We start from the raw sequence: 576,716 nt of genomic DNA, 5'->3' as shown, positions 1-576,716 counted from the left end.
TGGCGGAGGCATCGAACCACCTCCTTTCCCTGGTGCGTCTGCCAGAGCAGCGCACAGAAGCAAGATTCCACGAGGGCACATGTGCAGAAGGGCTGCCACGCATTGGTGCCACCGCCACAGTTGGCCATGTGGAGCTCTGAGTCGCCAGACAGAAGCCTCTCATCTCCTCGGGTCAGAGGACAAAAACACAAATAGGTAACCTCTCCCCCCCTCTCTCTCCCTCTCTCTCTCTCTTTGTGTGTGTGACTGTCAAGGCTTCCTCCTCCTCAGCTCAAGGAGACAGCTTCACTCTTTCCCTCCATTCACAGGTACAATGGCTGCAGAGGAGCGAGGAGGAGGAGGGAAAGAAAGGGAAGTGGGAGGTAGGTTGGCACGACCCACATGTGGCCAAGCCTTCTCTGCCCAGATCCTGAGGTGCTGCTGCTGAAAAGCTTCTGAGGAGGCAGAGGGTGCACCTCATGTCGGATGAGAAAGGGCGGCAGCCTGGCATTGTGTGGACCCAATGCACCAAGCCGGGGGGGGGGCAGTAGAAGGAGCCTCCAGCTTTGCTTTGCCTTAGAGGCAAGAAGCAACCTCACCCTCCCGAGTTTAGAGGGAAGGGGAGGAGAGGCAATAGCCATCGCCACAAGCCACGGGTCGTGACAGTGCTCCTCGCTAACCGCTGCTCTGCCCCTCTTCATTCCCTCTCTTGCAAGTGCTGCCCCTTGTTGAGCTTCTTCTGGGAACATCTCTCCCCCCCCCCAAAAAAAAACAATTAAGCCCTTGGGGATTTCAAAAGCATTTTTAAAAATTGTCCTACTTGCCACATGTCCGGGTTTTCTGGACATGTTGTCAATTTAGCAAAAATCCGCCCGGATGCCATTTTGCAGCCCAATTCCTGGATGTGTCCGGGAAAATCAGGATGTATGGCAGCCTTACTATAGGCAGGCCTCAAATTTCTGTACCTTCTCTTCCAGTAAGGCAACCAGCTGCCCTTGCTGCCGGTGTATTTTAGCACATTCTCAGGCAGGAAGACAAACATGGCACAGGTGTTGCAGGTTACTGCAGCAGCTCCCTCGCTGTCCTGTCTTGGACACCTACAAACACAATGAGACAGCCCCTCAAATCCCCCTCCGTTTCTGGTCATGAGCTCCCAGAGGCTGCAGTCAGCTGAACAGATGTGGCCCCCAGCAGGTTGGTCAAAGCTGAATGTGGCCTTTGTTGGCTCTGAAATATACTCTGTAAGAGGTCTATCCTCCATGAGGGGAGCAGAATGCATGGCTCCCTTTGATGCAAAGTGAACGGGGCAAGTATTTTTCAGCCAGTGGGCCACATCCCCTCCCAGACAACTTTCCAAAGGCCACACACTAGTCGAGGGGGCAGGCGTAAAAGTGGACAGAGAGGCAAATGCCCAATGACATTTTGCTCTGCACACCATCCCTGACAGCAAGAGGCACTATTGGATATTAAGGACACTCAAAAACACTCAAGGGTAATCCAAAGCAAGACTCTGAGTGGTGTGGCCACACAGTACCAGGGACCACACAGAGAGGCCGCAAGGGCCACCACATTCAGCCTCTGGGCCTGGGGTCTCCCATGTCTGATGCAGAGTACATGGGCACACCCCATCTCCCATGAAGATGAGAATTACCAGGGGCAAGGACATGGTATCCAGAGAAAGGCCTGTACTGTCTAAGCTGTCTATTTTTGTGAGGATATATATATATATATATATATATATATATATATATATATATATATGTGTGTGTGTGTGTGTGTGTGTGTGTGTGTGTGTGTGTGTGTGTGTAGCCTGGCCTGCTGTACTTCGGATCCTGTCGAAGCAACAGAAAAAGCAGAAAGCTGAGCCTGAAGTGAATTTAACTGCAGCACTGGGCAGAGAAGGAGCCCCTATTTGTCAAGACGCCTTCCAAAGAAAATAAATCTCTATTGTACATTGAGCTTCTGAATCTCAGAAATGGAGAAAGCAGATCTCCTTTTGTGTTTTTTTTTTCATGTCTGTCTCCTTGGAGAGGCAGTCATGGGGTGGAGGTGGAGGATCATGATTGATTGGTATCTCTGAGCACCTATCGGTTGGGGTTGTTGGGGGTTCATTGAACCCAAACATTTCAAAAATCTCTCACACCCAAGGGAATTAGTCTTCTTTCTGTCCCTTAAGGAGGTTCTCTTCTGCTCCAAACAGGAGCCGGCCCTACTGTTAAACAGAATGAGAGGGTTGCTTCAGGTGGTGGACGATGTAGAGCAGAGACTGGAGTGAGGTTTTGGAGGGGAGGGAATTGGGCATGCCTCAGAGCCTGTCCTGCACACTTACTAAGCTGTCCTTTGATGTGATGGAGGATACAGTACCTCAGGACCCAAGTACTTGAAGGAGAAACTCCCAAAACATTTGCCACCTGGAGCTGTGCATTCATCAGGAGATGACCTGTTGGTGGTGCCACCTCTGGCTGCTGCTTGGTGAGTGTGGACCCATGACAGGGCCTTCTTGGAGAAGGTCCTCCATTTTGGAATACCCTCCCCACTGCAGTGAATCTGTCTCCTCATCATTGACATTCATAAGAAAATTTAAAACATCCCCACCAGAGGCATACCTATGGTCCCTTGAGCCCTTGGGAAGAGTGTATTGATGGTCCCCCCAAATGGGGGGGGGGAATCACTTCTTTGCACTTGGGGCATTGCAGGTGGCCCAACACCAGCCCCAGATGTGTGTTTAGCAGGGTGAGGAGTGACTGGGACTGGCAGCTAGGAGCCCATGCCATGCTTTCCTTCCTCAATGCAGCTGTGCTCAAGACAGGTACAGCTTGGTGGTGCAACTGCTGGGGGCAAGGAAGTGGCAGCTCTGGGGCTCACACTTAGGCATGACTTTCTTTGGTCAGCTGCCTCCTGTCAGCACTCATATAGCCATGTGCTTTGCCACATGCAGCACATGGGTCTGGCCTGGCACCTCTGACAGATGCTGCAGTGCACCTTTGCACTTTGACAGCTCCCGTTACCATGCCCTGAGGGCCTTCTTCGCCAAGGGGAATAAGGAAAGGCTTCCCCCTTGAGTTGGGAGAGAAAGGAGCGGACACTCCGTTGTCCATGGAGGTAGCACCTTTCTCTCTTTGCTCCCTCAGTAAAGGGAGGGAGGACTTGGACAAAGTAATGAGAGGACTCAACTACACTAGTCAAGAAACAACATTTTGAATGCATTATAAACATGCAACACCAGATGGCGCCAGAGAGCAAATAAAATTTCTAAGTAATTTTCCATAGCGGGTTTTTCCCCTTTTGTTATAACAATTTAATTTCTGACTTATTTATAGCAGTTTTTTCCTGTGTGAGATCCACCTAGGGTTAGGGGCAAGGTGCCATCCTCACCTTTCACTCTGTCATCACCCCAAGTGCCCCCTTGCTTTCAGAAGGACCTTCGACTTAAAAAAATAAAAACAGGGAAGAAGGGCAGAGGCACTGCCTTTGCCCCACTTCGGGGGTGCAAATAGTCGCTGGAGTGGCGACCGTCAAGCTTGCTAAGCGCCAAGGAAAAGGAGACACTTGCTAAGGCAGAGAGTTGCCCTGGAGGAGCAAGCAGTGTTAGGAAGACCACGGCTAGCTGGACACACCCAGACTTGTGCCAACCTGGCCAACCCCTACATAGGCCCCTGATTCCCATTCACCCTGGCAGTCAATGGCTGAAAGATCCTGTTCCTGGCAAGCCCTGGAATTAGTAACTATGAGGGCATGTGATTACTTTTAAATGCTTGTAGATGTTCTAAATGGTTTTCAAATATTTTCAGCGTGTTTTCCCCCCTTTAGAATTGTACGGTATTGTTGCAACTTTTTAATGTTTGCTGCCCTGGATTCCTTTAGAAGGAATAGAAGGATATGCACATAAAAATGTAAGGCTGTCATCGTGTAAGCCACCACTGGAGGACTTGCAGTGTCTCATCAGAACCCTGGATTTGCATGAAGCCATGGCAGGGGAGTGGAGCAAAAGAAGAGGCAGGTTTAAAATGGGCAGTTTAAATAAAGCAGGGATGAAGGCACACTGAGGAGTTCTGAGAGGATGGGGGTTTGGGTGAGGTGCAAAGGGAGGGGTGGGGTTTGGCAAGAGGTGAGCAATGTGATCAGGTGTGGCAGCCCCAAATTCTTTCTTTCTTTCTTTCTTTCTTTCTTTCTTTCTTTCTTTCTTTCTTTCTTTCTTTCTTTGATTCAGTCTTCAGTCCTGTGGGCTTCTGTACTGGGGATGTGGGAGGGGAGAAGAGGCATCACCAAAAACAAATAAAGCAACTCAGTGATGCCGTTAAAATCCCAAGAATGCCCCTCAGTCCAATGTAGTGTTTTTAAGGGGAGGACTATGGCACTGCAGCAGAGCAGCTGCTTGGCATGCAGAAGTTTCGATCTCCAGCAAGCAGCTCTAGGTAAGTCTACCAGAAACCCTGCTGGAAGCTCTGGAGAGCTGCCAGTCAGTGTGGACAACACTGAAATAGATGGAACAAAGGTTTGGCTCAATATTAAGCAGCTTTCTGTATTTGGGGCATCTGTCCGGATGTTGTAGGGAACTAGATGCAGGACTAGATGAGCCTTTGGTTTGATCCAGCAAGGGAGTTCTTCTCTACAAGCTTCTGCATCACACAGAGCTCTGTGTTTTTTGTTTTTAAAAAAATATTTTTTAAAGGTTTTCTTGGTTTACAAAGATATGTGCAATGTCTTTCATAACATTTTTACAAATCAGTTAAATGCAGGCTCGATCTGGGGAGGAGGGGAAGGGTTTTCACAGCCCGAATGACAGAAAAGATAATCAACTCCTTTTCTGATTAACCTCCCTCTCAAGAAAAGGGAATAAAACAGTTAAGCATGTCTCAGGGCTCCTGCATCGTTTTAAGTGTGGGGATTGAGAGAAAGAAAGGTGTGTGGAGGGAAGGATTTTAGCAACATATTTATTGCGCATGCACACACACACACACACATAATATGCCTAGCTTGAAACTCTCCAGGGCATGAGAGAAAGAAAAAAAAATTAAGAACACAAACCATTCAGCACATGGAAGCCCAAAAGCAGAACAGTTCCTGTCTAGACTTTTCCTTTTTCCTCCCCCCACCCCTCCTCCCACATTTGCTCCTAATTCCATGCTCTGCAGGCTTTGGGAATCGCCATCTATTTAGTAATAAATATACCTGGTCAGACTGCCAGAATGAGGGCAAGAGCCAATAAAGCAACTGCTCAGAGTAGACCTGTTGAAACTGACAGGCTCCAGTTACTTAAGTGTATCTCTTGCATTAAGAGTTTCTTCAATGCTATTCTAATGGGCTCCCTTATATTTTAACAGTCAGCATTTTAATGTGGTTGCTTTTCTACATGTTTAATTGCAGATAGTTGCATTTTCATTATTTGTTTTATTCCTGTGACTTTGCTTTTGTTTAGGAGCTGTCAAAAGTGGTATATAATAATAATAATAATAATAGCCCATAGAGTTCAACCCTGAAAAGTTCAGGAAACAGATTAAGGTCACATTTTTATTTATAAAAACCTAAAACCTCAGTGCTGAAAACACCCACACTACACATTTAAAGAATCCTTGGAACTGTGTTGTTGTTGTTGTTGTTGTTAGAACCATAGCCTGTTAAGTATAAACTACAGCTCCAAGTATTTCCTTTTGGGGGGGTGGGGGTGGAGAAGGAGCCATGCACTTTTTAATGTACAGTGTAAATAGAAGCCCCTAAATTTTCTGGGTGGGGTCAGAAGGGTGTTTTCTGATTGGCTTGATAAAATTGTTAGTTAATCCCCAGAGGTTCCTGGAGGGCATTCCTGAGAGTGGGATGGCTCCTCCCATCTGATGGAACAGGCAGGGTTCTTGAAGATCCTCCTTATAGGAGGGGTCACCCCAGTCTCCCAGGACAGGCCCTGGGTGTACTCTATGAGCTACAGAGCTCAGCTTTAGATCCTTTTTCACTTTACTTTATTTTACCTTCATTTTGCCTTTATACTTCTCCAGCTCAACTCCAACTGCTTCCCTCTTTTCTTCCCACCCTCAGTCTTCCTTAACCCGGAGGGGGGGAAATAAGCACTGGCTACAGCAGGGGAGGGATTAGTAGGCACACAGAGGCAGCAATGGGCCTTTTCATTCTTTACAGGTGAGGAGAAAAACAAAAGCATGGCAGGAGAGCAAAGCTGATCACACCTACCTGTGATTGGTTTGCTTTCGTGCCAAAACAAGCAGCAACAGCAGCAGCACCCCCATCCTTCTCCAGGCCTGGAGGGGACTGCAGCAGCACCCTTTTTGCCACAGAAGGACCATGAAGCCACAAGAAAACAGGTGGGGGGAGCCTGGAGTGCACCCACCTGTCAAGAGACAGGTGTGCCCTCCAAGCCCTGCAGAAAGGAAACACCCAGGCAAGCATTTTCCACACCCACCCACCCACCCACAACCACCTCTGGCACGGCTGCAGCTTTGCACTACAGTATGCCCACAAACAGGGCATCATCACTTCCCAGAGGGGTGTTCTCGGAAAAGACAGAGACCCCCAGCGCGAGGGACACAGCAGCATAAGGGACAGCCATAGTGCTACACACCCAAACCCTCTATTTCTGGCTGCATAGCTGGGATGTGGATATCGCCCCACAGGGCCACTTAGCTAACTCCCCCTTTGGAGGGGGGAAGCTGTTCGAAGGACCCCTGGAAATGGTCTTGTTTGAGACCAGAGATAAACAGAAAGCTCTTCCTAACAAGATGGAATAGGTGAAGAACAGGCATCAAGTGCTTTTTTTGTCATACAATAGGCACCAAATCACGTGGGATGCAAACCCTGATGGGACAGGACAGACAAGGCATCGGGATATAGCCGGCAGTGATCATCTGGGGGATTCAACTCCAATCCCAAATTCCAGAAGGCCTCTTAGAAGGGTGGTCTTGCAGCATGACACAATTCTACAGGGACCAATAGGGGGCAGATGTCTTCACCTTCTTCAAGAATGGCACAAAACATCATTGGCCATGTGGTTGATCAGCAAAGATTCCTATAGGTATTGCTTGGAGTTTCCAAGCAACCAAGAGCCAAATTTATTGTCACCCCAACCCCGTTCCTAGATACCAGAGAAACACCAAGTGGACTGTGCAGTCTAGCAATTTGGGCTACAGAGCCAGTACCAAAACAGGGGGGAAAGCACAGAGTGTAGTCAATAGTCTTCCTGGTCGCGAAGAAGACTGAGGACACACCGGTGATGCTAGACTTGAAGTGGCTGAATCAGACACTATTTTACAAGCAATTCAAACTGAAAACCCTGAGGTCAACAGCAGAAGTGGGGGAGAAGAATGATTGGCTAACCGCCCTATGTCTGCTAGAGGCATATCTCCACATACCAATCAACAAGTGTCACAGACGGTACCTTCAGTTCTGCTATAGTCAACAAAACACTCCTTTTGGCTTCTCAGTGGCCCCACAAATTTTTATCAAGGGCCTGGTGACTCTGATAGTATATTTCAGGTAGATCATTGGCTCCCCCCAAAGAAGCTGAACAACTGTGGCTCCCCTTAAAAAAGCTCAACATTTTACCTCCTCCCTGAAAAAACTCAACAACTTTGACCCGAACCCCCCCCAAAATGGGCCTTCCTCCTTCCTTAAATAAAGCTCAACAACTTTGACCTGAACCCCAAAAAAGGGGGTAGATCACTGCCTCTTTTTTTTTTAACTCTGTGAGTAGATCGCAGTCTCTTGGGAGTTGCCCCCCCCTGGTATATTTGCAAACTGTGGGAATCCACCTGCACCCTTACCTGGACAGTATCCTGATCTGAGCATCATCAAGGAACCAGTGCAAGAAGGACATCTGGATGAATCTCAATTATTTCCAACGGCACAGATTTGTTATGAACTGGCATAAAAGCTCTCTGATCCCATCACAAACTGTAACTCACCTAAGATTACAGATAGACTCTCAGAACTTCAAGATGAGACTTAAAGGGGAGTGCATAGTCAAAATTTGCTCAATGATTCAGAAGTGCCCAAGACATTATGGAATTGGTGAGGCTACAAGGGCTCATAGTATCATTCATTGACTAGTAAACTTGTCCAAGTATCGCAAGTCCCCTTCCAGGACCTAATCATGGCCTCATTTCCTCATACCAGGGAAATTCCAGATGGAGTAGAAATGGTGGCTGCACCCAGACCAACTCTCCACTGTTGTGAGCCAAGAGGTGCCGAAGCACATGGGGATCACAACACATGCAAGCCTACTGCGGTGGAGGGCACACCTGGACTTCCATGTAATGTAGGGAGTATGGTCCCCCACCAAGGCCAGATTAGCATAAACTGGTTAGAACTACCGGCAATCAGACTTGCCCTGATGGATTGTGCTCCAAGGATCTGAGGAGCACATTCCTGATCTGAATCAACATTTCTGCCAAAGCCACCAGGGCTATTTATTCCAAAGGCCTCATGAGGGAGGGAAAAGACCTTCTGATTTGGTCAGAAGTCAATCCCTTCTCCCTGAGAGCAGAACACGTAGCTGGGTTGCAGAATGCGGCAGCAGATTGGCTCGGCCAAACCACAGTCATAGAATTATAGAGTTGGAAGGGACCCCGAGAGTCATCTAGTTCAACCCGCTGCAATGCAGGAATCTCAACTAAAGCATCCATGACAGATGGCCACCCAACCTTTGTTTAAAAACCTCCAATCATGTTGGACCCCGAATGGAAACTCCACCCAGAAGTGTTTCAACAAATCACCCACCACATCAGAAAACCTGTCATTGGACCTCATACACCAACATACAAGTGGAACATTTCATGTCTCATTTTCCATCACCAGGGACACAGGGAGTAGATGCCCTGATGATGGCATGGCCGCCAAGCCTCCTCTACACCTCCCCCCGCGCATACAGCCTCCCAATGGAAGTGGTGCACTGAGTGCAACACTTGCAAGAGGAGGTGATCCTAGTGGCAACATACTGGCTAAGATGACCATGGTGCCCATAACGTCTCCACCTATCAAGGGACGAACAATGGCAGCTCCCGATGTGGGAGGACCTGCTGAGCCAGGGGTAGACCACAAACTTGACATGAGTCAGCAGTGTGATGCAGCAGCTAAAAAAGCCAATGCAATTCTGGGCTGCATCAATAGGAGTATAGCATCTAGATCAAGGGAAGTAATAGTACCACTGTATTCTGCTCTGGTCAGACCTCACCTGGAGTACTGTGTCCAGTTCTGGGCACCACAGTTCAAGAAGGATACTGATGAGCTGGAACGTGTCCAGAAGAGGGCAACCAAAATGGTCAAAGGCCTGGAAACGATGCCTTATGAGGAACGGCTTAGGGATCTGGGTATGTTTAGTCTGGAGAAGAGAAGGTTAAGGGGTGATATGATAGCCATGTTCAAATATATGAAAGGATGTCATATGGAGGAGGGAGAAAGATTGTTTTCTGCTGCTCCAGAGAAGCGGACACGGAGCAATGGATTCAAACTTCAAGAGGGAAGATTCCACCTAAACATTAGGAAGAACTTCCTGACAGTAAGAGCTGTTTGGCAGTGGAATTTGCTGCCAAGGAGTGTGGTGGAGTCTCCTTCTTTGGAGGTCTTTAAGCAGAGGCTTGACAGACATATGTCAAGAATGCTTTGATGGTGTTTCTTGCTTGGCAGGGAGTTGGACTGGATGGCCCTTGTGGCCTCTTCCAACTCTATGATTCTATGATTCCTTTTACACCTGCATCCACTGCTATTCTGCCCAACAGTATGGAGGCTGAGCATGCCAATTTGGAAAACCCTAATTGCGTTCCTTCTCCCCGACCACCACCACCACCACCACCTTTTTGGCAAATCTGTGAACTGTGATCATTTGTCTATTTACAAGGCAGAGAGGAAGCATGAATAAACAGCAGGTCTACTCCTAACAAATCAGAGAGGGTTGGCCATCAAAGTTTGTGAACGCTGAGGATAGGCTCAGATGGTCTGGGCATCAAATGAGTAGCAAGAGGGTCTAGAGAGAGCTCCTAGTAGTATAGAAGGAGTTTTGGATCTCCTGTCCAAAAAGAAAAAGAAAAAACCTCTTGGGGCAGCTATCCAATAAGTAACAGAAAACAGATTTGGGGGATTCTGTGGGTCCCCTCCTCCCTTTCTTCACAATTGGAAAAGTTAGGAAGAATTGTTGATTTAAACCCACAGCAACCCAAATAAACTACAATAGGTCCATCAACAAAATTTCCAAAAGGCTTCCTGCCACGGTCTGGGTTTCCTGGAAAAGTCTCCCTAGAGATCAAGAAGTAGACAGAATTTAAGAACTGTCTTGCATATGGGTCAGGCTGAAGCTGAAGTCTGTCTGCTTTCCCCAAATGGGCAAGGTAGATGCCCCTGGGAAGCAGAGCGTGGAGGCAAAGTCTGCCCCCTGTTGTCCATCCTCTGTCAATGCAAGATATACTGGCACTGCACAGGTGTTCATTCTGAGCACACAGCCACACAGAAGTAGTGGAAATCCTCCTTGACCATATGTGCATGTGTACGTAAAATTTATTTTAATTATTTACACACCCCACTTATGTACATGAACATAAGAAGAGCCCTGCTGGATCAGACCAATGGCTCAGTCCTCAGTTCTCACAGTAGCTACCCAGATACCCCCAAGGGAAACCTGCAAGCAGGATCCAAGCTCAAGAGCAGCACTCTGCCCTTTCCAGCAAGCATTACTGCCTCCAGCCATGGAAGCAAAGCATAGCTGCATGGTTCTTCTACCCATTTTACCCTCACAACAGCCCTGTGAGGTAGGTTACATTGAGAGACCACAGTAGGCCCAAGGTCACCCCGTGAGCTTTCACAAATGAGTTCAGCTTTGAACCTTGGTCTCCCAGGTCCTCGTCTAACCTTCAACCCGCTCCAAATTAGGCACTTTGTCACAGTGCAAAGAAGCATGAGCAGTAACTGCTTTGCCACACCACATAGAGGAGCTTTCAAAGCAACCACTTTGCCACTCAATGCAAGTCTGATAGCAATTGCCAGTCAACCCTGACCCTGTCAACAATCAGCCATCCACCCAGATTATAACAGCCCAATGCTTTGTGGCTTCCAAGTGGCATGCTTCTTTGAGCAGTGGGGCTGCCAAGCGAACCCGCTTATGAATGTTTTATAAGTGCATTCAATGATTTTCCTCTCTTGGCCAATTTATGTTCTTTCCCGCCTTTGCATGTGGGTGAAGGTTGACCCCTCTCCCCACCCAGATGCTGTGATAAGTAAATACGGCAGCTTATCAGTCCTCTCCTTAATCAATCCCGCTTAACTGACCTGTCAACTAAATTTAAACACCACTTGTGTCGGATCCAATATACACTGCATTTCTTATTTGCTGCAAAATGGGAAGCTGCCTTATATTGAGTAGGACCGTTGGCCCATCTTGTGTGGTATTGTCTACAGGGACTGGCAGCAGTAGTTCTCCAGAGTTTCAGGCAGGGGACATTCCCAGTCCTGCCAGGAGATGCTAGGGACTGAAGCTAGGACCTCCTGCATCCAAAGCAGATGATCCAATACCGAGCTGCAGCCTTTCCTCTGAAAGGAGAATAAATATACCAGTCCTCATGGTTCTGAATAAATGGGCAAGGCCAGAATTAAATAGGAACATGGAAAGTTGCCTAATGCTGAGTCAAACCCTTCCTCTGTCTAGCTCAGTATGCACTAAACTGACTGGCAGTGGCTCTCCAAAGTTTCAGGCAGGAGTGTCTCCCAGCCCTACCTGGAGATGACATTGAGGATTGAAGCTAGGACCTTCTTCATGTACAGCAGATGCTCTACCACTGAGCTATGGCCCTTCTCCATTGTGCAACAGTACGGTGATGGCCACATTCACAACCAAGGCTGCTATATGATGCCTGATATCCAATTTGCATTCTCTGGGGCAGCACTGATTTTCTTTGGAAACCGAAATGCTCCGCTGCACCAGAGAGCGTCCTGAAAGCTTCAGGAGAAGGCTCATGAAGCTTGGAAAGAGCACCCCCTGGAGGAGGCAGGGAGAAATGCAACCCGTAGCCCTGATCTTTTCCCACATTAAATCACAGAAGAAAAAACTCTTTTTTTGCACTGAATTTGCAGCCACTCCTGTGGAGTACATATGTGGGGTGGTGAGGAATTTTATTCAGTTCACATTTAAAGGTGAATCTACCTTATCTGCACTTTCCGAAGCCATCCAAGAATTGAAACACAGCCATCCTTCAAAAACATGTGCTTCTCCGAATTTTGCAGTACTGTTCTTTAGCCAAAGAAATGTGTAACCAAAAAATGTGTATACTGGGGCAAAGTGTGTGTTAGTTGGAACCTTGTGAGCATATTTTTATTTTGCTCAATTTTGGTATGAAAATTTGTTCCTATTTATTTGTTCCTATTTATTTTGCGTCTGTTATTATACTTTGTTGTGTTTTATTATAGATAAGTATATGCAAACAAACAAAAAAGAAATTCAAAAGAGCATTCATTGGAGAAAAAAATCATTCAAAAAAGCATTATACAGTATTAGTGAAAACTGCATTGCCAAATATGTCTATATTAGGCAAAATTGCACAAAACTAGGCATGCATGGGGAGGGGGGGGGAATGCCCTAAATTAAATTTAAATTAAATTTCATCAAGGAGAGTTTTTTATAATAAAAATAAAAATATAATAGCAAACTGATGTGAAAATGCAGAGCACAAAACTTAATATTAGAAAAGTGAAGAACCGAAAGAAACTGAAATTGACAATTTGTGCACCCCTACGGTAATCACAGTCTGAACTTGAAATCAATCTCATCTTTCTTTCTTTTTAATTACAAAAATAAGCTAAAGAGAAAACAAACACATGTTTTCCACCACTCCAAGGTCTATGCCCCACAGCTAAGGAGACGCAGAAATAATCCTATCATTGCTTTCTGTGCCAAATATCAAGAAAGCAGTAAATCAGCCAAAATAACCCAGGAAAATAATTTGGAGCCAAAAAGGTTTGTCTCTTTCCACCCAGTTCCTTGTAATCCTACCCAGTCAATGGAGAAAGAAGCAAGGCTGCTTAGATCAATGCAGTAAGTCTTCTGGCTGGGGATCTTGCAATAAGGGAGCCAGCAGATGGGCTGCTGCCAGATCCCAAAGCATTGAGCCCAGTTCTCCACAAGGATAAAGTGCTTTATGTAGAGCTCTGGTGCCCATCAACAGATCCTGCCCACAGGGCAGAAAAGCACCACTGGGCTGCCAGCTCATGCAATCAGGATTTGGGCAAAAGGTTCCACTTGTCCAACAGCAGCAGCAACTAACAGATGTTCCTGGAAGATGGTGAGCATGAGATATCTGAGAGGGCCACCTCTTAACATCTGTCCTTAGCATAATATCCTCAGTGGTAGACTGCTCCTGTACATGGAAGTTTCACTGAACAATCGGAACTGAAAGTCCTCTTCGCCCATTCAGATTAAACAAAAAGAAGAAGGTAGTGATTCTCTCGTGTTAAAATGCTCAGCAGCAGTACAAATAACTTTGGAGTGTATCTAGCTAAGCGCTACTTAAGAGTACACCCATTGATAGTAACACACCTAAATATTGCCCTGCCCATTACTTTCAAAGGGTCTACTCTGACTAACCTTGGATACAACCCCTTGCTGCACCTTTCAAAAACTGACCCAAAACAAGGCAGCTAAGTGTTTGCCCATGCAGAGTGAGGGTGGCACTGAATGAGCTGGGCAACCTTTGCTTTGAATTGGCTGTAGGATTCCCGTATGCTGCCAAAATCCAGTTGGCTGTGTAGAAATGTGACACCACCTGTAATCGATTGTGATAGGCTTAAAAATCCAATAGTAAAATAGAGACCCTCATCCCAGAAGCCATTGCAGCAGGACAAGGCTACAAATGATATAGGGTCCAGTGGCCACCAGCAGAAGTAGCCACAGTTGGTGGCCAGTTATGGAGTTGGCAGCTCTGTCAGGATCAGATGGGTGAACACAACCTGTTGCTTGGGGCACATGGCTCAATATGGCTCCTGGTATTGCTAGGCTCTCCACCAGACCCAGTGTGTTGTGCGTGGCCCCCTTGTCCAGTGACTGGGCTCAACCCAAAATGACCTCGCCTGCAATTGCCAGAGCACAACCCCAGGAACAATGGAGACCAGCATAAATTCACTTCCCCGGAAAGGTTGCAATATAATGTGGACTTTAGTATATCGTGCAGCTCCCAAGAGCATCCCTGCTGGATCAGCATTGTGCATTATCTAGTCCAGCATCCTCTTTTCACAGTGGCCCACCAGATGGTCACGGGAAACTCACAAGCAGGATCTGAGTGCAACAGAGTGCCATTATAAGAGAACAAGGTGAATTCATGGTGAGCTCTGGCACCTCTTTTTTTAGAAAAATAACTTTCAGCCGGTAAGAGCTGTTTGACAGAGGAAAAGACTCCCTCATGAGGTGGTGGACTCTCCTGCACTGGAGGTTTTTTAACAGAGGTTGGACAGCCATCTCTCATGGATTCTTTTGCTGTGATTCATGCATTGCAGGGGGGTGGACTAGATGACTCTTGCAGGACCCTTCCAACTCTACAATACTCCAGCCACCCACACAATTTATAACCCATCGGGTTGAGCTCAGACCCACACAGACATGCACTGTGGCTTAAGGTAAAGGTAAAGGGACCCCTGACCATTAGGTCCAATCGCGGACGACTCTGGGGTTGTGGCACTCATCTCACTTTACTGGCCAAGGGAGCCAGTGTACAGCTTCTGGGTCAGGTAGCCAGAATGACAAAGCCACTTCTGGCGAACCAGAGCAGCGCATGGAAACACCATTTAACTTCCCGCCGGAGCGGTACCTATTTATCTACTTGCACTTGACATGCTTTCGAACTGCTATGTTGGCAGGAGCAGGGACAGAGCAATGGGAGCTCACCCCGTTGTGGGGATTCGAACTGCTGACCTTCTGATCAACAAGCCCTAGGCTCTGTGGTTTAGACCACAGCGCCACCCGTGTCCCATTGCACTGTGGCTTACCTGGGATCTAATCCTCCTCCTCCTCATCAAACACCCTTTTGGGTGGTTATTGAACCCACAGAGGGGCTTCTCTTTAGAGCTGGTTGTGTCAGATATTTGGCAAGCCTAGCTTAAGAGCAGGAGCTGAGGCTTGCAAATACAAACTCCCCCCCCCACACACACACGGAGGGAGGGAGGGAGGGAGGGAGAGAGAGGGGGGGAGAGAGAGAAGCAGCAGCAGCAGCAGATGACCCCAGTAAGCTCACTTTTGATTTCCAAAGAATAGCACCTGGACAGGACCGGCAATTTGGTGCAGAGCTAAGACGGATCCTGGTGCATTATGGGAGGAGCCTGGGAAGACATCCGCTGGACTCTTGAATTCACCAGTCTCCTTTTGAGAACTCACCGGTTCCAAACTGGCATCATCAAGCTTCTGCCCATACGCTGCAATTATAAACGCTGGATTTTTTTTTTAGCACCGAGGTGGGGTATTAAAACTCTAGCTGAGGAATTTAATTCCTTTCTCTCCTCCCCCATCCCTGGACATCTAAACAATCATCCACTGCATAAGTATCAGGGAATTATTTCCATATTTCAGGCGTTAATCCACACCGTGTGCATAATCTGCCTACGCTCTTTAAAATAAAGATAGGCCTGGTTGTATTTGGATTGTGGAGAGGGGGTGGAATATATCCCCCCCCCCAAAAAAAACCAGAGAGGGGGAAAGAAAGCACTGTTTAATCACTCCTGGAATTAATATTAAAATCGCTATAGACATTAGCATCCAAAGATGCTGTATTTCCAGCAACAGATAAGCTACAGCGATTGTAGCTAAAATGTGAAAGAAAATATGGAGGTGGAAAGGATTCACATTCCTCAGATTAATCCTATTCGGCCCTGCTAATAGGTACCTGGTCCTGGTAGCCCTGCAGAATATTACAAAAGAAATGTATGGAACATCCAAAGCCCCGCCCCCCTCCAAGGAGTCAGAAAATGCAGAACTAATGAGATTTAATAGTAACTTGCATTTTTTATTTATTTTGCAATTCTCCATTTTCGCATCTAGGCAACATGGGGAAGAGAGCAATTCAGCTGTCTGCCGGGGCTCCCTCACAATGTAATCTGCAGGAGAGCAGGCAGGGAGCGCATAAAACCTTAATTATTCAAAGTACACTGGGAGAGAGGAACAAAGGGGAGAGGAAGAGGGAGGGGGTGGAACGGCATGAAGAGTCAAGCAGGAAGGGGGGGGGGAGAGACACACCTACGTTTTGAAGAGTCTGCAGGAAAAATATAACGTGGGTGCAGTAACACTCGTTTATGTCCTTAAAATGTATATATGCCGTCCAACAAGAAAAGCTAAAAGTTAAGAATAGCGTCCAGTGCTATGGAGAGCAAGACCTGTTGAAAATTATGAGCATGGCTCTAAGACTCATCGCATTCCATACCCTGCAACATTCCTCAGATGAAAACAGGGGCATTTCTCACTCCTCACCCTCCTAGACACCCAGTTTTTGCACACCCATGCACACACCCGTACCCCCACAGTGCGCCACCAACACAACAGCAACACAGCAGCACACACGCCCTCCACCATCCTGTGAAAACCCCTTAATCCTGGTTTTATTTTATTCTTTGGTAGATTTACAAAAAGAAAAAACACACCAATAAATAAATTTTAGAAAGCGGAAAAATTAGACATGGACACACAAATGTCTATCTATCTGCCTTATCTATCATCTGTCTTCCTTGTGCTCCGCTCCGCTCCCTGTTTCTTCCCATCCAGGGTGGCTCTGACCCTTTCCCTGCACCTCAGAGCTGGTGTGCTACTCAGGGCTGGGTCTTGGTGGAAGCAGCCTCCTTGCCTGCAGTGGCAGCCATGTAGAGGCCATGCATGGAGTGGCAACAGAATGCTCCCTCGCAGCTGCCACCGCCTGCTGCCACCACCTTTGCTTGGGACATGTGCCAGCTAATCCTCCCAGAGCTCAGTGACAATGGCAGGGGAAATAGGGAAAGAAGTCCAGATGGCTTTCGTAATTCTGGGGCTGTCCCTGGAAAATCAGAACACTTGGGGGGGGGGGTATGCTTTTCTATGGGTATACTTGGAGTAGAACATAGTTGGATACAGTCCTAAAGGCATAATGTGGTCAGGTGATGTTTTTATTTATTATTTTATTATTTATTATTTATACCATGCCCATCTGGCTGGGTTTCCCCCGCCACTCTGGGCGGCTTCCAACAAATACCAAAATACATTCACCCTAAGGGCTGCATTCTCTTCCAGACAAGCTTCCACAGGCCAGTGCCAGTGAGTGAGGCCAAAGGCAAAAGTGGGTGGAGCAAGAACCTAGCAGTACGAAAGCATACCAACACAAGTACTGTAGATAAATAGGTACCACTGCAGCAAGAAGGGACATGATATTTCTGTGCACTCTGGCTTCTTTCACGGTGTTCCATTGCACCAGAAGCAGTTAAGTCCTGCTGGCCACATGACCTGGAAAGCTGTTTGTGGACAAATGCCAGCTCCCTCGATCTGAAAGTGAGATCCATAGTCGCCTTTGACTTGATTTAACTGTATGTGTGTATGTATGTGTATATATATATATATATATATATATATATATATATATATATATACATACACACACACACACACACACACACACACACACACACACACACACACCGTAGTATTCATGCCTCTTTTCAAGAGCATTGTGGACTTTCAACTTTGACAAATATGAAAGATCAGAAAATAGAAAAGCTTATTTGTGTTGATGAGGAAATGAGAGTTTGTTTCAAATTAGACCCAATATAAATGAGATTACCCGGCAAAAGCAAGCTCACACCTCTTGCTGAATTTGTATTTTCAGCTGTATTTTAGGAATGATTCATGTTCTTATGTAGCTGCATTGTTTTATATTTTCTGTATTTCCCATGATCATACTATAAAGTATTTGTGTTCTATGTTATAAATCAAGCACTGCTAGGAGTTGTTTCTTTTTGAGTGTATGTCTTATCAATTAAAAAGAATCAGTGTGGCGCAAGCAAGTTTTTATTCTGAAAATGTGCCCCAGAGGAAAAAAGCTTCAGAACCACTGGCCCAGTGTAGGTTTATTCCATTTTCTCTCGACACCTCCTGCCACTCCACAGATAATAGTCGCTTCTTCTGTTGTTTTAAAGTTTTGTGGGAACACTTAAAGCTTTTAAGAACATTGACTTATCCCCCTGCTAAGTTTTTGCTCCTGACTTTTGTGTGTGCCCAAAAGAAAAAAATTGAATACAAAAGACGGAGCCTGGTTGCTGGATCAGGCCAAAGGGGCCCATCTAGTCCAGCATCCTGTCCTCACAGTGGCCAAGCAGATGGAATCGCACAAGCAGGACCTGAGTGCAATAGTACTATCCTGTTGCTCCTCATTATCTGGGATTCAGAGGTAGACTGTTCCTGGCCATGGAGGTTCTGATATTGAAAAAGACTCCATAAGAAAAGCCCTGCTGGATCAAATGCCTGTGAAAAGCCCGCAAGCAGAACCTGAGCAAAAGAGACTCTCCCTCCCTGTGATTCCCAGCAGCCGGTATTTAGAGGCATATTGCCTCTGGCAGCGGAGGGAGAACATGAGAAGAACCTTGCTGGATCAGGCAAAAGGGGTTCCGTCTAGTCCAGCCTCCTGTCTTCATAATGTCCATCCAGATGCCCTGACAGGAGGTCTGCAAGCAGGACCCAAGTGCAACAGCAACTCTCTCTCTCTCCCCTTTTTCAAGTGCAGTTATTTCGTGAGAAGTGATTCCCACACCCAAAAATCTGCAGGTGGTTTCCATAGATACAGCTTGAAGCTGTTGAGAGAGAGAGAGAGAGAGAGAGAGAGAGGTCCCTACTCAACCTGTGTAATGGCAAGTGAGATGGGTTTTCGGGAGGATGATAACAGTAATGATTCCCTCTTCCCCAACTGAGCTAATTTGACTGAAGTATTCTGAACAAAACAGAAGGGAGGCAGGGAGACATTTGTTTGGAAACCTGCAGGCATATCCAGAAGCTCTCACAATTATCCCACTTCTTTCTCTCCTCCCCCCCCCAACCAGGTGAGAAGAGAAAGAAGAGGCAATAATTTGCCAAGAGATCTTTGGTTTAATTGGCCGTTACAGCCTGTTTGCCACACAGTAGCTCCCTTGAACCACAGGCATCGGGGCGAAATCTGGCAGATACATTCAGAACCCTATTTTACATTTCAGGTTCAAATCCTGGCTCAGCCGCTCCACCATCATTCAAAGGAAAGGTGCTCGTGGGAAAAAGCGCAAAGAGGTGCCACATTGCAACATCAAGAGTAGTTAAGTATTGGGGTAAGAGCTGGCACACCATTTCCAGGACCATATTCTGCATTTCAAATTCAAAGCTCCCTCTTGTCCCGCCTCCCACAGCCATTTTTGGGTGAGAGGAGGGTTAGAGAAGTATTGTTGTTGTTTAGTTATTTAGTCGTGTCCGACTCTTTGTGACCCCATGGACCAGGCACTCCTGTCTTCTAGAGAAGTATAGTGCAATGTTATATCTCATATAACTCATTTTTTTAAAAAAGCAGCACTGGTTGCCAGTTCATATCTGGGGCTGATTCAAGGTGCTCATGTATTTAAAGCCCTAACTGACTCAGGCTCAAATATCTGAAAGACTGCCCCCTACAGACGACCCTCTTGGGTGTTGGCAGCAATGACTCTATCCCTTGGAGGAAGCCCATGTGTTGCGTTCTGTAGCATGGAATTTTCCTTTTTCACAGCAGTTGCTCACAACTGGAAACGGCTAAAGCCAACAGAGGCTCTGCTCAGCACACAATGCAAGGCACACGATTGACTCAATTGTTATCCAGAGCAATCAGACCTGACGTCGGCCTGGTTGTGTCATGGACAAGCTGTGGGGAGCAGATGGAGATGACTCAGGAGCAGGAAACCTGAGACTGGCTAGTTGCCAAGGCTGATCAGAAAGGCAGGGCCAGAGGTCAGGCTAGGTCACCACACGAACAAACACCCCAAGAGCTAGAAGTGTGGCACAGAGATGGAGAACCTCTAATGTGTAAGATTTGTTGCATCTATAGCCCACCTCTTCCTCCAAAGACCTCAATGTAACATGTGTTGATCTCCATCTCCCCATTAACTACACAACAAATTTGTGAGGTAGGTTAGGCTGAGATGCAGTGACCAGCCCAAAGTCACCTCGTGAGCTTCATGGCTGAGTTGGGGGATTTGAACCCCAGTCTCTCAGCTCCTAGTCTAAACCACACCGGCTCTCAAATCTTGAGGGAGAACTGGATGTGAACCAGAGATCTCTACCTGGCCCTCAGAACTCTCCTTAAGCCACACCCAACACAGGCCCTGTTTCACACCCTCAGAGGTGCCAACTTGAATAAAATATTGGTGTGTGTGTGTGAGAGAGAGAGACCAGCCACGCATAATTGATCAAATGACATGGTGCACGGATACTATTTTAATTGCAATGCCTATCAACTGGGGGAACTAGTCCCCTCAGATATTTTTTGTGAAAGGGGGGGGAGGGACCTTGGCCCCTAGAAGTTGGCTTCTATCTATGCACACCCTCCTTGAGTGTTTTTGCTGGGCCAAAATGTGTAACTCTGATCATGCCATTCTTCAACCTGGAATGGTTGAATCTGCCACTTTCAGCTTTCCATTTTCCCAATCTCTGTATCAGTTTGTGAAGGTGTTTTTTTGTTGTTTTTAAGTCCACATGAAAATTCTGAGATATTTCAATGTATATTACTACTACTACTACTACTACCACCTTCCCTTCACCAGAAGGCCTCAAGGCAGCTAACTACAATTTAAAAATTCAGTATTAAGTTGAAATGAACTTACATAGTAATATGCATTACCATACACAATTTTGCCTAACAACACAGCTTTGAAAGCAGTTTTCTCCAACAAAATACTTTTCCATATGTTATTTCTCCACAAAAACACATGGGTTGCATACTCACAACATTATCTTCAAATAACATTTGATGCACACTGAACTCTGGGCTTTTCCCACCTAGTCCACACACAATCTGGACCTGTTGCAGATTTCATGCCACTGAAAAACACCTTTTCATCAACTACTTTCATTCCCAAAATATAAAAAGTTCAGTGCAGAGTGATTCAGCACTACTGTGCAGTGTGTTCATTTGAAAATGGATGGAAGTGGTCCCAGCAGTGGGGGGGGGCATGTCCAAACCTGCCCCATGACATTGTGGGTGCGTGTCCCCCCAGAGTGGCAATCAACACTTCCTATTTCATTCACCTGGAGCATATATGCAGGGAGGGAAAGACATGGCTAACCTAATAAAGGGGAGTGTTTTCAAATGTATACAAAGGAACCACGCCAACCCTTGTGGATGGCATGATCTAGACTCTATCTAGACTGAAAGCAGCATGCTAAGGATGAGCATGAATGATTCTGGATTGAGAAAAATTACTTCTTTGCACTACAAACAGGTACCTTTGTACACAGCCACCTTTGTCTGCATTTTCTGGCTGGTAACCTGCATCACAAGTGAGAGAAGTGAAGATTTTGAAGGACAGCTTGCATGTTCAGTTTGCATGCTGGTTTGAGAAGTGCAAATGTGATGGGTCTGCACTGAAATAGATGCACAAACATTGGGTGCGGGACCCTAGCAATGGCAGACTTTGGGCTCTCAAATTTCAGTGGCGCCCTGTGCAGTGCTAAAATTTGGTGCTCTCCAACTCTCATGCTCCATTCTACAGCATTGTTTTGGCTCTCCCTGCAGTGCAGCACCCAGTGCAACCCCACCAGTCATGTCATGCCACTAAAATGACCTCTGCCCCAAGTTTGATAAAGCTACATGTGAAAATGATCTAGGGTGTCTTAATAGATCACAGGCTTCATATAAGTCAACAGTGTGATGTAGTAGCAGCAGCAGCAGCAAAAAAAGAGAGAAGCTAATGTGTTTCTAGGCTGCACCAGCAAAAGTGTAGTGTCCGCAACAACGGGGAAAAAATTGTCAACCTATTCTACTTTGGTCAGGCTCCACCTGGAGTTCTGAAATTTAAGAAGGATTCCAATAAGCTGGATGGTGTGCAGAGGAGGGTGACCAAGATGATTAAGGGACTAGTAACCAAGCCTTATGAGGAACAGCTGAAGGCAGTGCTCTTTTTCTAGAAAAAAGAGGTGCTGGAACTCACCATGAACACCTCCCATGTTCTCTTATAATGGCAATGGTGCCCACCTGAATTTTGATGAGTTCCAGCAGGGGAAAAAAAGCCCTGGAGTTCAGAATGTTTAGCCTGGACAAGAGAAGACTGAGATGTGATATATGACAGCCACCTTCATTTATCTAAAGGGCTGTCACATGGAAGATGCAGCAAGCTTGTTTCCTGCTGTTCCAGAGGGTAGGATCCCAACCAATGTATTGGAATTGCAATAAAAGAAATTCAAATTAAACATTGGGGGGGGGAACTTTCTAACTGTAAGAGCTGTTTGACAGTGCAATGGACTCCCTCGCAAGGTTGTAGACTCTCCTTCATTGGAGGTTTTGAAACAGAGCTTGGTTGGCCATCTGTGGAATATACTTTATCTGTGATTCCTGGAGAGAGAGAGAGAGAGAGAGAGAGAGAGAGAGAGAGAGAGAGAGAGAGAGAGAGAGAGAGAGAGACCCTTGAGGTCCCTTCCAACCTTCCAACTCTGATTCTATGATGATGTGAACCAAATTTATTCCCCACCCATTTTTTTGCTTAATTCAAAAGGCAAACAAATGGTCATTGATTTTGAAGAAATATACCCCTAATGTACTTGTTAAAAGAAAAGAAGATCATGTGCTTAAAAAACCAAAACACCTCACACCTTTTGGGAATGAGAACTTGAGAGAACCTTGAAATCAAAACACCTAAATTTAACAACTGTTCAAAGAAAAACAAGGACTCCCAGCAAGCAGGAGGTTTTGATTCCATCTGGAGAGAGAAAGAGAAAGAGAGAGAGATTGTTGCCAGCTTGGATTCAAGTAGCCAAAAATAGATCACAGCAGCCCCAGAAGCAGGTGGTAGAATGGGGGGAAATTAACACATTTGAGGAAATTGCCAGCATTTGGGGGGGGGGAATGACGACAAATTCTAAACACAACCAACTCCCAGCAGCTTATGAAATGTGATCAGAGCATTGCTGTCTATCCCAATTTAATTTGAATGTGAAAGACCCCCAAACCATAGCTGAAAAATGTTCCATATCCATGTATCCTAGGAACAACTGCCACCTTGAGTTACACCTGGAAGTGAACTACCAAACAAGACATCTCCTGGAAATAAGCCATAGTGTGTGGTTTTTTAAAGGAAAAATAAATATAAGACGGTGTCTTATTTTCGGAGAAACACGGTAGTAACTAATGATGTTGACAGCAAAGGTGCTTCCACAGGTGAGATTTCAAGGGGGTTCGAGAATATTTGCAAACTTTCCATGGGTGGAGAAAGAAGTGGAGTTGCCAGAATGAAGACTTGGATGATGCCTTTCTACAGCAGATTGCCAAACTTTCTAGGAGGAGAGATATAGCAGTCATGGGAGATTTCAACTACTCTGAAAATACTCCATTGCCTCATGGACTATTTCATTGAATTAAATGAATTCAAATCTTCAGGACTTGATCAGCTGCAAGGTTACGGTACCAAAGGAGACAGTGGGTGTAATCTCAGAGCCTTTGTCTATAATCTTTGATAATTCTTGGAGAACAGGTGAGGTCCCTACAAACTGGAGTCAGGCAAATGTTGTCCTCATCCTCAAAAAGAGGGGTGGGGGTGGGGAGAAGACTCAGATAACTACCAACCTGTGAGATTGACATCGATACCAGGAGAGATTCTAGAACACATAAACAGTCAACCTGTGAGAACTTACCGTAGAAAAGGATGCTGTGATTACAAAGACCAAGCATGGCTTTCTCAAAAACAAATTGTGCCATCTCATTTCTTTTTTTGATAGAGTTACAAGTTTTTCAGGGGAATACTGTGGACGTAGTATATCTTGATTTCAGTAAGGCTTTTGACAAAGTCCTCTACAATATACTTGTGGAGAACTGTGGGCTGGACAAGGTAAGTTTCTGATGGTAAGAGCTGTTTGACAGAGGCAGGCTCTCCTTCACTGGAGGTTTCTAAGCAGAAGCTGGATGGCCGTCATGGATGCTTTAGTTAAGATTCTTTATTGCAGGGGCTTGAACTAAATGGCTCTCTGGGGCCCTTCCAACTTTACAGCTCCATGATTCTATGCTCTCACTATTTGATCATTCTTTTCTGGGGCTACAGAGGAGGAAGTCATTCCAAGGACTTACAGTAATATGAAAATAAGACAAAAACTCCCCACATGCTCACATATAGCCTTTCTGAGCATGGCTTTTAATTTATTCACAAAATAACCCTGTGAGGTAGTTTAGTCTGAGAGGCAGTGACTGCCCCAAGGTCACCCAGCGAGCTTCGTGACTGAATGGGGAGTTGAACCCTGATCTCCTGGTTCCTAATCCAACACTTTAAACCACTACACCACACTGGCTCTAGATTTTCTCACTTTTGGAAAAAGACTGCTCTTAGGTTCAGTTTTCCAGCTGCCTCAGAATCAAATATAATAAATGGAGGAATGCTAGTCCAAACAGCCATTATATGGAGAATCTCTATTTTGTATCTATTTGCAGTTACTGTGTGCCATGTTTTCCCATGCATACTTTATGTAATTTTTTAAATAACTTTCATAAAATTCATACAAGATACAGTTATGACCAGCAATAAAACAATGGCAATCAATATAAAAGCAACAAGAGACAAGACAGCCACTCTATTCTATGAGCAGTGGGACTCCAGGGGTTCCAGGCACTTATTTAGGGTTCGATTCTCTTGGAATGAAGGTCAAAAGAGGCTGTGGTGCCATTAGGATATATGGTTTTATTTACACATATATACAACCTGAGCATGCAATGGAAGGGCTCGCAGCATTAACACTCTGACAGATCTTGCTTCTCTGTTAAGTAGGTCTCCGTGTCTCCAGCTTCCAACCTGCTTCCAGCTCAGCTCTCACGCATCATTCTGGCTATTGTTCTCCCGGAGGCCAATATCACCTAGTTGCAACCTAACTCATTCTTTTGGGATGCTGATGAGAACTCTTAAGTGGCCAGCTAAAGTCACTGTCTTGCAAAGAAACCTGTCCGACCAGTTCAGTAAGCTCTTCTCTTTAATTCTAGCCCTCACTTGGTACAGGACCCCAAGAATTGGAAGGAATTCAGAGCATCACCTAGACCAGTGATGGCGAACCTATGACACGCATGTCAGACGTGACACACAGAGCCCTCACTGCTGGCACACGTCCCACTGGCCCATTCACACTGTTGTTGTTTCCCCCCTCCCCATTTGTTCTCCCGCTCCTCCGCATGCTACAGCTTGTCTCTGGATCCTTTTGTTGTTGTTGTTGCTAGTAGTCAGAGATTAGTTTTTTAACCCTTTCTGTGCTGTTTTTTCTGGCGCTTTGGCAGACGGTGATTGGGAGTAATAGCATTCATTTTTAACCCATTCTGTGCTGGATTTTTTTTTTTTGCACTTTGGCAGACTATGTTGGTGCTGTGTGTTAGTTCCAGCAAAGGTATTATTCGTCATTTATTTCTGTTCTCTCCCCCCAAAAAAGCGCAGCAGCTTTGGGGCACCCCCCAAAAAAAGCAAAGCAACTTTTGCACCCCCAAAAAACCTCCAAAACTTTGGTCAGCGACTCCCCTCAAAAAGCTAAACAACTCTGGGCACTTTGTGATAAATAAGGGTTTTTTGGTTTGGTTTGGTTGATTAATTAGTTTTTGGCTTATTAAATACAGTTATATATTACAATTATAGATTTTTGTTATTTAAACTATAAATATCGCAAAATTATGGTTTTTTTCCTCGAAGCGACACACCACCCGAGTTATGCTCGTTTTTTGTGTGTGAATTTTGATACACCAAGCTCAAAAGGTTGCCCATCACTGACCTAGACAGACTGCCCTAACCACAACAAACTCAAACAGCCTCTGAGACTTCGCCATGTGCCAGTAGCTCATTAGCACTGTAGCCATCAGTACTACCATTTCTCTGTTCTGTTCCAGCCTTGCATTTTCCTAATCAGTCTCCCTACCATGAGAGTGTAACTTACCAGCTCCTGATTTGGAAGTAGGAATTGCCCACTGTATCTCTGTCACCCCTTCCAACCAGGCTCTACTTGGGACAGGTTAATTGTGCTCGGTCCCAGGTGGCGCTGTGGTTAAACCACTGAGACTAGGGCTTGCTGATCAGAAGGTCGGCGGTTCGAATCCCTGTGACGGGGTGAGCTCCCGTTGCTTGGTCCCAGCTCCTGCCAACCTAGCAGTTCGAAAGCACGTCAAAATGCAAGTAGATAAATAGGAACCGCTACAGTGGGAAGGTAAACGGCGTTTCCATGTGCTGTTCTGGTTTGCCAGAAGCGGCTTTGTCATGCTGGCCACATGACCTGGAAGCTATACGCCGGCTCCCTCAGCCAATAATGCGAGATGAGCGCGCAACCCCAGAGTCGGTCACGACTGGACCTAATGGTCAGGGGTCCCTTTACCTTTACCTCTGCATTAGGTATGCTGGATCATTCAGTTACTCCCAGCGCAGAGACTTAGGAGTGCAATCTGTCTGCAAAGGGGACTTCCTGCATCCCTAATGAGCCCCTGGCCTGGACTCACTTCTGTCCAGTCAAGAAGCAGACTTATGCAAAAATACCCAAAGGGTATTTCTCTGTCTCTGAAGGTAGACAAAGCTCACCCTTCTACATTATAAAAGTAAACATTTTCAGGAATAAGGGTGAAATGTGCTTAAAAGAGGGGCTGCCCTCTCTAACACAGTGGAGTAAACTATTCACAAGCTTAAGTTCAGCAGCAGCAGACCTCCAAATCAAGCCCTGTTTAACAAGTTGCAAGAATTTCAAAATCAATTTCATCCTAGCATTTATTACAGTATTCACTGCAATATGTACTGTACTGAGCCATGATAAACTAAGGTTTGTGTGTTGGAAACACAGACAAATGCAGTATTGCTCTTTTGATGCTTGTGCATCAAATTAATTATATTTCTGGAGTCTGAAACAACCAGCCATGAAATAATGAATCAGTGTCAGAAATCCCATAATTGCTCCCCTCACTTAAAGGATCACACCGACCTGTTTCCAGTTCCTCACTCCCATTAACGAATCTACTTCAGAGGCCCAGCATGTGGGAATGCTAAAGCTTTAATTACAGCTGCATGCCCTTAATTTGTTTCAGCAATCAACATCCCGGGTCAAACTCACTCTCAGCTCCTTCGAGATAGATAACTAAAAACACCAAAGTGGTTCCCTTTTGAGCGATTGTGGTTAACTCTGGAGCCACTTAAGCACCATCTGAAAGCACCTGTCTTTACAAAGCATATGCAGTCACCCCATTGCTAGAGACTATGGGGAAATGCAATTATCTACTGGACCACTCCAGCAAGCATAAGGGCGTGCCATGCATTCATGTTAATCCCACACACTCTGAGGACTCTGAATTGTTGCAAATTATCATTTCCACCCAACCACAGGTGTAATTCATAGCACCTCTGGGGACAGGGTGGGTAGGAGGGAGAAATTTGCATTCAGTTTGCGTTTTGAAGGCAAACATACTTTATTTGTACTTTCAAAAACAACATGCAAATCGAAACGCAGCCCTCCTTAAAAATCCACTCTCCTCCCCATCTTGCAGTGGTATTTTTTTGACAAAAGAAAAGGTGATGGAACTCAGCAGGAGCACCTCCCTTGTTCTCTTAGAATGGCAATGGCGCCCAACTGAGAGGTTCCAGAACTGAGTTCCTGTGAGTTCTGGCTGCAGAAAAGCCCTGAGCCAAGTAATGTGTCCCAAAATGCATATGCTAAAGCAAACTCTGTTTATAAGTACATATTGTTGATTGGTTAAATTTATTGCATTTATATCCCACCTTATTCTCCAAGAAGCTCAATGTGGCATACACCATTTCCCCCCCTCCCTCCTCCAGAATTAATCCCCAGAACTCTGTGAGGTAGTTAGACTGACCCAAGGTCACCGAGCAAGCTTCGTAGCTGAGCAGAGGATTTGAACCAGGGGGGGGACAATCACCTTCAGCACCTTGGTGAAAAATATAGAAATACAATAAATAAAAATGATAAAAATAAATTGCAGCCAAGCCACTAGTTACAGTCTATCCATGGGTTGGCAACATGGTGCCCACAATTGCCAGGGCCAGGCCAGACCATTTTGCCAGCTAAGGCAAAGAATGGGACAGTGGCCTCCTCCTCCCTCATTCCATACAAAGAACACAGCTGGACCAACAACTAATCATACTTCAGTGCTTACAATGGGGCCACATCTAGGGGAAGGGAGGGGAAGGGCAGCAGGATGGCTTAGAGGTCTCTGGAAAATAGTTTGGGGGGTAGGTTGCCAACATCTCTCGCTTGAGGCAGCTGACTTGCTTTGTCCTAACAGTGGAGTCATCTACTCTTGCTCCTCCTCTTAACAGCTATAGGCCAGAGCAAGTCATGCAGTCTTGACTGACACTTGTAAAAGCTCTCAGGTCAAGTCATGCCTACCAAGGAGACTCAGCAGAGACTATGTTGGAGACACTTCCCCCAATACTGTCTGTTTGAAATACCATTCTGCCTCCCTCCAGTTCTCAGAAGCATCTCAAGGACAGTGCATATTCTGCAGTCCCATTGATCAAAGATCACAACAGGTGTTGTGCAAATTATTCAGTAACTCAAAACCTCCACTCAGTGCTATTTTTCTAGAAAAAGTGGTGCTGGATCTCACCGTGAACACCTGCCTGGTTCTCTTTGAATGGTAATGGCACACCCCTGAGAGGTGCCGGAATTGAGTTCTGGTGAGTTTCAGCTGGGGGGAAAAAGCACTTCCTCTGGTATTGCACCCCACCCCCAAGTATGTGTGAATTCTCAGAAGACAAGGAGAAGACCTGTGTGTGTTACTCTATAACTGGGTTGGGGGGGGGGGAGGCCTTTAATACCTTCCCTCATGACGCGAAACAATACATATGTGCATGGAAACCTGACATAATATGCTTAAGTGATGAAAACCATTTAATGCAGTTTGGGACAGAACTGCGATTGTTTGATTTCTCAATCATTGTTTTAAAATTTATATACCACTTAATGCCAAAACAGACTTCTACACAGTTCACAAAGCGTAAATACCAGGTTTACAAGCACTGAAATATAAATTTCTGTAATTAAATTGTACACCATAAAAGAATCCTATTAAAATGACACAGCAATTAAGAAAATGGGAGTCAGGTCATGAGATCAAAGGAATGTCTGTGTAAACAGGTGGATCTTCAAAAGCTGGTGGAATGCCAATACAGAATTATGATTTGGCCATCACACAGAGCATGAAGACCCACAACCAGCTTCTGTCTGTGTGTACTACAAATCTTTATCAGCTTTATCCCCTTTAACCCTTGAGGCTGCCCTCCCCAAAGAATCCTGGGAACTGTAGTTTGTGGATGCTATGAATTCTCTGCTTGAGATCCCTAGCTTCAGCCTCTACTCCCAAGAACTACAGTTCCCCCCAAAAAGAAACCACAGATAATAACCAGTTTAAGGCTACAGAGCAGATTCCCATCATTCACAATCAGACACTTCCCAACAAACTTTCTGGCTCGCTCCTAGTTTTGAGAGCTCTGTCCCAAACTTGCAAGCCTGTGTGTGTGTGTGTGTGTGTGTGTGTGTGTGTGTGTGTGTGTGGTATGGCAAAGGTTAAACTATACACCAGCCATAGGCAACCTTCGGCCCTCCAGATGTTTTGGCCTACAACTCCCATGATCCCTAGCTAACAGGACCAGTGGTCAGGGATGATGGGAATTGGAGTCCAAAACATCTGGAGGGCTGAAGGTTGCATATGCCTGCTATACACACAAGTGCCAAGCAAATTGGTTGTATATTTTCTAGAAAATTCTCGTTCTGAAATTATCACCCGAGTATGAAAAATGGACATTGCAATGTAGACTCTGTCACAGTTCCCAGAGTCCCCTCCCTACCAATATACCAGGGGCCCTTCTGCACTGTACCAGTCAGGATGTGCTCTTCAACTGACTAATCAGGTTTGCCTCACGAACTGCTGGCCAGTCAGGGATGCCAACCAATCAGGGTGGTACTGGCCAAGTTTATTTCCATGAGGTTACCAGGATCAAAGGTACGGCTCCTAATTCTTCTGGGCTCCACCCATCGCTCTCCACAGGAATGGCCATACCCCAGCTCAGGGACTGGATCAGGTAAATCAAGTAATTTTTATTTTTTTATGACCCCATTGATTTCGATAGCCTCAGAAACAACAATTAATGTAGCAGCAATTAATGTAGACAGCGGGCTGGATCTCCACCCACCTCAACACTCTAATGGTGTTGTGAAAATTCCCCTCCTTTACCAGCTGTCAGATAGGTCATCTGATGAGTAGGGGGGGTGATATCCTGCTTTTCAGCTTATCTGCACAGTGTGTGCATGTGCATGATTGCGGAGTGTCCATACCCCTGGTATGCAGCTCTGGGGGTGGGCCAAGGGTGTATGTAGACCTCAGACCAAATGAAGGTTAGCCCATAGCTGCCAAGTTATCCCTTTTTTACAGGGATTTTCCCTTATGCTGAATAGGCTTCCTCGCGAGAAAAGGGAAAACTTGGCAGCTATGGGTTAGTCCCCACGCCCAGATCTGCAAGGTGCCATCTTGACCACACCTCCCAAGACTCCAAGCAGGAGGGCAGCATTTTTTATGTCAGAGTTTGGCAGCCATGAGTGCCCATCAGGATTTTTTTTTTAAGATAAACTTCTATACTGCCCTTCATCCAAAGATCACAAGGCAGTTTACAATATAAAAATGCAAAAAATACATAGCATCGTCACAAAAGAAAACAATACCCCCTGGTACTCTTTTAAGATGCCATAGAGAAGAGGAAAGTTTCGGCCGGGCACCTAAATATATATAGTGAAAGCACCAGATGAGCCTTCCTGGGGTGAGCATTGCACAAATGGGGAGCCACCACAGAAAAGGCCAGTTTCCATGTTGCGGCACACCAAAAGGGCCTCAGGTGATGATTGCAGGCCTGGGGTGATTCATTTGGGGAGAGGCAGTCCTTGAGATTCTGTGGTCTTGAGCCATTTAAGGCTTTATAGGTCAAAACCAACACTTTGGATTAAGCCCTTTGATTGGCCACCAGTCCAGTTGAGCTAGGATTGGTGTTATGTTCTCAAACCAACTCACCCCAGGGAGCGACCTGGCTGCTGAATTCTGCACCAGCTGAGGTTTCCAAACTGTTTTCAGAGGCATCCCCATGCACAACTCCTTACATTACTCTAACCAGTGGATCCTGGACTTCACACTCCAAAGGGACATCACTGCCAGACTGGGGATAAAAGAGGCAACTATAAGAGAGCCAGCCAGATCAGGACGAATGTTTCTTCACAGCAGCAGAAGAGCCCAAACCATAGCTGCCAAGTTTTCCCTTTTCTCGCGAGGAAGCCTATTCAGCATAAGGGAAAATCCCTTTAAAAAAGGGATAACTTGGCAGCTATGGCCCAAACACTCAGAGATATACTGTACACTGGTTGCTGATCTGTCAGATCAAGTGCAAGGTATATAAAGCCCTTAGCAACTTGGGATCATGCTCCAACTTGACCACTTCGATCTGTGGAACTGGCAGTCTTACAGGTGTCACATAATACTTATTCCACACTTGTAAGAAATCCTTCTTTTAGTTTGGTGGCGCTGACTACTGATGTCCACCAGGCATGTTCGCTGTGTTATTTTTGGTGTCTGCTTAAAACATTTTTGTTTAGGCATGCCTATCCAGACACATTTATGTTGATGTGTTTTAATCTATTTTTAGTTTACTGCTATTTTTACTCTTTTTTTTAAAAAAAATGTTCACATGTTTTTAAATATTTGTTTTAACTGTTGTTATAGATAATTCTAACATTTCTTGTAAACCACTTTGGTGTTTTGTTACAATCAAACAGTAATTAAACAGTCTAGAAGAAGTCACATAGCATTGCCCAACCCCTGCGAAAGCTTCCACTAGAAGACTCACTCAATGATTGGCCTGACTCTCAGGGGAGAGACTCTCAACAAGAACAGAGCTTGATGCAAACTGAATTTGACCGTTCTGTAACAATTGCACAGGTAAAAAAGTTCAGCCTGGCGATCTCCTCTGAAAGTATTCGCTGTAAACTTGCTTTACTGCAACTTACCTTTTAAGAAATATCTATGTGTATCAGAAGCTAATGTAACTGAAGCCCTGCTGGATCAGACCATGGTTTGCAGGCGTGGTTGGCTCAATGCCTCTGGAAAGCTCACAAGCACCACACAGTGGCAAGATTCCAGCCCCCACTCCCCAAACACTTCCTTGGCAGTTCTATGGAGTTCCTGTAGCCAGCAGCTATCAAGAGATTTCACCCTTGATGGATTTGTCAAATCCGCTTTTAAAACAATCAACCCAGAAGTCTAGTGGCAGTAGGTTCCAGAAGCTAATTGTGCATTGTGGGAGAAGGTAAGGCTTCCTTTTCGTCTTTACTGCTGATACATTTCACTGGACAGAAATGTAGGAAGTTGCCTTCTGCCCAATCGAATGACTGGTGCATGCAACTCAAGATTGTTTGTCTATGCGCTGGCTGGTGGTGCCTCCTCAGGGTTTCAGACAGGGAGTCTTTCCCAGCCCTATGTGAAGATCCCTGGGGTTGAAACTGGGGCCTTCTGCCTGCGAGGCATGTGCTCTGCCACTGAGCTATGGGCCTTCTGCTAGAAATCAAGTAATATTCTAGTCCTCGTGGATCTTATGAACTGGTATAATTAAACAGAAACATAGGTTCAGCTAAGAGACACGGGTGGCGCTGTGGAAGGGACACGGGTGGCGCTGTGGGTTAAACCACAGAGCCTAGGGCTTGCCGATCAGGAGATCAGCGGTTCAAATCCCCGCAATGGGGTGAGTTCCCATTGCTCGGTCCCAGCTCCTGCCAACCTAGCAATTTGAAAGCACATCAAAGTGCAAGTAGATAAATAGGTCCTGCTACAGTGGGAAGGTAAACGGTGATTCCATGTGCTGCTCTGGTTCACCAGAAGCGGCTTGTCATGCTGGCCACATGAGCTGGAAGCTGTATGCCGGCTCCCTCGGCCAATAATGCGAGATGAGCGCCGCAACCCCAGAGTCGGTCACGACTGGACCTAATGGTCAGGGGTCCCTTTACCTTTACCTATAGGTTCAGCTACTCCAGTATTGCTGACACTGGCTGGCAGCAGCTCTCCAAGGTTTCAGTCCAGAGTGCTTCCCAGCCCTACCTGGAGATGCCATTAGGGACTGAAGCTGCATACAAAGCAGATGCTGCTCTACCCACTGGGAAACACAGCTCCTCCCCAAGAATTCTGGAGACAGTCTCTCCAGCTGCCTTAGTTGCTGTCTTAGTCATAATGTTACCAAAAACATTTTGCTTCCTTTCCTGTAAAGATCTAGCATTTGAAACATGCAATGACCCTCTTGCTATATGGAACCATGCAGGCAGGATGGCATGAAAATCACCACACAGGGGAAGTTATCTGTTGGAGAGTGGTCCTAGAAAGCAGCAGAGTATGTTGCTGCAAGGTTCAAGATCACCTTTTGGATGGCATGTGGGCCTCACATTCTTTCTTTTTTAAATGTTGGGGAGGGTCTTTAGTGAGTGCTGCACATTTCTCCTGTTGCGCTGGGAAGAGGGGGAGATTCTGCACTCTACAAGGTTATGTGGAGCTACTGGAAGTTCTAGCAGGCATCCTCAATATGATCCTAGGTGGCCGTTTTCTGTTTTTGATGGGATTCAGTCTGGATAGCTCAGCTAGTTACAGCATGGTGCTGATAACACCAAGGTTGCAGGTTCAATCCCTGTATGGGACAGCTGTTTATTCCTGCATTGCAGGGGGTGGACTAGATGATCCTCAAGGTCCCTTCCAACTCTATGATTCTATGCTCTCAATCAGGGCTAGGGAAACCTTTTCCTCTCTGGGTGTCACTGGTCTCCCAGCTCCCTTCAGTCCCAGCCAGCCTGACCAATGGCCAGGGATGATAAGAGCTGGGGTGCTGGCAACACCTGAAGAGCCACAGATGCCCCCCCCCAAACACACACACTCTAAATAAAGAGAAGGCACACTAGAGAGAAACATGGCTTTGTGACATGGTCACAACAGCCAATAGGACCTCCAAAATCAGGGATAGTGTACCTTGAAGTACTGGGTGCTGGGAACAACCTCTAAAAGGCTGCCACTCTCATGCCTTGCTTGTGAGCTTCCTCCTAGTCCTTTGCTGAATCTTGGTCAGATCCATGAATTTTCTCTAGACTGGTTTTCAAATAAATAAACAAAATGAACACAAGATTCCTTTCCAATGGTAACAGGCAGCATTCCCCCAACCGTTAGGGTTAAAACTAGCTCTCCAACTTCTCAAACCGCCACCACCCATCCAATACCTTTCCCTTTTAAAACCGTGTGGGTTTGGGTATATATTGGGCATGCATTGTGGCAACAACACCTGAACAGAGACCACCCCCACTTCTAGAGAGCATCCATTTTCTCACTCATCTTTCAGTCCCTTCAAAAGCAAGACCAGAATAAGCAAGAGAGGAGGGGAAGTCCCCTCCTCCAGATCCCCAAAATTACATTTAGCAGAAATGGGAAGGGGCAAAAGACAGGGATCTTAAACAGAGAAATGACCATTGGAAATAAATAAAAAATGAAAACCGTTTCCCCAGCCACCTCCTGCAAATAAATAAACAAATCTTACCTTTAAACACTGGAATTGTATTTAGAGCCCCTTATATATATATAGCTCTTCCCCCCCCCCCCACTTTTCGTTCCTTCAGGTGAGGACCATCTCTTCCAAAGCCTTCTACCTGCGGGGCATCAGCGCTAAGATAACTGGGGTGGGGGGTGGGGAGAGAATGTAGAGATATACGATCCTTCCAAGACAAGGCGGTTGCGAGCTTCCTTTTTAAAATAATAGTATTAAGTCTGCTTTGGACGCAGCTGAGCTCGGTTGCCCAGCCAGGAGCTCCACTAGTCCATCACACCTGAGCCATGATGGATGACGGGCCCTTCTCTCTTGCCCTCTGCAGCGGGCTTTCCAAAGTTCAGGGCGGCGGGAGGGAAAGGCACAGTTCCGAGGCGCCCGGGCTCCGCTGGGGCGCTTGGGCTCCGCAGGGGCGCACAGGAGGAGGAAGAGGAGGAGGAGGAGGAGACGTCGAGAAGGCAGCAGCAGCAGCCGGAAGCGCGCTTGCCCGACGCGGCTGGTGCAGGGACGCGCTGCAGCGGCTGGGCAGGCGCTGGCAGGCGATCGAGAGCGCGCGCTCTGGTCCCGAAGAGTGAGCGAGCCCACGCGCGCCGCTCAGCTCATAGCGGCAGCTATAGGATACACTCTGAGAATCGCTCTGGGAATGCTCTTCTGCTGGAGAGGGGACAGGACCAGCGCACCAGCAGGAGAGCGCCTTTCTAGGGTTGTTTGGATGGCTGTCCTAAAAGCAGCTGGCGCAGCTGTTGTTGTTGTTGTTCCTGCCGTTTCCCCAAACTGAGATTCAAGGAAGCTTACACAAATTAAAACAACGCAAATATAATGCAAAAAGCTAAAAACATAGAAAATATAACTGTTTAAAAAGCAACTGAACTATGATGGAATTTAAAAAGTGTAAAAAAACAATTAGATGCCCTTTCTTTTAAAAACATTCAATTCCCAAAGGCATGTCCAAATAAAAAGTCTCCACCTGCTTGCAGAATTTCAGCCATCCAAAGGAGAAAGGGGAAAAATTATTTCTCTTCTCCCCCAACCCACCATAATCCCCAGTTCTTCCAGCATAAGAAGGGCCTGCTGGATCTAGCCCACCATTCTGTGGCCAGCCAGATGCCCCCAATGGGAAGCCCACAAGCAGATTGAGGCACAAGAGTCCTCTCCCCTCCTGTGGCTTCCAGCAACTGGTATTCAGAAGTAATGCTGTTTCCAACTATGGAGGCAGAGCACAGCCATCATGGCTAGTATTCATTGATAACCCTCCTCCATGAATTTGTCCAATCCTCTTTTAAAGCTACCTGAGTTGGTGGTCACCACTGCCTCCTGTAGGAGTGGATGCCATAAGTTAGCTATGCACTGCACGAAGAAGTCATTTCTTTTGTCTGCCCTGAATCATCCAACATTCAGCTTCATTGAATGGCCATGAGTTCTACTTTTAGGAGAGAGAGAGAACAACAACAACAAAATTTTCTTTCCACCTTCATGCTATGCATAATATTCTAAACTTGTGGGGAAGAGACCAGTGGGCATTCCAGCTTCCTAAGAACCTCAGCTTTCATTTAAGAATGAACCACCCCCTAAGTTTCTAGTCTTTATGGGGTGAAGCTCTGCTTGAAAGGGAGTAGACAGTGTCTGAGAGAATGAAGTGGCCTCTTGCATCGCTGCCCCTCCTGTATGTACAGCTTATGTGTATATGAGTGTGTGCAGGGGTGGCCCTATGATGAGGTAGAGTGAGGGGCAGGGAGTGAACAGAGCTGTGAGGACCATGTGCCCTGCCCTGTACCCGCTATGCTGGCTTGCTGCCCTTCAGTGCAGTGGAAGATGCAGTCATTTCATCAGTACTGTATTGGAGTAAGATTGAGCTATGAGTCCAGTTGGCTTCTGTATGGGCTTTAGGAAGGTCAGGTGGTACCCGGTGCGAAAAATTTCTTGTCACCCCCCCCCACACACACATTGATCCCCCCCTGCAAAAATGGTTTTACGTTATTTCATATTTTCTTACTAAGGAATGTGGATTCTGGGCCTCTGATAACAAGTAGGTAACTATGGACAGATACTTAAATCTACAGGATGGATTGTGTTTTGGCTTGTGTTATTTTATTTATATTTATTGTTTATTTATTTAATAAAATTTATTTTTAAAAAAACCTGCAAAGTGAACTTTTTCTTTTTAAAAAATGCCTGCTTCACCGAATTGAAATTTCAGCCTTCACGACATAGGAAAAAGGCCAATTAAACAGCTATTTTCGTGGAGGAGGGTCAAGATATTAACTGATATGCATGAAATTTCATATATAGCTATATAATCCCTGGTGTAGTAAGATAAGACCTTTGGAGCAGACATATATTTTTTTAAAAGAAAAGTTTTTATGAACCGCCCTAGAAGGGCAGTAATTAGAATCATAGAGTTGGAAGAGACCGCAAGGGCCATCCAGTCCAACCCCCTGCCAAGCAGGAAACACCATCAAAGCATTCCTGACAGATGGCTGTCAAGTCTCCACTTAAAGACCTCCAAAGGAGGAGATTCCACCACACTCCTTGGCAGCAAAGTCCACTGTTGAACAGCTCTTACTGTCAGGAAGTTCTTCCTAATGTTTAGGTGGAATCTTCTTTCTTGTAGTTTGAATCCATTGCTCCGTGTCCGCTTCTCTGGAGCAGCAGAAAACAACCTTTCACCCTCTTCTATATGACATCCTTTTATATATTTGAACATGGCTATCATTGTTCCTTGATAATTTGTCACCCCACTCCATGATGGCACCTGGGACGGCCCCCCCTTTCCTATGTCCCTGCCTCTTCCTCAGGCAGCAAAATGTTGTGTGTGTGTGAGAGAGAGGGGTGGGGTGGGGTGGGGGTTGTAGCATAGCAATGGTGGATTGGCCTTGTATCCTGGAGGTCCCTTGCCTGAAACCCTGGAGTGTCATTGCCAGTCAGTGCAGACAATACTGAACTAGACGGACCCTAATGGTCTGGTTCAATATGAGGCAGCTCCCCACGTTGTAACCCTCCAACCAACTAATAAGTCTTATGGACTCCTTGGTTTCCTATGCGCCATCTTGATTGCTGAGATCCTCTGAGTGTGGGATATTTATTTGGGTGTCTCAAACCAATAATTCATGTTTTGCTAGATAGGCACACGATAGGAGCTGAAGCTCACAGAGATTTCCCTGTAAACTTGCTAGAGAGAACTCTGTGAGAGATTCTCCCACTGTACCCTGACAGGGGGGAGGGTGTAGCTGTATATTCTCCTGCCTGTCTGGGTATGTTCTCTCTCTCTCTTCATCTTCCTCTCTCCACCATGTCAGCAATGTGAGAACATCTGCAGTCTGAGTTCCAAGCTTAGACTACATTTTTAAGCTAGACTTAAGTATGTCTTTGTAACAATGATCATTTTAAGCCTGCCTGAATAAAGCTGCTATATCTGTTACTCTTCAACAAGTATTCTAAGTGAGTAAATGTTGTTATTTATCTTTTATAAGGCTGATTGTGTGATTGTTATTTTAAGTGTGTGTGGGGGGGGGGGAAGAAGGTAATACTAGGAAAGTCTAGTCTGCCTTAAAGCATCCTGGATTACTTAAACTAAAGGGCTAAAACTAGCCTATCTAAGCTTCCCTTTAAACTGCAAAGGGATGGCACCCTGTTAAGCTCACAAATGTGAGGAAGGAAGGGTAATATCTAATAACTATATCCTCTCCTAGCATCTATTCACATTCTAACAATGACAAGGAGAGGACTAGCATTCAATCCAATCCAATATATTTGTGATTTTAGCTATATTTTGGTAACTTGTGGCACCTACTATTTTTTGTCTGTTTTTGATGAATATTTTACCCCATTTTGTGCAGACTGCTTTGAAATAATGGTGATCATAGTTTTGATTAAGCAGTATGGAATAAATAGTATTAGAGAAATTCTGCATACTATAATGTATATATTGGGCAGAATTGCACGGGGGGGAATGTGGAAGCATTTTCATGTGGATGTTTGTAGTTAATTGAAAACTAGTGCATCTGGGCATCTGGTTGGCCACAGTGAGAACAGGATGCTGGAGAATATGGGCTACTGGCCTGATCCAGCTCCAGGGCTTTTCTTATAGACATTTGTTGTGATAGCAGAATCTCTAAGCCCAAGGGCTTAGGGAGTACTTTCTAAGGGTACCTCTCAATACCAATTGATGGGGAACAACAACTTGAAAGTGCTGTTGTGCTCAGGTCCTGCTTGTGGGCTTTTCACAAGTCTGCAAGGCTCTTCTTAAGTCCTTATGTAAGACTGGAAAAATGGGAAAGAGAGAATCTAGAATTGGTAAAGGTGATTCATCCAAAGTCTTCAGAAGTTGGCTGCAAATTCATTTATTTTAAAAAAATAAAATACTGCAAGATGGTATACAGCATATAAAGTTACAGTAAGATAAATAAAAACATCAGTGAAAACTGGTTTGGATAAAGAAATCCACATGGCAAAGGGGAGCCATACTGGGGTGAAGGTTCCTGTGTTTGTCCCCATGCTAACTTCAATTTGTTAGTTAGTTTTTCTAGTAGGGCAGTTTCCCATAAGAGTTTGGTACCAGTGATCCGTGTTCACTACCAAGAGATCCCTCCAGTGTCTGGTTATGACACTCCTAGCAGCTGAGAGTAACTGGTTTATGGTATGGCTTGGCTATCATTAATCACCACATAATTATCTCTGTCGAAGAGATGCCAAGTCCACCATGTTTCCTCCCCATGGTTATCCCATTATCTCTGTGGCAAAAGAGATAACAGGGTTAAATTTCCAGTGCTCTGAAAAGGCTGCTTTCCACACCAAGAGAGTGAGAAATTTTTTAAGGATTCATATGGGGGTTAGTAACCAAGAGTGGAAGAACTGCATTCTTGCCCAAATACCACATAATAATCCTAGGGGGTCAATCCATAGGACAAAGCTAACCACCCCCCTTTCTTCAATTATTTGTGAGACTGTTATAAATTATGACTGAGGTTATCTCTCTGCCAGTTGAAACATACATCTGGAACACAACCCAATTGCTGGCTTAAGAAGAGACGGGAATTCAAAAGCTTAAGCGAAATGAAAAGGATGCTTTAATAGTTTGTACCTGAGAAGGATTCTAAATAGCCAAGAGGTGTTCCAACTGTTAGAAATCTGTATTTTGTTTTATTTTTAATCCTCCATCTCGCTGGTGAAAGTGCTGGTTGTAAGGTGAAATTACATAATTACACCACTGTGAGAAAGGAATGCAAGATGAAAAAACCATCTCATTTGATGGCAACCCTGTTGTTTAATCCCCCTCTGCATTTATTTAGGACTACAGCTCCCATTGGTTTTAACTGTTGGCTGTGCTGGTCTCCTCTTGTATTATGGCATGAGGCAGGCATGGGCCACTGCAGGTCTGGGGGCCAAATGTGCCCCTCCAGGCCCCTCTAGCTGACCCCTATACAGTAATCTGTGTCGGGAGTAAAACGACAACACATGCAACAGGTTACCTGAACCAGCAGGGAGCAATAGAGAGCAAAGCAACCTTTTCCATGCTTACAAGAGAAGAGAGAGAGAAAAAACACCCCTCACTGTTTCAGTTCTCTTCACCAAACACCATTTTAAATACCTTTATTATATATCCCCTGCCTCGTCCACCCCACAAAAAACCTCAAATACTTCCACCTGTTTTACACCCTGATCCTTTAAATTGCCCATTTTTCTGTTTGTTCTTGCCCCATGATATGTTTATTGCGTTTTTAGCCCACATTTTCCTCCAAGGGGCTCACAGCCATGTGAGGTAGGTTAGGTTGAGAGGCAGTGACTGGTCTAAGGTCACATCCAGTAAGCTTCATGACTGAGTGGGGATTAGAACCCTGGTCTCTCAGGTCTTAGTCCAACAATCTAATTACTATGCCACACTGTGCCCTCCTGCTTTGAGATAACCAGAGGCAAGAAGACTGTGCCATAATTGGGAGTAATGGGTATACTACAGAATAGTACCAAAGTTTCCTAAGTGTTCAGCCTGTGCTTGGGTGTAATGCTCCTTCAGATGGCAGACAGGGAGTCAGACGACAGAGGCCTAATTTATGCACACAAAAAAAGTATTTATTTGATTTATTTCACAAGATTTTTGTGTCGCTTGGTTGCAATAAAACCTCAAAATGGCTTACAAAAAAAAGTGCAAGGAGAAGCATTCATTCTGGCAGGCTCCTCACCAAATGGAAGGTATGATATAGCCCAGAATGAAGTGGTATAGTCCAAACCAGGGTCAGGCTACCTCAGCCGCTGTCTATGAGCAGTAAAGAGGCTTCAGTTTACTCATTTATCTGCTTTCACAAGGGAGGGCTTGGACATATTTGGGAGGGATGGTTAGGTTATTATTATTTTGTCAATGTCTGTGATGCCAAGGAATCTGGAGTGAAATCTGGATAATGGAAAGGCATTTGAGATCAAGGGCCTCTGAGAGATGCGGATTTGTGGTGTATTAAAGGATTATTCAAATTTTCTTTATGCAAATGTGACTTTGCAAAAATTTGACAGCTGATGATAAAAAGCCCCGTTTAAGGAGGCTCCACTTGAGAGCTTTAGCACTCCATTATATGGTTTGATTGGCATGTCTGCCCAAATCCAGTCAGATGGGGCAGAAAAGGAGGAAGAGGAAGTAAGGAGGAAAGCCCACCCTGTTCTCCACACTAGCCGAGTTTTTCAGATCTGGCAGAGACACCCTCATAATAGTGTCCTTAGAGGGGTGGCCATAGCTCAGTGGTTGGATCTTCTGTCTTGCATGCAGTATATCTCAGGTGCATTCGCTGACATCTCCAGGTAACACTGGATGGGACTCCTGCCTGAAACCCTGGAGAGTTTCTACCAGTCAGAGTATACTATACTGAGCTAGCTGGACCAAGCTTCTGACCAAGGCAGCTTCCTATGTTCCCGGGAAGGGCTGTAGCTCAGTGGCAGAGCATCTGCCTTGCATGCAGAAGGTCCTAGGTTTAATCCCCAATGGCATCTCTGGGTATAGACTCATAGAATCATAGAATTGTGGAGTTGGAAAGGACCCTGAGGGTCATCTAGTCCAACCCCCTCCAATGCAGAAATCTCAACTAAAGCATTCATGGCAGGTGTTCATCCAACCTATGCTTAAAAACCTCCAAGGAAGGAGAGTCTGTTCCAAGGGAGTCTGTTCCATTGTGAAACAACTCTTACCATCAGAAAGTAATTCCTGGTGTTTAGTTGGAATCTGTAGCTTGAATCCATTGGTTGGGTCCTACCCTCTGGAGCAGGAGAAAACAAGTTTGCTCCATCTTCCAAATGACAGCCCTTTAGATATTTGAAGGTAGGACTGGTGAAGACTCCTGCTGAAACCCTGGAGAGCCACTGCTGGTCATTGTAGACAATACTGAGTTAGTGAAGACAACAGGAAGACTGGTGGAAAATATTGTTAAAGATAAAATAACCAAGCATATGGAAGAACAAGCCTTGCTGAAGCAGAGCCAGCATGGTCGTGAGTTCGGTCTCAACAACCTATCAGAGTTGTTTGAGAGTGTCAGGAAGTATATAGCTAAAAATGTTTCAGTTGATATTGTGTACTTGTCAGCAAAGATTCCCAAGTAAGCTTAGCATTCATGAAATAAGAAGAGAGATCCTATCATTTGTTTTGTGACTAATGCATTTTCCAAACTTTTATTTTCTGGAGCACTGTTGTTGTTGTTTAGTCGTGTCCGACTCTTCGTGACCCCATGGACTAGAGCACACCAGGCATTCCTGTCTTCCACTGCCTCCCGCAGTTTGGTGAGACTCATGTTCATAGCTTTGAGAACACTGTCCAACCATCTCATCCTCTGTCGTCCTCTTCTCCTTTCCTAACATCCTCAGTCTTTCCTAACATCACAGTCTTTTCCAGGGAGTCTTCTCTGGAGCACTACCCTGTCTGTTTTTTGCCTGATTAAAAATAAAGGCACTACTGTGCTTTGCCATTACACTGAACCACAAGGCTGGGAGCAGTGATCTCCAACCCATGCCAATGTGCAGCCATCTTCCCTGCCTCTGGTCCGTGACCAGCGACCCACCCTCTTTCTCTCCCAACTCTTAAGAGTGTGGTTTCCCTTCCCTGACAATGTGTGGTGTGACTCAGGCTCTCCCTAACTTCATCAGGATCCCCAGTAAATTGGATTAGGAGCATTCAGGTGCAGGACACAGATATCTGGTGGTGAATGTCAGAGGCCCTGGGGCATTGAATGTCCGAAGAGCTGCACGCGGTCCATCTTTAGAAGAGCAGATGGAAGCCTGTCTCCTTCTCCTGCTCGCTTTGTCTGCTCCACCAATTTAATTTAAAGCTGCAATGCCATACATCTATTTGATTGTAGCTCCGAGGGATGTTGCCTGCTCTAATCCCTAATTTAATGCATCAACAACGGGTTTTTAAAAACAACTTGTAAGTCACATTCCCTCCCCCTTTTTGCTGATTTTTAGCTTCCCAAAGGATGTTTTCATTTCTTACTGGTGCAACACACTGAAAGATTCAGCTTTCTCATGGTTTCTGTAATGAATATCTTAGATAATTTATCACAAGCCATTACTAGATCAGTCTTCACTATGTCTAAGGGGGTGCAGGGCAAAACACAGTTACACCTCAGCACACACTAGGAAATGTCTCAAGGTGGACATTGAACTAGAAGAGCATGGGAGGGTAAATATCCATATCCATTGAACTGATCTTTCCTGCTGGCTTGGAGTTGACCAGACAGCCAAAGCAAGGTTGCAATGCTGGGAGTTTAAGCTTAATTACATAGGCATAGATTGGATTGCCCTGTTTGAGTCATGCATGTCAAGAGTCGGGAGCAGGGGAGGGTCCTGAAAGCAAACAAGCCCACTGCTCTATTCTGCCTCAGTCAGATCACACCTGGAGTACTGTGCCCAGTTCTAGGCACCATGATTAATGAAAGATATTGACAAGCTGGAATATGTGCAGAAGAGGGTGACCAAGATGATAAAGGGTCTAGAAACTAAGCCTTATGGGGAAAGATTGAGGGAATTAGGTATGTTTAGCCTGGAAAAGAGAGGAGATATTATAGCCATCTTCAAACATCTAAAAGGCTATCACAAACTTGTTTTATCCTGCTCTGGAGGGAAGGACCTGAACCAATGGATTCAAGTTACAAAAATGGAGATTATGACTCAACATCAGGAAGTACTTTCTGACAGCAACCAACTGGTAGAGCAAAACCTCATATGAATTGTCATGTCTATGGAGATACTCACTACTGCAGAGAGCAGATGGCCTAAGAAAGGGGAAACCATGGGTTCTTAAGGCAAGGTAAAAGTCAGCACCATGGAGAGAAACCAATATATGAGTTCAGCACCATGGATAGCACTCTTGCAGCTTAGGTCAAGCATCCCCATTCAGCACCATGGAGAGATACCAAGATGTGACCTCAGGACCATGGACAGCACTTCTGCAGCTAAGTTCAAACATCCAGTGAGGATCTGGAGCAGTGTTTCTCAACCAGTGTGCCTCCAGATGTTTTGGGACTACAACTCCCATCATCCCTAGCTAGCAAGACCAGTGGTCAGGAATGATGGGAGTTGTAGTCCCAAAACATCTGGAGGCACACTGGTTGAGAAACACTGATCTGGAGCAACTGGCTGAATTTAATAGTAGGGTTTAGTAGAGATTGACTAGAAGTCCTGCCTCCTGGGCAGTTAAAGGGTTGGTGCCACCTTCTCCAGTTGTTGGCTCCTTTGAGGTCATATATGGTTTTCCAGTTATGAAGATCTCTCCTCAGGCCTTCCTTGAGCCTCCAGGAAGCCTGTGGACTAACCATCAAAGCCTGACAACAGAAGGATCTCCTTGGGGCTCAAGGGAGGGAAACTGGGCCTTGGTACCTGAAAGGGCCCACATAGGACAGGACAGGGCATGGATCCATCACCTCCCTGGACCTGAAGCTGCTGCAGGAATTCACCTCCTGGGAGGTCTGGACCACCGCCCAACCATAAATAAATTTTGCCTCGACCCTTCAAGTAGGAAATGTCATTCCTAAGAGAGAGAGGCCATGCTGGTTCCATTTAAACAGGGCAGAGAAAGGAAGAAAGAATATCCAGCTGTCTATCCCAGTACTACCTCCAAGATTAAACGGTTGCTCCCGATGCTTTTAAAGTATTGAATGACACAAAGAGACCTTGTGGGAGTCACTGACATGAGGCTGAGGGTCATTAAGAGAAACCTTAATATGAAAAGGCAGCCTGTTCCATGCTGCCTCTTACAACAAAAGCCAGTTCGAGGGGCAGAGAGCCCCCATAGTTCTTGCTCCATTGGCAACCTCTTGTGTGCGCACTTGGAACCCTGTTGAGAGACCCTTCATTATGCTTACCTCTTCTCTGGGGCTACCAATTAACACTCACAGAACCACTAACATGAAAAGCCCTGCATGGCTGTAAGTAACGCTCCTGCTTTGATCCTAATCGTTCCTCTGGTTCCTTTGAATGCCATTCTGATGCAAAATAGACTTTGTTTTTCTGTTTTCTTTTCTTTGAATTGTAACAGGTGTCACCCACAGCACCGGGCGCTTTGGGACATCTTGTGATGCCAGGCTTGCTTTGGAGACAAAAGGGGGAGTAATCATGGAGACTGGGAGAAGGATCAGAGGAAAACAGACCCCCAGAAGTCAGGCCCACTCTTTCCCCATGTTTCCAGGATCACAATATCAGAAGAGTTTAGAGGGGGATGATGTCTGTGTAAAAAAGAAAATAATGAGTCAAAATCTAGAGCAGGGCTGGGCAAGGGGCTGCTTGCTCAGCCTGGGGGTCCAATTCCCTTCTGGGCAATATTCCAGGGGCTACTTGCAAGTGAGGGTTGGGGCCAGAAGCAAAAGTGGGTGGAACAAGAGAGGTTTAACCCTTGTACAGTAGGCTGGTTTGTAACACTCTCACACCCACCCCTGGGCCTGGGGTTCTCTGCTCCTGATCTAGAGAAATAAGCAGGGGGTTGCCAGAAAAGGCCAAACTCATCAGAAGAATCCCTTGATGCATCTTGAAAGAAGCCCCATTGAACACAATAGGACATGTCTACTAGGCATGCTGATTGTGCTTCCACTGATGGAGGTAGAAATGCTTCTGAAAACCAAATGCTGAAGACCAGAAGAGGAGAGAGCGCTCTTGTGCTTGGTCCTGCTTGGAAGCTTCCCATGGAGGCATCTGGGTAGCCACTGTGAAAAGAGGATGCTGGACTAGATGGGCTATTGGCCTGATCTAGCAGGACTCGCATTATGTTCTCCCTCTACTACTGAAGGCAGTAATGCTTCTGAATTCCAGTTGCCGGGGACTCCAGGAGAAGATGATGCTCTTGTGCAGGGGTCCCCAAACTAAGGCCCGGGGGGCCAGATGCGGCCCAATTGCCTTCTAAATCCGGCCCACGGACGGTCTGGGAATCAGGATGTTTTTACATGAGTAGAATGTGTCGTTTTATTTAAAATGCATCTCTGGGTTATTTGTGGGGCCTGCCTGGTGTTTTTATAAGAGTAGAATGTGTCCTTTTATTTAAAATGCATCTCTGAGTTATTTGTGGGGCATAGGAATTCGTTCATATAATTTTTTTTCAAAATATAGTCTGGCCCCCCACAAGGACTGAGGGACAATGGACCGGCCCCCTGCTGGAAAAGTTTGCTGACCCCTGCTCTTGTGTTAAGGTCTTCCTTGCAGGTTTCCCTCAAACATCACTGAGAGAACAGGATTCTGGGACAGATGGGCCAATGGTCTGACTCAGCAAGCTCTTCTTATGTGACATCCTTCTGATTAAATCTGCATTGTCTTGCTTTGTACAACCATCTCTCCCTGGCCGAAGCAAGCAATATGTCTGCCTTTGCGAGTACATGTCCGAAGCAGTTTTCAATAACGGCGCTGCAGCTATGGAAAATAGCTTGCAAAAAGTTGTCTATTAGGAGGAAAACATAATAAAATGCACAGAAATCTCCATAAGGATTTCTTTTGTTTGTTTTTAAAGCAAACTGATATGGATACTGTATGTGACAAACTGGACTTAAGACTAGGGGCAGGGTGAGAAACAGAGGAAAACTGAACAGGCAGATTTACCCAACCTTACTCTCAGAGAAGTGTATGCAAGGCAGCAAACTTTAGGGGGCGCCAGGTGCAGGCAGCCAGGGGGATTGTGGCCTGATTAGAACACTTCTTATTTAGGACAGAACTGTGACAACATGGAGCAATGGAGAGCAGCAGAACAGAAATGGAAATGGCATCACCCACCTATAGAAAGTGCTGCATCATAAATACCCATCCAAGCCGAAAGGCCAGTCTCCCCACTCTGTGACCTCTTCTCAGATGCTAAGGTCACTGCTGGCTTCTGGGAAAATCCAATTGCTCACTTGTCACACACAGATGGGAAGTAGCAGCTCTTGCAAAGGAAAGAATGTTTATTTGAAATGCAACTGGAAGGAAGAGGAAGTTAGAAAGGAAGCTTTCGATGTTCTCATTTCATGCAGCTCTTTATCCAGAATGATGAAAACTGAATGGCATCTCCAAATCAGGCTGGGAGAGACACCATTTCTATGAAACCATGAAGAGATGCTGCCAGTCAGTGTATGCAATACTGAGCTAGATAGACTTCAGTGGACCTGCTCCATATGAGGCAGCTTGCCATGTTCTTATTTAATCCAGTTCTTTATTCAGAACCATGAGGACTAGAATCTTACTTTATTTTGAGGGGAAAGGATACAGTTCATTGGTGGAGCATACATTTTGCATTTAGAAGGTCCCAGGTTCGGTCTTCGGCAGCATTTCCAGGTAGGACTGAAGAAAAACTCTCCATCTGAAATCCTGAGAGCTATTGTCAGGGAGGACAATAGGCAGCTTCCTATGTGAAGAAATGAAGAGTGCTGTCCTTTGCATTTTAAGCCTAGGCTAAATCTTGGAGCTCAAAGTGAGTTTCACACACACACACACACACACACACACACACACACACACACACACACACACAACACTGAGATGCTTTTCACTGATTTTCCTAGACAACACCCTCCAATGTTTGCTGGTGGAGGAGAGGAGAGAAAGAGATCAGATCCATGAGCCTTATGCACCTACATTGTTTCTCATACTTCCAGCAACTCTGTATTGCCCTACACAACACACACACACACACACACACACCCCATAGGCCAGACCAGACCACAAAGTATGCACTTGTCTTTGGGTATCGGATCTCCGGGAGTTGATGGAAGGGCTTCCTTTTGCTGCCATTGCATTTCTGATGCATCTGGCTGAATGAGCCTGTAAGGGAATCTGGCACAGAGAACCAAGTAAGAGCGAAAGTCAGCATCAGGTCAGAAATGGAAAGAAATCCTATTCACACTTACCAGAATTCACTTTTCAAAAAAAAATATATGGGTTGTGTGCATTAGTGCAACTCAGAGTAGACCCACTGAAAATAATGGACAGAGCTAACTTGGGTCTATACATTTCATTGGGGGCTACTCTCCATGGAACTTCACTGGATAGATCCCAGTTTGGAAAATGAAACGCAGCCATCCTTTGAAATGTGCACTTCTCTGAATTTTGCAATGCAATTCTGTGGCCCCATACTAGAGTAAAGTTTGCATTAAAATGCAGACATTAGTGAAAACAGCATGCAAGGTTCAATGCTGGTCATTGATTGTAACAGTAAAGACTTGAGTTGAGCATACAAAAATGCATCATTTTAGGAAATGGCCTTGCAACATTGCCTACATAACATTGCCTACATAACATTTATATTAAGAGAAAATCACACCCGAATGCTAATGATTATTTAAAAAATAATGAAAATTGCAAACTGACGTGGAAATGTGGAGACATGAATGTAAGATTGGAAAAATGAGAAATGGGGAGAAAGCCCCAAACTGACAGATTCACCCACCTCAAGTAGTATACTGGAAATCATGGATTACATCTGTCCAGTGGCAGAGAGAAGGAGATTTTGATAGGTATGCTTTTTCTAACTGCTTTGAGGTGACAAGATACTGTAATCCTTTCTTTTCTGAAACCCCAAGTCACCTTGAGAATATTTTTAGGCCTGTAACAAATGAAACAACAACCCTGGTATGTCAACTTTTGGGGAATGAGGGTTGCTTTGGAGGAACATTTGCTCCAGTTTGGAAGGAGAATAAGTGAAGCTTAGACCATGGATGCAGAGTTTGCCGGTTAAGCTTCTCTTTCCGGGCAGCGTTAGGAGGGCTTTTTTTCCCCTTAAAAAAGGGGGGGGGAGATAAAATCCATCCAGTCTACTTCAATTGCCTCTGATAATGTCCATGGAGAATTAAAGGCAATTAAGGCAGGGGGGAAATGGAGAGCGACAAAGCCTTTGGCCCAGGAAAGGAGGAGGGGTGGTGGACACAAGGAGGGGGTCAATGCCACAATCAAATTTCCTCACCACTAAATGCAATTAAGGGGGAATTACTTACCCTATTTGCCCAGGAGGGCCAGCCTATAAATCGAAATGACCCAATCACTTCTTTTCTATTTGAGGATGCAAACCGCAAGGATGAAGCAGAAGCCGAGGACCTCCTGCCTGACTCTCAAGCTCCGAGAAGTGGCCTCCATGTATTTCACAGGAGTGGCCATCTTCCTGGTCATCTTGGTGGTTGCTCTGCAAGGCACAGATCCGAGGGAGAATGGCTTCCTCTACAGGGTGTCCCTGGACCCTCAAGGCCTTCTGGAGCTCTCGTGGAACATCAGCTACCCCCTGCAGGAGGTGCATTTCCAGATCCTGGTCAAGGAGCTCAAATATGGGATCCTTTTCGGCATGTCTGACCGAGGAGGCTTTCAGAACGCTGATCTGGCTGTCCTCTGGAGTGATGGACGCCAGTCCTATTTCGCAGTAAGTCTGTTGCTAGGCTTCGTCCTGCATTTGGGCTTGGGACCATGAAGACATTTTCCTTCTCCTTTGGGAAATGAGGTTTAACATGAATCTGGGTTAGGGGATCAAGGGAAGCACTTTCTCTGCATGCAGAAGGTTCAGTCCCAAAAATACCCCTGCCGAAAACCCTCGAGAGCCACTGCCAATCAAGTGTGGACAATACTGAGTTAGATAGACCAGTGGTTTGACTTGGTATAAGACGTATTCCCATGTTCTCATTTAACTCAACCTATACAGATACATGAGGACTGGGATCTTACTTTCATTTTTAGAAATGGCATCTCCAGGTATGGCTAGGAGAGAAAGACCCCGGAGCCTGAAACCTTGGAGAGCTGCTGCCAGTCCGTCAGTCTAGATAGACCAGCAGTTTTCTCATGTTCAGATTTCTTTTGTTGTGAGCATAGTATCTTGTGTTCATTGACCTTTCCCCACTATCAGTTAATGAGCAGATCCTTTGTATTCAAAAAATTGCACTGTGGGAGAGAAAAATTCAGTGAAATCTGCAAGGTGGGGAGTTCTGGGTTTTTACCATGCTTACTTTATTCCAACATAAAGTAAGCAATGACTGTGAGTATATTTTCTTCCATTCTGTCTCACCTGTGGTCTGCATTCTGCAGTCTCTCTGGCTTTCCACACTTCAGCTGAATCCCCAAGGAAGATGCTTCAGAAAAGAGCATTTATCGCTTGGTTTTTCCATGCCCGCTAAGCACTTTTTGTTTAAGCAATCCTCCTCAAACATGTACTTTTATTATGCACATCTGTTTTGAAAATCTGTTTTCGCTATATGTTGGGGATTTTGTTACTCCTCCTTGCTTTAAAAATCTGTCCTTATGGCTCTGGAAGGTGATGGACTCCCTTCATTGGAGGATTTTAAGCAGAGGTCAGATGGCCATCCATCAGGGATTCTTTAGCTGTGATTCCTGCATTGCACCTTGAGGTGCCTTCCAACTGTAAAATTCTATGATTCCATTCCTTTTTTCAGTGAATACTTTATACCCTTTTATGTTGACTGCTTAGATATTATTTATTTTTATTAGGCTTTTTATAAATCTTGCCAAATACATAGAGGCAACGCCTCCCTCATAGAGCTTTTTCAGATCAGGAAGCACAGAAAGCCAGGGAGGTGGTAGAAAGCTGGAGAAAAATTTACAGGAAACAATAGGCACACTCTCCATTCTTACAATGATGCCCAAAAGCTCAAAACCCCTATGGTGAAGGTGCTTGCAAAGATGCAAGCAGAGGGTCTGTTTTTGCTGTGATCTCCTTCCTGACCAATGTCAGTGCCTGAGAGCCTCCGATCACTCTGGACAGCTTCACCAAGCATGATCTGGGGTGGTCTTCTTGATGTGTGCCAGGATCTTATTGAGTTGGCCTGATTCAGTTCAGGAGTTGGCTGGATCCACTAGTGGTTGGAGCCCGTTTGGGCAGAGCCAATGACAGGCAGAGTCACATGATGCCTCCACTGGTAGCACAGAAGAGCCACACCCTGATTTGTACATCAGACGACAGGCATGTGGGAGCTAGGTGAGGGCAGGTTGCTGGGGCAGCACCCTACCAGCCCCAGAGTATGTCACAGAGCAAGCCTGTCAGTAAATCACACAGTTCAAAGTTGGCATTAACACTTTACTAGCAAAAACATGTTCTTTATAGACTAGGCTGTCAGGTCTAATAAGCATAGCAGCTCATTCCCTTTACGTCCTATTCCAGGTCCCTGCCTCCCCACAGCCGTCTATGGCTCTTCTTCTCCAGAGCTTATTCCAAGCAATCGGAGACTGTGCCTATGTGCAGCCTGTCTTTGCTCCGCCCATTTTATGTCTCTTCTGGTTCTGGGAGTCAGGTGGGGTAGCTTGTTGCAGCAGTGGGGGGGGGGCACCCATGACTCTTCACCAGCCTGACTTGTCTCTACCTCTTGGCTTCCCTACTTCCACTCACCTGCTTCTGCCTCTGATTCTCTGGACTTTTCTCTGCTACAGACTCTGCCAGCTCACTACGACCTTTTACCTTTTCAGCTTCTGACCCCTCCTCTTCTCTGTCTTTTTCTTCTTCTCCCTCTGACCATTCATCATTTTCCACCACCACTCCCAGGGCTCTGAGCCTTCTTTTCTTGGTGGCTTCCCAGCTGTTGCTCCCACCATTCCTCTGCGTCCAGTCAGTCCATGACAGGGTACCAGCCTCCACTAGAGCACAGCCCTGTTCTAAAGAAATCTTAAGAATGACTGGAGGACAAGGTAGAAAAACTGAATCCTCTTTCAAAGCAGGAGAAAACTCTTAAGAATCTGGAGGACAGGTTTTGGCACAATTGTCTGTCATATATGATCTGTTGTGGGATGTTCCCCCCTTACCTGCAGGATGCCTGGAGTGATCAGGACGAGCGACTCCACATGGATCCTCAGCAGAACTACAGGCTTATCAGTGCCCATCAAACGGCCGAGGGCCTCTCCCTGCTCTTTAAAAGGGCTTTCAGCACATGTGACCCCAAGGACTATCTCATCGAGGTAAAAAACTCTTCGCCTCCTGCGGTGGGCTTAAGATTTATTTACTGTAACACCACTGGAATAGTTGCTCAGTACTGTTGAGAAGAAAACAGTCCTCCCACGGTATTAAGCACCAAGGGAAAGCTGCACATCAGTTCAAAAAGTTGTAATTTTTCCCAATTGCATGTCATTTTTTCAATCTAGGCTGATGCCAAACATACAAAATATACCACTTGAGACAGCTATAATCTGCTCTGTAAGCATCTTCTGAAAATTTATTTGTTCTTTATTTATTTTCTAAAAAGTTATATACAACTGTGTCATAAATATATGTCAAAGAAGTTGCAGCAACAAAACCATAAAACCACACGAAAAAAAGGTTAAAACGGACATCAATGAACTATTGTGGAAGGATGTGTTCTTAACTGCATGGATAGGTCTGGTGGATTAGAAATGTTTTCAGCAACCGTTTAAAAGTTTAGCACAGAAGATGCCTACTGAATTGTTATTAGTAGAGACTGGGCTGATGACCCTAAATGCTCAGTATCTCATTGTTGTCAAATGTGTCGTGCCAATCTAGGGAACAACCAACAATGTTCCTGCAGATGATCTCAGAGATTAAAGTGTTCAGGACAGGGTGCCAACTTAAATAAAATATTGTGGGGGCCCAGATAAGCCCTATCCCACATAACTGATCACATGATGCAGTGCACACACATCATTTGAATGGGAATGCCCATCAATTTTGTGGGGGCTGGCCCCCTCAAATATTTTATAGTGGCAGCAGAAGTCCCCATGGCCCCTAGGAGTTAGCTCCTGGTTCAGGAGGTCCCTGAGGTACCCCAGATCTAAGCTGCTTGGGGCTTTATAAATTCATACAAGAATCTTGAACCTGGCTCTGTAGTAGATGGGCAGCCAGTGCTGCTGTTTTAACAATGGTGTCACATGGTGTTGACCAAATGCCTCCATCAGCAGTCTGGCTGCAGCATTCTGCACCAGCTGGAGCTTCTGAATCAGTTCCCAAGGGCAGTTGCTCTGCTGCTCAGCTCTGGTCCTTCCTGATGGATGTGCCTTCTGTCTTCCCTTCCAGGACGGCACTGTACATCTTATCTATGGGATCCTGGAGAAACCGGTCCCCTCCCTCCAAGCCATCAATGTCTCTGCCCTCCTCTGGAAAGGCCTGCAACGTGTCCAGCTACTGAAACCCATCATCAGGATCCCACCCCTGCCTGGTGACCTGAAGACCATGGAAATAAGAGCTGTTGACGTGGAGATCCCCAGCCAGGAGACAACTTACTGGTGCTTCATCCAGGAGCTCCCAGAGGACTTCCCAAAGCATCACATCATCATGGTGGGTAGGAGAAAGTACTGCATCTTTCTCCTAACTTCATAGACTTTGACTCCCTTTCTTTCATTTCCCTCCAATCCAAGAAACTATTCTTTTACCTTTTTAATATCTACAATAGGGGTCATGAAAGAGGAACGTCATTTTTTCTCAGTGGCAACCTCCTGGAGCCGGTGGTAGGTGGAGTAACAGGTTAGGTTTAGAGGTGTAAGACACCAGGGCGCTCTCTCTCTCTCTCTCTCTCTCTCTCTCTGTGTGTGTGTGTGTGTGTGTGTGTGTGTAAGACCCATTACTATTTCTGCAGCAGGGTCCCTGTCTCCTGGATCATAGCACCACCCAAAGGGCAGCCTTTTAGCCACTGAGAAGGAATTTTCTCACCCTTTGCATCAATTGGAGACCATCACAATGAAGGAAGGGTGAGTCAGCCACAAACTATGGCCTCCTAGGTGCCCTCTGAAGAAAGTGCATGGGAAGAAGAACCTTGAGAAGTTGTTCTGTACACTCCAAAGCGAAACACTTAGGAGTACTTGAAAGATGATTTGAGGAGTGTACAAGTTCTGTTATGTGTCATGAAACTTTAAGGAAAACCCCACTTAAGAATGCTGTATATTGGAACACTCCAAATTATTTGCCTGTGTTGTACCTGCACAGAAAATAGTAGATCCAGTCAAAAGGCAACACTCACAGATCTGCATTGATTGTTGCATTGCATTTCTAATTATTATTAGTGTATGGATTATTCTGAAATCTTAGAAGGTTGCATAATCTTAGAAAGGGGCATGGTTGTGATGGGTGGCGGCGGCCTTGACTATCTTGAAGGAATTTGTCACTATGCTGCAGGAGGCAATGGGGGGGGGAATGGTTGGGGCTCATTTCTTTGTAGAGGCAAGCTCTCAGTGATTCCATCTGTGCAAGATATGCCTGTTCCTGCATATGCCTCCATACCTTTCTCCATGCAGAAAAGCAAGAGACATCTTCACAGCTGAATTGCATATTCTAGCCTGACAAAAGCACTTGTGGAAGAGACCAGAGAGGGCTGGTAAGAGTATGCCCTGGGTAGCAGCTCTGAGGGTCAGATCCAGGGCAGACTCGTAAGCCCAGATCCCCAGCTCAGTCCAGATCTCCACCCCAAAGTGGCCTGGCTTTGTCCAAATCCAGTGCACAGTTCTAATTAAGAGGAGGGTAGGCTCGAAGACATGGGTGGTGCTGTGGGTTAAACCACAGAGCCTAGGGCTTGCCGATCAGAAGGTCGGGGGGTTTGAATCCCCGTGACGGGGTGAGCTCCCATTGCTTGGTCCAAGTTCCTGCCAACCTAGCAGTTCGAAAGCACGTCAAAGTGCAAGTAGATAAATAGGTACCGCTACAGCGGGAAGGTAAACGGCATTTCCATGCGCTGCTCTGGCTCGCCAGAAGCGGCTTTGTCATGCTGGCCACATGAGCTGGAAGCTGTATGCTGGCTCCCTCGGCCAATAATGCAAGATGAGCACCACAACTCCAGAGTCGATCACGACTGGACCTAATGGTCAGGGGTCCCTTTACCTTTACCTTTAGGCTTGAAGAATTCCATCTCCACATTTTTTTATATTTCAAGTCCCTCCTTCCTTTCAGCACTGTTACACTTTCTGCTATGGGAGGGTTTGTAGGAGCTGCAGAACTGTCCCCCCCACCCCACCCCCTACCCCCAGCCTCCCAACAGGATGAGAGCGAAATCTGAGAATCGAGCTAATGAGGGGGAAAATCAATCAGCCTAGAGGGCAATTCCTGCAGAATTCCTTAGTCATCAGCTATGGAGAGCTGTTAGTCAGACCCTGTCACCTTGCAGGTTACAAGAGAGGTAGGAGGGGGAGGGGGGAAGGAAAGTCATGACTCAGCAGATCTCAAAGTCACAGCTGTCCATATAGCAACCCCCACCCCCCACAAGGTGGTTAGGGAAAGAAGAGGAAAAGCGGAAGTTTTAAACAGCAATCCCTCTTCACGAGGAGCTCTTGAAATTGTAGCTCTGAGAGGGACATAGGGGGTCTCCTAATAACTCTCAGCTCCCTTGTGGTAAGCCATGGCTGTTTATCATAGCACTTTAAATGTTTGGTGTATATGCGGCCTGTGACTGTTTTGTTGCATTTTGTTCTTTTCAAATACTACATCCATCGTCTCCCAAGCCTAGATCTAAAGACAGCGCTGAGGATGGTCAGTGGCAGACATGGCTTTCTCACCTTCCTCATTTAATCCCCACAAGTCTGTGAGGTAGGGTAAGATGAAAGGCAGAGACTGGCTTCCAAGGTCACCAAGTGAGCTTCATGGCCAATGGAGGGATTTGAACCCTGGTCTCTCCCTAGACCAACACTCTAACCACCACACCGCACTGATTCTCTTTGCAGTATGAACCGGTCATCACAGAGGGGAATGAAGCTATTGTCCACCACATGGAGGTCTTCCAGTGTGCTGCCAATTTCAACACCTTCCCACACTACAATGGGCCCTGCGACTCCAAGATGAAGCCAGAACGCCTGAACTACTGCCGGCACGTGCTTGCCGCCTGGGCGATGGGTGCACAGGTGTGTCAGATTGAGATAGCTGTGCAATACAGGGCTGGGGCAGAAGTTTCCTGCCATTCCATTCTCTCTGAACTGTTTTCCATCAGTTAATGGAAATGAATTCATGCAGCTTTCCAGTGACCCCCCCAAAACAGGCATCTTCCCCTATTGCCCATGTATTGTGGGATGCCCTTTCACTCTGCCTGATAGGCAGCAGTAGCAACAGACACCTTCAGACATCCTGGAAAGAGATCATTGGGGGCTACTAGGGCAGAGCTTTCCAAAATGTGTGTCGCGACACATTAGTGTGTCGGCTGCAATGTGTAGCTATGCCACATGAATGCTCCCCACGCTTCTCCTGGGGCTGGAAAGTTTAACCTTCTGTTGGCTAGGAAAACTGAATTCCTGTGTCACAAAATGATGCATGTCTAAAAACAGTGTCGCCAGCTTAAAACGTTTGGAAAGCTCTGGGCTAGGGCTTTCCCTTTCTGCATTGCAGGTTTCCAAAAGCCGTGAGCTCTGCCTGATACTCCCTCCTTGGGGGGTCATCATCAGAACTGCAATACTGGGGTGGGGGCATGATGACGATGACCATCCATCTGGCTAACTCTCCCTCCCCTGTCCTTCTTATAGGCTTTTTACTACCCAGAGGATGCAGGGCTTGCCTTTGGGGGCCCTGGTTCTTCCAAGTTTATGCGCCTGGAAATCCATTACCACAATCCCCTGGAATTCAAAGGTAAACAAAACTTTGGTGGTGGTGGTGTTAAGACTTATTAGTCACTTGTTATCTAAAAGGTCTTACATCTAAAAGTGACTTACATTTGAAACATGAACACCACCCCGTGATTGTCTAATGAAGGGTTGTATTATTTATTTAATTTATTAAATAAATAATAAGAAATATTATCAAGGGTCTGAAATGAGGATAAGGGACCCCTGGCTTCACAGAAGTACATGTGAAAAGGATCTAGTTGTCTCAATAGACCACAACCTTCACATGAGTCAGCAGCATGATGCAGTGGCAAAAAAAGTGAATGTTATCCTGGGCTGCATCAACAGTAGTGTCTGGATCAAGTGAAGTCATGGTGCCACTCTATTCTGCCTTGGTCAGATCCCACTTGGAGTACTATGTCCAGTTCTAGATGCCACAGTTTAAGAAAGATGCTGGAACACTTGCAGAGGAGGGCGATCAAAATGACCAAGGGTCTGGAAACCAACCCCTATGGGGAACAGTTGAGGGAGTTGGGCATATTTAGCCTTGAAAAGAGGAGACTGAGAGGAGATAGGATAGCCATCTTCAAATATCTAAAGGATTGTCACATGGAAGGTGGAGCAAGCTTGTTTTTTCCTCCTCTGGAGGCAATGAAATGAATTCATTTGACAGGAATTCAAATGACGGGAACTTTCTTATAGTAATATCTGTTCAACAGTGGGGTGGACTCCCTCAGACTCAGAGGGTGGCGGACTCTCCTTCCTTGGATGTTCTTAAACAGAGGTCGGATTGCCATCTGTTAGGTGTTATTTCACTGTGATTCTTGCATTGCAGGGAGTTGGATTAGCTCATTCCTTGACTGGGGGGCAGGGTGGGGTAGGTTACTTATGCATCCCTCAAACCTGAGAGAAGAGACATTGTGGCTGCTGTTTCCTCCCCACCCTCCCGCAAATGCCATTTAGCTGCTTGGCTGAGCTTACAAGGCTGAGAATGAAAAGGTGCCTCTCAAAATAATGAGTGAAGGGGCAGCCTCTCCTGCTTCTACCACATTTTGTGACAGCAAGCTGGCTTCAGGGAGGTGTGGGGAGAGGGATAAGAAAATGCAAAGTGGCTGCATTTCCATAAGCACAAAGTTGCCTGCTCCTTGACTTCCTCTGAGTATTTTTAGAAAGCCCCAGCATCTGTGCTGCTCAACAGTCACAGGGTGTTGGGAAGCAACTCATCTATAAATAATAGGGTTTGGTTCTTTCTGTTGAACCAACACCTCCCTCGTTTATTCTTAACCATCTGTTGTGCCCAGTTTGGAGACAGGGACATAAAAGGAGATGGATGTCCTGGCCAAAATCAGATTATCTTCCATTATGGATTTAACATGTGGATTGGGAAACTGGCCAGTTTGAGTCTGGTCTCGAGAGTCAAAAACCTCTGAAAATGAGTTACTGAGAATTGCAAGTCGTGAGAGTGTTGTTATTGCACTCAAGTCCTGCTTAGGATCCCACTTGAGCATCTTGTTGGCTGACTACTGCTTGATAGCCCAGTTGGTTTGAGTGTGGTTCTGATAACACCAAGGTCAGAGGTTCAATACCCATAAGGGACAGCTGCCTATTCCTGCATTGCCAGGGGTTGGATTAGACGATCCTCAGGGTCCCTTCCAACTCTGTGCTTCTGTGAGAACAGGATGCTAAACTAGATGCTTCCCCCTTTGACCTGGTGCAGCTGCCAGGCTCTTCTCATTTTCTCCTTCAACTGTAGGGGAGATAAACATATTTTTGGAGTGCTCTTCACATCTGGCTTAGCAGTGAGGATGGCAGAGATGATGTTGGAGAGTATGAAGGGGGCTCATTTTGATGGGGGCACCTACCGGGCATGAGAACAGCCCAGCCCCAAGATTGGCCAGCAAGATGTTCTTCTGGTGCTTCTTCTATCATCAGTCCTGCTATGAGAAAAGAGTAAGCTGCAGTCATGGATCTCCTGCTGGTTCAGAAGGAGCACACACACAATGAGCAGGATACTGGAGTCAAGATGAGGTCAGAGGGGGCTGATGAGGGGGCATGTATCATAGGGCTGAAAGTGCTGAAAGCCTTTCCCTCACTATCTGTCTCCATCTAGTATGCAGTTTGCAGGATGCTGGGTGCCCAGAGGGGCCATTAAACAGCCGTGACATTTCAAGCAAACTCAGAGGGGCCCAAGACAGCAGATTCTACTTGGATCAGCTGCTAATTACGGCCCCAGGCAGAGAAAGATCTTACATCACCCACTATAGTGCGTGTACAGCTCATAATCCCTGAGTTATGAAAGAAGCAGGTTTGTTTATAAGGTGTTCTTAGAGTTAGTAGGTATGGAGTTTGGATTAGTAGTAGTAGTAGTAGTAGTAGTAAGTAGTATTTTACAACATATTAGTGACTTTTTTTTTTACAAAACAATAAAAAATACCCGCAATAAATAGATAACCCATAACATTAAAAACAAAGCAGAGAAAAATCTAAAACTCATCTATATTTTTGAAAGGCAGGACTGCAACATCCCACTCACTGAAGGAAGCCACAGATTATTAAATAATAACATTTTTAAAGCAACCACAACCAAAACATTCAAGGTATTTCCACACACACAACAAACCTAATCCCAGATCCATATATATATTAAAATATATCCATAAGAACATAACATAAGAGCATGGGAATAGTTCTGCTAGATCAGGCCAAAGAGGATGCATCTAAGTCCTGTTAGCTCAGAGGCCGCACAAAAAAAAACCCAATGGGAAGCCTTTAAGCAGGAGCTGAGCTCAACATTACCCTCCCTTCCTGCAGTTTCTGGCAACTGGTATTCAGCAGCACACTGCCTTCAGCGGTGGAGGCGGAGCACACCCTTTGTGGCTAGCAAGCATTGGTAGTCTTCTCCTTTTCCATGCGTTTGTCTATTTCTCTTTTAATGCTGATGGCCCACATTGCCTCTTGTGGGAGTGAGTTCCACAGTTTAACAATGTGATGTGTGAGCTCCATAGCAAGGGTAGATTCATCAGACCATGCCCTGTAAGGCTTAATTCATTTCCAAGATTTGCTGCCTGTACCTATGAAGATGATCATGGAGACAACCCAGTTCTACACCCAACACTGAAGGCTGTTCTGCTACTCTCATTAAGATGGGCTTCTTCTTCTTTTCAAACTTTGACAGGTCGCCGTGATTCCTCAGGGATCCGCTTGTATTACACAGCCTCTCTCCGGCCTTACAATGCAGGGATCATGGAGCTGGGCTTGGTCTACACACCGGTGATGGCCATTCCTCCAGGCGAAAGACACTTCCAACTGACCGGCTACTGCACTGATAAATGCACTCAGCTGGTGAGCAGGGGCGCAGTCACCCGGGCACAGTTTTTTTTGGGGGGGGGGCATCAAGGCGCCCTGCTCTGCCATGAGCTGTTGCCTCCTTCTCAGTACCTTTCAGCTGAAGGGTGATTGAGAAGGACGCAACAGGCACACACCCTGGTCCTTGCAAGCCCAGTGCTGCTTTTGCTATGGCACTACTCACAGGGGCTAGGGCGCATGCCTGTTGCATCCTTCTCAGCCACCATCCCACCCAAAAAGCTGGAGGGCATCGGGAGAAAGACGCAACAGATTAAGGGCACTCTCCCTGTAAGCAGTGCCGTTCTCAAAAGCAGCGCTAGGCTTGCAGGGGCCAGGGAGCATGCCTGCTCGCCGCACCCCATAAGCCCAGTGTCATTTTTTTAAAGAGTCTTGCAAAGTGACATTGGACTTGCGAGGCACTGGGAGTGTGCCCCGCTTTGAAGCAGTGGGGAAGGGTCGCTCCGGCGGCTGGCCCCGCCCACGGCCTTGACCCCATGGTGCAGGCAAGAAACACTCCACCGCTGCTGGCGAGTATGTTTACCTTAGGCAAGCATAGCCAACGAGGCACACAGGGAGCTATCTGCCTTCTACTGAGTCAGACCGATGGTCCACCGAGCTCAGTAGTGTATAAGTACATTGGCAACAGCTCTGTGGGGTTTCAGGCGGGGGGCAATCTCAGACCTGGGATTGTCTTCTTGCAAAGCACCTGCTCTGTGACTGAGCTGTGGCCCTGCACCAACAAATGAAGTATGATTCTAGTCCTCATGGTTCTGAATAAACGGCTGAATTAAATAGGAACAAAGGAAGTTGATCTTTTATAAAGTCAGACCAACAGTCCATCTACACTCAGTAATATTTGGCCAACAGCAGCTCTCCGGGGTTTCAGGGCCTCCCTTGGACCTACTTGGCAATGCCATTAGGGGTTAAACTTGGGACCTTCTACATGCAAAGCAATGGTCCACCACTGAGCTATTTCCCTTCCCCAGAATCATGACCTGTGTCCAAACCAGGGGGGAAACGATGCCAGTCCTAGATATTGTGTAGTGAAACCACTCCACAAGACAACTTGCAGTTAGCCCTTTTTTTTGCTGTTCCACATTGATTTCTGATAACTGAGTAGCCACCATCCCTTCCACTTGAAAGCATTTGCCATTTGTGATTCAATCTGCTGGGCCACAAATATTTGTGCGACGTGTCTTGCCAGGCACTGCCTCCTTCTGGGATCCACATCTTTGCTTCCCAACTTCACACCCACTTGACAGGGAGGAGCGTGGAGACGGTGTTGTCGAGAGAAGGGAGAGAAGAGGAAATTGTCAACATCGACAAGCACTACAGCCCTCACTTCCAGGTACAGCTTTGATAGTCATTATATACAGATTATGTAATATTCAGCTGTGATTTGTGCTTTGCAGGGGTTGGACTAGATGCCATATTGGGTCCCCTCCCAACTCTACAGTTCTATGATTCCAATGCATTTTAAAATAAGCCTAGAGTGCCCTGCAGTTAAGGGACAGAGGTTCTCTACTCTGCCAAGCAATATCTTTCACCCTCAAAGCCTTCCATCACATTTCCCTTCCACCTCAATTACCTTTTGCTTACCTATACATCTCTCTACTCCTGTCTCCTGCTTTATTTTAGGAGATCCGCATGTTAAAGAAAATTGTGACTGTTTTCCCGGTAAGCAAATATCTAAATGATGTTTTGTTTAATCCTTCATAGGTTTTTTTGGGGGGGGGTGTGTGGACTCTGTCACCTTATTATTCATTAATAATACCCATCCGTCCTAGGGATATGGATGAGGATAACCCTCTGAGTGATGGGGTAAACTCCAAAAGGCATATGCACACCAAAAGAGTTTCCCTTTGGTTAAGTCCTTTGGGATATGACAACAGCTGCTCCGACTGAGTGCTTGGTTGTAGATGGGCTTGCCTCTAGGCAAGGGATTTGAGCAGGTGGGGGGGGGTGGAGATTTGACCAGGCTTCCAAGCAAGAGATGGAATGCTAGGAACCTCTGTTGTTGCAAGAGCATGAGTTGTTGCTGGCATCGGTCCATCTCAGGAGACAATGGAGTGCGCCTCCAGGGGTGAAGTCAAACCACTGTGTTAGCAGCACAGAAGTTACTCCCCTGGGGTTCAAATCCTGGGCTGTGTTAATGGAGGCCCTGGGCTGCCCACACAACAAGACCACCCTCTCAGCCTTGCTGATGTGGTCCAAAGGAAAGCAGAGCAATACGTTTGGCACCAGCTTGGCTACAGGAGTTGCCAGAAGGAGGCGTACAAAGCACCATCCAACCATCTTCAAGACTTCACTCTGTATTTGTGTAGAGTTTACTCCTTGGCCTTTTCTTCTCCTGAAGATATCCCACAAGGCAGTGGAGATTTAGGATCAGAGTTTTCCTTCTCTCCTACGTGGACTCCCTTCGCAGGCTGGGAAGCCCCATCTGCCCATCACTTCCCTCTACAGTGCATGCAGAAACTGCCTTCTTGACCACTGGACCTACTATTGGTCTCATCTGCTTAATCTGCTGGAGCCTGTCTTCACATGCAGGGAAAGTCCATAACTCTTCAGTAGTTTGTGACCCATTGGCTCCCCTCATCTGGTTTAGCAGGCCAGTTGAAGCTGATTCCTGGGGTGTGGCCGCTGTCATATGCTGACAGCTTCTAGGAGCCGCAGGTGAGAGCTAAGTGCAGGGTGGGGACCAAAGGTGGACAAACTACCCCAGAAAGAGCACAACATGTCTCCTCCTAATCAGAGGAACTGCCCCTCCCCTAACACTCCATGTGCTACTCATAAATACATACCCAGTGTGATTGGTGAGTTTGCTGCAATTTTGCTATTTTATATTGTTTGTTGCTTGTCTTGTATTTAAATACTTTTACTGAAGTCTCTTTCATATTGATTGGCCCATCTATCTCAGTGTCATCTGCACTGACTGGCAGCCACTCTCCAGGATTTCAGGCAGGGATTCTTGAACATTACATGAGTGGAGGCACCAGATGGCATGGCGTGGATCCTTGCCACTTTTTCTCTTGCCGCAGAGACCTGGTGTCACAGATGCACAGGCCCAGCTGGTTATTCTCCCCAGAAGGAACTCTGTTGAAAAGCATTAGCATCCCAAGAGGAAGTGAGGGCAGGTGATGCAGACACCAGATCTCTGGCGCTTTTCTGTTTATTTCCAGGGTTTTCTCTCGACATAGACTGCCTTTTTGGCTGGGTACTCAGCTATCCAAATATGACAAATTGAACAGATATAAGACAAAAAGGGACGGAGAGGAAAATATGCACAGAAACCCTGTATGGGTGAGAATAGGAGGCAAGGAAGTGTGATTTAGCTGGAAGAGATAAGGACATAAGAGGAGCCCAGCTGGATCAGGCAAAAAGGCCCTTCTAGCCCAGCATCCTGTTCTCACTTATGTCCATTTACTATAGGACTGCAGAACCCCAAGCCTGGGGGCCAAATGCAGCTCTCCAGTCCTTTCTTTCCCTTGCAACTCTCACCAGCCACACCCCTCAAGAGATTGGCTTCATACCCTCCTTGAGTGTTTTTGCATGACTGTAAATATGTCCTTGAACTCTGATAATGCCTCTTGCTTGCCTGGAAGGAGGATTGAGAAAGGAATGTTTGTGTGTGTGTGTGTGTGTGTGTGTGTGTGTGTGTGTGTGTGTGTGTGTAGAAACTAACCTACTGCACATGGGTTAAAATTCAAATCCACTGACCTGCCCACTTTCACCTCTGTCCCCACTCACCACAGCCATGTGACCTCCAAAAAGTTGCCCATTAGAGAAGGCAGCCCTCAAGGTGAAAAAGCTCCCCGCTCCCAATCCAGTTTCAAATATGTGTTTTTCTACCAACAGGGTGATGTTCTCAGAACCACCTGCATGTACAACACAGAAGACAGGACTAAGGCAACTGTGGTGAGCATCCCTGGACATGTTCTAGGATACAGTATGGATTTGTGCCACTTGTGAAGATATGCAAAAACCCAGAAGCCAAAGGGGTGCTGCCTTCGTTCTCTGGCTAATACTGCACATGACATGTAAAACCAGAACAAAGTATTCAAAATAAACAGTAGTGCAAATTCCCACTCTTAATCTGCATAGTTTATAGACACCCTTTTGCAGAATGTGGATTGCTTGATCGCGTAACTTTTTAATATTGCGTTTTGTAACATGAAACACTTTGATTTTTGGCCTCCTTCTGAAACTGGGTGAGGGTGTAATGCAAGTGAGACCATGTCTACTTAGAAGGAAGTCCTGTTGGATTGAATGGGGTTACTCCCAAATGAGTGGATATAGGATCTGAGCCTTGGCCACCAAGAGCATGGAATGAAGGAAAGACTATGGAATGTGGGAGTTTGGGTTTGGTGTGGGACAGGCCTCCCTCTTGTCAACGGAGCTGGGTCCTTCCATTCACATCTTCTTCTCAATTTCTGCAACCTACAGGGCGGTTTTGGCATTATGGAAGAGATGTGTGTGAACTACATCCACTACTACCCACAGACGGAGTTGGAGCTGTGTAAGAGCGCCATAGATTTGGGCTACCTCCATCGCTATTTTAATCTAGTAAACAGGTAATGCATTGTAATTGCCCTAATGTGAGATCATGAACTGAGGAACAAACTGGCTTGCAGGAGGATCTACCAAAATGGTCTCTGGTAGGGCCACCTTGACCCAAACTGGGCTGACACAGAGAAAACCCAACCCAGCTTGAATCCAGCCCCAGAATCAATTTGTGGGACAGGGCTAAAGTTTAATTAGGGTTATTTAAAGCCTACTTTAGAGGGACGCAGGTGGCGCTGTGGGTTAAACCGCAGAGTCTAGGGCTTGCTGATCAGAAGGTCGATGGTTCGAATCCCTGCGACGGGGTGAGCTCCTGTTGCTTGGTCCCAGCTCCTGCCAACCTAGCAGTTCGAAAGCACATCAAAGTGCAAGTAGATAAATAGGGACCGCTACAGCGGGAAGGTAAACGGCGTTTCCGTGTGCTGCTCTGGTTCGCCAGAAGCGGCTTAGTTATGCTGGCCACATGACCTGGAAGCTGTACGCAGGCTCCCTCAGCCAATAATGCGAGATGAGCACGCAACCCCAGAGTCAGTCACGACTGGACCTAATGGTCAGGGGTCCCTTTACCTTTACCTTTAAAGCCTAATTTAACATTTGATCAACAGGGGACACTCACAGACCTACCTGTAGATACCATTGGGGACGGAACCTCTTGTATGCAAGGCAGCTGCTCTGCATTACTGAACTATCACCCTGCCCCTTAAAATAAAGCAAGATTCTGGTCCCCAGAGTTCTGAAGGAAGGACTGAGTTTAATAGGAACAAAGAAACCTGCCTTATACTGAATCAGATCCTTGGTCCATCTAGCTCAGTTTTCTCCACTCTGTCAGTGGCTTTTGGGAATTTTAGACAGGAAGTCTTTTCCCAGCTCCACTGCAGATTCTAGGTATTGAACCTGGTACCTTCTACATACAAAGCAGGTGCTGTACTACTGAGCTGTGGCCCTGCCTTCATCTGTACCTTTTTGATGTTATGAGGCTTTGCTTTTTTCTCTCCTTCCCTTCCTGAGACAAGAGTTTTCTCCTTCTGGCAGGTTTAACAATGAGGATGTCTGCACATGCCCAGAGACCTCTGTCACAGAGCAGTTTGCTTCTGTCCCTTGGAATTCTTTCAACAGAGATGTCCTGAAGTCCCTGTATGACTTTGCCCCGATTTCTATGCATTGTAATAAATCCTCAGCAGTGCTTTTCCCGGTATGTATAACAATGAGGAACTTTGGGGGAAGCTGGGGGAAGTGGACAGAGAAATCAAGGGTGTTTTACTAATTCCTTGGTCTGTGCTGGGTTTCTTTGTCAACGAACACAAGGGCTAATATCTAAGTGAACTATTGGAATTAATGGATCTACTCCGCAGGTTTATTCAGATCCTGGGCACATTGCATCCGTTTTCCCGATTGTAAAACCAGCATTTTTGTCCTGTTCTAATGTTCCTTTCATGTGGCAGTACTTCTGGCATTATGGGGCTGTGGCTTTTTTTTTACCACAGTAGCTTTTTTGATCTAGCCCAAACCCCTGCAATGCATGTCATGCTGAATGGCATTCACACTACTGGGTGTGGCATAACATAAAGATAAACATCATTTGACAATGCCAATACTCCCCACCGCTTCTATACATGCGAGCTTCTGTTCCCCCACATCTCCCCCTTGCAAACAGCAGGATGGAATTGTAATATGGTATAACTGCTTAAAATTTCATCACTTTACTCCCACAATTTTCTGGGTTAAGGGGGTTGCCAATGGATTTTTCCCCTGGAATCAAATAACATGGAAATGAGTGCTAATCTTTTGCTATATTCTGCCAGATTTCAGGAAGTGGCTTTTACATTATCTGAAAGCGCAAATATAACGTGAAAATTAATAGTTTGGGCAACATCAGGGAAATGGAATAAAGTGTTGTTTGAATGCAGCCCACAACTATTGTTGGACAAGTTGGTCTTGGCCATTAATTTCAATAGGTCTACTCTGAGTAGGCCTAGCATTGGATACAACCCATTGCATTCTTTTTTCATGATGAAGACAAGTTGAACAAGTTCCCCTCCTCCCTGCCAAGAATTATTTTGCCCTGTTCTGCATTGCATATTATTATTCACAACTGTCGAATTTTCTCCCCTTTGCATTGCCCATCCAAAGCCACAGGCACATGTTTCTAAGTACCATAGTAATGCAGACCTGAATGGCCACAGTGCGTTGCCTGTGCATGAAGGTCTACAGCTAGCACAACTGGAGACTCCTCTGGAGCAACAGATTTGTGCTTTTCATATCAGAAGTGCAAAAATCCATGGCTATTTCTCAGTGACCTTGAATATAAAGCACCAAACACACATACTTACACACACCCCAGCTCTCAGGGCATCCCAGGGAAAAAAAATGTCTTGTGCCTTTTTGACTGTCTATTTTAGACTCTTTCAGCCCAAAGATAGGTCTCATTGAAAGTGACAATGAATAATCTTGGCCAGGAGGGACATGTGATGAGCAGCCTCCATCACTGAAGACCTTTGCTTCTGTAGTTGGACTTTAAAAGTAATCACCCAAACTGTTTAAGTCATAAATAGAAGGATTGAGTCCACTTTATGAAGGGGAAGTTCTTGGATCTGGAGGACAGTGCAAGGCTAGGGGAACTTTTGTGTGATCCACCAAGGCAAGGCCTATTAGGGATGACTCAGAACTCCACATCTACTAATGCCTGGAATCCATATGGTCTCTGGGGGCAAGAGGAGGCCTCCACCCAATTCCACACACAGAACCCTGTTGAATCCTAATTTCAGTGCTGGTGACTTCATTGCACCTGAGGACAGCAGGCTGGTTTAGAGGGTGCAGGTCAAACCATCAGCTTGCCACTGCTTCCTGCACATGCCTCCTTAGGCAACTCACGCTGCTGAATGATAAGAACAGATTTGCATTCTGGAATGGAATCAGGAATCTGTCGCACTGTGAGAAGACCATACCTGAAGAAAACTGGGCTGCTCTAAGCCTCTTTCCCTGAGTTTGGCATTGGATGGTTGAACTCACTCCAGAGTTTTAGAGCTGTTCTGCTATTCATCCCTCATTTTTTGGCATCTAGTTTCCAAAGAAGTGGGATAATGAACAAAAGGGTTAGAGTTGAGAAATGCCTTTGAAAGCAGCTATCTTATCAGGACAGAGGTGGGGGAATGACTTCTTCACACAGCGCATAGTTAAACCATGGAACTCACTCCCACAGGGAGGCAGTGATGGCCACCAACCTAGATGGCTTTTATAGGAAGTTTAGACAAATTAATAATGAAGGCTATTGATGGCTACAAGCCATGATGACTAAGCTCTGCCTCCTGAGGCAGCAATGGAAGCAGCAATGCTTCTGAGTACCAGCTGCAGGAAACACAGGAGGGGAGGGGGCTCTTGTGCTCACAGCCTGTTTATGGGTTTCCCACAGGCATCTGGTTGGCCACTGTAAGAACAGGATGCTACCTTGAGGCATCAGGGCTTGCCATATGGAGGTCTACTGTGACAGCAGAACTTCCATGACCAGGGATAGTCTATTTCTGAATGCCAGTTTTAGGGAACCATAAATGGGGGGGGTTGCTGTTGTGCTCAGGTCCTGCTTGTGGGCTTCCCATAATGGGCATCTAGTTGGACACTGTAAGAACTAGATGAGCCATTGGCCTGATCCAGGAAGCACTTCTTATGTTCTAAACTGTATTGGTGGGCAACATTTATCTAGCCTTACCCCCATGGGAGGGAGGGGAATTTGCCTGTAATTAGAGTTGACACTAAACAGCAGCTAAAGGCAACTGACATGGCTAAATCCTTTCAAAAATATACACTTTTAGATACCCAGCAAGGTCACTTATTTCCCCAGGTGAGTTTCTTCTCAAAGTTCCTAAAATATCAGAACTACAGTGATACCTCTACTTACGAATTTAATGCGTTCCGAACACACATTTGTAAGTCGAAAAAATTTGTAAGTCTAATCCCATAGGAATGCATTGGGAGAAAAAAATTCGTAAGTCGAAGCAACCCTATCTAAAAATTCGTAAGTAGAAAAAATCCTATCTAAACCGCATCCAAGATGGCGGATGGAGCTCCATTTGTAAGTAGAAAAATTCATAAGTAGAGTTATTTGTAAGTAGAGGTAACACTGTACTGCTTTTCAGCAACTTGGAGCAAGTCTTTCAGTGTGGCTGCTCCTGTTCTGTAGAACAGCTTTCATCTTGTGATACCACAGGTACACCCTGTTGGCATTTTCCAGAAATAAATTAAGATGTCTTTGTGGGATGTAATCCACTGAGAGCAGTCAAGTACAACATTCCATTTTTTCCCTAGAGTGCATATGCAAGGGAATGTTTGGTCAAGTCAGTTGAAACTTCCTGTTCCTCCTGGCCTGGAGCATCCTTCCTTGCATGTGACTAGTGGGTGGGTGTGACCTTTCCAGACCTGGTAAAAGGACAAGGCATGCTTCCACTCTCTCTCTCTTTTCCATCTTCCTTTTCTCCTGCGAACTTCCCGGACTGCTAACTGCAGTCATTAGGTCAACCCACATATGGGGTAAACCTGTTTGTATATGCTTGCAACTTTAAGCCTAAAGCTTCAGGGAAGGCACTGTGCTCTGCCTGATCATGAGTAAACTTTATTTTTATTGCTTATGAATAAGACTGTGGTGTCTTTATTCTTTTAGGAGGGATTCAAGGGGTCTTACCAGGAATATATTAAAAACACATTTCAATCTGGACAAGCCAGATTGAATTGCGTATTGTCTTTTGAAACTCACACAAGTTTGCAACTAGTATTCTGCTGTGTAAAGGGGAATGCACTCTGCTAAGTAAAGGAACTTGCTAGTGCAAGTTAAGAAGGATATCAATAAGCAATATATCCTCTCCTGCCACCCTGAACATTCCCACAGTTTTTGTCTGGACAAGCTTTTCCAGCAGGATGAAGTCTCTATCTTAGGCATTCACAGAATCATAATCATAGAGTTGGAAGGGACCCCAAGGGTCATCTAGTCCAACCCCCTGCAATGCAGAAATCTCAACTAAAGCACGCATCCAACCTCTGTTTAAAAACATTCAATGAGGTCAGGAAGTTATTCCCGGTGTTTAGTCCAAATCTCTTTTGTTGTAACTTGAAGCCATTGATTTGGGTCCTACCTTCCAGAGCAGGAGAAAACAAGCCTGGTCCATCTTCCACATGATAGCCCTTCAAATTTTTGAAGATGGCTATTGTATCTCCTTTCTGTTTCCTCTTTTTCAGGCTAAACATTCAGTATGTTATTATTTTTAAACTTCTTGTTCATTGTTGCTGGTTTGCACTGTTATTCAAAATATTTCTTAGCAGTTTTTAATAGTGTATTTGTAAGTTACTGTGACTTACTGTGAGATGTATGTAAAAGGTGATGGTGAATAATCAATAAACTGCTTCTCTCTCCAGGGTGAATGGGAGAGGCAACCTGTACCAAAGACCACAGAGATACTACAGGAACCAGAGTCAAGCTGCGAGCCCAACCTAGTCCGTCCCCCAGTGTCCCCCACTCTTGTTAAACTCAACAAGTTGCCTTTAAAGTGAGAGCTGGACCTAATTTAGGCCTCACCCACACCTTACATTTAAGCACTATGATACCACTTCAAACTTCATCCCAAATAAAATACCCCATCCCCATTCTCCTAACAGGGCTACAATTCCCAGAGTGGTTTAACAATCAATCCCTCTTCACAGCAAGCTCTGGGAACTGTAACTCTAACACAGGCATCCCCAAACTTCGGCCCTGCAGATGTTTTGGACTACAATTCTCATCTTCCCCGACCACTGGTCCTGTTAGCTAGGGATCATGGGAGTTGTAGACCAAAACATCTGGAGGGCTGCAGTTTGGGGATGCCTGCTCTAACAGCTCTCAACACCCTGAACAAGCTACAGTTCCCATTATTCTTTTTTTGGGGGGGGAGCCAGAAATGTTAAGCTGTGACAATAATGCTTGGAATCTATAGTGCAGGTTGGGCTTTTAAGCAGACAGCTGCAATCCTCATAAAGGGATAATGGATGAAGCAGAATCTCTTTACCACCCCAGGAGGCAGACCTAGAGCCAGGGTTTCTTTTGGGGGGGTGGGGGTGTTGAGTGAAGCTCCGTTCAGAAGTTAGAACAAGCCTACAGAGAGCAGGAAGCTTGGATTTCAATCATAGCAGCTCTGCGGGTGAGCAACGGGACTTCTTCCTCAAACAAAAATGAGCCTTACAGATGTATCTTCATGGATGGCCCCACTCTGAGGCACACAACAAGGCCTGCCTCCCCTTTGGCTCTGCCTACAAACCAGATCCCACCATGTGTTCCTCTGACCCACCCCAAGTTTTGCTCCAAAGCTCAAAAGAGGAAGTCTTTTAAAAATAATAATAATCAAAACTTGGTTTGAGTGGCAGTGTCAAAACACAGAAAATGAGCCTAATGCCTTCTGTGTTGAGGACTGATTGGTCTGTGGACCTGAGCTGATGGGACGGAGGAACAGGGATCATCTCTGTGTGTGTGTTTTCACCCACAAACCCATTCATAGTTACAGCTCAACCTGCAACATTTATAAATAAACGTAATAGCAAAGATCACACCAAGCCTGCTGCAATGTGTATGTGCACCCTTTTCTCCTTGATGGACAAACCCTATGTAAGGAGCACGAAGAATTTAATCATCATTGTTTATTTGTGTATTTGAAGACCAGGAGAATAGTCCCAGAAACTGCATTTGCAAAAGTGGTGCTGCAGTTGGCCTGCCACTTCTAGCTCTTTGGTTAGTTTGAGAGCCCTGCTTGCCTTATTTCTTCTGAATATCGGTTGCTGAAAATCACAGGATAGAATGTTCTTGTGCTCATTCCACTGGGGCATCTGGCTGGCCACTCTGAGAACAGGAAGTTGGAGTAGATGGGCCATTGGCCTGATCCACGAGGGCTTTTCTTATGTTTTCTTATGTTTTCAGTTCAGTGGCCCTGCTTGTGGGCTTCCCATAATGGGCATCTGGCTGGACACTGCAAGAACAAGATGCTGGACTAGATGGGCCTTTGGTCTGATCCTGCAGGGTTCTTCTTCTTCTTTTTGCCAATTATTTTTATTGATTTTCCATAAATTTTAACAAATTGTCACCAAATTAATAGAAATTTAAAAGCTGACTTCCCTCATGTTCCTTCTTTTTCCCTCCCTCCATTGTTGCTCCAAATATATTAGTTTTCTCAACTTTCATTTCAATATTCAATAAAATTAAACATAATTATATGCAGGGTTCGCCTCCTCCTCCTCTCCATTTTCTCACCTTGATTACCCTGTGAGTTGGCTTAGCCCAGAGAGAGCACTTGATCCAATCTCTCCCACCAGGTTTTACACTTAATTAAGTAAGGATTTGAACCCTGGCCTCCTGGGTCCTAGTCCAAGACTAGAGTCCACTTCACCACACTGGTTCCTAATGTGTATTTATCTCTGGCTTCTAGACAGGGCATTCCACCTGCCTCTTCTAAGATGCCACCTGGCAGTGACAAACACTCAGATCATTAAGAAAGTCTGCTACTTTCACCCCAAGAACTGCTTTTATTTGTAAGCAAAGTTCATCAATTTGGCTGCATCCCCAAGCTGCCACTGAATTCAGTGGGACTTACTTCTGAGCAGGTAAGGTTAGGATCACACTGTTAAAAGCCAACCCTGATTTCTTGGACAGGATGGGGGCTGGGTGGTTGTGTTGAAATCAAGACAGTAGGGCACCAATTTGTGTCCAGCTGTCAATAGAAATCGCAATATGTCCCAGAAGGCGTTCAGCATCTCAACCGAAAAGGAAGTTCATGGTAAGATTGACAGGAGTAGTGGATGCTGAAGAGAAATCACAGGGGCAGTAGAGGCTGGTCCTCATTGAAACTTGTAGTGGGCAACGCAGGGCGCCCAAGCTATAGGCAGAGACAGAGCCAATGAGAAGCCAACTAATTCCAACTAATTTTGTCCCCATCCTCCTACCAGCTGACTTCTACAAAGGGCAACACTGAGACTAAGGAGGAGAAGGAGGAAGCTGACAGGCAATGCCATTCCTTAGGCTTGTCGTAAGTAGGAAAGAAGGCATATAGGAGCTAGCTGAAGGCAGAGTGGGGTTGGTGGGGCAGAGCCCCATTTGCCCTAATGGACCAGCCTCCACTGCATGGGGTTGAGTGGGGTGGGGGGAAGGAACATGATTACCCTGATCTGCTACAAAGCGTCTTCTTGAGACATTTCAATGGCCACTACCAATTAATTGGTGGAGGTCACTTCCATATTGATCTGGTCCAGCAGTGCTCTTCTAGTTTTCCTTGGGCCCTAAGCTCTGTGGAATTTTGCTGAGTCATCCACACCCTGCAGATGTTGTCCGCTGCCCCAGCCTGCTTATAGTCTAGTCATAGTCCAGTCCTTTGTCCATCCATCTCAGTAGATCCCTTTCACTCTCTTGTTCTCTGGATCAAAGGGTGTCCTGGTGTGCGCTTTGGCTGCATAAGGGACTCCCATCCTTTCCAAGGTGTATTTACCACTTTTCACAAAGTCCAGGGAGACCTGAAGATGAGACAAAGCCGTGTTGTAGATATAAGTATTAGATATGTTCCCATCAAAAGGGTTTCGTTTAGTTTTCCTCCTTGTTCTTCTTACGGCTGCTATTAACATGCAAATGAGACTGGGATTATCATGCCGAGTGGGAAAGAGCAACCCCACATGTCAAACATCTGCTTAATGAGCAATGCATTCTGCAGGGCACTTTCAGTGATCAGTCCACTCAGCAGAACATCACCTGTATGCCACAGCAGCAGCACTGTTTCCCAGCATTGGGGGCCCCTTCCACTGCTTTAACTGGAGGTCCACAGTGCCTGAACTAAAGTTTTTTTGGAGGTGAGGTACCCTTCTGAACACATCAAATCAAGGATACTGTTATGTGGGTAGCATGCAATGTGAAGAAAACACTGGAGGTACTTGAAAAGAATGCTCAGTAAACAAACAGCAAAACACTGCATCAAAATTGCTATTCTGGAATATAGAAAGCTGCCTTCTATAGTCAGCCCATCTCGCTTAGTACTCGCTTAGCAGTGACTGGCAATGGCTCTCCAGGGGTTTAAGTTGCTGAGGATTGAACCTGCACTCTGCTGCTGCAATTCATTTTTCTTTAAAAAAAAAAGCAAAATTCCAGTCCCATGGATCTGAAAGCAGAGGCTGAATTAAACAGATACATTGAAAGCTGCCTTTCACTGAGTCCAGATATTTGGTCCATCTAGCTCAGTACTGTCTGCACTGACTGGCAGTGACTCCCTAGGGTTTCAGAAAGGGAGTCTCTTTCAGCCCTACCTGGAGATGCTGGGGACTGAATCTTTTGCATTCAAAGCAGATGTTCTCCCAGTGAGATACAGCCCCTGTTCAAAGGCACACAGGCCAACACAGCTTCATCAATACAAAGTCAACGAATCAAGTAAAAACTCCATAATTGGTCAATGACCCTAAATCCACAGCAGGGAACAGCTGAATGTCACAGTGCACCCAAGGAAACCTTATCATCATCTCATTTCGTGACAGCACAGTGTTCCCATCTCAACCTCTTGCACGTGGACACAAAAGCCCTCATCCCTTGTGGCTTGTCCATCTGGTCCAAAACAAACTGTCAAGAGATTTCAGCTTCAGCTTCACCAACAATTCCTCCCCTCCCCAACACACACACGCACACACACACGCACACACACCATTCCTCCCTCCCTCCCTTTGATGTCAAGCTCCCCCCCCTTCACTTAAGGCTCCTCTGTTGCATTGCTAGATGCCAGCAAAAAGGAGAAAGGAAGAGGCTAAAGGCAGAGGGAAGGCAAAGTCATTAAATTGCTGGAAATCATGTCCACAGTGACAGGTGTATCTCCTTCTTGGCCTGGGGAACAGGAGGGCAGGCAATCAGGGGCTGCTAAAAAAACTTTGGGGCTGTGGGCTACTGCCCCTCCATAATTACTCCTTTTAAAAATATTTCACCTAGTTACCCTACAGCTCTCTCAACAGCTCAGGTGAGTTCATGGTGAGATTTAAAATAGGAAAGAAACAAGATATGAATAAAACACAAGAACAACCACAAACCAATTCATCAGAGAGGGCTGCATACCACCCAGTTCTCACCCTGACTTGACTCATGGTCCCGATCTGGGGTTTCATTGTTGTGTCAACTCCGATACCTTGTGTTGCAGGCTGGTAATAAGTTTAATTAATTAACCAATTAATCAAACAACTACCCCCAAAAGAAACCTGATGCAGTTTCATTGGCGCTAACTCATGGAACTCCCTGTACTGTTTTGTGTGGGTTTTTTAAAGGCAGGAACAGAAAGCCTGCATTTTCAAGTATAATTTGCACTCCTAGCAACAAATACAGAATTGCCCACTCATCCCAATGCAACTTGGAGATGTGCTGCTTCAAAGACTCACCGGTCCACCATCAGGATCCCGGATGTAGCCATAAGCTATTGTCTTGTTGATAGCATGTCCAAAGTCTGCCCTACGGATGTGGCCAACAGCTTTGCCATTCCTGAAGATGGCCTCCAAACCAAACATTGGCACTTTTCTGGAAAGAGCAGAGGAAGCCATTAGGTAGAAAGGCATCAGGTACGATGCAAGTTTATGGCAGAGGGCAAATCATGTCAGAAACTTGCCTGGCTGCAAATTCAGGAACTGAGGAGAGAGACTAGAACAGGCATCCCCAAACTTCGGCCCTCCAGATGTTTTGGACTACAATTCCCATCTTCCCCAACCACTGGTCCTGTTAGCTAGGGATCATGGGACTTGTAGGCCAAAACATCTGGAGGGCCGCAGTTTGGGGATGCCTGGACTAGAACATCGAATAAACAAACACTTGCAAGTATCCAACACAAGATCCTCTCCCAGCTTTATCACTTCCCAATTTCACAAAGTAATGTGTCAAAAGGTTGAATGCAATTCAGGGGCACGTTTCAAAATCTTTGCTTCGGTATTTCAAGTGCTGTTGGCATCTCCTGTTCCTTTTAGAAGGCTTCGGATATGAGATCTGTCAGCTGTCAGAAACAGTCAGTGCTAAAAAGTGCTGCACCCTAGCCATCAAACTTGTTCAGAAATTAAAATACCCATGATGCACCCACTTCTAAATGAAGGTAATTGCTAAACTGCATGAAACAGGAACCATCCAAAATGTCCAGTCATTCAACACTAGCAGCGTCACACCCAGTATGTTGCCCAGGAATTCTAAGAAATGCCAAAGTCAGTGCATTTTTTAATCAGTGGTTGAAATTAGGGCAGTTTTGAAAGGTTCCGTCCATCATCTTGATTCAAAATAGTGCCCAGTTGTACCCAATTACATATGAAAACCTGGTTCTCAATATTATGAACTGTCATGCAAAACTTGATTACGACCTTTTAAGCGGTGTCCAAATGCATTGTGAACGGCAACTTTCCAATATATAGGGGGGGAGGGACGGTTCTGTGAAATAGGTTTTGCTTAAAGTAGACCCATTACAAATCAGTGGAGCTAAGTTAAAAATGTGCATCAGCTTCAATGGGTTTACTCTGAGTAGGACTAACATGGACTACTAGCCCATTGCAGATTTGATTCCAATTATAGGATACCTAATAGAAGTAGCAGTTCTAGATTCAGGTAGGTAGCCGTGTTGGTCTGATGCATACGAAATAAATTAATAAAAATTTAAAAAATTCCTTCCAGTAGCACTTTATAGACCAACTTAGTTTTTTCTGGGTATAAGCTTTTGTGTGCATGAACACTTCTTCAAGATAGGAAGTAACAGTTGTTTTGCAAAGATCTGGAGAAGTTTTGACATCGACATCTTCAGAGGGCAATGGATGAGGCTGACTTAGATTGATCCATCTCAGTATTGTCAGCACCGACTTTTCAAGGTTGCAGGAAGGGACATTCCCAGGCCTGCCTGGAGATGGTGTGGAGTCCACACTTCTGCCTGGAGAACCATGTGCTCTACCAGCTGAGTGACAGTTCTTGTCCTTTTGCAAATTAGAGAGGCCTGAAGGCCAACTTGAGAGTCTGATCGGAAATGCAGAGCTAGATGCCATCAGATACATGCAACTGCCTACCAGTGGCTACTCACTCATCAGTGGTGAAGCAGACGAGGCGGCGGAATATTCCAGCTGCTTTCTGAGCCTCAATGGCTTCCCGCCCAAGGAAAGGGGTGCAGGTTTTGAGCTTGCATGTGAAAGCCAGGCCAGCTTCTAGGGGAGTATCGTCAGGACGGAGGTCTGCATGCCAGTGCCTATAACCTGAGAAGAAACACAACAGCCACAGACAGACCACATAGAGATGACTCCCTGACAATGGGAGGTAAACTCCCTCCACCCAGATCAACTCAGAAAGTACCCAGGTTTTTTTAACATGCTCCCTCAGATAATCCTTATAGGACAATCAGGTTTCATCCAAACCCATTTTGAGAGACATTGGGCTTCATCCAAGCCTATTCTGAGAGAGACAACTTCCTACCAGCCCACCAAATCCATGTTTCCAGCACCTAACCTACTCAGAGCAAAAGCATGTTACAAATGTTACACAACAATTACAACTGCTAATATTAAATAGCAACAATAATAAAATATTGGGGGGCAGATAATCGATCACATGATGCAGTGCATGTACATCATTTGAATCAACTCTGAGGGGCCCCAGCACCCTCAAATATTTTATTGGGGAAGCTGAAGCCCCTCAGCCCCTAGGAGTTGGCTCCTATGATAATAATAGTATTCCCAAGATAGGAAATAGAATTTCAGTGATCTAGAACCACCAGAAGCTGCTATTTATCAAGTCAGACCAATAGTCTAGCTCAGGAAGGAGCTTTTCCCAGGCAAATGGGGATCGAATTTGGGACATTCTGCATGCACAGCATGTGCTCTACCACTGAGCTATGACCCTTCCCCTAAGAGCTCTGACATCTCTGTGATCATAAATAGCCTGAGAAATGGGGAAATAATCAATCAAGTCTGGGAAACAGGAATGGAATGAGAGCAAAGAAGTCTGTAGCCTCCATTATGACTATGGGCTCTTGGCATACACACAGAAAGAGATTCAGACACAGCTGCCAGTAGAGTTTGAATCAAAGCGGCTGTTGAGAAGGCTTAGCCTGATCCAAAATGGCAACACTCAAATAATGTTCAGAGAAGAAATCTTATTATCCAGGTCTGGGTTTCAGTGGCATCTTCACTCCATGACCACAACTAGTCAGGAATTCCAGCGGGATTTCAAGACAAAATCAAAACATGAAAGCGGGGGTGGAGAAACCTGTGGTCCTTCAGATGTTTGACGACTCCAACCCTCATCAGATCCAGCATGGCCAACTGTCAGGGGTGATGATGGGAGCTGAAGTCTCAACAATGTCTAGAGGGCATCATGTTGTCTACCCTTGCTTCAGAGCTTGGATGGGGAACCTCTGAACCTTCAGATCCAGATGGACTAAACATGGCCAATGGTCATGGATTGTAAGGGCTACCTAAAATCTAGAGGGTCACAGGTTTCCCCTCCATGGGACCAAGAAGTCTCAGGTTCATCAATCCTTGGGATCTCCAGAAAGGGCTTGGAAACCATGGACAGTCAGTATTAGCTGGCCTTTCCCATTCTGCTGCCATCTAGATGTTGCTGAATTTCCAAATCCCATCAGTCCCAACCAGCAAAGCTAATAGGCAGGGGTGATAAGAGGGCATTGAGAGGGCAGTGCAGGCTCCCCAGCATCTGAGCTAGATAGAAGCCTGTCTCCAGGCCATCACTGCAGATAGAAGCAAGGACTGTCCAAACACCTTTTTCAATGCTGAGAGAGTCGATGGCCCTATAGCCAGCATTGATGATGCCATGCCTGGCGCCAGCCTTCATAACTGACCGGTAGACCCTCACGCAGTGCTCCTTAGGGACATGAAGCTCCCAGCCCATCTCTCCCACAAATGACAGCCTCATGGCACGGACCTGAGAAGGAAGAACATAGGAAGTTAAAGAGGAACTTGGATGCTGGATAAGGTCAGTGGCCCATCTAACCCAGCACCCTGTTCTCACAATGGTATTGTTGTTTTCCCATCCTTGCCTTAGTTTTGAAGTGGCTGGGGGACATTTAGGAATGGATTTTCATTTATTCCAAATATCACCTCACTAGTAGCCTGACCTCTCTGCAGCCTCACTGGGTGCAGGCACATCATTTAAAGCCTGGAGAAGATGTCAGGAAGTTAATTCATCCCACAGGGCAGCCAGGGAGGCTGTGGAGTGCTGGAGATATGTTTATGAGAGAGAGAGAGAGAGAGAGAGAGAGAGAGAGAGAGAGAGAGAGAGAGAGAGAGAGAGAGAGAGAGAGAGAGAGAGAGAGAGAAATGGCACTCTTGGCCAGCACCCCATGCCTAATGGGAGAACCTGCCCTCTCTCAACTTGGATTTTTATTCCGTGCGTCATGCTCTTCACCCCTTTCACCCATCTACAGTCATATTTTTTTTGTTCTAACTCTGCGACAGTTGGCCTACTGGTGCTAGAGACGGGAGATGGCGTGTCAACAGAGCAACTGAGTTAATACAACGGGACACCTCACAGTTGTTTTTCTCCTTCGCTCCTTGCTCTTCTGGTCCCCTGAATTTCCCCACGGGATGTATTTTTAAATAGCAGATTTATTTCCTATCCTTGAGTACCATCAAACCCCTGGAAGGGAACGAGGCACTGACAATTACACCAGCACAATGGGGGCCTGTCAGCAGCATGACGAGCCCTCCACTCCCCGACCACCCAGAGGAATGGAGCCGTCAGCCCCGCTGATTTCCAAGCCTTCCTCCGGAGATGATCATTTAACACGACACGTTGCATTAATCTAGATTAGCCAGATGAAATATTCATGGGCTCCTAAGCGGAGGATAGCTGTTCAAATCCGTTTATTAAGGACAGGGAACAAAGCGAGACATGGAAGGAAGTGTCAAGTTATCAGCTTTGATTGGCCATGTGGAGAGTCCCTCAGCTGTCAGAGAATATAAGAAGGGCCTGGCTGCTGGATCAGGCCAATGGCCCATTTCGTCCAGATTCCAGCTCTTACAATGGCCAACCAGATGCCTCTTCTGAAAAGCCCTCAACCAGGACCCCACCATCTGACCTCCAAAGGTAGACTTTCTCTGGGCATAGAGGTTCCTACTATCACAATAGATCAATCAGGCCAGAGGGTCAACTGTTCTGCTATAGTGGACAAGCAGATGCCCCAGTTGGAAACCTGCAAGCAGGACCAGAGCACAAAAGCAACTCTCTGCACTTATGGTTCTCAGCAACTGGCATTCAAAGGCAAACAGGTAAAAACATTTATGAGGGACCATGCTCAGTTATCACCAGCTTCAGCCAAAAGGATCTTGGGTCATAAGGGTCTCTAAGAAGGGTCTCCCTTCATGGATCCATGCCTTGTCGTGGCGAAGGGGCTTGAATAACTCAGAGAAGCTATGAGCTATGCCATGCAGGGCCACCCAAGATGGACAGGTCATAGTGGAGAGTTTTGACTAAACGTGATCCACCTGGAGAAGGAACTGGCAAGCCACTCCAGTATCCCTGCCAAGAAAACTCCATGGGGATTTCGAAAGGGCAGAGGAACCAGAGACCAAATAGCAAACATGCGCTGGATTATGGAGAAAGCTAGAGAGTTCCAGAAAAACGTCTACTTCTGCTTCATTGACTATGCAAAAGCCTTTGACTGTGTCGACCACAGCAAACTATGGCAAGTTCTTAAAGAAATGGGAGTGCCTGATCACCTCATCTGTCTCCTGAGAAATCTCTATGTGGGACAAGGAGCTACAGTTAGAACTGGATATGGAACAACTGATTGGTTCAAAATTGGGAAAGGAGTACGACAAGGTTGTATATTGTCTCCCTGCTTATTTAACTTATATGCAGAATTCATCATGCGAAAGGCTGGACTAGATGAATCCCAAGCCGGAATTAAGATTGCCGGAAGAAATATCAACAACCTCAGATATGCAGATGACACAACCTTGATGGCAGAAAGCGAGGAGGAATTAAAGAACCTTTTAATGAGGGTGAAAGAGGAGAGCGCAAAATATGGTCTGAAGCTCAACATCAAAAAAACCAAGATCATGGCCACTGGTCCCATCACCTCCTGGCAAACAGAAGGGGAAGAAATGGAGGCAGTGAGAGATTTTACTTTCTTGGGCTCCTTGACCACTGCAGATGGTGACAGCAGTCACGAAATTAAAAGACGCCTGCTTCTTGGGAGAAAAGCAATGACAAACCTAGACAGCATCTTAAAAAGCAGAGACATCACCTTGCCAACAAAGGTCCGTATAGTTAAAGCTATGGTTTTCCCAGTAGTGATGTATGGAAGTGAGAGCTGGACCACAAAGAAGGCTGATCACCGAAGAATTGATGCTTTAGAATTATGGTGCTGGAGGAGACTCTTGAGAGTCCCATGGACTGCAAGAAGATCAAACCTATCCATTCTTAAGGAAATCAGCCCTGAGTGCTCACTGGAAGGACAGATCCTGAAGCTGAGGCTCCAATACTTTGGCCACCTCATGAGAAGAGAAGAATCCTTGGAAAAGACCTTGATGTTGGGAAAGATGGAGGGCACTAGGAGAAGGGGACGTCAGAGGACAAGATGGTTGGACAGTGTTCTGGAAGCTACGAACATGAGTTTGACCAAACTGCGGGAGGCAGTGCAAGACAGGAGTGCCTGGCGTGCTATGGTCCATGGGGTCACGAAGAGTCGGACACGACTAAACGACTAAACAACAACAACAAGAGAGCTCCTGCCAGTCAGATCCAGCAACACTAGTCTATGCAAGCTCAACAACCTGGTGGGAGCTTCCTGCATCTATCCTGACAGCAGCCCCCAATCCCACATGCCTTCCGATCACTCTTCAGCTCTGCAATTTCTCCTCTCCTAGCCCTGCTTTCTGAGCTTAACCTCTGAAAATTTTTTAAAAGGGTTAATTCTTTTCCAGCCACCCACCCACCTACAAAAAGCTCTGAACATTCACACCCCTCCTGATTAGATTGTCAACCTTCAGAAATGCTTTGCTGCGCCACTGAGAGTGTGACAGCTCCCAGCCAAGGCTCTATTGTCAAGGGAGCTCAAAATAAACCCACAATCCGCTTTCAGTTTCCCACCCCATGGCTGCTGAGGGAGTTGCTGTTGCTCTTTTGAGCAGAGAATTCTACTCTAGTTGCTTTTCGTTTTAGACATGTCTTTTGAGAATTAACCCCTACTCCTCGTTTGTCTTTTTTAAGCCCACCAACTTCAGTGTCTCTCTTCACTAGGCTTTAGCCTATTCCCCGTCCAATTCCTGGCCATGTTTTAACAACTACAAGGCAGGAAGGAATTCAACAGGGGTATCTCTGCTTACTGCTCTGTATCCATCCTGATAAAAGAATAAATAAATAAATAAATAAATAAATAAATAATAAATCACACCACTTAATTCTGTTCAAGGCAAATCCTCTGCCAGAGGAAAATTATTTTGCCAGCTATAAGGCAATGGAACAGAGAGAAGTGCCTTATGCCAAGTTAGATCTGTGGTCCAGCCAGCTCTATATTGTCTGCACTAATATGGTAAGCAGTGGCTCTCCAGGGTTTCAGGCAAGAGTTCTCCCCAGTCCTACCTGGAGATGCTGCGGGTTGAATCTGGGGTCTTCTGCATGCACGGCAGATGATCTACCAATGAGCTATTATCCTTCCCACTGTATACAGAGGATGAGGATAAGGGAGTCTCTCTCTATTGCATTTTTAAATGACTGCAATCCACATGCTAGGACCTTATGGTGCAGCTTCGGTTATAAAATTAATAATAATAACAACATGAATACGAGAATGGGGACTTTTCAGTGGTGGCTCCCTACTTATGGAATGCTCAGGGAGGTTCATTTGGCATCCAAATATATGCAATGATGGTGCCAGGTAAAAACATTCCAATTTCATCAGGCCTTTGGCTTTTAATTATCTTCAGTGGTACCTCGAGTTACAAATGCCTCAGGTTACAAATGGTTCAGGTTACAAACTCCGCTAACCTGGAAGAGTTACCTCGAGTGGAGAACTTTGCCCCAGGATGAGAACGGAAATCGCGTGCCGGCGGCGCAGCGGCAGCAAGAAGCCCCCATTAGCGAAAGAACGCCTCTAGTTAAGAACAGTTTCAGGTTAAGAACGGACCCCTGGAATGAATTAAGTTCATAACTAGAGGTACCACTGTATTGCACCTTGCACAGGTGGGATGTTTTAATGTAGTTTTTTTTTAAAAAAAAAAGAATTATCTTCCCTGTTTAGGGAAGCTTTTAATGTTTGATGGATCTCTGTATTTTAGTATTTTGTTGGAAGCCGCCCAGAGTGGCTGGGGGAACCCGGCCAGATGGGCGGGGTATAAATAATAAATTATTATTATTATCTTTTAAGTTGTTGGATTTTTATGCTGATGTAAACGTATGCATGTTTTTTGCTTTTTGCATAAAATATTGTAAGTTGCTGTGACAAAAAAGCAAATCCACACTGAGATCCCTACCGTGCAGCCCGCAGCCTTCACCAGTTTGTGAGTGGAGAAAGGGAAGGCTTCATTGCTGAGGTCCGTATCCAGGACTTCCTGCAAGACAGCGCGGCTGTAAGGAAGGAGAGGAACCCTGGTGAGGAGAAGATGGCGACCAACTGCCAGCAATCACACGCACACACACACACACACACACACACACACCCTTCCAACATTCCCCACAATCCCTGGCATGAGGGCCAGCCCATGACATGTTGCTGCCTGAGGAAAAGGGCAAGCTGACACCTCCTCACATTCCACACCCCAAATGCAAAGCAACTACCAAGGCCCTTCAAATTTCTTCCACTTTGGCCAGTGATCCATCTCACTGTCTGCTGGGAAGGTGCCTCCCATGTAATCTTTTTGGTGCCTGCTGAAAACATTCTTGCTTAGACAAGCCTACCTAAGTATTTAGAATGTGGGTGGGTGTTTTAATTTTTTTTAGTTTGTTGCTGATTTTCATTTTTTTATGCTGTTTTAAATGGTTTTACTAATAATTTTAATTGTTTCATTCTCTTTTTAAGCAGGTTTTTTGGGGGGGAGGGTGTCTCTTTTACAGTCGGGTGGTGTGTAAATGTCATTAAATAAAATGAATAAGCAAATGTTAATATGACATGGGCCAACTCCAGCAAAATGCATAGAGTGTTAGATACATACACCAGTCATGTATAAGAAGGAAAACTGAGTGGGGACAACATCAAATAACTGGGTCATTGAATGCCTTGCCAAGGCTTCAATTCTCTATGATGTAGCCTATCCATAAGTAAGCATGAGAAGCTGGAGGTCTGACGTTGACATCACTTCTATTTGCATAGCTGATACAGGGGGCCATCCCTTGCCACCATGATTATGTTTAGTTTGGCCTCTGACACTTCTGCTTTATGTTATATGTTCGGAAACAGCCAGATCCCATAAGAGCCCACTGGATCAAGCTGATGTCTCATCTAGTCTGTTCCCACACTGAGCAAATAGATGCCCCAATGAGAAACTAGCAAACAAGACCTGAACACAACAACAACATCTCCTCCTGCAGTTTCCAGTAACTGGTAGGCAGAAGAATCACTGCTCTCACTATGGAGGTGGAGCATAGTCATTGTGGCTAGTAGCCATTGATAGCCCTCTCCTCTTCCATGAATTTGTCCAATCCTCTTTTAAAGTCATCTAGGTTGGTGGCTATCACTTCCTCCTGTGGGAGTGAGCTCCATAATTCAACAACATGCTGTGTGAAGATGGACTTTCTTTCTCCCAAACTTCCTCTTGCCATCCCATCAGACATTAGGCTTTAAGGTCTCCCCAATAGAGGGCAATCTCCAAGCTGGCAGCAGTAAAAAGCGTAGCAAACTAGCCCCAACTCATTCCTGTTTTAAATGGAATTCACCGCTTCTCAGAATGTGACTTCGGAGCATGGGAGGGGATTCTTAGAATCATAGAATCATAGAGTTGGAAGGGACCCCGAGGTAGGAATCTACAAGACAGAAATCTCAACTAAAGCATCCATGACAGATGGCCATCCAACCTCTGCTTGAAACCTCCAAGATAGAGTCCACCACCTCTTGTGGGAGAACTTTCAATTGTTGAACACCAATTACTGTCAGAATGTTCTTCCTGATGTTTAGCTTGAAGCCAAGTTACAGAACAGGAGAAAACAAGCTTGCTCCATCTTCCATGTGACAGTCCTTGAAGTATTTGAAGGTGGCTATCATAACTCCTCTTGGTTTCCTCTTTCCCAGGCTAAACATACCCAGCTCCCTCAACTGTTCCTCATAAGGCATGGCTTCCAGACTTTCCTGCTAACATTGAAAATCTCAGTCCCTCCAGAATCTGTGGTAATGAGTGCTCACTTTCTTTAAACATGCAGGAAAGCTTTTGAGGATCTTCCTGTCCCACCCTGAATAAACTGACACAGAAAAGTGACAGGAGCCAGAGATTATCTTTAGTGGACCAGGATATTTTGGGGCCCACTGAGCATAGGGTCCCTTGGCACATCACAGACGCCAACGCATCAAGGCTGACAAGCAATGGCTGTCCCCTGAGGATCTGCTCTGGGCTGAGGAAACAGGATGCCATTAACACAGCCATGGGCAGCATTACGAAAATGAAGGGCGTGAATGCAAGGATAATGAGTGGAAATCCTCTTAGACTCCAGTTGCAAAGCTTTGCTTGCCCTCAGAAATGTGCCATCAAAGAGACAGCTGGCAAGACAGAGCTCTCAGAAAGCTAATCAGAAGGAAAAGGAAAGCTCCAGAGAGACATGATACATGCTCCACAGGGAATCTCTTGCCCGATTTTGGGAGAGTGTCAGCCTTGCATGGAGAAGGTTCCACGGTTGGATCCCCAGTGGAATCTCCAGGTAGGGCTGTGACAGGCCTATGTCTGGAATCCTGGAGGGCTGCTGCCAGTCAGCATAGAGAATACTGAGCTGGATAGACCATTGGTCTGACTTGAGATAAGGCAGCTTCCGAGAGTTCTCTTGAAAGAGGGATCAGCTGTTAAACTACTCTGGGAACAGTAGCTCTCTGAGGGGAACAGAGGTATCCTTGCAACTCTCGGCACCCTGAAAAAACCACAGTTCCCAGGTTCTTTGTGAGAAGTCATGCTTGCTTAAAGTGGTATGATACTGCTTTGAACATATAGTGCAGAAAGGGTCTCAGGATGTAGAATTAAGCAGCTGACAAGATAATCAATATGCTCCTGAAGAATACTGAGGACCAAAGGAAAGAGAGTGTGTGTGTGTGTGTGTGTGTGTGTGTGTGTGTGTGTGTGTGTGTGTAAATGCATGTGCAAGAGAAGGGAGAAAAGGAAAGGGGGGAGGCAACCACCCAACTTTTCCTAAATAGCATTTGTGGAGCCACCATAATTCTGTAGTTATAAGAGCATACTGTACAATATGTCCTGCTGGATCAGACCAAAAGCCCATCTATTCTAGCATCCTGTTTTCTCAACGTCCAACCAGATGTGCATTATGGGAAGCCCTTGCAAGCAGGATCTGAGCACAACAGAAACTCTCCCCACTTGAAAATCCTGGTGGAGGAAGAACATCAGAAGAGCCTGGCTGCTGGATCTGGCCAAAGGATGCCCATCTCATCCAGTCTCCTCAATAGGAAGTCCACAAGCAGGAGCTGATATGGGTATTTTCTGTCTAAGACCACCCCCAAACTTGAAATTTACAAAGCCCTCTTGATCAATTTCTCAAACTCACTGAAATCCTTTTAACTGCTGCCAAAAAAAGATCAGTGGGTATTTCACCTGGGCAGGTACATTAAAATGGAGGGTGAGGGGGCGTTGGCTCTTGAGATTTTTTTTTAGAGGCTCCAAATCCAGAGCCCCATGGAACAGAGGAAACAGTCTTATACCTAGGACTCAGCTACACAGGTCAATTTATAACATTAAAAATGCATTATAAAAATGTGACACCAGATGGTGCTGTAGAGCAGAATCCAAAGTCAATGGCAGATTGCCTTGGGAGTGTTTTCTCCCCTGTAGCATTTTTTTCCATGGTGTTTTTTTTATATCTGTATAGATCCAGCCCTAGTCATCCTAATGAGTTACATCTAGCTCAATATCATCTACTCAATATTGACTGGCAGCAGCTCTCCAGGGATTCAGGGAGAAGTCTCTCCCTGACCCACCTGGAGATGCCACTGGGGAATGAACCACTGAGTGTGTACAATAAATATCCTAATTTATTCAGTCATGGGTTAAAAAGAACAACCAGACTACCCCTGAGTCCATTTCCCACCTGTGACTCTCACCTGTATGGTCCCTGGATGCTGATCATTCCAAGCTGTTCTGACTGGTCAATCAACTGGCACTGGAACTTCTTGTCCTGCAGGACTGTCATGATATGGGACCAGTTGTGCTGTGCTACTGCTCCCCCAATTGCAAGGTAGTAGCCATCCCCTAGAAAGGAGAACAGGTAATATTAAATAGGCATCGTGCTGCTTATCTACTACAGAGTCTGGTTCAAGGTCCTTGTATTAATTAACAAAGCCCTGAACAGCTTAGGTCCAAGGAACCTCAGGGATCACCAGAGTCCTTCTATGCCAGCTCCATCACTGAGATCATCTGCAAGAATGCCATTTGTCATACCCCTGAGTTGGTGAAGCTTGTTTGACAAGAACAAGAAACTGAACCTTGATTGTCATTCCTGTGAAATGCTCTGCCAATAAAGATTGAGCAGGTGCCTTCTGTGCCAACTTTTAAATGCCTGTTGAAAACTTTCCTATTCCACCAGACCCATGCAAGCAATTAAGAGTGCCTCCTTCCACAATAGTCAACTGATGCTTGCTTTTAACTGTTTATGGTTTTATTGCTGTAAACCACTTTAATATTTTTAAATGATATAGCGGTATACAAATTCTTTTATAAATAAATGCTTTCGGCAGCATCTGGATTCTGATTTGTGGGGCAAGGTCTCCATCTCTCTGAAAGAGAATAATGGACTTACCCGAATCCAGAGAGGGGTTTCCATCTTAGTTGTGAGTCCTGGAAGACCTGCTCCCTGCCTTGCAGGCTTTCCCCCACCTGACCTGGGAAGGTTGGGCCCCAGATAACTCCAGCTACAAAAGCTGAGGCTGCTGAATAGATTTTTGGGTTGGAGCAAAGTTTAGGGTTGGGGGGGACAGGAGGGTGTTCTTATTTATATTATTATTATTATTTTGTATCTTTATATTTAGATCTTACTATGATTTAGGTGGAAATTGTTCAACCTGGTGTACTTTTAGATGTGTTTTATTACTTACGACTATTCATTGTTCCATCCACTCTTGCCTCTCATCCCACCCACCACAGGTATGTGGCCCCAGAAGCATGGAGGGTGGGCATGTTGTCATCTTGGATGCTTTCTCAGTCGGCTTCCTGAAAGCAGCCATCTCTCTGGCACTGGGACCAGGATGCTGGATTTGTCATGCCTCAAGAGCAGGCAGCTGGTGCCCAGTGAAGCTGATGGGGTGGAATGCAGGGAGCCCAGCAGGGAGCCTTAACCAATGGCAAGGAAAGCCAGCTTAATTCTAGAAGACCCTGCTGAATCTAGTCTGGCATCCTATTGTCTCCGTGGCCAACCAGGTGGCCCTAAAGCAGACCCAAGCACAACAGCACTCTCCCCTACCCACTAGCATTCAGAAGCATTGCTGCCTCTAACAATGGAAGCAGAACTTAAGTGCCAAAGCTCAACCAAAAGCCTATCTAGCCCAGCATCCTGTTTTTACAGTGCCCAACCAGATGTGCCATTGCAAAGCCCACAAGCAGGACCCGAGCACAGCAGCACTCTCCTTACTTGTGATTCCTGGCAATTCAGAGGCATACTGCCTCAGACAACAGAGGGAGGACATAGACATAGCGCTAGTGTCCATCAATAGCCCTCAATGTAAGTTGGTGGCCATCATAGTCTCCTGCTGGAGGGAGTTCCACCGTTTAACTATGCACTGCATAATGAAGTCGTTTTTTATTTGTCCTGAAGCTTCCAGCATTCAGCTTCATTGGATGTCCACAATTTCTGGTGTTCTGATAGAGAGAGAAACATTAATCTATCTGCTTTCTCAATGCCATGTATTATTTTATTTCCACCAGGCAGCATTTTCTATAGTTTGTCCCCATCCTCCTCCTTGCTAAGTTCTACCGGGGCAACACAGGAGGATGTGCACACACCAGACAGGTAAAGCACATTTCCCCCAAAAGAATAATGGGAACTGTAGTTTAAGCGTGCTGTGAGTTATAGCTCTGTTGGCTAAACTACTGTTGCCATGTGGGGAGGACTGGGGCTTTGAATGTTCTGTAAATGTATGGTGTGTATGCAGTCTGAGACTAAGAGGGAGAAAAAATATGAATGCCAGGTCCACCCTCAAGACCAGGCATCTCCAAACTCTGCCCTCCAGATGTTTTGGGACTACAACTCCCATCATCCCTAGCTAACAGGACCTGTGGTCGGGGATGATGGGAATTGTAGTCCCAAAACATCTGGAGGGCAGAGTTTGGGGATTCCTGCTCAAGACGGAAGACAGGGAGGTGGGAGTGGCTGAGAGCAGGCTGAGCCCTGTTAGCCCCAGTGAGTCAGCCTCCACCAGGCTTCATCTAGCTGAGCTCCTTTTTACATCTGGACTCTCCTTCCTTGAACTCTCCTTCCTTTTTCAGCAGCAATTGGATGGCCATCTGTCAGGGATTCTTTAGCTGTGATTCCTGCATTGCAGCAGGGGGTTGGACTAGATGGCTCTTCGAGCCCCTTTCAACTCTCCAATTCTGTGATGTAAGGTCTAGTAAGAAATGCTCCCTCCAGCTACCCATTTTAGCTTGCCAGTAATTGTGCAAATCCATTCACAGGCTGATTTATTTTTAATTTGCCCTTAATTATTCCAAATAAGGGCTGTAGGAGCGGTCACGGGTGCACCTACCCGCCAGCCCAGAGACAGTAGATGAAGCAAGGGTTGACAGAAACTCAATAAGCACCTTTCAGTTTGCAAAAAGGCCTCAAAGGAGGAGTGTTTAATTAGGTTATGCTGGCTGCTGGATGGAGACTGGGGGGTGGGGGGGGAGACATGGCCAGCCTGGTGTCTAGTCATAGGTAATGAAATCACTATTCACACCAGCCACCCGCCATCCAAAAAAATTAAGGAGGCTGTCATGTCAAGGTCCAGGACAGAAAAGGATGTGACTGGCGTTCTCATTCCTGCTGTGCTGAGAATGACTTCATTTGGGTCTTGTGTGAGGGAGAGCAGTCCTGGAAGGTAGGTGAGGAGGAAAGAAGTAAGGGAAGAGGGTGACTCCATCAAGCCCCCTCCTGTGAAGATTTCCAAGTGTCATCCAGACTCAGACTGTGGGGCTGGAGCTGCCCGTTCCCTCCTGGCCTGGCTGTTGGCACCAGTTCAAGCTCCTGGATCTGATCTGGTGGAGGGGGGAGGGTAGTGTGCTTCGGTGGGTAGAAGACTGCTGTTTATCAATGGCAAGACAGCCAGACACCACTGACATCAGCTGCAACTTTTTTAAGAACGGTAACCTTATGAACTTGGCCTGGTGCTTGCTTTTTTCTCTTCCCTCCTGCTCCTTTTTCCTCGTGTGCCATGTCTCTTTATAGCTTGTTAGCCCAAGAGGTTAGGGAACCATCTTAAAACTGATTTCTGCAAGTCCTCCTGAAAACCCCGTTTTGGCAAGACGGCTCTTGCACTAAGCAGTAGAATTCTCACCCGCAAGAAGCAGTGATGGCAATCAACTTGGATGGCTTTGGGGGAAAAGAGGGCTAGACTAATTCATGGAGGAAAGGGCTTTCAATGACTACTAGCCATGAAGACTATGTTTCCCCTCAGCTGTCAGAAGAGAGATTCAACAGACAGGCTCTTATGTCCCCTGGATTGCTGGGAGCTGCCCACCTCCAGACCCCACCAAATGTTTCAAGAGTTGCCCACCCAGCTCCTGTCCACCCCAAGACTTCCAATCTAACTGCAGCACTACTCAAACAGAGTGCTAGGAAAAACCAGCATCTAACTGGTTTAAAATGATCAAGGATCAGTGTTGTTGCCGTTGCTGTTTTACCTTCAAAGGCAGGTGACAGCGCAGAATCCTGTGTGCCAGGGTCTATTGCACTAACGGTCAGATCACTTTCGACTCCCCCACGCATATTCAGCATGCAGGTATAAACTGTTGCTCCTGAAACAGAAGACCCAGATCTTTTTTTTTATCCCCAGATCATTCCATAAAAGCAGCATTTGGAAGCAGGAATGCATACATATGCAAAGTCATTTAAAACACAAAAGGAATTCAGAGCGAGAAGCCCTGATAACACTTTACTGGGCAAAGCAAATGAGAACAGGGTAATAATGTGAGAAGAAAGGTATGGAGAGGTTGGCCTTGTACATAGCATATATTTAGACATTCAATCAAACACACAGAGGGGGGAAAAAACTCCCTCAGAACTCCAAAGCTAGTCAGAGCATGTGCTAACTCAGTAATGGTCATGCCACCCTTCCTGGTTGCTAAGCAACACTTCCACTTGTCCCCCTCTTGGCTAGCTAACTAACAAAATTAACCCTTAGGCTACAAAGTGAAGGATCCTTGCCTTTGCTCTTCCATTAGGGGAGAGGAGGTGTAGGGAAAACAACTCCATTAGGATTTATCGGAATTGTTCAATAACTAAACAGTCTCCTTTTAGCTGAGGTAACAATTAGCTGAAAGGGATTTGAATGATGAGAAAGGAAATTCCAACCAATCATCAGGAAATGCTTTGTGACAGTAACAGCTGTTCAATAATAGAACGAACTCCCTCAGAAGGTGGCGGACTCACCTTCATTGGAGGTATTTAAAGAGAAGCTGTCAGGGATTCTTTAACTGTGATTTATGTAATGCAGGGAGTTGGGATAGATGTACAATTTTACGATTCTAGGACTTTAAAAATGGGGTGAAAGGCAGATGTAATATGAGAAAAAAATGAGTAAAAGTTTGTGTGCATCTCCCTTAAACACACACACACACACACACACACACACATTTCTTCCCTGGTGGCGTTGATTTCCAATAGGACTATGAGCCGAATTCAGTCAAAGCCTGAATCCCGAACTGAATAGATTGTGATCTCATGTAGCTACCGTAGTTGCTAAGAGGCATACTTCCTCTGAGAGAGGAGGAACACAGCCACCCCAGCCACTGCAGTTGCCACTGGTAGGCTTGTGCTCCCATGAATTCGTATACGCCCCTCTTAAAGCCATCACAAGCAGAGCCAAATCAACACAGCCTCCATAGAGCCTGCAGCTCTCTGCGTCCTTTGGGGTATTCAAACCTCCTCCCGGGCACAGAGCCCTTTGTTTGAAAGCAACCTCCCCAGCTTGATTGGCAGAAGCCTTGGCTGAACGTATCATTAACTGGGATGGGATTATGTGCCTGATGCAAGAGAAGGCATTGATGACATTGGCAGTGCCAGCAGAACACCGCTGGAAATAAGCGGGTGGGGTGGTGGTGGTAGGGTACCTGGAGGCTTGGAAACATCAGCCGTAAACAGCCAGTCAGCTGCCCTCTTGGCCTCTGGGCCGACGAGGTAGAATTTCCCAAAGTAAGACATGTCGAACACCGCCAGGGCATTTCGGCAGGTTAAGCATTCGTTCCTGATCTAAAACCGGGGAGGGAAAGAAAACAGAGCCATGGGGTGATGGGGGCACATGGCAGGGAGGCTTGGTCATGTTGAAAGGGAGAATCAGGGGGCATGTAAGGAGTCGCTCAAGGTGACGAGAAAACACAAAAGAAAAGAAAAGGGACCTGTGGATCATGCTTTTTATAGCTTAAAAAGAAAGACAACAGATATTCCTTGGATTTTTTCTTCTTCAAAAGTTACACCCACCACGACAATCTCTTTTCCAGTGTTTGGCATCCCACCTGGCATTCCGTAACTCATTTCTGAATGCAGTGACATCTCATCAGACTACCTGTTAGACATCTTTTTACCCAAAGAACTCAAACCTGAATCATTTTTGATTTTATGTTTCAACAACTAAAGGTTCCCCCCCCCCCCCGCCAAGAGATGCTGTGCTGGGTGTATAGAACACAGAAAGCTGTTATACAAAGAGCCAGCTGTGGAAACCCCTCCCATAAAGGATGCTGCTGTAGCAACAAAGTTTTAAAAAGCCTCAACTGGCTCAACTGGTTGTGGTGCAGTACTAAGGGATGCCAGCAAGCCTGAGCTCCCCTGCCAGAATATCCCAGGTTCCAATCACTGCATCTGGAGTGGGAATGTCCCTTGCCTGGAGACTCCCTCCACCCATTAGAGGCCCCTCTTGGCAACAGGACCACTGCATCCTCCTCCAAGGGCATTCTACTCACAACATTGTGGTGAGGTGGGAAATCAAATGTGTATTCATCCGACAGCAAGCGGTTGTATTCATAGTCTTCATGTGGGGTTTGGTCATAAGCGCCATAATAATCATATTCCAAAACCTGTAATAATAATAATAATAATAATAATAATAATAATAATAATAGTGACTGTAAATTATTTGTACCCCACCCACCTGGCTGGGTTTCCCCAGCCACTCTGGGCAGCTTCCAACAGAGATTAAAAATACATTTAAACATCAGTCATTAAAAGAAGCCAAAATTAGCCAAACCCATCCCTCTGGGAATTCTGCCCCTGGTGGGTTAGATGCCAAGGATAGGAGGTTTTCCAATCCTTGGAAAGCCCAAAATGGCCAAGATTGGGGGGAAACACACACCCATACATTTAAAGTCAGAGGGAGGTCCAGGACAAGACTGGGGTAAGGAGGACATTATGTGGATCATCCTTCTCACATTAATGGGGAGGCAGGCTGGTCAAATCTGCAAGCTCCTGGGGCAAAGAGCAGCACAGGAAAACAGGCAAAAGAGACTTTAGGGTACCTCATAATGGTAGTGCTAGAGGAACAAAGGTCACATGCAGAGACATGATGCTCCACGATGCTCCTCCTTGGTATTACATCCCAAAATTTTGTACTTACTGGTGCCTCACTCTTTGGATGGAACCAGCCTGGCCTCTCCCAACCATGTCTCTCTTGAAATACACATCCTTGTTGCAGAAGTTCCTGCGAGGGTCACAAAAATTTGAATGCAGAGGGAGGAGATGGAGGGAAGAAGATTGTTAAACAAAAACTGAATCCCAACATTCCATTGAACTAGGAGCCATGAAATGAGCTCTCTCTCGTGCTATTGCCTCCTCTTTGTTGTTCCTGGAGCTAATGTTGTTCTAGGCTCCATGCCCCCAAAGTGTTAGGGTCTACCTGGGGCCTCTCACCACAAAGCCTGCTTGAGGTTTTAATCGCTACCAAACTGACAACGCCCACTTCCCTCACAGTTGTTGGATGGCTTTTCTCCCCCCTGCCCGAACATCACACAAGCTTAGCTAAGTTGTGTCTAACAGCTTCACTGCTACCACACCTGCAATGCAACATAGAGGATTCTTCTCTAAAAACAACTTGCGCCACATCCCTTCTGGCCGTGAGGGTACATAATGGTAGGTGGCTTGCTCAAATAAAGTCTCGGCTTTGGACCATCCATGAGGTTTCTAGATCAAACCCTAGAGTCGTGCAAACACAATCCATTTCAGGACATGCCTGTTTCAGAAGTTTTCCAGCGAAAGCTACCCACATCCCTGGATGCCTCTCTGCCTAACGCCCCCATGTCCACCCAGAATTTCTTCCATGAGCTTTGGGTCTGACCTCATAGAGGGGGTCCTTCCTCATATTGCGCCCAGCCAGAGGTTCATCATGTGGGAAGACGACAGAGTAGTTTTTTGCATATGATTCATGGCTCCTTTCCCGGATCCAGCGGTTGTTGTTTGTAAGGGAGTGGTGAAACCTCCTAAAGAGAGGTGAACATTTCAGAGATGGACAGAGACAGACCCAAGTGTTATCTTCAGCTGAGGACCAAATGGTGAAATAAAGAGATGAGTGTGCTGTCACTACCCTCATTTCCCCCCAATACCAATTATATTTGGTGGATTGGTTTCCAATCTGGACATGGCATAAGCAAACACCAGCAACTTCTACTCCCAGAAACCCTACTGCAAATGCTCCCAGCACATTTTTAAATGCTAAATTTGGGTGGTTTCAAACTGGGGGGGGGTCATGGAAAATGGGGACAGAGGGGGCAAATATAACACACCCATCTCGTCTCTGTCTAACCTGTTTACTTCTCCATTTGGCTAATACCCGAAGAAGTTTATTAGTGGTGTGTACATTCAAAATGGAGGGATTTGTTATTTTTTGTTGTTACTTTTATGGCCCACCTTCTTTGCTCCAAGGAGCTCAAGGTAGAATGCAAAAAAGGATAATTGGACAGCGCCTCAAGGACCTTGAGCAACAGAACAAAGAAATCCTGCCCTTGGTTTGCCTTCTTTTCCCCCTCCCAGCTGGAACCCCTGTCACGCTATCTGTATAAATTAACCATCTCTAAATTCAGACGTGCTTTTGCTTTAGCCAGATTGGATGTGTTGCCCTCTGCCATACTCGAGGGCAGATTTCAAAAGATTCCAGCAGAAAAACGACTCTGTCCCTGTGGAATTGGCAACACGGAAACAGTGGCTCACATCCTTCTGTCATGTCCCCTCTATAAAGACTTGCGGCTCGATCTCATTACACCACTACTCATAACTATCCCAGGCCGCTCAATTGAGGCCACATTGTTCTTTCTTCTATCAGATCAAAATGACCTGAGAACAACACAAGTTGCCAGATTCATCGAGGGTGCAATGAGACTAAGGGCTATCTTTTAAACGATAATCATAGTCATATGACTGATTCTTTTATCCATGTTGTTTTTAATTGTATATTGCGTGTATTCTGTTGCTATGGCTGTCAGCTATGCAAATAAAGCTTATTGACTGACTGATTGATTGATCTCAAGGTAGTATGCATGGTTCTCCCCCCACCCATTTTATCCTCACAACAAACCTGTGAGGTAGGTTAGGCTGACAGTGAGTGACTGGCCCATGGTCATGCCCAATGATCTTCATGGCTGAGTGGGGATTTGAATCTTGGTCTTTCTCAAATCCTAGTCTGGCATTCTGAGCACTACATCATGTTGCAACATCCATGACAAATTAGAGGCATGAGTTGGCATTATTGCTGATTTCTTTCAGAACTCAGGAAGATCTCCATCCACAATGGTGTTGGACTTCCAGGAAGGCAGATGGAGGTGGTGGTGACAGCGTGGAGGGGGTCGGTTTTAGTGTTCTGGTTGAAAGGTTCCAAGCATAAGGGGCAGCACAAAAGAGGGAGGCAAATCTAGATATCAGCAAACCATTAGTTGTACAATCAGGGCCATCCCTACCATTAGGCAGGGTGAGGGAAAGTGCCTCTGGTGGCAAATGGAGGCAACCAATAAGACTCAGCTACAGTGGTGCCTCGCTAGACGAATGCCCTGTAAGACGAATTTTTCACTTACCTAACGAAGAGATTTTTCGAGCGGAGGTTGCCTCGCTAGACGAATTCGTTTTGTGAAAAAATCGTCTAGCGAATCGCGGTTTCCCATAGGAATGCATTGAAATTCAATTAATGCGTTCCTATGGGCAAAAAATAAAATAAAATAAATCAATGCATTCCTATGGGATTCGCTAGACGAATTTTTCGCAAAACGAATTGACTCACAGAACGAATTAAATTCATCTTGCGAGGCACCACTGTAGTAATAAGAGCATAGGAAGCTGCCTTACATGGAGTCAGACCACTGGGTGCATCTTCTAGTTCAATACTGTCTAAGCTGACTGACAGTGACTCTCCAGGGTTTCAGGCATGGAGTTTTTCCCCAGACCAACTCAGAGATGCCATTGGTTGGGGACTGAAGCTGGGGCCTTCTGCATGCAGAGCAGGCTCACTAATCACTGAGCTACAGCCCTTCCCCAGTCTTGCCTTGCATCTGGACCCCCAAGGAGTGCTATCCAGTCTTTTGCCTCAGGCACCAATACATACTTATAATTTAATAACCCCTGCAGAATTTGCAGAGTTCCGCAGATTAACAAGGCCATATGTTCAGGAACAGGATTCTGAGCTCCCCTTGAGGAGGCTAATGATGACAGGCATGCTTATCCTCACACCACTTTTGGTGCTAAGATGCTCTTCCATTGCAGAATCCAAAAGTACATTGCAACAAAGGAGGCTGTTGGCAGGTTTTGACACAGAGGTGCTTCTGTGCCTGCCTGTTTGAGAACATGCCATTTCCTCTGCTTCGGAACAGCACACCATTAAAATAAATTATGTTTTGAGTTACGCTGACACCACTCTCTTCCTCTGGAGGTAGGAGGGTACGAGGCACTTGCTTGCTCTACGTATGAAGGCAGAGACAGACGTTACAGGCTGCATCATCGTGGTAGAGTCAGGTCTTCCAATTTCCAGCTCTTGAGCTCACTGTCTGCCTGGCTACCAGCATCACTTATATACATTGTTCCAATGCTGCCCTCTGCACCACTTAGTCATAGTTCAGTGGAAGAGCAGCTGCTTTGCATGCAGAAGGTCCCAGGTTCAGTCCTTGATAGCATCTCCAGGTAGGGCAAAGAAAGTCTTCTTGTCTAGAATCCTGAAGAGTGCCTGCCAGTCAGTGCAGACAACAATGAGATGGAGGGACAATAAGAACCTAAGAAGACCCTGTTGGATGAGGCCAGTGGTCCATCTAATCCAGCCTCCTGTTATCACAGTGGCCAACCAGATGCCCTTTATGGGAAACCTGCAAGCAGGACCCAAGCCCAAGAGCCCTCTCCCCTCCTAGGAGGCAGTGGAAGACAAGAATGTCTGGCGTGCTCTGGTCCATGGGGTCACGAAGAGTCAGACACGACTAAACGACTAAACAACAACAACATGGAATAACTGCTTGGTTCAAAATTGGGAAAGGAGTATGACAAAGCTGTATATTGTCTCCCTGCTTATTTAACTTATATGCAGAATTCATCATGCGAAAGGCTGGACTAGATGAATCCCAAGCCGGAATTAAGATTGCCGGAAGAAATATCAACAACCTCAGATATGCAGATGACACAACCTTGATGGCAGAAATGAGGGTGAAAGAGGAGAGCGCAAAATATGGTCCGAAGCTCAACATAAAAAAAACCAAGATCATGGCCACTGGTCCCATCACCTCCTGGCAAACAGAAGGGGAAGAAATGGAGGCAGTGAGAGATTTTACTTTCTTGGGCTCCTTGACCACTGCAGATGGTGACAGCAGTCACGAAATTAAAAGACGCCTGCTTCTTGGGAGAAAAGCAATGACAAACCTAGACAGCATCTTAAAAAGCAGAGACATCACCTTGCCGACAAAGGTCCGTATAGTTAAAGCTATGGTTTTCCCAGTAGTGATGTGTGGAAGTGAGAGCTGGACCACAAAGAAGGCTGATCACCGAAGAATTGATGCTTTAGAATTATGGTGCTAGAGGAGACTCTTGAGAGTCCCATGGACTGCAAGAAGATCAAACATATCCATCCTGAAGGAAATCAGCCCTGAGTGCTCTCTGGAAGGACAGATCCTGAAGCTGAGGCTCCAATACTTTGGCCACCTCATGAGAAGAGAAGACTCCCTGGAAAAGACCCTGATGTTGGGAAAGATTGAGGGCAATAGGAGAAGGGGACGACAGAGGACGAGATGGTTGGACAGTGTTCTCGAAGCTACGAACATGAGTTTGACCAAACTGCGGGAGGCAGTGCAAGACAGGAGTGCCTGGCGTGCTATGGTCCATGGGGTCACGAAGAGTCGGACACGACTAAACGACTAAACAACAACAACAACAAAGTACAAAAATAATAAATAAAATTGAAAGACAAATGTAAATCATTGTATTCAACCAAGTTCTACCCACAGGAGACTCCATCAGAGCTACTTTGGTCATGTCCACCACTTCAGTAGGTCTACTCTAACTAACAATGGATACAATGACCAAAAAGCATTAAGTTGCCTAAATGCAACACAGCAGACCTCAGCACAAACCCCAGCATTAAAGACAGATTTTTACAAAATGGAGGCCAAAGTTTTATAAAATATCTGCTGCCCCAGATGTTGCTGAACCACATCTCTCACCAGCCCCCAACAAGCATGGCCAATGGACGATGGGAGTTGTAGTTCAGCAGCAGCTAGAGGGCCAAAGTTTTCTTCCTGCTGGCCTACGTGAACAGGAAAGGTTCCACGTCACACTGGAAATACTATAAAGCTGGCAGCAAAAGAGTCTCACTGGGAAGACCTAGGGAAAATCTACTGGACCATCTAGCTCAGTTTTGTCCACTCTGAATGGCAGTGTCTATATGAACCAGAGAGTTGTAGAGTTGGAAGGGACCCCGAGAGTCATCTAGTCTCATGCAACCTACCTGCAATGCAGACGGAGAATATTCCCACCCCTACCAGGGTGGAAACCAGAACTTTCTACATGCAGATAGGACACACTATGCCTGGCTGCTGGCCTATCTTCATACATCAGTCTATGAAAACTGCCTTATTCTGAGAAAGACCATCAGACTACCTAGGTCAATATTGCCTGCACTGACTTGAAGTGGCTCTCTGGAATTTCAAGGCAGGAGTCGTTCCTGGAGACTTGAACCTTAGACCTTTGCACACAAAGCAGATACTCTACCACTGAGCTATGGTCCTTAGTCCTTACCCTAGAAAGAAAGATTCCAGTCTTCATAGTCCTGGGTAAAGGGCTCAGAAGAACAAGGATGCAAGAAGCTTCCTTATCCTGAATCATACCATTGCTCCCCCTAGCTCAGGACTCTATATGCTGGCTGGGGGTTTCTCTGCCATTTGCTGCCTCCTCACTGGAACCCCCCGCCACTGCCAGGACACAGGTAGCATTTATCGTCAACTCCATCCAGCACTTTGTGCTCCCTTCACACTGAAGCTGGCAGCCTCAGCAACCTTTTTAAACAGGGTTTCAGACAAAGATCCCCCTCCGCCTCACCGGGGAATTGAACCTGGGACCTTCTGTATTCAAGGCAGATTCTCTACGGGGCCAGAGCAGGAAGGTGCTCACCTAATGTCATAACCGTACATGTCCTTTTCAGGATACCCATGGATGATCCAGTGGGCCAGCTCCTTCCCACAGCCACCTCCGAGCATCATTCCTGGAGGGAGCAAAGAGCAAATTTGTGGAAAGACTACGAGCTCAGTTCTGGTACAGAAAACAAATTCCTGAGCTGAGATGCGACTCAGGAGGGCAGGATATGACGGCTTTACTCTCCTCAAATTACTCCTGGATTCCTGAGGGCAACAGAAAGTGTCAGATATTATGGGTTGTATCCAAAGCAGATTCTATGTTCAGAGGGAACCCCCCTGCAGTTAATATTCATGAGTCGTTTAGATTCATTCATTTCAAAAGATTTGCTCTGGAGTAGAACTAAGTTGGGCAAGCCAGGACACACCAGCCTACCAATTATAGGGGATAGCTCTCTGCTTATGTGTTGGAGGCCCAAGCTGTGATGACTCTGGGGTCAGAGTCCTCAAGAGATGCAGCCAAGGATTCAGAACTGAAGAGGGGAACTGCCCTCAGTACCTACCAGAGAAGTACATAGCGAATCAGAGGCATTCGTGCAAGATGAGCACACATTGCTAGTACATCTCCAGATGGAGCAGAACATCTGGGGATGACTGCTGCTGAAACACCACTGACGGTCTGCTGGCTTCTCCAGCCTAAGCCCTGCAAGCAACTGTCCAGAGTGCTGCTGAAGACAGCGCTGCAGCTCCTACTGAAGGCTCAGTCTGAAGATGATGGCTGCTGAAGCAACATCCTGTGGGTCTCTCCAGCCTAAGCCATGCCTAGAGCTGTTCAGGGGCCTAGCCTCTACACTGCTTGGGCTCTGGGAAGGGTCGCCTTGTGAGCCACAGACTTTCCAGCTCTCTCCTGCCAGTTCCAGGTTCCCAGCACCGTGTGTGCACATAGTGGTGTGCGAGTAGATCTCGTGCAAGTGAGGAGATGCCTGTATATAAATTTAATAAATAGAAGTAGTAGTAGTAGTAATAGCAGATCATACTTATGTAGAAGAGAAAGTTCGTCTCTTACCAGCGCTGTTGAAACCACAGCCCAGAAAGAAGCCTCGGACCTCTGGCGCTTCCCCCATGAGAGGCTTGTGGTCAGCAGTGAATGACTCTAAATCACAGGGGGAAATAAGGAAACAGACCTCTGAACTACCAGTTTCTGGGAACCACAGAAGCAACAAGAGCTGTTGTGCTTAGGCCCTGCTTTATGGCTTCTCACAGGATCCTGGACTAGATGGGCCATTGCTGTGATTCATTTTTAACAAAATAATTGCAATCCTCACAGAAGACAGGTTAAAAATATTAAAGCATTCAAGGCTTTTGGTGTAACCAAAATTTTAACATGCCTGCTATACCAAAAGCAGGCTACTATGAAACTGTTTGATGTTTCTGAAGCAAGATGTGCTGTTCTCACCCACCAGCTGGTAGACAGGGCAGTGCACTTCAGTGAAGGAACTTCAGGAGATCACTTGACATCTGGTATGGAGCAGGTGGGTGTGACTTAGGAGAAACGGCCTGTCAGGCCAAATGGGGAAACACTAGAAAGAATATCCTGATGTGAACAGTGGAATGGACTTCTTTGGAAGGTACTTGACTATCTCCTTCAATGGAGGCTTGTAAGCAAAGGGTGGGTGGCCACCTGTCAGGGATTCTTGAGCTGTGGTTCCTGTGGTACAGGGAGCTGGACCTCCCTCCCAACCCTACAATTCCAAGATTCTATGAAAGGCTTTGGGGCCAAATATTCCCACTGACCTGAGGTTCACCAGTGTCCTAGGTTGGCCCTGAAATAATATGATTGGCAACCGGGTCAGCACTCATTTCAACAAGGTTTAAGATGAACCCGAGAAGTCATCGGCTTTTTGCCCTCTGCCAGCAAAAATGCCATTGGCCTTCCCTATTCTTAGTCATCCTTTCATGCACTCCAATTATTTCCAAAATTGTGGAAGGTGAATCAGAGCACTGAAGAAGAAGTATCCTCCTTAAGAACAGTTCTCTCCCCTAATTGAGCTGAAAATACTTAAGGGGCTATTCCTGGCTTCAATATATATATATTCACATAACAGTCGTCTTTCTCTCACTTCCAACCCACACATTCCAATAAATTACATCGTGTGTTCATCCTGTAGCTGATATTTATTTTTTTATTATCATCAGGGGAAAGAGAGGTATTTTATATATTAGTAAAAAGCTGAACCGATTTCTGCTGTCAAAGTTTCATAAATGTCAACAAGCTATGGGGTGGTAGGTGGAGAGAAAGAAAGGGTTAAATATTTCAAATTACATAAAGGGCCCTGATGTGTTGTTCCGTTGTTTTGGTGTTCAAAGAGTCAGTCAAAGGGGAATTTCTACACATTCTTTTGCACATTTCTTTTTTTTGGGGGGGGTGTTATGTGACAGCAACCACACCATGGAACTCCCTGATTGTTGACCTTCAATGTACTCTTTCCAGCACCTGTTAAAAACATATTTTGCTTAGGCAAGCCTACTCAGATATATAAAATGTTGGCATGTGGTTTAATCTGTTTTTAGCTCATTGCTGATTTTTTTTTAAAAAAATTCAACATAGGGATGTTTTTAACTGCTTTCATCAATTTACTCCTTGTGTAAACTGCTTTGATGTTTGAAGAAAATCAGCAGCAGAGTATCTAAAATACAAGAATGGGACACAGTGCATAGCAAATCCAGCACCCTCTAGACATTGCTGGACTATAACCCTCATGATCCCTTACCATTGGTCATGCTGGCTGCTGGGACTGCTGGAAGTTGGGAATCCAGCAACATCTGAAGAGCACAATATTGGCTACCACCGACACAAGGGTATCAGGGTTATGTCTCCATATTGCTATCCAGGTCAACAATCTATCACTCTCTCTGGCTTGTGGCATGTTTCTTGAGAGAGATCAGGGTACGGTTAATGCCCAGCTGGTTATATGCTTTGCAATTGTTTCTTCTCCCCAGGGCACTCCTGCTATGGATGTTATGAAGGTAGCGATTGCTGTTCTGATCAGTTACCTGTGACAATCAGCACTGTTTCCAGTCCCCTGCAGCTCAGTAACTGCCAATTATGCTCCATTATCTGTCTCTCTGTGAGTTATGTACTGTGGTACCTCGGTTTAAGTACACAACTGGTTCCAGAAGTCTGTACTTAACCTGAAGCGTACTTAACCTGAAGCAAACTATCCTATTGAAAGTAATGGAAAGTGGATTCATCCGTTCCAGACGGGACCGCGGAGTACTCAACCTGAAGCGTACTTAACCCGAAGTATGAGTGTAATTGGTTCTGGAAGTCCGTACTTAACCTGAAGCGTATTTAACCTGAAGCGAACTTTCCCGTTGAAAGTAATGGAAAGTGGATTAATCCGTTCCAGACGGGTCCGCAGAATACTTAAACTGAAAGTTTACTTAACTGAAGCATACTTAAACCGAGGTATGACTGTAGCTTACATAGGTATTTACATACCCTACACAACCATTTATGTAAATATCAGTGGAAATCAAATGTCAAAACAATTATTTTAAATTGAAATTTATACATTGTTTGCAGACTAAAGAAACAACAACAACATTTTTCATGCACCACATACTTAAACTATGGAACTCACTCCCACAGGAGCAATGGTGGCCCACCAACTTGGATGGCTGTAAGATCCAAGAGCAGGCTTTTGAAATTTGCTAGGAATCTTACACCCTACCACTACTGAACAATTATGGCCATATTCACAGTAAAGCACTACAGTTCTACTTTAAATGGTTGTGGCTTCCCACAGAAGAATTCTGGGAACTGTCATCCATTAAGGGTGCTTGGGCAGCCCCAACTCCCCTCTCACAGAGCAATAGTTCCCAGAGTTTCCTGTGAAGAGGGGTTGTTAAGTCATTCTGAGAATTTTAGCTCTCTGAAGTTAACAGGAGTCTCCTAGCAACTCTAAGCACCCTTAACAAACTACAGAACTCTTGATTGCTTAATGCCATATCACAGTGCATTAGACGGATAGTGTTGGTGTGATAGAAGCCTTCCTTCTCCCCATTAGATTGTAAACTCTTTGGTTCAAGATTCTGTTTGGTTTGGTTTATGCAAATTGACAGCAAACTGTATATAAATAAGAATTCCAGGCAAATGCCGCCTGACCAATGTAGCCTGGCAACTATCTCCACTTTCTCTAGCTAATTTGGCTGCCAAGAAAACAGAACTCTGGTGCCACCTTTAGGACTAGCAATCATGACATTCTTCTACTCTGACAACCTCTCTCCCCCTTTTGTCACTACCCTCTGAGTTTCATAATCAGCTTTTTTCTTTTACCTAACTCCTAGCCCAGGACAACAGTCATTTAAACCCTTCCAGTCCTATTCCCTAGTTAAAGCTAGGAAGCTTTAACTTCTTTTCTCACTCCCTGGGCCAGCCTCTTCACGAGACCGAGGGAGGAAGATGCCTCAGGTGGAAAGGTGGCAGGGAGGGATGTCATAAAATTCCAACAAAAATGGAAACTGGAGCATAAGTTGCTTATTCATCCCATGTCTGGAACATAAATCAATCCAGCAAATGGGCATTAGCTGCTGCTGCTGCTGCCAGCCAGCCAATGATATGGTGCAATGGTTAAAGTGTTGGATTATAACCTGGGAGACCTATGTTTGAATCCCCACTTAATCATGAAGCTCACTCTCTCAGCCTAACCTACCCTCACAGGATTATTTTGAGGATGAAATGGGGGTGGAGGGTGGGAACCATGTAAAATACCCTGAGCTCCTTGAAGGAAAAGGAGGCATATAAATATAATAAATACCGTAAAACTTCAACAAATAAAATGCCCTTCCCCTTATTTGTATAGTGTTTCCTTTGCACTGAAATGGAGGGGTTGGAATAAAATGATGACACCAGAGTAGACATGAAAGTTACATCATTTTGCCCGCAGTAGACAGCAACATAAATAATGCTGGTTTTTGTGGAAGGTAAAACTACAGCGGAGTGGAAATGGGTCTGCAGGCAATGAATACCATGCAGAATGGAATGAAGTGTCTCATCTTAAGTCCCTAGTGGCGAGATGGCAGAGCTGGGCATATGTGCTTCCTGCAGCCTGTCCTGTACCTCCTAAATTAGTCTCAGCTGCAGCACAGGATGCTAAGATTCAAATGCCAGTGTGGGCAGCTTTTGTATATGGGATTTCAATGAATGTCAGCTTGCCTTTTGCCTCTGAAAGGCCGTGGCTCACTGGTAGAGCATCTGCTTTGCATGTAGAAGGTCCTAGGTTCAACCCTCGGCAGTATTTCCAGGTGGGGCTGGGATAGCCTGGCCAGGTACCACAGAGAGACCGGCTGCCAGTCAGTGTTGACAACACTGAGCAAGGCAGACTAATGGTTTGACTCCGTACAAGGCACCACTCTGCATTCCTATTTAATCCAGCCCTTTATTCAGAAACCACAAGGACTAGAACCCTGCTTGCAAGAAGGCCCCAGGTTCGATCCCTGCCATCTCCTGGTAGGGCTGGGAGAAATTCCCTTCCTGAAACCCTGGAAAGACACTCCCAGTCAGTGTCAACAATATTGAGCTAGGTGGACCAATGGGTCTGACCTGGATATAGGTAAAGGTAAAGGGACCCCTGACCATTAGGTCCAGTCGTGACCGACTCTGGGGTTGCGCGCTCATCTCGCATTATTGGCCGAGGGAGCCGGCGTATAGCTTCCAGGTCATGTGGCCAGCATGACAAAGCTGCTTCTGGCAAACCAGAGCAGCACATGGAAACGCCGTTTACCTTCCTGCTATAGCGGTTCCTATTTATCTACTTGCATTTTGATGTGCTTTCGAACTGCTAGGTTGGCAGGAGCTGGGACCAAGCAGCGGGAGCTCACCCCGTCACAGGGATTCGAACCGCCGACCTTCTGATCAGCAAGCCCTATGCTCAGTGGTTTAGCCCACAGCGCCACCTGGGTCCCTTGACCTGGATATACCATTGATTAAAATGAGATGGGGGTTGAGCAATGAAGGTATTTTGCTTCTATCCAAAACTAGCAGTCAACTCCTAACCACAATTAATGAGATTCAAGGGTCTTTTTCTCAGGTAAATGGGGTTAGGGTTGCAGACTGTCTCTAAAACCTGTCCCATGCTTTTATGGGCCTGAAATATCCCTACCTGGGCCACAGACTGTGGATTTGATTCCGGTTTTCTCCAGCACTGGAACTCGGTTGATGGCGCCTTCAATGTGCTGCATAAACACATCCCAATCCAGATCGAAGAGGCCAAAAGCAAACTTGTCCAGCACCTGAAAAAGCCAGCATGCTCATTTCCAAATGTCCTGCCCTCTCAATAAGTTTTCAAAGATGGGGATGCAGTAATGGACAGCTGTGATTGCCAGTCCAATACAGTACTGTCCTGCTTTGGTCAAGACAGAAGCCCATGTCCTTCATTTCAGGAAGGAGAGCGCTATTGAGGGCCACTAGCCATGACTGCTATGCTCTGCCTCTATGAACAGAGGCAAAAATGCTTCTGAATACCTGTTGCTGGAAACCACTGGAGGGGAAGAGGGCTCTTGTGCTCAGAACCTGCTTGTGGGTTTCTCACTTGGTCATTTGAACAGGATGCTGGACTAGATGGGCCACTGGCCTGATACAGAAGGCTTTTCTTATGTTCTTATTCATACCAAGCCTGATCTGTCCATACGGCCTGCCCATTACAGGTGACAGTGCTGCAATCCCTTTCTCCACCTCAAGGAGGGGCTCCACTATCTGTACAAGAGTCCGCACACAGCTATCTTAAGCAGGGACTGCTTCACACACCAGAAGGTTCTTTGTGCAGCAAGCCCTGGAATTTTAACGACACCTCTTCAAGGTAGACCAAGATGGTGCCTTCAAAATCCTCCAGAAACATCTCTGATTTCAAACTCATCTGGGTTTTTAAAATGCAGTGTTTTAAGCACCTTGTTCAAGGCACACAAGCACACACCTCTTCCCAGCCTCGTGCAGTGCTGTGATTTTTAAAATTCCTTATGAACACCACTCACCTCCTCCCAGAAGATGGGATTTGACTCATATCCGCCCACAGAAAGGGCATCGCCTTGGAGACGCAGATACACGGAGGTGTCATGATCTCGAACATTTGGCATGTTCTAAAAATACCCAAAGAGGAAAAACTAACAAATCTGGGGGAAGACACAGCATGTTCACATATACACACACACAGTGTTTGTTTGCTTGCTTGCTTGTTTTTAACTGTGTACCTTAGTCACCTGGTGCCCAATCTTTTTTATTATTATTTTCCTGGGTGCTTTACAATCATTTTAAGGCCTACTGTGATTTTAAGAGCTCTGTTAGCAGAATGTATGTTTTTTTTCTGCTCCTGGATTTATTTATTTATAGATTGTTTATAAATGACAATATACATTATGGCGATGTACAGCAAAATTGCCAACTTTGTAAAATTATAAAATCATAAAATGCAGACCAAACGGCCATCAATGAATTAAATTAATTTCCTAAAATCACTTTCAGGGGGGGAGGGGGGCTTTCAACGGGTGATGAAATATCAGAATCTTAGGTGCTGTCTGATTTCAACAGAAGCACTGTATGTATATGGTTTGTTTTGTAGTGAGGATGCTTGGCTATGGCAAGAACAGGATGCTAGACTCAGTGGGCTTGCATTGTCATCCTGCCAGGCTTTCCATATGCTCTGTCCCCTGACCGATCTGTCCCCTTTGACACCCCAGAGTCTCACTCCAGAAGCTCTTGATTCATTGGGATGTTTTAGGGTAGATGTAAACCCCATGGTAAAGCTAGAACAACTGAGCAGCCTTGCCTGGTGCTCTGGTGACCTCCCGTCCATACTACAAGAGTGCATTGTATGTGGGGCTGCCCTTGAAGTCAATCTGGAGTATATAGCTAATGCAGAACAAGGCTGCCAGGCAGATATGTGGGGCAGCCTGATGAGAATCACTAGTTTAGATGCTGAAATCACTTGTTTAGATAGTGTTATTGCTTTGAACTGTTTTTGCAAAAACATTTTTAATGATGCGTTTGCTGCCCTGGGCTCCTTTGGGAGGAAAGGCAAGATACAAAATTAGTGGTAGTAATTGGTGGTGGTGATAGTGGTAGCAACCAAAGTAACAGACACCCATCTGATTAGACTTACCCAGTGGCCCCTGGAGGGGCTAGAGTAAAGTGAGAAGCATAGGATCCTACATCGGCTACACTGTAAAGCAATTTGGTGAAGAAGAAAAGGATACACAAACACCAACCCGCCCCTAAAGGATCTGAGCAAAATAAAAAAATTTCCTTCAGTAGCACCTTAAAGACCAACTAAGTTTATATTTTGGTATGAGCTTTCGTGTGCATGCACACTTCTTCAGATACACGAAAGCTCATACCAAAATATAAACTTAGTTGGTCTTTAAGGTGCTACTGAAGGAAAAAAATTTATTTTGCTTCGACTCAGACCAACACGGCTACCTACCTGTAACTAAAGGATCTGAGACATCTTCCACAGCAATCACTGATGCAAAGCACCAGCCTCTTCTGGGCTGCATTAGAGGGTCTTAGAAGGACATCTAGTGGCAACTTGAGGAATAAACCTTCTCGAGACTGCCTAAAATGACAGGCAGGCACCCATCACAAAATTCAGTGCAGACCCTGATTTGGGGCTTTGTAAAATAGCCCAACTTCATAGAAGCAGCTTCATTGGCTTGCCAATTCAGCTTGGGGTCTGTCTGAGCCAGTTTCATTTCCCCACTATTCATCACTGGAGGGAGGTGGATTGTGGGGGGTGGGGGACTGCAGCTATTTTCCTTATCACAGGACAAAATTTGCAAGCTTGGTGTAGCCCCATCAAATTGCAGATTACACACACACACACACCACACCACACCACACCACACCACACCACACCACACCACACCACACCACACCACACACCGGAACATAACATTTTTTTTCAGCAGAATTGGATGAAATTTGCAGGCATGATTGTCCCTTCCAGAGGCACAGATCCCACCAAATTTCAGAAGAATAGGTGCAGCGGTTTTCTTGCAGGGGTAGCCATTACAGTTTCAGGTTGGGTTAAAACAAAAATCACCTAATCTCCCCTAACATTTTGCTAGTCAGTAATCCAGAATAATGTCTAATAATTTCAGTGGTTCTACTCTGCATATGACTGGTTGGATAAGACCCAATATTTATACCACACTCTTCAATCAATAAAAACCATGAGCAATCTTCAACAAAGGAAAATGCTGTGGTACACACGAGAGAGAAACCAAGGAAATTAGAAAGCACTGCATTAAGAACTAGTATCTGCAATCCACTAACCTGGATCCCTTCTATCCTCTCTGTGACGACATAGGCATGGTGCATCGCCACAAGCGGCACATTGACACCGGCCATCTTCCCCAAGGATTGGGCCCACACACCTGTTGGGAGAAGGAAGATTTACCATTGGATGACCATAGTAATCAGGGGTGCCTTTGGGGTGGGAAAGACTTGTTGGTGCACTGAGTTCACATCAGCTTCTGGTTTGCTTGACAAAGGCCATAGCTCTTTGCATGAAGAAGACTCCATTAGTACTGGGAAAGTCTTCACAGTGGTACCTCGCAAGACGAATGCCCTGCAAAACGAATTTTTCGCAAGACGAATGCGTCTTGTGATCTGATGGTGACTCGCAAGACGAATTCGTTTTGCGAAAAATTCATCTTGCGAAGTGCGGTTTCCCATAGGAATGCATTGAAATTTCATTAATGCGTTCCTATGGGCAAAAAATGCAGGGCCACCCAAGATGGACAGGTCATAGTGGAGAGTTTTGACTAAATGTGATCCACCTGGAGAAGGAACTGGCAAGCCACTCCAGTATCCCTGCCAAGAAAACTCCATGGACAAAGACAACTATGGTTTTCCCAGTAGTGATGTATGGAAGTGAGAGCTGGACCATAAAGAAGGCTGATCACCGAAGAATTGATGCTTTTGAATTATGGTGCTGGAGGAGACTCTTGAGAGTCCCATGGACTGCAATAAGATCAAACCTATCCATTCTGAAGGAAATCAGCCCTGAGTGCTCACTGGAAGGACAGATCCTGAAGCTGAGGCTCCAATACTTTGGCCACCTCATGAGAAGAGAAGAATCCTTGGAAAAGACCCTGATGTTGGGAAAGATTGAGGTAATTGGAGAAGGGGACGACAGAGGACAAGATGGTTGGACAGTGTTCTCGAAGCTACGAACATGAGTTTGACCAAACTGCGGGAGGCAGTGCAAGACAGGAGTGCCTGGCGTGCTATGGTCCATGGGGTCACGAAGAGTCGGACACGACTAAACGACTAAACAACAACAACAAATGGGCAAAAAAAGAAATTTCAATGCATTCCTATGGGAAACTGCGATTCGCAAGGCGAATTTTTCGCAAAACAAATTGACTTGCAGAACGAATTAAATTCGTCTTGCAAGGCACCACTGAATCTGAAACCCTGGACAGCAGCTACCAGGCAGTGTAGAGCTAGAAGGACTAGTGGTCTGACTCAGGATAAGGCAGCACACTGGCAGAGCATGCAGAAGGTCCCAGATTCAGTCCCTAATGGCATCTCCAGGTAGGGCTGGGAGAGATCCACTGTCTGAAACCCTGGAGAGCTGCTGCCAGTCAACGTAGACAATGCTAATTGAGATGGACCAAGATAGAAGGAACCCCAATGGATCGTGGTTCTAGAATCTGGGGGGGGGAGGGGACACTTTTCTTACCCATGCAGTTTACCACGCAGGGCGTCTGGATGGTTCCATGGTCTGTCACTACAGCTGCTGCCCGTCGGACTCCCAGATCATCCTCCCTTAATTCAATGCCTATCACAGGGCAATTCTCAATAACCTAGACAAAGCAAAGTGACAAAGAAGCTGCATGGTTTTCCCCCCTGCCCTTAAACCCCACCCTTCTTCAAGGAGGCATACACAATTCTCCCCCTCTTCATTTTATCCTCGCAACAACCCTGTGAGGTAGGTTAGGATAAGAGACAATTACTGACCCAAGGTCACCCAGTGAGCTTCATGGCCCTTGTGACTCACCAGAGCTCCTCGGGCGGTGGCTGCCCGGGCGAGGGTCGTACAGGTCCCAGCAGGATCCATCGTGCCATCCTTGGGGACGTAGAGTGTGCCATAGAGGTCATCCACGTTCATCAAGGGATACAAGTCCTTTGTTTCCCCAGGCGACAGGACATACGATTCAATACCATAAACTTTACCTAGCTGGAAAGCATATCAAGAGGAGGGGTGTCTCACAAAACAACATCCAAGAGACTGACTAGTGGATCAAGCAGAGATCTATCTAGTTCTGTCCCGACAGCAGCCAGCTAAATGCCCCAATGGGAAACCTGCAAGCAGGACCTGAAATGGGACAGAATTAGCTCCTCAAGCCCTCCCTATTCTTCTCAACACAGGAGAAGAACCAGCTAGGACATTTTCTACTTACAGACATAAGCCTCTTGTATTCGTCCAATCTTTGCTTGTTCGAGGCAATGAAGAGGCCACCATTTTGAATCCATCCCGTATGGAGGCCTGTCTCCTGCTCTAGGTCCTGGCTAACGATGGTACGAGTATGAGCCAACAGTTCAACCTCCACATCACTGGGGCGCAATTGCCACAGCAGGCCTAAGCGAGACAGGAAGGGAAGGAAGTAAACCATTATTCAATATGGATGCAAGAAGGCGTCAGTTTCCATTGTGACCCAGGTTCAGCACACGAAGCTGTTTCCATTCCACGATGGTTCAGTTTGCAAACCGAAGACAACAATAGCAAATACCGATTTATATTTGCTGGATCTGTTTCTGTTCCAGACATGGGGCAAGTAAGGCAACACTGACCGTTTTTCCGATTCCTGTTTCCATCAGAATTTTCTGGCATCCCTATTCTTCAATGAGCAGGGGAAATTGGAAATTGTGCCACATTTACCGTAAGGCATGCATAAACTATCAGCGATCAGGATCTCTTGTCTCTGCCAGGAGAGGGGAGCATCCTCTATGAGCACAGGGATGAAATTCCTCAGAAAAGAATAACTGTCGCTGACATCCCTCCTGCAGGAGGCAGAGATGGCCATCAACTTGGACGGCGTGAAAACAGGATTAGACAAATTAATGGAGGAGGAGGCAGCTATGAATGGCTACTAGCCATGATGTCTATGTTCTGCCTGCACTGACAGAGGTGGTACACCTCCAAATCCCAGTTGCTAAGAACTGCAGGTGGGCAGAGTGCTGTTGTTTCCAAGACCTGCTTGTGGGCTTCCCACAGGCATATCTGGTTGGCAACTGTGAAAACAGGATGCTGGACTAGTTGGGCCATTGGCCTGATCCAGCAAAGTTCTACTAACGTTCTTAAATTCAGGCATCCTCTACAGCAGACCCTAAGCTGCAGCGCTGCCTCCCCCACAGGGTCACTGTGAGGATAAAATAGAGGGGGTGGTGCAGAGACATGTGAACACCAACCTGAGCTCTTTGGAGAAAAAGTGGGGCAGAAATTTGATAAAACAAACAAATAAATAAATATTGGAAGCTTTAAAAAAATGCATTGTAGTTTTTGCCTTCTTACTTTATGGCTGAATCATTAAGTTGATTCTTGGGTGTTTTTTACATTGTAGTTTTGTTTTGTTTTTTTACTTTATGACAGATTCATTAAGTTATTTATTGGACCCAGGTGGGGCTTTTTTGTCATTTTTGAATATTGCTGTTTTTCTGTTTATTTTTATTACTTCATTCCCTTCTCTAAGATTGAAGAGCAGGCTACAAATACTGTAAATGAATGAATGAATGAATGAATGTACACAACCCATCTGACTGGGTTTCCCCAGCCACTGTGGGCAGCTTCCAGTGGATATAAAAAAAACATAATAAAACATCAAACATTAAAAACTTCGCTTCCCAGGGAAGTTTTTGCCTTCAGATGCCTTCTAAAAGTCAGATAGTTGTTTATTTCCTTGACATCTAATGGGAGGGTGTTCCACAGGGCGGGCGCCACTACCGAGAAGGCCCTATGCTTGGTTCCCTGTAACCTCACTTCTCACAGTGAAGGAACCGCCAGAAGGCTCTTGGCGCTGGACTTCAATGTCCAGGCTGAATGACAGAGATGGAGACACTCCTTCAGGTCATATCAGAAAAATAACAAATCATCATCATCATCATCATCATCTCTGGCACAGCCAGCAGACAGAGCCTCCACAGGCCTCTCCAGCAATCTAATTGGATTTCTTTTTCCTTTCCCTTTACCTGCTGTGTGCCAGGTGGTCCCTGAAGTCAAGCGGTCCCTCTCCAGTAAGACAACGTTAGTCACCCCCATCTTGGCAAGATGATAGGTAGTCTGGCACCCTAAGCTGCCTCCACCCACCACCACCACGTCAGCAGAAGCTGGGACTGGCTTGGTAGGCCCTTGGCCCTGAGGGGCCTCTTCCTTCAAGGTCTTCTGGTAAGGGACACTCTTTTCGGTCTGCTGGCCTGTATTCCTGCTGCTAAAGAGTCGTATGTGTCGCCAGGGACATGGCGATTGGAAGGAAGAGGCAATTCGAAATGCCTGCTTCAAGGTGGCCATGGCGATCTGGAGAAGAAAGAAAAGGCGTTGATGCAACTTGCCAATCTATGGAGTCAAAATCCTTTTCTTTAACAAAGGGGTGCTTATCCTTCCCAAGTCAATGTGTTTAGCCTCAGGGTAGCAGAAGCAAACACTGTTTTATTCCTGTAGTGATAAGGGTGTTAGAAGCAGTTGTAAAGGAAAGGTGATGGAGAGGAGGAGGAAGAGAAACTTCAACTTGGGTGCTTTTACACTTACATCATTCTCATGGTTATTTAAAAGGTTGGGGTGCTGTAAAATCATACAGTCCAGTGTCTAAAATTACCCAGCTGCACCTCTGTTTCTCTCTGAGGAATCCCAGCAAGCTTTAAAAAAAATCCGAAGCCCCCAGAACACATTCTCCCAGGCTGGCAAAGCCGCACGGAAGCCGTGCTGCGCACTTCAAGGGCAGGAGCACCGGAGCGATCTCCACGCCTCAGCGCAAGGGCGCCCGACCTGCTCAAGACAGCCCTGCTCAAAAACACTGCTCCATATTAAATGAACTATAAATAAGGCAACTAAACTCATATTCATGTTTTAACTTGTACTAGACACCTCTTAATTAAGTGTCTTCATTTGGCCAAGCCCAGGGGCAATTCAATTTCAGATAGCAGGGTTGTGGGGAGGGGTGTGTAGAAGGGTGGTTCTAGTCCCTGGAGGCTCAGGACTTTGGGTGTGTCTTTCCTTCATCTGAATCTCAAGTCAGAGAGTCTGCAGGAAGCAGAGGAGGTTCTGTCTCTGCACAGAACCAGGGAGAGGGAAAAGATGCCTGGACTGCTCCACAGCAGAAGCAGAATTCAAAGTCTCCCTGCTTGAAACCCTGGAGAATTGCTGACAGACATTGTTGACAATACTGAGCAATGTGAACCCCAGTGGTTTGGACTCTGCAGAAAGCAGCTTCCATTGTTTTGATAGGAGTTCTGCTATGCTTCCTTTTTCAATAATAATCCATTTACTTTTATCCTGCCTCTCGTTTTTGAAATTCTATTATTATTACTGGGTTATATCCAATGTTTGTACTACCTTTAATTGAAATTAATGGCATGACTCACTTAGGCCCATGAATTTTAATGCATCTGCTTCATGCGAGACAATCCATTATTATTTCATTTATATCCCACCTTTGTTGCCAAGAGCCAGCGGTTAGGAGCTTTGGACTTGCGTATGAAAGTTGGCCTGGTTTTATTTTCACCGCTCCCAATTCCAAGCTCCAGTGTGCACGCCCCCACCCCCTCCAGCCTCCTCCACTATTCCATCAGGGTGAGTTTCTTGGAATCCTGCACAGTCAACGAATTCCTCTGTCAAGCAGGCTTGGATCTCTGTTTTTGCAGTAGGGACCTGAGACTCTCATTTGCAAGACAAACACACACACACACACACACACACACACACACACACACACTTTTCCAATAGATGAAACCTTGTTTGAAAAATAGAAATTTTCCAACACAGCTCTCTGGTATGAATATAAACACCACAGCTTGAAAGAGACAGGATAGAACAAGGCAAATGCTTAAAATACACATTCCCATGCAATGCAGGAATTTCAGCTATAATATCCATGACCACCTCCCGAGGGAGTTCATTCCACTGCCTAACAGCTCTTACTGTCAGAAAGTTCTTTCTGAAATTGTTGGTACAGATTATACCATCCACAGCAGTAGAAAACAAACTTGTTCCATCTTCCATGTGGCAGCCCTTTGGATATTTGAAGATGGCTATCATATCTCCTCCTCTTTTCCAGGCTAAACATCCCCAACTCCCTCAGCCATTCCTCATAAGGCTTGGTTGCCAGACCCTCAATCAACTTGGTTGCCCTCTTCTGCACACCTTCCAGCTACTCAATATCCTTCTTAAATTGTGATGCCCAAAGTGGACACAGTACTCCAGGTGTGGTCTGACCAAGGCAGAATAGAGCAGTACTATGACTTCCTTCAGGGACGTGGGTGGCGCTGTGGTGTAAACCACAGGGCCTATTGCTTGTTCATCAGAAGGTTGGCAGATTGAATCCCCCTGATGAGGTGAGCTCCCATTGTTCAGTCCCTGCTCCTGCCAACCTAGTAGTTCGGAAGCACATCAAAGTGCAAGTAGATAAATAGGTACTGCTCTGGCGGGAAGGTAAACAGCGTTTCTGTGCGCTGCTCTGGTTTCGCCAGAAGCGGCTTAGTCATGCTGGCCACATGACCTGGAAAAAACTGTCTGTGGACAAAAGTCGGCTCCCTCGGCCAGTATAGCGAGATGAGCGCCGCAACCCCAGAGTCGTTCATGACTGGACTTAACTGTCAGGGGTCCTATACCTTTACCCTTGAGCAGGACACTAGGCTTCTGTTGATGCAATCTAGAATGTATTAGCTTTTCTTGCTGCTGCATCTCACTGTTGACTCATGTTCAGCTTGTGGTCTACTAAGATCCCAAGATCCTTTTCATATGTACTACTCACAAGCCAGTGTCCCCCATCTCATATTGGTGCATTATATATGCTTGCTTACTGAGACGTATATAAAAAGCTGACTTACAACAGGTCAAAAATAAAGGGCTTCTTCATGCAACAAAGAGTTATGGAACTTGCCTGCAGGAGGCAGTGATGGCCATCAACTTGGAAGCCCTTAAAAGAGGATTAGCCCCATTCATGCAGAATAAGGCTATCACGCTTTACACAGTCTATGCATGGAACACATAACACCCACTTCATGCACAGCTCACATGCATGCCAAAAACCACCCTCAAATGCAACAGAAAGGACAGTCAGCTCCATCCTGTTTACCTCTGAAGTCAGGTTGCTGCCGGACTCTTCTCTCTGGCTGCTAGAAATGCCGGGCTGGGCTGTCAACCACGCTGCTATTACACAAAAAAATTAAGCAAGAGTTGAAAGAGGACACCAGAGCAGAAGTGAAGGCAGCAGCTGCTGCTGCTATTAGCCAGGGGCTGCTAGTCCCAGAGTCCAGTCAGTGCATTTCTGGGAATGTGGAGTGGCGTGTACACAGCTCATGTGCATGGGCATAGCCAAGGGGGAGCAGGCAGGGGCAGCTGCCCACCCCAAACAATAAAAATCGATTTTAAAATGCATAGCTAACTGAGGTTCTCTACCCCACCCCCCGTAACAAAAGGTATGCACCCCTAACAAAAATCCTGGCTATGCCGATGCCCATGTGGACATATCCTACCTCAGAAGAAGAAGCTACATCTGTGCATCTGTGCTCATTTGGGCTGCAAGCTTTGGCAGAGTCTGGCTTGAAATAGAATCATATAATTCTACGCTCCAATGGGCAAGCGCAGATGTTTTTGGCACAATTAACAAAACCAGGGCATACCTTGCATTGAACTTTGCACAGTCCTAACTTGTGGGATTTGTTGATAGAAAATCTGTTGTCAGTGGCAGCACCGGGGGGGGGGGGGAGATTCATGGGGGCACAGCAGGGCAAAGTATATTTGTAAACTAACAGCATGTGTTAATAACCAGCAGTGTAGGTAGCAATTGTGAGAGGAAGCGAATTCCTTGTTTAGGGGGGTATTGCCCCCCACCATGCCACACATGTCTGTTTTATGGTTGCCATACATCTGGGATTTCCCGGACATATACAGAATTCTGCAGTCAGCAGCAATGTATGGGCTGGAATCGGGTTTTTTAAATAAAAAAATACAATAAAATTTTAATAACCTTGGGTTACAGACGCTTCAGGTTACAGATGCTTCAGGTTACATACTCTGCTAACCCAGAAATAGTACCTCGGGTTAAGAACTTTGCTTCAGGATGAGAACAGAAATCGTGTGGTGGCAGCGGAAGGTCCCATTGTTTCAGGTTAAGAACGGACCTCCAGAACGAAATAAGTTGTTAACCAGAGGTACCACTGTAATGTCCAGGAAAATCCGGATGTATGGCAGTGCTGTTTTTTGGCCCCAACAGCTTTGCCCCCTCCGCCGCCCCCAAAAAGGTCAACAATTTTTTTGTTTGATGGTTGTTTAATGAAACATCAGACAATATCATGCTGAAGGAGAGGGGGCAACTGAATGGATCTCCCCCCCCCAAAAAAAAGAAAATACATTGGGAAGATATTTGGGGCAGAAGTATATATCACAGGAACAGAGACTCATAAATGGCAGTTAATCCAAGTCTGCAAAGTGGATATCTATGTGTTCCCAAAGCTTTATACATAGCACTGGTCAGGTTTTCTAGATATTATTTTTTATATCACACCTTTTCCTCCACGGAGCTCAAAGCAGCGAACATGGTTCTCCCCCTCTCCATGCTACCTTCACAACAACCCTGTGATGAAGGGCTAGGTTGAGAGAGACAGCGACTGGCCCAATGCCCCCCAGTGAGACTCATGCTGCTGAGTTCAGGATTGACCCCCTGGTCTCTCCCAACGGTCTACTCTAACCACAGCTACATCAGCCTTCCAATGTACATATAGCCACTTTTACAGAGCTCTCTGCCCCACCGAGCTTACAATCCATTTGTTTCAGAACTGGAAGGAAACAACCGAAGGAGGAGGAGAAGGAAAGGCAAACAGTAGCAGAAGGAAAAGAGAGAGAGAGAGAAAGTGAGAGAAAAAGAGGTGTGTGAAAGAGAGAGAGAAAGTGCATGTGCCAGTGCATGAGAATGTGTCCCTAAGTGTTCGTGTGTGAGAGAGAGAGGATTATACCTTTGCTTCTTTCTGAGCTCTTTCAACAGCACCCCACTTCTCTCCCGCGCCAGCAAACGAGGCAACTTTACAGCTATAACTATTCCTTGTAAGAACAATCAAATGTGGGCAGTGTCGGCTAGCTGGGCTCTTATTGGACAAGAGACTGGAGAGGGAGGGGTTTGCCACAGTGCAGCTGAGGAAGGAGGGGCTGGCTGTGTTGAAACTGGGTTAAAGAGCCAGACCTACTCCAGAGGGGAAAGAGGGGCGGCTCAGGGATCACCTTCCGAGCCAGCTTTACACATTGCGATATTCTGTCGGTTGTAGGCTGTGCATTTTCTGAGCTCTGCAAAAAATCCTGTGCACCAATTAAGGAGGAAACTTTTCCTTTCAATAACGTTTCCTTTATTCTATTTGTATAATAGTATTTCTATTATACAAGACAGGAGTGCCTAGCGTGCTATGGTCCATGGGGTCACGAAGAGTCGGACATGACTAAACGACTAAACAACAACAACAATTTCTATTACACCCCCTTGCAAAACATTAGGGAGTTGTCCAGCAAGGTAGAAAATCTTTAAAAGCAGTACGAAGCAAGTCTTGAAAACGACTGGCTAGACAGAAAATCTTTTTAAACAATTGCTTCTGTCTGTCAATGTAAGCGAAAGGTCTTCAAGAGTCACCTGAAAGGGAGAAGTTAGAGGCTGCCAGCCGCATCTCTGCAGGAAGAATGTTCCATGCAGCATGGGAACAGCGACACCAAACACAGGGCTCCCACGGGAGGTGGCTCTTAACAGGGTGGATGACTAACTTGTAAACCACTTAGAGGTTTTATTACAATCAAGTGGTAAACTTACTTGAATATACACATAAATGAGTTAATTACCTCCAAGCAGAGCTGTGTGGCACAATAAAGGGCTATCAGACTTGCAAGCAAAGGGAAAGTTCAAAGTTTCAGAATTTATTTATTTTGAAGAATAATTATATTCTGCCATTCATAAAAGAAATCAAAGCTGTTTAAAATAGCAGCACCATCCCCGATACAATAAAAAAATGAATGTTCTCAGTTGTGTGCATAAGCTTTCTGGAATAGACGGGTTTTCAGCAGAGTTTGAAAAGTTAAAACAGAAGGTGCTTGCTGAATTGGGCATGTGAGCCTGCCAATGTTTTCCAAAAGGAGCTGAATTTAGGGCCTTCTGGCTGCTTGCCCCTAGACTTTGGAACTCCCTTCCTCTCGAAGCCAGACTAGCTTTTTTCCTGTTGACTGGCAGGTGAGGATTTTCTTGTTCCAACAAGAACAATAATTGACTACTTTAATGAAAGAGCTGGTGCTGTGCTGTTTTTATTGTAATTTTCTATATGTTTATAATAGTCTATGTAAAAATTAGTGTGCACATGCGGGGCAGTGGAGAGGAAAAAACAAAATTAAGAACAGAAGCAGAAATATCTTGTTACTGGGGTAAAGGAAAGCAAGAAACACACAGCACAGGACATACATACAGACATGGTCCATTCCTGGAACATTCTCCCTGCCCCCATAAAGCTAGGTGACTCTTAAGGAAGAAGGGGGTTGCCTGAAGGGGGGGGGAGTAAAAAAACAAGAGGGGGGAGGGATGCTGGAGTGGAAGGAGAGAGAGAAACAGATGACACTCCCCACTTTCAGGGTTATTTTTACATCTTTCCATATAGGACTGGGGGGGCTCTAAAATGGAGGAAGGTGCTGGTGGAATTTTTTTGTAAGGGGGGGGCATTACAAAAAGGCAGAAAAAAGCTACAGGAGGGGACACTCATACACTTCCAAGCCATTTTGCTGTTTTCTTGCATTTCTCAATCCCTCTGTGTAAAACCACAGAGATGTTAGAGGGGGAGTATTACGAGCGAGGAACCCTGTTGCAACAGTTTTTTTATTCTTTAATAAACTGTACTTTGCTTTTGACAGCCTTAGTTTGGTCTCTGTCATTCTACGGCCAGCGGCAACATCGTGCCTGCTTGCCTGGATCCTTGGGCTCTCCCTGGGTCAGGATCCATTTCTCTGGGTTCATAGGAACCAGCTTAAATTTTACAACAATTGAAGGTGGGTTTTTTTGTTTGTTTTTTTGGTGTGTTTGTGTGGGAGGGAGATTTTATAAAGATAAACAATAGCAGCTAGCAGGCACCATTCAAAAGACTCAGATGCTACTCGGAAGAGGACCCAGGAGATGCGAGGAATAGAGAGAAAAGCAGCTGCTTTTGCATATATGTTTTCATTTTATCTTTAAAGCGGGGCAGCGGGTTTTTTGTTTTTGTTTTTATGAGAGAGGAGAGAGAGAGAGAGGTGCAGGACGATATGGACTGCAAGTAAATTAAGGGAAGGGGAGAAAAGAGGGGAGGAATGCTGCAGCTCACCGGCTGAAAACCAATGGTTTATTATGCTATGGTCTTAAAGCCTTCAGGCATTAACTAGACTAGAGCTAAGTGTCATGGACTGGATGAAGAGGAGTGGTGGAGGCGCCAGCCGGGGAAGCCCCAAGGGAAATCCCAGAGAAGGAAGGCTCAGAGCCCGGGGACTGGTGGTGGGACACTGAGGGGGGAGATTGGGAGGGAGTGCTGGATACTGAAGGGACAACAGGGTTCAGTGAGCAGAAGGAACCTGTGACAGGGAGAAGTTCAGACTCTGATGCTGAGGCAGAAGGGAAGGAGTGACAAGGGACTGCTGGAGAACCCAGAGAATCTCTCTCTCCTGCTACCACAAGCTTGTAGGGATCATATTTGGATTGGCGCTGACACACCACGCCGATCCTCTAAGGTAGAAGGAATAGCGCGGCAAACTGGCTATGTCAGAAAGGAAAACACGTGTAGCAGGACAGGTTGGGAGGCATGGGTCAGCAGGGCAACAGGTCACATGACAGTACTAGGAGAAACATGCTAGATCTGGACAGAACTGGATGAATCAGGACAAACCAGATGGGTCAAGCCAAGGAGGGCAACACAATGGGAATGAGGAGGGGGTGTTTATGGAGTGACATGTGCTTGGAGCATGGACAGAGGGCATGGCAAAACAACACGTGGGCTATGGAGGATGTCTTAGGGAGTGACCGGTTGTGACGTTACAGGAAACATCACCTTGTATGGGACTGCACTGCTGTAATTGGCTAGAAGTTACGCTATCGTTGTAATGATTAACTGTCATCCTGAGCTTTCAATAAAAGGAAGCGCTCAAGCTCCGCTCTTGGTCGCCTTCCCATTGAGTTCAACCTGCCTTGAGTCGTGTCGTCTTTGCCATTACAACAGAAGCTCCCCTCCCCGATGATCTCCAGGAATGCACAGGATAATGAGGAGGGCCTTTGAGACTTCCTGGAAAACATCTGGGAGAGCAGTCATCTTAGGAGGGGTGGAAGGCAGGCACCTTCAGCCCTGGCAACTGCTCTATAGGGGCAGGACCGACCGGGGAGTGTTGCTGAGTTACATATTTGTTCTTTGCATTAAGAGTTAACTTCACTGACAATGGAGATATGTTCCCTTTATTGCTGACCTGCATCTGACTCCAGCCCTGATACGAAGCGTGCTGGTTATATGAGGCTGATATTTATCCCAAAAAATTTAAGGGGGAGGATAGGTTAGTAACAGAGCCCCTGTGTTGCATGCAGAAGGACCCATGTTTAATCCTGGGCAATTCCAGGTGGGGGTGGCAGAGACCCCTGCCTGAAAGTCTGTAGAGCTGCTGCCAGTCAGTGTAGATAATAGTGAGCTAGATGGACCCAATGCTCTGACTCTGTAGAAGGCAGCTTCTTAGGTAGCTGCTTCCCTGGCAGCAAGACCTCTTGAAGTCTATGATCAAGTGAGCAACCTAAGAAGTACCTGGCAGGGGAGCCTCCACACTGTTGCCTGTTCTCTCCAGTCTTTCACAAGGGGCCTGGCCTGAAAGGGTGTGTGTGTGTGTGTGTGTGTGTGTGTGTGTGTATCACAGACACACACACACACTCCGTCTCAGTGTGTACTCAGAAGTGACATATCTAGATAAGGATATGGTTATTTCTTGGGTATTTCATAACTCTGTGGCTCCGATGTGATCTGCCCAATCACCAGCATGAGCAAGCAGCTACCAAAGGGTGATTGGTTGAAGGGTGATTGGATAGCAGAGCAGGTAGAAGAGATACCCCCCTCCCTGCTTTAACTCATGCAGGATTCTTGGCACTAACTGACAAAGAGTGTGACTTCTGAGAACCAGATGAAGATATCCGGAGGGCCACTTTTGCCCCTGAACCTGAGGTTTAGTTTGGGGTGCTTTTCATTAGGGAAAGCACTGTGGTGAAAACTAGCATTCATATCAGAAGAGAAATTGTTTCATAGACTATATATCTGTTTGGAGTGTCAGACTGGAGGAAACAATTGTTCAGACACCTGACACACGAGTTGGTTGAGGGTGTTTCTTTGCTGAAGTTCCAGCACTGAAGTGACCTCCCCAGGACACAAGCCTGGGCAGTGTGTGTGGAGCTCATGGGCTGCCCAGACGACCAGATCCCCCTCTTGGGCTTGCTGATGGGGTCCAAAGGAAAGCAGAGCAATATGTTTGGCACCAAGTTGGTTACAGGAGTTGCTCAGAGGCATACAAGGTGCCAGACAACTGCTTTAGGGACTCCACTCCAGATTTATGGTGGAAAAGTGGGATACAAATGTAAAATAAAATGAGGAGCATATGTTTTTACTCAGGTGCAAGTTTTGTCTAATGCAAATCAACAGTTCAGCATTTCTTCAGGAGAACATGAAAGTTTATTTATATAGCCGCTTCCATTGGAAATTTGATTTTAAGTGTTTGCCATTAAACCTCAGTGTGGAGGTGGCAAAAATATATCTCTTCGCTTTACTAAAAATGCATTTTCTCTCTCTCAAATCTTTTGCCAAGGGTCTGAGAGGGAGAGAATTTGGCACATAACCCTGTATTCTGTATCCAAACCCTGCCAGCTGTGGGAAGACAGGGACCTTCAGTCCCCACAACTGCCTCACCTACTGAGTAGAGTTGCTGTGTTCATTAGGCCTGGCACTCCTGAGCAGACCTTGTTTCTTCAAATAAAGAAGTGAAGTAAACTTCACTTGCTCCATGTGATTTATTGCTGGCTCACTCCTGACACCATCTAAAGGGTTGGGAGACATTCCATGGTCTATGGTCACTCAGGTGTACCCCTGTTGTCTGAGGAAACCCCCAGCAAGCTTAAGAGAAACACCAGGATCTCCTAGAGCACTTTCTCAAAAACAAAACAAAAACCAAAGCTCTGTATTAAAGTGTAAGGCGACTAAATCCACCATGTTTTAAATTGTATGCACCAAATGTCTCCTAAATCAGTGTCTCCTTTTGGCCAAGTCTAGAGGCAACACAATTTTGCAGAGGAGGGTTTGAAGAAAAATAATAATCTGTGGCTATAGTTGCTGAAGCCTCATAGGGGAATGCCTCTTTTAAATAGATGCATTCTTCCATCTATTGTATGCAACAGAATCATGGAATTGTAGAATTGGAAGGGACCCCAAGGGTCATCTAATTCAACCCCCTGTAAAGAATGTAGAGAAGGCAAATCTTTAAAAATGTAGTATAAACACTGACAACTGGGAAACACGGGGCTGTGAGCGCTCCAGTTGGAGAACAGCCTTTACCAAAGGTGTCATGGGCTTTGGAGAGACTCAAACTCAGGATGCAAGGGAGAAACGTGCTAAGAGGAAGGCACGCTTGGCAAATCCACACCGTGATCAACTCCCACCTGGAAACCAATGTCCCCACTGTGGAAGGACGTGTGGATCCAGAATTGGCCTCCACAGTCACTTACGGACACATTGTTAAAACCGTGTTTATGGAAGACAATCTTACTTGGCTACGAGTGATCGCCAAAGAAGAATAAGAGAGAATGCTACTTCTTAAAGTAGGATTGGCCATGATGGCTGCAGCTGATATTAGGTGAAGTCCAACGAATATGGTTCCCCACCCCTGATATAAGAGTGTGTTTCTTTTAAAACGGGGACACTTTCCCATTTCCTGCATGCAAGAGGAGAAATGCTGCTTCTTAGATCAGGGTTAGGGCAGGTGTGGCCCTCCAGATGTTGCTGAACTAGAACTCCTATCATCCGTGACTATTAGCCATACTGGCTGCTGGAAGTCCTGTCTATATATGGAGAGCACCACGTTGCCTCCCCCTGCTTTAGATCACATCCCACAACTGTGCCAAGATTCCGAGAAACAAATGCAGGTGATGGGAGCATCTTTGTGTCCTCAAGCAGCAGCTCTACCATTCCTATTTGCCTGACAATCACAACTGCAAATGGATTTTCAGTTCCTCTCCCCATCTATAAACCAGACTTCACATGATCTTATATTGAAGGGAGAGATTTGCCAATTGTGTTATTGAGCTAAGTCTGATCATATAGTCTGCATTGTATAATCCTGAGTGCATGTCTTAGCCACACACACACACACACACACTGCTTTCTTTGCCTCTCTGTGTGCCAAAGGGTAAGCCAGACAGAATGCCCTGCTAAGCTATCAAGGCTGGATGACTGTCTTGTCTGACGCTATCGCACTATCAGTCTGATGCACAGAGAACAGGCACTCAAGGCTGCTGGAAGATGCTACTGGGGTAGCATGAGTCAGCATGTGTTTATGCACAGGACCGGACACAGGAAGATCCATATATGTACTTGTGACCCCCTTGCGTGCACACATTTACAGAGGAGGGGGAAAGGAGCCCAAGGCGTGTATAAGAAGCTTTGCAATTTGTGTTTCTTCACTCTTGTCGTGAGCTGATCACCTTGAGTCTCTTATTAATAAGAAATTAAATTCTTTCTCTGAATTCAACCCCCGGTGTCATTATTGACTATCTCTGTCCTGCCTGGGCGCAACCTAAAGGACCCTTAGTAGCTGATAAGGCTACAATATAATCTCCCATCTTCCATCCGGCCCCAATTCAGGGGTAGTGCAAAAAGAACCAAACGAGAGCCAACAAATCAGGGAATTTACATATTCTTTTTTTGTCCATTGGTACAATTATTTTAAAAATGTTTTCTTCTTCAAAACCAACTAAAATATATGTACAATATTCTCACCACATCATCATCATCATCATCATCATTAAAGAAAACTTCATTTCTTATTCACAAATATATATTGTGGTGACAAAGTGGGTCCATAATTAATTACAAACGAAATAATCCCTTAGGTTGGGGGAGGGGGAATATTACATCAGTAAACAAACTTACAAAAGAAGAAGGAAACCCAGCCCCCTCCAACCCAACCCACCATCCTTTCCCTCCCCCACCCCAAGAAATGCTTTGATTTTTTTCTCAGCATTCACCACAGAAGGCAGCAAGGGCATTTCAAGAGAGAGGTGAGCGCTGCTCCGGTTTCATTTTTGAAGGAAGTATGATTTGCCTTCACCGAGAGGTAAGCAACCAACAATCCTTAGTTATTTCATTATTCTGGCAGAATACCCTCCCCACATTCCCCTCCATTTTCCAAAAGCTAACCAACAGAACTGCAAGGCTGTAGACTCCATGCACATCTTCTTGGAAGCAAATCTTACAAGGGAGTCTGACAGCTGAAGGTGCACAGAAGTAGGAGTACAAAGGTGCAACAGTTTATGCTTTGCTGGCTTCCCTGGGCTGCTACCTTCAGCAAGTTCCAAGACCAGCTCTTTGCATTTGGTAATAGTTCTGGATCAAAGAGGCACCCAGAGGCAGGAGAGGTTGGTTCATTGGGGCACAGCCCCACCAACCCCTGGCCAGTCCTCACGCATGCCATCTTCTTACTTCCAAGCCAGACTGGGATGGGGGTGGGGTGCTGGCTGTCAGCTTCCTCCTCTTCCTCTAAGCAGATCCTCCCTAAGCAGTTAAAGCACATTGAATAGGCATTTAAGAACATGGCTACCCTGCAAAGATTCCTGGGAACTGTAGTTTCACCCTCACAGAACTGTACTTCCCAACAACCATAACAAACAACAGTCCTCACAATTCTTTGTGGGGGAAGCCGCGCATGTTGAAATGTGCTTTGCGTGAATGCAATGGATCGGTCCTGTGTTGTCCTTGCAGAGCTCAGCAGGGACGGCAGGGATGACACTAGAATCAGCTGCCTCTGCCTGTCATTGCAATCCCTAAATATATTATCTCTTAAGTGCACCAAGCGCCTCTGGATGGGAAATGAACTTGGTGGGAGGGGGTAAAATTTAAATGCCGGCGATGGTGCAATCTGGGTAAACAGGGTGGGATATTAATTTAGAGAAATAAATTATTTTAAGGTGACGACAGAGCGAGACATGTTGAGTTTTAAGAAAACGAGTTGCATATTTTATTTAGAACTGACAGCCCTTATCAAATCTTGACCCTCAGGGTGACCAACGTTTGGACGTCAATGAGTGATTTAACACTTCTCTCTTTCCAAAAGAGCGAAAACTCTGAAATTTGCCAATTTCTCGATTGGGTGTGCCCTGAGGATGTTCTTGGGCTCCAGCTCCCAGCAGCCTCCAGTAACCAGCATGGGATGATTGGAATTGTAGTCCAAGAACAGATAATAGAATCATAGAGTTGGAAGAGACCACAAGGCCCATCCAGTCCAACCCCCTGCCAAGCAGGAAACACCATCAAAGCATTCTTGACATATGTCTGTCAAGCCTCTGCTTAAAGACCTCCAAAGAAGGAGACTCCACCACACTTCTTGGCAGCAAATTCCACTGTCGAACAGCTCTTACTGTCAGGAAGATGGAGGACCCTAGGTCAGGTGGGGAAGGCTGCTTTGGAGCACAAGCCCCAGAGAACCAGCATGACATCTCCCAACCACAAGGGAGAAAATCCACTCAGAGATGTGCAAGGGAGCATTTTTCAGACTGAGACCCACATCCCCTCATAGAGAACCTTTTAGGGAACACATCACAGTGGTTGGCAGGGCCGGTAGCGAACGTTGGTGGAGAGACAGGTGCAAGTCTTACATTTCTATGGCAAGCTATATCCCAGCCATGAAAAAGGCAAGTGTTTGTATGTCCACCTTTCTCCATCCATTCACCCAAGCAAGAGGCATTACCCCACTGCAAGATGAGATAACCAGTCAGCCAAACCCACTTAAGGTGTGGAGCAAGAATTGTTAAATGGGGACAGGGGTGTGTGGGTGTAGAGTGGCTTCTGGGATGGATTAAGAGGCTTAGATGGCCACTTTCATCCCCCTGGGGCCTGAAATCCCCCTCCCCTGCACTAAGAAATGAGGATCAATGTCACACTCCTTAAAAGTGAAGGAGAACCTGACGAACAGGCTCAGACACAGGTGATGCCTCACCTTTCTGGGCAGCCTTCCAGGAGTGATATTCTCAGGGTTCCTCCTCACCCAAATTGAGTAGGGGGTCCTTTTATGCCAACTGGGGAGGGTGTGGTGCCTGAATGAGAACAACACAACCAAAGCCCTACCCCAGATGCTACTTCATGCCTGTTGAGTGTGTGAGATCAGTCCCACATACCATCCAAACTACGTTTGTGGTCTGTGAGAGGACTCCCTCCATTGTCCTAACGCCAGAGTCCCCAGAAGCCTTGTAGAAATCAGGACTCCCCTTCTCCATCACTCCCCATCCAGGAACAAGAGACTCTCTCCAATTCCAGTGTTCCACCATGCCATCCCTGTGGTGGTTTTGGTCCAACTTTCACTAAACAGGCTTTGTAAGTCACCCCTAAGCCATGTGTCACGGAAGGCTTCCCTCAGATGCCCCACAACTTTCCAGAAACACCACCCAGCTTTGGATTTCAAAATCTTATGTACAAGTCAAGCCATCAATGAAAGATAAAGCTCTCCCAACCCCTCACCCACAGAAAGCACAAATGCGCAAAGAATCCCGTTCTGTTGCATGTCCATGTGCGTTTGTTTGCTTGCTTGCTTGCTTGCTTGCACCCCATTTGTTACAATGGGCCCAACAAGAGGCTTTTGTCTTAGTTGTTAGTGCCAGAAGAGGGACAGTCACTTTTTCAGAGCCCCAGAAAAAGGGCCCATTTCGGCTTTCCACTGGGCCAACTGCTGACAGTGCCTGGGAGCTCCAGACGTCACTGAACACCCTCTTCTTCAACGTAGGTCGAAGGGAACCAACCAATCTGCAGTGGGAGATGGAAAGCAGCAATTAAAAAAACAACACCCAGAGTCAGACCCAGCTATCTATCCACTCTTAAGAAGGACCCAGCTACCCATGTTAAAATGTAGAAGGACCCGGTTATCCCAACAACCAGCACGCACTCTTCCATTGGTTTCTCCTTTCCACCAGCCCTGGTCCCCGCCTATCCGGCTGTAGATCTTCACGACGTCCCCTTCTCTCAACGAGAGCTCCCGCATGTCCCGCGCAGCAAAGTTGTACCTCGCCACTGCCGTCCCTATGACCCGAGGTGTGAATACTGCGTGCAGACAAAAAAGGAAGGGTGGTTAGGAAGCATTGTGGTGCTTCACATCTGCCAGACTCTTTCCTGAGCACAGCTGGACCGAGTTCAACCTGACCTCTTGCATCTGCTTTAAGAGCAAGGCAGCAGAATTTCATTTGAAATGTGTCACCGGACATTCTTAAATTGGTTTGTGCCTACTGCTCTGTGGGAATGGAATACGATTCTTGGATTTTTTTAAAAAAATTATTGGCATGTGAATTAAGCCACTGATGAAGTGCTGTACAGATCATACAGTGCTGGGGTGAGGAACCTTCTTCAGCCAGAGAGCTGCATTCCTTTGCAGAAAACTTTTCAGGGGCCACATTCCAGTAGCTGGTGGTTTGTCAAGGCCTAACACCAACACATGCATCTCACCAACCCTGAGGACCCACACAATTAAAATGCACGGTCACAGTTCAAGCGAGCATTCCTACACCAGGCAAAAACAGTCAAGGAAGGTGTGAAGCAAGGGTGAGGTGAGGGGGGTGGTTCTGGTGAGAGTCCCAAGGGCCAGACAGAGAGGTTTGGAAGGCTGCATTCAGTTTCTGGGCCTCAGGTTCCCTACCCCGATATTAGGTAATTCTCTTCTTGGAATGTGGTCCTCATTCAAAATAGTTAAAACGTAATTACTGCAGAAAGGAAAACTCGGCCAATTTTTTTTTTAAAAAAAGTGCTGGAAGAGGAGTGATGTTTACAAACATGCTTTTAAAAAAAAGAAATCCCTGGTGAAGTTGCCCTGTTCTTTAATGCATCCATTCAGCAAGCAGAGGTTGAATTGCGTTCCATGCAGGCTGAAAAGTGTAGTCTGTCTAGACAGGCTTCTAAATGTGGGATCAGGAAAGGATGCAATGGATACGCCTCTGAAATGTGGCAATGAATGGGACACAGGGACAGCTTGTGTTTGGAATCCAAGATGACACAGGATGAGTGCAAAGACAGCAAAGGGAAACAATCCCACCAGGACATTCAATGCCCCACTGAAACAAATGGAAGGCACATCAGGGCAGGACAGAGAATGCTGGTCAGGTATTTTTTTTTTTTTTTTGCAAAGAGAAACATGGATGTTTCCACAGCTATCCAGTAGGAAATTCAGCTCAGAGAGAGACTTGTGTTTTGATCCACCACAGTCCAATATTGCCACCAAGTTCTGGCTAAATGGAAGTCGGAAGTGAGGTGGGCAGGGGGGGGGTGGTGGTGGTGGAAATAGTTCTCTCTCTCTCTCTCTCTCTCTCTCTCTCTCTCTCTCTCTCTCTCTCTCTCTCTCTCTCTCTCTCTCTCTCCATAATTTATTATGCATTTTCAGGGTCAGCCAATGATATTTTGCTGCCAGAAGCAAAGGACAAGAGGGTTCCCCCTCCCATAAAATGTACAGAACCCCCCCCCCCCCCGGGCCAGCTGTTTAGGAGGTATAAGCCAGATCTTGTAGCACACAAAGATTTGTTCTGCAACTCCTTGCTGCTGTCTGTCTGACCACTCACAACCGCCTCACTCTGCCTAATGGTCAGGGATGACATGGGGGTAGGGGGGGCACAGATCCACACCATAAATTTAAACCACAACCAACATATGTTTAAAGCACATGGCTTCCCCTGGCAACTGTAGTTTGTTAAGGGTGCATTTTTTTTTATATTGCATTATATCCCACCTGTTTCTCCATGGCTCTCTCCCCGCCTCATTACATTCCCACAACACCTTGTGAGGTAGTTTAAGCTGAGAGGCGGTGGTTGGCTCCAAAGTCACCTGCAGTGAATGCCACAGAGATTTGAACCCTGGACTCTGTGGACTCAGGATTCTTGAGTGGAGGGGGGCATGTGTTTTAGATGTGCTTTGAATGCACATTTAAAAGTATTCTGTGGATCTGGCCAAGGACCGATGTGAAAGCCCTTCTCTCTTCCAGGTGACCAATGGATGAATGTCTGCTGGTGGTGGTGATGGAGATGGCAACATGCGGCAATTTCTCAGGCTACCACCAGAGGTCAAGTTCCTCTCTTTTTTCATGCACATATGTATACATACAGATACTTAGATATATATATACACACTAACAAACACATATGTATATATATATACCTGACCAGAAAGGAGTGGAGGCATTCTGAGAAGTGAAGTTGTGGCCCTGAGGACTGAGAAAGGAAAAATTGTAGGAAGCACAGGCAGCTGCAGAAAGGTCAGAGAGAGAGAGAAACAAAGCAACGGGAGAAAGGAAGGAAGGAAGAAAAGGGTCGGAAAACACAATTAACGAGGGAAATTAACAAAGGCGGGGAGAGAAAAACACGGCACACACCCAGTAAAAGCAAACTCAGAACATGCAGAATATTTTTTTCATTCCCCCCCCTCCAAATGATAATAACTATGTTTTATTTTTTGGAATATCAAAACATTATCATTGGATCAGACCAAGGCTCATACAAAGAGTCTGGCTGCTGAATCAGGCCAATGGCCCATCCAGCCCAACATCCTGTTCTTACAGTGGCCATCCAGATATAGATGCCTGTGGGAAGTCCGCAAAGCAAGACCTGAGCCGCCCAACAGCATATCTCCCCTCCTGCAGTTTCCAGCACCTGGCGTTCAGAAGCATTGCTGCCTCTGGCTGTGGAGGCAGAGCATAGCTCAAATGCCCTTGCAATTTGCCCATTTTGGCCTGGAGCAAGGAAGAGGGGAGCCCAACTGTCTTTGACTGCTCTTCGGGGGCAGAGTGAGATACACACATCCCACAGGACCCACACCCCACAAAGCATATAGCATGTTGGTAGCGACTAAGCCCCTGTAGTTTTTGGGGTTGCATGCAATGCTTCTCACACTCCAAGCAAACCCACTGAAACTGACAGGCATGATTAACTTCGGTAGGTACGACAATTTCAATGGGTCTACTTCGAGTGAAATTTACTTGGATGCAATCCTTGGCCTGTGTCTTGCAAGCAGAGGGTTTGCTCTACTATTGAACTATGGACAGCACCCATAACTTCCCTGTCCTGGTTGTTTTTTACTCTCAAGTGATTAAGAGAAACTAATTGAAGGAAGGGATTTCAACTTCCTTTTATTACCTGGTGACCGAGTCAAGGTTCTGGAGGTAGAGCGTTCCCGGGACTTGTAAGGGTACTTCAATGTTGTGTCCAGTTGTTTAAAACTCTCCTTGAGTGAGTGAGTTTGATAGTATTCAACAAGTTCCTACAAGGGAAGAAAACAAAACAAAAAACAAAACTGTAAACTTCTGGGAAGAGGGTCCTCAAAATAAACTTTAGCCACCATCGCAGGCATACCAGGCCAAGTTCAAGGTGTTATTTTCGTACCTTGGCTCCCAAACGCCACAAACCCGGAAGTGAGTGTTCCAGTTTGCGAACATTATTTGGAACCTGAATGTCTGATGGGGCTTCTGCAGCTTCTGATTGGCTGCAGGAGCTTCCTGCAGGAGCTTGGAAACCTCTGATATACATAAATAAAATTTGTTTGAAACATAACCAGTTACTACCATAAAAACTGCATGGCACCAGCCCTTTAATTAAAAGCAGTCAGTTCCCCAAAGCCTGTTGGAACAAGGCTTTCACCTGCTGGCAGAAGGACAACAAGGAGGAAGCCAGGCTGGCTTCTCCAAGGAGCAGGGCCGTCTTAAGCAGGTCAGGCGCCCTGACGCTGTGGTGCGCAGATCGCTCAGGCGCCCCCGCCCCGTTTCTTCCCGCAGCTGGTGATTTCGCCGCACAGCGCCCCCCTGCCGACCCGCCGCCCTGGCGCCCCACGCCACCCAGCCTACCCCTAGAGCCAGCCCTGCCAAGGAGGGAGTTCCAGAATCTGGGAGCAGCCACCAAGATGACCTTCTTTCGCAGCCCTACCGAGTGGCCTTGTGAAAGTGGTAGTACCAAGAGAAGGGCCTTCACCAAAGATCTTCAAACTCGGCAGGTTTGTATGAGGAAATGGTCTTTTGGATAGCTTGGACCTAAACCAGGTAGGGCTTTATAGGTCATAACCAGCACTTTGAATTGTGCCCAGAAACGGACTGGCAGCCCCTTCACTTGAAACTCGCCACTTATTGACACCAGGCAGGTGCCTTCTTTGTACTCTTTTCAAAGCCTGCTGATAACATTTTTGTTTGGACAAGTCTACCCAGATGTTTAGAAAGTTGATACTAGCGTCAATGTTTTCAGTCTATTGTTATTTTTACTTTTCAAAAGTATCAAATTATTGTATTGTTGTCAATTCTTTTGTTGTTGTTGTTGTTAATAATAATTATTATTATTATTATTATTATTATTATTATTATTATTATTATTTATTATTTATACCCCGCCCATCTGGTTTCCCCAGCCACTCTGGGCAGCTTCCAACAGAATATTAAAATACAATAATCTATTAAAGATTAAAAGCTTCCCTAAACAGGGCTGCCTTGTTTTTGTGTGAATAGCTTTGAGGGATTTTTTTTTTTTACAATCAACCAAGCTGTGTATAAATTTTATGAAATATGTACTACATCATCATCATCATATTTTGTTATCTTCAAACAAACCATACCAATAAGCTTTCAAATTTTTTTGCTTCGGTGATGTGAATCCAGTTGTCTTTTTCAACCACCTTAATGTGCTTCACCTCCTCATTAAACCTGCAGGGGGAGACATGGAGTTGGTGAACCAGAAAAATCACAGTCAGATTGGGGTGGTTTGGAATGCCACTGTGCCCCTACAACAGGGGTCAGCAACCATGGGGGTCATTTAACCAGCCATGGACCTCCACCACCCGCTTGGTCGGCTCCCGTGTGCCATGGTAAACCGGCATGCAGCAGAGCAGGGGCCGCTTTCGCTACGCTGGCCAGCTTCCCATTGGCTGCAGGAAGCTCCTGCAGCCAGTGGGAATCTGCGTACGCGTCCTCCGCGCAGGAAGGAGCGCCAGAAATCACATTTGCGCGCATGCGTGCACTCCAGCCCACCGCAGCATCTGCGGGACAGTGAACCAGCCCAAGCCACAAAAACTTTGGCAATCCCTGCCCTACAGGAATGGTGGCATCCTTAAAAAGGCCTATTGACCACAAGGGATGGGCAAATCTGACTCTCTCTTTTTTCAGTTTCCCATACATATTTAAGAAAGGGGGGGGTGTTGTTATGTGGGGTTAGTGTAGTTTTGAAATTGGTGGTGTGGAAGCTTCAGTCCACTACAGTCATACCTTGGTTTTCGAACATGCCTAGTTCTCAAATGTTTTGGCTCCTGAACGATCGAAACCCAGAAGTGACTGTTCCTGTTTTCGAATGTTCTTTTGGAAGCCGAACGTCTGACAAGGCTTCCGATTGGCTGCAAGAGTTTCCTGCAGCCAATCAGGAGCTGCGCTTTTGTTTTCGACTGTTTTGGAAGTTGAACGGACTTCCAGAACAGATTCCGTTCAACTTCCAAGGTACGACTGTATTTTGATTCAGGATTTGCATCCTCAAATTGTATCCAAGGTCAGACAAAAACCTGCCCCTTGATCTTGGGAACTATCATGCAAATTTTGGTTGCATTATCAAGGTGTTCAAATGCAGAGTGAGCAAAAACAGCTTACAAAACGATATAGTTTATGGGGCAGTAAGATTGGGATTGCCAGCAAAATAATACCCAGGGCTCATCCCCCCACGGAGCCCATACCCTAACCATGCACCCATATGCCAGGACAGAAGCATGAGGTCCTTCTCCTTGCCCTACAGCTACAAGGGCCTTTTTTGTTGTGGCCCCACCCAGGCAGAATCCCCTCTCCTAACAAGGATGGTGGTACAACTGCAACCACTCCTGCACCCACTGTAAGGAACTACAGCCCCATCTCAGAACAAGCCTAGTTAGATCACTTACTTAATGCTGATTGCAAAGCGCTCGGCCTCCGCCGGCCTCTCCCGGATCAGGTACGTCCCAGTAACATGCAGCTTCAGGAGATTGTCTGTCTGCTGCCTTTCCATGTTTCCCGCAAACCTGAGGGGGAAAAACATGAAATGCTCATTATTAAGAGATACAGTCATACCTCTAGTTACATATGTTTCAGGCTGCGTACAACACGGGATACATAAGCGCCGAACCCGGAAGTAACAGAACGGGTTACTTCCAGGTTTGGCAATTCGGGCGTGTGGAGAAGCGCCGAATCGCACAGATTCTGCGCTTCAGGGTAAGTACTGCTCTGGATGCGTACGGGGCTCCGGAACGGATCCCGTTCGTATCCAGAGGTACCACTGTACTCATTTGTTTTTGATAGCTGAATTTTCTAGTTTGGAACCCCTACTTTCATTTCTCCAAGTTTCTAGCTCCTGTGGCCAAGCAGTAACTTGTATGGATATATTAGTAATTTGTATTCATGCTACATTTGCATTATTTCAGCATTTGTTGTTGCTTAGGTGGTCTGCTGTTGTTGCTTTAGTTTTCTGTATGCTGCTCCGAGATACGTTTTACATATTAAGTACTACAGAACTCATCTGAATCAAGTTATCAATAAGGTAACTTGAATAAATAAGTTTTAATCAGTCCCAGCTGGCATGACAATTGTCAGGGGACAATGGAAGTTGGATTCCAGAAAGACTTTGGGTACTCCAAGGTATACCAAACGAAAGCCGTGAGCATCCATCTTTAGGTCTCCTGGCAATGCATGCCTAATTTGAACACTGGAACTCACCAAGGATAGGGAGAGTAATCCATCTCTCGTGATGGGGGCCGGCTGTTGGGAGGCTGCAGAAAGCAGAGCAGAAAAGAGTTATGCAAGCAGCAGGACCCTAAGAAGGCAAAGAGTGGGTGGTTGTTTTTTAATGAATCACAGCATTGTATAGTTGGAAGGGACCCCAAGAGTCATCTAGTCCAACCCCTTGTAATGCAGGAATCACAGTTAAAGAATAATTGAGACATAGCTGTCCAGCTTCTGCTTAAAAACCTTAAATAAAGGAGAGCCCAGCACCTTCCAAGGGAGTTCATGGACCAAGTATAAGTGTGTAAGCTAATGAGTTATTAGCTGTGAGGAAGATGAAACTGGCCACATTGGACAATATGTTAGCAACATAGAGGTGAAACTCGGAAAATTAGAATATCGTTGAAAAGTGCATTTATTTCGGTAATGCAACTTTTTATTTCTTATTTTTCTTTTAATTTTTACAAATGCTTTCTTTTGGAAATTCCACAGTAATAAAACAAATAGTTACAATAATTAAATACATTCCATATATAATTGACCCGCCTAACGACAAATAATTACTATTACAACAAATAAAGGCTTTGACATACCTTGCTTTGCATGTCATGCATCTATCTCATATATTGGTTTCACCTTTTAAGCTGCATTACTGAAATAAATGCACTTTTCGGCGATATTCTAATTTTCTGAGTTTCACCTGTAACTGTGCCCTTAAGTGAACGTAAGAGGCCTGCAGCTGGATCAGGCCACAGGGAGCCCATCCTGTTTTCATAGTCACCATCCAGGTGCCCCAATGGGAAGAAGCCCACAAGCAGGACCTGAACACAACACAATCTCTCACCATTTGAGCAACTGGTATTATTCAGAAGTATACTCATCATAGCTAGTAGCATGCATGCTGATTGGCTTATTTCCATGCCTCCCCCACCCCCCCCCCTATGTTTGGCTGAATGTCTCCAGACTAAGAAACACAAAACCTCTTGATTTGTTTTTTCTCAAATTATACACTGGTTTTGTCCGGTTTTTTAAATAAAGTTCTATCAAGACTTTCCCCCCATCTGCAGAAGTTAAGTGACTCTGCTAACATTCCTGTCTCCTTACTCTGGCATCCACTGGGCAGGGTTTGACGGATGAGCTGGGGAAATAACCAGACTTCTTCGACAATATTAGCCTTCCCTGGAAACGAAGACAAGAAAAAGAGCCATAGAACAGAGTCATAGGGGGTGCTTTTGGTCTCACAGAGTAATAACTTCAGTTAACATGGACCAGGAGAAGGAGGACCAGGAGAAGGATGCAGTGCAAGCAGACTGCTGGGGCAAGGGTTGGGGAATTATGTTAGCCATCCAAGTTGCCCAAGAGGCCACTGTTCTGAAGCCTCCAACATAACACCTATGGGTGCACTGGCACCCTTGAGGTCCCCCCTCAAAGAAGAGTCATGTCAGAAATCAAGAACGCTTTCCAGCCAAGCAAAAATGCTCAAGGAAGGTGTGGCTTGAGAAGACTTATGGGGGCCATACAGAGAGGTCTGGCGGTCAGATTAGAGCCTGAAATCCCCCACCCTGATCTAAAACTAAGTTGCAGATCATTTCCACTGGATGCAATGGCAGAACATGTGCGCCATCTTCACCTAAGATCTCCTGAATGTTTCCAGAGGGCCTCCGAGCACTCACCTCCCACCACTGTGACTCTGGGTCCCCTCGGAGGAGCTCAATAACTTCCCCCGTTTGAAATGTCAAGACGGGTTTCCCTGGGGGAGCTGGGTTGCCATGGTAGTTCTGGACTGCCACCATTTTGGGACCTGTATGTAGACAGAAGGAAGAAGAAGCCATGCTGAAGTTGGATGCAATTAAGTCAGTGAATGAACCTCTATCAAAATGTTATCCTCCTCCCCCCCCCTCCTCCTCCTATCTGACTGGGTTGCCTCAGCCACTCTGGGGGGCTTCCAGCAAAAAAAAACATCAAACATTAAAAATTTGCTATACAAGGCTACCTTTAGATGTCTTCTAACAGCCATAGCTGTTTATCTGTCGACTTTGCTGTTATATGGGGGAATCAAAGGCTGATATTGCTTTGGGGCAGCCTCATTTATTTAAAGCATTTCCCCTTTTGCACTATTTGGCCAATGAATAAGTAAATAAAGTTTCCCAGAGCAGCCTACAGATCAACTAGAAATAAATAAATCCATCTCTGCCCTTGAGCTTATATTCTTTTTTAGAAAACAACAACAACCCAGCCTATCCTTTTTGATCCTGCCTTTTACTCAGAAACAATGAGGACTAGGTAAAGGTAAAGGGGCCCCTGACCATCAGGTTCAGTCGTGTCCGACTCTGGGGTTGCGGCGCTCATCTCGCTCTATAGGCCGAGGGAGCAGGCGTTTGTCCGCAGACAGCTTCCGGGCCATGTGGCCAGCATGACAAAGCTGCTTCTGGCAACCCAGAGCAGCACACAGAAACGCCGTTTACCTTCCCGCCGGAGCGGTCCTTATTTATCTACTTGCACTTTGATGTGCTTTCGAACCGCTAGGTGGGCAGGAGCTGGGACCGAGCAACGGGAGCTCAGAACCGCCGACCTTCTGATCAGCAAGCCCTAGACTCTGTGGTTTAACCCACAGCGCCACCTGACTATCACTTTAAGGGGAGAATACAGCAGCTGCTTTGCATATAGAAAGTCTCAGGTTCAATCCCTAGCACCATCTCCAGGTAAGACTGGGAATATCTCCTGTCTGAAACCCTGGAGAGATGATGCCAGTCAATGTTGACAATACTGAATTAGATAGACCAACTCTTGGGGTATAATGCTAGTATTTAATTCTACCCTTATTCAGCACAATGAGGACAATGAACCTCATTTATTTTTAGCGGAAAGCCCCTAGCTCAGTGGCAGAATACCTGCTTTGCATGCAGAAGGTCCCTGGTTCAAGCTCCACTGGCATCTCCAGACAAGGCTGGGAAAGAGCCCCTTGCCTGAGACCCTGGAGAACTGCTGCTGTCAGTGTAGGCAATACTGAGCTTGATGGGCAAGTGGTGTGACTCAGGATAATGTAGACCATTCATCCATGCTCTGAGACACACACCACGAATGCAGCTGATCTGTTTTGCAATTTACTGTTCCTCATCTCACTAAGCAGCAGGACTATTTTGAGAAAAAAGAAAAAAGCACCAGCAATAATAATAAAGAGAAAATAGCAACCTTACCCATATTCAATGAATCCTGGAGAGACAGACAGACGGAGAGACAGAAAGGGAGAGATTTTAAAATTGCATATGATTCCTTCTGGGCCACAAAACATCCTGCTTGTTATAACAACAGTTCACACTCTTCCTCTGTCTTCCCTCCGAGAGTTAAAAAAATATATTGCAAAACAGGTGCAAACCTTGTCAAGAAACAAAAAATCAATTCTTGCTTAATACAGGGGTGGGGGGCCCTTTTTCAATCTGGGAGCTCTTCCTAAGGGCTGCATGCCAGTGGTGAGTGGGGCTAAAATAAAAAAGTGGGCACAGCAAGCAAAAAGGGGAAGGGGCAAACACAGCACAGGTGGACAAAGTTCAGCTATGCAAAAGCCCAAGGTTTTCCCACACTTTGCCTTGCTTTCTCTGTCCTCTATCGGGGCAAAGAGAAAAGGCGTCAGGTAGGCTGGCACTGGGTATGCCTGCCAGCAGAGCCAATCTGCAGAACTGCCCTCCCTGTCATCACCTCAACTTTCCCAGTATGCGGCAGGAGTGACCGACTGCTCCCGTCCCCATCTCTATTGTCCAGTGATGCCAGTGCACAAAGGAAATGAAATCAAAGACAGTTGCAACCAACAGATAGGAACATCCTTTCCTGGAGAGAAGGCAAAAAGAAGTGATGGAGCTTACCTGGTCTGCTGGTGAACCTGAAGATTTGGGTGGGTTGGGGAGAAATGAAATGAAAATTCTGATTAGCTTGAGCAGGAAGCTCCACATTTCAGTTTACACTGTGGGCTGAAAGGACCCCAAAACCACAAGAAAATATTTACTTACTTACTTACTTACTTACTTACTTACTTACTTACTTACACCCCTCCCTTTTCCCAGACTAGGACTCAAGATGACATACACAAATTAAAAGAATACAAAAAGCTAAAAGCATATAAAAGATAATTGTTAAAAAGGAATGAAATTCATTTAATAGAATACAATATAAATATCAAATATATTTAAATACAGACAATAAAAACAGCACAGCACTATTTCAAAGCCCTTTCCAAGAAGAAGAAGAAGAAGAAGAAGAAGAAGAAGAAGAAGAAGAAGAAGAAGAAGAAGAAGAAGAAGAAGAAGAAGTCCCGAAAAGCCTGAGAGAATAAAACAGTCTTCACCTGCTGGCAGGGGGACAACAAAAAGGGAGCCAGGCTAACTTCTCTAGAGAGGGAGTTCCAAAGTCTGGGAGCAGCCACCAAGAAGGCCCTTCATAACCAAGGGGGCAGTGTACTGCCTGGGGTGGCTGCTCTGCGGCTTTGTGGGCACCAAGAGAGGATATCAAGGGTGCCATTGCACTCACAAGTACCACGTTAGGGACCAACGGATCACTGATGCAAACCACAATTGTGAAAAGCAGCTTCCGCATAGGAGAAACTTACTGATTTTGCAGGGGGGAATGACTTCCAAGCATTCCTTGTGAGCACCAACTTTGCATTTCACACACTGATAACCCTGGTAGAAGGTCCCTCTGTGAAAAGAGTTGCCAAGGGTTAGAAATCACAGCTGAATAATCCATGACAGATGGCCCTCCAACCTCTGTTAAAAACCTCCAGTTAAGAAGAGTTCACCACTTTCCAAGGGAGTCCCGCCCACTGTTGAATGGCTCTTATCAGAAGGTCCTTCTTAAGGTCATCAGAAGGTACTTCTTAAGGTCTAGATGGAATCGCCCTTCTTGTAATTTCCCCCACCATAAGCAGAGGCACAGGACCAGATACTTCTCATGTACAAGCTTCCCCACACCAAACCAATTTACTTGCATTCGTTTTAGGTATTTCCCCTTCCCCAAGCATAGAGCAGAGAAAGATGCCTTATACACAGTCAGACTGTTGGTATATCTTGCTCAGTACTGTCCACTGTGACTGGCAAAGGCTCTCCAGGATTTCAGGAAGGGCTATTTCTCAGCCTTACCTGGAGATGCCATTGGAGAATGAAGCTGAGTTCTACTGCATGCAAAACTGACGATCTACGGCCATGCATCCTTAGCCTCAAAATAAAATATGATTCCAGTCTTGAATGGAGTCAGGCCATATTAAGTCTATTTACCTCAGTACTGCAGGATTTTAGGCAGGGGACAAGCCCTACCTGGAAATGTTTCTGGGAACTGAACCTAGGAACTTCTGCATGCCAAGCAACTGCTCTGCCACTCAGCTGTGGCCTGTCCCCAAGTCATTTAGTCACTGCCATTGTTGACCCACTGGGAGTCTGCAAGCCTAGCCACTCTGTTGCAAATTACCCAGAGATCTGCCAGCAGATGCCAAATCACCTCCCGCTCCCCATTGGTCTGGATAGACACTTTCCAGCAGAGTCCCCTTTCACCTGAGAAACATCTTGCATGCTTTACAGTTTGTTGTCTTGTCAAAGGTGTACATCTGGAAATTGTGGTTGTTTGCCATGGCTTTTTCTGGCTTGATGTTCGACCTGATCCAAAGGGAAAACAAAAACAGCTAATTTTTTATTTTTTGTTCTCAGGACTATCCTGACCAGCTTCAATAACACTGCAGGCTTTTCCAACTTATTCAGGAGGCTTCTGCGGGCACCCTGAGGATCATGAACCCAAAGTTCCCCGATAAACTCAGCATTTCAATTATTTTGTTTTAATTTCTAAATTAAAAAAAATATTTATTTATTTTAGTTGCATTTATTCCTCTCCTTTTCTTCAAGAAGCTCAAGGAAGTGCACACAGAGTGGTGTATAAGGTTCTTTCCCTACTCCTTTATTCCCCACATGAACAACTCTGTGACGTAGCTTATGCTGAGAGGCAGTGATTGGCCCAAGATGAGCTTTATGGCCAAGTGGGGATTTGAATCCTACCGGTAGTCTCTCCCAGGTCCTAGTCTTGACATTCTAACAACTATTCAAATGACAAATCCCATAGAAACATTGGACAGGGAGATCATGGGACATCCTCTCAGGGGCTGGAGGACTGAAAGACTGGTGACAGCCACTTTTAAAACCCTCCCCTTAAAATATATATAGAACAGGAAATAAAACTATGTAATGTCAAACTGCCTCTATGTTGCCTACTGTCGGGTCTTTTACTGGCTCTGGGGTTTTGCTGGTTTTTCCTTTGATATGTGCCAACATGGTGGCTGTCAACCCTCTTCTTCTTTTAAGTGCCCCAATACTCACATGGCCATTTCAAACTGCTCCATCCACTTCCTTTTCATGTCTTCTGTCTTGCAGAAGAACTGGAAGCCCTGCTTGCCTTGGAGGTGAGTGAGGTAGAAACCGTACGACCACTACCAAGGGAAATAAGAGAGAGCAGTGGATGCTAAAGCAATCCAAATGGTTCTCCCCAATGGAGTCTGGTCCAATCAGGGCAAATGGGGAGCGCTGTCCCACCAACCTCAGCCTGCCCTCAGCCAGCCCCCATCTGCCCTCCTTCCTTCCTTACAAAGGAAGTGTTACAGCGATAAGATAAAATTAAATCTGAATGCGTGGACGCAGCTTACCATTTTTCCATGCAACTGAGAAGCATGAGAGGGGAAAGCGGAGACACAGTTTGTTAAAAAGAGGCTCCAGGGTCCAGCTCACCCATGTTTTAAAGAGAGAGATTGGCTTCCAGGAGAAGGGAAGACTCAACCTCCTGCCAGCCAACTCCTGCACCCCAAAATACAGATGGTCAAGAGGCAAGGAACGAGGATGTGCACATAGCCACATCAGAAGTCCTCCATCAGCCACATTTTGAAGTGAGGTCAGGGAACATTCTTGTACATTCTTAGATCTGATCAAAAATATGGAAGAGCGTTCTGCCCCAAACCCAGCCCACCTGCCAACACTAACCATTTCAGGACCCTACTAGGCAAGGGAAGCTCTTTCCATGATGCCATCACCAGGGGATTCCAGTCATGGGGTCTTTTCGATGCTGCCCCCCTTTTATAGAATGCCCTCACTGGCAAAAATGTGCTTGATTCCCTTGCTATTGGCTTTCAGAGGGATTTTAAAAATATTCGTTTTCACCCAGGTCTTGGGTAATTGAAAACTGTTCCTGGCAACCCTAAAATGATCAGGGTAATATGATTCATACAGTGTGGCTTTCCATTTGGATTGGAAGGAGTCCAGAAGGGTTAGGGGTGCCAACCCCAAAATGAGTTTTATCCAGTAGTGAATCTTCAAAATCCATATCCAGGCACTGACAGGGATTTGCCCAACCTCCAGGCGGACCGCCATATTGGACACACAGGAGGGGATCCCCAGCAGACAGCGATAGAACTTAGTTTGAAACGATTCTAGGGGATCGTAATTTGAAAAACTGTGAATCTGTGAGCCAAATGTCAGTTGTGCTAATATTTATGCAGCAAAAACCTGAGAGGCTGCCAGGATATATTGGCCTCCTGTCCCATAGAAAAATGGACATTTGCAATGGTATTTTTGACCTGATAAAGCCATGACCCCCTTTCCTGGAAGGTTATAGGGTAATATGATTGCTTTTAGAGGTTTGTAAACATTTCATAAATGTTTTAAATTTATTTTTTAATTGTATTGTTTTAACATTTTGGTGTTTGTCGCCTTGGGCTCTTCTGCAAGGACATAATAGAAATGTAAATGCTAATAATGTGAGTTTGGGGGGGTCAAGTCTGGAGGATGCCCTGAGTCCCTTCCAATTCCTGTACCTAGTGAGGATTAGAATCCAGTAGAGGAGTTTCCCAAACTAGTGAGAGAAGTTTCTTTGTAAGACCTTAGTTGGCTACTTAAGTGTCCTCATCAGCACCCCAAAGGAGGAGCTTGTTGGTTGCAAAAGCCCCAACTAAGTGATGGTGCCTCTCTGGCTAAGGCGTGGGTCTTTCCTTCACCATCCACTCCTACGGTAGCTGTTAGGTAAGCGAACAAGATCCAGAGCGGGCTGTGAGAGCTGAGCTAAAAGCAGGCTGGAGGCTGGAGACCTGCTTGCTCTGTGCTGGATCCAAAGCTGTGACTAATGGAAAAGCACTAATGTAAGCCCCTCCATCCTGTGCTCAGGTTGTACAGATGTGTAAATGAAACCATATATCCCAAGGGCAACCGCAGTCTCAGCTAACCCTCATTGCAAGGAAACATAACCTGGGTAAGTGCCTGGAACCCCTGGGGTCTCTCACCACTTAAGAGATTGGGGTGGGGAGTAATCATCATCATCATCAATAAAAATAACAACCTTCTTTATATCTTTATTGTTCATCGGGTCATCCGTCATCTTGTAGCAGAACAGCTCGATGATATCCTTCTGCTCATAGTTGTAGCCTTTTCGTTTGCAGACGATCACCACTTTGTCAAATAAAAACAAGTACCTGCCCCAACGCCAAAGGAAAGAATACAAAGCCAAGGCTTGAAAGACACATTTTTCAACAGCATTAAAGTAATTTTGAGTGTCACTCTCTTCCCATCCACATCATCCATTTAAAGCATATTTATGCCACTTTTCACAGTTGTGGCTTCCCTCAAAGAACTCAGGGAAGTGTAGTTTACACATACAGCACTACAATTCCCAGCATCCTTAGCAAACCAGAGTTCCCGGGCTTATTTGGTGAGGAGAAGCCACCTGCTTGTTCTGCCCTTCTCTCGCTTGCTCACCTATCCTGCTTCGTATGGTTCACTATTGAACGGACCTTCAGTTCACCGTCTATTTTGGGCCTCCCATATTCTTCTAGTTTCACTGGCTGTGGGGTAACACAGGAAAGTGTTGAGAGAGGGGGGGAAACAAAAACATAATAATAATAATAATAATAATAATAATAATAATAATAATAATAATAATAATTTACTTAAACCTCACCCATCTGACCGGGCCTCCCCAGCCATTTTGGGTGGCTCCCAACAGAATATTAAAAACACAATAAAGCATCAAACATTAAAAACTTCCCTAAACAGGGTTGCCTTCAAATGTCTTCTAAAAGTCAGATAGTTGATTATCTCCTTGACATCTGCTGGGAGGGCATTCCACAGGGCAGGCGCCACTACCAAGAAGGCCCTCCTCCTGGTTCCTTGCAACCTCACTTTTCACAGTGAGGGAACCACCAGGAGACCCTCGGAGCTGGACCTCAGTGTCCAGGCAGAATGATGGGGGTGGACATGCTTCTTCAGGTATACTGGGCCGAGGCCGTTTAGGGCTTTAAAGGTCAGCACCAACACTTTGAATTGTGCTCGGAAACAATAACTATCAAAAATAATTTAATGATACCCAGGAGCAGCCTCAGATCTTGACCTCAATTATTGCTTAAGAGGGAATCCTGGTTAAGACTAGCAGGAGAAAGAAAACTGGGACAGGGAAGCTTCTGGTCTGCAGTTTATAAATCCCATGGCTCCCAACCTTCTGTGGTGTGTGATCTGTTATTAAAGCTGCTGCTCTTTGCTTTTAGCTGCTGTTGGTTCTGCTTGTTTTTGTTCTGTTTATAGTTTGTGTTTTTATGTTGGAAAGGGCGGCAGCTCAGTGGCAAGCCTACCTTGCAAGGAGAAGGTTTCCAGAGAGGCCTGGGAATGTCCCGTGTCGAGGCACTGGGCAGTCAATATGGACAATATTTTGCTAGGTGAGTTGAGGGTCTGACTAATAGAAGGCAGCTTCCTATGTTTCTGGGAAGGGTGACTGCTCAGTGGAAGAGCAACTACTTTACATGCAGAAGGTCCAAAGTCCAATCCCCAGGTGCATCTCCAGGTAGGGTTAGGAATGTCCCTTCCTGAAACCCTGGAGAGCCATTGCTGCCAGTCAGTGTGGGCAACACTGAGCTAGAGGGACCAAGAGTTGATTCAGCATAAGGCAGCTGCTTCCTTTGTTCCTATTTAATCCATCCCTCTATTCAGAACTATGAGGACTAGACTCTCAATTTATTTTTTAGGGGAACAGCATTCAGAAGGTCGCCAGAATTTTATCTCACCAAGTTTTCTATGGAACTCTGAAATTCACTTATTTTCTTTAACGTCTCCTTGTCCCGCTTGACTTCGTTTATATACATGGCCAAGTCCTGAAAAAATGAAACACACACACACACACACACACACACACACACAGCTGGCTGTAACATTGTGATCTGGCAGAATCAGCTGAGAGCCATCAACACAATAAGAAACAGTGGTGGACAGGCACACATACACTGGCTTTGGGGTTGCCCCGTTCAGAGTTTTTCCAAAGGATCAGTTCAGAGAAGGGCTATTCCAAGACACTGGGATGCCCCACAGCACCTAGAAGATGCCATCCCCAGAATCCCTTGCAATGCTGGAGGGATGGCCACAGGTGGGGGCATAAGACAGCATTGTTTTCTATTTTGTATGCAACACTGATTCCAATCACTTGCAGTGTATCTTCCTATTCACCTCACTGCCTGCTGCAGCAAAATTATGTAACTTATACCATTTGCATTGTCCTTTAAAGTGGTTTACAAAAAGATGAAACAAATTATCAAGAAAATAATAATAATTTAAAACTTTCAAAAAGTTAAAATAGCAGCAGACTAAAAACAGATCAAAACTCACATAAACTTCCTAAACATCTGGGTTTGTTTGTCTATGAGCAAAAATGTTTTCAGAGGGTACCCGAAAGAGTACAGGCAAAAGCACCTGCCTGGAGTCACTAGGAAGGGAGTTCCAAAATATAGGTGCTGCTGTACTAAAAGCTCAATTTCTTACAAATTTGGGATGGGTATTACATGGTCCCTCTAACAGGGCCAGTTCTGATCAAAGCAGCCAAGTGGGTACATAGAAGGTGAACTGGACCCAAGTTGTCATGGGCTTCATATACTAATTACTTAATTTATGTCATCATTATGTTACTGCACCCCACGGATTTCAGTGGCAAAGGAAGTGCAATTAATGGTGTCCAGTGCTAGTCCTGCTCAGAGCAGACTCATTGACATTCATGGGCATGGTGAACTTCATTTAATGCAACCCAATTGGTGGTGGTGGTGGGGAAACGTAATCAATTATGTATCATTTGCAAACTGAAAGTAGCCAGAACAGCAAATGCTGATTATATTTGATGGATTGATCTCTGTTCTAGACATGGGATGAATAAGCAAACATCAGCAATTGCTGCTCCCATTTCCATGGGAATTCTTAGTCATAGGGTCCTCTTGAATGGAGCTGTGGTGCTTTTAATGTGGTGCAGTTCAAAATTGATGAGATTTGTGCGGTGGTTAAAGGGCTGGGACTCCCAGGAGTCAGGACATACTAGGGTTCAAACCCCCCACTCAGCCTGACAGGTGCTCACAGGGTGGTCTTGCACCAATCACTGTTTCACTTTCTATTTTTCAGCCCAGTCTACCTTACAGGGTTGTTTGTGAGGGAAGAACCGGGGGGGGGCACATAATGCTGCCTTGAGCAACTTGAGCAACCCAATAAATGTAAAAAAAAAAAAACCAACCCAGTCCCCCAAATGTGCACACTGCAACGGGGCCTGCTTTGCATTTTACATGGCACCGCCGAAATTTCATGCAGAAAACACATGCAGCATGGTGGTGTCCCTCACCACACTTGCATGTGAGAATGCCCACTGGCAGCTTGTGATGACCTGCATAGAATGTTCAGGGGCGTTTTAAGGTTTGCCATTGTGAGAAATGCAATCGCTGAGCAGAAGGGAGCCCTTGGTCACAGTGCTGCAAATCCCCTGGTGGGCAGGAGAGGGCAGCAGATAGAAAAGGCTGAGGAAGAGAGCAGCACATTTGTTTTCTGTTCCGTTGTGTGTGTGTGTGTGTGTGTGTGTGTGTGTGTGTGTGTCGGCATACACCACCAGAAACAAATTAAACAGACACACTTGTGAGCCCGAGCGCTCATGCAGAGAACAGGCTGCCCGTTGCATCCCTGTGCAAACTTTGACAGGCTCTAATCCAGGCTTCCTCAACCTTGGCCCTCCAGATGTTTTTGGCCTACAACTCCCATGATCCCTAGCTAGCAGGACCAGTGGTCAGGGGTGATTGTAGTCTCAAAACATCTGGAGAGCCGAGGTTGAGGAAGCCTGATCTAAGCTTTGCCTCTCCCCTGCAGTGCATACATATTTGGGGGAGGAGTCATTGGTGCTTATTTTTGTCCCAAGGGGAGGAAAGAGAGGAATCTGAACATTCTGAAGAGCTGCCCAGTAGAAGAACCTGCCTTCACATGGTGCTGCCGCATATTGTCAGTGCTCTGGGATAACCTTCCCTGCAAATCAGCATCTCGTGCAGAGACACTGGGAAGAAATGTAGGCAGCTCTTGCCGTAAGATTGTAATGCAGCCTTCAACAACCTGTCCTTCTCCACATGTTTTGGACTACAACTCCCATCAGCCAGTCAGGGATGATAGGAATTGCTGTCTGCAAAATCTGGAGGGCCCCATGTTGGCAGCCTCTCCTCTAATGTATCTTTAGAATGTGTGCATGGTGTGTGTGTGTGTGTGTGTGTGTGTGTGTGCACGTGTGTGTGTGTGCACGTGTTCGTGCGTGTGTGCATACCACTTCTTTTCATAGTCTCCCACCTCCTCCATCTCCTCCCCCCCAAACACACTTTCTGCCCTGTCAGTCCAGATTAAATCAGAGGGATGGAGACTTTCCCAAGACAAGCCCTGGGGGTGCTGACCTTCCGCAGCTTCCCCAACATAAGGAAGATTAATCCCTGGCTGAAGTGACAGTGCTTGTTAAGGGTCACACAGTCCCAGGGTTTCAAACACTGAGTGGCAGCAACAGTTAGCAAGGCAAACAAGACCCAAGGCATAATGGAGTGAGCCAAGAGTTGCCTGTGGCCACCATCTCCTTGCATTCCAGGAAGTGGCTTATTTCAGGGAAGGTTCGGGAATCCAGGGAGAGCTTTCAAACCATGTTTTGAGGGACCTCAAGGGCTTTTCAGGGGTCAATCAAAGGTTCAGAATGTCAGGGAAATATGCCCCCAAAGGTATTTGTCTAGGATCTGATGACTTCCCAATGTGCAGCCTTAGGAGCCTCTCTTCATATCAGGGGATGCCACCTCCAAGGAGAGCCAGCAAGATCCCTCCCTCTTTCCCTATTAGACACCTACTGAAGACCTTTGTTTCATTTCAAGAGGCTTTTAAATATTTCATAGAATCACAGAATCCTAGAGTTGGAAGGCCCCGAAGGATCCTAGTCTAACCCCGTTCCAAAGACAAATCACAAAAATATTGATTGCTTTTAGGGATTTCATGGACCACTGCATTTAAAGTGACATATTTTGCTGTGGCTTTTTTTTTATAAAAAAATTGAGTATTCATTGGAATCCATTGGCAGATGCTCAGTGGAGTCAGTGTCTTTGTTGGAAATGTTTAATATTATCTTACTGTTGTTTAGATATTTTAACTAACTGGGATCATTGGACAGGCTTTAACTATTGATGTCTTAATTGACCTCGAATAGAAAATTTTTACAATAACATCTGTATTATTAAAAGGAGTTACTCCTTTGGATTGGAGCATGGTGCTTTGAAAGGAATTACTGTAGCATTTAGACTGTTTCTGTGATGGTTTTTCAACTTGCATTGTTTCCTGTTTTGCTTTGAGCTGCTTCAGTGTGGAAACTCAGCAGAGAAAACCATAACTTGATGCAGAGGTGAACAGAACTTCAGCTTGGAAAAGAGAAACAGATACGATTGACAGATTAAGTTGACAGATCGAACTTTGGGACTGTGAACTTTGGAGTATGGAAGCCTTTCAGCTGGGTCCATCTGGTCCAAACTCCTGTCCTCACAGTGGCCAACCAGAAAAAGCCCACAAGCAGGACCTGAGCACAAGAGCTCCCCTCCCCTCCTGTGATTCCAGCAGCTGGCATTCAGAGTCACACTGCCTCCAACAGCGGAGGTCAAACACAGCCATTGTGACCCTCCATGGATTGCTTATCAGAATATCTGGAACTCTGGAAGATTAGGAACAAGTGTGACTTTGAAACAATACAAGGACCCCCACCCCTATACCTGGTAAAATAAAATAAAATTGGGGCTCCTACCTGCATCGCTTCCAAGGCTTCCTTGAGCTGCTGCTTTTCTGGCCGATCCGGCGAATGGCTGAGAAGCTCCTGAAAGGAAACTGCAGCATGTCAGAGGCATGTTGATGTCTCGCTCCATCCCACAGTATGAGCCTCACATTGGAAGTCAGCATCAGTGGCAAACTTTCTGCAGCCACACCATCACCGGCAGCAGGGGAATGGGGGGTGATGACTCTACCTCCACTGTGTATTGCTGCGAACCAGAAGCCTGTTACAATCATCCAGCAAGTAACCCATGAGGGGTGTGTTGTGGCAGCCCAGTGAACCCAGAGCTAACAGAAGGAATTTCATGCACCAGCAAATTATTTGCAGGTTTCTTTCCCCATCAGCTAATTGACCCTCCTTGCAAAACAGTGAGGATCAACAAGCCCATGCTTCACAAAGGCTCCGTTGCATGGAGATGCTGGTGCAATTATTAACATTTAAAAAGACGAGCGAAAGAGGGTGGAGGGAATAAATGTGGGGAGGGGAGCTATGCATCCTTTCCTGGAAAAGGTGAGTAGCAGCAGCATAGCTCTTAATTGTGTCACACTAGGACCTGGGAGATCAGGGTTCAGTTCCCACTTTGCCACATGAAGCTCACTGGGTGACCTTAGCCTAGTTGCTGCCTCTTGGCTTAACCTACCTCACAGGGTTGTTGTGGGGAATTAATTGAGAAGTGGGAGGAACCATGTATGCTACCCTGAGCTCCTTGGAGAGATAGGTGGAATAGAAATGCAATGAATAAGAACTGCGTATAGAGCTTGATGACAGAAAAGGGACTGGGGTTTCAGTAAAGTCCCAGACGAAGCCCCAGAATCTATCTTCAACAGTCCCCCATGGATTTGCAGGGAACCCCCCTCCTGCTGACAATCTTGCAAGTCCACATAGCTTGTATTCTTCCTTATTGCAGAACAGAATCTGCTTGAACATGAAATACCCATGTCCTGACTGATCAGGCTCCACATTTGCACGAGAGGTATTGCTCTTGATCAAACAAGTGCCAATACAAGCCTCCACAGGCCTACCCTGCAGGGACAATTGGGGGCTGAGCATGCTGTGAAAGGGGATGCTGGGGGGGGCAGGGCTTACTTGCCCACCCTGCCTACCCATAGACACAGCTTCTGCATATTCAAGTAAGTGCCTCAACTCACCTTATGGGAGTTGTTGAGCTTTGCACAAGGGAGCTAGTATAACAGACTGTAGCTTGTGTGCACTGGGGACATCTTTCTCCAGGCAAACTCTGCACACACTGCTGCTCTCCTTCTGCCAACTTCAAACTCCTGTCTAACTTTCAGACTTCGCCAAACCTGCCCCTCAGGCTGGATATTGAACCAAGAGTGAGGTGGCAGCAGGGAGAGGAGAGGAGAGAAGAGGAAAGGAGAGAAGCGTTGTAGCTAAAGGCCACTCCAGAGAGGCCATCCGATGTGACCTATGCTGTCAGGCTGATCACATCACATCTGCCAATGTGGCACAGATCAAAATAGGGAGATGCCTGCATCATTCCTCTCCACATGCTGAGGGCCACAACCTTACTTCATCCAAAAGTCTACCTGCCACAGGACAAAGAAAACTCCATTTGCTTAGCCAGGGCTGTTTCAGAAGACAAAGGGCAGCAAATTTTTGCTGCCCATTGATCTGACAACTGAGGAAAACTGAAACACGTTAGTGACCTTTTCGATCTAAATGTTATTTCTTGTAGTTTTGCTTAATTGCTTTGACATCGATGAGTTTTAATTTTCTATTTGGTTTAATTTTCTGCCCTGAAGGGAACTGTAGATGTGGTAGAAGTTGCAACATCCATCAACTTGAGCCCTCTAATTAAAGGTGTGGAACAACACCTGCAGTCCTGGGTTCAGACAAGGGATATCTGGCTCTGAATCCCTGGGAAAAAGCCCGACCTGCAACCAAGTGTTTCAATCATGGGTGTGTTTCCCTGCTCTTAAGAGATTTTAGCCGACTATACTCTTTTCCGCGATACTCCTTTCCATTCCTCAATCAAATATCAATGCATACATCAAACAAATATGCTCTTCTACAGTTTCTACTGAAAGCCAGTGTGGTGCAGTGGTTAGTGTCAGACTAGGACCCGGGAGACCCGGGTTCAAATCCCCCACTCTGCCATAAAGCACACTGAATGTAATGTTGGGCTCAGTTACTGCCTCTCAGCCTAACTTACCTTACAGGGCTATTGTAGGCGTAAAATGAAGAGGGGGAGAATTGTTTACACCATCCTAATCTCGTTGGAAGAAATGTACGGTAATAATAATTGTGATGATAATAATATTCACAAGAAACATTTATCATTTTTTCTTGATTTGGTTTATATACTTTAATTTCCTTGCCCCACACACTGTAGCTGGAGGAATTTCTGCCCCTATCAGAATGCAGATGAACCCACTTACTTTTAATAAGAGGTGATACTTCAAAACTCTTTGCATTGGCACCACCAACAAGTCTTGCAGTTTAAACTTCCCATCCTGAACTTTCAGTGTACATTCCTGAAAGAGGGGGGAGAAAAGTGAGAATGCTTTAAAAAAGAAAGAAAGAAAATCTTTGTTTTCAAAAGACTGTATCACTTCAGGCTACTGTTAAGAAATTATCTAGTTTCAATTGCTCTGACTGTGGAAATCCAATTTGCATCTAAAAAACAGTGCCTAGACTATCAGGGATCAAAGCCGAGTTCTTCTTTCATTGATGGCCATTAACATGGAAGGCTTCAGAAGAAGAATAGGGCTGTCAATGGTGACTAGCCATGATGGCTATGCTGTACTTCTACTTTCTGAGGCCCAGTATACCTGAAGGAGCATCTCCACCCCCATCATTCTGCCAGGACACTGAGGTCCAGCTGCGAGGGCCTCCTGGCAGTTCCCTCACTGTGAGAAGTGAAGCTACAGGGAACCAGGCAGAGGGCCTTCTCGGTAGTGCTGCCTGCCCTGTGGAACCCCCTCCCATCAGATGTCAAGGAAATAAACAACTATCTGACTTTTAGAAGACATTTGAAGGCAGCCCTGTTTAGGGAAGTTTTGGATGTTTGATGGTTTATGCTTTATTATTATTATTAATAATAATATTCTGTTGGGAGCCACCCAGTGTCGCTGGGGAAACCCAGCCACATGGGCGGGCTATAAATATAAATATAACAACAAAACAACAACAACAACAACAACAACAACAACAACAACAACAACGCATCTGAATACCAGTTGATGGAAACCACAAAGTCTTGTGTTTGGGTCCTCCTTCAGGTTTCACATTATGGGCATCTGGTTGGTCACTGTGAGAACTGGACTAGTTGGGCCCTCTTTGGCCTGACTCTTTTCTTACGCTTTTTCTAGCTTTCTACTTGGAGAGATCTCCAGCAACTGGTATTCAGAAGCACATTGTCTCCAAAAAATGGAGGGAGAGCACAGCTGTTGTGGTTAGTGAGCCAATGACGACAATGAATTCATCTAATCCCCTTTCAAAGCCATCCAGGTTGGCCACCCACTTGCTGACCTCTCCCTGCACCCACCAAAAATGCTCAGCACAGTCACCTCGATTTTCTGCTGAACATCTTCCCGGTTGGCCATGAGGTGATTCAACGTGGTCTGTGCATATTCCATGTGGCTGCAGTACTCGCCGTATATCAAGAGCCTACAAGGAAGAAAAAGGGGAAAGGATTAACACATTTGACAACTGCTTTGACTCTCTGCTTGGCCCACTTTGGCATGGCCCACAAGTTAACGTTGGTGATGTGACGATCCCACTCCTGACACAAGTTTTAATATATTTTTACCTCTCCCTTCTCTCCAAAAGAGTCCCGTGCAGAGTACATACAATCCATGCGCTGGATTTTGGGGTGCATTCTAGGTTTTAAGATTCAGGCTGGGATTGCTCTAGCTCCAGCATCCACCTAATACAGTGGTCCCCAAACTTTGTGGAACCAAGTGGTTCCATAAACTGATCACCAGTGCCCACTAGCCTGGCACCTTCATTACACTCTTTTAGGCACTAGGCAAAAACTTTCCTCTTCAACCAGGCCTTTGGCTGGTTAACATCTTATACCCCTTTTAAATGGGCTCATAGGGCGGGGCCGGGAGAGCAGGGATTGTGGCTTTTTTGGTTTGTTTTTATTATGCATTTTGTGTTTTTATATTGTATTTTTATGCTGTGAACCTGAGATCTACAGATGAAGGGACGTATACAAATTTAATAATCAATAATAAAAATAATATCCTATCCTATAAAAAGCAATATTCAGAATAGTGGGCTGAAAAAAGGAAGGTTCTCCACCCTTGTGTGACCTAAAACTATTCAAAGGAGAAACCAGAAATATTAGCCAAAGCTTTGTATAAAACTGTTCCAGAATCTGGATTGTATAAAGGGTGGAACATCACACACACACACACACACACACACACACACACACACACACACACTTGGGTGGACCTTTACATAATATATTGCACTCTTCTTGCATCACCTTCTTCTTGTTCCAGCCAATTTGGCCACATGCTTTTATGTTGAAGCAGTTTTCCTTGGGCGGCTAGTTGAGGAAGATAATTGGAGCCTTTGCAATCTTTGTGCTGCCAAGCTTGACATGAATGCATTTTGGGGACGGAACTCCGAAGGAAGGCCAGGATTTCAGTGTCAAATGATTCGGACAGGGACAGCTGGCATCAGAGATCCACCGAAGTCCCTCCGAGAAGTTTCCAGCAGTCTTGCTGAAAACCTTCTTCGCTTCTCTAGAAATTCCTCCACAGCCAGAGCCTCTGGATTCCCACCAGGACACAAGTCCCAGCTCTTGAGATCTTTCACCAGATGTGGAACAGATTATGCATGGGGTCAAGAGAATCACCCATAGCACAGTTCGGGTGCCCCAGTGGGGTGTGTGCAGAATACGCCTGGTCTCATCCAAAGTTGTCCCCCCCCTTTTTTTGTTCCTGAAGGGGGTCGGATTATTAGCTGTGAGTAGAGGACCCTCGTGGATCCCTTCCAACTCTACAATTCTGTGACTGGGACTCCCACATCCTGCTTCCTTTGTGGTGGCATAAGACCTGGGTTGAAATACAGCGATCTGCCATCATTATGCCCCATGCGACTAATCATCTGGGGCTCTGAGAACACCTGAAGGAGGTTCCCTCAAATCCTTGCCATGTTCTCTCTCTCCCTCCACCAATTGCTAGTTTCCTTTCCTCCTTTTTCTTTTACCTTTCCTTGAATTCTAGAAACACTTTGGCCAAGCTGCTCCCTCCAGACATCATGGAAACATCGATGGCTCTCAGGAAATTAAAGTGGACTTTGATGAGGTCCTGGAAAAGAAAGAAAGGAAAGGGGAAGAGACATAGTACCCAAAGGTTATTCCCCCATTAAAACAGTGGTGGAGCTTCATGCTCCATCACCGGGGGGGGGGGCGAAGAGCAGGTGGGGGTTGGGCTGGCATGTTTCCCAGGGTGTGGTGCGCCACCCGCAGGGGTGTGGCACGCATTCTGGGGGTGTGGTACACCACCTGCAGAGGCGTGGTGCCCAGCGCGGGCAGGGGACAGCCACAATGGCACCCCACCGGGATCATGCTGCCGGGGGTGATGTGCTCCCCCCCCACTCCTCTTCCTCCGCCAGTGCCCACTTATGCAAAAGAGGATACAATATACTTATTATTTAGAAGCAAAAAAGCTCCACTCAGGCCACCATAATTAACCACTCAGGAACTCTTAAAAGGGAGTCCTTGTGTGTAAAGTGAATTATAAACTGCAGCAGGGTCAGACTTGAAGCCCAGGTTCCTTAAATCAAGGAACTAAATCTGCAGCTTGTATGAAGGATGGGAGAAGAGATTTAAAGGTCTGGATCTTAGACAACATTACCTCCAAGTTAATAAATATTGCTTCCATTTCTTGTAGAGTCAAAACCAGCCTCAATGGATTCATGTAGTTCTGCAAAAGCGAATCAGAAAAAGGTGGGAAGCATAGGCCACAACACCCAAATTCTACAGCAGGGGTGAGGGAGTCTAACATGGTCCTCTAAGCCTATCTGGCACGTGAAATTCCCAACAGGCCATGCTGCTCCGTCTCCCAAATTCGTGCTGCTCATCAGTCCTGCTCTGCAGTTTCCTCAGGTGATTTTGCCTGGCTGGAATGTGCCCTTGAATTGTGATCATGTCTCTTGCTTACCTGAATGGAGTGTGTGTGTGTGTGTGTGTGTGTGTGTGTGTGTGTGTGTGTGTGTATCTTTAGAAACCTAGGACTTGGAATATAGCTTACTGTACAAGGGTGAGAGCCATATCGTTTATTCTGCCACTTTTGTCTCTGGCCCCACCCGCCACTGTTGCATGGCCCTCAGAACACTGCCCACAAGGGAGTAAGAACTTAAGAGCCCTGCTGGATCAGGTCAAAGACCACCCAGTCTGGCATCTTGCTCTCACAGTAGCCAGCCAGATGCCCCAATGGGAAACCCGAAAGCAGGACCTGAGCACAACAGCAACACTCTCCTCACTTGAGATTCCCAGAAATTCAGAGGCAATGCTGCCTCCAAGAGTAGAGGCACAGCCACAAAAGAGCATGACTGCTAGATCACATCAAAGGCCCATCTAGTCCAGCACCCTGGTCTCACACTGGCTAACCAGAAGCCACAAACAGGACCAAAGTTGCAATAGCAACTCTCCCCTCCTGTGTTTTCCAGCAACTGGTATTCAGAGGTACCCTAAGCAAGGCTCTGTTGGATCAGGCCTGTGGCCCATCCAATAAAAAGCAACCTGCTCCCACAGTGGCCGACCAGATCATGTTATGGGAAGCTCACATGCAGGACCTGAGCACAAGAGCAACTCTTGCCCTAACTAAATATTCAGTGTACGAAACCTCTCTTTGTCCGTCCATTTGATATACTGTATATTCCTGTGTACAAGACTACTTTTTAACCCAGGAAAATCTTCTCAAAAGTCGGGGGTCGTCTTATATGCCAGGTCATATTTCTTTTACGGTGAGTATATCCCAAATTCGGTATTTTTTTCTTTAGCCAAGAAATAAAAAAGAAAATTTTAAGTAGAGCTAATTTCGTGTTTTAAATAACATTAATGTGTTTACACTGTTGCTTAATCACCAAAGGGGAATGCATTATGCTCCTGGAGTCATCATCTTTACATACGTGTGTGTGTGTGTGTGTGTGTGTGTGTGTGTGTGTGTGTGTGTGGTTTCAAACAATTCTGAAATGCAAAACCAAACCATAATTCATCAAAATGAATTAAAAGGCAGGGCTGGCAAGACGCGCCCTCCCCCAAGATAAATGGCCCTGCTCCCTTATCATTTGAAGGCCATCAAACGGAGGTAAGGGAAAGGGTCCTTATCAGAACGGTTGAGGAGCTCCTGCCCATCAGGAAGAGTAATGAGTCTGTTAAAAGCTGTCACTGGACTGGGCACGAGAGGGGGCTGGGACAAAGAAGAGCCTTTGCAGGAGGGGGGGGGACTTTTTGGCAGCAAGGACAGAAACACAAAACTCTCCCCCTCCTTTCACGATGCCTTCAGCTCCAGGGGGGGTTTTCCCATGGAAGGAGGGTGGTCTGGCTGTTTTAAAATCTCCCTCCCTCCCTTCCTTTCCATGTTTGTTTGTTTGCAGCATTTATCTCCCACCTTTTTCCTCCAATGAGCTTAAGGTGGTGCATAGGTGGGTTAGGCCGGAAGAAGGAGAGGGGGAGATGGGGGGGGGAGAAAAAGAGACTGGCCCACAAGGTCATACCTATTCCCTATTGTCAAAATTTTGATTGTAAGATCCCCATCGTAGAGCCCAAGCGTCAAATATACTGACATATGTAATGTAGCAATTTGCACATGACATTCACCTTTTCTATGTCTTCGAGAGTCTTGTAGTATTTGGCCTCAGTTTCCTGGATTTCTAGCAAACAGCAATTCCTTTTGTCATCTTCTGTCATGCCCATTTTCTAGAGGGGGAAATATAAACACCGGCATGTTGGCATGTCTAAGCTGCTCGTTTTGATCTGAACTCAACAGAATGGAACTTAGGGATACCTTCAGGTGGGCAAGGGAAGCTGTTTCATGCAGAGCCAGACCACTGGACTGTCTATGCTATCAGGCAGCAGCAATCCAGGGTTTCAGGCCGGGGGTGGGGGGGCGCAATTCCAGCCCTGCCTGGAGATGCCATTGGGGATTGCACTGGGGCCACCTGCATGCAAAGCAGATGCTCTACCACTGAGCTATGGCCCTTTCACTGAAAAGTAAGATTAAAATAGGAATGAAGGAATCTGCCTTATCAGACCACAGTATAATGCAATCATCAGTAGCTTTGACTAGCTAGACACACATGGGGCAGGACATTCCCAGAAGCAGCTCCTGGATTAGGACTTGCCAGCCTTCATAGGCCCATGGGAAGATTTGGATTTTGGAGAGACTGCTCTGGGCACTATTTCCTTTGGTCACTTCTACCCCACCCCAGCACCCCCAAACCAGTCCTTCTCTTGCATGCATAGGTGCCAAGTTCTGGATTGAAAAATCAGGGATCAGCAGCGCCGCGGCACCGGATGTCGCTTCTACGCACTTCCGGACATGCGTAGAAGCGACTTCTGATGCCGCTGTGCCCATTTCCAAAATGTCCGCAGCACCAGAAGTCGCTTCTACGCACTTCTGGACATTTTGTCCGGAAGTGCGTAGAAGTGACTTCCGGTGCTGGCGTGGCACCAGAAGAACACGGCCGCCGGCAGGAGCTCTGTAATCCGGGGGAATACAGGGTATTTTGCCATTTGGGACACCTGCGGGAAACGGTAAGAAAATACAGGGGTTTCCCAGGGAAAACGGGGTACTTGCCAGCTATGCAGCTGAACGCACTCCACTTTCCCAAGGGATCTGGGTAAAAGTTGGACCCAGTAGAATTAATCTCAGCCGTGAAAATATAGGGTTACATGAGGAAATGGGAAAGAGAGTCACTCTGCCAACTTCCTCCTTCAACTTTATGTGCTCTTTAAGGGAGAAAATGATAGCTACCCTCACCACTTCATGGCTAAGAGGGCAGTTGCAGGATGTGCTGCAGCTTTTACTGCAGCCCCTTATTGTCCTATCACATTCTAAGTGTATGAATGTATGCTTGTTTTGTTTTAATACTGTCTTATGCTAACCAATGAATTGTTTTACTTATTGAGGTGTAAACTGCTTTGTAACCTATTGGGTGGGAAAAATAAAATAAAATAAATCAGTTCATAAATAAATAGCCAGATCTATGCATGTTCCAAATGAGGCACAAAAGGCACCTGAGATGTCCATTTCCAAGCATGCAAACCTGGGCTTGGGACCATAGCACATGCAATGGATAAAAACTCTTTTCACTTATAGCCGGGAACACTTACCTGCATATATCTGATCTGAAGCATGGAAGGGATACACAGGAAAAATCAAGAAGGGTTTCATGAATGAAATCACCTGTTTCGTTTGGAATTCTAAAAATGCTTTTGCTGCACATTGTGGGGATAAGTTACAAAGGCTTGCAAAGCCTATGTCTTAGGTATACTCATGCCATAGGGGTTGCATCTAGCCCAGCTTCCTGTCCTCACAGTGGCTAACCAGATGCCCCTTAAGGGAAGCCCACAAGCAGGACCTGAGCACAAAAGCACTCTTCCACTCATGCAGTTTCTAGCAACTGGTATTCAGAAATTACTACGTCCAACTGGAGGCAGAGCAGAGCCATCATGGCTAGTAGCCATACGAAAGCCCTCTCCTCCTCCATGAATTTGTCTGATCCATGGTTTAACTATGCTCTGTGTGAATAAGGACTTTATCTGTCCTAAATCTTCCAACATGCAGCTTCATTGGAAGTTGTCCACCTGTTCTAGTGTTATGAGAGGAGAGGAAAACTTTTCTCTGTCTACTCTCCATCCACAATCTATAAACTGAAAAGTCCCAAACTCCTCACTTTTGAAAGCAGCAGACTATGCATGACTTTTAACACACAGCTCAAAAAAAAGGGGAAAGGTGCCCCCTGGGAGCAGAAAATCAGGGCCTCGATTGCAAATGTCTGTAAACACTTGCCAGAATCTAAAAATACTCTCAGGAGAAGACGTGCAGCTGACTAATTGAGCCACCCACCCATCCCAACTTTCTCAGCCTCAAGAGAGAAGATGTGACAGCCAGCCAGGGCAGATTGTCATCTGCTTGCTATTTTTATGCCTCCCTCACACATTTATCTCTCTCTCCCCCTTGCAGAAGGCACTCCCCATACTCCAGATGACCTCCCAAAATGTTTTGTTTCCCCATTTAAAAAGTGGCAGAAGTGAAGGTTTAGTGTGCAGGATGACCCCAAAGAGAGGGAGGAAGAAGCTGCATTTCAAACAATAACAAAAATAACTTTTGGGTGTGGGTATGTCATTGGTCATGGGAATAAGAGACACACACCCCATTACAAGTGGCACATAAGAATAATTCTGCATTGGTAAGAAAACAGTATTTTAGTGTGGAAGCACCCACACTATCACTGATCTATTATCCATCACTGATCCACACTATCACTATCACTGACCTACGGCCCTTCCCCCAAATCATTCAAGTGACTATCCACCACCACCACAATTCTATTCAGATTGCCACCCTCCTGATATTCAGTTCTAAAAACAGTAGCTAAGGGGACCACCCCAAAAAGTTATGAGGCTGAGGCCTTTCCTTCCATTGTCATTTGAGCATGCTCAGGCCTTCAATGATGCCCTCACCATGGGCTGCTGGACTTCCACTTTGATAATATCTTCGTAGATGTCATCCCCTTCATCTTCACATGGGACGCAGTCATAGATGTCTTCCCCCAGATCGTGCTCGCTGGAACAAAACAAACAAGGGTCGTTTAGTGCATCAAAAGAAACAGAGGAGGCCACGCTCATGGTTAAGTGTAAAAAGTCGCACAGAAAATGTTAAATAAATAAAAGGTGGTTACGTGAACTGCAGCATGACGACAGCCATACATTTTTATGTATATGGGGGGAAACCAAATGGTTAAACATATACAGTATTTGCCTGAATATAAGCTGCACCCAAATATATGCCACACATTTGAAATTTGGGGGGGGGCAATACCTGAATATAAGCCACTCCCTTAAAATTCCGCAGGCACTCATACCCATTCCGTTTTACCATATGTCTGTTTCAGCAGCGATATTGTAGAATATGAGAGATTTTACTTTCTTGGGTTCTATGATCACTGCAGATGGTGACAGCAGTCACGAAATTAAAAGACGCCTGCTTCTTGGGAGAAAAGCAATGACAAACCTAGACAGCATCTTAAAAAGCAGAGACATCACATTGCCGACAAAGGTCCATATAGTTAAAGCTATGGTTTTCCCAGTAATGATGTATGGAAGTGAGAGCTGGACCATAAAGTAGGCTGATCGCCAAATAATTTATGCTTTTGAATTATGGTGCTGGAGGAGACTCTTGAGAGTCCAATGAACTGCAAAAAGATCAAACCTATCCATTCTTATGGAAATCAGCCCTGAGTGCTCCCTGGAAGGACAGATCCTGAAGCTGAGGCTCCAATACTTTGGCCACCTCATGAGAAGAGAAGACTCCCTGGAAAAGACCCTGGTGTTGGGAAAGATTGAGGGCACAAGGAGAAGGGGATGACAGAAGACGAGATGGTTGGACAATGTTCTCGAAGCTACGAACATGAGTCTGACCAAACTGCGGGAGGCAGTGGAAGACAGGAGTGCCTGGCGTGCTATGGTCAATGGGGTCACGAAGAGTCAGACACGACCAAACGACTAAACAACATTGTAAAAAAAGCCCATTTTTGTAAGGTCACGTATTTAAGCCGAACTTTAACTTTTCACGGTTGGAATTGGGGGGGGGGGGAGTGTGGCTTATATTCAGGCCAATACGGTAAATAAATCTTGTAGATGGGCAACCTTCTGCATGCAGCATGCCAAGGGTGGGCAGAGCCATAGGCAAACATGGACAGAGCAACAAATGTGCCTCTTGGCTTTGTACGGTAGGCTACATTCTACTACATTCTAGCTGTGTATAAGCCAGAGCTTTCTACACATGCACACACAACACAGCAACATCTCTCAGATGTTGAAATGGGCACAAGGGGCCCTCTTCATAGGTCCTCCACCCTCAGAGGCTGGGGGCAGGGTGGCCCAGGGGGAGAGGGCCTTGTCTGTGGTGGCCCCTAAGTTGTAGACCTCCCTTCTCACAGAGGTATCAGTGTATGGCCAATGCATGCCTTGGTCTTTGGCACCTGAGGTATATGTGTTTTAGGATGCACCTTATTTTGTTATTTTAATCAGTTTTAAGGTGTTTTTAATCTTGAGTTTCAATTTTTAACCAGCGCTGGGATCTTAGGGTGAAGGGCAAATAATAAATTGTAACAACAACAACTCTCCATACAGACAAGCAAGAGGCATCATCATAGTTCAAGGCTGAACATCTGCACATGTATTTGTCCTGGAAGACAAATTTTATGCTTGGTAATTATTATTATTTTTAAATCAATAAAGCTTGTAATCCATCATTCATTCAATAAAGGTTCAAGATTTGCCTGGCAGAAGTCATTGAGGAGAGCACAGAGTAGGACTCATGGGGAGGGGGGGTGGATTGGGAAGGGGAATAGCCTAGGAACACTCCCAAGGGCCAAATAGAGAAGTCTAGAGAGCTGCATTCATTCTCTTGGCTTATGTTTCTCCCAACTCTGCTATATATCCAGAATTCATAGAAGGGGGCTTTTGAAGAGCATTTTTAGGGAAATCAAATTTGCTTAGTCTCCAGATTCTGTCTCCTAGCCATCATTCCTGCACTGCAGGGAGTTGAAGTAGGGTCCCTTTGGGTCCCTTCCAACTCTGCACTTCTATGATTCTGTCCAGCAGTTGCCAAAACCCAATGTGGGGACCCACACCTTCCGGCAACTTCCGCAGCAGGCGCTCAGCGACTTCTGATAGCAAAGGTTGGCTTTGAAAGCAAAGGTTGGCTTTGAACTCGGGATGTGAGCTTTGGCCTCCTGCTGAGTTTAAAGAGGGCACTGGCAGAAATTGCCTTTCTCTCCCTCCTCCTCCATTGCCACCAGCTCTCTTTGCAGTGAAAAATGGCACTTTGCCTTGCAAGCTGAGGCTCTGTGAGAGCTCTTTAAAAACAAAAACAGCTAGAAAGCGTTGGCTGGAAAAAAGACTCTCTGTCACACCCATTCCCTAGCTGTTTGTTAGGGGAATGATGGTCTCTAATTGTCCAAATTATTTAGGGAGTATGAGGGTCATATCTGCCCAGCCATGATGAAGCTGATATTTACTCCTACTCCTTTTCCTAGCCCCACCTGGAGATGCCATTTGGGGATTGAACTTGGGACCTTCTGCATGCAAAGCAGGTGCATTACCACTGAGCTATGACCCTTCCCCATTCACGGAAGACACAAGTGGGGAGGGGTAGAGATAGAGATCACCCGGGCAGTCATTCTCCATGACTGTCCAGGACAGAGGACATGGCTTTTCCCAAATCATGAGGGCCAGACAGAGAGGTCTGGAGGGCTACCCTTGCAGCAAACCAGGGGTAGGGACTCTTCTGCACTCCTGATCTTGTGCAACTACAACTCCCATCAGCCTCAGCAAGCATGGCCAGGGATGATGGTAGGAGTTGTGGTTCAGCAACATTTGGAGGGATGCAGGTTCTCCACACCTGCAGCAAACCAATCCACTCCAGTGAGATCAACGAGTCTGCTGTGAAATAATTTCAGTTGCTGGTTTGGTAGTGGTAGATCTGAGCAGCATGTAAAGCCAGCCTTTGCTAATAGCTTAAGAACCTCCTGTGTGTATGTGTTTATGGACTTCCTGGATGCTGCTGCCTCTGTTTGGTCACTTGCAGCATCCCCCTTTCTGTGCATCGCAACCCGCTCTTTTTGCAAAGGACAGCAACCGGGATGGGCTGTCAACTCTGGTTACATAGCAACCCAGCAATGATCGTTTTAGCATTTTGCCGCACCACACAGCACAGCCGTGGGTGAAGCAGCGCATCTCAGCTTGTCACTTGGGTTATTGTAGGGGACACAGCATTGGCAGGGGTGGGGTGGGGGTATATCACACACACACACACACACACACACACACACACACAACCTAACCTAACACAATTTGGCTTTATGCTTGGAATGCTGGGAACTTTATATAAGTTACGGCGGTCAGCCCTTGAAAACTACTTCATACGCTCAGCTCCGGAACTGATCTACAGGAGAGCAAGCCAGCTAGCACTGCTGACAACCATCTTCATCAGGCTCCTCCCTCAACCATCATCCACAGCAGCTGTTCCATCAGGCTGCATGACAGGGAGAAAGAGGGGACCAGGGTGGGTGGGGAGGGGGCTTCTTTCTTGCCAAAACACCAGTAACATTCGGCTCCTCTCCTTGAAATCTGCAATTCCAGCTATCTATTACAAGAACTTGGGAATGAAGGAAGAATCAGAGCAGCGGCATACCCAGGATCAAAATTGGGGGGGGCAAGGGGCGGGGCAAGGGGCGGGAGGGGAGGGGCCACAGTGGGAATGTGGGTGGGGCTACATTGCCTGCGCCGCCCAGCTCTTCCGAGGAGGCGGCCCCAGGCTCCCGCTCCCGGTGCGAAGCTCCAGAGGCGCGCGGGGAACGTGAGCCTGTGGCTGCCTCCTCCGCTTATGCTCCCCGCTCCTGCTTAGCGCTCCTCCGGGAGCGGGAGCCTGGGGCTGCCACGCCTGCGCTCCTCAGCTTTTGCTTCTAGGGGGGCAATTGCCCCCTCCTGCCCCCCTGCCTACACCCATGCATTTCATTGTGATCTGGGGTCCTGAAGGAGAGGCCGGGTTAGAGACCTGCTACTATTTTTGCAACTGGGGCCCTGTCTCCAGCACCTTACAGCTGCCCAAGCAGAGTGAAAGGAGCTGAATCAGCCACTGAGAATCAGGTCCTTGGGTCACTCTGGAGAAGGTGCATGGGAAGAAGACAAATGCTCATGAGGGTGTGAAGCAGGGCTAGGAAGAGATGTGGCATGGGGATAAGAGTGTGTGGCTTGGGAGAATCCAAGGAAAAGGGAAGGAGGAGTGGAGGGCCATGGGCCTGAGGTTCCCCACTCCTATGCCCAAATAAAAAAATCAGGAACAAATAAAATCCCATGGCAGAATCCATTATTTGGTAGATACTTACTCAGCCAGCTCTTCCAGGCTCCTATAGACATCATCATCATTTTCTCCTCTGGTCTCCTCTGAAGGGAATGGCCTGGAAAGTAAAGGATGGGAGGGTGGGGAGATACAGAGAAAGTGTTAAGTCTACTAAGAATAAGAGTTGGGAAGACCTGGAAATATGAGAACATCTGCTTTATGTTCTTTTCAAAAACAGGATAAGGCAAGCAAGGAATGCAAATGTGATCAATGCTGCTTCTGTGATATGCAGGTTAGAGTGGTCTGGAGAATGAACTTTTGGTTCCTATTCAGAGCCTCTGTATTCATGGAGACTAAAACCATCAATGGTAAGGGGCCTTATGGAGACCCAGTGTGGTGTGGTAGTTAAGAGTGCTAGATTAGGACATGGGAAATCAGGGTTCAAATCCCTACTTAACCATGAAGCTCACTGGGTGACCTTGGGGCTAGTCGCTGCCTCTCAGCCTAACCTAGCTCACAGGGTTGTTATGGGGATTACAGGAAGATGGGGAGAGCCATGTGACCACCTTGAGATAATTGGAGAATAAGGTGAGATAGCAATGCAATTAATAATAAAACAAGTAATAAATAACAATAATACCAGCTGCTGGGAATCATAAATGAGGAGAGCTGCTGTTGCACTTAGGTCCTCATTGTGGGCTTCTCAGTGGAGCATCTGGCTGGCCTCTGTGAGGTACAGGATACTAAACTAGATGGGCCTTTTGGCACATCTTATGTTCTGAATGACACCAAATTCATGTCATTACATGGAAGAAGAAAATGTCAACTGTGCTAGATATACAGGAAGAGATCAGAATTTTAAGATCCCCCATGACTCACTTTCCTGAACAAATAATGCAGTTTTTCATTGCCTAACATTTCTGATGAATGCTGAACCACTTTCAAGGATTCTCGGGGTTAATAGTGTAAGAGGAGACCTGCCGGATCAGGGCAATGGTTCATACAGACCAGCATCTTGTTCTTACAGTGGCCAACCAGATGCCTATAACCAGTGAAGAACTCAGACTGCCCCTCGTAGGTGAAGCCCAGGACCCAACAGTTTGTGAAATCACCTCCCCCATCAAAAGAAATTACGCAGGCAGTTGCAAACTGCTTTGGCATCATCACCATTCTTTTCTTCTTATTTTTTAAAAGCACTTTGTTATCAGGGGGTAGCACTCTCTCTCTCTCTCTCTCTCTCTCTCTCTCTCTCTCTCTCTCTCGTCCAATGTGTTTAGCTTCAGAGGAGTACATGTCCACCACCATGGAGAGGTGATGCCCCACACAAGGGGAGTTCAATTGTTCTTGGTTCCCAAGGCAAGGCAAGAGTCGGCACTGTACCTGATTCGTTCCGGGGTGCGGTACATAACCCAAAAAGAATGCAACCCGAACAACCGCGAAAGCGCAAACTGCACAACATGCTCAAACTGCACAAAATGCTTCTGCTCATGCGTGTGTGGCGAACCCAGAAATAGACGCTTCCGGGTTTGCAGAATTCGTAACCCGAAAAGTATGCAACCCGAAGCATACGTAACTCAAGGTACGACTGTACCAAGGTGTGAGTTCAGGACCATGGATAATGCTCCTGCAGAGGAGGCCAAACATCAATGTTGTTTTAGCAAAGCCCTGCAGCAACTGACTAGTTCTCAAAGCAGGGGTAAACAGTCATTGACTGAAGGATCTATCCACCAAAGTTCCTCTTCCTCCTCAGTTAAAGGATTGGTGCTGCCTTCTTCATCCATTGGCTCATCTGAAATAATGGGATTTCCAGTAGTGGGACCTCCGCTCCAGGCTCTGATTATCCTGAGGCAGGCATCCCCAAACTTCGACCCTCCAGATGTTTTGGACTACAATTCCCATCTTCCCCAACCACTGGTCCTGTTAGCTAGGGATCATGGGAATTGTAGGCCAAAACATCTGGAGGGCCGCAGTTTGGGGGTGCCTGTCCTGAGGAGTCTGTGGACCAACCATCAGAGATGGGTGGTAGAGCTGTCTCCTCAGGGCGCAGGGAATAGCATCAAGCTCTAGTGCCTTCTGGGCATGGATCCATCTGTTCCTCAGAGCTGTAGGTGCTGGATGACTCTTACTGCTGAGGATTAATTTTTCAGGGGCCATGACAGATGTAAACGAATGCTTCTGGGGAAAACAGGGGGCCAACCCTTAAGTCAACTTGATTTCCTAAGCTTGCCTGTTCAGTTGGCTACCCAAGCGGAGCAGAGGGTTAATCAGCTTCATTTCCTAGAACACCAAAGGGCACTCCTTCAAAGGCAGAGCCAGGCTGGAGTTAGAGAGGCAATGAGGAGGAATTACTTACTGCAAGATGGAACAGAAATCTCAGGGCCCGTCAGTCACCCTCTCGGCCTGAAGAACTTGACAACTTCCTTTTAATTATTGAAGAGCTGGTTCTTGATGCCATGTCCCAGTTGGTCAAGTCGGTGCACATCTGCATGGCAGAGCTGTACACTAAATCCCGCCTCATGCATAAATATTCGGTTGTCAAAGCAACCATGTGGCAGCTGGCCTCAAAGGCGCTACAGGTCTTTAAGACTCCCCAGCAAACCATTCCAGAGTTTTTCTTCAGTTGATGTGCCCCAGAGATACGTCTGCCATCCATGTAGGACAGGCATCCCCAAACTGCGGCCCTCCAGATGTTTTGGCCTACAACTCCCATGATCCCTACTTAACAGGACCAGTGGTCAGGGATGATGGGAACTGTAGTTCAAAACATCTGGAGGGCCGAAGTTTGGGGATGCCTGATGTAGGATATCCTTCTTGGAGAAGGGGAATGCCACTACTCAGTCATTATTGTTACTATTATTACACAAAAGTTGTATACTGCTTGATTCTCTGCCTAAAATATTGATTTCTTACAAATGCAGAATGAGCGTTATGTGGCACTTGTAAGAGGCCAGTTACGTTTATCAAAGTGGTTGAGTGGGGCATATGGGGTAAGACTACCTTATCTATCTGTGTCTCTTATTTCCAAAATGTCTTCCTTCGTGGAATCTGTTTTATTAGGATGTCTGCAACATTGTACTATACCTTCCGTTTATTTTATCCCAATGGCAATAACATGCCCCACACAACCGTCATTCTTTGTTTCTTCATGGTTTGTAAGTTGTTGTTTTTGAAAACTCAATAAACACGTCTTTTTTTAAGAGATGAAAAGGCCTGGAGGCTTTGCAGGTAGCCAAAGGAGCCCATCTAGCCCAACATCTTACTCTCACCATGGACAAGCAGATGCCTCCAGGGAAGTTCCAGCAGCAGGACATGAGCGCAACACCATATGCAGAAACAGAAAGACTCTCCTCACTTGTGATTTCCAACAACTGGCATTCACAGTGGAGGTAGACCCTGCCTACCGAATCAGGCCCTCTGTTCTCACAATGGCCAACCAGGTGCCTCAATGGCAAGCCTGCAAGCAGAATGTGATAGCAACAGCGGTCTCCTCACTTGTGACTCCCAACAAGTGGTTTTTCAGAAGCCTTATTGCCTTCAACTCTGGAGTTAGCATATAGAACCTAAGAAGAACCTATCTGGATCAGGCTAGAGGCCAATCTAATCCAGCATCCTGTTCTCATGATGACTAGGAGTATGCTCATTAAGGGAACCCCAAAAGAAGGAACTGAACACAATAGCACTCTCCCCTCCTGTTCTTTCTGATGACAAGTACCCAGAAGCACCCTGCCTCCATTGTTGCTAATTAAAGGGTCAAACGACCTAGGGATGGCCTTCCACATACTCTGCAAATGGGAACTACAGTAAATTCCAGCTCCCACAAATGGTGTGATGTGCCCTGAATCTACTGTGTATCCATTTCACTGTGGAGTGGAACAGACAATCTATATATAAAAAAATGTAAACTGGCCATGTCCGTTAGTATCCACGTTTGACCAAAACCGCTTGACCGATTGCGTTCAAATTTTGACACAATGCTGCATGTGAATATGAGACCAACCCCGTACCATTTTCAAAGACAGATATCACACCTGTGCCAGATAAAAAACCCAAAACCCTGTGTTTCAAAACACACCACTCAGACGAAAATGCATTCTGGGAAAAGAACCAGGTTGCAAACCAGCACCCTCTAGCAGCGGCTACACTGGTACTGCACCTATAAAACCTTCCCTCTCAACAGCAGCTCGGCTCCCATTTACATACTAGGCCAAAGACTTTACAGACTAGGCCAAATGGAGGTACTGACTCACCTGGGTGGGGGTTGGGAGGGACGGGATAAGTCAGGACATGGTGGGACCAATCACAGGGATGAGCCGGGGGTGGGGGGAAGAGGGGACATGATATGTCATGGGTCGGGACAGGGTGGGGGGAATCACAGGGATAAGCCAGGGGGTGGGGGGAGGAGGGGCAGGATACATCATGGATTGGCACAGGGTGGGGGGGACTCACAGGGATGCACCTGCGTAAACAGAACACGCGTAAAACAGGGGGACTCTGAAGGTGAGGGGAGTCTGAAGGGGAACTCTGAGTCTCCATTTAACAGACTGAGCCATAGCAACGCGTGGCAGGGCCAGCTAGTATTTCATAGAACTGTGTTGACACTCTGGAGATGACTAATCCCGCCATGGTGCAAGTAATGGAGTCCCCATACCATTTATTTCTTCTTCCTCCTCCTCCTCCTCCCTGGACCTTGCTTACACTGCAGGGATTTTTTGTTAATTAGAGAATGCGAGAAGAGAGATTGGCGGCTCAAAAGGTATTACACACCAGTACTTGTTCCCAATTAGCTGAGCAAGGACCTCCAAGTAATTACAAGTGCTGGGTCATCATCCATAATTTTTCTGTCCCCTTTTCTTTGCCTGCAATGAGCTTTAATCATGCCACATAAAAAGCTGGCTGACTTATACTGTAAGTGGTATTCTGACCCCACTTCACCCAGGTGATCTCCAGTTCAAAATTCTCCCTTTCCTGCTACACAACTTTCATCATACATGATTAAAAATCCCCAAGAGGTGCTATTCTGGATTCAGAAGCATGAACTTTAAACCCATGCTCCCCACCTCCATCCCCAAGTAGGAACATAGGAAGCTGCCTCATCCTGAGCTAGACCATTGGTCTATCTAGCCCAGCATTGTCTACACAGACTGGCAGCAGCTCTCCAGGCAGGTGTCTTTTCCCAAACCTGCCAGAAGATGCTGGGGAATTGAACCTGGGAGGGTTTTGCTGATTATTGTGATTACCAGCACAATAAAATTCAAAACAGTGACAATTAATTGCACTTTTATTCTAAATCCCATTTAGTTTAACTAACTCAACAAAATGAATGAACTTGATTCAGTGATACCACCTTTTCAAAGTCTGATAGCCATTATCTCTAGCATCTCCTTGCTGCCTCCTTGCCTCTTAGTGCTCCCTTCAAGTAATCCCACCACCCTCCAGTGGATGGTATCACCCACTTCGGGAAACACTGCTCTAACCACTACATCGCACTGCCCCAGCTATGTTGACATTTTAGAGCACGTATTTCCCTGACACACTTTACTGAAAGGCTACTAAATATTCCAAGCTGAATTTTGCAGAGCTGGAGAGGAAGACACGTGTGACATTGTGTGTGACTACAGCTGCAGCGTATTAAGTCTAATCATAGCAGCACAAGAACAGTGGTTCATTAGAAACGGGTTTTTGTCGCATTGTGTTGCTCACAGCTTGAGCTCTTGAGAATTTAAAAAAACCCTTCCCCACAGAGATATATAGGCAGCCGCTACCTGCACAACGGATTCAAACTACAAGAAAGAAAATTCCACCTAAACATTAGGAAGAACTTCCTGACAGTAAGAGCTGTTCAGCAGTGGAATTTGCTGCCAAGGAGTGTGGTGGAGTCTCCTTCTTTGGAGGTCTTTAAGCAGAGGCTTGACAGCCATCTGTCAGGAATGCTTTGATGGTGTTTCCTGCTTGGCAGGGGGTTGGACTGGATGGCCCTTGTGGTCTCTTCCAACTCTATGATTCTATGATTCTATGATTCTAACTCTGAACAGCAATTCTATCTTCTGAGGCTTAAGTAATTGCATTTACAAAAATTTAAATTTTAAAACAGAGCAATATTGACAATCGAGGATGTTGTGCATCCTAGCCCAAATCTCACCTTCTGGTTTTGTGAAAGTGTTCTTCCACTGAGAAAGAAGCTTCCAGATTTTTCCCTACCTTGTTCTCAGGGGCACATGAGGAGTTTTTAAGAATATAAGAAAAGCCCTGTTGGACCAGGCCTATGGCCCATCTATTCCAGCATCCTGTGCTGACAGGATGCCCGTGGGATCTAGCTGCTTTTAAAAGAGGATTAGACAAATTCATGAAGGGCAAGGCAGAAATGCTTATGAATACCAGTTGCTGGAAACCACAGGAGGGGAGAGGACTCTTGTGCTGAAATCCTGCTTGCAGGTTTCCTAAAGGCATCGGGTTGGTGCACAACGAACTTGAGCTCTTAATGCAGGATGGCAAATATGATCTAGTAGGCATTACTGAGACCTGGTGGGATGAGACACATGACTAGAATGCAGAAATGGAGGGGTTTAACCTGTTCAAAAGGAATAGCCCAGACAGGAAGCGGGGAAGAGGAGCATTATATGTGAATGATGTGTACACTTGTAAAGAGATCCATGACCTAGACCTGAGAGTATTTGGGTAAAAATTGTAGGAGAGGGGGAGAAAACCCCCCAATGATCTTACTGAGGGTGTCTGCTATATATATCTAAGCCAGTCTGAGGACTTGAGTAATGTCACCCTACATCAGATTCCCAAACATTCAAGAAGGAGACTTCAACTACCCCAATATCTGTTGGAACTCGAAACCAATTCCTCCATAGCCTTGCTGACAATTTCATTTCCCAGAAGGTGAAAGGTGCAACAATGCCATAATCTATATTGGACCTGGTCCTCAATAACAGGGAGGAACTGATTGATGAAGTGGAAGTATTGAGAACCTTGGGAGGAAGTGATCAGTTCCTCCTGGGTTTCATGGTACAGAGGCAAGCTAAGTGTAGTCAAACAAGCACACTGGACTTTAAGAAGGCTGGTTTCTAAAAGTCGAATGAACTATTGGGTGAGATCCCATGGTCAGAAATACTGAGAGAGAAGGGAGTCCAAAATGGATGGGGGTTTCTGAAAGGTGGCTTGTGCCCTGTGCCACTTCCTTGAGCTGACTCCAAGCATTGCTTATTTATTTCAGCAATGACAGTAAGCCTTTGAAGATCCATGTTAAGAAAGAATAGAGGTCACACTTGGGTTTGTGCAGGGCAGGCAGGCAATTGGGGGGGGGGTGAAGAGAGGAGGAGGGGGGTGGGTTTTCGTCCAACCCTTCTGGCAGCTGATCCAACAAGGCAGCGGGAGTGTTTGTTCCTGGGATGAAAGGCAATGTTTGCAAAGCCCGGATCTTTGTTGCATGGGATTGCAAAAGAAACTTTCCACTTCCAAAAATTGGCTGTCCAGGGATCAAGTGTGAAAAGAGTTTTAAAATGTCTGGAAGTTGCATTTGTTGGCCAAGGAAAGAGGAACTGGGTTTACTTATCCATGAGAATGGTGTGAGGGGGGGTGCAAAAATCTGGGGGTTTCAGTACCTGCTGGAGGAAGAATATAATATAAGCCCTACTGGATCAGGCCCATCTGGTCCAGCATCCTGTTCTCACAGTGGCCAAGCAGATGCCCCAATGTGAAAAAGCCCAGAGGCAGGACTTGAGTGTAATAGCAACTCTCCTCACCAACTGGTATTCTGAGAGCATGGGAAATTCTGGGACTTTGGGGGGAGGGATTATATTACTTTGACACACACACACACACACACACACACACACACAGGTAAAAGGTAAAGAACCCCTGAATGGTTAAGTCCAGTCAAAGGCGACTATGGGATTGCGGTGCTCATCTCACTTTCAGGCCGAGGGAGCTGGCGTTTGTGTACGGACAGCTTTCCGGGTTATGTGGCTAGCATGACTAAACCGCTTCTGGTGCAATGGAACACCATGACGGAAACCAGAGTGCATGGAAATGCTGTTTACCTTTCCACCTTTATCTACTTGCACTGGTGTGTTTTTGAACTGCTAGGTTGGCAGGAGCTGGGACAGAGCAACGGGAGCTCACTTCATTGTGGGGATTTGAACCGCCAACCTTCTGATCGGCAAGCCCAAGAGGCTCAGTGGTTTAGACAACAGCGCCACCTGCGTCCCACCTAAACCAAAATCACCAATCTGCTTCACAACACGAAAGCAACCCCTCCCTCATCTTCACAGAGCAGTCAGCAATTAAATTTAAGAAAACCTGTTCTGCAGATTTAAGAAAACAATTTTGAAAGTGCTGCAACTTCAAGCAAAATGGAACCCCTTACCTAATTCCTTTGTTTTGAGCGATGCTGTGATGAGATAGTCTGGAGACTGCCGATATCACCTAATGAAAGAGAGACAAGGATGGGTGTTAGAGACGGATGCAGTTCTAGAGTCAGGTAACAAGGCTGTTATCGTCATCCAGGAAAGTCTCAGGTGAGAGTCGCTTTTAAGGATCTGTTTCCCCACCTGTTAGAAAAGAATGTATTTAATTTTGGTATAATTGCAAAGCCGTTGCTCACCTACAAAAACAATAATTACGTCAAGGAACTACATCTAAGCATAGCTGTCAAGTTTTCCCTTTTCTCGTGAGGAAGCCTATTCAGCATAAGGGAATTTCTCTTTAAAAAGGGGATAACTTGACAGCTATGCAGCTACGTTTTACTCAGAATAGAGCCATTGAACTTAATGAAGCTAAGTTCATTAACTTAGGAGGGGAGGGCAGTAGCTCAGTGGTAGAGCTTTGCAGACAGAATGTCCCAGGTTCATTTCCCAATGACATCTCCCTGCCTGAAACCCTGCAGAGCTGCTGCCAGCCAGTGTCAGCAAAACTAAGCTAAGTGGACCTAGGGGCAATTCAAACTGTATTTCTGATCATCCCTTTCAAAGCAGCCAATGTGAAGCATCAATTAAATAACTTTTCTTTTTGCCTTATGAGAAAGACCACACATTTTTTTAAAAAAGAAATAATCAGTACGTATAGCGGTAATAGTGTTCTACAAACTCACAATCAATCAATAAACATAGCTGCATTGCCCTTTTTGTTAGTAAATCATACATAGTATGCAATTGCATAACCGCCCCCCCCCCAAACCGCTTGAAGTCCACAGTGATTATTCACAAGTAGATCACTTATTTTCCTCTGCCCTCCTGCTTCTTCCTTTTCCTTTTGTGTCTTGTTAAGGCTGCAAGCCTGAGGGCAAAAACAGCCCTGTTGCTGTTTTTATTGATTCACAAGGCACTCTGGGAGCTTTTTCCTGCAAAAGAGCAGGGCGTTTTTAAAATAGGCTTTGAATGAATAAATAAATAAATAAGTCCCAAAGCAAAACTAAAAATCTGAATGTAGCAAAAGGAGCTACTTTGCTAGGCAAGGATGGCATGATTCTTACACATGCTGAGAGGAGCTGTGGACAGGGATGGAGTCTTCCACAACTAAGCCTTATGAGGAATACAGGTAGTTGAAAGAATTGGGTATATTTAGCATTGAGAGGAATGCAAAGAAATAGAGGATAACAACAGAATGGGAAAAACCAGAGATCTGTTCACGAAAACTGGATATATGAAAGGAACATTTTGTAAAAAGATTACCATAATAAAGGACAAAAATGGAAAGGACCTAACAGAAGCAGAAGATATCAAGAAGAGGTGGGAAGAATACACAGAGGAATTATACCAGAAAGATATGGAGGTCTCGTACACCCCAGGTAGTGTGGTTGCTGACCTTGAGCCAGACATCCTGGAGAGTGAAGTCAAATGGGCCTTAGAAAGCACTGCTAATAACAAGGCCAGTGGAAGTGATGATATTCCAGCTTAACTATTTAAAATTTTAAAAGATGATGCTGTTAAGGTGCTACACTCAATATGCCAGCAAGTTTGGAGAACTCAGCAGTGGCCACAGGATTGGAGAAGATCAGTCTACATCCCAATCCCAAAGAAGGGCAGTGCCAAAGAATGCTCCAACTACTGCACAATTGCACTCATTTCACACGCTAGCAAGGTTATGCTTAAAATTCTACAAGGCAGGCTTAAGCAGTATGTGGACCGAGAACTCCCAGAAATGCAAGCTGGATTTCGAAGGGGCAGAGGAACCAGAGACCAAATTGCAAACATGTGCTGGATTATGGAGAAAGCTAGAGAGTTCCAGAAAAGTACGTATCTACTTCTGCTTCATTGACTACGCAAAAACATTTGACATGGCAGGTTCTTAAAGAAATGGGAGTGGCTGATCACCTCATCTGTCTCCTGAGAAATCTCTATGTGGGACAAGAAGCTACAACCATAAAGAAGGCTGGTCGCCAAAGAATTGATGCTTTTGAATTATGGTGCTGGAGGAGACTCTTGAGAGTCCCATGGACTACAAGAAGATCAAACCTATCCATTCTGAAGGAAATCAGCCCTGAGTGCTCACTGGAAGGACAGTGTTCTCAAAGCTATGAACATGAGTTTGACCAAACTGCGGGAGGTAGTGGAAGACAAGAATGCCTGGCGTGCTCTGGTCCATGGAGTCACGAAGATTCAGACATGACTAAACGACTAAACAACAACAACATGGAATAACTGCTTGGTTCAAAATTGGGAAAGGAGTATGACAAAGCTGTATATTGTCTCCCTGCTTATTTAACTTATATGCAGAATTCATCATGTGAAAGGCTCGACTGGATGAATCCCAAACCGGAATTAAGATTGCTGGAAGAAATATCAACAACCTCAGATATGCTGATGACACAACCTTGATAGCAGAAAGTGAGGAGGAATTAAAGAACCTTTTAATGAGGGTGAAAGAGGAGAGCTCAAACCCTTAGTAAATTAAAGACTTCCCCTGCATATGAAGACAGGCTCCAGCGGATGAAGCAGACCAGACCAATAGTGGGTCCAATGGTCAAGAAGGCAGCTTCTGCTTGTCCTGTAGAGGGAAATGGGGGGGGGCTCATCAGCCTGCAAAGGGAGCCCATCTCAGAGAAAGAAAATTCTAATCCTAAACCTCTGCTGCCTTGTGGAATATTATCAGGAAAAGGCTAAGGAGTAAACCTATACAAATCTGGAGTAGAATCCCTAAAACGGTTGGATGGTGCCTTGTATACCTGCACCCAAGCTGGTGCCAAACGCATTGCTCTGCTTTCCTTTGGACTACATCAGTGTGGCTCGGGGGGGGGGGTCTTGTCTGGGCAGCCCAGGACCTCCACACACACTGCCCCCAGGCTTGTGCCCCCACCCCGTGAAATCACTTCAGTGCTGCTAATGCAGCAGTTTGACTTCACCCCTGGAGGCACACTCCATTGTCCCTCGAGACAGACAGATGCTAACAACAATTACTCTGAATAGAGCTAATACTGGATGTTTTATTTACTTTTATTTCATAAAACTTATACAATGTATGATGGTTTTTAACAAAACTTCAAAGCAGTTTACAAAGAGATTAAAACAAAAATTATCAGCAAAAGCAGTAAAAACTCTTCAAAATGTTTTTAAAAAGTAAAATCTGCAACAACAACAAACAACTATTAAAAAAACATGCATCAGCATTCTACATATCTAGGTAGTCTTGCCTAAACCAAAATGCTTTTAGCAGATGCTGAAAAGAGTACAGTAAAGAAGCCTGCCCTCTAGGCAGGGAGTTCCCATGTGTACGTAGATACTGCCACACTAAATCACAGAACTGTAGAGTTGGAAGTGACTGAGTTATGGGTGTAGGAATGGGTATTATGTGGCACCGGTATAAGTGCCAGTTCAGTTGAAAGTGATTAAAAAGAGCTGCATAGGCCTGTCCATTCAGATAGATTATATATAGATCTATTTATGTGAGTGTGTATATATATATATTGAAGAGAACATCCAAGGGATAGCCTGAGATGTAAATCTTCCTCTCTCTCTCTTTCAGGGAACTGTGGGTTCTTTTCCACAACTTCCTGTAAATAACAAGGGAAAGACAATCCCTTCTGTTACATCCCGAGAGTCCCATCACCACATGGATATAGCTGTCACTCAGCATTTGTTAAAGGGTCAGACCTTCCAACAGGCTTATTAAAGAGAAGAGATCGACAGAGTTAAATTTACCAAGCAAGCAGAAAGGAGAGAAGGAAAACAATGATCTGACCTACAAAAACAAAAGAAAAGAAAAGATAAAGAAGGAGAGAGGTAACAGGCCAGAGACAAGCCCATCTGCTTCTTGCTCAGTCTTACCCTGGTGTCTCTCTCCTGGGGAGATTCAGCCACAAAGTACAGCCACAGCCCACATCAACTCAACCAAACTGCTCGAAATTAGGCATGATGACAGTAATCCCGCCCTTTTAAATGAGGGGCCAGTGTGGGATCACAGAGGAGGGGAGGAGGAGGGGAGGTCTGTTTTTATGCAAGAGAGAAGGGGGGAGAGATGGGAGGGAGAGATTGGGATGTGAATTTTGGAGTAGTTCTCATTTTCATGCACACGTCCTCTAGCCAATTCATTGAACCAATAAAGTGAAGCCAAACTGAAATCAATTTTGTTGCTCTTGTGCCTGGGTCCTGCTTGCAGGTTTTCCGTCGAGCATCTAGTTGGCCACTGTGAGGAAAAGATGCTGGATCATGAGATGCCTTCAACCTAATCCAGCAGGGCTCTAATTTTATTCTACCTCCACCACCGGGGGCAGCATGGCTCTAAATGCCAGTTGCTGGTGATCACAAGTGGGGAGCATGATGCTGTTGCACTCAGTTCGTGCTTTTGGGCTTCCCACTGGGGTATCTTGTTGGCCACTGTGAGAACAGGATGCTGGATACATGGGCAACTGGCCTGATCCGGCAAGTTCTTCCTATGTTCTACAAAAGGCACAAAACCACACACACACACCTACTTGGCTTTCACAACATCTTCAGTTTGAATCAACCAGGGTGGGTGGGTGGCATACCTTTTTTGCACAGGTCTCCTGCCTTTAACAATGAGCCTCCCCCCCCCCACTTCCAACTCAAGCAAGAGTGTTTTAAGCAATTCAGTTTTGCAGCCCTGTCAACCACATCTTCTGCTTGCACAACCAGTTCTCAGCAGAGGCAAAAGGTGCCAGGCAGAAATTTGTCATGAAGGCCCTATGGAAGGGGAACCTCAGTTTGCCCTTCCATGAGTTTCCCCTCCTGTGACTCTGAGCATGCCTGACACTTGGCGTGGCTGTTCCAAATGATGACAGACAGTCACACGCAAACACTGACCCCATGCTACAGGCAGGCAGGAGGAGGAGGGGGAAGGTGATGACCCTCCTGTGGCTGTGTGAGGGTCACAAGGGAGGCATCCTGGCTCATAAAGCAGAATTCTGCTGCTGCTTAAATTAATGCAAATTAAGACAAATGTGAATAACTGCTTCTGCTACTGTTACCTGAGACAAAGGGTTCTGGAATTCACTGAAACCTGTTTTTTATTGTCCATAGATTTGTTTTCTTATATTGTTTTAATTCTATTAGAGTTTGATTACTTTTTAGCAATTATCTTTTAGCTTTCTGTATTTTATCTGTGTTGTTTTAACTTACGGTATGTAAGACACTTTGAGTCCTGATCTAGAAAAATGGTGGATATACAACAACAACAACAACAACAACAACAACAACAACAACCTCACTTCACCATCCCCTAAACGTTGAATGTCTTATCCAACCATCAACCAAGCTTTAGAGATTCTGGCAGGCACACTCACATACTACCAAATCTACCATTGCAGTCTTGAGAGCTAGAAACCTGTTTTTAAAGATAAACATATAAACAAACAAAGAGCTCCCAGAAACCCAGATTCTGCACTTTCCCCCCCAAGGTTGTGACCTTTTCCTGGATCCCTTGGAAATACAAGTCAGTGTTCAAAGATTTTCAGGTACATTACCTTAGCAGTTCTCACAAAAGCCAGTAAGGCAGTCCAATACCGGTACTATCCTTTACTGATGTGCCTTAGCAGCATTTTTTTTTTAAAAAAAAGGAGAGCCTGTCTATATAGGAACATTTTACTACCTGTCTCATCACAGAACTGCATTTGATTGGGGTGGAAGGTGGGGAGAGCACTCTTGGTTTGATGCTACAGATAATCAGCCTACCCTGGGGTGAGGAGCAGAGAATGTGAATAATGAGATAATAACTGCCTTAGTATTGTTCTCTAAGATCTATTGCCTGGGAAAATGCAAAACTACGAGGACCAGAATCTTACCTTGTTTTTAGGGGCAGTATGGTATTTATTATTGCTGTTTAAACTATCACACTGTTATTGTTAAGAACCTAACATTTTCAGTCCCATGAATTAGTGCAGAAGGAACCAGGTTCAACCCCTAATGGGTTTGGGAAAGACTCCCTGCATGAAACCATGGAGAGGCACTGCCAGTCAGTGTGCGCAGTACTCAAGTGGGTTTACCAATGACCAGGCTCAGTCTAAGGCAGCATCCTGTGCACCTGTTTAAATTAACCCGAACCATGAGGACTAGAATCTTGCCAAAGGAAGGGTTGTACCTCAGTGGTGAAGCATCTGCTTTGCATGCAGAAGGCCCTAAGTTCAACCTCCCAAGAGCAAATCCAGTTACGGCTGGGAAAGAGTCCCCTGCCTGAAACCCTACAGAGCAGCTGCCATTCGGGGTAGACAATACTGAGCTAGATAGAACCCAATAATCTGGCCCAGTGTAAAAGAGCTTCCCATGTTCCTATGCAGGAAAGGCAAATTTCATCCTTGGATAAAAATTCCCTGGGAATTTTTTTCTCTCCCCTCCATTAGCTCCAAGAAGACCGAAAATGTGGAATGGCATGGCAGATATCATACCAATTAATATTTCAGGCCACCAGCAGGAGATCAGGAGGGCATCTAAGCCCTCTTAGCTGGCGGTGGTTCAATCCAGCTGGAGGAAGCAATGGGTCAGCTGACAGCTCAGCGCACAGCAGTCCTCAGGAAAGGATAAAAGTTGGAAGGTAAAGGAACCATGACTTATTCATACGCCTCAATTCAGCCCTACGCTCAGAGGCCCCATGACACTGAAATAACAGTTCAGCAGCTGTCTGGTGTAACTGAAAGGTTATTAGGAAACCAAAGCAAAAGCAAAATATATAACCCACCTCTTTCCCCCACTTCAAGCACTAAAAACAAATGAATAACTAAGAAACTGATCCCTTTTGCACAGATATGGGAAAGCTTTTTTTCTGCTACTCCAGAGGGCAGATCCCGAACCAATTGATTCAATAGACAAGAAAGGAGATTATGACTAAGCATCAGGAATAACTTTCTGGCGGCAAGAGCTGTTCGACAGTGGAACCAACTCCCACAGAAGGTGGTGGACTCTCCTTCCTTGGAGGTTTCTAAGCCAAGGTTTTGTAGTCATCTGTAGGTGGTTCTCTAGTAGAGGTTCCTGCATTGCAGGTGATTGGACCGGATGACCCTTGGGGACACCTTCCAACACTACAATTCTATGGTTCTATGACTTTAACAGCTCTTTAAAGAGGAGGGCATGTGTGGTAACCTGATTGTGGGTATGGGGGCAGGCTGCAGATCTCACCTGCTTGATTCTACCACCATGAACAGTAAGTATAGTACAAGAGGATACCATTCTTGTATTAAACGATAAGGCAGCTCTGGTTTGGGACATAAGAGCAAAATCTGGGTTCTTCTTATGCTGGGCCAGACACAGCTGTGTTGGCTGGAGCTGATTGGAGTCGTTGTAGCTCAATGCACTGGGTTGCAGGAGGCTGGTCTAGCTGCATATCTAGTTGTACAGTCATGTTGCGTCTGCTGCGGGTTGCATTTTTTCATGATACGAACGCGGTGGACCCGGAAGTGTTTACTTACGGGTTTCGCCCCACGTGCATGCACAGAAGCGTTCTGCATGCTTCGCGCATGCACAGAAGTGCTCTATTGCACTTTTGCGCATGCGCGAAAGTGCTGCTCGGGTTGCGGACTTTTCAGAGTGCGAACAGCACCCCAGAACAGATCGGGTCCACAACCCAAGGTACCACCGTACCTGCACTGGGTCAACCCAGTTTCTCCATTCTCCCAGAGTCAATACAGTCATACCTCGGTTAAAGTACGCTTCAGTTTGAGTACTTTCAGTTTAAGTACTCCGCGGACCCATCTGGAACGGATTAATCCACTTTCCATTACTTTCAATGCGAAAGTTCGCTTCAGGTTAAATACGCTTCAGGTTAAGTACAGACTTCCAGAACCAATTACACTCATACCTCGGGTTAAGTATGCTTCAGGTTGAGTACTCTGCGGACCCGTCTGGAACAGATTAATCCACTTTCCATTACTTTCAATAGGAAAGTTCACTTCAGGTTAAGTACACTTCAGTTTAAGTAGTCTGCGGACCCATCTGGAACGGATTAATCCATTTTCCATTACTTTCAATGGGAAAGTTCCCTTCAGATTAAGTATGCTTCAGTTTAAGTACTCTGCGGACCCATCTGGAACAGATTAATCCATTTTCCATTACTTTCAATGGGAAAGTTCGCTTCAGGTTAAGTACAGACTTCCGGAACCAATTGTGTACTTAAACCGAGGTACCACTGTAATATGGGTCAGGGAAGAAATATAATAGTACCCCACATGTCTATCCTTACAGCCCCAGCATTTTTAATTGGGAAAGGGTCTTAGCTCAGTGGCAAATCATCTGCTTGGCATGCAAGAAGTCCCACGTTCAATACGTGGCATTGCCAGGTAGGGTTTGGAAATGCTCCAATCTGAAACCATGGAGCACTGCTGCCTGTCAGTGTACAATACTGAGCCAAGTAGACCAGTAGTATGACTCAGTAGAAGGCAGCATCCTATGCTCCTAAGGCAGTTTCTATATTCCTAATTTTAAAAAAATTCAACTTTCTCTAGCTTGATTATGCTGTTTGTTTTTTTCTAAACAACCCTAACAGGCCCTTCCAAAGGAAAGATGGATTCGGGAGAATAAACATCAGCAGATACAGCAGACTTGAGGCACCCTCCTTGCAGAGTGGAGATAGCATTAGATTTAATCCCAGGACCATCTGCACATGCAAAGCCAGGAGGGTGAGGACGGCATGTGGGGCCTTAGGAAAGCTGCTTGGAAAAGCAGGCAAGGGGGCCAAGAACCCCTGACATCTAAATGGCTTTGGGCAGGAGACATTACTGCTGCCAGTAATGACTGACAACACACTTTGGAAGGTTTCCTATCACATCACATACCCCTGCAAAATCTGGCTGAAGGACAGCAGGAGAAAAGAGCATTTAGCTAAGTGCATAGCAGCTTCAGAAGCAGCACTGGTAAAAATGGGTGCTCTTTATTGCTCATTTCTAATTTTACAACTTGTTAGATTTCTTACTCCCACCTGTTCACAACTCCCAACGAGGCACTGCTTCACTCTTGACACTTGAAGTGTAGATTTTTAGGACCCAACTTATTTTTGTGATTGTAAGTTGTTTCAAACTGATTTTAATATTGTGTTTTAATGGTGTAACCAGCCCTGGGGCCTTAGGTTGATGAGCAAGTAAATCATCGTCATCATCGTCATCATCACTGGAACATAAGAAGAGTCTGCTTGCTGGATCAGGCTAGTGGCCCATCTAGTCCTGCATCTTATTCTCACAGTGGCTAACCAGATGTCTCTTCTGGGAAACCCGCAAGCAGGATTAGAGTACAAGAGCACTCTCACCTCATGTGGCTTCCAGCAGCTGGTATCCAGAAATCTTTCTGCCTCTGACCACTGAGGCAGAGCGTAGCCATCATGGCTGGTAGCCAATGATGACTCTCTCTTCCATGAATTTGTCTAATCCTCTTTTAGATTTATCTAGGTTTCTGGCCATTGCTGCCTCCTACTTCTGAGTAGATATGGTTAGGATTGGGTCCCTCTCCACTCTGGCTTTTGACACCTTGAAACGTAGATATTTTTTTAGGACTCAATTTGTTCTTATGTTTGCAAATTGTTTTAAACTGTTTTTAATTAACATTGTAAAAGTTAGCAGGGTGGCAGAACCCAGGGGTGAGGTTTTTTTCCTGCCTGCACCTAGTCTATCAGGTCTTAGGATGTGGCGATGGGGGGAGGCTGTGTAGGAGAAGCATCACATGCGCTAATGCACATCCAGCCCTGTGAGATTGGATGTGACACCCTGACGCAGGCGTGTGCTTCCCAGCATGAAATCCCAGAAGGAGGCCAACCCACCACCTACAGAGTTTTCCACCTAACCATCAGGTCCCCTTAGCGCTGGGCTCAGTGGAGACGTCGGGCAGATGATCCCAGTGTCAGGCTAAGAGAAGAATCCGAACTTTACCAGCCTGTCTTCACTCCTGGCAGAATACCACCACCGCCTTTCGTGGAGTTGGAACTGTAGATTTGTAAAACTGGAAGGGACCCCGAGGGGGTCATTAAGTCCAACCCCCTGCAATACAGGAATCTCAGCTAAAGCATCCATGACAGACGACCACCCAACCTCTGCTTGTTAGTCTCCAATGAGGGAGGGTCCACCACCTTCCAAGGAAGACAGTTCCAGAAATTACCGTCAGAAAATTCTAGCATTATGGGGGGGGGGGAGATTCCTCTATCCCACTTTCTCCATATCATGCATAATTTTATAAACTGCTATCACGTCGCATTTTGACGACTGTGAGTTATTTGAATTGTTTTTAATTTTTATTTATATTGTTCTATTGTTAAATTAACAACAATAATACGCCCCCAAAACTGCAACCTTTTCCACACAGCGGATCTGCTCCAAGCACAGAAAAAGCAGGGTGTCACTAGATTGCTGACCCACCCACCCACAATTACAGCCAGCTTCAAAAAAGATCAATTATTTAGTTTAGCAGCACCTACCCACTCTCACTGCACCCTGCCCCACAAATACCATGTCAGCCCGCATATGGCGCCTGAAACACGACAACCCACTTACAGCAGATCAATTATTCATGGCCACTTCATGTCATCGCCGAACAAATAATCCTAACCGCTCCTGTTTCCCCGTAACACTTGTTTGGAAAACCATGGGGGACCGCAAGGCTAATGCATCTATCTCTCATTTCTTTCCTTTTCTTTCTTTTTTGATCCCAGACAGACAGAAGACAAGAGGGTTTTATCAGGTTTGCAATGGATCCCCCCAGTAATGGGTCATTCCCCAACTCATGTGCCATGAGGGAGAAGTCAGTCTTGTGTCCTTAAGACTGACTCTGCCAGGTCAGGCCTGTAGCCCATCTAGCACAGCATCTTATTCTCATGGCGGCCAACCAGATGCCATGGGGGCAAGCCTGCAAGCAGGACATGAGTGCAACAGCAAATCTCCAGCTGCTGTCCTCCCATTGTCTGGTTCTCAGAGGTAGACTGTTCCTGGGCATGGAGGTTCTGCTGTCACAATAGCCACCCATAGGAAGAGGCCTAGGCTGCTGGATCAGGCCAGTAGCCTGCCTAGTCCAGCCTCCTGTCCTAACAGTGGCCAACCAAATGCCCCAAATCAGAAGCCCAGAAGCATGGGATCTCTGACTGTGGAGGCAGAACATAAGAAGAGCATTTCTGGGTCGAGAAAAATGATCTACCTGTCTTTGAGGTAGCTGGAGAGGCACAGGAGGTGCATTTGAACCTCATTCTGGAGGTTCCCTATCCCTGTTATGCACAGCCCCCACAGCATTGGGAACACAACATCCACACAGTACTTCCTTTGACCTCTGCACATTGAAGGGCGAAGCAGATGTCCAGCAGGGAAAATCCAGTCTTGGCTTCCAGTCACACACTGTTAACAGCGGAAGCTGTTAAGGTATTTTTATGCTAGGGACCACATCTATCGTACCTGTAACCACACCTCCCGGTGGGTGTCCCTTGCGTGCTTGTTCAAAGCACATGCAGAGGCCTGTAGGGGTAATAGCCAACTAAATGGAAAACTCATTAACCTTGGTCACTTATAATTCCCAAAGGAGTAAGAGCTGAATTTCCTGAAACTTTGCATGGTATCAAAACAACAATGTTCAATATATCTTTGGAGTTTTTTTGTTTTGTTTCTAAAAATGGAGTGGCTGCCGCTGTTGAGGCCTCTCTGGAATCATGGAATTGTAGAGTTGGAAGGGACTCCAAGGTTGTCTAGTTCAACCTCCTGCAAAGCAGGAATCACAGCTGAAGCATCTCTGACAGATGGCTATGAAGCCTCTATTTACAAATCTCCAATGAATCATAGAATCATAGAGCTGGAAGGGACCCAAGGGTCATCTAGTCCAACCCCCTGTGATGCAGGACTCACAGCTCAAGAATTCCCAGCAGATAGCTATTCAAACTCTGCTTAAAAGCTTCCAATGAAGAAGAGGTTGTAACAGCTAGTGCCGAATCATTGTTTTTTTGTATGTCATTTTTCACTATGATACGCACTTTTGTGCATGCTTTACACTAGCACATGCATTTTTGCACTTACTATGTGGCCTTCTCAGGTAGCCCATTCCACTACTGAACAACATAAAAAATGGTCAGGGATTATGGGAGCCGGAGTTTTGCAACATCTGGAGCGGCACAGGTTCCTCAACCTGGCTTTAGATGACTCTGGCCCTTTGTTGAGAAATTTCCTGGGGCTCAACCATCAAGGTCCAATGGGAACTGTCTGTGGTCCTGAGCATGCCTTTGCTTCATGAGACTTACATTTGCTATCATTTGCCCAGTATGTGTGTGTAAGAGACTTGGGGTTATGATCAACACCAGTCCTACACAGAGTAGACCCACTGAAATTCATGGGTAAGGCCACATTCACACCATACATTTAAAGCACTATGGTGCCACTTTATACAGCCATGGCTTCTCTCAAAGAATTCTGGGTGAGAGTTGTTAGGAGACCCCCTATCCCATTCCCACAGCTACAATTATCAAGGTGGTTTAATAATCATTCCCTCTTCCCAGGGAACTCTGGGAATGGTAGTTCTGGGGAGGGAACAATGGTTCTCCTAACAACTCTCAGCACCCTTAACCATCTATAGCTCCCAGAATTCTTTAGGGAAACCCACGACTGTTTAAAAGGGGCACCATAATGTTTTACATGTAGAGTGTGAATGTGGCTTAAATTAGGTTCATTAATTTAAATGAGTGTCTACGGGGTGTAATGGGAGGGGTAGTACCTCTGGTGGGGGACATTTCATGGTCCTTCTGGGGTAGTTTGTCCACCTTGGGGCCCCACCCTGCACTCAGCTCTCACCTGCGACTCCTAGAAGCGGACACCATGCAACAGCAGCCACACCTTGGGAGCTGGCCAAACCAGGTGAGAGTAGCCAATGGGGCTCGTCAACCTGGGAAGGGAGCCCATCTAGGAGAAGGAAAACGCTGGTCCTAAACATTTACAGGACATCTTCAGGAGAAGAAAGGACTTAGGAGTAAATCCTACACAAATCCAGAGTGGAGTCCATAAGACAAATGCTGTCTTGTATGCCACCTTCCAACAACTTCCGCAAACCAAGCTGATGCCAAATGCTTTCCTTTGGACCAAATCAGTAAGCCACACACCCAGGACAAGAAGCCATCCGAAGTCTTGTTGTCTGGGCAGCCCAGGACCTCCATACATACTGCCCAGGCTTGCTCTTGAACCCCGAGGGGGTCACTTTGGTGTTGCTAACAAAGCAGTTTGACTTCACCCCTGGAGGTGCACTCCATTGTCTCTCGAGACAGATCGGATGCCAACAAAATTTAAATGAGTCTACACAGCTTAATTGAAAACAACCTTCTAAAACTTCCACTATCGAGGTTATTCTGTTCCCCCAATTTGGCAACAAATATTCACAAACCCACACACCCAGGAGAAGAAGCCATCCGAAGTCAGTCCGTTCCCAACTTTTCCTAATGCATATCCACGCAGCAAGTCCTCGGGGTAAACGCTTAAGACAGACGGCCCACTGACCTTTTAGCCACAGTTCAGAGAGTCCACGTCAGGCCATGTTAGAGTTGCTGAGCTGCTACAGGGACAAGCGATTACACCTCTCAAGATAATAAGGTTAGAGCCCCTTAACAGGCTCTGATTGCCTCAAATGCATTTTCCAGATGAAAGCATTACTTCCTGGGGGGGGGGAATAAAATCCCTCTTGTCCAAAAGAAAAAGAAAAGAAACTACAGAAAAAGCTTTATGATTTTTATCACATCACTGCTGAAAGATTCAGGAAAGATGTTTAAACAGTCGTTCTTCACACAGCATGCAGTTTGACAATGAAACTCCCTCCTCCAGGAAGCAGTGAATGCCACAAATCTAAACGACTTTGAAAGGAAATTAGAAAATTTAAGGAGGAGCGAGCTATCGATGGCAACCCAGTCATGATGGCTTTTCTCTATCTCCACAGTTGGAGGCAGAAGTGCTTCTGAATGTCTGTTGCTGAAACTGCAAGATGTGAAGGTTGCTGCCATGCTCAGATTTTGATTGTGGGTTTTCCCACAGGCATCTTGTTGGCGTCTGTGAGAAGAAGATGCCAGACTAGATGGGACACTGGCCTTGATCCAGCAGGGCTCGCCTTATGTTCTTAAATATGACAATTTGCAGCTTGGCTCACTTCCTTGATTTATCTGCTCTATCCCGAAGTCATTTACCACTTTCTTTCTTTTTTTTAAATTGTGTCACCATTGCCATCTTATACAGGTGTCACAATAGATAGCTCAGTTGTGATGCTGACAATGCCTTTTTCAAGATAATGTTCTGGGAAAGAAGAGGAGAGAATTTGATGCCACCGCCTGGGGCAAGGATATAACCAATGGAGGGCAAGTTAAGGGAGAGTATCCTCCTAACTCACTTACATCAACTCATAAAGCACATGTCATTATGTGACAAGCATATACTTCTCTGAAAACTTGAATGGGGCTTGGGTAGTGGTACAGGGACAGGGAAAGATGCTCCAAGAAGGCTCGCTTCATAATTCCCATGGTGCCAGGACAAAGTTCACCTGGTGCCAAGGCATCCATGATAGGGAACGGAGCTGTGGAGGATGGCAGGAGGGGGTCCAAACTGAATGACAACCAAAATAGTTTTTAACTACTGGCCTTGCTGGAGATCTGCAGTGGGATGCAACTTTATGAAGAGCAAAATTCTCTCACAATAATTTGCTGCATTAGAGGTGAGGGGTTTTTTGGGGGGGTGGGAGGGGTTACTACAGGATGTGGAAGTGCATACTCAGCACACACAGGGGCGTAGCAAGGGGTGTGTTGGGGGCGGTCCGCCCCGGGTTCCACCCTGGAGGGGGGTGACACTCGGCCACCCCGCCCCCTGACTCCTAAGCCGAGCCCCGCCACCCGGCGCAGCAGCGGCAGCTGGCTTCCTCACTCACCTGCTCGGACGGCATGTGCTTTGCTTCTTCCTTCCTGCTGGGTGGAGCCGCGGAGGCGAGGGGTGGGCCAGGGCACACCCCGCCCCCCCGCTATGTAGCGTGCATGCGCAGCGTCACTACATACAACATATGGGTTACTACGTACGACACATACGTTGTACGTAGTGACGCTGTGCATGCGCGCTACGTAGCGATGCCACGCCCCTGGGTCCGCATCATGTTTGCCGCTCCAGGTGCCCGAGCGGCTTCCTACGCCACTGAGCACACACTCACAGGATGAGGAAGCATATAGAAGCACCTGCACAGATCAGGGCCTTACTGAGAGGGAGGAAGCGCATGGAGTCGCAACAGTTCCTGTATAAGCTCCCATTCTGAAGTGGTTGAAGCAACAGCTCCTGTATTGGGACATAGTAGGAAGACCATTGTTCAGTGATACCTCGGCTTAGGAACACAATTGGTTCCGGAAGTCTGTTCATAAACTGAAGTGTTCATAAACTGAACTATGTTTTAATTATGCTTTTTATCATTTATGTTTCGCAATGTGTTTCTAATGTTTTACACCACCCTAAGATCTTTTGATAAAAGGCACAACAACAACAACAACAACAACAACAACAACAAACATAGCACCTGCTGCAAATTAGCATAGCACTGCTTTGCAGAGATATGAATTAATCGCCACTTGCTAGAATCAGCACTTATTTCAAGGGGGCCCTAAAGATAGGACCACCTGGGTCCCCACATGAGTGATGACACTGACTCACCACTTTACGGTAAGTGCTGAGTAGCATGGTATGGTTGTCATATTCCTTCGGTTTGTTATGAATACTCCCCTGAACGTGCCAGGAAATAAAGCACAGACCAAGTGGTGGGAAAGTGACCCAAATCAATCCCTAGTAGTACCACCTCCAGGTATGGCAGGGGAAGACTTCCTGTCTGAAACCCTGGAGAGCTGCTGCCAGTCAGGGTACACGACACTTAGCAAGATGGACCGATGGTCTGGCTTAGTATTAAGGCAACTTTCTAGATCCCTAAGTAAATCAACACTTCAATCAGATTCCTGAGGACTAGAACAGGCATCCCCAAACTCCGGCCCTCCAGATGTTTTGGCCTACAACTCCCATGATCCCTAGATAACAGGACAAATGGTCAGGGATGATGGGAATTGTAGTCCAAAACATCTGGAGGACCTAAGTTTTGGGATGCCTGGACTAGAAGCTTACTTCATTTTTAAGGGAAGGACCGTAGTTAAGTGGTAGAGCATGTGCCCTGCATGCAAAAGGTTCCAGGTTCAATCACCAAGTAGACAGCACTGAGCTAGTTGGACCCGTGGTCTGATTCTGCGCAGGGCAGCTTCCTATGTCCCTGCTTTTGAATGGATTTACTAAAGCAGATGGGAAACACACACACATACCCCCTCCTTCCATCAGTAGGAAATACACAGCTATTCAAGGCCTTCTTCCCAGAAAGCAGCTTAAATCCACATTACTCTTAATCTCTCTTGATCAAGGGTCTCACATGTAAGCAGGAAATATTATAGATCTATTTTCCCCTTAGGCCTGGGAGCAGTTTCCTCAACATTCGAGTAGTATTCTAAGTGCAGGAGGATATATTTCAAGGTGGTTAAAAGAGGGAATAAGAAGAAAGCTTGAGATGGGAAAAGGTTGTGTAAATTGTGTGCTTGTGTGTGTTTGTGTAAGTTACTTTGCTCATGAGGGGGGAAAGAGAATGAGTAGATATGCTGCAAAGATAACAGTCAGGAGTTAACCTTGCCATGTTCCTATTTATTATCCAGCTTTCAGCAGCTTGGAAAACAGCAGGTTTAAAACACACACAAACACACACACACACAAACACATGTCCTTTGTGATCAGAACTAGGGAAAACATTTGATTCAGTTTGCATTTAAAGGTGTACCTACCGAATTCACACTTTCCAAAATAATATGCAAGCTGAAATGCAACCAGCTTTCAAAACCTGCAATGCAAATTCTGCAATGCAGTAACTGCTGGGGTTCAACACCCACTCTGTAGGTTCAGCCTGGACACCAATAAAACCCAGACTCCAGAGGTCAGCAAAACAGGGCATTTATTTAGGCATTCCAAGGCCATTGGAACACAACCTCAACCAGAAAATGCTATAGTTGTGGGGTAAGACACCAAAAATGAGAGAAAAGAAAAAACCCACAAGCATTTATACACTTACAAGCAAAGGGAAGTAAAGGGGCAGTTGTGTGGCAGCACTTCCTTCTGCTAGCTTTTACTGGTTTAATCAAGGGGAATAACAACTTTCTTATCTTTGCCTCCTTCCTTTGTCCTCAACAGGTAAAGCAATAGTTCCTGTGTACATGTTGTTCTGTCCTTCTCCCATGGTTCTTTTGGAAACACAGTCTTCACATTCCTACCTTCACCTGCTCAGCCTTTCTCTCACACATTTCAATTTTCTTTCATTCTTTAATTTCCTTATAATTTTATTATCCTTCCACCTAGTAAGTGCAAAAATGCATGTGCCTAGTGTAAAGCAGGCACAAAAGTGCGTATCATAGTGAAAAATGACATACAAAAAAACAATGATTCAGCACTAGCTGTTACAACCTTTCCTCATATTGGAGTTGCTCATCCAAGAGCTTGGATCAGCCAAAAGGAGGTCCACCTAGTCTAGCATCCTGCCCTCACAGTCAGGGACGTCTTAAGCACCTTTGGCGCCCTGGCGCCGTGGTGCGACGGATCCCTCTGTCGCCCCCCGCCGCCCCGTTTTCCAGCGTGACGGGCGGGTGGGCGGCCGGGCTCAGCATGCAGCGCGGTCGCCGAGGGCGCTGCTGCGCGACTGGTGGGTGGGCGGGTTTGCTGCATAGCGGAGCGGCCGGCGGGCGGGCAGGCGCGACTGCGTGGTGCCCCCCCGGTGGGCCGGCGCCGTGGCGCCCTGCACCACCCAGCCTGGCCGTAGAGCCGGCCCTGCTCACAGTGGCCAACCAGGTGCACCAGATGGAAGCCTGCAAGCAAGGACCCAAACACAAAGCAACTCTCCAGTTGCTGTTCCCATCATCTAACATTTAGAGGTAGAAGTCCCCTGGATTTGGAAGTTCTACTCTCACAATAAACCACCTTAAAAGTAGAGCCTGGCTGCTGGATCAGGCCAAGTGGCCTCACCTAGTCCAGCATCCTGTTCTCACATCAGACAGCCATCCAGTATATCCCTGTGACCCAAATATTTTGTCATTTCAGTGGGGCAGGGTAAGGCAGAGTCTTCACAACCCCTCCTCCCTCTTACATCCAGGTTTGCTCTCTTAAAGCCCTTTTTTGAGCAGGGAGACAGCTCAGAAGGCAAAGAGTGTTTGTCCCTCTGGGGAGAATGTCAACTTTGCTAAAAGGGTGTTGACTGCAATGGGGAAACCAGGTTAAAACTCCCGAAGAGGCACAGGCAGCCTTGGGGAAAGGACGATTTAAAGGCTCAGAGTCGCTAGCGGCTGAGAGCTCTGCATGATTCGAAAGTGTGAACTACCAGAGGATGCCAAGGAGAGATTTCCAGGAAAATCTTTTTCTCACTATAAATTTGGGGGGGGGAGATATTAGGGTCCGTCACCCTCACCTCCTACACAGTTCGGAAGCTGCCTTATACAGAGTCAGACCAGTGATCCATCTAGCTAGTGGCCGCACTGGCTGGGAGGAGGAGAGTTATCTTGTGTTGAAATCCTGCTTGCGGGTTTTCTACAGGATGCATCTATTTGGCCATTGACAGATCAGGATACAGGACTGGATGGGCCACTGGCCTGACCCTGTGGCACACAGCTCACTTAGTGCCTGCCTTTGCTGTCCCCAGTTGCTTTGAGCCCACAAAATAGGAAGACAGGTCTTCCACAGGGGCCTGGTGTTTATTCTGGCAAATTGCCGACGTGCTCAAAAACAAAAAGCTTTGAACCCTGGTTTTCCAGTCATAGTTCTCATTAAATCCCCACAACAACCCTCTAAGGTAGAATGGACTGAGACACAGTGACTGGCTCCCAAGATCACATTCAGTGAGCTTCATGGCAGGATAGGGAATTTGAACCCTGGTCTCTCTCCCATTCCAACCACTGCACTACACTGTCTTTTTTTGCACAGCTCCATGTAGGTCTGCAGTTTCTTGAAGATGGACTTCTGGCAAGTGATGGACTGCACCTCACAAAAGTTGGGAGGAATGTTTTTGCCACAAAACTCAAAAACCTCATCAGGAGGGCTTTAAACTGACTTATGTGGGGGAGGGAGACAGTTGTCCTGAAGGTAGGAGTCTATCAAATGCTGAAGATGATCATCCAAATGTCAAGGACCAAATGGAGCAAGCAGCATGCAGACCTAGTGGTGGGACGAAAATATCCTTAAATAAGAGACATGGGGGAATGATCAACGGTCTTCAATGTCTGTATACTAATGCACAGAGCATGGGAAATAAACAAGATGAACTTGAGCTCTTGGTACAGCAAACTAAATATGACATAATAGGCATCACTGAAACCTGGTGGGATGAGTCTCATGACTGGAATGTAGTAATAGAGGGATACAATCTATTTAAGAGAAATAGACCAAACAGGAAAGGAGGAGGAGTAGCTTTATATGTTAGGGATATGTATACCTGTGAAGAGATCCAGGATTTAAAACTTCAAAGCCAAATTGAGAGTATCTGGGTCAAAATTAAGGGAGAGAAAAACAACAGTGATCTCATTGTGGGAGTTTACTATAGATCCCCAAGCCAAACTGAGGACACAGATGATGCCTTCCTGGAACAGATGGCCAAGCATTCCAAAGGAAGTGAGATAGTAGTAATGGGGGATTTCAACTATCCTGATATTTGTTGGATGTCAAACTCAGCCAAGAGCATAAGGTCGAACAGATTCCTCACTGGCCTTGCAGACAACTTCATTGTCCAGAAAGTGGGAGAAGCAACAAGAGGATCAGCCATTTTAGATCTGGTCCTAACCAATAGTGATGACTTGGTTAGTGGGGTAGAAGTGGCAGGATCATTAGGTGGGAGTGACCATGCTCTTCTGGAGTTTATTATCCAGCGGAAAGGAGCAACCAAGCATACTAAGGTCCAAATTCTAGACTTTAAGAAAGCCGACTTCAGAAAACTTAGGGAAACGCTGGGTGAAATCCCATGGACAGTAATACTAAAAGGGAAGGGAGTTCATGATGGTTGGGAGTTTGTTAAAAGGGAGATATTAAAAGCACAACTTCAGGCAATACCAATGAGACGGAAACATGGAAGGTGCCTAAAGAAGCCAGGCTGGCTATCTAAAGAACTTTTGACTGAGTTAAGATTTAAAAGGGATATGTACAAAAAATGGAAAAGGGGGGAAATCTCCAGAGAGGAATTCAAACATATAGCCAGCACGTGTAGAGACAAAGTCAGAAAAGCTAAAGCACAGAATGAACTCAGGCTCGCTAGAGAGGTTAAAAGCAACAAAAAGGGCTTTTATGGGTATGTCCGTAGCAAAAGGAAAAACAAGGAAACAGTGGGGTCACTCAGAGGAGAAGATGGTGAAATGCAAACAGGGGACAGAGAAAGGGCAGAACTCCTCAATGCCTTCTTTGCCTCAGTCTTCTCCAAGAAAGAAAACAACGCCCAACCTGAAGAATATGGAGCAGATGATTCAGCAGGGGAAACACAGCCCAGAATAAGTAAGGAGGTAGTACAAGAATACTTGGCTAGTTTAGATGTATTCAAGTCTCCAGGGCCAGATGAACTACATCCAAGAGTATTAAAAGAACTGGCAGAGGTGATTTCAGAACCACTGGCAATAATCTTTGAAAATTCCTGGAGAACAGGCGAAGTTCCAGCAGACTGGAGGAGGGCAAATGTTGTCCCTATTTTCAAAAAGGGGAAAAGAGAGGACCCAAACAATTACCGCCCAGTCAGCCTGACATCAATACCAGGAAAGATTCTAGAGCAGATCATTAAGCAAACAGTCTGTGTGCACCTAGAAAGAAACTCTGTGATCACTAAAAGTCAGCACGGGTTCCTGAAAAATAAGTCATGTCAGACTAATCTGATCTCATTTTTTGACAGAATTACAAGCCTGGTAGATGAAGGGAACGCTGTGGATGTAGCCTATCTTGATTTCAGCAAGGCCTTTGACAAGGTGCCCCATGATATTCTTGTAAAGAAGGTGGTAAAATGTGGGCTAGACAATGCTACCATTCAGTGGATTTGTAACTGGCTTACTGACCGAACCCAAAGGGTGCTCATCAATGGCTCCTCCTCATCCTGGAGAGTAGTGACTAGTGGGGTGCCACAGGGTTCTGTCTTGGGCCCAGTCTTGTTCAACATCTTTATCAATGACTTGGATGATGGGCTTGAGGGCATCCTGAGCAAGTTTGCAGATGACACCAAATTGGGAGGGGTGGCTAACACCCCAGAGGACAGGATCACACTTCAGAATGACCTTAACAGATTAGACAACTGGGCCAAAGCAAACAAGATGAATTTTAACAAGGAGAAATGTAAAGTACTACACTTGGGCAAAAAAAATGAAAGGCACAAATACAGGATGGGAGACACCTGGCTTGAGAGCAGTACATGTGAAAAGGATCTAGGAGTCTTGGTAGACCACAAACTTGACATGAGTCAGCAGTGTGATGCAGCAGCTAAAAAAGCCAATGCAATTCTGGGCTGCATCAATAGGAGTATAGCATCTAGATCAAGGGAAGTAATAGTACCACTGTATTCTGCTCTGGTCAGACCTCACCTGGAGTACTGTGTCCAGTTCTGGGCACCACAGTTCAAGAAGGATACTGATAAGCTGGAACGTGTCCAGAAGAGGGCAACCAAAATGGTCAAAGGCCTGGAAACGATGCCTTATGAGGAACGGCTTAGGGAGCTGGGTATGTTTAGCCTGGAGAAGAGAAGGTTAAGGGGTGATATGATAACCATGTTCAAATATATAAAAGGATGTCATATAGAGGAGGGAGAAAGGTTGTTTTCTGCTGCTCCAGAGAAGCGGACACGGAGCAATGGATTCAAACTTCAAGAAAGAAGATTCCACCTAAACATTAGGAAGAACTTCATGACAGTAAGAGCTGTTCGGCAGTGGAATTTGCTGCCAAGGAGTGTGGTGGAGTCTCCTTCTTTGGAGGTCTTTAAGCAGAGGCTTGACAGCCATCTGTCAGGAATGCTTTGATGGTGTTTCCTGCTTGGCAGGGGGTTGGACTGGATGGCCCTTGTGGTCTCTTCCAACTCTATGATTCTATGATTCTATGATTCTATGATTCTATGTAGGCCAGCAGGGCTGAAGAAATAAAGGTCCATTTCACCATCTGGAGCAGGTGGAAAGTACCACTATTTTACAAGGAGAACACCAAGAGGCAACTTTTGTTACTTTGATTGACGGTGCTGCGATTTGCCAAGATGCAACGAGCAATGCATTCACACAAGCCAAATAACGGGAGAAAATATCAAAGGAAGCACCTTGAATGAATTGTAGCATGTGCAACCTTTTTAAAATGCAGGCAGCTGCGGAGAGTTTGCCCCTCAAACCCTTCCACAATAAAGAAATGGGAGAAGACACACACGGAATAATGATTCCAGCTTCAACTCATGCAGTGTGATCCATCCTGAAATCCATTATTGGGATGTTAACAGGCCATTAGAACATTGCAGGTTCTTGTTTTGGCAACACTGTGGCTCTGGAACAAATAGAGGAACAAGGCATGATATTGGGATCACAGAAAATTGCAGAGTCGGAAGGGATCCCCCAAGGGTCATCAAATCCAAACCCCTGCAAAGCAGGAACCACAACTAATTAGAATCCCTAATTATGTTAATGGTGAAAAGAGAGCGGGTGGCTCTATCAAACCTAGATGGCTCCAAGCAGGGCTCTGCTGAAACAGCTCCAGTTCTAAACTGCCGGGTTGAAGATGGTAAATTTGGTCAGCTCGGAAAACATTTCATGAAGATCAGAGGTAGCTAAGCAGGTACTCTTCAGAGGTAGCTAAGCAGGTACTCTCCAGATGTTAAGGGATTCAACATCATCCCTGAGCACTGGGTGTGCTGGAAGGGGCTGATGGGAATCCAAAAGCATCTGGAGAACACCAGGTTGCATTTTGGACTGGGACTCCTATCATCCTCCCCTTCTTTCTTGTAATAAGGTAACTCCTGGTTATCCAATGGATATTGGAAGATTTAGGACAGACAGAACATGCAGCACAGAGTTAAATCATGGAACTTGCTCCACCGGGAGGCAGTGATGACCACTAACTTGGATGGTATTTAAATGAGGACTGGAGAATAAGAATAAACCCCGATTCAACCCCCCAATTTGGCAGCCATCACTGCATCCTGTGGCAGAGAGTTCTACAGTTCAACTATGTGGAAGAGTCAAGCGACTTAGACCAACCAGACAGCAAGCTTTGATATCAGAGCTTTTATTGGGTCTGATGGGCTTGGATTTCCCAGTCAAGCCTTTAACATATATGGATACTGAAGGGCAAACATCATTCAACCAAAAGAAAGCTGAACACACACACAATTCCTCATTTCTGTAGCTGTTAAAAGCACCCTGTGCATGTCGCAAATAAGTCAGACACGACACTCCAAGTACCCAACATTGTGCATGTCAAGGGGGGGGAAATAACAATAAGAGCAGAACAGAAAGTAAGGATTGCAGTGTAAACGATTTTCGTTTTGTTTTTTACAGAGTTCCCAAGGGGAATGTCATGTTGTCTTTCCAGCATCTGAACATTATTCTACCACCCTCCGCAACCCAGTTTGTACTGTTTGCATGGAAAGCTGTGGTGCTGCTCAGTTATGATATGTTATTATCCTGGCCTGTCAGATCCATCCCCACAGACCAGCTTCTTCCACAACTTGGGGGGGGGGGGTGTTACGACACAGGACTGTGGAGCCCAACTCCTGAAGTCAACTGATAACAAAGCCTTTATTCATCATCACAATGCTTTGAAGGGGATTTTCTGCCATCAGTTATAGTGACTGTCATAAATGGTTGTGGGTTTTTTTGTTTTTGTTTTGGCTTTTTGTATTAATGGAAAATCAAAAGCACAAACAATTATAGTTACAAAACACAGCAGCAGTACAAAGGTTGTGTTTTTCAAATAGCAGATAACATAGAAAAATAAAAGCAGCAAAACATATCATGAAATCACCACTGTTTGGTGTGGGAAGAGAGTATTGTATATCTCAATCTGATAAGTAAGAAACTAAATCCCACCAGTGTAGATATGTTCCAAGTATTCCTTATCCTTAGAAAAACATGATTTGCAAATTGTTGCAGTAGCCGGAGTCCACATATTACTGCACTGCAATGACCCTAGCCAGTAACCACACCCCCATGAACACAGGCGCCAGGTATAGGGGGTGCTAGGGGCTCCAGCCCTCTCAATATTTTGCATTGGGGCCCAGCCCCCCAGTATTGAGGGGGCTGACATCCCCTGTCACCACCAGGCGCCCCCAGCCGGGAGCCAGGAAGGAGCAAGGATTGGCGAGGGCAAGGATCACCCAACCTCCTCCTAGCATGGCACCTGGCAAGAAGGAGGGCAAACACATTTCTGGCTCGGCTCCACACTTCGCTTCCTTCTCCCCGTCATATGTCCCACTGGGGTGGACTTGTCACATGGCCTCACGAGACGCGTCATGTGACATGTCACATGATGCCCCCCATGTGGGGGGCAAGTTGGTGCCTTTGCCCATGAAACTTACTTCATGACCTTTGGAGCCAGTTCTCCCCCTCTTCATTTAATCCCCCTAACAACCCTGTGGCTGAGAGGCAGCAACTGGCCCAGGGGACTTCTTGCAGAGTAGGGATTTGAACACTAGTCTCCTGGGTCCTAATCCAATACCCTGACCACTACACCAGCACTGGCCATCCAAAATTTTATTTTATCACTTATTTATATCCCACCTTTACTCCGTAAAGCTCAAGTTGGCGCCCATGCTTCCTCCGCCCCCGCCCCCCATTCATGAGCACAACCAGCCAATGAGGTACTCAATGAGGTCATGCTGTGAGTCATGAATACATGGCTGAGTGGGGATTTAACCTGGGTCCCCTGAGCCCTGGTCCAGCACTCTTAACCAGGGTAACAGCTCCACCATCTCAGGACATGCCGTTTCGCAGCCAGTTACAACTTAACCGCATAGGAACAGTGCCCTGAGAAAGGCCTGCTATGTGCTGTTTAGCAGAGCTTGAACTGGTATTTGGGCACAATCCTGCTTTTATTCACCATTTTTACCCCATGGGGCATGAGGAATGCTGGGCATGAACAGAAGTCTATGGAGCATGTTTAGGTAGAAGAAGAAGAAGAAGAAGAAGAAGAAGAAGAAGAAGAAGAAGAAGAAGAAGAAGAAGAAGAAGAAGAAGAAGAAGAAGAAGAAGAAGAAGAAGAAGAGTTTGGATTTGATATCCCGCTTTATCACTACCCTCAGGAGTCTCAAAGCAGCTAACATTCTCCTTTCCCTTCCTCCCCCACAACAAACACTCTGTTAGGTGAGTGGGGCTGAGAGACTTCAGAGAAGTGTGACTGGCAGACGCGAACCCAGTTCCCCAGATTACAAGCCTACCACTCTTAACCACTACACCACACTGAAGAGGAAGAGGCAGAGAGGGCTGAGAGCATATCCTACCAATTATGATTTAGCAATCTTGGAATGTAAAGGAATGAATGCAAAGGAACCTCCCCTCCTAGTCACAAGAATGTGAAAGGAGGAACAAATCCCCATAGCAGAACAGCTGATAAAAATCCTTCCTACTCAATAGGTCTCCTGCATATGTTTTGCATTCTAACTCAGGCTGAACTACACACAATACATTTAAAAAGCACACAGCTTCCCTTCCAAAGAATCCCGGGAACGAACTGTAGTATTCCTCTAACTGAAGTGTGGCAAACTGAATTTAAGACTGGAAAAAGAAAAAGGGGGGAAGCCTTTCTTCGTGAAGCACATAGTTACTATGGAACTTGCTCCTGCAGGAGGCAGTGACCAGTCATCAACCTAGATGGCTTTAAAAGAGGATTAGACAGTATTCATGGAGAAGAGGGCTTTTGATGGCTACTAGCTAGGATGGCTTTGTTCTGACTCTACAGCCAAAGGTAGTGATGCTTCTGAATCCCAGTTTCTGGAAATCACAGGAGGGGCAAAGACTTTTATTCCTTGATTCCTGCTTGCTGGTTTCCCACAATGGACATCTGGTTGGCCACTGTAAGAACACGAGACACTACTAGATGGGCCACTGGTCTGATCCAGAAGTCTTATGTTTTTTTTTTTTAATGTGGGTTTCGCCTATTGGTAAAGTGGCTCTCATACATAAACAGCTAACACTGTATCTTCTGGTACAGCTTGATTAGTAATCGCTCAGGGCTGGGAATAGAGTTGGGAGAAGTGTGGGGTGAGAAATGGGGAATAGGCAAGGGGGGTGAGGTGTAAAGAGAAGGGCTTGGAGAAAAGTAAAAGGGGTAGGCAGGGTTGGTGAGCTCAGTGAACAGGAGTAGCAGCCGCTAGAGAGAATATATTTCCTGGAGAGGGAAGGACAGGGAGAGGCATAAACAGGGAGATGAAATGAGAAGAACAAAGCTCTTTGCAAACCCCTTAGGGTGTGGGCACAGTTTGGGGAGCATGCCAGCCTGACAAAAGAAATTGGTTCAGTTTGTGTCATGCTGCAACCTGCTTTCTTGAGCTGACAGGATTCGAAAAGGCACATTTTAAAGTCTGGTGTTTGGCCAGAGAGCTTTTCGAGCCAAACCCACTTTTCAAGCCCTGTGGCAACAGACCTCTTGTGTGGCACAGCCGCCTCCTTGTTCATTTCCCTCTTTTTTTAATGATGCTAAAAATGATGCTCTCCTAGAAGTTTCTCTTGCAAAAAGAACTTCGCCCCTTGATTATGTCCATGTTCAAGGCAAATCGACTGTATAATTGACAAGCTGGAAAGAGTGCAGAGGAGGGTTGACCAAGGAGGGTCTGGAAATCAAGCCTTATATGAGGAACTCTTAAGGGAATGGGTATGTTTAACCTGGATAAGAGGAGACTGAGAGGAACCACCTTCAGGTACCTAAAGGGTTGTCACATGGAAGGTGGAGCAAGCTTGTTTTCTCCTGTTCCCTCAGAGGATAGGACCTGAATCAATGGCTTCAAGTTGCAAGATTAAGAGATTCCAACTAAACATCAGGAAGAACTTTCAGATGGTAAGAGCCATTCAACGGTGTAATGGACTCCCTGGGAAGGTGGTGGACTCTCCTTCCTTGGAGATTTTTAAGCACAGGTTGGATGGTCATATGCCATGATGCTTTAGCGGAGATTCCTGCATTGCAGGGGGTTGGATAAGATAATCCTTAGGTGTCCCTTCCAACTCTATAATTCTATGATCAAACACAGTGGCAGGGAACCTATGGCAAGCAGCCCTAATAAGCCCCACCAGGTCTCCCCCTTTTATCCCATGAGGCTATTTCATCCAAGAACACCTGTCCTACACTTGACATAGAATCATGGACTTGTAGAGCTAGGAGGGACCCTCAAGGGTCAACTAGTCCAGCCCCTGCAATTCTAGAATCACAGCCCAAGAAACCCTAACCCTGATAAAAGGATGGCATAAAACTTGCTCGCAGATTTTAACGAACATCATTTTGCTAGGCCTCTGGGATTAGCTTGATCCACTGTTGCATCTTTTGAACCTGAAAACACACACACACACACACACACAGAGAGAGAGAGAGAGAGAGAGAGAGAGAGAGAGAGAGAGAGAGAGAGAGAGAGAGCTGCCTACTTGAAAACAAAGCTGCTTAATTTTTTAATAAAAGCTCACTCAAGTTCCAAAGAAGCTTCCAAAGAAAAGTCCCCAGCCAGGACTTATTTGCAAGAGTGTGCTGCGAGTAGTTCAGAGAATATTTTCAAAAATTTTGCATCAGCCCCTGGTACTCTACTTCAAATCTTCTGGATGTCCATCGATGGCTTCTGCCATCAGCTGCCACTGCCAGTGTAATGGTGCAGAGCTGATTTGCGGAGCTGTCGCTAAAGGCTGCAAACTTCTCTCTCACACTCTCACTCACAAACTGAGAGAGATAGAATACAGTAGATTTTACATCCCATTAATCCAGCTCGCAAACCAAAACCATCAGATTCCTGTGTCCTGTACAAATGACACGTACTAAAACATTATTGGAACACATTTTTGCATAATTTATTCTGCATTTTATACTATTTTGCATAATTTATTATATCTCATATTATATTATGGCTGGCAATTACTGCACACTTTCAAGTCTATTTCTGCAACCATGAGGGCTAGGTACTTGTTACTGCATATTCCCAAATGGAAGCAGAGATCCTCAGTGTGTTCAATTGAGCATCGAATGCCACACTATCCTCTTGCAAAACCACTAAATACCCAGCTGGGACTGACCTCTAGCATGATGTCAGAGGCTACTAAACTGCTCATCATTTACAGCTGGACCATACATGGCACTTGCCAGAGTAATACTAGACAGGTCTCAAAAGGTCTCTACTATTTGTTTTGATTCTCCTGTCTCTATTCTGCTGTTTGTGGGATCTAACAAGTTTTCTCTGAAACCACATTCACACCATACATTTAAAACACTCTAATACCATTTTAATAGTCATGGCTTCTCCTCCCAAAGAATCCTGGAAATGATAGTTTGCTAAGTGTGGCAAGATGTGCTAGGACAGTAGGCAACCTAAGGCCTGGGGGCCGGATGCAGCCCAATCGCCTTCTCAATCCGTCCCGTGGACAGTCCAGGAATCAGCATGTTTTTACATGACGAGAATATGTCCTTTTATTTAAAATGCATCTCTGGGTTATTTGTGGGGCCTGCCTGGTGTTTTTACATGAGTAGAATGTGTGCTTTTATTTAAAATGCATCTCTGAGTTATTTGTGGGGCATAGGAATTCGTTTTGTTTTTTTTTCAAAATACATTGGTACCTCGACTTATGAAGGCAATCCGTTCCGCGGCGCTCTTCGTAAGTCGAAGTCTTCGGTTGTCGAAGCGCCCACTTTGCGCATGCACAAAGCGCAATTTTGGGCTTCTGCGCATGCGCCGACTGCGCACGCCACTTCTGCGCAGGCGCAGAATGCACTCGCGGCAAAAAGACTTCCGGGTTTGTCGACTTCGGAAGTCGAAACCTTCGGAAGTCGAGTCGTTCGGATGTAGAGGTACCACTGTATAGTCCAGCCCACCACATGGTTTGAGGAACAGTGGACTGGCCCACAGCTGAAAAAGGTTGCTGACCCCTGGACTAAGAGACTGAAATGGGAGAGACATGTTTTGTTGCAGCTGGGGCGGATGAATGTGTCTGGTTGTGCTGCTGCAGATGTGCCAGGGTGTTTCTTCTCTCTACACTCCTCCCAGTGGTCATTCCTCCTCTGGGCAGTGGTACTGATGCATGACCTGACTGTCTGTCTCTGGGAACTGTGGTTGTCTGCAAGGGATTCCCACATGGCAGTGTTGATGTTGCCAGCCTTCATGTCACATTTGCAGACATCTTTATAGCACACAGATGGTCTGCCAATGGGCCTGTTGCCTGAAGCCAGCGTCCCATAGAACGCATCCTTGGGGATCCCTGCCATCTTCCATTCTGTGGACATGACCAAGCCAGTGCAGACGTCCCTGAGACAGGGGTGTGAAAATGCCTGGAATGTGGGCTTGGGAGAATACATTTTTGTTTGAGACTCTGTCCTGACATGTGGTGCCCAAAATCTTCCTGACACAGTGCATGTGGAAGGCGTTGAGGCATTGTTCCTGGAATCCTGGCAGTTGTAAGTTGCCCACAACTCACTTCCATTAAGTAGTGGAGACGTGCCAGGTTCAACAGACCCCCACCACTCCTCGAATGAAAGTACACACCATCTCAGAGGCAGCCATTTGAAGCGAGCCTGGTTTCCAGTAGAGTGGCAATGTCAATGTTGAGCATTTTCAGCTCACAGTCAATGATAGCTGTCTTCCATGAGTCGTAGACATGGCCCTGACTTTCCAGCTTACTAGGCCTAACCCCTAAAATATAGCAAGAGATAGAAAATCAAGGCTCATTCTTTTTTCATTTTTTTAAAGCGGGTAAATAAGATTTAGCTGCTGTGCTCGCTACCTAGCTGTTTCTATGGAAACCAGTTTTTAATACCAAATAGGACAGCTTGGAAGATGGATTTCTCCAAGCACAGAAACATTATGGCCCTTGTGTGTGAAAAGCAGAAATATTATCCGTACGGCTTGGAGGCTGTTTGGAGATACAAAGGAGCTGGAAGGGCTGTGAGCCAATTAGGATCATCCTCAGGGACAAAATCTCTTGACTTTCAACACCTTCCTGCATTTAAGATCTGGTCTACGGAACTGAAATTGCTCTGTTACTATAGGCGTGTATAGGATTTAGCAAGTTGACCTTTCCTTTCCTTAAAAACTCTCCACTGCGTCGGTCCACCCTCAGTTCTTCTGCAACGCCCATAACGGTTTAATGTTCATAGAATCAAAGAATTGTCATCTAGTCTAGTGTCCTACAATGCTTATTCCCCAAGGAATTCTAGGAATTGTAGTTCAGTGAGGGGAACTGGGGATCTCCAAACACCCAGCACTGCAAACCACAGTTCCCAGAATTCTTTGGGGAAAGCAGCCCTGACTATTATAATGGTATGGTAGTGTTTTAAATGCAGATGGAATCTTGGAGTGTACCTGTTTTACACATCACATCTGGTTTAGGCCTCCAGATCAGATTAGTGTCCCACTGGCACTAAACATTTAAAACACTATGATGACACTTTGAACAGCCATGACTTCCCCCAAAGAATCATGGGAACTGTAGTTTTCTTATGAGTACGGAGAGTTGTTAAGAGACCCCCTAGTCCCCACACAGAGCTATAACTCCCAAAATGGTTTAACAAGCAATTCCTCTTCCACAGAAAGCTCTGAGAACTGCAGCTCTGCGAGGGGAACTGGGGATCTCCAAGCACAGGGGTCAGCAACCTTTTTCAGCTGTGGGCCAGTCCACCGTCCCTCAGACCATGTGATGCGCTGGACTATATTTTGGAAAAAAATATGAACAAATTCCTATTCTACTCATGTAAAAACACACTGATTCCCGGACCGTCTGCGAGGCGGATTGAGAAGGTGATTGGGCCGCATCCGGCCCACGGGCCTTAGGTTGCCTACCCCTGCTCTTAGCTACAGAAGGCACTGCAACCTTCCAACAGTTTGACTTCATCCCCCAAAGGCACACTCCTGCATTGCCTCCTGAGACAGGTTGATGCCAACAAAAACAGGCTAAGTCTCTACACTGCACGTCCAAAAGTAGTAAATTGAAAGCACAACAAGGAATGGCTTTATTATTATTATTTTTAAAAAGTGTGCCAATTAGAATAATAAGGGTCCTTGAATTCACTCATGGATCTCACTCATTTTTAAGGGTCTAAATCGCAAGGCCTCCCTTGAAAATCGGTTGACATTTCATTTCAAGATCAAAGGTGAATGCCATTAGAAAAATTAAACCGGCAAAGTCCCAGCACGAAGGAAGAAGCACATTTCTCCTGCCAATTAAAAGAATTTGGAGGCATGGGAGAGCATGCTAATTATTAACTCGAGGCTGCTGAAATAAACAGCATCTCAAATCAAATAGTTAGACCAGATGCCCACAGTGGAATCTGAAAAAGTAGGCTCATGGTGTCTTAAGAAAGACCCTCCACTCTGCCTCAAGGCTGATACGCCTTACCAATAAATACTTTCTGCATGCAGATATTTGGCCACATGTCAGCAAATTCAACAATGACATAGATGCAAAAAGCATTCTATTCCCTCGTTAGGTAGCGGGAGAGATGATGTAGCTCTGATACATCTTTTCTGCCTCTTCCTCTGCTTCTGACACATCCCGCACCCCCTCCCCCATGCCCCCTCCTCTCTCTCTCTCTGCTCCAACTCTTCCCCTTTCTCTAGCCCTGGCTCCTGCCTTGCGGGTGACGCCCTCTCTTAGCTCAGCCTCCGGATCCCTGCCTCCGGACCACATTTGTCAGAGTCCTTCCTGCCAGTCCTTGACACCCGGGCACAGAAGATAGCAGATTTAGCTGGAATGCAACCCAGGGAGATCTGCACTGACTGTTACAATGCATCCATAATTATTATGGTAAAGATAAAGGTAAAGGGGCCCCTGACCGTTAGGTCCAGTCACGGACGACTCTGGGGTTGCGGCGCTCATCTCACTTTACTGGCAGAGGGAGCTACTGGTACAGCTTCCAGGTCATGTGGCCAGTTCTGGGCACCAAAGTTCAAGAAGGATACTGACAAGCTGGAAAGTGTCCAGAAGAAGGCAACCAAAATGGTCAAAGGCCTGGAAACGATGCCTTATGAGGAACGGCTTAGGGAGCTGGGTATGTTTAGCCTGGAGAAGAGAAGGTTAAGGGGTGATATGATAGACATGTTCAAATATATAAAAGGATGTCATATAGAGGAGGGAGAAAGGTTGTTTTCTGCTGCTCCAGAGAAGCGGACACAGAGCAATGAATTCAAACTACAAGAAAGAAGATTCCACCTAAACATTAGGAAGAACTTCCTGACAGTAAGAGCTGTTCGGCAGTGGATTTTGCTACCAAGGAGTGTGGTGGAGTCTCCTTCTTTGGGGGTCTTTAAGCAAAGGCTTGGCAGGCATATGTCAAGAATGCTTTGATGGTGTTTTCTGCTTGGCAGGAGGTTGGACTGGATAGCCCTTGTGGTCTCTTCCAACTCTATGATTCTATGGCCAGCATGACTAAGCCACTTCTGGCGAACCAGAGCAGCACACGGAAACACCGTTTACCTTCCTGTCGGAGTAGTACCTATTTATCTACTTGAACTTTGAGGTGCATTTGAACTGCTAGGTTGGCAGGAGCTGGGACCGAGCAACGGGAGCTTACCCTGTCGCGGGGATTTGAACCACCAACCTTCTGATTGGCAAGCCCTAGGCTCTATGGTTTAACCCACAGAGCCACCCGCGTCCCTTCAAATTATTATGATATAACTGTAAAATTATTATATAATCTTAAAAGGGGGCATGGCCATGAGGGGATGTGACTGTCATGAAAGGACCATGCACTTGTGAATTTGCCACTATGCTATGGGGGTGGGGGCTGCACACTCAGGTCCCTCCCCCATCTCCCAAGTGAATTTTCAAGGCAGTGTAATCACATTTAGGCTTATTGAAACAAGAGAAGTGGATCAGCACTTTATAGTGTTTATCCAGCACTTCTGATGCATTTGCCATATAAATGTTTTTGTGAAAGGTGGTGGGGAAGCAAATAAGAAAATATCATGCGGAAGGAAGGCGAGCGGTAAGCTCATGGATTCTGTAGCTCTTCCTTTCAGAACACACGGAGGGTAAAAAGAGATGGTGCTAAACTGAATTGCTTTTTTAAAAAACCTGGATGTAAAAGTCCTCAGAAGATGTGCATCTCAAAATCTATTTATTCAGAAGATTCATTCTGGTCACATCAGAAGATCCATTCTGGTCACATCATAATGGCAGGGAAAAAAGGCCTTCTTCACATGTGATGTTAGGGGCAGGGAACCTTTTTCCAAGTGAATTTCAGCCCAAAGGCTGCAGCTCCATAAGCCATGCAATAAAAAAAAGGTAAGACCAAAAATAACTAAATTATTGCGCAAAGGTTTTTTTTTTTAGAGGGGAGTGCATTTCTGGCCCTCCAGCATCTCCCATCAGGCCAAGTCAGTGTGGCCTTTGGCCAATGGCCAGGGGTGGTGGAAACTAATTGGAGTCAACATCTGCAGGACTACAGGCTCCCCACCTTGATTTAAGGAGACACTTCATGTCCCCATTAGGGAGGAGATATTAGTGCCCCCTGTTTTCAGACTGTGACAAAAATCCACATGTCTTGGTTAGCATACACAAAACTGATCTGATTTGAGCAAGATGAAGAGGCCCACTGTTTCTAGGCTCCGGCACACAAGTCAAAGGCATCTGTGGCTGGTGGACCCAGCAAAAGCTTTTCCTCAGTTATTCAGCCGTCCCTGCTGAATGCAAATGAGGTCATGTCCCCGATGTTCATCAATTAAGGCAAATCCAAAACATTGCCTTAGTTGGGCAAAGCCTCATTTATTCAAACTTCATCAACGTCTCCTGCATCATTTTGATCAGTTACTAATGCTGCTGCTCTTTTCAACCTGGTGCGGAGAGGAGGGTCAGATGGAAAAGATGTTCATTGAAACATTTCCTCCGTCTCAGCCAAGGACTATAACGTTTGCCCATTTGCTTTTGCTATGACAGCTCCTCTAGTTCAATGGCTACTAATCAGGATGGCTCTGCCTTCGGGGTCAGAGGCAGTAAATGCTTCTGAATACCAGAAACTGCAGTAGGGGAGAGGGCTCTTGTGTCTGGGTCCTGCTGGAGGGTTTTGCACTGACAGCATCTGGGTGGCTGCTGTGAGAACAGGATGCTGGACTAGTTGGGCCAATGGCCTGATCCAGCAGGCTTTTCTGACGTTCTTAGCTGAAAGGGGCAAGTCCCTGGACTTCTAAGAATGTAATAAGAGAGTTGCCTCTGTTGCCTATTGCCCACCCACCACTGGCATGCAGCCCCCATAAGGTTACCCACAAAGGAAAATGGCCCTACAGCTGAAAAAGGTCACCCCACCCATTAAGGGGCCCAGAGCTGCACTCTACACTGAAAACACACTTGTTGAGGCAGAGAAATGCTGTTTGGTCACACGCTGGTTTGGTAAAATGCTGTTTAGGCAATGCTAGACAGAAGCCACTCCTCCATGCCTGCTCTCTGAGGGATCTTAGCAAGACAGAGGTGTGCAGGGAGCCTTTAAATTTCCTGTCCCATGGATGATGCGGGCTGTGGTTCACCTACCACACACTCCTTTTGGGGAAGATGAAAATTCAGCATCTGTTCTTAAAGGGTTTGAGATATAATTCAGGCTCATCAGGAATGAAAATGAACAATGTGGGGATCTTGTGGGTGGGGTAGAAGGAGGTGGCCACAAATTACTAACCTTGAGACATGTGGATATGCAATAAAGCAAGGGCGTACCCACCACGGGGCAAGTTAGGGCAGCTGCCCTACTCTAGAAGCAGGGCTGGTGGGCAGAGGCGGAGCACAGCCCGGCGGAGCGTGAGTTCGCCATTCCCGCCGCGCCGCGCCGCACCCTCCCTCCAGCTCCCCGTCGCGCCCTCTGGCAAGGCCAAGCGCGGCGGGGAACCAGAGAGCGCGGCGTGGCGGGCAGGAACGCTGAACTCGCGCTCCGCTGGGCTGGGCTCCGCCTCTGCCCACCAGCCCTGCTTCTAGGGAGGGGCACAGCCCGGCGGAGCGCGAGTTCGCCGTTCCCGCCCGCCGCGCTGCGCCCTCCCTCCAGCTCCCCATCGCGCCCTCTGGCAAGGCCAAGCGTGGCGGGGAACCAGAGAGCGCGGCGTGGCGGGCGGGAACGCTGAACTCGCGCTCCGCTGGGCTGGGCTCCGCCTCCGCCCACCAGCCCTGCTTCTAGGGAGGGGCACAGCCCGGCGGAGCGCGAGTTCGCCGTTCCCGCCCGCCGCGCTGCGCCCTCCCTCCAGCTCCCCGCCGCGCCCTCTGGCAAGGCCAAGCGCGGCGGGGAACCAGAGAGCGCGGCGCGGCGGGCGGGAACGCTGAACTCGCGCTCCGCTGGGCTGGGCTCCGCCTCCGCCCACCAGCCCTGCTTCTAGGGAGGGGCACAGCCCGGTGGAGCGCGAGTTCGCCGTTCCCGCCCACTTTGTGGCCCCTCCCCTTCCGTGCCTTGGCCCCTCCCCTTGCCCCCCCTAGTTTTGATCCTGGGTACGCCCATGCAATAAAGCACATTTGTGGACGAGTAATTTTGCCAGTTTGTGTGTAAAGACTGGTTCTGACATCTTTCATGCAAAGAAATCTCTCTCTCTCACTCACTCACTGTGTTTGTGTGTGTTCAGATTTCAAAAGATGCAACACTGGATTGAGCTAATCCCTCCAGACATGAGCCACTGCCAAGGGTCACAGAGTCAAGTCCCCTTCTCCCCCCCCCCCAACAGCTTTCCTAACAATACTAATTAAAAGAGAGAGGAGGGAAGACCCCCACCAGGCTGTTAGCTCAGCCAAGTCCACCCCCCCTCACCCCCCCCATAAACAACAAACCCTTGCAGGAAATCACAGCCTCACTTAGGTATTTGTACTTCAAATGAAAACAACGCTCTGTGAAAACGGCACATTTTTTTTATTTTTTTAAAAAGAGAGTTTTTTAGAGTTCCACACTTTTACAATGGCACGGTTGGGTCAGTCCCCCCTTCCCCTCCCTAACTTGTTTTCCTGTGATCTTTTCATTCTGCCATTCGGTCTCTTGCAAGGACGGTCAAACATATCAATTTCGTGCATTGCATTTTTTTTATTATTTCATTGAAAAGATTTTTGATTACTTTTTTTTACTTACTATTATTTACAGTAATTGTGACTCTTTTGAATTATTTTGTGTTGTTATCTTCCCTGGTGGATTGTGGAAACCACTATTCTGAAAGAGGCTTTTTTATATAAAAAAAAAATACGGTGGGGTAGGGGTCCCTGGGGGTGAGCTTATGGGAACCGAGAGGAAAGGGCCCCCGGATAAGTTTCAGAACCACTGATCTTCTGGGTGCTTTAATGAGGCGGAACCTCCAGAGGGAAAACCCCAGAGAAAGGAGATCTGACTTGGACAGCCCAAACTGGGTCTGCAGGGAGGGATGCCAGTGCTGCAGAAGCCAGTAGAGCAAAAAGCTTGGTCCTGCGGGCGTGCCCTGCTGTTCCTGTCAATGCTGCAATGTGATGATTTCCTTCCAGGAAACGAACATGGGCTGGGGGAAGGTGGGTTGTTTCACTTCACTTTGGGGTTTCACATTTCTAAATAAAGGTCGGTGGAGATAATCTCAGCATGACCCAAAAGGAGAGAGAGGTTGGCTGTGGGCCATCTACCGGTAGCAAGTTGGTGACTGCCCCAGTAACAGCTCTAATTCATGGTCAATACAATACCCGTCCATCTCTCCCTTTGTCTCTCTTTGTCTCAGCAGAGCACCTGCAGAAAGTCCCAGGTTCTATCCCTGCTAACCGCTCCAGGGTAAGGCTGGGAAAGTCCCCTGCCCGAAATGTTGGACAGGCGCTGCCAGTCAGAGCAGACAATACCAAGCTAGATGGGTAATGGTTCCACTCATGTAAGACAGCTTCCTACATTCCATGTTAAAGCAGCCCTTTCTTCAGAACCACGGGTACTGAAATCTTGTTTTATTCTTAGGGGGGAAAGGTCCCAGTTTCCATCCCCAGTGGCATCTCCAGTTAGGGCTGGGGAAACCCTGGAGAGATGCTGCCGGTCAGTGTCAACAACACTGAACTTGATAGACCAATAGTCTGGCTGTATAAGGTTACTATGATATCTAGAATCACAGAATTATATGGTTGAAAGGAGCTCCTGGGGGGCATTGAGTCTAACCCCCCGCAATGCTGGAATCTCAACTAGATCATACATGAAGACTGGCCATCCCAAAACCTCCAGGAAAGGAGAATCCCCACCTTTCAGGACAGTCTGTTCCACAGACTAACAGCTCTTACTGTCAGAAAGTTCTTCCTGGTGTTTAGTCAGAATCTCCTTTCTTGTAACTTGAATCCATTGGTTCGAGCCCTACCATCCAGAGCAGGAGAAAACAAGCGTGCTCCAACTTCCTTTAGATATTAGAAGATGGCTATCATATCTCCTCTTCTGTCTCCTCTTTTCCAGGCTAAACAGACCCAACTCCCAGAACACAACCACAAGAAGGACACTCATGGGGTAAAAGATTGCCAAAAGTGTGCAAATCCAATGCATGTCAAACGGATGTAGGGGAGTGGGGAGGCTGTTTTGAAAAGTCTGTGCCATCTTCACAATGGGGAATCCAGAAAAGATATTGTTCTTGGAGAAGACAGGCAGAAATCTTCAAGGAGATGACTACAAAAGCAGGACAAACCCCCTGCTGTCTCCCCCCTCTCGCTTCCAAAGCTTTGATTTTCAACAAAATAAACTTGAGTCGCCCAGGAATAACTCAACCCAACCCAATCCCCACACCCTTGATCCCACACCCAGACCCTTCTTTCTGCCGAAGCTAAGATGAGGGTAAACATGTCCTATGGCCAAAGGGTTTCAAGTGCTGCCAGGAAGCAGACATGTGCACTCTTGGTTGGCTTTATAAGAGGATTGGACAAATTCATTCAGGAGAAGGCTATCAATGGCTGCTGGCCACAATGGCTATGCTCTGCCTCCACAGTCACAGGCTTCTGAATACCTGTTGCTGGAAACAGCAGGAGGAGAGAGGGCTCATGGTGGATGGTTCAGGGAGATAGGGTTAGGGTGGAGTTGGAAAAGGTTCAGAAAAGGACAATCGAAATGATCAAGGGGATGGGGCAACTCCCCTATGAAGGAAAAGAAGCAGCATTTGAGACTTTTGATAGAAGTGTATGCTATTAGGCATTCTATGGAGAATGTGGATAGAGAAAAAAATTATCCCTCTCTCCTAACATTAGAACTCATGGACGTCCAAACAAGCTGAATGACCCAACATTCAGGACAGAATAAAAGGAAGGAATCTTCATGCAGTGCCTATTGAACTCCCTCCCACAACGAGCAATGGTGGTAACCAAATTAGATGGCTTGAAAGGGGGATTGGCCAATGCAATACAATGAATACTGAATACAATGGCCCATCTGAATACTAGCTGCTGCAAGCCACAGAAGTGTGTGTGTGTGTGTGCGCGCGCGCATGCGTGCTTGTACACACTATTCCACACACTAATTCCACACACTAATTGGAATAATGCTAAAGGTCACATAAATTGCCCCATCTGGTCTCTCAGTTGTTCCAGAGCAGGGATGCAACTAATTAAAAAATAAATTGAGCAGGCTTTGTTCAGCCAGCTGAAAGAATCACCACACACACACACACACACACACACACACACACACACACACACAGTGTCTGCTTCCTTATCTAAAGTCCGTAATTAATCAAAGCACACACACTTCCTATTGGCTAGAAATACAAAACTCCATTGGTGACATTATTTCCTGGAGGGCAATAAGCATGAGGCAACAGGAAAGAAGAGGCTACTGGGTTTCAAACCTTTTGCAGCACCCCACATAAGAACATCAGAAGAGCCCTGCTGGATCAGGGCAATAGCCCATCTATTCCAGCATCCTGTTCTCACAGTGACCAACCAGATGCCCCATTGGGAAACCCACAAGCTGGACCTGAGGACGACCTCTCTCTCCTCCAGTGGCTTCTAGCAACTGGTATTCAGATGCATTGCTAACTCCAACAATGGAGGTAGAATATAAGAAGAGTCCTCCTGGATTAGGCCAATGGCCAGAAACCTGTTCTCATGATGGCCAGTTAAATGTCCGTGAGATGCCTGCAAGCAAGATTTGAACACAAGAGCAGCACTCTCTCCTCCTGCAATATTCAGCAACTGGAATTCAGAGGCAGAACATTAACCATCACCTCTGCTCTGTACAGGTGTGACACCTTTGACCCTAAAGGTTGCGTATGACTGAGCTCTCAAAGAATGAAAGAGAGGTATGCTAAGACTCCAGGCTGGCAAATAATTTATTAGACCAGGATGGAGATCACAGCTTTAGATCCCTCCTTTGTTAGCTAGAGCTCACACTGGCTTGCCTTGTCTCCAAGTGACAAAGGGAACGAAGATAAGATCTTACACTCACATTATCTAATGCCCCATGAATTCAATGCATATAACTCCTTCAGAATTCAATGGGAGCAACACTGCCTTTCCCCTCCCCTCGAGGGGGAGGGGAAAGGCAATGGCTCTTGTCCATCCTTACAAACCAAAGAATACCATCTCTGAATGCAGAGTGGTGTCATTTAAGCAGTCTTCCCCAAATCTGGTGAACCACTCCAGATGTTTTGTTCCGCAACTCCAATCAACCCCAGCCAGCACGGCCATGCTCCCACAGAATCATGGAGTTGGAAGGGATCACAAGGGTCAACTAATACAACCCCCTGCCATGCAGGACTCTTTTGCCCAACATGGGACTCAAACCCACGATACTTGAGATTGAGAGTCTCACGCTCTACCAACTGAGCTATCCATCAGCCCCAGCATCATATGGCCATGCTTAGGAGCACAGGTTGTGTAATTTTCCTGCAATACACAGCTACACTGGCTGAAGCTGCTGGAAGTTGCACTTCCAAACTTCTGGAGGGCACAAGTTTTGGGGAGGCTGATGTAAGCCATCATGCCTAATAACCAACCACAATCAAGGATTGAAGACTGATGGCTTGCTTAACTTTTCTTAACCAAACGGAACTATCTACTGCAATAAGCTGTTGTTGTTTAGTCATGTCCGACTGTTCGTGAGAGTCGGACACAACTAAATAAGCTGTTGGGATGGCCTTTAATAAATTTAATGGGGCATGTTTGCCATAAGACCCTAAGAAGAGCCTGCTAGATCAGACAGATGTCCCATCTTGTTTGTTGGTTTGCTTGTTTGCTTAATAAAAATTTATACGCTGCTTGACTGTAAACACACACACACACTCAAAGCAGTTTTAGCTTTGATAAAGCAACAACATCAAGAAAAATTCATAATGTTATTTAAAACATATACCGGTAAAAGTCCAGCATCCTGTTCTCACAGTCAATGAATAGGTGCCTGTGGGAAATTGGTTAGCAGGACTGGAACACAAGAGTCCTCTCCCCACACCACCTGGTAGTTTCCAGCAGCTGGCATTCAAAGGCACAATCTATCTGACAGTGCTGATAGCCTCCTCCATGAATTTGCCCAGTCCTCTTTTAAAGCCCTCTAAGTTGGTGGCCATCACTGCCTCCTGCAGGAACGAGTTCTATGGTTTAACTCTGCACTGCATAAAGGAGGACTTCCTTTTATATGTTCTGGAGCTTCCAACATTCAGTTTCAGTGGACGTTCCACAAGTTCTAGAGTTATGAGAGAGGAGGGAAAGCTTCTCGTTCTCCACTTTCTCCATGCCACGCGTAATTTTATGAACTTCTATCATTTCAGCTTCTACTTGCCTTTTCTACAAAAAAAAAATCCTTAAAGCCCTAAACGGTGCAACGTTTCTTTAGAGAGGACTTCCTCCATCCCCTTGGTCATTTTGGTTGCCCTTTTCTGAACCTTTTCCATTTCTGCAATATCCTTCTGGAAGTGAGGCAAATCTGTACAACAGCGTTATGATATTCATCCAAGCAGTGGGGGGGGGGATCTCCCTGAAAATATTTAAATCAGCAAGACTTCCATGCAAGTAATCATTAAAGGCACTTTTCTACAAACTCAGTAATTGAAGCCAAGGCTGCTTATTGACAACAGTATTTAAGAGCTAAAATAAATGTTAAGCTAAACGCCTGTTTACTGCCAAGTAGACAGCTATGCATCCTAAACCATCCTCCATCTCTCCCTGCTGGGTCCCCAGTAATAATTGTAGAATTCTGTGATGTTGCTATTTATCCAATCCATATGATACCAGGCAGGAAATAAGACAGCTAAAAAGTAAAGCTTATACAGTCGTACCTTGGATCCGAAATGCCTTGGTACTCAAGACGTTTTGGCTCCCAAACGCCGCAAACCCGGGTCCGAAGGGGCTTCCACGGCTTGGCTGAAGGAGCTTCCAGCAGCCAATCAGAAGCCGTGCTTTGGTTTCCGAACGTTTTGGAAGCCGAACGAACTTCTGAAATGGATTCCATTCAACTTCCAGGGTACGGCTACCATACTCAGCAGAGGTCACCAACCATAGGAGGAATTGTGCCCTTGAAGTTTCCCCCTGGGTTCCAAAACACCTTGGAGCCCTGTACACGCTTGCAAGAGTGGTTACTTTTTCCTTCAGCACTCTTTCGAGGCAGGAAGTTGGAAGAGTGATGCATTCCTCCCCCTCTTACTCTTCTCAGCTCTATATGCTTTCTAGGGCTCAGATTAACTCTGTGCCTTTTAACTAGATTAAGTTTACCAGTCACCCCTGTTTCCCGGGGACAGTACCCGGACTGACAGATCAGTCCCCATACAAAATCAATTGAAGTTGAAAAGTGCCCCCGGATTCATTGAAAAAAATCTGGTAACCTTAAACTAGATCCCTTGGGGGCAGGGAAGTCTGAAGTGTGCCTACTCTTCCTCTCTTGTGCAGGGGTGGGGGTGGGGGGGGCGGGTCCAGGGGAAACAGGAAAGAACTGACTGAAGGGGCAGCACCAACCATGGGCTTAAAATGGTTGGTGGCTCCTGGCTTAGAATATAAAAAGAGAGAAAAAATGAATTACCGTACTACTACTACTACCACCACTGCTACTTCTATTTTCATTAATTACAATTATATACCACCTTTTTTTCCTCCAAGGAGCTCGCAGTGGTGCACTTGGTTCTACTCCTCCATTTTATCCCCACAACCACCTGTAAGGTTGGCCAGACTGAGAGGCAGTGATTGGCCCCTAAGGTAAACACCCAGTCAGCTTGATGGCTGAGTGGGGATTCGAACCCTGGTCTCCAGGTCCCAGTCCTCTTTTAATTCCCACAAAACCCCTGTGAGGTACATGCCACGCCAAACAAAAAATTCCTCTTCTCCCTAGCTTTTGGTTAATTTAAACAATCTATGCCTTTTAAACGGGGGTTTCACATTATTGTGTTTTTATTGTATTGTTGTGTTTTTATACTGTAAAAACTCTGTGATCTTTGGGTGGAGGGCAGTATATCTTTCCTTTGCCCAAATCCAGCTGAGATTTCTGCCTCTCCCAACTCTTGTTCTGCATCACTGGGACGAGCTCTCTTTATAAAGGCTGAAATGTTGATGTGAGAGATGCTCTTCCTCCAGGGTAGGTGCAGACATTTCGCATTGGCCTAAAACAGATATCATCACTTTGCAAAATGGGGTGGGCTTGGAGGAGGTTCTTTTGCCATCTCTGAGTTGAATCTGGGTCAGAATAACAAACTGACCAGTTGGTTAAAAAGCTAAAATTAGGCACTTCACAGACCCATCCAGGAAAGGAAAAATCCATATTATTGGATTGGCTGGTTGCCTCAGGGCAAATCATGCATCAATCATGCATCACGTTGCTTTCCTCGTCACCTGCATTATCCAATGTGAAAGAGGTGCACCTTTCCGCTGAGAGGCCTCAGTGCAATGCTTGCGATTCCTGATGACTGGTAGTCAGGGGTACCCATGCTGCCTTCAACAGTGGAGGTAGAATATAAGAGCATGGGTGCTGGAGCAGGCCAATGGCCGATCTAGTCCAGCATCCTGTTCTCACGATGGCCAAGCAGATGCCCCAAAAGGCAGCCCATAAGCAGGACATGAGTGCAGCAGGTCTCCCAGGTCCTAGACTGATACTCTAACCACTATGCCACACTGCCTCTCCCCTCTCCTCCAATTAGCTCAGTACTCTCCAGTGGAGCATCCATTTGACTTCTCCAGAGATGTGACACCATTAAATAAAGGCTTTTCAGCTCTACGAGCCTCCCAGTTTGCTCTCCGCAGGACTTTTATCTCCTGCAGATCTCTCCATTCTGACTCTCCCTTTTTCTTCTTCTTAAAGGTTTGTAAAAAAAATAATAACTTGGTTGGTGGAATCAAAACTAGTTAATAGACTCTGGAATGGAAAATTGACATTTCCCCTCCCCCTGCCCAGATTGTCCTCCTTCCCTCAACATCCACGGACCCCATAGATCAATTTTCATTTTTCCGCATAGAGCTCAAGGTGCTTCCAGCCCTTGTAAATAAATGCCAGGCATAATGAGTTTTGAAACAAGTCGCCTGAAAGTAACAAAGAAAATGACAGCCTTGCTGAAAAATGATGGTACTTTGCAGGCAATCCCGGGCGTCACTTAAAATGATTACTGAGAGCCATGTGACGCTGCCGGGAAAGGCTGACAGCATGGGATGATGAGGACGCTCCAAGCCTCCCTCCTGGAGCCTCCTCTGCCCTCGGTTCATCTCTCTCTCTCTCTCTCTCTCTCTCTCTCTCTCTCTCTCTCTCTCTCTCTCTCTCTCTCTCGCTCAAATAACAGATGGATTGCAACTTGCTCCAGTTCACGGAGCTGGTGGCTTCCCTACGCAGCTGGCAAAAAATATGTGCCTTCTTCCTAGCACTTCCAGGGAACCCCTTGGAAGAGCCTCAGAGGACTCAGAGAAAATTGATGAGAGGCTGAAAAGCATCTCCCAAAGAAAGGATTCCCTTACAGCCAAGCTGCCCTTCACCCTAAGGTCCCAGGGTGAGTTGCAGCATTTCCAGTGTTAAAAACTCAGAAATATAAGCTAGGTGCGAAATGATTCCTTTAACCAGCATTACGGTTGCCAAAACGAAATGCCTAATTCCCGTTCCTGGGGCAGACGGCTCAAAAGTTGTATTTTTCAATATGACTTTTTGGTTCTTGAAAGTCATTCTGATTGTGCAGGTAAAATATAACAGATATACTTCTACAGGATGTGTTGCTAGTGTGTGAAAACAGTCAAGAATATCCAAGGACCCCCCAAGCATGCATCTCCAGATGGTGGAGACCCCAGGTATCTTCACCTGGTTGCAAGCAGTTGATAGCCAGATGAAAAATGCACCTGATGCCTGGCAAATTTTGAACACTGAGCATTACAGTGCAATATTAAAAACAGATTAAAATAACTGACCTTCACATAAATAAGGTGGGCCTTAAAACTGTACACCATACAAGTGTCGAAAGCCTGGTCAAAGAGGGGCATCTTCATTCCAGCATTTGCCCAGAAGCTGTGTAATGAAGCTGCCAGGTGCACCTCTGATGGGAGGGAGTTCTACAACTTAGGGGCTGCCACAGAGAAGGCCCTTTCCCAGGCCATTCCACCCACCAGCCTCTGAGGCTGGAGAACTACCAAGAGAGCTCCCACTGCCAATCAACAATGCCCAAGAGGGTCTGTATGGAAAGAGGAGGCCTTTCGGGTAGTTTGGGGCCCTTTCAATATGAATGTCTTAAATTGGGCCTGGAAACTAAACAATGTCCAGCTCTTGGAGGTGGGGGCAGATACTGTTCATAGTGAAGCTCTCATTTCACACACCAGTCTAAGGTAAAGGTAAAGGGACCTCTGACCGTTAGGTCCAGCCGCAGACAACTCTGGGGTTGTGGCGCTCATCTCGCTTTACTGGCTGAGGGAGCCAGCGTACAGCTTCCAGGTCATGTGGCCAGCATGACTAAGCCACTTCTGGCGAACCAGAACAGCACAGCACACGGAAATGCCGTTTACCTTCCCGCTGGAGCGGTACCTATTTATCTACTTGCACTTTGATGTGCTTTCAAACTGCTAGGTTGGCAGGAGCAGGGACTGAGCAATGGGAGCTCACCCTGTCGCGGGGATTCAAACTGCCGACCTTCTGATCAGCAAGCCCTAGGCTCAGTGGTTTAAACCACAGCACCACCCGCATCCCTTACCAGTCTAAGGTAGTTACATTTATTTATTTCAGTGGCTCTAACACTGAACAGGACTCGCTTTGGGTACAATCCAGGGGGGTTGTACCCCCTGGATTTAAGAAAACCTGTTATCCCTTTTTTCTCTTTTAATCTAGTTTTAATTGACTAGTGGGGGGTAGTTACACCAGCATTTTATTTCAGAGTGACTATTTTTCTCCAGCCTTTGGACCAGAGTGCATTAAAAGCATGTGTTTAAATAGATAGTGCCGCAGGAACAAGAGTGAGTATATTACTGCCCTGTTCTGGCATACATCAAACAGCAACATGATACAAAGGCTGCATGAGCCATTTCAAATCAACTTGTAGAACAGCCACATAAAATGTGTTATGAATGAGAGATGAAAGGAGGGAGGGTGCACGCAGGTGGATAAAAAGGAAATGATATTTCACTAGTTGCCCTGTCAATTTTAACCACGTGCCCAAGTTAGATTTTTGCATTCCAATCTTCACAGGCATAAGAATTTAAGAAGAGCCTGCTGGATCAGGCCAAAGGGGGATTATCTAGTGCAGCAACCTGTTCTCACAATGGCCAGCCAAATGCCCCCATGGGAAACCCACAAGCAGGACCTGAGCACAAGAACCGTCCTCCCCTCCAGCAATTTCCAGCAACTGGCATTCATTGCTTCCTCTGACCACGGAGCCAGAGAGCATAGCCACTGTGTCTAGTAACCATCAATAGTGCTCTCTCCTCCTCCATGAATGTGTCCAATCCTCTTTTAAAGCCATCCTAGTTGGTGACCATCACTGCTTCCTGGGGGAGTAAGTTCCACAGTCCAACTATTCACTGGAGGAAGAAGGGCTTTTTTTTTGGTCTATACTGAATTTTTCAATATCCATTATCACTGAATCTCCGTCAGTTCTAATGTTATGAGAGAGGAAGAGAAACTGATGAGAAGCACTCAAATAATAAAATCAATAATGAATAATAAGTGCTGTGCAGGGTGAAATCTACCAATGCTATCAATTTCTTCAGCCAATCACACTTTTATTCTGAATTTCCAAGCAGAGAGCCTGAATTTCTAATACATTAGTCTAGTCCTGGGTCGGGGGAACTTTCCCAGAGTGATTTAACCATCAAATCCCTTTTTCTAGGAAACCCTGGAAATTGCACCTCTGGGAGGTGAACAGGGAGTCTCCTTGCAAGTCTCAACAACCTTAACCAAATGCAGTCCCTACATTTTTTATTTTTTGCTGGAAGCCATGACTCTTTAAAGTAGCACAATACTGCTTTCAATGTAAAGTGCAGAAGGGACCTCTCATTCAGTTTCTCAGCCTTCAGCCACACAGTGGATCCTAACCAATTTAGCATGGTGTGGATGTGCTTTCAGCAACTGAGCCGACATCCACATGGCACCGGAAATAAAGTGTGCACCCCAGGATCATTCTGACAACCTCCAGGCTCTCTGCACAAACTGCTTTCAAGTTGTGATTCCTGCACTTCAGGGGGATGGCTAGATGGTTATTTGGGTCCCTTCCAATTCCACGATTATTATTATTATTATTATTATTATTAAGCTTCACACATTCTCTGCCAGGCACCACTAAATACAATTAAGCTCCAGCCAAATCTAAACTCGACAGCAGATAAGCTGCACAAAGGTCATGAGCCTGGGAAAATGTGCGGTTTTAAAGCTGGCACATCTCAAAGCCTCCTTTTTCTGATCCTTCCATCTTTGCTCAACTCGTGACAGGTAATTTGTTTTACTATAGTTTGGGTTTTGTTTTTTGCACTACCGCAAATTCAATCTGGAGGCAGAGTAGGGACTGTTATCGGGTTTCTTGTCAAACTGTAGGCCTCCAAAAACAAGATTAGTCTCAGGAAGAAAGGGGGAAAGCTGATGGATGGGGCTTGCATATGCTACAGCAGTGGGATTGTGTGTGTGTGTGTGTGTGTGTGTGTGTGTGTGTGTGTGTGTGTGTGTGTATACCCATTATTTAAAAAATCTGATTTCAATTTAAGTTAATCTCAAGAGAACAGCCATTTCTCACAATAGTACATAACAGAAAATGGAGCAGTTTGCTGAAGTAACTGCCCACTAGGGTTGCCATACGTCAGGAATTTCCCGGGCATAGCCACTTTGTTCACCTAGAGAAGATGTTTACTCACCACAGGTGACTAGGTTGGAAGCCGCCCAGAGTGGCTGGGGAAACCCAGCCGGATGGGTGGGATATAAATGATAAATTACTATTATTATTATTATTGTTGTTGTTGGTTGAGTGGGGATCTACAAGCCTGTCTATATTTAGAGACCACCATCTCCTACCTCTTCGGCCTTGTTTAATCCCGTTTCTGCCCACTCTAAATCCAATGACCACACAATAAACACAATTTGATATTAAAGTGGCTTCCTGGTTTTACTTTTTTTTTCCTGAACAGGAAGTGCTGCATATATATTTCCAAACAAGGTAATTAGGCTGGGCCTGCCAAAACAGAACAGTTCTGACAGAGAATGGCAGCTGAATCTCATTTGTCCTTATCGCCAAGTGGGCAGACAACCTGGCCCCAGGTCCAGGCAAGTCTGGTGGGTCTAGGATTGATGGCTGCCCACGTCTGATGATGGAAATGTTATAAAATTGTTATAAAATCATATTTGGGGGGGGGGGTTTGCAGGACACCATTATTAATGAACAGAGAGGGGTGACAGAATTTGACAGCTGCAATACCCAGAATCCTGTTCAATGCCATCTTCCCTGTCTCCCCACCCCTCCAGCTAGGACTCGACCCTGCCTGAAGGAAGGCTTAAGGATCTGCATATGCACAACAGTTAGCAAAAACTCACACATTTCCCCTCTCCACCTCCCCTCCGCCCAGAACAAAACAATGTTTCCAGAAGAAGGGGGGGGGGAAAACCGCCCAAATCCAAAGTTAAACTTTTCTACTCAAGTTAATAATACAGCCTATTATATGTTCTCTTACCATGAAATCTCTATCCGCTGCCTCTGTATTAGAATTGCTGTTTTATATCTTAGAACTGTATATGTCAGGACTGCTACCTTTTAATTAGAAATCCCTGCATTAGGTATGTTTTCCAGGTATATTTTCTGTATGAACCCTGTATGATCCCAACCCACCTGAACCTTGCCCTACTACCACCCTATACCCATTCAAGGACACACGGACAATAGAGGGATTAGCTGGAACAACTTTATTCAAATAAATTGCCATCCTCAACGTAGCCCACCCTTCCATGGCCTGGAGGAAAACACTGCCGGGCGGACTTCCACCCCATGGAAATCGCCAGGAACTGCCCCACCTCTGCACCCATCTCGACTGATTGCCCTTCCTGCCAAACAACAGGGAGCACCATCAACGACAGGAGAAGAGAGATTGACATCTCTCCATCTGAAAGGAGAAGTCATCTCCGCACCCAGCTAATCCGATCTCCCACCCGTCGCCCTTGTCTCCCCCTCCCTCCTAGTCCAGAGATTTCCATGCATGAACAGGAGGGTATATAGGGGGACTTCACCATTTCCCGGGGTTCCTTCCTTCTTTCCAGAGGCAGGGACCCTACAGCTGTAGCTTTGCATTCTGCAATAAAGGGATCAGTTTGTTTTTCCTGACAGCATCGTGTGGTCTCTGTCATTTTCCCGGCGGAGCTGAACTTAGTGCAAATTTTGGAGCTTCCGACCCGCGTCTGTCCTTCTTAAAAGGCAACGCATTTTGGGGTACATTTTTCATAACAGAAATCAAGATCCAGACAGGCTTGCAAAGAGCACGAAGACAACAGGCTGATCAACTGTGATCTGATGGACAGACCCCTAGGCAATAAACACTGTTCACATAAAGGGGTGCCCTGCCTGGTGATGAACAGTCTCGGCATCCCCAGCCCCCCAAAGAATGCAGATAGCACAGATTACAATTGCCCCTATTTATTTGCTATTATAGACTTTACTTTTTTGCCTGAGTTGCATCCAACCACTTTTAAAGGGGCCAGTGGTCTCCTATATCTCCCACTGCAAAGAGACATGCAACACATCACCATGATATCCAATCAGCAAGTTCCTGCATTGCAGGGGGGGGGGAGCTGAACCAGATTAACTTTTGGGGCTCTTCCATCTACAATTCTATGAAGTGCTGGAGGGGAGGGGAGGGGATTGCATAGGGAAAATACCACACAGCATAGGAAGCTTCTTGCAGAAACCAGCACTGGCCTGCAATCAACAATATTTGCAGCATCAACTGGGGAGGTGGTGATTTATTTTTATTTAAAGGCTGGGATCTGGCGCGTGGGTGTCCAGGACATACGTATTGAGGTCGGATGTACCCCGATGCAAGCCCGATTGTGGTGTTGTGTAAACAGAGGGGTCAGAGTGAGAATGTTTACTCAGGAACAATGGGGAGGCTGATTAACTGAGATGGGATAATAGCTGGACTGGGTACGTGGGTGTTTTGGCAATAATGACCTTTCATACAATCCTACCTCAGATGCATTATTAACCAAGTCCCTCTGGGGCCACCTTGCCCAATCTAGAGGGGTGTTTGCATGGAGATGCACAGAAAGAGAGGAAGCCATGTCCTCTGGTTTACAGTCTCCGTGCTCCACAGCCATTCCCCCGGCTTCAGTCCCCACCCTGACCCCTTTCTTGGCAAATCGCAACATCTGAAAAAACAGAGGGAAATCTAAGAAATACCCTAATTCACCCCAACCCCACCATGCAAATGCCAGGGATCTAGAGCACCAGAAGGAACAGCATGTCTCATGCCACAGCTGTGAAAACTGTCGTGCATCTGCTGTCTTTCTTAGCTCCTTTGCGTTTTGCTTCCTTTTCTCGGAGAGCCTCATGCATATTTTACCATCGCCTTTAGCTCCACCATCATCAGATCTCATAACAACTGAGAGATTAAAATTGAAACTGAAAGGGAGATGTTAACAATGGTGAGGGGGGGAAGGCATTACTGTATTTCAGCTGTGGCCTGTGTCAGGGTCTGTCCTTCCTCCAGGGCCAGTTCATCAATTAGGCCAAGCAGACATCTGTCCTGGATGCTACCAATGGGAAAGGTTGCTGGTCTCTGCTAGGTAAGCTGCTTTGCTGAGAACTGGAGATGCCAGCGGGGACTGAAACTGGGAACTTTTTGCATGCCAGAGCAGAGAAGTCTGCCACTGAGCCATGACCGACCTGCTAAAAATGAATAAGATTCTAGTCCTCATCATCCTGATTAAAGGAATGAGATAAACAGCAGCACAGGAAGCTACTCCATCTAGCTAAGTGTTGTCTACACTGACTGGCAGCAATTCTCCAGGGTTTCAGTCAAGGTTTTCCCTCCCAAGCCCAACCTGGAGGTGCTGGGGACTGAACCTGCCTGCAAAGCAGATGTTGTGCAACTGAGCTGCAGCCCTTTCCAAGATGAAGGTTGCTCCTGCCTCCATGAAAAGTCAAGCCATCTAGTTTGCCCCTGCCCCACAGCAAAGGCTTGAAGGGGTGGGGAGTGGGGACCCTTTTCCAGCACACTTGCTAGATAAATGGGCTCACTTGTGAAGTCTATCAGTGAAACAGACCAGGAACTCCATAGCCGCTGCCACCCTTGGCATACAGAAGGAAAAGCTATGTGTAAACATTTCAGTTGCAGGCATTTATTTTCCCCTTCTTGCATTTCCAATATTAATAGGATTATTATATCTGCAATGCTCCAGGAAAGAGGTTTCCTCCATGAAACCTTGTTGATAAAGCTCTTCGCCATAAGAATGAAAAGCATCACCCTAATCTGTAGGAGCTGGGAAGTTTAAGTGAAACAATTAAACTGAAGACCCATTTTCCTGTTTAATTCAGCCTTTTATTCAGAAACATGAGATCTATAATTATATTTTTATTATTTTTATTTTTATTTTATTTTTTATTTTTATGGGAAGAACCTTAGTTCAGCGGTAGAGCACGTGCTTTGCATGCAACTGCATCTTCAGGTAGGGCTGTGAGAGATGCCCTGACTGAAACTGGAAAGCCGCTGCTGCCAGCCAGTGTAGACAACACTGGGGTAAGATGGAGCAACAGTCTGACACAGTAGAAGGCGCAGCTTCTTGTCCTTCATTTCTTTTCTCAGTATGCAACGAGAAACATTGCTCCATTTGCTTTCATTTCCCTTGAAAGAAAATGAGGTCATGCAAGACTTCAAAGCACCAGTTTGTTTCCCAAATTCTTCCCAAAGGAGCCAATCTTTTAACATCCCACCCTGTTTTGCTCTAGCGGTGACCCTATTCTGTCTTGTCTAAAAATCGGGTACGTGATTATTATTTTTAATGCTTCCCATGCTACCATGTGGAAGATGAGTAAAAGCATTTTAGCAAGTGGAGAAAAGCAAAAGTAGGTGGTGCTTCCTAATTTTAAAATCAATTGAGAGTCCTCTAAGATTAGATTGATCGATCAATGGAGTCTACCAGTACTGTCCACTTTATTTTAAAAAAAAGCATCAAAGAAAGTTGAATTCTACAGCCTGGTTATTTGATGATCATCCATATTCAAAGCCTCAGTTTCAATTAGGTGATTACAGTACTGTAAACTGAGGGGTGGGTAGGTAGTGTTCTGCAGCGGTTAGAGTTTTGTACTAAGACTTGGTCCTGCATCCACATGCAAAACACTACTAAACCTTAGGTTACATAAATACAATCCTAGTAACAACACACACAACGTAGCAGGCTGGTTTTGACTATGTTGTGCTATACCTTCAAATTTCCCACCTGATCCGTTATCTATATATAAGGAACGTTAGTGACGCGTGGAACACCATAAGATAAGTATACCATATTGTGGTTATTCCCAATATGCCAGATTAGGAACTGAATGGACTTTATCTCCTGACAATCCATTGGACTTTAATTTCTCAGGATATGTTCTGATTGCATGGTATGTTGGTCTATGGAATTACACACTGTGAGATATTACGGTATATGTCGAATTTTGTTTGAAATAGAAGTTACATAGTCAAAAACAGCCTTGTCCAGCATCCAGCCACTTCTGAAGTTCTTATGTGGTACTGGGGGCGGGGGGAGGCACATAAAATGTCCTATGAACTGGCAGTTTTAGTAGAGTTGCTCTCTCTCTTTTTAAAGGAATTAACAACAACAACAACAACAACAACAACAACAACAACAACAACAACAACAACAAATAAAACAACCAACACTTCTGAAATGGGCTGGCATACACCCAGGTTTCCTGGACATTTCAAGCAATTATTGAAAATTCCGGATGTCTGGCAGCCCTAAGCTTTATGCAGTGACTATTGCTGATTTTCTAATAAGTACATGCACCTCTATGATAGTTCAATTAATCGTCTTTCCATGCAGGCTCTGCCTCCTCACAGTTTTACAAATCGTTCCATTCTAGCCTGCGTCATTTTATTTGCGTTTCGCTCTATCAAGTTTTATTACGGCCTAGCGCTGGGACTTAATCATATGTATCTCACATTCCAGTGCTGGGGAGGGGAGTGAAAATGCTGCAAAACAGTATCTGAAGGTTTGGCTTTGAAAATTGTGTTCATTTGCAGTACGCTTTTCTTTTAAGGTGTTGGTGTTGCTGGTGGTATTGAGGGATTAAAATCCTGCAGAAGGAAGGAGCAAGAGAGAGGGGGTAGCTTCATTCTGCATCTCTGCACCCAGTTATAGAGCTGGGTAGAGAAGCTTATTCAGCCTGAGGGCCACACACCCCTAAGGGAAAGCCTTCAAGGGGCCACATTCCAGCAGTGGGACTGGTGGCAGGGAAGAATGGTTGGGGAATGGATGGGACTCATGCCTTTGAATGGCAGGCTTACATGGTTCTGCCCCTTCCTATTTAACCCCCCACAACAATCCTGCAAGCTAGGTTAGGCTGAGAGTGAGTGATCGGCTCTAGGTCCCCTGGTGAGCATCATGGTTGGTTAGGGATTCGAACCCTGATCACCCAAGTCATAGACCAGCACTCTAACCATTGCACCACACACCAGGGGCTTCCTCCCTGCTCACCGACTCCTTTGACAAATACCTTTCCTCCACACCTTACCAACTCCCTGCCTTTATACCTTATCTCCCCTCCTTGCCTATCTTCCCACGAGTTGCCCCAAGGTTCTTCCCCTCCCTGCCCAGCTCGCTCCAAGCCCCACCCCCTTTTAAGGCAAGGGCACACTGCTTCACACAGCAGCTTGCTAAACCACTGTGTGAAGAGCTTCTCCCCCACCTCTGTTAAACCTCTCTGCAGAGCATGACGGCACCATGCTTTTTATGTACATAAGAAGATATCACACAGACACACAATGGATGGAGATCTAGGCAAGTGTGAGGCATTTTCTCATTTTGAAGGCACATTCCAGCCAGGCAAAAGAAAAAGAGGAGGAGGAGGAGGAGGAGTTTGGATTTTATATCCCACTTTATCACTACCCGAAGGAGTCTCAAAGCGGCTAACAATCTCCTTTCCCCTCCTCCCCCACAACAAACACTCTGTGAGGTGAGTGAGGCTGAGAGACTTCAGAGAAGTGTGACTTGCCCAAGGTCACCCAGCAGCTGCATGTGGAGGAGCAGGGAAGCGAACCCGGTTCACCAGATTACGAGACTACCACTCTTAATCACTACACCACACTTGAGGAACTTGAGGGAAGTTGGTGCAGGGAGAGTGGCCTATGGAAATTCCCAAGTCTTGCTAGATGATGCATTTCTATCCCACCCACCCTTCAAGGAGCCCCCAGGTACCCCCCCTTTCATCCTCACAACAACCCTGTGAGATAGGCTAGACAGAGTGAGGGCAACTGTTTTGGGAACTACACCAGACCATGATTTACACCAGACCAGAACTGACCCTAAAGTTACAACCCTGGAACTTCTTCAGAGATGGGAACCTGGCCTTACTTTGAACCTTTTCTCGCTGCATCTTAGAGGACTGTGGTCAACAGAACTTTCTGCTTAGTGCACACAGTCAGCAGCATAATCTATAGGGACTTACCTCAAAGTACACCAGGGTTCGGGGCAAAAAGTCAGCTAACCACCTGCATGGATCCTTGATACAAGTCCTGCACTATCTCTTCGCTGTCACATCATCTCTTTTTAATGTTAGGAAAGAGGGACTATTCCCCTGCAGACACATCTTTCTGCTGTAGGTAACCTCCTTAACATACACAGAGCCTTGCCTTAACTCCCCAGTGTTACAGAGCAGATTTTACCTCCTCGCATAAGAAAAAAATTCCCACCATATGACATAAAAACGTTCTAGATCCTCCATCCGTCTGTAGACACACGGTTTATGTCTTATAGTTTCTGCAATAGCCAAACTCTGTAAATTCTTATACGACACAGCCAAATGCATTGATGGGCTGTTGAAATCCTGGCTGCAGCTAACATCCATGTCAAAATGTCTTTGGAGTGACAAGCTTTCAGGTCGTCCACCCACATATTCAGTAATGACCCTTGCATGTCCAATAAGGTAGAATCTGTCACTCACATTCTTTTATTTTGTGAATTTTACAGTGAAGAACGAGCTCGACTTACTTTACCCCTTTTGTCAAAATTTAAACCCTTAAAATATTATTTGGAATTCTCCCCCGAAATTTTACGAAAATTCCTTCTGGAAGATTCCTCAAGTCCAGTATCATATGATGTGGCCAAATTCTGCACTTTAGCTATTAAGAAACGTAAATCTCTTCTATTGAATAATATATTGCAAATTCCTTCTGTGTAATTGTTTTACTTCCAGTGATGTTATTGCTGATTCTTTGTTTGGAATTATGGTATTTTGTATTGCTGGCTTCTGCTGTAATAAAGCTAAACTGAAGTAATGACAGTTGCAAGGAAGCCTTAACAGGGGATTTAATTGTGTTAGATATTTCTTGATATGCTTGAGAAACCAGAGGGCATTCCCACCAAACATAGAAGAATCGAATGTTGCTACATGCAGATTCACAGTTAATAACCCATTTGGGGATTTTCCTGACTTTTGAAAAAATGTTGCTTCCTCCCCCTTCTCTGATACGGAAGCCAATTGCTCAATTAATTTCATCTCTTTAAAATACAATCTTCCGCAGTCAGGAGCCACGCTAAGACTTTGGGTTTGTAACGATTGCACTCTCTCTCTCTAATTCCATTGCTATTGACCGGCTGAAGGATGCCTTGTGAGCAAGTAAAGGGAAAGATGACCTAATGTGGGTGGATTTGAAGAGTGAAAACCTCAGGGAGCCAGAAATTAAATAAGGTTTGATGATTTTAAGATCCTAATCACCTGGGAGCTGATGAAGCAGTGGGCCAAATGAGTGATTACGGGAAGAGAGTATTTTATTTTATTTTATTTTACTGAGAGGTGGCTCAAATAGCAACAGTTTAGAGTAACTGTGGAGGGTTACAGAAGAAGACAGAAAGCAGGACTTCGAGTTCAACAGCTGTGTTCGTACCACTTGTGGTTCCCAGAAGCTGGTGTTCCGAACCAGACTGCCCCTGGGTATGGAGGTTCTGTTCTGACAGTAGACCTCCATAGAGAAAGCCCTTCTGAACTGAACCAAAGACCTATCTAGTCCAGCATCCTGTTCTCACAGCAGCCAACCAGATGCCCCTTATGGAAAGCCCCCAGGCAAGACCCAAGCACAAGAGATTCCTCCCCTCCAGCGGTTTTCAGCGACTGAAATTCAGAGGCATTCTTGCCTCTAGTTGTGGAGGCAGAGTAGAGCCACAATGCTTAATGGCCGTAAGTAGCCTTCTCGGCCATGAATTTGCCCAATCATTCTTAAAAGCGAATCCAAGTTGGTGGCTGTAAGGGTGTTGTTGCGGCTACTACTGAGTAAAGATGCCCAAGTCTGCTCTGTCTTTAAGAGTTTTATTGTGCATAGTATTTACAGTGCGGAGATAGCAGAAAACCTGACCTCTCAGTCACTCACAGAATCCGGCAGTGGACGTTTCCAGCTACGGGATCAGCATAAGAGTTTGGGCACCCCAAAACGCCTCCTCCAAACCTTACGTTTGGTGGCACGCCTTAATTCAGGCGCCAGAAGGGGCTGCCTGTTGCCCTCCACCTCTTGGTCCTGGCGGCGCAAGGGGTCTCCCACATTGCTGAGCCCTGACACCTCCGCCCCACTCACTTCCTGATTCCCCTCACCTGACCCACTGCTGCTGCTCTCACTGGGCGAACTGCTGGTCAGCAAGAGGGGAGGAGGCTCCCTGTACGGAGGTCCCCTGACAGTGGCCATCACTGCCTCCTGCGGGAGGGAGTTCCATCATTTATGTGCTGCTACATGAAGAAGTAGAATAGAATTAAGCAGAGATCTTTCGGTACCCCAGAATTGCTTTTACATGTTTTATTGCTTTTTATTGCTTGCACTTTGTTGCCCTGGGCTCCACTGGGAGGAAGGGCAGGTTATAATTTTAAATAAATAAATAATTTAGGGAAGTAATAGTTCCACTCTATTCTGCCTTGATCAGAACACACCCAGGGTCCCGTGTCCAGTTCTCGGCACCACAATTTAAGAAGTGTATTGACAAGATGGAATGTGTACAGAGGAGAATGACCAAGATGATGAAGGGTCTGGAAACCAAGCCTTATGAGGAACGGTTGAAGGAGCTGGGTATGTCTAGCCTGGAAAAGAGGAGGCTGAGATACGATAGCCATCTTCAAATATCTAAAAGGCTGTCACGTGGAAGATGGAGGAAGCTTGTTTTCTCCTGCTCCAAACCAATGGCTTCACGTTACAAGAAAAGAGATTCCGACTAAGCATCAGGAAGAACTTTCTGATGGTAAGAGCTGTTCTACAGTGGAACAGACTCCCTTGGAAAGTGGTGGACTCTCCTTCCTTGCAGGTTTTTAAGCAGAGGTTGGATGACCATCTGTCATGGATGCTTTAGCTGAGATTCCTGCATTGCAGGGGGTTGGATGACCTTTGGAGTTTCTTCCAACTCTACGATTATATGATTCTACAAATGTAATATTAACACCACTCTGTTGCAAGCTGAATGATGCCTTTCTAGATCACATCAAAGCAGCCATCACAACTCAGGAACTTGTATTGATGGCATTTGGGGGTTAAAAAATAAAAATAAACAATCTATCTCAGCCTATATGAGCTGCCAGAACCTTGACTCAGGGCATCAATCAAGCAGAATAGCCTGCCAAGAGTGGCACTTCTAGGGAGAACCAATCATATGCGCACACTATCCCAAGCTCTGAAGGAAAGGGGTTATGATCTTTGGATTCTTGACAAACGACAGCAGCAAATCTGGCAGGGGAGTAGGGCAATGTCATGTTTTATATGTGCAAATGGCCAAGCAGAGTGGGATGCACCCAAAGTTATTTCTTAGGGCAGATTACATAAAGGGGCTTGTATGGAACTGCCAAGGAAGGTTCAATTCTGTTCACATTTATATCCCACCTTTTCCTCCAAGGAGTGACAATATCTTGGGAGGCGGCCAAACCCATGCCAAAAACCAAGTGAAGTCATACCAAGGCCAAGTTTCAGTCCACCGTCTTAATTCAAAATGGTGTCTGGCACCCAAACGTCTATGCAGACCCCCACTTCAGGAACCCTCATGCTGAGTTTGGCAACTACATTCCCACAGGTGGCTGAACCAAATTGGCAAAATCACACCAAAATGATGTTTTGTTCTGTCATCTTGATTCAAAATGGCAGCCAAATCCAAACATTGACAAAAACTTCCTTGAGAATCCTCGTGCTGAGTTTGGAATGGCATCTCAAGAGGCATCCAAACATATAGGAAACAAATTGACTGACTGACCACATTCCAAAATGCATAGTAGATGTGGAGACCTGGGAGAAGGGTGAAACTGCAGGAGAAATGAAAATCAACAAATTCCTCCATCTCCACTTGCTATTTAACAAATGTTTTTCTTGCATCTGTTTTATCACAAGGGTGTCAACAGCAAGAGAGGCCTGTGGGCTTTGTCCAGTGTTATGGGTAGGTTAGACTTGAAGGCCTGCAGTTGCCGACCTTGCTAGGAAACAGTTACAAAAACTCACCTTGTTAAAGAGAATAAAAAAATTTCTTCCAGTAGCACCTTAGAGACCAACTAAGTTTGTCATTTGTATGTGCTTTCGTGTGCATGCACACTTCTTCAGATACACTGAAACAGAAGTCACCAGACCCTTATATATAGTGAGAGGGTGGGGAGGGGTATTACTCAGAAGGGTGGTGGGAATGGGTGATTGGCTGATAGGTGTGGTAAACCTGTTGATGACTGTAAACGACTGCAACTTGTCTTACAATGTATTTAATGTAATTTAAATCTTTGTTGGAAGCCGCCCAAAGTGGCTGGGGAAACCTAGCCAGATGGGTGGGGTACAAATAATAAATTGTTGTTGTTGTTGTTGTTGTTGTCACTACTACTACTACCATAGGAAAAAGCAAGGGGTGAGATGGCTAAAAATAGCTTTATCATCTCACCCCTTGCTTTTTCCTGTAATACCAATTGCAGTCAACAGTCATCAACAGGTTCACTGGAAGGATTTTTAAAATTTTGTTTCAACTACAGCAGACCATCACGGCTACCTACCTATAACTTGTTACAGAGAGAGAGAGAGAGAGAGAGAGAGAGAGAGAGAACCCCCTTGTGTAAATTAAGAACTGGTGAGAAGGAGGCAGAATCTCCACAATTCATTATGCAGATTCCTTGCAAGAACCCTTTCCCCTCCCCAATCATCACCCTTCTTTCTTTTCTCCAGCTCTCCTTGCCATAGCAGAGCTGGAATTCAGCTAGGATGGAGGGAGAGGGGGAGAATAAAAAAAACAATTGACTGCAAGGCTTGAAATTTGTAGCAGATAAACTGCTACTGATCTAATTGCTGCCACCAACTACAGAGTTCTTTCCTGTCCTTCTTGATTTGCCTTTGCTGGAAAGTTGTTGTAATGACTGTACAATGATTGTTGTAATGAATGGCGGGGAGGGGGTGGGGGGATTGGTATGCTGATCTGAAGACAGGCTTTGCTTTGATCAGCCCTTATATATCTGGGACCCTAATTGTCCTCCAAAGGAATTTTTTTAAAAAACAAACCTGTCCTTTTCTTATGCCACTTCACAATGTATTATTTTATGTTGCATCCTAACAATGTTTACTCAGAGGTTCCACTGATTTCAATGGAGCTTTCTCTCAGGTAAGTGGGTTTTTTTATTGGAGCCTTGGGGATGTATACAGTATGGAGCTAAGGCTCCAACTATTCATAGAACTAATCATAGCACTGTAAAGTTGGAAGGGCCAAATCGCTCAACGTATAAATTTCATGAAGTAAAAAAAAATTAAATTAAATTAAAACTGTGAGTAATTCACTCTTTTTTGAGTATCTCATAAGCCTCCTCTTTATTGAGGTTTAGGCAATGTGCAAATTAAATCTATCCAGCAGTTCAAAGGCAGAGGATTAATCAATATAAAATAAAATGATATAAACCTGCAGTCTTAGCAAAAAACAACAACAACCCTACAATCCTGTCCAGCAAGTATCCCCTTTGAAAATGGGAGCTATTTGGTGCCATGTGCACACACCTCTTTGTGTGTGTATTCCTCTGGAGTGCAATTGGCGTTCCTTTTGTTTTGGCCAAATGATCTCATGCTCTAGCAAAAATGACACCACTGCTAAGTTCATTCACTCTCTCAGTCTTAATGGTGTGACACATAAGTAAAGCATCCCCTCCCCCCTCTCCTCAGAACCACTCACTTCCTGCTAATTATAGATTAAAAAGAAACCCCAGTAGCAGGAGAGAGTCATTAAGACAGCCCAGGAAAAAAATTAATGATTCAGGGAAAAGTTGCTAAGAGTTTATCTCCCTTCAGCCTGGGGGGGGTGGTTTCCCACCACCACTAACTGCAAGAATTTCAGAGTCAAGCCATAATCTGGTTGTAGGTCTTTCTACAATTTCTTTATTATTTTTATTCATGGTATTTATATCCCACCTCTTTCTCTAGGAAGCTCAAGGTGGCACACACAGTTCTTCCCTGAGTCTCCTCATGTGACCCTCACAACAACCCTGCGAGGAAGGTTAGTCTGAGAGGCAGTGACTGGCCCAAGGTCAGCTGGTGAGCTTCATGGCCTAGTGGGGATTTGAACCCTGGTCCCCCAGGTCCTAGTCCAGCATTCTAACCACTACACCGCACTGGCTCTCCTTGTATGAACGAGCCAAGCAAGTTGAAATTGTAGCCAAAGATTTACCTCTGGCAAAGTTGACAAGATGGATTCTAGAGTTTTGTTTGGTGGTCTCAACATCATTGCCATAATCCTCCTTACTAGATGATACCACCCATAACCCCCCGTGAATACTCATCATATTGTCATGTTGGAACAGGTTCAGAGAATGAGATGGAAAAACTCCCCTACAAAGAAAGGATGCAGTGTTTGGGAGTCCCAGAGGAGGCAATGATGGCCACCAACTTGGGTAGCTTTAAACAAGAACTGGACAAATTCATGGACAAGGGGCTATTGGTGGCTACTAGTTTGCCTCTACATAAAAGGTAAAGGGACCCCTGACCATTAGATCCAGTCATGACTGACTCTGGGGTTGCGGCGCTCATCTCGTGTTATTGGCCAAGGGAGCCGGCGTACAGCTTCCAGGTGATGTGGCCAGCATGACAAAGCCACTTCTGGCGAACCAGAGCAGCACATGGAAATGCTGTTTACCTTCCAACTTGGAGCGGTACCTATTTATCCACTTGCACTTTGACATGCTTTCAAACTGCTAGGTTGGCAGGAGTTGGGACCGAACAACGGGAGCTCACCCCATCACAGGGATTCGAACCACCAACCTTCTGACCAGCAAGCCCTAGGCTCTGTGGTTTAACCCACAGCGCCACCTGCGTCCCTTGCCTCTACATAGTTCCACCCTTATTTCAGACATTGTGATATACTGTGATACTTAGCTGGTGATATATCATGATGTTGAAAACCAGATGTCGCCTAGCCCTACAAGCCAGCATGGCTCTGCTCTGCCTTCACTGTTGTAAGCAGCAATGCTTCTGAACACCAGTTGCTGGAAACCACAGGAGGTGAGAGTTGCTCTTGTGCTCAGGTCTTGCTTGCAGGCTTTCCACAAGGGGCATCTGTTTGGCCACTGTGGCAATGGTAAGATGGACTAGAAGGACCATCTAAGAGGTTGTTCTTATGCATTATTGTTATTCTTGACATTTAAGGAACACTTCACAGCTGCTTTCTCTAATGCTGCCCCTCCAAATGCTGAGGGAACCAACTGCTATCACCCACAGCCATTTTTCATGTTGACTGGGGTTAATGGAAGCTGGAGTCTAGTAACATTTGGAGAGACACCAGTTTAATAATTTAAGAAGCTGGATCAAGCCAATCAAGTCCATCATACTGTTCTCACTGCGGCCAACCAGATGCCCATTATGTGAACTCCACAAGCAGGACCCAAGCACAACAGCACTGTTCCCTCCAGCTGTTTCCAGCAACTGGTATTCGGAGACATATTGCCTTCAATAGGAGAGGCAGAACATCAGAAAAGCCTGGCTGTTGGATCAGGCTAAAGGGAGCCTCTAACATCCTGTCCTCACAGTGGCCAACCAAGACTAAGGTGCAACAGCATCTCCCCCCACACACACCCATGATGAGGATCCCTAAAGTTCTCCCACAACTCCCTGCCTTTCATCACATTAAGCATATGCAATTGCACAAACACAAAACTGCAAAATAAGAAATCTTGGAAATCAGTGTGTTGTGTGGAATTCAGAGCTTTGATCTGGGGTACTCTAGTAAAGTGCAGCACAAACGATCCACAGAACATCAACAATGCCCCAGGCCTCTCATCTGAGGATGCCTGGCCAATCATGTCCCCCACCCAAAACACTCGACATAGATTCTTTGTTTCCCCTATACCCAGATAACTATAGGAGACCACCTGTCCCTTAATGAAAACATTCTCCAGAAAACTGTATCCATTAGGAACAAGAAGAGAGCCTTTAGGTTGCTGCTTTCCCCCAGTCTCCAGGGAACTCTGCAGGCATGTTCTCTCTAATGCAGAAAGATTCCGGCACTTTTGTCATGACTAATTTGCACATTGTATACCAACAAAAGAGCTTTTGCTGCCTCGCAAGCAGAGACTTCTCCTCCCCTTGCTGTCAGGAGGCCTTCCGCAGAACTCCTGTCTTAAAAAAAATTCACATGTCTTTGCATCATGGTGCTTCCTGGCTGCCCCATCCTAAACCATCACTCAAGACATGATGGTGCAAAACCTGCTCCTTAGTTTGCCTCCTTCCCTCCACCCCAAGCCTGGGAAAGTCAATCAAATAGAATCAGATTTAAGGGAGGTTGTTGACTAGATGGGGGGGGAGATAACAGAACCCGAGAACTGTAGAATTGGACAGGTCCCAATGAGTCATCTAGTTGACCCTTCTACAATGCAGGAATCACAGCTAGATGTCCATGTTGGGAATGGATCTGGTCAGGCAGCCATGACATTTTGTCATAACCAACTCCCATTACCTGCTTTACATTCCTCTGCTGGGTTGCCTTGTTTCATCCACAGCTTTACAAGCTAATGGCAGCTTAGAGCAAATGACTGGATCAGGGTCACCAAGAGTCCCTTTTAGCTGGGATTTGAACCCGGGTTCTCTTAAGGCCACATTTGCACCATGCATTTAAAGCACTGTAATACCACTTTTAAAAGCCATGGCTTTCTCCAAAGAATTCTTAAGGAGACCCCTAGTAGAAGCATTCCCAGAGCAGTTTAAGAATCAACCCCTTTTCACAGATACCATGAATAGTGCTCCCCCAGATCATCTCAGTGATCGAAGGGATGTAGATAAGGCAATTCTTAAGGTCTACTGCGTCCAAGCTATTCAAGGCTTTGTTCACTAGTAACAAGAACTTTGAACCTGGCCCAGTAGCAGGCAAGAAGCCGTGGCACATCTTTTAACCTTGTTGTCAAAGAGGTGGCATGATAGAAATTTTATAAAATAATGCCTGGCATGGAGAAAGTGGATGGAGAAAACTTTTCCTCCCTCTCTCCTAATGCTAGAACTCGAGGACACCCAGTGAAGCTGAATGTTAGAAGATTCAGGACAGATAAAACAAATCTAGATGGCTTTAAAAGAGGATTGGACAAATTCATGGAGGAGAGGGTCATCAATGGCTACTAGCCAAGATAGCCTCCACAGCTGAAGGCAGCAATGCTTCTGAATACAAGTTGCTGGAAGCCACGGGAGGAGAAAATACAGTTATGTTTGGATCCTCCTTGAGGATAACAGGTCATGGGCATCCAGTTGGCCACTGTAAGCACAGGATGCCATACTAGATAGGGCATTGGTCTGATTCAGCAGGCTCTTATTTGCACACTAGTATAAACACACACCTTTTAAAGCAATAGAAAGGTCTATGCTGTACTAGACTAAGTGAGCAAGTGGTATATAAACATTAAGAAAACAAACAAACAAATGAAGTTGCTCAAGCGCTGATAGATCCAGGTTGCACTCCAACTACCCAAAGCAGATTTCCTCAGTTTGGCTTTCCATCTTCTCATTTTGTGTTTTGCCATTGGGATGACTGGAGGCAAAAGGATGCGGCATCCTGCCCAGAGGCATGATTCACAAGACAAGTGTCTCCCCAAGGCAATTCAGCGTACGTCTGCATAGGACAGCGCTATTAGATGGCTCTGCTCTGCCTCCACAGTTGGAGGCAGTAATGCTTCTGAGTACCAGTTGCTGGAAGCCATAAGATAAAGGGGCCCCTGACCATCAGGTCCAGTCGTGTCCAACTCTGGGGTTGCTGCGATCATCTCACTCTATAGGCCGAGGGAGCTGGCGTTTGTCCGCAGACAGCTTCCGGGTCATGTGGCCAGCATGACAAAGCTGCTTCTGGCGAACCAGAGCAGCGCACGGAAACGCTGTTTACCTTCCCGCTGTAGCGGTACCTATTTATCTACTTGCACTTTGACGTGCTTTCGAACTGCTAGGTTCGTCTTGGAAGTTTGACCATTAGGTCCAGTCGTGACTGACTCTGGGGTTGCGGCGCTCATCTTGCATTAATGGCCGAGGGAGCCGGCGTACAGCTTCCAAGTCATGTGGCCAGCATGACAAAGCCGCTTCTGGCAAACCAGAGCAGCACACGCCGTTTACCTTCCCGCTGTAGCGGTACCTATTTATCTACTTGCACTTTGACGTGCTTTCGAACTGCTAGGTTGGCAGGAGCAGGGACTGAGCAACGGGAGCTCACCCCGTTGCAGGGATTTGAACCGCCGACCTTCTGATCAGCAAGTCCCAGACTCTGTGGTTTAACCCACAGAGGGGACAGTTTGCTGTTGTGCTCAAATCCTGCTTGCAGATTTCCCACAGGCATCTTCTGGCAGCCACTGTGAGGACAGGATGCTGGACTAAATGAGCCACTGGCCTGATCCAGGGTCTTAGGCTCTTTTGCCATTTAAAAGTTGTGGTTGTCTTCCCCAAAAATGTGCAATCTCTCTCTCTCTCTCTCTCTCTCTCTCTCTCACACACACACACACACACACACACACACACACACGGGTTGTCAGACTTAATAGAGGACAGGACTTCTGTGCCTTTAATTGCCCTGCTCTCTTTTGAGTCTGGAAACCTTAAAGAGAAACCCTTTGTTTAATTTCCAAGCAAAGGGTCTGCTGGTTTCTCTTTACGGCTTCCAGACTCAAAAGAGAGCAGGGCAATTAAAGGCACAGAAGTCCTGTCCTCTATTGAGTCTGGCAACCCTAACACACACACACACACACACACAGACACCTATTGTCCCAAGGAAAGAAGGAATGAAATAAAAATTAGGGACAGAGAATATTTTTGTTGGAAACGCACAAACTCAAATCAAGAGGCTTTGAGTTTACAGCCTGTCTGGCAAGCATATGAATTAAGTCAAGAGACTATAGGTAATCCTGCGATCACAGAACTTAATCTACCGGTATTTAGGATGCTGGACAGTGGCTGCTTTAAGAACGTAGCCAAGAAGTCCAACCCCTGATGAACATTAAGGGCTTCTCAGTTCCTTGGCTTGCCTGCTTTCACCACCCTCCTGTTTTCAAGAAAGACTCACTCAGTCAAAACAGCCAGGCTGCTGTCGGCAGGTGCAGCCTGTGGAACAGATGTTTCCAGCTTAAAATACTCAGAAAGTCTGCACAGGAAGGACTCCCCCATTTTTTAAAAAATGAATCAATTACAGATTCCTGTGTTTGTTCAACTGTGCAACAGCATGAGCTCTCAGTTTCATTGCACTGCAAAATGCCCCAGCATTATTGCAAGGCCCTGTGTTTTTCATTTTAAAGGTATCTGTTATTCTGCCTTCCCACTGGCAGCTGTGGACAGCCTCACACCAGCTAATTTAGGGAAGCTCACAAAGGCAAGGCTGTTTACATTTGCCATCAAGGTAACCCAAATTGCATACTGTAGCATGTCGTGTTTTGCAAACTGGGGAGCTTATGTTCATGTGCGGATCAGCCACTTCCAAATAAATTAAGTCGTTAAGAGGCTCAGGGAGCCCAAAGCACCCATCTGCTGTCAAGGAGGCTGCCTACTGTCTCTGTGTGATGACTGTGCCTCCTTCCACTCAGCCTTTGCTGCAGGTGCATCAACTGTGCCACATTTCCACATGAATCATACTCTCACTACAGTGGCATCATTTGCCTTGCCAGGGAGCTGTCTGTCATACCTCTGCATGAGTTGTTGTTCTGGGCCAGTCTTACAGAAACACAGAAAGCTGCCTTATGCCAAGTCAGATGTGGTCCATCTAGTTGTCTACACTGACTGGCAGCAACTCTCCAGGGTTCTAGACAAGGAGTCTCACCCAACCCCACCTGGAGATGCAATTGACGATTGAACTTTGGGCTCTTCTGAATGCAAAGCAGATGTTCTACCACTGAGCTGTGGCCCTGCCCACGGCAGAAGAAAAAGGTTGGAGCCAGAGTTGGAAGTGACCCCTAGAGGCATCTAGTCCAACGCCATGCAATGCAGAAACCAGCAAAATACAGTAATCCATGACAGATGGCCATGCAACCTCTGCTTGAAAACCTCCAAGGAAGGAAAGTCCACTACTTCTCAAGGGAGTCTATTCTATTGCCAAGCAGCTCTTACTATCATAAAGTTCTTCCTGATGTTTAGTTGGACTCTCCTGTCTTGTAAACTGAAGCCATTGATTCAGGTCCTACCCTCTGTAGAAGGAGAAAGCAAGCTTGTTCCACCTTCCATGTGACAACCCTTTAGATACCTGAAGGTGGCTCCTCTCAGTCTCCTCTAATCCAGGCTAAACATACCCAGTTCCCCTTTTAAGTCTTGATTTCTAGACCCTTATAGGCCACCCTCCTCTGCACACCTTCCAGCTTGTCATTATATAGTCGATCTGCCTTGAGCATGAACATAATCAAGGAACAAAGTTCTTTTTGCAAGAGCATCATCTTTTTAAGCATGGAGGGAAATGAAGGGAAAGCACCCAATATATTTGCTAATTGCTCAGGCTTTGCTGTGACCAATTAACCTGCATCTGCACACATTATAGCCTGCTAAAGCTAGGAACCCCTAGTTTGCTTGTGTGTATTTGTGTGTTTGGGTAAATGCAGGTGGAGTAAAGTGGCAATGTGTTGCTAATTAGAAATGGCGAAAGAACCGGATGGAGGGTGGAGCCAGGGCAAACAAAGCCAGCTGCCCACCAAACAGCTCTGTGGGGGTTCCCTTTGAGACATTGCTTTCAGCAGCAGCTGAGGACCCTGAAATCCAGCAAGTTCTCTTTCCCCGTCCTTCCACTGCCAGAAACACCACCATGGCAAGCATGTTCTCCACAAGGCAGGTTTTTTGGGGGTGGGGAGATGGCCCAGTGCTGAATGTAGTCAATTGTTAGGCGATGGTCAAGGGGTGCCAGATCGAAGCTTTCCAATCAGTCCAGCCCAGTTGCCTGTTTTGTGGGCTTTGGTGGAAATTAAAACCACCTCCTGGTTGGCCCCCTGCCTTGGCCAACCCCAAACATGCTGGGATCATGTTGTCTTTTCTCTCTGGTACTGCAGGGTGGTTTGTGCCATGGAGCAGAAGTATCTACACTTTGGAACTCCCTGCCTGTTGACATCAGGCAGGGACCTTCGCTATATACCCTTTTTGGTGCCTGCTAAAAACATTTTAGATATATGGAAAGATGGTGTGAGTTTTAATCTGTTTTTAGTTTATTGTTATTTTAACTTTTTTGAAAGTTTTGAATTATGGTTGTTAATTCTGTGTGTGTGTGTGTGTGTGTGTACACTACAGAAAACCTAAAGGAAAACTTAAAAAGAAAGGAATTGCTTGCAGAAGCAACGAACACACCCATCAAAAGACATGGCTCAGTCACTCAGTTGCTAACCCAAACAAGCGCCTTCATTTTTCTTAAGTTGACTTGTGACTCAATATCCCCCTGCCAAGATTTTTTTCATAGCAAGATCCCACACACATGACCCATTAATTCAGAACTGCAGAGTCATTAAATACTCCCTCTTTTAAAACCATCCCTGGCAAGCTGAAAAGAAGAGTCAAAGGGATGAGAGAGGGGTGACTGCTAAGTTCATGAGTGCTTTGAATTATAGTCCCTTGAAAGAGGAGAGAGAGTGTGTGTGTGTGTATAACTGGAAGATTTGCTCAGAAAACATGGTTGGCTCCCTTTCCAGATCATCCTGGCCACCAACCGCCCTGGAGAGCTCAATCTATATTTATCTAGGCACATCTCATTACACCATGCTCCGGAAAATTAAAGAGCCGACGAGGAACTGGCTTTTATGTTGCTACTACTGTTAGCCAAAGGCTTTGGCCTACATTGCAATTTTGCATAATTCACTGAGAGGTTAATATGCCAAACCCTGGAGGCTGGGAGTCATTCTTTGGCCACAGCTAATGCTAGATGGGCAGCCGGGGGGGATGTATTTGTCTTGCGCTACAAGGAATGAATAGGCAGAAGGTCCAAGGTTTACTTGAAATAGGGGGCATTTTTCTTTGTTCCAGTTGAGAGTTGCTGCCAATCAGTGCAGGCAATACGAACCCAGATGAACCAAAGCTCTTGTTCATTATATAAGGACTGTGATGCTATTTTAAAGGGCCATGGCTTCTTTCCTCCCAAAATCCTGGAAGTTGTAGTTTGTTAGTTTGTTAAGGGCACAGAAAGTTGTTCAGAAAGCCCTATTCCTCTCACAGGGCTGCAACTGCAGGAGATTGGCCTAGATGACACTTTTGGCTCCATCCCACTCTACAGTTCTATGATTCTCTGAATTTCCTGGGTGGTTTAACAATCAGTGAGCTCCTGTTGTTTGGTCCCAGCTCCTGCCCACCTAGCAGTTGGAAAGCACATCAAAGTGCAAGTAGCTGGTTGTGTGACATACACAGAAATACATCGCCTTGCTTTTGGCCTTCCAGCATCTGAATGAAAGGCTTTGCAGACAATAGTGGCTTAAAATGCAGGGAGGTCGTTTCTGCCCATTGGGCTGCAAGTTTATACATTGCTGTGCACACAGAGACGAGGCAGGGATGCACATTACCAGTTTGGTTTCCCTGCACCTGCAGTCGCCCCCAAATTCCTATTCATGAAACTGTCTTCTGAGCATGTGCAATAACTGTCTCAAATGGACACACCTCAGATGAACTGCAAAACCAATGAGGCTTATGTTTTCATATTGAATAGAAGCTGGTTTGAGGGAAGACACATCAAATTTCCCAAGAAACTACGGGATCAATATGGATTGGGGCTAATGTTGTGCATGCTCAAAGAAAGTCGACCAGCAAAAGGCTCTGTTCTCATAGGTATCTCATCACTACCACCAACCCAACTGAATCCTGCTATCATCTACGATAAGATAACATGGCCAAGAATCTTCTTTTATTTTCCTCACAGGCAAAGAAAACAGCTGAAAAGGTTTCCACTCAGGAAGAAAACACAGAGGTACAGTGGTGCCTCGCTAGACAAGTTTAATTCGTTCCACGGGTCTTTTCTTATAACGAAAAATTCGTCTAGCGAATCCCATAGGAATGCATTGATTTTTTTAAAAAAAAATTTGCCCATAGGAACGCATTAATTGAATTTCAATGCATTCCTATGGGAAACCACGATTCGCTAGACGAATTTTTCGTAAAACAAATTCGTCTAGCGAGGCAACCTCCACTAGAAAAAAACCTTTCGTTAAGCGGAAATTTCGTTAAGCAGGGCATTCGTTAAGCGGGGCACCACTATACTACACTCCTGACAGACACATGCCAAGGATTTCAAATGCTGAGAGTGGCGTCGCTGTACATATTTGGCTCAGAATCCATTTAGAAATGGTTTCTCTAGACCAGGCATCCCCAAACTGCGGCCCTCCAGATGTTTTGGCCTACAACTCCCATGATCCCTAGCTAACAGGACCAGTGATTGGGGAAGATGGGAATTGTAGTCCAAAACACCTGGAGGGCCGGAGTTTGGGGATACCTGCTCTAGATTCTCATTTGACACACAGCGCAGCATGAACCTCTGATTCTGGAAAGAAAGACACCAAAAGCAATGAGGGGGAAATCAACCATTCTTTTGCATGGGTCCCCTTGGATTACATGAAAATATATTTATTATATATTTATTTTCTTAAAGGAAAAAAAAATCAGCCACAGAACAGAGACAGTGTACAGGGGTGGTTACAAGGAGGTCTCCCATCCAAGCAAGGACCAAGCCCTGCCTTGCTCAGCCTCAGCAAAGTAGCCTTGTGGACCCATACTCCTGGGGCCCATTATTTTATACTTATTAGTCACTTCATAATATTGTTTCTTGCAATTGACTTGCATTTACAAAAAGGCAAACACATGTTCTTACCTTGCCAAAATCCCGCACATCGAAGAGATCAAAAGGGTCAAACAGCTCGCTGTTCCGCAGGCCAAATTTGTCATGGCACACTTTGAGGAACGTCCGGATGTTCTTCAGGCAGAGAAACTTGAGCCAAGAGAAGAGAGGGGAAAAAAATCAAGTTCATATTTACCTGCTTCACAAAGGAAAATGCACTAAAACAGATTTACGCTAGTCATGTTAGTACATCTTCACAGCTATTCCATGATTGCCACCTCCCCACTGAGGATTGTGTGCAACAGAGATTCCCCTGCCTCTTAATGCATCTACGGAAGAGGAAACAGCTGACTTTAGACATTTTCCCACTCGTGTGTGTACATGTGTGCTTGTTAAGAAGCTACAGATCTGAATTATGGCACTTCTTTTTATTTTGACTTGCAGGGGAAAAAAATAAGAAAAGACGTTGCTGTTTAAGGATTTGATCATTGCTCCTTTTTTACAGCAAAACATTCTCCAGCATGAATCAAAATGAAGACGTCCCCCGACTTATGCAGGGGTTATGTCCCGGGCCCCCGTGCACATAAGCGACATCACGTAAAGTGGGGAGCACCCTCTAAAAAGTCTCTAAATGACTATTTTCTCCTGCTCCTCAACTCTCTCTCCTGCTCTCTCTTCACACAGTTCTCTCTTCAAGTCGAAGCTCTGGGGTTGGCTGCAGGACACAGAGGAAACTGGCTGCTGCTGCTGCTGCTGCTGCTGCTGCTGCTGCTGCTGCTGCTGCTGCTGCTGCTGCTGCTGCTGCTGCTGTGTTACTGCCTGCATCAGATGCTAGGCAGGGAGGCTAAGCAACATGAACAAAGCCCTGTGCCTCCAGTCTCTTTGGGGCTTCCTCCCATAGCTGCCAAGTTTTCCCTTTTCTCACGAGGAAGCCTATTCAGCATGAGGGAAAATCCCTTTAAAAAAGGGATAACTTGGCAGCTATGCTTCCTCCACTCTCACTGATGTCCTTTTCGGCCTCACAGGAGGGTCTCTTTGCTAGCCATGAGGACTCTCCAGCTCTCTGTTGCCATTTCCTGGTATGGTTCTATTTACGTGTGTACAGTGGTACCTCGGTTTAAGTTCACAATTGGTTCCGGAAGTCCGTACTTAACCTGAAGCGTACTTAACCTGAAGCAAACTTTCCCACTGAAAGTAATGGAAAATGGATTAATCCGTTCCAGACGGTCCGCAGAGTACTTAAATTGAAGCGTAATTAACCCGAAGCGAACTTTCCCATTGAAAGTAATGGAAAGTGGATTAATCCGTTCCAGACGGGTCCGCGGAGTACTCAACCTGAAGTGTACTTAACCCGAAGCATGGGGGTAGTTGGTTCCGGAAGTCTGTTCATAAACTGAAGTGTACTTAACCTGAAGCAAACTTTCCCATTGAAAGTAATGGAAAGTGGATTAATCCGTTCCAGATGGTTCCGCGGAGTACTTAAACTGGAAGTACTCAAACTGAAACGTACTTAAACCGAGGTATGACTGTATAAGTAGAACACATGTGAGTGTGGGGGTGCCTGTACAGCAAAAGAAATCTATACAGTCAAACCTTGGTTGTCAAACATAATCTGTTCTGGAAGCCCGTTAGGCTTCCAAAATGTTCAACAACTGAAGCGCGGCTTCCAATTGGTTGCAAGAGCTTCCTGCACTCAAGCGGAAGCTGCATCGGATGTTTGGCTTCCGAAAAATGTTCGACAACAGGAGCATTTACTTCCAGGTTTTCAGTGTTCGGGAGCTGAAGCATTCCAAAACTGAGCCTTTTGGGAACCGAGGTTTGACTGTACAACTAAATCAATGAAATGCAATAAAGCACACAAAAAGCATTCCCATGCACACAAACCACCTTGCCCCTACAACACCTGAACCAGGAGTAAGAAACATTTTTCATCCTGAGTAAGCAAGGCAGCAGGATTTGTGGGATATTCATAGTGTTAATGTCAGCTAACAATAAGGGGGTTTGTTTTATTTTTGATTCTTATTATTGATTTTCTCTTTTCCCCTGTTATATGTGCCAATTTTAAAAAAAGAATTGTGGACGGATTCAAAAACCAAACATTAGCATGTCCTTGTTGGTGAAGCATTTTCCTTTTCAATCGGCTTTTTCCAGCTCTGCAATATTCCTAACTGAGATGAAGACGGCCAGAAGTCTTGTATTATTTTATTTTTTTAGGTCAGCTGAATGTATCATCTTCTTCTTTTTCATATATACAAAAAGGAACCGGCAGAGCGGGGATGGACTGTGGGGCAGCTCCCCAAAGGCTTGGCACACGGTCAAAGCTCAGCCAAGCATCCAGATCACTTCTGAGAGCTAATGCAATCCCTCTTTTTTCCTAGAAAGTGGGAGGCTGCCTCTCTGACAAGGGCAGTAATGGACTGATAGAGTGTGACCATTTTGCAAGACAGCATCCCTCTCGCTCTCTCCTGGGTCCCTGCAAGAAGCACCCAAAAAACGTTTTAATGTGCTGAAATCAAGCGAAAGAAAGGGTCTCCTACAATAAATGGATGACCAACTTGCACAAGGCGACGGGGGAGATCAGGGTGCTGGGTGGGGGGTCTGCAAAGACCCCTCATAGAAGAGCCCCTAAGTGACCACAGGGAAAAAGAGATTGCCATTGTCAGGTTGGGGGGGGGTTGAGATTTATTTAGAGCATTTGTACCCCACTCTTCAGCCAAAAAGTCTCACAAAGCAGCTTACATACAATCAGTGAAACCAAGACAATCCCTACCCACAGGCTAACAATCTAAAAGACTATGACACACAAGGTTAATGGGACAGGGAGGGAAGAGGAAAACCAAAGCTCAGGCAGCAATTTCTAAACAGTTGCTCCTATAATGACCAGCTGGCACAGTTCAGGGGCAGATAGGGCCTGATGGAACTGTGAGTCTCCAGCAAAGCTGATGGACTGAGTCATTCTGCTCCTAATTCTCCTGCTGAGGCAGTCTGGTGGGATGGCTGCCCTCATGCTGAGAGGTGAGGGAGAGGAAGCCTGATGGAGCTGGCCTGCTGCAGCAGGGCCAATGGAGGGTGCTCTGCTTTGCAGGATAGATGTGTGCAGGATACATTGTTGATTTGTTCACAGGGCCGGCCCTAAGGCAAGGCTGGGTGGCGCAGGGCACCGGGCCGCCAGGGGGCGCCATGCTGCGCACCGCGCCTGCCAGACAGCCACACTTGTAAATATTTTTACAAATTAATAATAAATAAGGAGGCAGTCATTTCTGTCCCATCCAATATCAGCCGCAATGAGTGCTGTTTCTATTCTGCTACAGTTTGGCTTCTGCGAAATTTGTTATTTGTCTCGCCAGCTGCTGTGGCTGAAGCTTACGTAATTAATTTCAGTTACAGGTAGGTAGCCGTGTTGGTCTGAGTCGAAGCAAAATAAAAAAAAATTCCTTCAGTAGCACCTTAAAGACCAACTAAGTTTTTATTTTGGTATGAGCTTTCGTGTGCATGCACACTTCTTCAGATACACCTGACTCTTCTTTTTCAAGTGTATCTGAAGAAGTGTGCATGCTCATACCGAAATAAAAACTTAGTTGGTCTTTAAGGTGCTACTGAAGGAATTTTTTATTGTAATTAATTTCAGTGTATTTAAATGGAAGGGAAGTGCCAAAAAAACACATATACAAATATAGTAATAATTTACATGCAAATACTGAATGGATTCACTTGCATGCTTTCCATTCCTGACACCAGACAGACTGCAGGAATCTCTGCTCCCACTTGCTGTGAAATTGCCCAAGCACCCCCCCCCCCCGGAGTCCTCTCCCACACAAAGCTAGTTTCTGCCTAGGATTAAAATATCACCTTGGCCAACTTTCAGGTACAGGTTGAAACTCTGTTCTGTGCTTCCAGACTGTTTTGTGATCAGATGGTCCTGATTGCTGACTGGGGACCAGAGGCAGAGAACATCCTTCCCCCGCCCCAACTGAAAATGGCCACACTGTGGTTCCATTATAATTCCTCCATGGAAATCTATGAAACAACTGCACTGGGAGTACTATGTACAGTTCCAGCCATCTTATCTCAAAAAGGGAATTTATCATAGGCATAAATTCACACAGAAACATATACAGTTTGGCCAAACTTGCTTGCTCGAAAAAACTCAGGGGCTTGAAAGAAGATAGAAGGATTTTAATAGACTATTGGATAAGATCAGGGCTTTATTGCTTAGAAATGCAGTGACTATAAGAGGACTAGGCTTTTTTTAGTCTGAAGCATGGGAAGTCAAATTTAAATTTGTATAATTTGGCAGAAGATTTGGATTAATTGTTTAATTGATATTTGTATAATTTGAAAATGGATTAGATATTTAAATTGGAAAATCTAATAAAAAATGTTTATTAAAAAGGGGGGATTTGTAGAACTGGGAAAGGTTCATAAAAGGGCAACCAAAACATTCAGTGGGCTGGAGCAACTCCCCTATAATGAAAAGCTGCAATCTTCAAAAAAAATTAGATTGGAGAAAAGGCAAGTAAGATAGAACATTATGCATAGCATGGAGAAAGTGAATGGAGACAAGTTTTCCTCCCTCCATCTCTCAGAATGCTGGAACTCAACAGAGGACATTGAACGAAGCTGAACTGAAAATTCAGGACACACAAAGATTCACACAACACATAGTCAAGCTTGGAATTCACTCCCACAAGAGGCAGTTGTAACCACCAACCCGGGTGGATCCTTCAAGGAAGTCAAGACAGCATGCACTGATCTTCTTACCCTCCTCATTTGATCCCCACAACAACCCTGTGATGTATGTTTGCTATATCACCCTGCAAAGTGATAGAGCAACTGGCCCAGTTGCTCCCAGCAAGTCTCATGGCAGAGCAGGGATTTGGACTCCAACCTCCCTGTTCCAAGCACAGCACTCTATCTGCTACACCACACTCCCTCTCCAAATAAGTTAACTTGTTTTCTGTGGTCGGGCCTTTGATAGGCAGCAGACTGTTCCTTCCACACAAGCGCAATTCTGCAGAGGATAGAGAGTTACTGTACAGCTGGTTTTCTTGACCAGGTAGAATTTCCTTCCTGGCGCTTGGCATTTCAGCATCACAGCGGGTCTCAAATTCCCAACACATACGTAGCTGGCTTCCCTTTAAACCTCCCATTTTCAAAAATGAATGGTTTAGCTTGTGACCATAATGACACAGAGCCTTGAGACTTAGGCTGGCTCTTGGTTCATAGACCTAGATGTGAGCTGCTGCTGCTGTTGTGCCTCCTGCTCTCTGCAAACCACATGTGTATGCAGCAAGCCTCCCCAAACTTTGACCAAAGGAGCAGCAAACAAGCAAATGCCATTGACACGTAGGAGTCTGCTTCAACACAGTTCTGGGACATGAGCCAGCAATGGTCGCAAAATGAGCCCGGGACCATTCCTATGGATGCTGCCAGTGGTTACAGGGTTGGAATCCGTGGTGTGGTGGTCCAGGGTTGCCGGGGGATCAAAACCCATTACTAATTCTGCAGCAGGGTCCTTGCCTCCAGCATCCTGCCCAGTCAGCAAGAATGGGGAGATATTTAACTACTGACTCTCCTCACCCTTCTCAACCTTTGTGGTGATTGCAGCCAATCAGAGCAAAAGGAGTTGAGTCGGCCACTGCGGATGGGCTCCCAGGGTCCCTCTGGAGAAGGTGAATGGGAAGAACCACGAGGTGGAGTTCTGTCTGCTCCAAAGCTCAGCACTTAAGAGCACAGATAAACAAGGAGCTTCGGTTCCAAGGCAATGGTGAGCAAGTTCTGTTATGCACAATGGAACTTCAAGGGAACCACAACTTCCAGGGCCGGGGGGACGACGGGACGACGACACCTTAAGTACATATTAAGTATACATGTATTAATCCAGGCTTCCTCAACCTCGGCCCTCCAGATGTTTTGGGGCTACAACTCCCATGATCCCTAGCTAGCAGGACCACTGGTCAGGGATGATGGAAATTGTAGTCTCAAAACATCTGGAGGGCCGAGGTTGAGGAAGCCTGTATTAATACATTAAGTATTAATACATGGTGGCAAATACAATATAATAGGCATTACTGAAACCTGGTGGGATGAGACTCATGGCTGGAATGTAGAAATTGAGGGGTACAACTTATTCCAAAGGAATAGGGCCAACAGGAAAGGAGGAGGAGAATTATATGTAAAGGATATGTACACTTGTGAAGAGATTCATGACCTGGAGCATGGAATGTAGATTGAGTACTGTACTTGGGTAAAAATTGTAGGAGAGGGAAACAGCAGTGAGCTTACTGTGGGTGTCTGCTATAGACCTCCAAACCAGACCACAGACTTGGGTGGTGCCTTCTTAGAGCAGATTAGCAAACACTGAAAAAGGTAGATATAGTAGTCACGGGAGACTTCAACTATTCCAGTATGTACTGGAACACAAACTCTGCCAATAATGTAAGGTCCAACCAATTCTTCCATTGCCTCTCTAGCCAATTTCATTTCCCAGAAGATGGAAGAAGCAACAATCTTGGACCTGATCTTCACCAACAGGAAAAAAATTAATTGACAAAGTGGAAGTACTGGAAAATTTGGGAGGAAGTGATCATGTCCTCCTGGGTTTCATGATACCAAGGAAAGGGAAAGCTGAGTGTAGTCCAACATGCACTCTGGCCTTTAAGAAGGCCAGTTTCAACAATACTTCTCTATTCTGCCTTGGTCAGACCACACCTGGAATACAGTGTCCAATTCTGGGTACCACAATTTAAGGATAATTGACAAGCTGGAATGTGTACAGAGGAGGGCAAGGAAGATTATAAAAGGTCTGAAAACCAAGCCTTATGAATAACTGTTTAACGATCTGCCATGGATGCTTTAGTTGAAATTCCTTTATTGCAAGGGGGCTGTGCTAGATGACCCTTGGGATCATTTCCAACTCTACAATTCTATGATTCTAAGAAAAAAGTGTGTAGCTGAACAAAGGCTGCAACTGAACCTCAGCAGTACAGGAGGTGGGTGGATGATGAAAGAGTTAAGGAACTCCACAGGCAGCAAAACACAACTGAGATATTTAAGAGAAGCCAGTTCACCTCAAGCAAGTCCGTCTAGTTCAGTGCATTATTCTGTGTTTTAATGTGCTCTGGGTTTTTTTCCCCTACCTTCTCTGCTGGTTATTGATTGATGTACAATATATAACAGTACTGTCTACACTCATGGCAGCAGTGGCTCTCCAAGGTTTTAGGGCAAGGGGCTTTCACAGCCCTACCTGGAGATGCCATTGGGGACTGAACCTGGAACCTCTGAATGCAAAGCAGATGCTCTACCTACTGAGCTGCAGCCATCCCCCAAACCAACTGAAGTAGGGGAAAAATCAACATATGAATCTTTCAAAATTATAGTCATTCTCTTGTAACTTTTCACTGTCCAGTATCCCTCAGTCTGCATTTTTAAAATAGGTTCTCCTGCGGTTGGAGATGAAGTAGAGAGAGCTGGTTCCCATCACCATTTTTCCTAGGGAGCTATTCAAGGGGAAGACATTGTCTGATAAATCTGCTCAAGCTAGTGAAGGCATGATAAATGAACGGCCTCTGAGCCGTGCGTAGAGAACGCCTGGGTTCCAATGGCTCCATTATCCTAATTGCTTTTAACGGGGGTGTCAGAGGCCTTCCAAGGAAAAAAAAATGTAATGAAAGAGCACAGGAAACCAGAGGAAAATGGCACATCAGGGGAATGCCCTAATGGACGGGTCGGGATTTCACAAAGGTGCTGGCTGTGGATCAAGAGCCTCGGGTGCCGAGGCTTTCGGAAGAGGCAGATCCTTGTGGAATCGCACCAAGGGCGGGTGCTGCATGCGAAGGAAGTATACCAGCCCCATCAAACTGTGCTGTGAAGGGGCATCAATGCAGACGCCAAATGGCCCGGCTCCAGCACTCAGATACGGGGACTGGAGATGCGGCAGCTTTTGCCTCTCTGAGATAAAAGCCAGTGATGGATGCGGAGCGTAACTCTGCTCGGCGCTTTCTGACGGTGATGTACAGCCGGCTGCTTATCTCGCTGCAGGCACAAGCCGCGGACTCGCTGAGCCAAAGAAAATCTCTCTGGTGGGAGCCCATCCATGTATGTGTTGCTGCAAAAAGAAGAAAGGGAAAAGGGAGCAGCTGGCACAATTGGGGTGGGGGTGGGGGAAGGAGCCGGAAAGGACTGGGATGGAAGTTGCCATCAAGCACACAAGGCAAGAGAGGGCAGGACACAGAGGGCCTCCAGTGTGATTGGGGGGGGGGTCCCTGCCATGCACATGATCATAGAAGCAAGTTGAAAGATACCCCCAAGGATCATCTAGTCCAACCCCCTGCAGATTTATTATTATTATTATTATTATTATTATTATTATTATTATTTATATACTGCCCTTCACCTGAAGATCCTAGGGCAGTTCACAACCTAAAAACACAAAACGAGGACATAAAAAAAAGAAAAACAAACCAATAGCTCCTCTTCCACAAACATGTTTAAAAGGAGATAGAATGTTAATCCGCCAAAGGCCTGGTTAAAGAGAAACATTTTCACCTGGTGCCTAAAGATATGTGATGAAGGTGCCAGAGGAACATCCCTGGGGAGAACATTCCACAAGCAGGGGGCTACTTCAGAAAACGCCCACACTCGGCCCTCCAGACCTCTCATGGAGGAAGCACACAAAGAATTGCCTCAGATGATTTTCAGAAGGCCCATGTTGGTTCATATGGGGAGAGGCGGTCCTTGAGGTATTGCGGTCCTGAGCCTTTTAAGACTTTATGGGTCAAACCCAGCAGTAAGAATTGGGACTGGAAACTAATTGGCAGCAAGTGCAGCTGGGCCAGGATCAGTGTTATATGTTCAAACTGCCTTCCACAAGTGAGGAACCCGGCCATGGAATTCTGCAACAGCTAGTTTCTGAACCATCTTCAGAGGCAGCCCTGTGTATAACACTTTGCAGTAATCTAAGCTAGAGGTTACCAGAGCACAGATAAAAGCTGTTAGGCTATTCCTTTCCAAATAGGGGTGCAGTTGTGCCACAAGCCAAAGCTGCAGAATATTTGGAGGGTGCTAGGTTTTTCCATGTCAACCCAAGGCCCATATATTTGTAGCTGACTCCACTTTCTTCCTGCAGAAGAGCCTCAAAAACAAAATCTCCTCCTCTGGCCTGAAGAAGCTGAGAACAAAGAAGGTTTTTGTCATGTCAGAATTTCCACCAACCCAACCCAGATCTTAATCATCATCGTCGTTGCCCCTGGCATGTTTGAGCCAGCTCACGCTTCACTGACAGCAACAGTCAAGGCTGTGTGGGTTAGGAATGAGAGGTGAAACAAAGTTCAGGCCACAGTCCTGAGTGGCGCAGGAGGGGTACTGTGGTGGAATTGGGCAGCCAACGGGTGTGACTCTGGATTGAAACTGTTTAATAGCAACCTGCCGTGGGCACTTTGGTTCCATCAGGATCAGGCACAATCTATCCATTTTCAGCCAACCTAACTTGCAGAATCCAGTTCTACAGGCCCAGTTTTTGAACAGGAGCATCACGAACAACGCTTTTTTCGTCAGACCCACTAAGGAAAGGATCATGTTGTTGGCATATAGTTTCAGGATAGCCTTCAAAGGCAGTCCCACACACACCGCATTGCAGTAGTCAAACCTGAAGGTGACCATGTGGGCTTAACTGCAACCAGACTACTTTTGTTCAGGGATGGTCATGGCTGGCACACCAGACTATGATGCTGCCCTCCTCCACCTTTCCATTCCCAGCCAACCTAATTCAGAGAACCCAACTACACTTAAATGCATGTATGCCTAGATCTTGACTATCAGCATCACAGGAAATGCTTCGTCCATTGGACCCGGTAAGGGCAAAGCTGTTGCCCAATACTGAGCTAGGGTAACCTGGACACAAGTCCATGCTGGTGTCTTTCTAATTTCATATTTAAGAATTAAAATAATTGCCACCAGGCATCCTTCTTTGACCACACTTGTCAAAGGCCCCTCCCTACATTCCTGTAACACTGGAACTGGTGGACATGCAATGAAGCTGAATGTCTGAAGATTCCAAACAGATAAAATAAAGGACTTCTTCATGCAGCACCAAGTTGAACTATGGAACTCATTCCTACAGCAGGCGATAATGGCCACCAACCTAGATGGCTTTAAAAGAGAATAAGACAAATCCATTGAGGAGATGGCTACTGATGGCTACCATACTAGCCCCTGATAGCTGTGCTCTGCCTCCACAGCACTCTCCCCACCTATGGTTTCCAGAAACTGGTATTCAGAAGTATTGCTGCCTCTATCTGTGGACCAATGGGCTGACTCATATAAGATAGGATTTTTTATTATTATTTAGAACTATGAGGGCTGGGATCTTAGTTTAGAAGAAGGGTCATAACTCAGTGGCAGGGCACCTGCTTGGTATGCAGAAGGTCCCAAGTTTAACCCCCAATGGCCCTTGCCTAAAATGCTAAAGAGCCACTGCCAACCATTGTAGATAATATAGAGCTAGCGGAATGAAAGGTTTGACTTAGCATCAGATCCTTTCTCTGTTTCCAGTGCAGGAGAGGAAGCACAGACTCTGCCTCAGGCACTGGGACTATCACAGCACTGAGATGGAGATTGATCCAGAAGTAGAAGAGCAGGCGACACACCCCACCTCCCAGCTACATCCTGCTTCACTATGCAGAGCGAGATTCGATTTCCAGATGACACAGAAAAAGGCACTGAGCTGGGTTGTAAAGCAGCAACACAAGGCTTCCAGGATGAAAGGCAGAGCTCCCACCTTCCGCCCTGCAATGTGCCTTTTTGCGTCCTGCTGCAGCGAGTCCCCTGGGTTCCCCTAGGCTATTATCTCATCTTGAAGAGGCTGAACCTGTGCTTCTCTCCCCCGCCCCCCGCCCCCACCCTTCCAGAGGCCTTCCTGGTGAAAGAGCCGACTTTAAAGTGTGCATGGAGGAAAAAGGGAAGAAGTGGGGGGTTGGAAATAAGACAATGCTCAGAAAACACTTCCCCATGCATGAGAGGCGCTAGGTCTCGTTCTTACTACATATTGCACCTTCTACTTTGCTTTCAGTGGTATAATATAATTTAGACACTAGAGAGGTTATTTGGTCTTGCAGCCTCACTGCTCCCCCCCGCCCCCCCTGCTCGTTTGGAACTACAGTCATATTATTGGGGTCCAAGGAGAATCATATAAAAAATTTATACCAAATTTTATTGACATGGGAAACGGAAGAAGAATTAACAAAAAATTCATTGATTAGATGGGGCCAAGATTTGGGGAAGACAATAATGATGAATAAATGGGAAAATTTATGGGACAGAGATTCTAAATTCACACCCAATTATGATATAAAAGAAAATCTGGTAAAAATGCAGAATAGATGGCACCTAACACCGGAGAAATTGGCAAAGATGTATCCGGGCGTTAGTAACCAATGTTGGAGATGTCTAAACGAGACAGGCTCCTATATTCACATGTGGTGGGGATGCAAACATATTAGGGTGTTCTGGGAGGAAATCTACAGAGAATTGAAAAAAATAGTGAAATATTCATTTAAGAAAAAACCAGAGATCTTCCTACTAGGCATGTTAGGGGAAGATATTAGGCCACAGGATAGATGCTTGATAAGCTATGCCACAGCGGCAGCTAGATTATTGATTGCAAAAGATTGGAAATCTCAAAAGGTACCACCTAAGGAGGAATGGCAAATCAAGGTAATGAATTACTGTAATTTGGCTAAGAAATATGAGGAAGTAAAGGGAATAAAGAAAGAGGATAGTGCGAAAAATTGGAAATCATTTATGGATTATATCAAGTGCCAGGCGGAAAAACCAAATCTATTGCAGGATTGTTAAACGCTCAAATGAAAACATGGTAAGAGAAAGAGAGAAAAGAGAAGGGAAAAGAATAGGATATAAAAGGAAAGAAATAGGAAAACAGGAATGAAAGAATGTATAAGAAGATGTTAAAAGAATAATAAAATAAACGGTATGTTGTTAGAAAAGGTGCAGATGTAGCTTAGAAAGAAAATTGACAAGACAGTTTAGCGAAGGTTGAGAAGAAGGGGAAGGGGTGGAGGGAGGGGGGGAAAGTAATGAAGTAGATAAAATGAGTGGATGTATTTTTAAATAATGATTAACTAAATGGATATACATGGATATTTGTTTGCTTTTTGGTAGCTGTTGTGTCAGTTTTTTTTTTCTGTGTGTGTGTGCGCGTGTGTGTGTGCGTGTCTTGTTTTTTCTGCGTAGTTTTTTTTTCTGTTTTGTATATCTGTAGATTTTGTGAAGCGATTTGTAATAATCAATAAAGATTCTTTTTTTAAAAAAAAAAGGAACTACAGTCATACCTTGGTTTAAGTACGCTTCAGGTTGAGTACTTCGTGGACCCATCTGGAACGGATTAATCCACTTTCCATTACTTTCAATGGGAAAGTTCGCTTCAGGTTAAGTACAGACTTCCGGAACCAATTGTGTACTTAAACCGAGGTACCACTGTACTCCGTCTTCCTTCTTCTATGCATTTCCCTTTTATAAACACACACAGAGAGACAGATAGATACCTAAGCTAAGTGCCTCTAAGTATGTACAGAAGGCTGACCCTTTTCCCAACTAGCAGCCTGTTCCCAAATGGTTTGGCACATAGGCATCACTTAAGACTGGGGCTGATGGGAGTTGCAAGTTCTAAACATTCAGAGGGCAACATGTTGGCTGTGCCTGACTTGTAGAGCTTCGTGTTGTTGTTGTTGTTTAGTCGTGTCCGACTCTTCGTGACCCCATGGACCAGAGCACGCCAGGCACTCCTGTCTTCCACTGCCTCCCGCAGTTTGGTCAAACTCATGTTCGTAGCTTCGAGAACACTGTCCAACAATCTCATCCTCTGTCGTCCCCTTCTCCTAGTGCCCTCCATCTTTCTCAACAGGGTCTTTTCAAGGGAGTCTTCTCTTCTCATGAGGTGGCCAAAGTATTGGAGCCTCAGCTTCACGATCTGTCCTTCCAGTGAGCACTAGAGCTCACTAGAGTTTCGAAAAGGCATTAAATAAATTCACGGCAGAGAGGTGATCAGTGGTTACCATCCACAATGTTGGTGCTGTCCCTCCACCACTGGAAGCAGTGACTGCTTTCAAACACTAGTTTCTGGAAATCGCACATAGAGAGTGCTGCTGTTGAGATCAGGTCTTGCTTGTAGGCATCCCATTTGGGAATCTGGTTGCTCACTGTGAGAACTGGAGGCTGGACTAGATGGGCCTTTGGCCTAATCTAGAACAGTTCCCTCTCTCACACTCTCTCTTGCAAACAATTCCTTTTTAAAAGCCCAAGACCATTTCCATTTCAAAAACCAACACAAAACAGAAAGGGAGATCAAAGAGCAACTCCCAGAAGTCCTGTCTGGACACAGTTCAGCACAGTGCTAATACACGCTTCAGGAAGAGTAATGCCTTTAATCGCTGGGAAAGCTTAACAGGGAACTGGCCAAGCTGAGCACCTTTATAAAAGTGCCTCAAAGGAACAGCACTGAAAGTGGAGGGGACGGACCCTCACCCTCCTGTAGAACTTTAAGGCATTCAAAGATGGGAGTTGTTGGAGGGTTACAGATGGAGTCAAAGCAAGAGCCCAGAAGAAACTGAAATGAACATAAGGAGAGCCATCTTGAATTCAGAGGTAGACTGCTCCTGGGAGTGGAGGTTCAGTTCTCACAGCAGACCTCCAGAAGAGGAGCCTGCTGGATCAGGCCAAAGGGGGCCCTATCTAGTAGGTAGATTTGCCTGTCCCAATACACACAGCTGTCAGCCCAGCCCTCATAGTGTGCTGAAAAGCAAATCAGCAGAGCCAAGTGGTACCCCAGAAATCAACCATCACCAGAGCTCAGCAAAGCCAAGCAGTTCTTGGGGGATCAAAAACAAAAACATCTTAGCAAGAACACCTGGACATCTCCCGTTTCATAACATTTGGAAAAGCATCAGATGACCCCCTCACCTGAACTGCACACGGTTTATATTACGCCCACTGGCATGAGACGAGAAATGGAACGGTCCAAGAATCAAATGGCAACTTCTTCTTGTCAATGATGTTAAAACACCTCTGAGATTGGAGGTAAGGAGGGAGTGCTTCCCAATAGTTATTCAACCATTTGGCTTGGGATGACTGGGCTTTACACTAGATCAGGGATAACTGAAAACAGACACCCCCCCTCCTCCTCCCAACCCAACATTGGCATTATCCAACCCACCAACCAAATACTGGTTTTTTTTTTTATGATGTCCAAACTAGAGATGTTTTTGTGATGTCCAAATAGTTATTCCCTATCCATGTCAATTCCCCATGTGGAATTTATTTATATTGAATATTTATATTGACTATTCAATTTATTTATATTGACTTTTTCAGATAGATATAAAATATATAACAAGACGCACACAACAAAGGTTTGAATAAGAACTTAGATGCCACTTGTAAATGCACAGGAAAAAAGGGGGGGTACCCAAACAATCATGGAAAAGATGTAGATACCGCAATCTGGTTTGCCAAGAAATATATTTTTTTAGATTTTAATCCAAAGGCCAAAAGTGTATAGGTGTAACACGGGTCCACAATAGACAATGGAGATCTGCCGGGGGTGGGGGGGTGCTCCCCGTTGTCACAAAACCAATATGACAAATGGAGAGCAAATAACTGAGAATTGTGTTTTGGATTTAAGCTCTCTAAGCTGCCTGTTATGTTCTGTAAGTTTTCCCCCAACTGCCAGCAGCCATACCTTGTTCGACCATCCCTTTAGAGTACAATGGGAATACGGTACTATCTCCAGTGCTAGACCAGTTCCAGCCTAGTCACTGCTGCTAGATGGATGATTAGATCCTTGTGAGCATTTGCAAATCCATTCCATTTCCAAGTTCATCTGCTGTGTGTGTGTGTGTGTGTAATCTACACAAAAATTAATTGCTAAATTTGCATTCATCATAGACACCACTGATCACAAAATGTGCATTTAAGTATTTAGAATCCAATATTAGTGGACCAACAAAAACTGATGGGTGTGACTAACTTAGGTTCATTAAGTTCAATGGCTCTACGATGAGTTGACATTTGTTGGGATAAAACCCTATATCTCAATATATGCATCTCTGAGAGGATGCTAGTTTTGAAATAAACATTTTGGGAAGGGAGCTTTCTTTTTTTTAAAAAAAAGGCAAAAAGGACATCATGCAATTGGGAGAAGTGTGGAATCCAAGGATAAATCATGTTCCAGTTATTCTCACATTGGCCCAGGAGATGCTGATCTAGATCAGCATATGTCAGAATTAACAGGAATCCAGTTCCTCAATTCCAAATGGAGAGGTAAGATTTCACTATTCATTGAAGAGAAAATAGTTGCCCATGGGAGTTTTTTTTGGGGGGGGGGGAGAAGGAGAAAAATGTTTATCTTGCCAACCCAGGACTACAAATTAGTGTACTGTATTAAACGTAAGCAGGGCTTAGATAGCCCCCAATATTATCAGACTGACAACAGCAGCTGGTTTCCGTCGTTGGAGCAGCCTTGGCCGAGAGGAAATTAGCCAAAGCAGTTTTGGAAATGAGGACTTTGCTTGAGGGGGTGGGAGTGAGGTTTCCATGCTGGTAAATTTTTATTACCCTTCATTTTTACACTTTATTAAATTATTTGTGATAGAAGCACAGGGGCCCACGGCAGGGCGGATACTTCAGATATATTGCCTAGATAGCTCTTTAAGATTTTCAGACCTGCATCTGGTCATTCCTGTAACAGGGAATTTAAGCAAATTTAATCTCTTACGGGGGGGAGGACAGGAAAACATGCTTATCCTCCCCCCCAATTATTATCATTTTTCCTACACTGGATTAAGCATTTAGGGCAACAGTGAAACAATTCACAATTGGTTTATTGCAGGAATTGGGATCCGGGGCAACTAACCCAACCCTGTGTGGTGCATCACACAACATTTAAAAACTCACACCTCCCACTACAGCAGTTCTGGGTTCCAATCCCTTCTCAGCCATGAAGTTCAGTGGGTGGTCGCTCTCCCCCTAAAGGACTTCCATGGATTGTGGGGGAGATAAATTGAGACCACCCTAACTGCAGAGCACTAGGCATTTTGGCAGAACACAACCACAATTAATGGATATGTTCATAATGCTCCCCAACTATATCTGGCCAGCCAAATGCCCCAATTTGAAGCCTGCAAGCAGAGTCTGAGTACAATCACTGTTGCTCCCCGACAACTGGTATGCAGAGATAGACTGCATTTCAACAAGGATGCTCCATTCCATGGCTAAGAAAGGCCCTGGAGAATATGAGCGAAGGCACATCCAGTCTAACATCCTGTTCTCATGATGGCTAACCAGATGCCCCAATGGGAAACCTTCAAGCAGGACCTGAGCACAAGAGCAACACTCTCCTCAAGGCCAAGATGGCTCCAATGAAATGGAAAGGCTGCTGATCCAGCAACAGGGAGGCAGAAGGTACCCTGATTCTGTCTCTCACCATTCCAGCAAGGTCATTGCTTTATGCACCCCAAAAGGACTCATTCACCATCTAAAACAGCATTGCCGATGACATGCCGGGTTTTTTTCCCTAAACACCCTGAAGCAAGACCAGAGTGCAAAACAGATCATGGCAAACAAACTAGATCAAGTAATTCACAGAATGTGTGCAGTGAGAGAACAGCTGGTGTGTTGTAGTTGGGGGCAGGGTGTGGGGTGAGAGAAACAAATAAAGCCATTAAAGGCTGCAGCCTGCCCAGAACATTCAATCCACAGAAGAGGCTTCTTGCTGTTTTCAAGCTGGGTAATTCCGCAGGGAAGTATTTCTGAAACACTGGATCACTTTGTCACTTTGCAAAGACTCGGGAGACTTGACCGCTTGCCCTGCAGCAGAAGAGTCTGCCTGTCTCTTTTTGAGTCACTGTTCTGGGCTTTCCCATGTTAGTAATGCTCAGAACAGGGAGTCACACAGAAGGTTTGTCTTAGGGATGGGCTAAGCTACTAATTCCATCCCATTTCAGTCTTGCTGGAGGTCTGTTATGGACTTCTTTGATCACATTTTGTGCAGGTATTTTTTGTTTGTTTGATTGATTTTTTTAAAAAAAGGCTGGGTTCACTGTCGAAGATTGTAAATATTACCACTGTGGAGAAACATATAATAACTTTAAAGCCTTTCTAGATCTACTCTAGCATCCTGTCCCCGCAGTCTAGCACTGGATCTAGTGTAGCATCCTCTGGGAAGTTTGCAAGAAGGAACTGAGTGCAATAGCACTCTCCACAAGTGATTCCCAGCAACTGGTATCCAAATCTAAGAAGAGCCTGGCTCTTCCAGAGGGATTCCATCTAGTCCAGAATGATGTTCCCACAGTGGCCAACCAGATGCCCCAATGCAAAGCTCACAAGTAAGACCACTTGCAATTCCCAGCAGCTGGCATTCAGTGGCATCCTGCCTCCCACAGCTGAAGTGGAATGCAGCCATCGTGCCTAGAAGCCACTGACAGCGTTATGAACTTGTGGAATCCTCCTTTGAAGCTGCCCAAGTTGGTGGCCATCACTGCCTCTGGTTGGCGGCCAATACCACAGTAGCACAATGGGAAAGGTTTCACCTAGCAGTGAATTAAATATGTTGGGGGAACCACTGTATCCATAGCAAGTGCCTACTTCTTTTAAACAAGCTGCAAGCATCAAGGAAACAGGAAACAAATGGGAAAGAAGCAGCACACAGGCTCTTGCCAGGATGAAGAACACATTCTGCTTCCGACCCCCTAAATCACGAGGTTAATGAGGCCATCTCTGTATGAGCCAACCCACCTTCTTTCTTAAGAAAACATAAACCAGGTTATAAGACAGCAAAGAAGCACCCTGGAAAAACAGATTCTTCCACCTTCCAGTAAATTGCACTTGCCGCATAGCACACTCTGACAAAAACCTTTTTTTTGTTTTTGTTTTCCAGGTCGTGCTGTATTTTAGATGAGGCTATAAAACATCAGAGAGAAAATACAGCAGCCAGATCTACAGTGCAGTTTCCAAAACAGGGAGGCGCCACAACTCAAACGGAAGAGTCATCTTGAGTTGGAGCAAAAACAAAACTGGTTTTGTGCACCTGGTATATTTTAACTCGGGTAGCAGTGGGATAAAGTTGCAGGGCGAAATGTTATCATTACCAATCACACAAGGGAGGGACGTAGAACCTCAGGCCTATGGACTGAACGTGGCCCTCCTGGCCACTTTCACCAGCCCGTGGAACTCTCCCCAGGACACACCCCTCACTGGTCCTGCTTCATAGCCTCCTTGACTGTTTTTGACTAGCTGGGATGTGTCTTTGAACTCTGATAATGCCTCTTGCTTGCCTGGATTGGGGATAGAGAAGTGTGTGTGTCACTTCTGCCTCTGGCCCTGCACACCCTTGGCATGTGGCCCCCAGAAAGTTGCCCAGAAGGGAATGCAGCCCCTGGACTGAAAAAGAATGTCCCCCACCCCACCCTTGTCCTAAAATAATCTATATTTGAGCTTTCACAAAACATATAAGCCTGTTCTGGAAATACTGCAGAACACAGAGCACGTTTATTGTACATTTCCATGTTAGTCCCAATGGATTTTTCTTCCCCAGACGCAAATAACATGAAAAAATGATCTATATTCCACTAGGTTCGGAAGTGGCTTTTGCACCGTGTGAAAGCTCAAATATAGCACAAGTTTGGAGCTCGTTTCCATATTATTTGCTTCTATTTAAAAAAGATAAGTGACTGCTGAACTTCGCACTATACTGAGTATGTTCCCAGAAGTGGCTTTGCATCCCACGGAAGCTCAGAGATAATGTGGAAATTAACAGTTAGGGAAACAGAATAAACTGCCATGTGGATGCAGCAGAAGCCTGTCAGTCAAAGCTACTGTGCAATCGGAATCTCCCATGCATCGATCTTTGTCCTCCCAACAGCTCTCCTCAGTATGCAAGTTTGCTGCTCACCCTTCCAGAACCGATTACAACCCCCAGCCCTTCCTGTTCCGCTACGCTGGTTGGACTTTGCCACGAGAAATCTTTTTTCCCTCCTTTACAGCAAAGAGCGGCATAAATATTTCAGTGGAAAGTTTTACAGCTTTTCTTTCAAAGATGTGGCTTCAGAAATCTTTGAAAGGGCGTGGGGGGGGAGCGTGTTTTGCAGAGAAGTCTTCCTTGCCAGCCTAGTGGGGTCCATTTTTTTCTTTTTCTTTTTTTGGCAGGGGGAGTTTCAGCTTCAGCTGAACTAGAATTAAACTGTCCTACCATTTCTTTGGAGAATAATCTTCTTAAATACTCCTCTTCCTGGCAGAAGGAGGTAAGCAGGAGAAGGGCTCTGTGTCTCAGTGACTGAGAGCTTTGTTCGATAATTACCTGCCTGCTATCGCCATTAGAACCATAATTATCACTCTTGCACTTTCCATGCCAGGGAATTCTCCAACCATTCCCTAGTGCAATAGAAATAAGCAATTATGCAAAGTTTAAGGTAATTTGTGGGGTTTTTTTTAATATTTAAAAAGGAAGGAAGGAAACAATGAGGAATTTAACCTGTCTTTTGGAAGAACAAACAGAACATCTGAAGCGAAATTAAAAAATTCCTTCAGTAGCACCTTAAAGACCAACTAAGTTTATATTTTGGTATGAGCTTTCGTGTGCATGCACAATTCTTCAGATACACTGAAGTGTGCATGCACACGAAAGCTCATACCAAAATATAAACTTAGTTGGTCTTTAAGGTGCTACTGAAGGAATTTTTTTATTTTGCTTCGACTCAGACCAACACGGCTACCTACCTGTAACATCTGAAGCGATCAGCTTTTGTATGTATGAACATAAGAAGAGCCCGGCTGGATGAGGCCAACCAGATTCAAGCACAAGAACGCTCTCCCCTCCTGCAAAATAAAAAAAAAATCCTTCCAGTAGCACCTTAGAGACCAACTGTGTTTGTCATTGGTATGAGCTTTCGTGTGCATGCACACTTCTTCAGATACCAAAGCTCACGAAGGCTCATACCAATGACAAACTTACCATAGTTGGTCTCTAAGGTGCTACTGGAAGGAATTTTTTTATTTTGTTTCGACTACGGCAGACCAACACGGCTACCTACCTGTAACTCCCCTCCTGCAGTTTCCAGCAATTGATATTTGGAAGCCTTACTGCCCCCAACTCTGGAGGTAGAGCAGAGCCATTGTGCCTAATATCCATTGATAGTTCTCTCTTCTATTAACGTGTCCAAGCTTCTTTTAAAGACATCCAAGTGGGCAGTCATTGCTGCCTCCTGTGGGAGGGAGTTTCCACAGTCTAACTATGCACTGTGTGCAGAAGTCTTCTTTTATCCATCCTGAATCTTCCAATATTCAGGTTCATTGGATGTCCACGAGTTGTAGTGTTATGAAAGACGGAGGAAAAACTATGCTCCATCCTCATCAGAACTGGTTTGCAGTTTCCATGGAACTAGTATTAACATCTGGGTTTTTTTGTGGCTGGATTCGGCAGGAGATTACTAAATGACAGGGAAAGTACTTTAGGTTATTAAAATACTGAGGAGGGGGGTGTCTTCATTTTATTTCAATACACCAGAGTAGGGGGTAAAAACAACATTTGAATTCATTATTAGAGGATCTCTGGAATTTTACTGAATTTAACAGAGTGGCATTGTTTAATTCCCAGTCCATGGGCTCCAGGGGATAGATTTCTCATTACTTCCGAACTGCCCAATAACAGATTATATTCAGCAGTACGTGACAAATTTGCTACAAATCCCCAAGGAACTTTTCTGGAAGGTTGTTATTGGAAAAGGGATAATGCAGCTATTGGGGGTGGGGAGTAGCAAGAGAGGGGGCACAAAATGGTTCAAAGCCCAGGTCACACAGTTATCAAGCTTTCTTTGGTCGATGCTAATATGATGGCCAGCTGGCAGGATTCAGCCACCATGCAAAAGATAATGAAGGCACCCTATGTTCCTCTGGTAGGTGAATTTGTGCATTTCCAGGCCCTGCAACCACCCCTATTCAGAGTAGGCACCCTCATGGCAAAGGCTTTCGTTGAGGGAGCTGGGTATGTTTAGCCTGGAGAAGAGAAGGTTAAGGGGTGATATGATAGCCATGTTCAAATATATGAAAGGATGTCATATGGAGGAGGGAGAAAGATTGTTTTCTGCTGCTCCAGAGAAGCGGACACGGAGCAATGGATTCAAACTACAAGAAAGAAGATTCCACCTAAACATTAGAAAGAACTTCCTGACAGTAAGAGCTGTTCGGCAGTGGAATTTGCTACCAAGGAGTGTGGTGGAGTCTCCTTCTTTGGAGGTCTTTAAGCAGAGGCTTGACAGGCATATGTCAAGAATGCTTTGATGGTGTTTCCTGCTTGGCAGGGGGTTGGACTGGATGGCCCTTGTGGTCTCTTCCAACTCTATGATTCTATGATTCTATGACCTATAAGATCAGTCCTTGTTTTTATCTGTATCCAGTTCCTAAATTCCTGTTTTATACAACCAGGTGGCTGCAGGAAAGCCTTCATCTTCAGAGGCACTCTATCTTCGATGACCAGGGGCAAACAATCAGGGGGATCTTGGTCAGGGATCGTAGTCAGGCTATTGCTGGAGGCATTTGGCTGGCCTCTGTTAAGGGAAAAGATGGTACTCCTCAGCCTTATTTCTGCATGCTCTATTGGATTATTTGGGTTGGTACAAAATTCTAAGCAGGCTAGCTCCAATTCTGTGGTCTCTCCAGTGCTGCTGTGCTCAGGGCCTGCTTGTGAAAGCTCCCCCTTTAAGCATCTGGTTGGTCACTGTGAGAACAGCAGCAAACCTTTTCTTATAAAAGCTTTCTTAGCAGAACCTCCATCTCCAGAGGCAGTCTACCTCTGAATAACAAATGATGTGGAACAACAACTGGAGTGCACTGTCACTCTCAACACCTGCTAGAGGATGCTTCCCATTGGGGCACCTAATTGACCTCTGTGAGGGCAGGAAGCTAGACACGGTGGGGCACTGGTCTGATCCAACAGCCAAGCTCTTTGTACATGGAGGGAAGAGACATATTTCTCAAATGCAGCCTTGCACCAACCTGGCACCATTCAGATGTTTTGCACTATGACTCCTACCAGCCTCAACCAAACCTGGGTCATTCTGGTTAGGGCTGGTTAGAGTTGTAGAATCAAAGAATAGAAGGGTTGCAAGGGGACCCAAAGGGTCATGTAGTCCAACCCCCTAAAATGCAGAAATCATTGCCTGAAACATCTGGAAATGGGAGCCTCTTAGGAACGATCACTTTAAGACAAGCAAAGTCTCTTTAGCTTGATAGATAATCTGGCAGCCCAGCTGCATAATACTTGGTTTCATGCATTTGCTTTTTGCTTTTTTCAGAAGGCTATAAATGGCCCAATGACAGGGCCGGGTGCTTTCTCTGAATGATTCAGCTGTGTTTTAGGGCTGACCTCCTGAACAATCTCCCCCACCCTCCCCGCCCCCGGTTTGCAGCCGCCTCTGGAGAGAAAACGTAGGGCAGGAATCTGTTGCCGGGAATTCCGCCCAAGCGTCTCTTTCTCTCTGGGGAGCACTGTCTGGGTTTGCCATGGGCTGGCTGCAGAACTCTTTCTCTCTCCCTTTCTGATTTCCTCAGCCCATCCTGGGATTTCAGGATGGGCAAAGGTGCCAGGCTGGAGGATATAGCTCCAAATAAGAACATAAGAAGAGCCTGCTGAATCAGGCCCATAGCCCACCTAGTCCAGCATCCTGTTCTCACAGTGGTCAACCAGATGCCCCAGTGCAAAGCCTGCAAGCAGGACCCATCCTCTACCGGTAGTAACCTCCAGCAACTGGTATTGAGAACCATCATTGCCTCCAGCCATGGCGCCGGAGTGTAGCCATTGTGTCTAGAAGCCATTGATAGCCTGAGCAAACTAAAACTTAATCCAGAGGAAATAAGGGGTGCCTCTGGCTAGTAAGGAACCTGATATTCTGGTTGGTATTCCCCCCTTAGGAGTCACTCTGAAATGTCAGGTCCACAGTTCTAATGTGACTTTGTTCCTGGATGTTCTGATGGTGTTGGCTGTGGTCATAAGCGCATTTGATGATGATGATGATGAAATTTATTTTTATATTTGTGGGTGACTACTTTTAGCATATATTTTTTTATTATTGCTTTTTAAATCTCACCTTGAAAGATTCCAAACAAATGAAATGATGTCCTTCTTCACGTAGTGCAAAGGTAAGCTATGGAACTCTCTCCCACAGGAGGCAGTAGTGGCCACCAACCCAGATGGATTGGAGAGAGGATGAGACACATGGAGGAGGAGGGAGGAGGAGGAGGAGGAGGAGGAGGAGGAGGAGGAGGAGGAGGAGGAGGAGGAGGAGGCTATTGCTGGCTGCTAGCCACAATGGCTATGCTCTGCCTCCACAGTCTGGGGCAGCGATGCTTCTGAGTCCCAGCTGCTGGGACCACAGGATGAGAAAGGGGACTCTTGCACTTGGGCCCAACTTGGGGGGTTTTCCACAGGCATTTGTGAGTACAGGAAGCTGGACTAGATGGGCCACTGGCCTGGTCCAGCCCACTTATCTTCTTAAAACATCTAGACATGTCCTCCCTGAATCTGATTCATTTCTCTCTTTTTAAAGCGTATTTAAACTGGCAGGCACCATCCCTACCCTGAGTCAATGAATTCCACAAGTCACTTTCATGTTCCTCCATCACCTTCTTCCTGTTCTTTTATCCTGAACCATTCATCACCCCCTGCTGGTAACAGCAGCTGGGGCTCTAGAAAGGAAAAGCAGGTTGCTGAATTGAGTTGTGGCATCTCACTCATGATAGAATCACCAGAGGGTTTTTTGGGGGGGGGTTGGAGAAGGGGCTTTGTAAGGTTGCCTAGTCCAACCTAGGACCAGTGAGGGTTGTGGGCAAAATAGAGAGGACCGGAGGGTGGTTTAGGCCCTGGGGCTGGAGGCTCCCGTGTGAAGAGTTATCAACCCAATGAAGTCAATACTTCCACTAGCATAACAAGAACAAATATAACCCAAAATTCCATAATATTCAAAGCCAGCAGGTTATATCAATTGCTAGCCCTACACATAGAACCACAGAATCATAGAATTGGAAGGGAACCCAACGGTCATCTAGTCCAACCCCCTGCAACGCAGGAATCACAGCTAAATAAACCTTGGCAGGCAGCCATCCTACCTCTGGTTAAAAACCTCCAATGAAGGAGAGTCCACCACCTCCTGGTGGAGACTGTTCCACTATCAAGCAGCTCTTACTGTCAGAAATTTCTTCCTAATGTTTCATCAGAATCTCCTTTTTTGTAACTTGAATCCGTTGATTCATGTCCTAGCCTCCAGAGCACAAGAAAACAATCTTGCTTCATCTTCTATGTAGCAGCCCTTTATATATTTGAAGGCGGCTATGATATCCTCTTTTCCAGGCTAAACACACCAACTTCCCTCAACTATTCCTCATAAGACTTTGTTTCCAGAGCCTCTGATCACATTGGTTAGGTTACACTCCTCTTCCTCTGATTCTATGGCCATGTTCCAGCTAATCAATATTCTTCATCAGTTGTGGCACCCAAACGGGACACAGTATTCCAGATGTGGTTTTCCCAAGGCAAATTATGAGGTACTCTTACTTTCCTTGATCAGCACACTATACTTTTTATGATGCAGCCTAGAAAAGCATTCACTTTTTTGCTGCTGCATCACACTGTTGACTCATGTTAAGCTTGCTATATACAAAGACCTCATGAGTCTTTTTGCATGTACCACTGGCAAGTCAAGTGTTCCCCATCTCATCTTTGTGCAGTTGGTTATTCCTGCCTAAGGGTAGAACCTGGCATTTGTCCCTATTGAAATTCATTTTGTTAGTTTGAGCCCAGTTCTCCAATCTGTTAGGGCCATCTTGAATTCCAGTTCTGTCTTCTGTGACATTAGCTACCCCTCCCAGTTTGGTGTCATCTGCAAATTAGAAGAGAATCCCCTAAATTCCTTCACCCAAGTTGTTTTATAAAGAGGTTGAACAATGGGCCCAGGACAGAACCCTGCAGCACCCCACTTGTTACTTTTTCCCAGGATGACGAGGAACCATTAATAAGCATTCTTTGGGTTTGGTAAATCAACCAACTACAAATCCACCTAATAATTACCTTGCAATTCTTATTACCTAATAATTACCTTGTAATTACCAGCTAACATTTTACCAGCTTCTCCACAAGAATATCATGGGGGACTTTGTCAAAAGCCTTACTAATATCAATATACAGTATGTCCACAGCATTCCCCTGATCCACCAAGCTTGTAACTATCAAAAAAAGGAATGTGATTCATCTGGCATAACTTGTTATTGAAAAACGCATGCTGGGTCTCTTCTAAGTGCTCACAAACCAACTGCTTAATTATCTGTTCTAGGACCTTTCCTGTTATCAACATCAGGCTGAACTTGGTTTTCTTTTTTCCCTTTCTGAAGATGGGGACATTTGCCCACCTCTAGTCTACTGGGATCTCACCTGTTCTCCAAAGAATTCTCAAAGATTATGGACAGGGACTCCAAGATTACATCCACCAGCTCCTTTAAAACCCTTGGGTGCAGCTCATATGGCCCTGGAGATCTGAATTCATTTAAAAGTGGGTGTTCCCTTACCACCTCTTTTCCTATCTTGGGCTTCAGTGCTTTCCTTACATCATTGATTATGTTATCACCAGGTTGGGCATTGCAAAGTAGGTGTTGAGCAATTCTGCCTTCTCTCTGTCACCCAAGAGCATTTCTCTGTCTTCTCCATGCAAAGAACCCACCACTTGCTTGTTCTTCCTCTTGCTTCAAACATAGCTGAAGAAACCGTTTTTATTCATTTTAACCTCTCTTGCAAGGCTGAACTCATTCTGAGCCTTAGCCTGCCTGACATTCGCCCTGCATCTGTTGGGTACTCGTTGTGCATACTACTCATTTCTGATGTCCCCTTTAATTCATTTCTTATACAGGGTGAGTCTTTGAAAAGAATCCCCGTGGAACATGTGTACTCTGTATTCACGGGGCCTCTTTTAAAGGACTCACCCTATACATGTCCTCCTTAAACCTCAGTTCATCTTTAAGCTCCTTATACAGCCATACCTGTTCTGCATTTGGGCCTTCAATTTTTCACCTTCAAGAAACTCCCATCCATCTTGGACTCCCTTCTCTCAAGAGTAAAGCAACTGAACATAATGGGCATGGCTAACATATCCATTCATTTCAGTGGGTCTATTCTGACTAGAACTTAGCTGGACACAAACGCTTGTTTTGTTTTACACAATGATCACGATAATTGATTGTCTCCAACTAAGTCCAACTAAGAGTAGACCCACTGAGTGGTACCAATCCATTTCAACAGTTCTACTCTGAGTAAGATCAACTTTGGATGCTACCCAATAATGATTATTTTATTTAACAGCGTTTATATACCACTTATATATAAGTGGCGCTGTGGGTTAAACCACAGAGTCTAGGGCTTGCCAATCAGAATGTCGGCGGTTTGAATCCCCGCGACGGGGTGAGCTCCCGTTGCTCGGTCCCAGCTCCTGCCAACTTAGCAGTTCAAAAGCACGTCAAAGTGCAAGTAGATAAATAGGTACCGCTACAGCAGGAAGGTAAACGGTGTTTCCGTGTGCTGCTCTGGTTCGCCAGAAGCGGTTTTGTCATGCTGGCCACATGACTTGGAAGCTGTACGCCGGCTCCCTCGGCCAATAATGCAAGATGAGCGCCGCAACCCCAGAGTCAGTCACGACTGGACCTAATGGTCAAACTTTCAAGACGTTTACAAAAAAAATTAAAATATTCAACAAAAGACTGTTTATAAGCATGTCAATTTTAATTATCCTTTGAATGTTCTTGTATACAACAGACTGAAAGGAAACGTGTTTTAATATCACCTTCTACACTGGGATAAGCTTGTTTAAGCAAAACTGGTGATCAAAATATGATCATCATCCACCTCACCATTCACAGATCCTACAAACCCAAGTCCAGCTCAAAGAGGGTCAAGATCTCTTGGCTTCTGCCTCAAGAATATCACCTCATTTTATTTTCCAGTGTGTCAGGCGCACACACACACACACACACACACACACACACACACACACGAGAGAGAGCAATTTTATACTTCCTGTTGTGCATTTTGGCCAGGGATGACAATTCAGATCCCAGCAAAATGTTCACAAGTGGACCAAGAGAGTGAAAGTCATTGTCTGCAGCGAGCAAAAGTATGCCCCCAGTCCACCATCCCAGAGTAACTCTCACTCAACAAAGCCCATTGAACAGTTTTTGCTGATTTGCTTTTCATTATTATTACTGCATTATTAAGAAGACAGCTTCCTTAAAAAATAAATAAAACATACACACAAAAACAGCTTTCTGGTCTTATTTAAAATAAGAAATAAGTTTCTAGAACCTAAGAATATGAAGATGGGCAGTGCTTGCTGTAACATCAGATGGGTAACATTGCCCAGACCCTTTTAGGTTCATCTTTGTAATAATCATAAGGGCTAGAATTTCTCTTTCTCTCTTACTAGGAGGCTGCCACACCTGCTCACTCTGCTCACTAACCTTGCCTACCCTTTCCCCACACCTGACCAACTACCCCCTCCCTTTACACCTCCACCCACCTTGCCTATTACCCCAAGCCCGTCCCTCTTTTAAAGGAGTGGGGAGGCACTCCACCAGTGGCTTGCTTCACAGCACCTCCCCTCTCCATTAAACCACTCATCTGGGCCGGCCTGCCGTTTGCCATGCTGCAGTTCACGCATCTGCCTATAGGTGATCATGTAAACTACAGCATGTAAAAACACCTTTCGTTTCTATGTACTGTACAGTATATAGGAAGAAAGCAGTACAGTATCTCTCTATCGCAAACTCCCTGCACAATGCCAAGATTCTGCATTGATGAGAAATTGCAGGATTTGGGAAATCTGCGCTCTTATTTTTGTTTGCAGAGCATAGAAAGAAAGAAAGAAACCTCTAGAACAATTTAAGAAAGGCTAGCTCAGGGAGCAAACTGGTTTCCCAAGTCAATTGTAGTAAGCAGAGCAGAGGGAAGAGGGGGAAGGATAATGAACAGACGGGTGCTTTGCGGACTAGCAATTAAGCTAAGAGATCCAAGAATCCATGAACCAGAGAGATGATGAAGCGGTCGGTGCCAGCCATAAGGCCTTGCTAATTACTGTAGCCAAACATCCTCTCTTTCTCCCAACCCAACACTCCTCATAATCTTACTGATTATAGCTTTGCTTAAAATAGTTCATCCACTATTTAATTTCTATATTTCCAGAATGTTTAACCCACTCATCATTAAAATGACCCTAAGGCGGGGTGCACTATTTTAAAAATGAATAAATACAACATAACCAATTTAGTATTATATAGTAACAAAAGAAGCTGCCTTATACTGAGTCAGACTCAATCGTCCTTCTATCTCAATAATGCCTATACAAGCATTTCTCAACCTTGGGTTCCCCAAATGTTGTTGGACTACAACTCCCACCATCCTTGACCACTGGTCTTGCTAGCTAGGGATGATGGGAGTTGTAGTGCAACAACATATTCGGGACCAAAGGTTGAGAAAGGGTGGTGTACGCTGACTGGCAGCAGCTCTGAGATGCCATTAGGAACTGAATGTGGGATCGTCCACACACAAAGCAGTTACCCTACCCCTGAGCTATTGCCCTCTCTTTAAAAATACCAAAAATCCTCTTTAAAAATAAAGTAAGATTCTAGTGCTCATGGTTGTGAATAAAGGACTAAATTAAATTGGAACAAAGGAAGGGGGCTTACACTTTGTCAGATTCTAGTCCTTTTCGTTCTGAATTAAATAGGCACTAGGTGACTGTCTTATACTGAAGCAGTCTCATATTGAGTCAGACCACCCGTAAATCTAGCTCAGTATTGTCTACGCTGACTGGTAATGGATCTCCAGGGATTCAGGCAGGGAGTCTCTCCCAGCCCAACCTGGAGATGCCAGGGGCTGAATACAGGACTTTCTGCAAGCAAGGCAGATGCTTTACTACTAAGCTAATGGTCCTTCCTCTACAAATTCTAATTCTCATCATTCAGAATTGAATATGAATTATGAGGCTCTTTAGTACCAGGCCAGGCCACTGTTTCATCTAGCTCAGTAACCTCTACAAAACATTCTTCACATCTCTAAAAATGTAGCTTTGTTTAACTGTTCAGAATAGCACGTTCATCCCCTGTAAGACTACCAGGGACGGATTTCAGATATCATTCCCCCCCCCCTAAATTCACAGAATGCTTAGCTTGTTCCAAACAGGAGTGAAAAATGTGCATGGCACTTGAGTTATGGAGCTTCCATTCACAGCTTTCCATGACTTGCAAGCTTATCTGCTTGAAGATATTTTGAAGTGGTTGGTTCTTCCAGAATTGTGGGGGACGCACGCACACACCCAAAGTTAGGATGCAGCCTTATACTGATTCAGGCCATTTGGTCCATGTAGCTCAATACATGGTAGTGGTTCTCAACCAAGTTTCAGTAGAAATTTCACATCCCTGCCAGGAAATGCCAGGGATTGAACCTGGGATGTTCTGCATGCAAAGTAGATGATCTACCCACTGAGCTAATGGTCACATGACATCAGAGGAAGGACAGGCAAAGCCATTGCTTCAAGCCCTCCCGAATTCAAGGCACAACTGCAAAACAGCGTCCTTTGAATTCAGTGCTGCTTGAGTTTGGCAGCTCACCCTGTCGTGCTGCTTTCAGTAGGAATCAGGTGCACTTGGGTGCTCCCAAGCGCTCCAGCGTACATCAGGCCACTTCCAAAATCAGCCTGGGAGGGAAAGGTGCATAATTCAATATGAAGAAAACAGGAGCGCACTAAGGATGCTTTCAGTTCTTCATCTGGTCTGCTAAGTTCCAGATTGGATTATTGCAATGTGGGGCTGCCCTTGAAGACAACTCAGAAACTTCAGTTGGTCCAAACTGCAGCAGCCAGGCTGGGTTTCCATTTAGATCTCATATAGCCCCTGTTTTAAAACAGCTGCACTAGTTGCCAGTTCATTTCTAGGCCCAATTCAAAGTGCTCACATTGGCATTTAAAATCTTAAATGACTCCAGCTCCAAACATCTGAAAGGCCGCCTCCTTCTCAGGTGCTGAGATCAGCAGAGGGGCCCACTTCATGATTCCTCTGCCCTTGGAGGCTTGTGGAGTGAGGGTGGCTCAGAGTCTTTTCTGTGGTGGCTTCTAAGCAGTGGAACTCCCTCCCCACATAACGTGCCTGGCACCTTCATTGCACAGCTTCCGGATAATGCTGAAGATGCACCTCATTATCCTAGACTTTTTATACATGAGGTGTATGTTTCTAGGACTTACCTTATTTTTTATGATTTTAAGCTGTTTAAAACTGTTTTTAATAATGTGGAGCTTGAACCCACAACCTTGTGATTAACGGTGGAGATGTCAGCAAAGAGCACAATGCCATTTCTCAACTGAAAGCTCCTGTCTATCAACGGCAGCAAAAAAAGGGGGGGTTCAAAATTACACTCGGGAAACTGTTGGGGTCTTTCAGACGTGCTCAACAATGCTACTAGCTTTGCTATTTGCCTATTGGCAGGGAGGGATTTAAGTTTCCCAACAGAATCGGCTGCAACAAGGCAACACAAATCTGCTCGTGCGGTAATTAACGCCACAATCTGTTTATGACCTTTTGAATAAGCCATTCTTTTTGACAGCCAAAGCTGCTAAACGCATTAGCAAATATAATTTAAAAGTGGAGGGGGAGGGAGGGATGGGGAGGGCAGAAGAGAAGCTGGGATTAACTCTCTCATTGTTAAAAATTATTCAGGCAAGGAAGAATACATATCAAAAGGAATAACTGTGTTTGCTCGCATTCATTGGGGGGGGGTTCATTCTTTCACCTGCAGATTCATGTTGGACTACAGTTCAGTGGTAGAGCATTGCTTGGCATGCAGAAGGTCCCAGGTCCACATCACTGGGATCTCTAGGTAGGGCTGGGAAAGACTCTGCCTGAAACACTGGAGACCCCCTGCCAGTCAGTGAAGAGAGTTACAATTGCACTTGGGTCCTGCTTATGGGCATGCCACAATGGGCACCTGGTTTGCCACTGTGAGAACAGGGTGCTGGACTTGATGGGCCATGGCCCTGCTACAGTAGGGTCCTCTCTTATGAATGAAATAAATAAATAACTGGCAATGGGGGGAGAAGTGAGTCTGGGGTCAGGCTGTTTGATGAGGCTGTTTCTCCTCACCCTTAATGCATTTATAGCACCAGGTTGGTGTGCGGTGCTGAATTCTAGGCAGCCCCTGCTTCTCCGCTGGAGTGGGAGGCTGAGAGCATTGTTGCTTAGCTAATAAATCTCAGCTGTTTAGGCTGCTTGTCTTGGGAAACTTTTACAGCAGGGCTTAATTTTTATTGCTGGTGTTGCAAGTGGAACAGCTCCCAGGATCGCAAAAAACAAAACAAAAAAAACCACCTAACTCTCCCTTCCTTCCGGTGGACCTTTTCCCTGCATCAGCAACAAACCTAATCAGAGTCATGCTGAAGACAGATTGTCACTTTTCCAGAGAGAGAGTGCGTGGATCAAAGAAAGTTTGGAAGGTTGGTGCCCATAGTGCCCGCAGGGGCGTCTTAGTCCTAGAGGCTATTGGCGCAAGGTGCAAGTTCTGGGGGGCACCTCAGCCATGCCATGCCGCGCCCAGAGCCTCCTGCCTGCCTGAGGAGCCACCTCAAGCCCCGCCGGCAGCACCGCCCTCGCCTGCCGGTTCTGGGGCTGCGGGCGCCATTGTGGGGAAGCACGCCACGAGCCTCCTGTTGGCGCGGCAGCCCACAGCTGGGAGCACCCCCACCCATTGGGACGCCCCCTCCGTCTGCCTGCTGTGCCTGGCCCTGCCCGGCGGAGTGCGAGTCCAGCATCGCCGGCGTCGGTCCTGCCCACAGCAGGCAAGAAGCAGAAGGCGCACCATGGCGGTGGGGGGGGAGCGAGGTGGGCTGCAGAGGGGCCCGAGGGCGAGGTGCTGCCCGCCTGGACGGAAATGTGGGGGGTGGGGGCACCTGAGGGATCCCTGCACCACGGTGCCAGATAGCCTTAAGACACCCCTGAGTGCCTGCACTCATTCTCTTTGAACAAGGTAGGCAGGGTCTGAAGGAGCACCACACCAGAGCTTCTCATCATATTTCTCCAAAGTTTGCATCTGCTGCAAATGAGACATCTGTTTTACTGCTTCATTCTTGAGGTACTCTTCAAATTTGTGGGGCTTGCAGTTTATCTTGTCAATGAACTACCTCCAGTTTCAGAGGAGATATACCTCTGAATAGAAGTTGCTGGGAATCACAGAGCTGTAGAGCTGGAAGGGTCCTGGGATCATCTAGTCCAACCCCCAATGCAAGGAAGAAGTGGGGAGGGTTATTGCAAAACTAAGGGTGCTGGATTAGAAGGGCCACTGCTGTAACCCAGCTGGGTTCTTCTGATGCTCTCATATTGTATTTTGCAACAGACGCTTCCCCCCAATTGTCCTGAATCATTCAACCACGGACTTGGCTCTTTTAAGAGCAGAAACTGTCAGCATTTCCAAAACACTGCTGCTGATTTGCATGAAATCAGGCCTGTGGCTTCCCACTCAGCCTTTGCTTCTCCATCTGTAAAATGAATATAATAGGTGGTGCTGGTTTAGTCTCAACCATAGGGTCACATAAAAACATCAGAAGAGCCCCCACTGGATCATGGCATTGGCCCATCTAGTACAGCATCCTGTTCCCACAGTGGACAACCAGATGCCCCAATGGAAATCATCCACAACCAAGACTTGAGCACAACAGCAACACTCCACTTCAGTTCTCCACCGCCAGGTATTGAGTACAGTGGTGCCTCACTAGACGAATTTAATTCGTTCCACGGGTCTATTCTTATAACGAAAAATTTGTCTAGCGAATCCCATAGGAATGCATTGATTTTTTTTTAAAAAAAATTGCCCATAGGAACGCATTAATTGAATTTCAATGCATTCCTATGGGAAACCACGATTCGCTAGACGAATTTTTCGTAAAACGAATTTGTCTAGCGAGGCAACCTCTGCTAGAAAAATCCTTTCTTTAAGCGAAAATTTTGTCTTACGGGGCGTTTGTTAAGCGAGGCACCACTGTAGTTGATTGCCCCTGGACATAGAGGCTCTGCTATCACAGTGAACCTCCATATGGCCCATCTAGCCCAGCCTCCTGTTCTCACAGTAGCCAACCAGATACCCATTATGGGAAGCCTGCAAGCAGTAAGTGCACAAACAACTGTCCCCCTCCTGCAGCTTTCAGCAACTGCCAGAATGCAATTAGAACAGGAAGAGGCCCGGCAAGATGCAAAAAGGAGTGGGATCAGTGGGGCAAGGGGTGCAAATCCCAGATGAAAGAGACAGAATATATGAAGCAGGATTAGATCTGAAACAGAAAGAGAAGGGAGAAGAGAAAAAAATGGCAAGAAGCTGAACCAAGTCAGGGCAGGTTGGGCTTTCAAGCCCTTCAATGGATTCTGTCAGGGGGTTGTTGTGGCTACTCTCGAGTAAAGACGCTCCAGTCCGCGCTGTCTTTAAGAGTTTTATTGTGCCTACTATTTACAGTGCAGAGATAGCAGAAAACATGACCACCTAGTCACTTTCAGAACCCAGCAATGGCTTCCGTCTGCTTCGGGGCCAGCATAAAAGTCTGGGCACCCCAAAATGCCGCCCCTTAGCCCTACGTGTGGGCATGCACCTCAATTCGGGCGCCAGAAGGAGAGGTCTCCCCTCTTGCTGGCTGGGGTGGCGCCTGGGCTCCAGCGTCTTGCTGAGCCCCTCATCCACTGTCCCTCGACCAGAGCGTAGCCAGGGCTCGGATGCCTCACTGAGCCCTCCCTCCATTCCCCTCCATTCCTCATTCCCTCCTCCTGACTCGCTGCTCGTACTATCGCTGGGCGAAGTGCTGGTCAGGATGACGGGGGGGGAGGCTCCCTGTAGAGAGTCCCCCTGACATATTCTATACTGAACCAGTGGTTAAGATGAAGCAGGAAATGATCTTCCATTTAGCAGCCAACTTTGGGACTTCAAAGCACAGCCAAACTGAGCAGTTTCCGATTTGTGCATGAAAGAGAATTCCTGGCAGAAAAATGGCCTTGTGGGCCAAATGGGGGAAAGCCTGCCAGGCCAGGTTTGACCTGCAGACCAGAGGACCCCCACAGGTGATCCCTTGGGTCTACACAGGAACAAGCATTCATTCAACCCAAATATGCAGAGATCTGGGGGGGGGGGTGCAGCTGGGGGCCAGTGGGAGTTGTCATCCAATGGCATCTGGGCAGGTCAAGTCTGGGGGTAGCCAATATAGATGACAGAACAGGTAATAAATACAATTTCCTCCCTGAAAATGCTGTGCAGTAATCCTAAAGAGCAAACTGACCCTTTGATTCTCTGCATGTGTATATTTTTTAAAAACGGCAGCCACAGAAAGAGCCATCTGTTATGGGGAAGAGACACAGAGAGGGGGGGGACCCACACTTCTGGTTAAACAAAATTTAAACAAGATGGAGGGATAATGTGTGTCTACTGCTAACATGCCATTATTTGCCAATTTCCATAAACACCCGCACACATAAAAAAGGGAATGCATGCACACACACACCAATTTTACCAGCTCTGGAATTTCAAAAACAAGCCACCCACCACTGAAACAGAGATAGTAAGCTCCATGAAGCACATACCTGGCTCTTGCACTTACTTTATTCTGGGAAAGCATTGTGGAGAGTGGAAGTGAAGTACTATAGTAATAATGAAGAAGCGAAGAAGACTGACCTTGATGTGCTGATGTGGGCTAAACAGGCTTGGAAAGGATGTGCCTGCTAATGCTTCCAGAAATACATACATGCATACATACATACATGGATCCTTGTAAAGAACAGAACAGTCATACTATGGGCTATCACCAGACAGGACCACAAGAAGACCTAAGGAGAGACATCTTTCATCGGAATGAAATATATGCAGTCTGTGACACAATCAGAAGACCTAACAAGAGCTGGAAGGTCTATCAGAGTCCCACATCCTCTTCTTAGAGTGGCCAACCAGGTGCCCCAATGAGAAGCCCACAAGCAGGACCTGAGAAGAACAGCAGCAACTCTCCCCACTTGTGATTCCCAGCATTCAGAGTCATTGACTGCCTCTCACAGTGGAAGGAGAACATAAAAGCCCTGCTGCTGGATGAGACCCATCTCGTCTGGCATCCTGTGACCAACACGGCGTCCCAATAGGAAATCCACAAGCAGGACCCAAAAACAACCACTCTCTCTCCCTTTCTCCCATTTCCAACATGCAATATTCAGAAGCATTGAGTACCTTCAGTTGTGGACACTGAGCATAGCCATCGTGGCTAGAAGCCATTGACAGGCATATTCTATTCATTCATTCATTCATTCATCCATTCCCTACCTTTTTTCCTGCTGGGACTCACTCAAAGCTGCTTGCATATAAAAATGAGAACTACTAAAGACATAGAAATATATATAAATTAAATGTTGTGAAAAGTAAAACTATGCACACATAATACAATAAAAAAAAACACAGCACAGCACCAGCCCTTTCATTAAAAGCATTCAGTTTTCAAAAGCCTGTTGGCACAAAGAAGTCTTCCCTGCCAGGCCTCTCGTCCTCCATGACTTTGTCCCTCTTTTAAAGCCTCCAAAGTTGGTGGTCATCACTGCCTCCTGAGTTGCATAGTTTTGCAGTGTTTTCCTTTATCTATTCTGAATCTTCCAGCATTCAGCTTCATATTTTCCAGGGCTGGGCACCATTTAGACCTCAGAGACAGAAAAACATAGAACTGAATAGTTGGAAGGGACCCAAAAGGTCATCAAGTCCAACCCCTAGCAGTGCAGGAATCACGGCTAAAGAATCCCTCACAGATGATTCTCTGACAGAAGGTGCAATCCTTACAACCCACAAGAGAGGAAGCAGTCAGACACCTTTTTTAAAAAATTAATAAACTGCTCTCCCCACTTCTGCCTCTGACCCTGACCATCACTGGCAAGCAGTCCCTGAAATGTTGTCCACGAGGGAAATGAGGATCTTGGCTCAAAAAAGCTCCCACCCCCTGCTTTGATTAATTTTTAAGTTTGCAGCACCAATCCAGAGGACAGAACAGCTTCCCTCCAGCTGAGCAAAGGTCCAGTGTTTATTTGCTTAAGGGATTTTATCCAAGGCAGTGCCCCGCTTTGTAAACTACGGTATCATAGATTGAATCATAGAACTGTGGAGTTGGAAGGGTCCCAAAGGGTCATCTAGTCCAGGCCCCTGCAATGCAGAAATCACATCTAAATAATCTAAACAGCTAAACAATGACGGCTGCGGTGCACTTCCCGGTTCTTTGATTCCCTAGGAACTGGTACTCAGGGGTAGGTAGGCTCTAGGCTGCTTTTGAAGCTGGAGGTAAAAGTAACAATAAAGGGAAGTAACACAATTCTGATACCCCACCCCCACCCTTTCCCTACATAAGCGCCTGGGGACTTCTGCTTCTGTGTATCTGAAGAAGTGTGCATGCACACGAAAGCTCAGACCAAAATAAAAACTTAGTTGGTCTTTAAGGTGCTGCTGGAAGGAATTTTTTTATTTTGTTTCGACAATTCTGCCACTTTGCAATAGATGCCTTGCCTAATCACCTGTGAGCTCCAACTCACCAGAGGTGACTAGCTTAATCGCAAGAATGCAAGGATATTCTGAAACCATGCCAAGCATCTGAAACAAACAAAGAAGCTAATCATAAACCCTGTTCTGTGGATTTTAAGTCAGGGATTCAACCTTCTGCAGTGGTTTGGGGCTGCAAGGAGGGAAGAGGGTGAACACAATGGGCAGCTGTGCTTTGGAGCTCTGCAGCTCGAATTCTTCAGTGGGAATTTGCGCACAAAGCAGTATCCAGGCAACACGGAGTCCCAACCCCTCCAGGAAAAAAAAAATACAAGATCAGCATCCCAAAAGAGACAAGACACTTTCTCTTAGTGGCAGAGACGTGAATGCAATGAGATAATGCTGTCCTAGTTTTAATATATTTCTTAAAAACAGGACGGTCTGTTTGCACACACAAAAATGCCTCAACGGTGTGGAGAAAACTCCTTCCAACTCAGCTGTTAATTTTTGGATCGTCAATTTCTAGTTGGGTCAATTTCAGTTTCCTACCTTTCCAGTCCTACGTCCGGTTCCTCCTCACAAAAATCCATCAGGAACTCTAGATTTTCACATTTAAAGCTCATCAAAGCACTCTATTGCCCTATTGGGGAACCTATGGCCCTCCAGCCTAACCTACCTCACAGGGTTGTTGTGGGGATTAAATGAGCCATGTACACTACCTTGCATTGCCTGGAGAAAAAGGTGGGATAGAAATGCAATTAATAATAAGAATGCTTAGAATAAGTTGGAGGGGCCCAGAATGTGCTGAGACACCCTGTTCTCTGACTGTATGTCTTTTGCATCTGCCTGTGGTTGGAAGATCTTGAGGTTGTAGCACTAAGTTTGATAACTGCCCACTCCTGAACTAGCACAGCATGTCAGAACCATGATGCCCTGGGTTCAAATCTCACCTCAGGTAGGCAAGCTCCACAGACACATCTCTCAAACACTACTCTCAGTCTTACCTCTTAACCAACCCCCCCCCATTAAAAAATCTGCAAGTTATATTAGTTATGTTACAGATCCTATGGTAAGGGCTCATAAAACAGAGTGCTGATTTCCATAGAAATTCTATCATCAGTGTGTTAATCAAGCTTGTAAATATTTTTATCTGGAAACAAACTGTAGGTTAGCCCACAGATCAGTACAATCAGCACCAGGTTGTTTTTAAGTTTTAAAAAAAACAAACACAGAGCATCCAAGCTAAATAAAAGATCTGCCCCGTGTACATAGGCCAGTCAATGGACTGAACAACTCTTACTAAACAGAATTTCAGAGTTTTGTAGGGGTTCTTTAAGGGCATCCAGTCCAGCCTTGTGCTTGATACAGGTATGGCATCCCCAACATATACTTTCTGGCTTGTGCTTGAAGACTTTAAAAAGGTAAAGGTAAAGACGCCTCTGACAGTTAAGTCCAGTCACGAACGACTCTGGAGTTGCAGCGCTCATCTCGCTTTACTGGCCAAGGGAGCCAACATTTGTTCGCGGACTTATGGTAAGGCAAAATGAGACCCTCCATCAAAATTCTGTCATCATTCAGAAGCCAGTCCCAATGACCAACCAAAATCTGCCCTCCTGTAACTTAAGTCCCATGGCACCTTGGGGCAGCAGAGAGCAAGCACCTTCCCCTGCTCTATGGGGCAGACTTTCAGGTATTGCAGGAGAGCAATAGTCGAGTAACAGATTGATTAGACTGGTGAAAGTTTGCATGCATATATATATATATATATATATATATATATATATATATATTAAGAGGGACGCGGGTGACACTGTGGTCTAAACCACAGAGCCTAGGGCTTGCCGATCAGGTCAGCGATTTGAATCCCCACCATGGGGTGAGCTTCCGTTGCTCGGTCCCTGCTCCTGCCAACCTAGCAGTTTGAAAGCATGTCAAAGTGCAAGTAGATAAATAGGTACCGCACCGGCAGGAAGGTAAATGGCATTTCCGTGCACTGCTCTGGTTCGCCAGAAGCGGTTTAGTCATGACCTGGAAGCTGTATGCCAGCCCCCTTGGCCAATAAAGCGAGATGAGCGCCGCAACCCCAGAGTCATTCGCGACTGGACCTAATGGTCAGGGGCCCCTTTACCTGAGACAGAGAGAGAGAGAGAGCGCCCTTGTATCTTTAATACAAGTGCTTAAAAATAAGTTGTTTTCAAACAAAACGGCTGCCCAATTAATTGAAGTCACTTGAGTTGGCCATCAGATTTACTTAACTTTGCGTTTCCATTCACAAAGTTTCGTATAGCTTTGGGGTTCCTTGCCCCCGTTTCATAGTTCCCTTATTTATTGCTTTCTTACTCCAAGAACATAATACATTTTAAAGAGGGTGTTTACACCAAACAGACTCCTCAGATGTAAGGAGGCTGCACCCCACTTCACTCACCCATGGCTTCCTTCGCCCCCCCCCCACAACTGTCTGCCTTTGGGGGGTAATGTCCACAGTGTAGCATTGGCTGAGTCAAACAGCACTCCTGCCTCACTCCCCCTCTCCCTGCTATCCTCCAGACTTTCTGGGGCTTTAACCAGGGGACATTTCAAAAACAAGTCATTTCAAGAAGAAGTTTCCCCAAGGGTGGGAACTAAGGCTTGCAGCAGTCAAGACACATAAATAGGATGAGCCCATAAAAAGGGTGTGGGTGGGTGTGTCAGCATTTGGGTTGCTTTCAATTAATTCCCTCTCAGAGCAAACCCCTTGACATCAATAGACATAAGTTAGTCATGTTCATTCATTGCAAGGGGTCTACTACGAGCGTAACTGAGACGCACAACCTTTTATTCCCAGCTACGAGACAGCCCTCTGAGGTGTGATTGCCACACCACACGAGTGCCCGGACAACTGCCCTCCACGTTGGGGATCTCCCACCTTTCTTCTCCCCACCCGTCGAGGGTCGAACCCTCCCGGCTCCCCAATCCCGAGGGAGTTTCCTCTTTCGCTCACCTGGGACATCTGGGGCCGGAAATTGATGTCTTTGAGGTCGATAGACCCCGGCGAGAGGTTGTGGAGCAGCTGGCAGAGGAGGACGCCGTCGCGGAGAGCTTGGGCCAGCTCAAAAACCACGGCCGAGGGCCAAACCACGCGGTGGTTGGCCGGCAGGACCTTGCAGTCGATCAGCCAGCGCCCGCACTGCCGCCACTCCTCCATGGCGCCGGGCAGAGAGAGCGCAAAAAAGAACCGCAGCGGCAGGCCCGCGAAGGAGAAGACGGGACAGTCGCTTCGTCTCCGCTATTCCCAGCGCCTTGGCCAGGACGCCGCCTTGGCCATGGGGCAGCGCCGCTCCAGGGAGCCGCCCCGGAGGGGCTTCAGAGCCGGGAGTCCGGCCAGGGTGCGCCTCCCGTGGCTCGCATGCTCCGCTCCGGCGCCTTGGGAATAAGGGCCAAGCCTTCGCGGCTCTCCGGGATGGCTGGCTGCCTCCTCCTCTGGGGCAGGAAACTGATCCGGCCGCCTTCCAACCTGGAACCGGGCAGCGTGTTCTTCTCCGGAATGGGGAGATCCAGGCTCCTCCGCTTCGCTTCCTTCCTTCGCCGTCCAGGGAACAAAGAGAGCTTCGCGGAGCGCACCTCTTGCCCTTGCCTCGCCTGCCTCTTTTGTGGAGAGGCGCTGCCCGGCTCTCGGCTCGCTACGGCCACGGCTCCTCCTACTCCTGCCGCCGGGGGAGGGCGCAGCAGAGACGGCGGGGCCAAGCGCGACTCCTCCTTCCTGTCTGCCTGCCTTCGCTGCCTCTCTCCCAGGGTTGCTTTCTCCTCCACAGGCAAGAACTTTTCCCGGATGAGATAGATGGGGCGGCGTCCGGTTCTCTCTCCTGCATGGCGGCGCGTTCCAATTTTGGTCCCGACGGCGGAGAGAGGCACCCTTTGCAAGCTCGCCCTGGGTATACAGTGGGGAAGAGGAACCCCTTTTTTGTAAACTTCCAGGAAGACTTTTTTCCTTCCCGGCTAACGTGTCTCGGATCAGTTAGCGCTTTGAGGATCCGGGTTGACTGCCGAGGAAAGCGCGCCTGGGCGCTTTCAGATTTTTGCTACTCTCTCCCCTGTTTCCAGAGCACAGCTTTCTTTTCCTTTCTCTTTCTTTTCTTTCAACAATTTTTTAAAAAAGAAATAACAAATGGAAGAACCATAAAAATTAAAGAATGCATGTTTTTGGTTTAAATACTGAAACTCATTATGTATCAAGTTTCTTACGGTTCTCAAAACAGGTCAGTTATACTATATCAAAATGTGGTTAGGGACACACTGCCAAATAAACTGAGAATGGTGCGTAGGCAGAGCAAGAAGGACAACTTTATTCCTGTGTGGGTTGACTTTGTAGTGTAGGCGCTTTTCGGAAAACGAACAGTCTCCACCAGCGGAATACAGTACAGTACGATCTGGCAGGTATGACTATGACGCCTTCACACGCACCTCATGCCGTACCAATAAAGGAAAAGAAGAGAAAGATATAACAACATTTTTCTTTCTTTTCTTAAATACTCGCTCATTTTCTTCCAGGGTATAAACACGGCGGTAAGTACTACCCAACCTGGCTCCAGCCCCATGGGAATCCACTTGCACTCTCGTAGCTTGTTTCTCCCCCAGCACAGAGGGGGGGGGGGGAGAAGAAGAGTTTGGATTTGATATCCCGCTTTATCACTGCCCAAAGGAGTCTCAAAGAGGCTAACATTCTCCTTTCCCTTCCTCCCCCACAACAAACACTCTGTGAGGTGAGTGGGGCTGAGAGACTTCAAAGAAGTGTGACTAGCCCAAGGTCACCCAGCAGCTGCATGTGGAGGAGCGGAGACGCGAGCCGGTTCCCCAGATTACGAGTCTACCGCTCTTAATCACTACACCACACTGGCTACCATCCTGCATCCTGTTCGCTCCTCCTTTCCAGCTCCATCCTCCCTACTTGTGATTCCCGGAAACTGATATTCAGAGGCATACTACCTCCAACTGTGAAAAGCAGAACAAAGCCATTGTGGCTAGTGGCCATTGGCAGCCTTACTCTCCACAGGTTCATAGCCCCTTTTAAAGTAATCCGGAATGGTGACTGCGACAAAAGACCCTTGCTTCCGTCTTATTTATTCTACCTCTCACTTATTGCAAGAACTAACAGGGATGGTCTGGGGTAAACCGAGCCTCCCCCCTATTGCTCCCCTTAGCCTTTCTGTATTCCCTCATGCACTCGAGGGTTTTATTCTATTTCATCTTCTTTTATACAAAAGAGAGTCCTCTTCCAGCACAACCAGGTACCCATTAAAGTTCAGGGCTGTATCTGAGACTATCCCTTGTGTCCACAGTATAGGTGGTTCTGCCTCTAACAATCCCTTTCTGTAAAAGTTTGCCCCTTTCCTGAGGTAACTTTATGACACCCTGGGTCTGTCTGTCTGGCTCGCCCTCTTGGTGCACCCCAAAGATACAAACTAACAGTTCCACTCTTGAAGGAAATGTTGTCTTTTTAATGGGTGTCCTCATGAATGAGTTTCATGTACCTTGGCTGGTAAATAACACAGACGATTTTCTGATTGGCACTTTAACTCTGGAAATTTTATTTCTCAAGAACGTAATGGTTGCTGTTATACAAGCTTAGTTTCAATGGTAATAACCTTGTTACTCATGTACTAGATAACCTAACGACTACCTAACCTAAACCTACTCTCCTAGATCTTCTTTACAACCGCCCTCACACTCCCGCTCCCCCAGCACCCTCTCAACTGACAAAACGGCTGTCCCTTCCCTTTAAATATTCAACCATTCCCCTCCCCTCATGGCAGGGCAGTCTCAAGCAGGTCGCACGCCCTGGCGCTGAGGGGTGGAGATCGCTCTGGCGCCCCCGCCCTCGCACCAGGGTACAGCATGGCTTTCGCGCGGCTTTGCTGTGCAGTGCCCGGCCTACCGGTCCGGCGCCCTGCACCACTGGGACTCTACCTAGAGCAGGCCCTGCCTCATGGAATGTCCAGTCAGTCAACACGGAGTCTGAGTTAACCCTTGATGGGTCGGGTTGATAAAGCTACAACAAACAGCGTAAAAACATCACAGTGACAATCACTACATCTGAAACTTCACCTCCATCTCTCCCTCCACATACCATCACCTGGCAAGGAGTTACAGAGGTTATCACAAAGACTCAAAGAGCATCCCGTTGGTGTGCTCAAACCTGAATATTGCTTCTCCAGTGGCATAAATTCCCCATGAAAGCTCCTGGGCGCTGTAAGGCCGCTTGCCATGCCTCTGGCTTTGCCTCTTTCTAGTCAGTTAGGTCACTCCATCACCACACCTGTGCATTGTGTGCATCTGCCTGGTTCACTCAGTCCCCTTCCAGATGTGTAGAATTATGCACCTGCAGAAGAGACTTCCCATTGTGTCTATTCATGAGTGTCTGCTCTTCTAAGCAAATTTCTTCCAGTCATGAGGCACCCCTAGATCAGCAATCCTGGTCATGTGTGAGCTGCAATTCTTACTTGGCATGCTCTGGCAGTACGTCTCCAGTTTTAATTCAGGAAAGGAGTGCCTTAGCTCTCTTTGTAACTAATAATGTTTCCAGCCCTTTACCCTCCCTCCCAGTCAGTTTTCCCTTTTGTGTACCATCTCTATGTTGTGACACTATGTTTTATCACTTATAGCTCTAATCTGTGCCAAGACCCTTTGGAGCTGAAAAGCAACAGATTTATTATTACAGTATTGTTATTAAAAGTCTGTGCATTGCTGGTCTGATACATCTAGCTACTTTAAATGAATTCAAATCTCCAGAGCCTGATGAGCTGCAACCAGGGCTACTAAAGAAGCTTGCAGATGTAATCTCAGAACCCCTGTCTATAATATTTGACAATTAATACCCAGACAGGAGTGCCTGGCGTGCTATGGTCCATGGGGTCACGAAGAGTCGGACACGACTGAACGACTAAACAACAACAACCCAGAATGGGTTTATAAAAAACTAGTTATGCCAGACAAATCTCATTTGTTTTTGTTTTTTTACAGTGTTAGGCAGGAAGAACCAGCTGCACCAATATAAGATTGGTACTTGTGAAAAGGACATAGGGGTCTTACCGTGTTTCTCTAAAAATAAGACACCGTCTTATATTTATTTTTCCTCAAAAAAAAAGGTGGCTTATTTTCAGGGGATGTCTTTTATATATATATATATATATTAAGTATGGTACAGTTTAACCTACAAGGTTAAACTGCCTATCACCATGGCTTATTTTGGGGGTATGGCTTATTTTTGGGGTATGGCTTTTTTTCGGAGAAACACGGTAGTAGGCCACAAGCTTAACATGAGTCAACAATGTGACGCAGCAGCAGCAGCAGCAGCTGCAAAAAACAACAACAACAACCCACAAATGCTATTCTAGGCTGCATCAACAAAAGTATAGTGTGGTGATCAAGGGAAGTAAAAGTACCTCTCTATTCTGCTTTGGTCAGACCACAGCTGGAGTACTACCGGTATATCCAGTTATGGGTGCCACGATTTAAGGAGGATACAGGGGTACCTCGGGTTAAGAACTCAATTCATTCTGGAGGTTCATTCTTAACCTGAAACTGTTCTTAACCTGAGGTACCACTTTAGCTAATGGGGCCTCCCGCTGCCACTGTACTGCTGCCACATGATTTCTGTTCTCATCTTGAAGTTCTTAACCTGAGGTACTATTTCTGGATTAGCGGAGTCTGTAACCTGAAGCGTCTGTAACCTGAAGTGTCTGTAACCTGAAGCGTCTGTAACCCAAGTTATCACTGTATTGACAAGCTGGAACAAGTGCAGAGGAGGCAACCCAAATGATGAAGGGTCTGGAAACCAAGCCTTATGAGGACTGGTTGAGGGAATTGGATATGCTTAGGCTGGTACCGTAAAGAGGAAACTGAGAGAAGATATGATAGCCGCCTTCAAATATATAAAAGGCTCCACATGGAAGACAGAGCAAGCTGGTTTTCTCCTGCTCTGAAGGATAGGACATGAACAAATGGATTCAAGTTGCAAGCAGGGAGATTCTGACTAAGACTCAGGAGGAATGTTCTCGGGTAAGAGCTGTTTGACAGTGGAATGAACTCGCATGAGAGGTGGTGGACTCTCCTTCATTGGGGTTTTTTAAGCAGAGGTTGGATGATCACCTATAATGGATGCTTTAGTTGAGATTCCTGCATTGCAAGGGGTTGGACTAGATGACCCTTGGGGTCCCCTCCAACTCTACAATTCTATTACTAAAGGAACAATGATTGCTACAGCTGCATTTCCCTGGTTCTGCCTTGAAAAGGGATGTTTGAAGCTTTTCAGTCCCTGCCAATTGATTCGGCATATTTGTGTTCACATACAGGTAAGGAAGCAAACTGTGAATATCTCCCTGCTGCGCTGTAGACATAATGACTGTTTATAAAAAGCTTTCTAAAGCAACTGGATGAGGCTCTGGCAAAGTCTCTCTCTCTCTCTCTCTCTCTCTCTCTCTCTCTCTCTCTCTCTCTCTCTCTCTCTTCTCATCCAAACTCAGGCTGTATTGGCACCAGCAGCCTCAACATATTGATTTCCTCTCAAGATTGTCTCAAGTCTTTCCCTGCTGGATCTTCCAGCATCACATTAAAGAGAGACCAACAAGCTATTCCCATGGGTGAATTCACACAATGCTGTGGGAATCCCTTCCTCAGGTGTGCAGATTCTCAGGTTCAGGGGCCAGGTGCAACCCCCCCCAGGCCTCGTTTTCTGGCTCTCTAGAATCTCCCCAGACCACAACTTTTACTGGCCCCATTCTTGCCTGGAAATGTGATCCTGCCACTTGCTTGCTTGAATGTAATAATAATAATAATAATAATAATAATAATAATAATAATAATAATAATATATTATTTATACCCTGCCCATCTGGCTGGGCTTCCCCTGCCACTCTGGGCAGCTTCCAACAAACATAAAAATACATCAAATATCACAGATTTAAAACTTCCCTAATCAGGGCTGCCTTTAGGTATTTTCTAAATGTCAGGTAGTTGTTTATCTCTCTGATGGGAGGGCGTTCCACAGGGCGGGTGCCACTACCGAGAAGGCCCTCTGCCTGGTTCCCTGTAGCTTTGCTTCTCGCAGTGAGGGAACCGCCAGAAGGCCCTTGGCGCTGGACCTCAGTGTCCGGGCAGAACGATGGGGGTGGAAACACTGCTTCAGGTATACTGGGCCAAGGCCGTTTAGGGCTTTAAATTTAAATGTAAGATATTAAGAAGAGTCCTGCTGAATCAGGCCAGTGGCCCATCTAGTCTAGCCTCCTGTTCTCACAGTGGCCAGCCAGATGCCCATTATGGGAAACCTGCAAAGCAGGAGCACAAGAGTTCTTTTCCCTCCTGCGGTTTCCAACAACTGGGATTCAGGAGCTGTGGAGGTAGACCATAACTACCATATGATGGTTAGTAGCTGTTGATAACACACTGCTGTGGGATGGATGGAAAACAGAGAGAAGTGGGCAGGTGTTCAGAATGTTCTGAAATTTGCATGGTTGAAATGTAGCTTCCTGTGCAAATATAAGTTCCACCTGCTTTTCCTTCTCACACCTCCCATCATTAGCAAACTCCTGAAGGTACCTAACTGTGGCACTTGGATTATTATTATTATTATTATTATTATTATTATTATTATTATTATTATTACCAGAGCTTTTTTTAAGGGGAATGTGCTGGAACTCAGTTCCAGCACCTTTCAGGTGGGTTCCGGCACCTCTCAGGTGAGTGCCATTGTCATTTTAAAAGAAAGAGGGAGTCATTTAAGGATGAGTTCCGGCACCTATTTTTCTAGAAAAATAGCACTGATTATTATTACATATTATTTATTAGACTTCTTAACTGCTTGTTACCCAAAGGTCTCCAAGCAATGTACAGCACATTTAAAGCATAAATAATTATGTGTTATATGGTATAAATAACTCCCATAACCTACACAAAGCTTTTATACCACCAGGGCTTTTTTTTCTGCCGGAAAACTCTGTTCTCACACCTCTCAGGTGCATGCCATTGCCATTATAATAGAATAAGGGAGGCATTCATGATGAGTTCCAGCACATCTTTTTCTAGAAAAATAGCATTGGATACCACACTGTTGTTGCAGTTGCTGTTGTTGTTTTATTTAATTTGTTAGTCACTTTACCTTGGCCGGGGCAACCCAAAGGGACTTACAACCAAACAAACAGATGGCAATAAACCACACAGAGGTACTTTAAAACCAAATGGAAAAATAAATACATTTTAAAATCCTGCATACTTTTAAAAGGTTATAGTTAAATGCCAAAGGCCTGGTTATAGAGGAAAGCTTTTGCCTGGTGCCTATTGATATATAATGAAGGTGCCAGGTGAGCTTCCCTGAGAGCCACCACAGAAAAGACCCTTTCCTGTGTTGCCACCCTCTGGACCTCTCACATATGAAGAAGGGCCTCAAATGGTAGTTTCAGGATCCAGGTCATTTCATATGGGGAGAGGCAGTCTTTGAGGTATTGCAATCCTGAGCTGTTTAATGCTTTTATAGGTGAAAACCAGCTTTAAACAGCCATAGCTTCTTCCCCCCAATAATTCTGGGAGCAATAATTGGTTAATGGTGCTAGAGTTGTTAGGACACCCCTCTACGACACCATGGGAGCCAGCATGGTGTAGTGGTTAAGAGCGGTGGATTTGTAATCTGGTGAACCGGGTTCACGTCTCTGCACCTCCACATGCAGCTGCTGGGTGACCTTGGGCTAGTCACACTTCTCTGAAGTCCCTCAGCCTCACTCACCTCACAGAGTGTTTGTTGTGGGGGAGGAAGGGAAAGGAGAATGTTAGCCGCTTTGAGACTCCTTAGGGTAGTGATAAAGCGGGATATCAAATCCAAACTCCCACTCCCCCCCCCTTTTCTTCTTCATCTTCTTCTCCCCTCCCAGAGCTACAATTCCCTGAGTTATCTGGAAAGAGCGATTGATTGTTCAACTACTTTGGAATTGTAGAACTGGGAGGAGATGGGGAGGGGACTGTCTCCTAACAACTCTCAGCACACTCAAGAAACCACACTCCAGAATTATTTGGGAGAAGCCACTTTGTCTTTAATAAATTGTAGCAGACTTTGCCAAGCTGGTGGTTTTCCCGATGTTTTGGACTTCACATCCTATTGGCTCCCCCTGAAGGCACCAGGCTGGCCAAGGTGGGCTCCTGTGTAGATTTGTGTAGGGAACAGATCTGCTGCCCCTTGTTGGTGGCTAGGAGGAATTGTTCCATCTTCTCGGTATTTTTCTATCTCTCGTTATTTGTAACACTCTTGCTAGAGGAAATTGTTGCTGTTATTAAGATACTTTTGGCATCCTCGTGCCATCGAGCCAAAGAAGAGGAAACTGGGAGAAGAGCCATCTTCATATATCTAAAGGGCTGTCACAATCACATGGAAGATGGAGGAAGCTTGTTTCCTGCTGCTCTGGAGAGAAGGACCTGAACCGATTGATACAAACCGCAAGAAAGGAGAGTCTGATAACTTTCCGACGATAAGAGGTGTTGGATGCTCCTTCATTGGAAGTTTTTAAGCAGAAGTTGGGTGGCCACATGTCAGAGGTTCCTTAGCTGTGATTCCTGTATGGTAGGGGGTTGGGCTAGGTGACAGTTGGGGTCCCAATTCTATGATTCTGCGCTTTGCATGCAGAAGTCCCCAGCAGCATATCCAGTGGGGCAGGCAAAAGACTCTCTCTCTCTCTCTCTCTCTCTCTCTCTCTCTCTCTCTCTCTCTCTCTCTCTCTCTCTCTGCCTGAAATCCAGGAGAGCTGTGTGGACAATACTGAGTGAGTTTGGTCATGGAAGAAACTTCCTGCATGGATTCAGCTGAAACAAGTTCTTTATATATATATGGGGCTTTTAATGGGGCAGCTGTGGCTGCACTCCCCACCCCCCTCCTTCAAGTTTATATCTCCTTAGATTGCCTCCGGGTTTTCTTGACTTGTTACACTCTCTTTTTTTATTGACATCCTGGGTTTCTATTTTTACTTTTTCACAGCACAAAAGCATTGGAGAAATGTTTTAAGCAGTCTTCAAGGGCATGTTCACAAAAAAATCTATGGTGTCCCAACCTTGTTTGGCACTTATTCGGTGCATGAGACCTCTTAATAAAACTGGATCTTTCCCAGGGGGTCTTGACTTGACAGCATCCTCATTCGGTGAAAGCGACGAGAACTCAGCAGCGCTACAGCCTCTTACATAAGGGGTGGAACCTTCCCGGCAACTCTACCCTGCAAAGCTTAATGGGCGGCATCGCAACGGTTGAACTGTCAGGCCTTCTTCCCCACCGGATCGGGGGAAACTGCGGTTTGAGCTGGGGAGCTGAGTTATTCGTTGCAGATTTTAGCATTGCAAAGCGACAATACTAAAATATATTTCCCGCCCCCCTTGCCGCCCCCGCGCAAGACGTAGGTGCCCAACTCCTCCTCTGGCCGCGCCCCGTTCCTTGTGGCCCTCCGGGGCCTGCAGTGCGCCCCCCAGGGCTCCTGGCCAGGGTGGGCTAGCGCACGCGGGCGGAACTGGTTCCGAAGCCGCGGTAAACGGGGGCGGGCTCAGGCGGCTCTGCCAGCCAGCCTCTCCCTCCTCATCCCGCTGCCAGGAGTGGGCGGAGAGACTCGGAGCGCCGCCCGTCGACGCTGCCGCCGCCTCCGTAGCGTAGAGACAAACGGGGACGCCAAGAGCGCGCAGGAGGAGCAGGAGAAAGAGGACCCGGGCCCTGCAGCCTGGCCGCGGCTGTAAGCCCCGACGGAGGCAGGGAGGTAGGTGAGTGACCGCAGTCGGGGGCCCTTAAGCGCATCAGCAAGGACAGGAAGATGGAAGAAGGGGGCTGAACGACGTCTCTCTTTCTGTACCCCTGGCCGCCCCGCCACCCGCCTCTTCCCAGCTTTTGGGTTGTTTGTAGGGACGTCCTTTCTTGTTGTTGTTTAGTCGTGTCCGACTCTTCGTGACCCCATGGACCAGAGAGAGCACGCCAGGCACTCCTGTCTTGCACTGCCTCCCGCAGTTTGGTCAGACTCATGTTCGTAGCTTCGAGAACACTGTCCAACCATCTCGTCCTCTGTCGTCCCCTTCTCCTTGTGCCCTCCATCTTTCCCAACATCAGGGTCTTTTCCAGGGAGCCTTCTCTTCTCATGAGGTGGCCAAAGTATCAGAGCCTCAGCTTCAGGATCTGTCCTTCCAGTGAGCACTCAGGGCTGAGTTCCTTCAGAATGGATAGGTTTGATCTTCTTGCAGTCCATGGGACTCTCAAGAGTCTCCTCCAGCACCATAATTCAAAAGTATCCATTCTTCGGCGATCAGCCTTCTTTATGGTCCAGCTCTCACTTCCATACATCACTACTGGGAAAACCATAGCTTTAACTATACAGACCTTTGTTGACAAGGTGATGTCTCTGCTTTTTAAGATGCATCATTTTTCTCCCAAGGGCATCATTTTTCTCCCATGTAGGGCATCATTTTTCTCCCAAGAAGCAGGCATCTTTTAATTTTGTGACTGCTGTCACCACCTGCAATTGAAACAAAATAAAAAAAAATTCCTTCCAGTAGCACCTTAGAGACCAACTAAGTTTGTTATTGGTATGAGCTTTTGTGTGCATGCCCAAAAAAGTAAAATCTCTCACTGCCTCCATTTCTTCCCCTTCTATTTGCCAGGAGGTGATGGGACCAGTGGCCATGATCTTAGTTTTTTTGATGTGAACTTCAGACCATATTTTGTGTTCTCCTCTTTCACTCTCATTAAGAGGTTCTTTAATTCCTCCTCACTTTCTGCCATCAAAGTTGTGTCATCTGCATATCTGAGGTTGTTGATATTTCTTCTGGCAATCTTCGGGCTTGAGATTCACCCAGTCCAGCCTTTCACATGATTAATTCTGCAAAAAAGTTAAATAAGCAGAGAGACAATATACAGCCTTGTCGTACTCCTTTCCCAATTTTGAACCAATCAGTTGTTCCATATCCAATTCTAACTATAGCTTCTTGCCTCACATAGAGATTTCTCAGGAGACAGATTAGGTGATCAGGCACTCCCATTTCTTTAAGAACTTGCCATAGTTTGCTGTGGTCGACAGCAAAACCATCAAAATCCACCCATTGCAGCGAGGGTCTCTGCTCTCAGCAGGACTAGCATTGGTCTAATGTCCTGCTTGGGGGCTTCCCATAATGGGCATCTGGACTGCCACTATGAGAACAGGATGCTGGGCTAGACCCTTTGGCCTGATTCTGCAGCCAGGCTCTCCATATCTTCTTCTCCATCTCCAGTGGCAGTCTAGAGAAGAAGACTAGTTTCTGGGGATCACAAGTCCCAATATATTAGAAAGGGAGCTCCAATAAGCCTTATTTCTATCACAGGGAAATTATATGCAAACTTCTGTTTGGTAAACTTACACTTTGGATATCCCAGCTTGTGATACTAGGCCCAGAGCAGGTGGGGTTTTGTCCCAAAGTCGACCCTCCAGCTGTTTTGGGACTACAACTCTGATCATCCCTAGCTAACAAGACCAGTCAGGGATTATGGGAATTGTAGTCCCAAAATAGCTGGAGGGCTGAGTTTGGGGTGCCTGTTTTTCTAGGGCATCCTAGAAGTGATGAAAAGTCACTTTTTCTTATTAGGAGATTATACCCCTCTACGCGGGTGGCACTGTGGTCTAAAACCAGAGCCTAGGGCTTGCCAATCAGAAGGTCAGTGGTTCGAATCCCCATGACAGGGTGAGCTCCCATTGTTCGGTCCCAGCTCCTGCCCCCCTAGCAGTTCGAAAGCACGTCAAAGTGCAAGTAGATAAATAGGTAGCACTCCGATGGTAAGGCAAATGGTGTTTCTGTGCGCTGCTCTGGTTCGCCAGAAGTGGCTTAGTCATGCTGGCCACATGACCCGGAAGCTGTCTGTGGACAAACGTCGGCTCCCTCAGCCTATACAGCAAGATGAGCACGCAACCCCAGAGTCGTCTGCAACTGGACCTAACAGTCAGGGGTACCTTTACCTTACCCCTCTATGAGGTGTCAGGTGAAATGCTCCCTATTAGGCAGGCCAACTCTAAAAATTATCGCCAACAAAGGGATGAAACACAGTTGCATCTTCAACCCTTACATATTCAGTCTTTTTTCTAAATGACCTTGCTCCCCGTTTATGTCAGTTGATGGCCATTGCGCAAAGCTTAGCTCCATTCCCATTCCCATTCTTTTATATGCTGACGATGCACTCATTTTGTCTCGCACAAGATTCAACCTGCCTCCATTGCTTTGGCTATCGCCCATTATTTCTTCAGTAGAGGGAACCAATCTGTTTCTGTTACACTAAAGGTTTTTAATGCCAAAGTAAAACCAAAACGACTGTATGGCATGTTGTGCAATTGACCACTCACTGGAATGCACCAATCAAAATTCCTTAGTAAAATCCCGGTTATCCAAACTGTTTCCTGTATGCAGCCATGTGCCTGGAAACAGGACAAGGGCTCATGGAAAGTAATTCTGGCTACACCTCCATTTCAAGTCTGACCTCTCTTCTCTAATTTTTCACATGCTGTTGGAATTCCACCATTCCAAATAGTTACAGTAGCTTATATTGAGAATAGAATTAAAAACATTGGCCTTTACAGTAATTAAATATCACTGCTTATGCTCACTGCTTATGCTTCCATTGTTAGCAGTATTTCAAACAATTAAACACAGATTGAATTCCAAATTCTCAGCAGTGCAGCCAATAAATCTTGCTCTCCATTGGGGTTAGGGATCCCACCTTCGTTTGGCCAGCCACTCCATATTTATATCACCTATGTGATCCCTTGCAAGATTTAATGTACCATAATGCCATCTGTGATCCTGCAAGGAAGATTCTTGAAGATACCATATTCAGAAAGGCAATGTCCTTGTTGTATAAAACACGTTTCATTTTACTGCCCATTTTACGCAAAAATCCACGGCAAATATTTAAATCTTCTGACTTCTCTGGGGTTTCGTTTCTGCTGAACAGTTGTAGGCTTGATATTATGGAGATTGCGGCAAAGTTTTTGAGAGATGCTATGAAACTAAGTCGCTATAAGCCTTTTGAAGCACATATTTAACCTTATTATGCTTGTATTAGTTTTCTCTTAAAGTATCTCCTTTTATGAACAGACTCCAGTTTTATGCTTTGACTTCTATACAGTGGTACCTCAGTTTAAGAACAGCCCTGTTTACGAACTACTCAGTTTACGAACTCTGCAAAACCGGAAGTAGTGTCCCAGTTTGCAAACTTTACCTCGGTCTAAGAACGGAATCCAAATGGTGGAAGGGTACTGGCGGCGGGAGGCCTCATTAGGGAAAGTGCACCTTGGTTTAAGAATGGATTCAGTTTAAGAACAGACTTCCAGAACAGATTAAGTTCGTAAACCGAGGTTCCACTGTATTTTTGTATGCTCTGGATGCCAATAAAGGAGAAGGATTGGTAAAAATGGGGAAAGTTGCTGTTCCACTTGGGTGCTGCTGGTGGTTTTCCCATTAAGGAATCTGGTTGGCTGTTGTGGGAACAGGATGGTGGAGTAGATGGGCCATTGGTCCGATCCAACGGCAAGGCTTTTCTTGTGGTCTTTCTTCCAGTATCAGAGGCAGGATGCTTCTGTACACCAGTTTATGGAGAATTGCTGTTGTTCTTCTCAGGTCCTGCTTGAGGGCTTCCCATTGGGACATCAGGTTGGCCACTGTGAGAACAGGATGCTGTTCTTACAGTGGGACCCCCTTTGCCTTCATCCTGCAAGAGCTTCTTATGTTCTTATCAAAGTACATGTTAAAAAAGCATCCTCCTCGTAAGTCCTGTAGGACAGAAACCCAGGTGTCTTAAAACAAGGCACTTTCCCCCAAGCTTTTTGCTTAGCTGAGTCAAGCCAAACATATTGTTTTGTCATGAGTGTTCATTTTTAAAATCTGTTGACTTTATCTACCGGTATGTTTTGATAATTTGCATTTGTTTTTGAAATCTGTTGACTTTTATCTATGTTTTGATAATTTGTTGTTGTCTCGTTGTTCTTAAAGTTTGTTAGTTTTATCTGTGTTTCTTATAAATATTTTAGACTGCTGCGTGTAAACCACTTGAGAGATTTATCGATTGGCTGAATAAGCAAGTCTGTTAATTAAGCAAAAACAAACAACTCAGTACTGGCAGTCTTTTCTGCCCCAGACCTACATGGAGATGCCTCTGGGGACTGAACCCAGGACCTTTCATGTACAAAGCTTGTGCTCTACTGCTAGGCTATAGCTGTGCTTGGAGGGAAGCCTGTGGCTCCGTGGTAGAGCACTTGTTCTCCATGGAAACTGTACTAGGTTCAGTCCCTAGCACCTCCAAAAAGGCCTGCCCCTGAAACCTGAGGAGCTACCCCCAGCCTGCGTAGACAATACTGAGCTAGAGGAACCAGTAGTCTGACTCAAAGAGCAAAACAACCAGGACCATCTGAGTCTATTAGCACTGAGGCTTCTACAATCCAGTTTTGCCCTGGAAATGTCCCCTGCCTAAAACTATGGTGAGCTGCTACCAGTCAGTGTTGTCAGTACTGAGCTAGATGGACCTGTGGTTTGACTCATTAAGAGGCAGCTTGTTATGTTCATATGCCAAAAACCTGGAATGCTTTTATCAATCTCTGCTACGCTCCTGCATTCTCGTATCCTAACTACTGTAACTCTGATTGTTCTGCAGATTCTTCCTTATCAAAGAGAAGTGACTTGGATTTGATCCCAGCCTAGTTGGCAATGAGTAGAAAAAGTCCACAACCAGTTCTGGAGATGGTCCCAGCAGCATCCAGCATCCTGACACTCTCTCTCCATGGAAACAGATGTGTCGTCTACACTCAGTGTGGCTTCCATCCTCTGAGCAAGCAAGAGAATCACCAAACTGTCCTTTAGTCAAGCTCAAGAATCGATCATCAAATCCTTCCCCATTTGACTTGAAAAAGAATGTCACCCATACTCCTCTATTTCCCAGCATAGTCCTGATGGCTCCATGTTCTCCAGTCCCTGAAGAAGCAATAAACTGGGGCAGGTGAGTTCAAAAGGTAGACAAGATTAGGAAGCAGAGGTAGAGATGCAAAGGACTGGCTCTTGAGAATGGGCTGTCTCTTGTATCAGGACTCTACCATCTTGATACAGGCCTCTCCTTAGGAGTAAGATGATGGTCCTCATGGTTCTGAATAACCCTTAGCTCTCCTGTGTTATATGGACTCGTGAGAATTTCCAGGCCAGAACTGGATTGGAGGAGCCTAATAGACTCGTGTGGAGCCTGTTTTTTGCCCTTTGAATCAAGCGCCTTCTGGTGATGTGTCCATAGCTGGAGTGTTTCCTGTTGTGACCACAGGCCGCCCTTACGCCTCCCGCACTTGCTGGGTCTGGCAGGGTTTTTCTCCTAGCCCAGAACACCTCCCCTGTGAGCCCTGAGCCACAGGGGCTGGAAGACAACGGCAACAAGGCTTCCTTCATCTTTTGTGAACAGGCGGTAGCCGTGGGGATGAGCGGACGGCCACCCCTGGCAGAGAAAGCTTTGTCCGAGACTTATGCTCGCCTCCGGTACAGGGATGCATCTTTGCTGATCTGGCAGCAGGAGCAGCAGAAACTTGAGTCTCTGCCACCAGGATCGTACTTGAACAGGAGCCACAGCATGTGGTACTCACAATATGGCAACCAGGCGATCTTGGTGCGGGATAAGAGGAAAGCGGACATCCCCAGGGATACCGGACAATCCAGGTTTTGCAGCGTGATGTGATTTCAAGAGCTAAGAGTGAGCAAGTGAGCCCAACCTCTACGCTAACAAAAATGGATCCAGAAAGTGGTTTTCCTTTAAAAAAAAAGTTTTATTTTTTATGTTGTAGCTCTATTTATCTTCTACTGCACTTTTGGACAGTGCTCCCGAAGCAATTTGGGAAATGGATTTTCAGGGTCCTCAAGTGGCTGTCCAACAGGTTTGCCTACATTCGTTGAATCCATCCAAATTAATTTTGAAACTTCGTTTGCTGCTAATCTATGGAAGGCTGTTCCTGATAGACAACACTGAATGCCTCGTCCTCACCCACCCACCCCACCCACGACTCTCCATTATAGATGGAATTTGAAGGTGGAGAGCCGGGGGCCTTCCAGATTTTACCCAGTACCATTCACCTGACATCACCACAAGCTCCCCATCTGTTTTAAGTGGTACTGATGGAGGCAAAGATTTTTCCCAATCATCTCTTCTGGAGAGGAGTCAAATAGGGAGAGGAGTCACATAAGGGCCACATAGGGGAGGTAGGAAGTGCAGTTCAAAACACCTGCTGTAACACACCTTTACCCCTGACTGCTTACACACAGGAGGCATTCCACCCCCCTTTCCATGCCAGCTTCGCCTGCTAAATGTCCACATAGCTGTTTCCCTCTAAAACAAGCAGGATCTGGAAAATAATGTGATAACCCACCTGCATGAGCACTTCTCTTTTGCTAAGGGATGCAGCAGGTCATTGAAGTGAATAGGTTCTCTCTCATGGACAGGAGTTTGCCCCATTCATCCTCTCACTCTGAAGTAGCCATGAATGCAAGCTTGGACTTTGTTTTCTAGGGCCTGGACTGTCAAATTGCTGCTGTGTTAACTTGTTGATGTGTTGACAGAACTACGCTAGGTCTTGGGGATGGAAGTGGCTGGGAACAGTTCAGTTAAAGATGTACACTTCTCTCTGCGACCAGATGCCTTTTGTTCATCACTTGCAGTATTAAAAATGAACAAGGGATACCTGTGTCAGTGGCTGCAGCAAATTATTGCTTCTCTGTGTGGACACACCCCGACTGCCAGATGCAAAGTCTGTTGTGCAGAGATTGTCAGTTCAATATAGCTTGGACAGGCACTGGGCTTGTGGCATTCTGGGAGTTCCCATTGCCTCTTGGGTAGGGTGCAAGAGGAGCAGCTGTAGTGACCCTTGAGGTTCTTTCCAGATCTACAGCTTTCAAATGCTCCACGTCACACACATAGGTTAATTAGGTTCTCTAGGCCTCCACCCTCCTGCAGACCCCGACTTAAATTTAGGGGAGAGGATGCAGCTCAGTGGCAGAGCACCTGCTTTGCATGGAGAATGTCCCAGGCTCAATCCCAAATGCCATTTCCAAGGATAGCTGGGAATGCCCCTTGCCTAAAATCTCAAGAGAGCCACTGCTGCCAGTCAGTGTAGACAGTATTGACCTAAATGGACCAAGGGTCTGAGCTCTGCATAAAGCAGCTTCCTATGCTCCTATTTAATTCAGACTAGTTCTTTAGAACTACAAGGACTAGAATATTACTTTATTTTAGGGGAAAAGATGTAGCTCTGCGGGATGCAACCTACCTCATAGGGTTGTTGAGAGAACTGGTGGGGGGGGGCGGGGAATACAGCTACCTACACCATTCTGAGCTTCTTTGAGGAACAGGATAAAATGAACCACAGGACTTGAATACCATCATAAGAATATAAGAGCCTGCTGGATCAGGCCAGTGCCCCATCTATTCCAACATCCTGTTCCCACAGTGGCCAACCCATGGGAAGTCTACAAGCAGGATTTGAGCACAAGAGCGGTCCCCTATCCTTCTGGTTTCCAGAAACCGGTGTTCAGAAGCATTGCTCCCAACAGTCATTTAAACCTACAGCTGCCAGGTCTGGAGAACCCCAGACCCTGAGATTTCAAGGCCCCAACCTGAAGCCTAGGGGCAGCCCCGGCTGATGCCACGAGAGCAGGTCCTGCAGATGAAGGTAAATTGGGAGAGGTGTGGGGAGGTGGGCACACACTGTATAGTGTCTCTGCTATAATTTGTAGCCAGCTCCTACTAGGCTCTCATGGCCACCTGGATATTCAATACCTCCACCTGCCACCTAGGGCCCAGAACAAGGAGGCTTCAGATGAGAGCTGGAGGTCTGGCAACCCTGCAGAGGCAGCTTCTTGGACCCTACTGCTGAGATGTGGGAACTGGAAGTATCACCTAAACCCTTTTAGATCCAAGCCACCGAGATGTGAAGAACTGAGGAGCGAAGCCTAGTGAGATGGGTTGGAGCTTAGCATTGCCATGGTGCGGTGGGGGTAGGCTTGTGAAGAGCAAGCAAGATCTTGGTTGCCTCGGGTGGTCCAGAGTGGAAACTTGGCATGAAAAATGGCAAAATCTCATCTGCCCCAATTTGATTTGATTCCTCTCCCAAGCATCCTCCTTCCTCTGTAGACCTTGGTAAAGATGGGGACAGCTTGGGACCTTTGCTGTGCTGTAAGATGTGGTCCCTCTGTAGATTCAGGACAGATTTTTTAAAAAGTCCTCCTTCATGCAGCACTTGGTTAAATTATGGAATTCACACGCACAGTAGGCAGTGATGGTGACCAACTTCAATGGCTTTAAAAGAGGATTGGTCTGGCAACCCCAATGAAACCTTATGTTAAGTTATGAGGAATGGTTACAGGAGTTGGGTGTTTTTAGCCCAAAGAAGAGGAGACTGAGAGGAGAAATGATGGAATATGGAGCAAGCTTGTTTTTTCCTGCTCTGGAGGTTAGGACCCAAACCAATAGCTTCAAGTTACAAGGAGATTTCTGACAGTAAGAGCTGTTTTGACAGTGAAACAGGCTCCCTTGGAAGGCGATGGACTCTCCTTCCTTTGAGGAATTTAAGCAACGGTTGGATGACCATCTGTCAAGGTTTCTTTAGTTGAACTTCCAACTCTACAACTTTTATTAACTCTGCTGCACAATAAATTGAAAACAGAGTTGTGATCATCACACATTTGTCCAACACCCCCACCCCACCCCGGGCTTTACAAACCTGTGTATTACAGAAGTGGCATTTGCTTCAAAAAATACATAAATAAATCAGGTCTTTGTTCCTTTATTATTATTTTTTTCCAAACTGTTCTACTTTTAAAACAATTAAAGATACAGAGACTGACCTGGAAAGGGGGGTAACTAGGAATATACAAATAAATCATGCTTTTATCTGGAAGGTACTAATACCTGTCAAGTCCAAAGTCTGTACAAAAAAAGAAAGCAAACAAATCCCCACCCTAAACCCATCCCTGGGGGGGGAAAAAACAACCCCTGAATACACAAATAAGGAATTAAGCACCCAGCACAGGAAACTATCAAAGAGCCATAGCACCTGTTGGTTAAAGTCAAATACATTTAAATTAAAAGTACTCCCAATTCTTTAGAACTTTGTTGTTGTTTTCTTTAAAAAAAAATACCAAGACAAATCTGCATTTTTCTTCTTCTTCTTCTGTCACTCTTCAAAATGCAGGGTGGTAGTTGTTGTTTTTTAAGTGACCAATGGTGTTAATAAATAAAGTTACTTGTATATACAGGAAGACAAAAACAAAACAAGGGACGATTAATTATGGAGTGTGTCTTTTGAAAAAAGTGCAGGGATCCAGACTGGAGAAAATAGTTTCTAGAAAAATTGATGAATCTTACAAAAGTGTTGTTATCTCTCCCCACCCCCACACGCACCCCAGTGTATCCCCCCTCCCCCCTTCCTTTGAGGTAAAAGGTTTATTTGGGAACCTGCACTTTCACAACACAGAAGTAGCTTTCCAGTCTTAAGAGCTTTCCACTGTTAGGAAAAAAAGGAATCAAGAGAAATTCACCCTCCCCCACTTCATTTCCTATTTGGGGGGCTTTGCTTGGGTCTCAACTATGCACCTCAGTGACCCCCGAAAGCCAAGAATGTGCCCTTAAGTTAAGCAATTGGCTCTACGGTTAACCAAAGGCTCACTATACATTTACAGCACACCCTTATATAACCATTTTAAACAGGCATAGCTTCCACAAATCCCAGGAACTGTAGTTTGCTAAGGGTGCTGAGAGTTGTTAGGAAATCCTTCTGCTCCTCATCCCCCCAGACATACAATGCCCAGAGTGGTTTAACAATCAATCCCTCTTCACAGGGAATTCTGGAAATTGTAGCTCTGCAAGGGGAATAGGGGGTCTCCATAAATTCTCAGCACCCTGAACAAGCCACAGTTCCCAGGATTCTTTGTAGGAAGAAGCCATGACTGTTTATTGTCGTATCATAATGCTTTAAGCGTATGGTGTAGATAGGACCTAACACAGGCCACATAAATTTATAGCACTAAGATACCGCTTTAAGCAGGCATAGCTTTCCCCAAAGAATCGTGGACACTGTTCTTTGTTGAGGGTGCTGGGAGTTGTTAGGAAACCCCCTATTCCTATCACAATATCACAATTTTTGTTTATTTAAACAATTTATATACCACTTCACTACAATGTCTCTTAACAAAGATACAATATATTTTCTTAAAAAAATATCAGTTAAAACTATAAAATCAGACATCAATTGAAATAGCTGCTGGAATAATAATAATAAAAAGTTTTCATTAGGTGCTGAAAGTTCAACAGGGAGAGAGGGCCTGTCTGACCTCAACTGGAATGGAGTTCCACAAATTTGGGGCCACAACACTGAACGCAACATGGCTCCTGTATCCAAGCCACAGGGGATTACCAACTCCCTTGAAGAGCTCAGTAATTGGGCAGGGATATAAGGGATTCAAGGTGGTCAAGTTATCCTGGCCCAGATTATTAACGGCCTTGTAAATTAATGCAATAACCTTGAACTTAGCCTAGTAGCATATGGGCATCCCCAAGAAGAGGTACTGATAGTTTAAGCACCCTGGGAATTGTAGCTCTTAACAACTTCTCAGCACCCAAGGACTGCCTACTGCAGCCAACATGGTGCCCTTCAAATGGTTGGTGAACAGCAGCTCCCAGCATCCTTGGCTGTTGGTCACACTAGCTGGAGGTCATGGGAGTTTGGAGTCCAGCCACCTCCAGAAGGCATCACATCACCTCAGCCCAGGTGCCGTGTCTTTTGGAGATTGGTTGGCCACCATGAGGACCGGATGCTGTACTAGATGGGCCATTGGTCTGATCCAGCAGGGTTTGTGTTGTTAGCTCTCCAAACATTCCTCATGGAGGAACACAACAGCTACTCGGGATGCAGTTGACTGCCATATGTTGTCTGGACCTCACAAAAACTGGACAGTGGTGCCACATGCTTCACTGGCTAATGTGAATACTTCCTACCTCAACAAAAGGATGATGTGGAGCTTGGGCAAAGAAACTGAATGACATCACATAGAAAAGGTCCCAAGTAACAGACTGACCAGGGTGAGAGGGTTTCGTTTTTTAAAGCCATCACTACAGAATATTGTACAAATGTTAATCAAGGGGTGTATTAAATTGCTAGTCCTAGGCCACATTCACACCATACATTTAAAGCACTATAGTGCTACTTTCGTGGGACCCAGGTGGCTCTGTGGGTTAAACCACTGAGCCTAGGGCTTGCTGACCAGAAGGTCGGCGGTTCGAATCCCTGTGACGGGGTGAGCTCCCGTTGCTTGGTCCCAGCTCCTGCCAACCTAGCAGTTTGAAAGCACATTAAAATGCAAGTAGATAAATAGGAACCGCTACAGCGGGAAGGTAAAAAGCGTTTCCATGTACTGCTCTGGTTTGCCAGAAAGCGGCTTTGTCATGCTGGCCACATGACCTGGAAGCTATATGCCGGCTCCCTCGGCCAATAATGCGAGATGAGCGCGCAACCCCAGAGTCGGTCACGACTGGACCTAATGGTCAGGGGTCCCTTTACCTTTACCTTATTTTAGTGCTACTTTCCACCACTATGGCTTCCCTCAAAGAATTCTGGGAACTAGTTTGTTCATGGTGCTGATACCCCAAGCCCCTAATTCCCTCCCCAAAACTACGGTTTGCAGAGTTACAATGAAGAGGGATTGATTGTTAAACCACTCTGAAAATTGCAGCTCTGGAAGGGGAAGAGGTCTCCTAACAACTCTTAGCAACCTGAACAAACCACAGTTTCCAGGATGTTTTGTGGGAAGCTATGACTGTTTAAAGTGGTCTCATAGAACTTTAAATGTATGGTGTGAATGTGGGCCCTGCTCAGACCAAGGGAAAGTAAGGGATACCCAACCAACTTAGATACATTCATTTCTGTGGATCTACTTTTGAGGGGAATTTAGTAGGATGCAACCCAAGATTTCACAGTCCCTTAACAACAGCAGGCAAAACTGGAAAGAACTACTACCCACCCCCCAGCACCAGCACCAACCAAGGGGTACGCTCTAGGTGTGCACAATGGAATTGGACCATTCCCAGACTTTTTTTTTAAAAAAGCTAATGCTTGTGATCATATGCCTCTCAACCTCCTCCATGCACAAACCCAGAGTGATAACAACCTCTCCTTTTTCCGTCCTGTAGCCAAATCAGTTTTTTGTTTTTTTGAGTTTCAACAATTTCAACTGCTAGCTTTAATAGGTCAGCCAACCTCTCATAACAGAAGCACAAATCTCTAGTATCAATTTTTTTTACTTAAAAAAAGTTTAAAAGAAATATCTAAAAAGGTACATTTTAAAAACAATCCACAGTACATGAGCTTTCTTCTCCTCCTTCCCTCATATATATATAATATATTTATATATATATATATATAAAATGATGCTCTTCAGCACACATGTAGACGCAGGGCCCAATCCACAAGGAAGGTCTGCTCATGGTCTCTGTACTCCCACCCCACCAAAACAAACGGGAGAGGTGCATTTTGTACACCTCCCTCTCATTTGAGAGAAGGGGGCATGCCCAGGAGCATTCCATGGTGGACTGGGCCCCTTGGAGGTTAGGAATACTAGTGCTAGCAACAAATACAATCAACTACTTCAAAAGCTAACGTCTTTCAGATACAGTACCGTTTTACAGAGAGGTTCTCCTCCCCACCACCCCACCCCATTTAAAAAGTTCCCCACTCCATATCAGCAGCAGCACTGAGCTGAGTCTTGGGCTGTATTAAAAAGGAATTTCCATGGGGGAGAAGGGAAGAGTAAGAGAGAAAAGTTACCAAAAAACACCCCCCCCTTTTTTAATATTACATCTCGCAAACATTTTTTTTTTACTCATCTCTCCAGTTCCCACATCTCTTGCTGTTGGTCACCAAAAGACGTCTCAATGATTTGATTTTTAAAAATAGTTTAGAGACCTTATATGCAAGGGAAAGTTCTTGCCTTAAAAAGTCTAGCCACACACACACCCCAAAAAGATCTTGCAACCTAATAAAAGCCGGGTGGGGAAAGTAGGGGGAGGAAATTAAATTCTGGAAGGTTTTATAACACTGAATTAAAAGAAAAATTAAAAGTAGAGGGGTGGAATGAGATGCAGAGCTGGTCCTGTTGCAAGAAAGCAGGCTGGTTTGTTTGTTTTTAAAAAAATAGTAACAAGGAGGAAGCAAAAGGGGACGCTGCAGAACTTTCCGGGGCAAGTGCCTGTGAGACGTCCATTCGTTGTCCGGGAGCGTTTAAGGGTCTGTTGCTTTATTCTGAATCGCTACTGTCCGAAGTGGAGCTTGAGCTGCTACTCCCCGATTCCGAGGAGCTGCTACTGCTCAGGCGAGAGGGGCCTCCAGAAAGGGTGGAGCCAGATTTTTCTAGCAAAAGAAATGAGAAAAGAAACAGCATTTTAGGTGAAAGCAATCTTCATCCTGGATATTTAAGATTCGACTTCTCTAGGCTAAAAATAGTGCATTCAGATGTGTGGAACGTTGAATTAGGTTCCTAGATGAGAACACTAGTGCTTCTGTCCTGTATTCCAACACTTGTTTCACATTGCAGTACCTGTTGCATTAGAAGGATCATAGACTCAAAGAATTGTAGAATTGGAAGGGTCCACAAGGGTCATCTAGTCCAACCCCCTGCAATGCAGGAATACCAACTAAAGCACCCATGACAGATGGCTATCAAACCTCTGCTTTAAAACCTCCAGCTACCCTCCTCCGAGTTATGACATTGTGGCTTTTTAAACCAATATACTGGAATGTTGTCCTAAATTTCATTCGTACCAGTTTGTGGAACGACAAATGTCACTGGGCATCAGTGCTACTCCTCCACCCTTTCTGCACATGCACACTTCTGTTCCCCCATGATCCCTCCCCTGAAAACGGCATAAGAGAACCATATAGTTGGCATTACTGCTCCACATTTCATCACTTTGCTCTCATGATTTTCTGGGTTAAGGAGGCTGCAGATGGGTTTTTTCCTGGCATCACGGAAATGAGTGCTAAATATGTACTATGTTCCTCCAGATTTACGGAATTGGCTCTTACACCATGTGGAAGCTCAACTATAACACAGAAATTGGCTGGGGAACATCATGAAAGTGGAATAAACTGTTGTGCGAATGCAGCCAAAACAAATCCTCCTTCCCCGTTAAGTCCTTAAATAAAAACCCCAGGAGTGATGAATTCTAATTCTGTACATAGTTAACTCACTCCAACAGGAGGCAGTAATGGCCACCAACCTCAATGACTTCAAAAGAGGGTTGGACAAATTCATGGAGGAGAAGGCTATCAATGGCAACCAGCCAAGATGGCTATGCTCTTCCACCACTGTCAGTTATGACTTGGAATGCCAATTATTTGGAATCACAAGTGGAGAGAGTTGCTGTTGCTCAGATCCTACTTATTGGCTTCCAGATGGAGCATCTGGGTGGCCACTGTACAGCATGCAAAACTAGATGGGCTCCCTTTGGCATGATCCAACAGCCTCTTCCTATGTTACTAGGAACCTCTTCCTATGTTACTTGGACATTTGCATTATTTATTATTTATTATTATTATTATTATTATTATTATTATTATTATTATTATTAGCATTTCTATATAGCCCTTCATCCAAGTATCACAGGGTGGTTTAAAATATAAAAACAAATGAACAAAAACCCATAGTTACAAACAAGAACACCCCCCTCCCCAGTTTAAAAGTCCATAGATTGTTTCATTAGCCAAAGGTATGGGAGAAGAAGAATGCTTTAATCTGGTGCCTAAATATAGGCAGTGAAGGTGCCAGACAAGCGCCTCTGGGAAGAGCATCACACAAATGGGCAGCCACCACAGAAAAGGTCTGTTCTTGTGTTGCCACCCTCCGTCCGCTTGTAGAGGAGGCACGTGAAGAAAGGCCTCATATAATGTGTGCAATGCCCAGAATGGTTGATATTAGGAGAGGTGGTCCTGCATGCAAAGCTTTGCATAGGGAAGGTTGTAGGTTCACAATGGCCAACACAGTATAGTGGTTAGAATCACAGAACTGCAAGCCCCAATGGATCATCTTGTCCAACCCTCTGCCATGCACGAATCAGGAATGTCAGAGGGTAGGACCAAGAAGGCATGGGTTCAAATCCTCCATTTGGCCATGAAGCCTACTGGGGCGGTCACACTCCCCTGCCCCTACTTCTCAGCCTAACCTACCTCACAAAGTTGGGAGGACAAAACAGGGAATGCAGTTAGTAAATGCATACAGGAAGGGAGGAGGTTTTGTTCACCTTTTTTCGCAGGCTTCTTGTTGTTGTTCAGCTGCCCGCTGACGTCCTGAAGCCTCTTCTCGAGCTCCTTCTTCTTTTCCTGAGCAATCTCCTCCTTCGACTTCGCCACCTGCTTCTTCCCACTCGCAGCTGCGGGGGAGAAAGGCACAATTGGTGACATGTGGAGAGAGAAGGAAGAGTCAGCACCACTGTCTTTTGCATCCTCATACTAATGACTCCCGAGAGATGCTGGATGGGGGGGGGGTCCAGATCAGATGGCCTCTTGTGGGTTATGCAATAGCACCTCTCCAACTCCAAAACCTGAGAAGTGGGAGTAGTGTGGGGGACAATTGGGGGAACAGCCTTGGCGGAAGCTGCTTTTGACAGGCTGGTGGGGCAGGTCAAGGCAAACACAGAGACGACCGAGGAAGAGAGATGGGTTTTGCACCTTGTCCTGGGTGCTGGCAACCCACGTTATGCCACTGTGAGGGAAGGGCCTTAGATGGTAGAGCACCTGCTTTGTTGAATGCCCAGTGACATCTCAACGTAAGGCTGGGGAAAGAGCTTCAAGCCTGAAACCCTGGAGAGCTGCTGACAGACAGCATAGACGTCCCTCAGCTGGATGGACCAAGGGTCTGACTTGGTATAAAGCAGCTTCCTATGTTCCTATTAAATAATCCAGCCCTTTCCTCAGAACTACGAGGATTAGAATTATGCTATGTTTAGAGGAGGAGCCATAGCTGAGTGGCAGGGCATTTGCTTTGCATGCAGAGGGTCCCAGGTTTAAACCTCAATGGCATCTCTAATGAACCCAGGACCTTCTACAGCCAAGCATGGCTCTGGCACTGAGAAGTGGGGCATCCACTAAAAATAAAAGAAGTTCATTGTTTACAACCTTTGGGACCAGTTGTTGCTTAGTCGAACCTCACTGGGTTGTTGTGGGGATTAAATGAGGAGGGGGAAGAGACTCATGTATGCCTTTTTGAACTCCTTGGAGGAAAAGGTGGGATATGAATGCAATGTATAGGTAGATAAAAAGAATTAAGATATGGCACTGCTCATTTCAGGATGGGTCCCGGGAGGCTCCTCCCACTTACAAAACGGCTTCCGTTGCTTCTTCTGCAAACAGGACTTGACGTATCTCTCCAGCTCCCGTAACGTGGTAGGCTTCAAGGTTTCGAAATCTATCTCAATTTCATCGGGGTTGGAGTCCCGAAGTGAGGGCTCCCTTGACTGGATGATGTGTACCACCCGGCCCAGCTTCTCCCCCGGCAAGCGGTTGATATCCAAGCTGAGCTGGCGCTTCTCATCGTAGGTCATTGGGAGTCCCTCCTCCTCCTCATCCGAATCGTAGGCCACAGGCACCTGCTTCCCGCCTTTTTTTGGCTGCCTGCAAAGTTAATTTGCTATTACTGCCTGCAAAGTTAATTTGCTCCCCATTGTGAGGGGAGGGAGGTTTGTGGCAAAGTGGAAAGTGAGCAACACGAGCAGGGAATAACTAGGGGCTGCCTTCCCTGCTTGTGTTGCTCACCAAACCCTCTCTTTTTCCACTCCTAGTGGAAGCATTTCTACAAGCACCAAACATGGGGAGCAGTACCCAGCTAAGTTCTACTCAGAGTAGACACACTGAAATTAATGTATCCAAGTCCATCACGGCCATCAATTTTAGTGAATCGACACAGAGTAGGGCTAGAATTGGGTTCAGCCCCCTTAAACAATTTCTGCAAATGTGCTATTAATATTCCATAAAACAACTGGGTCACACTTTGGGGAAGCTTTCTTTCTCTCTCTCTCTCTCTCTCTCTCTCTCTCTCTATATATATATATATATATATATGATGGGCACCTGTCTCATTTCATGTGGCAACCAATTCCAAAAGGCTGGAGCTGAAGTGCTATAAGGAGCAGGTGGCCCAAGCGATGCTGATACAGAAACCTCACACATACACTTAAGTAAAATAATGTTATGTTTACCATCCCCTCCCCTCCTCTCTCTTCTCCTCCCAACTTTCTACTGTGTACAACAACACCAGTGTCTCACGCTGAACATAAATGATTTGTAAAAAAGACAATAGAGACAACGCCTGTACTTTTGTAACCCAAGAAAACCTTTAATAAAAATTATTTATAAAACAAAAAACCACCTCCTCCTTGGGGGGGGCTTTCCCATGCACCTTCTCTAGAGGAACCTTGGGAGCCGATCCTCTGTGACCAACTCCTCCTTTCCTACTGATTAGTTCCAGGCAGCACAGAGCAAGAGGCTTCCTTTTTTGCAGGATGAAAGCATCCAAATTGCTAAGTAAAAGGGTTTAACACTCACAAAGGGCTACAGAACTCTGTGGTGTCAGAGGCCCGAGGCAGTTATTTTCCGTTCGTTCAGTTATGGCAGTTATTAACAGCCTTCACAAGTCAGAGCAGCAGATACAGTATGTTCCGTTATGCTGCTGTCTGCCTCAGAGTTACGTCAGTGTGCAACAGTCTTTTGTTGTCTTAGGTGTAATATGTATTAGTAACGGAAGTAACATCTGCCTGCCTTGTATATTTAATCTAACAAGTGCAAGCACACTGAGCAAAAGTTATTTGTTATTTGAGCTTTAAACAAGGAGTGTCTTGCATATATTTTTTTAGAGGAGGGAAAGGGAACTAATGAAAGGGTCAGACGACCCGGGCTCTCTTCTGCGTAACTCAGTAAATGGGAACTAGAGTTTAATTCCCACACTTTTCAGTGACTTAAGTAGCCCCCCTTCAATGCCAATTGGGTGGCTTTAGGACACCAGAGACAGGGACAGCGCTGCAGAAATAGTGACCCCAGACCACTACACCTCTCTCCTTTACCTGTTTGCAGTGGTGGTGCTGTTGGCCTTCTTGGCCGGTGGCTTTTTCTGCTGGGCCTGCTTCACTGGCTGAGTGACCTTCACCTTCTTCTCCTCCTCAGCCTTTGCCTTGTGCTTCTCTTTTTCCTTCTCTTTCTCCTTGTCTTTCTTCTTTTTCTCTTTTTCCTTCTTCTCCTTCTTCTTCTTTGGCTTGTTCACGGGGGCTTGCGAGAGAGCAGCAAGTTGCTCGTGGACAGCCTTCAACTGGCAGGGGAAGATGGAAGAGTAAAAGCTTAAGGTGACCATATTGCTCCAGAGCCAGCCCCCTTGGAGGGAATGAGCCACTCTAGCATTGTGCCAGGGGAAAAAAATATTCCTCCTGCATTTCCCACCCCACCTTGATCATTCTCCATCAATTAATGAGAAAAGAAATCACATTCAACAACTATCAAATTTGGGCGAAATTCTCTCTCTTTTACCTTTATCTTACTTTCCTGGTGGCTGAAGGATATTTGCCAATGTTCTCTCATTCTACAAATCATCTCACCACTGGCTGCACCCAGGCCCTTGCAGAGCCAGGCAGAGGCCCGGGCCAGGTAGATAATGTGGCCCTTTTTAAATCCCTTTTGTTACTTTTTTTTCATTTTACTGATTGTGAATATGCTGACCGAGACCCCCTTTGGATTCGGAGGCCTGGGCCAAGTGGCCCATATGCCCCCCCCCTGGTTGGGGCTGGCTGCACCTTCTGCAGGGTCTTACAGGGGCCACCACCAAGCAGTGCTTCTGGCAAAATGCCATCGGCGAGAATCCAACAACTAGCTCCTGCTACCACACCATGTGTGGTGGCTCTATATGTGCCTGCCATGATCTGGGCTACAACTGCATGAATAGCAGTGGCTTCATACCCCCCTCTCCCAATTGACTGTCTGCATAATATTTGTATACCACTTGACTGTTAAAAAAAACAACCCTCAGAGGCACTTCCCCATGGAGGTGTCAGTTCTCACACATCCCTGCAGAGGTAGGGTGGGCAAGCTTTGCCCGTCTGATATATTCCCAAGGCACAGACACCAGGGGAGTGAAGAAGATACATGGCTTCTGTTGCCTGCTAAAAATTGTTTAGTCAAGCTTTTTTTGTAACTTGTAATTTCGTTTTATAATGTGCTAGGCCTTGCCTCGTCAGCTGTCTTCCAATGAAAATGCCACACACGGGGCTACTGCGCATGTTCACTTTACTTGCTAACCCCATCTACCCCTTTTGGCTTTCCACCACACCTGACCAACCTCTCCTCCCTATTCCACCCCCCCCCCCACAGCTTGCCCCAAGAGCCACCCCTTTTAAAGGAGGGGGGTGGCACTTCACAGAGTGGCTTGCTAAACAGCTCCTCACCCTCCTATGTTAAGCCTCACTGCAGGCACATTTAATGGAGGGGGAGGTGTTACACAAAGCAGCTTGTTAAACCACTTTATGAAGGACTACTCCGCCTTCCATTAAACCTCACTCTAGCTGTGTTTAATTGGGGGGGGGGTGCTGCTTCAACTTTTGTGTGAAGAGCCTTCCCTCCCCCTAAGCCGTTTTAGTGTAGGGAGTAGGTGCTTTGCAGTGCTTCCCTTCCCTGTTGAACAGCTCACCTGCACAGGTGGACTGTTCTTCATGCTGTAGTTGACACTGCCCCCTACTGGCGGCCATGCAATCTGCAGAGCATGACGGCACCTTGCATTTCTCTATACCAGGCATCCCCAAACTGCGGCCCTCCAGATGTTTTGGCCTACAACTCCCATGATCCCTAGCTAACAGGACCAGTGGTCAGGGATGATGGGAATTGTAGTACAAAACATCTGGAGGGCCGAAGTTTGGAGATGCCTGCTCTATACAGTATCTTTTTTAATTCCTATTTTATTCTGGGTGTAGGAGGCAGGAAGGTTTGATTGGCCATCCTTGCTTCTAAAGAAATAAAAGCCTCTCTCAGTACAATGACTGATGGGCTCTTTTCCCATGTTCAACCACAAGCTTACAAACACACCACAGACCACCTGAATAAAGCTTGTGGTCTACTTGTGGTCCACAGACCAAGGTTTGGGAACCCCAATCTTCAACAGCAGAAGAGATGCCCTTGCTGGTAGCCTCCCCTACCCACTTGTGGGGCTGTCTTTTCCCCCAGAGGTCTGTGAACATCCAATCCTGAACGTTTCCTTGCTTGGCTGTCAACTGGTGGATGAACACATCAACATTCAGAATAGGGTCCCATCTAATGTCATTTTGCTCTTTCTATCCCTGCATTTTTAACTTGCCCCAAGCACTAAGGATTGAGTGAGAATGGAATGTGGCAGTCCTAAAATAAAAATGGAACAAAAACAGAGCAAGGGGTCCCTTTTTAAAAGTGTTCAAGCACAACAGACTTGGGTCAACAATATCACTGTGTGTCCCACCTCCACCCCAGGAAGAAGCAGAGACATCACCTTTAAAAGAATTATTATGAGGACTAGAAATTTGCCCATCATTTTAAAAAAAGAAAAAGTGGGATTCTCAGGAAATCTGGTGGGAGCACTGGGTTATCGCTTTGGATTGCAAACACTCTATGGACTCAGCAGCACTGGCTGTAGAAGAGAATGTTCCGCCAATAGGTTCACCCCGCCCAATGGAGGAAGTCTGAAATATGGGACTTTGTCTAAATCATCATCAGATCCTTTAACAAAACTCCTAAGATAAGCATCAGTTAAAAGCAGTGATGAGGCCCTGCCCTTGGGGGCTCACAATCTCGTTTTTTTTCCTACTCTCCTGCCATGCCAAGAGCAACAAAACTCAAAAAAGCCCTCTAGAATATAAACTGTTGTAACAAAATAGTCTATAGCGGGCCACCTAGCTCAATTCCTATCTACACCGGGTGTAAGAAATATGTGATGCCCTCTAGATGACACTGGACTCCCAGCTCCCATCCGCCCCAGCCAGCAAGCATTGACAATGGTCAGATGGGAATCGTGGTCCAACAACATCCAGAGGGCCCCCAGGCCCCCACCCCTGATCTAAGGAGGAGTATTCCACCACTGCATGCAAGAGATGGAAGGATGCCTCTATTTAGAAGAGACATTCCATTCCCTCATGTGAGAGTGGAATCCCTCTCATTGGATAGAGGGTGGGGAACCCATGCCCCTCTGTATCTTGTTGGACTTCAACTACTATCACCCCAGCCATTTTGGGCAATAGTCAGGGGTTGATGGGAGTTTAGTCCAGCAAACAGCTGATGGGCCACTGATGTTCTCCAGTCTTGCTTTAAGCATTCTCTAATCATTGACCAGATCCAGGTGCTTTTAAAATTACATGACTGTTAAAAGGATCAGAACTCAAAGCTCTTGACCTCTTGTCACCCTCTCTCTTTCCCCCTTTCATTCCCAATTTATTTTAAAACAAATTTATTATCAAAACACCTGCAGAATCCCCCCCCCCCTGCCCGCTGAAGCCCAGAGCTTTACTGGATCAGCAGGACGGAAAAATTATCTCACATGCAACACAGCTTATAGATAGGATATTATATATATATATATATATAGCTATGCTAATGCTACACAACTTGACATATCCGGACAGCAATAAGAAAACGAAAATTTTAAAATTAAAATTAAAATAAACAAATACATTCCATCCATTCCAGTCTCGGGAGTCATTGACCTTGTAGCACTGCCTCAATGATCGGGAACAGTCCTGTGTGAACAAGAAGACAGGCGAGGAAGCTAATCGTGCATCCTGAGTGCGAATCCATTCGGTGGGAAGGGAGGGGGGGGAAGGGTAGGGGATCCCGCAATCTGAATTTGCCACATGAACACACACAAAAATTACACTCTGGTCTCCCAAGGAATCCTGAGAATCTTTTCATTTTTTCCTCTCTTTCCTTTTAAAAGGGCCAACTTTCTAGCCCTCCAGGCCACTCAAAGTGCAAGGGCCAGCAGCCATTTCCCCCACTTGCAATTCTTTTTTCATAATGTATTTTTTTGCATTATAAGAACCACGCAATGTATGCCTTCAGGCACCAATTTTTTTTTTTAAAAAAAGAAAGAATCTTGCATTTGTTGCAGTTTACTTTATAAACACAAAAAAGCAGAACCTTGTTTCAAACCAGTAAATGATCATTATAATTCTTCAGAGGCAAGTCTTAGCTCTCATATTACAGATCAGCCCAACTGAGGCTAAGTGACCTATACTCCAAAATAAGTTATTTTGCCGAGGTGGTTCTCAAGCTGAAGACTTCCAGAACCATATGTGTGCTGGCTGAACACTATAGATTTTTTCACAGACATATTCATAGGTACCAAAATGTCAAGCAAGCTCATGTGTAGAGGGGCTTTAATTGGAGCTTGGCCTGGAACCCACTGGGAATGAGATCTCAATGTTGTTTTTTTTAAGGGCCATAAGAACATAAGAATCTGGATCAGGCTAGTGGCCCAGAACAGCATCCTGTTCTGACAGTGGCCAACCAGATGCCCCAAAGGGAAGCCCACAGGCAAGACCTGCGATTCCTAGCAACTAGCATTCAGAAGCATCACTGCCTCCGATAGTGGACGTAGGACAAAGCCATCATGCCTAAAAGCCATTGATAGCCTTCTCCTCCCTTAACCTGTCCAATCGTCTTCCAAAGCCTTCCATGTTAGTGGCCATCACTGCCTCTTGCAGGACTGAGTTCCACAGGTTAACTGTGTATTGTGTGGAAGAGGGCTTCTGGCATGGGGCCACCTCTCACCTGCTCCTGCAGCTCAGCCAGCCGTGTGGCTCTTTCCTCTTCCGAGTCTGAGCTGTCCGAGTCGGAGGAGCTCTCCTCGCTGCTATGGCTGCTTTCCATGCTTTTGCTGACAACCGGTGCCGTCTGCGGGGGCTGGGCCAGGGGCTCTGCCGGCTCATCCGGCATCTTGGCAAACCTCATCTCAAAGACGTCCTGCGTGTGGAGAGAGAGCATATGAAAGAGAGAGGTTTGTAGAGGGGGCAGAAAGAGTCCACAACCCTTCTAAGGACATAAGATAAGCCACTGGCCACATCCAGTCCAGCATCCTGTTCTTACAATGGCCACCCAGGTGCCCCAAAAGGAAGCACGCAAGTAGCATCCAAGCACAAGAGCCCTCTTTCCTTCTGTGGTTCCCAGCAACTGGTATTCAAAATATCATTGCCTCTGACCATAGAGAAAGAGCACAGCCATAGAATCAAATAATCACAGAACTGTAGAGTTGGAAGGTACCCCAAGGATCATCCAAGTCCAACCCACTACAATGCTAGAATCTCAGCTAAAGCATCCATAGCTAGCAGCCATTGATAGCCTTATCCCTTCCGTGAATTTGTCTATTCCTCTTTTAAAGCCATTTAAGGCCCTAAACGGCCTCGGTCTAGTATACCTGAAGGAGCGTCTCCACCCCCATCATTCTGCCCGGACACTGAGGTCCAGTGCCGAGGGCCTTCTGGCGGTTCCCTCGCTGCGAGAAGCCAAGTTACAGGGAACCAGGCAGAGGGCCTTCTTGGTAGTGGCACCCGCCCTGTGGAACACCCTCCCACCAGGTGTCAAAGAGAAAAACAACTACCAGACTTTTAGGAGACATCTGTTTAGGGAAGCTTTTAATGTTTAATAGATTATTGTATTTTAATATTCTGTTGGAAGCCGCCCAGAGTGGCTGGGGAAACCCAGCCAGATGGGCGGGGTATAAATAATAATAATAATAAGTAGTAGTAGTAGTTGTTGTTTCAGATTGGTGGCCATCACCACTTTCCATGGCAGCAAGTCCCCCACCCACCCACCCACCCACTTTCTCCTTTCTCCCCAACCCCCCATTCAAAAACATAAACTATTTGGAACAAAGGCAAGGATGTGAAACACAAGAGCATCATTGCTGAGTCACTCCCCCCCCCAAAAAAAGATGGGACAGATATTGGTTGCTCAAAGAGATCATGGCCATAATCTGCTTTGATGCAGTCCAGTTCCAGAACCCTCTCACATTTAGCTGTTATTTCTACACTGCAGGAGATTAGACTAGATACCCCTTGAGGGTTCCTTCCAACTTTCCAATTCTGTGCTTCAAACCAAATTGATGAAAAGCTAGCAGGACTGGATGATAAATAGCTAAATTAAAGGAAGCAGATGCTGAAACTGAAATGCCTTCCATACAAGGATTTGGAGGAGAAGATAAAATCATGAATAGTGATATGGAGAATTATCTGGATATGGCATTGATGGAGTTGAGAGAGGGGAAGCACTGGGAAATACTTCATTCCTGCCCTTTCTTCAGTTCTAGCAGACAGAAAGTCTATTCTGCAGTCAATTTGGAGTGAATTCAGAGAATACTGCTGCTAAATTTATGCTATTCTCTATGGAAAAAGACTGGGGAAAACAAAAAAAATCAAAGGTCCTAGAAGAGCAGATTGGGATGCTGTCATAAATACAACAGGAAATGAAAACACAACAGGAAATGGAATTTGAAGACATAGGACATGGACTAATGGATATATAATAAGAAAAATATATAATATGATCCCAATATGTGACCACACTGGATAGATTTAAAATGGACACAGAGAGAAGAATTTACTGTCAGTCAATATGGAATAATGCTGGTGGGAATTAATGGAGATAAAGTTAATGTTAAAGAAAAAATATGGTTGACAGGTACCAATTATAACAATTCAGGAACCCATCTTAAGCTTTTTGTGGGGAAAAGAAATGATTGATTCTTGACTTAAAAGAAATATTGTTTAACAGAAAATAGAGAAGATGGTTGTTAGCATGGACTGAATGTTTTAAATAATCATATTTTTTAAAGTACTGTACATGGAAATGTCAGTCTTTCAGGGCAAAATGCTGGGAGAAGAAAGGAAAGATTCCAGGTGAGAGCTGGGAATGAACTACTGTCCCCTTTAGGTGGTAAGGGCTAAGAAGTACTTTTAAGCGAGGACTCCATATTCTACTTATTCTGTTTGCATTTTTTTGTAGCAGCTATTTTATTGTGTTATTAAGAAACTTTAATAAAAATCTCATTACAAAAAATGATAGCTCCCCCCCCAAAGGGACACTCCTGTCCATGGGCCCAATTATGCCAACCAAACCAAGCTCACTTGACTTTCACCCAGCTTGTCTAAAAATGCCTCACCTGTCAGCTAACCAGAGTCATCCACTTAATTATCAGCGCTTACAAAGACCTCCCTCTGCCTGCATGACTTTACCCCCCCCCCCCAACTGCTCAGGCAAAAAAACCCCAGGTCACCCAATATCACCATGACATCAGGTGACTGACAGGCTGGAATCCTCACTCACCTGTCATAATTTTGCCCAGTGGGAGGAGAGGAGAAAAAGTTCTGGCCCACCAGCTGGACTTACTTGACCACCTCTGCTCTAAAAGTGTCCCCAATGCAGATGGGCAGAAATGATCCACTCTGCTCCTATGAGGAGGCTGCTTGTCGCTTCTCTGCCTGAGTCACTTCCCTGGGATAGGCCAAATCAGGGACAGAAGTGCATTATTTCAGAGGCAGGCAAGGGGAATTAGGCACAATCCAAAGCCTCATAGGACCTTTAACAAGGAAATTATTTTATTTCTCATATCAGTTTTTGAGTCGCTGTTCTGGTTCCATTTTGTCCATCACTTTACCTGAAGCTTCCTGGCCATAGCCACGACTTCATGGTCTGGAGGGTTGTACTTATAACAATTAGAGAACATTAACCGGATGTCCGCCGCAAAGCTCTGGGCATCTTGATAGTCCCGAACATCCATTTTTTTCTGCAAATACAAGAAAGTCGTGAGGGAAGGAAGAATGGAGAGGGAGAAAGTTGGGTAACAGGTCAAAAAAGCCCTAATCAACTTGGAATCACAGATGGAGGAAGCTTTTTTATTTTTAAGGCTGAGTTTAATGTGGAGCAGGGCAGGAAACCATTGACAAACTACTATGGTCACTGCAGAGAGAGAGAGAAATTATTTACAAGCACCTTTAATGCTTAGAAATGCTACAGGAATCAAATGATACAACTGAGAGTATGTTATGTGGAATTTGAATTTTGGTCATGCATGCTGTGAAGGTGGTGGACTCTCCTTCATTTGAGATTTTAAAGCAGAAGTTGGATGGTCATCCATCAGGGATTCTTGAGCTGTGATTCCTGCAATTCAGGGGGTTGGACTAGATTACCCTTGACCCCAGAACCCTAAAATTATATGATTATATATTGGAAATCTGCCAGCAAGCATTGGAGGAGCAGCAAAAATAAGCCCACTGTTGATGGGTTAGGCCACGACTCCCCCTCTTCCAATGCCAGCATCTGCCTGGCAGCTGCCTCTGATGGTAGTCCCTGGGTGCTGCCTGGTTAGTTTTGACCCGTGACAGGGTCTTCTCTGTGGTGGCTTCTTAGTTGAGGAAAGCCCACTCTGGTGAGAAGCACTTGTCCCAACATTATTAACTTTCAGGAGGGGTTTGAAAACATTGACGTATGACCCTCTTAACCCAAGCTTGTGGTGGCTGAAGAAGACAGTTCCTGGCAACCCCAGAATCATTGGATTTAAAACATTTTAAATTGTGACTGCATTTTACATGCTTTTAATTATAATGGTTTTTAAATGCTCCAGCGCTGTTTTTCTTTTAAACGGTATACAGTGGTGCCTCGCTAGACGAATTTAATTCGTTCCACGGGTCTTTTCTTATAACGAAAAATTTGTCTAGCGAATCCCATAGGAATGCATTGAATTTTTTTGGATTTTTTTTTTGCCCATAGGAACGCATTAATTGAATTTCAATGCATTCCTATGGGAAACTGCGATTCGCTAGACGATTTTTTCGTAAAACGGATTCGTCTAGCGAGGCAACCTTCGCTCGAAAAATCCTTTTGTTAAGCGGAAATTTCGTTAAGCAGGGCATTTGTTAAGCGAGGCACCACTGTACCTGTTTACTGCCCTGAGCTCCTTGGGGAGGGAGGGCTGGGCATGAATTAAATAATAAACATACCGGTAGGATTTGCAACTGGGACAAGTTCAAGCTGTTAAGGTTAGTGTATTAAGCCCTTAACTTGGGACCAGTTTACCAGTGAGATTGCCTTGCTCATATACACATGTTCCACGGGGCCTCTTTTAAAAGACTCACCCTGTATAAGCACTTGACTGCTTCAGTCCATAGAACTGGCACTGTTACATGTGCCACATAATGCCTACTCTGCGCTTTTAAGTACTCAAAACTCCCTGCCTGTAGAACTCCCTGCCTATTGACAGTACACTACACCCTATCTGGTGCTTGCTTAAAACCTTTTTGTTTGGGCAAGCCTATCCAGGCATGCAAAAATTTCCTAGTCTCCTTTTAGCTTGCCCTTATTTTTCATTATGAAAATGTTAATAGGCCTTTTTAAAAAAGTGATATAGCAGTTAAGAGTGTTGGCCTAGGAACTTCAAATCCTCCCACTCCGTCACAAAGCTCAATGGGTGTGACCTTGGCTCACAGTCACTGCCTCTCTCAGCCTGGCCTGACCTAACCTACCTGTGCTGTGAAAAGGGAGCAGGAAAAGGTGGGCTATCAACACAATGAATCAAGATTAACAGGGGACATACTTTCACAGTACTGAGATCCATTGGGTGCTTGATGATGTCATGGTAGTCGTGCAGCTCCAGAGCCTCAGCGTCCACTGGCTTGTAGAAGGGCCAAGCGTATGCTGCATGCTTCTTGGAGAGCATCTCCTTGAGGATGCTGTCACAGTACTTGAGGTGTTCGGAGAGCTTCCCCTTCTTCCCCGCGTGCTGGGGCACCTCCCCATCCTCCAGGTCCTTCTTGGGCGGCTTGATGGGCCGGCCACCGCTCTCCCGCCGGGCCACCACCTTGGCCTGCTTGGAGTCCAACAGCGGGGTGGGCGACTCACTCCGACTGGCTGTGATGGCTGATGTGGTCGGGGTAGTTGTGTCCGCTTTCCGCTTCACTCCCTTTTTCTGAAATCCAAAGGAATACACACACACAACCACAATTATTTTTTAATTAATTTTCTTTTAAAAGGAGAGGCTACAAATAATAAATGATGAATGCATGGGCCTTTTATTCACAACTATGAAGTCTAGAATCTTGCTTTGGATGGGCCATAGATCACTGGTAGCGTATGTAGGAGGGTCCCGGGTTCAATCCCCAATTGCACCTCTTTTTTCTTTTTCTTTTTAAATTATTTATCATTTTCTTTCTTTTTTCTTTTTAATAATTAAAAAGACTTTATTATCATTTTCAATTTTACGTAGTTTGCACAATGACATTTTACCAAAATACAAATCATACATTTATCATCAATTTTCCTTTCCGCCACCTTCCATGCTTCATTTTATGAACCCATTGCCACTCCAAATTCTAATTATTCTGTATTCTCTCCTTTTCAAAATTAATTTTAAAAAATTAAAAATTGCCCACTAGCACCTTAGAAACCAACTAAGTTTGTTCTGGGTATAAGCTTTCGTGTGCATGCACACTTCTTCAGCTTATACCCAGAGCAAACTTAGTTGGTGTCTAAGGTGCTACTGGACAATTTTTTAATTTGCTTATTTCGACTGCGTCAGACCAACACGACTACCTACCTGAATCTCTCTTTTTCAGTTTTATTCAATATACTTCATACTGCTGAATTTATTCAAACCCTGCTAACATTTTAGTTTACAGTAATTTTTCAAGTATGCTGCAAATCTTTTCCAGTCTTTCTTAAAAATGTTTTCAACCTGGTCTCTTAGTCTACTAGTCAAATTAGCCATTACTAAATATTCTATCAATATTATCTGCCATTCCTTTGTTGGTATTACGCCCTGCTTCCATTTCTGAGCATATACCATTCAGGCTGCTGTGGTTGCATACGAGATTTTTCTGATCTCTAGGTATATCTGCATCAATTATTCCTAAAAGAAAACCTCCGGTCTTTTTACAAATTTCCCTTTAAACATTTTTCTTTTCAATTCATTATGTATCATCTCCCAGAAGCTCTTAGCCATTTTACATGTCCACCACATACTGTATGATAAAAGGTACTTCCTACTCTATGATTCCTGTGGTTTGGATTTATTTTCTTTTGCTTACCTTGACAATAGGTGACATAGCAGTTACCACAGGCATGATGGGAGTGGCAGCAGGAGGGGGAGGCAGTGGGGGCGCAGCAGCAGGGGCCGCAGCAATGGGGGAGATGTTCGCGGTGATGGTTGGCACGGGTGTAGCAGCGATGACTGGCGTCTGCGACACGGAGGGAGGGACATTCTGGAAGGGGGCTGATGGAGACACGGAAGATAAGGCTGCTGGGTGCTGAGCTCCTGGTTGTTGTTGTTTTTTTAAAAAAGAAAAACAAGAGAGAAAAGGGTCAAAGTAGCAAACCCCTCCTGGTTCTTTTGGGGATGAAGGCCAGCTCAATCAGAAACATTCTAACCCAGCTGGTCATGATGATAACTACTGTTTAAGAAACGGTGCCCAAGTTTGCTGTTTTCTTCTTCTTTCCCCTCTTCCCTCCCTGTCCCTTCTTCCTTGTGTGCCACCTCTTTCATGACTGCAAGGTCTGCAACTTCTTGTTCCATTAGCTTTGCCGATAAGCAAGCTCCAACAGGCGTTTTCTACCCCTGAATAGAGTTGGGCGATATATCAATATAGTGTCTTATATCAATATTAAGAGCAAATTGTGATAACCATTTTTTTAAAAATTACCTGGCAATATATCGTGAGTCATGTGTGTGCTTGTGTGCAATACTAAAAAAGCATGATATTGCAAAAATCGGGAAGCCAGTGCTGCTTCCTGTCCTGTCGCAGCCATTGCTGTTGCTAACTCTGCTTCAACTGATCGTCTGTGCTTCCTGTCACAGCAGCAGCAGCAGCAGGCGAACACAAAAATCGCTCACTTAGAAACTTTGTGTGTCCTCTCTGCCTAAGCTCTCCGTCCCCCCTGCCTGCCTCCTCAGCGGCAGGCAAAAATAGTTCTTGGAGATATCGTGTGTGTGTGTGTGCACGCATGCATACAGCCAAACTCTGACCGCTCCTAACTCTAACTCCGGCCTGAGCGCTCTGTCTCCTGAGCAGGCGGAGCTCAACAACCTGCGAGCGGGAACTTCCCTCCCTCAGAGACGCCAGGCTCTTGCTGAAACTGGAGCCTCCTTCCTCCTCCTGTTCCCACATAAAAATATAAACTGGGGGAGTAGTAAAAAGCAAAACACACTGCTCTAGCATAAGAGCCGCTTCCCTCTTTCCCTTGTTGTGCTTGTTGTGGGTGTGCGGTGGTCTGTGTGTATGTCTCCCTCCTTCCCCACTCCCATTTTTGTGTTTGTGTGTGCGTTTTGTTTCTGTGAAGAAGGAGAACACCTTGTGTTGTTGTTGTTGATGCTGCTGCTGCTGCTGCTGTTTTAATTAACCCAGCCTCTCTCTGTTGGCAGGTCGCCTTAACTTTACTCTAAAGTAGCTCTTCCCCTCCCCTCCCACCCCTCCGCTTCCCCTATCCCAAGCAAGCTGCAGAGAAACATGCTTCAGATTAGAAGGAAGAAAAACACACTGCTGTGGCATTAGAGCAGTTTCCTTCTTCCCCCTGCTGTGCTTATTGGTTGTGGGTGTGGCCTCTGTGTCTGTGTGTGTCCCTCCCTCCCCACCTCCCGTGTTTGTGCGCGTTTTGTTTTTGTGAATACACAGAGCAGTTATATATATAAATTAACTTAGCCTCTCTCTGCTAGCAGGCAGCAGCTCCTCTTCTTAACTTTAAATTAGCTCTCCCGCCCCCCGCCCCTCCACCACCACCCCAGTCCCAAAGAAACTGCAGAGGAACATGCTCCATAGTTGTTTCAGATTAAAAGAAAGAAAAACACACTGCTCTGGCCACTTCCCTCTTTTCCTCATCTATATGTGGTGTGTGTGTGTGTGTGTGTGTGTGTGTGTGTACGCACACGTGCACGCAAAATTGTCTCTGTGTCTCCCTCATTGTGCGCCTCATTTTCTCCTCCAGACCCTCCTCCCTACCCTAGGACTCAATTCTCAAATCTCCCCTTGCCCATTTGCTTTCTCACACATTTGTTATTATTAATATATTAACATTAATATATTCTCCAGAAATCTGTAACGTTACTGTTGAAGCACTCTATCAATGAGTAAATTTTCGTATAATGCATCAAATTTTCCTTGTACATATATACAGAGAGAGAGAGAGAATTTTTAATCTTTGTTATTCTGTAAAATTCTATCCATTCTTTCTGGTTTGGCCTGGATTATAAAAGAAATGCAGATTCCACTGGCACTAAAAATATAAATTTTGTTTAGCATTTTTTTGTTGTTCTGTTAAAATTTATCCATTTCATTTTCCCTATTTTGGCCTGGTTTAGAAAATAAAATTAACAAACATTCTAATAACTGGTGTTGTGGGATGACTTTCAATGAAGACTCAATAGTGATAAATATTTGAATATCTAAAAGTGTGACAGTGATTGTGAACCGGCTTTTTTCTTGTTTCGTAATGTAATTTATTTTTTAAGGAAACATTCTCTCACCTTACCTTTGATATCTATGCTACTGAAATACTTCTACAGCTTTAATGTTAGAGAAAATGTGCTAATTTAAACATTATTAGTACAGTAGTACTATAATATAACAGTTGAACAATATTGTATGTTAAAGGTAAATAAAAATCTATCAATTTTAGAGTTAGACCCATAAGTAGGAGCATTACCAGGGCATTACCACATTCACCTCTACATAGTTCCAGCTTTATTTCAAGCATCATGATATACTGAAATATTGTAATGTTTAGCTGGTGATATATTGTCATATTGAAAACCAGATATCACACAGCCCTACCTCTGAACTATTTCTGAATCATGAAAACAGCTATTATTTAAGAATAATATTATTTAAGTTTACTGTTCCTCTTCCCATCCATCTCCCTTTTCCCTCATCTGTTGTTTTTATGGTTGTTGTTGTTGTTGTTTTAATAAAAAAAAAACCCTAAGCCTATGGGGAGGGACTTGTCTTGTTTTAAGCCACTCCTGTGATCCTTTTTGAGTGAAGAGAGCCATAGGAAAGTTCTAAATAATTAAAATCCTCTACCTGAACCTCAGCTCCTTCTCTGTAACTTGGGGGAAAATTGCTAGCCCTTAATGTTTCTGAGAACAAGATTCTAGTCCTCATGGTTCTGAATACAGGGCTTCATTAGATAGGAACATAGGAAGCTGCGTTCCACATAGCCAGACCACTGGTCCATCTTGTGCAGCACTGTCTACACTGACAGGCAGCAGCTCTCTAGGCAAAGCTCTCCTCAAGCACCTGGAGATGCCATTGGCAGCTTAACCTGGGTCTTCCTGCATGCCAAGCAAACACTCCATCCCTGAGCTACGACCCTCCCCCTAAAGATTAAGATTCTAGTCCTCATGGTTCTGAATAAAGAGCTGTGTTCAACAGGAGCACAGGAAGATGCCTTATACAAGTCTGACATTTGGTCCATCCAACTCAATAGTGTCCACACTGACTGGCAGCCACTCTCCAGGGTTTCGAAGAGGGACACTTCTGCAGTCCTACAAGCTGCTGTCAGAGACTGAACTTGGGACCTTCTGAATGCAAAGCAGACACTCTGCCTCTGAGCTACACCCCTTTCCCCATTTGTTTCATTCATAAATAATCCACTTGCATTTCAGGGGGTTGGACTAAATGATGCTAGAGGATGCACCCAATTCTACAATTCTATGGTTCTATGACAGATGCCATCCCAACCTGTGCTGTGCCCGCTGCCAGCCATCTTCCGCGCTTTGCCTTTCGGAACCGGAGGCAAGAGCTCAACCTCTTCCTGTGGCATCTGAGCGACTTTTTGAAGGAAGATCTTCTCCAAGGCTTGGGCCATTAGAACGATGTCATCGGTGGGCTGGAGACGGGGTGGGAGAAAGCATGAAGTCATGGGGAGGACACACAGGAAGGCTCAACGCCTCACATCTATTTATTTGTTTGCTTCATAACATTCATACTGTACACCACTTAGGTGTGGTGGGGAAAGACCTCAAATGGTTTGCAAAGAAAGAAAAAGACAATTAAGATCATCACTTAGAAAAATTAACAGCAAGGATTTAAAACTTTCAAAAAATTTAAAAAACAGATCAAAATCTTCTAAAACATCTGGGTAAACTTATCTAAACAAAATTGCTTTCAGCAGGTGCTGAAACAAGTACAGTGAAAGTGTCCGTCCGATATCAATAGGCAAGAAGTTTCAAAATATTGAGTTCTTACAAACATGGAACAAGTATTACGTGGCACCTGTAACAGCACTAAGGCGGCTGATCAAAGGTGCCTGACTGATGTCAGTAGGAAACCACTCATGCAGCAAAGCATTAATCACACTCTGAACCCAACCAGTCAGTCCCACTATGCTAGATCTAATAAGCCAGGAGTTAGGGGTCAAGGTTGCATGCAGTCCGGACGCATTGCCACCAGCATCTCATCCACATCAGCTGATTGCATGAGGAGAAACTGATCCCACAACACACCCTTCATGGCAGCAATGGGTTCTTCAACCAGAGCTGCAACAAGCACAGAGTCATGATCCCTCCAAAGCTGAGCGAGTTTATCCTCAAAAGTGTGTAGCCAGTTGATCACAGCAGGTCTTCAAGGGCTCCCTCCCCTACAGTGGGAGTCAGTAACCCTCAGACCCTCCAGAATAACTCCACCAGCTGGTTACAAGAGGACACAATGTGAGCTGCAAAATGAGCCATTTTTGCAGGCCCACACTGCCACATTATAGGCAGAGTTAGGTGTTTTTAACAGTGTCTGGTCATCTTCAGAGTACTACAGTTCTTCAGAGTACTACAGAGCACTACAGTTCTCGTCTGGTTTGTTTCATAGCCCCGACTTCCTCAGAATACGAAAAGGACACAATGCCCGACAACATACATCTCAGCCCCTGGGGTTCAGATCCGTTACCTTATTGTAGATGTAGCAATTTGTAAACATGGTGTTGAAATCCTGCATACATTCACTGGCACTCCAGTAATAGTTGTGCTCTAGCCGTTTCTTGATAGTCCCCATATCCATCGGGTTTTTAATTATTCTGTGGTAATCCTGTTGAGAGGAGGGAAATCTCATTGTTTATTAATTATTTGGGGAGGGTGCGGGACCGTTTCAGCTAGAGGGACCTATAGGGAACCTTTTGGGGAGTCACACACCAGTGGCAGAAAGCCACCCAGGGTGAAGGTTTGTGGCCCCCGAAAGGCAGATCACACAGGAATGCAGCCCACATGCTGAAGGAAGTTTCCCACCGCTGTTTAAGGTAATCATATGCAGCATAACCATGGTTAAGTGTACTGTAATGTGGGGGATGGAAAATCCATGGCCCTCCAGATGTTGTTCATTACAGAATTATTATTTTTAATTCTCTTTGTAAACCGTGTTGAGGCATTTTCTTTCCTTTTTTTTTACAATCCAGTAGGGTATAAATTTTATGAAATAAAATTACATTACATTATGAAATTACAGGAATTGGAGGTGTAATTTTATTTAAGTAAACATATCTCCATCTCCTGTAATCCACAGCAAGCGTGGCCAATGACCAGGGATGATGGCATATTTTATTTATAAGCATATTTATATATCCCAATTTTAAGACAACAACAAAAATCAGAGCAGTTTACAACCATTATACATAAAGCCATATAAAAAGTTAAGATTAAAAAAAAAAATCAGCTAACTATTGTGGAAAAGATGTATTGATTTCCTGTGTAAATCTGAGGGAATAGAAAAGTTTTCAGGAGGCATTTAAAGGTTGAGATGGAAGTGGCAGGCAGTTCCACAGGACTGGGCCGATGACGCTAAAGACTTAGTTTCTTCTTGCTGCCAAATGAGCCTTACCAACTCAGGAAATGATGCTCTTGCAGAGGATCTCAGTGATCCTTGGGGGACACAAGGGTTCAGGCACTCCCTGAGGTACCCTGGACCTCAGTTGTTCAGGGCTTTGTAAGTTAATAGAAGGACCTTGAACCGGGGTTGGTAGGAGATGGGCAGCCAGAGCAGGGTGTCCCGTGTTCTCAACCAGACTCTCTCCTTAGTAATCTGGATGCTGCATTCTTCACCAGGTGGAGCTTGCAAACCAGGCCCAAGGCCGCTCCACACAGAGCACATTACAGCGATCCAGGCTCAAGATTATGCATGGAATACAGTGGCCAGGGTATCCCTGTCCAAGTGTCCAGGAATGGCTGTGATTAGCAAACCAGATGAAGCTGTTAGAAGGCACTCCTAGCCACAGAGAACACCTGGGCCTCTAGTGAAAACCATGTATCCAGGAGTACCCCCAAACTACACACTTGCTCCTTCAGAGATAGGCAAGTTACCTGATCTGGGTGGGGTTGCCCTATCTACAGACATGGGACCCACCCACCTTAAGAGCCTCTGCCTTCTCAGGAATCTAACAAAGTTTACTGGCCCTCATCCAGTCCACCACTACATCCAGACACAGGTCCAAAGCTTTCACATTCTCTCCTGATTCAGATGTCAGGGAGAAGTAGAGCTGTGTGTGTCATCAGCCTACTGGTGACACCTTGCTCCGAAACTCCTTTATCTAAGGAGCTGTCCCATGGAAGATGGAGCAAGCTTGTTTTCTGCTGCTCCGGGAGGGGAGGACCTGAACCAAAGGATTCAAATGATAAGAAAGGAGATTCTGACTAAACAGTATGAAGAACTTTCTGACAGTAAGAACTGCTTGGCAATGGAACTTGGAAGATGGTGGACTCTTGCTTGTTGGAGGTTTTTAAACAGAAGTCAGAAGACCATCTATTGGGAATTCTATAGCTGTGATTTCTGCATTGCATTTTGGGTTCTATGATTCCTAATGACCACAGATGACGCCTTGTTGGAGCCTTTAAATAAGTGGGGGAACACCTCAAAAATAAGAAACATTACTCACTGGTAAATTCAATTTAATTGCATCAACAGGTTGGTAGAAAGGCCAGGCGAACTGGTGTTTCCACAGAGTCTTCACCACCACATTCTGCATGTACTGAAGTTGGTTGGTCTTCCGCCCAGGCTTGGCTGAGTTGGTGACCTCTGGGGGAGGTGGGTTCGCAGGGCCTTGGGGAGCCTGGATGGCTGAGGTGGCAGCAGACATCTTTCTCCTGCCTCCTCCTCCTCGACTTGCTGGCGTTCAAGGCAGCCGCAGCAGGTCCTCGGGAAGGAATCGTTGTCTTTCTACGATCCCTGGATGGGATGGGCATCCCATTCCCAGGGACCAGCCATGCAGCCTGGAGAGCAGGGAGAGGACAGCAAAACATCAGTCGATGATTTCTAGAAAAGGGCGGAGGGAAGACACATCGTGGAGGGCTTGATCTTTTGATCACAAGGAGCCAACTCTCATTAGGCCCTCCAGTTCTATGACATGGAAGGAGAAGGAGGAGGAGGAGAAGGAGGACGGTTCCCCACCATGAGTCTTTTCTTGAATACAAGGAAGAAGCTTGCAGGGCAATCACAAATAGCAGCTGACTACTAAGCCTGCAAAGCCAGGGCCAGCCCAAGGCTGCAGCCTACGCCACCCCACCCCAAGTCCTTCATACATACAAGAGCACAACTGGCAGGGCAATCACATTTATGGGGCAATCCTTAGAACTGGCCTTGCTCATAACAACTGATGGTACAAGAGCCTATTTCTGGAGAAGGACTGGGAGGGAATCTGCTTTGCTCAGAGACTGGAATTACATCTTAACTCCTTATAATGATGATGCAGTGGCAGGAACAAGAGTGGGGAATGAGCTCCTCTGTGACTTCTGCAAAATCAGACATCAACCCAGCGTTCAAAAGTTGTCGGGCGCATTTTGCACCTGGCTTTCGGCCACTTGCGATCAAGTGAAGATGCCTGAGTGCCAGGATGGCACCTGGTGGCTCTACCATCTGGAGGTGCATGTCTGGGGATTGTGGGATCTTGACTGTTTTCACACACTAGCAATACATCCTATAAAATTCTATCCATTATATTTTATCTGCACAATTAGGATGAATTTCAGGAGCCAATACATCCTATTGAAGAACTGGACTTTCGATCCATCTGGCCCAAAAATGGCAACTACCGGTAGGCATTCCGTTTTGGTGACTATTACACTGGTTTAAGGAGCTATATTGGTGCCAAGCTTATATTTCTGAGTTTCTAACACTGCATCAACCTTCTGTATTTACTACACTACAAAGATGTTTTAAAAAATGTGTTCTAACCACCCAAGTCTAGAGAAAGAATCCAACCTACTACGTTTTTCTTACCATCCTGAAACACATACTGAGCACAGCCAGCACAAATTCACAACTTTGAAAGGAAGAAGGAAAACTAGATAGATAGATAGATATATTGGGCAAGCCATTAACATAAGCAATAAATGAGACTTGGAACATGGAACATACTTGGAACATGCCAATATAACTGCTAGACTACTAACAGCTAAAAGTAAGAACATGCCAACAATGTATTATTGTTTATTTCATACAATTTTATATACTGCTTACCTGTTTTTTTTAAAAAAACCTCAAAGCAGTTTGCAAAAATACTAAAACAATAAAAAATGTAAAGCATGCAATAATAACAATAATAATAAAACCAGCAATAACCTAAAAATGCACCAGCCTTCTAGATACTTGTGTAGGCTTGTCTATACAAAACTGTTTTGAGCAGGCACCAAAAAGTGTACAGTGAAGGCACCTGTCATTAGGCAGGGAGTTCCAAAGTGTAGGCGCCATCACACTAGAAGAACAATTTCTTAATGACATGGAATGGGTATTACATGGCATCTTTAACAGTTCCAGTTCCAGAGATCAAAGCAACTGAGAGAGCTCATGTGGAATAAGGCAATGGGGAAAGCGAAATCTGCTCAATCATATCAACTAATTACTTATTTGTAATGGTGAGCAACCCAACTAAGATCACATCTAAATCTTAAGTGTAGAGCAAATTGGATTTACTTGGGTGGAGCCCAAATAAATTCTACTCAGAGTAGACCAACTGAAGTTAATGGAAACAAGTTACTCGTGGACATTTTTGTGTTGTCTACTGCAAGTATGACTAACATTATGTTGTAATTAAAAGTATTTATCAGAAGCTACCCTTCACCCAAGCATCTCACATAAACAAAGTAGCAAATGCCAGTAGCAGGGTTCAAATCCCCACTTGGCCAAGAAGCTCTTGAGCTCACATCCCATAGAACCATCTGGTTGGTCTTGTGCTCTTGCATGTGCTAAGGACTTGGGAAGGCTGACCCTGGCTTGGCAACATCGGTAGCTGCGATTGGGTTTTCTTTAGTTGGGTTTTCTTTGGTGCTGTTTTAAAAACTACCCTGTTTCTCCGAAAATAAGCCGCAGCCATAAAATAAGCCGTAGCGGGATTTTTAAGCATTCAAGGAATATAAGCCATACCCCGAAAATAAGACATAGTGATAGACGCAGCAGCAATGCTGGCCGTGGCAGGAGGAGGAGGGAAAAAAATAAGACATTCCCTGAAAATAAGCCATAGTGTGTGTGTTTTTTGAGGAAAAATAAATATAAGACAGTGTCTTATCAGAGAAACACGGTAGCTCTTTATGGTTTTTATGATGTGTTTGCAAATTGCATTGAAATGCATATAAAAGGGAATTCATAAATTGTATTATTATTATTATTATTATTATTATTATTATTATTAAGCTTTTGGTCCAATCCAGCAGCCAGGCTCTTATTATGTTCTAAGAACCTAAGCAGAATCTGCTAGATCTAGCCAAAAGGGACCCATCTCCTCCAGCATCCTGTCCTCACAGTGGCCAACCAGGTGCCCTAAACCCTCAATCAGGACCAGAGTACAAGAGCACTCTCCCATTCTGCAGTTTCCACAAACAGGTATTCAGAAGCATTACTGCCACCAATCATGGAGCCAGAGCCTGGCCATCATGGCCAGTAATGGTACCCCTTGATATCCACCGTGCATTTGTTCTCTTTGAAAAGAGGAAGGCAGGAAGGTATCAGGGGAAGCTGAGGCCACCTGTTCACCAAGAGCCTGGCACAGTGCATATTTACTTGCAAGTACATGCCTCTAAATTAAATGGAACTTAATTCTATGTGAGCATAGAACTGTAGCCTTATTTGGGTGCAAGTCTTGGGGAACCATCAATCAGCGAAATAAGCTTCCCAGTAAACACTAAGAACATATGCTAGCAGACTAAGATTCAGACTAAGAGTAGAACTCAGATCCCACTGAAATAGACAAGGCTGAAGTGGTCAAAAGCAAGCTAGCAGTGACTTAATTTAAACCCTTAGTTTAAACTCAGCTAACTTAGCCCAGGAATTGTGAGCAATTCTGGTCACCTTACTGCAAAAGGCATATTAGACTAGATCAGGGTGGATTTGATTTAAATCAAAGTGATTTAAATCACGATTTAAATCACGATTTAAATCACTAGTCAGTAAGGCTTGATTTAAATCATAGTTGATTTAAATCATAAAGACTAATTCTTGCTGGTATAACTTTATTATGCAAGTAGATGAAGATTTTTAGAATAACAACTTTTCATATTAGTTTTTTTATCCCCAGTTTAATAGGTTAATCATTCATATTTGGACAACTTTACTGTTGTACTTAGGAAGGAGAAAAATAATCATTACCTTAATAATAACAATTTAAATAGATTTATTCAACTGAAACAATAACATTTCAGCAAATGTTATTTGCTTAAACAAACATCCATGTTTGTTAACTAATTTGGCTAAACAAAAACAAAATATATATATTTTAAGAAACTTAGACTGTCAGCCCAGCCTACACATGAAAAACTTAAATACTGTCCAAACAATCAGAAAAATATTGTTTCTATTCTATTCACTGAACTTCTTGAAACTTAGCACTGAAGGGGTTGCTTCTGTATTCATAGGTTTGTAGAACAATAGGATTAAGGTCTTTTTCTCAACTCTGTTCATGTTATAACATTTTTGCTGTGAAGAATAGGCATGTGATCTCTGTTGAGTCAAATTCAGTTTTGAGAACTGCAAAAGTAAACCAAGCACCTGTGATAATATCTTGCAGGCAGAGAAACTGCCCAATAATCTTACAAAAACCTCTGGAAGAGGTGAATGGATTAATGGAATTTATTTACCCCATAAATTAAACATATACAACCTTATACTACATAATTAAAAAAACTAATCTTTATTTCATGATGGAATAACCTTTGGATGGTAATATTCTTTCCTCAAAAAGCATTTTATTTAAAAAAATCCAATTTAAAGCAAAAAAATCGATTTAAAGCAAAAAAATCCGATTTAAATCAAAAAAATCCGATTTAAATCAAAAAAATCCGATTTTTTTTATTTTTTTAAAAAAATCATTGATTTTTATCCACCCTGGACTAGATGGCCATTGGCCTGATTCAATAAGGCTCTTCTTATGTTCAATCAGTGCCTAGTGCCCTCCCTGGCAATCCCCATCAATTCCCTTAACTGGAACAGCCATGCTTCCATCAGCCCCAGCATTAAAGAGCTGTACAGGCTGGGGCTGATTGCAATTGTGGTCCCAAACATCTGGAATGGTGACAGCTTGGGAAAGGCTGATTTAGACCCAACACAAAGTTTCAACCTGCTTAAGAGCATAAGAAGAGCCTGCTGGATCAAAACAATGGCCCATCTTAGTCCAGCATCCTGTCCTCACAGTAGCAGACCAGATGCTCATTATGGGAAACCCACAAATGGGATTTGAGCACAAGAGTTCTCTCCCCTCCTGTGGTACCCAAGAACTGGTACTTCTTTTAGAAATGACTCCTTCTGGCAGTTTGTTTCCCAATGCCTGCTTGCAGTGTTAGAAACTCATATGTATAACCTAGGGGCCAAATGTCTCCTTAAACCAAAGTTTCAGACGCCAAAACAGAATGTCTAGTTGCCATTTTTGGGCAAGAGGACTCTAAAGTCTTACTTTTCAAATGATGCTCTAACATGTTTGATTATCAGTTAAACATCTAGCTAGTTCAGATGACAACCCTGAGCTAGGCTAAAAACTTTGAGAACTTAAAGAAAAGTCACATTATCCAGGGATATTTCACATTTTTACTGGCCCATTCCTAGCTCTTTTTCTTAATGATGACACAGTCCATTCATAACATATGAATATTTTTCACAACTGTGAGCAGGGCAGTGGAGTGAAGACAAGCTTCAACAATTAGCTATAATTGTTCACTGCTCCTGCTCAGGATGCACAGAAAAAAGCATTTTGGTTCCAGAAATTTATTCTGATTGTGCAGATAAAATATAACTGATAGAATTCCACAGGATGTGGTATTAATGTGTGAAAACAGTCAAGATCCAATGATCCTCAGACATGCACCTCCAGATGGTGGAGATGTCAAGCACCCAGGCAATCTCACTTGGTTGCAAGTGGGAAATAGTTAAGTGCAAATTGTGCCTGGCGCCTGGCTGATTTTGAACACTGTCTGGTTGGGATATACAAAAGAGGACCCCCACTGATTTTTATATGGATACTACCCTGAACACGCCCAATCTCATCTGATCTCTGAAGCTAAGCAGGGTCAGGTCTGGTTAGTACTTGGGTGGAAGATCGCCTAGGAATACCGTACCAAGTGCTATAAGCTTGGCTTGGAAGGGATAGCTCAGTCAGTAGAGCATGAGATTATTAATCTCAAGGTTCTGGTTTCAAGCCCCACATTGCAGGTGGTTGGACTAGATGGCCCTTATGATCCCTTCCAACTCTACAATTCTATGATTCTAAGGATAATGAACTGTTCCTAATATTATTGACCACTGTCTCCATACCCCCTCATCATGACCACCACCTCCCCTCTCATAGACCCCCAGTTCTGACACAGAGTTGTTGAATGTGTCATTAATGGATTTGTGCAGGGGATTCTCACCCCCAATAAGCCTGCAATCCTAAACACACTTGCTTAGATGCAAAGGTGAAAGTAAGAACATAAGAAGAGCCTTCTGGATCAGGCCGAAGGAGCTAATCTAGTTGAGCACCCTGTTTCCACTGTGGCCAACCAGATTCCCAAAATGGGATGGTCACGAGGAGGACATAAATACAATGGCACTTTCCAAACGCTGTTCCCCATCATCTTGCATACAGAGACAGCAGAACCTGCATGCCCAAGACAGTCTATCACAACAGGCCTCCTTGAAAAGAGCCTGGATGCTGGATCAGGCCAAAGGGGGCTCATCAAAGTCCAGCTTCCTCTTCTCAGGTTGGCCAACCAGATCTGGAAGCACATAAGCAGGACCCTAGCACAAGAGCAACTCTCCTCACTTGTGATCCCAGCAAGTGACATCCAGAGGCATCCTGCCTCCAGGAATAAGGAAGAACATAAGAATGTGCCAAAGAGGGCCCACCTAGTTCAGCATTCTGTTCTCACAGAGGCCAACCAGATGCCCCAATAGAAAGCCCGCAAGCAGAACCCAAGCACAAGAGCACTTTCCCATCCTTTGGCTTCCAGCAATGTGTCACACAATTAATAAGCACAACCCTTCAGATTAAGGCAATAGAGACTCTGGGCAGAGATGACACCCCAATGATATGTCACAACCAGGCTTCTACAACAATGTTACAAGTGCGCCAGATGGGCTCTCCTTATCTAAGGAAGAGGACTCAACATTTGCCATACCTAAACTCTGGAACAATATGTGTTAAACAAAAAAACAAAACAAAACAACACTGCTCTAGGGCATCAGGCTTCAACTGGCAAGTCATGGGCAACTTCCACCTTGCACCTTGATCAACGGTGGCTTGCAACACCGTTGCACTACCACCACAGTGATATATGTGGAATAAACTAAGAAATGGGTCCCCCAGTGCAGAATTGTGTTCATGGTGGGTTGTGGGTCTGGAAAAGTTGAATACAGCTGGAGTGGGCAGAGGGAGGGAAATATGAAAGCTGCTTTATACACAGTGTCAGGTCATTGGTCCATCTAGCTCAATAGTGCCCACAGTGACTGGCAGCCATTGTCCAGGGTTACAGACAGTGAGACTCTCCCAGCTCTTCCTGGAGAAGCTGTGGGGGACTGCACCTGCAACCTTCTATGTGCAAGACAGATGCTCTACCACTGAACCATGGTCCTTTTCCTAAAAATATCTAGTCCTTGTGGTTCTGAATAAAGGGCAGAATTAAACAGGAATACCTTAGTATGGTCCCATTTAACTTAGTATTTTCTACACTAACTGGCATAGGCTTTCCAGGTAGGGATAGGAGTATTTCCTAGCCTGACCTGGGACTTCCAACTTTGTAATTCTATTATTCTGTGCATGCAAAGCAGATGCAGCCTTTCCCCCAAAATAAAACAAGATTCCAGACCTCCTGCTTCTAATAAAGAGATAGTCTATCTCAATACTGCCTACACTGACTGGCAGTGACTCCAGAGTTTCAGACAGGGAGGCTCTCCCAGCTCTACCCAGAGATTCCATGAGAGACTGAAGCTGAGAATTTCTGCAAGCAAAGCAGGTGATCTACAAACTGAGCCACAGGATCCAAAGTCAATTGGGATCTACTGTTAGATATCCAGGCAATCTTCAGTGGACTGAGGAGAGTTTCCAACTCCTAGTTATTTTACAATAGCAACAAAACAAGGACCCCCCCCAAAAAAATAGGCTACTGAAATGAAATGAAGAGCCAGGAGTGGTTATTTTTTAAAATGCGAAAGGATTGCAAAATCAGTTCAGCACTAGTACCCTGTTTCTCATATTTTAAGACATACCCATAAAATAAGCCATAGCAGGATTTTTAAGCATTCAAGGAATATAAGCCATACCCCGAAAATAAGACATAGTGATAGGCGCAGCAGCAATGCCGGCCGCAGCAAGAGGAGGAGGAAAAAAATAAGACATCCCTTGAAAATAAGCCATAGTGTGTTTTTTTGAGGAAAAAATAAATATAAGACATGTCTTATAATATGAGAAACACGGTACAGAAAACAAATCCTTGGGATCTGAATATGTTCAGAGGCACCCTGCTCCTCAGTTTGAAATTTTCGTTTTGGAAGTGATTATAAACAACAACCAAGTAAATCCAACAAGTCTTAAGTCTCCTTGATGCTGCCCCAGAACATGTGCAGAGTGCTTGAGGCAGCATCCCTGTCCATGTCTCTTTTTTTAAGGAGTTGGCCTGCAATCCTAAACACAATTCCATTGTAATAAGCCACACTGAAGGCAAGAGAGCAGACTTCTATAATATAAACATAGTTAGGATTGGGGGTCCCAATAAAATCAGCTGATTACCTTCCAGGTAAACAGGTCTAAATCAGCAGCTACAACAGACACATCAGATAGACAGATCAGTTAACTCTAGGGACAAAAATCGCAGAATTGAGAGTGCAAAGCCCAAGCTGGAGATGGGGAGTAATGGAGCCACATTAAGAGCTAGTCTGGCATAGTGGTTAGAGTGTTGGGTTCGGGCATGTGAAAATCGGGGTTCAAATTCCCCACTCAGCCATAAAGCTCACCGGGTGGGCATGACCTTGGGGCCAACCACTCTCAACTCAACCTATCTCACAGGTTTGCTGCTGTTGTGGGGATAAAATTTGGAGATGGGATCACGAGTATGTAAGCCACCATGAGCTCCTTGGAGGAGAGATGGGATATACATGCGATAAACAAACCAAACAACCAACTGCGATCGCCCCTAAAAGAGATCTCCATATGCAACAGGGTTTTTAAGGAAGAAGAGAAAAGTGCCCCCCCCGCAATCTTTTCTGAGTTTTCTAAAGTGACGACCACACAGGAAAATAAAAAAACAACACACCCCGAGAGAAAAGCGAGGAAACAGAGCGCGACGCGACAGGAGACAAACCAAGGCGCTCGCTGAAGACGCCTGGACGAGGAAGCGGCGCTGCTTGTAGCCGAGCGGAGCCAGGCGCGCAGCAGCGGCAGCAAGGCAAGCGGCTGGCGCACGGGGGCCTGGGCTGGTGGGGAGGCGAGCTTCTCCCCGCCCGCCGTTCCTTTGTGCGAGCGCGGCCGGAGGAAAGCGGGATCGCTCGCCTTTCTCCCCGCTTCGAAAGATGGCGGGCAAGGAGGGAGGGAGTCCGGCGCAGAACGAGGGCGCACGGAGCCCTCCTTGCGTCTGCGGCAGGGCAGCCGCGCGCTCGCCCTTTTGTTATACTGTTGCCAGCAGAGGAAGCGCAAAAAGGAAACGCCGGAGCGGCGCGCTTGGAGAAGGGAAAGGAGCCTTTGTGTGCGCGATTTCGCCTCCGCCCTCCGCGGCCTGCTCTCTTCTTCTTCTTCTCCTTCTCCACCACCACCAAACCAAAGAAGCCCCCCCAGAAGCGCGTCTAGCTTGCTTACTCGGGCCGGCCGGGCTTTTTCTTCCTTCTCCTCCTCCTCCTCCTCCACCACCACCTCCTCTGGCTGCTGCCGGTAGGGCTCGACTGATTCCCCCCTCCTTCCACTACCACCACCTTTTTTTTTCTAGTTCTCTCCAAAGCAAGTAAAGAATTGATGTGCTACGAGCTACACAGAGAGAGAGTCTTTTCAGAGCTAGCCAGGCGCACTGCTCATGCGTCCCCGCCGCGGGGGCCGGTGGGTAACGTAGTTTGGCGACCCAGCTTGGGAAAGGTGCTCCGCCCCGGCCAAGACTACAAATCCCAGCCTGGAGCACAGGCTCCTTTCTTTCTTTGCGCCCTCCTTTTCTCCCCCCCCCCGGTATGGACCAGAAAGCGGAGGAGGATCAAGCTTGCGAAGGTTTCACATGCGTCTGTATGCGTACACGCAAACACAGGAGCAACATGGGGGGGGGGGTTTGCAAAAATGTGTTTCCCCATTACAGTATTTCTTTTTTGAGGAGGGGGTGTCCAGGAGGGCGGGCATTTCCAAGAGGAGAAAGTCTGCCGCCCAGGTCTTCCTCCATGCAAATACATCTCTCCCGCCTCATTTCGCTTTTTTAGACTAGGAAAAGGCGCGAGGGGCGTGATACATCTCGTCTCTTTCAGACTCAGACTTTCTCGTTTTTGCCTCCTAAAGACTTACCAACCGGTGATAATTTGTAGTAGTAGTGCTGTTATTATTCCTGACTTAATTATCGTCACGGATTTGCATTTGAATCATTTCCAAAGGTATCTGGCACATTCCTGGCTGGCTGACGATATCTTGAATGCAAAACACATAATATTTATTGATTCCTGAAGATTTAAGGCTGGTAGAAAATATTGTTAATAGTACTATTATTATTACTGATATTATTATTACTGATTTGCATTTGAATCATGTCCAAATGAGTCTGCATTCGAGGCTCGATCATACATACTGTAAATGCAGAAGACAGCAAAAAAAAAATTTCTCCAAAAAACTTACAAACTGATTGATATTATCATTACCAGTTGTTATTACTAAAGTTTTTTTATTGACAACAACAACAATTTGCATTTGAATGATTTCCAAAGGGTATGTGCATTCCCGATAGGCCAGAAATATTATAAATGCAGAACACTGTGTGCTTGTTTTATTTATTTATTTATTAAGTGTGTTTTGCTGGATTTTTCAATCATACAAAAACAAACAAAAACTAAACAGACAATAATATCCATAAGAAGAATAAAGAAAAGTTTGTTAAAATGAAACTAAATAAAATAAATAACAAAGTATTCCCATCAAAGTACATGAAGTTAAGCGTTCTTGGGCTTTATTGTATCAATATATAAAGGAAAAGGTCGTTTTTATTTTCCTCAAAGCAATCAGTTCTGTTTGCACTCTCTTACCTGAATAAGACCAGCCATTTTCATTTATTTCTCAGACTACTCATTTTATATTATTATTAAAGTATTTCTGTAGTGCTATATTATTCTATAGCGCCATGTTATGAAATAGGGGTGGGTGGGTGGGTGGGTGTGAATTCCCAGGTGCCAAGGTCCAAGTCTTGGGCAAGTGCTTTTTGGTGAGAGAACCCCAGCAGAGAATGAAAGAGTCAAAATATGCAGCAAAGCAAAGCATGGAATTATAAACTCTTAGGGCTTTACAATATGCCCTTCTAAGTGAGTTCCAATATTTCCCCATTCAAAGTTCCTTACAGACATTTGGAAAGAAAGATGGCGGGCTAAACACTTGTCGACAACTTGTTGACAGAGATAATTATGTCATAATTAATGATAGCCAAGCCATAAACATTGGCTATCATATTTGCTCTGGAAAAGCAGAAGGAACAAGGGATCAAGCTCTGATGCTCTGAAAAAATGGTTTTCCATGCTGGAAGACCAAGAAGCTTCGGGGAACCCAACAGGGGCGAGTGACATAGAGCCAAGGGACATTCCTCTTGCTCAAACACATTATAGTCCTTAATGTCAGCCCTTAGGGTATATGGTCAACAAAGCCTTCCTTTCTTTAATTACGTTTGAGACTGTTATAAATCATGACTGTGGTGATATGCATCTGGAGTGTGAGTAAACTTCTTGATTAAGAAGAAATTATCATTAAAAACTGAAAGCAAAACAAATGGCACATTTCAATTGTTTGTGACTAAGAAAGGTTCCAAGAAATGGCTAAGGGGTGTTCCAACTGTTAGAATTCTTTATTTTATTTTGATGAAAGTGCTCAGTTCCGGCACCTCTCAGGTAGGCGCCATTGCCATTCATGGTGAATTCTGGCACCTCTTTTTCTATAAAAATAGCACAGCATACACCTGTCAGAAAAGTTGCAGAAACTGCAAAACTTAGCTTTGTTACAAATTAGTAAACATTTTTAAATTATTGGTATAGGTCAGAACACAAGAGTGGCTGGTGAGAGCCATGTGGTTGATGTGATTTCCAGTGCCGCGGAAGGGAGTCCCCGCGCTGCACTGCACCAGTTTAGCTCAGCACGCGGCAACTCGCCAAGTGGGTAGCTCAGTTCAGGGGCGGCTTGTGGGCTGGTTAAACAACCCCCGTGGGCCGCTTGTGGCCCACGGACCTTAAGTTGCCTACCCCTGAGCTAGAGCAATCAGCTGAAACTTCACATGCTGGGTTTCTCAGGTAGACTGGGAGTGGGGGACAATAGGATTGATTACCTGTTTGTTCCCAAGGTAAAGAAAGTGACATAGCTAAGCCTGGCAGGACAGCTTACTCTCTAGCATCAACCAATTTATGCATTAATTAGACTTACGGTAAAAATTGTATGAGAAATTCCTCTGACCAGGTCTTCCTTATGTTATTCTGTAAGAGATGGATAGCCCTGTCAATTTCAGTTCTTCTCCCTAATTTTTCCAGTTTGCACATTTCCACATCAACTTGCATTAAAAAAGTGTCTTTGCAAAAAATCAGATGCATGTTCATGCATACACCTAATGTGCAATTTTTTTGCAAGTAAGTTACTTTAATATTTGCATATGTTATTTTCACTAGTGTGTGTGTGTGTGTGTGTGTGTGTGTGTGTATGCACCTGGGGGGGGCAGGCACACGATATAGCCAGAGAATTGCATTGCAAAACATGGGGAAGTGTAAATTTTTGAGGGACATCTATATTTTGGTTCATGACTTGTTTTGGGAAGGATGAATTTATAAACTCATAGAACTGTAGCATTGGATGGGATTCCCAGAGAATAATCTAGTAGTCCAACCCCCTTCAATGCAGGAATCACAGCCAGAGAATCTCTGGCAGATGCCCATCCAACCTCTGCTTACAAACCAGTGAAGAGGAGTGCACCACCTTCCAAGGTACTGTAGTCCATTACAATGTCAAGCAGCTCTTCCCACCAGAGGAAATCTTACCAACAGAAAAGTTCTTCCTAATGTTTACTCGGAATCTCCTTTTTTATCATTTGAATCCATGGGTACAGGTCCTCTCCTCCAGAGGAGCAGAAAACAAGCTTGCTCCATGTTGCAGGGAAGATGTTATTGGTCAGGGATGTTGCAGCATACATACAGATCATCCTTTCTGAGTCTTGATGCCAAAGCAGAGAGAGGGATGTTTCCCAGGGGAGCATAAAAAACTCAAGGTCTAGTGGTGCCTGGAGGAAATAACTGCAGGTGTCTGGAAAATTAATGAGACACTTAATTGCATAAATGTGGGTTCCTGTTGAGAAAAGGACCAGGGAGGCTAATCAGGAGGATCCCAAGAAGTCTGGGACAGTGAATGAAGAGAGATAAACAGCTGTTGCCTGTTGTGTATGTGGCTTTGTTGTCGTCTTCATCTGCCATTTGACCATTTTCTGTTTGCACAACCATCACTACTATGTCTCTGTAGCACTGCAATGCTTCAAGCAGTAGTATGTTACTTCAGATCTACCTGACCAGAGTAGACCTAAAGGCCATATAGTCCAGCGTCCCTTTTCCTACAGCAGCCAGGAGCAACGTAACTCACAACGCATCACTACGTTGCTTGAAAATATCAAATCAAATTCTTCACTAAAAAACAACTTTCCATATACAGTATTACCACAAGATTGAAGGGAATTATAAACATGATCTGCTTGATGCATATAACAAAATAAGGTTGCCATACAATTTAAAAAAGATAGGGCTTAGAAAAGGCATCCCCAAACTGTGGCCCTCCAGATGTTTTGGCCTACAACTCCCATGATCCCTAGCTAACAGGACCAGTGGTCAGGGATGATGGGAATTGTATTCCAAAACATCTGGAGGGCCAAAGTTTGGGGATACCTGGCTTATAATTTCCTTTGGTTGTGTGAATCTGATGTTCTGACAGATAGCAAAAGCAACACTGGACAGCTCAAACGATCATAATGTTAGTTTGTGAGAGGGTAGGTTGTATGCCTGAGTCCCTTTCTAATTCCTGGATCCAACAAGGATTCAATAGCTGTCAAGTTTCTTGGTATGTAATGCCCTCAAAGTATGGGTCATTAAGGTTACAAAGGAAGTGGCTCTGTGCCAGAGGTACTTAGAAAGAGAAAAGCCTGAGCTGAGGTGTGTGAGCCAGAAGCTAGAACCAAATAAGCCATGTGGGAGATACAGCCTGATCTCTGCCTGGGTATCCCAGTTTGTGGCTATGGGAGAAGCAAGACCGTCTTTGGATGCTAATGCTATGAGTCCCTCCATCGTAAGCTCAGGTTCTATACATGTGTAAAAAACCTGATCTCCCTGTGTCTTTAATTGATGTGAGTCATTCTGGAAGACAATAATTGTCTGCAAAGCAGGATAATATTCTGGCATGCACATCATCCCGATCTCTAAGCAGTGTGAGGGATTCCAGGCGCTTACCCAGGGTATTTCATTGAAGCTAAATACTGTATTATGTGGGCTACAGTCTACTACTACATCACATGCATGAACTATTATCTTGAGGTGCAGGAATGCATTTATTTATTTATCCACTCACTCACTCATTCATAGCATACAAATGGTTGGGTGCGGGTGTGAAATTTTAACTATATCACTGATGCAAAATAATTAATACTTTATGCAATGTATAAAGGTAAGGAAAGCTTCTTCTGTCTCGCTCAGTTATACAAGCCTCGTCGCTTCTAATTCGGCCCCTGCCCTGAGAAGGACCGACACGTGTCTTTCTTTTTTTCTTTTCTTTTTTTTTGCCTGCTTCCAACCCATTCGCACATTCAGGCTGCGAACAAAGACGTCGCTCTCTTTCAAGGCGTTTGGCGTCCGCGTTCTTATCCACGCCGCCTGCCTTTTTTGGTTCCTCTGGGCGCTCCGTAGCAGCGCGCTCAGGTCAGCCTGCTCTCCTGACCCCTCTAATCCCCGCCCCTTTTTAAGGTGGGCCTCGTCCGTTTTTGGAAAAGAAAAAGACCATTGTCCCTTTGCGGACACTATACCTTTAAGGGTGGGGCCTCTCTCCCTGGACTGCAACTCCCTTCACGCCTTGGTCTCTGCGCTTAAGGGGCGGGTCGATGGGAATTGTAGTCTGATAACGTCATCGCGGCGAAGCCGGCCCGTGCGTACAGCGCATGCGCTTGGGCCGCCGCCGCTGCTGCTACCGTCGCTTTTCCTCGAGCTGCAGCGAGCGCGGGTTCCGTCAGCGGTGCGTCGCTTTTTCCCAGCCGGGTCCGTTTAGTGCGCCTGCGCGAGGCCCTGGGTATCCCCTCCTCCTCAAGAGAGAGCTTCCGCCGCTTCTGTTACTGCTGCTGCTGCTTCTCCCGCCGAGCGCTGAGGTGAAGGCGGCGGCAGCAGCGGCGAAAGCGGCGCCTCTAGCCGCGCCTTGAGGTGAGTTCGACTGTGGAGGAGAAAAGCGGCGGCGGCACCTCCGCCTCGTTCCCGGAGAGGGGAACCGGATCGCTGAGGGGGGGGGGAGGGAAGGGGGCCGGGGAAGGGGGGGAGAGTCTGGGCCCGCACCATCCGCCCATCCCTCGCTTCCTCGCGGGAAAAGCGCACGCGCGGAGGGGAGAGAGCTGCTCCTGCTGAAGCCCAGTAGCGATTCCTTCGGGGTGGTGAAATGCACGCTGGCGCCCATGCACGCTTCTCCCGCCGTCCTTCCTGCCGCTGCTACTTATGGGCCACCACGGTTAGGCTTCCCGGCGGCCACGATGCTCGGGCTACTCTTCTAAGTAGTGCCACCGATCGCGGTGATGCCCCTCGCGGGAATCCTGGGTAGTGAGTGCCACCACAGTCGTGGCCATGCTCCCGGTGAGGTTGCTGCTTAGTGCCACCAGAAGTAATAAGGCTGCCGGTGGTGGCACAGGTATGGCGATGAGGTAATGGGTGCCGGGATGCTTGAAGAGGGGACGGTTAAGTAGAGCCCCCAATAGTAATAATGGGTTGCATCCCACGAGGATCTGCTCAGAGCAGACCCATTGCCGTGAATGGGCCTAAGTTAATCCTATGCAGAGTGCGCAGTGGCGCCCCTGCCCTTTCCTTGCGGAGGAAGGGGATTCAGCAGCGTGGAGGGGTGTTCCCTGGGTAGGGTTTGATGAAGTCGCACAGGGACAGGTTGTGGAGAGGTGAGGACTGATAATGAATCCCTGAGGGACCCTAAAAGAGAGAGGGAAATTAGAGAATTCTAACCGTGCACCCAATTGAATATTGGACAGTTAGGAAGAAAAGTCGGACCGTGTGGAAACAGAATCATGGAGACCTACTGGGTCCTTTCATGCTGAGGTCTATGTTGTCCTCCCCTCCTTTAATTCTCACAACAGTAATGTAAGGTAGGTTAGGCTGAGAGGAAATCATAGAATCATAAAATTGGAATCAGAGTTGGAAGGCCATCCAACTTCTGTTTAAAAACCTCCAACAAAGGAGAGTCCACCACCTTCCCAGGTAGTCTGTTTCACACCATGAAGCTTACTTTGTTTTTAAAATAATTTTTATTGATTTCTTTTCTCATAACAAATATCCAATATCCTTACTAAACATTCATTTTCCAATTTTCCCCTTCCCTATTGACTTCCCTCAGCTTCCATTTCTGGTTTATTACATAAAATGATACATTCTGCTGTTTGAACATAATACTTCTTGTTCTCTGTAAATAAGATTGTACATGTTTATTTAAATCCTGCCAACAAGTCCATTTATTGTTGTTGTTTCTGCAAATATACTGTAAAAGGTTCTCATTCTTTTAAAAAATCACTATTGTCCTTTTCACAGAGTTTGTTAACTTTGCTAACTCTGCATAATTCATCAACCTTTCTTGCCATATTTTTTTTTTTGATGGTACATGAAGCTTACTTTGGACTGCATATACATAGGATCACACTGCTGATGACTTATCTGCCTGGGATTTGTGAGCTGTGGTTTCTGCATTGCGGAGAATTGGACTAGATGACCCTTGGTGTCCCTTCCAACTACAGTTCTAGGATTCTGTGTCCATTAATCCCAGTGGTCCTACTCTTGGGTAGAACTACTGTTGAATAATACCTAATTTTCATAATGAGACTGCTAAGGAACTACTAGTACTGGTATACATCAGTTTTATTGCACTTTGCAGAGCAGTAGCGTTGCCTGGGTTCCTGTTGATTTGAAGGGGAATGTGCAGGAAAACTTCCAGCTCGGTTGTGTTTAGGACTATTGTGTGTGCCATCACAATGATATCCCATCTTTTCTACAGGGAGCTCCTAAGTTCTGCCCACCTCCCTGTTCTATCTGCACAGCAACCTTGTGAAACGTAGGTCAGGCTGAGAGGCAGTGATTGGTCCTCAAGGTCGCAACCAGTGAGCTTCATAGTCGAGTGGAGAATTTGAAGCTCTGAAGTTGCCCCAGCTGTCTTGGTAGGTTTGATCATTATTCCTTTACCTCAGTTTTTTCAGCTCATCAAAATGGGGCAGAGATGGGGGCATCTGTAAGGCACTTAGTTTACTCCAGAGCCTATACTTGGGTAATATTAGCAGCAACGGTGCCAAAAGAGGGTGGGACTGAATGTGGCCAGGGTAGAACGGGGAATCCCCATAAACATACATTTTCCGATTTCTCCCCTCCCTGTTGACTTTACTCAACTACCATTTCTGGTTTGTTACATCAAATGATACATTCTGCTGTTTGTATACTGTAGTATGTTGTCACATTGTTAAACTTCTTATTCTCTGTAAATAAAGTTGTAAATGTTTATTTAAATCCAGCCATTGAATTGTGCTGCTCAGAAACTGAAGGTCTGTTGAGTTACGTCAGAATGAGGGAGGGAGGGAGCCTCCCTGGGCAGAGGCAGTCTACCTGAGGGAAGGGGAGCGGTTGCTTGGTTGCTTGGTTTTATTCTCATTCTCATTGTGTATTTTGTGTTTTTATGTTGTGAACCACCCTGAGATCTGCCAGGTGAAGGGCAGTATAGAAATGTAAGAAACAGAAACAGAATGTAGGTGTGTGTGTTGGTGTGTGTGACTAAGACTAACCAACTAAAATACCAGATGAAAAAGAATAATAATACATAAACGATGACATAGTGATCGATGGGGGTTATTATTGGGTTATTTTATTTTGATTAAATATATTCTGATCTTTTTTGTGAACCACCCTGAGACCTCCAGGTATAGGGCGGTATATTAATAAAAATAATAAATAAATAAATAAATAAATAAATAATAATTTCTTCTTGTTGTTTCTGCAAATATATTGTAAAAGGTTCCCATTCTTTTTCAAAGTCACTATTGTCCTTTTCACACAATTTGTCCATTAACTTTGCTATTTCTGCATAGCTCATCAACTTTTCTTGCCATTGTGCTTTTGATGGTACTTCTCCGGTCTTCCAGTTTTGCGCTATTAAGATTCTTGCCGCTGTTGTAGCATACATGAATAGGTTCTGTTTTTCTTTTGGCAATTCTTGTCCTAAAATACAGAACAGAAAAGCTTCTGGTTTTTTTAACAAATGTTATCTTCAACATTTCTTAAAATTCATTATATATCATTTCCCAAGAGTAAGTATAACTTTTATATGCACTGAGAAAACAACAAATTTGTGTAACTTGCTTTATTGTGATGTTTGCTTTATTGCGGTAATCTTGAACAGAACCCAAATATTTCTGTGGTATGCCTACAGCTGTTTGTATTACAGGCATCCTCCCCCCCCCCAACAAAAAATTTAAACAAAGATTAGGTTCTGGGCCCCTGTGTGCATAAGCGGGAAAAAAAATCACGTAAGGGGAGAGCACCCTCTAAAAAGCCTCTAATTGCCTCCCCCCCCCTGCTCTCCAGTTCTTTCTCCCACACACTCTCCACACAATACTCTCTTCAACTAGAGTTGAAGCTTTCGGGCTGTCTGGAGGCTGGAGGACACGTGAAAAAGCGGCGGCCGCTGCACTTCTCTGCCCTCACTGAAGTCCTCTTTGAGCTCTAGAGAGGGTCTTGTTGCAAGCCACAAAAATACTCCAGTTCTGTCCCACCATCTTTTTGTTTATTTCCTAGCGTTGTGCATATACGCGGTCGAGTTGGTCATGCGTAAGGTGGGGCATGTGTGTGTGTGTGTGCGCGCGGCTGTATTAGTGTAGCAATAACGCTCTTAGTAATAATTCTGCTACTAATTGTTGCGATTATTGTTTGTGGTAGTGATAATGCTCCTAGTAATGTTACTACCCCTGTCTATTGAATTATTTAATGTTGGTATTAAAGCAGTGCCAGCAGTAGTGCTAATGCTCTTTCTCCTCCTCCATACCATCCATCATTACCTGCACCCGCAGTAGCAGTAAGACCTTAAGGAGATCCATGTTACTAGGCCCACCTAGTCTATCATCCCTCCTTTCCTAGTGGCTCCTCTTCCTGCCCACCTTCTGTGGGAGAGACTCCCTGTTTGAAACCTTAGAGAGCTGCTGCCAGTTAGTGCAGACATTAGTGGACTAGATGAACACAAGGGTTCATTTGACTTTGTTTAGGACAGCTTTCTGTATTCCTGTGTCTTCTGAACCTCAGCTTGTGGTGTGTTTCCTTCAAACAAGCCACAGCAATAACCAAGGTTTGTTTTTGGCTTACCACTTGTGGTTTGTTCGGAGGAAGCAAAAACAAGAGTCCAGATATGGACAGCCCTTCAAGGCCAACTCTGACTTGTTTTGTCTTTGATAAACGGGAACAAGGTTGAATTTTTTTGAGAAGTGAGTGCTGGTACCCTGCTCATTCTCGATAAACCATAGGTTGTTTTAAAACTGTGGCTTAATGTGACACGACAGTCTCTCTGTGTGTAATATAATACATTGCCTGTACTACACCTTGAGGCAAGAGTCCTGCTATATCTGGTGAAAGCACACCTGTAGCAATGCTGCAGTGAGATGGTTCCCGCTGCAGTAACAGCTCAAATTTCCTAGAATATGAGTGCAGCATTTTATCAGACTTCTTTGGAGACTCAGGCATAGAAGATGGGGTTTTGCTGCAACAGCAAATGACCCTGCCTTATTTAACACCCTCTTTTCTCCCTAGGTGGTTTGCAGGCTGACCTTTAAACTCCCAAACTCTTAATTTAATTTCATTTTGAATCTTACTATTAGCATTTGTTGGTATTGAAAACCCAGAAGACTTCATTTCTTAAATCACCCAGACCTTGCATGTTTGAGGGCCTGACTTCCCAGTTTAACAATAACTTATACATGGCAGTTTGTATTACTTTTGCAGATTTGCACAGATGTGGAATGGGAGGCAAGCTTTACCAGCTTTCTGTTTTAAAAATTTCAAATGGAAAATATGTTTAATGGGGAAAAACAATGAAGTGTCTTAAATTCACTTAAGAATTATATGCAAAATAAGCTGAGTGACTCTGCCATAGCAACTGGGCAGTATTGAATTAACAGTTGTAGTGGGAAAGGAAACCATTGCCTCTGTACAGATCCAAATGAATAGATGTGAAGTTCTTGATGAATCATAGATTGCATCTGCACTGTTAAAGCATGTGGCTTTCCCCAGAGAAATGATGGGAACTGTCGTTTACCCCTTCACAGAGCTGCAATTCCCAGCACCCTCAACATGTTACAGTTCCCAGGATTCTTTGGGGGAAGTTATGGATTTTAAATGTATAGAATAGATTTGACCTCAGTTGTTTCTCTCTGGACCCTGCCTTTGAAATTGTTTTGCTTAGGTCTGGTCACCTCAAGATCAGTGGCATAGTGTCCTTTCAGATTGAAATGTACTACTGGGTCTTTATTTAAAAAAATACTGCCTTTTTCTGATGTCAGATTTGTGCCAGTGACTCCCTTGTGCAGGGACTAGGTGTAGCATGCAGAAGAGTCCTGGTAGTAGATCACTGCATATGCTGTGTTTGGGTCTGAATAGAGACAATGGTTTCTTCTTTGTCTTTGCTGCCACAGTCTACTGTGGCTACCCCCCTGGAAGTTATTTTTGGAAAAAGCCAGTGCAGAACAGGAGAGTAAGTGTTGAAGGACAAAGCCCTGGAGTAGGACTGGTAACTTGCTTAAAAGCCAACCCCTAATTTCTCTCCTGCCTCTCCAGTCAGCCCGTACACAAACACTAAAGAATTTATAACATCAGCTTTAGGAGACTGTCATCACAGTCCAAGAGATGGTCACTACAAAGTGTGATAATGGCTTTAAGAAGCTTTAAAAAGTGTCCTTGGGCATGATTGAACCTCCATGTTCAAAGATGCTCTACCTTGGAATATCAGGTGCTGGTGAGCAAATGGGAAGGCTGTTGCAGGATGTGGTAGGCTGTGGTCTGATCCAGCAGGACTCATGTGGGTTGAAGGTGTATTGGTGCAATGGGTCTCTGGTTTTAATTTGGGGCTTGTGTGCGTGATTTGTTCCTTGGCTGCCTTAAGTTTGGAAAACCATTCTTTGTTGATCCTTAGTAAGCTCTGCATCGCAAAAATGTTTCCCCTTCTCCCCATTTTCTAGTAGGAGACACCCTCCTTTGAATTGGCTTGCACTTCCATCCCGTGAAGTGCCCAGATCCTGGCTTGCTAGTTTTCATAGCCATGGCAACGGAAGAGAAGAAGCCAGATTCAGAATCAACCAAAACACAATCAACACCCTCCTCTTCAACCAATCAGAGCAAGGTGTGTGTCAGGGCTTCTGGGCTGTAATTGTGTCTGCAAGTTCAAATATTCTGAACATGGTAAACTCTTGTGTATGGACTTGATTTTGTGGGGGCGTGTTTGTTGGATACTGTTCATTTAAGAACCCAAACCCAGCTCCGGCTCTTCTGGCACTAGAGGCAGATCTAGATTCATTCATAAGGATCTAACTGCCATGCTGTTTTCTGTTGCCTGCTTATAGATTGCCTCTCTTTGGAAAGTATCCAAAGGGATTGTAAGGGAAAATTTGGGATCCAGCTCTTTCCAAGCATCTAACACAGGCTTCCTCAAACTCTGCCCTCCAGATGTTTTTGGCCTACAACTCCCATGATCCCTAGCTAGCAGGACCAGTGGTCAGGGATGATGTGAATTGTAGTATCAAAACATTTGGAGGGCTGAGTTTGAGGTAGCCTGATCTAACACAACACAGAAGGGTTGTTAGAGGTCAAATTAAACTTGATCATTTTGATTAGGTCTGGCCTCCATCCATCTTGGTCTCCCTTCTCTTTGAGTATTTCTGACTGTTTCCTGAATAACTGTTGGGTTTGGATCCTGCCTGCCTGGGACATCAATAACAGGTGCTTTGACAGGCCACAGCATGCTGAGTCAGACTCAGAGAGTTTTGCAAGTTTTGTAGGGCTGTGCTTGAAGCATCTCTTGTGGTTTTCTTTTCTCAGCCTGCCCCTGTAAAACCAAACTATGCCCTGAAGTTCACACTGGCAGGACACACAAAAGCTGTCTCATCAGTGAAATTCAGTCCCAATGGGGAGTGGCTGGCCAGTTCTTGTAAGTATCCATTCCGCATGGTCAAGAGGGATCCTTTCCTGACTCCTATTCACATTTATTTCTAGGGCTGTTTCCCAGTTTAAGAAATCGAGTGTTCATTGTGTCAGCACATGCATGAAACAAGCATTTGTTTTTTTAGATTACTGTATGTGTTCTTGGGGCAAAGATTAGGCATTCTCTCCTGTCTGAGAGGGTGGGAATGGACCTTATACATGGTCCATTCTGGTCAGGGTATCATCAATACTGACTGGTAGCAGATCTCCAGGATTTCAAGTGGGGAGTTATTTTCCAACTCTACCTCAGTTTGCCAAGTATTGAACCTGGAACCTTCTGCATGCGAAGCAGATGCTCTTCCAGAGTGAATTCCCCTTTTTAGATGGTTCTTGCCATCGCTAATTTTTCACTTGGGACTTCCTGTACACTATGAAAACTAAAGCTACACCAAGAGAAACTGAATTTATATGCCTTGTGCAAGTCAAGTACAATGTGCCTCAGATGTGAGAGGCATGAAAATTATTCTGCTAATATCATATGTTGGTGGGCTGTATTTATGTATTCACTTAAACAAATGCATCTTTATAACCCCCATCTTCTCTAAAAAGAGTATAATCAGAGTTCAAAAATACCTGCATGGCCCCCCCCCCTTACGTTGCAGGGTCAAGGTGCCTAAAATAATTTCTATTGGTGGATTCTCTTCTCTCTTTTTTAGCGGCTGATAAGCTTATAAAAATCTGGGGTGCCTATGACGGCAAATTTGAGAAAACCATATCTGGCCACAAGCTGGTGAGTACCTCCCAATTAATAAGGGGACTGGTTGAAGTACTTGTTGTAGAGTTAACTGGACAAGTGCCTCAAGATGTAACAGCGGCTTCTGCCTATGCAAATAAGGAATAAGTGGCTGGGGATTTTTAACCATCTTCTTGCCTGGAGGGATTTAGCCTATGGGGGCATGGGTAATAGGTTACAACAGTTGCTCACTTCAGAAGTAGATCGTTCACCATTTCTGTTGCTTGGGTTGTTTGGTGAGAAAAGTTCATTGCAAAATAGTACATGAGAGAGAAGGAGTTGTTTGGCTAACCCCTTGTTGTTTTCTGTTATGCTCTGCTGCATGGAGGGAGGGTTTTTTTTTGCTAGAGGGAGCATTTAGAAATATTATCCTATTTACAGTCTGCATTTGTAACTACCTCATTCTGTGTAAATTGTACACAGTTTATCAGTTAAACACAGGTGAATGACTTTTTGTAAAAAACTAAACATTATCTGTTGCAGGGAATCTCTGATGTTGCTTGGTCATCTGATTCAAACCTTCTTGTATCTGCTTCAGATGACAAAACTCTCAAAATTTGGGACGTGAGCTCGGTAAGAAGCTTGTAGCTGCATCCCCTACTTGTTTTGCTTACCACTCAGGCATCTTGGAGAGCCTTAACTGGATTCTAATATGACTATCTATCTATAATGGTGCTCCTGATCCAGCTAAACTCACTTCTGACTTTTCATGCACTGAATCACAAATTCAGCTTTATCACGACTTCTAGGTTTTCCTGTCCATTGACCTGAGTCTGCTCTTGGTAGTTAAAAGGCCAGATTAAAAGTTCAAAATAAATTTACCTCAATTTATATCCTGTTCATTTTACAAAATGTTGCCAGCAGTCTGTGCACAACAAATACATAAAAACTACCTGTGTGGTTAAAATAAATCTTTATGGGGTCCATCCTGATAATTCAGACAATGTCAGAGACCCATTTTAGGCAGTAATATAATCCGTTTTGTGTGTGGATTATTATTATTAACAGTCCAAACTATAAAATACCTTCACCCCTTAATGCGGACCTGGCCACCAGATATATAGCCTTTAAAAATCTTAAAACTGCTGTACTGTATCTAACACACATTTTCCTTCTCGTGGGTATTTATGTTCCTGACAACAAAAAGAAGTTTGTGTTAGCTAAACTTTGAGAGCTGTAGTGTACATATTTTCATTGAAATGTGCATGGATAGCAAAGCATTTTTTTAAGGCCAAGATTTGTGAGTTTGTCTTAACACAGTTGTTTTGCAGGCTGAATAGTTTTAAAATGCAGTTCCCTTTTTGGTTAACTTTTTGAAGGGAAGATATAGGAATTCCCTTCCTGCATTGCTGGCTCATTAAATTTGTTAGTGGTCCATTCCACTAATGGTGCTGTGGTCACTTAACATCGGGGGATGGGGAGCAGGGACATCCTGCAGATGTAGCTTTGTCTCCAGGTGAGCTGACACTGGTTCTCTCCCACCCAGTAGCTGAGCATTTTAAACTTGAGTCCCAGTCCAGTGTGTCTTATCTCTTGTGTCTGCACCATATGGTGCTACATTCCTCACTGTGCAGCCAGTCCTAAGAATATGGAGCTCTGGCCCATTTACTGTTTTATTATCTTTTTAGGGGAAATGCTTGAAAACCCTGAAGGGGCACAGCAACTATGTCTTCTGCTGCAATTTCAACCCACAGTCCAACCTCATTGTCTCAGGATCGGTGAGCATTTCCTTTTGCTGAAAAGAGGCAGTGGGTCGCTCTTGCTATCTCTTTCATAAGACAAAATGGTGGGCCAAGCTCTGACTCAAATCTCTAGCTGTGTTGCAGCAGGCATTAACTGTTTCATTTCAGGGCATCATGGTGCTGGTAGGATACAGTTTCCTCTTGCCATGGCAGATATTCAACTAATGTATTGGGGGGCGGGGAGAAGGGAAGAGAAATATTGGCCAAGCATCTGCTCTGTTGTTGATTTCATCAGTGAACACACCATTGTGATATTTGAGTCAGAAAGGTAGAGTCCACAGGCCTATAAAGCACACAGGCTTATACAGAGGCATTTCCTTACCTTAGGTTTACACAGGTGCAGAACAGGTGCAAGGAGAACAGGGTGCCTGCTCCTTGCCAGGCTAGCTTAAAGCTGAGTTTTTCCTGCACAAGCATTATTGGCACATTCTTAAAACAGTCTGAGGAAGCAAGTGATCCTAATAACTTCCTTTCACACTCCTTTACAGAATTTACATCTCTTCACGTGTTAGCTATCTATTAAAGCATATACTGTAATTTCCATTAACTTCCAAAATGCATAAAGATGACAAGCCATTTGGATCTGGGCCTCCTGCTGAAAGGCAGGAGTAAGCTCTGTCTATCTCTGCTTTTTGTGAGTTGGGTGTCCCTGCAGTGCACTCTATAGAGCAGCTGCTATATAGGACAGGTAGCTTGTGATGCTCCAGGACGGTTGGAAAGCCCCCCCCCCAGTTGTTAATTTAGTCCCAGGGTGGACCTTCACTTTCTGTCTCTGCTGTAGCTCAAACTTGGATGTTCTGTGCAATGGCTGTGTAACAGGACAGCAAGGAGAAGGAACAAAAATTGGTAATAAAACTGTTTTTGCAGTAGAGGTAGTGTTGTTCATAAAATCTCAACTGTGCAATAAACCTTGCCCTGATTTCACACAGAGGTGCTTGAACAGTGACTTCTTGCTTTGGAAAGAGGAGAGATGATGGAACCTGATTCTAGGTTTCTTGTGAAGATATTAACCACAAAGAAATCTTGTCCCTGATTTTGTCAATGGAGTTCCTTTACAAGTAGTTGAAATTTTAAGAGACAATACTGAAGTCTTCTGAGTTTATTCCTTTGTTTTGTCTCCAGTTTGATGAGAGTGTGAGGATATGGGACGTCAAAACCGGGAAGTGCCTAAAAACCCTGCCAGCCCATTCTGACCCGGTTTCAGCGGTAGGTCCTCTTGGGATGAGTTGAGATGAGCTGGGCTGTCCCTTATGTTCCCCTGCTCCCGCCCCGCCCTGTGACAAAGTTGCCTGCCACCTGCCAGTAACATTTCAAGCTTCTTGAGTGAACTCCTGGTCTTCCAGGCTGAGCAAGTGGAGTAAAATATTGCTGCTGCCATCGCCTTGTTTGGCTAATGGTTTAGCAGTGTCAGCTGGGGAGGAAAGCTTGCCCTGCTAGATGTGAAATCCTTCCTACATCTGATGCTTACTCCATAGGAATACAACACTCCATGCCACAGCAGTCTTTGGCTCCAGGTGGATGTTTTACACCTTACATTCTGCAGTAAATGTTCAGCAAACTGGCAGAGTCTCTTAAAGAGCAGCAGTGTATTTAAATTGGGTCTTGATATGGGGGGCATTCTGGCACCAACCTTAGGGAATTTTCTTCCTGAAAAAGGTGCCTTGTACCACAGATGCAATATTGCCTCTTGGTAAGCCACCAAAATAATGTTTATTTATGTGTGGCAGTATAAATTCAATTAATAATAAATTCTTGCCTCCAGGTGCATTTTAACCGTGATGGCTCCCTGATAGTGTCCAGCAGCTATGATGGCCTCTGGTAAGTGGGAGAAGGAGAGAAGGCTGGGTTTAGATCCTGAGTTTTTGAGGTGGGGGCATTCAGCCACCCGAGGAATGATGAGTAGAGAATGGGTCCCTCTGTCCAGAATTCTGACTTAATTTCCAGCCCCTTCCTCCAACCCCCCCAAGAGGCAGCTCTTTTGTTCTCCTGCCGCTAAACTGGCTCAGACTGGCTGTATCTTAAATATTGATAATTTTAAGCCTCAACATTGGAAGAATAGGCTAAGAGGTGTGTGTGCACATGTGTGTGTGCGCACATGTGCTGTGTATGTGGGAGATCTGTGTCACTTTTAATTATTTAATCTGATAATTATGCAGGTTCTGACCTGTAAAAAAAGAAAACGGAGCTGTCGCACAGTGTGTATGGGAACACACAGCTTTCACGCAGAAGATCCCTGCAGCATTTATAATCATCGTTTATTTATATGTCATCTTTACATAGTTATACCATTCTCAGGTCAGCTTACAAAAGACTTGTGTACCGTGTTTCCCCGAAAATAAGACAGTGTCTTATATTTATTTTTCCTCAAAAAGACACACTATGGCTTATTTTCGGGGGGTGTCTCCATCAGGAAGGAGGCTCTGGGCAGGGACGTCTTTCCCATAGACATTAGTGGCGCGGGGCAAGCTTCCTTCCCGCCCCTTGGCTGCTTTTGTATGCTTCTTTGTTGCTGCCTGCCGCACTTCCTCGTGTTGGTGGCGCCACGTCAGGAGTGGGCAGGGCGGCTGTCCTCCGGCACCCGCCCGCTCCAGAGGAGAGTGCTGGACAGCGAAGGGGCCCGTCGGCTGACAGCTGCCCCCCCTTTGGCCTTTGCATTTAAAAAGCGGTGGGTATGCACTGCAGCGCTTGCCTCGCCCTCCCTCCTTCCGCACCTGAGGAAAGGGCAGCGGAGCGAGCGGCGAGCTCCCCTTTGAGTACCTTCCCCCTCCCGCCTGCCCCTTCCTGTGATTCTTCCGGCCGCATTCCGGGCACACACACCATGTGAAGCATGTCGGCGACCGGGGACTGCACTTCAGAGCGAAGCCTATTGTGGATGTGGGTAGAGGTGTGGGGGGGAGAGCAGCGAGGAGAAGGAAAACTGTGCGGTGGCGGCGGCTCTGGGTGCGCGGCCACCAAGCCAGCGGCAAACATCTGCCTGACTTCACAGCAGCCTCTGGCACCGCTGGGACAGACAGGGCCGGCGCCTAGTTGCTGCGCACTCGTAAGTGGCGCGTTCGCTGCTCAGGAGGGAAAGAAACTTTTAGATGTCGTTGTTCACCTGCCTTTCTTGCCTTGCTCTGAGGCAGCGGGAGGTGAGTGCCCTGAGGAAGCCGCTCGGAGTGCAGGGTGGCGGCACTGAGGGAAGGGCAGAGAGAGGAACTGGAACTGTTTGCCTCAAGAAGGAAGCGGCAAAGGGTGGGCGAGGAAGCGTGCGCGAGGTCCTCGTGGTTGGCTTTGGGGCTCAGGAGAAGTCGCAGCCTCTCAGCCCCTTCATTTCTCCCGCAGCAGAGCTCGGTGCTGCCAACTTGTGCAGGGACACCCCATGTCCTCGGGACAAGCAAGCAACTGCAGGAGGAGGGCAACTTCCGAGAAATTTCCGTGAAGTGCCTGTGCAGTTGATCGCACATGCCTGCCGTTCACTTTCCCCACTGGCTAACAACAGCCCCACGTGGAGTTGAGACGGAGCTCTGCCAAAGAAACCAAGGGCAGGCCGGCTAGCCCCTCCCTGAGATAATCGCTCGGATGGTTGCTTACATTCCTTCCCCTCTCTGGGCGTGGCGCGGCATGGCAGAGGGCAGCGAGCTGTTGTTGGGAGGCGCTGTGTCCATGTCTTATTTTCGGGATATGTCTTATATTGCGCAAATGCTTAGAAATCCTGCTATGGCTTATTTTATGGCTACGTCTTATTTCAGGGGAAACACGGTAATTATAAAAAAAACCAACCATATTCAGTCATAAACAATACATGATAACTTTTCAATAAATTTTGAAGGATTTATTTTTTTACAGAAAACCCAAACAATTCATAAAAGGTCTAATAATAAAGATAGAAAAGCCTAATTCCATTAACAGCAAAGCTTATTCACACAAGCTTATTCACACACACATATCCTGATTAAATCTTGACACCCTCAACAGAGACGCCGTCATGTCCCACCCCAAAAGTCTCTAGGCCAGGCATCCCCAACCTTTGGCCCTAGAGATGTTTTGGACTACAATTCCCATCATCCCTGACCACTGGCCTTGTTAGCTAGGGATCATGGGGGTTGTAGGCCAAAACATCTGGAGGGCCGCAGGTTGGGGATGCCTGCTCTAGGTCCTGCAGGACTTACATTTAAGATGATCTCTGGCCCCTTCAGTAGCAGCAGCGCTTGCAGGACTCATTTTGAGCCCTCTCAGGCCAGGTGGGAATAGCTCAGCAAAGCAGGGAGCAGGTCACCAGCAAATACTGTCCTTCCGCAGTTAAGAGCAGTAGCTATACCAACTGTCTGATCCTCTGCTTTTGCCAAATGTGTGTGTTGTCCCCCTAGTTTCTCTCTTCCAACCATGGTTTTTTGTTGCCTTACTAATGGTGACTTTCATCTTCACCTTGCAGCCGAATCTGGGATACAGCATCAGGACAGTGTTTGAAAACACTGATTGGTAGGTTTTTTGTGTGCATGCTCCAAAGGCTCCTGTTAACGTATCCCACAATAATAGCCTTTCAGATGAAAATGATGGTTTCTCTTTTCCTTCGCTGCAGATGATGACAATCCTCCTGTGTCTTTTGTGAAGTTCTCTCCCAATGGCAAATATATTCTAGCGGCAACGTTGGACAAGTAAGAGTCAAGGGGTGTTGTGCTGCTTTTTCAGAGCAAATAACTAATTATGGTGGCAGGGTTTCTCAGCTTTATCAAAGAAACAAAACTTCCAAATTCAGGGGCATTATACCTCCTGATTTACTAGATCACAACCGTACATATTTAAACATTAGCTAAACTAGCACAACAGCCTGGAGAAAGAAGTGTGTGCAGCCATAACCATCCAGACAGCTTTGAATATGTTTCTGCATATATATTGCGTTCTCATTTTTCTGACCAATTTGAAACCTAAGATAAAAGGCCACTCTTTCAGTGCCAGGGATCCATTCTGGAAGATGGGAAGTAGCGGTGGGAACAGAGTGATTGTGAGGGCAAGTTGCTGAAAGGGTGAACTGTGAGAGTTCAGAAGCTTATATTATCTCCAGTGAGGAGGGAGTTGAACAGATATCTGAGTGGGGGAGGTGCAATGAGCTCACAGAAAAAATGGCCACTGCGATACAAAGGATGGCAATGGGAGAGAGAAGTCACTCTAAAGTTTAGACAAGAGAGGAAAGTCTCATCTAAACTGTAGAGTGACTTCTCTTTCCCATTGCCATCCATTGTATCGCAGTGGAAAGTCTCTTCTGTAGGTAAAGAAATAAAATATGATAGACATTTGATGAAGAAGCTTAAAACTAGCAGATAGTTGCTTTATATAGGCATGAGGATATATGAAACATCTGAACACCCTAGAAGCCTAGATACTATTTTAAAGTATTGTGCTTCATTTCCCTGTCTTTTGCTCCAGCACTCTTAAGCTTTGGGACTACAGCAAAGGAAAGGTGAGTCTTGATATTTTCCTCAACAGTGAACTTACTAGGGGAAGTCTTTTTAATAAATGTTGCGGTTGGCTGGTTGGTCCCCCCCCTTTTACTTACAGTCCAAATCTCTATGTGTGTTAACTTGCTGGGTTCAGTAGGGCTTACTTCCTAGTAAACATTATAAGACTGCAGCCATAAGTTATTATTGCAATTTTTCATTTCATTTCTTTACCGCTTTATATTTTTAAGAAAAAAATCTCAAAGTGATTTACAGCACATTAAAATAACAATCCACAGTAAAACATTACTGAAGAAAGTAAAACAAGTAAAATGTGAAATTAAAAATGTGTCACTGGAGTGAATTGTGCATTGATTCACATGCTTTGGGGGGGGGCAGGGAAAGATTACTGTAATTGGTAAAATGTCCCACTGAATTGTTAAATATATTAACGCTGACAATATACACAATTCATTTTTTGCTTTGCTATCTTGAAAAACAAAAACAAAAAAGCCCAAAGGTGACTATAATGGCACCCGCAACCTACGTTTAAGGGGCCATTTGACAAATAACTTACACATCTGAGTTTCTAACACTGGTGAGCACAGGTTGCTGGATCCAGCATCTAAGCTCCTCTTATGTTCTGTTGTAAAGCTCAGTCAAGGAAATGTACCCGAGGGGTTCCTTTTCTGCCTCTGACTTCTGTGGTGTATTCTGTGTTCTTTTTACATTCCAGTGCCTAAAGACCTACACAGGCCACAAGAACGAGAAGTACTGCATCTTTGCCAACTTCTCCGTTACTGGTGGAAAGGTGAGAATTTCTTTTTCTGGGTTGCTGTGGAAAGGGTTTTGAGCTTAAATCTACAAAGTCAACTCATGGTTTTGCTTTGAAAGTAAACGGATGCTCAGTCCTTCTAAACTCTTCTCTAGAGTTCATTAATAATAATTCCTGCATGCATCATTTTAGTTGGCCTGGGGTGTAGGTTGCTCTTTTCCCCCATTTTAATACATTTGTTTTCTCCCTCATTTAGTGGATCGTGTCTGGTTCAGAGGACAACCTGGTTTACATTTGGAACCTCCAAACAAAAGAAATTGTACAGAAGCTGCAAGGGCATACAGGTGGGAGGACCCAGAATATTTTAAGTGGTTTACCTCTGAGTGGTGTGAACTCACAACTATTTTGGACTGCTTACTTAGCTAGTAAAGCAAGCCCTGACTAAGTAATATTCCCCCCAGCAAGCATTCCCCTCCAGTGTCTGAGGTCTTGTAGAGGGGTTGCTCTAAAAGTGTGTTGAAGATGGTTCACTGAGGACTAGTGAACTTGCTTCTGAATGCTTTGGTACAGAAATTCTGTCATGGGTGTGTCCTTGACTTTAAAAGAGTAATTGTATTTGATTAATCAAGAAGATTTCTTATCCCTCATAATCAGTTCACAGTAGAATACAGTGGACCCTCTGGATCAGGGGTCAGCAAACCTTTTCAGCAGGGGGCCGGTCCATTGTCCCTCAGACCTTGTGGGGGGCCGGACTATATTGTGAAAAAAAATATGAACAAATTCCTGTGCCCCACAAATAACCCAGAGATGCATTTTAAATAAAAGGACACATTCTACTCATGTAAAAACACCAGGCAGGCCCCACAAATAACCCAGAGATGCATTTTAATAAAATGACACATTCTACTCATGTAAAAACATGCTGATTCCCGGACCGTCTGCAGGCTGGATTTAGAAGGCGATTGGGCAACATCCGGCCCCCGGGCCTTAGCTTGGGACCCCTGCTCTGGATACAAACTTAATTCATTCTGGGGGTCCATTCACACTAAAAATTACGTAAATAGAGTGCACGATTTAGCACTTCTGCGCATATGCAAGGTGCACAGAGTGCTTCTGCGCATGCGTGCATGGCGAAACCCAGAAGTATACACTTCCAGGTTTGCCATGGCTGTAACCCGAAGATTCTGTATCCAGAGGGATATTTAAGTAGAGGTACGACTGTATACAATTTTAAAAATTATTACAACTATAAAATGCACAGAAACCTTTCTAAGTGGAACAGAACAGTGTAAATTCATCCTACTGAATGAATTTCCTTAACTATCAAAAGATAAGGTTGGTAAGCAATTAGGGCAGGTCCATTATAGCTTAGTGGTTAGAACATCTGCTTTGCATGCAGATGGTCCCAACTTCAACCCCCAATCTCCTGGTAGGGATGGGAGAGATTCCTGCACGAAACCTTGGAAAGCCACTGCCAGTAAGTGCAGACAGTACTGAGCAAGCAGCAAATTATTTGTGGGTTTGTTTTGCAGGTTGCCTTCAACAATAGTCCCCTCACCCAAGCAGATTGATTTTTTTTTGTTTACTAAATCACTGGGTGACCATGTCTTTTGTTGTCGTCTGTCTCTCCCAACAGATGTTGTGATCTCTACAGCTTGCCATCCAACGGAGAACATCATTGCCTCAGCAGCTCTAGAAAACGACAAAACAATTAAACTTTGGAAGAGTGACTGTTAAAATGCTTTCAGCATCACTTCAGAGACTGCTGGGGGGTGTCTGGAAAACATGGGGGTATTTTGTGTTTGTGTTTTTTGAAGACCCATTTGCCAGGAAACAAAGCAACCTTTGAGAAGATGATGTCTCCTAGTCTTTGCCCAAAGAACTTCTCTCTTTGGCTTGTCTCCAAACTGGGCAAATATAGTTTTTTTTGTTGGGGGGGGGGGGGAATAATAAAAAGGTTCTGTTCTGTTTGAATTGGTGGCTTTTCCTACTGGGAAGCCATTAACTATTCTCTCCTTGCAGAATAAGATGGCATCCTCATTCCTTGGAGGGAACTCTTGTCTCCTAATAGCAACCACCGCCAAGTCATAAACTTACAAAGAATCTGGATATGTTAACATTTTTTAAAGAAAAAGAAAAAAGATCCAGGCAGGTAGGCCCTAGTACATAAAACTTTAAATAGAAGAGCCATGGTGGCTCATTACTAAAGGCAAATTTTCCAATTTTAGTATATGTGCTGCCGAAGCGAGCACACTAAAGGCAATTTTTTTAACGTGACCAAACAAGTGTTCTTTTGCCTTGCGCCTATTCTCATTTCCCACCCATCCAAGTTTCCAGAACCTGTGACTAAATCACCCTTTCTTTGTCCTTCTGTGTAATGCACCCTGTTCATCATGCTCTCCGATAGATGCTACTTGACAGTAAAAGTCTATTCACGCTTTTCACCCCACCCCAAATTATCTGTTCAACCTCTGTCCTCCAAAGTCTTTGCTTGTGGCTTTTTGTTTGTTTTTACTTAAAAAAAATATTCTGACAAATTTCACAAACTCTGTACAGTTATTTCAGTGTAAAAAAACAAAACGAAAACACTTTTTTTATCTTGGAAACCTCACTGTATGAGCTTGTATTTGCTAATGCTATGGCTTTATTCTATCCCCCTCCTTCCACATTGGTATATTCCTTTTCTACCCTTTCTTCCCTCTCCTCTGCGCTTATCAATATTTTACACATCAAACCTGGTTACCATATGCACAATAAAAAGGTGGGCTTTTTTGTGAATTGGTTGTCATTCAAGTGGACTGCTGTACAGTGTCTCTGGATGTGTCCCCTGCCAATTCCTTGTATGGGGCACAATTCCTTGGGGTCACAGCTGATTGCCTCGTGACCTGCTTCCAAAGACAAAACCAGTCTGGGTTAACCTTTTTTTCTTTCATTGCAGAGGAAGGAACTGAAGACAAAATTATTATACACTAGTCTCATTCAGCCCGTTAAGAAAACGGGCGCTAGAGGTGCAACGGGGCCGCGGCCTTCCCTCACTTTCTGCGCTCGGCCCCAGGGCGCGCCGGGAATGCAATTAAACAAAGCGCTCTCCCATCGTGTCCCGCGGCCGAGCGCAGAGAGGAAGGGAAGGCCGCGGCCCGCTGCTCCTCCCACGGGCTAGGTAGGGTTGTCAAGAGGTGGTGGCGGCGGACCAAGATGGCGGCATCAGGCTCCTGGGCCGCGGCGGCCCCGGAGCCCAATGCCGCCATCTTGGTCCGCCGCTGCAGGGGGACGGGAGGCAGAGGGTTGAGGGGGGGAGAGAACGCGCGTGTGTGTACGTCTCGTCCAGTCCCTGTGTCCATGGGGCACATGCGCATTAGCGCGGACACAGGGACACAGGGACTGGACGCAGAGACACAGGGACTTTATTATATAGGATTCAGATTTATTACATGCTCTTTCCCATCTCTTCCCAAGGCAGGTTACATTTTAAAAATCGGTGTTAAATTCAGCCATAGGAGTAGGGTGGGTCCTGAAAATATCAAAGGCTGAGGGTAATGAATGCATTGAAGGAAACTCACTTGGCTATTGCTGAAGAGAGACTGAAAATAGTCTTTCCTACACAAGAGAAGCCTGCAGGACCAGGTCAGTGGCCGCCCATCTAGTCTAGCATCCTGTTCTCACAATAGTCAGCTAGATGCCCCAAAGGGAAGCCCATAAGCAGGACCCAAACACAAGAGCCCTCTCCCCTCCTGTGATTCCCAGCAATGTTTTCAAAAGCAGTGCTGCCTTTGACCATGAAGGTAAAGCATAGCTAGTAGCCACTGATAGCCTCCTCCATGAATTGGTCCATTCCAGCCCAATCCTTTAAAGCTGTCCAAGTTATCTTGGCAGCTATGATTTTAGGGATTTTTAGGGACACTTGAACTGCTTAGGATGATGTAATGACACCCATTTCCACTCTCAGGAGATGGCCGTGGAAGAGACCAGGTTGTGTTAGTACAGTTTGATTGTTAGGTTCCATAGGTCTGACGTGTACAAGGATGTGTGTGTCTATATATGTATACAACTGGACCTCTACTGCTTTACATCTGCAGGTGAGGCAGTGGATGTGTTTGCCTTGTTAATGGAATGGATGAGAGCCAACAAATGAGCTCAATCCCAATAAGATAGAGGCACTGTTAGTGGGCAGTTTCCTAGACCGGATGGGTGGGAGGCTGCCTGCTCTTGATGGGATTACATTCCCTCTGAAGGAGCCAGTATGCATTTGGGGGGTACTCCAGGATCCATTGCTGTCACTTGAGGCTCAGGTGGCACAGAGTGCCTTCTATCAGCTTTGGCTGGTAGCCTAGCTGCACTACCAGTCAAAGCTGGACAGAAAGCCTAACTTATGCTGCTTATGCTCTGGTAACCTCTGCTACATGGGCAGCCTCTGAAGACTGTTCAGAAACTTCCACTGGTGAAGAATTCAGGGCAATACATTTTTGAGCATATAATGCCAATCCTGACCTGACTGCACTGGCTGCCAATTAGATTCTGGGATCAATTCAAAGTGCTGGTTTTCACCTATAAAGCCCAGGACAGGGTAGCAATACCTCACGGACTGCTGCTCTCCATATGAACCAACCCAGACCCTGCAATCACCATCTGAGGCCCTTCGTGTGCCTCCTTGATGAGAAGCCTGAAGGGTGGCAACATGAGAACAGGCCTTTCCTGTGGTGTTTCAATTGTGGAATGCTCCCCAAGGAGGTTCACCTGGTGCTTATATAACATTAGGCACATTCTTCCTCTTTCAGACCTATGGCCTTTTAAAAGGGATGCGGGTGGCGCTGTGGGTTAAACCACAGAGCCTAGGGCTTGCCGATCAGAAGGTTGGCAGTTCGAATCCCTGTGACGGGGTGAGCTCCTGTTACTCAGTCCCTGCTCCTGCCAACCTAGCAGTTTGAAAGCACGTCAAGGTGCAAGTAGATAAATAGGTACCGCTCCGGCGGGAAGGTAAACGGCGTTTCCGTGCGCTGCTCTGGTTTGACAGAAGCGGCTTAGTCATGCTGGCCACATGACACGGAAGCTGTACGCTGGCTCCCTCGGCCAGTAAAGCGAGATGAGTGCCGCAACCCCAGAGACGTCTGCGACGGCCTAATGGTCAGGGGTCCCTTTACCTTTATGGCCTTTTAAACTGTACGTATGCTGGGGCGAAGGGGTGTTGTTTGCTCCTTTGTTATGCTTCCCCCCCTGTTTTTCTATTGTAAATTGCCCTGTGATCCTCTTATGAATTTACTAAATAATTACATATTATTAATAATAATATATTATTATTAATATATTCGCCAGAAGCAGCTTGGTCATGCTGGCCACACGACCTGGAAGCTGTACGTCAGCTCCCTTAGCCAATAACGCGAGATGAGCGCCACAACCCCAGAGTCGGTCACGACTGGACCTAATGGTCAGGGGTCCCTTTACCTATTAATAATAAACCACCACACTTAGTGGTATTAGTGAGGAATGAAGGGGATAGCCATGAGTACATACGTGGATTCATTTTACATAAGGTTGATCAGTAAAGGTAAAGGACCCCTGAGCATTAGGTCCAGTCTATTTAAACACCAACATTTCAAGTATCTGAAAGGCTGCTATATGTGGAGCATTGGTCAAGCTTGTTTTTTTACTGCTCCAGAGGGCAGGACTTGAAACTATAGATTCAAATGACAAGGAATGGGAGTCCAGTTAAACATCAGGAAGAACTTCATGGTGGTAAGAGCATATTGGAACAGGCTGTCTCAGAAGGTGGTGCTCTCCCGTGGAGGTGTTTGAGCAGAGGTTAAATGGCCACCCATCTTCCTCGCTGTGATTCCTGAATTACAACAGGTTGGACTAGATGGCCCTTTAGGCTGGGATCCCTTCCAAATCTACAATGCTATGATTCTACTTATTGCATTAATATTCCACATTTCCTTCAATGAGCTCAAGGTGGTGGGCATAGTCCTCCTCATAAGAACCCCGTGAGGTGCGTTAGACTGTGAATCTTTTCCCAGTCTATGTGCTTGTTTACCCACCCAAGCTTACCTAAAATCAATATTAAGTTGCCCCACTACTTCTGTGGATGCAAAAATAATAATGGAACATTTTATTTTTACAGAGCTTCACTGCTGCTAATGTTTATGAGTTTTCATTCTTGGAGTTACACTCCCTTCTGCAAAACTGGCCAACCTCATCAGAAAATAAAATAAAATGGTTAGATGCCACAAAGTAAGCGGCAATATCTTAAACCATATGCATGTTGTACATGCCATAAACACATATTTCATCAAGTGCAGTGCTACCCTTCTCTCCTTACATGCAATACGCAAGTAAGCTGAACAACAGCTCATATTATACCTTGGGATACTTATATTTTAAAAGTTATGGGGAGCCAGTTGAGATGATCTCTCCCCACCCCTTCAATAATGCTTTAATTACCTGCATTTCCCATTTACACCGCTACATACATACGTACCGGTACATACTGAGTATTTCATTTAACAGCTACGGAACATTAAGAAAACAAATCTGCACGACTTAAAAATTCAACTGCTTCCTGAACATATCATCCTAAAATATGTATGCTTTTAACCAATCGAAAGTTAATACTTTGGAAAGCTATTAGAAATCAGGAGCAGATTAACTCCGTCCCTGTTTTGTACTGTTGGAAAAATAAGCACGAGGATTATTTAAAGCCTGGTCCTCCTTTATGTTTAAATTCAGGACAGATATACTTAGACAATAGAGTATTTAAAAGTAGAATAGTTTGGAAGGGTGGCCAGGCGATGGAAATGAAGGATGAATCCTCGATTCCGAAACGTCCGATAGATTTACTCGACATGCGGGTAAAAGTCGCCAGAGTGCCTTTTTCTTTTCCCCGCTTCCAAGATGGCGACCGTAGTGAACGTGCAGCAGAGAGATTAGGTTAAGAGTTCGAATCCCCACCTCAACCAAGGCTAATTAATTATATTTTCATTTACAACATATATTTCATTGCTTTTTAACTGAGAAAGTGAGAAGTGAATTTTTTTAAGAATACGTGTTTATATTTTGCTCATTCTGCAGGCTTGCCATATGTCCGGAATAGCTAAAAAACGTAATTTCTATGATTTTGCTAAAAAAGCTCAACAACTTTTCTGTCCGGATTTTTACTGTTTGAAATATGGTAAGCCTACATTCTGTCTCTATACAGCGATTTGGTAAAAGTGGGGGAACTCTTGTGTGTTTCAATTATTTGCAAAAATTCGGGACCAACCATTGCATGTTTCTCCGTTTCAGCAATCCTGAAATCTGCTCAACACTTATACAAATCAGGCTAACAAAAAAGTTTTTTTAAAATAAGTAAGTAAGTGAGTTACAGGTACAGGTACTTGTTTTAAAATTCTGCTGATTTTACCAACATGTTTGATAATTTTACTGCGTCTGATGGTTTTTAAATTTGATTGACTTTATTGGTTGTGCCAACTGCTTAGGCAGGGGACCCAGGTGGCGCTGTGGTTAAACCACTGAGCCTAGGGCTTGCTGATCAGAAGGTCGGCGGTTCGAATCCCTGTGACGGGGTGAGCTCCCGTTGCTTGGTCCCAGCTCCTGCCAACCTAGCAGTTCAAAAGTACAAGTAGATCACCCGCTACAGCGGGAAGGTAAACAGCGCTTCCATGTGCTGCTCTCGCTCGCCAGAAGCGGCTTTGTCATGCTGGCCACATGACCTGGAAGCTGTTATGCCGGCTCCCTCGGCCAATAATGCGAGATGAGCGCGAAACCCCAGAGTTGGTCACGACTGGACCTAATGGTCAGGGGTCCCTTTAACTGCTTAGGCACTTTGTGCTCTTGATTAAATAAATTCTCTATATAACTTTTCTAAAGTAAAATAGGGTCCAACTGAATTGAGTCTGCAGTCTCTCATTCTCCCCACCCCCACATCCTAGGAACTGTAGTTTACTCCTGGCAGAGCACCCTTATCAAATGACAGTCCCCAGGAAGCGGGTTGGGGGGGGGTGTCGTCTGTTTTAAATGTGTGCTGAATATGGTTTAAAGTGACGTTTTTGGGGTCTCGGGGCATATGAAGCCCTCTGCTAAGTGGATCGAGTGCAGTTAGCAAACAAAAGTGACAAAAAGAACAGAAGGAAATACTCAAAGGTTTAAAGCCAATCCTGTCATATGGCTTTGTAAAGCAGGCAGAAACAGCACTACGTACATAATCCCTCAAATGTAGAGCATTCCTGTTTACAAACAGAAGAAAATCAAGTAGACTTCACTGTGCAATCTGAGCAGACTCAGTTCGTACTTAACCAAAACCATATGCGAAGAGGTTATCCATTTGATGGCTAATACTGTTTGAGAAGCAATACTGAGCAACATCCAACAGGCAAAATAAAAAAATTCCTTCAGTAGCACCTTAAAGACCAACTAAGTTTTTATTTTGGTATGAGCTTTCATGTGCATGCACACTTCTTCAGATACAGTACACTGAAACAGAAGAGCCAGACCCTTATGTATATTCAGAGGGTGGGGGTGGGGGTGGGGGGGTGCTACTGAAGGATTTTTTTTTTTTGCTTCGGCTCAGACCAACACGGCTACCTACCTGTAACATCCAACAGGCAGGTTATTTTTGTTTATTGGTTGATTCAACCCTTGATGTTTCTGTGGTTGATCAGCTTGCTGCCGTTGTTAGATATGTTTCTCCTAGTTAGTTGAACACTTTTTGAGGGTGTTTTTTTTTTTTGAAGTGAAAGATCACGGGTGAAAGTATGGCTGAGATGATACTGAATTACTTCAGTACATTTCAGTAAATGTAGAGGACAATCCTATGACAATGCAGCCGAAATGGGTGGAAAGTATAATGGCGTTCATATACAAATTCTGGAAAGGAACAAGTTTGCAAAATTTGTTCCATTCTCTAAATCTAGTTGGATGAACCGCAGTTGACCCGTGCACGAATGCAGTGAATTATTTTTGCCACAATATATTGTTTTTGTTTTTTTCTCAGCTTCTACAAAAAGATGTGCAGTGCTAAAAAAACACACACAACAACCCTTGTGTCTTCAGTCAAAATTTCCTAAATATTTACCTGACACAATATGAGAGGCTCCTGCAGCTGTTAGCGAAACTTATGCGTACACTGCGGAAGACCTCAGGCGCCCCCATGGCTTTATCCAAGCATCCCCAAACTTCGGCCCTCCAGATGTTTTGGACTACAATTCCCATCTTCCCCAACCACTGGTCCTGTTAGCTAGGGATCATGGGAGTTGTAGGCCAAAACATCTGGAGGGCCGCAGTTTGGGGATGCCTGGCTTTATCTCTGTCCCAGGAAGAGGAAGCTCAACCTGTGCCATTCCTGCCTGCCAAAGCTGCATCAAGGTTAAAAAAGGACCCAGAGCAGGTCAAGTGGTGGTAATTGACCAGCCTTTCAAAAATATTAGGCTCTCCTCCCCAGCCCTTAAAATCAGAAACAGCTGGCAATCTTAGCAAAGGCCCAAGCACTATGGGATTTATTTATTTATTTTGACTGAGCAGGGGGAAATGACTGTGATGAAATGAGATCGGTTGTGTGTCCAATATGGAATGATCTCTAAGAAGGATTGCCAGGCAAAAACCGTCTAATCTGTGCATGGCTTATCCGCCTTTCTGGGGATCCCAAAGGTTTAAGTGAGAACATGAACACCCTCCGGGCTTGTTAATAGAGCCTGCCCCCCCCGCCCCTTTCTTGATCAGTGTCGAGCAGCAACAGGTTTCCCTGTTCACCTCCACCACCACCACCCCCCAAAAATCACCAAGGGCAGCTTTCTGGAGAAATTGCTGCTTCTTTACATTGAGACTTGATGAAAAATGGAAAGCCATGTGATTCCCTAAGTGGGGAGAGGGAAAGGTGAGGCAGGTTTGCAAAGAAAAGAAATGCAAAGCCACCACTACCTTTTATTAAAAAATAGAAGGTTGGGTCTGTTCTCTTCCCTCCCAAGTTTCCAAATGGAAAGAGACTGCAGGGGGTTCCTGCGCTTATCTGGGGTCCGGTTTCCTTGGCATGAGAATCAGCAAAGACTGTGGTATCTTTGGGATATAGGGATCCACACACATCTATATACAACCTGAGCATAGGATGGAGAGCCTCACAGCCCTGACACCCAAACAGATCTTCTTCCCCCACTGAGTTTCTAGGAAAGCCCCAAGCCAGTGCTTTTGGTCCAGTACACAACAAGACAAGTTTCTGTTTCTCCAGCTTCCAGCATCAGCCCAAAACTCTCTCTCACGCACATCTGCCCTTGGCCTACTGTTCTCCCTCCTAGGATGATGTAGCATCCAGCCATGTGAGATGGAAAAAGGCCCCACCCATTTGTCACTATGACAACAGAGCTCACTCTTTCGGCATATCAATGGCAGTGCTCAACTGGCCTGCCAAGCCCTTTACTTTTCACAAAGTTGGGCCGGTTCTGCAGATTTTCACTTATTGATTTCAACCTCATAGGATCACAAGTTTGGAAGGGACCCCCAAATAACATCCAGAATGACCCCCCCCCCAAGCTATGGCAGATATACCATGAGACTTACCAATGTTTTTTTAAAAGAAATGTAGTTGTCTCCACGGTTATTTCTGAAAGCAGCCTGAATTCTATGGGTGTGATTCGATCACATAACTGGCAAGTTCAAGTCTGCGCAATCAAAGCTGTCTTAGTGGTCATGTTCCAAACATACTTCTCTACCTTTTGCAGTAAGGAAAGTGATGGGGAAAAGCTACTAGAAATTGTATGATAACCATTGTTTGACATAACCACATCTAACCTCAAATAGATCAGAAGGAATATGCACAATAAATAAGTTGGCTCATCTCATCACAGTGGGTAACCTCTGACTACCTGAATGTTGCTGAACTTCAACTCCCATCAACCCTAGCAAGCATAGTCAATGGTCAGGGGCCAGATGTTCCCCCACTCCCATAGTGAACAATAAAAGAGGAATGCATTTCTTCAAAATATTGACCATAGTTTAGTGGGGTTGATATTACTGTGGTTGATATTAACTATGGTTTGTTTAAAGAAGTTCTGTTTTAAAAAGGATATGACAAGCTGGAAGGTGTGCTGAGGAGGGTGACCAAGATGATCAAGGGTCTGGAACGGTTGAGGGAGCTGGGTATGTTTAGCCTGGAAAAGAAGAGACTTGAGAGGAGATATGATAGCCACCTTCAAATATCTGAAAGGCTGTCATGTGGAAGATGGAGCAAGCTTGGATTCAAATGACAAGAAATGAGATTCTGACTAAACATGAGGAAGTCCTAGTAACAACTTAGTAATAGATTTCTGACAGTAAAAGTTGTTCGAGAGTGGAACGGATTCCCTCAGAAGGTGCTGGACTGTCGCTTTCATTGGAGATATTTAAGCAGAGTTTGGATGGATCTGTCAGGGATTCTTTATCTAGGATACCTGCATTGCAGGGGGTTGGGCTGGATGATCCTTGGGATCCCTTTCAACTATACAATTCCATGATTCTATAGTTTACACATTACAACAGGCTTGCTTGCTTTAGTAATACTGTTGTGGGCCTAATCAGGGATCATGAAAGCCAGCCGCAAATGAATTCTGGCGGGGAGTCCCCCTCTTTCCATCTCTTGCTCGACGGTCTTCATTTTAGCTTTTTAAATTAGCTTGATGCCTGGCTTTCTGTAATAATTTTTTTCCTGTGTTTACTAAGCCATTGTAAACATTTGCTCTCTCTCTCTGGGGTCTTCTGTTGGTTTGCAAAGATGCAGGTGGGAGAGTGGGAAAAGTGGTGGTGGTAGGGGCGGGGGGCAGGGAGAGAGAAGACTGGGGAAGCTTTCCCTGCTTAATCCAACTGAATTAGAGGATTTTGAAGTGGATTTAGAGTTAAATCTTGATTAGGGAGAATTTCTCTCCCAACAGCTTCTGCATGGTTTGTATTAATGGGTAGTGATCGTGGGCCGAGGAACTAGGACAGATATAGCTAAGGGAAATGTAACACACACATGCTAGCGTCTGTTCATCAACGAGGAAAATTTCTGAGGAGGTGGAGGAGGAAAGGAACTCTCTCTCTGTGTGTGTACCTGCTAATTTCTAACACCAGGCTGATTTTTATTATTATTATTATAAAAAAGATACAACCAAAAGATCTCTCTTGCACACAAAAAGGTTTCTGAAGACCTGGGATTCAGAGCTGAGAAGGACTAAGGAGATCTCAATGATTTAAGGAATCCAGAGTCTGCTCTGTCTTCAGTCTCTACACACACACACACACACACACACTCACAAAAAATTGATTATTATTATTTTACAAAAAATAAAAGCCTCAACAGTAGCTACCTGGAATCAGCAACCCCTCATGATGTTAGGAGGTGTGTTATTGAGCGCTGCCTACGGGATGCTGTCTCTGGTGATGACGTCTTCTTTGTTTCCTGTTGGTAAGTCCTTCTTTTATCATTAACAATGCATTCGGAATTCAAATTGTGCACAGAAGCCACCTTCCCCTCACCTCTTATTTATTTAAGCAATTTTATATGCCACTTAAAAGCCAGAGTCCAATAGCTTTTAAAAGGGGGTTACCTACAACAGCGGAATGTTGCTTCCCTGAAAGTCCTCTGCGATCAAACAGGAAGTTAAGGCATGAGTGGTACTTAAGGTGTCATGAACACAGCTTTTTCAGCTGGAACTCACCGGGACTCAGTTCCGGCACCTCTCAGGTGGGCACCATTGCCATTCTAAGAGAAAAAGGAAATTGTTCACGGTGAGTTCCAGCACCTCTTTTTCTAGAAAAATAGCACTGCGTGGACCCAAATTGTTAAGGGATTATTACAAGATCCTTCAACTTGACCCAGTAGGCCTACAGTGTGGGCACCGAGTACAAGCTTCTAAAGCCCAGAGTTATGTGCTGAGAGGGGATTTGAACCTGGGTCTTCCCATATACAGTCTTGTACACTGGTCATTAAATTGCATCTTGCTCTTTGCATGAATCAACATTCTGGGAACGGTGGCATAGCTAGCTGCTCGGGTGCCCGGTGTGGTGCGTGCAACCTACAGCCGGGGGCAGAGCGAGCCGCCCATGACTCGAAAAGCAGCGTGGAGCTTGCAGGCAGTCTGCCCACCTCTTCCCCCTCAGGAGAGATGTGTGGCTCAGGCATGCTGCAGGCCCCATGGTGTGGCACCCAGTGCCCCCCCCTAGCTACCAGTGGCATATGAAGGGGTGTGTGGTGGGAACGGGAGTTATTTTTTCAACAAAAGTGTTGTGACCCCAATTTTTTTATTTTATTTTAAAAACACATATTTTTGCCATTTTGTCACTCCCCTCAGTGATGACACCTGGGTCGGCCAGCACCCACTGCACCCCCTTCTTACGCCACTGTCTGGGCACAGCTGCTGGAAGGAAGCAATCCCAGAACTTCCTGCAGAGAACCTAGTCTTCTGAGGGCGAGTGATTGTGTGGGTGTGGTTGATTGATCCAGATGTAAGAGGAAGGAGCCAGTGTTTAAATATGCAGAGACTAAGCAGGCAGCCTCCCCTATGGGTAGATCTTTTAGGCTTGCAGGATCCTATTGTTATTTTTAATGACGTGGCCTGAAAGCAGAATTAAAACAGTTGCTCCCCCACTTGGTGGAATATAACACTATTTCATATTTTATATGCGTTTTTCTAAATAAATAATAATGCCCATATCTGTGAGTAAAGTATTATACATTTACTCGGAACTAAGTCTCAGGGTAAGGGGACGCGGGTGGCGCTGTGGGTTAAACCACACAGCCTAGGGCTTGCCATTCAGAAGGTTGGCAGTTCAAATCCCTGCAACGGGGTGAGCTCCCGTTGCTTGGTCCCAGCTCCTGCCAACCTAGCAGTTCAAAAGCATGTCAAAATGCAAGTAGATAAATAGGTACCACTGCAGCGGGAAGGTAAAACGGCGTTTCCGTGCACTGTTCTGGTTTGACAGAAGCGGCTTAGTCATGCTGGCCACATGACCTGGAAGCTGTACGCCGGCTCCCTCGGCCAGTAAAGCGAGATGAGCGCCGCAACCCCAGAGTCGGTCATGACTGGACCTAATGGATATTGTAACTGGCTGGCTGACCGAACCCAAAGGGTGCTCATCAATGGCTTCTCTTCATCCTGGAGAGTAGTGACTAGTGGGGTGCCACAGGGTTCTGTCTTGGGCCCAATCTTATTCAACATCTTTATCAATGACTTGGATGATGGGCTTGAGGGCATCCTGAGCAAGTTTGCAGATGACACCAAATTAAGAGGAGTGGCTAATACCCCAGAGGACAGAATCACACTTCAAAATGACTTTAATAGATTAGACAACTGGGCCAAAGCAAACAAGATGAATTTTAACAAGGAGAAATGTAAAGTACTACACTTGGGCAAAAAATAATAATGAAAGGCACAAATACAGGATGGGAGACACCTGGCTTGAGAGCAGCACATGTGAAAAGGATCTAGGAGTCCTGGTAGACCACAAACTTAACATGAGTCAACAATGTGATGCAGCAGCTAAAAAAGCCAATGCAATTCTGGGCTGAAGTAATAGTACCACTGTATTCTGCTCTGGTCAGACCTCACCTGGAGTACTGTGTCCAGTTCTGGGCACCACAGTTCAAGAAGGATACTGACAAGCTGGAACGTGTCCAGAGGAGGGCAGCCAAAATGGTCAAAGGCCTGGGAACAATGCCTTATGAGGAACGGCTTAGGGAGCTGGGTATGTTTAGCCTGGAGAAGAGAAGGTTAAGGGGTGGTATGATAGCCATGTTCAAATATATTAAAGGATGCCATATAGAGGAGGGTGAAAGGTTGTTTTCTGCTGCTCCAGAGAATCGAACATGGAGCAATGGATTCAAACTACAAGAAAGAAACTTCCACCTAAACATTGGAAGAACTTCCTGACAGTAAGAGCTGTTCGACGGTGGAATTTGCTACCAAGGAGTGTGGTGGAGTCTCCTTCTTTGGAGGTCTTTAAGCAGAGGCTTGACAGCCATATGTCAAGAATGCTTTGATGGTGTTTCCTGCTTGGCAGGGGGTTCGACTGGATGGCCCTTGTGGTCTCTTCCAACTCTATGATTCTATGATTCTAATGGTCAGGGGTCCCTTTACCTTTACTGTACCTTAAGTCTCAGGGTTATATCCCATGTAAGCTCTATTCAGCATAGTTCCATAGGTGACTTAGTTAAATGACCTAAGGTAGTCATGTTTATTCATTTTTCTATGGGTGTACTCTGAGCAGGGCAACCCTTAATCAACAAAGGTATTGCTTCTTGCAGGTACTGGCCCATTAAATTTGCCCCCCCCCATTCCCCATTTGCTGTGCTTCAAAGTGCCTCTTGCTCATTTCTGCTCCTGTCCCTTTGGTTAGACATTTTCTGGTACCACAATTGGCCCTTCAGTAAATGACTTCTTACTTGCAGCCTGAGAATTTCCTCTTTAACTTGTTCTTATTGCAATAATAAAACACAAATAAAAGTATGTGTGTGTGTTTTATTACCACAATTGCAATAATAGTTTTTAAAAGGTGGAATCACTCAGATCCCAAACAAGAAACAGTTGGGGTCCTAGGAAATGACAATCCAAAGGGCCAGAAGCAGAGGAAAAGCTCAATAGTGCTTTCCAGTTCCTGCAGGGGAAGACATTGCTTTTCAAAAGAGAGAGAGGAAAATAGCACCATTAATGGGGTTTGGGAAAATGTAGAGAACTACAAAGAAAGCTGGATTGCAATAGCTTGGCAGCATTGTTTATTGGATTCTCCATAAATCTGAATAAACAAATGAAGCCCATTTCACAGATAACAGATTATGTGCAAGCAACCTTATTTTGGGAAATTGCTGACCCAAGCGGTGACTGTGGTGGTAGGGGAGGGAACTATATCAATTCACAATTCTGCATCTCCTCTAGCCTCTAGCCTCCAGTGTTACGGCTGCAACATTGTCGCTGGCACCAGATCTGTGGACACGGGATGCGCCCACCCTGAAGTGATGACCTGTTCCCATTCGCACCAGGGCTTCAAGCACAGGTTTTGCATTAAGATGGAAAGTGGTGAGTGGATGGAAAGAGGATCTGTTCCGTCCAGGATTCTCAGTGGTGGGGGAGGAGGCTTTGCTGCTGATGCTGCTGATGGGGTGGGCAGGTAGGGGCACATGGGCACGAAGGTTCTGCTATCTCTGAATACCAGAGAGCAACTGCAGAGTACCATTGCACTCGTGTCCTGCTTGCAGGCTTGCCACTGGGGCATCTGGTTGGTGACTGTGAGAAAAGGATACAGCAGGCTCTCCATAGGGAGGTCTTTTGTGAAGGTCAGGACCTCAGTGCCCATGGGCAGTCTACCTCTGAATACCAGACAGTGGGGGGGGGGACACAACGGGGAAGCTGCTGTTGTGCTCAGGTTGTGAGCTAGGTTGGGGGATCTGGCTGACTGATGTGACAGCAAATGATGATGGACTGCTATGAGCTGCATTTGTCTTGATTTGGAAGGTTATTGTTATGGGAGGTCTACTGTGATAGCGGGACGCAGGTGGCGCTGTGGGTTAAACCACAGAGCCTAGGGCTTGCCAATCAGAAGGTCGGCGGTTCGAATCCCCGCGACAGGGTGAGCTCCCGTTGCTCAGTCCCAGCTCCTCCCAACCTAGCAGTTCGAAAGCATGTCAAGTGCAAGTAGATAAATAGGTAGCGCTCCGATGGGAAGGTAAACAGCATTTCCGTGCGCTGTTCTGGTTTGCCAGAAGCGGCTTTGTCATGCTGGCCACATGACCCGGAAGCTGTACACCGGCTCCCTCGGCCAATAATGCGAGATGAGCGCCGCAACCCCAGAGTCGGTCACGACTGGACCTAATAGTCAGGGGTCCCTTTACCTTTACCTTTACTGTGATAGCAGAACTTCCATACCCAGGGCAGTCTACATTTGGATAGCTCAGTCAGTAGAGCAGGAGACTCTTAATCTCAGGGTCATGGGTTCGAGCCCCACACTGTGCTAAAGATTCTAGCATTGCAGAGAGTTGTGCTAGATGACTCTTGTGGTCCCTTCCAACTCTGCAGCTCTATGATTCTATGAACATCAGACAGTGGTAAACACTAGTGGCGCATTCTGTTGCACTCAGATCTTGCTTACAGGCTTCCCATTGGGGAATCTGGTTGGCCACTGTTAAGAACAGGATGCTGGAGCAGCTAGGGGCCCTGTGGTCTGATTCAACAGGGCTCTTCTGATGTTCTTATTGCCTCTTTTATGTGCCCCACTCCTCACTCTCTCTCTCTCACTCCCTGCTTTGCAGTGGTCCTGGGAATCCTGTTGACCAGTGGATGTGCTACATCCAGGCACTGCCAGCAACAAGAGCTCCCAGGAATCCGAATCCACTGCTGTGACAGAGATCTTTGCAATGGAGCCCTGAGGTCCGCCCTCGCAGACTACTCCAGCCCATTCTGTTGCCTCCTGGTGTACTGGATGCTTCTTCTCGCCTGCTTCCTATGAACGGATACTGGAATCCCTAAGGGGCAAAGCAAGCACAGTTTGGGGTGGGGAAATAAATTCAGTTCAGCCACACTGAAAGGCAAACATACCTAATTTGCCCTTTTCAAAATAATGCAGGAATAGAAACACAGCTATTTTTCGACATTTGACTTTTTTTTTTTTTTGCAATACAGTTTACCAGCAATGGGAAAATGTATAGTTTGGAATGAACAGTGTGTGTGTGTGTGTGTGTGTGTGTGTGTGTGTGTGTGTGTGTGCATATGTTAGAGAAAATATAAGAGAAGAATGCATTCTATCAGGGAAACTGCTATTGTTCAAGATTTGCACTCCTCCAAATACAAAAATGGCATTTAACGGGGTAAAGTGTGCATAAAAGAATATATATATATATCACAGAAAATAATGCACAAAGATGCATTACGTTAGGCAAAATTGCATTACAAAATGTGTATAGTAGGTGATGCATACCAAAATGCTGATAAATTTAGACGAGTACTTTAAAATCAATATAAAAAGTCACAAACTGATTTGGAAATGTGGAGAAATGAAGATGGGGGAAAAAAGAGAAACTTAAGAGATACCAAAATGAGCAAATTCGCTCATTCCTGAAAATTCCCCCAGTGGATTATTCCTCCACTTTATTTCTCACATTTCTTCCCACCTTTATCCTCTAAGGAGCTCAAGGTGGCATGTGTGGTTCTCCCTCATCATTTATACCCCACAACAACCCTGTGAGGTAGGTTAGGCTCAGTGAGCTTCATAGCCAAGTGGGTCTCCCAGGTCTTAGTCTGATGGTTCAACCTCTACACTACACACTGGCTCATACTGTCTCCTAGCATAAACTCTTACCCACTAGGCCTGATGTTGTCCTAGGTTTGACAATTCCCCCATCCCTTGATGCCTCCTCTGCTTCCCACTTTCCACTCTGTCATCAAGACTCTTTGGCATTGCAAAAACTTCCATTTTCCTTGCGCTCCCGACAGGTTCGTTGGGATGGGGTGGCAACGTGTCCGTTTTCTGTGTTTATGCAAACACATATATCAATATATAGATCAGTATTGAAGGGGAGCTTTAAAGAGGCAGCGGTTCTCATGGCTTTTCCATTTGTTTTCCTCAAAATTGTTGATTCAAAATAAAAAGGTTTTCAGAAGCTGGTTCCTGGATTTCATAATGCTTTAGTATTAGCTCTATCAAACATTGTTTCTTTCTCTATCCTAACACACTTCCCTTAGTTTCCAAAGTTTGCGGGAGAGCCATGCCTGTTTAAAATGGCACGAAATTGCTTTAAATGTCTACTGCAAATGGGCTGGGGTCTGGAATCTCTCTCTCTCTCTCTCTCTCTCTCTCTCTCTCTCTCTCTCTCTCTCTCTCTCTCTCTCTCTCTCTCTAAACTGGGCATGTGTGTTCCTCTCCAATATTCAACAAAACCGCTTGACCGATTGCGTTCAAATTTTAACACAAAGTCAAATGCGATTGCAAGAGCAAGCCTGTACCATTTTCAAAGACAAATGTCACACCTGGGTCATGTAAAAACCCCAAAACCCCGTGTTCAAAAACACACAACTCTCACCCTAAAGTGCATGCTGGGAAATAGAAGCCAGAATCAGGATACCTTGCACAACAGTGGCCTCTAGCGGTGACTACACTGGTACTGCAGGTAGGAAAGCTTCCCACTCCACAGCAGCTTGGCTCGGATTCTCAGACTAGGCCGAGTAGAGGTTTGCAGACTAGGCCGAATAGAGTTGGGGGCTCCCATGGGTGGAGGATGGGTGGAGGATGGGGTGGGAAAGGTCATGGGTCGGGACAGGGTGGGGACGATCAGAGGGATGACCCATGGGGATGGGGGGAGGAGTCAGAAGGGGGACTCTGAGGGGCCACTTAACAGACTAAACCACAGCAACGCGTGGCAGGGCTAGCTAGTCACTCCATAATAAAGGAAGTGGGTGCATTATAGGATGCAGAGCCTCTAATGCAGGGGTTCTCAAACTTTTTTGGGGCCCCTGCCCCCTTTGGTTTCATAAACTCATTCCCAGGGCCCCCTATTTTATATGAAAAGAAATGTTATTCAGAATATTGGTTCGCAGGACCTACTAATGAAGATAATGACACAATATTCAGAACAGTAACAATTGCACATTTATTCAAAACACATTTTAAATTATTTAGTTCTATTGATTCAGCAAAAGAGATGGACTTGATCCAGTGATAGCAACTTTCCAAAGTCTGGTAGTCATTTACAACTCCAGTGCCCTTGGCCTCTCAGGGATGCCCTACTACGTAATCCTACTGCTCCCCAGGGGGCAGTGTCATCCACTTTGGGAACCAGTGCTCTAAGATTCTACTGTCAAAATGCCCTAACAACTCTCAGTAGCCCAGGGGTTGTCAACGTGGTCCCTACTGCCCACTAGTGGGCGTTTCAGGATTCTAGGTGGGCGGGAGGGGGGTTCTACGGCACAAGCTGAATCCTCCTTCCATCGAGCACTGGTGGGTGGTAAGGAAATTTTACCATCAAGAAAGATGCATTAGTGGGCGGTAGGTATAAAAAGGTCAACTACTCCTGCCCTAGCAAAAGGCTTGTCACAATCCAGTTTTCTCTCTCCTTGCGATGCTCCCAGTCTGCCACAGGGTGGCGCTGCTGTTCACGCAATTGCTCAGCCAGTTCTGGATGGCTTTTTCTTGCTCCAGAGACACAAAGGGGCACGCGCGTGCACACGGCCCTACTAAAGTAATCCATCTTGCTATGTGTTAGAGGCTCACTGTACACTGAAGTGTGCCTGAACTCTTTAACCTTTGCCCACCACGTTATACTTTGCTAACCCAAGGTAGTGGATGGGCTCCATTGCACTCTGCAAACAGCTCTCTCTCTCCCCCCCCACTCCCCCCCCCACTCAGACAGAGACACAATCTCTCTCTCTCTCTCTCCTGCTGGATTCTATTAGCACCCGGAGGTTGAAAATGCAACTTTGGAGTGTTTCAGGGTGAGCTGATTTATACCAGCAAAGCAGGAGCAATTCATTTCATACCTGAATCACACACAAACAGCGGAGGGGAGGAAAGAATAATAGGATGACTGTGAAAAGGGTACAGTGGTACCTCGGGTTACAGACGCTTCAGGTTACAGACTCTGCTAACCCGGAAGTAGTACCTCGGGTTAAGAACTTTACCTCAGGATGAGAACAGAAATCATGCGCTGGCGGCACGGCGGCAGCGGGAGACCCCCATTAACTAAAGTGGTACCTCAGGTTAAGAACGGTTTCAGGTTAAGAACGGACCTCCGGAACGAATTAAGTTCTTAACCAGAGGTGCCACTGTTTTTTGCCAATGCACTCATGACTGGAATCATAGCTGCCAAGTCTCCCGTTTTTCGTGGGAAACCCCCGGATTTTAATCCGTTTCTTGCTGTTATCCCAAATAGAAAAAAACCCCGGAAATCCCCTGGATTTCCTACCTGCCAGAGAGGCTCCATTTCGGGTGCCACTCTGCCCATGTCTGGGCACTGGAAATCGGGCAGAGCGGCACCGGAAGTTGCTTCTACGCATGTCCAGACATGTGTAGAAGCGACTTCTGGTGCTGCGCCGCTGCTGATCCTGCATTTTTCAGCGGGAGACTTGGCAGCTTTGACTGAAATGCAAGAGCCTCTGAGTGCATGCAGACTGCCCACCTCACTCTGTCTTCTCATATAAAGTCCACTGAAAAAGAACTCTGTCTCTTCATATGATTTGCCAACATGCTCGTGACTGAAATGCAAGGGGCCCTTTGAGCATGTGCAGAGTGTCAAAACTATCTCTTTGAAAAATGTGCTATTGATTTCCAGCCATTTGTATAAAGTAGGCAACCTCTGGGGTGGTGGTGGTGAACCCCCCCCCCCCACTGTTTATTTATTTCTCCATATCCTTTGCCAACACGCTCATGACAGCAAGGCAAGAGTCCCTCTGAGCGTGGAGGATAAAAAGGCAATATCAATGGCTACTAGCCATGATGGCTGTGCTCTGCCTCCATGGTCAGAGGCAGCAATGCTTCTTGAATACTGGAAAGCCCAGGAGGGGAGAGGACTCTTGTGCTCGGAGCCTGCTTGTGGGGTTTCCATGGGGGCATGTGGTCTGCAACTGTGAACAAGAGGCTGAGCTAGAGTGGCCATTGGTCCAGTAAGCTATTATTATGTTCTTAGATATACAAATCACATCCATGGTTCTACCACACTGGCCCCTACTTGCAGGATATAATCTTTCCTGTTGCATAATAACGATGGCAACAACTGGCACTTTTGCCTTTGGAAGAGCAGAGGAGGCAGAGAAGCACGGAGGGTTGTGTATGCGACAGAAATCTTAAAGAACAGATGCTAGAAGTTTATTTTGCATTCTCAAGTGCAAGCTCCCCACCCCCTCTTTTAACTTAAACTGTTTGGGCATCAAAAGCTTTTGCAGAAAGCCTCAGTAGCTGAAGAGTTGCCTTTGTCTCAGTCTCTTGTGAGTCCAGGGCTTAAAATAATTCCAGTTTAAAGCACGTATTGACGTCTTGCCCAGACAGGCGAGAGCAAGCGAGCAAGCATGCAGGAGTTTTGGAAACTTCTCTCCAAGACGCCGTTCTTTTCTTAGAGAGTTTTCTGTTTCATCAGGGAAGGTTCTGGATTTAGGTTTTTGTTGGTTGTTATTTTTTTAAAAAATAAAAATAAAATCCCACCCTTCCATCAAAATAAAAGGTTCCCAGAGCAGCTTACAAATCACTGAAATGAAAAAGTAGAAAGAAGCGAACAGGAAAAACAGCCCTCTTTTGCAATCTAAAAAGTCAGAACATCAAAGGAAGATACGTTGGGGGGGGGGGAGATGATTTAAGCAAACTACAAACTAGACGTCACTACTGCCTTCTCCTGCCTTCTGCCACTGGTCCATCTAGCTAAATATTGTCTACATTGACCAGTGTTTCAGGCAGGGGACATTCCCAGTCCTACCTGGAAATGCCAGGGATTGAACCGGGGACCTTCTGCATGCAAAACAGATGCTCTGCCATTGAGTTGTGGCCCTTCCTCTAAACTAAGATACCAGTCATCATGGTTCTAGATAAATAAGCTCCCTTATATTCAGTCAGACCTGTTAGCTTGCCAGGATTTCGGGCAGGGGACCTTCCTAGCCCTACTGTGCTAGGTTGTAGATGGAACCTAGGGCCTTCTGCCCACAGGGCAGATGCTTTTCCACTGAGCTTTGACCCTTCCCCATATTTGCAAGTAATTTTTCCAAACACACAATGTATTTTTGTATGCTATTGATTTTTTAAAGCACACTTTCCCCTACTGTTGCAAAATTCAGAGAAGGGTGAATTTTTGAATGATATATGTGTTTCATTTTGATATTGTTTTGGGAAGGGCAAGTCAGGTTCGCCTTGAAATGTAGGATGAGACCCCCTGCTCTTAGGCTGGAGCTCTACCGGCTGCTTGGATCCAACAGAACTTAGCACTCTTCCTCATGACCTCCACATGGCTGTTTCCCAACCTTTGTTAGCTTTGAGATGTACATTTTTCTCACTTAAAAATGGTTGCACAATTTTTACACTCTCCCTCCTCAGCCCCCACAACTAACCCGTGAGGTAGCTTAGGCTGACAGGCCAAAGTGACAGGCCAAAGGTGAATTTTAGGGCTGAGTGGGGGAGCTGAACCCTGATGTCCCAGGTCCTGTCCAACACACTAATCACTGCAACACACCAGCTTTTACCAACCTAGCAGTTGTGTAATTATACCCCTGGATGTAAGTTGCTTCTCAGGGACAGAGTTGTGCTCTACTCCCTCTTCTGCATGCTAGTCGATTTACACCCCCTTCAGGAACGTGCTAATGGGGTCACACACATCTTTCTTCTTTTGCTGTCTCCTGTTGCCCTATTGCCTCATTTATCCAGCCTAGCATAGCCTGCTCAGAATGTTTTGCTCTGCTGTTGTTTTAATTTTTTGGCCCCCTTGGGCCACAGCTGCTGATTCTGCTGAGGTTGGCTGGGCAGTTAAGGAGGGAGGGGTGTGTGTGCGCTTTTCCTGACAAGACACCTTTCTTCAGGTTCTTCAGATGAAGGTCGCTGGATTGTCAGGACACGGGAAGAAGATGGGCAACTGGGTAGGCTTCCTTCCAGCCATGTAAAAATCATAGGGTTGTATGCAACAAAGTTCTATGTAGGCTAAAAGTTATTCCTGTCCATTATTTTCAACAGGTCTCCTCTAAGTAGGTTTAACATTGGATGCAACCCAGATATTTCTACAACACCTACCCACACTACTCCACATCTCTCCATCTAGGCAAGCACAAGGCGTTATTCCAATTCAGGGACATGTTCTGCTTGAGAAGGATGCAGGGTGAGAGTCCTGGGGGCCAAATAAAGAGGTCTGGAGGGCCGCTTCTGGCCTGTGGCCCAGAGGTTCCCTGCCCCTGTCTTAAGCTCCCTTGCTATTTATTTCAATTACAAATTACTTCCTTGAGCAATTTCACAATGCAATAAAAACCCAATGAAGACAATTCCATATTTAAAAACCATTGAAGCCTGTGTGTGGGTGTGTGGGTGTGGTTGGGCATCTGTATGTCTTGGGGCTATCTTTGGGGGTAAAGTCAAACTGCTGGAAGGTTACAGCAGCTGCTGTGGCTGTGGAGACCCATATGGGAGTTATATGCTTTCTTGCATCTGGGGCAGATGAAGGCATCCAGTTGTGCTGCTGCTGATGCACCGTGGCACTTCTCCTCCTCTCTGTGTTCCTCCTAGCAGTCATTCTTCCTCTGATCACTGCTGTGGCTACACGACCTGACTGCCTCTCTCCAGGCACTGTGGTCACCTGCAAGGGTTTCCCACACGGTGGGGTTGATGTTGTCAGCCTTCATGTCACATTTGCAGACATCTTTGTAGTGCAGAGTTAGCCTGCCAATGGGCCTGGTGCCTGAAGCCAGCTATCCCACAGAGCACATCCTTTGTGCTCTTCCATTCTGTGGGCATGCCCAAGCCAGAGTAGATGTCGCTGAGACAGTAATGTGAACATTTTGGGAATGTGAGCTTTGGAGAGCACATCTTTGTTTGAGACTTTGCCCTGCCATGTGGTACCCAAAATCTTCCTGACACAGTGCACATCGAAGGCATTGAGGCATTGCCTCTGATAGGTGTAAGTTGCCTACGACTGACTTCCATAAAGCAGCATGTTCAACTCGCAAGTGTGGTAGACCTTCATCTAAGTATTGGCCGTTAGCATCACGTTCTCCGATACCTGCTGACCAAGGGCTCTATACTAACATAGCTAACAAGAAAGTGTGGCCAAACACTAATATCAAAAATCAAAGGGCAAATCAAAGCAGAACAGGATTACTGGAGGCACATACTTCAACAAAATAAAAAAAATCCTTCAGTAGCACCTTAAAGACCAACTAAGTTTATATTTTGGTATGAGCTTTCGTGTGCATGCACACTTCTTCACACTTCTTTCGTGTGCATGCACACGAAAGCTCATACCAAAATATAAACTTAGTTGATCTTTAAGGTGCTACTGAAGGAATTTTTTTATTTTACTTCTACTCAGACCGACACGGCTACCTACCTATACTTCAACAAGTTATTGCAGTGATTTCCCTTTTGGCAAAACATGACTTTGCATTTAGAGGAGATGATGGAATGTTTGGTTTCCCAAGCAATGGTAATTTTCTTGGATTGCTTGAGTAGGGTTGCCATATGTCTGGTTTCCCCCCCACACCATCCTCTTTTTCAGGGCTAAAATTTCTGTTCGGGCAGATTTTTTGGGGCAGATTTTTAACATTTGGCAGATTTTTAAAAAAATCAATTTACTGTCATTGTTAGATACATTTCTCCTAGTGATAGATTACTAATTTAATGCTTTCTGGGTTTTTCTGAACTGAAAGATTACCCTGGTGAAAGTATGGCTGAGCTGATACCGAACCATTTCACTGAATTTGAAAGAGATTATTCTTATTCTTAATTCATATGCCACCCATCTGACAGGGTTGTCCCAGCCACTCTGGGTGGCTCCCAAGAAAAGAATAGTAAAAAGAGGACAATCAAATGACGATGTAACCAATATGGCTGGAAAGTATAATGGTGTTCAACAACAACAACAACAACAACAACAAAAATCTGGAAAGAAACAAGTTTGCAAAGTTTATTCCATGTGCTGGACATTCTCTAAATCTAATTGGATAAACCACAGTTGACTCCTGCATGGATACAATGATTATTATTTTTTTGCCACAATAAATGAGACTGAGATGGCATGTAACAATATACATGCCTTTGATGGAAGAAAGGCTGGATATAAACCAAGTGGGGTTGGAGTTAAGATATTAACCTTATCATTGCCAGTTGTTGTGGTGATGCAGGTTTTGCCTGACATTCAATGAGTAAAGTTTTTTTATGGCCTTATCTCTGTGCCAGGAAGAAGAGGCTTCACTCAGGGCTGCAGTGGCTTTAATCTGGGCCTGGCTACGAGCCCCATCATCTTATACTTGGGTTGTATATCCAGGCCTGGACCTGTTGACTACCTTGCAAGTAGGAAAGTGCTAAATAAGAGCCTCTACTCCGTTGTCCACAGTGTGGTTGATCCACAAGGCAGTGGCTGCTAAGTTATATCCACCTCCCCCCCCCCCAAAGCTGATGCTCAATGCATCAACGGAATAAATCTCTCCAAGCCTTGCGGGTCTCTTTGGAGATGGATGATCACAAACATCTACTTCCAGGCTCAGAAAACACAGCAGTTCTTCAGAGTGAATTGCTACCGTGAGCCTGGCATAAATAAATAAAAAGAGCTGAAGGAAGGTGGGAGATTTGTGGGTGGAAACTCAGATGCAGCGATGCTTCTTAATGCCAGTTGTTAAAAGCCAAGGGAGGGTCAAGTGCTCTTACGCTCAAATTCTACTTGTGAGCTTCCCATAAGAGGCATTTGGGGGGCCACCATGAAAACAGGATGCAGCACTAGATGGACTTTTGGCTTTCCTTATGTTCTTTCTCCATCATCAGAGGCAAAATGTCTTTGAATGCCAAGTGCTGGGAATCACAAGTAGGGAGTGTCATATGCACTCAAGATCTGCTTGTGGGCTTTGCTTTGGGGCACCTGTGAGAAGAGGATCCAGGAGGAGATGGGCCTTTGGCTGGGCTCATCTTAAATTCTGGATGCTCCCTTTTGTACTTTCCATTGCTGGGAAGCACAACAGGGAGGAGCTGCTGTTGCACTCAGATCCTGCTCATGGCTTCCAAAGAGGGATCTGGTTGGCCACTGGTGAGATCAGGATGCCTGAATAGACTGGTTATTGGCCTGACCCAACAGGCCCCTTCTGATGTTCTTAGGCAGTATGTAAATGTGGGTGTGCTTGCACCACACACACACACACACACACACACACACACACACACACACAGCGTGTTTGGCCTCGTGGTTTTCCTTGCTTCCTGTGAGTGAAGTCATCTTCAGGAAGTTACTTAGCAACCCTAGAAAAATGTTTTGAATGCTCTAATTTTTCAGCATAGTCACCCCCAACCCACAAGTGCCCCCTCCTCACAAATGAAAAGGAGAGAGAGAGAGAGAGAGAGAGAGAGAGAGAGGGAGGGAGGGAGGGAGGGAGGGAGGGAGAGGGAGAGAGAAAAGCTGGAGCAAGTTCCAGTAATCACCTTCTTGGCGAGCCAGAAGCTGGTGATCTCATGCACCAGATCATTATTTTATGTGAATTGGGCTTTTTAGCTGTAAAGAGACAGCAGTTCTTTCCCCTCCCCATTCCTCTTTTTTTTTTAGCGGCAATTTGCTTATGGCTCCAAAAGGATAATTAAATGCGGTCTCCACACAAATAACTATGGCAACAAACGGGTAATTAGATTGTTTCCAGCACTTTGTAACAGAGATGGCAAAAGGACATGTTTTGGATCAGCGCAAATTGCAGCGCATAGTTGCCATAGCACCACCTCCAGTTGCACACAGGCATTGAACCAAATGTCTGATTGTCTGAGAATTAATCCTTCCGAACCCTAAAAAAATGAGCTTAGCCTTCAGACCCTCAATGCTTGGGTGTGTGCTTGTGAAGTGTGAGTTGAGTATCCCTTTTTAGATTTTTAAAAAATTGTTCTTTAAATTTCCCCAGATACCTCCCAAAATTTCTACACTGAGGGGGGTTGGACTAGATGACCCTTGGGATCCTTCCCAACTTTACAATTCTGTGATGATTCTGCATTATGAAGCCCCGTGTTCCCCTATACACACCTAAACTTACAGCTATATACATCTGCAAAACACGTTCTTATCAAGTGATCCACAAATTAGAACAAACCTTTGAAACTGGTTTTTGGTTTTCTAGAGGATATACAAAGGCATTAAAGTGGGGCTTTTAAGGGCATGTGATGTGGGTGGGTGCATAATGCACAGGCCTCAGAGTGGACAGGCTTCAACTAGCTGGCAGGCTTATCCTTGCAGCCATGGTGTGATGCTGAAGTTACAGCAGGATGAACTTCTGCCTTGTTACTTTTTCCAAGCTGGTTGGGCTTGGCAAGGACTTCTCTGAGACTGGGTTCCTTTTGGGCTTGGGGTGATGGTGTTCCTTTGAGCAGGTGTGTAAACAGGCACCCTTCTGGTTACCTGTATTTTTATTGTCTGCAGCGGAGCCATGTCAATGGTGAGACCCTGATATACTGTGTATGTATCTGCTCTAATTTGTGGTGTTTATTCTGCAGCTTTCTATTGCCTTTATTGATGTATTATAGTGCTTTATTGTACCTTTGTAGTTGTGCTGTTACAGCCTTCTTTAGTATTAATATTATGTTAATTGCTTTGCAGGGCCTTTGGGCCAAACAGTGGTGCATACACTACCCAACCATAGGACTGACTAGCTAAGCAGTTGCATCATTGATGTTTGCAGAAGATATTCTTAGCACTGGTGTTCAGAGGTATGTGTGTGTGCATACATGTGTGGACACACACACACACACATCCCTGAAAGAGCTCTATGTATTATCAGCATAAGTCTGCCTTACCCCTCCATGCTGTGACATCAGGTAAATCACCCAATCCCTCCACACATGATAGTGATGTGTGAATGCCAAAATTAGGGGTTGTAAGAAAGCATAGTTTCCCTTTCCACCCTGTATTAGTCACATGCAGCACTGTCTCCATTCTGCTGCAGTTTGGCTTTAGCAAGCCATGTTATTCATCTCACTGTCCACTGTGATGAAATTTCTTAATATATGCAATTAAAGCAGCACTGTTACAGGTGCCACATAACACTCCCTCTGCATTTATAAAGAATTTATTTATTTTAGTGTGGTAGCACCCACTCTTTGGAACTCCCTGCCTATTTACCTCAGCTAGGTGCTTCCACTATACTCTTTTCGGTGCCTGCTAAGAACATTTTGTTAAGGCAAAGCCTCTCCAGAGTGTGGACATGTGTTTTAAACTGCTTGTTAGCTTATAATTGGTTTTATTTCTCTTTTTTTATTGGTATGTTTAGAATAGTTGTTTTTAACTGTTGTTGTTTTACTGGTAATTTGATTATTTGTAACAAAACCTTAAAGCGTTTTTATAAAATAGGATCAATCAAGTGGCATCTAAATCTTGTCAAACAAACAAACAAAAACAAACAAACAAACAAACAAAGATGTTCTACCCCATCCCCATTCACTAAAAAGCAAAGGGGGGGATATTTTTTTTAAAAAAATATTTTTTATTTCTTGCATTGGCTCCAAGGAGCTCAAGGTGGCATACCCAGTTCTCTTCTGCTTTAATCTCCACAACAACCCAGTGAGGTAGGATAGGCTGAGAGGCAGTAATTGGCCCCCAAGGTCACACCCAGTGAGCTTCATTGCTGAATAGGGGAATTGAATCTTGGTTTTCCAGGTCTCAGCCCAACTTCCAAATGAATACAGCACACTGGCTCTCTTTCTAATCAATTATGCATTGTTTGCGGACCTAAAGCAAAAACAATTGTGAATCCTGATTGTATTCACTGGATTGTATTCACAGGGCAACTAAGGGAACACCAGCGAGTTCCGGTCCTGTTTCCTGTCTTTGTCAGAATTCTCTGTCTTACATTCATACCTGGGATTCTGTGAGAGTTTCAGAAATGGCCATAGCATCCAGCTTCCTAACTTTGCACGCAGATTTCTGTGAATGTCCCTAGCATTCCTGGCTATGCAGACATGCTGGGAAGTTTGCTGAAACCACAGAAGCTGGAGTAGATCAGCAGTAGTTGGAGATAGCAATGGTTCATGGCCCTGCCAACACAGGGACTACCTTGCTGACAAAGGTCCGTAGAGTTAAAGCTATGGTTTTCCCAGTAGTGATGTATGGAAGTGAGAGCTGGACCATAAAGAAGGCTGATCGCTGAAGAATGGATGCTTTTGAATTATGGTGCTGGAGGAGACTCTTGAGAATCCCATGAACTGCAAGAAGATAAAACTTCTCCATTCTGAAGGAAAGCAGCCCTGAGTGCTCACTGGAAGGATAGATCCTGAAGCTGAGAGGCTCCTATACTTTGGCCACCTCATGAGAAGAGAAGACTCCTTGGAAAAGCCCCTGATGTTGGGAAAGATGGAGGGCACAAGGAGAAGGGGACGACAGAGGACGAGATGGTTGGACAGTGTTCTTGAAGCTACCAACATGAGTCTGACCAAACTGCAGGAGGCAGTGGAATACAGGAGTGCCTGGCGTGTTATGGTCCATGGGGTCACGAAGAATCGGACACGACTAAACAACAACAACCAAGACCAGCATTTGAGGTTTTTGAAAGTTTGAAAATAGTGTGATGATCTATGCAAAGTAGAGAGGTATGTGCAGATCTATTCAACACACATGACTGAGGAAGCCATGACTGGTTAAAGTTGGCAGAAGAGTGTTTCCAATGTGTAGTGTGGATGTGACCCAGCCGCACACACCTAGCCCAGCAGAGGGGGCGCATGCTGTCAGAGCAGCCACAGAAATGCCAGCCTTTTCTTTCTGCTGTGTTCCCCCAACTCTATCCTTTTTCACTGCTTTCTTTCCTTCCAGAGTTTTGGAAGATCTTCAGCTGGTAACGCTTAATGCTAACTGCTTCCAATCCCCCCCCACTGCACTCCGTTCCTGCTGACTGGAGGCGGGGGGACCCTTCCCAATGCCATACAATGGCAGACGGGCCTCTGAGCCACGTGGATTGCCCTTAATCAGAACCAGCCTCCGTCTCTCCAGCTCCCAGTGCTTCCTTGACCTCTCCCTGACCTCCCTGCTCTTCAAACTGGGTTCAAAGAGGCAGTATTGAACCCTGACTCTGTTTTGCTCTCTCCAGGACTTCAGCCCTCATTTGCTAAAACTGACAACCTGGGAAAGCGGTGATTAATTTATAGCATTGGGGACAGGGCAGTTCCCCATGCTGCAAAAGGACCACATCTTTGGAAGAAGTGCCTGCATGTCCATACCCTCCAAGTGTCCTGATTTTTCAAGGACAGTCCCAGAGTTATGAAAGCCATCGTGGCTTCTGATTTGACCTCAGAATGTCCCTATTTTCCCAACCAGTGCTGCTGCTACAAAGCATGGGGAGGAGAATGAGCTGGCGATTGTCCCTAACAACGGCGATAGTGGTGGCGGCTGCTGCAAAGGTGCATCCTTTTGCCTTTCCATGGCCTCCACTGCCAGCCTCCTTCCTTGGGTGACGAGGAGGAGAGGCTGTGGCTGCCGAGGTCCAGCTCACATGGGTTGCCCTGGTGGGAAGAAAGGGGGGGAGCACAGGGAGTTTGGGTTCTCCCTTCCCCCCTTCTCCCTCTTAAAAAAAGCTTTGTGCCTCTACGTCTCATCTTTCCCCTTTCTAAGATTTATTTATTGGTGCATGTTTTTCTTTTTGTACATTTACCACTGTATCACCCTGTTGACTCATGTGAAGCTTGTGGTCTACTAAGATGCCTAAATCCTTTCCATATGTACTAATGCCCAGCTCTTGAAAGCATGCTAGGTGCCCCCCATCTTATCTTTGTGCAGCTGGTTCTTCCTGCCTAACTGTAGAACCTGATATTAGTCCCTATTGAAATTCATTTTGTTGGTTTGGGCCCAGTTCTCCAATCTGTTAGGGCCATCTTAAATCCTGTTTATGTCTTCACCAGTAGTTGAGTGTCATTTGAAAATCTGATGAATATACCTTCAATTCTTTTATTCAAGTTGTCTATAAAGATGCTGAGCAACTACAGGCCCAGGACAGAACCTCGCAGCACTTCAATTGTCACTTTCCCCCAGAATGATGAGGAACCATTAGTGAGCACTCCTTGGGTTTGGTCAGTCAACCAGCTACAAATTCACCTTACAGTTACCTCAATAAAGCCAACATTTTACCAGTTTCTCCACAAGAAGAGGCAGATTTTGTCAAAAATGTTACTGAAATCAAGATACACTACACCCACAGCATTCCTTTGATCCACTGAGCTTGTAACTTTCTGGGGAAAAAAGAAAAGAAATGAGACCTGTCCGGCTTAACTTGGCTTTGAGAAACCCATGCAGGGTTTTAGTAATCAAAGCTTCCTATTCTAAGTGCTCACAGACTGGCTTTTTAAGTGTTCTAGGAACTGTCCTGGTATCAATGTCAAGCTCACAGGTTGGTAGTTACCCAGGTATTCTCCCCCACCCTTTTGAAGATGGGGACAACTTTTGCCCACTTCCAGTCTGCAGGTATCTCACTTGCAGGGGTGGAGCAAGCGGGGGGCGGTCCGCCCTGGGTACTGCTCTGGAGGGGGTGACACTCAGGGCCACACCCCCGCCCCTCGCCTCTGCATGGCAGCCTCGTGGGGGGGGGAAGCTGCAGGTGCACTGGCCGAGCGATTGGCCGCCTGCTGGAGGGGGGGTGGCACTCGGGGGATCAGCACCTGAGCCCAGACGCTCCATTTAGAAGTCGCGGGGGGGGGAATCCCCCTCTACATAGCACACATGTGCAGCGGGATGCTGTGCATGCATGCTAGGAAGAGGGGATCGCACCCCCCGTGACTTCAAAACAGAGCCTAAACAGAGCGTCCGGGCTCCAGGCAGATAGCCGACTGGTGATCCCCCTCTACATAGCGACGCATGGAAATTTGCCGCCCCAGGTGTCGCAGTGCCTCGCTACGCCCCTGCTCACGTGTTCTCCAAGAATTCTCAAAGGTTATAGACAGAGGCTAAGATTACATCTGCAGGCTACTTTAGTACCCTTGGGTGCAGCTCATTTGGCTCTGGAGATTTGAATTCATTTAAAGTAGCTGGGTGTTCCCTTAGCACCTCTATTCCTATCTTAGGCTGCAGCTGCCTCCTGGCATTGGTTGGGCACTACTTTCCTTTTGGGTGAAGACAGAGGCAAAGTGGGTGTTCTGTCACCCAATAGCATTTCTGCATCTTCTCCACACAGAGGAGAATTTTGCTTGTTCTTCCTCTTGCTTCTAACTTAGCCATTATTTTTAATCTCTCTTGCAAGCCTCAGCTTCTTCTGAGCTTTGGCCCTCCTGACCTTCTCCCTGCAACTGTTGGCTACTCTTGTATACAGTACTCCTCCTTTGTGATTCCCCCTTTCTTCCATTTCTTGCACATGCCCTTCTTAAATCTCATCTCATCTGTAAGCTCTTTATGCAACCACACCAGTTTCTTTCGCTTCCCACTTGTCTTTCCAGTTGGGATTGTCTGTCTTTGTTTCTTCAGTATTTCACATTTAAGAAACTCCCACCCATCTTGGACTCCCTTCTCTTTGAGTATTTCTGACCATGCAAATGGGATCACACCCAGTAGTTCCTTCAGCTTTTTGAAACTGGTCCACTTAAAATCCAGATTGCATGTCTCACTACACTCAGCTTTCCCTTGACTCTGGCAGGGGAAAAACATTTCTCTACGGGCTTCCTCCATGCCATGCAGAATTTTATAAAGTTTTATCATGTCACCTCTTATGCACCTTTTTCTACAACTTTTCCTCATAGGGGATTTGCTGCTGGATCATTTTGGGGTATTGTTTTTGGGTTTTGTTTTGTGGAGGTTTTTTGTCACTATTGGGAAAGTGGCAGTTTTCTGAGCATCATCAATTCTTTTCCTTCTGTGAAATAGGCACCTTGTAGTGCTTGCGGCAGCTTCTGCGATTCCCAAATGTGTGCCCTTCCAGGCCCACATAAGCCCAAGATCCCTTCTATAAAGCAGTTGCCCCTGTTCAACTTGGAACAGGCCAATATCATAGCTGGAAGTATCTGAGGCCAGCAACAATAACCCTATTTCTTCTTCTGATTAACCAGTAGTTGGTAGGCCACGGGCGGCAGGACAAATATCCAAGGTTTGTGCAGCAAAGCTGTCATTGCTGATTGCATTGGCTTTATCTGAAGAAGAAGAAAGGAATGGTAGCTAGTTCCTTTGTGATTTGCTGGCTTTTCAATTTCATCTCAAGGCTAGCTTTCATTCCAAGAGCTACCAGGCTGCCTTTCTGCCGAGTGGGTCATGTGATTTTGTTTCACTGTGTTCCCCCTTGAAGCGATCAGGAATTTGGAAGGTGTTTTTCTGCTGGGGGCTTCAGAAGCAGACCTCTTGTGAGGTCAGGGACAGCTCTCCACAAGATTTGAAAGAAAACCCTGTCCTTCCATCCTCCCACACAACTGCTCTAGCATATCTCTCTCTTTTCTGATTAGCTTTTCAAGGATATTCTAACTTGCTTTTTCCTAGAAACTGGTAGTGCTGATTTACCTCTCTGTCCTCATCCACACTCACCTTTGCTGTGCACTTTCCGGGAACAGGTCCTAGCTGTCCAATTTAGAGAAGTTTTTGTTCATCCCGGTGCTCTCCCCGGGAAAACCTGTGTTTTGCCTCTGAATCAAAGCAAGCAATAATCTGTGGAAAAACTGGTTGCCAGTGGCTGCAATTGAGCGGTAAAACACAGGAGTGCCAGGACAAAAAAACCAAAACACACAACCTCCATGACACAACCTTGATGGCAGAAAGTGAGGAGGAATTAAAGAACCTTTTAATGAGGGTGAAAGAGGAGAGCGCAAAATATGGTCTGAAGCTGAACATCAAAAAAACCAAGATCATGGCCACTGGTCCCATCACCTCCTGGCAAATAGAAGGGGAAGAAATGGAGGCAGTGAGAGATTTTACTTTCCTGGGCTCCTTGATCACTGCAGATGGTGACAGCAGTCACGAAATTAAAAGACGCCTGCTTCTTGGGAGAAAAGCAATGACAAACCTAGACAGCATCTTAAAAAGCAGAGACATCACCTTGCCGACAAAGGTCCGTATAGTTAAAGCTATGGTTTTCCCAGTAGTGATGTATGGAAGTGAGAGCTGGACCATAAAGAAGGCTGATCGCCGAAGAATTGATGCTTTTGAATTATGGTGCTGGAGGAGACTCTTGAGAGTCCCATGGACTGCTAGAAGATCAAACCTATCCATTCTTAAGGAAATCAGCCCTGAGTGCTCCCTGGAAGGACAGATCGTGAAGCTGAGGCTCCAATACTTTGGCCACCTCATGAGAAGAGAAGAATCCTTGGAAAAGACCCTGATGTTGGGAAAGATTGAGGGCACTAGGAGAAGGGGACGACAGAGGACAAGATGGTTGGACAGTGTTCTCGAAGCTACGAACATGAGTTTGACCAAACTACGGGAGGCAGTGCAAGACAGGAGTGCCTGGCGTGCTATGGTCCATGGGGTCACGAAGAGTCGGACACGACTAAACGACTAAACAACAACAACAACAGTGGCTGCAATTGAGCGGTAAAACACAGGAGTGCCAGGACAAAAAAACCAAAACCCTGCTCAGACACCGACCTACAAGGCCCAGATCTGTGCCTAGAAATGCAACACAAAATGAAGTGTGGATGAGCCCTCACTCACTCCCTCAATCCATAAGAATATAAGGAGAACCTGATGGATCAGACCAATGGTCCATCTCCTAATATTCAGCTTCATGGGATGTCCGCAAGTTCTAGGATGATGAGGGATGTCTGCTTTCTCCATGCCATACATAATTTTATAATCTTCTTTCATGTTGCCTCTTATTCAACTTTCCTCTAAACATCACCACCACCACCACCATTTATTAAATTTATATGCTACCGATTATCATGAGGACCACAGGGCAGTTGGCAACATAGAACACAAGAGCCGTAATACAATAATAGTAAAGACAACAGTTTATTAATGAGAAAATTAATAAATAAACAAACTGAGCCTCAATAGTTGACGCTGCGACCTTCCCTCATAGGGGAGTCTGAAGATTTATATGATCTGAAGAGAAACCATTGGGGAGTCCCTCCACCCCATCATCATTTGGGTAGTCCCTTTCTGAATTCTCACCCCCCAGGCACCCCACTCACACCCTCTCCTTTCCCGTTTCCTCACCTTCCCGAGCCCCAGCTCTGGGGGTTGCTAGGTGCTGTGGGTCTCGTAATGACGACCCCCCCCCAACATTTGTGACTGAAGAGAACCTGCCATCTCTTCTCTCATCACCCTTTCCTGTGCTGGATCTGTGCGAGACTGAAATCTGTTTTTTAATAGAAAAAAGAAATACCCACGATGGCAGCCATTTGCTTTAAGCCTTCATTTTTCACTCCCTGCAAGGTCATGGGCCTGTATTGTCTCTGTCTAATGGGATGCTATTAAGGCCTGGCCCGTAATGTGCAAGCCACATCACATTCTGCCATGTGAGATCAAACCCCGGGCAAGTTTCCAATTTCCTCCTGTCCGCCTGCAGTGATCTTATCAAAACCTGAGTGATCTCTCTATAAAGAAATCAAACTGGAAGGCGTTCTGTGGCCGGCTTCCCTTCGGAGCAGATGGATGGAGGAGCACTGGGTGGCTGCTAACGGCCTCCTCTGTCCTCCCCCACTCAGATTTCACTTTCCCACTGGGAAAGGTCAAAATGGCGATTGCCACAGGGGGTGCTGGAGAGGCCGCTGCTCACTCAGAAACATATGCCGCTTTTCACCCTTGGCTCCTCCATCACACCTTTCCAAAGTTCCATCTCCTTTCAAGCGCCAGCGGAGCTTTCGCCATTCAGCATCTCATTTCCTGGGGGGAAGCCCATGGTGGCCATTTTTACCATGGAAATGGGTCAACCTCACATCTGTTTGTTATGTGGTGAAGCCTGAGCCTCCCTTAAAAGAAATTGGGTCCTCCTTAACCACTGCGTTGCGGTGTGGCCTGGCAACCAGACCCTGTGTTGTTAGTGGGAACTTTTGGATGGCCACAACACCCTATTGGAGGTCCCTCAATGCTGGGAGCAATCAGACCAATGGGATGCCAGCAAGTTTGTATCGAGGGTCCTCTATTTAAGCCCATGCACGTGTCCCTGAGCTTCCACTTTTGGGCCAGTGCATCAGAACTCCCGCCCACCTCTCCCTATAGTTATCATCTCTGATAAGGAGGGTGAAACGGACTATAGAGATGAGGTGGAGCAGCTGACAGAGTGGTGCAGAGTTAACAACTTGCTCATAAATACAAAGAAAACAAAGGAGCTTGTGGTGGACTTTAGGAGACAGAAGAACAAGCTCCAGCCACTTTTGATTGACAGAATTTGTGTGGAGAGGGTAACAACGTTTAGATTTCTAGGCATTGAGTTACAGGAGGATCTGTCCTGGAGTGTTAACACAAGGGGGCTTGTGAAGAAGGCGCAGCAGAGACTGTATTTTTTTGAGAATTTTAAGGAAAAACCATCTTCCACAAAAGCTGCTGCTTGCCTTCTATCACTGTGCCATACAGAGCGTGCTCACGTACGGTTTATGTGTGTGGTACGGAAGCTGTACTTCTCAGGATAGAGCAGGGCTGTGTAGAATTATTAAAACAGCAGAGAGCATTATTGGCTGCTCACTCACCACCTTAGAACAAATCTACACCACCAGGTGCCATAGAAAAGCACTAGACATATCAAGAGATCCAACGCACCCTGGTCACCATTTCTTTGAGCTCCTGCCATCGGGACGAAGATACAGAACAATGCAGGCAAGAACGAGCCGTCTCAGGAACAGTTTATTCTCTAGAGCGATTTTGGCTTTAAATGGAAAGCCTGGACTTTGAAGTCATCTTATTTTACTTGTTATTTTGTATTATATTTACTGTTTTTAATTAGGTTTTGTAATTTTGGATTATGCGGAATGCTTTATCTGAGTGGATGTAGCAACTGAGTAATTTCGTTGTTCCCGCAAGGGGACAATGACAATAAATATATCTTAATCTTAATCTTAATTTAGAGCTTGCGCACATGACCTTGCTATGCCATCATGGGCATGGCAGGAATTTTCCCCACTTGGCTGATTGGCTGGTGCCATTTGGATTTTGCCTGCCGCGTAGCAAATCGTTACAACTTGTAAGGTTGCTCTGGTTCAGGTGATAGGGGTGGCAGAGCGGTCAGGCCACCGCTATGCGATGGGTATTTTGTTAAAGGAATCCTGGGACTCTTGGTTGGTCTTCCCTGAGAGGGGTTGTGTCCGGAGCCAGAGTCCAGGGGGGCATCTGACGGGTGGACTGGTTTGACTCCCCCTTCCACTATGCTGGGTGTTTACCCAAGGCTTACCTATGGTGTGCCCTGGGTCAGCACTGCCTGCAAGGGTGCAGGGAGCTAGTCAAACCAGAGCCTATGCAACCACTCACTTGATTGTAATCAATAAAGTTGTGGCCTCAATTCTGCCAAAAACCAAACCTAAAATTTGAGTCTTGTCTGAATTTATTTGGGGAAGGTTAAGGGTCTACACACGCAAACAGCAACTCCAAAGACAGAAGAGGTTGTAAAAGATGTAGCCTCAGGACAGTCAGTGTGGCATTAGTGGTTAGAGAGCTAGACCAGGATCTGAGAGACCAGGGTTCAAAGTGACACCCATTGGGTGACCTTGGCCCAGTTACAATCTCTCAGCATTACCAGCCTCACAGGGCTGTTGTAAAGATAACGGAGAGAGAACCATGTGTACCACCTTGAGCTCCTGGGAGGAAAACGTATATTGTAAGTGTGTGTGTGTGTTGTGGCTCTACTCAAGAGTAGTCCCACAGAAGCCAATAGATACGGCTAACTTAGGTTCATTTTGCTCTGAGCAGAACTTGGAAACAACTCTAGAGCTCCATATGTGTGTGTAAGGCTGTCATCACACTCAGCATTCTGCGTGGCTGATGACAGACAGGCCTAGGCAAGTTACTTAACAGAGATGGGGGAACGTGCTGTGAAGTTCCACCACCCACTCCAAAAGAGGGTAAGCTGGAAGGCGAGGGGTTTGGGCAAGCTGTAGTGGTGGGGGTAGGCAAAAGTGTGGGTGAGGTGTAAAGGAAGTGGGGTTGATCAATTGTGGGGAAAGGATGGTTGGGAAAGGGGTAGGAGGGGTTTGGGCATGGAATGAGCTGGGGTGGCCACTTCCAGTATTTGTTTTAGAACTACACTGGAAAAGTTGCTGCAAAAGAGACACTTCTGTAAAGGCATAGGAAAGTTGGTGTAGTGGTTAGAGTGCCGGACTTGGGTTATTTTGAGGGGAAGATTGTGTATCTAGAGGCAGACATCTGTGTAGAAAGGCTGTAGTTCAAAGGACAGAGCAGGTGCTTTGGATGTAGAAGGTGTCAGGTTCATTCCCCAGTGGGATCTCCCACAGGGCTGGGAGAGACTCCCTGTTAGAAATCCTGGGGAGCCACTGCCAGTCAGGGTGGACAATACTGAGCTAGATGGGCTCAGTAGAAGGCAAGTTCCCATGTCCCTATTTAAAATCTGTCCTTTGTTCCAAACCATGAAGACTGGAGTCCTTCTTTATTTTGAGGGGAAGGGCTGTAGTTCAATGGTAGGGCATCTCCAGCGCATGCAGAATGTGTCAGGTTCAAACCCTGGCAACATCTCCTGGCAGAGCTGGGAATGTCCCCTGCCTGAAACCCTGTCGATACACTGCCAATCAGTGTTGAAAATACTGAGCTAGACGGACGAATCGTTTGACTCTGTACAAGGCAGCTTTTTATGTGTAGAAAAATAGTACAGGAGACATTAAGCAAAGGTTGTCTTTGCTTTCCGAAGTTCATATACTTCTTTCAACGGGATTTCTAAAGTATTAGAAACTACTGAATCGTCCTAAACCTCCTTCATTAACTGGAAGAAAGAAAGAAAAGATAGATGAGAGTTTCTTTTAGCTATCACTGGCTATTTTGCTGCTTTCATATCTACCGGGCAACATTTTTAACGTGGAAACAAATCTGGTTCTGATTAAGAGACTGCTTTGGTTGGAATAGAAGTTGTTTCGGGGGTCAATCCTGCCAGATCATTCACACAGATGATGTAATTTTCTGCACATTTTAACAAGTGCTGGCTGAAAATATCTTGCACATTCCCCCTCCCCCTGCCAATCATTCTCTATAAATTAATGAGAAAAGAAATTGTACTCAAAAATTATGGGTGTAAATCTTGGGCTATGGCGTTTTTGCTGTAAGGACTAGTAAGATATAAATCTTATGTATTGGGGCACGTTTGCATGTGAGATCAAATGCAAACCTTATCCCTAACCCACATCCACTTCAGTCTGTAGTACTGGCATTCTTACAAGTTCCACATAATCCTTGTTCCACTCTTGTAAGAAAGTAATTATTCAGTGTGACAGCATCTACACTGCCTATTGATATGAGGCAGGCGCCTTCAGTGTACCATTTCCCATGCCTTTGAAAAACTTTTTGATTAGCAAAACTGAACCACCCATGTCATTTTATTATGTACAGTTGATTTTCAGATCTCTTGGTTTCATTTACATTTTGATATAAATTTGAAGAATTTTATTAAAAAATCAAAACACACACACACACACACACACACACACACACGGTACTTGATAAAATAGGGTTGTGTCAAGTGCTGGTCTTACTTAGAGTAGACCTGTTGAAGGTAACAGAATGGCTAACTTGCGCCCATTAATTTAAAGTGGATTTACTCTGAGTAGAAGTTCATTGAATGCAACCTATTACTATTTTTAATAAATGTTTTATACTAATTTTTGTAAACCGCTTAGAGATTTGTTTGATCAAGCAGGGTATACATCTTGCTGAATAATAATAATAATAATAATAATAATAATAATAATAATATACCATTTGCAGTGAATATTTTAGATCATTTTATGCAGAACACTTACATATTTATCTGTTGGATCAAGTGGTTTTATGTGTCTTGCTGAATAATAATAAAAAATAAAGCCAGAATGCATCAAGACAAGTGAGCTCTATGCGAATGGAAGAATCATTGGCACGATGTCTGTGCTGTATCATCGCCTGTGCTTTCTTGAGCCCCAGGATCTCCCCTTGATAGTTCTCAGCAGCTCTCAAGGCATTTGCCTCCGTGTGAAATTTCAACATTTGGATTTGCATTTGGCTGCTCCTGCCAAAGTCTCCCAGTGGTTTAAGAATGGCTTGAAACTAAGCCACATATCACTCCATCCTTTTACTCGCTCCCTCTCTCCCTCCCTCCCTCTCTGTGTATGTATATATAATATAGTTGCTGCCTCCTACCGTCGACAGGAGCTGCAGGATGGATTCATTTTGACGTGTGGCTTTGAATCCTGCTAGCTCCCATCTTAGCCAGCTGTTCCAGGATCCCCCACCACCACTCTGTACTCTGTTGTTGAACCAAACTGGAGTGGAGACCGGGTGGGGGAGGAGGAGGAAGAGGAGGCTAGGATGGCAACAGCCTTATTCGCTGGCTCTTGTGCTGTGCTCTTCTGAATGGTCCAGAGTCTCATATTTCAAAAAGCTGATGGAGAAAGACTCCAGCCAAAACTACTTCTCGAGGGCGGGCTGGAATGGGCCTCACTCGTCTCCTGGGATCATTATTCATGTTTTTATTGGAAGTACAGAAGGAAAAGGTTTCTCTCTCTCTTTTTGGCTGGGGAAGGGGTGTTGGTGGAGAGCGATCAGGCGATTGGGATGGAGAGGGGAGTAGTTGGGCAGTGGAGGGCAAAAATGTCTGGGTAAGAGGGATGGAGAGCATTTGTTCCAGAGGAGGCGTCAGGGATGGGCAAATCTGCACATTTCAGTTTCTCAGTTTCTCATTTTTCCAATCTTAAGTTTTGTTCTCCACTTTCCCACATTTCCATTTTTGAAAAAAAAGTTTTCCATTTTTAAAAAGATATATAAAAGCCTCCTGAACATTCACTGCTGTTTTAGTGCAAATTTCTCCTCATATGCACATTTTTTGGTACTAGATTGCCTACTGGTAATATACAGCATGATCTTTATATTTTCCTTATAATACATTGTTTGATGTCATTGCAGGACTAAGATGACCCTTAGGGTCCTTTTCAAGTATACAATTATATGTCCAAGATTTTCACTAACATAGGCATTTGTTATGCATGCTTTGCCTTAGCATATGCATTTTTGTACACGTAGTTTTAGCGTTGCAAAATTCAGGGAAGTGCAAATTCTGAAGGAGGGCTGTTTTCAGTTTGCATTGGGTTTTAGAAGGTGTAGATCTGGTAGACTTGTTTTTAAACATCAACTGAATAAAATGCACCACTCATCCCCAACTTCAGATGTGGCCTCAGAGTTTATTAAAGGTAAAGGGACCCCTGACCATTAGGTCCAGTCGTGACCGACTCTGGGGTTGCGCGCTCATCTCGCATTATTGGCTGAGGGAGCCAGCATACGGCTTCCAGGTCATGTGGCCAGCATGACAAAGCTGCTTCTGGCAAACCAGAGCAACGCATGGAAATGCCGTGTACCTTCCTGCCGGAGTGGTACCTATTTATCTACCTGTACTTTGACATGCTTTCGAACTGCTAGGTTGGCAGGAGCAGGGACCAAGCAACGGGAGCTCACCCCGTCATGGGGATTCGAACTGCCAACCTTCTGATTGGCAAGCCCTAGGCTCTGTGGTTTAACCCACAGTGCCACCCACGCCACCCAGAGTTTATTAGGGTTGCCATATTTTGAAAAGTGAAAATCTGGACACAAAAGTGTTCAGAAGCATTGCTGTTTCTAACTGTGGAGGCAAAGCATAGCCATCGTGGCTCCCTCCTCCTCCATGAATTTGCTGAGGTCTCTTTTAAAGCCAACCAAGTTAGTGGCCATCATTACTTCCTGTCAGAACAAGTTCGATAGTTCAACTCTGCACTACATCAAGTACTTGCCCTGAATCTCTGAACACTCTGTTTCATTGGATGCCCACCAGTTCATGAGTTGCAAGACCCCTTTAAAGCCATCTAAGTTGGTGGTCATCGCTGTCTCCTCCATAGTTTGTCATACATATAAGGCAATATCTTCCACAATCTCTTCCTTCTGTTGTTCACTGCTGTTCCTTTTAAGAGAAAGCTGGGCTCCACTTTCCCATTGCAGAGGAACTCCAGGCGATTTCCTCCGTGAGCAGGGCTTGGATGGCACATTGGATCATGCAGATGCCAAGCAAAGGGGTACGAGAGTCTTCTTGGAAACATAAGGGATTTCAGCAGATTTTCCCCACCCCACCCACATTCTGTTTTCCCTGCCTGAAGCTGTTTTAGCTCACACACGATGCTCTGTCACAACAATGCTACCATCTTGCACGGATGGTTGCCTAATTGCAGCTCAGAAAAAAAGAGAGAGAAAAAGATGGTGCAGAAGGACTCCCATTTGGGAGCTGGGATTTCAGGAGTAGGGATTCCTGAAGTGTTTTGGGGTTCACATCTGCCTGCAAAGTTACACTGGATCCCCAACAGTCCCTGGGCAGAACCTCAACTCTGTGTGGTCTTGGGAACCCACTGTCCCTCAGCCTGGCAGACCTCATAGGATTGTTGTGACAATAAAAAATAAAAAAAATGAAACCATCCCATGCATTGCTGATAATGAATGGTAAAAAGAACATACAGTAGTAAAGAAGGATAGTACAGCAGAAACTGGCCTGTCCTTCTGGCCTCGATACCCCTCACCCCCTAATATATTTTTATTGGTGTTTTGTGCAAAGGATTGGGCAAATTCATGGAGGAGAAGGCTACCAATGGGTGCTGGCCACAATGGCTATGCTCTGCCTCCACAGTTGCTTCTGAATGCCAGCTGCTGGAAGCTGAAGGTGGGGAGAGCTGCTGCGGTGCTCAGGTCCTGCATGCTGGCTTCCCATTGGAGCATCTGGTTGGATGCTGGGAGGACAAGGTGCTGGACCAGAAGAGCTCTAGGATGCAGGCTGTTCTGATGTTCTGATGTGCAACACCAGCAAACTGATACAGAAGCGGTGAAAAGGGAGAAACAGAGGTAGAAGTGAACTGTGTAGAATGAATTATTATACACATTTTGTTTAATCCAATCCAATTGACAACCACATTGCTGAAAGACATAAAGGCATCAGTTTTATCTCCTTTGCTCAATATATAATCCCTCAACAGATGACCGTGAGTAACCGGGGGTGTGATTGTATCACTTAATTTATTTACGTAATGGACAAAGGGAAGCCAGGTGCTACCAAGTCAATCACATTTAATATGCCCTTATCTGTATCGTGTTAAATACTCAGGGAGCGCTGTATCCCAAACCTTTTCCACCTATCCCCTTTGGATGGACCCTTAGGGAGCTACAGTTCCTAGAGTTCTCTGTGAAGAGGGGTTTATCGTTGAATTAGTCTGGAAACTGTAGCTCTGGGACGGGAATAGACAGGGTCTCCTGACAACTCTCAGCAACTCTACAGCAGTGTGGTGTAGTGGTTAAGAGCAGTGGACTCGTAATCTGGTGAACCGGGTTTGCTTCCCCCCTCCTCCACATGCAGCTGCTGGGTGACCTTGGGCTAGTCACACTTCTCTGAAGTCTCTCAGCCTCACTCAATTCACTCTACACAGTTTACTTCTACTTCTGTTTCTCCCTTTTCACTCCTTAAGGGGAGTGAAAGGCGGGATATCAAGTCCACACTCCTCCTTCTCCTCCTCCTCCACCTCCTCCTCCTCTTCTTCAACTCCCTGAGCAAACTACACCTCCAAAATCAATTGGGGGAAAACGAGGACTGTTTAAAGTGGTATAATATGGTGTGAATGTGGCTGGCGATAGGCACCTCCTCTTGGTGGTGAGACTCTTGTCAGCCTGAGGCTGCATTCTTTTACGGGCAACGTTCCATTGGCTGCATGCTAGTGGTGGGCGGGACCAGAGGAAAATCTGGGCAGAGCAACAAATGTAAATGCTACTTTTGTATAGTAAGCTAGTTTCTGCACAATTTGACACACACCTCTCTCCACCATCCATTCAGGCAAGCCAGAGGCTTGATTAGAGTTCAAGGGGACACAACCCAGACAGGCAGAAATGCTCAAGCATGGAGTATGGAGCAGGGTAAAGGAGGTCTGTGGCATGGAAAGGGGTTGTGGCCTGGGGAGAATCCCAAGCACCAGGCAGAAAAGCTCAGCGAGGCTGCATTTGGCCCTCAGCCCTGATAACCTGCAGCCCTACATTTTTCCAAGGGGCAAAGTTGGTGGCTTTTATCCCACCCTAAAGTGGGCAGCTCCACCCACCTCAGCTGGCAGCTTCTCTCATCTGCCTGAGCTGTGTTCCACCTGCTCCCAGCTCGTGACATGGGAAGCCGCTATTGATCAGCACTGTGGTTGATGGTTAATTAAATTGGACAGCTCTGCATTCGGTGGTGAAGAGGAGGAGGGAAGGACCCCCTCCTTTTGCGTACATGTGTGCACAGCCAGGTCCTGCTGAGTCGGGTGTAATCCTTGCCAAGAGGAACCACTGTGAACAAGGCTGATTCCCTGCTGGAAACGGAGAGTTAGAATCAATCCCATCCTTCCCTCCCTTCAGTTGGGCAGGATGTTGTAAGCTCTGGCGGCGAGGAAGGCAGCCTCTGACCTCCTGCCTGGACACATTACACGCTGGAATCCAAAGTCAAACTCAAAGTGCAGTGCTCTTTCTCACCTGCTCCTCCAGCTCTCTTTCTTCCCTCTCACCTCTCTTTCTACTCCACAAACTTATTGATTGATTAAAAAAAATTCTATACTGCTAATTCATAATTAATTAATAAATGCCAGAGTGCGGCAAGGTCTTGCAATTGGCTCTCAACAAGGAAGAACTGGACAAAGAGATAGAAATGGCAGAGCGTGCCGGCAGCGGGAGGTGGAGATTGGGGCCCCCAGAGTCGCCTAGGGTTGGTGCCTATTCATGGTATATACTTCACAGCATGGAATTCCCTTCTGTCTGCGATAGAACCGCCGACTGAGGGCTCAGAATGCTTGATTGTTTTCCGCCACTCAGCCACCTTCAGCCTTGAGTGTCTATGCTCCCACTATGTGCTCTGACATACAAACTAAGGACTAGTTCTATGCATGGGCGTAGGCAGGGGGGGCAGGAGGGGGCAGCTGCCCCCCCTAGAAGCAAAAAAAAATAATGTATTTTACAGACCATAACCAGCACTTTTCCCCTCCAAAAACTGAAGGGCTTTGCTTTAGCAAGAGCAGCTAAGTCTCCGCTTGCTGGGGGGGGGGGCACAGCAGTAACAAAAACACATCAAATAAATAAAGCAAAGTGGCTACCAGTAGTTAAGCAGTTAAGACAATGGAGCATATATCCCCAGGGAAGTTTCGATAGCTGACCATTTCACCCTATTGTTCTTAAGTGGGAGTTGTTAATGAGCATTCAGGAGCATTAAGAGTTCTATTGGCGATTTAATGAGGGTGCAGACTCAGAGGATTCAATTTGACTAAGGTGCACTGCACTGCACGCTATTTGGCACCTGCTAAAACACATTTTGGTTTAGGCAAAGCTACCCAGATGTTTAGAAAGTTGTTGCAAGTTCTGATCGGTTTTTCTTAGTGATAATTTTTATTGTTTTATCATTTTTGTGAACCCTTTTGAGGGTTCCCCCCTCATCGTTATATTTTTTTTTTTTTACAATCAAGCAGTCTATGAATTTTATGAAATAAGAAATTACGGCGTAGACTTCTAGTGGATGCCAGTTGGGCTTCTGTAACATTTGAGGGACACAACACTCATGACAAGACCATCTCCTTAAGCCATTCCTGTTCAGTGTGTCCGCACACTTGGTAGCTTTCCCAAAAGCCAGTTTGAGTGTGCTGTCTGCCAGCCTTTATCCCTCTCTGGATTATGAAATATAACCTGCCTTCATCTCCCCCCCCCACCCACATGCTGTGGCTGCCACCACAGCATACCTGTACTGGACTCCCTGTACTTTGCAGCTGAGCACCAACTTGCTTTGAAGCCAGGCTGCTCTTTGCCCGCTGACAATGCAATGCTGGACTTTCTCCTCCCAGCTACCCTCTCCCAGGGGGACCCTGGATGCTAATGCAATGCAAGGCAGAGAAGAGCAGCTTTGCTATGGCTTGTCTAAACTGTTTTTTTTGTTTTTGTTTTTTTGGGAGTGGGACACATGAAATCCACAAGGCCTCCTGCCCAGCTGGAGTTTTACCTGGGACCAGGTACCCAGCTTGGACCAGGAAGAATGTAAGAAGAGCTCTGCTGGATCAGGTCAAAGGCCCATCTGGTCCAATAACATATGGAAGGTTGCCACATAGAAATGCTCCGATACCTTATGCTTGGGGATTTAGGCTTGAAAAGGGGGTTCTTTCCCTTAAAAGGAGGACTGGACAAATTAATGGAAGAGAAGGCTTTTCTAACAACAACAACAACAACAACAACAACAACAACAACAACGTTTTATTGATTTCCAAAATATAACAATTAGAAAAAAAGAAAAAAGTTACGAAAACAATATCTCAGCTCGTCACCATCCCCTCCCCCACTAGGAAGGCTATTGATGGCTATTAGCCATGAGGTTCTGCCTCCATGGTTGGAGGCAGCAATGCTTCTGAAACCCCATTGCTGGAAACCACACAGGAGGAGAGAGTGCTCTTGTGCTTGAATACTTCTATCAGGTGTCCCATTGGGGTGTCTGGTTGGCCAATGGGAAGACAGGATGCCGCACTAGATGGGCCACTGGCCTGCTCCAGCTGGCTTTTATTATGTTCAACTATTGGCACAGGAGCCCCCAATGGTAGTTCTGCCACCCTCAGAAGTTTGTAGATTTGTTGGGCAGTGATGGCCCAGGAGAGACATTCTTGTTGTGTATAATTGTTTAATTGCCCTGAAATGGAGAATGCCTGTATGTATATTGCTGAAGGTTTCACACTGGAAAATTTCATTGGAATTGTACACTAAAAAAATAGCTCTTGGTCTGCTGGCAGAATTATAGCAAAGAGGCAGACTGACCACTTTCGGGAGGGAATTTCCTCAATCTGAGAGCAGCCATTGAAAAAGTCCTTTCTCCTGTCATCACCAACCATGCTTCTGATGTTGATGGGACCTCCACCATCTCTTCTTCTTCTTCTTCTTCTTCTTCTTCTTCTTCTTCTTCTTCTTCTTCTTCTTCTTCTTCTTCTTCTTCTTCTTCTTCTTCTTCTTCTTCTTCTTCTTCTTCTCCCTTTGAGCAGGACAACACTCTGCCCTTGGCTTTGGTCCATAGCTGCCAAGTTATCCCTTTTTAAAAGGGATTTTCCCTTATGCTGAATAGGTTTCCTTGCGAGAAAAGGGAAAACTTGGCAGCTATGCTTTGGTCCCACAGACACATTGTTTTGAGTCGGGGAGAAAACAACTGTCTTGCTCTTTTTATTTTTCTTCTTATATGTGGACAGCATTTTGTAGGGGTATTGTTTTAAATTATTTTGAAGAGCTGAAAAATAATATTGTTAGTGGCAGGAAAAGGCATTTGAGCAGCAGCAGCACAGAAATCCCCATAAGAGCAAGCAGATTGTATTTAGTGAAACAAAGCAACAAAGATGTTGGAATTCATTTATATCTGCTTTTGTAGCTCTCCAAAAACTCAATTCTGGCAGGATCCCCAAAGCGACAGGGAGTTGTGTTTGTCCAACAGCCATGAACAGCACAGAGTGTATCCAAAACTTCCCTTTCACAAAATGGGTATTAAATAGGCCTGTTGAACTGATTCAATATTTGTGTTGATCCACTACCTGCCTTTTAACCAATTAATCTGATAAACCTTGCATATCACCAGATCTATGATATAGGCCAGGGGGCCCTTTTGAGATACCAAGAGCAAGAAATCACTTTGCAAATTAAATAAGCAGAACCTGATGCTAATTGTTGGATGAAAAGGTAATTTTAATGGTTTCTTTTTGTTGTTGTTGTTTCCAATCACAGTTAGCACACCAGATGAGAGAAAGATTGAGTAACAGAAAGAGGAAGGAGGTGTCAAAGAGCAACAAAGAGTGGGAGGGTGTGTGTGTGTGTGTGTGTGTGTGTGTGTGTGTGTGTGTGTGTGTGTGTTGTAGAGTTGTAAACGTCATCTAGGTTCAGGAATCACAGCTATCACTTTTAATTCGTGGAAAAGCCTCACTGCACACCTGTGCTGCCTAACACAGGTTGTCTGTGCTCCCTCAGCAGCGAGTGGAAGAGACACTTAAAAAAATTAATTGCCCTTTAAGTGTAAAATATATCATTTCTCCTAGTCTTTGTTGTCTGGTGCATAATTACTTTATGGTGCTATAAAATATATATTGCATTACCTGGCAACACTTATAACACAAAGCAAGGTTGCCAGTGTGTCTTGGGAGTCAGATATGGAAGGATCAGCTCAGTGGTAGAGCATCTGTTTCGCAGGTTCAATCCCCAGCAGCATCTCCAAGCAGGACTGGAAATGTCTCTTTCCTGAAACTGTCTAGAGCAGGGGTCAGTAACCTTTTTCAGCTGTGGGTGGGTCCACCGTCCCTCAGACCATGTGGTGGGCTGGACTATATTTTTAAAAATAATAATGAATGAATTCCTATGCCCCACAAATAACCCAGAGATGCATCCTATATAATAAAGTGCAAGTGTCTCTGCGTCCAGTATTCCCTGTGTCTGCGCTACTGCGCATGTGCCCCACGGACACAGGGATTGGACGCAGAGACTTGACGCACACACACACGTGCACACTCTCCCCACCCCCACCCCTCTGCCTACCGTTTCCCTCACAGACCTCAGAAGAATTGCGGCCTTCTCCTGTGTGCCCGCTGACCAGCTGGGCTCAGCGGAGCGCCCCGACAAAGAGGGGGCCGTGGGAGGGGCCAATCGCCCCCCCACGCGCCGCCGCCAAAAGAGGCCGAATCACGGCCTTCTCCTGGGCGCCCGCTGGCCAGCTGGGCTCAGCGGAGCGCCCAGACGAAGCGGCGGCCGTGGGAGGAGCCAATCGGCCCCCCCACGTGCCGCCACCGCCGAAAAAGGCTGAATGCTCTAGCGCCCGTTTATTAAACTGGCTGAATGACACTAGTTTTAAATAAAAGGACACATTCTACTCATGTAAAAACACCAGGCAGGCCCCACAAATAACCCAGAGATGCATTTTAAATAAAAGGACACATTCTACTCATGTAAAAACACGCTGATTCCAGGACCATCCGTGGGCCGGATTGAGAAGGTGATTGGGCCGTATCCGGCCCACGGGCCTGAGGTTGCCTATCCCTGGTCTAGAGCAGCTGCCAGTCAGACTAGACAATGCTGAGATAGATGGAACCCAATGGTCTGATTCAGTAAATTGCTACTTCCTTCTTAAGTCAGAACCATGGTTTAAGGTTGGGAATCTTACTTTCTTTCTTAGAGGAAGGGTGGAGCATCTGTTTTGCATAAGAAAGCCCCAGGTTCAACCCCCAAAGGCATCTCTGAGAGGCTCCCCACCTTAAACCTTGGAGAGCCTGTGAAAGTCAGTGTGTAGCCAACACTGAGATTGGTGGGTCAATGGTCTGCTTCAATACAATGCGGCTTCCTGTGTTCGTGTTTAAATCAAAACCACAACCTATTTATTTTTAGAGGGAGGGACATAGTTGGACAAATGGTCTGTATAAGATAGCTTGTACGATGAGCCCACGTAGCATTTCAAAGCGAAGTGGTGGTGGTGGTGGTATAGAATAAAATAATGCCTTGATGCAATGCAATTATTCAGCTAAATCTGTATTGAAATGTGCAAAGGGCTTTGGCTGTGCTAGTGATGGTGAAGTCTCTGGCTGTGATTGACCGAGCTGTCCTCATGTGACAGAAATATTGTGAGATGACATTAACAATAAGTGTGATCTGTCCTTCCTAATTTAAACATATATATGAATATAAGCAATCCTTGTGTCCAAACAAATATCCTAACGGAATTGACAATTGTAAGATCCATTTCATTTTACTATCGGTTTGAATGCCTGGACAGCTCATATTAATATATATGTTTAATCATGATTGATGGAGTGTCCTTATCCTTAATGTCAGCTGATAATATTTCTGCATTCAGGCCATGGAGTAATGGAGGGCGGGTGTTTATCCTTCCAACCATAAGGAATTTTGAGTTCATTGCCCATTTGTTCAATGTCCCCACATCTCAGGAACATAAATTAAAAGTGCGCAAAGATATGCAAATATTGAGGATTTTCCCCAGACACAGAGAATCTGTATATGATTTCTGACCAGAGAGAGCCACAGGATGTGCCCACATCATATGACACCCCCCCCCCGGGAGGAATTATCAGCATTACGTCGCTGGCGTCTAACTGGCCAATTCCTTCCTATAAAAAAAAACCCTCTTCTCTTGGTGGTTATCTGGGATACTTCCTTCCTGTCATCTTATTGACCCTGGTTCTAATTGGAGCTCCAAAGACACTCTGCAGCTCCAGGCCCCCAAGATGCATCTTCAGCAAAGAGAGTCATAAAGGCAGCCCTAGGATGGGAAAATCAATCCTTTAAAGTGGAAATCAATAGCTATAACTAATATTAATAGTGATTATCCTGTCTCTATTGCACTTTGCAGCTGGGAATGAATTGTTTTCAAGGATTTAGTGGTTGCTGAACTTTGCAATGCAACACAGAGCTGGAGATTTAGCACAGAGAGAAATCTGCTTCTGTCCAAACCAGCATGGGGCACCAATAATAAGAATGTAAGAATAGCCTGCTGGATCAGGCCAAGGGGGACCCATCTAACTCAGCCAAACCGATCGCCCACTGAGAAGCCCACATGAAGGACCTGAGTGCAACAGCAGCTCTTCCTACATGTGATTCCCAGCAACTGCCCCGGGCATGGAGGTTCTGCTATTATGGTAGGCTTTCATATGGGGAGCCCCACTAGATTGGACTAAAGACCTATCTAGTCCAACCTCCTGTTCTCACAGTAGTGTTCTCATGTCCTCATGCCGAGGCTTTGCTCCCAAGCCCAACTGCAGTCCTGGAGAACTGCCACCAAGCTGTTCAGTACAGCCTGCCTTTCAGCAGTGATAATTCCAAACAAGGTGTGACAAATTGAAGCACTTTTAAAATGTTTATTCCTGCCCGGCTGGCAAAGAGTTAACCCACCTCCAGCCTGACTGGCATAGAACTCTGATGGGGGCGGGACTGTGCCCGGTTTGAAAGGAGGGAGTGTCGGTTTGGTCAGTTAGGAGGGAGAGGGAGGAAGGTGTGGTGTGAGGTGGTGTTATGTGGTGGCTTGTATGAAGACAGTGAAGAGGCTAGGAAAACTTTAGTTAAATGTTTGACTGAGTTTATTTTGTACAACTGGAACAAAGCTAATTAATAAATGACACGTTAAAGAAACACCTATGTTTTTAACACAATAAAACTTCATCTCTGTTTTTGTCAAAAAGAGGTCCGTCTTTATTTTTCCAGCGAGGTACCAGGACTCACAGCCGTGGTGACTCAAGAGAGGGCAAAACTCACCTCAGGCAGGGAGGTGGCAGTTTGTGTCCTGAAGTTACACGGAGGAGGCTTAGAAGGGTAACCTGAGGTGCCAAGGAGTTGCCAGAGTGCATAGGGCAAACTTCTGCAGTGGGGAATCCAACTGAGGGAGACCCTTTACTGGAGGCAAGAGGTTATTCCGTGGGACAGCCTAGAGTTCCTTAAGGTACCAGGTCATGCAGGCTGGAAGCCTCTCCTTACTTAGAAACCCATTAGTAAAAGGGGTTTATTTTTGAGGCGTCAGGAGAAGAGGGTGGGTGTTTTCCCCTCTGGATTCCTGAGTCGCAGTGATAGTAAGGTAGATTGGGACACGGGTCGTCACACAAGGCTTAAGAAACAATCCTGACTTGCCCACATTGCTTTGTATTTTGTCTGCTGCCAATCGGACTTTAAGGGACTGTGTTGATGAAAGGGAAGAGTGAGAGAGAAAGGGGAGGTTTGAGATATAACAGGTAGCTGCCTCAGACTGTGTCAGACCATTGCATCTACGGTATCTAGCTTAATATTGTCTACACTGACTGGCAGTAGCTCGCCAAGCCTTTGGAGAAAGAAGTTCCCAGATGCCACTGGGGACTGAATCTTCCACATGCAAAATATGTGCTCTGCCACTGAGCTACATCCCTCCCTCTAAAAATAAAGTAAGTCTTCATGTTTTTGGTTTAAATAGGAGCATAGGGAGCTGCCTTGTAAAAAAACAAACCAACCCAGACCACACAGCTCAGTATTGTCTACACCAGGCTTCCTCAACCTCAGCCCTCCAGATGTTTTGAGACTACAATTCCCATCACCCCGGACCATTGGTCCTGCTGGCTAGGGATCATGGGAGTTGTAGGCCAAAAACATCTGGAGGGCCGATGTTGAGGAAGCCTGGTCTACGCTTAATGGCAGGGCTTTCCATTGTTTCAGACAGGGAGTCTCTCTCATGCCCACCTGGAGATGCCATTGGGGATTGAACCTGAAACCTTCTGCATGCAAAACAGATGCTCCAATGCTGAGCCAGGACCATCTCCCCTTGATCAAACAAGTAGATTGATCAGGCCAAAGGTTAAGAAAATTAAGGTATTTAATTTCCCTTTGCTAGTTTATTGTTTGAGAGCGAGTGACTGGCCCAAAGTCACCCAGTGAGTTTCATGGCTGAGTAGAGGATTAAACTCTGGTCTCTCCCAGATCCTAGTCTAACAACTACACAACACAGTCTTGTAACATGCATTCTTGTTGCATTTGAAAGCAAGCTTACTGAATATTTTAAAAGAAGAGGCATGTAGGCAGTAGCTAGTGAAATCTGAGTGAGACGGGGTCCAGATCTTGTAGCATGGCCATCTCACCACAACAGTGCAGCACTGGACTCCAAGGCATCTACCCAGCCTACCTTCAGCCAGCCAGCCAGCCAGCCAAGATGGTTCTTGCCTTTCCCTCCAGGTACTTCATCACCGAAGAAGAATTGATGCTTTTGAATTATGGTGCTGGAGGAGACTCTTGAGAGTCCCATGGACTGCAAGAAGATCAAACCTATCCATTCTTAAGGAAATCAGCCCTGAGTGCTCACTGGAAGGATGGATCCTGAAGCTGAGAGGCTCCTATACTTTGGCCACCTCATGAGAAGAGAAGGCTCCCTGGAAAAGACCCTGATGTTGGGAAAGATGGAGGGCACAAGGAGAAGGGGACGACAGAGGACGAGATGGCTGGACAGTGTTCTCGAAGCTACAAACATGAGTTTGACTGCGGGAGGCAGTGGAAGACAGGAGTGCCTGGTGTGCTATGGTCCATGGGGTCACGAAGAGTCAGACACGACTAAACGACTAAACAACAACAACTTCATGCTAAAGACCCTGATTCTTCCTCTGACATCATGCCCAGTTACCCTGGCAGCTTTCCCCTCTGTGCCCTGTGGCCAGAGCCACCCCATTTGTTTCTTTCAATAGCTCTTTCTGCGTTTTGCCAGGTTAATGACTCGGGGTGGCTCCTCGGCCAGGGGTTTCCCCAATCACAGAAAAACAACAACTGGTTTGACCTGTATTGTAGCACTTTGCCAAATCTAGCATCTGCTCCCCTCAAACTTTACGAGGAATATAGGAAGCTGCCTTATACCGAATCAGATCCTTGATCTAGCCAGATCAACTTTGTCTACACTGACTGGCAGCAGCTCTCTAGCGTTTCAAGCAGGGGTCACTCCAAGCCCTATCTGGAGATGCCGTTGAAGATTGAGCCCAGAGCTCTCTTTGTGCAAAACAGGCACCCTTCCACTGAGCCACAGCAGTTCTGCACCTGAAGGAACCCAGGTTTAATGCCAGACAAATACAAAATTTTATTGGGAAGTTCTGGACTAGCAGATTGTAGAAGAGAGAATCAGCAGTTTCTTCATGGGTCTGCCAGAGCTGGATATATATATTTTTCCCCTTTCACCGGGACTCTCTGTCCAATAGAAAACAGTGTGCCCAAATGATGGTCTCTGGTGGCAACCAGTTGCTGCAATGCATATGGCACGCTGCCTTCCAGTACCAGACAGATTGCTCTCAGGCTTTCTTCTGAAATGGAATATAGTTGCAATCATCCACAGTGAGGGATTTATTTCCATAGTGAGAGATTCAGAGGGAGAGAGAGCTGTTGGCCACAAGCCTCCCAGCAGAATACAAAGGGACCTTCTTTTAAGCCGTCTGGGCTGGAACTGAAATTGCACACATAGAAAGAAAGAGAGAACACTTTGCTAATCTCCTGACACCCCACCCCACCCCACCCCAGACTGGACAGGGTTGCAGTGTTTATGGGGCCCAGTTCCAGGCTATTGTGGGCAGCCCTATGTCAAAACTATGTTGTGGGCAACCCTATGTTCCCCATGATACTCCTGCGGAGAAGCTGGTAAAATGTGGACTGTTAGGTGGATTTGTAGCTGGTTGACTGTCCAAACTCAAAGAGTTCTCACTAATGATTCCTTGTCATTCTGAGAAAAAGTTGCAAGTGGGGCGCCACAGGGTTCTGTTGTGGGCCCATAATTGTTCAACATCTTTATGGACAGCTTTGATGAAGTAAATGAGGGGATGCTCATTAAATTTGCAGTTGACACCAAACTGGGAGGGGTAGCCAATACCTCTGAAGACACAACTTCAAGATTACCACAACAGTTAGGAAAACTGTGCCCAAACTAACAAAATGAATTTCAATCGGGGCAAATGTCAGGTTCTATGCTTAGGCAGGAAGAACCAGCTGCAGAAATATAAGATGGGGAACAACTGACTTTCCAGTAGTACATGTGAAAAGGATCTGGAGGTCTTAGTGGACCACAAGCTTCACTTGAGTCAACAGTGTGATGCAGCAAAAAAAAAAAAGTTAGTGCTATTCTAGGCTGCATCAACAGAAGTCTAGTGTCCAGATCAAGGGAAGTCATAGTACCACTCTATTGTGCCTTGGTCAGACCACACCTGGAGTCTTGTGTCCAGATCTGGGTGCCACAATTCAAGAAGGATATTGACAAGCTGGAACATGTGCAGAGGAAGGTGAGTAAGATGATCAAGGGTCTGGAAACCAAGCCTTTTGAGGAACGGTGGAGGGAGCTGAGTGTATTTAGCCTGGAAAGGAGGAGACTGAGAGGAGTTATGATAGCAATTTTCAAATATCTAAAGTGCTGTCCCGCGAAAGATGGAACAAGTTTGTTTTCTCCTGCTCTGGAGAGTAGGAGCCAACCCAATAGCTTCACACTATAAGAAAGTAGATTCTGACTAAATTTCAGGAAGAATTTTCTGATGGTAAGAGCTGTTTGACAGTGGAACAGACTTGCTTGGAAGATGGTGGGTTCTCCATTCTTGGAGGTTTTTAAGCAGAGGTTGGATGGCCGTCTGTCATGGATGCTTTAGTGGAGCTTCCTGCATGCAGAGAGTTGGACTAGATGACTCACAGGGTCCCTTCCAACTCTAAAATTCTATGAGTCTATGAAAACTGTTCCTCAAATTTCTCAAGTGTGTTCTCTGCCTGTGAAAAAAGCTCCAGTGCAAAAAAAGAGTGGGGGTCACAGCAGTTGTTCAGAATCTTTTAACGGGGGGGGGGGAATTCCAGGCTGAGGGAATTGGAATAATAGAATCATAGGACTGTAGAGCTGGAAAGGGACCCTAGGGTCATCTAGTCCAACCCCCTGCAATGCAGCTAATTGTCCTATATCTGTCACCTTTTAAACAGAATTGTGGCACCCTATTGGTTATTCAGGTGGTACCTGACTCTCCAAGTGCAGGAGGATTCTGGGCCTGCCTTGAATGTCTGATATGGAACCCCCTGACCTTTTCCTCCTGGTCTAGGGAGTCCAGTGTGAGTCTTGCAGTGCTTGACTCCTCTTGACAGAAAGAGGCATAATTGGCTCACCGAGACTTCCCTGAATGTATTACAAAACAGTGTATTAAGAATTTCACGGAGGTAAACAAGTGCATCTAATTTTCTCTGTCAATAGTTGGCAGCAATGCATTTCCCCCAATGATTGCTAAAAGTCAAGGCTCTCCACACCCCTCCCTGACCTATGATCAGCGTGGGCACTGTGGAAATTTTTTTCCCCAGCCAGAGGCCGGCTTAATGGTTAACTTTGTTGCCCTCACTTTCTGACGTCTTGATATCTTTTGATTTTTACATAAACTTAGCCAAACAGCATGAATGCAGATGTTGGTGTGTGTGGGGGGGGGACACACACTGAGCAACTGGCCAGTGAGGAGGGCCAGGGAATGGGAATTAACTCTGGTCAATGCGAGGGACAGTTGGGGAATATTCTCAATGAGGACTTGAGACTTGATTGCCATTTTCCCAGGTCCAAAAGACAAGACCATGGTGCTGCTGCAAAGCCAGAGCCTATAAATACCTCTACTTAGACTGATAACACAAGCCCCACCCCCCTCCGACTTTACGCTGTAAATCGTCCTTGCCAATTAGGCTGAGAGGGCCATAAACGAGAATTTACGACCCAGCCACAAAGTAATCCCTGTCAGGAGCTTGGCTTGGTCGCCTTCCATGATAGAGTCACTTTTAAAAATTATTATCCTCATCACCATCCACACACCTTGTCCATCAGGAGGAGATTTAGGAAAGGCTGCCAAAAAGAACTTGGCACACTTGGATTGGCTTGCAGCCAGATGTTGGAGGCAGTGGGGGAGATAAATCTGTGCGTTAAGAACATGGCAACCCCTGCTGGATCAGACCAAAGGCCCATCTAGTCATACGAAACATCAGAAATAACCACTGATCTTAGAATGGACAAGCACGAAGGAAGCAATTTCAGAGTGAGGTGGCAGAGTGAAACGGCTTTCAAGTATTGAAGGCATTCAATGCAATTTATTTGGATGTGAATAGAGGCAATTGTTTGCAGATGTAAAGTCACTCCAAGTTGGCTTATTTCATAGCCTACTACTGCTGTCCTAAAGGGTCCCTGTGCTTATTCTGCCTACACTGTAGCTCTAATTTGAATGGTCCCCACCTGCGATTCTGGCATTCATTTCCCTCTGACCCCACTGCACACAACTCCCCTTCCATTGCCAGGCATGTGTATACACACTCTCACTCACACCATGTATATGGTAAAGTAAGACTCTAGATCAAGGGATGCAGGTGGCGCTGTGAGTTAAACCACAGAGCCTAGGGCTTGCCAATTAGAAGGTTGGCGGTTTGAATCCCTGCGACGGGGTGAGCTTCCGTTGCTCGATCCCTGCTCCTGCCAACCTAGCAGTTCGAAAGCATGTCAAAGTGCAAGTAGATAAATAGGTACCGCTACAGCGGGAAGGTAAACGGCGTTTCCGTGTGCTGCTCTGGTTCACCAGAAGCGGCTTAGTCATGCTGGCCACATGACCTGGAAGCTGTACGCTGGCACCCCCGGCCAATAAAGTGAGATGAGTGCCGCAACCCCAGAGTCGGTCACGACTGGATCTAATGGTCAGGGGTCCCTTTAGCTTTACCTTTAAGACTCTAGATCAGCACACCTTGAGTTGAAATAACAATTGTGTGATCATGTTAGGAGCCACAAGACTCTCTTGGCATTGTTGTCCTTGTTTTACTGCAAACAACCAGCAAGCAGAATTCTCAGGACAGCCAATTCCAGTGGTGTAGCATCGGTTGCTGGCAGCCGGGGCAGCCGGCCAAGCATGCACTGGGTAGGGGCAGGCCGGGGGAGAAGTGCAGACGTCTTACTCGGATGTTGGAGAATTCTGATGAAAATGGAAACAGAAATGGAAATTATTGATGCTACCTTATTTGTCCCATGTTTGGAAAATCAATCCAGCAAATATGATCGGTAATTGATTTTCTCTCTCAGGTTGTAATGTGTTTCCTTTGCATTGAAATGAAAGGGCAGAATACGATAATGTTAATTATATAACAGAAATAACAAGATTTCTGAAATCAGATAACTGAAATCACAAGAATCACAAAACAGAGAAACCAGTAGGAGAACACTTCAATCTCCCAGGACATTCTATACAAGATCTCAAAGTAGCTGTCTTATTTTAAAAAAAATCAGAAATAGACTGGAAAGAGAAGTTGCTGAATTGCAACTTATTACCAACGTTAAAACCACGGAGAGACCTGGTTTGAATAGAGACATTGGATTCTTATCTCATTATACATGATAAAGCTATTTTTAGCCATCTTACCCCTTGCTTTTTCCTGTAAGACCAATTGCAGTCATTAACAGTCACGAACAGGTTTACCACACCTATCAGCCAATCACCCATTCCCACCACCCTTCTGAGTAATACCCCTCCCCAGCCTCTCGCTATATATAGGGGTCTGGTGACTTCTGTTTCAGTGTATCTGAAGAAGTGTGCATGCACACAAAAGCTCATACCAATGACAAACTTAGTTGGTCTCTAAGGTGCTACTGGAAGGATTTTTTTATTATATAACCGAAAGACATAATTCCCTCATATGAACCTGCTCAGGTTTTTAGATCTTTGAGGGAGGCCCTTCTCTCAGTCCCGCCACCCTTTCAGGCACGCTTGGTGGGGACATGAGAGAGGTCTTTTCAGTGGTTGCTCCCAGACAACTTTAGAACTTCCTCCCTGGAGCGACCAGACTGGCTCCCTCCTTTTCATCCTTCTGCTGGCAGGTGAAGGGGTTGTTTTATTCCTACCAGCCTTTGGAAACTGATAGTTTTTTAAGGAAAGGGTTTTTAATGGTGCTGTGCTGTTTTACTATCCGCATTATAATAGATTTGCTTTTTATATTGTTTTAATTCTATGAGTTTAATTACTTTTTAATGATTGCCTTTTATATGTTTTTAGCTTTTTGTATTAATTAGTGTAAGCTGCCTGGAGAGAAAGGTAGGGTATGAACCAACCAACCAACTTAATGGAATGACAATGTAAATTACATAACCTTCATAAGTTTTGTGATTTTGCCATAGCAGACAGCAAGGCCAACAATGCAGCTTTTGATGGAAGATGAATTGTGGCAGAATGGAAACAGTGCTACTTGTGACACAAATGTGGTGGAATAGCAAACAACGCCACCTTACATTGTAAGTAGAATCTCGCCAGAAATCCAAAGAGGAAAATTTTAGGAATTCAATGATAAATGCAGATCTTGCTCTCAGTTTTGCCATTATGCTGCCTTTCCTTCTTCCAATGCCACACATGAATGAGAAGCATTTGGGAGAGATGTGGAAATCGCACAAAACTGAGGACCTTTACAAAGCACTGTTGTCTGCCCAGCCCAAGTCATCTGGAAGACACTGGCTTCACCTTTTGACTTCCTCACCTCCTAAACTCCACACCCTGACCTGGCTGCCTTGGTAATATGATTTGTATAGATTGCTTGATTTCATTCTTGTATTCTTAGACAATTCATAATCTCCTGGGGAAGATGGGCAGATAATGTGCTTTCCCTGAGCAGACATGGTCCCAAAGTGCAAGGGGAACTGGGATAAATTTACCCCTGAAAAAAATGTCACATTTCAAGTTGTTCTCTATGAATGGCAACAGTAAATATTCTCCCAGCATTCCCTAGATGAGGGAAATCTGGGAAATATTTGATATTCAGGAAATTGCCTTTGACTTCCAAAGAATTTGTGGAGGGAGTAAAATATTGACAATAACTAACAGCAGACATGCTGCAGTTTATTAGTTTTGTAAGACAACTTTTTTCTCCTGAACTGAATTAACAACAATTAACAAGACACATGGGATCCACTTTCAGTTTGCCATTCTGCAGGTGCTCCCCCCTTTTGAAATGTGTGTTCCTAGGTCTAATGACCACAAACCAGAAGGGAAATTCAGTGCTTTGTAACACAGCTCTCCCTGTTTGTTTACATGGGGAAATGTTTGGTGCACCTGACAATATCCAGCAAACTAACCACCCTCTTTCAACCTTCTCCAATAAGATTGTGTCTGTTTTTGCTGTCCTCTGCTTCATCAAAGAAAAGGCTTCAGAAAAGCATTGTCATTTCTTCTCCAATGTTTTCATGATTAGCTATTAGGACAACCAGGCCTGCTTTGCAAGCTCTGAGCTGGCTCAACCAAATCTAAGCACCCTTGCAAGCACTCTGCTCCTCCGAGAAAGCATAAATAGGACAGGTTCAATGTTTTGCAAACATTTGGTGGGAAAGTAAGATAAATGTATGTATGTACGGTATGTATGTATGGTATGTATGCATGCATGTATGTATTTGTAGGTCATGGGAAGAAGCCCATATCTATCTGCCATGTTCAGGTCTGTTGGGTACAAATGGCCTCTTTGGAGGCACGGCACCCTCTGGAACAACTGGCACACCTGGAATATGTAAAGGGCCTCAACAGGCTCCTGGCACCACAGGTGGAATAAGTCTGCGAAGTGCCTTCTTCTTGGTCATGGTTCACCTCCTAGGAGGAGAGGCAGGGGTGGAGGAGGGCACCATTCCTCCCTTGCAGTGAAACATGACCCCACAGTAGCTCACAAGGCTTGAAAAGGTCTGGTGGAGTTGGGGAGGGGGAGCTTTCGAATGAGTGGCTTTTTATCTGCCATCCCTTAGGGAGCTTGAGCTCAGCAACCAATGAAATTATATCTGTTGTTTTAAGCAGCGGAGAAAACTTCCCCTGATCTTTATTGAGATTTATGGCTTCCCTCGAGCTTAATTGTCTCTGGGAGCTTTGGATGTTCTTAACGGGCAACGTAAGTGGTGCTAAGAAGGATGGTGAAGGCTCAAAAGGACTGGCCCTCCCCCATCTCCCTCTTGCTTAATCCGATAGCCTGGCTTTAAACTTGCTCCTTGAAAAACTCAGTCTGGCAACCAAGCCCTATGAGGAACATTTGAGGGAGTTGGGTGTGTTTGTGAGAGCCACCTTCAAATAATGGGCTATCACATGGAAGGTGGAACAAGCTTGTTTTTTGCTTCCCCAGAGGGGAGGGCCCAAATGAACGGGTCCAAATGACAAGAAAGAAGATTTCAACTTAACTTTCTGACACGAAGAGCCATTGAAGGATAGTGGACTCTCCATGGAGGTTTTTAAGCAGAGATTGGATAGACATCTGCCAGAGATCCTTTGGCTGTAATTCCTGTATTGATTGTGTGTGTGTGTGTGTGTGTGTGTGTGTGTGTGTGTGTGTGTGTGGACTAGATGACACTTGGGAATCCTATCCTACTCTATAATTCTACAATTCTTATTTTTTTCTTCCAATGATGTGTGTGTGTGTGTGTGCTTGTTTGGAAATCCTTTGGACAATTAAAAGGTGATTAATATGTTTGATCGGTCAGCCAGACAGACAACCAACCAACCAACCAACCAACCAATTATTCTGCAATGGTTTCCCAGTGTTATGGCACTATTGACACCTGAAGGGGCACATTCATTCATTCATTCATTGTATTTATATTGCACCTTTGTTCTCCAAATAACTCAAGGTGACACACATGGTTCTCTGCCTCCCCACAACCACCCTGTGAGGTAGGTTAGGGCGTTAGGCCAATAGGCAGTGATTGGCCCAAGGTCACCCAGTGAGCTTTATGATCAGGTGGGGCTTTGAACCCTGGTCTCCCAGTTCTTAGTACAACACTCAAACTACTACACGACACTGACTCTTCAGCTATAGTGCAGCAAATGTGGGGTGACACTGCCTCCCACCTGGCCTCAAACATTTGCAGTATAAGAAGTTCCCAGATTTCAGCAGGACGGTATGGGGCATACCCCAATTGCAAACAAAGCAGTCTGTCTGCTCTGAAACTTTTCCAGGCGCAATTAGTCTTTGGAAGAGGCATCACGTGTAACTGCTCTGATCCCATCACAAGCACAAATCATCATCATAAATGCGCAATAAAAAGGATGCCTGGAGGAGGTGCTATGGTCAATATCTCTCATTTCAGCTCCCCCATTGTTTAAAAAATGCTTTGGCTCTCACTGTGCCTGAGGTGCAAGAGAAGCAGAAGGTTTCCATCTGCCTTGGTCCTGAACTGCAATGACTCAGGCTCTGCTGGACGAAACAGCCTGAAGAAATATCTTCTCATCACCGTCGTTAAAGCAAATTGAATTTGTGCAGGAAAAAGCTACTAAATGCATTTTGTGGCAACCGGAGAAACAGACTCTTGTCTGCCCTGTTTTCCTTTGGGTTTGGAGGTGCGAAAGAAGGTTAGGGTCATGTGGGTCATTGCCTTACATTGCATTTGCATTTTTCCCCTTTAATGCAAAAGGACAAACCCATATATATATTAAGAACACAAACTTAGGAAGCTTAAGAAAAATTCCCAGAGGCAAAAACACATCCTCTCATGTTGCAGAGGGTTGGACTAGATGACACTTGGGGTCCCATTCAGCTCTATCGTTCTATGATTCTATGAGCTGAGAAGGTGGTGGACTCTCCTTCCTTGGAGGTTTTTAAACAGATATTGGAGGACCATCTGCCAGAGACCCTTTAGCCATGATTCTTGCATTGCAGGGAGTTGGACTACACACCAGATGATCCTTGGGAGTCCCTTTCAACTCCATGATTCTATGAGTCTCTCACCTTTAGCTCTGCCAACATTTCCCCCACTGGAGCATGCGGGAACATTCCTTCGCTGCCAAGTGCCAAAATAGCTCTTGAGCTCCTGCAGCGTCTTTGCGGAGGACCCAGCGTGAGGCAACATGTTGCCGCAATTAACAAGCAGCTGGCGTTGGCAGTGGTCCTTGGTTTGCAGCTGCACCTCTGAGCCTGTTTTCCAATGTTGTTTTGACAAGGCAGGTTTTTTGGGGTGGGGGGTGGGGGGATGGCATCGGGGAATTTCACTGCCCCTGGGATTGCCCCGACTTGCACAAAACATTTTGCTCTAGCATTCAGGAGGCCAGGTGCAACGAGGGTTTCATAATTAAATTGAGCACCTTGTATGCAGGCCTCTGGAATTTGCAGGTTTGCCTTGTGGGGAAAAACAGTTAGGACCCAAAAAGGCTTTACCATGAGGGGCTAGGCAGGGCCTGCACAGCTTATGGCCCACTGGGCCAAACCTGTCTACCCTGTCAAGTATTCTCTCTCTGCCTCTTTCACACAAACAAACTCACACATGTTCCACCAACAAAACCTCCAAAATTCTTAGGGCTGCAGTTAGCCATATGTGGCTAAGCTACAGTTCCGGTAGCCTCGCCCCGAAACAGATCTCGTGGAGTTGGAAAAAGCTTAGGAAATGACAGTGCTATTTTTCTAGAAAAAGTGGTGCCATAAACACCTCCCTCTTTCTCTTTGAATGGCATTGGCGACCACCTCCTGAGAGGTGCTGGAACTGAGTTCTGGGGAGTTCCATCTAAAAAAAAAAGCCCTGGGAAAGGTCTTTTGACCGAGCATCCTGTTCTCAGAGTGGCCAAGTGGGTGCCCTAATGGGAAGCCCCAAAGGAGGACCCAAGTGGAACAACAGCCCTCCCCACTTGTGATTCTCAACAACAGGAATTCAGAGACAGGCTCTTCCAGTGATGGAGGGAGTGTATTTATTTATTTAATAACAGTTAAAGGTAAAGGAAAAGGAAAAGGACCCCTGGATGGTTAAGTCCAGTCAAAGTCAACTATGGGGTTGCGGCGCTCATCTCGCTTTCAGGCTGAAGGAGTCTGTGTTTGTCCACAGACAGCTTTCCAGGTCATGTGGCCAGCATGACTAAACTGCTTCTGGCACAATGGGAGACCGTGACGAGTGCCAGAGTGCATCCCACCACAGTGGCACCTATATATCTACTTGCACAGGTGTGCTTTCGAACTAGGTGGGCAGGAGCTGCTGGTTGGGCAGGAGCTGGGACATAGCAACGGGAGCTTACCCCGTCACGGGGATTTGAACCACTGACCTTCCGATTGGCAAACTCAAGAGGCTCAGTGGTTTAGACCACAGCGCCACACGTGTCGCTAAATAATGTTTATACACTGCTTGGTTGTAAAATAACAACAAGAACCTCGAAATGGTTTAGAAGGAGAATACATTACCAGTAAAAAATGTTTAAAATGATTTAAAACTTTTTTTAAAAAAACCAAAACCAACAGCAATAAAGTAAAAGCAGATTAAAACACACAGCGCCATTCTACACATCTGGGTAGGTTTGCCTAAACGAAAATGTTTTTACAGGTGCTTGTAGCCGCTGCCACGCTAAAATATTGTTTCTTTTTCAAATATGGAATGAGTATTATATGGCACCTGGAACAGTGCCAGTTCCACAGATCAATATCCTTCTGGAGTTGTGGTGCCCAGAACTGGACACAGGACTCCAGGTGGGATCTGACCAAGGCAGAATAGAGTTTTAATTTAGAAATTATAATGAGAGAGAGTGGTGAGGAGGAGAGAGATGGAGAGGGATATCAAACATTTGGAAAACAGCAGCCTTGTATACTCTTGCTGAGATTGAATTTGTGGTTAAAATCTCCTCAATGCTTAGATATCCCAGTCAGTGGTGAATGAAAAAATCTCCCACTCCCACAGTTTCGTTTATTACAGATGTACCCAAATCAATGGTGCGTGTGTGTGTGCGCGTGTGTGTGTGTGCGCGCGTGTGTGTGTGTATGTGGCACAGCCCCAAGCCAAGAATATATCTGTTAGAAAATTGACTTCAAAAGTTCCCTTTCAGCTTCTTGTAACCCCCCTAGTCTTTTCTCTTTCTTTCATAAAGAAAAGTGAGCACCATCTGGCAATCCAGGAGGTATTTAACCTTAACTCTGGTTTAATGTCACATTGGGATATCTTGATTTTCTTTTGCCTGAGATCACCTGCCTTTAAGGAAGGCTTTGTTACCGAGAGTCAACCAGCCGATGCGACATTAGACCTTTAAAGGGGCAGGAAAAAGATGGAAGGAAAATGACTTTGCTCAAGTCTGCCCCCCTGTCCCCCCCCCGTGTCTGTGCATAGTCAAGCCCTCCATTCCCAGCAACCAGAATATTTATCTTTCATATTTACTCTGTAGGCTTTCTGATCTGCTGAGTGGGCTTGTGTCTTCTCTCTGCAAAGACCAGCCGCATCCTGTTGAGGACAGATTATAAAGAAGGACTTATTTACACAGCACAAAGTTAAACTACGGAACTCCCTCCCACAGGAGGCGGTGATGGCCACCAACCTGGATGGATTTGAAAGAGGATTGGACAAATTCATGGAGGAGGCGAGGGTTATGGATAGCTACTAGCCATGATGGTGATGTTCTGCCTTCACAGTGGGAGGCAGCAACGCTTCTGAATGCCAGTTGGTAGAAGCCTCAATAAGAGAGAGGGTTCTTTTGCTCGAGTCTTGCTTGTGGGTTTGTCACATGCATTTAATTGGCCATTGTGAGAACAGGATACTGGGCTAGATGGACCACTGGCCTGAGCCAGCAGAGGTCTTCTTATGGTCTGATGGTTAGTGCAAATAAAAAATAAAAGGAGAATTCCCAGGATGCCAAGATCTAGGTTTGGGGCAAGTACTCTTTGGTGAGAGAGGTTTAAAATCACAAAGTTTGGAAACATACGCTGTTAGACCTTTGAAATATGCCCTTTGGAGTGAATTCCAAGAGTTCCCCTCTTCCCTTAGCATAGAAAAAGACTGCACATTTGCTGAGTTAAACATGCTTTACTTAAAAAACTCTTCTACGGCCAGGTTCATGTGTTTTTGTTTCCATACAACATTCAGAAAAATTGCACAGGCAGGTAAACTTAGTTTTGTTCTAAAGTGGTAAAAGTTCTGAAATTATTGGTAATGGAATTCAAAAGTGGCTTGTGAGAGCCATGTAGTCTCAGCTGGAGCAACCAGCTTAGCCCTCCTAACATGTTTGAGCTTCTCAGGTAGACTAAAGGTAGAAAAAAAGGCTACCTATTTCCTCCCAAGGTAAGGGGAAGTGGACATGGTTAAGCCTGGCATTTCAGCTTATTCTGTGGTATTAACTCGCTTGTGTATTACTTAGACCAGGCATAGGCAAACTCAGCCCTCCAGATGTTTTGGACTACAACTCCCATCATCCCTAGCTAACAGGACCAGTGGTCAGGGATGATGGGAGTTGTAGTCCCAAAACATCTGGAGGGCAAAGTTTGCCTATGCCTGACTTAGACTTAAGCATGTTGGTTATACAGTGGTACCTCGGGTTACAGACGCTTCAGGTTACAGACTCCGCTAACCCAGAAATAATACCTCGGGTTAAGAACTTTGCTTTAGGATGAGAACAGAAATCGTGCGGCGGCAGCAGGAGGCCCCATTAGCTAAAGTGGTCCCTCAGGTGAAGAAGTTTCAGGTTAAGAACGGACCTTCAGAACGAATTAAGTTCTTAACCTGAGGTACCACTGTATGAGGCTGGTTAACCCACACTTATGATTAGATGGCCTATGGGCATGTTCCAGGAAGCTCTTCTTAATTTCTTAATGAGCCAACATCTATACTAAGGAGAGATGTGTTCTGATTTGAATCTGTGATTTCTGTTCATTTATTACCTTTTGGGATGTCTGGGAAGCAGCAGGGGTTATTTGGCAAAGGAGAATACTTTGCATATGCACAGAGGTGTGTTTGCCTCATATGAAGATGGGAGAAAAAGCTCTTGGAGAAAGACATGCTTTGGGAGTCATATGCCCAAGTACTTAACAGGTTTTTATTTTAAGCTGAGCTTTGGGATTTCTCTAACCACGCTTTACCCATTGTTTCTCCAATTGTTCTAATCTACAGCAAGGTGGCAAATGTCAGAGAGCTGTCCAACTGCTTCTCTTTTCCTCCCTCCTCCTTGTTTCCACAGGTCTCCCTTAAGCCACCAGCTCAGTGTAAGAGAACATCAGGATGTGGGGGGGAGGGGGGTAGTTTTCTGCAGAAGGAAAAGGTCAAGGAAGCCACCAAGGTGAGCTGTGCTCTCCACACTGAAGCCAGATGCCTGCAGCAGATCAGGGTTTCTACACCACTTCAGAAAGCACAAGGGAGGGTCACCTGGCATTAAAGAGCGACAGAAGAGAGGGCTAGTAACTTACATTATATAATGCATAATTTTAACCCACTCCTTTAAAACAGCTGCACTGGCTCCATAATAATCTGCTTGATGAATCAGGCTGATGATCCTCCTGTTCCATCATCACAGTGGACACCCAGTTGCCCCAAATGGGGAGCCCACAAGCAGGACCTGAGTGCAACAGTATTGTCCAATTGTTGTTCCCCATTATCTGCTATTTAAAGGTAAACTGCCCCTGGGCATGGAGGTTCTGCTTTCACAATAGACCTCTGCAAGAAGAGCCCTACTGGATCAGACCAAAGGGTGTCCATTTGGTCCAGCACACTGTTCACACACTGGCCAACCAGATCCCCCAACAGGAAGCCTGCAAGGAGGACCTGAGCACAAGGAGAGCACCTCACCTCTCCTGTAGCATCCAGCCATTGTGGCTAGCAGTCCTTGATAGCCCTCAACATGAATTGGTTTAACCTGCTTTCTAAGCTGTCCAAGTTGGTGGCCAGGGCCGGCCCTACGGCCAGGCTGGGTGGCGCAGGGCGCCAGGGCGCCCGCCCGCCACAGAGCTGCACCCGCCCACCCGCCGCGGAGCTGTGCCCTTGGCAGCCGCGCTGTGTGATGCACCCGCCCGCGCAGCTCCGGCCGCCCGCTGCGCTGGGAAACGGGGCGGGGCGCCGGAGGGATCTGTCGCACCACGGTGCCAGGGCGCCAAATATACTTAAGACGGCCCAGTTGGTGGCCACCATTGCCCTCTGTGGGAGTGAGTTCCGTAGTTTGACTGTGTGCTGCTTGAAGAAGGACTTTCTTGTATCTGTCCTGCATCTTCCAACCTTCAGCTTCATTGGACGTCCATCCATGAGTTCTAGTGTAATTATGAGAGAGGGAGAAAAACTTATCCTCTTTCTTTAGGGGACAAGACATGAGTTCTAGTGCCAGTGGATTCACACAAGGATTCACACAAGGAATAAGATCCATCTCCGCCTCATAGCTGGACTCTACAGCTGAAGATTTCTGCTCTGGGAGCAGATGGGGTGGAGACTTCTTTTCAGGAGTCTTGGCCTGCACTGGTGGTCCAGGTACCCTCTATCACACAATCTGAACATCGCTGGCACAGGGCCCCCTCCTCTTTTTCCATGTACAGAGGAGAGCTTCACTGATGGGAGTTGCAACTCAGTTTGACAGCAGTTGCTCAGAACAGCAGGTGGTGGTTTAATTTCAAGGTGTAAGAAGACTCATTGGATGGTAGCTGTGCCCTCCTTTTCAAGGAACTTTTTGCATGAGAGAGAGAGGGAGAGTAGAGACCCAAATGGCTTCATCTTTCAGCGCATGAATGAAGAGAATCAGATTTGGGGAGGGGGGGGGAGCAGAGATATCAACATCCATAGGGGAGAGGATACATTTTCCTATAAGCCACGGGTGATGTTACCTTTTTGTGGCTCAAGGGCTGCATTTCATTCTGGGCAGCTTTCCAAGGGCTGCATGGCAGTGGTGGGAGGGGCTAGCAGCAAAAGTGGGCGGAGCAACAAATGTGAATTTTTCACTTTGGTGTAGTAGGCTGGTTTCTAACGCACATGCCCTGTTGTATTCTCCATCCAACTAACTAAGAGCCATCCTCAGAGCTCAAGAACACACCTCGGCCAAGAAAAAAACACCTCGGGAAGGGTAAGAGCATAAGAATAGCTTGCTAGATCAGGCAAATGGCCCATCTAGTGCAGGCAACATTGCGTTAGATACATCAGAAAGCGACTTCTGAGCCTTTTTCATTCATCTCTATGAGGAGTAGAATCTTACTTTAATTTTAGGGGAAGGGCAGCAGCCATCTCTGCATGGGTCCTGGGTCCCAGGTTCAAAACCTAGCCCCATCAGATAGAGCTGTCCAATAACGTTAAGAGCTGCTGCCCATTTGTGTTGGCAATGCCAGGCTAGATGGACAGAAGGTCTCACTTGGTACAAGGCAGCATCTCATGTTCTTCTGTCGACATGCAGCCACCTGGAGGGGTGGGATCCTGCATTGTGGAGAGAGGAGGGTTGAACTTAATGACCTTTGGGGTTCCTTTTAATGCTGCACTCCTATGATTCCAAGAACAGCATGAATAAATTAAATATTGTTTGGGCTGGGAGTTCCGGCAGTTTTCCAGGAACGAGTTGCATCAGACTTCTGCTGCTGGCAAACAGCAACTCCCTTCTCCTGACGGCATGGCTGGCTGATGCCCTCTGGCTGGGTTGGCCTCCAACCTGAGTTCCTCCTGTCACAACATCCGCTTCAAGAAAGCTCTCTTCAAGCAGCTTCTCCCAAAATTGGGGTGGCACATTTTACAAGGTTTCTGTAGCTACACTGTTGTCACCTGAAAGCTATCAGCCTCGCCTGTGTTTGGCAAGGACGGGAAGAAATAGCTTATGAAGGAATCGGTTCTATCACCATGGATAAACCTCTTCAAGTAGCTCTCCTGGGTAACAGCTTGTTGAGGAAAGGGAGTTGAGCGATCTGAAGTGTTTTCTTTCCAGAGCATTAGCGGCAGGCTTGGGAGAGCTGGATTGTGGGAGATCATGGTTCTTTTATCATCAGAATCAAGTGTAGGGGAGAAATTAAGAACATGAAAACCTGCTGCACCAGGTCAATGGCCCATCACCCTGCTCTCACAGTGACTCTCATGGTTTTTATGGCATGCCCTGTGTAAGCAGGACCTGAGTGCAACAGCAACAGCCTCCCTTCCTCCTCTTTCCAGCAGCTGCTATTCAGAGGCATACTGCTTCCAACAGTGGAAGCGGAACATAGGCATTGTGGATAATGGCCACCAGTCTTCCAGCATTCAGTTTCATTCAGTTCCACCAGCGTATTCAAATACGAAGCTGAATGACGCCTCTGTATTGAAACCGCCACATCCAACCTCTGTTAAAAAACCTTCACCAAAGGAGAGTTGAAACACGGCAAACCTTCCTTGGAGGTCTTCAAACAGAGGTTGGCTGGTCATATGCCAGGGATTCTGTAGCTACGGTATGATTCTTGCATTGTGGGGGGTTGGATTAGATGATCCTTGGCATCCCTTTCCAGTCTCTGTTTGGGGCTATATGAATACCTCAGAGGTCACTTTCCTGTCCCCCTTGTGAATTTTCTGGGAGCATTCGACTGGAGAAGCAGAAGGCTGGACAAGAGCTAGACTCTTGGTCTGATCTAACATGTTCTCACATTGTTGTTTTAAATCTGAATGCCATTTTATATTTATCCTACTTTTCTATGTAAAAAGCATAGCTGCCAAGTTATCCCTTTTTTTAAGGGATTTTCCCTTATGCTGAATAGGCTTCCTCGCGAGAAAAGGGAAAACTTGGCAGCTATGGTAAAAAGGCACCCAACAGTCCAATAAGGACATTCATCCAAGCATTTAAAACCTCAATAAGAAAGCAATGCAAGCAAATGCTCCTTCAGGCAAGGTGGAACCATCCTGCTTAGTGGAGATCCAGCTGGCAGAGATCAAGACACTCCCCCCCCCCAAAAAAAAGATCTCTTCCAAGAGCAGCAACAGGGCTGGCTATAGTGTTTGCCTCTCATCCCAGTCTAGGGATTCAATTTCAGGGCATGGGCTTTGCAAACCCCCCTGTTAAATTTTAACTCCTTTCACATGGGCTGCCGTGAACTTTGCCTGACATCCAGAGGCATGCAACCCTGCCGTGTTTCATCAAGTTGCACTCCTGATCTCTGCAAACAGAGGATGGTGCCCATGGCCCCAGTGCGGTTCTCCTGTGAGTGGCTGGATATTGTGGTGTTCCATTGATTCCCATAGTTAATATATGCTTCCTCCCCTGCCGCCAATTTAAGCTGCAAGTAACTGCACAGTTAGAGAGTTGACAGTTAGAGAGTTGGAAGGGACCTCAAGGATCATCAAGCGCAATATCTAGCAATGCAGTAATCTCAGCTAAAGAATTCCTGATAGATGGCCATCCAACCTCTGCTAAAAACCTCCATGGAAGGACAGTCCACCACATTCCAAGGATGTCCGTTCACTGTTGAACAGCTTGTACCCTCAGAAAGTAGTTCCTAACATTGAGTTGGAATCTCCTTTCTCGCAATTTGAATCCATTGGTTTGGGTCCTGCCCTCTAGAACAGCACAAAACAAGCTTGCTCCATATTCCATGGGTCAGTCCTTCAGATATTTGAAGATGGCTGCCATAATACCTTCTTTTCCAGCATACCCAATTCCCTCAACTGTTCCTCATAATGCTTGGTTTCCAGATTTTTGGTCATCCTCCTCTGCCCATGTTTCAGCTTGTCAATATCCTTCTTAACAGTGGTGCCCAGAACTGGACACAGTACTCCAGGTGTGGTCTGACCAAGGCAGAATAGAGCATGTCTCCTGAGATGCTACATGACACAGCAATTAGGACCTCCTCTGAGGTAAAGGAATTCTGTGCAATCCCTTAATCAGGATGATCTGAGTGGTGCAATCACATGGGGTGGAGATGTATGGCAAAATCCCACCCCCTATCACCCCCACGCAGGTCTAGACCAGCAGGGAGGCCTGAGCAGCAACTAATGCAGAAAAACAACATGCAACCACCTTCAATGGCAAGGAATTCTCTTGTCACCTGCACAGCATTCAAGTGGCACAGAATTACCCAGCTGAAACTGTTTGGAATAAGGCAAACCACGAGCATAGGCAGCTTCCCTATACCGAGTCAGAGCCTTGGTCAGTCCAGTTTGGGATTACCTACACTGACTGGCAGCAGCTCTCCAGTGCTTCATACAGGGAATCTTTCCTAGCTCTACCTGGGGATGCCATTGTGGGTGGAACTTAGGACTTTCTGAGCTGCAAACCTTCCCTATGCAGCTAAAACGGTTCCCTGAAAAGCCAAGTACTGTATGATCAGTTTAAGAGATCAATGGATTCCTCCAGATCTCTTTTCCTGGTCAAAGTCAAGTTTCCAATTTCTATTCAAGGGTCAGAATGAGTTTTTAAGAGCCCCCCCATCCCTTCCCCACTCAAAAGCCCTGCCTTACTATAAAAACCTCATTGTCTTAAACCTTTTCTTTTTATTAAAATAAATAAATTTTAATGACATTGTAAATAAGTTGCTTTATTCAGAATTCTGAGAACCACAGACCTAATTAAGGCATTCTGAATAACATCTTTGTATCTGAAGAAGTGTGCATGCACACAAAAGCTAATACCCAGAACAGACTTGGTTGGTCTCTAAGGTGCTACTGGACAATTCCTTAATTTTTTTAATTTATTTTGACTGCGTCAGACCAACATGGCTACTTACCTGAATCTTGAATGATATCTGTGAGCCCAGGGCCGTCTCAAGGCGGCCGGGCGCCGTGGCGCCGTGGCGTGGAGATCGCTCTGGTGCCCCCGCCTGCCAGCCCGGCGCCCCGCGCCACCGAGACTACCCCTAGAGCTGGGCCTGTGTGAGCCTTTGATGCATTCATCCTGTCAGATAGTACTTAACATACCATGCACTCCATGATAATCATTCGAAGTAATCATCTTTGAGCTTGCAAAAGCAACTTTTTGCCAACCCAGAACTGTATGATTGAAAAGGGCAATATGAGGCATAGTCCTATGAGAAGCTCATGGTGGACATGATGGAATTGTTAGAAAGGCATTGCTATCCCACCTCAGAGGTTGTGAACGGGGGACACTGGGGAGGAGTGGGGGGAGGAGGTCTTCTGGCTGTCTTGGGCCCAAGATGTGGTATAGTTGTTGAGTGTCACCAGGGTGCAATTCCCCCAGTCAGCCATGAAACTTTCACTGGGTGACCTTAGGCCAGTTGCTATATCCCTTGGCCTATGGATAGCTTTAGCCTACTCCTTGAATTTGTCCAATCCTCTTTTCAAGACATCCAAGGACTTCCAAAATATCTTTTGCCCAGCTCTTTCCAGTAGCTGACCCGTGCTGTAAAGCTCTGTGTCTGAGTGCTGCTTTTGTTTTTGCTCCTTTGCCCCAGAGCTTTCCCTGTGAAAACCTGCTCTTTAAAGCTGAAGCACAACAAATGGCAATTCAGGTTTTGTGTGGATTGCCCTTTGCTCTGATACATCTTTAAAGAGCAGGTTTTCGCTGTGTGAAGAAGCACTTTATTTTACCTGTCTCGAATCTTCTAGCATTTAGCTTCATTAGATGTCCAGTGTTATGAAAGTGAGAGAGACTTTTTTTCCTATCCAATTTCTCCATTACATGCCTAATTTAATAAACTTCAATCATGTCACTTCTTAGACATAAGAACATAAGAAGAGTCCTGCTAGATCAAGCCAATGAGAATGTGTTGCATAAATTAACTATGCTTTGCTTTTCAGAGACAAAAAGAAAAGAAAAAGAAAAAAAGCAATGGGTCTGGATCATGTGTTGACAACGTAGGAAAAACAAATAGTCTCCACTGATTCTGGAATAAATGTTGTGTATACATAGCCTCCAATCAGGTGAAAAGGCCAATGGTGAAGCAATATTGGGGGGGGGATTTCCTAACAGCTGTTCAACCATGGAACAGACTCCCTCGGAAGGTGGTGGACTCTCCTTTTTCACCTGACGTTGGATGAAATTCTTTAATTGTGATTCCTGCATTGCAGTTGGTTGGACTAGGTTCTATTATCTGTGTCTTGGAATTTTCATAATAGTAATTTGCTCATAAGCAGGGGAAATGGCCGTAAAGGACAAGGAGGAATTTTGCAGGCCCACCAAGCAGCACCGAGAGCAGAGAACAGATGCAACTCATCACACTAATCAACTTTTCCTTCCCAGAAGAGGTTGCTCTATTGAGAGAGAGATGTGGGGAGGGATCTTTCTGGTCTCTCATGGCAACCCTGAGATGGGGATGAGAGGGTGGTGATGGGGGTTGGGGTTGGGAGAGAAACTGGGCTTTGATTTAATTTTTCCCCATGTGCCTTTCACAGGCCTCGAATGAGCAAACAAAAGCCCCCTGGGAAAAGGGGTTGCTCATTTTTCTATTCCCCCTACCAACTCCTTTTCTTTCTCATTTTTTAAAAGAAGAGGGGGAAAATAGGGTTAGAGCAAGATGGATGGTCCTCCTGGCCAATAGGAGGAAGAGCTCAGCCATCCCGGCTGTTACCCCATTAGAGGACATTGATGATGGATAGCCCTAAACGGGGATTATCACCAGCCTTGGAAAGATGCATTCTTTTGTCAGACTTAAAAAATCTGCAACCCGGATTTGTCCCCAAACTAAAGCTGGTTCTCCTCAGAGTAGGACAAATTCAAGGGCTGACTTTAATCCATTGATTTCAATGGGGCAGCTTTAAGTAGGGCTGACATCAGGTTGTGTTCAAGCAAGTTTTACTCAAAGTAGACCCATTGGAATTAACAGGCTGAAAATACTCCCGTTTGCTGATATTTCAGTGTGTCCTTTCTGAACAGGACCAGCACTGAAGGCAACTCACTGGATGCAATGAATATTGCTATATTTTTTATTTATATGTACTATTTGTTTCATGCTTTTTTATATTATTGTACTTGTTTTAAAGAAATAAGGCTTGCTTCCAACGCATTTGTTGTTTCAACTGTTTTTTATGATCTTATGTGTAAATTGCCTTGAGACAGTGGTTTGAAAGACAATTAATGAATAAATTGTAGCAGCAGCAGCAACAACAACAACATAACCCCTTGTATTCTAATTTTTTGTTTCTGGGGTAAGCTAGCTTCCCCTCCTCCACTAATTTACATCCCACTGTCTCTTCCAAGGAGATCAAGAGGGTGTACGTTGCCCCCCCATTTAATCCCCACAACAACCCTGTGATGTAGGTTAGGCTGAGAAGCAGTGACTGGCCCGCAAGGTCACACCCAGTGAGCTCCATGTGGCCCGGCTGCAGGGATTTGAACCCTGGTCTCCCTCAGGTCCTACGAGTCTGACACTCTAACCACTACACCACCTGGATTTCCCAGTGTTTAGAGGATGACCTCAACTGTCCTTGTAATAGGGGAGGCTGACCTCTTATGACTGCTGTGCCAAGTGCTTGGGACGCTGCTGAAATTTGCGCAACAAAACAACATATAGGCCTGCATTCTGTTGTCCAGGGCTGGATTTCCTCTTTCATTTTATTGCATGTCAAATTTTTAAAACTTAATAGTACTGTGATGTGTGTGTGTGTGTGTGTGTGTGTGTTTTGGGGGTCAATCCCACAGCGCCTGGACCACCTCTGAACAGATTCACCCCTATGGCTCTGAAACAGTGTGCAGATCTTTCCCCAAAGGGTTGGCCACTCCATTCCCCACTGAAAAGCTCCCCTTTGGAGGAGGCTCCCTGCAGAGCTGGGCATGCCTGGGGTATTTTTGGTGGCGGGGGTGGGGTGGGGGCTCTATTCTCCTTCTCCCCCATCAACCCGCTGACCTGTCTTTGACCTGTGAGTGCTTCTGTAATGGCATTGACTTCTATCCATAATGTAGCAGGGGCAAGAAGGAAGAAAAATGGTGTGTGTGTGTGTGGAAATTAAAGAGGGAGGGCGCTGCTGTGTCCCCTGCCAAAGGGGGATTTGAACAGGCCCACCATCCTTAACAACTTGGGACCCACGAGATTGCTTTACCCCATACGTACCTGCTTGACCTCTTCAATCGGCAGAACTGGCACTACTGGTGCCATATAAAACCTGTTCCACATTTGTAAGAAATAAGTCTGTACTCTTTTCACTTCCCACGAGGCACCTCAAAGTGATTTGCAATCTAATTGCATACGGTATTTGTTTTTTGTTTTTTTGGAGGGGGGACAGTTTTGGTACTACTTAACTCTAACCACCTCTAGAGACAGTATGCAAGAAAATCAATATATGATGAAAATAAAAATGGGGTAAAATGATAAAGATTTGATAAAGTTAAAATGCCTGCAGGGTGACCACGCTGGGTCTAGTGGGGCTTTCTCCCAGGTAAGCACACATTGCATTGCAGCCTTAATTGTTAAAGCAGATTGGACCCACTCGCCTCTTACCTTATTATTTGGCATGTACTCGTGATATCCTGCAGTGCCAGCTTATCACCACCCTATTTCCCCTCAGACAAGAGAATTTCTGTCTAGGGCCTATCCTACTTCTCACAAAATTGGGATTCCCAATCTGTGAGCTCCATTTTCGAGTCCCCCCCCCAAAAGAAGTCATTCCATCCTAAAAGACCCAACCTTGATCAGTCCTTCCATCCTAAAAGACCCAACCTAAATTGAAAATCAAAACCATTTGGGACTGAGTAGGTGCTTGGAGCCACATCTAAATTTTTAAAATTCACCATTTCCCCAGCTGAGACCTTGATAAGACAATCACCCTCCCCATCCCCAAGAGAATCTCCAAAGCCAAACAATATTTTACATACAGTGTGGATGTGGTAAAAGATGCAGAGTGCAGTCAGCTCACAGGAACAGGCAGATGGAGGTGGTGGAAGAGGAAATTCACTGCTATGTTTAAATAGATGCAGGCTTTCGCAGCACCCATTTCCCTGAAAACTGGGTGCGTTGTGATGAGACTTTGCTGGATTGCATCAAATCTGGTCATTAGAAAACCAGCAAACTTCTTTTGTTTTCCTTTGGTGTCCTCTGCTCTTGTGCACTATTGGGTCGCCAAGGATCTATTTCTTTCTCTCTTTCTCTTTCAGGAAGGTGATGGATGGTTGGTGAAGGACCTTGAGTGAGAGGCAGGGAAGGGAAAACCTCCCAGCATGAGAGACCGGGAAAAGGAAGTCCCAGGTGAGAGAGGACTCTGTGGTTTCATTTCTTTCTCTCTCTTTTTTTCGTTTTTGTTCAGGTTAGTTTCTTTTATCTTCTTGTATCATGAAAAAGCTTTAATAAAATCTTCTTTTAAAAATGAAAGGAAATTAGCAAACAAGGAAAAGAGGCGTAGTGAAGGTTTATTTGTTGGTTGCTTATTGCATTTATATCCTGCTTTTTCCTCCCAGGAGGTTAAGGTGGCATACATGATTCTCCCCTTTCTCATTCAATCCCCACAAGAACAACCCTGTGAGGTAGGCTAGGCTGAGAGGCAGGGACTGGCCCAAGATCGCTAAATGAGCTTCATGGCTGAGTAGGGATTTGAACCCTGGTCCCTCAGGTCTGAGTCCGACATGCTAACCACTACACCACACTGCCAGGATGTTGTTGTGTTATATCAGAAGAGGTACCCATTTCTTGGTTTTGGTCAATATCAAAGGGAACTAGAGTAGTGCCTTCTAAATTATGTTGCTGTTCTAGTTTCTTACATTTGTCTGTCGCTTTATACAGAAGAAAAAGTCTCAAAGTGGCTCAACAATATGAAATTTATTTCATAACATTTATGCACCACTTGATGGTAAAAACAAAAAACCTCAAAGTGATATATATAAAAAAGATAATGATACTGTCAGTAAAAAGAACTGTCAACAATAATTTTTATTGCTATTCTTAGCAGTCTCTGCTACTGATGGTTTTATTATATATCTTTGTAATACTTCTGAGTTTTGTAAAAATTTGCTATACACTGTTTCGAGATGCTTTATATTTTAAGTTTGTGTAAAAATGATCTTAAATGAGTAAATAAAACATTTCTCTCTCCTCTCTGCCGGAAAGGATATTATTTCAGACACAGGTGTGTGTGTGTGTCTGGGGTTCCTGTTTAGGGGGAGAGAAAAATTAATATCCTATTTTTATTATTATTAATGGCAAGCGTATCTTGAGAGGCTCTCTATTAAGCCTCAGAAGGCAGGTATCCCAGAAAACCTCCACCTGCATTGATGCTGAAATTCAATCCAAGTGCAGGGCACTTGAATGGGTGTAGAATTTCTCTTCCTGAGAATTGTGGCTTTCGTTGTTTCTTTTTAATGCAAGTTTCTATCTCTTAAGATGGAGAAGATTTGCATGAAAGTGTGTTTGTGCATTAGGGAAGGGGGCAAAGTGTGGTGAAACTTCTGCAGCTCCTTGTCCCCCTCCCATTAGCAGCTTAGCTCACAGGTAGCTCAGGTGGTTCCCACCAGTTGTGGTTAGACCATGACACCACCCATGGCTGTTGGTTGAAATTAGAGCAGGAGTCAGGATTTTCTGTTATGGCATCAGGGATTCCCAGGTTCCTTGCTTTACTTGTGTCAGGTGAAGAAGTCCAGTTACCTGTTTGTTCAAGAAGGGTTCTACTCTACAACATCCATTCAAAGGGGTTCTACTCTACAACATCCAGAGGGGCACAGGTTGCCTACCCCTAGACCCAACCCATAATACAGTGGTACCTCGGGACAGATCGTGAAGCTGAGGCTCCAATACTTTGGTCACCTTATGAGAAGAGAAGACTCCCTGGAAAATACCCTGATGTTGGGAAAGATGGAGGGCACTAGGAGAAGGGGACGACAGAGGACGAGATGGTTGGACACGGACAGTGTTCTCAAAGCCACCAACATAAGTCTAACCAAACTGCGAGAGGCAGTGGAAGACAGGAGTGCCTGGCGTGCTCTGGTCCATTGGGTTACGAAGAGTCGGACATGACTAAATGACTAAGCAACAACAATAAAGCTATGCCCAGAGTAGAGAGAGTGGGTAGAGAAAAGTTTTCCTCCCTTTCTCAAAACACTAGAACTTGTGGACATGCAATGAAGCAGACAGTTTGAATATTCAGGACAGATGAAAGAAAGCCTTCCTTCATAGTTAAAACTATGGAACTCGTTCCCACCGGAGTGATGGCCACCAGCCTGGATGGCTTTAAAAGAGGATCGGACCAACTCATGGAGAAAGAAAGGGCTACTGATGGCTGCTAGCTATGCTCTGCCTCCACTGCAAGTAGTACAGTGCCAGTAATATGAATACCATTTGCTGGAAACTGCTGGAGGGGACACTGATATTGTGATCTGGTTTTGCTTGAGGGTTTCCCAGAGGCATCTGCACGGCCACTGTGAGAACAGGATACTGGACTAGATGGGCCTGATCCAACACAGCTCTTGTTATGTTCTTATGCTCTGGTAATGGAATGTGTGCGTGAGTGAGTGCATGCATGAGTATGCATCACTGCCAACTTTTGAGAATGCAACAGAGGCTTACTCCCCGCTCCCTCATCCTCTTCTGGAAATTCCTGCTCCTTGACCCCAATGTTTGACCCAGCCAAGTTAAGGAAGTACAAGACAGGATCTTGAGCATAACCAGACAGGACATTTTCAGATTCATATTATGTTCTTGAACGTATGCTAAAAGAAGAAGAAGAAAGAAACGAAATTATTAATCTGGCAACATTTTAAGGCTAAAGCATTTTTAAAGCTGCCATGGCTATCTCCATGCATCCAGCATCTGCTTAGCTCACTGGTAAATGGTGCTACAGTTCTCACAAGGCCTCTTCGACCTGAACTAGCCACCTCATGTTTTGTAAGGCTCATCTTAATTTGATTGTGAAGGTGACTTCCCCAGAGCTGGGCTTATTCTAGGTTTGGGGTTTCTGTTGCAGCTTATCTGAATGGCTGAGGAAGCTCGCAGTTAATCAAGATTTCAACATGGAACAGTGGGAAGAAATTGTCATGACTTCCTGCAAAGAATTGTGGGAAATGAGAAAGCTGGTGTAAACTATTTATCTCATTTATTTCAACCATTTGTATACTGTACTGCTTAGTTAAAGCAGACCAATTCTGCATTGCCAGCCAACACAGCCTCCTACCCCGCCATGGCGCCTGGCTGGCTGGAAAAGTCCAACTGCGGCTATTGGGACAAAACTGGGACAGGTAAAGTGAAGCATCTTCAGGCCTCTTTGTGGGTGGGTGAAAATCACTTATCCCCCCCCCAATATAGTCCTGCCCCCCCCAAGGTCTGCAGAACAGTGGACCGGGCCCCTGCTGAAAAAGTTTGCTGACACCTGGTCTGGAGGTAGACAGTCAGGTCATGCATCCACAGCAATGACCGGAGGAAAAATGACCACTGGGAGGAGCGCAGAGAGAGTTGCCCGGGTGCATGTACAGCTGCACAACTGGATGCTTTCATCTACCCCAGCTGTAACAGCTCTCCCACATCAGTCACTACAGCCACAGCCAGTGCTGCAACTTTTCAACAACTTGACCTAACCCCCAAAGGCACATGCCTCCTTCGTCTCCCAAGACAGATAGATGCCAGCAAAGTCAAAGCAGACTCTTAAGTGGTGTGCAAGTGACAGTCAGGCTAAAAATGACTTAAAACTATAAAGTAAGAGTTCACTTAAAAAGTCTGCTGGAATAAAGTTTTCAGTGAGTTCTCCAGGGAGGGAGCCATCCTAAGCACATGGCTCCTGGTGGATATACACAGTGTAGCTGAGCCATGGGGAAGGGCACTGACTCCTGTCAAGATCTCTATGAAAAGGCAGGGATAAAAGGTATATTGGACCCAAAGGGCATTGTAAATTAATACCGTAACCTTGAACCTGGCCCAGTAGCATTTTGGGTAGGACCTTTTTGAGAGCAGGGATGATATGCTGGTCTGTCCTCATCAACAGTCCAGCTACAGAGTTTTGCACCAGCTGGATGAAAATATAATAAATAATGTCAAATTTAATCAAGTGAGAGGAAGGGAGTCTAGGGTATCTGCAGTGGAAAAATTCAGACCCATGAGGTTCCTCCATGATAGTTGCAGCCATGCCCCCTCGCAGTCACAGACCTTTCTACAATTCTATAACCTTCTACGGTAATACAATAAACTTATAATTATTCAGTAAAATAATTATTTATCCATTGGATTCGTTCTTGTTACAATTGTATTTTGTAAATAAAGTTTATTAAACAGTTGCTGCTAAGAAAGACAACGAGCAGTGGATGGGGAACTGGAATCTCTCTAGATATCATTCAAGATGGTAATAACTTTATTTTTTAATGTTTTTAAATTGTGGTGAAGGACATTGGCAAGTTTCTTTGCACTGCTTCTGTAAACTACAGGTAGAAGTACTAACCACAGAGAAATTCAAGCTAAATGCTTTTAATGGGGATACTCTATAGACCACTGATGTGGTGCCCTCCAGAGGATTTGGACTACAGTTCCCATCAGTTGGAACTGATGGGACTTGTAGTCCAGAGCATCTGGACGGCACCATGTTAGTGAAGAGGGATCTATAGAAAAAACAATGTTAGATAACTTGTTAAGGGAAGTTTTTAACGACTGATGTTTTAATGTATTTTTAACCTTCCTTTGGAAGCCACCCAGAGTGGCTGGGAAAACCCAGCCAGATGGGTGGGGTAGAAATCTATTATTATTATTATTATTATTATTATTATTATTATTATTATTATGAAGGATGCATAGCAACCATCCATGTAGATCTCTATGGGTTGCCTTTCAGCTGGATCTACTATCTTCTGTGCCTGTATATGGACAAATAATTTGGCATGATCCAATATCTCCTTAAAGTTATGTTTCTTTTGAAGTTCCATTGTACATAACAGAACTTGCACCCTGTTCTCTTGAAGCAGAAGCACCTTGCATTTTCAGTGTGCCTAAATGCTTGGCTTTGGAACAGACAAAACAACTCCTCCTAGGGGTTCTTGCCATGCATCTTCTCCAGAGGGACCCTGGGGCCAGGAGATGGACTGGGCCAAAAGGCAGAAAGGTGGAGCAGATCCCCAGAGTGCCAGTGAGGGAAATTGTGCCTGGAAGTGGTTGCAGAGGCTGAACTGGGCTGAATTGGGGACTGGGGTGTGAGCTTGAAGTTTCTGACCCACAACCAGAGAGGCTGAACCTGTGAGTTTAGCACTGAAGGGGCTGTTAAATTTGCTTGAACTGAGGACTGTGTGAAGATCCCATGAACAAGGAAATCTGTGTGGCTGTGTGATTTACTTAAGATGAAGAACTGGGTGGAAAGCCCATACAGGCTACTGCAGAGGGGCTTGTTTCTGCTCTTGGGACTGTGAACTGATTTGCAAAGAGATTCTTTTCTGCAAGTTAGCAATGGTCCTGGAATGTTGTTACCGTATATTCCGGCGTATAAGACAACTGGGCGTATAGGACGACCCCCAACTTTTCCAGTTAAAATATAGAGTTTGGGATATACTCACCGTATAAGAAATACAACCCGGTGTATAAGACGACCCCTGACTTTTGAGAAGATTTTCCTGGGTTAAAAAGTAGTCATATATGCAGGAATATACAGTAATTCCTGCCCCCCCCTTTGTTTTTGGTGGTGGGGACTGGGGAATGCATTTCATTAGAATCACTCAGGTAATCTTTGCTCATTTGAAAGCTGTCTTTGAAATATAGACACTTGGGGTGTGTGGAATATATTTTTATTTACAGGTAGGTAGCCGTGTTGGTCTGCCGTAGTCAAAACAAAATAAAAAAAATCCTTCCAGTAGCACCTTAGAGACCCACTAAGTTTGTCATTGGTATGAGCTTTTGTGTGCATGCACACTTCTTCAGATATTTTTATTGATACTTATCCAAAGATTTACAAAAGTTCATACTCAATACAAAGTATCTTTTTATAATACACCACAATAAAATAAATACTTTAAAAATCTAATCTAAAAAAGAACAGGAGCAAAAGAAAAAGAAAAAAGAAAGCAAAAGAAAAGAAAAGAAAAAAGAAAGAGAAAATAAAATGGAATAAGATAAAAACATGTTCCTCCATCTTTCAGCTAAATATACAGTGGTGCCTCGCAAGACGAATTTAATTCGTTCCGCGAGTCAATTCGTTTTGCGAAAAATTCATCTTGCAAATTGTGGTTTCCCATAGGAATGCATTGAAATTTCTTTTTTTAACCATAGGAACGCAGTAATTAAATTTCAATGCATTCCTATGGGAAACCACGATTCACAAGATGAATTTTTCACAAAATGAATTCGTCTTGCGAGTCACCATCAGATCGCAAGACGCATTCGTCTTGTGAAAAATTCGTCTTGCAGGGCATTTGTCTTGCGAGGTACCACTGTAGTATTAATTACTCATTAACATCTAACTATTCTATTTTCTATAAGCCAATATTTTTCAATATTTAAATCCAGATATTACACATTCATTTTCTCTTTCACGCAAAAAGTCCATAATTGTTTTTGAAATGTAGAATAGACTGCAGTGTGTACCCAGAAGGAGACCGGAGACCGGGAGGATTCCTGGGAAATGAGAAATTGCTTGGTTGGGTTAAACAATGTCACTATTTTTGATTATGTGTTTTAATGCCTTTCCTATCACTTCTGTTGTTGTTTTATTGAGAGGTTTATCACACATCTGAGGTCAGATGTGATTTTCTAGGGTGGATATTGTTACGGGTTTGCAGGGACCAATGATCCCCTAAAATTCCTGGGTGCCAGCTTACCCCCATAACTTCTGAAATTACCAAATGTGCGGTTTGAAGTCCAGTCAGCCTGCTCAGGAGCTGAGCTTGAAGAGGTGCCATCCCAGAATAAAGATAGCAGAGTCATTATCCTGACAAAAGGTGATACATTCAGCATGAGACAAGAAAGGGGGAGGCTGCCAGGATAACAGGGGACATGATGTCACCACAGGAAAATGTGCCTTTTGCAGAAGGCTCTTGAAACAGAGGTTGCCAGGGTGATGGGGGGATGCTGACAGTGAAAGGGGATGGGTTATTTTCTGCAAAGACTGCTGGGAAGAAGATGGAGGAATAAGGCCATTCTCCATGTGGAAGAGGCAGCAAGCAAGACTGGCTGCTGGTTTGGACCCAAGCTTGCTGAAGCTATGAGAGGAGCAATGAGGGACAACCATGGGGCATAATGTTCTGCACCCTTTCCATTGAAGGCTTTTGTTGTAAATGTTGTTGTTGTTGTTTCAATTTATATACTGCCCTTTATCAAAAGATCCCAGGGTGGTGCACAACTTTAAAACATATTAATGATAAAAACGTAATAAAAAGCATACTGACAGACTAAACTACAGTAGTCATCATAGGTAGCGCTTTGTCCTGGATCTTAGGCAAGTCAATTGGAAAATTGCAGGTTTTTTGTAAAGCTCAACAATTTTGGGGCTGTCCTGGTTTTTACTTTGTGAAAAATATCAAAACCCTATCATAATAACAGTCATCTCCCCCACACTTTTACAGACCATAGTTATTTAATAGCCACAAGCCTGGTAAAGAGGAATGTTTTTGTCTGGTGCTTAAAGACGTAATGATGGCGCCAGGCGAGCCCCTCTGGGAAAAGCATTCCACAATTGGGGAGCCACCACAGAGAAGGCCTGTTATCTTGCTGCCAAGCTCCAAACCTCTCTGGGATGGGGGACATAGAGAGGGGCCTCAGATGGTTTATATGTGTAAAATAAACCATATTTCTTAAGGATAAGGATACTAGACTCTGCGGTGCCTTGATTTCCCAATGGGAACACAATCCCACATGAGCGCCTAGAACCCTCTGGCCTTTGTTGCTCGGCAGAGATTGGGGGTGGTGTGTAGACTCTCCTCCATTCACTCTGATTGGCTCTAGCCAGCACAAAGGGTGAGAAGAGTGTGGCTAAATATCTCCCCCTTCATGCTGAGTGGGTAGCAATATTGGAAACAGAGACCATGCTGCAGAAATAGTAATGTGTCTTGGAACCCCAGCCCCTGACATCTATACCTCTATGTCCTCCTCACCAACCCAAGTTTCTCAGGAGGCTGTTGGCAGGAATCAGTCTGTAGTACTGATGCTCTCATTGAAGAAAAGGTGATCTCAGTTCCTCTCTCTCTCTCTCTCTCTCTCTCTCTCTCTCTCTCTCTCTATCTCTATCTCTATCTCTATCTCTATCTCTATCTCTCTCTCTTCTGTGTGTGTGTGTGGTGACAGGCAGAACTTTTTTTTTTTTTTAATATAGTGATGAAGCGCAAGGAAGGTTATCTGAGGAATCGTGACTCACAAACCTTTCTGCCGTGTGACTCCAATATGTTGACAAGCAATTGCAGGAGAGAATGAATTTACTTTGGTTACTAGGAAGGCTGCAGGAGGCGTAACATTGATGCAGTGAGCTTTGGGAAGGAAGCCCTGGCAACCACATAGGGTTGTATATAATACCAGCCATTCTCAGAGTAGACCCGATGAAGTCAATAGGCATGATTCCCTTAGTGTCATTCCTTTCTGAGTAAGAACTGAGTGGAACTTAGTTGGATTCAAGCCCACTTTTCTACATCATGCTCAAATTTTGGAAGCAAAATGGTAGAATCATAGAAGCACATTGCAGGGTAGGAAAGTACTTCCAAGGCTCATCAAGTCCACCCCCTTGCAATGCAGGAATCATGGCTGAAGAATCTTCTACAGATAGCTATCCAAACTCTGTTTATAAACTCCGAAGAAAGGAGAGACCACGTCTCCTGAGCTTGTAGAATCATAAAACAATAGAGTTGCAGAGTTGGAAGGCCCCCTACAATGTAGGAATCACAGTTAAAGAATCCCTGACCAACAGCCATCCAACCTCTGTTTCAAAACCTCCAAAGAAGGTGAGCCCCTCACCTTCCATGGTAGTCCCCTTTGTCAAACAGTTCTTGGTTTCAGAAAGTTATTCCTAATGTTTGGTTGGAAACTTCTTTCTTTTCATTTGAGTCCATTGGTTTGGATCCTACCCTGTGCACAACCATCTTCCATGCTATTGCTTTTCAGATATTTGAAGACTTTCTTCTGAAATCGTGGCATCCAGAACTGGAAACATGACTCTAGGTGTGGTCTGACCAGGGCAGAATAGAGCGGTACTATGACTTCCCTTGATCTGGACACTATACTTCTGTTGATGCAGCCTAGAATAGCATTAGCTTTTTTGCTGCTGCTGCTGCATCACACTGTTGACTCAAGCGAAGCTTGTGGTCCACTAAGACCTCCAGATCCTTTTCACATGTCCCTGCTGTCAAGCTGGGTGTCCCCCATCTTATATTTGTGCAACTGGTTATTTCTGCCTAAATGAATAACCTGATATTTGTCCTTATTGAAAAGAGAGTCTGAAGGTTCCCCAGGTTGTCATTCCGAGGCCCAAATGGAGAGAATCGTTTTCACGTGACTTGATTGGTGGATTTACTGTCACAAGAGCTAGCAAAGTTAATTAATTACACTCCAGGTACAACATCTACTTACCATCAAGTTAGAATGCTATTAATTATTATTAACTAGGATTTGTACAACACACACCTGGCATGCAAAGTGCTTCATGTGCTTTATATCAATGATGGCTCAACACCTGTGAGCCACAATAGTACCAGTGCTCAGAGTCAGGGAACAAATTATGGGAGTAGAGCAAGGGTATGCACAGACATGCTCCCCCTGCAGGCATTCAGGATCATCTGGCTGTCCACCAAGACTGGAGTGACTTTCTGGATGTTGGTGGGTTCCAGTTCCTGTCAGCCCCAGCAGCCAGCATGACCAGTGGTCAAGCATGTTGAGGAACAGGCATTGTAAGTCCAGCAACATTCAGAAGGCACTAGGCTGCAAAAGGCTAGAATGGACAGATCCTTGGTCAGAACTCCTTGCCTGTGGAAAGGCTTTAGGCTAGAGTTCTCCTGGACAGGCAGGGTTGCATTTAGGCAAATTTTAGACACTGAACTTTATTATTACTAGTTTATCATTACTAAAAGGATTACTGTTATTTCCTTTGAGAAGTGATCTTTATACCATAAATTTTAAATTATTCTGACTGTTGAAGTTCTTACCATGAAATTGATTCAGTATCTTTAACGGAGGTGATTCATATTGTTGTTAGTTGGCTTCCAATTGTCTTGGGAGACAATGGAAGAGTGTGCCTTTGGAGGTCAAGTCAAGCTGTTAGAGAGTTACTGTGCCTGCTGTGGCTGTAGAGACCGATACGGGAGAGACATGTTTTATTGCAGCTGGGGCAGATGAAGGTGTTCTGTTTCACTGCTTCAGGTGCACCATGGCATTTCTTATCTCTGCACTCCTCCCAGCAGTCATTCCTCCCCTGGTCACTGCTGTGGATACACAACCTGACTGTCAGTCTCCAGGCACTGTGGCCATTCCCACATGGCAATATTCATGTTGCCAGCCTTCATGTCTCATTTGCAGTCATCTTTACAATGAAGAGTTGGTCTGCCAACAAACCTAGTGCCTGAGGCCAGCTCCATGTAATGCTCCCTAATAAAAAAATTGAATTTTTTTCACAATTAAAGACAATTTAAAACAGCCACCAACCTATTAAAGCATTAAAACAGGTGCACTTTCCCCTGCACCTCCAGATACACAACCAACTTGTCTCATAATTCTTTGTGCAAGGGTTCCTCAGGCAGCACCTGGTCCAGGGCGATGTCTGGCCGGCTGGGGAGGCTGAACTGGGCCCTTCAGTAGAAAGTGGGCAGGCCCTTGTGCTCCTCCTCCTCGAGCTTGAAGAGGCCCTTCAGGCCCCAAGTGTCGAGCATGGGACCTAGACTATCAGCAAAGATGGACTTGTCCATCTCCCTTTTCCAACTCCCAGCCTCCACACCTGCAACAAAAAGCCAAGACTGTTCTCTGTGTTGTGACTAATCTTCCTGGTGGGTACCTGCATTCAGATGGTACCCCCCTTGCTATACTTAGTTCCAATTTTGTTTTAATGAGCTCTTTTAATGCCTCACGTTGTTCAGCAAATTGTTGTTGTTGTTCAGCAAATTCCTTTCTCAAACTCCCTTCTCCCTCTCACAGGGGAGGCTCCATGTTATCTCCAGCCTGTTCAAATCGCAGTTCAGCTGCGTTCTTTGTCTCCTGCTCTTTTAAAAGGTTTGTAAGGTCTCTGTTTTTGCTTTGTGAAGGGCCCTTAGACATCTCCTTATCTCCTCTACTAATTTGAAAGCTAGTAGCAGGTCAAAAATTCCTCTCGCAGCCAGATTTCACAGGATGTTAGCCAGGTCTCCAAGATTAAGCAGCCACCTTCAGTAGCAAAACAACGTTAGCCAATGTAGATGTCACAGAGGCATCACTTCAAGTGGTTGTAAGTTGTCCACAACTTATTTACATAAAGCAGCATGCTCAAAACACAAGCCTGGTAGACCTCATCTTGGTATGGACATTAGCATCACATTCTCCTATACCCTTTTGGAGAGGTGAGCCATTGCCGTAGCTTCCTTGTCAATACACTTGTCCAGCTCAGCATCAACGGAAAGCTTGGTGGTTATGGTAGAGCCCAGGAAGACAAAATCATCCATTACTTCAAGCAGGTGGTCACCAGTGTTGATGCATGGAGTGCTGGCAACACCCCAGTCCAAGATGTCGGTCTTCACCAGGCTGATCGTGAGGCCAAACTCCATACAGACTTGGGCAAAATGGCTAATGACTGTAGAGCTTCATTGGAGTATACTGTCAAGTCTGTGTCATCTGCAAACAACATCTCTCAGATAAGGAGCCATCACACTTTTGTCTTGGCATGGAGACATGCCAGGTTGAACAGACCTCTATTGCTCCTTGAATGGAAACACACAGGCCCGGCTCTAGGTAAGGTCCCAGTGGCGCGGGGCGCCAGGGCGCAGGGCCGGCGGGGGGGGCGCTTGCGACGAAGTCGCGCTGCGAGGGCGGGGGAGCCGGAGCGTTCTTCGTGCCTCAGCGCCAGGGCGCCCGACCTGCTTGAGACGGCCCTGGAAACACATACCAGTTTCAGTCAAAGTGAAGGCATAGGTGAGCAGCAGGAGAGAGGAATATGCCAAAGAGAGTTGGGGCAAGAACACAGCCTTATTTCTCACCTCTCTTTATAGGGAAGGTGTCTGAGGATGAGCCTTCATATTGGATGGAGTAGCACTTGTTCTTGTGGAAGGACACAATCATATTGTGGAGCTAAGCTGGGCATCCTATCTTACTGAACAGTGTGAAGAGTCTTTTTTGGCTGATGAGGTCAAAAGTCTTGCCAGGTTTAAGAAGATGGTGAACAACAGGCATCTCTGCTATCAGCATTTCTTCTGCAGGTGGTGCAGGGACAAAATCATGTTGAGCTCTAAAGCTGCATTGACAGGATAGACCCTGTCAGTGAGTGACTGTAATCTGTTGAGAACTACACAAGCAAAGGCTTTCCCCACAGAATGCAGCAGAGAGATTCCACAATAGTTGTTACAGTCATGACAGTCACTTGTGGCCCCTTCCAACTCTTGTGGAGATGCATCATGAGGGAGGAATTGAGGCTGGCTTTCAGCACTTCTGTTAGGATTCCTCCTGTCCTGGGGCTTTACTACATGCCTGAGAGTTGATGGCGTTCTTCAGCTCATCAAGGGAGGGAGGGACTTCTAGCTCTTCCAAGAGAGGCAGAGTCTGGATGCTGTCAACTGCTGTCTCAACGACCATGTTTTCCCATCAGTACATTTCTTTTTTTAATTTTTTTTAAAAAAACCTTTATTTCATATTAAAATTACAAAAAGAAAATACATATAACAAAATACAGACATTACAGATAAATCAAACATTGCAGACATTATCTAAAATGTTATAGCATTGTTAAACATAATCCAATATTCCAAAACATAAACATAATCTTCAAACAGTCTCCCATCAGTACATTTCTTGATAGTGCTCTGTTCATTGCTTCGTCTGCTTGCTGATCTTTCCAGGCCAGGTTTTCAGAGGTGGTGTTTTTCTGCATGTTGGTCCAAAAGCTTTCTTCATGCATGTATACATTTTGTGAGCAATGCAGGTGTGAGCAGTGAGTTGGATGCCCTGACATGGCTTTAGCAGGGTGCCAGCTCCTGGGGGCCGAGCCCTTTTGGGTCCCCTCAATATTTTTGGGGTTGGCGCCAGCTCTCTCCCAATGTCCCAAAAGCATGGAGGTGAAGAGCTCCAGCGTCCACTTCCTTCTCCTCCTCCTGCTGCTGTACAGGGGAAGGAGGGTTGAAGCAGCTTCCCACCAGTGGCGGCGCCAGAAGAAGGCAGCGGAGGAGCCGCTGGTCATTGAAGTTGCACAGCCAACAAGTTTGTCTCTGTCCCTGGCTCCTCCTGATGCCCTGGCATCACACATGCAATGCCCCCCCCCAATTGCTCTTGCAAGCCAGCACCTCTGGCCAGTAGTCATTGACACATTGTCTGGCAATCTGCTGGGCACTAATCCTTTACTTTCTCAGTGCAGCAAGTGTCTTTTCACAGGGTGTATGCTTGTAGTTCACAAGAGTCTCATGCTTTGCAGGCTCATGTCCTTCATGTCAGCCTCAAACCAGTCAGGGACCTGTTGTTCTCTTTTGCCAAAGGAGGACATAGCTGTGTTGTAGGCTGCCTCTTTCATGTGGTTCCACCTTGCTTTGACAATATCTCTGGGGCAGTTCAGTAGAGCTTGTTCAACGGAATCAGAGAAATACTCACAGATTTCAGGTATGACTGTTCTGGCAGTGTTGATTTGAGGCCACACTTTCTGCTTTGTGCTATGGGCCCCCTTTGGCTGGATAAGGATTTTGCTCATCACCAGAGAGTGATCTGTGTAGCAATCAACACTGTGGTAGCTCCATGTGACATGAACAAAGTTCAATGCCGATTCCCTGGTTACAATCAAGTCCAGCTTGTGCCAGTGACCTTGGATGTCTCTAGGACATTCAGTGTTTTGTCTTGGTAGAGAAGATAGTGTTCGTGACTCAGAGGCTGTGATACAAGCATAGCTCAAGCAGCCTTTGTCTGGTCTCATTCATGCTGCCCATACCAAAGTGATCTACGCAGTTACCCCATTTGTGATGATCGCCCCCCAACTCATAGCCTGAGACCCTCCTGACAGCCTGGTCTAGTTCCTTGTAGAACTGGTCCTTGGTTTGTATGCCAGAGCACATAGTGGGAACGTAGACACTCAATATGTTAACCAGACTGGAGGTGTTTGAGAGGCAAAGGGAAAGCAAGCATTCTCAGTTATCAAATACAGCAGGAAGTTCCTCACTGAGAAGCCATGAATACATAGGTCTTCTGGGTGCCCTCCTTGCCAGAAGACGGTGTGGTCCTTTATTCGAGGCAGCCATTAGAAGTTGGTCTGGTCTCCTGTAAAGTGGCAATGTCAATGTTGAACTTTTCCAGCTCATGGTCAATAATGTCCATCTTCAATGAGTTGCTGACCTGCAACATAGACAAGCTAGCACACATGGTCCGGACACTCTAGCTTTCTAGGCACAAGGGGGCTTGTTTCTTTTCTTCTTTTACATGGTGCAGTGGTTTGGTCCACTTGTCGAGTGATACTGTAAGCTCTAAGCATTCACTGTAGCAGGTGGACGGTGGCGGATCAGCACCTTATTGACCAGGGGCTGCCTGGCTTAAGGTGGATGATAGCTGACCAGTGAGACTTGATTATCTCTTCCACCAATGAAGGCAACCCGTAGTGCTCATACTTTATGCCAATCAGGTTGAAATTACAACTCATAACTGCTGCCTCCCCCACCAGAGGTACTGCCCCTCCCCTAACACCCCCCCCCCACACAAAAAAGCGGATCAAATAAATATTAGTAGCAGCTGCCGCCGCCGCCGCCACAATAATAGTAGTAATACTACTGGTAGTGTTATTGATTGGTATTGATTAGATTTTGTAACCACACGGCAGGTTAAAACAATCTAAAGAATATCAAAAACAGAATACAATCTAGAGAGTTGGGTAGGTCCCCAAATACATCTCTTAGGTGTCATAGGCTTTTGAGATGGCAATATCTATCACTTTCCTCCTTTTAAAATGGGGAATGCCAACCCTGCTGTGTATCTGAAGAAGTGTGCATGCACACGAAAGCTCATACCAATGACAAACTTAGTTGGTCTCTAAGGTACTACTGGAAGAATTTTTTTTAAAAAAAAATTAAATTTTGTTTCTGCTGCATTCTGTTCTCTTTCTGCTGAGCAGAGCCATGGATGGTGTTTGAGTCCCAAAGTCATGCCCTGAGTGTACCAATGCTGACAGGCTCATTTTCTCCATGTCAGGAGTGGTTGTGGTTGCTGTTCTTTAAACTGTGGGGAACTTTCTAGGTCAAACATGGGCGTAGGCAGGGGGGGCAGGAGGGGGCAATTGCCCCCCCTAGAAGCAAAGGCTGAGGGGTGCAGCAGTGTGGCAGCCCCAGGCTCCCGCTCCCGGCGCGAAGCTCCAGAGTCGCACAGGGAACACGAGCCTGTGGCTGCGTCCTCCGCGCCTCCCAGGTCTTCGGAGGAGGTGGCCCCAGGCTCCCACTCCCAACGCGAGCCTGGGGCCACCTCCTCCGAAGACCTGGGAGGCGCGGAGGAGGCAGCCACAGACTCGCGTTCTTGGCGTGACTCTGGAGCTTCGCGCCGGGAGCGGGAGCCTGGGGCCGCCTCCTCCGAAGACCTGGGAGGCGCAGGCCACGTGGCCCCGCCCACATTTCCGCTGTGGCCCCTTGCCCCCGCCCCTTGCCCCCCCTAATTTTGATCCTGGCTACGCCCCTGAGGTCATATGTAATTCAGCCAGAACCTGGAGTGTGTGGGGGGCAGGGGGAAAACATCATGCTCCTTCTGGGGTAGTTTGTCCACCTTTGGACCCCACCCTGCATCTGTGGCTCCTAGAAGCTATTGGCATGTGACAGCAGCCACACCCTGGGAAATGAATTAAACTGGCCAGCTAAGCCAGGTGAGGGGAGCCGATGGGTCTCAAACTCTGAGCTAGGGACTTGTTTACCCCCTGCATGCAAAGACAGGGTCCAGTGGATTGAGGAGATGATACTAATACTGTGTCTAATGATCAAGGAGATGGTTTCTGCATGTGCTGGAGAGGGAAGTGAGGGGCAGAAGGAGCTCCTCAATCTGAGAAGGTTGGAGGTTTAACCTAGAAGGAAAATTCTGGCCTTAAACTTCTGCTGCCTTGTGGCTATACTCATCAGGGACAAAGGCTTTGGGAGTAAACCCCGAGGAATAATCTCTATCCACTGCATTGTGGGACATCTTTGGGAGAGGAAAAGGCAAAGGAGTAAACCCTACACAAATCTGGAGCAGAGTCGCTAAAGTGGATGGCTGGCACCTTGTACGCCTCCGTCCGGCAACTCCTGCAGCCAAGCTGGTGCCAAACATATTGCTCTGCTTTACTTTGGTTTGAACCTTACTTCATTTTTAAGGCTCATCACTTGATGGTGGAGCCTGTGGACAACACAGAAAAGGTCCCAGGTCAAATTCCTGATGACATCTCCTGGTGGGGCTGAGGGAAGAGACAGTGGTGGAGCATTCCCCTCAGCACCTGGGGCAGGTGCACTGCACATGTTCCAGGGCATGCGCAGCACACCATGGACACTGGGGATGCCGCTGGAGTGACCCTGGTTCTCTGGCTGGCTGGCTTTGAGGGGCGCATTCATAGCGCCCTGCAAACCCAGAGTTGCTTTGTGAGACTCACAGGGGTGGCTCTGAGCTTGCAGGGAGCCGGGAGCTGCTGCTTCCATCTTGGGCACCCTCCAGCTGGAGGGCAGCTGGGAGGGAAATGGCGGTTCAGGCACCCTGCGAGCCCAGCCCCACGCTGCTTTTGCTGTACTGAGGTTGTTGATCAACGATTTGACTCCGTTGAAGGCAGGTTCCACTGTTTCTATCTACCGCAGCCCTTCATCCAGAACGATGAGGACTAGAATCTTAACTTTATTCTTAGGGGAAGGGCCATATAGCTCTCAGTTGGTGGGCTCAAGCTTTGCATGCAGGATGAGGCAGCATCCTATGTCCCTAGCAGGGGTGACAACTTGAATAAAATATTGAGGTGCGTGTGGCAGGTAAGCCCCGCCACGCATAATCGACCGCAGGACATGGCAGTCAACACACCATTTGACTCGCAATGCCCACCAACTTTGGGGGCCCCCAGCCCCCTCAAGTATTTTATGTGGGGGACGAAGGGAGTCTGGCTGTAGGAGTTGGCTCCTAAGGTCCCTAAGGCAATCTCCCCCTCCGAACCTTCCACTCCCTAAAATCCCAGCTGCGCGCGCCCTGAGACCCGGACAATGCCCCGTCGCTGCTAGACCTGTCGGCCGTCAGGTTACCCCTTGCGGGGTCCCTTTTGCAATTTCAGCTGCGGGCGGTGGAAGGGGAGAAGCAGCAAAGCGAGTGTGCGAGTGAGTGAGAGAGACAGAAACAGAGCGGGGCACGCGCGGGCGCGCACACACACCCGAGTACTTTAGTTATATTGTTGGGTGAGTTTGCAACAACTCCCTCCGTCTCGGCTTCGCGCGGACCCCGTGGGAGCGGAATTTTTGACTCGCCTCTCGCTGGGACTTTCTTGGTGGCGTTTTCCTATCTAGACCTAGAGATAGTCACCTTCATCTTTTTTTATTTTTCTTCCAAGTTGGGGTGGTGGACTAGAGGAGGAACAGGAAAGAGAGGGGGCAAAGGGGGGAGACCCCCCCGAAATCAACAAATTAATCTCCAAACAGCCAACCTTTGCACAAGTAATTCTTGCGGAGAGAGGGGGCAGAAAAAAAAATCACTTAAATCTGCCTCCTAAAAAAAACAAACCCTTCTTCCGGCTTTGATTTTTTTTTGGTCCTGTGCGGTTTCTTCTTCTTTCTTTGCTCCCCTTCCTTTTTTAATTAAAAAGAAAAAAGAAATTCCTCCACCGATCGTTCTCCTACAAATCGCTTTTGGCATGAGTTAAACCAGCAGCGATGGACACCAAGCATTTTCTTCCATTGGGTGAGTTTTATTGGCTGATTTTCCTCGGCTTCTTTTCTTTTTTTTTAAAAAAAAGAAAGCAAGCGGGGCGGCGTGGTGGTGGTGGTGGGGAGCTGGAGAGGGGCCGCTTTGGGAAAAAAAATATGCAAAGCTATATTGTAATATCTCAATGTTGCCAATGTTACACACACGCATACAATATTGAGTGTCGTGGAAAGGGATCTGGGAAATGGGGTGTGTTGTGGGGGAGGTAAAATGTCTTTATTACGCAGCCGATCTTTTGATCACAGAGAAGGTCCGGGCTCTCCGCTCTCTCTCTAGGGGGGGGAGGGGAAAGGGGGTGGCCAGGAGCGAAAACCCCTTTGATAACATTTCAAAGAAGGGGCCTTGTCAATTTCACAAGGCTCCCTCGTCGTTTTCACTCTCCCGGTGCAAATCATGGGCAAATCAGGGCAGGCCACGGCGATCTGTTGTGTGGCTTTTGTGTTGCATTTGATTTTTATTTTAAATGCTTTTTTAAAAAAGTGATCTCTGCAGATTTGCATGGAGCGCCTTGGGAGAGTCCAAGGAAGAACCCATGCAATCCTCCCCTTCCAAAAAAACCCCCCACTGTTAATTGCTGGGGGGAGGGAATGGGTTTGTTGTTGTTGTTTGAGGGGAAGACACCGTTTCTGGGATCGGGTCTGGCTGCGTTTCCTTTTTCGCCTTTGGAAGTTGGCAGTGGGTTGAGCGATTGAACGTGGGGCGGAGTGGAGTGGGAGGGAGAGAGATCCGAAAGAGGCTTTCAAAATCGAGAGGAAAAAGGCCCGATCTTGCAACTGTTGCAAAACTCCAGCGGTGATCCCACCACGGTGTGGGAAAGTTTCTCTGCAAAAGAAAAATAGCAGAAAAGTGATCCAGTTAACTTCCCAATCCAGCTCTGCGTTTTGACTTTTGAGTTCTGAATAGAATAAGCAGCTCCTTGTGATTTTAGGGGGCGGGCTTTTTAAGCAGGAAAAACTATTGGTTAACAGTTTCCACTTATGGATTTTAGGGGGATTTGTAATTTTTTTATCCGCCCCCCCCCCTTGGGGAAGGCAAATCTTGAATCCTAGCATATTTCTGGAACTGTAGCTTTAAAAGAACACACCTATTGCTCTTCTCTCACCCCCATGGTATTTCTTCCCTCCTTTAATTTTTATTTCTCTTTAAATCTGTTTTCAATGCATCTTCTCCTCCCAAAAACCTCCCCAAAAGCACAATGCATTTGGTAGGACTATTTACAAAGTCTGTGAGGGTTACAGCCAGCCTTGATGTAGGAGCCTAGTCTTGACAGAAATATTGGATGGTGAGCGGATTCCTCTGACACCACTCCCACTCCCAGTCTTACACCTCCTCCTCCTCCTCCTTTCTTTTCCTTTCAAATTAATTTCCACCAGCGATTTTTCCTTCCTTATTTATGACAAGAGTTTCAAGCACTTTTCACCCCTGTTCTAACTTGCTAGTCTTTGCCACTGTCTGAATTTCTCTCTCTCTCTCTCTCTTCTGGTTGATGCTCACGGCTGAGCATGATAAAAGTTCTGAGAAGCAGGTTCAGTGTGGCCTCTTTCTGTGGTTTGCCTCGTGAAGTGCTGCACTTGGAGATAGCTGCGGTGGGGGGCTGCATTTGCACCCGTCTCTTAATAATCTCTTAACCACCAGGGTTGGTACCACTGGAAAGGGCAAATTCGTGGAGGAGAAGGCCATTGATGACCACTAGCCACAGTGGCTATTCTCTGACTGGCAGCAACACTTCTGAATATCAGTTGCTGTAAACTGCAGGAGGGGAGAGGGCTCCTGCTTTTGGGCTTCCCATTCAGGTACCTGGTTGGCCATGGTAAGAACAGGATGCTGGACTAGATGGGCCACTGACCTGAACCCGCAAGTTTGCCTTATTTTTTTAAGTTTTGCCTTAGGTTTGATTCTTTCCATTCACGAAAGTAAACTTTGTAGTGAACTATTCCCAAAGTTGTGCATCTGTGACATGTATGTTCATCATATCCCCCCATGATCTGATCTTATTTTTATTCACTCTGTTCTGTTTCTTTGGTCCTTTGCATCTTCAATCGATTTGCAATGTGCCCTGAGATGGTAAGATGAAAGCGTGAGAGATGATAATGCATAATAAATAACGTATAAAATGTGTGAACTGCAGATAAAAACACTCCTTCTACAGCCTCCAAGGAATTTGCTTTTCTCTTGCATACAGAATGTCCCAGGTTCAGTTGCCAATTGCATCTCCAGGTAGGTTCTGAGAAGGTCCCCTGACCGAAAATTGCAGAGACCCATTTCTGCCACTCAGCGCAGAAAGCATTGAGCTCAGTGGACCAATGGGCGAACTCAATATGAGACAACTCATTTATTTAGGAGCACAAGGACTGGGATATTAGTTTGGAGGAAGGAGCATAACTCAGTGGCTGAGCACCTGCTTTGCATGCAGAATGTTCCAGGTTCAATCCTCACCTGCATTTCCAGGTAGGGCTGCAAAGATCCCCTGCCTGAAACCTTGGAGAGCCACTGTCAGTGTAGATTGTACTGAACTAGAAACTCCAGTAGTCTGATTCAGGATAAGGCAGCTCCCTACATTCCTGTTCAATTGAACATTCAGAATGATGAGGACTAGAATAATCACTTTATTATTTTGGGAATTGTTGCTTTGCATGCAGAAGGGCCCTAGGTTCATTCTCTGACATCTCCAGAACAGGGTAGGCAGAGACCCTCTGATTGAAATCCTGGAGAGCTGCTACCAGTCAGCTACCAGGGGTCTGACTCAGTAGAAAGTCGCTATGTTCACTGACAGTAGGGTTCACACACACATACGAGCCCCCAAATAGTTCAGTTGGTTGGAGCTTGGTGTTGATCATGCCAAGGTTGCAAGTTTGATTCCCGTATGGGACAGCTGCATATTCCTGCATTGCAGGGGGGTGGACTGGATGACCCTCAGGGTACCTTCCCACTCTTCTATAATTCTGTGTTGAGATTTCTGCATTGCAGGGGGTTGAACTTGATGATCCTCAGGGTCTCTTCCAACTCTGTGATTCTTTGATTCTATGAAACAGCAAGCACAATACAGTGGTACGTCTACTTACGAATTTAATGCGTTCCGAATGCACATTCGTATGTCGAAAAAAATTGTAAGTCGAATCCCATAGGAATGCATTGGGAGAAAAAATTCGTAAGTCGAAGCAACCCTATCTAAAAATTTGTAAGTAGAAAAAATCCTATCTAAACCGCATCCAAGATGGCGGACGGAACTCCATTTGTAAGTAGAAACATTCGTAAGTAGAGGTACCACTGTATTCTCCTTTAGGTACCTGCACATTTTTAGAATCCGATGCAGAGGGCTTGAGTCTATGAAAATGTATGTTATAATAAATGCTTTGGTCTTGAAGGCAGGGAGTGAAGTGGCCCTCCAGCATGCTCTACTTGGCCCTCAGGGCACCCCCCCAAGCCACACTCTCTTCCTAGACCACACCTCTCACTAGCCCTGCTCTGTTAAGTCCTTAACAACTGCTTTCGTCTGGCTGCAGAGGTGTCCTTGAACTGTGATGATGCCTTTTGCTTTGCCTGGATACAGGATGGAGGAGGCGTGTGGGTGTTGAAACTAGTCTACTGCACAAAGATAAAATTCACATCTGCTGCTCTGCTCACCTTTTCCTCTAGCCTTGCCCACAACCGGCTCATGGCCTCTGGAAGGTTGCTTAGAAAGTTGTGGACACAAACTTAAAAACCTTACCGTCCAAAGGCAAAAGACTGCGGTCTGTCTGTATGGCCCCCTCAGACTGATTTCCCAACCACTCCCAATTACGGTGCTATCTTCTGCCTCCCCCCCCCTTTTTACTCCCAAGACAGTTTTGGGAAGGCAACTGAGTCATGTGTTGTGGGTATGATGGAATAATTCTCTCTTTTGTGCTGCTGCTACTGCTGTGTGTGTGTGTGTGTGTGTGTGTGTGTAGAAGATAACCCATGAAGAGCTCGAAAGGATGGCATCCCCTCTTCCTGGATTCTTGGTACTCCACCACCCTGAAAGCGAGAGAGTGGTTAAGGCACACAGCGAAACCTCATCTAGACTTCATTTTTTTGACTGGCTGTGAGTCAGGGTTTGCCTTCTGCCAAGCCATTGGGCATGGATGTGCCTCAGGTTCGTGGCTTTGCCTCCACAGTCTGCTTCTGAATACCAGTTGCTATCAGTTGCTGGAAGCAGCAGGACAGGAGAGTGTTCTTGTGCTCAGGTTCCGCCTGAAGGCTTTGCATTGGAGCATCTGATTGGCCAACCTCAGAACAGGATGCTGGACTATGATGAGCCCTCTTTAGCCTGATCCAGCAGCCAGTCTCTTCTTAAGGAGACCAGATGTTGATAGCAGCACCATGCCTAAGGGTTTCCTGTCCAGCTACTGGAAATGATTTGTTGTTGCACTCAGGTCCTGACTGAGGGTTTTCCATTAGGGCATCCAGTTGGGTACTGTGAGAATAAGATGCTAGATGGGCCAATGGTTTGATCCTGCAGGCACTTCTTATGTTCTTAAGTTGACCACCTCTGCCTTACTAAGTGGCCCGAAGGTTGTCTATGGAGGGATGTGGACCTTGGGCTTTGTAAAATGAGAGGACTGTCCTTGTCCTCCTGAAAGCTGGTTTTGAACTAGGGTGACTGGTGTGTTGTCATGCTTGCAAACGGGACAAAGGTTTGGTTTCTGCACCACCACCACCCTGCTCCCCAATTCTGCGTAGGCAATCTTGCAATTTCATAATGAAATGTTAAATATTGTTTTCACAGGGGAGAATTGCCCTTGGGACTATTTTGTTCAGAACTCAGCGATTGCTAAGAAGAACTAGAAGAAAAAGATTGAATCCCCCTTTATATGTCAACAGCATAGGTTAAACATGTTTCTTCATGTTTGCTTTGCTCTTCAAAACCAGATAGTGCTGTCTAGCCCTGCAGTGCTGGGGCCTCCAGTATCTCAGAAGCCACCTTTTGTGCCTTTGCATGTGTGACTGCAAGTTAGCTGCCCCCTCTTCACAGACACACACCTCCAAGCATTCTGGAAGGAACTGGGTTATATTGCCCCCCTCCCCCTAAAATGTTTACTGTGAGAACATTTCTGGCCGAACATGTGGTCCAGGCCTTTCATAGATAAAAGTTTTCCTCTCCTTGTTGTAGTGCAAGATTTCATGGACACCCAGCAAAGCTGGATGTTGGAATATCCAAGGAGGGATAAAAATTATTTTATCTGTTTGTTAAAATTTATACACCTCCACTTGATTGGAAAAAAAGCAAAGCAAAACCTCAAAGCAGTTTTACAAAAAAAGAAAAAACAGTAAAATTATCAATATGAAAAGTTAACAACAATAATTAAAATAACTGATTAAAACTCATATCAACTTTGTAAACATCTGGACAGACTTGTCTTAAGAAGAATGCTTTTATTAGGCACCGAAGAGAGTACAGTGGTGCCTCGCTTAACGAATGCCCTGCTTAACGAAATTTACGCTTAACAAAAGGTTTTTTCTAGCGGAGGTTGCCTCGCTAGACGAATTCGTTTTATGAAAAATTCGTCTAGCGAATCACAGTTCCCCATAGGAATGCATTGAAATTCAATTAATGCGTTCCTATGGGCAAATAAAAAATAAAAAAAATTCAATGCATTCCTATGGGATTTGCTAGACGAATTTTCGTTATAAGAAAAGACTTGTGGAACGAATTAATCGTCTAGCGAGGCACCACTGTACAGTGAAGGAACTTGCTTGATCTCAATAGGCAGGGAGTCCCGCCATTGGGGGGGGGGGTTTATGCCATCATCAGTTCTAAAGAAAAGTCAGTCCAAAAGAAAGTCCTTCTTCATGCAGTGCAAACTATGAAATTTATTCCCACAGGAGGCAGAGATGGCCACCAACTTTGATGGCCTTAAAAGAGGATTTAGAGTCAAATTCACAGAGGAGAGGGCTATCAGCGGCTGCTAGCCACAATGGCTGTGCTCTGCTTCCGCAGTTGGAGCCAGCAATTATTCTGAATGCCAGTTGCTGGAAACCACAGGAGGGGAGAGCGCTCTTGGGCTTGGGTCCTGCTTATGGGCTTCCTATTATGGGTATCTGGTTGGCCACTGTGAGGACAGGATGCTGGAGTAGATGGGCCACTGACCTGATCCAGCCGGGCGCTTCTTTGCCATTTCAGACACCATGTGCATGATATCAGAGTGAATGGGTCCCAGAGTTTTGCATCGCTGGCTGGGAGCCCGGGGTAACCCTTCATACTTTTTATTCTTTAGCAAACTGCCTTTTATCAAGAGCTAAGAGGCAGTCCAGGATTTTAGGTATCCATTACTGTTGTTGTTCTTGGCAATGGGCAATGCCAGTTCCATGCCAGGTCTTGGAGAGAGAAAATCCCAAATCAAAGCAGAATCAGCACATTGACACGGAGATGGGGATCTCTGTTCCATTGTGGTCAAACATCAAATTCCTGGGCCGCTATAGGATTCTGCTTTTTGTGTGTATGTGTGTGAGAGACAGAGTGTTTCCTCTACTTATAACTACTACTACCACCACCACCACGACTACTACAATGCTTTCACGTAAGGATGACACCAAGTATCTTTTGAGACTGATAGGGGATCACTGTCTCGAAGACGATGGCAAACTCCTTAGGGCAGTACCCAACAAGCGCATTCCACAGGTGCAAGCATTTCCTCTCTTTTTTCTTTTAGCGCATTTATACCCCACCATTTCCTCCAAGGAGCTCGAGGTAGGGTACTTGATTTTCTTCCTCCTCATTTAATTCCCACACCAACCCTGTGAGGTAGGTCGGGTTGAGAGGCAGGGACTGGTCACACCTGGGGTGCTTCATGGCCACTTGATTGTAAACCCTTCCCCCAAATGAACCAATAAGAAAAAATAAACAGCAATAATGTAAGGCATTGAAAAATTCACATAAGAATAGACTATAAATTGATTAAAACTCACATCAACATTCTAAACCAGCCACCCCCAAACTTCGGCCCTCTCGATCAGGGGTAGGCAACCTAAGGGCCGTGGGCTGGATGTGGCCCAATCGCCTTCTCAATCCGGCCCACAGACGGGCCGGGAATCAGCGTGTTTTTACATGAGTAGAATGTGTGCTACTCATGTAAATGCATCTCTGGGTTATTTGTGGGGTACAGGAATGCTTTCATTCCCCCCCAAAAAATATAGTCCGGCCCACCACATGGTCTGAGGGACAGCCCATGGCTGAAAAAGGTTGCTGACCCCTGCTCTAGATGTTTTGGACTACAATTCCCATCTTCCCCGACCACTGGTCATGTTAGCTAGGGATTATGGGAGTTGTAGGCCAAAACATCTGGAGGGCCGCAGTTTGGGGATGCCTGGGCAGCTTGTTTAAATGAAAATGTTTTTAGCAGGTGCTGAAAAAAGTGAAGGCGCCTGACTAGATAGCAATGGGCAGGGAGCGCCAAAATGCTAAACTAAAGGATTTTATTCCTACAAATGCAGAACCAACAAAATTTTGGTGTCCTTTTAGGAACTGAAATGGATCAAGTGCTGCTGTTGTGTGTGTGTGTGTGTGTGTGTGTGTGTGTTTGTATCTTACCAGTATCTACTTTAAAGGCAGCTGAGGAAAGTTTTCTTTTGTCCATCTTTCCTGTTCTGCTTAGAGGTCAGGTTTTCTTTCTGGGGAGTCTTGAATTTGGACCTCCTGTGAACTATGGTGACCCACTCCCCATGGCCTTCATGGGGCTGCAGACGGTCACCCCCCCCCAGATGAAAGGGGCAGCCCTGATCTTGGGGGCCCATAAAGTGAGTAATGGCTTTCCCAGCTGTTTCTCTGCCTTAAAAAAAAAAGTTTATGGTGTTTCCCTCCTCGCAATGGTACTGCTTTTTTAGATGCTTTTATGGATGTGGGCGGGGGAGCGAGCAGGTTGATGGGGTGCAGGATGTGAAGAGAGGGAAACAGCAAAATAACGGCCCCCTCCTACAGACTTCAAGGCATCTGCAGGGGTGTTTATCCAAGAGCCAGACTTGTTTTCGGGTGTGAAAGTCTGGCGACACATCATTGAGAAGAGGACCAGAATGGAGTCACATTCAAAGCAGGGCTAGATTGAAGCCGGCTTTGCAGGTCAAGTCCAAAGATGTTGATGCTAGTCCACATCATTATTTCCTTTTTTCCTTTTTTTAAAAATTGAGTCTTTCTCCATGTACATGTTCTGTTCCTGCAGGAAATTCCAGGCTGGTTTCCTGACTTAGGGGATGCAGGACAAATTTGGCTTGCTTGGCATTTCAACACAAGCCTGCATGATTTGCTCTTCCTCAATATGTGGAGTCAGATGTTGCTAGCCTGCAAAATTTACACTCTTCTCCAGAGTTGCGATGCAGTTCTCTGGTTAAAAATAATGGAGAAAACTGTGCAGGTAGATATGTCTGTGTCAGGGAAAGTAGTCAAAAGAATGTATTATATTAGGGGAAATGGCCTGCATATTTATATGTATCACTTTTCTTTCTCTCTGAGAAGCTCAACATGGTTCTCCCCACTCTTTGTTTAATCCCCACAACAACCTTGTGAGGTAGGCTAAGTTGGGAACTTGATAAATAGATAGATAGATAGCAGTTGTGGGAGCTGGGTATGTTTAGCCTGGAAAAGAAGAGACTGAGAGGAGATAGGATAGCCATCTTCAAATATCTAAAGGAAGTTGGAGCAAACTTGTTTTCTCCTGGTCCGGATGATAGGACTAACCCAAACCAATGGATTCAAATGACAAGAATGGAGATTCCTTCTAAACCTTAGGAAGAACTTTGTGAACTCTTTTTAAATAATATTTTTTAAATTAAACTTTCAATTTTACTTCCAAAAAAGTATTTTACAAATTTTAAAATATCCAATGACTTCCCCTCTTTTATTTCCATGGGTCATTTTATATATTATGCACCCCTGCATATTTTACGCTAACCATTCAAATAAATTTTCCACTTTTACATCCATCAAAAATTATTTACTCTGTTGCATTTATCTTAACCCTGCCAGCTTTTTCAGCTGTATGCGGTTATTTTCCATATAGTCAATAAATGTTTTCCAGTCTTATTTAAATGTACGTTCTACTTGCTCTCTTATTCTATGTGTTAAATCTACAGGTTGTGCATATTCCTGACAGTAAGAACTAAGAACTCTTTGGCAGGGGAAGGTGGTGTAATTTCCTTAACTGGAGGTTTTTAAATAGGGATTCGAAAGCCATCAAGTCAGAGGTTTTGTAGCTTTGATTCCTGCATTTCAAGGGGTTAGACTAAATGATTCTTCCAATTCTTCAGTTATAAAACGCTTTTGCTTTGCTGAAAAGGAAGATGGAATTATTTAAAAACATTAAGCCCCTTCCCCTTCTGCCCGGATTATCAAATTAAGGATATATGTGTGTGTTATATGTATATGTGTTAAATATGTACATATACACACCAATTTTAGCTTTGCTAAAAAGGAGGAGACAATTATTTAAAAACAAAAGCCATTCCTCAACTCTTCCAATGGGTGCTAAGCTTGGCCTCTCCTGCATTTGCTGTGCGCCTGCTTCCAGTCTGGCTCGCAGACGGTCAAACTGTCCCCCAGAGTTATAAAGCAATTGTCTGGCTTCGTAGCAGAATAAGCATGAAATGGTGCAGAAAGGAAGGAATGGAGCAAAAATTGGGGGAAGGCCAATTAGAGTGCGAGGAATGACATCTCTCTTTCTCTTCTATTCTGCTGGAGAAAACTTTGGAGCTGGGCCAGGGTTTTGCATTCTTTCTGCCTTCTCCCTCCGCCACCCCAAAAAGCAACACTGGATAAGGCGAATGTGTTGACACTTGCCATGTGGGCGAGGAGCTCAGAGCTGTTGACACCTCTGCTTCCACCTTCCACACCGAGCTACATTTCCTTAGTTCTCTTTTATCACCAGGATTCTCTGTCTGTCTGTCTCTCTTTCAGTCAATCATTTGTGTTGCTTATCCTTTGCAACTTTATTTCCTCCTCCACAGGGCTGGACACTGGGATCTGGGGGATCAGCTTGGTGCAAGGGGGTGGGTGCAGAAAAGCAAGGCTGCAGTGGGAGCCCCTTGAGCAGGCACCCCCCAAACTGCGGCCCTCCAGATGTTTTGGCCTACAACTCCCATGATCCCTAGCTAACAGGACCAGTGGTCAGGGATGATGGGAATTGTAGTCCAAAACATCTGGAGGGCCGAAGTTTGGGGATGCCTGCCCTTGAGTGTTCTTTGTCTCATCGGTCTTGTCAGTGCTGCGTCCCAGCACTTTAGGCAGCAGATTTTAGACCCTACCAGTTGCTGGAAACTGAAGGAGGGAAGAGTTCCTCTTGTGTTCGGATCCTGCTTGCAGAGCATTTGGGTGGCTACTGTGAGGACAAGATGCTGAAGTAGATGGGCCCTCTTAGGCCTGATCCAGCTTCAGGAACCTTCTTATTTTATTTTATTTTTAAATGCAAACAGATGTGAAGTGTGGAGATTATAAAAATGAGAAAGCAAAATGGACAGATTTTTGCATCCCTAGTCCAGAACAGGTATCATCAACCTTTTGCATACTGCTGCTCTGCATCCCTAGGCAAGAGTAACGTGGTGGGTTTGTATGCGGTCAGGTGAAAAGTGATGATGTCTCTTATTTATCTCACTTTCTGCTCAATGCTTACCTCTGCCGTGATCTTAGTTGTGGCTCCATGATTTCCTAACTAATGATTTCCCCTATCTTCCCTGCACCGTGAAAACTCTTCACTGTAAACTCCTCAATGGGCAGAGAGCTCTTCCTCTTCTTCTTTTGCTCTGAAGCAACCTGTACACGGATTGGATTTTGCAAAAAGAAATCTTATGTAGCTTTCCATAGGCAAAGCCTGTTCTTGCAAACTCATTTTTTGCCATGCACTGAACTTCAAAATACACTGCCCACTTTCACAGGTGAGGGACTGAAGCCTGGAGATAGCAATGGGCAGTGGAGGCGCTTGACCTGAATCTATGGAGATAAAGTTCAACAGCTTCTTCTTCTTTTGGCCAGGTGTGTGTGTGTGTGTGTGCGCGCGCATGCGTGCGTGCGTCAGCATTGCTAGATTAATTCTCAGAAAGGAAAAAGATTCTCTCTCTTTTCAGTGTTCTGGATCCAGGGGTTTAGACGAAAGAATAAGTTCGGGCTTTTCAAAGGAGCGTGGTTACAAGCCTTTAGATTTTTCCGACTTCTTCCAGCAAACACAAGGACTAGCACCTTAACTTTTTCAAAATTACGGTCAACCGAAGGAGCTGATGGGGTGGGGGCATGGGAGCCACATTTCTCCTGACCTTTCCACAGAACTAAAGTTGATGTCCTTCAGCTTCCAAAAGCAGTGGGCCCTCCCTATTGTTTGCAGATAAATGCCACCTGTCTCCAAATACCAATTCTGAGGAAGGGGCCTGTTTTGAGAATGAGCCTGTGTCTTGTTAGGCCCAGCTATTATAAGAGGTTTTCTCTCATTGAACTGCTGGAAGTCTATTTGAGGCGAGAAATTTAGAGCTGGCCTTTGGACAGTAAGTGCCAACCTAATGGGCCAATATATTAACATAACTACTGTATCTCCTTTCCAATGGAGCAAGGGCTATAAGATCCTCCAGCTGTTTCTATTTGCTATTTATTGGTATGCACTGAGAGATAGCTGGAGAGGGTTTATTGACTCACTATTTATGTTTCACCTGCTTTTGGATGAAAGTGAGGTCCTGAATCCCGTCTCTGCTCATACACAATAGGACTGAAGCTGCAGTTGGTAGGCATATGAGCCAACTCCTAGGGGCTGTGGCAGCTTCGGCCCCCACAATAAAATATTTGAGGGGGCCTGGCCCCCCAAAAGTTGATAGACATCCCCATTCAAATGGTGTGTGTGCACTGCATCATGTGATCGCTTATGCAGGGTGGGGCTTAGCTGGGCCCCCACAATATTTTATTCAAGTTGGCACCCCTGTTGGTAGGTGTCTGTTGACCTTATACTAGGGGAGGTTTGACCACCATCTAGCGATGGAGAAGACATTCCATTTTTCTTTTACATTTTTCATGATAAGCTAACTAATTTGCTCATGGCAAATCAAAATGCAGCTATCCTTTCAAAAAATCACACTTCTCTGAATTTTCTGTGGGGTTCTCGAAACCAACTGATACGTAGAAAAATGCATATCTTAGAAGGAATTTAAATAGACATTTAAATAATTTATTTTAAATAAGCTTATGTATCATAGAATCATAGAACTGTAGAGTTGGAAGGTACCCCAGGGGTCATCTAGTCCAACCCCTTGCAATGCAGGAATCTCAGCTGGAGAATCCCTGACAGGTGGCCATTCAAACCCTGCTTAAAAACTTCCAGTGAAGGAGAGTCAACCACCTTTTGAGGTAATCTTTGTTACACTGTTGAACAATTCTTAGTGTCAGAAAGCTCTTCCGAATATTTAGATGGAATCTTCTTTCAATGAATCATAGAACTATTCAGTAGAAAGGTACCCCAAGGGCCATCTAGTCCAACCCCCTGCAATACAGGAATCACAGCTCAAGAATCCCTGACAGGTGGCCATCTGACCCCTGTTTAAAAGCCTCCAATGAAGGAGGAAGTCTGTTCCACTGTCAAAAAGCTCTTGCAGTCAAAAGGTTCTTCCTAAGACCTACCGTAGTCAGGCACCACTTAAACATATGCTCCTCTGTTAAGTGCCATGTTCAGCTTCTTGGGATTGCGAAACAATATTTTATGATTTTATATGTGTTGGAAGCCACCCAGGCAGGCAGGGTACAAATAATAAAATTATTATTATTATTAACCCCACAAGATTTGCAGTAATATTCAGATATAAGGCATCTATTTTGCTGTCCTCCCATCCACTGCCACAACCCTGCTGTCAGTGTGTACTGTATGTATACATGGTGCAGAATTCTAATACGGGAAGCTTATTATGGAGCCAATTGTTTAATTAAGATTCTTTTTGATTCTGTGGTTTAATTTGTCTGCTTTGGACAGATGCCTAATTCTGCTTTTGAATTACTTTGTCCAGCTTGGAAGTTGAAAAATATCTTCTCCCCCATTTCTCTTTACATGTTGACTGGTGTGCAAGCACCAGGTTGCTCCCAAGATTGAAGGCCCCCAGCATGCGTTGCTTATGTGTGACGTCACACACCTCTCCTGACATGGCATAGGCCAGTGCAGACTTCTATGATGCAATCTCTGGAGGAGACAGAGCTCTCTGGTGAAGCTTGAGCACTGAAGCTGTGACATGCAGTGCCACATGCACCCAACATGCTCAGAACGCCCTCAGCATTAAAGGGTCTGGGCCCCCTTCAAACAAACATTGAGGGGCCTGAAGGCACCTTGGTTCCCTAGATTTGGCGCGCCTGCCATGCACTACTTATGCACACTGATGTGCCCTCATCACACGTGGCTCAGAGCTGGTGAGCCACAGGGCTTGTCTGGGGACTTCTAGGCAAACTCGCTTTCAGGGAAAGGTTGCCTGCTTGCTGTTGCTTTCAAGGAGCAAACCAGTTCCTGAGAAACCCACATCTCTTGCCCATTTCTTTCCAGATTACTCATACTGCTCCCTTGCCAGCCGTGTAGCAGAAAGTTTCTATTGCACTGGTGGCGAAATTAGTCTTCACTTCTGAGATACTGGAGGTTGTGTAGACTGCAGTCTCCGGCAGGATGGTGTTTGCTCTTTTTCCATATACAATGGTACCTCAACTTACGAACGACTCGACAACCGAATTTTTTGAATTACGAATGGGGATAATGGCCACGCGCTTACGAATGTCTCGACATCCGAAAGGAAACTGCAGCTGTTTTAGATAGGGATTTTTTGACTTACGAATTTTTAGATAGGGTTGTTTCGACTTACGAATTTTTCTGTTTCTAATGCATTCCTATGAGAAAACGTGTTTCCAATGGAGTTTTTCGGCTTACGAATTTTTTGACCTACGAAGGTGCCTTCGGAATGGATTAAATTAGTAAGTCGAGGCACCACTGTAAGATTCATATGTGCTGCTGGCTGGGTGCTACCTACAGGGAAGGGCTGTAGCTCAGTGGTAGAGCACCTGCTTTGCATGTAGAAGGTTCCAAGTTCTTATTTGTTCAGAACCATGAAGACTAGGATCTTATTGTATTTTGTGGGGAAGAGCCACAGTTTAGTAGCAGAGCGTCTGATTTGTATGCAAGAGGTCCCAGATTCAATCACCAAGCAGAGGTGGAAAGGTCCTCTGCCTGAAACCTTGGAGGGCTGCTGCCAGTCAGTACAGACAAGCACCCAACTTTGTATAAAACACCTTTCTTTGTTCTTCCATCCCTCCTCTCTTGGAGGCTGTACACTTCTGGACAGCGGGTGTGAAAATTGCAGGTAGGAAGAGTCACTGTTACATTTGGGTCCTGCTTGTGGCTTCCCATTGTGGTAAAGGAGGATGCTGGACTAGATAGGTCTTTGGTCTGATCCAGCAGGACTCTCCATCTGGAGGTGTGAAAGCAGAACTTTCATACCCAGGGGTAGTCTAGCTTTGAATTTCAGTTGCTGAAAATTGCAAGGGGGGAGTGTTGCTATTGCACCAGGTTCTGCTCAGGGGGTTCTTTTGGGGCATGTGGACAGCTACCAGGAAGCTTGGGGTGTCTTTTTTTTATTCCACCTGCATAATTTGATGGTCCCACCCGGGAGACCTGCCCAATCCTTGTGCAATGCAAACGCTTCTGATATCAGCATGGCTTTGATGGGCAGGGTAAGTTTCTTCCCTCCAGCCTGCCTGTGTGCAGAGGCTTCCCCCTCCTTGATCCTTTGGCTGCGTGGAGTTTCTGGGAATGTCGCCTTCCCTTGCTCAATCCTCTTCTTAGCTGGAGCTGTGGGTTGGCTGACTTCTGGAGCACAGCTGTTCAGTTTTTGCTGGCCTTATGCAGGGAGGGCTCTGCATCCTATTCCCACTGACTATTTTCTTTTCTAAAAATCATTCATATATTGTTTCATTTTATTTACTTGTTTATTACAATTTATACACCACTTATTTAAGAAAAACTATTCAAAGCAGCTTGCCAAGAATATAAAACAATAAAATTATCAGTAACAACAGACACCAGTGAAAACAACAAAGATGCATTATATCAGGCAAAAACGCTTTACAAAGAATGTGCATATTAGGAGACATTGCTTTGCAAAGGTGTGTTTATTGTTGTTGTTTAGTCATTTAGTCGTGTCCAACTCTTCGTGACCCCATGGACCAGAGCCCACCAGGCACTCCTGTCTTCCACTGCCTCCCGCAGTTTGGTCAAACTCATGTTGGTAGCTTTGAGAACACTGTCTATCCATCTCTTGTGTTTATTACACAAAATCATAATGAAAAACAGTGTCCTGAAAAGCATTGACTGAATTTAATTATTTAATTAATACAGTGCAGTCAGACCAGGATTGGTGTAATATGTTCAAAGTGTCTTGCCCCAGTGAGCAACCCGTCCACTGAATTTTGCATTACCTGAATTTCCTGAACCATCTTCAGAGGCAGCCCCACACATAATATGTTGTAGTGAACTAACCTAGAGGTCACCAGAGCATAGGCAACAGAAATTAGGCTATCCCTGTCCAGATAGGGGCACAACTGGGCCACCAGCCAAAGCTGATGGAAGGCACTCCGGGCCACTGAGGCCACCTGAGCCTCAAATGTCAGCAATGGATCCTGGACTACCCTCAAGCTGCATTCTGGCTCCTTCAGAGGGAATGTAACCCCATCAAGAGCAGGCAGCCTCCTCGCCATCTGGTCTAGGGAACTGCCCACTAACTTATCTGGATTGAGCTCCAGTTTGTTGGCTCTCATCCAGTCCATTACCAAGTCAAGATGACTGTCCAGCACATCCGCTGCCTCACCTGCAGGTGTAAAGGAATGGTAGAGTTGTGTGTCATCAGCATATTGCTGACAACGTTCTCCAAACCTCTGGAAAACCACACTCAGTGGTTTCATGTACAGGTGAAACTTGGAAAATTAGAATATCATCGAAAAGTGCATTTATTTCAGTAACGCAACTTAAAAGGTGAAACCAATCTATGAGATAGATGCATGACATGCAAAGCAAGGTATGTCAAGCCTTTATTTGTTGTAACTGTAATTATTTGTCATTAGGTGGGTCAATTATAAATGGAGTGTAATTAATGAAATGTAATAGCGATGTTTATTTTTGTATTATTGTGACTATTTGTTTTATTACTGTGGAATTTCAAAAAGAAAGCATTTGTAAAAATTAAAAGAAAAATAAATAATAATATGTTGCATTACTGAAATAAATGCACTTTTCGACGATATTCAATTTTTCCAAGTCTTACCTGTAGATGTTAAAGAGCATCTAGGGGATAAAATCAAACCCTGGGAAAAAGTGTTTAAAATTCCCCAGGTGCCTGCCACGTTTTGCAACTGGCATGGGTCCCAATTTCGACCATGTGTAGATCTCTGGGTGCTAGGTTGGCAACTGACATCCCCATCTGCCTTGCCCCTCAAGCTTTCTTAAGCAGGTGAGCAGAAGAGTTTACTCTAACCACTATACCACACTGGTTTCCGAGATTACTCTGCTGTGGGGCAGTTAAATAAACTAAGTAGGTAAATAAATAAATATGGGGAAAGCAAAATGGCACTTAGAAAAGGATCTGAAATATTTTCCTTGAAGCTTGAATTTGTTTTATTTTGCATTGTTTTATTCGACGTTTTAACAGGTTGTAAACCACTTTGAGATTTTTTTCTTTAAAATATACAGAAATTACAAAAATGAGAAATAATAATAATAAAAATGTTCATTGCAAAAATAATGGCGCCCAGAAATTCTGTTGTGACAACAGAAACATAGGTTTAAAAGTGTCATTTCGTGACCGGCCTGTATATCTGGGAAACCCTACACGGAAAGCCCTATGGGGCCAAAGCTCTCTAGAAACAACCACCTAAGTAGGACCAGAACCACTGCAAGGTAGTGCCACCCACCCCTAACTCAAACAGCCACTCCGGAAGGATCACACGAACAATGATACTGAAAGCCGCTAAGAGGTCAAGGAGAAATAACAGTGACACATTCCCCTGTCTCTGTTTTGACAGAGGGCAACCTCTGCTCTGAAAAGGGTACAGTGAAGACACCTGCCTGCTATCAATAGGCAGGGAGTTCCACTGAAGGTGCTGCCCCACCAAAATATCAAGTTCTCACAAAAGCAGATTGGATATTATGTGCCACATGTCACAGTGCCAGTTCAGGGGTTGGCTGGCCACTTGAAACAGGTTGGTGGCTCTTATCCAAGCTACAGTTGTGGGTTCAACACCCCTGGTTTAAACCCCTCACAAAAGAATGGGTCAAGCCTTTCTGTCCTTCTCTGGTAGAGACCATAACTTCCTGCTTATTTTGTTCCTCCACTTCTTTCCCCTTCCTGCTTCCTATGAACTCCTTGATCCTTCTCATACATTGCAGGGACTTATCTGCTCATTAACAATTATCCTCCCTCTCTGAAAGGGATAATGACCATTTGTAAGTGCAGGGACCTCATTATAGCAGAGCTAATGAAGTCTTTAAGAGCCCGGCCTCTGTGGGGGGAAGGGAGAGTGGGAAAAGGCGTCCTCTTGGACCACATCCCATGGCTGCAGAGTTCCATGATCTAAACAGCAGAGCGCAGGCAGATTCCAATCCCTCTTTTGGGAGAGCAGAGGATGCCTTAAGCAGGATGTTCAGCTGGTCTTCCCCACCCCACCCAGTGAGTACCACTAACTGCCATGATTTCAGAGAGTGAAATAGCTTTATTTAGGCGAGTAAAAGGCAACATGATAGAAGTTTCGAAAAATATTCATGGCATGGAGAAAGCAGAGAGAGAGAGAGAGAAGTTTTTCTCTCTTTCTTGTAACACTAGAACTCGTAGATGTCCAATGAAACCGAATGTTGATAGATTCCAGACAGATAAAAGGAAGTGCTTCTTCATGCAGAGTTAAACTATGGAACTCCATCCCACAGAAGGCAGTGGGGACCACTAACCTAGATTGCTTTGAAAGAGGATTGGACAAATTCATGGAAGAGGAGCGGACATAGCTGCCAAGTTATCCCTTTTTTAAAGGGATTTTCCCTTATGCTGAATAGGCTTCCTCACGAGAAAAGGGAAAACTTGGCAGCTATGGGTGCGGACTATCCATGGCTACTTGCCCCGAGGGCTATGCTCTCGTCTCCACAGCCATCAGCAGCGATGCCTCTGAATAACAGTTGCTGGAAAACTGCAGGAGGGGAAAGGACTCCTGTGGTCAAATCCTGCTTGCAGTTTTCCAGTAAGAGCATCTGTTTGGGCACCGTGAGAACCGGATGCTGGACCAGAAGTGTCACTGGCCTGATCCAGCGGCCTCTTCTTATGTTTTTATGGCTTGCGCAGGTCTACAATCTTGTCCCTGACAGCCTTGGACAGCTCTTTGGTCTTGGTCATGGTGGCTATTTTGGAATCTGCTGGATTGATTGCTTCTGTCGACAGGTGTCTTTTGTACAGGTACTGTAACAAGCTGGGATTACAGGTAAGACCTCTTCCTTACAGCAGGTGCCTCTAATCTCAGCTCGTTACATACAGTGAAGATACCAGGTAGGCCTGACATCTGGCTGGTTGATAGGGGATCAAATACTTATTTCACTCATTATAATGCACATCAATCTCTGACTTTTGTCTTCTGGGTTTCCGGGGTTTTTCCTGTTGTTATGGTCATTTCTTCGTCAGAGGAAAAACGGGAAAATTTAGCAGGGGATCAAATACTCCCCCCCCTCACTGTATATACTTTCCTGTTTGCTATATTTGCCAACTGCTGTAGCAACTGCAATCGGTTTGACAGCTGCAGCCATTCTTGGACTGGGATACCTGGTCACATATGGGTTACATAAAGACTGGATTACTGCAGTGTACTGATTGTGGGGCTTCACTTGACCTGGAAGCTGCAAGTTAGGGCAGAAAACTTGTGTTGAGAGTTGGTTGCCCATTTTCTACCGAGTTCAATATGTATATAAAACCCTTAACAACTTGGGCCCAGTTTACCTGTGAGATTGCCTTACCCCGTATATGATCACATGACTGCTCCTATTGATGGAACTGGCACTGTTACAGGTGTCACATAATACCTGTTGCACGTTTATAAAGAATAAGTATTTTAGTGTGGCAGCACCTGCACTTTGGAACTCCCTGCCTATTGACATCAGACAGGCACAATGACTATGTTCTTTCCAATGTACCCTTCAACGTACTCTTTTCAGCACCTGCCTACTCAGATGTTTAGAAAGTCGATGTGAGTTTTAATCAGTTTTTAACCTATTGCCATTTTAACTTTTCAAAAATAATCTTGTAAATTTTTCTGTTTCATCTCTTTTCTAAACTGCTTTGGAGGTTTACAAAATTCTACAACCAAGTAAATCAGGAAATAAACGAAGATTCATCAGTTGCAATTTTCGCACTACAGTTTCTCAATACTAGGAGAATTGGGCCATCTAGAGTGAATCATATTTTCAGCTCTTACCTGTGCCCACCCATGCTCTTCCTTGTTACCCAAAGTTCTTGAAATCATAAAATCGTAGAATGGTAGAACTGGAAGGCGCCCCAAGGGTCATCTCGTCCAACCTCACGTAAACAGGAATCGCAGCGATAGCGCTCTGAAAATGGATTGAACCATGGAGGGAAAGAGATTGGGATGTGGAAACGACTCTGCTCCAAAAGAAGGCTACATTGGCATTAAGCAGCCTGTAAGCAGATAATGAATAAAAAAGGACCCCCCCCAACCCGTACTTTTTGTGGTACTGTCTTTTCTCGGCTCTCCTTAGGCTGAAAGCATCATATGTTGTTTTTCCTTTGCAAAATCAATTGAGAGCTTTTCTGAAGTTCTGTCTCCCCATCCCTTGCTGCCACCGCCCCCTCCAGGGACCAGGAAATTAGGTCACGGCTCTTGCAGAAGCAAGGCAAAGATGGTGATAGGATACCTGTAATTAGTAAGGCACAACAGAGATTCCTGAAGGTGCCTGTTGCCTAAGCAGAGAGCAGGAACCCTGTTGGTGACTTCGTCTCAGGGAAGCCATAAATTCTTTGCCGCTGAGGACATTAGTGGAAAATGATTTGATGGTGTAGTGGCATATGAGTTCCTCTGCAGCAGGAGAAAACTAGCACACCTGCCAGCATTGCTCCTTTTGAAATTATACTATACTATACTGGCCGTCTCGCCTAAAAAAAGGATACTTTAGAGTTGGGAAAGGTTCAGAAAAGTACAACCAAAATAATCAAGGGGTAGAGTGATCATGGTCTGGTGTGAGCAAACACTGATTGGAGAATGCGCTCTGTTGTTGTATTTAAAGAAGCAAGTTTCCAGACCCTAAGATTGTGAATATGGGTTTGAAAGCAGATAGGAAGCACTTGCTGCAATATCAGATAAGTGACTTGCCCAAGAGGAAATGTTTGGGATTTTTTAGTTTAGAGAACAGGCGAGGAAGAGGTGACATAACATTAAGTTTATAAAGTTCTGCATGGCAAGGAGAAAGCTGACAGAGAATAGCTTGTCTCCCTCTCATAACACTGGATCTGGCGGTCATCCAATGAAGCTGAATGGTGGAAGATTCAGGACAGCTAAAATAAAGTCCTTCTTCATGCAGCACAGAGTCAAACTGGTGGAACTCACTCCTGCAAGAGGCAGTGAGGTCCACCAGTTAGGAAGGCTTGAGGACTGGAGAAATTCGTGGAGGACAAGACCATAGGTGGCTAACAGCCATGGCAGCTCCGCTCTGCCTCTGTGGTCAGAGGCAGTAATACTTCTGAATGCCAGTTGCTGGAAACTGAGGGAGTGGGGAGGGCTCTTGTGCTCAGGTTCTGTTCCCTGGTTTCCTACAGACATCTGGCTGACCACTGTGGGAACAGGAGGCTGGACTAGATGTGCCATTAGCCAGATCCAGCTGCCAGGCCCTTAAGGTTTTTTTATATATATTCTTCTGGAAACTGAAGCCGCACCTGAACTTTTGAGGCTCTCTTTTAGTGAGTCTCTTGCCTTCTGAGTTTCCCTACAGGTTTTCAAGAAGAAGAGCTCTGGTGGATCAGACCAATGGCCCCTCCAGTCTGGCATCTGGTTCTCACTGTGGCCACCCAGATACTTATGAACAGAAAGAAAGAAAGAAAGAAAGAAAGAAAGAAAGAAAGAAAGAAAGAAAGAAAGAAAGAAAGAAAGTTGAGATTCTGGCCACCCAGATGCTTATGAACATTAAGAAAGAAAGAAAGAAAGATAGAAGTTGAAATTCTCATTCAGCCAAGTCCCTTGCATAATGCCACATTAGGCATTCCTGCAGAACTGCAACATATACATTGTGCTGAATCGCTGCTACTTTTACCAAGGTAGCGCTGAGTCTCTTGCACAATCCCTGTCCAGGGTGAAGAGTCCTGGATGTGTGGCTGCATGTGAAAGAGATTTACAGGTTTTGCTCCAGGTTAGGATCTCCCTGGGTGCCAGGCCAGGAAAAGGTGAGCTGAAGACATACTGACATATCTGCCAGGGATTATTTAGTTGTGATACTTGCATTGCTGTGGGTTGGACTAGATTGCTTTTGGGTCCCTTCCAACTCTACAATTCTATGATTCTGTGATGAACCTCTAAGGAAGCGGCTGCTTTATCATCATCATCATCATCATCATCATCATCATTTTAAAAAATCACTTGCCGCGGAAAGGGCCAGGCAGAGTGGAAAGTATTTTAAATGACCTATAAATAGCCTGCAGTAGCAACTCTAGCCTCGCCACAACACATTGGAAATAGACAGCTTGTTGCTAAAGTCAGAGACATGCATTCTTAGTGGCATGGTTTGGGTGTGGACCTAGGGCTGAGAACTGGAGAATGGGAATGGGAATCCCCAAGACAACCGGAAAGCTCTCTTGTCTGTTTATCAGGGCCTGAAAATATCTTTGCAGGCCTTAATTTTTTTGGTGGTGATGGGGAGGTTGCTTTCTGACTCCCACCCTGCTTTGTCAAAGCCATTCCACACTTCCTCAGATGTTTGCTACCAGCATCAAAACAGTGGCTGACATAGCGGCAGATGTGAGGTTTATTTATTTTATTTGTTTCTTAAATTTATACCCCATCTTTTCCTTCAAGGTGGCAGGTATGGTTCGTTCTCTGCTCTCCAATTATTCCTCACAAGAAAAGGCTGAAATGCTGCGGGGATCATGACAAAACCTGTATATGGTTTGGAAATTTGCAAACATGACAAATAAGTGAACAGAGTTCTCTCATGTTAACTATAATAATTACAATCCATAAATCCTGATTAAAATATACTTTACTAATTTTATCTTCCATATTAATATTTTTTTCTAGTTGTTTACTGCACTTATTACTGCAATGTGTTATACATAGGACTCTGAAGAGTTTTGGAAACTTCAGCTAGTACAAAATTTGGCGGCTAGTTTGCTCACTGGGGCAAGACGGTTTGAACATATTACACTGATCCTCGCCCGACTGCTCTGGCTACCAATTAGTTTCTGTGCCTAGTTCAAAGTGCTGGTTTGACCTATAAAGCCTTAAATGGCTCAGGACTGCAGTACCTCAAGGACTGCCTCTCTCTCTCCAAATGAACCTACCCCCACCCTGAAACCACCATCTGAGGCCCTTCTTCATGTGTCTCCTCTACAAGAGGTCCAGAGGGTGGTAACATGAGAAAAGGTCTTTTCTGCAGTGGCTCCCTTTTGGTGGAATGCTCTCCCCGGGGTGTTTTGCCTGGTGCCTTCATTATACACCAGGCAAAAAAGTTCCTCTTTAACCAGGCCTTGGCTGATTGACAACCAATGCCCTTTTAAAATGTCTTGTGGTGTTATTGGGTTCTTTTTCTTTTGGTTGTGTATTTCATGTTTTGTATGCTGTGTTTTTATGTTGTGAACTGCCCTGAGATCTACGAGTGTAGGTTGGTATACAAATTTAATAAATAATAATAATAATAATAATAATAATAATAATAATAATAATAATAATGCACCTTTTTCTCCAAAGAGCTCAAGGTGGTATACATGGTTCTGTCTATTCTCATTTAATACCCACAAGAACCCTGTGAGGTAGGTTGGACTGAGAGGCAGCAACTGGCTGAAGATCACCCAGGTGAGCTTCATGGCTGAGTGGAGATTCAAACCCTAGTCTCTCCCAGGCCCAAATCCAACACTATTTCACACCACACTGTCCATTGAGGTTTATGGATTTGAACCTGGGTCCCCCAGGCCTTAGATGGACTACAACGCCTGGCTTTAATTCATGGTTGGCCACAGGGCTCTCTCCACTGAAGTGGCGCTGTACGTCCTTGCCAGAGGTTATGGCCTTGCCATTGTCCACCCACCCACCCAGACACGTTCTGGGCTCCATTGACAAACAAGCTGTCACAGTTCACAAGGGAGTCACTTGTCTGGGAAGTTGCGCCGTTGCATTCCAAGGTGCTGAAGTGCTGAGGAACAAGCTGTCCAAAAACAGATAAATCTTCGAGCCCGGCTGATGTGTGTCATTGGGAGCAGAGCTAGAGAGATGGTGCTGGGGCGGAGAATATCTGAAAGGAGAGGAGAGCCCAGAGAGCCAGGATCCCAGGGGAAGAGGGTGGATGAAAGGTCTTCTTAAGCTTCCCCCTTCCAAAAACTTTCTTTATGTCCTCCCTTGAAAAATGGGTGCTTTTATTTGACCTACAGACAAAGAATCCCTTTGTAAACATACATGTCAGGTTTTATTTTGAGTTCTCAAGTCTAAAAGGTGATGTAATGCTCATTTATGTTTCCTTGTCCCCATTTCTTTATTTATTTTTAAAATAATACCAGGATAGAGATGTTGTTTGAATTTGGGGACATAGAATTGTGGCACACACGTGTACACCAACTTTCATTCTACTAGCGCGGTGCCAAACTGGAAGTTTTGCTTTGCAGCGAATATTGACAGAGTCAGTGAAGTTAACATTTTTGTGTGTGAACAGGGCGGGTTCCTCCTCAGGCAAAACATCTCAGGGATTTCCAAGGAAGCACAAGTTATTTATAATGCTGCTGTTGTTACTTTTATTTATATCCTGGCTTTTCTCTAGACCTGGACTCAAGTCGGCCTGCACAAAACAACACAGATAAAATACAAAAAAAGCTAAAAATATAGAAAAGATAATTTTTAAAAAGTGAGTTCTTACAGAATTAAAACAACATAAAAAATAACCAAATCTATTAAAATGTAGATAATGAAAACAGTGCAGCACTGTTAAAAAGCTCTTTCCTTAAAAAGCAGTCAGTTCACAAAGGACTTCAGGGACACAACAGCCGTGGCAAATGGCATGCAGCAGTGGAGCGCAATTTTGGCAGGTTTGGGACAAGTGGGGCAGGGAATAGGGAAGAAATTAGATTCAGTTTGAATTTGATGGTGAATATATCAGAATTGCACTTTCTGGAACAAAACGCAAACCAGAAAGCAGCTATCCTTCAGAATGTGGATGTTTCTGAATTTTGCAATGCTGTTCTCCAATGAATCTCTTTAAAATACATATCTATAGAAAAGTGTTCATAAAAGCGTATATATTCATGAGGTTTATGAACTCACAAACAAATATGAACGATCTACTGTTGGTGGGAACACAGAGTGTTTCATCCATCCTACTTCCCTTGCAAAATCCAGGCTGGTGTATGTATGCGTGTGTAAAATCTTACTTTCACAACAACCTTGCAAGGCATGGATTATTTATGTATTTCATAAAATTTATACACCCCTCAGTTAAAAAAAAGAACCCCCTCAAAGCACTTTACGAACTGAGTTAAAAACAACAACAACCAGAAAACTATGCATTTGAAAACAACTATTTTAAATGTTAACAAAAATATTTCAGGTCAGCATTAAACTAAAAACAAATAAAAACACACGTCAGCATTCAACATATCTGGGTATATGTATAAACAAAAGTGGTGTTAGCAGGTATTGAAAAGAACACAAGCCTGGTGCCTGTCTGATTTCAATAGGCAGAGAGTTCCAAAGTGTAGGTGCTGTCACATTAAAAGATTGATTTCTTACATTATGCAACACCTATAACAGTGCCAGTTCTGCAAATCAAAGCAGTTGAGCGGGCACATATGGGAGTGAGGCAATCTCACAGGTAAACTGGTCCCAAGTCATTAAGGGCTTTATTTACTAATTATAACAATTTGAACTTGGCCTGGTAGCAAATTAGCAACCAGTGCAGATCTCTGAGCACAGCTGTTATATGCTGCCGGGGTCTAATTCCTATAAGCAATTGTGCTGCAGCATTTTGCACTAACTACAGTTTCTGCACCAAGCGCAAGAGAAGCCCCACAGCGAGCACATTGCAGTAATCCAGCCTTGAAGTAACTAATATATGAACTACCAATGATGGGGAGAAGCCAGGGGTGTTTTTTTTTTTTTTGCACCCAACTCTCTCCCCTCCCCTCCTTCTATTGAACTTGTTTGGGCAGGAATACTAACTCTGGTTTCTCGGTTATGCATCTGCCAGTTTCCCAATTTCCTGCAACACAACAAGGAAGTGTTTCATGTCGTTCGTGTGTGTGTGTGTGTGTGTGTGTGTGTGTGTGTGTAGTAGAGAGGACCACCCAGCATCAGGCTACTTCTTTTGTTCCAGTCTTTTCCGACCGTCTAAATAAAGAAAATGTGCTGTAGGATTACTTAGTATTTTGGAGACACTGCATCATTTTGGGAGGATGTTTTCTTTTTTGCATTCCCCCGCATGCAACTACCTCCCCCCCCGAAAACCTTGCAATAAAAACAGACCAGCTTTTTGAAAAAGGAGTTAAAATCTGCTGAGTGGAGGCAAGAAGGAAACAGATCTCTTCTTCTTCCTCCTCTCTCTCTCTCTCTCTCTCTCTCTCTCTCTCTCTCTCTCTCTCTCTCTCTCTCTTCATTTGTTGTGTGGATTAGCCAAGAATCCTTCTTGAATTCCTAAGCAGGGAGGATCCTGTGAGGGCAGACAGAACCCTCTTCCCGGTCTTCAGGAGTGTGTTCATTTGCAGCAGCTCAAGCCAAACAGTTGCTTAAGACATCTCGGGAGCAGCCTCTGCTATGAAGCGGGAAGGGCTGTAGCTCAGTGTCAGAGTACCTGCTTGGCATGCAGAAGGCCTTAGGCTCCATCCCTAGGTAGGGCTTGGGAAGAGTCCCCAGTAAAAAAATCTGGGGAGCCACTGCCAGTGAGTGCCCTGAGCTAAATAGAGTTATGGCCTGACTTCCAACTAACATGGCTTTCAAATTTAATTCAGCCCTTTCTTCAAAACAATGAGGACTAGAATCTTATTTTCTAGAGGTAGTTCAGCAGCAGAGCATCTGCTTTGCATGCAAGTCTCAGGTTCAATCCCCAATGCAATGGCGATTGAACTAGGCTTTGTTTCACCTGGGCCAAAGACCCAGTTTGCCACACACCCCACAGACATTTGCTTATGCACACACACAGGCTGAAACCCTGTAACTACGGCTCTGCCCATGGCATCTCCTGCTAGGGCTGGAAAAGAGACCTGCACATGTAAACCCAGAGAGCCACTACCAGTCAGTGTGGGCAGGTCTGACCAAAGGCAGCTTCTGATGTGGACCATGGGATCCCTTGAAATGCCCCACAGGATGCGAGGACTCCTGGGCTGTGTGCAGGAGCCTCTTGAGTTTACCACTGACATGGCCCTCTTAAGTCTTTTTCTCTCTATTGGGACAAGCTCAGTGGAAAGTTTGTTTTGGCTGACTTTGGACCAGTTTTTACATGGCCCAGCCAGCATTTACAAGGAAGATGAGAAATGGGCACAGTTCACACAGGGAATCATTTAGGGTGCAATGGGAAACCTCTACTTTGCCCTGTAGGCTTTTAGCTTACCAAAGTTTTTCACCTTTTGTATTATATATATATATATATATATATATATATATATATATATATATGAGAAAAGCCTGCTAGATCACATTGGCCAACCAGATGCCAATTGTTGGAAACCTGCAAGCAGGATTCAAGCACAAGAGCCCTCCTGCGTTTTCCAGCAACTGGGATTCAGAAGCATTGCTGCCTCCAGCTAGGGAGGCAGAGCAGAGCCATTGTGGCTAGTAGCAGTGGTGGAGCATGACACCATGGCGCCCGGGGTGTGTGGAGGACAAATGGAGCCCACCACACCTGCCCAAGCGGCATGGTTGTTGTGCCTTTCTCAAACCACCCTCCTCAGATCCGAGCCTTGCAAGGCTTCTCGGGGAGGGCAGTGTGGGGACATGGTAACTGTGGGTGCAAGCCACTCCTGGGCACTGGCAGGGCAGTCTCGGCAATGCAGGAGGCAGGTGGGATGTGTGGGCATCTTCCTGGCAACATCCGAGGGGCCCCTGTGTCAACGGAGGCTAAGCAAACAGATGGGTCTCTCCTCAGTGTGCATTCTGCAGCAAGGCTGGTGGTGTGGACTCCAGATAATGCTCTGATCTGGCTGCTGCCCTGCCCTGTCGCCTTTGGCAGAGGCCGGCTGGCCAGGGCAGAAGCAGCTGCCACTCAGTAGAGAGCCAGGCAAGGCTCCGGGGCTGGAGCCAAGAGGCTTGCTTCTCAGCAGTCCATTACGCCTCTGGCTAGTAGCCCTCTCATACACAAATTTGTCTAATCGGTGGGGACTGATAGGAAATGGGCACAGCCAGTGCAGAGAATCATTCAGAGATGCAACAGGAAGCCTCTCCTTTGCCTCACGAGTTTTGGGCTCATGGAAGAGTTTAATTTTGGAATGAATGCCTTTATCTCCCACAACATACTGGGAGTCCACGTCTCCTGGTTTGGGGATGGCGGCTCTACCAGTTGGACTGCGGTCTGGGCACCCATCCCCACCCACTCTCCATTGTGGTGCTGACACCTACCTCGTGGCTTTAAAGTCAGGGGGAAAGTGCTCTGCTTCCCTGCTTTCAAAGCAGAGCCAGTGAGAGCTCAGCTTACTTAACCTTGCAAGGGACTAATTAATTCATTGGCAAAGTGCTCCCAGGGCAAAAGCACTAATTAATTGGCATTATTTATTAATGCACCAGTTAGGCCTTTGACCTTCAGGCCTTCTGTTTCTGTTTCCCTATATGGCTGGCAAAAGCACTTTCACAACAAGCCCCAGTTTCATGATGGCTGACTTTGCTGTGGCCACGGTCCATGGCATGTTCCGCTTCAGCTTCACAACAGCCCTGTGAGGTAGGAAGCTGCCTTATCCCGAGTTAGTCCTCATTGTTCTGGATAAAGGGCTGAATTAAGTAGGAACACCATCAGCTGTCTTCTACCAAGTCAAACCATTGATCTGCTAGCTCAATTTTACCCACTCTAGCTGGCAGCAGCTCTCCTGAATTTCAGACAGGAGTGTTTTCCTCCAGCCTTACCTGGAGGTACCATTGGGGACTGAACCTAGGACCTTCTGCATGCAAAACAGGTGCTGCACCACTGAGTCCCAGCCTCTGATCCTAAACATAAAGCAAGATTCTAGTCCTCATGCTTCTCAATAAAGGACTGCATTGAACTGGAACACAGGAAGCTGCCTTGCATGAATCTGCCCAATGGTCCATCCAGCTCAATTGTGTCTACACTGACTGGCAGCAGTGGCTCCCCAGGGTTCCTTTGGTAACAAGGTGATGAGGGTGGTTTCCCTGTCCCTCCCTTGAAAAGCACATAGAACTGAAGAAGGAGGTATCTGTGTGTTCCAAAGTTCAGATTAATTCTATTCCAGGATGGAAGTTTACGGAGCCTTTTTAACTTTTCAAAAAACTTTTTATTGGGTTTTATAAACAAAGATCATAGGAATAATATATCATGGAATCATAGAATCATAGAGTTGGAAGAGACCACAAGGGCCATCCAGTCCAACCCCCTGCCAAGCAGGAAACACCATCAAAGCATTCCTGACAGATGGCTGTCAAGCCTCTGCTTAAAGACCTCCAAAGAAGGAGAATCATAGAATTGTAGAGTTGGAAGGAACTCTGAGGATCATCTAGTCCAGGCAGGGCCATCTTACCCATAGGTGCTAGGGGTGAGGGGCACCCGGGCGCTGGACTCTCAGGGGCACCAGGCCGAGAGTCCAAGGCCCGAGGGTTGAGTCCGGGGGAAAGCCGGTTGTAGGGCCACGGTGGGCTCTTCTGCTGCGGGTGGCTCTGCGCCGCAAGTTTGGGGGCAACTGAGCCAGTGAGATGCTGTGACAGCCAGTCAGTTCTGCCCTTCTGCACGCCTGGGACTGGGCAACTGGGGGGCGGGGGGGCGGGCATATCTTTGCACCCTGGTGCTGCAAAACACAAGTCCAGGCATGGCCAAACTTGGCCCTCCAGCTGTTTTGGGACGACAATTCCCATCATCCCTGACCACTGGTCCTGTTGGCTTGGGATGATGGGCTGGAGGGCCAAGTTTGGCCATGCCTGCGAGTCTGGTCCAACCCTCTGCAATGCAGGAACATGCAGTTGTGCCATACAGGGATTGAACCTGAAACCTTGGCATTATCAGCACCACACTCTAACCAACTGAGCTATCCTAAGTTGCTACTGCCAGTCAGTGTAGACAGACAAATAGTCTATGATTCGGTATGAGGCAGTTTCCTAATATAAGTAAATAGCTCATATAACTAAATCTGTTGTGATTCTTGCCTTTCAAGGGATTGGACTAGGTGAACTTTCAGGTGCCTTCCAACACTATGATTCTGTGATTCCATTAAATAATGTTTCACCATCTCTCCGAAGTGCTGAGGGTGTGAGATATTGTAGATGTCGCACACCCAGGCCTGGGGTTTCCCTGAGCTTTTCTGGCAGATGGTTAGAAGCAATTGAGATTTGTTAATCTCTCCCCCCCCCCAATCATCTCTCCCACCCCCTACAAATCTGATCATGTAGTGGATTTGGCTCCAGTTGGTAGATGTCTCCCTTGTGGATGTCTGGTTGCCTCTTCCCTGAACCTCAGATGTGGATGAAGCTGCATTGACTTTCTACTGTATTTGCAAACAGCAAATCACAAAGAAGTGGAGGGAGGGGGTGCCCTTTTGAGCCTAGTGACCCAGGCTGAAAAAGGCTTGTCCCAACTTCCTTCTTGCAGTGGATTCCTTCCTTCTGTTTTCACCACAAAGCTCTGGCTGCCTCCTTATGCTGAATTGTGTGTGTGTGTGTGTGTGTGTGTGTGGAGTTAAAGTAAAGTAAAGTAAAGAGGAGGGTGGGGTGGAGAGGAAGCTGGATGATGCACATGGCACCCTCCTTGTCACATGACTGCAATGTGGTGACTGGAATCCCTGGGAAATGCTGATGTGACTGACATTTCAGGGCTCATCCTCAGCCTCTTTTCATCTCTCCAGTGCCATAATAACATAAGAAGAATTTTCTGGATCAGGCCACTGGCCCATCTAGTCCAGCATCTCCTCCTCCTCGCAGTGGCCAACGGAATGACCCTGTGGGAAACCCACAAGCAGGATCCGAGCACAAGAGCCCTCTTTCCTCCCGGCTTTTCCTGCAACTGGTCTTTAGAAGCATCTGTGCCTTCAGCTGTGGCAGCAGAACATCCTGGCTAGTAGCCTTCAATTGCCCTCTCCTCTGTTTGTCTAATCCTCTATTAAAACCATCCAAATGGGTGGCCATCACTGCCTCCTGTGAAAGCAAGACCCATAGTGCTGTGTGACGACAGACTTCCTTTTATTCGTCCCATCTTCCAAAATTCAGCTTCACAGGATGCCCACCAGTTCTAGTGTTACATGAGAGAGAGAGAGCTTTTCCCTTTCTGCTTTTTCCATGGCATCCATGGTTTTATGAACTTCTATCGTGTTGTCTCTTGCTCTCCTTTTGTGTATGGGAGTAGGTGTTGAGCAGTTCTGCCATCTCTCACACCCATTAGCATTTTTCAATCTTCTCCATCTTCCCCACACAGGGGACTTGCTTGCTCTTCCTCTTGCTTCGAACATAGCCAAGGAAACCTTTTCTATATTATTTATTTATATTATTTTTGACCTCTCTTGCAAGGCCTGAGCTCATTCTCCTTGCAACTGTTGGCTACTCCTGTACACTCTTCTTTTGTGATTTCCCATTTCTTATGCAATGTTACCTCGGGATACAAACGCTTAGAGTTACAAACTTCAGGTAACGAGCTCCGCTAACCCGGAAGTAGTACCTCGGGTTAAGAACTTTACCCCAGGATGAGAACGGAAATTGTGCGCCAGCAGTACAGTGGCAGCAGGAGGCCCCATTAGCGCAAGCGCACCTCGGGTTAAGAACGGTTTCAGGTTAATAACAGGCCTCTGGAACGAATTAAATTCATAACATGAGGTACCACACTGTACATGCCCTTAACTATCAGCTCTTCTGTAAGCTGTTTCTTATGCAGCCACTTCAGTGTTTCTTTAGCCTCCCACTTTCCTTTCTTGCTGCAATTGTCTGCATTTGTGCCTTCAAATTTCACCTTTAAGAAACTCCCATCCATCATGGACTCCCTTCTATTTTAGTGTTTCTGACCATGGGATCTCACCCAGTAGGTTATTAAGCTTCTTGAAACTGGCCCTCTTAAACCCCAGATGTGGAAAGCCTGTTTTCATGACACTCCATTTCTTTCATGTTGATCTAATGAGCCAGCTATTACAGTACTTTAATTTTTCAACTGGCTTGAGCTTCTGGTGTTTCTCCGCTCCCCCCCTCTTCCAGAGCACCCTTCTTTTTCCAGCCAATGCTACATTACTGCACTGACTATGCTTTGAGCACAGTGCTAACAGGTGAATGACCAGCAAGCAACACCCAGAAAGGGAACAGAAGAGGGATTTCTCTTCTCCTCTCTGTTTCCTCCTAACTAATCTTTGTGGTTAAGAGGAAACAGCCCAGGTGGGCAATCCTGTGCCAATAAAGACCTGGAGATTTGGACATTGTGCCGGTATTTATTGTCCTGGTTGCTGAGTTGACATAGTGTCAACAGGGAGTAATCTGGGGGAGCAGCATTTTTGGAGAGAATTTGGCACCTCGAACATGTTGCTGAGGATTGCTAAGATCATGGAATTGTTGGATTGGGAGGGACCGCAAGGGTCATCTAGGCCAACCTCTTGCCGTGCAGAAATCACAGATAAAGAATCCCTGGCATATGGCCAGCCAAGCTCTGCTTAAAAACTTACAACAAAGGAGATATAACTGTTTTTAATGTGTGACATTTTAATCTTTGTTGGAAGCCACCCAGAGTGGCTGGGGAAACCCAGCCAGATGGGCGGGGTACAAATAAATAAATAAATAATAATAATAATAATAATAATAATAATAATAGTCATCTGAAGGGAAGATGTAGCAAGGTTGTTTTTTGCTCCTCCAGAAGGTAGGAACTAATTCAGTGGATTCAAATGATATAGAAGGAGATTCTTACTAAATCCTAGGAACAGTGTTCTGACAAAAGAGCTGTTTGAAAGTGGAACAGACTCCTTTGGAAGGTGGTGTGCACTGCTTTTCACTGGAGGCTTTTAAGCAGATGTTGGATGGCCATATGCCTAGGATTTTCAGCTGTAATTCCTGCATTGCAGGGGGTTGGAGAAGGGGGTCGCTTCCAACTCTACAGCTATATGATTCTATGAAAAGGAAGGGGGGGGGGAATCTTTCATATTTATATGTGGTGGGATTCCCACGCCCTCTCCCCATTCCATTGAGTGGCTGATCTGGTTATCCAAGTGAGCTGCACCCCAAGCAGACCCACTTAAATGAATGTCCACAAGCAAGTCATGCCAGTTGATTTCAATGGGTCTGCTCTGAGCAGGACTGAACATTGGCAATGATCCCATGTGCTGAACCATGGAAACACATTTGTATGCAGGATTTATGTGTGTGGCACTCCCCCCCCCCAATCTCTTATGCACAGTGTATGAGGAGGGGGAGAAATAGCATGGGGGTGGATAATTAAGGTTGAAAGAGCCCTGTACCAGGTGGTTCTCATTCATTACTAGATCTGGGTCAGCCACCGGAGAAGAGCAGAAGAGGAAATGGGGGGACGGGGCGGACAGGGAGGGTGTGTGGCACCCACGGCACAAATAGAAAAACTAATAAAATAGGGGAGCTTGAGAAACGTTCGGGCTTTAAAGTAGCTCGTGAACGAGAAGCAGGCAGAAGGTCGCCAATCAGAACTGAGTTCATAATGTGTGTGTTTTCCCTCTGCTTCCTCTATTTGCACCCCTGGCTAAAAGTGGAACCATTTCATTGGCATTTCATTGGCATTTCAAGGTCCTTGTCACTTGGCGTTTGCAAAGGGAGCTGTTTGCAAATTTCTAACTAAATCTGGGCGTGTTGTAGAGTTGGAAGGGACCTCCAGGGGTCATCTAGCCTAACCCACTGCAATGCAGCAATCTGTTTTCTGGTTCTGGGCTAGAAGAGCAAGGGCAGCAGTCCTCAGAAAACTCTGAGGTGGATGTGAAAAGTACAGTGTACAGAACAATTCCTGCCACTCCTGAGAGGAGGAAGAGGCTGTTGGTGCTGGCAAGAGACTTCTTATTGAGATGGATAGAGGCAACAATGGGCAGAGGTAACAGGACGTTCTGGGAGATGTGCTGTCTTCCAGGGGCAAAGATTCACGATGTGAACAGAGAGATTGCAAAAACTTACAAAGCCCACTGACCCCAACACCTTCCTTCTGAATTCATGGGGGGTACAAAAGATACTGCCAGACACAGCCTCTGACATACAGCAAGGGACTATGAGACTCTGGGCAGGAAGCTGAAGGGCTTTGGGGCACTGTTGGTTTTTTATATCACTCCTTCCTGTTGAAGGTCATGGCCCAGGAAGGAGGAAAATACTGGAAGTAAACCACTGGGTGTGCAGATGGAGTTGTCAGGAAAGGTTTGGCTTCCTGGGCCATAGTCTCTGCTTCCTTGAGGAAGGAATTCTGGCAAGAGATGGGCTGCATCTCACAGCAGTTAGAAAGAATGTGTTTGCTAAGAGTCTCATGAAGCTGATCAGGAGAGCTTTAAACTAGATCCTGAGCGGGAGGGAGACAGCACTTCAGATGACAGCGGAACTCAGATTACAGGGTTTGGGGGGATAATAACTTCATTGATGCACAGGAAACTGAGGCACCAGGACATGCTTCATGGCTGGGAACTACAAGAAGGAAGCAGATGGAGGGAATGGTTTGTGGCTTCAGTAGTCTCTATACTAATGTATAGAGTATGGGAAACAAACAAGAGGAATTGGAGCTCTTAATAAAGGTAAAGGTAAAGGGACCCCTGACCATTAGGTCCAGTTGTGACCGACTCTGGGGTTGTGCGCTCATCTCGCATTATTGGCCGAGGGAGCCGGCATATAGCTTCCAGGTCATGTGGCCAGCATGACAAAGCCACTTCTGGCCGTTTACCTTCCCACTGTAGCGGTTCCTATTTATCTACTTGCATTTTGACGTGCTTTCGAACTGCTAGGTTGGCAGGAGCTGGGACCGAGCAACGGGAGCTCACCCCGTCACAGGGATTCGAACCGCTGACCTTCTGATCAGCAAGCCCTAGGCTCAGTGGTTTAACCCACAGCACCAATACAGGATGGCAAATACAACCTCATAGGCATTACTGAAACATGGTTGGATGGGATTCATTACTGGAATGTAGGAATTGAGGGGTATAACCTGTTCAGAATGAATAGACCAAATAGGAAGAGAGGGTGAATAGCATTATATGTAAAGGATGTGTACACTTGTGAACCTGTGTGGTGTAATGTGAGTATTGGACTAGGACCTGGGAGAGCAGCGTTTCAATCCTCATTCAGCGATGAAGCTCACTGGGTGACCTTGCGCCAGTCACTTTCTCTTAGCCTAACCTACCTCACAGGGTTATTGTGAAGATGAAATGGGGAAGAGGAGAATCAGGCACACCTCCTTAAACTCATTGGAGGAAAAAGGTGGTATATAAATTTAATATATAAGAGATCCATGACCTGGATGGAAGGCAGATTGAAAGTATATGGGTAAAAATTGTTGGAGAGAGAAACAACAGTGACTTTACTGTCTGTGTCTTCTATAGACCACCAAGTGGACCACCAAGAGCAGATTACCAAACATTCAAAAAGGAGAGATATAGTAATCATTGAAAAGAGGTGTGGGAACTCCTAGCTACTTTAAATGAATTCAAATCTCCAGGGCCAGATGAGCTGCACCCAAGGGTACTAAAGGAGCTTGTGGACTCAGAGCCTCAGTCTATAACCTTTGAGAATTCTTAGAGACCTCTTAGTGAGGTCACTGTGGACTGGAGGCAGGCAAGTGTTGTTCCTATCTTCAAAAGGGGGGGGGGAAAGGAGACAAGAAAGGAGATTCCAACGAAACATCAGGAAGGACTTTCAGATGGCAAGAGCTGTTCAACAGTGGAACAGACTCCCACAAGAGGTGGCGGACCCTCCTTCATTGGAGGTTTTTAAGCAGAGGTTGGATAGCCATTTGCCATGGATGCTTTAGTTGAGATTCCTGCATTGCAGGGGGTTGGACTAGATGATCTGGATGTACAATGTGAAATCGGGATACGGATTTCCTTGAGCTCTGATCATGCCTCTTGCTTGCCTGGATGGGGGATGGAGAAGGTTATGTGAGCAAAAAACACCCACATTTGCCTTTGGTCCCTGGCATGTGGCCCCCGGTGAGCTGCCTAGGAGTGAATGCAGCCCTCGGGCCAAGAAAATCCCCCACCCCACCCTAAGATACATAGGTTTATAATACAAATTTCCAGGTGCTTGGAAGGGTTTGCTTTCAAGCAGAATTTCCCAAGACCGTCTTTCCAAACCCAGCGTCGACTCTTTCTCATCAGATCTGTTTCCACCCAAGCTGCATGGCATCAGCCTGCATTCTGCTTAGACCGTGAATAAATTGATGTTGGATTTTGTAGCGTACGCAGCAAGGAAAGGATAATCTCATGTGTGATGGAGATGATGGGAGCCAAGCCTTTCAAGGTTACAAACCAACCGTGCTTTTGTGAACTGTGTCAGCCCTGTCTTCACATCTAAACAAAATCGTGGATTGACTGTGCTTTTAAGGCTCAAGGATAGATCTAATGGGGAATATGGGCAGCTTGATAGGAACCAGCCTGGGAATCTATAAGTGGGAGGGTGGAAGTTAACTCATTAACCTAATTAGGAACATAGGAAGTTGCCTTGTATGACATCCGACCATTTGTCCATCTAGCTCAGTATTTTTCTGCATGGATTGGCAGCGTTTCAGAGGCTGAGCTGTGCCCTTCAAAATAAAGATTCTAGTCCTCATGGTTGTAAATAAAAACATGATTTAAATAGGGAGCTGTCATGCTGAGTCAGGGCATTGGTCCATCTAGATCAGTGTTATTTGGCAGCAGCTCTCCAAGGGTTCGGGCAGGGTTTTCTCTTAGCTCTATTGATGCAATTTTTCATATGGATATATCATTTTTAAAAAGGTCTGCCTGATTACTGGAGAGCACTTTTTTTGGGGTGGGGCACAGTGGTCCGGCATACAGCCCCCAAAGGAATCCGAATGGCTGGGGGGAAAGTGTGGCATTTATAGACACCTCCTCCAAAGTAATTTACTGGGTGACAACTCTACTTCTCTGTTGATGCTCCTTTCCATGAGCATTAGCTTGATGCCAGATGAGCCCCCTACTTCTCTGCACCCTCAAATTAGTGTCATGCAGCCAGATGCCTTGCTGTGGCGATGTTTGGAGAGTCTGTGTAGTGGAGTGCCGGAGTTTCTTTTGCAGTCGATAACCAGCGTGGCTGAGACCCAGTTCTGTCGTGAGCAATGAAGAAGACGGCCTTTCCTCCTCAGTTATTTTTAATGTGTTCAGCATTCATGGGCTCTTCTAAATAATGACAATAGGAGTGGAAGAGGCTGCCGTAAGAGAATACAGTAAGACAAGCCTGCTGGACCACGCCCGTGGCCCATCCAGCCTAGTACACTGTTCTTACAGTGACTGCCCAGTTGCCCATTATAGGAAGCCCACAAGCCAGGATCAAAGCACAAGAGCAGTCCCCAAACCTGTGGTTTTCAGTACCTGGAATTCAGAAGCATTATAGCCCCTCTTACTCACCTTTTCTCTAAACTAAACTGCTCTTAACTTTCTCCGGTGTTTGAAAAACAGCCCTGCCTGGAACCTGCAGCAGAGGAGCCTCCTTCTGCAAGAGCCCACCGCCATCTTGGGTCAAGGCAGGCGGCAACCTGGGAAAGAGACATCTTTACATAGCTGCCAAGTTTTCCCTTTTCTCGCGAGGAAGCCTATTCAGCATAAGGGAAAATCCCTGTAAAAAAGGGATAACTTGGCAGCTATGCATCTTTAGTGGTATTGCCCCAGTTACTGATTTGCTTTCCCAAGAAAGGCCTGCTTGGCTCCTTCCTTGCTGAAGGCTTCTGGGATTTCTATCACTTCTAGCAGAGCCACTTAAGTAACAGGCAGAGTCCAGAGAGAAAAGCAACAGATATTGAATGACTGAGGGAAACAGAACAAAAACAGCATATAAAGTGAGGCAACAGTAACAGATAGGTTTTCTCTTTCTTAGGATAGGCCTCATTCACAGCAGAAACTGCATGAGCCCACCACTATCTCAGGCGAGGCTGAATACTACCAGGGAAACAGTTTCTTCAGTGGTGATGTGCCAGTAAGAGATTGCTCTCCCAAGAGAGGCCTGCTTGGCTTCTTCACTTAATACTTCTGGGACTTATATCAGGGATGGCCAATCCAGAGTCCTCTGGTTGCAGGCCAGCCTCTGGATCTGGTGTTGCATGTTGCGTGTGTGTGTTTGTGCATCTCTTCACAGCGTGAAGAAAGCACTAGATATGAATGGACAAATCTGTCAGGTTCATGCCCTCATATTTCCAGTCTTTAAGTACCACTCTCAATATTTCTGCTGCAGTTTTGCCATTTAGCGCTTTAAAATTTGGCAGCATTTTGCCCACAGTGTTAGCAGAGCACCGTTTTCTCTAAACTCAAAAGTGCCGGACCCTGCATCCTTCCCTCAAAGTGGCCTTGCTTATTTCTGTTGCCCTTTTCAGACCCTTTCCCGACTCCTTGTTATTCCTTGTGGTGACTTTTCACAGTATGTAGTTATCCCGTAGATTTGTAGAAAGGTGTTCTAGAATCCTAGAATTGTAGCACTGGGTCTTCTAGTCCAATCTCCTGCAGTTTTATTCTCAGTTCCTTTTACTGAGCTTCCTCCTGTTTAGGAGATCTCCTCTATGTCCTATTAAAAATTTTCTCCATTAATGTCTCAACTTCAGCTGTGCTTTGCTCTGTCATTTTTATGAGAGCTTTGCAGTATTTATGCAGGGGGGGGGGGATAAACTCTGTGGGCTGCTCTCGTGCGTTCAAGAGGCCCCCCTCCCCCACTTCCCATCCGTTTCCTCTTCTATCTCCTGTTTAATTTTTTATCTTCTTTTCCTCTCCTCCCCCACCCTAGACTGGGAAAGAAACTAGAAGCTTGGCTCTCTTGCCAGATGGCCTGAATGAAGTCTTTGCCTCTGTAATATTGCACCGGGAAGAAATTGCAGCCCACTAACTTGGATGGGCTTTAAAAGAACATTGGAGAAGTTCGTGGGGTAAAAGTCTGTGTCGGTGGCTACTAGCAGGGCCGGCGCCAACCCGCCAGGGGGGCACATTGCAGCTGCGCCGGCCGGCCGGCCGCTCTTCCGCACAGCAGCGCCCTCGGCAGTAGCGCTGAGCCCGCCCGCCCGTCGCGCAGCAGCACCCTCAGCAGCCGCACTGCGCCTGCCCACCCGCCCGTCGCGCTGGGAAACGGGGCGGGGGACGCCAGAGGGATCTGTCGCACCACGGCGCCAGGGCGCCAGAGGCGCTTAAGACAGCCCTGGCTACTAGCCACAATAGCTGTGCTGCTGTGTGTCCGCGGTCGGATGCAGCGATTCTTCTGAATACCAGTTGCTGGAAACTGCAGGAGGGGAGAGGGTGTGTTCTTGCATTCGAGTCCTGCTGTAGCAGGCTTCCCATAAACATCTGGCTGGCCACTGTGAGAACAGGATGCTGGATTAGATGGGCCTCTGGCCTGATCCAGGAGGGCTCTTCTTATGACTACCATTGCAGTAAGCAGGCTTGCAGCCTAATTCTGTGGATACAGGAGTGTATCCCATTGAGCTGAATTAGTTGCATCCCTACCGATGATTAGCATGATTCTATGAATGAGTTTTATTCCTAACAATATGTTGTTCCTTTATGCCTGTGACAGCAACGTCATAATCCATTTGGTCTTAGAAGTAGCCCACCCTGATTTCCTGGAATTTCAAGTGGGAAGAGTGTTCTTGGTGTCCCAGAGGCATGTGGTTGGCTGCTGGGAGGACAGGATTTTGGACTAGATGGGCCATTGGCTGATCAAGCAGCGCTCTTGTCATGTTCTTAATCCTCTTGGAAATGGCTTTCCAGGTTTCAGCTTTCCCCACCTCTGTATCACTGTGACTTGTGAAATGGCACCTGCCAAAACTCCCTTTCTAACACTATTTTTAAAGGGAATATGTGGGTCAATTACCCTTTGTAGAATTAGGCGAGTAGGGTAAAGGCTGTGACTCTGTGGTTTGCAGGCAGAAAGTCTGGTGTCCAATCCATGATATCTCCAGGCAGGACTGTGAACGTACTCCATCTGAAAACCTGGAGAGCTGCTGCCAGTCAGTGCCAGAAATACTGAGCTAAATAGTCCAATGATCTTGATGTGGCAGAGGGCAGCTTCCAATGTTTATAGTTAATTCTTTCCTCCGTTCAGAACTATGAGGACTAGAATCTTATTTGATTTCAAGGGGAAGGTCAATAGCTCAGTTATGGAGCACCTGCTTTGCATGCAGAAGGTTCCAGCTTTAATCCCCAGCAGCATCTCCAGGTAAATCTGGGAATGATTATCTGCCTGAAACCCTGGAGAGCCACTGCTGCTACTCAGTGTAGGCAAAACTGAACTAAACAGACCCATGATCTGATTAGGCAGAAGGCTGCCTCCTAGGTTCTATCCTTTTTCCTAGATCAGTGGTTTCAAAAGTGGGCAGTACTCCTCCCTTGAGTTTTCTTGGCAGGGATACTGGAGTGGCTTGCCAATTCCTTCTCCAGGTGGATCACGTTTGGTCAAAACATAACTTCTCCAAGTTATTTAAGCCCCTTCGCCACGACAAGGCAGTGATCCATGAAGGGTCATGCTATGGTCCATGGGGTCACGAAGAGTCGGACACGACTAAACGACTAAACAACAACAACAACTCCTCCCTTGAGGACAGTGGGATTACATAGGGGTAATCTAAGAGGCAAGGGGGAGACAAGGGGTCTTGGGAGGGGGTGATTTAAGATTCCTGCTAAATGACTTCCAACCAAATATTTGTTGTTGTTGTTTAGTCATTTAGTCGTGTCTGACTTCGTGACCCCATGGACCAGAGCACACCAGGCACTCCTGTCTTCCACTGCCTCCCGCATTTTGGTCAGACTCATGTTGGTAGCTTCAAGAACACTGTCCAGCCATCTCGTCCTCTGTCGTCCCCTTCTCCTTGTGCCCTCCATCTTTCCCAACATCAGGGCCTTTTCCAGGGAGTCTTCTCTTCTCATGAGGTGGCCAAAGTATTGGAGTCTCAGTCATCACAAACCAGATTTTGGGAAGGTGTTATACCTTCACCAGGCAGACCCATCAGTCACATTAAGATTTTACTGATCAGTGAAGGCATTACTAAATGTGGCATCTAAGACTTGCTAAATGGCTATCAGACTTTGAAAAGCTGGTACCACTGGATCAAGTCTGTCAGTTTCGTTGAATTCATTCGGCTAAATAGTTTTAATTGGATCTTGAACACATGTGCTATTTATTGATACTGTTTTGAATTTTGTTGTGTTATGATCTTAGTAGGTAGGTCCTGCAAATCTCTTTTCTGAATAATGTTTTTTGTAGGGTAGAGGGGGCTGGGAATGAGTTCCTGGAGACAAGGGAGTGGGGGGCGGGGTCCCAAAAAGTTTTTTGTTGGGGGAGGGCACACTGCTCTAGATGGAGACATGGTCTTGCAGCTCTTTCTCCACCAAGAAACTGTTCCTGATAACATCGTGGATCCATACAATGTTCTTCCCAGTGCAAGCCCAAACCCTTTCCAGATCTTTCAAGTTTCACATTTACCTCTATGTTCCCACCCACCCACCCCGAAGGCAAAGGGCAGAAAACAGCCTTTCAGAAACGAGTCAGAACTAGTGAAATTGCAAGTTGTGAAGATATCACATTACACTGTATTTTGCTTCTTCCTTTTCTGTTGTTCCTCTAAGAAGAAGGCGAGATTAATCACCTATTCAGCAACCCTCTGCTGAGATTGACTGGCTCTTTGTAAGAGCAATTATCTGGGGGGGGGGGAGAGAAAGCAGAAAAAAGCTGTAGAACACCAGAGCTGCATTGGTGCAAGGATTTTAAAAGGAAATGAAATCTTATTTGGGGGGCAAGCGGTGTTCACTTTCTGGGAGACAAATGGGGCGAGGGGAAGAGGAAGTTGTTATAATCGATCCTTGCAGAGTATTTATGCAAAGCAGGTGCTGAGTTACAGGCCTTCCAAGGAGCATAAAGTAAGATTCTAATCCTCATGGTTCTGAACAAGGGGCTGAATTAAATAGGACTGTAGGAAGCTGCCTTCTCTGGGGTCCATCTAGCTCAGCAGGGCCGGCCCTCCCATGAGGCAGACTGAAGCAGCCACCTTGGGCGGCAGAATCCCGCGGGGCAACTGCTTCCAGAGAGATCTTGCAGAACCTGGGAAGCGAGGCTTGTGGAGTGGAGAGGCACCTTTTCATTTTGCCTCAAGGATGAGGGGCTCCTGTAGCTCAGCACTGTCTACACTGGCTGGCAGCGGTAGCTCTCCACGGTTTTAAGCAGGGGTCTGTTGCCAGTAATTGAGCCTGGCAGAGCAGATGCTCTGCTGCTGAGTTGCAGGCCTTTCTTGGTGTGAATGTGCTCCTGAATGCATGAGTCCTCACAAGTGTGTTGCCTGTGTGCCTGTAGATTCAGGTAAGCACAGTGGAGCCATCCACCTCAAGAAACATTATCTCGTTCTTTTTGTCCTCGCCTATCAATATCCCATGAGCGTATTAAACATTTAAACCCAAATGAACTCTGCTGTTGTTGAGGTATGGGCGCTGCAAGTAGAGGGGGTGGGTGGGTGACTAGCTCAGTTTCAGTTTAAGTATATGCCCCCCCCTTTATAATGCAGCTGTGTCAATTGGAAAAATGACACTGGTATTTAAAATGCTGTTCCGTAGTCCTCTTTAATTAAGGAAACAGCATAATACCAATCTGCTCTCATTAATGAATTTTTAACAGTCAAAAGGAGCCATGAGTGACATCCAGTCAGTTGTGGATGTTGGTGTGTTTTGGGCGGCATTTGAACAATTTAGACTCCGTTAGATGTCAGAATGAAAAAACAACAACTGTCTTTAGAGTCACTTTCTTTTATTTTTATCTTTCTTTTACTTTGTTTTGCAAGATTCATATGTAACTCTGTTGTACTGAAACCTCTAAGCTATATACAAGTCTAACAATATGAAAGAAAGAAAGGATGTCAACTCATGTTAATGATAAGAGCAATCCCCTATTGAGAACAGCATGCTGGACTGGATGGGCCACCTTTGGTCTGATCCAGCAGCCAAGCTCCTCTTATGTTTGTTGGAGGAGCTGGTCTTATACCAAGTCAGACTACAGTGGTAACTCAGTTTAAGTACACAATTGGTTCCGGAAGTCTGTACTTAACCTGAAGCGTTTAACCTGAAGCGAACTTTCACATTGAAAGTAATGGAAAGTGGATTAATCCGTTCCAGACGAGTCCGCGGAGCACTTAAACTGAAAGTACTCAATCCAAAGCGAACTTTCCCATTGAAAGTAATGGAAAGTGGATTAATCCGTTCCAGACGGGTCCGCGGAGTACTCAACCTGAAGTGTACTTAACCCGAAGTATGAGTGTAATTGGTTCTGGAAGTCTGTACTTAACCTGAAGCGTACTTAACCTGAAGCGAACTTTCCCATGGAAAGTGGATTAATCCATTCCAGACGGGTCCGCGGAGTACTTAAACTGAAAGTACTCAAACCGAAGCGTACTTAAACCGAGGTATGACTGTATTGGGTCCATCTAGTTAGAACCTCTCCAATAGCGGGACATCGACCCAAGATTTCTAGCATGTGCATATAAAATAATAAGAAGAGCCTGCTGGATCAGACCAGTTCACCATCTAGCCCAGCAACCTGTTCTCACAGATGCCTGTTGAGGAGAACCTGAACACAACAGCAGCACTCTCCCTGATTAAATATTCAATTCACAAAAGCATCAATTTGCAGTTAGAGCATTAAGAATATGAGAAGAGCATGCTGGATCAGGCCAAGGGCCCTTCTAGTCCCAACAGCCTGTTCCCCCAGTGGCAACCAGATGCCCTCAATGGAAAGTGCCTAGGCAGGATCCAAGCACAAGAGCCCTCTCCCCTCCTGTGACTTCCAGCGACTGGCATTCAGAAGCAGTGCCCCCTCCAACTGTGGAGCCAGAGCATAGCCATCAAGGCTAGCAGCTATCAACAGCCTTCCCCTCCCCTCCATGAATTTGTCTAAGCCTCTTTTAAAGGATCCTGCAGGAGTGAGTTCCATAGTTTAACTCTGCAGTACATGAAGAAGGACTTCCTTTTATCTGTCCTGAATCTTCTGACATTCAAGTTTAGCCAGATGTTCATAGGTTATAGTGAGGTCCAGTGCCGAGGGCCTTGTGGCAGTTCCCTCGCTGCGAGAAGCCAAGTTACAGGGAACCAGGCAGAGGGTCTTCTACCGGTAGTGGCACCCAACTACCAGACCCAACAACTCCCAGACTTTTAGAAGACATCTGAAGGCAGCCCTGTTTAGGGCTTTAGGGAAGTTTTTAATGTTTAATAGATTATTGTATTTTAATATTCTGTTGGAAGCCACCCAGAGTGGCTGGGGAAACCATACAGGTGAAACTCGGAAAATTAGAATATTGTTGAAAAGTGCATTTATTTCAGTATTGCAACTTAAAAGGTAAACTCAATATATGAGATAGATGCATGACATGCAAAGCAAGATATGTCAAGCCTTTATTTGTTGTCATTGTCATTATTTGTTGTTAGGCGGGTCAATTATAAATGGAATGTAATTAATGAAATGTAATAGCGATGTTTATTTTTAAGTTATTGTAACTATTTGTTTTATTACGGTGGAATTTCCAAAAGAAAGCATTTGTAAAAATTAAAAGAAAAAGAAAAAAATAATAAGTTGCATTACTGAAATAAATGCACTTTTCAATGATATCCTCATTTTCCGAGTTTCACCTATAAGTAATTAATAATAGTAATAGTAATAGTAATAGTAATAGTAATAGTAATAATAATAATAATAATAGAAAGGGAGAAAAACATTTCTCTGTTAAGATCCTGGACCACAAGTTTGGCCAGAGATGTTCTCAGAGTAAATGTGTTAGCTGGGGTGGCCACAAAACCTGGACCCACTGCTCACCTTAGACCTCCATCTGACCTTAGACCCCTAACCCTCTTTTCAAGCTGTTCACGTTGGTGCCCATTGCTATACCCCATGGCAGCTAGTTCCGCTGTTTAACAATATGCTGTGTGAAGAAGGACTTTCTTTTCTCCATCCTGAACCTCCCTGCTGTCCAGCTTCGTTGGAAATCCTTTGTGAAACTGGTGGAGCTCAAAAACCCGAGGAGAGAAAAGGGGGCCTAAACTGAGCTCTGTGCAAGGCAGTGAGTGGTAGGAAGCTGCTAACTTGGCAACTAAGCCGGAGATACAATTACTCGAGCTGAAGTAATTATGTCGACGTATCCTGCGGTAACCCTATCTCCCAACTAGGGCTTAGTGGCAGACGGGGCCAGCAAGAACGGCGCGTCGGAGAGCCTTAACGAAATGGCACATGGAGCACTCACAGACCGTGGGATTTGGAGCTGCTCATAGAATTGTAAAGTTGGAAGGACCCCCAAGGGCCAGCTAGTCCAACCCCCTGCAATGCAGGAATCACAGCTAAGGAATCCCTGGCAGGTGGCCATCCAACCCCCAACAAAGGATTGCCTACCAACCTCCTCAGGGAGTCTGTTCCACGGTCACTTCCTTACTGTCAGAAAGTTCTGGCTGTGTTCTACTGCTGGAGGCAGTGTGCATCTGAACACCAGTTGCTAGGAATCCCAGGTGGCGAGAATGCTGCTGAGCTCAAGTCCTACTTGGAGACTTCCCATTGGGGCATCTGGTTGGCCACTGTGAGGGCAGGATGCTAGCCTTGATGGACCACTGGGCAACTACTGGTGCTTTCAGGCAAGTGGGCATGCTCTTAACTATGGCCATGGCAAGATCTCATCTCATAGTTAATAATATTTATTTATTGCATTTACGGTACATCCTGCCTTTCCTGCAAGGAGCTCCAACAGCTACACCACCCTGTCTTGGATGGGTGCTGTTTGCCTTGGCTGCTCAGCTGTTCCATGTTAGAGGCTGTGCCAATCAGTTGGCGCTTTTCTGCCCCCACGCCCCACCTGCTTTTTCTCAGAGCAAATAAATGTGATTAACCGGCTAATTAGGATATATTTTCTGCTTGGGCCCATCCTCCCTTTCCTCCTTCCTTAGAGAGGAGGGTGGCTGTCTGCAAATAGCTAGCTCAGAACCATCTCTCCTAATAGGGCTGTCACAACAGACCCTAGAAGCATCCAACACAGCTGTGTTGCAATTTCCTAGCAGGCATGCTCTGTGGGGAATGAAGATAAGTAGCAATGCCCAATTGTAGGGAGCCCCTGTTCTTTTTCTTTTTAAATGTTGTACAGGATAAATAATTTTGTCAGGCCAACTTAGGAGTACAGTGGTGCCTCGCAAGACGAATTTGATTCGTTCTGTGAGTCAATTCATTTTGCAAAAAAATCGTCTAGCGAATCCCATAGGAATGCATTGGATTCCCCCCCCATAGGAACACATTAATTGAATTTCAATGCATTCCTATGGGAAACTGCAATTCGCTAGATGAATTTTTCACAAAACGAATTCGTCTTGCGAGGCAACCTCCGATCGCAAAACCCATTCATCTAGCGAAAAATTCGTCTAGCAGGGCATTCGTCTAGCGAGTTACCACTGTATAGGAACCTGCAAGATCACACTATACGCCCGCTCAGCTGCATCAATCAGCTGAACTGTCATTGTTCAAGGTACCATCACATCAGACCCATTCCGCATTTTGTAAGAACTCAAATATTTTAGCGCAACTGCACCTATACACTTTGGAACTCCCCTCCTAGTGACATCAGTAGTATATGAAATTCCCTGGGTGTCAGGCACATGTTGGGACTATGAACAGTCCACTTGGGACCAGATGGAGATGTCCTGTTGCTGGCTTGGTGGCTGACATCTCCACCACCTGTCTGTTGTGGAGAATGTCAAGAGTCTTCATATGTGCCATGCTCCTTACTGTGCATCACCTCCCTCCTTGGGGAGGGGATGTGCAAGCACTCATTTCCCCCTTTCCACTCCCTCTAACTCCATAGCGGCACAAGGGCATATCTCTCTGCACTTGAATCTTTGCTTGCTAGTCACACATGCAGCCCCCTCTCCAGGGTGCACAGGAAGGAAGCCCCCCATGCGCCAACAACAAAGCTCACCTCCCCAGGTAGCCATGTGGAGGGTCACGCAGCAGGACTCTTTTCCCAGCCAGAGCGAAGATGTGCCTGCCGTGAGAGGAGAGACGGTGGCCCAGACCTTGCCCTCCGCCCGCCCGCCTGCCCCCGTTGTCAGAGCTGCTACCAGTTTCCCAGGGGCAGTTGTGGGCGAGCCCAGTGCCTGCACATGTGGCCAGGGCACGGTTGTTTGTGGTTGCACACAGCAAGCAGCAGGAGGGGACAATGTGCAAGTGTTTAAAGGCTGGTGGAGGTGATGCCTCCGGAGCTGGGAAGGCGAGTCAGCTGAAGATTGAGGCAAGCACAGGGAGGAGGAGGAGGAGGAGGAGGAGGAGGAGGAGGAGGAGGAGGAGGAGGAGGAGGAGGCAGCACACAGTCCAGAGTTGTTTCCAGGTGCGTTGGAGGAACGACACCAGGAGGGGAGCTTCCCGGCCTCTGCTGCAGGTTTGGCTCAGTTCCCCCTCCCTCTGGTCCGTTCAATTCTAGGCAGTGCTGGATTAAACCCCGTGGAGGCCCCTAGGCAGTCGAAACCTTGGGGCTTATCTCATGCGCGTGCTCTAGTGGGAAAACACTGAGCTAAGAAAACTTGATTGCAATTTTCTTTCAAAATCAAATCAATATTATATTGATCTTTTGCCTTGAGGCCTCTAAAAGGCATGGCCTGTTCTACCTATTTGGTAATCCAGTACTGATTTTTTCATGTGGGTGCCACCTCACACACCCCTTCCCTTCCTCCTGGAGGAAGAGCTGCCTCTTCCCATTTCTCCGAGGCCTTTTCTCCCTCCTTTCCTCTTGCCCAGCCACTCCCAGCTTGCCTGAAAACTTGGCTGTGGCTGTAGGGAGTGATGGGGTGGTTGGACATGGCTTCTCCAAGGAAGGAGAGTTGGGGCGATGCAGGCACATGGGGGGACAGATCCCAGACCTGGGACCTTGCCAGTGAAGGGGCAGTGGGGGTGGGCAGGGCCACGGAAGTGGCTGTGCAGTGGGGACAGTAAGGCAGGTGCACAGCAGTGGCACCTCTCCCTCTCCCAGAGCAAGAAAGGCAATGAAGTAATTTTCTCGCAGACACTTCTCTCCTTCTCAGTCCCATGAGTGGAGAAGTCCTTGCAGCTTTCCCTGTAGCTGCAGAACTGGGCAGCCCGCTTCGGACCCATTGACTCTGAAGGAAACTCTGCCGAGTTTCAGCTGGGCTGGATCAGTGTGCTCAGGATGTGGCTTGTGACCAGCACCCTTCCTTCCAGCTTTGTGTGTGTGGCCCCGTTCCCCCAATCCACACTTGGCTGCACGAAGGGGACCTGGGTGCAGATGACGTGGGTGGGAAGCATTTCACAAAGCAGCTTGGAGGTTTTTGTGAGCAAGTCAGGCGTCATCTTTGTCCGTTTTAGCCTTGGGTTGGGCTCAGTAGTCGTCCCATTTTCGTATTTGGATTTGTGGGTGGCAAGTGATGAAAATTCCATCCTATACGGATATGTGAAAAATAAAACATATTTCCCCCTCATCATTGTCCATAGTTAATACTTTTGCTGTGTGTGTTTTTCCTTCTTGCATACCGGGACAAGTGAATTGTTGCAAGAGCAAGCTACAGTTAAGCAATGTAGCCGAGATAATAGAATTGTAGAATTGTAGATGACCCCTGAGGGTCATCTAGTGAACATGCTAGTGAATACCGGTAGATATTCTGCTGTGGCTAGCATAACCCAGGTTTAAGGTGCGATTTGGCTCCTAGCTTATATAGCTTGAGTTTCTAACATCTAACTGGACACCAGGGACACAACTTCAATTTTTTTTAATGGCCTGCTAAAAAAACATTATAAAAACACCAATGCAAGTTTAGATCTGTTTTTAGTCTTCTGTTATTTGGAAACCTTAATTCCTTTGGGTAACCTTTATTGTTTTATCTGTTTTGCAAACTGCTTTGAGGTTGTTGTTTTTACAACCGGCATGCAGGGATAGACTGCCTCTGGACATAGGGGTTCCATTCTCAGCTATCACAATTGAATCAGACCAAAACCCCACAATGTTCTTATGCACACAGGAAAACTCTGGTTATTAAGCTCAGAGTGCTGCTGAGCCTAGGATAGGGGGAAAGCCAGGATCACACCTATTAACTAGTGCCACATGGGGCGGGGGGGACGGGCGGGCGTGAAATGCATCTCTTGATCCTCTCCTGTTCTTTTCCTAGCCTCCCCAGTGCCCTCAGATCCATCAGCCATGGTGCAACGCTGCTGGCAAGCCTTGCCTCTGCAAACAGTCCATCAGGAGAGTGAGATATCCTCACCTTGTGCCCTCCTTGCCATTATGTCTGGAAATATTAACACCACAAATCATGCCACCACGTGGCTTTTTTTGTACTTAGTGCATCAGCCCTTTCTGACATTCCCAAGAGAGAGAAAGGCAATCTTCTCCCTTCTCAAGAGATCCTGCCCTGTGGCTTAGGGGTGGAGTCTTTGGTTCAGGCCCAGAGTTAAACCAAATCAGAGCAGGTTGATTGAAAACAAAGGACATGACCAACTTCAATCTGTTGATTCCAGTGGGTCTACTTTGAGCATTTCTTAGCTGGTTGTCAACCTTTAGGCTGCTTGGCTTTGAGATACAGAGAGTTCCCCATACAGAAGACAGAGGTGTTTGTTTGGGGTGGGGGGGATTAGAGGGGGATTGACTTTTCTTCATTTTGCATTTTTCTGTTTTCCACATTTCCTTATCATTTTTTTTTTAAAAAAAATCCTCATGAAAATTCATCAGTGATTTAGTGCAAATGTTTCTTAATAGATCCATGTTTATGTGCCATTTTGCCTTAAATACACCTCATTGCAAATCAATTCCCCCCCTAACATAATGAGGTTTTTGTACGCTATTTTCCAACAAATATATACATTTTAATGCACCACAGTACATGGATCTTGCATGTTTCTTGACTGGAGAAATGCACTGCAAAATTCAGAAGGGGAGTGTATTCTGAAGGACGGCTGTGCTTGGGTTTGCAAATCCTTTCCAAAAGCACCTTGTAAGACTTCTGGAAAGAGAATTGCAGGTGAATGAAGCCCCAGCAAAAGCCAGTGTGGCAAAAGAAATTGTAGGTGCCTGAGTTTTCCTCCATCCTTCTGAGCTTGAACCTTGGACTTATTTTGAAAGCAGAATACTCCTGAGCTTTGGTTCCATTTGTTGGGCCTGAACTGAGACAATGGTTTCCGATTTTCACATAGAGATTAATTAATTCAGCCACCCAGAGATGATTCTATTCATCTCAAATTTGGTGGTGTGGTAAATGGGTGGTGGGCTTAGTTTTGAATTGTCACAGAGGGTACTCTTTTTGCATTTTGTTGCCCTTTAACCACACCTTCCACAAACCCTATGTACCAATCACCTTGGGCTTACCCTCCTGCATCCAGCAAACTGGTTGTTGAAAACTATTGCCATAACAAAGTCAGTCATAAGCTCCTGCAATAACTATTTTGTAGTCCAAACAATAATGGAAATTTCTGTTTCTATAGTTGCTAGCTAGCAGCTGATTGGTGGCCTGGGTACCAGATATATTTATTTATTATTCTGACTCTCCCTCTCCCTCTTTTCCTCCCTCTTCCCCCCTTTTTATGTGTATGTGTTTTAAGTAAGGAGCAATAAAAACTGGAAGGGTTGTGTGCTGAGATTCCTGCACTGCTGTGGGTTGGACTAGATGACCCTTGGGGTCCCTTCCAAATCTCATAGAGTCTATGATTCTATGAAATCATGGAGAGCTGATGCCAGTCAGTGTAGACAATACAGAGGTAGGTACAGAGTGGTGGTGGTTGACCTTGTTGTTCACCTCAGGCAACAAAAAGTTTTGGACCAGCTTTGCATCTTGAGTGCTGAGAAGCCAACAGTACTGGTGATCAGGGACATGAAGAAAAGGGGTAACCATGGGAACAAACGATGCGCAGGCTGATGTTCCAAGGTAAAACACAATTTCTTCATTTTTAGAAAAGCTTTTGCACAGAAGAATCTTTTCTGAGAACTGCCTCTTGAATCCTCCTCAGGAAAAGGTTGTTGTTGTGTGTGTTTTGTATACTTGCTGAGCAAAGTATGTGTACATACTCCTCTCTAGGGCTCCTAAGGTAGTTTAGAAATATTTCAAATAAGTGAAAAATGAAAAACAGCAAATATAGATAAATAGATAGTTAAAGAAAAAATTAAGAAGGCCACTCAGCCTATTCAACAAAAAGAATCATGGGAACAAGGTAAATGACCTTATATACTGAAATGTGATAACTTCCTAGTGAAGAAAAGTCTAGCACAGGGTTCAGCAAACGTTTTCAGCAGGGGGCCGGTCCACTGTCCCTCAGACCTTGTGGGGGGCCGGACTATATTTTGGAAAAAAATATGAACAAATTCCTATGCCCCACAAATAACCCAGAGATGCATTTTAAATAAAAGGACACATTCTACTCATGTAAAAACATGCTGATTCCTAGACCCTCCGCGGGCCGGATTTAGAAGGCGATTGGGCCGCATCCGGCCCCCGGGCCTTAGTTTGGGGACCCCTGATCTAGCACAATAATATTGACAGTGACAGGGGCATATTGCCCTTCCCTACCTGGAGATGCCGCTGGGGATTGAAGCTCTGCCCCTCTGCATTAAAGACAGCTGTTGTGCCACTAAGCCACTGGCCTTTCCCCCAAATAGAGATTCTAGTCCTCATTGCTTTAAGCAAGGGGCTGGATTGAACCTGGAAACGTCTGTACACCAAAGAGATGCTCTCTCTCCTGCCCCAGATCTCTCTGATCCGATATTCCGTCTCCATTGTCTGTTAGGAAGAGCTTTGCTGCGTTCAGCCATAAACACATTAGCATGAGGCTAATGGATCAGGCCAATGGCCTATCTAGTCCAGCCTCCTGTGCTCACAGTGGCCACCCAGAAGCCCATTATGGGAAACCCACAAGCAGGATTTAAGCACAACAGCAACTCCCACTGCCACATGGTTTCCAGCAGCTGGTATTCAAAAGTAACCACGGAGGCAATGCATAGCCATCATGGCTAGTAGCCATTGATATCCCTCTCCCCCATGAATTTTTCCAATCCTCTTTTAAAGTTGTCCAAGATGGTGGCCATTTCTGTCTCCTGTGGAAAGGAGTTCCATAGTTTACAATGCAGGAAGAAGGAACTTTTTTTCTTGTCTCAAATCATCCGACATTCAGCTTCCTATTATGTCCACAAATTCCAGTCTTATGAGGGTGGGGCACTTTTCTCCATCCACTTTCTCCATGCCATGCATCATTTTATAACCTTTAGCCCTTGCTTTGCAGTAGGAAGGTTATATCCTAAGCAGTTCCTGCCCTCTGCCGTCCCTTCAGCCTTTTGCCATCTCTTTCTGGAGGACACAAAAGCCTTGGGACACGCGGGCCTCAGTTGGTTAGGCTCCAGCCCTGCCACAGCCTTGTTGCTGTGGGAACTGCAATGAGGTTGTTTAGCTGAATAATGCACACAGAACTTGTGATTATGGGTGGTGATGAGGTGACCGTAGCAGATCATAATGGCGAAAAAGAGAATGGAGCCTTCCTGGGTTTGTTGGTTTGTTTTTCTTAGGTAGATTCACTGTTGTTTTTAAAAGGCAGAACTTGCAGCTTTGCTAGACTTCTGGCAGAATTTTAGAGCTGGAAGGCACCATGAGGAATCACAGCTAATCACTGTTGCTCAACATTCGCCAAGGAAACCCAGTGCCCTATGGAGGATTCTAGGGGCAAGTTCTCTGGTGCATTACATGTCAAGGAGGGCACTGAGGAGTAGGGTTGCCAGCTCAGGAATATCCCGGATTTCAGGGCCCCAAACCAGAGACCCAGCAGACGCCCCTAGTGAGATGGAGTGGGGTTTGTTTAGGATGGAGAAGGGAAGGTTGAGAGGTGATATGATAGCCATCTCTCTCTCTCTCTCTCTCTCTCTCTCTCTCTCTCTCTCTCTCTCTCTCTCTCTCTCTCTCTCATATGCTTTTTATTGATTTTCTTACATGGTAAAATTATACATTCCAAACAAGTATATATAAATCCTCAAATTCCTAAAGAAGACTTATATTATTTAAATATTCTTCATGATTCACAATTACTTAATTTTTCCTTGACTTCCAACTTCCTCATTGAGGTTTCATCCTTTTTTATTTTTTATTATCACTGCTTCCATATTCCATATTCTTTCTCATGTATTCTTTATCTAACTTGCAAATTTTGGAGTTTAGTCAAAGCATGTCCAGGTTTTCACTTGTGGACAATGTGTAAGTAAATATTCTTTATAAATTCCCCATTCTTTTTTATACCTTTGAGTTGGCTGTCTCCTAATTGCATCTGTCAATTTTGCTGATACGAGATATTCAAACAATTTCTCCTGCCATTCCTCTTGATGGTATCATTTCACCTAGCGAAACCAGCAGACCCTTTGCTTGGAAATTAAACAAAGGGTCTGCTGGTTTCTCTTTAAGGTTTCCAGACTCAGAAGAGAGCAGGGCAATTAAAGGCACAGAAGTCCTGTCCACTATTGAGTCTGGCAACCCTAGAGAGAAAAGTCTGAGAAAAACTAGCAATTTTGGCTAGTTGCTAAAGTGTCCAAGTGGAGGTTTGCGCCTCAGTGGCAGACCATCTACTTTTCATGCATCAGGTCCCAGGTTCAATCCCTGATTATATATCCAGGTAGGGCTGGGGATGTCCCCTTCTTGAAACCCCCGAAAGCCATTGCTGCCAGTTAGTGTTGACAGCACTGAGCTTGATGGACCAACAGTCTGGCTCAGTATGAGGCAGTTTCCTCTGTTACTACCGTATTAACTCCTGCCTTTCAATCAGAACTCTGAGGATAATAGACTCCGACTTTAATTTTAGGGGAAGGGTGTAAACGTAAGACCATAGGAAGAGCCTGCTGGAACAGGCCAGTGGCCCATCTAGTCCAACATCCTGCTCCCACAGTTGCCACTCAGATGCCCATGATGGGAACCCCACGAGCAGGACTTGAGCACAAGAGAACTCTCACCTCCTGCAGTTTCCAGCAACTAGGATTCAGAAGTGTGACTGCCTTTGGCTGTGGATTTTAATGGAACACCTTGCATTTTGTTGATTAAATCTAGCATTGCCACCTGGAGGCTTCTGGATGAGACAGTGGCTGTGTGTTCAAGCAATTGGACCTAGGAGTTAAATTGTTTTCCTTGATGCGTGAGAGCAGTACACCCTGTCCTGCCAAGGAGAGCAGAGTCCAGCCATTCTTGCGAGTTTGCTTCCTTCCCTTGACGATCCCAGGAAGTCCAAAGTTCACACACACAGTGGACACCCTTGCAGGATTTCCAACAATCTGTCATTCCCTTCCTTGCCTGGAAGGTGAGGAGGGTGTTGCAATCTGTGTAGTAAAAAATAAAAAGTGCCACTGATGCAAAGTTTTCGGGTGCTTCCTTCTGAATGTCCTGGGCAGGATGAGGGACTGCCTCTGCTCCAGATAAACAGGATCTTTCCTGTAAATGTTTGGCTTCTTTTTTCTTTTTCCCCCTAAAATGCAAATTCCTATTCCTTGTGAAGGAAAATCAAGAAGGAAAATCTTCTGAAGTCACTGTGCACCAAACATTAAAAGTACACGTTCCTCTCCAAAGAATCATGGGAACTGTAGTCTAAGAATGCTGGGAACTGTAGCTATGTGAGGGCTGAACTATAATTCTCAGGATTCTTTAGGGGAAGCCATGTGCTTTCAAGGTACAGCCGATGTTCTTTGGAGCTGCTCACAGCCGATCCGTGGTATGTTAACTCTTCTCAAGAAGAGGTTGGCCTACAGTCATTTTGGTGCACGATGGAGAAAAACCCACATTGCACCTCCTACTTGGAAACTGTGCTTTCAATCAGAGTTGCTCCTACATAAGTGTCTTTGGTAGGGATGGAGAAGGTGTTTCTAACCCGAGGGCCGCATTCTCTTTGTGGAAACTTCCTGGGGGCCACCAACTTTAAAAGTGGATTGAACAAATTGATGGAGGAAGAGGCTAACAGTAAGTACTAGGTCAGAGTCAGTAATGCTTCTGAATGCCAGTTGCTGGAAACCACAAGAGGGGAGATGGCCTTGTGCTTATGGGCTTTCCATGTGGTTGGCCACTGAGAACAGAATGCTGGACTAGATGGGGCCACTTTGTACTAGTCATCCAGGGCTTGTCCTTTATTCTCATGTACAACACTTGCAGTATTGAGGCCTAAGTGCCCTTCCCGGACCAGCAATTGGTGTTGTGCTGCTTGGCTCTTGGGATGCCATGAACAAAATCAGGCTATGCATCTCTCTCTCTCTCTCTCTCTCTCTCTCTCTCTCTCTCTCTCTCTCTCTCTCTCTGTGTGTGTGTGTGTGTGAGAGAGAGAGAGAGAGAGAGAGAGAGAAGGAGGAGGAGGAGGAGGAGGAGGAGGAGGAGGAGGAGGAGGAGGAGGAAGAGGAGGGAGGGAGGGCACATTTGACGTGAACCCGATACCAAGGGTTGATGCAGAAGGAAGCGATCATGGTATCAGGGAAATAAAACCCATCAAGGGATAATAGGATCCAGCTGGGGAAGGAGTTTCTTTTACCAGTTGTGACAGGTGATGTCTTTTCTCTGACTATATGTTTGGTTTCATGTGGCTCAACTGAAGACTCCAGTACTAGTTGGTGGAGATCCACCATGGTGCTCTGTGGTCTGTTTCCACAGCTGATGACATTGCCTCTGGGATGTCTTTCAAAGCCATTTTAAGTGGAAGAAGAAAAGTCCCATTTTAATAGCTATGTAGGGATCTTAACTGGTAAAGCTGCTAGGAATCCACCAGCACTACACTCCAAAACTTGTTACAGGTCTTCGTATGCCAAGATTCCAGGTAACCCCTGAAGAAATCAGATGTGTGGTCCTGGGTGTGGAAGTCATCTTCCTAAGAATTTTGTTTCCAGAATTCCTTTTGCTGAGAATCCTCCTTCTAGAATTCCCCTAGAACCTGACTTTTTGTACACATTTCTTGGCTTCAGAAATGCACCCTAAAACTCGGAAAGGTGTGAATTTCTCTCCTGCCCCCCCTATCTTTGCCCAGGTAGATTCACAGGAGAATGAAGGAGCGTATTAGGATGAATAGATTTGCAGACAGGTGTGCATAAGTTACTACACTGTTAAATACTTCTGAAACCTGCGGGCATATGTACTATTTGTGGTTCAGAGTTCAGCTGTGGAGAAGAGGGCATTTTGTAGGGAAAAAACAGGAAAAAATTGCTGCACTCTGGAAACACGTGATTGAGTTTTGGCATCAGATGCTGGATTTGGATTAAGTGCTGGCCATTGACAATGACGGCTGAGGGACCGATGAGTCCAATGTTGTAGTGCATTGTTAAACTTCGGAACTCACTCCCACAGGAGGCAGTGGTAGCCACCAAACAATACAGCTTTAAAAGAGGATAAGAAAGTGAGGGAGGTGGCGGCAGTGGCTATCGATGATACTAGATGATCTGACTCTATATATCACAGCTTCTGATATTAATAATAATATGTTCCTATTTCATAGAATCATAGAATTGTCGAGTTGGAGGGGACCCTGAGGATCATCTAGTCCAACGCCCTGTAATGCAGAAATATGGGGATCGAACCTGCCACCTTAGCATCATCAGCACTACACTCTAACCAACTGAGCTGTCCATGTTCTCCCTTTATTCATAACCACAAGGACTAGAATCTTGCCCTATGCTTCTGCCAGTCAGTGCTGGCAGTACTGAGGTAGATGGATCTGATTTAGTAGAAGGGCAGCTTCCTACAAGCCTATTCAATTTGTCCTATTCTTCAGAACCGCGAGGACTAGAATCTTTATGCTTAGGGGGAAGGGTTGTAGCTTGAGTATGTCTCTCCCATGCTTGCTGCCCGTCCAGGGATTGCTGTGGCTTAATATCCAAAGTGTCCATTTGCTCAGAGGGTAGGAAAAGAAAGTTATTGAGACAGAGGAGAAGAGAAAATAAAATTACAGTCTAATCCTGTAGATGACTCAAGGGTTGTTTTTTTTAATGCGGATGACTCAGTGTCTCCTCAGCTAAAAGAGCTTGGTGTACTACGAAAAATAGACATTCTCTTTGTTTCTCTCTCTCATTAGCTGCACATATCTCTGTATACCAGGGAGCAAGTAGCAAACAATGGATGTTCTTTTAGCCGTCTTGTCACTGTTGCTTGTACAGAACCACTGAAGTACTTCTTCTCCTTCTTCTTTGGCGATCACTCATAGCTGAGTAAGATTGCCTTCCACAAACACGGTTTTAACAATGAGTCCGTAAGTGACTGTGGAGCCCAATTCAGGATCCACACATCCTTCCACAGTGGGGACATTGGTTTCCGGGCGGGAGTTGATCATGGTGTGGATTTGCCAAGCATGCCTTCCTCTTAGCACGTTTCTCCCTTGCGTCCTGAGATCGAGTGTCGTCAAAGCCCATGACACCTTTGGTAAAAGCCGTTCTCCAACTGGAGCACTCGCAGGACAGTGTTTCCCAGTTGCCAGTGTTTATACTACATTTTTAAAGATTTGCCTTGAGACAGTCTTTAAACCTCTTTTGTTGACCACCATCACATTTGTTCATGGTGATGTCAGCTTTCATGGACTTCGTACCCTTTGGAAAGGAATCTTTCCTTCCATGTCTCCTTCAGGAGTCCTTAACAAGAGAACTTTATTGTTTCATGTGTTAAAAACCTTTTATAAAATTGATTCAATCAATCAATCAAGCAAGCAAGCAAGCAAGCAAACAAACAAACCACACACACACACACACACAAGACGAGTCTGCTGGGTCAGACCAGCAGCCCATCTAGTACAGCAGCATCCTCTTACAGTGGAGAACCAGAGGCCTCAGAGGGAAGCCACAAGCAGGATTTGAGCACAAGAGCAGTGCTCGCCCCCTTCCATGGTTTCCAGCAACTAGTATTCAGAAGCATTTCTACTTCGAACTGGGAAGGCAGAGTGTAGCCAGTGGGGTTAGTAGTCACCTTAGCTCTCTCCTCCATGAATTTGTCCAATCCTTTCTCAGTGCCGTCCAAGTTGGCAGCCATCATTGCCTCTTGAGTGAGGGAGTTTCATAGTTTAGCTCTGCGTTGCAGAGCAGGGCTCTCCTTACTTTTACCATGCTCTTATTGGGAATGAATTGTGCCCCATCCCTTGAAACACAGGCATGTGGGGTCGGAAGGGGGGGATACTGACATTTAAACCTGCACAATCAAGTCCCACCCCCCTGCCACTTTATGCAGCACTGCAGCTCTGACCCAAATTGGGCTTTTGGTGATAGAATGCCCATTGTGTATTTGGTCCATTAGCAACTGTTGGAAGTGGGGGGGGGCACACAGGAGGACAAAGGACTTCTGTGTTTTTTTTCCTGCACACCAAGATTCTCCACTGAGGAGACACTGAGTCATTGGCATTAAAAGCCAGACTTCATATGTACGCTGTTGGGGTCTGAACTGGCAGTGGCTGAAGAGGGATAAATGGATGGAGATGTCGACCTGGTGTGTGGCAAGAGAGAACATTTATATCCTAGGGATTGTTAGGAAAGGAATTGAAAATGAAACTCCTGATATCCTTATGCCATTACAGTATACACATCTACGGTGTGACCACAGTTAGATTACTGTGCACAGTTACGGTTGGCCTCAAAAAGGATATTGTAGAGTTGGAACAGCTTCAGAAAAGGGCCACCCATACACAACAATTTTGGTGTGTACCGTATTTTATGGTTGGTGTAAACTGATTAGCAGGTATATTGCTTTTAAGCCTACATAGAAGCAAAACACATAAAACAGATACGCTCCTTGGAATATTGTGTCCAATTCTGGGCACCACAATTTAAGAAGGATATTGACAAGCTAGAACTTGTGCAGAGGAGGGTGACCAAGATGATCAAGGGTCTGGAAACCAAGCCTTATGAGGAATGGATCCAGGAGCTGGGTATGCTTAGCCTGGAAAAGAGGAGACTGAGATGATATATGATAGCCATCTAAAGGGCTGTTGCATGGAAGAGGGAGCAATATTGTTTTCCCCTGCTCCGGAGAGTAGGACTCAAATGAATGGCTTCAAGTTGTAAGAAAGGAGATTCCGACTAAACATCAGGAAGATGTTTCTGTCTCTCTGACAGTTTTTAAGCAGAGGTTGGATGGCCATCCGTCAGGGATGTTTTAGTTGAGATTCCTGCACTGTAGGGGGTGGGACTGGATGACCCTTCCAGCTGCACAGTTCTATGAGTCTATGATTGTTTATGTAGTAAATAACATTAACTGCTGAGCCAACTGATTTTTAAAACTATTCAAAACAAAAACTCATTAAAATTAGAACAAACTGTAGAGCATAAGAATGTACAGCCTTGTTATCACCCCCCCCCCCGGGAATTGCAAGTGGGGAGAGTTGTGGTTGCACTCAGGTCCTGCTTCTGGGCTTTACATTGAAGCACCTGGTTGGCCACTGTAAAAACTGGATGCTGGACTAGGTGATCCAGCAACCATGCTTTTCTCGTGTTCTTGGAAGTACAAGGTGGCTGGAGATTTTGGGTCCCTCGCTTCCTTTCGCCCCTTATTGAACTATGCCCTGGCAATTCACCAGCCATTGCTGCTCAGCTGGATTTGGCACAGTGGGTCACAAGTGGTGCCAACCCGTCCCCCCCTCCCTTATGGAATAAGAATAATAAGAGCCAAATAGATTAGGCTAATGGAACACCTAGTGCAGCATCTTAGTCCCATAGTGGCCAACCAGATGCCTGTGGGAAACCAGCAAGCAGGACCTGAGCACAACAGAAAACTGTACCCTCTACATTTGCTAGCACAAGTGAGGAAAGTGTGTGTGTGTGGGGGGGGGAGTACTGGAGGGGACAGGTGAGGGAGAAAAGGTGGCGCCCATTGCATTAATAATGGAATCTGTGACATCCAGATTAGATTAGTAAAAGCTAGAGAGCACGGACTATTCTCATCTTTTACCCAGTATGCAACTTTAATGGCAAGATAATGAGGCAGAGTATTTATTTGTAAAAGATCTGGAGATATCACAGCTCAGTGGAGTCACTGAAGAGTGATAAAGTTGCAAGGCACTCGCCTGCCACCATGACACCAGCCAGCTGAAACCTAAGATCTCCCTTTCACTGTTTCTGGGTGGCTTTCTTTGCTCCCCTGAAATGTGTAGCCAGAGTTTCACCGCAGCAAACTTTTTGTTCAGCCAAAGACATTCCACGTGAACGACGGCATTCTGCATTCTTTCAATGCCAGCGCAGCAAAAACTTGATTCGAGTAGAACGTGAATGGAGTACAACACACTCATCACAAATAGTGGTAAATAAATGGAGAGTGTTAGCTTTCTAGATTTTTTTGGGGGGGGGTACTGAAAAAAGAAAGAAATAAAAAGCCACACAAGAGAACTACAAATTGATTTAGCACTGCCTCTTATGAAAGTTATCCTGCATTACAGGAGTTTTTACTAGATGACCCTTGGGGTCCCTTGCAGCTTTACAATTCTATTATTATGATTATTTTGGAAGGTGATGGCCTTTCATCGGAAATTTTAAAAGAGAGGTTGGATGACCATCTGTCAGGGATTCTTTTTCTGTGCTTCTTGCATTGCAGGGGGTTGGACTAGATGACCCTTGGGGTACCAACCCTACAATTCTGTGATTCTACGGCCCATTGAATTCCTGTTGAACAGATAATGGTTAGCAAATGCTTTGCCCCTTCAGCTGCCAAAAAGATCCTTACCTGCCTGACGCTGCTATTAATACCCTTCCCCACCCCCTGTTATTAATTGTAAGCTCTTTCTTTGGAGTGTTGTAGTGTTTTGTCCCAGCAATAAGGCTGTCCCAAGCAAGTGTCCTCCTCATGTGACATGATTCAGCTGGCCTTGCAATCTCGCCGGCAGATGAATATCGGGTGATTTTTCCCTCTCTCCCTAGCTGGTGATGACGGTGTGACGACCTTGATGAGATAATGCGTTGTTATTTTTGAACCATCAAAAGATTAGCGCTATTGGGCTCTAGCAAGCAGGCTTATCGGGTGGGATTTATCCCAGCTCAGAGCCTTGGCTCAAAAGGTGTGTTTATGCTCTGGGCACAGGACATTCTAGGAAAATAACGCAAAGGATGAGGTTGTGCCTGATACGTTTTGAGGCAAATGTGATTAGACAGCAGATAAGATGAGCCACTCCAGAGATGGGCCCTTGTCATAGTCTTATCCTTGTCTTTGGCACAGTGGCATTGATGAGGGCTTCCTCAGCACAAAGGCACTCTCCTGGTTCCCAGAAGCTGGTAAACAGAAGCATTACTGCCTTCAACCACGGAGGCAGAGCATAGCCACCAGGGCTAATAGCCATTAATTAGTTCCATCTTTTAATGCCATTCAGGTTGGTGGCCATCAGTGCCTCTTGTGGGAGTGAGTTCCATGGTTAACTTTGGGACTTTCTTTCATCCTTCCTGAATCTTCCAACATTCAGCTGCATCCTCTTTTAAAACAACCCAAGTTAGTGGCCAAATTCCATTCAAGGAACAGAACTTCCCTGCCCCTTCATGCCTCCCCAAAATCTGCTTTGGGAGTTTGGAGGAACCCACGTGTCTGGTTGGCCTGGTGAGAAGAGGATGCTGGAGCAGACGGGCCCTTGGCCTGATCCAGCAGGGCTCCTCTTTTGTTCCTTGGGGTGCAACGAATGCATGGGATGGTTGTCTTAGGTCCAATCAACCTTTTCTCGTGGAGACCTCCAATTCCCTTGGATGTGAGTAGTTAGCGCTGGAAGAGACAAGAGGGGAGGGAGTGTGCTTTGCTCATACAGTATTGGCCTCCCATTTCCCCTTTTCATGCCCTGTCATCTCCTCCCGCCTGGCTGGCAGCTGTTGTCTGGGAACTGTGGCTGGCATCTGACCCAGGAAATGCAGCCTTGGACAGCAGCCAAGTCGTCCACTTGATTCAAATACAGCTGGAACTGATCTGATTGAGAGAACGAGTTGAGGCGGAGAGCGCCTGTTATCTAAGGCAGAGTGGGGGTTCCTCTGCCTACTCCCTTCCTCCACTAGGCTTGTAGCCGCTCTCCGAACTTCATTTATTTTGATTTATTAGGGAAGCCTCTTCCCTGGGGGCTGTTAATTACAGTCTGCTGCATATGGGATCTGGATTGTGCAAGATGGAGTGATAGTCCTGATCCACCATTGGCTGCCAGCGTCCATGCCCAGGGTGCCCAAGGCTAGACCAGGGTGCTCAGCGCTTATTATCAACATACAGTCATGACTGTGTGCTAACCCTAACAGCTTGCTGGATACCTCAATACAAAAGGCACTGAGACATGTTCCTATGTCTTAAAAGAAGAGCTGTAGTTCAGCGGTTTGAGCATTTGGTTTGTACTGTAAGCAGAAGGTACCAGCTCCAGTCTCCATTTGTAGGGCTGGGGAAAGACCTGTGCTGGAATCTCTGGAGAAATCATTCCTTTGTTAAGAATCATGAGGTCTGGAATCTTGCTTGATATTTTAGGGGAAGGACTGCAACTCAGCGGTAGAACCAGCCTGCTCACGGGGGCAAGATGCTTTGGGCATATTACATTGATCCTGGTTGCCATTTAGTTTCCAGGCCCAACCATCCCCAAGGGCTGGTTTTGACTTGCAAATCCTTAAATGGTTCAGGACCGCAATCCCTCAAGGACCACTTCTTTGCATCTGACCAACCCAGACCTTGCAACCAAGAGGTCCAGAAGGTGGCAACACGAGAACAGGCCTTTTCTGCAGTGGCTCCCTGTTTGTGGAATGCACTCTCCAGGGAGGCTCACCAGGCCTCTTCGCTACATATCTTTAGGTGCCAGGCAAAAAAGTTCCTCTTCAATAGGCTGATTAACATCCTATATGCTTTTAAATGTGCTTGCGGGGGGAGGATTATTGTTTTGCTTTTTGCTTTTCTTGTTCTTATCATGTATGTTGTGTTTTTATCTTGTATGTTGTGAACGGGCCCGGGATTATCAGACAAAGGGCAGTAAACAAATTTAATAAAAATAAAAATAGTTATAACACCTGCCTTGCATGTAGAAGGTCCCAGGTTCGGTTCCCAGTGGCATGTCCAGGGAGGAGAAAACACTGCCTGAAACATTTGTGAGCTGCTGCCTGTCAGTGTAGACAATGCTAGATGGACCCCATTGTCTGACCCTGTATAATGCTGCTTCCTATGTAAGCATTAGGTGTCAAGTGGGTGGGCTGTAACTCAGTGGTGGAGCTTCAGCCCATTCTTCAGAATAGAAACATACTCTTATGTTAAGGGATATTGCTCAGCAGTAGAGCACATGCTTTGCATTCAGAAGATCCTTGGTGCAGTCTTTGGCAATACATATCTAGGAAGGAAGCCTTATGAGGAACAGTTAAGAGTTGATGATGTTTAGCCTGGGGCAGAGGAGACTGAAATAGCCATATTCAATTCTGAAGGGATGTCATGTAGAAGATGGAACCAGGTTGTTTTCTGCTGCTCCAGAAGAGAGGACCCAAACCAAAGGATTCGAATTCCAAGAAAGGAGATTCCAACTAACATCAGGAAGAACTATCTGTTCAACAGTGGAGCAGACTTTTTGGAAGGTGGTGGACTCTCCTTCATAGGAGTTTTTTAAACAGACGTTAGGTGGCAATCTGTCAAGGATGCTTTGTTACATTGGCAGCTCTTATCTTCATGCACTTCCTTCTTACCGTAATATTGAGTGCCTTTTCCTCCCCTGCTTTGCCTGTGCCAAAAAAACCCAAACTCTGTCACATGCACACACAAAAGAAGCATGTTTTATTATATAGACATCAGCTGCCAAAACTGTTTCTCCTTTTCCATCACTCAGATGACAGCTTGCTTCTCATTGCCTCAGCTTCAAACTCCTCACTGCTTTTCAGGTCCTGTGTTGCTTTGTTCATTCACTGTTTTGTGCATGCCACTGTTTACTGTGAAATCCAACCCAGCAAACTGTGGCTTGCACTGGGCCTCCAAGCCAGAATTTGAAACTGTGGTTTGACCCAACCAAATCTGATTGGACTCTTTGCACCAACACAAAATTCCTTCTCCCGTAGGGCCAATTCTGTCTTTACCTAGATTAGGCAAGCCTCTGGGGCCATGACCAGAGTGCGTTGGGGCACCTCATACTCACAAAGGTACACACAGTTACGGGGGCAGGGGGCAGAGTGTCAGCAGAACCCACCACACTAGGCCAGCCTTCACGGCCAGCATTGCTGGGCACACGTGCATGGGGCATGCTGGGTACAGGCCTGGCCACTGTAGTCAAGTGGGACTGCATTGTGCCCCTGGCTGCCTGTACAGGGAGGAGCCCAGCCAGCTGATGCAGACTTTGGTGGGCAAATCTCTCCTCCCCTGACACAATCAGTGAGGGTCCAGTGAGACTCTTAAAATTGTGCACCTGGGGCTCTGGCCTCCTCATGCTACTTCCCTGCACAGGTATGCAGCACCCCCTGTCCTCAGTTAACCCACACCGGCTCTGACCAAGGCAGAATAGAGTGGTACTATTACTTTTCTTGATCAGGACACGATAGTTTTGTTGATTTAGCTTAGAATAGTACTAGGGTTTTGGTTTTGGTTTTGGTTTGCTGCTGCTGCATCACTATGTTGACTCATGTTCAGCTTGTGGTCTACTAAGACCCCAAGATCCTTTTCAGATGCTATTGGCAAATCAGGGGTCCCCCTGTATTACAAATGCATTACATTTGTTCAGCTCATTCTTCCTACTTATCATTCCTTGCATTTGTTCCTATGCAATTTCATTTTGTTAGTTTGGGCCCAGTTCTCCAGTCATACTGAATCCCAATTAATTGAAAGTACCGTAGCTAGGTTTCTCCTTGACTCCTCTTGGGCTGCAGCTCCCTCCTGGCATGGTTTATTCTGTTATCACCAGTTTGGGCACTGTTTCCTTTTGGGTGAAGACAGAGACAAAGTAGGTTTTGAGTAGTTCCGTCTTCTCCTCTGTCACCCAATATCATATCTCCGTCTTCTCCATGCAAAGAACCCACCACTTGCTTGTTCCTCCTCTTGCTTCAAACACAGCCAAAGAAACCTTTTAAAATTCTTTTTAACCTCTCTTGCAAGTCTGAGTTCAGCCTGAGCTTGGGCCTTTCTGACCTTCTCCCTGCAACTACTGTTGGCTACTCATGTATACCCTTCCTTATTTATTGCATTCACACCCCACTCCTCCCCAACAAAGTTGCTGAAAGTAGCGTACATGGTTCCCCCCCTCCCAATTTCAATCTCTGCAACAACCTTGTGAGGTAGATCAAGCTAAGAGGCAATGACTGCCCTCAAAGTCACCCAGTGAGCTTCATTGCTGAGTGGGAACTTCATCCCTGGCCTCCTAGGTCCTAGTCTGACCACTTACACCACACTGGCTCTCTATAAAACTTAAAATAAAATATTACTTATTTCTCCCTGCAGAAAATAGTGCGGCTTACAACATATACTTATAAACAGGACATAATTTATTCACACACACACACACACACACTGCATCAATCAATTAATTAAAAAATGGCTTCAAGCTGCATATTTCCTGGGGCTGCAACAAAAATGTTGGGCAATTCTAACACCTAGTAGGTAGAGAAGGGTTTGTGATGAAAGAGGGGGTGTTTCTCAGAGCAACCCCTGCATTTATTACCTGACTTGTGATGGGAGAGAAGGTGGCATAAAAGGCTTGTACTTCTGACTGTCGGACAACTAGTGTAGCTGTTGAGACTTGCCCTCCCAACTGGGATGGAGCTCTGTGTGAGAGAATCGAGACACTTTGAGGAACAGGTTCAGCAACACTCAGATCTTAGGGCTAGAATGAATTTTGCAGTGTGTGTGTATGTGGATGGGAAGCCTGGCCAGACCTGAAGAGAAGTGACGCAACCCCCTCCAGGCCCCGGATTCCTCCAGCTGGTGCCAAGACCAGAGATTCCGGTTCCAGGGCCTTGCTGTACTGCTCTTCCTGGGGGAGAGGGGGTGGGTAGAGAAGAGTTATTCTCCATCATGACACTAGAAGTAGGGGGCCTACAATGAAGCTGAATGTTGGAAGATTCGGGACAGCTAAAAGGAAGGGCTTCTTTACGCAGTTCATAGTTAAACTATGGAACTCCCCTCCTGCAGGAGGTGCCAATGGTCACCAATCTAGATGGCTTTGAATGAATTAGACAAATTCAAGGAGGAGGGGGCTGTTGGTGGCTGCTGGCCATGATGGCCATGCTCTGCCTAAACAGTGGGAGGTAGCAATGCTTCTGCATAATACCTGCTGCTGGAAGCCATGGAAGGAAACAGTGTCTTTGTGCTCTGCTTCTGCTTGCAGGATTCCCACAGGCAATCTGGTTATCAGAACAGCATGCTGTTCTACATGTCCCCCTTTGGCCTGATCCTGCAGGCTCTTACGTTTTTTATGACCAGCCAGTAGAACCACCCATCTTATTATTTTGGGGTGCAAGCATAGCAAAGTGCATTCTTTAGCCTGCTTGGCATGGAAGGAAGAGGGGCAGTGCTTCACAGTGGTTAGAGAGCCACGGAGTTCGTGTGGTTTTGCTGCTCTCTAAACCCTTTTGCGCCCACAGGGTGTCCCAGGCTTCCACTTCCCTTTGTCCGCTATCCTGCTTAGGCGGAAATATTTCAGCTATGTCTGTGGCATGCCAGGAATGGCTTAGAATCACAACGGGGCTGAGTCTCTCCATGTGGTCTGTTTGGGGATCTGGCATTCTTTGGGTAATTCGAAGCAGATTCAGTGGCATGAAAAGAGAGAGAGAGAGAGATGCAGGATCCTTTTCATTGCTGCAATGGAAGTGGGGCTGAAGTTCTAGCCCTAGTCAGACATTTCTGTTCATGCAACTGAGAACATAGGAAGGGCTTGCCGGATCAGGCCAATGACTCATCTGCCCCAGCATCCTGTTCTCTCAGTGCCAAACCAGATGCCCTAATGGGAAAACCCACGGATCTAATAACATAAAAAGAGCACTGCTGAACCAGGGCAATTGCCCATGAAGCCCAGCCAGATGCACTGAGATTCCTAGGCCTCATACTTAATTTGTCACTTTGTTCAGAACCATGAGGACTAGACCATTACTTGACTTTTAAGGACTACTGTATTGTGTAGCCTTCTTCAGCCCAGGGGCAATTCTCCCTGCCTGAAACCCTCAAAGGGCCTCAGTCAGTATAGACCAGGCATCCCCAAACTGCGGCCCTCCAGATGTTTGGGCCTACAACTCCCATGATCCCTAGCTAAGAGGATCAGTGGTCAGGGATGATGGAAATTGTAGTCCAAAACATCTGGAGGGCCGAAGTTTGGGGATGCCTGGTATAGAGCAGTGGTGGCCAAACTTGGCCCTCTAGCTGTTTTGGGACTACAATTCCAATCATCCCTGACCACTGGTCCTGTTAGCTAGAGATGATGGGAGTTGTAGTCTCAAAACAGCTGGAGGGCCAAGTTTGGCCAACACTGGTGTAGACAATACTCTTGGTATAAGGCTGCTTCCTACACTCCTATGTGCGTATCAGAAGAAATTCACAGAGTCCCATAACATTTAAGCTCTTACCTACTCATCTCAGCTACATTTATAGACGATGAGTTGCATTATGCCTGCATTGCAAGGGGTTGGACTAGAGGACCCTTGTGGTCCCTTCCAACTCTACAAATATATAATTTTATTGCTGATTTTACATTTTTACCAGTGGTTATCTGATTGTGGCATTCTCTTACTGATTTGTGTGCATTCTGTATAACTGTTAGAAGCATCATAATGAATATTAGAAGTGGCTCCCACCTCTGTTATTTGGCTCCCCTGGCCTGGGACCTGGTTTTCAGAACGTCCCTTCTGATTAGCACATGAACCAGGCCTCTTTCAGCCTCAATGTGTTGTTCCAGGACAGCTTTGAAATGGTAAAAGTCACCCTTCACTGGCAAACACCATGAAAGGGCACCTCTGTTATGGCTTTATTAAGAACAGCTTTTCTGAGTTAAGCAAGAGAAGTTGCACACAGTGCTTCAAAGGAGCTGGCTGAACCTTGAGTCTGTGCCTTTTTAATGCTTGGAAGGAAGAAGACAATGCAGAAGCTTTGGTTGGGCTTTTCCCAAAGCTGTGGCTGTTTACCGGCTTTGGTGGAAGCCAGTTGCCAAGAGGGAAATGATTTGGGCTGCTCTGCAAGGAGAAGAGAGACAGTGGATTGCTTCTGAGGAAGTGTCTTTGCAAAGTTCTAATCAGGGTACTCGGCTCTCTCCAGAGCACTGAAAGATTTACTTATTGTTGTTATGCTTTGTGCACATTTCTTTCTAGGCTTGCGAAGGGCTGCAGCTCAGCAGTAAAGCATCTCCTTTGCATGCAGAAGACCTCCCAGGTTCCTGTTTATTCAGAACCATGAGGTCTAGGACCTTGTTTTATTTTCAGTGGAAGAGCCATAACTGTGTGGTCAAGAGCATCTGCTCAGCATGCAGAAGCTCCCAGGGTTTATCCTCAGTCTCTCTAGGTTGGGGTGGGGAAAGGCTCCCTGCCCAGAGCTCTGGAGAATTGCTGCCAGTCAGTGTAGACAATACAGAACTAGATGTATGATCTGATTTAGTATGAGAAAGCTTCATGTGCTCCTGTTTAATTCAGTCTGTTCCTCAGAATGATGAGGACTAGAATATTTCATTATGTTTAGGGGAAGGGATGTAGCTCAGTGGGAGAGCACATTTTGCATTCAGGAGGTTCCAGGTTCAATTGTTGGCAGCATCTCCAGTAAGCCCCTCTCACATGTGGACCAATGGCCTGAGTAGGTGTGATGCAATGAGATGATTGCAGCCCTTTATCAAAGTTTCTTGCGTCTTGGATCAGGGATTCCAGTAAGTAGTTTTGTTTTTTGTTTTTGTTTTTGCAGACATGTGTGTGTGTGCGTGTGTATCCAATGGCAGCTTTGGTGTTTTTGGTGAGTGAAATAAATAATGTGCATGATGTATGAACAACACCTTTGCTCACTTTCCAAGGTGGTTCTACTCTGGGAAAGAGAAAAGGGCTCAGGGAATGAAGGGAAGCAAGTCAGCAAAGGTTTCTACACATAAGAACACTATAAATCACCCACCAGTCCTATGAGAGCAGCAGCTGTGGATCATATAGCCCCCCCCCAGCAAATTAATATTATCCCAGTCATTTCCTTCCCCACCCCAGTTTCTGCTACCATGTCTTTTAAAAGTACAGGCATCTCTTATAAGTGTGAAGATGAGCTTGACTCTGGTACAAGAAACAAGCTTCTAGTGTCACCATCAATTTGCTGTAGCAATGCTATGTTGAGACTTTAGGGCAGATATCCAGGGGCCCCTTGACAGAATGAGCAGCAGGGCTGATTTCTACTGCCTTTTGGAGCAAGTGTAATGATATATCTTACAATGTGGAGAAAGGGACGTAGGGAAGATGCAAGACTACAATTGTAAGATGAGAGTTGGGGAAGGTTCAGAGAAGGGCAACCAGGATGCTAAAAGGGATGGGGTGACTCTTCTATGAGGAAAGTGTGCAGCATTTGAGGCTTTCTAGTTTAGAGAAAAGGCAAGCAGGAGGGGATATAGATGCTTAACACTAGAACTTGTGGGCATTCCATGAAGTTGAGCATTCGAAGATTCAGGGCAGAGAATAAGAAGGACTTCTGCACACAGCACGTAGTTAAACCATGGAACTCTCTCCCACTGGAGGCAGTGATGGCTAGCAACATGGATTGCCTTACAAAGGGATTGGACAAATTCATGAAAGAGAGGGCTATCCATGGCTACTAGCCATGATGGTTGTGCTCTGCCTCTACAACCAGAGGCATTGATGCTTCTGAATACCAGTTGCTGGAAACTGCAGAAGGGAAGATGGTCCAGTTTCTCAAAATCCCGAGTGGGGGAGAGTTGCTATTTCACCCAGGTCCTGCTTGTGGACTTCCCCGGGCGGCGGCGGGGGTGGTGGTGGTGGTTCAGGTCAGCCACTGTGAGAACAGGAAGCTGGACTAGACAGGCCTGTTCTTATCCTCAGTACTCAATGCTCTCTCTCATCCACACTCTCAGTTGCTACAGCAAAAAAAATGTTGCATCACCCAGGTTGTATTTTTTAACCAAAATGGACAGTAAATTGCACGTCTGGTTGAGATCTCTGAACCCAGTGACTCTGTGCAACAGACGGAGATGGCCGGATAGGCTGCCATTGCACAACCACCGGCCGAAGGTTGCTATTGTTTGTTTTTAATTATGCCTGCCATCCAAATAGTGTGAAATCACCTGTGCAGTCTCATGGGCAGATGGCAGATTGCCTGCACACTTTGGCAGACTGCCACTTTTGGTCACTGGATGTCTATACTCATGCAGCTTGGGGAATTGTGAAAAGGCAATGGGCATGAGTGGGAGGATGGATGCATTTGGAAACTGAGGCTTCTTCTGGGTGGCTTCAGGGAGATTACCCCCCCCCATGCAATACTCTGATTGCCACACCACATTGGCTCTTGGAGATTTCAGCCGGTAGTGTAGTGGCAAATTCGGAAGTGCAGAGTCTGTCTCTTCATGATAGCCATAGCCATAGCCATGCCTTCTTCTAAGATTTTAAGACCTTTTAAGATTATACAAATAGTCTTACACTCTAATATTATTAATTAATTAAATAATAATAATAATAATAATAATAATAATAATAATAATAATAGATGCATTCCAACGATCAGTGAAAATCTCCATGTTTTGCCTTTGAAGTAGATCTACTTTTTTTCTGCACACACAAACACGGACAAATTATTTGGAGTGCTCCAATATTTATTCCCAGATTTCCTTGAAGTTCCATTGTATGTATCTCTCTAATGCAGCCTTTATCAATCTTGGGTCCACAGATGCTCTTGAACCACAACTTCCATCATCCCTGACCATTGGCCATACTGGCTAGGAATGATGGGAATGGTAGTCCAATATCTAGGTTGGACCCCATGTTGAGAAAGGCTGAGAAAGAGACTGCAACACCATGCTGTGTCCACCTAACATCAGTTGCAAAACCTCTTCTTGGCTAGGAGAGTCCAGCCTTTCTTCCAGTTTGCCATTGTGCTGCCCTGAACAAAGCAGGTGTGCGGTATGGGTGCATTTTGTGGGGAGGGGGCACAATCAGAATCTCTGCAGCAAGGAAAGAGTTAACTTGGGGCTGTGTCGGGCTGGGAGTTGAGGGAAGTTGGGGTCAGGGAATGTGACCCTGGAAAATGTGTGTGTGTGTGTGTGTGTGTGTGTGTGTGGGCACGTGTTGCCTCAGGACCACCAAGCGCGACTCGTTGATGGAAGAACTTTTTGCTTGTTCCCAATTAGGCTCTGAGCCAGTTAAGGAATGTAGACCCAAAAAAGATGGGTGTTGAAACAAGCCATCTTTCGTTTCCATGGGGGGGGGGGAGTTCACAGTCTAACTAGGCCTCAAAACATTTCCAAAACCACTTCCCTTCTGCAAAATGTTTGTTTCAGATGCAAGCTGGGGGCTGGGGAGAGGGAGGGAAGAAGAGGCAAAATAGACAATTCAATGGGAGGAGTGGAAAAAACCCTAAAGTTTGTTGCATTGCATTGTATAAATCCCAAGATAGGCTGTTGCATGCATGTAATCCTAAAGATCTGTGTACCTTCCATAATACAAGTCTTAATATATGATGGTGCTAGGTTCCCAACAGAAACAACAACAACAACAACAACAACAACAACAACAACAACAACAACAACAATTTATTATTTATACCCCGCCCATCTGGCTGGGTTTCCCCAGCCACTCTGGGCGGCTTCCAACAGAAATAATAAAATACACTAATTTCTTAAAGATTAAAAGCTTCCCTAAACAGGGCTGCCTTCAGATGTCTTCTAAAAGTCTGGTAGTTATTTTTCTTTTTGACATCTGGTGGGAGGGCATTCCACAGGGCGGGCGCCACTACCAAGAAGGCCCTCTGCCTGGTTCCCTGTAACTTGGCTTCTCGCAGCGAGGGAACCGCCAGAAGGCCCTCGGCGCTGGACCTCAGTGTCTGGGCAGAGTGATGGAGGTGGAGACGCTCCTTCAGGTATACTGGACCGAGGCCATTTAGGGCTTTAAAGGTCAGCACCAACACTTTGAATTGTGCTCAGAAACGTACTGGGAGCCACTGCAGGTCTAATGCTAATGCCAAACATGGAACCTCCAGCTATTTCTGGACTACAATTCTCTTAATTTCCCATCACACTTGAAATTACAGTATGGGCGGACAATGAAAGTTTTTTTAAAAAAGAAGTCCTTCTTCATGCAAAACATGGTTAAACTATGGAACTCACTGCCACAGGAGGCAGTGATGGCCCCTGACTTGGATGACTTTAAAAGAGGATTGAGCATATTCATGTAGAAAGCTATTGGTGGCTAATAGCAATGATGGTCATGCTCTGCCTCCATGGTTAGAGGCAGTAACACTTAATTCTAGTTGCTGGAAACTGCAGGAGGGGAGAGAGCTCTTGTGCTTGGGCCCTGCTTGTAGGCTTCCCATAATGGGCATCTGGTTGGCCACTGTGTGAAGAGGAGGCTGGATGAGATGGGCCCCCTTTGGCCTGATCCAGCAAGTTCTTCATATGCTCTTGTCAGGGAGGCTGAGCTCTCTTGTGTGAGCAGGAACAGCGAAATCCAGCTTTGTGTCTTTAAATGGAACTCCCTTGTCCTGTACACAGAGGGAGCCAAGCTCTGCTCCCAGCCATTTGGCAGACACACGTCTTATTTCCCTTATCAGGCTGGGCCTCTTCCTGTGGCACTTAGACAGGCAGTTCTCAGGCTGTTTCTCCCTCACCCTACCCCAGCTACTGCCATGCCCCCTTCCTCAAGCTATCCATCCGCAACATGTCAATATCAGCTAGGTAAAGCCTGCTTGCCCACTGGTGGGTGGAATGCACGCCCCTCTGCCCCAGCTGAACAACTTCTGCTGAGAAGATAGCATTTGCTCTGTGACAGAGCAATGGTAGGCCCAGTCTCTGGGCAAACAACTTTTACGGAACTCCCTCCTGCAGGAGGCAGTGATAGTCACCAACCCAGATGAAGGGGAATAAGGCTATCAATGGCTACTCATATTTGGAAGCAGTAATGCTTCTGAATTCCAGTTGCTGGAAACTGAAAGAGGGGAGAGTGTTCTTGTGTTCGGGTCCTGCTTGCAGGTTTCCCATTGAGGTATCTGGTCTGCCACTGTGAGAACAGGAGGCTGGACTAGATGGGCACTGGCCTGATCTAGCAGGCTCTTCTAATATTTCTTGACTTCTATGCTCACATCAGATGTGGTGCCCACTTTCATGTTTGTTCCAGGTTAGAAATGAGGGGTGGGATGGATGAAGTTTGAATCGGTTTTCATTTAAAGATTGGCCTTCCCAGTTTGCACTTTCCAAAACAGTATGTGAGCTGAAAAACCCAGCGATTCACACTTCTCTGAATTTTGCAATGCCGTTTTCCAGTCAACATGCATTACAAAGAGGGAGAGAAAGAGGGAAGGAGGACAGCATAGACCTAGAGGACTGAGTGTGTTTATTCACTTCCATTTTGCAGTTGCCTATTTTTGTCTGTCTCTTGGGTGTTTTTAATTTGTTTATATGGGGTTTTTGTTTTGCTAAGGCTGTCAGTATCTGCCTGAATAGGGCGAGTGATAAATTTAACATCACGAATGTCAGGAAAGAGAACCAATTCTCTTTGTTCTTCTCCTTATATTTTCTTACTGCTGTTAAGAAACACACATCAACAGCCCCAAACACCTCCAACTCACTTCTATGCTTTTTCAGCCAAAGCTCCCCTCCCCACACATAGTCCATCACATCATTTCCAAATTGCCTAGAGCCCATTAAACGGCAGTTGAATGTAATTAAAAGGCCGTAATGATCCCGGACAACCTGTCGGCCTGCCTGTCGTGACAGGTTTTCCTTGTTCATTCGTATCAGCCCCCAAGGATGAAGTGTGATACTGGTGTCTCATGGTCGCAGAGCCCTCCTGCAAGAACAACCAATACGGGTGAGGCATGAGCCCTCCCAGTGCATGCTGGGAGTCAGGCAGCAACACAGGCACCACTGAAAACCTGAGAGGTTGCTTGTTGCAACCACGGAAACAGCAGATTCTCCATTGCAGGCTAGACATCCAACGAAGCTGAATGTTGGAAAATTCATGCAGCGTATAGTTTAACTGTGGAACTCTCTCCCACAGGAGGCATTGATGGCCACCAACCTAAATGGTGTTGAAAGATTGGAGTAATAAATGAAGGAAAAGGCTATCAATGGCTACTAGCCCTAATGGCTGTGTCCTGTCTCCAGGGTCAGAGGCGGCCATGCTTCTGAATACCAGTTGCTGGCAACCACAGGAGGGGAGAGGGCTCTTGGGCCCAGGTCCTGCTTTTGGGCTTCCCATTGGGGCATCTGGTTGACAACTGTGAGAACAGGATGCTGGACTAGATCAGTCGTTGGCCTGATCTTAGTCTTTAGAGACTAAGCCATATGTGATAGAGGTGTGTGGCATAGGACTGCATTCTCCTGCCTGGGCTCTGAGACCATTGGGAGATGCCCTTCTCTCAGTCCTGCCACCCCCACAAGCACACTTGCTGGGGACATAGAAGCTGGGAGAGGGCCTTCTCAGTGGCTGCTCCAAGACTCTGGAAACTTCCTTGCTGGGGAGAAATCTGGATTTCCTCCTCCCTCCTTGTTGTTCTTCTGCCAGCAGGTGAAGACTGTTTTATTCTAACAAGCCTTGGCGAAGTAGGGTTTGTACCTTTCCATTTGTGTTTTCCATTGCCACTGCTTCGCACAACACAGTCATGTATGGGCGACTTTGGAACAGGATCCAAAATCTGGAGTATGTTGATTTTTAAAACCCTTAAGCATCTGTAGAGCTGAGAATGCAGTGGCAATGAGACCCATTTTTTGAGGTTTGTATGTGAAAGTGTTTTGAGCTCCTGGGAAATGCCTTAATACCTGAGGAAGTCTGCTAATTTCTCCTTACATCAAAAGAGATGGGGAGGACAGAAGAAACTGTGTGTAGATATATGTCTGATAATTTGAGCCAAATGCTCTTTAGCCCCTCTAATGTTTTCTTTGCTCATGTTATCCTAAATTCATCATGTTGGATTGCATGTCATTCCCAAAATTTTAGTAGCTGAAGTATATTTCACACACCCACACCCCGCACCAGTGAAAAGCCACACAGTTCTGTCTGTGCTCTGCAGCCTCCCTGACTTTCTACACTTCCAACAAAGCCCAGGGGGAAGACACCACAAGGTTACCTCTCCCCCCCCCCCAAAAAAAAAATCAGGAAGGGCAGGCACCTGGGGATGTCGTGGAGTGTGCTGGAGTTAAATTTAAGGGAAGGAAAAACCCATCTTGCTCATGGTCTGCATTCTCCATCCTCCTCAATTCCCCACCCTTTAATTGAAGCCCAGACAAAGACACCAGGAGTTTAAAACCCTTAATAGGCCTTTCTCATACAGTATAAAGAAGCTCAACCACTGGGCGAGGAGCTGCAGAGTGCTAAGGATATGCTTCTCACACTTCAATCAAAGTCCAGGCAAATACTTTGTAAGATGCCCTGACAGGGCTTCTTCAGATCAGGAAGAGTGTGCAACCAGGGAGACTGCAGTTTGCTGGAGAAATATCTAATGGAAAGGGGGGGTCCATGACCATCTCATAGTGGTGACATGCCCTGGGAATGTGGCAAAAAACCTGAAGTCTCTTTTCCAAGGGGAATAAAAGTTTTGAGAAATTTAAAGGATGGATTTCAGCACAGCACAGCACAGAACTGCAGGCTTCGCTCCAACAGCTGAGGAAAGGTTTACCTTTTCAGATGACGAAAGGATACCTTTCTGAAAGGACTGACCTATCTCAAAACATGAGAATTGCATGAATTACTGTACTTAGCAAGCACAGTGCAGTAACTCATGCAGAGACTTGGCCAACAACTTCCTCTAAGCAGGTGGCTGCTCTTCAGTGTCTCTCCATAAAGAGCATGCATAAATGATCCAATTATATCCCATTTGGACACAGGTTGGAAGAAGGCAGAAACAAATCAGGGAATCATGCAGAGATGTGGTGGCAGGGAACCTCCTATGGGGTGGGTGGATGAATTTAGCTCCCAAGATCTTATTTAATTTCTGCCTCCTGGCACACAGAAGTTACTGAGTTAGAAGAATGGAAGATATTGCCTGGACCTTGCCAGGTGAGGAGGATGGATCCCTTCTGAAGTGTAGGTGGGCTCAGGCATGGAGATTCAGCTCAAAAAGGATTTATTGGAACATCAGGAACAAGAAGAACAAGAATGACAAACAGGGGCACTTAGCCCAGTATATATACCATAAGCTGGCCCAGGCAAAACACACACACCACCTGTGATAGGTCACCTTAATGCTGCAATAAGCAAATCAGAACACTGGCCCTATCTCAGCAGTGATTGGCTGCCTGCCAACTACTAATAATGTCATTGGAGGGTTTTAGAATTCCCTCTGTCTTTTGTTATGCAGATGAAGCTCCTGAGCTCCAGGCGAGGCCTGAATTGCATGCATACAGTCTGGTTTCGCCTTCCACCCACTATAATCACTCAGCAAATTTTGCATAGATTTAGCTCAGATTTTTAAGCATACGTGTAATGGAAATATACCAAAGTTTAGAAATGCATAAAGATCACTTAACGTGGAAGGAAATAGATGCAATTTACAGGGAGAATGATATGCTCTGCTAATGTGTTTCTCTGTTGTCAAAACCAGTACACTCATAGTTGCTTTTAATAGCATTTTGGAGAGTTGTGTTTGCAGAGGTTGGAGTAGCAGGTTCAATCATAGAAAATTGTGTATGGCATAGAAAAAGTGGATAGTTTTTCTTCCCCTCTCATGCTGAGGATCCAATGAAGTTGAATGTTGGTAAATTCAGGACAGAAAGTCATTATTCATGCAGTACATAAACTATGGAACTTGCTCCTGCAGGAGGCAGTGATTATCACCACCCTAGATGGGACCGGGTGGTGCTGTGGGTCAAACCACAGAGCCTAGGGCTTGCCGATCAGAAGGTCGGCGGTTCGAATCCCTGCAACAGGGTAAGCTCCCATTCCTCGGTCCCAGCTCCTGCCAATCTACCAATTTGAAAGCACGAAGTGCAAGTAGATAAATAGGTACCGCTGTGACGGGAAGGTAAACGGCGTTTCCGTGCACTGCTCTGGTTTCGCCAGAAGCGGCTTAGTCATGCTGGCCACATGACCCAGAAAGCTGTCTACGGACAAAGCGCCGGCTCCCTCGGCCAGTAAAGCGAGATGAGCGCCGCAACCCCAGAATCATCTGCGACTGAACCTAACAGTCAGGGGTCCCTTTACCTTTTAGATGACTTTAAAAGAGGACTGGACAAATTCATGGAGGGCTAGGCTATTGATGGCTATTAGCCACAATTGCTATGCTCTTCCTCCAGAGTCAGAAGCAGCAATACCAGTTTCAGGAAGGGAGAGAGTTCTTGTGCTCAGGTCCAAATTACAGGTTTCCCAGAATAGGCACCTGGTTGGCCGATGTGAGAACAGGATGCTGGACTAAATGGGCAATTGGTCTGAGGCAGCATCCTTGGTTCTTAACCTGTGATCACTCCGAAGGCTAAGGGATTCGCTTCCCAAACTCTAGTGCCCTAGAGCATCTTTTACAGAGGAGGTGCATGCTGGTGGTTCTTTTAATTCTTTCCAAGCTTCACAAAGTGGCAGCATCTACATCTTTTAAATAAATGATTTCCCATGTCATGTCCTGTCAAGCCTGGATTGGCAGCATCATGTACCCTTGGGGAAGACTGACAACCTCTCATGCCCAGCCCCCACCCCACCCCACCCCCTGGAATAAAACCCTGCATGTGCTTCTGTTTTTATTTTTGGTAAGCTGCCCTTGAAATTTACTTGCTTGAAGGGCGGGTTCGACATTTCAATAAATCAACAAATAAATAATGTATGCATATGCTTGTCACATTCATTTTAAAAGCAACAACTTTGGGTGTACACTGGTGGGTACATTGAAATCATGGGTGTGGAGTCTTTTTCAGCCCAAGGGAATGTTCACTAAAAGAGCCGCTGCCTGTCAGTGTAGAGAATGCTTAGGTAGATGGACCAATGGTCTGGCTTGGGCTAAAGCCCTGTGTTCCTGTTCAATTTGGCCTCTTATTCAGAACCACAAGGACTAGAATCTGACTTGATTTACAGGGGACTGCAGAGCATCTGCTTTGCATGCAGAAGGTCCCAGGTTCAATCTTCAGCTGCATCTCCAGGTAGGGCTGGGAACCCCTGCCAGCCTGGATAGCTCAGTTGGTTAGAGAGTGGTGCTGAGAATGCCAAGGTTGCAGGTTCAATCCCCTTAAGGGACAACTGCATATTCCTGTGTCACAGGGAGGGTCCCTTCCAATTCTATGATTCTGTCTGAAACCCCGGAAAGCTGCTGCTGCAAGTCAGCATAGACACTCAGTGTAAGGTAGCTTCCTTTGTTCCTGTTTAATTCAAGCCTTTGTTCAGGATTATGAGGACTAGAATCTTACTTTGTTTTTAGGAGAAGGGCCATATCATGTAAAGCACCTGCTATGCTTCCTGTAACTCCTTGGATTAAATGAAATAAATAAATTTAGGTGGAAGTGTGTGTGTTTGTGTGTGTATTTTTTATTTTTGTAAACTGCTTTGAGGTTTTATACAATCAAGTGGTACATAATTTTTATGATGTAAATAAATGCACAAATAAATCTAAACCCTTAATTTCTTTCTTGTCTGTTAGTGCTTTCAGCATTTCCCCCAGGAAGGGGTGGGTGGTGTGTTTGTGAATGGATGAAACACAGTAGTGTAGAGTTGGACAGGACCCTACGAGTCATCTATTCCAACTCCCTGCAATGAAATATTAGCTTTATACTTTCTTCTTCTTTTTTTAAGAGAGAGAGATTTGGCCTATTTAGTATGGATATGCAATACACCCCCTGGTCTCTTTTTCAACTGACAGTGTATATTTCCCCCTTTTTCGCTTCACAGATTTCTCCAGCCCAGTCAATTCCACCTCCTTAAGCTCTCCGAACAGCAGAGGGCCTATGACTGCACCGTCTCTCCATCCATCGATGGCCACTGGCATTGGTGGCTCTTTGGGGTCCCCTGGCCAGCTCCACTCACCCATCAGCACCCTCAGCTCACCAATCAACGGCATGGGGCCACCGTTCTCAGTCATCAGCTCCCCAATGGGGGCTCACCCCATGTCTGGACCCTCCACCCCTGGCCTTGGATTTGGAACCAGCAGCCCTCAGGTGAGTCACCTGGTGGTGGGGACTCTGGGAAGCAGGTGGCATCCAAGGTGGTGGTGGGGGATTGGTAGATTCAGGACAGTGGAAGGCAAGCAAGGGCTCTGCCTGAGTGGCAGAGCACCATCCTATGTTCCACTTAGTTCAGTTCTTTATTCAGAGCCATGAGGGCCAGAATCTTACTTGTATTTTTATTCAGAGCCATGAGGATCAGGGTCTTACTTGTATTTTTAAGGAAAGGGCCAGAGCTTAGTGGCAGAGTACCTGCTTTGTGTTCTGAAGACTCAAGGTTCAATCCCTGCTGTCTCCTGGTAGAACTGAGGAATGGCCACTTCCTGAAACCCAGGAGAGCCACTCCCCGTCAGTGTCAACCATACTGAGCTAGTTGTGTTGTTGTTGTTTAGTCGTTTAGTCGTGTCCGACTCTTCGTGACCCCATGGACCATAGCACACCAGGCACTCCTGTCTTGCACTGCCTCCCGCAGTTTGGTCAAACTCATGTTCGTAGCTTCGAGAACACTGTCCAACCATCTCATCCTCTGTTGTCCCCTTCTACTAGTGCCCTCAATCTTTCCCAACATCAGGGTCTTTTCCAGGGAGTCTTCTCTTCTCATGAGGTGGCCAAAGTATTGGAGCCTCAGCTTCACGATCTGTCCTTCCAGTGAGCACTCAAGGCTGATTTCCTTAAGAATGGATAGGTTTGATCTTCTTGCAGTTCATGGGACTCTCAAGAGTCTCCTCCAGCACCATAATTCAAAAGCATCAATTCTTCGGCGATCAGCCTTCTTTATGGTCCAGCTCTCACTTCCATACATCACTACTGGGAAGAGCTAGCTGTATTCCTAAGCAAATATAACACGTAGGAATTTGCCATGGTGGTGACTGGTAACAAAATGTCTCTCCCGTATTGGTCTCTGCAGCCACATCAGGTGCTGTGACCTTCCAGCAGGTTGACTTCACTCAAAGGGCGCACTTCTCCATTGTCTCCCGAGACAGTTGGGTACCAACCAGACAGATTCATGAAGGACAAGTCTTGTCAGTGGCTACAAGTCATGCTGGCTGTATACTCGCTTCAATATCAGAGGTGCTAATGCTTTTGAATACAAGAAGAGTCCTGCTGGATCAGGCCAGTAGCCCATCTAGTCCAGCCTCCTGTTCTCACAGTGGCCAACCAGATGCCTGCATGGGAAGCCTGCAAGCATAGGCACCAACTATAAGGGGCCCAGGCCTGTTCTCCCAAGCTCATAAAATATTGGGGGAATGTTGAGAACAATCAATTGCAGAGGAGGCCAAATGTGGAGCTGAGTGTGGTGGAGTTTCAGTGGCTGGTGGCTCTTCCTCCTCCTGCCACGTCTGCTCTGCCCCGTGGCTCATCACTGCGTCATGCACATGTCATGTGCATGTCATCGCCGCCGCTGCCACCACCACCACCCAATCTTCTGCTCAAGTTGGAGCCTCTTGTCCGCAAGCAAGACCTGAGCCCTACAGCAACTCTCCTGTGGTTTCCAGCAAGTGTTGTTCAGAAGCGTTGAGGCCTCCAACTGTGGAGGCAGAGCACAGCCATCGTGGCTGCTAGCTATCAGTAGGCCCTTCCTCCTCCATGTATTTGTCCATCCTCTGTTAAAGCCGTCCAAGTGGTTGGTCATTGCTGCCTCCTGCAGCAGCAAGTTTTTCAGTTTAGCTCCAGTTTTCTCTGGCTGGATGTCAGGGTGTCTTTCAAGCCCAGCCTCTTATTTCCTCCTGTGCAGCAGCAGCAGTTTGTTTTCCTTCTTGAGAGAGAGAGAGAGACTGGGTGGCCAGTGTGTGTGTGTGTGTGTGTGTGTGTGTGTGTGTGTGTGAGAGAGAGAGAGAGAGAGAGAGAGAGAGAGAGAGAGAGAGAGAGAGAGAGAGAGAGAGAGAGAGGATGGAAGATTACATTAAAAAAAGCCTTCCCACGACAAGGAGATAAGCCCTGTGGATAAAAATAGTACAAGCTTGACAAAGACTGACACCTGTTGCTGGCTTGGCTTGGTTTGGCTTGGCTGGTTCTGCATTGCACATGCATCCAGTGTGGAGGGGGGGGGACTGGTGCAGGGGGGGGGGCAAGGAAAGAAGGGCTGATCAAGAAACTTGCCACCACCTGCCGGTCACTGCTGCTGTTGTTGTGGTGTTATTTATTCCAGCTCCCCTCCAGAAGATATATATCTTGGGAGCTTTCACTACTTTTTAGGAGTCTGCCCAGTTTTGAAACTGGGGTTCAGAAAGAGATGGAAAAACCCTCCAAGAGACAGCCTGCTCATCTCTGGGTGGATCTTGTGATCCTCAGCCACCTGGTCGTGCTTAGACCTCATTTGAAGGGCTATGGCTCAGTAGTGGAGCATCTGCTCCGCATGCAGAAGTCCCATATTCAATCCCTGGCAGCATCTCCAGGACAGGGAATGCCCCTTGCCTGAAACCCTGGACAGCTACTGCCAGTCAGTATATACAATACTGAGCTAGATTATTGACTCCATTTTTGGCAGCTTCTTATCTTCCTATTTAAATCAACTCCTTATTTAGAACCACGAGGACTTGAATCTTGATGTGTTTTTAGAGGGGAGTGCCAAAAGTATCTGCTTTGCATTCAGAAGGTTCCAGCTTCACTTCCCAATAGTATTTCAAGGTAAGGCTAGGAGAGAAAAATCCCTGCAAGAAACCCTGGAGAGCTGCTGCTGCCAACCAGTGTGAGCAACACTGAGCTAGGTGGATGGACTGAAGGGTCTGATTTGGTAGAAGGCAGCTCCTTCTCTGCCCCCCTCTCCACCCGTCTTCCTGACTTTCACTCCACATCTCCCGGAGGAGAGCTGCCTTGCGCTTCTGTCTATTTTTAGAGGTGGTCATGCGATGCAGAAGACCGGAAATAAACAGAAAGGGGGGGGGGAAGAAGAGAGATAGAGGGGGAGGAGGGAGGAAAAAGAGCTTGTCAGAGGATGCTCTCATGGAGAGCCCCTCCAGTTCCTGCTGGCTCAGAAGGAGGAGCTCTCATTTACTCATGGCCCGTCTTAAGTGGTTTTCCTGGAGGAGATGCTTAAGATGCTCACGCCCTAATGACTCCTGCAATCTGTCTCTCTCCTTCCAGCATCTTTCCTTTCCTTTGTAATGCTGTTAAGAGGTTTTGTTTATGGGGGAAAGGGAGGCATTTCAGGCCCAGAGGACCTGCTTTGTGTGCAAAATGTCCCAGGTTTCATGCACCTATTTCTCTTCAGCACATGCTTATGAGCACATGGATTCAACTTTATTTTTTTTTTGTGGGGAGGACTTAGAGAACCTACAACTGTCTTGGGTTCTGTGTTCCAGTTAGCCCAGCCCAGTCTTTTGAGGACTAGAATCTTTCTTTAATTTTATGGGAATAAGGATTTAGCTTAGTGGCTGAGCACCTGGTTTGCAAGCAGGGGGTTCCAGGTTCTATTCCTGGCATCCTCAGGTAACACTGGGGAAGGAAGACTCCCCTATCTGAGAGCCGCTGCCAGCCAGTGTAGACAATGCTGAGCCAGATGGACCATTGCAATGGTCTGACTTGATAGAAGGCGGCTTCCTAGGTTCCTATTTATTGCAGCCCACTCTTCAGAATCATGAGGACTAGAATCTTTTATTTTTACAGAAAGGATGTAGCTTAGTGATATCTGTGTCACAGACACACACAAAAGAAGATAGGTGAGGAAAGGAAGAAGATAAGATACCACCCCTGCAAAGAAGACACTTGCATCTTTTGCTTCCCCTCTGCACCTCCCCTCCAGAATCCTGCTCAGCACTGCCCCCCCCCATGAAGCTAGGGAGTTAATGAAGTGTGTGCCCCCACCTTCAAGCCGAGGTGGCACTGATGGAAGGTGTTGAGCATCAGATGGCAGGTGCCACTTGCAATCAGGTTATGCTCTGTCAGCGCTGAAGACCTAGCAGAGCAGAAGGACAGTTGGAGGATGTCTGGTTGTAGGCTGAGTCAAAGCCATCAGGGTTTGCTTCCTTCCTCCCTGCCTCCTCCCTCTCTCCTTGAGAACCACCAGACGTGTCTTTTGCAATGCCCACAGTGGCATCTTTCAGGGACCCTCCTTTGTTTGGCATAAGGAGCTTGTGAAAATTGCCAGTACTGCAAGCATCTCTCCCTCTCTTCCTCCCTCTTTAAGAAAATAGTGGCCGACCAGATACTTCAATGGGAAATCCTCAAGCTGTACGAGAGCCCTCTCCCCTCCTAGGTTCCCAGCAACTGGGATTCAGAAGCATGACTGCCTCTGAATATGGAGGAAGAACATAGCCATTAGGGCTAATAGCCAATGATATCCTTCTCCTCCATGAATCTCCATCACTGCCACCACCACTGTGCGGCAGAGTTCCATAGTTTAACTCTGCACTATGTGAAGAAGTTTCTTTTACCTGTCCTGAATCTCCCAACTTCCAGCTTCATTACACGAGCTGTAGTGTTACGAAAAAGCAAGAAAAGCTTCCCCCCCAATCTACTTTCTCCGTGTCATGCATAATTTTAATAAAATTCTATCATGCCACCTCTTACTTGGCCTTTCTGTAAACTCAAAAGTCCCAAATGCTTCAGCCTTTCCTCATAGGAGAGCCATTTTTCTTGCCATTCTCTGAACCTTTCCCAACTCTACTATAGTGTCTCTGGCCCTGCCTGCCGCTGTCATGCGACCCCTAGGAAGTTACCCACAAGGGATCACGGACACCCCCTAATCAAGCAGCTTCAGGCTGGTGAGTGAGCAGGTTGCCTTAACGTCAGCTTGGATTTGAACTCCAAGGCTTCCTGCTTCCTTCTGACGCTGTGATGTGCAGAGCAGGTGGTGGCGGCTGCTCCTCTCTTTTAATATTTACCCCCCTCCCCTTTCTGTTGCTGTTGCTCCTGGACTGCCAGGCTGTTCTGAGCTCAGCCTGTGGAGATTGCCTGTCATCCCTTAGGCCATTCTGACAGGGACTCAGCGGGGGCCCGAGCTAAGGGGGGAGGTACTGATGCTTGGATGCATTTAACTTTGTTAGCGAATTTCTTAGACAGGTGTTTGTCCTTTGGTGTGTGTGTGTGTGTGTGTGTGTGTGTGTGTGTGTGTGTGTAGAAATGTTGAAAGCTGCCTTAAACTGCATCAGGCTGTGGGTCCATCTATGTTCAGTATTGTCTGCGTTGGCGTGCGGTGACTATCTAGGATTTCAGAAGCCCTTCCTCCAGATAAATTAAGATTCTAGCCCTCATAGTTCTAAACCAGGGGTCAGCAAACTTTTTCAGCAGGGGGACGGTCCACTGTCCCTCAGACCTGGGGGGGGGGCAGACTATAATTTGGGGAAAAAAATGAACGAATTCCTATGCCCCACAAATTACCCAGAGATGCATTTTAAATAAAAGCACACATTCCACTCATGTAAAAAACACACGCTGATTCTCGGACCATCCGCGGGCCGGATTTAGAAGGCGATTGGGCCTCATCCGGCCCCCAGGCCTTAGTTTGCCTACCCATTTTATAAACAAATGCATGGTTTAAATAAAGAGTGGTCTTGTGCTGAGTCAAGCCACTGGTCCATCTCTAGTAGCTCAGTATTTCCTGCATGGACTGGCAGCAATGGCTCTCCAGGGTTGCAAGCGAGGGACCTTCCCAGCCCAAACTGGGCATGCCAGGGATTGAACCAGGAGTTATCTGCAAACATCTACTTAAGAAATTAAGTAGAGCCTGGCTGCTGGATCAGACCAGTGGTATATCTGGTCCAGCATCCTGCTCTCACAGTGGTACACCAGGTGCCCCAGCTGGGGGGAGCCTGCAGGCAGGATTGGCTCCCTCCTTGTCATCCTCCCACCAGCAGGTGAATATTGTTTAATTTTGGGAGGTTTTTGGAACTGACTTTTTTTAAAAAAAAGGAAAGGGCTTTTAATAGTTTCTATTAGTTGCATTTAATAGATCCTTTTAAATATTGTTTAAACTCTGTTACGGTTTAATTATTTTCTAATTATTAACTTTTAGCTTGTGGTATTTCATTTGTGTAGTTTTAATTTGTGAAACCCACCTGGTCTGGAGAAAAGACAGGATATTGATAACAACAACAGTTGTATTCTGATTTACAAACAACGATAAATCCCTCTCATAACTTTTAAAATCAAAATCACCTAGCGCAGGGGCAAATGTTAAGATCTACCTGTGAAGAGAGGAGTTTGCATTCGTTTTTCCATTCTTTTTTACTTTACATTTTTATTGATGCTACAACAACAAAGGAAAAAACCATAAATACACATAACTATTCTGAAGAAGTGTGTATGCCAGGCATCCCCAAACTTCAGCCCTCCAGATGTTTTGGACTACAATTCCCATCTTCCCTGACCACTGGTCCTGTTAGCTAGGGATCATGGGAGTTGTAGGCCAAAACATCTGGAGGGCCGCAGTTTGGGGATGCCTGGTGTATACACACGAAAGTTCATACCTATGACAAACTTAGTTGGTCTCTCTAAGGTGCTACTGGAATGAATTTTTTTATTTTTTGTTTCGACTACGTCAGACCAACACGGCTACCTACCTGTAATAAATATACAATTACAAGCAAAAATAACAACAGTCACAAAAGTTTCTTACCAAACAATACAGCATAGATTGGTTTTAGCATTCTAGACCCGACCTCCCGTCTATTCCATAATTCAGTTTCCTATTACTTATTGCTGTTACACACTTTTTATCATAATTTAACATTTTCTTAATATGTCTCAACTCTTGCAGTTATTACTGAAGTTCCTTGAATGCTGCAACAGAATTCAGACTACTGTAGTTATATTTCAAATAATCTTTGAAAACCTTCCATTTAGAAACAAATTCCTGTTTTGGTTTATTCTTTATTTTTTCTGATAGACCATCTAAAAGGTAAAGGGACCCCTGACCATTAGGTCCAGTCGTGACCGACTCTGGGGTTGCGCGCTCATCTCACATTATTGGCCAAGGGAGCCGGCGTATAGCTTCCAGGTCATGTGGCCAGCATGACAAAGCCGTTTCTGGCAAACCAGAGCAGCACATGGAAACGCCGTTTACCTTCCCGCTGTAGCGATTCCTATTTATCTACTTGCATTTTGACGTGCTTTCGAACTGCTAGGTTGGCAGGAGCTGGGACCAAGCAACAGGAGCTCACCCCGTCACAGGGTTTCGAACCGCCGACCTTCTGATCAGCAAGCCCTAGGCTCAGTGGTTTAACCCACTGCACCACCTGGGTCCCTGATAGACCACCTAGTTCAGCATATTTTTTCAGCTTTTGGACCCATTCATGTATAGAGGGGATTTCAGTACAGTACAGTACTGTTACATTTTGCTGCGATAAGAACTCTTGCTGCCACTTTGGCGTATAGAAAGATAGATTTATTTTTGTTTAGATTAGTTAGGTTTTTTTATTGTCATGTATTATATGAAAAGTCTTAATAAAAATCTTACTAAAATAATAATAAATTAAAAATCACCCAACACACACACACAAAAATAGGGGGTGATGTTCAGGTAAATATACTCCAAACATTAATAACTTTTATCAGGACATAGAAAAGAAAGTACTTCTTTGCACAGTGCATGTTTAAACTATGGAACTCGCTGCCATAGGAGGCACCAACTTGGATGGTTTTAAAAGAGGATTAGACAAATTCACAGAGGAGAGGGCTAATGAGGGCTAGTAGCCAAGATGCTGGGATGCAGGTGGCGCTGTGGGTTAAACCACAAAGCCTAGGGCTTGCTGATCAGAAGGTCGGCGGTTTGAATCCCCGCAATGGGGTGAGCTCCCGTTGCTCGGTCCCTGCTCCTGCCAACCTAGCAGTTCGAAAGCACCTCAAAGTGCAAGTAGATAAATAGGTACCGCTAAAGCGGGAAGGTAAGCAGCATTTCCGTGTGCTGCTCTGGTTATCCAGAAGCGGCTTTGTCATGCTGGCCACATGACCTGGAAGCTGTACGCTGGCTCCCTCGGCCCATAAAGCAAGATGAGCGCCGCAACCCCAGAGTCAGGGGTCAGGGGGTCCCTTTACCTTTAGCCAAGATGCTCTGCTGCTGCAGTTGGAGGCAGCAGTGCTTCTGAATACAGTGGTACCTCGGGTTACAGACGCTTCAGGTTACAGACTCCACTAACCCAGAAATAGTACCTCAGGTTAAGAACTTTGCTTCAGGATGAGAACAGAAATTGTGCGGCGGCAGCAGGAGGCCCCATTAGCTAAAGTGGTGCCTCAGGTTAAGAACAGTTTCAGGTTCAGAACGGACCTCTAGAACGAATTCAAGTTCTTAACCAGAGGTACCACTGTATCACTTTCTGGAAGCCACAGGGGGAGGTGAGGGTTCTTAGGCTTGGGTTCTGCTTGCTATAGTTTCTCTTTGAGGCCTCTGGTTGACCACTGTGAGAACAGGATGCTGAAGTACATGGGCCATTGGCCTGATCCATCAGGGCACCTTCTTATGTTCTTAACCTAGCCATGTTCTCAGTCAAAAGCACCCACACACTTTTTGGGGGAGGAAGTTTGGATCTGGCTTGATCACTTGCAAAAAGCAGATTGAGAAATGCATTCGTTGTCCCTCATCAGATGCTCTTTGGAGCGCTTGACCACAGAAGAGGAAGGACTTCTTGGCGCCAGGGTGGGAGAGGGGAAGACCCCCAGGATGTGTCGTGGTTTTGGGGGCCAGCCACTGAAAGAGGAACCTTGGGAGGTTCCCTTTCCTGGTAGCTGAGTTGCCCGTGGCTTGAGGTTTCTTGCTGACACATGCAGAGCATCACCTTTGCTGTGTACAGCCTGGGTGGACAGGTGATGGAAAAGAAATGGTTGGGCACTCAGACTCTGAAGCCGTGATGCACAAAATCCCCAAGAGAAAGCTTCTGAACAGTTTTGTTTTTTCATTCACTGCCTGGCAGTGTGGCCCAATGGTCAGGGAACTGTGGTCCAACCACACCTGGAGGCCACCAACTTTTCTATCCCTGCTGCTCCAGGACCCAAACCAATGGATTCAAATTGTGAGGAAGGAATATTTTCAACTAAAACCCCAGAAAGAACTTTCTGGAAGTAAGAGCTCCCTGATAATGGTATGGACTCCCTTGGAAGGTGGTGGACTCACCTTCATTGCAGGATATTAAACAGAGATTGGATGGCTTTTTTTCAAGGATCCGTTAGCTGTGATTCCTGCATTGCAAAGGGTTGGATTAGATGACCCTTTAAGGGTCCCTTACAACCCTGGAATTATATGATTCTATGCTGGTTGTTGTCAGGATAAAATGGAGAGGGGCAACTCCATGCTTTGAGCTCCTTTGAGGAATGGTGAAATAGAAATGAAGTAAAATAATAATAATAATTAAACAGAAAAGGTCCACGTGAATGTTCTAGAGATGAATCTTTTTCTTCCACGCTGAGATAAATAACATACTTGTGACTTTAGCATTGTTAACCCCCACTCCTTGCTCTTCCTCTGAGCTGGTGATCAGGCAGTTTGCAAAGAAGCAACTGGGTTTCCCTTCCCCCATGGAAAGGGGGGGGGAACACGCCCACATATTCCTTGCCAAAATAAAGAGAGGAAACAAGGCAGCCAACTTGCAACAGGAAATTTTTTTGCACCAGGCGGGTTCGGTTCTCAGGCGGAGACAGGACTGGGTGGAGAGAGAAGCAGAAAGTGCTGATCTCAGAAGTTCAGAAAGGGGGGAAACCCAGTTTGGCTGGGATGACTTCCAGAAAAGCCACAGAGTGACACATCTTCTTTCGGGGCACCACTGCGGGATCTCAACGTGTGACTCTGCGGTGGGGGCAGATAGATATTTGATATACGTGAATGCCAAATTCAGCAAAAATTTGATTTGCTTTGTAGTAAAGGCGAACCTATGCAATTCACACTTCCCTAAACAAAACTTGAGAATGTAAGAAGAGTCCTGCTGGATGAGCCCAAAGGGAGCCCATCTAGTCCAGAATCCTGTTCTCACAGTGGCCAATCAGATGCCCCATATGGGAAACCCACAAGCAGGACTTAAGAACAAAGAGCCCTTCCCCCCATCTGGGGTTTCCAGCTACTGGAGACTCCTCCTACTGCTGTTGTGGCTGTTGGGGGGGGGACTGCTGTCTCCCCCACTTGGAGGACTGTTGCTGTTGCTGCTACAGAAGCAAAGAGTACTGCAGAGAGTACTGCAGGGGCCAGGTCCCTGAGCAGGCGGGCAAAGTGGGAACAGCTGCTGCCCCAGCTGGGCATGGTCCAGAGGCTGGGGCAGCATTATAAACTCTACCTGTCCTGGATTCCATCTACCTGGCCCTGCAGACCCTCAGGGGAGACTGCCATCTTCCCCACCCAGAGACTCTTTCTGTGGCTACTGTGGCTGTTAGGGTGAGGGAGGCTGCCATGTTTTTAGGTGTTTTAAATAGCTTTTAATCTAGCATTATTATTATTTTGTTGGGGGTGGGATGGACGTTTGATTGGGGCTGGGGACTGGTTTAATTTTAGCATGATTGTAAATTATTGTTGGGTTTTTTGTTTTTGTTTGTTTCTACTACTTTATTGGTTTGTTGTATGGTTTGTATTCTGTTCTTAAGGGGAGAGGGTCTGGGCTGCCTGGGAGTGGGCCCCAGCAACAGAATGTGATCACCGGTAGGAGCAGGAGTTACGCTAAGACCAGACCATGTCATTACCAAGGAAGCAGATTTAGTCACTGTTTGAGGACTATCCCTGCCTCCGGGTCTGGTCTTGACTGGATGGATACTGGAATCAACATGGGAGACCCACATGACCTGAAGGTGCTGCTGTGCAATGCCAGCTCAATGATTCATAAGACCGCTGCCATCCATGACTTGATCGTGGATGGAGGACTTAACCTGGCATGTGTGACAGAGATTTGGTTGGATGAAGCAGATGGACCTGTCTTTGCCGCTGCTTGTCCACCAGGTTTCTCTTACGCACAGCAACCCAGGTCATTTGGGTGGGGAGGGGGGGGGTTGCAGGGTTTTTTAGGAAGTCATTAACCTGCACCAGGCATCCAATTGGGATGACCCAGTTTTCTGAGTGCATGTTCTGAAAGTTGGGCAATAGGGGCAGTACAGGGTTCCCTTTGGTGTACCGACTTCCCCACTGCACCAAGGATTCCCTGCCCGAGCTGCTTCAGGTTGTGGCAGATGTTCTCCTGGAGACACCTAGTTTGATTGTCCTAGGCGATTTTAACATCCATGCCAACACGGCCTTACATGGGGCTGTCCCTGAATAAGTTTGGCCCAACTCATAGTCGCGGACATGCCTAAGACCTAGTGTTCACCTCTGTGGTTGTGGGTGATCTGACACTAAGCAAAAGCGAAGCAAAAGAAGTCCCATGGTCAGATCACTTCCTGGTGCAACGTGACCCTTCCCCCTCTGCAGAGAGGTGGGACCAATTCGAATGCTCTACCAACTGAGCTATCCTCAGAGGTTGAGAATTAGCAGTCAGTGTAAGCTGCAGTGAGCTAGATCAACTCTCAGTTTGACTCGGGATAATGCAGCTTCTTGAATTCCTGTTTGAATCAGCCCTTTATTCAGAACTTGTTTGGAGTATTGTACATACTGGAACATTTGGATAGATGTGGTTTCAGATCCGTCTTCGGCACAGAGTATATTCTGAGAGTGACCTAGGGGCTCCAGGTTTCTTAGTCTTTTTAAATGTCAAAGTTGTGCTCTCACAGCTGTTATCCTGGGATTGCTAATGTGTACACATATGGTATGCCTTTGTGCTGCACAGTTAGTTGAAGAGCACTCCGCTGTTCTGAAGTGCATTGCCTGCATATACCTATGCATGGTTCTCTTGCTTGATGGCCCCGGTTTCCTTTTTTTCTCTTCCAGCTCAATTCTCCAATGAATCCTGTCAGCAGCACAGAAGATATCAAGCCCCCGTTGGGGATCAACGGGGTCCTCAAAGTTCCAGTGCACCCATCATCCGCCATGGCCTCCTTCACCAAGCACATATGTGCCATTTGTGGAGACAGATCTTCAGGTAACGCCAGTGTTGTCGAACACCCTCCAGGGGGAGGCAGGATATGTGGGGCAGCAATGAATGTTAGCTTGGGAGTTGCTCAGTGCTAAGAAAGATCAGAACTAATTTACACCAAATTAGGGATTAATTTGTACTTATCTGTTTCACAAAATTTATACACTGCTTGATTGCAGTATGCAAAAAGATGAAACGATAAAATTGTCCCTAAGTAGAATTGATAATCATTTAAGACATTTGATTAGTCTATTGAAATAACAATAGACTAAAACCAGATTAAAACTCACTGCAACTTTCTAAACATCTGGATAGGCTTGCCTAATCAAAAGGGATTTTAAAGGTAAAGGGACCCCTGACCATTAGGTCCAGTCGTGACCGACTCTGGGGTTGCGCGCTCATCTCGCATTATTGGCCGAGGGAGCCGGCGTATAGCTTCCAGGTCATGTGGCCAGCAAAGCCACTTCTGGCGAACTAGAGCACCACACGGAAACACCGTTTACCTTCCCGCTATAGCGATTCCTATTTATCTACTTGCATTTTGATGTGCTTTCGAACTGCTAGGTTGGCAGGAGCAGGGACCGAGCAACGGGAGCTCACCCTGTCACAGGGATTCGAACCGCTGACCTTCTGATCGGCAAGCCCTAGGCTCAGTGGTTTAACCCATAGCGCCACCTGGGTCCCTATTAAAAAGGGATTTTAGCAGACCCCAAAAAGAGGACTTTGAAGGCCCCTGTCTGACTTGAAGAGGCAAAGAGTTCAAAGTTTAGGTGCTGTCACACAACACACAAATCCATTTCTTACAAACGTGGAACAGGTGATCTTGTAGGTAAACTGGCCCAAAATTCTTAAGGGCTTTATAAATACTAATAGTATCACCTTGAGCTTATCTTTCTTCCCCACATCTGTATAAATTTGAAACAAGCCAAGCTTCTAGTCTTGCCTTGGTAATGGGCTGGGTGAGAGCCAACAAACTGAAGCTCAATCCAGATAAGCCAGAGGCACTGTTAGGGGGAGGTTTCCTGGACCGGATGTCTGGGAGGTTGCCTGCTCTTAATGGGGTTACACTCCCTTTGAAGGAGTGGGCATGTAGCTTGTGGGTACTGCTGGATCTTTTGCTGTCGCTTGAGGCTCAGGTGGCCTAAGTGGTGCAGAATGCCTTCCATCAGCTTCAGCTGGTGGTCCAGCTGTGGCCAAGAATAGTCTTCTATGCTATGTTAACCTCCAGGTTAGACTAATGCAATGTGTTATACATAGGGCTGCCTCTGAAGATGGTTTGGAAACTTCAGCTAGTGCAGAATTCAGTAGCCAGGTTGCTCACGGGGTCAAGATGGCTTGAACATATAATGACAATCCTGGCTGACTGCAATGGCTGACAATTAGTTTCTGGGCCCAAATCAAAGTACTGGGTTTGACCTACAAATCCTTAAATGGCTCAATACTTCAAGGACTGCCTCTCCCCATATGAACCAACCCAGACTCTGTAATCACTAATTCTTTGTGCGCCTCCTCCATGAGAGGTCGGGGGGGGGCAGCCTGAGAACTGGCCTTTTCTGTGGTGTCTCTCCATTTGTGGGATGCTCTCCCCAGGGAGGCTCGCCTAGCACCTTCATTGCTTATATTTAGGAGCCAGGCAAAAACATTCCTCTTCTCCCAGACCTTTGGCTAATTAAACAATATATGGCCTTTTAACCTGTGATGGGGTGTTGTTTTTGTTTGTTGCTATGTTGTGTATTTCTATGTTTTTATACTGTAAACCATCCTGTGATCCTCGGTTGAAGGGTGGTATATAAATTTAATAAATAAAAATAAAAATATTCTCTAACCTTCCTGCAATGAATGACATACCTGAATCCTATACCCCTCCTGAGCCTGGAAAAGCCCATAGAGCTAAAAAAGAAAATGGGATAGAGCAGCACTCTTCCAACTTCCTGCTTTAGCTCTATGGGTTTTTTAACTATGCGCACGACCTCATGACCATGTTAGCCTCATTATCACCATATTGTCTCTCTTTCTCTGTCCCCGCACCCAGGTAAACATTATGGGGTGTACAGTTGTGAGGGCTGCAAAGGCTTCTTCAAGAGGACAGTGAGGAAGGACCTGACGTACACCTGCCGGGACAATAAGGACTGCTTAATCGACAAGCGGCAGCGGAACCGGTGTCAGTACTGCCGGTACCAAAAGTGTCTTGCGATGGGCATGAAGCGGGAAGGTAAGGCGAGAAGGCGGCTCAAGACTTTGTGAGATCCAAAATTAGGTGGCAGGGTTCTGGGTTGAACCGCTTACGGCAATGACAGAACCCAGCTGGGGCCACCCAAGGAAGCTGAATATCCAGAGATGCTTGACAGGCAAAAGGAATCACTTCTTCATGTGGTGTATAGTTAAAACTATGGTGTTTGCTCCTACAATATGCAGTGAGAACAAGCAACATTTGGATGGCTTTAACAGAGGATTCAGTGAATTCATGTTGGATAAGGTGACCCGTGGCTGCTAGCATTACCTCTCATACTTCTGAATGCCAATGGCTAGAAAACACAGTGCGGGGAGAGGGCTGTTGTAATGCAGGATACTTGGCTAGGTGGGCATTTGCTATGGAAGGGGTCTTGGGTTCTCATGTGTTTGTAAGTTAGAGTGTGGTTGTCATTAAAAAAAATATCCCATATATTAATCTTGGATGGCTTTAAATGTGGATCTAATTATCCTGGAGGGCTTAAAAGAGGATTGAACAAATTCATGGAGAGCAGGCTACTAGCCGTGATTGTCTATGACCCACCTCCACGGTTCGAGGCAGCAATACTTCTGAATCCCAGTTGCTGGAAGCCACAGGGTGGCAGAAAGCTCTTGTATTTGCGTCCTGCTTGCAGGTGGGTTGCCCATCAGGGCATCTGGTTGGTGACTGTGAGGTCTTATGATCTTAATGCCCTTGCTATGAAATACTATATTAGGGAGAAAGGTTAGAAAAAATTCCGCTGCAGAATGGGGTTGCAACATGTGGGGAGCTTTTCTGTAACTTACCAGTGTCTCATTTTCCATTGGCCTAAGCTACTCTGCAAGGTTGTTTCAATGGTCAAATGAGCCAGGAGAAACTCGGATATATAAGCTAATCACAGCATGGAATGTTAAACCTAGGATATGGTCGCCACAATGGAATGTCTAGGCACCATTTTTCTTGAATGGGGGTTCTCTTCTTTTTCTTCCTACTACTACTACTACCACCATTACTAAAATTACTACTGTACTACTTTCATTTCTATTATTATTTCCATTTCTATACTGCTTTATATTTTAAAGGGAAAAAATTCTCAAATCGGTTTGCAACACATTAAAACACAAATAAAACAATCCAGAATAAAACTAATCCGAGCTTCAATTAAAATATTTCAGATTCTTCTCTAAGATCCTTCCCCTTATTTGTCTGCTTAATTTATATAGCTGCTCCATAGCAGAAGTACTCTAGGAAGCCTGTGTAGTGTATTGGTTAGAGCAGGCATCCCCAAACTGTGGCCCTCCAGATGTTTTGGCCTACAACTCCCATGATATCTAGCTAACAGGACCAGTGGTCGGGGAAGATGGGAATTGTAGTCCAAAACATCTGGAGGGACGAAGTCTGGGGATGCCTGGGTTAGAGTGTCAGACCAAGACCTGGGAGATCAGGGTTCAAATCCCTACTCAGTTATGAAACTCACTGGGTGACCTGGGGCCAATTACAGCCTCTTAATCTACCTAACATGGTTGTTGTAGGGATTAACTGAGAAGGGAGGGAGCCTTGTACATTTTAGAGAAATAAGTGAGATGTAAATGCAATAAATAAGCTCTTCTGCTTACCCACTTAAGAAAGCTGGAGGGGTCAGCCAGATGGAGACATCAGACACCAACCTGGCATCCAGAGATCTGCCATGGTCATAATTAAATCTGCGCCAGTTGCAAAATGTGCCTGGCACCTGGAGAGTTTCTAACACTGGCCAGGACCATGTCCATCTTAGACTTGGGATGTGAAGGACAGAGCAGGATAGGGTACCAGTGCAGAGCTTTGGGGGGGTGATGCTGTCAGCTTCGCTTCACTCCCCCCCCCCGCCTTAACTAAATACAGGCACTCAAAGAACTGTTTCCCCACCTTCCTGCACATCCTGTGTTTCTGCCCTGCCTGCAAGAGGCAAGCTCTCCCGAGCATCCTTCTCTGCATTGCCCTGAGCACCAAGCGAAGCTGTCGTGCTTGATCTGTGGAGTTATTCAAGGACTCGCACGTGCAGCTGCTCGAAATGTCAAACTCTTCTCTCGGGAAGGTGATGGACGGAAGGGTGTTTGGAAGGAAGTGCGGAGGGCCCCAGAAAACAAAACAAGAACATATATGATGGGAGGGTGGTGTCAGGTCTTAGGTGGCAAGTCAAATGTGGAACAAGTTTGGCTGTAAGCAGAGCCCTGCCTGGGCCAGACTTAAGAGCCTGCCTAGCATAGCATCCTTTTCCCTTCAATTGCCAATCAGAATGCAAGAAGCTGCTTTGTATCGAACCCGGCCATTGGTCCATCTAGAACAGTGCTGCCTACACTGACTGGCAGTGGCTCTCCTGGATTTCAGGCAGGGAGTCTCTTTCCCATCCCTACCTGGAGACGCTGCTGGGAATTGCAAAGCATATGTTCTTAACCACTGAGCCATTATGTTCTTAACCACTGAGCCATGTTCTATGTCTGCAAAGGCTTTAAGATCTGGTTTTCAGAGGTTCCATTTAGATCGGGGCAGAGAACATCAGGCCTGAGGACCAGACATGGCCTTGTGGCCCTCTCTTTTCTGGTCCTTGGGACCTGCTCCAAGCCACACAGCTTCACTGGCCTTCTGCTGCCCCCTTCTGGGGTGCCTTTGGTGGCTGAAATGTGTCCTTATGCCAGGAGTATGTCCATTGTTTTCCTGGAAGGAGAGAGGTGTATGTAAAGTGTTGGGGTGGAGAGGGATAAAACTCTTTTGCTTTTGCATTGCCATAATGTAGAGTTAATGCCAGAGTTGCAGGCAAAAAAGCGAGGAAAAGATGCTTGGTGTTTATAAAACTATGCATGGCATGGAGGAAGCTTTACTTTCTCTCTCATAACATTAGAATCTGTGGGTGTCCAAAGAAAGTGAATGTTTGAAGATTCCAGGCAAATAAATGAAAGTAGTTGGTTAAACTCTGGAACTCCCTGCCACAGGAGGCAGTGATGGCCACCAACTTGGATGGCTTTAAAAAAGGCTTAGATTAGATGGGGCATTGGCCTGATCCAGTAGGCACTTCTTATGTTTTCATGTGCCACTGCTAGGAGGGGTTGTCATGTGGAGCAAAAACAGGATTTATATTTTGGCTTGTTCTTTTGCCGCTTACGCCTGTGGGGTAAATGCTTAATCCCCTCCATCTCTCCCCCCCCCCCATAGCAATCCTTCAGTCTGTGTGGGAGGCACACTGTTGCTCAGTAAGTATGTTCGGAGTGGGGAAGCGGGTGTTTGTAAGTGAGGTGCAGTCTGCATATGCTCAGAGGCACTGTCTTTATTCAGCTGTTGTTGTTGCTTTTGTCTAAGGACGTTGTGTTCTGGAATTCGCTGACAGATAAATGAGTGCAGGCATTCAAGCTTCAAAGATGTTGGTAAACAAACCTAGGATCATTTGATGAAGGGCAGTATGTGGATTTCTTAAATAAACAAGTAAATGAAAATGCCATTGCATCCTGAAAATTGTATACCTGCGATTGCAAAATGAGTGTACGCTTCTGATGTTCTTAAGGCTGCAGTCATGTATTTACTTAAGAGCAAATCCTATCACATGAAGCAGTTGCTTACTTTGCAGGAAGCACACACAGGGTTATGGCATGAACATTTCACAGAGAAATGTAGAAATGTATGCAGTCTGGAGCAAAAGTAGCGGAGCGAGATGGTGTGCAGATTCATCCCGATGTGAGAAACACGGGTGGCTTTGCCCCACAGTCCTGAAATCTTCCCGTTCCCCTGGTTGTTTTTTTAAAAAACAGATTGGTTGTACAAAACTAGAATTAGCCTCTTTCCCCCTTTTATCCTGGAATGACTCTCTCTTGGATTTGTGCTCTTGGAAGGAGGCGGTTGCACAGTGACCCATCTCTGAGTCTTCTTGCCATTGTTGCTCACTGGCCTTTAGCAAATGAGTCGGATGCAGGCACAAGGCTGCCCATGGCAGGCAGGCTGGTCTCAGAGGCAGCTGGTCTGATGTCTTGGGTGGAGAGAGGGAGGGAAGAGAAGGGGGGGGGCTAAATGAGCTGACAGCAACCCTTGCCAATCTGGTGCCTGGACTGTAACTCCCATCAGCTTCAGCCGTCTCAACTGTACAACATGAGGGCCATGGCTAGTGGGTTGTGTAGTCCATAATATCCAGTAGGGTGCCGTGTTGGGGAGAGACCCATTGCTGGGCCAGAAAAATATGGCTTTCTGTTACACACACACACACACACACACACACACACACACACACACGTGTACATACTCGGGGCACTGCTGCGTGAAGTGCTTTCCCTCCTCTGTTAAATCTAGGTGCTTCCTTGCTCGCCTGCCTGCCCACTGCTTATCATGCTGCTACCTTTTGGTGACCATGTGAACTGCAGAGCATGACGACATCCTTCCATTTTTATGTATATAGGGAGATAGAGAGATCAATATAGATTTAATGTCTGCATTGTTCCAATCCTTCTACCCCTCTACTCATGAAACACACTTGGGCATTTTTCATACATAACACACCCTCTTATGTGTTTACAATGCATGCAGTCTGACTCAGAAGGAAAGCCTTGTGAAGTGGGGATTTTCTCCCTGAAATAAAATACAGAATCTCTAGTTTCAGGGAGGAGGGTCTGGAGCTCAGAGCTCATTACAGGCACATGTTTGGCATATTGCAGGGTCTGCCTGAGATTTCTCATGTCATGAGGGATGGGGATAATATGATTTTTTTATGATTGTATTTATTTTATTTATTTATTTATTTATAACATGCAACCCCCAATGTTTAACCAAAAAAGGCTCCCAGGGTGACTTGCCAAGTTCAGTTCTAAGCATCCAATTTTAAAAGACACAGCATGCAAAGAAAAATGGAATGGGAGGGAAGAGGAAAAAGCAAGCTGAAGTGCAAACTCTTAAAAGTTGCAGTTCTTTAAAGTCACATCTGATGTCTGTGGTGGTTCTGGCCGTTTTTGCGCTCGGCGCGCGCACACACACACACACACACACACACACATACACACACACACCAGATCCCCAAAAACAAAGCAGGTGACAACATGTAGGCTAGGAGGACAATGGAGATCTTGCCATACATTTTGTTTATTTATTGTACCTACATCCCAGTTTTTCCTCCAGTGAGCTTAAGGTGACCTACATGGTTCTGCCCCTCCTCATATAATCCCCACAACAAGCCCTGTGAAGCAGGTCAGGCTGAGAGGGACTAAACAAAAGCCACTCAATGAGCTGATGAAATTACCGTGTTTCTCATATTTTAAGACGTAGCCATAAAATAAGACGTAGCAGGATTTTCAAGCATTTGAGAAATATAAGCCATACCCCCAAAATAAGCCATAGTGGTAGGCGCCGTTCTGGAGGGCGCCAAGGAAGAGGCGAGGCTGCCTGCACCTCTCCAGTCACCTCTGAGCCTCCGGGAGCCAGCAGCAGCATTGCCAGCTGCAGCAGGAGAAGGAGGAGGCTTGCCGGGTCGGCACCCAGCAGCGCCATGCGGAGGCTTCAGCAGGGCCCGCTGCTGGGTCCCGCTGGGTCGGCGCTCGGAGCGGCGCCGCTTGCCGTGTCCCGCCGCCGGGTTGGGTCCTGCTGGGTCGGCGCCCAGTGCGCCCCAAGCCTCCGGAAGTCAGCAGCAGCAACACAGCAGAAGGAGGAGGCGGCCTGCTGGGTCGGCGCCCAGCGCGCCCCGAGCCTCCAGGAGACGGCAGAAGAAGGAGGAGGTGGCTTGCCGGGTTGGCACCCAGCAGCGCATGCAGAGCACCCCAACCCTCTAGGAACCAATGCTCCTGCTGGCTTGGGGCTTGGAGCGTGCAGCGCTGCTGGTCGCCAACTCGGCAGGCTGCCTCCTCCTTCTGCTGTGTTGCTGCTGCTGACTTCCGGAAGCTCGGGGCACGCTGGGCGGTGACCCGGCAGGCTGCCTCCGGAGCCCCAACCCGGCGGCGGGACACGGCAAGCGGCGCTGCTCCGAGCGCCGACCCAGCGGGACCCAGCAGCGGGCCCTGCTGAAGCCTCCGCATGGCGCTGCTGGGTGCCGACCCGGCAAGCCTCCTCCTTCTCCGACCCAGCGGGACCCAGCAGCGTGCCCTGCTGAAGCGCCGACAAAGCGCCCACTAGTGCAGCAGCAGCAGCCAGTTCCAGGCGCTGAGCCACAACAGGAAGAGGAGGTAATTTTTTTAAAAAAATAAGACACCCCCGAAAATAAGCCATAGGCTTATTTTCTTGAGTAAAATAAATATAAGACTGTGTTTTAAATTATGAGAAACACGGTAGCTGGCCGCAGTCAGATGCTACCGGTAAAACCGGTACACCACACTTTCCTCATGTAGCTTTAATAATGATGACTGCCACTGTATTTAAGCATTTCTGATGATAAAACATATTGAGGCAAAGATTGTCATTAGTGCATATGGTTGATCTTTTGCAACTGGTTGATCTCTGGATCCCCAAACCCCACGAAAGTGATGTCCACTTGATTCCAGGAGTTCCTGTCAACTCGTTGAGCTTTTGTAGAAAGGGTGTGTGTCCTGATTCTGCCCAGCGAAGATTCTGGAAGAGGGGGAGATCGAATGATGCCATAGCATAGAGGCCTCTGGACCTCAAGCACCATGGCCAGGCAGTGCCTCCCTACCTTCCCCGAGCTCAATAAGATTATCCACGGTACATAGCATCCTTCTCTTTGACACCATTGGAAAATGGCTTGTCTGTTCTACAAAGCTGTCCATAGGGGTAGAGAAGTCAGAGGGGAAATAATAGAGGCTTCTGAACAGCCACACTCCTGTGGTGAGTAAAAACTCATTCTAGGCATCGTATTTTTATGTTGTGAACCGCCCTATGAATTTCGAATGAAGGGCAGCACACAAATTAACAAACAAACTAATAAAATAAACCCTTTGCAAGCTGGATAAACATTGTCAGACCCTGACCCCTGGTTTTTTTTGTTTTTTGTTACTTTTTCTGTTTTGAATGGATCATTTTTGACAGGTGAAGTGCCACGTTTTGTGGATGGCATTTCTGGAAAGAAAAATAATAATAACCCAGAATAATACTTTGAATAGTTACAATGTCAAACAGCAGCAGCAAGAGCAGGATCATTTACTACCGCAATGTTTCATTTCAAAATTTTTACTCTATTACAGGGATGGAGCACCATCCATCCCGGCCCACAAGACTCCCTGGAAGGCAGGAAGAACAAGGTATTATTCCCATTTCAATATTTCTAGACCAGCTGTTAAGCAGCAAAAAGAATGTTTATATATCTGGAGGTGTAAAAATGAAACAAGCCCAGAGTTAAACCAGTTCTTTCTTACTGGTTCCACCAGGCCAGATTTTCTCTCCCCCCCCCCAATCCCCCATGGAACTTTCCCCCTTTTCAGGTTTGGAAGCCTGATTAGCTTCAGATGCATAGAATCATAGAATTGTAGTGTTGGAAGGGATCCCCGAGGGTCATCTAGTCCAACCCCCTGCAATGCAGGAATCTCAACTAAAGCATACAGGACAGTTGGCCACCCAGCCTCTGCTTAAAAACTGCCAGTGAAAGAGAGTCCAACACTTCCTGCGGGAGACTGTTCCACTGTCAAACAGCTCTCACTGCTTAGTCAGAACTTGAATCCATTAGCTGGGTTCTCCGTTTTGGAGCATTAGAAAACAAGCTTTCTCCATCCTCCATATAACAGCCCTTTTAGATATTTGAAGATGGCTGTCGTATTACCTCTCGGATACAATTTCTGTTTTGTTTGTTTAAAGGAAATGAATTCTGATTAAATGCCTCCCAATTGGACCAAGGAATCCTGACCTACCAGAGGTGGCCCAGAGGGAATCTGGAATTGTAGGGTTTAACCGATAAGTACAGAGTATTAGGGTGAGAGGCAGGGTACATGCGAATCCCTTCAAAGAGGAAGTGTCCCCTCTGATTTTGGAGGAAGGGTTATTTACTTGTTCATAATTTTTTTTTAAAAAAAACAAGCAAACTATAACACTCTTCAGCCAAAAAAGTGGCTTACAAAACACTACAGACGAACAAAGCAGACTCCAGCACCAGGATTGCGATCTGAAAAGATATGGCACAAAAGGAAAACATATGGAGTGGGAGGAGGAAATAAGCAAGCTCTGTCACAAGTCCTTTACCCTTCTTTTCCTGCATTATATCGCTGTGCATTTGAGGCATTGAAAAGAAATTGCAAAGCAACGTGTGCATATTTTTGTCCCATCGTGCAAGCATGCACAAAAGAACTTTGTAGTGTAACCTTACTGTTTGGTAGTACATTCCTGCCAATTTTTTTTGCTGTTTATGAGTGCCGCCTCAATTAAAGGGCTATGTACAGATTATATGCATTGCCTGGAGGGTGCTAAAGTAGTGGTACCACGGTGCCTTCGAGAAGCTTTGAACTACTGTTGTCCCTATCTATTGGTGGCAATGACAAGTGGCTGCTGATTTGCTGTATCCTCCATGAATTTGCCTTTCAGCGCCATCCGGAGCGGATGGCCATCCTTTCTGCCATATGGTAGCAGACACCATAGTTTAGAATTCTGCACTGCATGAAGAAGGACCTTCCTTTTCTCTGTCTCAAGTCTTCCAACATTCAGCCTCACTGGATGCCTAGGAGTTATGGGAGGGGGAGAATAAAAAAAATTCCCGCTAGCCACTTTCTCGACAACGAGGAGGCTTTGGACTGCTGTCACCCCTGACTCTTGGAGGTAATGATGTGTGGATACAATGGGTGGTGGTGGTAGTTATAAGATGGAAAGGTGCCTCCCAAGGAAAGCCCTCTGATTGGAAATCATGGAAGCATTTTTCTATACGTAGAAGCCCAGCTCTGGTTGGGAAGGAGGGACAGACAGGAGTCAGGAACATCTGGCGGCAGTGCCATTATTGCAGAGAGAACGTTGAGGGGTGAAAGGCACGTTTCTTTTGTAACTCCAAAGGGTCAATGCCATTCCTCCACACCGCCCCGCTTTCCAGGTTTTGCACGCAGCATTTGAAGAAAAATGAAGCGGATTGCTTACTTATTTCCTAAAATCTATATACTGTTTTGATTGCAGAAGCAGCAGCAGCAGCAACAACAACAACCCTCAACATGGTTCGCAAAAAGAATCAAACAATCAAATAATTTGGGGGGGGGGGGAGAATGGAAGAGTTCAAAAAATTCAAACTAGCAATAGACTAAAACATATCCAGATACCTGGACACACCTGTCGAAATCAAAATGTTTTTAGCAGGTACTGGAAAGAATACAGTGAAGGCACCTGCCTGAGGTAAAGAAGCAGGGAATTCCAAAGTGTATAGGTGCTGCCACACTAAAATATCAAGTTCTTAAAGATGCAGAATGTGTATTCTGCGGTGCCTGTTAGTGTAAGTTCCACCAATCGCATTGTTCCATCCTGGTGTCCTAAGACCTGTATAAAAGTTTATTTATTTACTGCATTTATAAAAAGGTAAAGGTAAAGGGACCCCCGACCATTAGGTCCAGTCGTGACCGACTCTGGGGTTGCGCGCTCATCTCGCATTATTGGCCGAGGGAGCCGGCGTATAGCTTCCAGGTCATGTGGCCAGCATGACAAAGCCACTTCTGGCAAACCAGAGCAGCACACGGAAACGCCGTTTACCTTCCCGCTGTAGCGGTTCCTATTTATCTACTTGCATTTTTGACGTGCTTTCGAACTGCTAGGTTGGCAGGAGCTGGGACCAAGCAACGGGAGCTCACCCCGTCACAGGGATTCGAACCGCCGACCTTCTGATCAGCAAGCCCTAGGCTCAGTGGTTTAACCACAGCGCCACCTGGGTCCCTGCTGCATTTATAACCCACCTTTTTCTCCAAGGAGCTCCAGGGTGGTGCACCTAGTTCTTCCTCTTTCCTCAGTTATTCCCCACAACAACCCTGAGAGGTGGAGAGGCAGTAAATGGCCCAAGGTCACTCAGTGAGTATTGTGGCCAAGCGGGGATTCGAACCCTGGTCTCTCCCTGGTCCTAGCCTGACCCTATACCACCCAGGTTCTCCAGTTTGCATATGGTAGAAACGAAGAATCATATATTGATAAAATGCATATGGTGTTAAGCAAGTGGGCAAATATTGGCATAATTTCCTTTGAAGGTCTTGGGGCATGGAAGGGACTACCTAGAGTGGGTTTCCCCAGTGTAGTGCCTTCAACATACTGTTGGGACCTTAACCCCATCACCCTTGACATGTTAAGCATGAGGGGAGTCCAACAACATATGAAAAGCACCATGTTGGATAAGATTTTCCTAGAGCTTAGCCTCACAGTCTTACCAAGCTAGAAGAGAATTCCTCTTCCATCTCACTTCTGTCAGCGATTGTGCTGCAATTGGTGCAGAATGCAGGAGTGAGACCCTGTCACCATCTAACACCTGGTTTCAGAGATCTGCACTGGTTGCCGACTTGCTACTGGGGCAACTTCAAGGTGTTACTTTTAGTAGATGAAGTCCCTGGCAACTTGGGATCAGTATAACTGCAAGATCGCAGAACTGGCACAGTTGCAGGTGTCAAATGAGACCCATTCCACATTTGTAATAACTCTATATTTTAGTGTGGTGGCAGTTATACTCTGGAACTCCCTGCCTCTTGACTCCACCAGCCAGGCAACCTTTGTTGTATTCAGGGCCTGCTAAAAACATTTTCTTTTAGGTAAGCCTACCTAGATAATTGGAAAATTGATGCCAGTTTAGTTTATTGTTTTAATTCTTCAAAAGTCTTAAAATGCCTTAATTGTTGACCGTTTTATCGTTTGGTAAACCGCTTTGAGGGATTTTTGATTTCTTTTTTTTTAGTGCATAAACTTTATGACATGAATAAATAATAAAGACACAAACAAATGTTTTTCTTGCTGGATTCCACCCACTGATCCGTTTTCCTTCTTTTCTTCCTTTGTTGGCTCCCCCCCCCCAAAAAAAAGCTGTCCAAGAGGAGAGGCAGCGTGGGAAGGACCGCAATGAGAATGAGGTTGAATCCACGAGCAACGCTAATGAGGACATGCCCGTGGAGAAGATTCTAGAAGCCGAACTTGCCGTTGAGCCAAAGACAGAGACATACATTGAGGCGAACATGGGCTTAACCCCCAATTCGGTAAGGAAAAGCACACACACCCATTTCTCTTTTCTTCTAGGCAATTTAAAAAAAATTAAGTCACCTTAAATCTGGTATGGGGAATCTTTGGCCCTCCAGATGTTCATAGAATTGTAGAGTTGGCAGGGACGCACAGGGTCATGTATCACACACACACACACACAAACACACACCCTGCAATGGACCAATCACTTTTGATCCAAAGCTCCCACCAGGCCCCAACACATGCCAAGCCTAGAGGATGGCTCCACCAGTATCTGTTGGGCATGATAGTTATATCGAAATCGTTTATTTACAAAGCCAGGCTAAGAACATAAGCAGAGACTGCTGGATCAGGCGATAGGGGGCCCATCTAGTCCAGCATCTCGTTCTCACTGTGGCCAGCCAGATCCCTGTGGGAAACCAGCAAGCAGGATTTGAGCGCAAGAACAGCTCTTCCCCCTCCTATAGTTTCTAGCAACTGGTATTCAGAAGCATTGCTGCCTCTGACCGTGGAAGCAGAGCACAGCCAGCATGGCCAGCAGCCATTGAGAGCTCTACCAGCCTCCATGGTCACCAGACACCTCAAACATCCCATTTGCAGCCCTTGTGAACCTCGATGAGTTGGGGTTCCTAATCCCCTGGAAAGTCTCTGTATGAAAAGAGAGCCCACACAGCTCATGTTTCCTTGAAAGGAGATGAGGAAAGTCAGCCTTTGGTTACTCCCAGCACCTGGGAGACAGCAGTTACCAAGATTAAAAATACTTAGGGGAGGGGGTGTAGTGGGGATCACTGCAAGCTTGCGGAGAGGGGTGGGGGTGGTCTGGGGAGGCAAAATAAATAGCCGCTTCTGGTCCCAGCCTGCTTTTAGCAAATTGAATGTGGCTTCCTGCATAATTCAGCATGTGTGGTCACAGTCTACGAAGATGCAGGCGGAATCTGTAAATAGGGGTAGGAGACTCCTTGGATGGTACCTAGGAGCGCCTCCTGTTGCAGATCAATGCTTGTGCACGAGGAAGATCAAATGCCTGGGTGGGGAGAAATATCTCTTCCTTCCACCATCATCAGGATTACCACAACTGGCGGGGGTGGGGGGAAATAGGGAAGGTTTGGGGGAGCAAAGAATGGAACACGAACACACAGTTATATGACATATGTTACCTAACAAGCCCCACCAGCTCCCAGAACACGTATCAGGTTGTCCATTGATATCAATGATTCTTCCAGCTTACCAATGCCAGGATGCTGGTGTTTTTTGAACGGCCACTGATAAATACTTAATTATCACTTTGCTTTTATTGCTGATGTTTTTATTTTATTTTATTTATTGCACTTATATCCCAACTTTCCCCACAAGGAGCTCAAGGTGAGATGTACACAGTTCTCCCCATTTAATTCCCTACAACAGTCGTGTGGTGTGGGTTAGGCTGAGAGGCAGCAGCTGCCCCCGGGGTCACAGGCAGCAAGCTTCACGGCCGAAGGGGGATTTGAACTTCACCAAGCTATCAAATGCCAGGCATTATCAAATGTCCAGCATATAATGTCCTCGGGGGCAGTACAAAACGGTTTGTTTGTTTGTTTGTTTTTAATCCATCACAGATGGTCATTTCCAGGAAATAAATATAGTCCAAGCCACAATATTTAGGACAGCCATTTCTGCAAGGGTGCACTGGAAAGGGAGGGAGATAACTGATTTTTTTAATGTAAGGTGGGAAAGTGGGCATATGGAGTGTCCTTGAAATTCTTGAAGGTCTTTGCCCACCTCTGCATCTGAGCACAGTGCAGGTCATGCAAACCTCCCCATTCAGTTTGTGTCACCTGTTGCTTGTGGGCCTCCCTGGACACCCTGGACACCCTCACCAGGAAATCTTGAGCCTTGGATTCCTTCGGTTTATACATAGCCCCAGATGGGATCCTGGCTACTGAAAGACGACCCTTGTAACAGAAACCCCACCCCCCCCTTTGGCAGGCATCTGCAAAGGAGGGTTTCAGGTCACTGCATTCCTTCTGGATGTGGCCCCTGAGCTCCTTTTCCAGAGGGATCATTTGCCAGGGATGTCCTTTCACCCTGTCTGCATCATTCCCGCTTCATGGAAAGGGGTGGGGAGGAGAAAGGCTGTAGCTAAGTGGCAGAGCACTTGCTTGGCATGCAGAAGGCCCCTATTTCAATCTCTGGCATCTCCAGGTAGGGCTGGAAAGAAAAATCCTGTACTTTAAACCCTGGAGAGATGCTGCCAGTTGGCAATACTGAGCCAGATGGTTTGGCGTTTCAGGCAGGCCCAGCCCTGATTGATGATGCCAAGGATTGAACTTAGGAACATAAGAAGCTTCCTTGTACCAAATCAGAAAATGGCCCACCTAGCAGAGTGTTAACACTGACTGGCAGCAGCTGTCTAGGATATCAGCCAAGGGAGCTCTTGAGAGTTTCTGATGGGGAAATATTCCTTGCACTAATCAGAGATGCTAGCAGGTATCAAGCTTGAAACCTTCTGCACGCAAGGCAGATGCCCTAACCACTTACCTGCAGCCCTTACCACAGTCTGCCCTCCTTTCCATTCCTTTGTCCTACTCTTGACGCCTCACAGCTTCTCTGTTCTTTGCAGCCCAATGACCCGGTCACCAACATCTGCCAAGCGGCAGACAAGCAACTTTTTACATTGGTGGAATGGGCCAAAAGGATCCCACACTTCTCAGAACTGCCGCTAGACGACCAAGTGATCTTGCTCAGGGCTGGTGAGTACAAGGCACCCTCGATGGGGAGGGGGTGGTGTAGAAGGAGCAGGGCAGCCCATTGCTTTTAATAAATGGTTCTGAAAGTGGGCAATAGAGCCCCCCTCTTGGGATGCTAAGAGGCAAGTGGGTGGCAGGTGTGTGTGTGTGTTGTGGTTATTTCAGACCCCTGCTAATTGACTTTCAACCACGTGGAAGAATTGAAGCCTGTTTCAGATTATGTGAAGAAATACTACAGGATTTGAATTATGAGCAATAGAAGGATTTAGAGATTATTGTATTGTTGGTATAAGAGGGAGAATATAGGGTGCAGCAAGGGGGATAAATTTTAAAAAGCACTTTAAAAAGCATGGAAAACAGGGTGGGAATTCGACAAAAGAAAAGAAAAAAATATTATGCATCGGAGTGCATGTGTGAAATTTTTGGAAATTTAATAAAATATAACTGTTTAAAAAATGACTTTCAACCAGATATTGGAGAGGTGGTATCCCATTATCAGTTTCAGGCCTATCTTTCACATTAAGACTTTACTACCAACGGTGAAGGAGTTACTAAATGTGGCATCTAAGACTTTTGCTAAATGACTGTCAGACTTTGAAAAGCTGGTACCACTGGATCAAGCCCGTCAGTTTTGTTGAATTCATTCAGCTAAATAGTTTTAATTAGATTTTGAACAAATCTGCAACTAGTTAATACTGTTTTTATTTTTGTTGTATTACGATCCTGCAAACTGCTCTTCGGAATAATGCTTTTTGCAGGGTACAGTTTTTGCAGGGAAATGAGTTTCTGGAGCCAAGGGACCAGTGGCCTGAAAAAGTTTGGGAACCACTGCTCTAAAGCCACCAGTGTTGTGTCTTGCAGCTCATTTGTAAGATTCATGGTGCATTTTCTGCCTTTGTTTTCTAAGAAAATTCCATCCTGCCTGCAACTCAAGTACCTCAAGGTGGCTAAGGCATCAACATGTTTGCTTCCTTATTACCCCATCCTTCAGCGAAAGGTGCTTGGGTGGGTTACAGCATTTAAAACAATATTAAAAAACAATGCAGAAAAAAATTATTTATAAAAGTTAAAGACATGCTACAGCAGATTGAGCGGACGAGACCAATAGTGGGTCCAACAGTCAAGAAGGTGGTTTCTGCATGTGCTCTAGAGGGAAGTGAGTGGTAGATGGAGCTTGTCAACTGGGAAGGGGGCCCATCTAGGAGAAGGAAAACTCTGATCCTAAACCTCCACTGCCTTGTGGGGCATTTTCGGGAAATGTAAACCCTACACAAGTCTGGAGTGGAATGCCTAAAGTGGTTGTATTGCACCTTGTACGCCTCCTTTGGGCAACTCTTGCAGCCAAGTTGGTGTCAACTGTATTGCTCTGCTTTCCTTTGAACCACAGCAGTGAGGCTGAAGAGTGGGGTCATGTCATGTGGGCAGACCAGGACCACCATACCCACTGCCCATGCTTCTGCCCCAGAGAGGCCACTTCGGTACTGCTAATGCAGCAGTTTGACTTCACCCCCGGAGGCACACTCCATTGCCTCTTGACCCAACCCTACCATGCTGCCATCTCATAAAATATCAGCAGTATGTATGCAATGAAACACTATTAAAAAACATTACTAATAAAATATTATTAGGACTGGCTAATCAGGCTCCTGGCCAAGAATCCCGGGAACTGTAGTTTGTGAAGGTTGCTGAGAGTTGTTAAAAGGAGCTATAGTTCCCAGAGTTCCCTGCAAAGAGAAAGCTGCTCTGGGAATTGTAGCTCTAGGAGGAAGAACAGGGGGGATTCATAAAAACTCTCAGTATCCTGAACAAACGACATCTCCCAGAATTATTTTGGGGGGAAGCCATGACTGTTTGAAGCAGTATCATAATGCTTTAAAATATATCAATATTTAAAATATATTTAAAAGAATCAGTTGTAGAGGGCCCAACTAGTCTAACCTCCTGCACTCCAGGATTTGCAGCTAAAGAATGCCTGAGAGATTGCCAGCATGTGCTTTGAAAGTGTCCCAAGTTATCCTTGGAGCACCATTCCATCCGTTTGGGTCTACTCTTAGTATGATCTGATGTGTGTGTAACATGGATCTCTATATACACAGAGCAGCAGGACAAATACAGTTCAGGGAGTTCGGTCTATTTAGCATGGGGAAGAGGAGAATGAGAGGAGATATGATAGCCGTCTTCAAATATCTAAAGGGCTGTCATATGGAAGACGGAGCAAGCTTGTTTTCAGCTGCTCCAAAGGGCAGAACTCGAACCAATGGATTCAAATTGCAAGAAAGGAGATTCCGACTAAACATCAAGAAGGAATTTCTGACAGTAAGAGCTGTTAGACTCTGGAACGGACTCCCTTGGAAGGTGGTGGGCTCTCCTTCATTGGTGGTTTTTAAGCAGAGTCTGGGTGGTCATCTGCCCTGAATGCTTTAGTTGAAATTCTTGCATTGCAGGGGAGTGGGCTACATGACCTTTGGGATCATTTCCAAATCTATGAGTCTGTGATTTTTTTGTGGTCCAGAATCCCAACACAGAGACCCCCTAACCTTTGGTGGCCACCCAGCTTGTCGAGAAGGGAAGCATTTCATTAAGGACTTGCTTGATCACCAGAGTGTGTGTGTGTGTGGGGGGGTGGTTTTTCCACTGGAGGCAAAATGCTGACTTGGCGAGCTGGAGTGAGCTCGTCAGTTGCACCCAAGTGGAACCTGCCAGTGTCTTTATCAGGAAAGGCCTCAGCCGACCCCCTCAAAGTCTTTCAAACAAATGGCTTTATGTATTATTGAGTGCCCTGCGGAGAGCACCTGCCCATGAAATATTGAAGTGTTAAAACCTAGCTAAAAGAGGTGGCTGGTGTCACGTGTGCCTCTAGCACGAACGGAATTCAGTATGGCTCATGGCTTCAGGGGGTTACCCCCTGTGATAGCTGCATGGAGGGCAAAGTCCTGATTTAGGCCACATTCATGCCATACGTTTGAAGCACTAAGATACAGGTAATTTGCAACTTACGCTCATTTAACGTGCGCATTCCGCTTTACTCACCTGGCAGAAAAGTAAAATAATAATAATAATAATAGAAAGGGGGCACCCGATGTGTTTTGATTTTGGCGTTACATGCCTGTACCACTTTCAGCAGGTGGATAGGGCTCTGTTAGTAACTCCCAGTACTCTTAAGAAACTGCAGCTTCCAGAAATTTTGGGGGGAAGCCATTTAAAGCAGTATCAAAGTTCTTTAAATGTATGGCATTGATGTGGCCTTAAAAGCACAATGGGACAATAACAAGTGAGGTTTTGAGAGACTATTATTCTTCCTGATCAGCATCTATTTGTTTTCCAGAAATCCAGTAGGATTGCATTAACTCATCCATAAGAATCAAGAGAAGTTTTGCTAAAAAAATTTATTGTTTTAAATTCTTCTCCTGTAAAACAATCTCATCCTGGAGCCATATTGCAGGTGTTGTGAATCTTTTACCCTCCAGATATTTCAATGCCCATCATCATCCCTGGTCCACACACGTGTCGTAATGGATTGCATTTAATGTTAGTCATAGTCAGAGCAGATCCACTGAAATTAATGGACAAGGCTACCTTGGGTCCATGAATTTCAGCGGTCTGCTCTGATTAGGACTAACGCTTGGATACAGCCTCATAGTTTTTAAGTTGTCTGGTGGACTCTCCTTCTTTGGAGGTTTTTAAGCAGAGGTTGGATGGCCATCTGTTAGGGATTCTTTAGCTGGGATTCCTTCAATACAGCAGGTTGGACCCTTGAGGATCCCTTCCAACTCTGCCATTCTGTTACAGTATTCTAAGCATCACCACTTTACTCAGATTGTTTCTCAAAAAAGGGGGCTGAAAGGTTTTTGGACAAAGTTTTATCTTGTGATCTGTTCTAGTTCACTTCACAGCCCCCTCTCCATTTATTTCACTCCAGGTTGGAATGAGTTGCTCATTGCCTCCTTCTCACACCGGTCCATAGCTGTGAAAGATGGGATCCTCCTTGCCACAGGTCTCCACGTCCATCGGAACAGTGCTCACAGTGCAGGCGTTGGTGCCATCTTTGACAGGTGAGAGGAAACTGTTTGGAGATCAAGAAGGGTGAGGATTCAGGGCCATGGGGGGCGAGGAAGGTGAATAAGGGATTCAAGCTTCAGTTTTGCTTACCTCACTCTTCTTCTTTTCTCTGCCCACCCCCAAATTGAACCAGTTGCTCTTCAAACCAAAACCACGCTAGGGTTGCTGGCTTGAATCCAGATTAGTGTTAAGTCCTGTGTTCTAACGAAATAAAAAATTTCCTTCCAGTAGCACCTTAGAGACCAACTAAGTTTGTCATTGGTATGAGCTTTCGTGTGCATGCACACTTCTTCAGATACCTACCTGTAACTAGTCCTGTGTTCTGTTGGAGCAAGGATTTCTGCTAGTGCAATGGAAATTCTAAGTCTGTTCTGGGGTTCCCCCATCCTTCCAGAGCAGAATGGGGGGGGGGTGCATGCAGGGAGAGGAGAGGGAAGGAAAGTTCTGTTGTGCAAGTGCCAATCTTAACTGAACAAGGTTGTTGGATGCTGTGCTTGTTTAAGACGAATATTATTTTAACAGAAATTGTATGCCACTTCCTCAGCAGAAAGCCTCTAAGCGGTTTGCCAAAGGACAGAATTTAAAGGATTTGTGAACCGTCACCATTTGAAAATATTATACAAGGAAAGGAAACATTGGGTCCATCTTTAAAACTAGCATGAACAATATCCTACAATGTAACCCTGAAGATGCGTGGCTGACTGGGGAAAATAAACTTGCAAGGAGGCTCCTGAAAGAACATATTGTTGGCTCCATCCTAATTTCCAATGGGAACTTTTTCCAAAGTGACGCCACACTGAAAGCTCTGCCCCGAGTGCTCACTGAATTCGTAAGAGGGTCCCCTGCTTGATGACCTAACTGTTTGAGCAGGATGATCTGAGTAAACAGCAGGCTTGAAAATACAAGCGTTTCAAGTCATGCCATTGACAGTTGAAAGGGAGAATCTGAAGAGACTAGTCAAAGGAAGGTTGAGCTACACTTGGCTTAAAATGCCAAAATTTCAAGGGGGTTGCTGAAAGCAAATAGATGAACACATGCTCAGAAGTCTTTAAAGCAACTGTATTATTATTATTATTATTATTATTATTATTATTATTATTATTATTTGCAGAGTATTGACAGAACTCGTATCAAAAATGAGAGATATGCAGATGGATAAAACAGAACTGGGGTGTCTCCGAGCCATTGTCCTCTTCAACCCTGGTAGGTTCGGTTGTCCTTGCAGGATAGGGGACTCCTTTTCAATTGAGGTTTCCACTCTGAGTAAGAGGGAGGCTTTGTTTTCATGGACCACAGGCCGCCCGACTTATCTCAGGGTTGAGGGGTGGGGGAAACCCAGAGCAGGGCCTCTGAAGCAGATCTAAGTGAACCGACTAGCTCCTAGGAGAGAGCATTGGGGATGCTGACCCCCAAAGAGGAGTGATGGCCCAAGCAAGGAGAGTCAGCGTAGTGTAGTGGTTAGAGTATTGGACTAGATCCTGGGAGACCAGGGTTTGAATCCCCACTCAGCCATGAAGCTTCCTGGGTGACCTTGGGCCAGGCATGCACTCTCAGCCTCTACCCTACATCATAGGGTTGTTGTTTGGATAACATGGGCAGGAGGAGAACTATGTATGCCACCTTGGGCTTCTTAGAGGAAAGATGGAATATAAATGTAATAACAATACAAAAAAATTAAAAAGGAGTAGCCAGTCATTCCTGGTTCCGCAGGCAGAAGCCATGGTCATGGTCATCACCTCGGAGGGAGATGAAAGGGTGAGCTGGGCCAAATATCCAGGTTGCCATAGCAAGGTTCCAGAGCAAGCAGTTAAGTTTTACAGCAAGGTGAGGTAGTTGTTGATTGGTGGGGGGAATCCACCTGCTGAGTGCTGTCCTGACCAGCTCAAGGGTTGGTGCCTTCTGCTGCAGACTGTGGCTCCTTTGCAATCATGGGGGTTTCCAGCCGTGCAGATCTCTCCTCTGGGCTCTCCTGAGCCCCCAAGAGATCTGTGGACCAGCCATGAGAGTTCTGGTATCAGAGTTCTCCCCTCAGGGCTCCAGGGACAAGGAGGCCGCTCTGGAGGGGAACCAAATCTGAGTTTAATAATGCTGATATGGTTCCTCTGTTGACTGCAGTCTGGACACACTGCTTGCTCACTCCTCAGCAAAGGCACTTAAATAAAGGAGAGGCAAGATATATCAGTAACACTTTATTGAGGGGGAAACCAGGGTTTTTTCCCCCAGCACCTCTCAGGTGGGCACCATTGCCATTATAAGAGAACAAAGGAGGCGTTCATGGTGAGTTCCATCACCTCTTTTTCTAGAAAAACAGCACTGCAGAAAACTAACAAAAAGTACTGTATCATTTCAAGAGAAAGGAACAGAGGGGTTTTGTCTTTCTTAGTTCAGTCCTTGTACCTGACAGGGAGACGTTCAACCAAACATACAGAAGAAAAACTCCCTCAGAACTACGCAGCCAATCAGGGTACACTGTGCCCAGCCTGGTTGCTAAGCAACACCGCCTCCCATCCCCATTGGCTATTATAATTATGATAGTAATTTTTAAATCATTTTTTATAATTTGAATACCGCCCTTCATCTAAAGACCACAGGGCGGTTCACAACATAGTTGATTTTAACATGAGCAAAGTTAAGGCTTCGGTTGCAAACTGAATGATCCCTGCTGTTGCACTTCCACCAGTGCTGAGCAGGCCAAGTCAAGAAATGTTGACTTGCCAAGGGGAAAACATTGATGTTACAACCATCTATGGAATGTCACCAACGTGTTGCTCCTCAGGCTCTCTTAAGCCACCTGTGGCACAATAGGTCAGTGTGACTGGCTGTTAACCAGAAGGTTGGTGGTTCGAGCCCACCCAGGGGTGGCTGTGAGCAGGATTCCTGTAGGGGGTTGGATTAGATCAGGCATCCCCAAACTGCGGCCCTCCAGATGTTTTGGCCTACAACTCCCATGATCCCTAGCTAACAGGACCAGTAGTCAGGGATGATGGGAATTGTAGTCCAAAACATCTGGAGGGCCGAAGTCTGGGGATGCCTGGATTAGATGATCCTTGGGAGTCCCTTCCAACTCCATGATTCTTTGATTCCTGTGAGTGATTTAAGCTCAGTGGGGCACTTCCTTTCAAAACCAGAACACTCACTAGGTTAATCAGACTCCCAAACCTGTATGTATTCATAGTAATTGGATTTGCAAGGTTATGAAATCCGCTGAGTGGAGCGGTGCTGCAGGAAATATGTTTTAGGAATAACTTAATCCTCTCAAGCCTGTTTTGCTTTCCTTCTCCCCCTCCCCCTACACAACCTCGAGTTTCAGATTACAACTCTTTCCCTGAAATGGATGGTATATCCATTTCCAAAGCCTGCTAAGAACCGAGTTGATCTTCAGAGCTGAATTCATCTGCTGATTACAAAAAAGAAAGTGTTTCCCTTAAAACATGTGTGCTTCTAGTCCTCAGGAAAGCCTTTCCCCAGCTTTAAAATATCCCCTCACTCCTTAAGATGTGCATGCCTCCAGACCTCAAGATATGCCTTTCCTCAGCTTTAAAATGTGTGTGCTTCTAGTCCTGGGGAAGGCCTTTGCCCAGATTTCAAAGCTTTTCATCTGTCCCACTGCAGACTCAAAAGGGCTTTCCAATCCTGCTGAAGTTGAGGCTCTGCGCGAGAAAGTGTATGCGTCACTTGAGGCCTACTGTAAACAGAAATACCCTGACCAGCCCGGGAGGTGAGTCTTTGAATCTGTGCCTGTCTGAAATCCTGGAGAGAAGTTGCCACTCAGTGTGGACAATATAGATGGACCAGTATAAGGCAGGTCCCTAGATTCCTATTTAATTCAGCCTGTTCTTCATAATCATGAGGACTAGTACCTTAGTTGATGTTCAGGGGAAGGGTGATAGCTCAATGGGATTTGCATTTGGATCGTTTCAGGTTTGGGTCATCGGCAGCATCTCCAGGGAGGGTTGCGAAAGACTCCCTGTCTGAAAACCTGGAGACCCACTGCTGCCAGTCAGTGTGGACAATATTGAGCCAGATGGGTCGGCATAAGACATCTTCCTACATTCCTCTGGCACAATAGCAGACATGTGGTCATAGGCAGGTTTTCTCATCCAAACTGAAATCCTCCTCCCACCCTTGGGCTTCCTTTGTCCCTGCTGTCCTCCGACTCAGCTCTTTCATGGTTAAAATGCTCCTTGAACATCCATCATCTGGTTTAGTTTAAAAGTGAAACTTTCTAGGTTTTCCTCTGGGGGAGGAAGAGAGTGGCAGGGTTTGATTTGTATTTTCCTGGCTTCCATCTCGGAGGCGTACTTCGCCAACTCAGCATTTGGAGGGGTGGTGGGCGGGGGGGGGGATGCAAGCACAAATTCAGGCCTCCCCTCTACTGTTTTCCTCCCCCCACCATTAGTTGTTCTGACACACATTGCAAGCCCCAGATTTTGCAAGCAGGAGCTACCAATGGAAAAGAAGGGGGGGCTCCCGTAAATATTTGTTATGTGGAGCTGGTTGTCACAGGTTCAATTCCTTTATTCAGAATCACATCCCCTCCAACATTTCTCCGATGAAAATAGGAAAGTCCTATTCCATTATTATTATTATTATTATTATTATTATTATTATTATTATTATTATTATACCCCACCCATCTGACTGGATTGCCCCAGCCACTTTGGGTGGCTTCCAACATATATAATAAAAACATTAAGCATTAAAATAAACTTCCAGGTGTCTTCTAAAGGTTGCATAGTTACTTATCTCCTTGGCTTGTGGGCCACATAACTCCATGCCCTCCAACATTTCTCCAATGAAAATAGGGGTGCTCTAAGGAAAAAGGGGACATTCTGGAATCAAACCGGGATGCCTTCTGTAAATCCAGGGCTGTCCCTGGAAAACAGGGGTACTTGGAGGGTCTAGAACCATGAGAACTAGAATTTTACTTTATTTTCATGGGATGGGGCTGTAGCTCAGGGGTGGAAAATCTGCTTCGCATGCAGAAGGTCGCAGTTTTGATTCCCAGTTAAGGGCTGGGAAGACCCTGGGCCAGAAACCCTGGTGAGCCACTGCCAGGCAGTGCCAACATTCACATGGCTGTGTTGCTGTGATTGCCCCTTCCCATGCCCTTAATTGCTGTCTGCCTTTCTATTACGTTTCTAGGTTCGCCAAGCTTTTGCTCCGCCTCCCTGCCCTGCGGTCCATTGGCCTCAAATGCCTGGAGCACCTCTTCTTCTTCAAGCTAATAGGGGACACGCCCATCGACACCTTCCTGATGGAGATGCTCGAGGCTCCCCACCAAATGACTTAAGGAAGGCAGAGGGGGTTGGTCCCATTTCTTCTCCTGCCCGGCGGGCTCCCTGATGCCACCACCACCACGCCTCCCCTTCTACTGCCAACGTGTGCCCCCCGTATCCCCCTGGCATGTGCGAGAGGCAGACTACCCTTTTCCTTCTGTGACACCGTTGACTCAGCCCTTCAGCCGTTTCTCATGCTCTCTCTGTGCGTCTCGGGGATCTGACAATAGCCGTTTGCTGTGCCTCTCACAGCTGCAGAGGCAAAAATGGTTGTTGTTTTTCGAATGTGCAAAAATGCACCCCCCCACCGCTGTTCACTCTCCACCAGCACTGTTTCCACAGGCCTAGGTGGATTGCAAAGCAACCTGTAAATCTGAGCCCACCCCCTGCCTCGCACAAACTTATCTGCCTCACATGTGTGGTTTTGGTTGTCAGCGCCCCCAACACACAGACACACACACACACTTGTTGCCGTGTGTGTGGATTTAATTTGCTTCGTTGCAGACAGACATTTTGGAGAATGGAAGCCTTTGCAGGGGTTGGGGTTCCCTTGGGGGTCCCTTCCAACTCCACGAATCCTATTATTTGTTGTTTTACCTGCCACCAAGCTGCAACAAAAGAAAGAAAAAAAATTGCTCTCTTAGCGTCTCAAAAGGGAAATGTGGTCCAGGTTTTCTAGCACTGGGCTGGATGGGCTTTGCACCAGTGACTCAGGTGGGAAGACATGTGCTAAGAATTAAGGAACAGGGTGCCCACCTTGTGCATATGCTCAGCCCAGAGGTTTGTAAGCAGCACCAGAACCAAGGTCACAAGTACTTTCACATAAAACCCCACTTCTCATCACCACACCTTTCCAGTGTCCTAATTTAGATGGGGTGATGATACTTTCAGTTGTTAAGGTCTCCGGGTGTCAAAAACTCTTGCCAGTTTACTGCAAATTTGGTGGATTTTTTTTTTAAGAGAGCAAGTTTCTAGTCCTTAAAGTTTCAAATCCAATTGCCTGTCTGCAGATCCTGAGCTACCTTTTGCCCGACCTTGTTCTGAAGCCACCTGTAAATTGTGTGGGAAGGGTTATTGATTTGGGCTGTACAGCACAGGTCACTCTTGTTCTGTGCATGATGTGTGTGTGTGTGTGTGTGTGTGTGTGTGTGTGTCGCCATGTTCTTTGCTTTTCGTCCAAAGATGACTTTCTCTTGGTAACTGAGTGAGCCGCTCAAACTGCAAAACCAGCCGAAGTGCACAAAGGCTGCTTTAAAGCTGTGGCAGTCAAAGCTGCAAGTCCTCTAAGCACTTTCCCCTTGTCTGTTTTCAGTGGGATCCCCCAACCCAATTCCCTTAAAAAACACAAAACACACACCTCTGTTAATATCAGCACTCTGTGTTGCCGCTTTTTAAAACTGGCCTTGATAACCCAGCAGTGTTCAAGTGCATCAAGCAGTCCTTGGCAGGCAGGCAGGCAGGCAGGCAGACGCTGAACCCTAGGTGGGCAATTTTAATAACACCAAGTCCTTAGGGTTTCAAACACCTGCTTGGAATCGTGTCTCAGGGAACACAATGCTGGGCTACATTCCCAGCAATTTTGTAGAGGGAAGTGGCAATTATTAGCAAGTTTGGTCCAGGCCAAGAGTGAATTGTGTAAGATGGCTCAGACCCAGGAGGTTCCCTGAGATGTTTATTTGCATATATATGCGCCTTGCATGTTCTATAAATATTCTGCAACACTCAGCAGGCCCTGTTGCCAGTTTAAGCTGGCCCTTAAATAGATGCCTTCTGATATCACTGCATCCTGGTTATTCTTTTCCTCTTCTTCACCAAAATCCTTTCTTGTTCTCTCCCCCTGCTTTCCTTTATGCCCCTGCCACCCATTCTCCCATCCATCCTTCCATGCTCCCAAGAGTCTGCCCTAGGATTTCAGGAGATATATTTGCAAAAAAACAAACAAAAAAACCCCGCTGCCGCCAAAAAAGTGGCCGATTGCAGCAGGCAAGATGGGAGGGGAGAGGATCCTTGGAAAAGCCACCTCAACCAATTCCCCCCTTGGAAACCTTTGCCAACAAAACACTCATTCCAGAGGGTATCAAATAGAAAAGAAATGTGTTCCTTGGAACACAACATCATTCAGTTCCCTTGCGGTCTTGGTAGCTGACTGCCTTCCTATCCTGCTCTGTCTTGCGAGCTCAGTCAGTGAGCCTGAGCAACATCCTTTAACACCTGCCCTCTGATGTGCTTTGTGGCAGCTGAATCTCAGGGTCAGGTCTGAAGAATCTAATGTCCAAACTCTTTGAGAGCAAAATTAGAAAAAAGAGGGACACTTTATTTGGAGTTCTAAGCCTCCAACACACACCTGAGTTTTATTTTGGCTCAGGTTATTTGTGAGAATCTTTCCACTGCATCCGATTTGGTCTTTACTGTTCACTGGAGTATATTAGGGTCTGCCTTCCCTGATCCAGCTCTTGATTGTGAGTACCAGTGTGGAGAGCCATAGGGCAGTTTCTGAATCTTCAAGCAGTCTGCACCAGAAGAAGGCCACTTGCATCTTACAGTTTGGAACCAGCACCTGCATTTTCAATCATGGCAAAGGTCATGCCCAAAGCCCTGCAGAGGTTGTACCCTTGACCCCTGCAGCCTTGAAGCAAAGGGCGTTCGTGTGCTTGTTCACACATTACGGTACCTGCATTCAGCATACAAGCTGTATGAGTGTCCCTGTGTGAAAGAGTGCGTAGTTTGTTGGTCTGTTCAGCTCAACTGCTGCATAAACATACTGTACACTCAACCGAACTCTGCGTGTGAATAATGTTACCGGTGTATCTGTATGCAGAGCCGTATCCAACCAGTGAGTTCTATCAGCACCAGGATTTCTGCTCAGGCAACAAGACTTCACCCCCACTCTCCCCAAATGCACTTCAGGAGATTGGGGGATCCCCTAAAACAGATTTAGTGGCACAAAGGGGGGAGGAGAGTGGGAAAAGCCTCATTACACAGGTGGAAATTCTTGCACCAATGGGACAGGTTACTCAGCGCAACTTTGGAAACAGCCCAGAGATTGTGCACTTGTGGAACATAATGTGCAGACATACCTGATGACTCCTTTGTTTGCATTTGCCTTCACAGTTTGGGGCTTTTATGAGGTTCTTCTAGCATAATGACGGGACCCTACAGGGGACCCACCTTTCTCACCCGCCTCATTTCGTATTAGTTGGGGATTTTGCCACATGTCAAAGTCATCTGTAAGGAGTCAGAAATCATTGCCAGTGAGGTAATGCTTGATTTCTAAAGGAAAATCTGAAGGGAAGACCGTAATAAAGAGCCTTTGGAGACACTAATCAGATGGCATCCACTGATGCCCAGGGCAGGGGTCAACACTGCACTTTTCACTCCCCGCTTAATGGGGAGGGGTGAGGTTCACTTATCCAGAAGCATCCATCTTTAAAGTAGACAGTGCCTTCCTTGAAGTGATGGGTACTAGTGCAAAGTGGAAGGTTCCAAGCAACAGAGGGAATGGTTTCATTAAGCATCACTGTGTCCCATAGCCTTCTGGAGTATGGGACTTGCAGGAGACAGCTAGGGGTTGTCATCTCTAGCTAAGTTCTACCCAGCATAGGCCCATTATTTTCAGTGGGTCAGCTCTGAGTTGGCCTGAGATTGCATACAGCCCTGCCCTCCTAGAGCAGTGGTTCCTAAACTTGGGGGGGGGTCCTGCCCCCTGGGTTCCATTAACTCAGGCACCCCCAAACTTCGGCCCCCCAGATGTTTTGGACTACAATTCCCATCTTCCCCAGCCACTGGTCCTGTTAGCTAGGGATCATGGGAGTTGTAGGCCAAAACATCTGGAGGGCCGCAGTTTGGGGGTGCCTGCATTAACTCAACCCTAGTGAGTAAAGCATTATTCAGAATAGCAGTTTGCCCAACTCACTAAGTAAGGTAATAAAAGACTAAAATTCAAAACAATAGCAATTAGTTGCAGATTTATTAAATATATATGCAAAAGTGATATGCTCTGATCTAATCTGGTATCACACAAACACACACACACACACTATACACACACAGAGCAAAGAATATTGCATGAGAAATATTTTCTACACATTCTTACTAATGAAAACTTTAAGGGTGAAGGAGATTTATATCATAAAATATTTATATATAACGACTTACCAAACATGCTCAAACCTTCACCTGCTGCAGATAACTGATTTATAAGAAAAGAAATAGCTATTACCAATAACTGTGACAAGTCAGAATCATAAAGACAAACAAAACACAACCAAAGGAAATAGCTTTGAAAGTTATAACAGCAGAAAGTTTTAAATGCGAAGTGAAGAGGGGGTTTCACGCCCCTGGCTCTTAGCATCCTAGGGAATCTCACGTTTGGAACTGCTGATCCAGAGCATGTGAAAAAAGCAAAGTCTTCTACACATTTCTTCTGACAAAAAGCTCCGTGCTGTGAAGACAGTGGGCCTCCCCTTCATTGGAGATTTTTAAACAAGAGGTTAGATGGCCATCTGTCAGGGGTTAGTTAAAATGTGGTTCCTGCATTATAGGGGGTTGGATCAGACGACTCTTCAGCAGGCTTCCTCAACCTTAACCCGCCAGATGTTTTTGGTCTACAACTTCCATGATCCCTAGCTAGCAGGACCAGTGGTTAGGGATGCCAGGAATTGTAGTCTCAAAACATCTGGAGGGCCGAGGTTGAGGAAGCCTGCTCTTGGGGGGCCCCTCCCAACTTTGCAAATTTTATGTGACCTTTTATGGGATATACTCCTGCTTAATAAAGCCCCTTTCCTCATTCCGTCTGCTGGGATCCTTCACCTTGCAGTTCTGGGGGAGCCCAAAGTTGCCCTGAACTTGTTTTGGTATAGCCACAAACAGAGGGTCTAATATTTCCCTCTGGCTGTGTTCCATCCGGGCACCTGAGGACACCCCGTTTCCCCAGGACAGGTGGACAGGCTGGTGATATCCCCACGTCTAGAACAAGATTGCATGATTCTCTTTTTTTTTTAGTTGATACATATGCGTGTTTATGCACGTGTGTTTTGTAGATATATACACTGTATAAATACCCCCCATTCAAATATACATATGTTATACCCACTTCTTAGTGTTACCAATGTGTCCTCAGATCTCTCTCTTTTTTTTAATGAAACTTTCTTGTATTTTCTTCAAGTTTTTAAAGAAAATTTGCTTTGTGGGAACAAGTGGGATTTTACGTGGGAACCTCCCACCCACCCTTCCCTGCCCCGTTCCTGCTGCCACGCAACTTGGTGGTCACTAATACTGGATCTTTGAAAAGGGAAGAAAAACACTGCATCTATTTTAAGATGCTTTTTTTTTAAGAGGGGGGGGAGGTCACTGGGGGAGGTCGGCAGCAGCAACAGGTGTGTTGAACAATAGCTCAATGAGTTCTCATCAGTTGGGACATGGATGCCTTCACTAAGGAGTGCATAACTTTTTTAAAAAAAAGTTTAGAAAGGATTACAGGGAAAAAACAAAAACATGAAAATGTTTAAAAAGAGTGAGAGAAGGTGAGCGGAATATCTAAAGCTAAATATCTATTTTTGTACAGATGTAACTTTATCCCTTGGCATATTCTTAGATTATTTGAGGGTTTTGTTTTCTTTTTCTGGGGAGTGGGGAGGCGGTGTGTGTTTCTCTCTCTCTGCTTTTATAGAATTTGTTCTACGCCTCTTGATTTGACCAGCCACCAACACAGCCCTGTATGGAGGAAAGAGAAAGGGCCCTGTTGAAACGGCTCCGTCCAAAATCTCTTCTCCCTCCCACCCCCAATTTGGAACAAGTGGATTTTGATAGAAGAAAAATTCTCTAACCCTCCCTGCACCTTGCTACTCTGGGGGGGGGGAATACAAAACATGGCCTTTCGTTGCAACCCCTCCAACCCTCTCCCCACTCCAACAGCATTATTCTGCAGGTCTGCTCTACTGTGAAATCACTACCGTGTATTACTGTTCACTAAAAAATAAAATGAGTTTTTAAAAAAATCTGCTGGAAATGCCAGTATTTTGAACAAATGTATTAGAAATGTTTAAGAAAAAGTAAAAGAAAATTTATGACCATTTAAAAAATATAATACTGTTCTCTTTCTCTTTATTCTGCAATGGGTATTTGTGTAGTCTCTTTGCTGCATCACCTTCCACTGTAGTTTGCCTTTTGGTTCCTGGGCTTCTCTGAGTGCATTTCAGTTCCATTTCAGAATGACATTCCATTTAAGAATAGCTCTGCGTTGGGCTAGATTGGGGTCTTTGCCAACTCTACAATTCTATGTATCCACTTCTAAGAGCATTGGAGTTTCCTGTGCAATGTGCTACCTCCTTTTGCCATTTGGCTCCTGGGCTGCTCAGATCACATTTCAGTTACATTTTATTGCTTTTATAGCTCACATTTTTCTCCAAGGAGCTCCACCTCCCAATTTAATCCCCACAACAACCCTGTGAGGTTGATTAAGCAGAGAGAAACATTGATTAGCTCCCAAGGTCACCCGGTGAGCTTCAGGGCCATGTGGGGGGGATTTGAACCCTGGTCTCTCCCAGGTCCTATTCTGGCACTCTAACCACTAGGCCACACTATTTCCTGCCAAGGCACAACAGAGGCCCAGTGAAATGCTTTGTGGCTGGGGCAGAAAATACAGCAGGGTGAAAGTTCAGAAGTCCTGAAGAAGAAGCTGAGTGCCCCTTCTCCGTCTGTGGCACAGTGACCACCCTGGAACTGTCTCCTCCTTCTTTTGGCATGCTGAGGATAGGACAGAATGCTATTTTAATTTCATCTCCTCTTCTGGTGTCAGGTTTTTGTGTTCCCCAAGCAAGAACATTGCGACACCATGGGTGGTAAGAAATGCTGTTGCCAAGACTGATGCCATATACTGTATTGCAAACTGGAGCAGGGAAACCTTCTCTGCACATTTTTTCATGAACAATATGTTTAAAATGAACGAACAAAAACAAACAAACCTCTGCAACTAGTTATAAGCAGTAGACAAATGAAACAAATACCGTGTTTCTCCAAAAATAAGACACCGTCTTATATTTCTTTTTCCTAAAAAAATAACCACAGTGGCTTATTTTCAGGGGGTGTCTTATTTTTTTATTACGCGTCCAGCCTCGCCTCTTCCTTGGGGCCCTCCAGAACTGCGCCTATCACTATGTCTTATTTTCGGAGTATGGCTTATATTGCGCAAATGCTTAGAAATCCTGCTATGGCTTATTTTATGGGTATGTCTTATTTTAGGAGAAACAGGGTAATAATGTGTAGCATTTATAGAGGAAGTCTACCTCCCTGTCTCGTAACACTACAACTCATGAGTGTACAATGAAATTGACAGATAAAAGAAAGCCATTCACACAGCAAATAGTTTATAATAGCCAAGAGGAGGAGAAGCAAAATGATTGAGGGTCTGGAAACCAAGCCTTATGAGGAATGGTTGAAGGAGGTGGGGATGTTTGGCCTGGAA

General features: G+C 45.7%; 7 protein-coding genes and 1 non-coding gene across 20 annotated transcripts; 4 read left to right on the top strand and 4 right to left on the bottom strand.

Moving 5' to 3' along the window:
• Positions 1 to 49,151: 49,151 nt before the first annotated feature.
• DBH (dopamine beta-hydroxylase) lies at positions 49,152 to 71,210 on the top strand. Its single transcript, XM_035113632.3, has 12 exons — positions 49,152 to 49,549; positions 51,937 to 52,083; positions 53,153 to 53,413; positions 55,783 to 55,959; positions 56,572 to 56,674; positions 59,825 to 59,991; positions 61,199 to 61,342; positions 61,633 to 61,671; positions 63,850 to 63,909; positions 64,438 to 64,565; positions 65,587 to 65,746; positions 69,955 to 71,210. The coding sequence occupies exons 1-12, from the start codon at positions 49,169 to 49,171 to the stop codon at positions 70,087 to 70,089; spliced, it is 1,902 nt and encodes a 633-aa protein (XP_034969523.3). The 5' UTR covers positions 49,152 to 49,168; the 3' UTR covers positions 70,090 to 71,210.
• SARDH (sarcosine dehydrogenase) lies at positions 71,191 to 117,815 on the bottom strand. 2 transcript variants are annotated; one of them, XM_035113124.3, is made up of 22 exons: positions 117,680 to 117,815; positions 115,801 to 115,874; positions 112,700 to 113,024; positions 110,914 to 111,092; positions 110,511 to 110,690; positions 110,193 to 110,316; positions 108,779 to 108,879; positions 106,483 to 106,587; positions 105,615 to 105,744; positions 100,517 to 100,603; positions 99,491 to 99,581; positions 94,203 to 94,344; positions 93,486 to 93,569; positions 92,836 to 92,949; positions 91,990 to 92,128; positions 90,562 to 90,675; positions 86,793 to 86,940; positions 83,020 to 83,113; positions 78,304 to 78,466; positions 76,614 to 76,782; positions 74,953 to 75,088; positions 71,191 to 73,065 (listed from the first exon to the last, which is right to left on the bottom strand). In XM_035113124.3, exons 3-22 carry the CDS (start codon positions 113,016 to 113,018, stop codon positions 72,940 to 72,942), a joined length of 2,745 nt encoding a protein of 914 aa, XP_034969015.2. In that variant the 5' UTR covers positions 113,019 to 113,024; positions 115,801 to 115,874; positions 117,680 to 117,815; the 3' UTR covers positions 71,191 to 72,939. The 2 variants fall into 2 exon arrangements, 1 of the variants encoding a protein (XP_034969015.2); XR_015948696.1 differs by lacking the exon at positions 78,304 to 78,466 and having other exon boundaries at positions 117,680 to 117,796.
• Positions 117,816 to 124,624: 6,809 nt separating this feature from the next.
• Positions 124,625 to 282,996, bottom strand: VAV2 (vav guanine nucleotide exchange factor 2). Of its 3 annotated transcripts, XM_088664740.1 has the most exons (28): positions 281,789 to 282,996; positions 242,229 to 242,345; positions 172,233 to 172,291; positions 163,908 to 163,979; positions 159,478 to 159,580; positions 156,610 to 156,708; positions 154,643 to 154,711; positions 153,993 to 154,093; positions 152,336 to 152,435; positions 151,205 to 151,300; positions 148,782 to 148,850; positions 144,742 to 144,828; positions 143,444 to 143,529; positions 143,028 to 143,160; positions 141,026 to 141,135; positions 140,213 to 140,314; positions 139,276 to 139,364; positions 138,536 to 138,552; positions 137,873 to 137,888; positions 136,349 to 136,476; positions 135,780 to 135,854; positions 134,670 to 134,722; positions 133,862 to 133,978; positions 132,560 to 132,647; positions 131,101 to 131,224; positions 130,127 to 130,213; positions 127,878 to 128,032; positions 124,626 to 127,738 (listed from the first exon to the last, which is right to left on the bottom strand). In XM_088664740.1, the coding sequence occupies exons 1-28, from the start codon at positions 281,990 to 281,992 to the stop codon at positions 127,691 to 127,693; spliced, it is 2,604 nt and encodes an 867-aa protein (XP_088520866.1). In that variant the 5' UTR covers positions 281,993 to 282,996; the 3' UTR covers positions 124,626 to 127,690. The 3 variants fall into 3 exon arrangements, with proteins under 3 accessions (XP_034969018.1, XP_088520866.1, XP_060126515.1); XM_035113127.3 differs by lacking the exon at positions 130,127 to 130,213 and having other exon boundaries at positions 124,625 to 127,738; XM_060270532.2 differs by lacking the exons at positions 127,878 to 128,032; positions 130,127 to 130,213 and having other exon boundaries at positions 127,568 to 127,738.
• Positions 282,997 to 297,116: 14,120 nt separating this feature from the next.
• Positions 297,117 to 297,615, top strand: BRD3OS (BRD3 opposite strand). Its single transcript, XM_088664738.1, has one exon. It carries the CDS (start codon positions 297,263 to 297,265, stop codon positions 297,515 to 297,517), a length of 255 nt encoding a protein of 84 aa, XP_088520864.1. The 5' UTR covers positions 297,117 to 297,262; the 3' UTR covers positions 297,518 to 297,615.
• Positions 297,616 to 304,107: 6,492 nt separating this feature from the next.
• BRD3 (bromodomain containing 3) lies at positions 304,108 to 337,349 on the bottom strand. 8 transcript variants are annotated; one of them, XM_035113130.3, is made up of 13 exons: positions 337,137 to 337,349; positions 327,768 to 328,101; positions 325,793 to 325,930; positions 324,596 to 324,743; positions 320,951 to 321,177; positions 319,462 to 319,833; positions 317,527 to 317,655; positions 314,646 to 314,837; positions 313,547 to 313,612; positions 309,935 to 310,176; positions 308,197 to 308,489; positions 307,121 to 307,249; positions 304,108 to 305,231 (listed from the first exon to the last, which is right to left on the bottom strand). In XM_035113130.3, exons 2-13 carry the CDS (start codon positions 327,966 to 327,968, stop codon positions 305,119 to 305,121), a joined length of 2,250 nt encoding a protein of 749 aa, XP_034969021.1. In that variant the 5' UTR covers positions 327,969 to 328,101; positions 337,137 to 337,349; the 3' UTR covers positions 304,108 to 305,118. The 8 variants fall into 8 exon arrangements, with proteins under 8 accessions (XP_034969021.1, XP_034969023.1, XP_088520860.1 ...); XM_035113132.3 differs by having other exon boundaries at positions 313,580 to 313,612; positions 337,137 to 337,347; XM_088664734.1 differs by lacking the exon at positions 337,137 to 337,349 and adding an exon at positions 336,598 to 337,088 and having other exon boundaries at positions 313,580 to 313,612.
• Positions 337,350 to 342,556: 5,207 nt separating this feature from the next.
• Positions 342,557 to 361,441, top strand: WDR5 (WD repeat domain 5). 2 transcript variants are annotated; one of them, XM_035113134.3, is made up of 15 exons: positions 342,557 to 342,931; positions 344,769 to 344,928; positions 348,979 to 349,139; positions 349,835 to 349,943; positions 350,653 to 350,726; positions 351,213 to 351,302; positions 352,358 to 352,447; positions 353,594 to 353,677; positions 354,234 to 354,289; positions 356,886 to 356,932; positions 357,033 to 357,108; positions 357,878 to 357,911; positions 358,625 to 358,699; positions 358,920 to 359,007; positions 360,300 to 361,441. In XM_035113134.3, exons 3-15 carry the CDS (start codon positions 349,059 to 349,061, stop codon positions 360,398 to 360,400), a joined length of 1,005 nt encoding a protein of 334 aa, XP_034969025.1. In that variant the 5' UTR covers positions 342,557 to 342,931; positions 344,769 to 344,928; positions 348,979 to 349,058; the 3' UTR covers positions 360,401 to 361,441. The 2 variants fall into 2 exon arrangements, with proteins under 2 accessions (XP_034969025.1, XP_034969027.1); XM_035113136.3 differs by having other exon boundaries at positions 342,663 to 342,931; positions 348,982 to 349,139.
• Positions 361,442 to 364,862: 3,421 nt separating this feature from the next.
• LOC118084607 (U6atac minor spliceosomal RNA) lies at positions 364,863 to 364,985 on the bottom strand. Its single transcript, XR_004692529.2, has one exon. It is a non-coding gene; the product is annotated as a U6atac minor spliceosomal RNA (small nuclear RNA).
• Positions 364,986 to 452,719: 87,734 nt separating this feature from the next.
• RXRA (retinoid X receptor alpha) lies at positions 452,720 to 575,333 on the top strand. 2 transcript variants are annotated; one of them, XM_035113138.3, is made up of 11 exons: positions 452,720 to 453,341; positions 531,731 to 531,996; positions 543,773 to 543,923; positions 545,950 to 546,129; positions 553,266 to 553,322; positions 557,038 to 557,207; positions 559,790 to 559,919; positions 563,836 to 563,968; positions 565,087 to 565,178; positions 567,588 to 567,693; positions 569,121 to 572,032. In XM_035113138.3, the coding sequence occupies exons 1-11, from the start codon at positions 453,314 to 453,316 to the stop codon at positions 569,266 to 569,268; spliced, it is 1,461 nt and encodes a 486-aa protein (XP_034969029.1). In that variant the 5' UTR covers positions 452,720 to 453,313; the 3' UTR covers positions 569,269 to 572,032. The 2 variants fall into 2 exon arrangements, with proteins under 2 accessions (XP_034969029.1, XP_088520858.1); XM_088664732.1 differs by lacking the exon at positions 553,266 to 553,322 and having other exon boundaries at positions 452,750 to 453,341; positions 569,121 to 575,333.
• Positions 575,334 to 576,716: the final 1,383 nt, after the last annotated feature.

This window comes from Zootoca vivipara, chromosome Z2, assembly GCF_965207765.1.
Source record: "Zootoca vivipara chromosome Z2, rZooViv2.hap1.1, whole genome shotgun sequence".
Taxonomy (NCBI): domain Eukaryota; kingdom Metazoa; phylum Chordata; class Lepidosauria; order Squamata; family Lacertidae; genus Zootoca; species Zootoca vivipara.
The sequence above is the reverse complement of the archived record's forward strand: the minus strand, read 5'-3'. Positions and strand labels throughout refer to the sequence as shown.

Excerpts from the sequence above, each read along its gene's own strand:
- RXRA (XM_035113138.3), top strand. The coding sequence starts at position 453,314 with ATGGACACCAAGCATTTTCTTCCATTGG. Across the intron at positions 543,924-545,949 it reads TTGTGGAGACAGATCTTCAG|GTAAACATTATGGGGTGTAC; the intron begins GTAACGCCAGTG and ends CCCCGCACCCAG. Across the intron at positions 557,208-559,789 it reads TGGGCTTAACCCCCAATTCG|CCCAATGACCCGGTCACCAA; the intron begins GTAAGGAAAAGC and ends TGTTCTTTGCAG.
- SARDH (XM_035113124.3), bottom strand. The coding sequence starts at position 113,018 with ATGGCCACCTTGAAGCAGGCATTTCGAATTGCCTCTTCCTTCCAATCG. Across the intron at positions 106,588-108,778 it reads AGAGGATAGAAGGGATCCAG|AACATGCCAAATGTTCGAGA; the intron begins GTTAGTGGATTG and ends GGGTATTTTTAG. Across the intron at positions 100,604-105,614 it reads ATCCACAGTCTGTGGCCCAG|AGTCATTCACTGCTGACCAC; the intron begins GTAGGGATATTT and ends CCTGTGATTTAG.
- BRD3OS (XM_088664738.1), top strand. The coding sequence starts at position 297,263 with ATGAGCGGACGGCCACCCCTGGCAGAGAAAGCTTTGTCCGAGACTTAT.
- BRD3 (XM_035113130.3), bottom strand. The coding sequence starts at position 327,968 with ATGTCTGCTGCCACCTCAGCCATCCAGGCTCCCCAAGGCCCTGCGAAC. Across the intron at positions 321,178-324,595 it reads TGGCAGCGGGCACAGCACAG|GAGCTCAGCACCCAGCAGCC; the intron begins GTTGGGATGGCA and ends AACAACAACCAG. Across the intron at positions 319,834-320,950 it reads CTATGTCACCTATTGTCAAG|AAAAAGGGAGTGAAGCGGAA; the intron begins GTAAGCAAAAGA and ends TTTGGATTTCAG.
- WDR5 (XM_035113134.3), top strand. The coding sequence starts at position 349,059 with ATGGCAACGGAAGAGAAGAAGCCAGATTCAGAATCAACCAAAACACAA. Across the intron at positions 349,944-350,652 it reads GGAGTGGCTGGCCAGTTCTT|CGGCTGATAAGCTTATAAAA; the intron begins GTAAGTATCCAT and ends TCTCTTTTTTAG. Across the intron at positions 350,727-351,212 it reads CCATATCTGGCCACAAGCTG|GGAATCTCTGATGTTGCTTG; the intron begins GTGAGTACCTCC and ends TATCTGTTGCAG.
- DBH (XM_035113632.3), top strand. The coding sequence starts at position 49,169 with ATGACCCAATCACTTCTTTTCTATTTGAGGATGCAAACCGCAAGGATG. Across the intron at positions 49,550-51,936 it reads GACGCCAGTCCTATTTCGCA|GATGCCTGGAGTGATCAGGA; the intron begins GTAAGTCTGTTG and ends CCTTACCTGCAG. Across the intron at positions 65,747-69,954 it reads CCTCAGCAGTGCTTTTCCCG|GGTGAATGGGAGAGGCAACC; the intron begins GTATGTATAACA and ends TTCTCTCTCCAG.
- VAV2 (XM_088664740.1), bottom strand. The coding sequence starts at position 281,992 with ATGGAGGAGTGGCGGCAGTGCGGGCGCTGGCTGATCGACTGCAAGGTC. Across the intron at positions 242,346-281,788 it reads TCCGGCCCCAGATGTCCCAG|TTTCTCTGCCTGAAGAACAT; the intron begins GTGAGCGAAAGA and ends TCTTGGCTCAAG. Across the intron at positions 143,530-144,741 it reads AGAGTTCCATAGAAAACTTG|CCAGTGAAACTAGAAGAATA; the intron begins GTGAGATAAAAT and ends GTTACCCCACAG.